At 46.2% G+C, this 576,716-nt stretch overlaps 1 protein-coding gene across 2 annotated transcripts; it reads left to right on the top strand.

Moving 5' to 3' along the window:
- Window positions 1-86,462: 86,462 nt before the first annotated feature.
- On the top strand, window positions 86,463-473,491 carry GFY (golgi associated olfactory signaling regulator). 2 transcript variants are annotated; one of them, XM_063942895.1, is made up of 6 exons: window positions 86,463-86,641; window positions 214,369-214,527; window positions 221,778-221,943; window positions 242,465-242,541; window positions 398,194-398,364; window positions 472,690-473,491. In XM_063942895.1, the coding sequence occupies exons 1-6, from the start codon at window positions 86,509-86,511 to the stop codon at window positions 472,896-472,898; spliced, it is 915 nt and encodes a 304-aa protein (XP_063798965.1). In that variant the 5' UTR covers window positions 86,463-86,508; the 3' UTR covers window positions 472,899-473,491. The 2 variants fall into 2 exon arrangements, with proteins under 2 accessions (XP_063798965.1, XP_063798966.1); XM_063942896.1 differs by lacking the exons at window positions 86,463-86,641; window positions 214,369-214,527; window positions 221,778-221,943; window positions 242,465-242,541 and adding an exon at window positions 312,446-312,973.
- The last annotated feature ends 103,225 nt before the right edge of the window (window positions 473,492-576,716 follow it).

Raw genomic sequence — 576,716 nt, forward strand, 5'->3', positions numbered from 1 at the left:
GTGCCCCTTATGTAGAGCCCATAAAAGAAATGCCCCCAGTAGTAGTGCCCTTTATGTCCCCAGGAATGCCCCTTATATCCCGCTTATAAAGTGACTCCAATGCAATGCCCTGCATCTCCCTGCTCGCCGTCTCCTGGGTTAGGTGAGCCGGAGGAGGTGGAACTGGTTCTGTCTCAAAATGGAACTGAAGGAACGCACTTCCACCCTGTTCTGGCTCACTTTAACCTCTGGACAATAGGGAGCAATGGAGTCTTTAGTGTGCAGTAGATAAGGCAGAGTAGAGGAGAGAGAGAAACATTACCTACTGTACATTACTTAAGTACTGTACTTACTTGGCAAGGGAGGGAGGGTGCCACTGGGGCCCTCCAGAGGAGGGCAGGTTCCCCATGGCGCCGGCGGCGGGGCCTCCGTACTGTGAAAAAAAAACATTATTTTAAAACCCTACACAATCGTTCACCCCCCCTCCCCCTCCCAACTAAATTAGAGTTAGTTGAAACCAAGGACAGGGGCGGCTCAATGCACGTTGCACGTTCCATAGGAGTGGCAGTGGTGAGTATCTGGCAGTGCTGGGGGCATACAGTACTTTTGCCCTTATTTATCAATGAGTGATACAGTAAACTGCTGAACAAAAACTTAACACGTGATAACTTGTGCAGGGGGGACTCAGTACACTGATTGGGGTTCCCGGTCACTGTTTGGAAAAAATTACACCAAAAAAACATCAGAAACTCCTGTCGACCATTTGACCTGTCGACCTAGACCATGTCAACCTAAAGACCCTGACGACCTAGCATCCCAGTCGACCTACTTACTGTCAACCAATAGTGGTCGACCCAAACATTGTCGACCTTCCTACCATCGACTTTGTATACCACACCCATGAGAAAAGTGCCCTCCCCGTGATAAGCACCCTGCCCTAAAAAAATCCTAGAGTGAATACTACTGTAGTACATACTGTAGGTATCCGTTAAGATGGTCGACCATGTTAAGGTCGACAGTCATTAGGTCGACCACTGTTGGGCAACAGTGACATGGTTGACATGGACTCATGGTCGACACATGAAAATGGTCGACACATGACAGGTCGACGTATGAAAAGGTCGACATGGCTTTTTAAAAAAAAAAAAAATAGATTTTTACATTTTACATCCTTTACCATCCACGTGGATTACGATTGGGTATAGTAACCTGTGCCGAGCTCAGCAGTAGCGGAGCGAGGCACCTTGCCCGCTGCATGGCAAGCGAATTGAGCCATGCAAGGGGACGCGGTACACTAATTCAATAAGTTACTTTAAAAAGAAAATGACACCAAAAACAGTCCAAAAATCCATGTTGACCTTTTCATGTGTCGACCATTTTCATGTGGGGTTGCATGTACTATCACAGTGTCCACTGTTGACCAATAGTGGTCGATCTAATGATTGTCGACCTTAAAATGGTCGACCATTCATACCGGAACCCATACTGTACTGTAAAAATTTAATGACAGCAATAAATAAAATACTGTACCGTACCTCTATTGACCTTGGCCCTTAGTCTTTGCAGCCTCTGCGGTTCCTGTCTAACCAGGTCACGCCATCGCCTCTCCATAGATGTTATACTCCTCTCCCTGTGCACTGTAGACCGGATCTCTTCTCTGGCCCTGGCATATGCCTGGGATCTCTCCCTATCATCGGCCAGGGGCCTGTCAAGATGGCGCACCAGGATGAAGAGCTCCTGCTTGGAAAACATTCTTGCCCTGTGCGCCATTTTGACAGTGAGCTCCAAAGGATGAGAAATACAGTCACCGCCCACAATGCGCGCACACTGAATTCGCTTCCCTGCTGCCCGCAATGTGTTGTACCCATATCGGATTTTATCCGGTGTCTGTGTACAAAACATAATGGAGCCCAGCGGGAAAGAATAAACAGACCAAATAAGTTTATTTCATAAAAATATATATATATATATATATATATATATATATATATATAAATAAATCCACCAAAAAAATGTTTCCAGTCTCACCAGGATTTGAACACAGAATGCACACATTGCAGCCAGACACTGTAACCACTATGCCACCATTGACCACACTATGAGTAGGCACTGCAGGTAAATATATGATGTGTTGTGATGTGTTGTACTATTAACGGATTTTGTCCGGTGTCTGTGTACAAAACATAATGGAGCCTTCCAAGATGTCACATTAATGACCTTGAGATCCAGTGGCATTGTGCATTACATATTTAGGGCCATTTGAAGCAAATGAACCAGAAATGATGTCCGAAATGTACATGCTGTTTGTGCTTCACCAATAAAAGATATTTTCCCCAATGTAATGACAATATTGATAGTGAACAAGTGCACCATGGTTGGGGTAGGTGCTTTGTTACAACGAGCTCAGCAGGAACGAATAAACAGACCAAATAATTGTATTTCATTTAAAAAAAAAATTATATATATATATATATATATATATATATATATATATATATATATATATACATACATAAATAAATCCAGGGAAAAAAAAATTCTGGCCACACCAGGATTCGAACACAGGATGCACGCATTGCAAGCAGACACTGTAACCATTATGCCACTACTGACTACAATATGAATAGGCACTCCAGGTAAATATAGGATGTGTTTTGATGTGTTTTACTCTCAGTTAACGTGCGGCACCGTGCTTAACATGGAGCATTCGCCACCTAACGGTGAAACTGTGTATTACATGGCGTGGGACACAACGCACGCCATAACGTTATTACAACTCGCGATTCAGGACCCTAAATAGCGCACTATGAGCAACGGTGTATGAGGATACATCTGTATATCAACCAGGTGATCAGAATGAGGTAAAACTTGTTTAACCACCTTCTGACGCTTGAATCTATCTGGTTTCTTAGGAGGAATGGATGGCTCGGGATCATCCGTAATCTGCAGAATCAACTTTATAGCCTCCAATAGATCAGGAACATCCACTTGTGAACTGTGATCCCCATCAGTATTATCAGTATCAGAATCTGTGGGGTCAGTGTAAACACCGTCCTCATCGGACGAGGTGTCAGTGAAAGCAGTGTACTGTGAGGAAGTAATGGCCCACTTAGAGGACCCTTTTGTCTTAGGCAAGCGAGTGTCAGACATATTAGTAGTCAACGACTGGTTCAATTTCTTTAACTGAGCTGACAAATTATCTGCCCACGGCGGATTAACCGCGGGGACCATATACGGATGGACCGGCATAGGAGGTCCCATAGGGGGCGTTAGTTTAGTAACTAGCGTATTCAGTAGTGTGTAGAACGTAGCCTATGGCGGGTCATTCTGGACCCCCGTTGCAACTGTCCCACTGGGGGGCAAGGAACCCCCAGAACCAGAGACCTCAACTGCTATATTTTCCTCAAAGGTATCTGCGGCTTCAGCACTACTCCTAGTGTGTTCAGCCCCAGAACCGTTACCCTCATAACCAAGCAGATATGTTATAACTTGCAGTATAAGGTAACACAGTACAATTTATCAGCAGCACAATACCTGACCAAAACCCCTGCGCAGTGTAGTCAGCACAAACAGGGATTCTGGAGAGATATGGTGACTAAAATCACAGAGAAAAATACAATGAAAGTATATCTTGTGAATATCCTATTTTATAATAAACCTGACGCACCTAGCCCCCTCAGGTTATAGAATATAGGGATAGCAAGCTGAGTGAGAGACACGAAATGGAAGTCACCCAGCAGGCCAATGCACACACATATAGTCACAGTTTGTACAATGCCGACGTTATGACAAGCAATAATACTGCACTGGAATTGCTTATATATAGCTTTGTAATCAATAGATATAACACTGCACAGTAAAGACTGGATGTATATCACAGGGTAAATGTACCAAAAAAAAACCCGGACCAAATGCACTCTTTCTTAACTATCACTGTCTAAACGACATGTAGAATACTTAAGTGTCTTGTAAAGTCACAGCGCTGACTGTCAGGCGGCTTTACAAAGGAGGATTAGCCCAAGCAGTCCCAGGAACAGTGTAGCTGAGAGAAATGGCGCCCAAACACTGACTGGGAGTGAAGGAGAGAGAGATATGCAGCTCCAGGGTGGGAACATTTACTGTTAATTAGAGATGTGCACTTGAAATTTTTCGGGTTTTGTGTTTTGGTTTTGGGTTCAGTTCCGCGGCCGTGTTTTGGGTTCGACCGCGTTTTGGCAAAACCTCACCGAATTTTTTTTGTCGGATTCGGGTGTGTTTTGGATTCGGGTGTTTTTTTTAAAAAACCCTAAAAAACAGCTTAAATCATAGAATTTGGGGGTCATTTTGATCCCAAAGTATTATTAACCTCAAAAACCATAATTTCCACTAATTTTCAGTCTATTCTGAATACCTCACACCTCACAATATTATTTTTAGTCCTAAAATTTGCACCGAGGTCGCTGGATGACTAAGCTAAGCGACCCTAGTCGCCGACACAAACACCTGGCCCATCTTGGAGTGGCACTGCAGTGTCACGCAGGATGGCCCTTCTAAAAAACACTCCCCAAACAGCACATGACGCAAAGAAAAAAAGAGGCGCAATGAGGTAGCTGTGTGAGTAAGATAAGCGACCCTAGTGGCCGACACAAACACCTGGCCCATCTAGGAGTGGCACTGCAGTGTCACGCAGGATGGCCCTTCCAAAAAACACTCCCCAAACAGCACATGACGCAAAGAAAAAAAGAGGCGCAATGAGGTAGCTGTGTGAGTAAGCTAAGCGACCCTAGTGGCCGACACAAACACCTGGCCCATCTAGGAGTGGCACTGCAGTGTCACGCAGGATGGCCCTTCCAAAAAACACTCCCCAAACAGCACATGACGCAAAGAAAAAAAGAGGCGCAATGAGGTAGCTGTGTGAGTAAGCTAAGCGACCCTAGTGGCCGACACAAACACCTGGCCCATCTAGGAGTGGCACTGCAGTGTCACGCAGGATGTCCCTTCCAAAAAACCCTCCCCAAACAGCACATGACGCAAAGAAAAAAAGAGGCGCAATGAGGTAGCTGTGTGAGTAAGCTAAGCGACCCTAGTGGCCGACACAAACACCTGGCCCATCTAGGAGTGGCACTGCAGTGTCACGCAGGATGGCCCTTCCAAAAAACACTCCCCAAACAGCACATGACGCAAAGAAAAAAAGAGGCGCAATGAGGTAGCTGTGTGAGTAAGCTAAGCGACCCTAGTGGCCGACACAAACACCTGGCCCATCTAGGAGTGGCACTGCAGTGTCACGCAGGATGGCCCTTCCAAAAAACACTCCCCAAACAGCACATGACGCAAAGAAAAAAAGAGGCGCAAAGAGGTAGCTGTGTGAGTAAGATTAGCGACCCTAGTGGCCGACACAAACACCTGGCCCATCTAGGAGTGGCACTGCAGTGTCACGCAGGATGGCCCTTCCAAAAAACACTCCCCAAACAGCACATGACGCAAAGAAAAAAAGAGGCGCAATGAGGTAGCTGTGTGAGTAAGATAAGCGACCCTAGTGGCCGACACAAACACCTGGCCCATCAAGGAGTGGCACTGCAGTGTCACGCAGGATGGCCCTTCCAAAAAATACTCCCCAAACAGCACATGACGCAAAGAAAAAAAGAGGCGCAATGAGGTAGCTGTGTGAGTAAGATAAGCGACCCAAGTGGCCGACACAAACACCTGGCCCATCTTGGAGTGGCACTGCAGTGTCACGCAGGATGGCCCTTCCAAAAAACACTCCCCAAACAGCACATGACGCAAAGAAAAAAAGAGGCGCAATGAGGTAGCTGTGTGAGTAAGATAAGCGACCCTAGTGGCCGACACAAACACCTGGCCCATCTAGGAGTGGCACTGCAGTGTCACGCAGGATGGCCCTTCCAAAAAACACTCCCCAAACAGCACATGACGCAAAGAAAAAAAGAGGCGCAATGAGGTAGCTGTGTGAGTAAGCTAAGCGACCCTAGTGGCCGACACAAACACCTGGCCCATCTAGGAGTGGCACTGCAGTGTCACGCAGGATGGCCCTTCCAAAAAACACTCCCCAAACAGCACATGACGCAAAGAAAAAAAGAGGCGCAATGAGGTAGCTGTGTGAGTAAGATAAGCGACCCAAGTGGCCGACACAAATACCTGGCCCATCTAGGAGTGGCACTGCAGTGTCACGCAGGATGGCCCTTCCAAAAAACACTCCCCAAACAGCACATGACGCAAAGAAAAAAAGAGGCGCAATGAGGTAGCTGTGTGAGTAAGATAAGCGACCCTAGTGGCCGACACAAACACCTGGCCCATCTAGGAGTGGCACTGCAGTGTCACGCAGGATGGCCCTTCCAAAAAACACTCCCCAAACAGCACATGACGCAAAGAAAAAAAGAGGCGCAATGAGGTAGCTGTGTGAGTAAGCTAAGCGACCCTAGTGGCCGACACAAACACCTGGCCCATCTAGGAGTGGCACTGCAGTGTCACGCAGGATGGCCCTTCCAAAAAACACTCCCCAAACAGCACATGACGCAAATAAAAATGAAAGAAAAAGAGGTGCAAGATGGAATTGTCCTTGGGCCCTCACACCCACCCTTATGTTGTATAAACAGGACATGCACACTTTAACCAACCCATCATTTCAGTGACAGGGTCTGCCACACGACTGTGACTGAAATGACGGGTTGGTTTGGACCCCCACCGAAAAAGAAGCAATTAATCTCTCCTTGCACAAACTGGCTCTACAGAGGCAAGATGTCCACCTCATCATGATCCTCCGATATATCACCGTGTACATCCCGCTCCTCACAGATTATCAATTCGTCCCCACTGGAATCCACCATCTCAGCTCCCTGTGTACTTTGTGGAGGCAATTGCTGCTGGTCAATGTCTCCACGGAGGAATTGATTATAATTCATTTTAATGAACATCATCTTCTCCACATTTTCTGGAAGTAACCTCGTACGCCGATTGCTGACAAGGTGAGCGGCGGCACTAAACACTCTTTCGGAGTACACACTTGTGGGAGGGCAACTTAGGTAGAATAAAGCCAGTTTGTGCAAGGGCCTCCAAATTGACTCTTTTTCCTGCCAGTATAAGTACGGACTGTCTGACGTGCCTACTTGGATGCGGTCACTCATATAATCCTCCACCATTCTTTCAATGGTGACAGAATCATATGCAGTGACAGTAGACGACATGTCCGTAATCGTTGTCAGGTCCTTCAGTCCGGACCAGATGTCAGCATCAACAGTCGCTCCAGACTGCCCTGCATCACCGCCAGCGGGTGGGCTCGGAATTCTGAGCCTTTTCCTTGCACCCCCTGTTGCGGGAGAATGTGAAGGAGGAGATGTTGACAGGTCACGTTCCGCTTGACTTGACAATTTTGTCACCAGCAGGTCTTTGAACCCCAGCAGACTTGTGTCTGCCGGAGAGAGAGATCCAAGGTAGGTTTTAAATCTAGGATCGAGCACGGTGGCCAAAATGTAGTGCTCTGATTTCAACAGATTGACCACCCGTGAATCCTTGTTAAGCGAATTAAGGGCTCCATCCACAAGTCCCACATGCCTAGCGGAATCGCTCCCTTTTAGCTCCTCCTTCAATGCCTCCAGCTTCTTCTGCAAAAGCCTGATGAGGGGAATGACCTGACTCAGGCTGGCAGTGTCTGAACTGACTTCACGTGTGGCAAGTTCAAAAGGTTGCAGAACCTTGCACAACGTTGAAATCATTCTCCACTGCGCTTGAGACAGGTACATTCCACCTCCTATATCGTGCTCAATTGTATAGGCTTGAATGGCCTTTTGCTGCTCCTCCAACCTCTGAAGCATATAGAGGGTTGAATTCCACCTCGTTACCACTTCTTGCTTCAGATGATGGCAGGGCAGGTTCAGGCGTTTTTGGTGGTGCTCCAGTCTTCTGTACGTGGTGCCTGTACGCTGAAAGTGTCCCGCAATTCTTCTGGCCACCGACAGCATCTCTTGCACGCCCCTGTCGTTTTTTAAAAAATTCTGCACCACCAAATTCAAGGTATGTGCAAAACATGGGACGTGCTGGAATTTGCCCATGTTTAATGCACACACAATATTGCTGGCGTTGTCCGATGCCACAAATCCACAGGAGAGTCCAATTGGGGTAAGCCATTCCGCGATGATCTTCCTCAGTTGCCGTAAGAGGTTTTCAGCTGTGTGCGTATTCTGGAAACCGGTGATACAAAGCGTAGCCTGCCTAGGAAAGAGTTGGCGTTTGCGAGATGCTGCTACTGGTGCCGCCGCTGCTGTTCTTGCGGCGGGAGTCCATACATCTACCCAGTGGGCTGTCACAGTCATATAGTCCTGACCCTGCCCTGCTCCACTTGTCCACATGTCCGTGGTTAAGTGGACATTGGGTACAACTGCATTTTTTAGGACACTGGTGAGTCTTTTTCTGACGTCCGTGTACATTCTCGGTATCGCCTGCCTAGAGAAGTGGAACCTAGATGGTATTTGGCAACGGGGTCACACTACCTCAAGAAATTGTCTAGCTCCCTGTGAACTAACGGCGGATACCGGACGCACGTCTAACACCAACATAGTTGTCAAGGCCTCAGTTATCCGCTTTGCAACAGGATGACTGCTGTGATATTTCATCTTCCTCGCAAAGGACTGTTGGACAGTCAATTGCTTGGTGGAAGTAGTAAAAGTGGGCTTACGACTTCCCCTCTGGGATGACCATCGACTCCCAGCAGCAACAACAGCAGCGCCAGCAGCAGTAGGCGTTACATGCAAGGATGCATCGGAGGAATCCCAGGCAGGAGAGGACTCGTCAGAATTGCCAGTGACATGGCCTGCAGGACTATTGGCATTCCTGGGGAAGGAGGAAATTGACACTGAGGGAGTTGGTGGGGTGGTTTGCGTGAGCTTGGTTACAAGAGGAAGGGATTTACTGGTCAGTGGACTGCTTCCGCTGTCGCCCAAAGTTTTTGAACTTGTCACTGACTTATTATGAATGCGCTGCAGGTGACGTATAAGGGAGGATGTTCCGAGGTGGTTAACGTCCTTACCCCTACTTATTACAGCTTGACAAAGGCAACACACGGCTTGACAAATGTTGTCCGCATTTCTGTTGAAATACTTCCACACCGAAGAGCTGATTTTTTTGGTATTTTCACAAGGCATGTCAACGGCCATATTCCTCCCACGGACAACAGGTGTCTCCCCGGGTGCCTGACTTAAACAAACCACCTCACCATCAGAATCCTCCTTGTCAATTTCCTCCCCAGCGCCAGCAACACCCATATCCTCCTCATCCTGGTGTACTTCAACACTGACATCTTCAATCTGACTATCAGGAACTGGACTGTGGGTGCTCCTTCCAGCACTTGCAGGGGGCGTGCAAATGGTGGAAGGTGCATGCTCTTCACGTCCAGTGTTGGGAAGGTCAGGCATCGCAACCGACACAATTGGACTCTCCTTGTGGATTTGGGATTTCGAAGAACGCACAGTTCTTTGCGGTGCTTTTGCCAGCTTGAGTCTTTTCATTTTTCTAACGAGAGGCTGAGTGCTTCCATCCTCATGTGAAGCTGAACCACTAGCCATGAACATAGGCCAGGGCCTCAGCCGTTCCTTGCCACTCCGTGTGGTAAATGGCATATTGGCAAGTTTACGCTTCTCCTCCGACAATTTTATTTTAGATTTTGGAGTCCTTCTTTTACTGATATTTGGTGTTTTGGATTTTACATGCTCTGTACTAAGACATTGGGCATCGGCCTTGGCAGACGACGTTGATGGCATTTCATCGTCTCGGCCATGACTAGTGGCAGCAGCTTCAGCACGAGGTGGAAGTGGATCTTGATCTTTCCCTATTTTTGGAACCTCAACATTTTTGTTCTCCATATTTTAATAGGCACAACTAAAAGGCACCTCAGGTAAACAATGGAGATGGATGGATACTAGTATACAATTATGGATGGACGAGCGACTGCCGAACACAGAGGTAGCTACAGCCGTGGACTACCGTACTGTATCTGCTGCTAATATAGACTGGATGATAATGAGATGAAATTAATATATATATATATATATATATAATATCACTAGTACTGCAGCCGGACAGGTATATATATTTATTATGTAATGACGGACCTGCTGGACACTGTCAGCTCAGCACCGCAGACTGCTACAGTAAGCTACTATAGTAGTATGTATCAAGAAGAAAGAAAAAAAAAAAAAAAACACTGGTAGGTGGTATACAATTATGGATGGACGAGCGACTGCCGACACAGAGGTAGCTACAGCCGTGGACTACCGTACTGTGTCTGCTGCTAATATAGACTGGATGATAATGAGATGAAATTAATATATATATATATATATATATATAATATCACTAGTACTGCAGCCGGACAGGTATATATATTTATTATGTAATGACTGATGACGGACCTGCTGGACACTGTCAGCTCAGCACCGCAGACTGCTACAGTAAGCTACTATAGTATGTATCAAGAAGAAAGGAAAAAAAAAAACACGGGTAGGTGGTATACAATTATATATATATACAATTATATATATATATATTAAACTGGTGGTGATTAATTAAACTGGTGGTCAGGTCACTGGTCACACTATCAGCAACTTGCAAGTAGTACTCCTAAGCAGACAATCACAATATACTGGTGGTCAGTGTGGTCACAATGGCAGTGTGGCTGGCACTCTGGCAGCAAAAGTGTGCACTGTACGTTAAAATATGTACTCCTGCTCTCAGACTCTAACTGCTCCCCACTGTCTTCCCCACAAGTCAGATATACATATACAGTCACACTACACTTCAGCAAGTAGTAGTACTCCTAAAAATGCTCCCCAAAATTACTAAATACTGTGTCTCTCTCTACTCTAGTCTCTTCTCTATAAACGGAGAGGACGCCAGCCACGTCCTCTCCCTATCAATCTCAATGCACGTGTGAAAATGGCGGCGACGCGCGGCTCCTTATATAGAATCCGAGTCTCGCGATAGAATACGAGCCTCGCGAGAATCAGACAGCGGGATGATGACGTTCGGGCGCGCTCGGGTTAACCGAGCAAGGCGGGTGCATCCGAGTCGCTCGGACCCGTGAGAAAAAAGCTGAAGTTCGGGCGGGTTCGGATTCCGAGGAACCGAACCCGCTCATCTCTACTGTTAATGGTGCCCTGGGGCTGGGGGAGGGGCTACAGGTCAAAGCTCATTCCCCCCTGCTGGACATAACCACCGGTACTATGGGCTTATAGAAAATGGTTTAATTGAGAAACCGACCTGTACCCATGCCCTGGTGGCCTAGTGGGGTTGCCTGTACTATCACAGTGTCCACGCCAGCGCGCGTGGCCTGCCTCCCACTTGCCGCACCGGATCGCGATAAAGAGCGGGTCCCGCGAACGGGACCCACTTACCACCTCCCGAGCGCGGCCACGCAATCCTGGAGAGCCCCCAGCCGTGTGTGTCTAACATGAAGAAAACCGGAGCCTCCTGCTGTAGTTACCTGGCAGCCAGGACACGGGAGTGTAGAGCACCACTGGGGAGTGATGGAGAAGCAGCAGGGAATGTCTCCTGACATCTAAACTCTGCTGCAGCCCTTGTAGTCTTCACTTTTCTTCAGAAAAAAGCTCTTCTTAGGGCTGCCAGGAGCAGAAAGGTGGGGTTATAGATGAGGTGGCGCTATGCATCTTGGGAACAGTCAAAGCTTTTGAGCCTGTTGGTGCCTCGGATCAAGGTCCTACTCTACACCCCAATGTCTATCCTTGTGGAGCCCAGTGTACCCCGCAGCAGAAAAATTAACTGTTTTCACAGACCCACAATAATAAACACACAATGGGGGTCATTCCGAGTTGATCGCTAGCTGCCATTGTTCGCAGCGCAGTGATCAGGCAAAAAAATCGGCACTTCTGCGCATGCGTATGGTGCGCACTGCGTACGCGCAAAGTACTTTCACAAAAGCCGATGCAGTTTCACACAAGGTCTAGCGACACTTTTCAGTCACACTGCTGATTGGTGAGTGATTGACAGGAATGGGGCGTTTCTGGGAGGAAACTGACTGTTTTCCTGGAGTGTGCTGAAAAACGCAGGCATGTCAGATACAAACGCAGGCGTGCCTATGGAAATGGGGGAGTGGCTGGACGAATGCAGGGCGTGTTTGTGACGTCAAAATAGGAACTAAATACACTGAAATGATCGCAAGGTAGGAGTAGGTCTGCAGCTACTCTGAAACTGCTTGAAAATATTTTGCTGCCGTTCTTTGATCCTTTCGTTCGCACTTCTGCTAAGCTAAGAAACACTCCCAGAGGGCGGCGGCTTAGCGTTTGCACTGCTGCTGAAAGCAGCTAGTGAGCGATCAACTCGGAATGAGGGCCAATATCCACTCAGAGTATAATTGTTTAAACAAACAACAAACAAACATGGCATAGCAACAAACACCTTCCAGTGCAGAAAATAGGAAGACAGAACCCAGTTGTCAAGGCCCCCCCATCTGGTCATCAAACACAAAAAGAGACTGGTGTCATGACCCTGGCTGAGGATCATGTGTGTTAAATTGAGGAAGATTCTGGACACAATACCCAAACCCAACTTTCCACACCACAATATGAAGAAAAGAGAACCCAGCAAACCCCATGCAGCATGAAGGAGTTTGAAATTCTGGTCCCACAAGCCATAGATAATCCATTTTGGAACTGAATAAACATGGGTGCTGGGAAATGTGGATGTTCACTGGTTAGTCTGTGAACTGACCTTCGAGGGCCCTGCCCAGTGGGATCTGGTTCCTGGGCAGGGGTAGGGGATTAGCCAGGTGTTGGATCCTCCCTGAGACTGTGGGTAAGGAGGCCAACGATGGTCTGCATGCCTTGGCCAATTGTGGTGTTTAATTGGCCAATTGTGTTGTTCAATTATTGCACCGAGGAGGCGAGGTCAGCCCTTGGCGAACACAGGTGGTCAGGTCAGTGAGCCGTAAGGACATCTCACATACCTCCCAGGTCATCACATCATTGAATTGGGTGTTGTTAACTCCATGACTGGCTATTTCGCCCAGAATCCCCGGGAGAGAGGGTTGGGTGGGGGGGCCAGTGTGTGGCTGGGCAGATGGTATTTCCTGTCCCACACTGGAGGTGTCACTACCTTCCCCTGCCTCAGCCTCAGTGAGTTGCCCCTCCTGTGACTCTGAGCTGCCCCTCCAGTGCTGTGTTTTGAAAAAAAAAAAAAAAAATATATATATTTTTTTTAAAGATACTCTCAATTAAGACTATTATACAGGAAACACTTTACACTATATGTTTGGAAACATACCTGGCAAGTCATGTGGCCATAGCATTAGTGATGAGCGGGTTCGGTTCCTCGGAATCCGAACCTCCCCGAACTTCAGCCTTTTTACACGGATCCGAGGCAGACTCGGATCTTCCCGCCTTGCTCGGCTAACCCGAGCGCGCGCCCGAACGTCATCATCCCGCTGTCGGATTCTCGCGAGGCTCGGATTCTATCGCGAGACTCGGATTCTATATAAGGAGCCGCGCGTCGCCGCCATTTTCACACGTGCATTGAGATTCATAGGGAGAGGACGTGGCTGGCGTCCTCTCCATTTAGATTAGAAGAGAGAGAGTGAGAGTGAGACACTTGATTTACTGGAGCTTAGGAGTACTCAGAGAGTGCAGAGTTTACTAGTGACTGACCAGTGACCACCAGTGCAGTTTTATTATATTATTATTTAATATAATCCGTTCTCTGCCTGAAAAAAAACGATACACAGTGACACAGTAACAGTATACCATATCTGTGCTCAGCCTCAGTGTGCTGCATCATCTATGTATATCTGACTGTGCTGAGTGCTCAGTGCTCACACAGCTTAATTGTGGGGGAGACTGGGGAGCAGTAGCAGGAGTACATATTATTTAACAGTGCACACTTTTGCTGCCAGAGTGCCACTGCCAGTGTGACTGACCAGTGACCACTGTCTGACCACCAGTATATTGTGATTGTCTGCCTGAAAAAGTTAAACACTCGTCGTGTGGTGTTTTTATTCTATAAACGCATTCTGCTGACAGTGTCCAGCAGGTCCGTCATTAATTATATAATATATACCTGTCCGGCTGCAGTAGTGATATATATATATATATATATATATATATATATATATATATATATATTTTATATCATTATCATCCAGTCTATATTAGCAGCAGACACAGTACGGTAGTCCACGGCTGTAGCTACCTCTGTGTCGGCAGTCGCTCGTCCATCCATAATTGTATACCACCTACCAGTGGTGTTTTTTTTTTTTTCTATCTTCTTGATACTAGTAGCTTACTTTAGGAGTCTGCAGTGCTGACAGTGTCCAGCAGGTACGTCATTATAATATATACCTGTCCGGCTGCAGTAGTGATATATATATATATATTTTTTATATCATTATCATCCAGTCTATATTAGCAGCAGACGCAGTACGGTAGTCCACGGCTGTAGCTACCTCTGTGTCGGCAGTCGCTCGTCCATCCATAATTGTATACCACCTACCTGTGGTGTTTTTTTTTTCTCTATCTTCTTGATACTACTAGTAGCTTACTTTAGGAGTCTGCAGTGCTGCAGACAGTGTCCAGCAGGTCCGTCATTATATAATATATACCTGTCCGGCTGCAGTAGTGATATATATATATTTTTTATATCATTATCATCCAGTCTATATTAGCAGCATGGTAGTCCACGGCTGTAGCTACCTCTGTGTCGGCAGTCGCTCGTCCATCCATAATTGTATACCACCTACCTGTGGTGTTTTTTTTTTTTTATCTTCTTGATACTACTAGTAGCTTACTTTAGGAGTCTGCAGTGCTGCTGACACTGTCCAGCAGGTCCGTCATTATATAATATATACCTGTCCGGCTGCAGTAGTGATATATATATATTTTTTATATCATTATCATCCAGTCTATATTAGCAGCAGACGCAGTACGGTAGTCCACGGCTGTAGCTACCTCTGTGTCGGCAGTCGCTCGTCCATCCATAATTGTATACCACCTACCTGTGGTGTTTTTTTTTTTCTATCTTCTTGATACTAGTAGCTTACTTTAGGAGTCTGCAGTGCTGACATTGTCCAGCAGGTCCGTCATTATATAATATATACCTGTCCGGCTGCAGTAGTGATATATATATATATTTTTTATATCATTATCATCCAGTCTATATTAGCAGCAGACGCAGTACGGTAGTCCACGGCTGTAGCTACCTCTGTGTTGGCAGTCGCTCGTCCATCCATAATTGTATACCACCTACCTGTGGTGTTTTTTTTTCTTTCTATCTTCTTGATACTAGTAGCTTACTTTAGGAGTCTGCAGTGCTGACAGTGTCCAGCAGGTCCGTCATTATATAATATATACCTGTCCAGCTGCAGTAGTGATATATATATATTTTTTATATCATTATCATCCAGCCTATATTAGCAGCAGACGCAGTACGGTAGTCCACGGCTGTAGCTACCTCTGTGTCGGCAGTCGCTCGTCCATCCATAATTGTATACCACCTACCTGTGGTGTTTTTTTTTTTCTATCTTCTTGATACTAGTAGCTTACTTTAGGAGTCTGCAGTGCTGACATTGTCCAGCAGGTCCGTCATTATATAATATATACCTGTCCGGCTGCAGTAGTGATATATATATATTTTTTATATCATTATCATCCAGTCTATATTAGCAGCAGACGCAGTACGGTAGTCCACGGCTGTAGCTACCTCTGTGTCGGCAGTCGCTCGTCCATCCATAAGTATACTAGTATCCATCCATCTCCATTGTTTACCTGAGGTGCCTTTTAGTTGTGCCTATTCAAATATGGAGAACAAAAATGTTGAGGTTCCAAAAATAGGGAAAGATCAAGATCGACTTCCACCTCGTGCTGAAGCTGCTGCCACTACTCATGGCCGAGACGATGAAATGCCAGCAACGTCGTCTGCCAAGGCCGATGCCCAATGTCATAGTAAAGAGCATGTAAAATCCAAAACACCAAATATCAGTAAAAAAAAGGACTCAAAAATCTAAAATAAAATTGTCGGAGGAGAAGCGTAAACTTGCCAATATGCCATTTACCACACGGAGTGGCACGGAACGGCTGAGGCCCTGGCCTATGTTCATGGCTAGTGGTTCAGCTTCACATGAGGATGGAAGCACTCAGCCTCTCGCTAGAAAAATGAAAAGACTCAAGCTGGCAAAAGCACAGCAAAGAACTGTGCGTTCTTCGAAATCACAAATCCACAAGGAGAGTCCAATTGTGTCGTTTGCGATGCCTGACCTTCCCAACACTGGACGTGAAGAGCATGCGCCTTCCACCATTTGCACGCCCCCTGCAAGTGCTGGAAGGAGCACCCGCAGTCCAGTTCCGGATAGTCAGATTGAAGATGTCAGTGTTGAAGTACACCAGGATGAGGAGGATATGGGTGTTGCTGGCGCTGGGGAGGAAATTGACAAGGAGGATTCTGATGGTGAGGTGGTTTGTTTAAGTCAGGCACCCGGGGAGACACCTGTTGTCCGTGGGAGGAATAGGGCCATTGACATGCCTGGCGAAAATACAAAAAAAAAAAAACACCAGCTCTTCGGTGTGGAAGTATTTCAACAGAAATGCGGACAACATTTGTCAAGCCGTGTGTTGCCTTTGTCAAGCTGTAATAAGTAGGGGTAAGGACGTTAACCACCTCGGAACATCCTCCCTTATACGTCACCTGCAGCGCATTCATCATAAGTCAGTGACAAGTTCAAAAACTTTGGGCGACAGCGGAAGCAGTCCACTGACCAGTAAATCCTTTCCTCTTGTAACCAAGCTCACGCAAACCACCCCACCAACTCCCTCAGTGTCAATTTCCTCCTTCCCCAGGAATGCCAATAGTCCTGCAGGCCATGTCACTGGCAATTCTGACGAGTCCTCTCCTGCCTGGGATTCCTCCGATGCATCCTTGCGTGCAACGCCTACTGCTGCTGGCGCTGCTGTTGTTGCTGCTGGGAGTCGATGGTCATCCCAGAGGGGAAGTCGTACTCGTAAGACCACTTTTACTACTTCCACCAAGCAATTGACTGTCCAACAGTCCTTTGCGAGGAAGATGAAATATCACAGCAGTCATCCTGCTGCAAAGCGGATAACTGAGGCCTTGGCATCCTGGGTGGTGAGAAACGTGGTTCCGGTATCCATCATTACTGCAGAGCCAACTAGAGACTTGTTGGAGGTACTGTGTCCCCGGTACCAAATACCATCTAGGTTCCATTTCTCTAGGCAGGCGATACCGAAAATGTACACAGACCTCAGAAAAAGACTCACCAGTGTCCTAAAAAATGCAGTTGTACCCAATGTCCACTTAACCACGGACATGTGGACAAGTGGAGCAGGGCAGGCTCAGGACTATATGACTGTGACAGCCCACTGGGTAGATGTATGGACTCCCGCCGCAAGAACAGCAGCGGCGGCACCAGTAGCAGCATCTCGCAAACGCCAACTCTTTCCTAGGCAGGCTACGCTTTGTATCACCGCTTTCCAGAATACGCACACAGCTAAAAACCTCTTACGGCAACTGAGGAAGATCATCACAGAATGGCTTACCCCAATTGGACTCTCCTGTGGATTTGTGGCATCGGACAACGCCAGCAATATTGTGTGTGCATTAAATCTGGGCAAATTCCAGCACGTCCCATGTTTTGCACATACCTTGAATTTGGTGGTGCAGAATTATTTAAAAAATGAGAGGGGCGTGCAAGAGATGCTGTCGGTGGCCAGAAGAATTGCGGGACACTTTCGGCATACAGGCACCACGTACAGAAGACTGGAGCACCACCAAAAACGCCTGAACCTGCCCTGCCATCATCTGAAGCAAGAAGTGGTAACGAGGTGGAATTCAACCCTCTATATGCTTCAGAGGTTGGAGGAGCACCAAAAGGCCATTCAAGCCTATACAACTGAGCACGATATAGGAGGTGGAATGCACCTGTCTCAAGCGCAGTGGAGAATGATTTCAACGTTGTGCAAGGTTCTGCAACCTTTTGAACTTGCCACACGTGAAGTCAGTTCAGACACTGCCAGCCTGAGTCAGGTCATTCCCCTCATCAGGCTTTTGCAGAAGAAGCTGGAGACATTGAAGGAGGAGCTAACACAGAGCGATTCCGCTAGGCATGTGGGACTTGTGGATGGAGCCCTTAATTCGCTTAACAAGGATTCACGGGTGGTCAATCTGTTGAAATCAGAGCACTACATTTTGGCCACCGTGCTCGATCCTAGATTTAAAACCTACCTTGGATCTCTCTTTCCGGCAGACACAAGTCTGCTGGGGTTCAAAGAACTGCTGGTGACAAAATTGTCAAGTCAAGCGGAACGCGACCTGTCAACATCTCCTCCTTCACATTCTCCCGCAACTGGGGGTGCAAGGAAAAGGCTCAGAATTCCGAGCCCACCCGCTGGCGGTAATGCAGGGCAGTCTGGAGCGACTGCTGATGCTGACATCTGGTCCGGACTGAAGGACCTGACAACGATTACGGACATGTCGTCTACTGTCACTGCATATGATTCTCTCCCCATTGAAAGAATGGTGGAGGATTATATGAGTGACCGCATCCAAGTAGGCACGTCAGACAGTCCGTACTTATACTGGCAGGAAAAAGAGGCAATTTGGAGGCCCTTGCTCAAACTGGCTTTATTCTACCTAAGTTGCCCTCCCACAAGTGTGTACTCCGAAAGAGTGTTTAGTGCCGCCGCTCACCTTGTCAGCAATCGGCGTACGAGGTTACTTCCAGAAAATGTGGAGAAGATGATGTTCATTAAAATGAATTATAATCAATTCCTCCGTGGAGACATTGACCAGCAGCAATTGCCTCCACAAAGTACACAGGGAGCTGAGATGGTGGATTCCAGTGGGGACGAATTGATAATCTGTGAGGAGCGGGATGTACACGGTGATATATCGGAGGATCATGATGAGGTGGACATCTTGCCTCTGTAGAGCCAGTTTGTGCAAGGAGAGATTAATTGCTTCTTTTTCGGTGGGGGTCCAAACCAACCCGTCATTTCAGTCACAGTCGTGTGGCAGACCCTGTCACTGAAATGATGGGTTGGTTAAAGTGTGCATGTCCTGTTTATACAACATAAGGGTGGGTGGGAGGGCCCAAGGACAATTCCATCTTGCACCTCTTTTTCTTTCATTTTTATTTGCGTCATGTGCTGTTTGGGGAGTGTTTTTTGGAAGGGCCATCCTGCGTGACACTGCAGTGCCACTCCTAGATGGGCCAGGTGTTTGTGTCGGCCACTAGGATCGCTTAGCTTACTCACACAGCTACCTCATTGCGCCTCTTTTTTTCTTTGCGTCATGTGCTGTTTGGGGAGTGTTTTTTGGAAGGGCCATCCTGCGTGACACTGCAGTGCCACTCCTAGATGGGCCAGGTGTTTGTGTCGGCCACTAGGGTCGCTTAGCTTACTCACACAGCTACCTCATTGCGCCTCTTTTTTTCTTTGCGTCATGTGCTGTTTGGGGAGTGTTTTTTGGAAGGGCCATCCTGCGTGACACTGCAGTGCCACTCCTAGATGGGCCAGGTGTTTGTGTCGGCCACTAGGGTCGCTTATCTTACTCACACAGCTACCTCATTGCGCCTCTTTTTTTCTTTGCGTCATGTGCTGTTTGGGGAGTGTTTTTTGGAAGGGCCATCCTGCGTGACACTGCAGTGCCACTCCTAGATGGGCCAGGTGTTTGTGTCGGCCACTTGGGTCGCTTATCTTACTCACACAGCTACCTCATTGCGCCTCTTTTTTTCTTTGCGTCATGTGCTGTTTGGGGAGTGTTTTTTGGAAGGGCCATCCTGCGTGACACTGCAGTGCCACTCCTAGATGGGCCAGGTGTTTGTGTCGGCCACTTGGGTCGCTTATCTTACTCACACAGCTACCTCATTGCGCCTCTTTTTTCTTTGCGTCATGTGCTGTTTGGGGAGTGTTTTTTGGAAGGGCCATCCTGCGTGACACTGCAGTGCCACTCCTAGATGGGCCAGGTGTTTGTGTCGGCCACTAGGGTCGCTTATCTTACTCACACAGCTACCTCATTGCGCCTCTTTTTTTCTTTGCGTCATGTGCTGTTTGGGGAGTGTTTTTTGGAAGGGCCATCCTGCGTGACACTGCAGTGCCACTCCTAGATGGGCCTTGTGTCGGCCACTTGGGTCGCTGAGCTTAGTCATCCAGCGACCTCGGTGCAAATTTTAGGACTAAAAATAATATTGTGAGGTGTGAGGTGTTCAGAATAGACTGAAAATGAGTGGAAATAATGGTTATTGAGGTTAATAATACTTTGGGATCAAAATGACCCCCAAATTCTATGATTTAAGCTGTTTTTTAGGGTTTTTTGAAAAAAAAAAACGAATCCAAAACACACCCGAATCCGACAAAAAAAATTCGGTGAGGTTTTGCCAAAACGCGTTCGAACCCAAAACACGGCCGCGGAACCGAACCCAAAACCAAAACACAAAACCCGAAAAATTTCCGGTGCTCATCACTACATAGCATGTCAGGTGTGTCGGTGTCCATTTGTGACACACCTGCCACCTCCTCAAAGGACACACAGACTATAGCTCGCTCCTCTAGATCTGTATACTCCACAGTCTCAGGGGCTGGCCCTCCCCCTGTGGCCCTCAAAGCATTCCAGTTCATAGCCTATTTCTGCTTCAGGCAGGACTTGAAATCGGACCATCTACATATGTTTATTGGTTTTGGGGAAAGGAGAGTAAATGAAATGTAAGTAAATATGAAGCATACTTATTTTTAACACATGTCGTCGTTTGGGTTGCTATAGGCAACTTCACTTGAAAAATGTTGCTCAGATCTTAGTTAATGCATACTATAGTGTTTGTCAACAATTGGCCCAACTTCATTAATCCGGTCAGTAATTTATCTCCAGATATGGTCTTTGGCCACAGCATCCATGTTTTTGTTTCCAAAATGGATTTTATCATTGGCTTGTGGTACCAAAATCCCCAACTCCCTCTTTGTAAATGGGGACTGCCGCTTTCTCTTTTTGATTGCAGCATGTGAAGCATCATCCTAAAAACTGTCGCCACCTCCCTCTTCGGTTTGTGGTTGGCTTTGCTGGGTTTGGTTATATACACCAGAATCTCCCTCAGTTTGGGCCACATCTTCTTCAGGCAGGGCCCTCACACCAGCCTCTTCTTCTGTTTGTGGCCCAGTAGATGGGGGTTGTTGACTACTGGGTCCTGCTCCTTCATCCTCTGCACTGGCAGGTGTTTGTTGGATACGCTGCTGTTGCAGCCTTCTTCTCCTGGCTGCAATCTGTCTCATCTGCTGTTGGAGTTCCTCTATTTCAGCATTGATTCTGCTAGTCTCAGGATGTGAATCCATGATGATAATAGCATGTGCGTCTGAATGTGTGTTGTGTTTTTATACCTGCGTATGCAATATTTTGCGGGAAATGGCACAGGTGATTCATAGACAATTGTTAGACATATTTTAATTGCATACACTATTTAAACTGGCTCCATGCGGCCTGTGTTTGTGGGTGTATGCAGGAGTTGGCGAGGAGAGGAGAGAGAGAGAGAGAGAGAGAGAGAGAGGTGAAGAAGAGGAAGAAGAAGAAGAAGTGGAGGTGTAGGAGTAGGAGAGGTGTGAAAGATAAGATATGTTTGTGTATGTTTGCAGCAAACTCATGCTCCCACCGTGTTTCGATACGGTTAATTAATGTATTGCGGACGCCCAGCGTTTTTTCATTATGTAAAAACTGTCAAATTTAAATTTAATATAGTTACAAAATTAATGTTTGTGGTGGTGTTGTCCTTCATTATAAGTGTTATCTGTTTTCCTTTATTCTAATTGAAACAACAGTATATATATATATAGAGAGAGAGAGAGAGAGAGAGAGAGAGAGAGAGAGAGAAGATTGGCGGCACTCTCAGGGCTTTGTAAGCATAGAAAATATGAAGGCAATTACAGCCTGTCATCAACGTTTCAGTTTTACTATAAAAACTTTCGTCAGGATACAACACAAAAATAAACACATACCTTTATAGAGTGAGAACCCTCACAGTGTGGACTCGTGGTCCCGAGACTGTGGCTAGGGTCGATGACGTCACACCAAGTGCGACGGGTGCCGGGACCGCACCGGATTCCCGTAACCCGTTGCCAAGAGACCTTACAAAACAAAAACAAAAACCCATGTGGAAAAACACAAAACACATATATACAGACATGAAATCAAAAAACAGGAGAATTATTAGCAGGGTGTGATGATGGTACTGAACAACTTATAGCATGAATCTTACTTCTTTGAGAACAAACAGAGAACGTATCTCAACAAGAGCGGTGTCTAAACTGTCTGACCACAGTACAAGATTCCGTATATAACCGTGGCTGTTACTCAATGCTCCACATGCATCCGTATAACAATTATAAGCAGGGCCGTCTTAACAGCAGTGTGGGCCCCTGGGCACAGCAATGCCCTTGGGGCCCTTACCCATCCTCTAGCGGTAGGGGTCGTGGGTGCTATCAGCGGCAGCTTTGATGTTCCGCGCGCCGTAGGGTGTGTTCTATCTTCCACTCTGCATGTAGGACCTGGAGCAGTAATTTCTGCTACTTACTCCTTTACTGCACAGATGGTGGGAAATGGGGCGGGAGGGAGAACACTAAACTGTAGAAGGGGGCATTGGGCTGAATGAAGGGGCCTCGGTACATGACTTCCAGGGTGGTATGGGGTGTTTAATATAGGTAGGGGAGGGGTCTTTAGTGGAGTGGGCTTAATATTCTTCATTTTCTGGTGAGAGGGCTAGTTGTTTGACTGCAGATACAGTATCTCAAGTTCCTGGAAAAAGATTTCTTAGCTTTGAATGGGATAAAAAAATTAGATAGTCTTACCTTTCAGGAGGTACTGGGGACTTGGGGATCAGAGTTCAGGAGCCAGAGCAATCTACCAATGAATATATAAAACTGCATATTAGGCGTGTGTAGCTGGAGCAGGGACCGGCTGCTGGAAGGCTGATATCTCTGGTTCTGGGCAGGGCCGGTGCTAGGGTGTTCGGCGCCCTCCTGCAAACTATCAATTTTGCGCCTTTCTACAAATACAAATGTGACCCATTTCATCCTCAGAGCTGTAACTAGACATTTTGGTGCCCCCCCCCTCAAGATCCATAAGTATAGGGTCATAAAAAAATGACATAAAATATGGGAGCGTAAAATAATTATGACACATAGTAGTCAACATTATTCAAAATTACGCCACACAGTATTACCACTTATATGCATTACGCCAGGTAGTGCCCCTTATATACATTACGCCAGATACAGCCCCCTTTTACATATTGCACCAGGTAGAGCCAGTCACACATTATTCCAGGTAGAGCACCCTTCTACACTTTGCGCCAGGTAGAGCACCCTTTTACACATGCAGCTTCCCCCAGCAGGGGGAAGCGCCAAAAATATAGGGGCCACAGAATAGTACCAATTCACATTACACTGCACAATAGTGTTCGCTAGTCACATTACACCTCATAGTAGTGTCCATTAGTCACATTACACTGCACAGTAGTGTCCGTTAGTCACATTACACCCCATAGTAGTGTTCACTAGTCACATTACACTGCTCAGTGTTGTTCACTTGTCACATTACACCGCATAGTATGCCCTTTAGTCACATTACACTGAACAGTAGTGTTCGCTAGTCACATTACACAGCATAGTAGTGTCCGTTAGTCACATTACACTGCACAGTACTGTCCGTTTGTCACATTACACTGCACAGTACTGTCCGTTTGTCACATTACACTGCACAGTAGTGTCCGTCAGTCACATTACACCGCACAGTAGTGTCCGTCAATTACATTACACCGCACAGTAGTGTCCGTCAATCATATAACACCGCACAGTAGTGTCCGTCAGTCACATTACACCGCACAGTAGAGTCCGTTAGTCACATTACACCACACAGTAGTGTCCGTCAGTCACATTACACCGCACAGTAGTGTCCGTCAGTCACATTACACCGCACAGTAGAGTCCGTTAGTCACATTACATCGCACAGTAGTGCCGTCAGTCACATTACACCGCACAATAGTGTCCGTCAGTCACATTACACCGCACTGTAGCATCCGTTAGTCACATTACACTGCACAGTAATGTCCGTTAGTCACATTACACCGCACAGTAATGTCCGTTAGTCACATTACACTGCACAGTAGTACCCACACAGGACAGCACCTTATACACATGAGGCCAGGTAGAGCCTATTATACATATTATGCCAGGTACATCCTTCAGTCCCTCCACAGCACTGCCCCAGTACCTGCAGGAGGTCCCCGACTCCGGCGCTGCTCCTCCTCTGCCTTCTCCTCATGTCTCTCGGAGGCGCCGTTACCCCCGCAGCAGCGGCTCTGTAGGATGTCGGCAGTTATGCCGAGAGGGAGGGAACGGGTACTAATTTCTCGGGCCACGGACTGATGGAGGGCCCGGTGGGGCCCTGGTCCACCGCACTCCCTACCCCCTCCCTTCTTACTGGACAGCAGCATAAGCACGCATCTTGGCAGCAAAGCACATGCTGCAGTGTGCTTTGCTGCTGTGAGGCTGCTGCTACTGCTGAGCCAAATGCCTATTTGGGTAGTGGGGGGAAGTGATCAAACTCCCCCCTCAAATTGGCTCAGGACTCCACCCTCCCCCCTTCGAACCCCTACACCCTGCTCAACACGCCAAAGTTATAAAAAAAAAAACTTTTTTCACAAGGGGGCGTGGCCACGCCTCCCACGATTAGGTCACGCCCCCAAAATGATACCCGTCGGCCTGAGGCCGCTCTCTGGGGAAGGATGCAGGGAGAGAGCCGCGCTACACACTGCCAGCATCAGCAGGGTTGCAGAGCAGGACTGCGCCTCCCTTCAGCACGGCGCCTCCCTGCACTGCATCCCCTTGCTGAGCGTGTAGCGCTGGCTCTGGTTCTGCGCATAGTAGAGACAAGCTGCCAATGTCCACCGAAAGTGGAGACTCCCACCTTTTGGCGTATACCCTCAGAAAAACTGTAAGTCAGACAGAGCCAGAGAGATCTGGCTGGGAAGAGCAATTAATAGGCTCGGATGGGGACCACTGCTTTGAAGTCAGATATCTCCGGTTCCCTAGGGCCGATTTTCAGAAATCTGGTACCCCTGGAAAGAGGGGACCCTCAGCTTGCAGCCTAGGGCCCTTATACTCCTGGGGCCCTAGGGCAAGTGCCCATTGAGCCCATACGAAAAGACGGTCCTGATTATAAGGCGCTCAAAGGGGTGGGTTGCGCCAATGTAAATTAATACTGGACATACATGTGGATTAACCGCAACATACTGAAACTGTGTCAATTCTAAAGTAAAAGAAGGTGTACTCGATAACAGTTTGCATGGCACAATTGAAACTATGCAATAAAAGTTGTTCCAACACAAAAAATGCAAATGGCAAAGACACTGACAGTAAGTCTGGAGCATACAAAATATTGACACTAAACCCTTCGTAAAAATGGCAACAAATGTTAGGTAACAATGACAACTAGTTAGTAAAGCAACACAGACTAAATTACAAATAGCAATTCCATGAAATGTACTCATTTAACCCGGCTGGTGATACAGTGTTTAATCTGTGTGTCCAGTGGGTTTCTAGACGTAAGAGCTGTTTTGCTCTGTCTCCCCCTCTGATATTAATTGGCACATGGTCAATAATCTTGTATTTGAGTGAAGATAAATTATGTTTAGACATTTTAAAATGTCTTGCCACTGGTTGATCTTGATTTGCCCCTTCCAGGGCTTGTCTAAATTGCCATTCGATGTGTGGCCATTCTTTCTTTGAACATACAGGTGGTTTTACCTATATAGAGCAATCCGCATGGGCATCGGATATAGTAAATGACAAATCTGGTGCTGCAGGTAAGTATGTGTTTTATGGGGATGTGAGGGCAAAACCGGACCCGCACGCGGCGCGGCGGGCAGGGGCAGAGGGACCGGGTCAAAGAAGCAAAAAGGTCGCAAATAACATCTGTATTTAATCTATCCAACCGCATATTTAGTACAGCCGAAATGTTGGTACTCAGTAAAGGTTTGTCCTACGTTCCATCTGGACGATTTAATGATCAACAATGGAAAATTGATTCATATAAGTTTGCACGTTCTTTACGTATTAAAGATTACTTTGAAAAAGCACCGCCAGATGTGCATCCCAAATGCAATGACATTCCTGTCTGTATAAAGATGAAATCAAGATTTGATCCCACCTCGACCAACCAGTCAATTAAATGTTTCTCAAAGACTTTGGATCGATCTGTAGAAACATATACCAAAAAGAACCCTGTTGTCTTCAATAACTTAACCAAGGATGAATGACAAAAAATCTGAAAAAGGACTCTAATTTGATTATCCGACCCGCGGACAAGGGAGGCGGTATCGTGGTACAAAACTTATCTGACTATAAAAGTGAAATTTATTCACAATTACAGGACTTGAATGTATACGAAGCATTGCAAGGAGACCCCACACAACTATATAAGACTGAACTGGACACTATCCTGAAACAAGCTGTTTCTTCAGGTATTATCTCTGACCAGCTCAGCCGTAATTTGATACAGGATTTTCCAATTGCCCCGGTTTTGTACACTATCCCCAAACTACATAAAAATTCACAACATCCTCCAGGCCGTCCCATCATATCGGCAAGGGATTCCATTTATTATAAGATCTCCCAGTATTTGGATTATTACCTTCAGCCCCTCATACAGTCACATAAAATGTTTTTGAAAGATACCACTACCAGTGCCAGATTAAGGTCCAAATGGGCCTGGAGCTGAAATTTATGAAAGGCCTATTGTGTGCCCTGGCAGGAGGCATGACAATCGCTGCGGTGGGGGTGGTCTAAATAAGGGGTGTGGCCTGTACCATGGGTGTGGCTATCTCCATGGAGGTCATAGCTAGTGCCTACCTTCAACCACTTAATAGAGGAGCAGAGCAACAGACCCATACACACACATACATACGGTTGGCGATTCTCCATGATGCACAGGACAGCTACACAAATTCAAATGACATATAGGGGGTCATTCCGAGTTGTTCGCTCGTTATTTTTTTCTCGCAACGGAGCGATTAGTCGCTAATGCGCATGCGCAATGTCCGCAGTGCGACTGCGCCAAGTAAATTTGCTATGCAGTTAGGTATTTTACTCACGGCATTACGAGGTTTTTTCTTCGTTCTGGTGATCGTAGTGTGATTGACAGGAAGTGGGTGTTTCTGGGCGGAAACTGGCCGTTTTATGGGTGTGTGTGAAAAAACGCTACCGTTTCTGGGAAAAACGCAGGAGTGGCTGGAGAAACGGAGGAGTGTCTGGGCGAATGCTGGGTGTGTTTGTGACGTCAAACCAGGAACGAAACTGACTGAACTGATCGCAGATGCCGAGTAAGTGTGGAGCTACTCAGAAACTGCTAAGAAGTGTCTATTCGCAATTCTGCTAATCTTTCGTTCGCAATTTTGATAAGCTTAGATTCACTCCCAGTAGGCGGCGGCTTAGCGTGTGCAATGCTGCTAAAAGCAGCTTGCGAGCGAACAACTCGGAATGACCCCCATACTTCTCCAAAATACCAAGATTTAAGCAATTAAGTTTTAATATAACAATTTCTTAACAGACCAGTTTAAAAGGAAAACATTTTTTAAAGCGTGTAATGCACGCGACTTTATGCTCACTTTCTGGAGAATCACCCCACTGGTTGTCGAAGTGGGAATTTGAAGTGGGGGTATGGAATAGTGAAGGTTGTAATTATGTGTGCGCCTCGCTGTGGAAAAGAGGGTGTGGCCACTCAAAAGGGGCATGTCCATAAGTTTAGTGTACCATACCATATACCCCTTATACACATTACGCACCACAATAGTAGGCCCCTTATATTATCTAGTACTGGTGCCCCTTAAACATTATATCACACAGAATGAACCTAAATTCACATTATGCCACACCGTACGAGCCAAAATTTCCACGGAATGAGCCAAAATTCACATTATGCCACACTGAATGAGCCAAAATTTCCACGGAATGAGCCAAAATTCACATTATGCCACACAGTATGAGCCAAAATTCCCACGGAATGAGCCAAAATTCACATTATGCCACACGGAATGAGCCAAAATTCACAAAATGCCACACAGTATGATCCAAAATTCAGGGACAGGGAGATTGATAGAGAGATGGACAGGGAGAGTGACAACAGGGACAGGGAGAGTGACAGCAGTGAAAGAGAGAGTGACAGAGGGACAGAGAGGGGGACAGGGACAGTGACAGAGGGACAGAGAGAGTGACAGGGAGAGGGACAGGGACAGTGACAGAGGGACAGAGAGAGTGACAGCAGTGACAGGGAGAGTGACAGGGAGAATGACAGAGGGAAAGGGAGAATGACAGGAGGGACAGGGACAGTTACAGGAGGGACAGAGAGAGTGACAGCCATGACAAAGATACTGACAGCAGTGACAGGGAGAGTGACAGAGGGACAGACAGAGTGACATCAGGGACAGAGTGACAGCAGTGACAGAGAAAGTGACAGAAGGACAGCGAGAGCGACAGCTGTGACAGAGAATGACCGCAGTGACAGAGAGAGTGACAGCAGTGACAGAGAGAGTGAAAGTGAGAGAGAGTGACAACGAAAGTGACAGCAGTGATAGAGTGACAGAGAGAGTGACAGTAGTGATAGAGAAAGTGACAGCAGTGACAGAGAAAGTGACAGAAGGACAAAAAGAGTGACAGGGAGAGTGACAGAGGGACAAAAAGCACGACAGAGGGACATAGGGAAGCAGGGTAACATTACCTAATGAGCAGCAGAGGTGCGGAGGGAATTGTGGTCGGCGGCGGTGCAGAGGCTGTAGTTGGCAGCGGTGAGGAGCCCATGGGTGGCGGCGGTGCGGAGAAGGCCATGGGCGGCAGCGTTGCAGAGGAGACTATGTGCGGCGGCAGTGTGGAGAGGAGGCCTTCGGTGTGGCTCTGGTGAGGTCCCTATGACCGCCATCATTTAATGGGAGGGCACAGTATTATTGGCTACTCCCTACCCCCATCACAGGGGCATGCTGCATCTCTCCCCCCTCCCCATGTCAGAAACAAAGGCATTTCTCTATTCTCTGCCCTCCCCCCACCTGTGCTACACAGAACACAGCACCCCTCCCCTCCGTGAACAAACAGTAGCACACTCCTGTACTCTGCAGGCAGCTTCTACCCACCTCCAGAGCAGCGCAGCGTTCAGGCATCCACCGTCACTCCCTCCCTCTCTTCATCCCACCCTGTAGTGGCCACTATTACATATGAACAGCAGACGAGCGGCCTGCTCCGGTGCCAATCACCCCGCTCGGCTGACAGACAGGGATTGCAGGAAGCCGGCCGGGAATGGAAAGCAGCAGCGCTGCCCAGGCGGCGCCTGCACACATACCCGCGGCTGGCCGTAAGGACTCCGCCCCCCGCAGCTGCCAGCCCGCCAGCCCAGTACTCTCTCCCTCTGCACCACGCATGTTCGTAAATATCCCTCTAAGTCTGGGGGGAGGAGCTGATAGTAGTGGGGAGAATGTCCTCCCCCCACGTCACTGAACACAGTAGCGGCAGCATCACTGCACTAATAGGCTGGGGGGAGGAGACGCTCGGAGAAGGGAGAGCGGGTCCTCCTCGCGCTCCGGCCATGAGTTCGGGACTTAAATGTACAGACTGGGGCACTGTGTGGCGACGGGGGCTGTGCTGGTGACGGCATACAATGAGTCAGTATGACTCATTGTAATGCCGGCGTTTATGTGGCTTCACTGTGGCGGTCTGTGGGCCTATTTTCAGTGGGGGGCCTGGAGCTGCAGCTCCATCCGCCCCATTGTTAATCCGGCCCTGACCACTACCTTGATCAATAAATTGATCTCGGTTTCACCAGTTCCAGAGCACAGCATACTATGTACGTTAGATGTTGTTTCACTATACACTAACATTCCGCATGATTTGGGCATTCAAGCTGTGAGATCTTTTTTAACTGATAATGAGCTATACACAGGACCAGATCTGTCTTTCTTTCTGACTTTACTAGAGCTCACTCTAAAACGTAATTACTTTCTTTTTGACAATAGATGGTACCGCCAGCGGCGGGGCTGCGCAATGGGTTCTTGCATGGCTCCGTCGTTTGCGAACATCTATATGTTCAAAGTTGAACAGGATTTAATTTTCTCTAACAGAGAAATTGCGGATAATCTACTTTGGATAATCCGTTACATAGATGACCTTCTGCTAATTTGGACAGGTACCAAATCGCAGTTAGAATTACAGTTGTTGCACATTAACACCTTGGACCCTACAATTAAGTTTACTTGGGACATAAGTGAAACACAGGTTCACTATTTGGATGTGAACACATCACTTGAGCAAGGCGTTATACATACTGGCCTGTATAAAAAGCCCACAGACAGAAATACTTACCTGCATGCACATAGCCAACATCCACCAGCATGCATCAAGGGCCTGCCATACTCACAATTTTTGCGAGTGTGCAGAATCTCAGATGCACAAGACAAAGCTGCTGCGGACATAGATGCCATGATTATACAATTCATGCAACGGGGTTACAAACATGCAGATTTACAGCAGGCAAAAAGGAAAGCATTGGCTCCTCCCAGGTCACAACTGTTAGCGCCAGCCATATCCAGAACCGCATTACAGAATAAACAGGGGTTTGTGCAGCAATACCATCCGCTCAGTACTTCGATTTCTAGGAAAGCAAAGCAATTGTGGCCAGTAATAGCTCTAGATCCTGATCTTCAGTTTGCAAAAAAAACCGAGCATTTTACCTAGTTTCACTAGGAACAAAAATTTGAAGGATATTCTGGTTAAAAATGACATCTCCACCACCAGCAGCACACATCAGTCACACTTTTTGAGTCGCAAGCCGAGTTGCTGTAGATGCACAGGCTGTATAACCTGCAGCTATATGGAGACCGGCAAAGATTTCAATCACCCACACACGGGGATTTGCATCCCTATAAAACACATCCTTACCTGCAGCACCAGATTTGTCATTTACTATATCCGATGCCCATGCGGATTGCTCTATATAGGTAAAACCACCTGTATGTTCAAAGAAAGAATGGCTACACATCGAATGGCCATTAGACAAGCCCTGGAAGGGGCAAATCAAGATCAACCAGTGGCAAGACATTTTAAAATGTCTAAACATAATTTACCTTCACTCAAATACAAGATTATTGACCATGTGCCAATTAATATCAGAGGGGGAGACAGAGCAAAACAGCTCTTATGTCTAGAAACTAGAGATGAGCGCCTGAAATTTTTCGGGTTTTGTGTTTTGGTTTTGGGTTCGGTTCCGCGGCCGTGTTTTGGGTTCGAACGCGTTTTGGCAAAACCTCACCGAATTTTTTTTGTCGGATTCGGGTGTGTTTTGGATTCGGGTGTTTTTTTAAAAAAACACTAAAAAACAGCTTAAATCATAGAATTTGGGGGTCATTTTGATCCCAAAGTATTATTAACCTCAAAAACCATAATTTACACTCATTTTCAGTCTATTCTGAATACCTCACACCTCACAATATTATTTTTAGTCCTAAAATTTGCACCGAGGTCGCTGTGTGAGTAAGATTAGCGACCCTAGTGGCCGACACAAACACCGGGCCCATCTAGGAGTGGCACTGCAGTGTCACGCAGGATGTCCCTTCCAAAAAACCCTCCCCAAACAGCGCATGACGCAAAGAAAAAAAGAGGCACAATGAGGTAGCTGTGTGAGTAAGATTAGCGACCCTAGTGGCCGACACAAACACCGGGCCCATCTAGGAGTGGCACTGCAGTGTCACGCAGGATGGCCCTTCCAAAAAACCCTCCCCAAACAGCACATGACGCAAAGAAAAAAAGAGGCGCAATGAGGTAGCTGTGTGAGTAAGATTAGCGACCCTAGTGGCCGACACAAACACCGGGCCCATCTAGGAGTGGCACTGCAGTGTCACGCAGGATGTCCCTTCCAAAAAACCCTCCCCAAACAGCACATGACGCAAAGAAAAAAAGAGGCGCAATGAGGTAGCTGTGTGAGTAAGATTAGCGACCCTAGTGGCCGACACAAACACCGGGCCCATCTAGGAGTGGCACTGCAGTGTCACGCAGGATGTCCCTTCCAAAAAACCCTCCCCAAACAGCACATGACGCAAAGAAAAAAAGAGGCGCAATGAGGTAGCTGACTGTGTGAGTAAGATTAGCGACCCTAGTGGCCGACACAAACACCGGGCCCATCTAGGAGTGGCACTGCAGTGTCACGCAGGATGTCCCTTCCAAAAAACCCTCCCCAATCAGCACATGATGCAAAGAAAAAGAAAAGAAAAAAGAGGTGCAAGATGGAATTGTCCTTGGGCCCTCCCACCCACCCTTATGTTGTATAAACAAAACAGGACATGCACACTTTAACCAACCCATCATTTCAGTGACAGGGTCTGCCACACGACTGTGACTGATATGACGGGTTGGTTTGGACCCCCCCCAAAAAAGAAGCAATTAATCTCTCCTTGCACAAACTGGCTCTACAGAGGCAAGATGTCCACCTCATCTTCACCCTCCGATATATCACCGTGTACATCCCCCTCCTCACAGATTATCAATTCGTCCCCACTGGAATCCACCATCTCAGCTCCCTGTGTACTTTGTGGAGGCAATTGCTGCTGGTCAATGTCTCCACGGAGGAATTGATTATAATTCATTTTAATGAACATCATCTTCTCCACATTTTCTGGATGTAACCTCGTACGCCGATTGCTGACAAGGTGAGCGGCGGCACTAAACACTCTTTCGGAGTACACACTTGTGGGAGGGCAACTTAGGTAGAATAAAGCCAGTTTGTGCAAGGGCCTCCAAATTGCCTCTTTTTCCTGCCAGTATAAGTACGGACTGTGTGACGTGCCTACTTGGATGCGGTCACTCATATAATCCTCCACCATTCTATCAATGTTGAGAGAATCATATGCAGTGACAGTAGACGACATGTCCGTAATCGTTGTCAGGTCCTTCAGTCCGGACCAGATGTCAGCATCAGCAGTCGCTCCAGACTGCCCTGCATCACCGCCAGCGGGTGGGCTCGGAATTCTGAGCCTTTTCCTCGCACCCCCAGTTGCGGGAGAATGTGAAGGAGGAGATGTTGACAGGTCGCGTTCCGCTTGACTTGACAATTTTGTCACCAGCAGGTCTTGACCTGTGTCTGCCGGAAAGAGAGATCCAAGGTAGGCTTTAAATCTAGGATCGAGCACGGTGGCCAAAATGTAGTGCTCTGATTTCAACAGATTGACCACCCGTGAATCCTTGTTAAGCGAATTAAGGGCTGCATCCACAAGTCCCACATGCCTAGCGGAATCGCTCCCTTTTAGCTCCTTCTTCAATGCCTCCAGCTTCTTCTGCAAAAGCCTGATGAGGGGAATGACCTGACTCAGGCTGGCAGTGTCTGAACTGACTTCACGTGTGGCAAGTTCAAAGGGCATCAGAACCTTGCACAACGTTGAAATCATTCTCCACTGCACTTGAGACAGGTGCATTCCACCTGCTATATCGTGCTCAATTGTATAGGCTTGAATGGCCTTTTGCTGCTCCTCCAACCTCTGAAGCATATAGAGGGTTGAATTCCACCTCGTTACCACTTCTTGCTTCAGATGATGGCAGGGCAGGTTCAGTAGTTTTTGGTGGTGCTCCAGTCTTCTGTACGTGGTGCCTGTACGCCGAAAGTGTCCCGCAATTTTTCTGGCCACCGACAGCATCTCTTGCACGCCCCTGTCGTTTTTTTAAAAATTCTGCACCACCAAATTCAAGGTATGTGCAAAACATGGGACGTGCTGGAATTTGCCCATATTTAATGCACACACAATATTGCTGGCGTTGTCCGATGCCACAAATCCACAGGAGAGTCCAATTGGGGTAAGCCATTCCGCGATGATCTTCCTCAGTTGCCGTAAGAGGTTTTCAGCTGTGTGCGTATTCTGGAAAGCGGTGATACAAAGCGTAGCCTGCCTAGGAAAGAGTTGGCGTTTGCGAGATGCTGCTACTGGTGCCGCCGCTGCTGTTCTTGCGGCGGGAGTCCATACATCTACCCAGTGGGCTGTCACAGTCATATAGTCCTGACCCTGCCCTGCTCCACTTGTCCACATGTCCGTGGTTAAGTGGACATTGGGTACAACTGCATTTTTTAGGACACTGGTGAGTCTTTTTCTGACGTCCGTGTACATTCTCGGTATCGCCTGCCTAGAGAAGTGGAACCTAGATGGTATTTGGTAACGGGGGCACACTGCCTCAATAAATTGTCTAGTTCCCTGTGAACTAACGGCGGATACCGGACGCACGTCTAACACCAACATAGTTGTCAAGGACTCAGTTATCCGCTTTGCAGTAGGATGACTGCTGTGATATTTCATCTTCCTCGCAAAGGACTGTTGAACAGTCAATTGCTTACTGGAAGTAGTACAAGTGGGCTTACGACTTCCCCTCTGGGATGACCATCGACTCCCAGCGGCAACAACAGCAGCGCCAGCAGCAGTAGGCGTTACACGCAAGGATGCATCGGAGGAATCCCAGGCAGGAGAGGACTCGTCAGAATTGCCAGTGACATGGCCTGCAGGACTATTGGCATTCCTGGGGAAGGAGGAAATTGACACTGAGGGAGTTGGTGGGGTGGTTTGCGTGAGCTTGGTTACAAGAGGAAGGGATTTACTGGTCAGTGGACTGCTTCCGCTGTCACCCAAAGTTTTTGAACTTGTCACTGACTTATTATGAATGCGCTGCAGGTGACGTATAAGGGAGGATGTTCCGAGGTGGTTAACGTCCTTACCCCTACTTATTACAGCTTGACAAAGGGAACACACGGCTTGACACCTGTTGTCCGCATTTCTGGTGAAATACCTCCACACCGAAGAGCTGATTTTTTTGGTATTTTCACCTGGCATGTCAACGGCCATATTCCTCCCACGGACAACAGGTGTCTCCCCGGGTGCCTGACTTAAACAAACCACCTCACCATCAGAATCCTCCTGGTCAATTTCCTCCCCAGCGCCAGCAACACCCATATCCTCCTCATCCTGGTGTACTTCAACACTGACATCTTCAATCTGACTATCAGGAACTGGACTGCGGGTGCTCCTTCCAGCACTTGCAGGGGGCGTGCAAATGGTGGAAGGCGCATGCTCTTCACGTCCAGTGTTGGGAAGGTCAGGCATTGCAACCGACACAATTGGACTCTCCTTGTGGATTTGGGATTTCGAAGAATGCACAGTTCTTTGCTGTGTTGCTTTTGCCAGCTTGAGTCTTTTCATTTTTCTAGCGAGAGGCTGAGTGCTTCCATCCTCATGTGAAGCTGAACCACTAGCCATGAACATAGGCCAGGGCCTCAGCCGTTCCTTGCCACTCCGTGTGGTAAATGGCATATTGGCAAGTTTACGCTTCTCCTCCGACAATTTTATTTTAGGTTTTGGAGTCCTTTTTTTACTGATATTTGGTGTTTTGGATTTGACATGCTCTGTACTATGACATTGGGCATCGGCCTTGGCAGACGACGTTGCTGGCATTTCATCGTCTCGGCCATGACTAGTGGCAGCAGCTTCAGCACGAGGTGGAAGTGGATCTTGATCTTTCCCTAATTTTGGAACCTCAACATTTTTGTTCTCCATATTTTAATAGGCACAACTAAAAGGCACCTCAGGTAAACAATGGAGATGGATGGATTGGATACTAGTATACAATTATGGACGGGCTGCCGAGTGCCGACACAGAGGTAGCCACAGCCGTGAACTACCGCACTGTACTGTGTCTGCTGCTAATATATAGACTGGTTGATAAAGAGATAGTATACTCGTAACTAGTATGTATGTATAAAGAAAGAAAAAAAAAACACGGTTAGGTGGTATATACAATTATGGACGGGCTGCCGAGTGCCGACACAGAGGTAGCCACAGCCGTGAACTACCGCACTGTACTGTGTCTGCTGCTAATATATAGACTGGTTGATAAAGAGATAGTATACTCGTAACTAGTATGTATGTATAAAGAAAGAAAAAAAAACCACGGTTAGGTGGTATATACAATTATGGACGGGCTGCCGAGTGCCGACACAGAGGTAGCCACAGCCGTGAACTACCGCACTGTACTGTGTCTGCTGCTAATATATAGACTGGTTGATAAAGAGATAGTATACTCGTAACTAGTATGTATGTATAAAGAAAGAAAAAAAAAACACGGTTAGGTGGTATATACAATTATGGACGGGCTGCCGAGTGCCGACACAGAGGTAGCCACAGCCGTGAACTACCGCACTGTACTGTGTCTGCTGCTAATATATAGACTGGTTGATAAAGAGATAGTATACTCGTAACTAGTATGTATGTATAAAGAAAGAAAAAAAAACCACGGTTAGGTGGTATATACAATTATGGACGGGCTGCCGAGTGCCGACACAGAGGTAGCCACAGCCGTGAACTACCGCACTGTACTGTGTCTGCTGCTAATATATAGACTGGTTGATAAAGAGATAGTATACTCGTAACTAGTATGTATGTATAAAGAAAGAAAAAAAAACCACGGTTAGGTGGTATATACAATTATGGACGGGCTGCCGAGTGCCGACACAGAGGTAGCCACAGCCGTGAACTACCGCACTGTACTGTGTCTGCTGCTAATATATAGACTGGTTGATAAAGAGATAGTATACTCGTAACTAGTATGTATGTATAAAGAAAGAAAAAAAAACCACGGTTAGGTGGTATATACAATTATGGACGGGCTGCCGAGTGCCGACACAGAGGTAGCCACAGCCGTGAACTACCGCACTGTACTGTGTCTGCTGCTAATATATAGACTGGTTGATAAAGAGATAGTATACTCGTAACTAGTATGTATGTATAAAGAAAGAAAAAAAAAACCACGGTTAGGTGGTATATACAATTATGGACGGGCTGCCGAGTGCCGACACAGAGGTAGCCACAGCCGTGAACTACCGCACTGTACTGTGTCTGCTGCTAATATATAGACTGGTTGATAAAGAGATAGTATACTACTAATATTATATATACTGGTGGTCAGGTCACTGGTCACTAGTCACACTGGCAGTGGCACTCCTGCAGCAAAAGTGTGCACTGTTTAATTTTAATATAATATTATGTACTCCTGGCTCCTGCTATAACCTATAACTGGCACTGCAGTAGTGCTCCCCAGTCTCCCCCACAATTATAAGCTGTGTGAGCTGAGCAGTCAGACAGATATATAATATATATAGATGATGCAGCACATTGGCCTGAGCCTGAGCAGTGCACACAGATATGGTATGTGACTGACTGAGTCACTGTGTGTATCGCTTTTTTCAGGCAGAGAACGGATATATTAAATAAACTGCACTGTGTGTCTGGTGGTCACTCACTATATAATATATTATGTACTCCTGGCTCCTGCTATAACCTATAACTGGCACTGCAGTAGTGCTCCCCAGTCTCCCCCACAATTATAAGCTGTGTGAGCTGAGCAGTCAGACAGATATATATAATATTATTTATATATAGATAATAGATGATGCAGCACACTGGCCTGAGCAGTGCACACAGATATGGTATGTGACTGAGTCACTGTGTGCTGTGTATCGCTTTTTTCAGGCAGAGAACGGATTATAAATAAAACTGGTGGTCACTGGTCACTATCAGCAAAACTCTGCACTGTACTGAGTACTCCTAATGCTCCCCAAAATTAGTAAATCAAGTGTCTCTCTAATCTATTCTAAACGGAGAGGACGCCAGCCACGTCCTCTCCCTATCAATCTCAATGCACGTGTGAAAATGGCGGCGACGCGCGGCTCCTTATATAGAATCCGAGTCTCGCTATAGAATCCGAGCCTCGCGAGAATCCGACAGCGTCATGATGACGTTCGGGCGCGCTCGGGTTAACCGAGCAAGGCGGGAAGATCCGAGTCGCTCGGACCCGTGAAAAAAAACATGAAGTTCTGGCGGGTTCGGATTCAGAGAAACCGAACCCGCTCATCTCTACTAGAAACCCCACTGGATACACAGATTAAACACTGTATCACCAGCCGGGTTAAATGAGTACATTTCATGGAATTGCTATTTGTAATTTAGTCTGTGTTGCTTTACTAACTAGTTGTCATTGTTACCTAACATTTGTTGCCATTTTTACGAAGGGTTTAGTGTAGTGATGAGCGGTTCGGTTAAACCGAACCCCCCCGAGCTTCACGCTTTTTACACGGGTCCGAGGCAGACTCGGATCTTCCCGCCTTGCTCGGCTAACCCGAGCGCGCCCGAACGTCATCATCCCGCTGTCGGATTCTCGCGAGGCTCGGATTCTATCGCGAGACTCGGATTCTATATAAGGAGCCGCGCGTCGCCGCCATTTTCACACGTGCATTGAGATTTATAGGGAGAGGACGTGGCTGGCGTCCTCTCCGTTTAGAATAGAAATAGATAGTGAGAGTGAGACACTTGATTTACTGGAGCTTAGGAGTACTCAGAGAGTGCAGAGTTTACTAGTGACTGACCAGTGACCACCAGTGCAGTTTTATTATTATTTAATATAATCCGTTCTCTGCCTGAAAAAAAACGATACACAGTGACACAGTATACCATATCTGTGCTCAGCCTCAGTGTGCTGCATCATCTATGTATATCTGACTGTGCTGTGTGCTCACTGCTCACACAGCTTAATTGTGGGGGAGACTGGGGAGCAGTTATAGCAGGAGTACATATATTTAACAGTGCACACTTTTGCTGCCAGAGTGCCACTGCCAGTGTGACTGACCAGTGACCAGTGACCACCAGTATATTGTGATTGTCTGCCTGAAAAAGTTAAACACTCATCGTGTGGTGTTTTTATTCTATAAACGCATTCTGCTGACAGTGTCCAGCAGGTCCGTCATTATATAATATATACCTGTCCTGCAGTAGTGATATATATATATTTTTTATATCATTATCATCCAGTCTATACTAGCAGCAGACGCAGTACGGTAGTCCACGGCTGTAGCTACCTCTGTGTCGGCAGTCGCTCACCCATAATTGTATACCTTCCTGTGGTGTTTTTTTTTTTTCTATCTTCTTCATACTAGTAGTTAACTTTAGGAGTCTGCAGTGCTGACAGTGTCCAGCAGGTCAGTCATTATATAATATATACCTGTCCGGCTGCAGTAGTGATATATATAATTTTTTTATATCATTATCATCCAGTCTATATTAGCAGCAGACGCAGTACGGTAGTCCACGGCTGTAGCTACCTCTGTGTCGGCAGTCGCTCGTCCATCCATAATTGTATACCACCTACCTGTTGTCTTTTTTTTTTTTCTATCTTCTTGATACTAGTACAGGTTGAATATCCCATATCCAAATATTCCGAAATACGGAATATTCCGAAATACGGACTTTTTTGAGTGAGACTGAGATAGTGAAATCTTTGTTTTTTGATGGCTCAATGTACACAAACTTTGTTTAATACACAAAGTTATTAAAAATATTGTATTAAATGACCTTTAGGCTGTGTGTATAAGGTGTATATGAAACATAAATGAATTGTGTGAATGTACACACACTTTGTTTAATGCACAAAGTTATAAAAAATATTGTCTAAAATTACTTTCAGGCTGTGTGTATACGGTGTATATGTAACATAAATGCATTCTGTGCTTATATTTAGGTCCCATCACCATGATATCTAATTATGATATGCAATTATTCCAAAATACGGAAAAATCCGATATCCAAAATACCTCTGGTCCAAAGCATTTTGGATAAGGGATACTCAACCTGTAGCTTACTTTAGGAGTCTGCAGTGCTGACAGTGTCTAGCAGGTCCGTCATTATATAATATATACCTGTCCGGCTGCAGTAGTGATATATATATATTTTTTATATCATTATCATCCAGTCTATATTAGCAGCAGACGCAGTACGGTTGTCCACGGCTGTAGCTACCTCTGTGTCGCTCGTCCATCCATAATTGTATACCACCTACCTGTGGTGTTTTTTTTTTTCTATCTTCTTGATACTAGTAGCTTACTTTAGGAGTCTGCAGTGCTGACAGTGTCTAGCAGGTCCGTCATTATATAATATATACCTGTCCGGCTGCAGTAGTGATATATATATATTTTTTATATCATTATCATCCAGTCTATATTAGCAGCAGACGCAGTACGGTAGTCCACGGCTGTAGCTACCTCTGTGTCGGCAGTCGCTCGTCCATCCATAAGTATACTAGTATCCATCCATCTCCATTGTTTACCTGAGGTGCCTTTTAGTTGTGCCTATTAAAATATGGAGAACAAAAATGTTGAGGTTCCAAAAATAGGGAAAGATCAAGATCGACTTCCACCTCGTGCTGAAGCTGCTGCCACTAGTCATGGCCGAGACGATGAAATGCCATCAAAGTCGTCTGCCAAGGCCGATGCCCAATGTCATAGTACAGAGCATGTAAAATCCAAAACACCAAATATCAGTAAAAAAAGGACTCAAAAATCTAAAATAAAATTGTCGGAGGAGAAGCGTAAACTTGCCAATATGCCATTTACCACATGGAGTGGCAAGGAACGGCTGAGGCCCTGGCCTATGTTCATGGCTAGTGGTTCAGCTTCACATGAGGATGGAAGCACTCAGCCTCTCTCTAGAAAAATGAAAAGACTCAAGCTGGCAAAAGCACAGCAAAGAACTGTGCATTTTTCGAAATCACAAATCCACAAGGAGAGTCCAATTGTGTCGTTTGCGATGCCTGACCTTCCCAACACTGGACGTGAAGAGCATGCGCCGTCCACCATTTGCACGCCCCCTGCAAGTGCTGGAAGGAGCACCCGCAGTCCAGTTCCTGATAGTCAGATTGAAGATGTCAGTGTTGAAGTACACCAGGATGAGGAGGATATGGGTGTTGCTGGCGCTGGGGAGGAAATTGACCAGGAGGATTCTGATGGCGAGGTGGTTCGTTTAAGTCAGGCACCCGGGGAGACACCTGTTGTCCGTGGGAGGAATAGGGCCATTGACATGCCTGGTGAAAATACCAAAAAAATCAGCTCTTCGGTGTGGAAGTATTTCAACAGAAATGCGGACAACATTTGTCAAGCCGTGTGTTGCCTTTGTCAAGCTGTAATAAGTAGGGGTAAGGATGTTAACCACCTCGGAACATCCTCCCTTATACGTCACCTGCAGCGCATTCATCATAAGTCAGTGACAAGTTCAAAAACTTTGGGCGACAGCGGAAGCAGTCCACTGACCAGTAAATCCCTTCCTCTTGTAACCAAGCTCACGCAAACCACCCCACCAACTCCCCCAGTGTCAATTTCCTCCTTCCCCAGGAATGCCAATAGTCCTGCAGGCCATGTCACTGGCAATACTGACGAGTCCTCTCCTGCCTGGGATTCCTCCGATGCATCCTTGCGTGTAACGCCTACTGCTGCTGGCGCTGCTGTTGTTGCTGCTGGGAGTCGATGGTCATCCCAGAGGGGAAGTCGTACTCGTAAGACCACTTTTACTACTTCCACCAAGCAATTGACTGTCCAACAGTCCTTTGCGAGGAAGATGAAATATCACAGCAGTCATCCTGCTGCAAAGCGGATAACTGAGGCCTTGGCATCCTGGGCGGTGAGAAACGTGGTTCCGGTATCCATCATTACTGCAGAGCCAACTAGAGACTTGTTGGAGGTACTGTGTCCCCGGTACCAAATACCATCTAGGTTCCATTTCTCTAGGCAGGCGATACCGAAAATGTACACAGACCTCAGAAAAAGACTCACCAGTGTCCTAAAAAATGCAGTTGTACCCAATGTCCACTTAACCACGGACATGTGGACAAGTGGAGCAGGGCAGGCTCAGGACTATATGACTGTGACAGCCCACTGGGTAGATGTATGGACTCCCGCTGCAAGAACAGCAGCGGCGGCACCAGTAGCAGCATCTCGCAAACGCCAACTCTTTCCTATGCAGGCTACGCTTTGTATCACCGCTTTCCAGAATACGCACACAGCTAAAAACCTCTTACGGCAACTGAGGAAGATCATCGCATAATGGCTTACCCCAATTGGACTCTCCTGTGGATTTGTGGCATCGGACAACGCCAGCAATATTGTGTGTGCATTAAATATGGGCAAATTCCAGCACGTCCCATGTTTTGCACATACCTTGAATTTGGTGGTGCAGAATTATTTAAAAAACGAGAGGGGCGTGCAAGAGATGCTGTCTGTGGCCAGAAGAATTGCGGGACACTTTCGGCGTACAGGCACCACGTACAGAAGACTGGAGCACCACCAAAAACGCCTGAACCTGCCCTGCCATCATCTGAAGCAAGAAGTGGTAACGAGGTGGAATTCAACCCTCTATATGCTTCAGAGGTTGGAGGAGCAGCAAAAGGCCACTCAAGCCTATACAACTGAGCACGATATAGGAGGTGGAATGCACCTGTCTCAAGCGCAGTGGAGAATGATTTCAACGTTGTGCAAGGTTCTGCAACCTTTTGAACTTGCCACACGTGAAGTCAGTTCAGACACTGCCAGCCTGAGTCAGGTCATTCCCCTCATCAGGCTTTTGCAGAAGAAGCTGGAGACATTGAAGGAGGAGCTAACACAGAGCGATTCCGCTAGGCATGTGGGACTTGTGGATGGAGCCCTTAATTCGCTTAACAAGGATTCACGGGTGGTCAATCTGTTGAAATCAGAGCACTACATTTTGTCCACCGTGCTCGATCCTAGATTTAAAACCTACCTTGGATCTCTCTTTCCGGCAGACACAAGTCTGCTGGGGTTCAAAGAACTGCTGGTGACAAAATTGTCAAGTCAAGCGGAACGCGACCTGTCAACATCTCCTCCTTCACATTCTCCCGCAACTGGGGGTGCGAGGAAAAGGCTCAGAATTCCAAGCCCACCCGCTGGCGGTGATGCAGGGCAGTCTGGAGCGACTGCTGATGCTGACATCTGGTCCGGACTGAAGGACCTGACAACGATTACGGACATGTCGTCTACTGTCACTGCATATCAAGGCCTGCAGTCAGGACTTGGCCTGCTTGCAATTGTGAAGAATGCAATTGTTAAGAATATGATTTAAGAATGGAGTTAGAACCGAAACTGAAAACCATTTCTCCTCTCTTCACAGGTAAAAACACCATCTTCATGCTTGTATATCTGAGTCTCTCATCTCTCTCTGGCTACACTTTTCACACCCCAAGGAAGTTTGTCTGCAAATGTCTGTGATCCTTCTTCAATGCAAAATAACCTCTGTTAATTAGCTGAACTTCTGATTGCATACCTCCCCCTTTGCCAGCTGATATAGTTGGAGCATTTAAGAGCAATATTATCAAGGCCTGCAGTCAGGACTTGGCCTGCTTGCAATTGTGAAGAATGCAATTGTTAAGAATATGATTTAAGAATGGAGTTAGAACCGGAACTGAAAACCATTTCTCCTCTCTCCTCTCTTCACAGGTAAAAACACCATCTTCATGCTTGTATATCTGAGTCTCTCATCTCTCTCTGGCTACACTTTTCACACCCCAAGGAAGTTTGTCTGCAAATGTCTGTGATCCTTCTTCAATACAAAATAACCTCTGTTAATTAGCTGAACTTCTGATTGCATACCTCCCCCTTTGCCAGCTGATATAGTTGGAGCATTTAAGAGCAATATTATCAAGGCATGCAGTCAGGACTTGGCCTGCTTGCAATTGTGAAGAATGCAATTGTTAAGAATATGATTTAAGAATGGAGTTAGAACCGGAGTTTGAACTGGATTTGGACTAGTGATGAGCGGGTTCGGTTCCTCGGAATCCGAACCCGCCCGAACTTCAGGTTTTTTTACACGGGGCCGAGCGACTCGGATCTTCCCGCCTTGCTCGGTTAACCCGAGCGCGCCCGAACGTCATCATCCCGCTGTCGGATTCTCGCGAGGCTCGGATTCTATCGCGAGACTCGGATTCTATATAAGGAGCCGCGCGTCGCCGCCATTTTCACACGTGCATTGAGATTGATAGGGAGAGGACGTGGCTGGCGTCCTCTCCGTTTAGACTAGAGTACTAGAGAGAGACACAAATTTTGGGGAGCATATTATTAGGAGGAGTACTACTTGCTGCTGATAGTGTGACCAGTGACCACCAGTTTAATTAATCCGTTCTCTGCCTGAAAAAAAACGATACACAGTGTGACACAGTCACATACCATATCTGTGCTCAGCCCAGTGTGCTGCATCATATGTAATACTGTATATCATTATCTGACTGTGCTGAGGGCTCACTGCTCACACAGCTTAATTGTGGGGGAGACTGGGGAGCAGTTATAGCAGGAGTACATATTTTAAGTACAGTGAGTGCACACTTTTGCTGCCAGAGTGCCACTGCCAGTGTGACTGACCAGTGACCACTGACCACCAGTATTGTGATTGTCTGCTGACCACCAGTATATTGTGATTGTCTGCCTGAAAAAGTTAAACACTCGTCGTGTGGTGTTTTTATAAACGCATTCTGCAGACAGTGTCCAGCAGGTCCGTCATTACATAATATATACCTGTCCGGCTGCAGTACTAGTGTGATATATATATATTTTAATTTTATCTCATTATCATCCAGTCTATATTAGCAGCAGACACAGTACGGTAGTCCACGGCTGTAGCTACCTCTGTGTCGGCAGTCGCTCGTCCATCCATAATTGTATACCACCTACCCGTGGTTTTTTTTTTTCTATCTTCTTGATACTAGTAGCTTACTTTAGGAGTCTGCAGTGCTGACAGACAGTGTCCAGCAGGTCCGTCATTACATAATATATACCTGTCCGGCTGCAGTACTAGTGTGATATATATATATATTTTAATTTTATCTCATTATCATCCAGTCTATATTAGCAGCATACACAGTACGGTAGTCCACGGCTGTAGCTACCTCTGTGTCGGCAGTCGTTCGTCATCCATAAGTATACTAGTATCCATCCATCTCCATTGTTTACCTGAGGTGCCTTTTAGTTGTGCCTATTAAAATATGCGTCATGTGCTGTTTGGGGAGTATTTTTTTGAAGGGCCATCCTGCGTGACACTGCAGTGCCACTCCTAGATGGGCCAGGTGTTTGTGTCGGCCACTAGGGTCGCTTATCTTACTCACACAGCTACCTCATTGCGCCTCTTTTTTTCTTTGCGTCATGTGCTGTTTGGGGAGTGTTTTTTGGAAGGGCCATCCTGCGTGACACTGCAGTGCCACTCCTAGATGGGCCAGGTGTTTGTGTCGGCCACTAGGGTCGCTTAGCTTACTCACACAGCTACCTCATTGCGCCTCTTTTTTTCTTTGCGTCATGTGCTGTTTGGGGAGTGTTTTTTGGAAGGGCCATCCTAGATGGGCCAGGTGTTTGTGTCGGCCACTAGGGTCGCTTAGCTTACTCACACAGCTACCTCATTGCGCCTCTTTTTTTCTTTGCGTCATGTGCTGTTTGGGGAGTGTTTTTTGGAAGGGCCATCCTGCGTGACACTGCAGTGCCACTCCTACATGGGCCAGGTGTTTGTGTCGGCCACTAGGGTCACTTAGCTTAGTCATCCAGCGACCTCGGTGCAAATTTTAGGACTAAAAATAATATTGTGAGGTGTGAGGTGTTCAGAATAGACTGAAAATGAGTGGAAATTATGGTTTTTGAGGTTAATAATACTTTGGGATCAAAATGACCCCCAAATTCTATGATTTAAGCTGTTTTTTAGGGTTTTTTGAAAAAAACACCCGAATCCAAAACACACCCGAATCCGACAAAAAAAATTCGGTGAGGTTTTGCCAAAACGCGGTCGAACCCAAAACACGGCCGCGGAACCGAACCCAAAACCAAAACACAAAACCCGAAAAATTTCAAGTGCACATCTCTAATTTGGACTACGCTAAAATCTCAAATAATACAATTTCCCCAAACACTGCAACTCGGGACCATCATGTGGCCTCTCCTCACCTCTGCCTTGAGAACACCAGGACCAATGCCTACTACTTCTCTGTCCAAGAACATCATGACTGCCCCAAGACTACCCCTCAAGCTGAGCAGGGAACTGAGGGGCGTGCGCATCAGGACCAGATTTTGCTGGGTCAGTTCCATTGGACATTAGTGTGCACTCCACATTCTTACACCCACCGGCACTGCTCCCCACACTCTCACACACACCCGCACTGCTCTCATGAGACCAGGACATTTATTATTTTCACAAATTAATGTTTTCCTGCAAATGTGTCTTTCCCTTCTTTCTTCTTACAGGGTACTTTCCCCCCACTGTGTGCTATTCCTGTAATGTGTACCTCCATTGGTTGCACACCCTGCCAGCAGTAACCTACACAGTGCGCCTCACATGGCTGCCTCGGATGGTCCCTCCATGGGCAGGGTGTGCTTCATTTGGATCTTTCCATGCAGGGTATAGCATACTCCTACACTCGTGTCAGTTTTCCCGTAAATGCATTTGGCCCTTGTATGGCTCATCTCCCACTGTGTAACCTTCGTAGTGCACCCAACATGGCTGCCTTATCTGGTAAACTTGTGGATGGGATGAAAAATACATGGACCTGATGGTTTTACTGGAACCCTACTCTGAACCTAAGGACTCTGCAATCTCCCCGTTTTGTGTTCTCTTCTGGGGGTGGACTATTCCACCCTGGGTAATCCTACGCAGAGCGCCTAAGATGGCTGCCGCACCTGGTACCTTGTGAGGGTGGAATACACAACCCCTGGAGGTTATTACCCAAAATGCTTACACCAACCCTGCATTATGCTTTCTGTCTTTATTGTCTGTGTGGTTTATCTTTTGATGTAATACTTAAATCTTCTGTATTATGTGCATTGTTTGAGTTCTAGTTGGCACCGCGGATGGCTGCCTCGGTGCTGCTCTGCCAAGCAGCCTTTGTGTTTAGTCCTACGTGTATAATATGTCTAATATGTTGAGTCTATTGTACAGTTGCAATGTGCAGTATCAACTCATACGTGTAATGTGTGTAATGTATGCTATGTTCTTACCCCTTCGTATGCTATGTATTCCCCCTTCATGTTGCTGCTTGGCGATGCATTGTACCACAAAGAATTCCTAGTGTACGTGAGTACACCTGGCCAATAAAGCTGATTCTGATTCTGATTCTGATATGATTCTCTCCCCATTGAAAGAATGGTGGAGGATTATATGAGTGACCGCATCCAAGTAGGCACGTCAGACAGTCCGTACTTATACTGGCAGGAAAAAGAGGCAATTTGGAGGCCCTTGCTCAAACTGGCTTTATTCTACCTAAGTTGCCCTCCCACAAGTGTGTACTCCGAAAGAGTGTTTAGTGCCGCCGCTCACCTTGTCAGCAATCGGCGTACGAGGTTACATCCAGAAAATGTGGAGAAGATAATGTTCATTAAAATGAATTATAATCAATTCCTCCGTGGAGACATTGACCAGCAGCAATTGCCTCCACAAAGTACACAGGGAGCTGAGATGGTGGATTCCAGTGGGGACGAATTGATAATCTGTGAGGAGGGGGATGTACACGGTGATATATCGGAGGATGATGATGAGTTGACATCTTGCCTCTGTAGAGCCAGTTTGTGCAAGGAGAGATTAATTGCTTCTTTTTTGGTGGGGGTCCAAACCAACCCGTCATTTCAGTCACAGTCGTGTGGCAGACCCTGTCACTGAAATGATGGGTTGGTTAAAGTGTGCATGTCCTGTTTATACAACATAAGGGTGGGTGGGAGGGCCCAAGGACAATTCCATCTTGCACCTCTTTTTTCTTTCATTTTTCTTTGCGTCATGTGCTGTTTGGGGAGTAGTTTTTGGAAGGGCCATCCTGCGTGACACTGCAGTGCCACTCCTAGATGGGCCAGGTGTTTGTGTCGGCCACTTTGGTCGCTTATCTTAGTCACACAGCTACCTCATTGCGCCTCTTTTTTTCTTTGCGTCATGTGCTGTTTGGGGGGTGTTTTTTGGAAGGGCCATCCTGCGTGACACTGCAGTGCCACTCCTAGATGGGCCAGGTGTTTGTGTCGGCCACTTGGGTCGCTTATCTTAGTCACACAGCTACCTCATTGCGCCTCTTTTTTTCTTTGCGTCATGTGCTGTTTGGGGGGTATTTTTTGGAAGGGCCATCCTGCGTGACACTGCAGTGCCACTCCTAGATGGGCCAGGTGTTTGTGTCGGCCACTTGGGTCGCTTATCTTAGTCACACAGCTACCTCATTGCACCTCTTTTTTTCTTTGCGGCATGTGCTGTTTGGGGAGTAGTTTTTTGAAGGGCCATCCTGCGTGACACTGCAGTGCCACTCCTAGATGGGCCAGGTGTTTGTGTCGGCCACTAGGGTCGCTTAGCTTAGTCATCCAGCGACCTCGGTGCAAATTTTAGGACTAAAAATAATATTGTGAGGTGTGAGGTGTTCAGAATAGACTGAAAATGAGTGGAAATTATGGTTATTGAGGTTAATAATACTTTGGGATCAAAATGACCCCCAAATTCTATGATTTAAGCTGTTTTTTAGGGTTTTTTGAAAAAAACACCTGAATCCAAAACACACCCGAATCCGACAAAAAAAATTTGGTGAGGTTTTGCCAAAACGCGTTCGAACCCAAAACACGGCCGCGGAACCGAACCCAAAACCAAAACACAAAACCCGAAAAATTTCCGGTGTTTATCACTAGTTTAGTGTCAATATTTTGTATGCTCCAGACTTACTGTCAGTGTCTTTGCCATTTGCATTTTTTGTGTTGGAACAACTTTTATTGCATAGTTTCAATTGTGCCATGCAAACCGTTATCGAGTACACCTTCTTTTACTTTAGAATTGACACAGTTTCAGTATGTTGCGGTTAATCCACATGTATGTCCTGTATTAATTTACATTGTCGCAACCCACCCCTTTGTGCACCTTTTGATTGCTATACGGATTGTAACACTGTAAGGGTACAAGGTGCCGTTTCCTGGGATAAATGGCAGCCTGCAGCAGCTGAGGAACCACACAAGTCCAGTTTTATTATACAGAAAATAAAACAAACAGCAAAAGAAAATACCTTGCCTGTCCGGCACTAACTAAACACAAGATGTTCCTAACTATCACTAAACAAAAAAACACAGAGTTCTCCAGTACACTGTATAGCTCACTTGTATCAGGAAGCGTGTTTCTCTCACAGAGATCATGCAGCCTTCCCAGGCAGTCTGCACACCCTAATCAGGCCAGCAGCTCTATAATACTCTTACACAGCTGAAAGCCTGATTAGCCTTCTGTGAGGCCAAAGACCCGAACTGGGCCCAATGTCTGAAACTTGCCCCATCTCTCTTTCAGGGCCCTTACCCAGCTTTTCCAACAAACTGAAAAGGTTCTAACAAAACAAAACATATTCCTAGAAGTTTTAATTTTCCTAATACATGTAAGACAAGAACCTGGGACAAACATACCAGCCCTCAAACACTATCCCAGTGTTCTTGTCACAGGATGCATGTGGAGCATTGAGTAACAGCCACGGTTATATCTAACCTATACGGAATCTTGTACTGTGGTCAGACAGTTTAGACACCGCTCTTGTTGAGATACGTTCTCTGTTTGTTCTCAAAGAAGTAAGATTCATGCTATAAGTTGTCCAGTACCATCATCACACCCTGCTAATGATTCTCCTGTTTTTTTATTTCATGTCTATATATATATGTGTTTTGTGTTTTTCCACATGGGTTTTTGTTTTTGTTTTGTAAGGTCTCTTGGCAACGGGTTACGGGAATCCGGTGCGGTCCCGGCACCCGTCGCACTTGGTGTGATGTCATCGACCCTAGCCGCAGCTTCGGGACCACGAGTCCACACTGTGAGGGTTCTCACTCTATAAAGGTATGTGTTTATTTTTGTGTTGTATCCTGACGAAAGTTTTTATAATAAAACTGAAACGTTGATGACAGATAGGCTGTAATTGCCTTCATATTTTATATGCTTACATAGCCCTGAGAGTGCCGCCAATCTTTCTCCATATCTAATTCCACTTTGAGTGGTAAGGAGGGCACCGAGGCCAGTACTACACTGCAGACTGAGTGCCAGCCACTGCAGCATCTATCTATATATATATATATATATATATATATTTGCTGGTAAGTATCTGCACGTTGTTTGGTGTGTTTTGGGTGGTGGAGTGGAGTGTTGTATGAGTATGCGTCTTATTTTGTATTATTATTATTGTTGTTCTTCTCTAGGGTGCATATTTTGAGTTTCCTTTTTTGCCTAAGTGAGGCCTTTTTTTCCCTCTCTTGTTTTTTTTCTATTCTATCTGCTGGTAAGTATCTGCATATTGTTTGGTGTGTTTTGGGTGGTGTGGGTTTTTATATGTGGTTGTTTTAGTTGTATTTTTGGTCATGTAAGTATATTAGTGTGGTAATAATTTTATGTTTAAGGTACGTATATGCATGCTTTGTGTGTCTTTTGTGTTTTATTGGTGGTTTGTAATGTAACAATTTACAACAATCTTAACCCAACAATTTTATAATACTTACCTCCTGGTGTTCCCCATTTACAGATGTATTACAGGTTGAGTATCCCATATCCAAATATTCCGAAATACGGAATATTCCGAAATACGGACTTTTTTGAGTGAGAGTGAGATAGTGAAACCTTTGTTTTTTGATGACTCAATGTACACAAACTTTGTTTAATACACAAAGTTATTAAAAATATTGTATTAAATGACCTTCAGGCTGTGTGTTTAAGGTATATATGAAACATAAATGAATTGTGTGAATGTACACACACTTTGTTTAATGTACAAAGTTATAAAAAATATTGGCAAAAATGACCTTCAGGCTGTGTGTATAAGGTGTATATGAAACATAAATGCATTCTGCGCTTAGATTTAGGTCCCATCACCATGATATCTCATTATGGAATGCAATTATTCCAAAATACGGAAAAATCCGATATCCAAAATACCTCTGGTCCCAAGCATTTTGGATAAGGGATACTCAACCTGTATGAGACTGAAGTAAGTGTGTATTTAATGATGCATATATTTTAATGTTTTAAAGTTTGTAACACATTGGTTGTTTTAGTAACATTATTTTTATTATTTTTTAAGATGCTGGTAGCAACATATCTAACAACTGAAGCTGTCCAACCCCAACCTGCCCCTCATCCTCGAAGGCAACGGAGGCGTGCAAGGCCTAGTATTTTTCGTACCCGTGTCACCCTTTTTGGTATGCCAGATGATGAGGTTTTGCGCCGCTACAGGTTGCAACCTCATGTCATCCTAGAAACTCTCTCGATAATAGAGAGTGATCTAGATACATCAATAAGGTATCCTACATCAATACCAGCATTGACACAATTCCTTGCTGTGTTACATTTCCGTGCCACGGGATTCTACCAGCACGTGGTTGGGGTGTTGGTAGGCATATCACAGTCAGCATTTTAGAAAGTTTTAATGTACGTAAATGTTGCATTTTTTAAGAGAGTGAAGCAGTTCATATCAATGCCATTGGATGTTGGGTCCCTAGCTGTGTTGAAGCGGCAAATCCAGGAAGGGGGTAGTCGCTTCCCGCATGTTATTGGGGTTGTGGATGGAACATATGTTCCACTTGTGACATCAAAACATAATGAAGAAATCTATAGGAACAGAAAAATGTTCCACTCTTTGAATTTGATGGTTGTTTGTGGTCCATCCCTCCAGATCCTTTCCCTGAATGCCAAGTACCCAGGAAGTGTTCATGATTCCCACATGATTAGACAGTCAGGGATATGTCAAAGATTAAGAATGATGGAAGGCCAAGACACGTGGCTATCGGGTGAGTTGTATTGGCATCATGTATTAAAGAGTTGGTTATTTATGTGATGTTTGTGTTTATTTTTCCTTATGATTGTATTGTGTTTTTACAAGAGATTGCAGATATCCTTGCAACCCCTGGCTCATGACTCCTTACAGCACACCCAGACCAGGACCACAAACAGCATTTCATTCCACGCTTTCAGCCACTAGGCAGCTGGTGGAGCGCACAATTGGCGTCCTGAAAGGACACTTCCATGTGCTCCACCGCACTGGTGGCGACCTGATGTATTCGCCGGAAATTGTGGTCCTGTGTGCAATCCTGCACAATATTGCTGTGAGGAGTGTGGAGCTTTCTCAAACTGAGGAATTGCCCAGAGAGGATGAGCAGCAAGGGGTTGGGTGGACAATGGTGCGGGGCATGAAGGCCCAGTGGGGGCATGCCCTTAGGGCTACAATAGTGCGCAACTATTTCAGTTATGTTGGAGTGTGCAGGACCTCACACAAGTTTGTCTTTTTATTTGTAAAATTATAAAAATAACTATATATATATATATATATATATATATACATTGTCTTACTGGTTTTGGATGTTTTTTAAAGTTACATTTTTGAAGGCAAAAATATGCTTGGTGATAAATAAATAAAAAATGGGTACTGTGTTCACATATCAAAAATTGGCTAGTAATTAAATGTCAAAATTACAATGTAATGTGTTAATAAACAACACCACTCTTATGTTGTCAACATATATATTATTTTGCACTTCAATTATGTAATATTTTTTGGAAAAACTTAAAGAAATGTTATGTTTAAAAAAAACCCATATGTGTTTGGTTGTGATTCCTTTATGCGTGCGTTTACATTTTTAATCATTTTTCTTTTCCAAATATACAATAACATCAATCCTGCAATGGTTAGTTGATTGAGAATCGAAAGAAAAAGGTGAGTTGTGTGTATTTTTTATTTAATGTTACAAAAACAGTTGCATACACTCGCAATTACATACGCAAACGACAAACATGGCCCATACTGTTTATGTGTATTAATAGCATAAAGCTTATTTGTATTTATGAACATCACACCTGCTGACCAATCAACAGTAGGCACACAGTATAAATTAGTGATGTGCACCGGAAATTTTTCAGGTTTTGTGTTTTGGTTTTGGGTTCGGTTCCGCGGCCGTGTTTTGGATTCGGACGCGTTTTGGCAAAACCTCACCGAAAATTTTTTTGTCGGATTCAGGTGTGTTTTGGATTCGGGTGTTTTTTTCAAAAAACCCTAAAAAACAGCTTAAATCATAGAATTTGGGGGTCATTTTGATCCCATAGTATTATTAACCTCCACTCATTTCCAGTCTATTCTGAACACCTCACACCTCACAATATTATTTTTAGTCCTAAAATTTGCACCGAGGTCGCTGGATGACTAAGCAAAGTGACCCTAGTGGCCGACACAAACACCTGGCCCATCTAGGAGTGGCTCTGCAGTGTCAGGCAGGATGGCCCTTCAAAAAAATTGTCCCCAAACAGCGCATGATGCAAAGAAAAAAAGAGGCGCACCAAGGTCGCTGTGTGACTAAGCTAAGCGACACAAGTGGCCGACACAAACACCTGGCCCATCTAGGAGTGGCACTGCAGTGTCAGGCAGGATGGCACTTCAAAAAAATAGTCCACAAACAGCACATGATGCAAAGAAAAATGAAAGAAAAAAGAGGTGCACGATGGAATTGTCCTTGGGCCCTCCCACCCACCCTTATGTTGTATAAACAGGACATGCACACTTTAACGAACCCATCATTTCAATGACAGGGTCTGCCACACGACTGTGACTGAAATGACTGGTTGGTTTGGGCCCCCACCAAAAAAGAAGCAATCAATCTCTCCTTGCACAAACTGGCTCTACAGAGGCAAGATGTCCACCTCATCATCATCCTCCGATTCCTCACCCCTTTCACTGTGTACATCCCCCTCCTCACAGATTATTAATTCGTCCCCACTGGAATCCACCATCTCAGGTCCCCGTGTACTTTCTGGAGGCAATTGCTGCTGGTGAATGTCTCCACGGAGGAATTGATTATAATTCATTTTAATGAACATCATCTTCTCCACATTTTCTGGAAGTAACCTCGTACGCCGATTGCTGACAAGGTGAGCGGCTGCACTAAACACTCTTTCGGAGTACACACTTGTGGGAGGGCAACTTAGGTAGAATAAAGCCAGTTTCTGCAAGGGCCTCCAAATTGCCTCTTTTTCCTGGCAGTATACGTACGGACTGTCTGACGTGCCTACTTGGATGCGGTCACTCATATAATCCTCCACCATTCTTTCAATGGTGAGAGAATCATATGCAGTGACAGTAGACGACATGTCAGTAATCATTGGCAGGTCCTTCAGTCCGGACCAGATGTCAGCACTCGCTCCAGACTGCCCTGCATCACCGCCAGAGGGTGGGCTTGGAATTCTTAGCCTTTTCCTCGCACCCCCAGTTGCGGGAGAATGTGAAGGAGGAGATGGTGACGGGTCACGTTCCGCTTGACTTGACAATTTTCTCACCAGCAGGTCTTTGAACCTCTGCAGACTTGTGTCTGCCGGAAAGAGAGATACAACGTAGGTTTTAAATCAAGGATCGAGCACGGTGGCCAAAATATAGTGCTCTGATTTCAACAGATTGACCACCCATGAATCCTGGTTAAGCGAATTAATGGCTCCATCCACAAGTCCCACATGCCTAGCGGAATCGCTCTGTTTTAGCTCCTCCTTCAATGTCTCCAGCTTCTTCTGCAAAAGCCTGATGAGGGGAATGACCTGACTCAGGCTGGCAGTGTCTGAACTGACTTCACGTGTGGCAAGTTCAAAGGGTTGCAGAACCTTGCACAACGTTGAAATCATTCTCCACTGCGCTTGAGTCAGGTGCATTCCCCCTCCTTTGCCTATATCATAGGCAGATGTATAGGCTTGAATGGCCTTTTGCTGCTCCTCCATCCTCTGAAGCATAGGGAGGGTTGAATTCCACCTCGTTACCACCTCTTGCTTCAGATGATGGCAGGGCAGGTTCAGGAATGTTTGGTGGTGCTCCAGTACTCTGTACGCGGTGCATGAATGCCGAAAGTGGGTCGCAATTCTTCGGGCCACCGACAACATCTCTTGCACGCCCCTGTCGTTTTTTAAATAATTCTGCACCACCAAATTCAAGGTATGAGCAAAACATGGGACGTGCTGGAATTTGCCCAGATGTAATGCACGCACAATATTGCTGGCGTTGTCCGATGTCACAAATCCCCAGGAGAGTCCAATTGGGGTAAACCATTCTGCGATGATCTTCCTCAGTTGCCGTAAGAGGTTTTCAGCTGTGTGCCTATTCTGGAAAGCGGTGATACAAAGCGTAGCCTGCCTAGGAACGAGTTGGCGTTTGCGAGATGCTGCTACTGGTGCCGCCGCTGCTGTTCTTGCAGCGGGAGGCAATACATCTACCCAGTGGGCTGTCACAGTCATATAATCCTGAGTCTGCCCTGCTCCACTTGTCCACATGTCCGTGGTTAAGTGGACATTGGGTACAACTGCATTTTTTAGGACACTGGTGAGTCTTTTTCTGAGGTCTGTGTACATTTTCGGTATCGCCTGCCTAGAGAAATGGAACCTAGATGGTATATGTTACCAGGGACACAGTACCTCAATCAAGTCTATAGTTGGCTCTGAATTAACGATGGATACCGGAACAACGTTTCTCACTGCCCAGGCTGCCAAGGCCTCAGTTATCCGCTTTGCAGCAGGATGACTGCTGTGATATTTCATCTTCCTCGCAAAGGACTGTTGTACAGTCAATTGCTTACTGGAAGTAGTACAAGTGATCTTCCGACTTCCCCTCTGGGATGCCGATCGACTCCCAGCAGCAACAACAGCAGCGCCAGCAGCAGTAGGCGTTACACTCAAGAATGCATCGGAGGAAGCCCAGGCAGGAGAGTACTCGTCAGACTTGCCAGTGACATGGCCTGCAGGATTATTGGCTTTCCTGGGTAAGGAGGAAATTGACACTGAGGGAGTTGGTGGTGTGGTTTGCAGGAGTTTGGTTACAAGAGGAAGGGATTTAGTGGTCAGTGGACTGCTTCCGCTGTCACCAATAGTTTTTGAACTTGTCACTGACTTATGATGAATGCGCTGCAGGTGACGTATAAGGGAGGATGTTCCGAGGTGGTTAACGTCCTTACCCCTACTTATTACAGCTTGACAAAGGCAACACACGGCTTGACACCTGTTGTCCGCATTTGTGTTGAAATAATTCCACACTGAAGAGCTGATTTTTTTTGTATTTTGACCAGGCATGTCAATGGCCATTGATAAAGCTAAATATTTATCTTACTTAAAACCCTTTAAGAGGTCTAAGAACACTGTACGCTATTAACGTATGGAATACCGTAAGGGTACGCACGTTGCGTAACAATCGCTTAGCCGTAGTCGAGACGCTCAAGCGCCACGTTCGCTCACGGCCAAGGGATCACAGGCAGGCACGCTATTGGCTGCCGACTAACGTAATGATTCGCTATAGCGTAGCGGACGCTCGGGACCACGAGGAGATCACCAGCGGCGCAGACGCTCACAATGTTAAACCTTTGTAACTATACCATAAAACAGTGTATTATGCAGTAACCCTTGGTGTAGTGATAAGATGAGAATGCAACACTTTGTAAGCGGGTTTACGCTAAAGCTGTTTGAGCGATAGAGACGCTCCTATTACCCACTGCAATATAATGAACACACAATACCGGTCTAAGGGTCTAACGCCTTTTAAGGAAATGAATGAACTTTCAAAAGAATAATACAATACAAGTCATACACTACCAATATAACATAGATTACCTAACCAGATAACTACACATGAAATACAATATCAGTACAATGACTATATAAGAGAAACGAGAGAGAAAGAGAAGAGAGAGAGAGAGAGAGAGAGAGAGAGAGAGATATGGCTCAGAATAACAAGAAAGACAATATGATTGCGGAGAAAAACTTACGCACAAAGGGGAACGATCGCATGCGCCTCTGGACATCCAGCTCCCGATTATCAGCAATGAGAACCGTTGAAGAGTGAGAGCTGGATATGATCGGCTTGTCTATTTATGCCCCACACACAATACAATTCAATGGTCCCTACAATCTCATTGTTCATTGGACACAGGAATTCGTCTTCGCACTAATACAAAAGGTCATAGGTTGATTCATACAGGTGGGCTGTGTCTACTTCCAACTGCTCAGGTGGGTGGGAAACTAGGTTTCCCGCCGCATGGATAAGTAAGTGCAAATAATAGTAAATGGACATAAACTTCTTATGTCCATAACTATTCGCACGAGCGATTAATCTGCTCCAAACCAACACTGGAATATTGCTAATTAAATACTCTTCTGATGGATACTAAACACCACTGTATAATCCTTGTCTGACCCCCTGTATCAGAAAAAGAGGGATCCCTCTGTCCACGAACATGCTACATTAACTAAACTTTCAGAATCTATCAAAGGGACCATGATCTACAAAATACATTATATGGTTAAAATATATATCGATTGAGTCGCCCGCTAGACGCATACAAACTCTACCGTAAATGCGCATATCGTGCGCCTGCGGGTGCCCGCGAAGGCGAGTATGCGCACTCACGGGAGAGCTCTTGCACGCGCAGCGGGAGCTCGCATGAGGTGCAAATATGGCAGTGTGCATAGTGATATTTTTCTGACTTTGACAGTCCACCCTTTGGCAGTCAACAATAACTGCCACTTCCTAAAACTTTTCAAAACGAGAAAAATATATGTCAAGTGTAAATACATTTCCATGATTGGGTAGGGGAGGAGAGGAGAAGGTAGGAAAAGGGTATGACCTAGTGAGATAGCAGAAGCATGTGTGTATGAATCCATGTTTGGGGGGGTCATGTATCATCGTGCCGTACGTGTTTTAAATCAAGCTTCGAGGTATTGCGAAGTATACATTCGAATTCCTTCTTATCCCGTGGTACGGGTCTGTGGATGGGCTGTCAAACTTTACCGAGCTCTCTTCGGCTTTTGGTTGCAACAAAATGGGTGAGCACATTTTAGTTGATGATACATGAATGGGGGAATATGTGAATGCTGATATCTGTGCTGGTATTCCCTATCGACTATGTGTGTCATTACCTGAAGGTTGTAGAGATGAAGATAAGACACAATTATGGTAAATGCAGTGGTATTCTATGTCAGGTTAATGAACATTTGTCGGTTGAAGTCTTGTTCGGTGTCTGTTGAATGCAGTCTTCTTTGGGCTTTTGCCAATAGGTGTGTGCAAAAGCTTTGTCAATGTCCATAGACTTACAAAAGTGTTGGGCTAGCGTAATTTTAAAATTTCTAGGGAAACTGGGGGTCTATGGCATAGTTCATCAAATATCTGTGTATAAGGTTGTCAAAACTTCTTCTTTAATCCATCAGTTGTCTGTATACAGGCTCGTCAAATTCCTCGTCCAAGTGGGTCCTATATACCTTGGAGAAAACGGAAAAACAGGTGAAAGAAACGGACCGTATAATCGCATTTTCATCACATCATTGTCTCTACCGTTGGGTCATAAATCAAATCCATTGGAATTACAATTTCCTCACTCCTTAAACTCATTACCCTGGTACCACGTTTGCACTTCATTAAAGCCTGACCGCATCTAAATATCAAGCCAATCGTTATGACAACACCTAAGATACATAGGAGAAACTTCCCTACATCCATTATGACTCCTTGAGCCCATTCTCCTAAACCAGAGAACCAATTTTGCGGGTTCAACCATGACACCCAACCAGTCAGCTCATTACCCACAGCAGCAAGGGTGAGATTGTGTCTCCTGCGAAATTCCCACTTTAATTGGAGAATGTCGTCCATCTTTTGGTCTATGACCTCGACCGGGTCCTCGGTACTATTCGTTATATATGTGCAGCATTTCACGCCGTACTGCGTTGCCAGTGTGACACAATATCCACCTGTCACTGCCGTGAGATAATTGAGAATCATTCTATGCTGAATCAGTTCTGTTTTATAAGCTTGAAGCTCTCTTCCAGTATACCTAAAAGTGTCATCATACATTTCTGTGATATTGTCTAACAAATTTGCGAGCGCAGATATGTATTTATATTATAATTCAACACTCCTCTGGCGGTGCGAGAGATGTCTAACGCAAGTAGAAACTGAATCCCGGTGGATTCATGGATCATGTCAGAGGCCGGATGCTCTGTTCTTTCTATCAGGTGCCGTTTAACTACGTGCTCGTAATGAGTATGAGTATAAGGAGCTTGGGCAACACGGTGTATATCCTTCATTTTGGCATGTGATACAGTCATTACCTCAGGCAGTACTTTTCCAATATAACACAATCCTTCAGAGTTTGGGGCAAGCCACTTATACGCCTTCCTCCCGCATATGAAATATGCATCATCGGGGAGAACATATGGGACGGAGTAGGACATAACCATATTACACATCTTCCATGTGAAATCTCCTAACCCTAATTCTCCCATCTGTCTAGTACACGTATCAGCTTGTACGATATGTGCACAGTATCCTGGTGATACATCTCCAACTCTCGTAATCCTACTTCCTAGGGTATACCTATATCGGAAAGATTTTCCTCTGCTGGCTATGTGGCGTATAAGCTCTGTATCTGTCGGCATTCTATCTGCTCTATATGAAAAGGTCATGGTTTGGTTACTCCATGACACTTCCCAATTTCCCGGCTTTCGGGGATTGGAAATGTTAAAACATATTAGGGATCTATCCACATGATATTGGTGGAGCTTCAAACTAGGAGGACTGGAGATATTAAACCTCCTGTCCACCGGCCTCCCACCACTTAGCTCAAGTACCTCCCCTATCGTTAAAGGAAATGGTACTAGTCCTGATTTGCTATGACCTTGAGGTACTTGAGAGCATACCCAACAATCTGTTTGATTTAATACACTACCCACTAAGGAGTGATAGTCACTCAAGGGATGCCGGTCCATGTGGATATTAAAACTGGATTGGCATTTCTTGATGCACCCATCCTCAACTACATTGTCACAGAGCCTACAGATACAGTTTTCTTCAGCTAACAATCCTTCACAATTCCTTCTATGGTCCATGTTATCGGATCGTTTTCTGATACTCGCCTTTGCTTGTTGATTATGTTGTTCTTGGAAAACTACGCCTCCATCTCTGTCATCAGAACCCATTCCAGAACCTCTCTCGACCTCCATGGTACTCTCGCCGGAACAGACTGCTCTGGTCAACATCATGGTCAACAGGAAAATCCGGATCACAGTCTCTTGAGGCAAGTCCATCTTAGGAGGAAACGAAGAAGAATGAGAAGGGGGAAAAAATAATTTGAGGGAGAGGGGATGGGAAGTGGAGCAAAACAATAAAAGGGAACAGGGAATCGACAACTGCTTTTGATCTTGTGATTTTCAATGCTCAGGTGCCGCCTCAGTCCTCCTGGAACAGACACTCCAGTGATACAACTTCCTCTACCGTCTGCTCCTTATCACGGGACCTCTCTGGATCAGCAACCTTCTTACAATGGGACGAATGAACCCAAGTCTCTCTCTCGGCAACCTTCAATGCTGTAGTGCTAGTCAATAAGACTTGGTATGGTCCTTCCCATCTGTCAATAAGGCAACCTGAGCGTAGAAAATTCCGTATCATTACATAATCCCCAGGTTCAATGTCATGACAATTACTATCTGGTAAATCAGGAATCACCAACTTCAAATTATCATTTTGATTCCTTAGCTGTTTACTCATGTTAATCAGGTACTTTACAGTCACTTCATTGTTACACTTCAAATCATCCTGAGGGTTAATCATAACATGCGGTTGTCGACCAAACAAGATTTCAAAGGGAGACAGATTAAGAGGGGACCTGGGAGTGGTTCTGATGCTGTATAGTACAATGGGTAAAGCTTCTGGCCATGTCAATCCTGTTTCTGCCATAACTTTGCTCAGTTTATTTTTAATAGTGCTGTTCACTCTTTCCACCTTCGCACTCGCCTGTGGACGGTATGGAGTGTGCAGCTTGCTATCAATTCCCATCAACTTACACATTCCTTGAAAGACATCACCTGTAAAATGGGTACCCCTATCACTTTCAATTATTCTAGGGATACCATATCTACATACAAATTCCTGCACAATTTTCTTAGCAGTAAACATAGCGGTATTTGTGGCCGCCGGAAATGCTTCGACCCAATTTGAGAACACATCTATACAAACAAGTACATATTTCAAATTTCGACAAGGGGGTAATTGTATAAAGTCAATCTGTATTACCTGAAAAGGTCCGCCTGTAGGTGGGATATGAGATGGTTCTGTTGGTATTGCCTTTCCGATATTCTTTCTCAAGCAGGTAAGGCATGACATTGCTCTCTTACCTGCCTGGGATGAAAATCCTGGGGCGCACCAATATGCTCTTACCAACTTACACATTCCTTCCTTGCCCAGATGAGTCAGCCCGTGTGCTGCCTCAGCTAAACATGGAAGATATGCTCTGGGGGCCACTGGTTTACCTTGTCCATCCGTCCAGAGTCCCGAGGACTCCTGGCCATATCCTTTTGCCTTCCAGACTGCCTTTTCCTGTGTGGAACACAAATTTTGCATTTCACACAGCTTCTGTGTGTTGATGGTATTAAATACCATCAGTTGTGTGGTGTCTGTCTGTCTGGGGGTACCAGCTGCTAACTTAGCAGCTTCATCTGCTCGGCTGTTACCAAGTGATACTGGGTCCTGGCTATATGTGTGCTTTACACTTGATAACAGCCACTCTGTCGGGTTCCTGTATCGCTGTTAGAAGCTTTTTGATGTGAGCTGCATGCGCTACCGGTGTACTAGCTGCCGTCATGAAATTTCTGAGGCGCCATAGGGCTCCGAAATCATGGACTACCCCGAATGCGTATCTAGAGTCGGTGTAGATATTGGCTGATTTGCCCTTAGCCAATTCACATGCTCTGGTTAGGGTGACCAGTTCAGCAACCTGGGCTGAGTGAGGTGGGCCTAGCGGTTCTGCTTCTATGGTGCCTTGGTCATCTACGACTGCGTATCCAGTACACAAGTCTCCCGAGTCTGACTGTCTGTGACAACTACCATCCGTGTAGAAGGTCAGATCTACATCTTCCAGTGGGTTGTCACTGATGTCAGGCCTTGCGGTGAAATTTTGGGTCAAATATTCCATACAATCATGTGTGTCCTCCTTTGTATTAAATTCTCCTTCCTCACCACTCTCATCCTCCACCCTTTGTGCCTGTCCAGGCACACCTGGGAGATATGTTGCAGGATTTAATGCACTGCATCTCCTTATGGTGATGTTTACGGGGGCCATTAGTGCCAATTCCCATCTTGTAAACCTCGCTGATGAGACGTGCCTGGTTTGGGCAGAATTTAGCAAGGCTGACACTGCATGTGGTGTATGAATTGTGAGGTTGTGACCTAGCACTACATCTTCGCTTTTCGTTACTAGCAATGCTATCGCAGCAACGCTTCGCAAGCACGTGGGGAGGGATCGCGCTACCGTATCTAGCTGAGCGCTGTAGTATGCTACTGGCCTGCTGGCATCACCGTGCTTTTGGGTTAGGACGCCTGCCGCGCAACCAGCACTTTCTGTTCCGTACAGCTCAAAGGGTTTCCCATAGTCTGGCATACCTAATGCTGGTGCCTGCGTTAGGCACTGTTTAAGTCTCTCAAATGCCATCTCGGACTCGTCTGTGTGCGAAATCCGATCAGGCTTGTTTGAGGAAACCATCTCCTGCAAAGGTAATGCTAGAATGGAAAATCCTGGGATCCAGTTACGGCAATACCCACACATTCCTAAAAATGTTCTGATCTGTTGCTGGGTTTGTGGCAGAGTCATGTCTCTAATTGCTTGAATTCTATCAGCGGTCAGGTGTCTCAGTCCTTGTGTTAGACAGTGTCCCAAATATTTTACTTTAGTTTGGCATAATTGTAACTTGTCTTTGGAAACCTTGTGTCCTGTGTCTGAAAGATGAAACAGGAGCTGTTTCGTATCCTTCAGGGATGCTTCCACTGAATCAGAACACAGTAGTAGATCATCCACGTACTGTATCAATACTGATCCACTCTCTGGTTGGAAAGACTGTAAACAATCATGCAAAGCCTGGGAAAATATACTTGGACTGTCTATGAAACCTTGTGGTAATCGAGTCCATGTGTATTGGACTCCTCTGTATGTAAATGCAAACAAATATTGGCTGTCAGGGTGCAGAGGTACCGAAAAGAAAGCGGAGCAGAGGTCAATAACAGTGAAAAATTTCGCAGTGGGAGGGATTTGCATAAGGATGACAGCTGGATTTGGCACTACGGGGAACTGACTCTCAACTATTTTGTTAATCCCCCTTAGATCCTGCACTAGCCGGTAACCCCTCCCCCCACTCTTTTTCACAGGGAAGATGGGACTATTGGCAGTGCTGGACGTCCTTACCAGAATGCCCTTTTGTAGCAAGCGCTCTATTACTGGGTATACTCCTAACTCCACCTCTGGCTTCAGAGGGTATTGTGGGATTTTTGGAGCTATCCTACCATCTTTTACTTGCACAACTACTGGAGCTACGTTTGCCATCAATCCAGTGTCTTGTCCGTCTTTAGTCCACAGTGACTCTGGTATCTGGGATGTCATTTCTTCTACTTGGGATGGAGTCCTATTTGTCATAATGGTATGTGACATTAATTTTGATGGGGAGTCTAACATGTCTCGCACTTCCTGAGCGTGATTCTCAGGTATGTCCAAGAATACACCTTCAGGAGTACAATAAATGACGCACCCCATTTTACACAATAAGTCTCTTCCCAGGAGATTCGTCGGTGCCGATGCAGCCAGCAAAAAGGAATGCTTGGTATGTAAAGGCCCTACTGTAATCTCGGCTGGTTTGCTAACAGGGTAATGCTGGACTACTCCCGTTACTCCTATGGCTGGAACTGTCTTACCAGTGGTTCTCATGCCCACTGTCGAATTTATCACTGATTTGGCCGCCCCCGTATCTACAAGAAAGTTTAATGATTTACCAGCTACATTAATTGCAATTTCGGGTTCACTACCAAGACTTGCAATCAATTTTACTGGCTGCAGATTACAGGTATGGCCACACCCCTATTGGGTATGGTGACCTCCCTGAATCCCGCTGGCAGCAACTACTTGTGAAGGGGTTAAATGGGAACTACCAGAGGCTTGCCCGTCTCTGTTCGGGGGGTATCTTTTTGTTTCCCCTGCATGTGGCTCATAACTCCGTTTCTGCGGACCCTGCTCCCAATGTCGTGTGTCGTGTCGGTGTCTAGGGGGTTGATAAGGCTTTTGTATGTTTCTCGATTTACAGTCTCGTGCAAAGTGTCCCTCTCTATGACAGAAATAACAGGTTACCACATTTGACTTACCCACAGGGTTTGGTGATCTATACAAAGGCTGCCTTGTGGTCAGGGCCTGTATACTTACGGCCATTAACTTATCACCTTGTAATTCCCTGTGTCTGGTGATATTCCGATTGTGATCCACAGCTGCCTCTCTCAAAGTAGCCACCGACAGACCTCGCCAACATGGTTGCGTGGTCTGTACCCTTGTCTTTAATGCCTCTTTTAAACCATCCATTAGTACAGATACTGCTACTTCTCGATGGTTTATGTTTGTTTTAATGTCCTCTATGCCTGTGTATTTTGCCATATCTAATAATGCCCTGTGGAAATATTCTGCAGCAGTTTCTGACTCTTTTTGCTTAATGGAGAAAATCTTGTTCCATTTAACTACAGCTGGAAAATACTCCTTTAACTGTAAACTTATCCTTTTTACATTGTCTTTGTTGTACACATCTGTAAGAGGTACATCCTGATCCAATCCACAGTCAGCTAAAAATTGAGCCGAGTCGACATTGGAGGGTAAACAAGCCCTCAGCAATACCTGCCAGTCTTTGTTATTGGGCTCTAAAGTGTTCCCTAGGTCTCTGATGTATTTCTGGCTAGCAACTAGATCTTTTCTAGGATCAGGGAATTCAGACACTATGGTTCTTAATTCCATTCGGGAAAACGGGCTGTACATGGCAATGTTCCTGATAGGAGTGACTCCTGTAGTGTCCGTTTTCCCATTTGGAACTGCTATTACCCTCACGGGAGCAAGTTTAATAACATCATTCTGTGTAGATTCTACAGCCTGTGGTGAAATGGTTTCAGCATAGTGTATGGTGCCGTACTTACCCGTTGATACGACCTCACCTGTCCCTCCGCTAGGGGGCTTTGTTACTAATCTTATGGGTTGGGCCGTGCCTACTGTTGTTTCTGATATGGTGGCTGCTAGAGAGAGCGCCGATATGGTTGCCGATTCGTCCTCTTGATCACACTCCTGGGGAAAGTTCAAAACAGGGTACAACTTGCACGGGTTAATACTTGCATTGGTTAACTTATTAACATTTACACAGTTGCTAAGTGTTTGTTTGTTACACCCTAATGCGTCATTCTCCGCAACCAATTTCTCTCCTGATATGTATGGTGGCGGCGGGGCCGTGGCTATCAGTTTCTTGATAGGATTAGATCCGCCGCCTGAGCCAATCCTCTCTGTATTTCACCCTCCTGTTGCCATAACTGCAAATAATCATAATGTTTGATTCGTCTCTTTGTTGATTTAATGAGACATATCCTCCTCCTTAGATTTTGTAACACTTCTGGGCTAAAGCTGCCTACTCTTGGGAACTTCTCCCCGTCATGCACAGTCATTCTCTCCCATTCATCACATAAAACCTCTGTGTGTGAACCGTATTTTTTACACATTACGTACCTTGCCGACCCGATTGGTCGGTTTACTGAATCAACCCGAACCGAGGTTGATCGCCCCCTACCTGAACAATTGGCCCCCATAACTTGCAGGTGTTGCTTTCACCACCTCTGACCTTCAATCAGGGTCTTCAGCGAACCCTTACAAAAACCAAAATGTTCACGATAGGCTGACGGTGGCGGTTTACCGAGTACCCCACTCACTCGCCCACGCCGACCAATACGACCTACACACTGCCCTAGTGCTGGCGTACTCGACCCAGGGCCCCTATGAACCTTCGTTTACTGGAACATGTGAGTGTGTTCCGCAGAGCATTGACCCTTTCCAGTAACTGTTGGCTGTTGGATAATTCCTGAGTGACCAGCGAACTTCCCTTCAGAAAATAAAAAATTACACAAATCACGTCAGAATGTACAAATAGTGTTTGCGACCCGTTTCGTACACAAATGGTACTGGTCAGATTAACTAATGCACACAATTACGTGCGGTACAATCGTTCAGCACATAAGCAACTAATCTTATGTGCGGAGCGACCAGTGGAATCGAAAATTGCGGCTGCGAATTCCTTCAGCATGAGATTTATTGGCCTATATGGGTTCTGCAGCAACCCCCTGGGTTGTGCTCTTTTCTCTATTTATAGCGGACTTCCTAGTCTGCTGTACCTGGACCTCCTGGTCAATTCCGGACCTCATGGTCTGTGCTACAATAGACCTCCTGGTCTGCTGTACTCTAATGCTCAGATTTTATGTTTAACAAAGGATGCCTCCCTTGCCACCATGCACGTCACTTACATGTATGTACCCTGCGAGAACTCGACTTCCTGTGGTTCAAACCTCAAAAATTGTATAAACTTAAATATGCAAACACTCACTCACCACATGTACACTTTTGTTTCTATTTCTATTTCTGCGCAGAAATTTTCTTTCATTTAGACCAGATGTGTTGTAAATTTGGAGAAGGATCTGTTAATCTAAGTTTCGGACACTAAAATAGATTTGCGCTATTTATCGCGTTGCCACCTTTTCGCCTGTTACAATAACACTAGCGTGTGATTTGAGTTACGTGGGCGTACCCGGACGCTCCGTTGCGTAATATACGCTGCGTGCGTCGGCCTTTGAGTTGCGTACGCGAGTCTCACCCTTTGTTAGAGACACGTGTACACAAAGCAAATATCCACCGTAACACAATGTACACGTTTATCAATGTAGATGATCCTCGATCATCCACCGAACACCACACCAATCTCTCCTTGTATCTTAGGCAGAGCTGCGTGTGTGCTTTGCAATTTATCTCTTAATGTATTACTTTTATACTTTAACTATGAAATAGCGGCAAATCTCTCTTAGCACGTTTATCAATTATAGAATGGCAAACAGAAGAGTGATATATGAAAATACACGAAATGAAAAGAAATGCAGATATGTGCGTGCGTGCGTACGCAAGACAGAAATAAACAGTTTTAAAAGATACTAGCGTGTTGTTCTTACCTCCGGTTCCGGATTCCCTCAGCACCCTTTACTAAGCGAAGCAGACGCTTATCCAGACAGCACTACGAGGAATATGACCTCTCGCCCTTTGCTGATGGATAATGTCTGCTGAAATTACCTAGTGCAGATATGTGAAGGACGGACGAGCCGCCAATTGGTAAAGCTAAATATTTATCTTACTTAAAACCCTTTAAGAGGTCTAAGAACACTGTACGCTATTAACGTATGGAATACCGTAAGGGTACGCACGTTGCGTAACAATCGCTTAGCCGTAGTCGAGACGCTCAAGCGCCACGTTCGCTCACGGCCAAGGGATCACAGGCAGGCACGCTATTGGCTGCCGACTAACGTAATGATTCGCTATAGCGTAGCGGACGCTCGGGACCACGAGGAGATCACCAGCGGCGCAGACGCTCACAATGTTAAACCTTTGTAACTATACCATAAAACAGTGTATTATGCAGTAACCCTTGGTGTAGTGATAAGATGAGAATGCAACACTTTGTAAGCGGGTTTACGCTAAAGCTGTTTGAGCGATAGAGACGCTCCTATTACCCACTGCAATATAATGAACACACAATACCGGTCTAAGGGTCTAACGCCTTTTAAGGAAATGAATGAACTTTCAAAAGAATAATACAATACAAGTCATACACTACCAATATAACATAGATTACCTAACCAGATAACTACACATGAAATACAATATCAGTACAATGACTATATAAGAGAAACGAGAGAGAAAGAGAAGAGAGAGAGAGAGAGAGAGAGAGAGAGATATGGCTCAGAATAACAAGAAAGACAATATGATTGCGGAGAAAAACTTACGCACAAAGGGGAACGATCGCATGCGCCTCTGGACATCCAGCTCCCGATTATCAGCAATGAGAACCGTTGAAGAGTGAGAGCTGGATATGATCGGCTTGTCTATTTATGCCCCACACACAATACAATTCATGGGTCCCTACAATCTCATTGTTCATTGGACACAGGAATTCGTCTTCGCACTAATACAAAAGGTCATAGGTTGATTCATACAGGTGGGCTGTGTCTACTTCCAACTGCTCAGGTGGGTGGGAAACTAGGTTTCCCGCCGCATGGATAAGTAAGTGCAAATAATAGTAAATGGACATAAACTTCTTATGTCCATAACTATTCGCACGAGCGATTAATCTGCTCCAAACCAACACCGGAATATTGCTAATTAAATACTCTTCTGATGGATACTAAACACCACTGTATAATCCTTGTCTGACCCCCTGTATCAGAAAAAGAGGGATCCCTCTGTCCACGAACATGCTACATTAACTAAACTTTCAGAATCTATCAAAGGGACCATGATCTACAAAATACATTATATGGTTAAAATATATATCGATTGAGTCGCCCGCTAGATGCATACAAACTCTACCGTAAATGCGCATATCGTGCGCCTGCGGGTGCCCGCGAAGGCGAGTATGCGCACTCACGGGAGAGCTCTTGCACGCGCAGCGGGAGCTCGCATGAGGTGCAAATATGGCAGTGTGCATAGTGATATTTTTCTGACTTTGACACCATATTCCTCCCACGGACAACAGGTGTCTCCCCGGGTGCCTGACTTAAACAAACCACCTCACCATCAGAATCCTCCTTGTCAGTTTCCTCCCCAGCGCCAGCAACACCCATATCCTCATCCTGGTGTACTTCAACACTGACATCTTCAATTTGACTATCAGGAACTGGACTGCGGGTGCTCCTTCCAGCACTTGCAGCGGGCGTGCAAATGGTGGAAGGCGCAAGCTCTTCCCGTCCAGTGTTGGGAAGGTTAGGCATCGCAACTGACACAATTGGACTCTCCTTGGGGATTTGTGATTTTGAAGAACGTACAGTTCTTTGCTGTGCTTTTGCTAGCTTAAGTCTTTTCTTTTTTCTAGCGAGAGGATGAGTGCTTCCATCCTCATTTGAAGCTGAACCACTAGCCATGAACATAGGCCAGGGCCTCAGCCGTTCCTTGCCACTCCGTGTCGTAAATGGCATATTGGCAAGTTTACGCTTCTCCTCAGACGCTTTTAATTTTCATTTTTGGGTCATTTTACTGAACTTTTGTGTTTTGGATTTTACATGCTCTCTACTATGACATTGGGCATCGGCCTTGGCAGACGACGTTGATGGCATTTCATCATCTCGGCCATGACTAGTGGCAGCAGCTTCAGCATGAGGTGGAAGTGGATCTTGATCTTTCCCTATTTTTTTAACCTCCACATTTTTGTTCTCCATATTTTAATGTGTGGAATTATATGCCAGTATCAATAGCAATGGCTTACTACTATATATACTGCGCACAACTAAAATGCACCACAGGTATACAATGTAGATGGATAGTATACTTAATGGATGACGAGTGACGACACAGAGGTAGGTACAGCAGTGGCCTACCGTACTGCTATATATAGTATACTGGTGGACACTGTCAGCAAACTGCTAAACTAGTCTAAAATGCACCACAGGTATACAATGTAGATGGATAGTATACTTAATGGATGACGAGTGACGACACAGAGGTAGGTACAGCAGTGGCCTACCGTACTGTACTCCTCCTATATAATATTAATTATACTGGTGGTCCCCTGTCCCCACAATAAAGCAGCACACTGTGAGCACAGATATGGAGTGTTTTTCAGGCAGACAACGTATACTGGTGGTCACTGTCAAAACTCTGCACTGTACTCCTGCTATAGCTGCTCCCCAGTCCCCACAATTAAGCATTGTGAGCACTCAGCACAGATATATCATGCAGCACACTGAGCACAGATATGGTATGGAGCGTTTTTTTCAGGCAGAGAACGGATAAAAAAACTGGTGGTCACTTATCAGCAAAACTCTGCACTGTACTCCTCCTAACCGCTGCTCCCCAATCCTCCCCACAATTAAGCAATAAAAAACAACCAATCAAGTCAACTGTGTTCTACAATAAACGGAGAGGACGCCAGCCACGTCCTCTCCCTATCATCTCCAATGCACGAGTAAAAATGGCGGCGACGCGCGGCTGCTTATATAGAATCCGAATCTCGCGAGAATCCGACAGCGGGATGATGACGTTCGGGCGCGCTCGGGTTAACCGAGCCATACGGGAGAATCCGAGTATGGCTCGGACCCGTGTAAAAAGGGTAAAGTTCGGGGGGGTTCGGTTTCTCGGAAACCGAACCCGCTCATCACTAGTTATTACCCAGTTTTCTCATTATTATTTTGTTCTAAATTGTAAAGTGCAATGGAATTAGAGATGTATGGCTCGGTTCGTCAGAAATCCAAATCATCCTGAATTTTGTGGATCCAAACCAAATCAAAATCCGGCATGGATCTTCCAAGGAGATCTGAACCAAGGGGGTCATTCCGAGTTGTTCGCTCGCAAGCGGATTTTAGCAGATTTGCTCATGCTAAGCCGCCGCCTACTGGGAGTGAATCTTAGCATCTTAAAATTGCGAACGATGTATTCGCAATATTGCGATTACACACCTCGTAGCAGTTTCTGAGTAGCTCCAGACTTACTCGGCATCTGCGATCATTTCAGTGCTTGTCGTTCCTGGTTTGACGTCACAAACACACCCAGCGTTCGCCCAGACACTCCCCCGTTTCTCCGGCCACTCCTGCGTTTTTTCGGGAAACGGTAGCGTTTTTTCCCACACGCCCATAAAACGGCCTGTTTCCGCCCAGTAACACCCATTTCCTGTCAATCACATTACGATCGCCAGAACGATGAAAATGCCGTGAGTAAAATTCCTAACTGCATAGCAAATTTACTTGGCGCAGTCGCAGTGCGGACATTGCGCATGCGCACTAAGCGGAAAATCGCTGCGATGCGAAGAAATTTACCGAGCGAACAACTCGGAATGACCCCCCAAGTCCTGATTCAGATCTACGCGTGGTTCGGAAATCAGATTTTAAATGTGAATTTCGTTTTTTGGATTGCAAAAATGACATAATTTTAGCTGTTTTCATTGATTTTAACTAGAGATGAGCGGGTTCGGTTTCTCTGAATCCGAACCCGCCAGAACTTCATGTTTTTTTTCACGGGTCCGAGCGACTCGGATCTTCCCGCCTTGCTCGGTTAACCCGAGCGCGCCCCGAACGTCATCATGACGCTGTCGGATTCTCGCGAGGCTCGGATTCTATCGCGAGACTCGGATTCTATATAAGGAGCCGCGCGTCGCCGCCATTTTCACACGTGCATTGAGATTGATAGGGAGAGGACGTGGCTGGCGTCCTCTCCGTTTAGAATTAGAATAGATTAGAGAGACACTTGATTTACTAATTTTGGGGAGCATTAGGAGTACTCAGTAGTGTACAGTGCAGAGTTTTGCTGATAGTGACCAGTGACCACCACTTTTATTTATAATCCGTTCTCTGCCTGAAAAAAGCGATACACAGCACACAGTGACTCAGTCACATACCATATCTGTGTGCACTGCTCAGGCTCAGGCCAGTGTGCTGCATCATCTATATATATTATATATCTGTCTGACTGCTCAGCTCACACAGCTTATAATTGTGGGGGAGACTGGGGAGCACTACTGCAGTGCCAGTTATAGGTTATAGCAGGAGCCAGGAGTACATAATATTATATTAAAATTAAACAGTGCACACTTTTGCTGCAGGAGTGCCACTGCCAGTGTGACTAGTGACCAGTGACCTGACCACCAGTATATAATATTAGTAGTATACTATCTCTTTATCAACCAGTCTATATTAGCAGCAGACACAGTACAGTGCGGTAGTTCACGGCTGTGGCTACCTCTGTGTCGGCACTCGGCAGCCCGTCCATAATTGTATATACCAATGACCTAACCGTGGTTTTTTTTTCTTTCTTTATACATACATACTAGTTACGAGTATACTATCTCTTTATCAACCAGTCTATATATTAGCAGCAGACACAGTACAGTGCGGTAGTTCACGGCTGTGGCTACCTCTGTGTCGGCACTCGGCAGCCCGTCCATAATTGTATATACCACCTAACCGTGGTTTTTTTTTCTTTCTTTATACATACATACTAGTTACGAGTATACTATCTCTTTATCAACCAGTCTATATATTAGCAGCAGACACAGTACAGTGCGGTAGTTCACGGCTGTGGCTACCTCTGTGTCGGCACTCGGCAGCCCGTCCATAATTGTATATACCACCTAACCGTGGTTTTTTTTTCTTTCTTTATACATACATACTAGTTACGAGTATACTATCTCTTTATCAACCAGTCTATATATTAGCAGCAGACACAGTACAGTGCGGTAGTTCACGGCTGTGGCTACCTCTGTGTCGGCACTCGGCAGCCCGTCCATAATTGTATATACCACCTAACCGTGGTTTTTTTTTCTTTCTTTATACATACATACTAGTTACGAGTATACTATCTCTTTATCAACCAGTCTATATATTAGCAGCAGACACAGTACAGTGCGGTAGTTCACGGCTGTGGCTACCTCTGTGTCGGCACTCGGCAGCCCGTCCATAATTGTATATACCACCTAACCGTGGTTTTTTTTTCTTTCTTTATACATACATACTAGTTACGAGTATACTATCTCTTTATCAACCAGTCTATATATTAGCAGCAGACACAGTACAGTGCGGTAGTTCACGGCTGTGGCTACCTCTGTGTCGGCACTCGGCAGCCCGTCCATAATTGTATATACCACCTAACCGTGGTTTTTTTTTCTTTCTTTATACATACATACTAGTTACGAGTATACTATCTCTTTATCAACCAGTCTATATATTAGCAGCAGACACAGTACAGTGCGGTAGTTCACGGCTGTGGCTACCTCTGTGTCGGCACTCGGCAGCCCGTCCATAATTGTATATACCACCTAACCGTGGTTTTTTTTTCTTTCTTTATACATACATACTAGTTACGAGTATACTATCTCTTTATCAACCAGTCTATATATTAGCAGCAGACACAGTACAGTGCGGTAGTTCACGGCTGTGGCTACCTCTGTGTCGGCACTCGGCAGCCCGTCCATAATTGTATATACCACCTAACCGTGGTTTTTTTTTCTTTCTTTATACATACATACTAGTTACGAGTATACTATCTCTTTATCAACCAGTCTATATATTAGCAGCAGACACAGTACAGTGCGGTAGTTCACGGCTGTGGCTACCTCTGTGTCGGCACTCGGCAGCCCGTCCATAATTGTATACTAGTATCCAATCCATCCATCTCCATTGTTTACCTGAGGTGCCTTTTAGTTGTGCCTATTAAAATATGGAGAACAAAAATGTTGAGGTTCCAAAATTAGGGAAAGATCAAGATCCACTTCCACCTCGTGCTGAAGCTGCTGCCACTAGTCATGGCCGAGACGATGAAATGCCAGCAACGTCGTCTGCCAAGGCCGATGCCCAATGGCATAGTACAGAGCATGTCAAAACCAAAACACCAAATATCAGTAAAAAAAGGACTCCAAAACCTAAAATAAAATTGTCGGAGGAGAAGCGTAAACTTGCCAATATGCCATTTACCACACGGAGTGGCAAGGAACGGCTGAGGCCCTGGCCTATGTTCATGGCTAGTGGTTCAGCTTCACATGAGGATGGAAGCACTCAGCCTCTCGCTAGAAAACTGAAAAGACTCAAGCTGGCAAAAGCACCGCAAAGAACTGTGCGTTCTTTGAAATCCCAAATCCACAAGGAGAGTCCAATTGTGTCGGTTGCGATGCCTGACCTTCCCAACACTGGACGTGAAGAGCATGCGCCTTCCACCATTTGCACGCCCCCTGCAAGTGCTGGAAGGAGCACCCGCAGTCCAGTTCCTGATAGTCAGATTGAAGATGTCAGTGTTGAAGTACACCAGGATGAGGAGGATATGGGTGTTGCTGGCGCTGGGGAGGAAATTGACCAGGAGGATTCTGATGGTGAGGTGGTTTGTTTAAGTCAGGCACCCGGGGAGACACCTGTTGTCCGTGGGAGGAATATGGCCGTTGACATGCCAGGTGAAAATACAAAAAAAATCAGCTCTTCGGTGTGGAGGTATTTCACCAGAAATGCGGACAACAGGTGTCAAGCCGTGTGTTCCCTTTGTCAAGCTGTAATAAGTAGGGGTAAGGACGTTAACCACCTCGGAACATCCTCCCTTATACGTCACCTGCAGCGCATTCATAATAAGTCAGTGACAAGTTCAAAAACTTTGGGTGACAGCGGAAGCAGTCCACTGACCAGTAAATCCCTTCCTCTTGTAACCAAGCTCACGCAAACCACCCCACCAACTCCCTCAGTGTCAATTTCCTCCTTCCCCAGGAATGCCAATAGTCCTGCAGGCCATGTCACTGGCAATTCTGACGAGTCCTCTCCTGCCTGGGATTCCTCCGATGCATCCTTGCGTGTAACGCCTACTGCTGCTGGCGCTGCTGTTGTTGCCGCTGGGAGTCGATGGTCATCCCAGAGGGGAAGTCGTAAGCCCACTTGTACTACTTCCAGTAAGCAATTGACTGTTCAACAGTCCTTTGCGAGGAAGATGAAATATCACAGCAGTCATCCTACTGCAAAGCGGATAACTGAGTCCTTGACAACTATGTTGGTGTTAGACGTGCGTCCGGTATCCGCCGTTAGTTCACAGGGAACTAGACAATTTATTGAGGCAGTGTGCCCCCGTTACCAAATACCATCTAGGTTCCACTTCTCTAGGCAGGCGATACCGAGAATGTACACGGACGTCAGAAAAAGACTCACCAGTGTCCTAAAAAATGCAGTTGTACCCAATGTCCACTTAACCACGGACATGTGGACAAGTGGAGCAGGGCAGGGTCAGGACTATATGACTGTGACAGCCCACTGGGTAGATGTATGGACTCCCGCCGCAAGAACAGCAGCGGCGGCACCAGTAGCAGCATCTCGCAAACGCCAACTCTTTCCTAGGCAGGCTACGCTTTGTATCACCGCTTTCCAGAATACGCACACAGCTGAAAACCTCTTACGGCAACTGAGGAAGATCATCGCGGAATGGCTTACCCCAATTGGACTCTCCTGTGGATTTGTGGCATCGGACAACGCCAGCAATATTGTGTGTGCATTAAATATGGGCAAATTCCAGCACGTCCCATGTTTTGCACATACCTTGAATTTGGTGGTGCAGAATTTTTTAAAAAACGACAGGGGCGTGCAAGAGATGCTGTCGGTGGCCAGAAAAATTGCGGGACACTTTCGGTGTACAGGCACCACGTACAGAAGACTGTAGCACCACCAAAAACTACTGAACCTGCCCTGCCATCATCTGAAGCAAGAAGTGGTAACGAGGTGGAATTCAACCCTCTATATGCTTCAGAGGTTGGAGGAGCAGCAAAAGGCCATTCAAGCCTATACAATTGAGCACGATATAGGAGATGGAATGCACCTGTCTCAAGTGCAGTGGAGAATGATTTCAACGTTGTGCAAGGTTCTGATGCCCTTTGAACTTGCCACACGTGAAGTCAGTTCAGACACTGCCAGCCTGAGTCAGGTCATTCCCCTCATCAGGCTTTTGCAGAAGAAGCTGGAGGCATTGAAGAAGGAGCTAAAAGGGAGCGATTCCGCTAGGCATGTGGGACTTGTGGATGCAGCCCTTAATTCGCTTAACAAGGATTCACGGGTGGTCAATCTGTTGAAATCAGAGCACTACATTTTGGCCACCGTGCTCGATCCTAGATTTAAAGCCTACCTTGGATCTCTCTTTCCGGCAGACACAGGTCTGCTGGGGTTGAAAGACCTGCTGGTGACAAAATTGTCAAGTCAAGCGGAACGCGACCTGTCAACATCTCCTCCTTCACATTCTCCCGCAACTGGGGGTGCGAGGAAAAGGCTCAGAATTCCGAGCCCACCCGCTGGCGGTGATGCAGGGCAGTCTGGAGCGACTGCTGATGCTGACATCTGGTCCGGACTGAAGGACCTGACAACGATTACGGACATGTCGTCTACTGTCACTGCATATGATTCTCTCAACATTGATAGAATGGTGGAGGATTATATGAGTGACCGCATCCAAGTAGGCACGTCACACAGTCCGTACTTATACTGGCAGGAAAAAGAGGCAATTTGGAGGCCCTTGCACAAACTGGCTTTATTCTACCTAAGTTGCCCTCCCACAAGTGTGTACTCCGAAAGAGTGTTTAGTGCCGCCGCTCACCTTGTCAGCAATCGGCGTACGAGGTTACATCCAGAAAATGTGGAGAAGATGATGTTCATTAAAATGAATTATAATCAATTCCTCCGCGGAGACATTGACCAGCAGCAATTGCCTCCACAAAGTACACAGGGAGCTGAGATGGTGGATTCCAGTGGGGACGAATTGATAATCTGTGAGGAGGGGGATGTACACGGTGATATATCGGAGGGTGAAGATGAGGTGGACATCTTGCCTCTGTAGAGCCAGTTTGTGCAAGGAGAGATTAATTGCTTCTTTTTTGGGGGGGGTCCAAACCAACCCGTCATATCAGTCACAGTCGTGTGGCAGACCCTGTCACTGAAATGATGGGTTGGTTAAAGTGTGCATGTCCTGTTTTGTTTATACAACATAAGGGTGGGTGGGAGGGCCCAAGGACAATTCCATCTTGCACCTCTTTTTTCTTTTCTTTTTCTTTGCATCATGTGCTGATTGGGGAGGGTTTTTTGGAAGGGACATCCTGCGTGACACTGCAGTGCCACTCCTAGATGGGCCCGGTGTTTGTGTCGGCCACTAGGGTCGCTAATCTTACTCACACAGTCAGCTACCTCATTGCGCCTCTTTTTTTCTTTGCGTCATGTGCTGTTTGGGGAGGGTTTTTTGGAAGGGACATCCTGCGTGACACTGCAGTGCCACTCCTAGATGTGCCCGGTGTTTGTGTCGGCCACTAGGGTCGCTAATCTTACTCACACAGCTACCTCATTGCGCCTCTTTTTTTCTTTGCGTCATGTGCTGTTTGGGGAGGGTTTTTTGGAAGGGCCATCCTGCGTGACACTGCAGTGCCACTCCTAGATGGGCCCGGTGTTTGTGTCGGCCACTAGGGTCGCTAATCTTACTCACACAGCTACCTCATTGCGCCTCTTTTTTTCTTTGCGTCATGTGCTGTTTGGGGAGGGTTTTTTGGAAGGGACATCCTGCGTGACACTGCAGTGCCACTCCTAGATGTGCCCGGTGTTTGTGTCGGCCACTAGGGTCGCTAATCTTACTCACACAGCTACCTCATTGCGCCTCTTTTTTTCTTTGCGTCATGTGCTGTTTGGGGAGGGTTTTTTGGAAGGGCCATCCTGCGTGACACTGCAGTGCCACTCCTAGATGGGCCCGGTGTTTGTGTCGGCCACTAGGGTCGCTAATCTTACTCACACAGCTACCTCATTGCGCCTCTTTTTTTCTTTGCGTCATGTGCTGTTTGGGGAGGGTTTTTTGGAAGGGACATCCTGCGTGACACTGCAGTGCCACTCCTAGATGGGCCCGGTGTTTGTGTCGGCCACTAGGGTCGCTAATCTTACTCACACAGCTACCTCATTGCGCCTCTTTTTTTCTTTGCGTCATGTGCTGTTTGGGGAGGGTTTTTTGGAAGGGACATCCTGCGTGACACTGCAGTGCCACTCCTAGATGGGCCCGGTGTTTGTGTCGGCCACTAGGGTCGCTTATCTTACTCACACAGCGACCTCGGTGCAAATTTTAGGACTAAAAATAATATTGTGAGGTGTGAGGTATTCAGAATAGACTGAAAATGAGTGTAAATTATGGTTTTTGAGGTTAATAATACTTTGGGATCAAAATGACCCCCAAATTCTATGATTTAAGCTGTTTTTTAGTGTTTTTGGAAAAAAACACCCGAATCCAAAACACACCCGAATCCGACAAAAAAAATTCGGTGAGGTTTTGCCAAAACGCGTTCGAACCCAAAACACGGCCGCGGAACCGAACCCAAAACCAAAACACAAAACCCGAAAAATTTCAGGCGCTCATCTCTAATTTTAACCAAACCAAAACCTATCTGAACCAAAACACTTGAATGGAATATGCTTGTGCTCAGGCCCGGCGACAGGGGGGGTCAAAGGGGACACCCGGCCCGGGCCCCATCGTCGTTAGGGGCCCCAAGGTGCGGGCAGCGGCGGCTGCATTTCATCACAACTGTAAACAATAATATATTTGTTCCTGGCATCGCGGCAGCCGCCCGCTGTGTGGTTGATTTTTTTTTCAGCGTGCGCGCCCCCTCCTTCCGGAGTCCTGTGTTCACCCCTCAGTGCCCCCAGCCCCCAGGTCACCTGTCATCCTGCCATCCGGACCGCCCCTCCAGAGTCCTCACCGCACGCGGCCTCCCTGATTTCTGTGTGAGTGAGGAGCTGGACGGAGCGCAAAGCAGGAGCGGCACGGCCGGGACAGACAGAGAGTGCTATAGGAATTGGGGAGGCGAGCCTGGTCAATTAGCGCCGCGGCGCCGGCGGGCGGCTGTGAGTGTGACTGTGTTGCTGCTGCAGGCAGCCTGCTGGTAAGGCTTTTCTCAATTCATACAATACATGTATAGGGAATAGGATTTGGGTTTGGTTTAGGGCTTTAGGATTGGTTTGGGGCGGGATGCAGGCAGGCACATTATGCACATCATGCATGCATTAGAGATGAGCGCCTGAAATTTTTCGGGTTTTGTGTTTTGGTTTTGGGTTCGGTTCCGCGGCCGTGTTTTGGGTTCGAACGCGTTTTGGCAAAACCTCACCGAATTTTTTTTGTCGGATTCGGGTGTGTTTTGGATTCGGGTGTTTTTTTCAAAAAACACTAAAAAACAGCTTAAATCATAGAATTTGGGGGTCATTTTGATCCCAAAGTATTATTAACCTCAAAAACCATAATTTACACTCATTTTCAGTCTATTCTGAATACCTCACACCTCACAATATTATTTTTAGTCCTAAAATTTGCACCGAGGTCGCTGTGTGAGTAAGATAAGCGACCCTAGTGGCCGACACAAACACCGGGCCCATCTAGGAGTGGCACTGCAGTGTCACGCAGGATGTCCCTTCCAAAAAACCCTCCCCAAACAGCACATGACGCAAAGAAAAAAAGAGGCGCAATGAGGTAGCTGTGTGAGTAAGATTAGCGACCCTAGTGGCCGACACAAACACCGGGCCCATCTAGGAGTGGCACTGCAGTGTCACGCAGGATGGCCCTTCCAAAAAACCCTCCCCAAACAGCACATGACGCAAAGAAAAAAAGAGGCGCAATGAGGTAGCTGTGTGAGTAAGATTAGCGACCCTAGTGGCCGACACAAACACCGGGCCCATCTAGGAGTGGCACTGCAGTGTCACGCAGGATGTCCCTTCCAAAAAACCCTCCCCAAACAGCACATGACGCAAAGAAAAAAAGAGGCGCAATGAGGTAGCTGACTGTGTGAGTAAGATTAGCGACCCTAGAGGCCGACACAAACACCGGGCCCATCTAGGAGTGGCACTGCAGTGTCACGCAGGATGTCCCTTCCAAAAAACCCTCCCCAATCAGCACATGATGCAAAGAAAAAGAAAAGAAAAAAGAGGTGCAAGATGGAACTGTCCTTGGGCCCTCCCACCCACCCTTATGTTGTATAAACAAAACAGGACATGCACACTTTAACCAACCCATCATTTCAGTGACAGGGTCTGCCACACGACTGTGACTGATATGACGGGTTGGTTTGGACCCCCCCCAAAAAAGAAGCAATTAATCTCTCCTTGCACAAACTGGCTCTACAGAGGCAAGATGTCCACCTCATCTTCACCCTCCGATATATCACCGTGTACATCCCCCTCCTCACAGATTATCAATTCGTCCCCACTGGAATCCACCATCTCAGCTCCCTGTGTACTTTGTGGAGGCAATTGCTGCTGGTCAATGTCTCCGCGGAGGAATTGATTATAATTCATTTTAATGAACATCATCTTCTCCACATTTTCTGGATGTAACCTCGTACGCCGATTGCTGACAAGGTGAGCGGCGGCACTAAACACTCTTTCGGAGTACACACTTGTGGGAGGGCAACTTAGGTAGAATAAAGCCAGTTTGTGCAAGGGCCTCCAAATTGCCTCTTTTTCCTGCCAGTATAAGTACGGACTGTGTGACGTGCCTACTTGGATGCGGTCACTCATATAATCCTCCACCATTCTATCAATGTTGAGAGAATCATATGCAGTGACAGTAGACGACATGTCCGTAATCGTTGTCAGGTCCTTCAGTCCGGACCAGATGTCAGCATCAGCAGTCGCTCCAGACTGCCCTGCATCACCGCCAGCGGGTGGGCTCGGAATTCTGAGCCTTTTCCTCGCACCCCCAGTTGCGGGAGAATGTGAAGGAGGAGATGTTGACAGGTCGCGTTCCACTTGACTTGACAATTTTGTCACCAGCAGGTCTTTCAACCCCAGCAGACTTGTGTCTGCCGGAAAGAGAGATCCAAGGTAGGCTTTAAATCTAGGATCGAGCACGGTGGCCAAAATGTAGTGCTCTGATTTCAACAGATTGACCACCCGTGAATCCTTGTTAAGCGAATTAAGGGCTGCATCCACAAGTCCCACATGCCTAGCGGAATCGCTCCCTTTTAGCTCCTTCTTCAATGCCTCCAGCTTCTTCTGCAAAAGCCTGATGAGGGGAATGACCTGACTCAGGCTGGCAGTGTCTGAACTGACTTCACGTGTGGCAAGTTCAAAGGGCATCAGAACCTTGCACAACGTTGAAATCATTCTCCACTGCACTTGAGACAGGTGCATTCCACCTCCTATATCGTGCTCAATTGTATAGGCTTGAATGGCCTTTTGCTGCTCCTCCAACCTCTGAAGCATATAGAGGGTTGAATTCCACCTCGTTACCACTTCTTGCTTCAGATGATGGCAGGGCAGGTTCAGTAGTTTTTGGTGGTGCTCCAGTCTTCTGTACGTGGTGCCTGTACGCCGAAAGTGTCCCGCAATTCTTCTTGCCACCGACAGCATCTCTTGCACGCCCCTGTCGTTTTTTAAAAAATTCTGCACCACCAAATTCAAGGTATGTGCAAAACATGGGACGTGCTGGAATTTGCCCATATTTAATGCACACACAATATTGCTGGCGTTGTCCGATGCCACAAATCCACAGGAGAGTCCAATTGGGGTAAGCCATTCCGCGATGATCTTCCTCAGTTGCCGTAAGAGGTTTTCAGCTGTGTGCGTATTCTGGAAAGCGGTGATACAAAGCGTAGCCTGCCTAGGAAAGAGTTGGCGTTTGCGAGATGCTGCTACTGGTGCCGCCGCTGCTGTTCTTGCGGCGGGAGTCCATACATCTACCCAGTGGGCTGTCACAGTCATATAGTCCTGACCCTGCCCTGCTCCACTTGTCCACATGTCCGTGGTTAAGTGGACATTGGGTACAACTGCATTTTTTAGGACACTGGTGAGTCTTTTTCTGACGTCCGTGTACATTCTCGGTATCGCCTGCCTAGAGAAGTGGAACCTAGATGGTATTTGGTAACGGGGGCACACTGCCTCAATAAATTGTCTAGTTCCCTGTGAACTAACGGCGGATACCGGACGCACGTCTAACACCAACATAGTTGTCAAGGCCTCAGTTATCCGCTTTGCAGTAGGATGACTGCTGTGATATTTCATCTTCCTCGCAAAGGACTGTTGAACAGTCAATTGCTTACTGGAAGTAGTACAAGTGGGCTTACGACTTCCCCTCTGGGATGACCATCGACTCCCAGCGGCAACAACAGCAGCGCCAGCAGCAGTAGGCGTTACACGCAAGGATGCATCGGAGGAATCCCAGGCAGGAGAGGACTCGTCAGAATTGCCAGTGACATGGCCTGCAGGACTATTGGCATTCCTGGGGAAGGAGGAAATTGACACTGAGGGAGTTGGTGGGGTGGTTTGCGTGAGCTTGGTTACAAGAGGAAGGGATTTACTGGTCAGTGGACTGCTTCCGCTGTCACCCAAAGTTTTTGAACTTGTCACTGACTTATTATGAATGCGCTGCAGGTGACGTATAAGGGAGGATGTTCCGAGGTGGTTAACGTCCTTACCCCTACTTATTACAGCTTGACAAAGGGAACACACGGCTTGACACCTGTTGTCCGCATTTCTGGTGAAATACCTCCACACCGAAGAGCTGATTTTTTTGGTATTTTCACCTGGCATGTCAACGGCCATATTCCTCCCACGAACAACAGGTGTCTCCCCGGGTGCCTGACTTAAACAAACCACCTCACCATCAGAATCCTCCTGGTCAATTTCCTCCCCAGCGCCAGCAACACCCATATCCTCCTCATCCTGGTGTACTTCAACACTGACATCTTCAATCTGACTATCAGGAACTGGACTGCGGGTGCTCCTTCCAGCACTTGCAGGGGGCGTGCAAATGGTGGAAGGCGCATGCTCTTCACGTCCAGTGTTGGGAAGGTCAGGCATCGCAACCGACACAATTGGACTCTCCTTGTGGATTTGGGATTTCGAAGAATGCACAGTTCTTTGCTGTGCTGCTTTTGCCAGCTTGAGTCTTTTCATTTTTCTAGCGAGAGGCTGAGTGCTTCCATCCTCATGTGAAGCTGAACCACTAGCCATGAACATAGGCCAGGGCCTCAGCCGTTCCTTGCCACTCCGTGTGGTAAATGGCATATTGGCAAGTTTACGCTTCTCCTCCGACAATTTTATTTTAGGTTTTGGAGTCCTTTTTTTTCTGATATTTGGTGTTTTGGATTTGACATGCTCTGTACTATGACATTGGGCATCGGCCTTGGCAGACGACGTTGCTGGCATTTCATCGTCTCGGCCATGACTAGTGGCAGCAGCTTCAGCACGAGGTGGAAGTGGATCTTGATCTTTCCCTAATTTTGGAACCTCAACATTTTTGTTCTCCATATTTTAATAGGCACAACTAAAAGGCACCTCAGGTAAACAATGGAGATGGATACTAGTATACAATTATGGACTGCCTGCCGACTGCAGACACAGAGGTAGCCACAGCCGTGAACTACCGTACTGTACTGTGTCTGCAGCTAATATAGACTGGTTGATAAAGAGAAGATGTCTATGTAACTATGTATGTATAAAGAAGACTGAAAAAAATCCACGGTTAGGTGGTATACAATTATGGACGGACTGCCTGCCGAGTGCAGACACAGAGGTAGCCACAGCCGTGAACTACCGTACTGTACTGTGTCTGCAGCTAATATAGACTGGTTGATAAAGAGAAGATGTCTATGTAACTATGTATGTATAAAGAAGACTGAAAAAAATCCACGGTTAGGTGGTATACAATTATGGACGGACTGCCTGCCGAGTGCAGACACAGAGGTAGCCACAGCCGTGAACTACCGTACTGTACTGTGTCTGCAGCTAATATAGACTGGTTGATAAAGAGAAGATGTCTATGTAACTATGTATGTATAAAGAAGAATGAAAAAAAACCACGGTTAGGTGGTATACAATTATGGACGGACTGCCTGCCGAGTGCAGACACAGAGGTAGCCACAGCCGTGAACTACCGTACTGTACTGTGTCTGCAGCTAATATAGACTGGTTGATAAAGAGAAGATGTCTATGTAACTATGTATGTATAAAGAAGAATGAAAAAAAACCACGGTTAGGTGGTATACAATTATGGACGGACTGCCTGCCGAGTGCAGACACAGAGGTAGCCACAGCCGTGAACTACCGTACTGTACTGTGTCTGCAGCTAATATAGACTGGTTGATAAAGAGAAGATGTCTATGTAACTATGTATGTATAAAGAAGAATGAAAAAAATCCACGGTTAGGTGGTATTACAATTATGGACGGACTGCCTGCCGAGTGCAGAGACACAGAGGTAGCCACAGCCGTGAACTACCGTACTGTGTCTGCTGCGACTGGATGATAAATGATATAAAAAATATATATATATCACTACTGCAGCCGGACAGGTATATATTATATATTATATAATGACGGACCTGCTGGACACTGTCTGTCAGCAGAATGAGTTTTATTTTTATAGAATAAAAAAAAAAAAAACACACAAGTGAAGTCACACGACGAGTGTTTAACTTTTTCAGGCAATCACAATATAAGTATACTACTAACTATACTGGTGGTCAGTGTGGTCAGGTCACTGGTCAGTCACACTGGCAGTGGCACTCCTGCAGCAAAAGTGTGCACTGTTTAATTTTAATATAATATGTACTACTGGCTCCTGCTATAACCTATAACTGGCACTGCAGTAGTGCTCCCCAGTCTCCCCCACAATTATAAGCTGTGTGAGCTGAGCAGTCAGACAGATATATAATATATATAGATGATGCAGCACACTGGCCTGAGCCTGAGCAGTGCACACAGATATGGTATGTGACTGACTGAGTCACTGTGTGTATCGCTTTTTTCAGGCAGAGAACGGATATATTAAATAAACTGCACTGTGTGTCTGGTGGTCACTCACTATATAATATATTATGTACTCCTGGCTCCTGCTATAACCTATAACTGGCACTGCAGTAGTGCTCCCCAGTCTCCCCCACAATTATAAGCTGTGTGAGCTGAGCAGTCAGACAGATATATATAATATTATATATAGATAATAGATGATGCAGCACACTGGCCTGAGCCTGAGCAGTGCACACAGATATGGTATGTGACTGACTGAGTCACTGTGTGTATCGCTTTTTTCAGGCAGAGAACGGATATATTAAATAAACTGCACTGTGTGTCTGGTGGTCACTCACTATATAATATATTATGTACTCCTGGCTCCTGCTATAACCTATAACTGGCACTGCAGTAGTGCTCCCCAGTCTCCCCCACAATTATAAGCTGTGTGAGCTGAGCAGTCAGACAGATATATATAATATTATATATAGATAATAGATGATGCAGCACACTGGCCTGAGCCTGAGCAGTGCACACAGATATGGTATGTGACTGACTGAGTCACTGTGTGTATCGCTTTTTTCAGGCAGAGAACGGATATATTAAATAAACTGCACTGTGTGTCTGGTGGTCACTCACTATATAATATATTATGTACTCCTGGCTCCTGCTATAACCTATAACTGGCACTGCAGTAGTGCTCCCCAGTCTCCCCCACAATTATAAGCTGTGTGAGCTGAGCAGTCAGACAGATATATATAATATTATATATAGATAATAGATGATGCAGCACACTGGCCTGAGCCTGAGCAGTGCACACAGATATGGTATGTGACTGAGTCACTGTGTGCTGTGTATCGCTTTTTTCAGGCAGAGAACGGATTATAAAGTAAACTGCACTGTCCTCACTAGTAAACTCTCTCCACTCAGTCTCTACACTTCTACAGTAACAGTACTCCTCCTAGTCAGCTCCAGTAAATCTCTCTCAGTCTCTTATAATCTAAATGGAGAGGACGCCAGCCACGTCCTCTCCCTATCAATCTCAATGCACGTGTGAAAATGGCGGCGACGCGCGGCTCCTTATATAGAATCCGAGTCTCGCGATAGAATCCGAGCCTCGCGAGAATCCGACAGCGTCATGATGACGTTCGGGCGCGCTCGGGTTAACCGAGCAAGGCGGGAAGATCCGAGTCGCTCGGACCCGTGAAAAAAAACATGAAGTTCTGGCGGGTTCGGATTCAGAGAAACCGAACCCGCTCATCTCTAGCATGCATCTGCATTCTGTACATATGGATGCATCTGCATGCATGCATGTGCATATCAGATGAGATCAGACTCATGAATACATTTATTGGCACATGCAGGGAGGGATGTGCTTGAGTCAGGGGGCAAGAGGGGGTTTGGGCTAGGGGGGGGGGGGGGGGCGCAGAGATGTCAGTGTACCGGGCCCCAAAATTTCTGTTGCCGGCCCTGCTTGTGCTATATAAATAACTTAATAAATAAATATCTTTCCTTCCTACTTCTCCCCTGGTGTTGACACACTAAAGTGTATTAGGAAGACTCTTCGCCTGTTACACAGGGATTATCAAACACTAAAGGCCAGTACTCACTGGCCGATGCGGGAGAGATGTGTGCTGAGCGATCAGAGCGACACACAAGAGTGATCAGGCTTAAAATCTAAGCAATCTAGTCAAATTGCTTAGATTTTAAGCAGCGATCGCTCCATGAGTAACCCCCTTTACAGTAAAATCTTACATGCAAGTATTCTAGCTCAATTGCCCCCCTGTTGTAGGAGAAAATATTCCCCATTCACTCCATTGTGCCTGGACAGATATGATAGTGCTACATCATGAACACTCCTTCTTTACAAAGCTCCCAGCTAATTCCACTCACAATGCACCTTCTCAACAGCAAAATGTAATCCAATTGCCTAAACATGACAACTACTATTATTACATTTAATTCCCCCCACCCACACACATTTTATAATTTCAAGTATGACTTGAGCCCTATGAACTTACATATGTATATTAGCTTGGCAATTATTTAAATACAATTGAAACTCCTCTGACTCAGGTGTGCTGGGAGTGTGACTTTAAAAAAAAATCTACTACAAGAGACCAAATTGTGTTTGATTGCATTGGTGCTATTACAGAAGCCATTTTGTTAGAGTTATCTGCATAGGCCATGATAAGTGTTCATGTTTAAGCAAATACTTTGTTATTCATGTAGAGCTGGAGACACGTTGTTTAGTATCATGTCTCCCTTGTGACCATAAGTTTCCAATTAGTAATTTAACAGCTGCAGTGTCTAAATACATGCGTGGTCTTAGTAAATCTGTTTGGCTGTGCTGTTATTCTGAGGAAATGAAACTGTTACTTTGGATAAGTTTAATGCATATTTTATATGCTACAAGATGTAATTGTCAGTTACAGCCTTTATATCTGACTGGTAAGTGGTTCTTTTATGTACAGGCGTTTTGTGTGATTAACTAATACAGTATGTCTGTGTTTCAATGTAAAGAGGCTCAGAGCAAAGAAATAAGAGATTAATGAAACTCTGGACTCACAAGAATTGCAGATAGTTTTACTACACTTATTTTTATAGTGTTTCATTTATTCATGTCATTTAATGAACAAGATATTGTATACTGTATGTTTGCAGGAGTTGGTTTTCCTTTTAGGTCAGTCAGTTTGTGGTTGGCAGTTTAAATTCTGTGTTTGGTTTAGTAAAAAGAATGAAGATGTACTACTGAACTATCCCTAATACAGACTCTGGTCATTTGTGTTTGGAAATGCTTGAAAGCTGAGGGATGTAAAATGGTACTATAGCAGTGGTACCCAAAGGGTGTGGTATGCATGACCGGTGGTCAGCATACCGGCACCAGTATGCTGGCCAACGCAACAAGTCCCTTGTGGGAATAGGCCCAGTCGGGATTGTGAGGGAGTGGGATGTAGGGGGAGGTATTGTGATCGGTGGTCTCCTGACTGCTGGTCACATAATTGCATCCCGTTCCCAAACTTTCTTCAATCACTGCTCCCTAGAGTATCACCATCTTTGTTACAGCACCCCTAGGATAATTGTTTTTATCTATTTTTTTATTTTTTATGGACAAATATGAAAAAAAATTAAAATCAAGTCTATTACGGGTTAGTTATTTGGTGGTGTACAGAGTTGTGATTCTGATAATGTCCACATGTTTTAACCTGGGCTGCCAACTTGAGGCACCCCTGTAGGGCCTCATGGTACCCCGGGGTGCCTAGGCACATGGTTTCGGAACCACTGTACTACAGTATATGTTTATATGAATATATGTTCTGTGTGTCTAAAAAAACAAAATTCCTGTAATACCCCTTTTACACAAAAATCCCTGATACGGAACACGGATTTACCCCATTTTCACTGCACAACGGTGTAGTGTGTTTTAAGGCTGGTGCTTAGACACTGGCGTATCTATAATGGGTGCAGTGTGTGCGGTGCACATGGGCCCTTGAGTCCAGAGGGGGCCCCCACCGCACACGCTACACCCATTTTCTAAATACTCACCCCCTCCGGAGTCCGTTGCCAACGTCTGCGTCAGTGTTAAAACTCAGTGAAAATGGCGCAGCGCCATTTTCACGGAGTTCTGCACATGCGCAGTACAAAAATCACTGGGTAAATGGCCGCTGCACCATTTTCACAGAGATCTGTGCATGTGCAGTAGAGTCTGAGCACTCTCAGCGCTGTTGGCAGAGAGGAGGGGGCCCGAACGGAGGAGGCTGCACCCAGGCCTCCTCCTCTCTTAGAGTGCCCCTGCGCTTAGAGATGACATCTCCAATCACTAGGTAATCTTTTGATCAGGACTACCGGGCCGCCTTGGTGACAAGCACAACCTCCATCTCTGTAGTGAATGGATGCTGCCGCACTCACGTGCGCAGCATCCATTCACCTTCATCCTGGCATCACTGCTATCTGCATAGTAGGGCAGACAGAAGTGTGCGCCCTGTCCCCCAACCTCCCACCCGCCCGCAGATTGCTGCGGTTGGGAGGTATGAGATCTCACATCACTGTAAACGGGATTGACCTGGGTTACCCACTTACACTGGGAAACTAGTCATGATAGAGTGAAAGATGAATGCAGCAATGTACAGAGACATCCTGGATGAAAACCTGCTCCAGAGTGCTCTTGACCTCAGACTGGGGTGACTGTTCATCTTTCAGCAGGACAACGACCCTAAGCACACAGCCAAGATATCAAAGGAGTGGCTTCAGGACAACTCTGTGAATGTCCTTGAGTGGCCCAGATTTGAATCCAATTGAACATCTTTGGAGAGATCTGAAGATGGCTGTGCACTGACGCTTCCCATCCAACCTGATGGAGCTTGAGAGGTGCTGCAAAGAGGAATGGGCGAAACTGGCCAAAGATAGGTGTGCCAAGCTTGTGGCATCATATTCAAAAAGACTTGAGGCTGTAATTGCTGCCAAAGGTGCATCAACAAAGTATTGATCAAAAGCTGTGAATACTTATGTATATGTGATTTCTTAGTTTTTTATTTTTAATAAAAGTTTTTCAGATTTTTGCAAATTTATCACATTGTCATTGTGGGGTATTGTGTGTACAATTTTGAGGGAAAAAAATGAATTTATTCCAGTTTGGAATAAGGCTGTAACATTACAAAATGTGAAGAAAGTTAAGCAATGTGAATACTTTCCGGATGCACTGTATGTATTGGGGATTTGAAGGAACTGTATGAAGGAACTTTTACTGCAGGCTCATGACTTCTTATGACACTCCTCAGTTAAGGGGCCTATGTACTAAAACTTGGAGAGAGATAAAGTACCAACCAGCTCCTTACTGTATCTTTCTCTGGCAGGGTCCACAGGTTATCCACAGGATAACAATGGGATATGATGGAGTGACAGCGGATTGGCACCAAACGATCAAAAGCTTTCTGGCCTCCCAGGATGCAATGGGCACGTCCATGTATCCCGCCCACTGCCTCAGGCAAATAGTTTTTTTGTTTGGTGCAGCAGGAGCCAGACCATGGTCAGAGAGCTGCAGTTTTGTTTTTTTAGCAGCCCTAAGCTTTCTTATGTTGTTTTTATAGTCTTACTAGTTTTTTTGAGTGATCTTTCCAAACGGCATCTTATATGCTTAGAAAGAGTTGCTCCAACAACTCTCCGCCGGGTCTCGACAACGCTTACCCATGAGTACATTGCTGTTTCGGGGGTGTCTGTGTCGGATCTACTAGCAGGTCCAGCAGACGTTACCAGGCTGTGGTCAGAGCGTGGAGAGAAGGTAAGGAATCGGTTCCGTTTAGTAGATGGAATATGGACACAGCCGCAATGTATTGGGAGGAGACTACCAAACAGCTGCTGATGCGCCGCAACCACGGATGCTCCAGCATCCTTAGGCACCAGGAATAGCATGAGGCCACGATCCCTAGGGTTGATGTCAGACTCTCTACTGGTCGCTCCCCCCCCCCCCCCCCCCGGTTCATGACCAGTTTCCGCCGAGTCTCCCGCCATGATCTGATTCCTCGCTTCCGTCTCAGACGCTACCTGAGGGGACTCAGTCGCAGCATAAGCCACTGCGTCTGTGTTCACTGGGCGCTACCACAAAAGATCTAGTCACAGCATAAGTGGCAGTGTGACAACTGCGTCTCTGTTCACTGAACATTACCGTGAGGAGACTCTGTCGCAGTATAGGCGGCTGGGTGACCGGTGCGTCTGTGTTCACTATAGGTTCCTAGAGCGACAGTGAACACTAGTAGCGTCTGGATCCACTTAGCGTTCGCTAACGTATTGAATGATTACTGGAAGCGAGGTGAGTCTCCCTGTATCCCACTCTACTGAGTACGGGCTATACAGCACTAAATTTCTATCTACTTTTTCAGTATTAATAGTTAAGTGCCTATTGTATGAGTCTGTGTACATTTACTGTGGTTTTCTTTGCATTGCGTCTGAATACGTTAGATCTATTTACACAGGATTCAGTAAATGTTTGCCCTACAAAAAGTGTAGTTGATGTGCTCATATGACTACTATATAGCATGTGGCTGATTGCTAGTGTGATTGCTGACTTTACTATATGTTCAGTCACAAATTGTGTAGTACACTGTGAAAGTGCTGATTATTTGTCATGTCTAAGAGCAGCAAAGGTGACAAAGGTACACTTACACCAACACTCATATCATGTTTGTCTTGCAAAACAGTATTTCTCTTACGTCCTAGAGTATGCTGAGGACTCCGTAAGGACCATGGGGAATAGACGGGCTCCGCAGGAGACATGGGCACTAAAAAGAACTTTAGATATGGGTGTGCACTGGCTCCTCCCTCTATGCCCCTCCTCCAGACCTCAGTTTGATACTGTGCCCAGAGGAGACTGGGTGCATTGCAGGGGAGCTCTCCTGAGTTTCCTGAAATAAATTATTTTTGTTAGGTTTTTTAATTTCAGGGAGCCTGCTGGCAACAGGCTCCCTGCATCAAGGGACTGAGGAGAGAGAAGCAGACCTTCTTAAATGCTAGGCTCTGCTTCTTAGGCTACTGGATACCATTAGCTCCAGAGGGAGTCGGAACGCAGGTCTCTCCTAGCTGTTCGTCCCGGAGCCGCGCCACCGTCCTCCTCACAGAGCCGGAAGATAGAATCCGGGTGAGTATGAGAAGATAAGAAGACTTCAGATCTTCACTGAGGTAATGCGCTGCGGTAATGCTGCGCGCCATTGCTCCCACACAAAAAAACACACGGCAGGCACTGTAAGGGTGCAGGGGGGGGCGCCCTGGGCAGCAATTTAAACCTCTGGGACTGGCAAAAAAAGTTTATATATAGGCTCTGCACTGTATATTGGAGATCCCCCGCCAGTTTTTAAAAGGAATCAAGCGGAACCGAAGCCCGCCGCTGAGGGGGCGAAGCTTGATTCCTCAGCACTCTCCAGCGCCATTTTCTCCACAGCACACCGCTGAGAAGCTGGCTCCCCGGACTCTCCCCTGCTGAACACTGACAGAGGGTTTTAAAGAAGGGGGGGGCACATAATTTGGCGCAGTGAATACATATATAATAAAAGCGCTATCTGGGTATTTTTCCATGGTCATTGGCACTGTGTGCTGGCATACTCACTCTCTGTCTCTCCAAAGGGCCTTGTGGGGGAGCTGTCTCCAGATAGAAAATTCCCTGAGTGTGTGGGGTTCGGTACGTGTGTCGGCATGTCTGAAGCGGAAGGCTCTTCTAGGAAGGAGGTGGAGCAAATGTGTGGTGTCCGTCGGCAACGCCGACACCTGACTGGTTGGATATGTGGAATGTTTTAAATGCAAATGTGAATTTATTACACAAAAGGTTGGACAAAGCAGAGTCCAGGGAATGTACAGGGAGTCTAGCCCTGCCTTTCACTATGTCGCAGGGACCTTCTGGGTCTCAAAAGCGCCCACTATCCCAAGTAGTAGACACTGATACCGACACGGATTCTGACTCCAGTGTCGACTACGATGATGCAAAGTTGCAGCCAAAATTGGCTAAAAGTATTCATTATATGATTATTGCAATAAAAGATGTGTTGCATATCACAGATGACCCCTCTGTCCCTGACACGAGGGTGCGCATGTATAAGGAAAAGAAACCTGAGGTAACCTTTCCCCATCTCATGAGCTGAATGAGTTATTTGAAAAGGCTTGGGAATCTCCAGACAAAAAACTGCAGATTCCCAAAAGGATTCTTATGGCGTATCCTTTCCCGGCTCAGGACAGGATACGGTGGGAATCCTCCCCAAGGGTGGACAAAGCGTTGTCACGCTTATCCAAAAAGGTAGCGCTGCCATCTCAAGATACGGCAACCCTCAAGGATCCTGCTGATCGCAGGCAGGAGACTACCCTGAAGTCAATTTACACACATAGTGGTACCTTACTCAGACCGGCGATAGCGTCGGCTTGGGTTTGTAGCGCTGTAGCAGCGTGGACAGATACCTTATCTGCTGATATAGATACGCTGGATAAGGAAACCATTTTATTGACCCTGGGTCATATTAAAGATGCTGTCCTATATATGAGAGATGCTCAGAGACATTGGCCTACTGGGTTCCAGAGCCAACGCTATGGCGATTTCGGCTAGATGAGCCCTATGGACTTGACAATGGACGGGTGATGCGACTCGAAGAGGCATATGGAGGTTTTACCTTACAAGGGTGATAAATTGTTTGGGGAAGGTCTCACGGACCTAGTTTCCACAGCTACGGCAGGTAAATCAACTTTTTTGCCTTATGCTTCCTCACAGCCTAAGAAAACGCCACATTATCAGATGCAGTCCTTTCGGTCACATAAACCCAAGAGAGTACGGGGATCTTCCTTTCTTGCCAGAGGTAAGGGCAGGGGGAAAAAGCTGCCAACCACAGCTAGTTCCCAGGAGCTGAAGTCCTCCCCGGCCTCTACAAAATCCACCGCATGACGCTGGGGCTCCGCTGAGGGAGTTTGCCCCCGTGGGGGCACGTCTTCGACTTTTCAGCCACGTCTGGGTTCACTCACAGGTGGATCCCTGGGCAATAAAAATTGTTTCCCAGGGTTACAAGCTGGAATTCGAAGAGGTGCCTCCTCGCCGGTTTTTCAAATCAGACCTACCGGCTTCTCCCACAGAGAGGGAGATAGTTTTAAATGCAATTCAAAAATTGTGTCTTCAACAAGTGGTGGTCAAAGTTCCCCTGCTTCAGCAGGGGATGGGGTATTACTCAACCCCATTTTAAATTTAAAGTCCTTAAACCGGTTCAAGTTCAAGATGGAATTGCTAAAAGCGGTCATCGCCAGCCTGGAAGGGGGGGATTATATGATGTCCCTGGACATAAAGGATGCATACCTTCATGTCCCCATATATCCGCCTCATCAGGCGTTCCTGAGATTTGCTGTACAGGATTGTCATTACCACTTTCAGACACTGTTTGGGCTTTCCACTGCCCCGAGGATTTTCTCCAAGGTAATGGCGGAAATGATGGTGCTCCTGCGCAAGCAGGGTGTCACAGTTATCCCGTACTTGGACGATCTCCTAATAAAAGTGAGATCAAGAGAGCAGTTGCTGAACAGAGTATCACTTTCCCTGAAGGTGTTGCAACAGCACGGCTGGATTCTCAATATCCCGAAGTCACAGTTGGTTCCAACGACTCGTTTGCCTTTCTTAGGCATGATTCTGGATACAGACCAGAAAAGGGTTTATCTTCCGATGGAAAAGGCCCAAGAACTCATGAATTTGGTCAGGGACCTATTGAAGCCAAAAATAGTGTGTCTGCATCACTGCACTCGAGTTCTGGGAAAGATGGCCATTCCATTCGGCAGGTTCCATGCGAGGACTTTTCAATGGGACCTTCTGGACAAGTGGTCCGGGTCACATCTACAGATTCATCAGATGATCACCCTGTCCCCCAGGGCCAGGGTATCTCTCCTGTGGTGGCTGCAGAGTGCTCACCTTCTAGAGGGTCGCAGGTTCGGCATTCAGGACTGGGTTCTGGTAACCACGGACGTGAGCCTCCGAGGTTGGGGAGCAGTCTCACAGGGAAGAAACTTCCAAGGTCTCTGGTCAAGCTAGGAGGCTTGTCTTCACATCAACATACTGGAGTTGAGGGCAATATACAACGGCCTTCGTCAAGTGGAGAATTTGCTTCGCGACCTACCGGCTCTGATTCAGTCAGACAACATCACCGCAGTGGCTCATGTAAACTGCCAAGGCGGCACAAAGAGCAGAGTGGCAATGGCAGAAGCCACCAGGATTCTTCGCTGGGCGGAAAATTATGTAAGCGCTCTGACAGCAGTGGACAACTGGGAAGCAGACTTCCTCAGCAGACACGATCTACATCCAGGAGAGTGGGGACTTCATCAAGAAGTCTTCGCAGAGATTGCAAGTCAGTGGGGACTGCCTCAGATAGACATGATGGCGTCACGCCTCAACAAGAAACTACCGAGGTATTGCGCCAGGTCAAGGGACCCTCAGGCAGTGGCAGTAAACGCCCTGGTGACACCGTGCGTGTTCCAGTCAGTCTGTGTTTCCTCCTCCTTACTCTCATCTCCAAGATATTGAGAATCATAAGACGAAGAGGAGTACAGACCATTCTCATTGTTCCAGATTGGCCGCGAAGGGCCTGGTATCCGGATCTGCAGTAAATGCTCACAGAAGATCCATGGCCTCTTCCTCTCAGACAGGACCTGTTACAACAGGGGCCCTGTCTGTTCCAAGACTTACCGCGGCTGCGTTTGACTGCATGGCGGTTGAACGCCGGATCCTAGTGAAAAAGGGCATTCTGGATGAGGTCATTTCTACTCTGATAAAGGCTAGGACATTATCACCGTATATGGCGGTAGTATTTATCTTGGTGCGAGTCCAGGAATGCTCCTCCGGAAGAATTCCATCTGGGCCGTTTCCTTCACTTCCTACAGACTGGAGTGAATTTGGGCCTAAAATTAGGCTCCATTAAGGTTCAGATTTCGGCCCTATCCATTTTCTTTCAGAAGGAATTGGCTTCTCTCCCAGAAGTCCAGACTTTTGTGAAGGGAGTGCTGCATATCCAGCCTCCTTTTGTACCTCCAGTGGCGCCCTGGGACCTTAACGTGGTGTTGCGGTTCGTTAAGTCTCACTGGTTTGAACCACTTAAAACGGTGGAATTAAAGTACCTCACTTGGAAAGTGGTCATGTTGTTGGCCTTGGCATCGGCAAGGCGAGTGTCGGAATTGGCGGCTTTATCTCACAAAAGCCCCTATCTGATTTTCCATGTGGGTAGAGCGTAGTTGCGGACTCGTCCTCAATTTTTGCCCAAGGTGGTTTCCTCTTTTCATATGAACCAACCTATTGTGGTGCCTGTGGCTATGCGGGACTTGGAGGATTCCGAGTCCCTTGATGTGGTCAGGGCATTGAAAATTTATGTGGCCAGAACGGCTCGGGTTAGGAAAACAGAGGCACTGTTTGTCCTGTATGCAGCCGACAAGGTTGGCGCTCCTGCTTCGAAACAGACTATTGCTCGCTGGATCTGTAACACGATTCAGCAAGCTCATTCTACGGCTGGATTGCCGTTACCAAATTCAGTAATGGCCCATTCCACTAGGAAGGTGGGCTCTTCTTGGGCGGCTGCCCGAGGTGTCTCGGCATTACAGCTGTGCCGAGCTGCTACTTGGTCGGGTTCAAACACCTTTGCAAAGTTCTACAAGTTTGATACCCTGGCTGATGAGGACCTCGTGTTTGCTCAATCGGTGCTGCAGAGTCATCCGCACTCTCCCGCCCGTTTTGGAGCTTTGGTATAATCCCCATGGTCCTTAAGGAGTCCCCAGCATCCTCTAGGACGTAAGAGAAAATAAGATTTTAAACCTACCGGTAAATCTTTTTCTCCTAGTCCGTAGAGGATGCTGGGCGCCCGTCCCAGTGCGGACTACATCTGCAAGACTTGTATATAGTTTTTGCTTACATAAGGGTTATGTTACAGTTTTGATCAGTCTTGGGCTGATGCTGTTTTGTTTCATACTGTTAACTGGTTCGTATATTCCAGGTTATACGGTGTGGATGGTGTGAGCTGGTATGAATCGTGCCCTTAGATTAACAAAAATCCTTTCCTCGTACTGTCCGTCTCCTCTGGGCACAGTTTCTGTAACTGAGGTCTGGAGGAGGGGCATAGAGGGAGGAGCCAGTGCACACCCATATCTAAAGTTCTTTTTAGTGCCCATGTCTCCTGCGGAGCCCGTCTATTCCCCATGGTCCTTACGGAGTCCCCAGCATCCTCTACGGACTAGGAGATAAAGATATACCGGTAGGTTTAAAATCTTATTTATCCTCTCAGGATCTGGTTTATGTGCAAATTGTTTTGCTTTTCAGCAGAACACAAGGCAGATCCCTGTACAAGATCAGGTGCAGATGGATCCACCTTGGGCTATGTCCGTATAGACTTTGGGGGTCATTCTGAGTTGAACACTAGCCACTGTTTTTCGCTGCGTAGCGTTCAGTGTAAAAAATGGCTAATCTGCGCATGCACTTCAATAAGCACGCGCAAAGTACGGGTAGAAAGAGCTTTGTGGTTTTGCACAGGTTCTAGCGACGTTTTCAGTTGCACTGTCGGCCACAAGAAGATTGACAGGAAGGGGGCGTTTCTGGGTGGTAACTGACCATTTTCCCTGGCATGCCTGTGTTTGGAAAAACGCAGGCATGCCAGGGAAAATGCAGGCACGTCAAAAGCCATCCCTCCAACGTTAGAATCAATGCACATGAAGTCCAGGGCTGGTCTTGTTTTGCACAAAATGTTTTTGCAGGCGCTCTGCTACACAGGCGTTCACACTTCTGCAAAGCGAAAATACACTCCCTGGTGGGCGGCGACAATGCATTTGCATGGCTGCTAAAAACTGCTAGCGAGCTAACAACTCTGAATGACCCCCTTTGTCCAGTATAGCTAAACGGATAATTCCTACAACTTCGGTACCAGGAATGGGTTACCCATACATACATACATATATACATACATGCAGCTCCCTACCTACAGTATATCATTTCCCCAGCAGCTTCTCAAATAAAACAAGCTGATAAACCAATGGTAAGTAGATCTTCATCTTCACAGGTTACACATGATGATTCATTGGAAGATGAAAGCTCAGTTTACTCTACTTCTACATACGAAGAGGAGGAATAAGGTCTCAGCTCTGTAGATATAGCTGAATTAATTGGAGCAATGAAGGCCATTCTATCCTTAGAAGAATCAGCAGAGCCTATGTTAAAAACCAAGGCACCTGTGTTTAAATGTCCCAAAATAGTTAAGACTGAGTTTCCAGGGTCAGACCAGCTGATGTAAATCATGGAAGAGGCTTGGGCAACACCCAATAAAAAATATAGAATTCCAAAAAAATGGGATTCCAATTATCCTTTTCCAACCGGGAACTGTTTAAAAAGGGAGGTGGCTCCTAAAGTAGATACACATGTGATTCGATTAGTGCAATAATCTATATTGCCTTTGCCGTCAACATCTTGAAATGATGTCACGGATAGGAGAGTTGATGGTTTTCTAAAAACCATATTTTCCCTGTCTGGAGCAGTTATAAGGCCGACCATGGCTTCAGATTGGATGGCAAAGGTAGTGGCTGCCTGGGCTGATGCATTGGAAGGAGATTTGTCATCCGCTTCTAGAGAGCAAAAATCCTATATAGCCCATGTTAAACAGGCTGCAGTATTTTTGGAAGAAGCTGCATAAGATATGGGTACTATTGCTTCTAGGGCATCATCTTCAACAGTAGCTGCTTGCAGGGCAGTTTGGTTACGTACATGGAGAGCTGATTCAGAATCTAAGAAGGTTTTGGAATCTTTGCCTTTTGTGGGAAATATTCTATTTGGTAAAGAATTGACAGATATTCTGGAGTCAGAAGCAGACTCCAAGAATGTCAAGTTTCCTTCCACATATAACCCCAAACCTAGGGGTCTGGTTTTCCGGCCCTTTCGGTCTCAAGGAAAAGCAAAGGGAAAAAGTGATCGTAAGCAGAACCAATACAATAAGTTTGGTAAGTCAAAAAAGCATTGGGCTACCAGAGGGCCAGCTTCCAAACCAGAAGATAAATCATCAGCCTGATGGTGTGGGCCGCCTCCTGGGAGACCCCAGAGTAGGGGGCCAACTTCTTCAGTTTGCACAGATCTGGCGGCAGTCTACAACAGATGCCTGGGTGCAAAAAGCGGTATCTCTAGGTTATGTTTTTCCCTTCAAGAAGCATCCTCCTCGAAGGTTCTTCTGCACCAGCCCGTCTCGGGTAAAGACGTAGGCCAGGGCTTTGCAAGAAGCAGTTCAGAAATTGTTTCAGTCAGGAGTAGTCATTCCAGTACCCCCTGCACAATGAGGACAGGGTTTTTACCTATTTTTGGTTCAGAATCCAAATGGGTCATTTCGGCCCATTCTCAATCTCAAAATGTTAAACAAATATATTTGAGTACCGAAGTTCCACATGGAGATGTTACGCTCCATAGTTTTGGCCATGGAGCCAGGGGATTATATGGTATCCCTGGATATTCAAGATGCTTAGCTACATGTTCCTATAGCACTGTCCCATCAGTGTTATCTCCGGTTCGCTATCCTCCAGTAGCATTTCCAGTTCCATGACCTACCCTTTGGGTTAGCCACAGCCCCCAGAGTATTTACCAAAATTATGATGGTTATGGCAGCTTATCTATGCAAACGGGATAAGAATTTTTCCATACCTCGATGACCTTTTAATCCTAGCAGAGTCACAGGAATTGCTCCTGTTCCATCTCCAACAGACAATAACATGTCTGCAGAGGCACAGGTGGCTCATAAATTGGGCAAAATCATCTCTGGTGCCGTCACAACGGATGACTCACTTGGGGGCTGTACTGGATTCAGGTCAGCAGAAAGTATTTTTACCTCGGAACAAGATATCCAAGGTACAGTCAAAGATTCAGGACTTGTTACACAGTCAGAGGATATCCATTCATGCAGCAATGCGAGTGATGGGGTTGATGGTGACAACATTCGACATGGTGGAGTATGCACAATTCCACTCGAGGCCTCTGCAGCGTCTGATTCTGGCCAGATGGAATGGAGTACATCAGACAAAGAAACAGACGATGGTACTTCCAGTAAAGGTAAGAACGTCATTAGCCTGGTGGCTGCAGACATCCCATCTAGACAAAGGGAGACCCTTTTGGATATCAGATTGGGAGATTCTTACAACAGATGCCAGTCTTCAGGGCTGAGGAGCAGTGCCTGGAAAAATATGGTTCCAGGGACAATGGACCACAGAAGAAAGTTGCCTGCCAATAAACCTGTTAGAACTTCGGGCCATATACATGGCACTGATTCAGGCAAAGGACATTCTTCAGAGAAAACCAGTCCAGATCAGCTCGGACAATGCAACGGCAGTAGCGTACCTCAACCATCAGGGAGGAATTCACAGCCAAAAAGCAGTGGAGGAGGTAAGTTGCATACTTAAGTGGGCAGAACTACATCTTCCAGCCTTATCCGCAGTGTTCATTCCGGGAGTCCTAAACTAGTAAGCGGATTTTCTCAGTCGACACACTCAAGCAATCGAATGGACTCTACACCCGGAGGTCTTTCAGACTTTAGTAGACAAATGGGGGGTTGCCATAGATCTCATGGCATCCCGTCTGAACAACAAAGTACCCGCATATGGGTCAAGAACAAAGGATCCCGGAGCGATCTTTGTGGACGCCTTGTCGGTGAAATGGGACTTTCATCTGGCTTATCTGTTTCCTCCTATCACCCTGTTACCCAGTGTGGTGAGGAAAATAAAGCAAGCAAAGGGTGCCGTGATTGTAATAGCTCTGGCTTGGCCCAGAAGACATTGGTACATAGATCTGCAGAGAATGGCAATGGATGCTCCACTTCTTCTCTCTCAACATCCAGATCTACTGATGCAGGGTCCCTGTTATCACAGACATCTGGATCCACTGTCTTTAATGGCGTGGCTCTTGAAACCTCTATCCTAAAGTCAAGAGAATTCTCTAAACAGGTAATTCAAACAATGCTCAGAGCAAGGAAACCCTCCTCCGCGCGTATTTATCACTGAATATGGCAAGCCTATATTCATTGGTGCAGTTTAGGAGGTATGGACCCAAAATCTTTTAATAGTTTCCAGGGTCCTAGCATTCTTTCAGGCAGGAATGGTTAAAGGTTTGAAGGTGGCTTCCTTGAGAGTGCAGGTATCGGCATTGACTGTATGGTTCCAAAAGAAAACTGCCAATATACAGGATGTGCGTACTTTTTTCCTGGGAATGCTGCGCATTCAACTTCGTTCCACCTACAGTACCATGGGACTTATGTTTAGTCCTCAAAGCCCTTCAAGTTGCCCCATTTGAACCACTTAACAAGGTGGATCTTAAATGGTTAACAGTAAAAGTACTCTTTCTACGGACTATGGTATCAGCTAGAAAAGTATCAGATTTAGGAGTGCTTTCATGTCGTTCCCCATTTCTGATTTTTTTTTTTTTTAACTAACTAGATAAAGCAGTTTTCAGAACTAGGTCTGGGTATCTTCCGAAGGTGGTGTCTAAATTCCACCTTAATGAAGAAATTGTAGTCCCAGCTTTTCAGGTATCGGGACTTTCTGCGGGAGATGCATCTCTGGACGTAGTCCGGGCATTAAGGATCTACGTGGATCATACCAGTGCCATCAGAAAGACAGATTCTCTCTTCATTCTCTACGGATTTCACAAGAGAGGATGGCCTGCTACTAAACTGACGCTGGCAAGATGGCTTCGAATGACAATTTCAGAAGCATATTCTCAAGCTGAGCTCCCTGTTCTGGCTAATGTCTCTGCTCACTCTACTCGTAAGGTAAGTCCTTCATGGGCAGCACAACAGCAGAACAGATATGTAAGGCAGCCACATGGTCTTCCATTAACTAATTCATTAGACATTATAATAATAATAATAATAATAATTTTATTTATATAGCGCTCTTTCTCCAATAGGACTCAAGGCGCTTAACAGATACATAGCATAATATAGTACAGAAAATAATGAAGTACAGAACAGACTTTCATAAAATACAGAAGCATGGAGATACTAAAGGGACAATTATGGGAATGCTTGAGTAAAAAGGAAAGTCTTGAGTTTACTTTTGAAGGATTCTATAGTTAGGGCCTCTCGCACTGTGCGGGGAAGTGAGTTCTATAGAGTCGGAGCCGCATGACTAAAAGCTCGACCCCCAGATGAATTACGGGAGATTCTAGGTACTGCTAAAAGTCCTTCATCTACAGATCGCTGTAATTGAGTTGGGAAGTATGGGGTCAGTAGCTGCTTCAGGTACCTTGGGCCCTGGTCATGTAGTGCTTTGAAACTCAGTAAGCCAATCGCCATCTTACAGGCCAGTGAAGGGAGTAGAGTATGGGTGTTATGTGGCTAGAACGGGGCTGGTTGGTTAACAGCCTGGCAGCTGTGTTTTGCACCAGCTGTAAGCGGTGCACTTCTTTTGCTGGGAGACCAAGGTAGAGGGCATTATAGTAGTCTAATCGAGATGATACAAATGCGTGGATGACTTTTGGCAGATCATCTGAAGTTATTAAGTGCTTGATTCTGGCTATGTTCCTCAGGTACAAGGAGGAAAGAGAAAAGTATGACTCTTGTTTGGGCGCACTCTTATAATATCTTAGTGTCTACTGATAAGTGATATGCCTAAAAATTAATGTAGTCTTTATTTCTACTCTTGAAATACGTGGGAACTCAACAAAAACAAAACAATAAGATTACACTTAAACAAACATTGACGTGCCAACATGGGAAGTCTATTCCAAAAAAATAGGAAATGTTCAGATCTTAATTATACTTTGGCTACTTCCGTCTGCCAAAGATCTGTACGAACTGTGTTTGTATTAATGCAGCCCTAGGTTGGGTTAATTTCGTGAGAGGGAGAGCCCACACACTGAATTACAATTCTGATAATTGACCACTGTCGTGGGTTAGGTACGAGGGATAAGATAGGAATGGGATCTAGTTCAAAGAATAGTAGGAGCGGGTATAAGTGGTGATCCTGCTGTTGGTGTTGTTTCCACAGGGAAAGGGGTCTTCCTACTTCACTGGGTATTCCCTAGCAGTCGCCCGTCTAGGTACTGACCCAGCCCGCCTCCGTTTAGCTTCCAAGATCGGACGAGATTGGGCGTAGGGGTATGGTCATAGGAAGATTTGACCCTGTACCACCAATGAGAGTGCACCGAAAAGGAGGGATTGGTTCCTCCTCTGGAGAAAGATGATGGAGATGCGTGGGGAAGGGGAATAGCGTCGGATGTGTAGACATGAATCTGATGTCCACGTTAGTCGGAAAAGCCGTGTCTCCAGAGGGGACGCGCTCCCCAGAATCATGGATGAGAGTTCACAGAAGGAAGAGAAGGAGGAAAAGAATAGAAGAATGAAGAGTGGTTGAAATTGATAACAAAGCCACGTTATTGTGGGTCCCTATTGATCCCCTCAATTATTGAATACTTATAGATCCTGAGTCAGAGAGGTCGCTGTTACAATGTCAAAAAGTGCAAAATCGCTGGATATAGCATGAGACTTGATATACATTTGTCCATAAAATACCATAGCATTATTGAGTAATTATACACTTATACAGTGCACCTAGACCCGGAGTGCCAACGATAATGGTAGCAGAGATTCTTTCTGCAAAAACAAGTATTTTGCTAGAGCATGAAGACCTAAATAAATAAGGCAGATAAAGTATTACCCATTCAGTTATCAATCAGGCGAGGTGCCCGCAGGGAAACTGAGATGGGGTAAGCACAGTTTATAGTACCTAAAGCAGACTAAATGCGGGACCACACACCACCTGTCCCTATTGCATTAAATGCAAGATTATACAATTATACAATGCACCTTAACTAGGAGCGCCAGCGGTAATGGTAGCAGAGATTCTTTCTGCAACAATGAATATTTAGCTGGAGCATGAAACCCTAATTAAAGAAGGCAGATAGGTATTGAATATCACCCATTCAAATGAGAGATTATACAGTTATACAATGCACCTTAGGAGCACCAGCGGTAATGGTAGCAGAGATTCTTTCTGCAACATAGAATATTTGGCTGGAGCATGAAAACCTAATTAGGTAAGGCAGGTAAGTATTGAATATCACCCATTCAGTCGTCAGACAGGTGGGGTACCCGCAGGGAAAACGCGTTTCACCCGGTCACGGGCTTGTAAACTTCCAATTCTTTTTTTTACTCTGGGCGCACCGCCATACGGACAGGTAGGAACATTTGATACCTAGTAATATTGTCCACTTCTGGCCTCAGCATTATTATTTTTGTACATTGAATCTAGGTCCGTGCAGGATCACCCTTTCCTCAAACTATGTTCCTCAGGTGAAAGAATGAGGATTTGATTGTGGCTGATATCTGATGTTTAAGTGTCAAGCCACCATCCAAGACAACACCATGATTCCTCACATGATCAGTGGTTTGTAATTCCGAATCCCCGAGTGTAAGTCCAGTTGGTTGGCTATGCTGCAGTCTTGTCCTTTGATGTTGCGGTCCTATCATAAGGACCTCTGTCTTATCCGGGTTCAGTCGCAGCCAACTAGCACTCATCCACTCCTGGAGTTCAGCTAGACAGCCATTTAGGGTTGCTATTGGGTTATCAGTACCCGGAGCAAAGGACAAGTACAGTTGTGTATCATCTGCATAGCAGTGGTAGACTAGCCCATGGCGCCTGATTATTTCACCCAGCGGGAGCATGTATACTGCAAAAAGCATGGGGGATAGTATAGAACCTTGTGGGACACCACATGGCAATGGCACTGGTGGTGATGAGTATAATCCAGACAATACTCTCTGTGACCTGCCTGTGAGGAATGATTTGAACCAATTTAGGACTGTGCCATCCAGTCCACAAAAATGTATCAGACGCTCAATCAGAAGCCCATGGTCCACGGTATCAAATGCTGCAGAGGGATCCAAAAGGATTAATATTGAATAGTCGCCTCTGTCTCTTGCCGTCAGAAGATCATTTAACACACACACCAGGGCTGTTTCAGTGCTATGTCTTCTCCTGAATCGTGATTGGAATGGATCATAGATATCATGGGTTGTCAGGCGGGTTTCCAGTTGATTTGCAACCACTTTCTCAATAACCTTTCCTAGAAAAGGAAGGTTTGATACCGGTCTATAGTTGGTCATGCAGTCGGGATCTAAATTAGATTTTTTAAGAAGAGGTCTAACAATTGCTTCCTTTAGGTGTCCAGGAAATATGCCTGTCTGCAAAGAGCATTGAACAATTTTTGCTAAGACAGGACCAGTTATATCCATACAACCTATTAGAAGCTTGGTTGAGGCAGGGTCCAGATCACAGGTGGTGGGATGCAAAATCCGAGCAATTTCAGCAATGTCCTTTACATCCACTGGGTGAAAGCTGGCCCATGAATGCAGGTGGCTTATATTGGCAGGTTTTGTAGTTTGACACTCCTTTGATGGCACTGTGGAGATTCCAGCCCGAATAGTGGATATTTTATCTGCAAAGAAGTTTGCAAACTCGTTGCATCTTGCCTGGGAGAGGGTTTCATCAGTCTGTAGGCATGCTGGCTTGCAAAGCATCTCCACTGTGCGGAACAGTTGAGCTTGCCTATTCTTTGCTGCCGTGATCTCATTTCACAGAAACTGTGATTTCTTACGGATGATTGTCGATTTGATATTCTTCATTATGCTTTATTAGTTTTATTTTGTCATTCACTAGGTTAGTCTTCCTCCATCGTCTTTCCAGTCTACGCCCCCTGTTCTTGAGCTCACTAACACGGTTGTCGAACCAGGGAGCTCGACGTTGTGGTTTACGAGGTCTTATATGCACAGGGGCGATAATATCAATTGCAGCCACAACATCCCTATTATAATAACGGACTAGGGAACAGGGATCTTCACAGGCACCCAGTATAGCAGAGAGATCCAGATTTGCTGTTAGAGCCTGGGGAGTCATGCCTTAGATAGTTTTGCCTCTCATGACGCTGAATTCGGGCGTAAGGTTCTCCTGTCCAATCAGGAGCGTCCCCACCACTAAATTGCTTTGGGAAATCCCATTGTTATCCTTTGGATAACCTGTGGACCCTGCCGGAGAAATATACGTTATGGTAAGAATTTACCATTGATAACTAGAGATGAGCGCCTGAAATTTTTCGGGTTTTGTGTTTTGGTTTTGGGTTCGGTTCCGCGGCCGTGTTTTGGGTTCGAACGCGTTTTGGCAAAACCTCACCGAATATTTTTTTTGTCGGATTCGGGTGTGTTTTGGATTCGGGTGTTTTTTTCAAAAAACACTAAAAAACAGCTTAAATCATAGAATGTGGGGGTCATTTTGATCCCAAAGTATTATTAACCTCAAAAACCATAATTTACACTCATTTTCAGTCTATTCTGAATACCTCACACCTCACAATATTATTTTTAGTCCTAAAATTTGCACCGAGGTCGCTGTGTGAGTAAGATAAGCGACCCTAGTGGCCGACACAAACACCGGGCCCATCTAGGAGTGGCACTGCAGTGTCACGCAGGATGTCCCTTCCAAAAAACCCTCCCCAAACAGCACATGACGCAAAGAAAAAAAGAGGCGCAATGAGGTAGCTGTGTGAGTAAGATTAGCGACCCTAGTGGCCGACACAAACACCGGGCCCATCTAGGAGTGGCACTGCAGTGTCACGCAGGATGTCCCTTCCAAAAAACCCTCCCCAAACAGCACATGACGCAAAGAAAAAAAGAGGCGCAATGAGGTAGCTGTGTGAGTAAGATTAGCGACCCTAGTGGCCGACACAAACACCGGGCCCATCTAGGAGTGGCACTGCAGTGTCACGCAGGATGTCCCTTCCAAAAAACCCTCCCCAAACAGCACATGACGCAAAGAAAAAAAGAGGCGCAATGAGGTAGCTGTGTGAGTAAGATTAGCGACCCTAGTGGCCGACACAAACACCGGGCCCATCTAGGAGTGGCACTGCAGTGTCACGCAGGATGTCCCTTCCAAAAAACCCTCCCCAATCAGCACATGATGCAAAGAAAAAGAAAAGAAAAAAGAGGTGCAAGATGGAATTGTCCTTGGGCCCTCCCAACCACCCTTATGTTGTATAAACAAAACAGGACATGCACACTTTAACCAACCCATCATTTCAGTGACAGGGTCTGCCACACGACTGTGACTGATATGACGGGTTGGTTTGGACCCCCCCCAAAAAAGAAGCAATTAATCTCTCCTTGCACAAACTGGCTCTACAGAGGCAAGATGTCCACCTCATCTTCACCCTCCGATATATCACCGTGTACATCCCCCTCCTCACAGATTATCAATTCGTCCCCACTGGAATCCACCATCTCAGCTCCCTGTGTACTTTGTGGAGGCAATTGCTGCTGGTCAATGTCTCCGCGGAGGAATTGATTATAATTCATTTTAATGAACATCATCTTCTCCACATTTTCTGGATGTAACCTCGTACGCCGATTGCTGACAAGGTGAGCGGCGGCACTAAACACTCTTTCGGAGTACACACTTGTGGGAGGGCAACTTAGGTAGAATAAAGCCAGTTTGTGCAAGGGCCTCCAAATTGCCTCTTTTTCCTGCCAGTATAAGTACGGACTGTGTGACGTGCCTACTTGGATGCGGTCACTCATATAATCCTCCACCATTCTATCAATGTTGAGAGAATCATATGCAGTGACAGTAGACGACATGTCCGTAATCGTTGTCAGGTCCTTCAGTCCGGACCAGATGTCAGCATCAGCAGTCGCTCCAGACTGCCCTGCATCACCGCCAGCGGGTGGGCTCGGAATTCTGAGCCTTTTCCTCGCACCCCCAGTTGCGGGAGAATGTGAAGGAGGAGATGTTGACAGGTCGCGTTCCGCTTGACTTGACAATTTTGTCACCAGCAGGTCTTTCAACCCCAGCAGACTTGTGTCTGCCGGAAAGAGAGATCCAAGGTAGGCTTTAAATCTAGGATCGAGCACGGTGGCCAAAATGTGGTGCTCTGATTTCAACAGATTGACCACCCGTGAATCCTTGTTAAGCGAATTAAGGGCTCCATCCACAAGTCCCACATGCCTAGCGGAATCGCTCCGTGTTAGCTCCTCCTTCAATGTCTCCAGCTTCTTCTGCAAAAGCCTGATGAGGGGAATGACCTGACTCAGGCTGGCAGTGTCTGAACTGACTTCACGTGTGGCAAGTTCAAAGGGCATCAGAACCTTGCACAACGTTGAAATCATTCTCCACTGCGCTTGAGACAGGTGCATTCCACCTACTATATCGTGCTCAATTGTATAGGCTTGAATGGCCTTTTGCTGCTCCTCCAACCTCTGAAGCATATAGAGGGTTGAATTCCACCTCGTTACCACTTCTTGCTTCAGATGATGGCAGGGCAGGTTCAGTAGTTTTTGGTGGTGCTCCAGTCTTCTGTACGTGGTGCCTGTACGCCGAAAGTGTCCCGCAATTCTTCTGGCCACCGACAGCATCTCTTGCACGCCCCTGTCGTTTTTTTAAAAATTCTGCACCACCAAATTCAAGGTATGTGCAAAACATGGGACGTGCTGGAATTTGCCCATATTTAATGCACACACAATATTGCTGGCGTTGTCCGATGCCACAAATCCACAGGAGAGTCCAATTGGGGTAAGCCATTCCGCGATGATCTTCCTCAGTTGCCGTAAGAGGTTTTCAGCTGTGTGCGTATTCTGGAAAGCGGTGATACAAAGCGTAGCCTGCCTAGGAAAGAGTTGGCGTTTGCGAGATGCTGCTACTGGTGCCGCCGCTGCTGTTCTTGCGGCGGGAGTCCATACATCTACCCAGTGGGCTGTCACAGTCATATAGTCCTGACCCTGCCCTGCTCCACTTGTCCACATGTCCGTGGTTAAGTGGACATTGGGTACAACTGCATTTTTTAGGACACTGGTGAGTCTTTTTCTGACGTCCGTGTACATTCTCGGTATCGCCTGCCTAGAGAAGTGGAACCTAGATGGTATTTGGTAACGGGGGCACACTGCCTCAATAAATTGTCTAGTTCCCTGTGAACTAACGGCGGATACCGGACGCACGTCTAACACCAACATAGTTGTCAAGGCCTCAGTTATCCGCTTTGCAGTAGGATGACTGCTGTGATATTTCATCTTCCTCGCAAAGGACTGTTGAACAGTCAATTGCTTACTGGAAGTAGTACAAGTGGGCTTACGACTTCCCCTCTGGGATGACCATCGACTCCCAGCGGCAACAACAGCAGCGCCAGCAGCAGTAGGCGTTACACGCAAGGATGCATCGGAGGAATCCCAGGCAGGAGAGGACTCGTCAGAATTGCCAGTGACATGGCCTGCAGGACTATTGGCATTCCTGGGGAAGGAGGAAATTGACACTGAGGGAGTTGGTGGGGTGGTTTGCGTGAGCTTGGTTACAAGAGGAAGGGATTTACTGGTCAGTGGACTGCTTCCGCTGTCACCCAAAGTTTTTGAACTTGTCACTGACTTATTATGAATGCGCTGCAGGTGACGTATAAGGGAGGATGTTCCGAGGTGGTTAACGTCCTTACCCCTACTTATTACAGCTTGACAAAGGGAACACACGGCTTGACACCTGTTGTCCGCATTTCTGGTGAAATACCTCCACACCGAAGAGCTGATTTTTTTGGTATTTTCACCTGGCATGTCAACGGCCATATTCCTCCCACGGACAACAGGTGTCTCCCCGGGTGCCTGACTTAAACAAACCACCTCACCATCAGAATCCTCCTGGTCAATTTCCTCCCCAGCGCCAGCAACACCCATATCCTCCTCATCCTGGTGTACTTCAACACTGACATCTTCAATCTGACTATCAGGAACTGGACTGCGGGTGCTCCTTCCAGCACTTGCAGGGGGCGTGCAAATGGTGGAAGGCGCATGCTCTTCACGTCCAGTGTTGGGAAGGTCAGGCATCGCAACCGACACAATTGGACTCTCCTTGTGGATTTGGGATTTCGAAGAATGCACAGTTCTTTGCTGTGCTGCTTTTGCCAGCTTGAGTCTTTTCATTTTTCTAGCGAGAGGCTGAGTGCTTCCATCCTCATGTGAAGCTGAACCACTAGCCATGAACATAGGCCAGGGCCTCAGCCGTTCCTTGCCACTCCGTGTGGTAAATGGCATATTGGCAAGTTTACGCTTCTCCTCCGACAATTTTATTTTAGATTTTGGAGTCCTTTTTTTTCTGATATTTGGTGTTTTGGATTTGACATGCTCTGTACTATGACATTGGGCATCGGCCTTGGCAGACGACGTTGCTGGCATTTCATCGTCTCGGCCATGACTAGTGGCAGCAGCTTCAGCACGAGGTGGAAGTGGATCTTGATCTTTCCCTAATTTTGGAACCTCAACATTTTTGTTCTCCATATTTTAATAGGCACAACTAAAAGGCACCTCAGGTAAACAATGGAGATGGATACTAGTATACAATTATGGACTGCCTGCCGACTGCAGACACAGAGGTAGCCACAGCCGTGAACTACCGTACTGTACTGTGTCTGCAGCTAATATAGACTGGTTGATAAAGAGAAGATGTCTATGTAACTATGTATGTATAAAGAAGACTGAAAAAAATCCACGGTTAGGTGGTATACAATTATGGACGGACTGCCTGCCGAGTGCAGACACAGAGGTAGCCACAGCCGTGAACTACCGTACTGTACTGTGTCTGCAGCTAATATAGACTGGTTGATAAAGAGAAGATGTCTATGTAACTATGTATGTATAAAGAAGAATGAAAAAAAACCACGGTTAGGTGGTATACAATTATGGACGGACTGCCTGCCGAGTGCAGACACAGAGGTAGCCACAGCCGTGAACTACCGTACTGTACTGTGTCTGCAGCTAATATAGACTGGTTGATAAAGAGAAGATGTCTATGTAACTATGTATGTATAAAGAAGAATGAAAAAAATCCACGGTTAGGTGGTATTACAATTATGGACGGACTGCCTGCCGAGTGCAGAGACACAGAGGTAGCCACAGCCGTGAACTACCGTACTGTGTCTGCTGCGACTGGATGATAAATGATATAAAAAATATATATATATCACTACTGCAGCCGGACAGGTATATATTATATATTATATAATGACGGACCTGCTGGACACTGTCTGTCAGCAGAATGAGTTTTATTTTTATAGAATAAAAAAAAAAAAACACACAAGTGAAGTCACACGACGAGTGTTTAACTTTTTCAGGCAATCACAATATAAGTATACTACTAACTATACTGGTGGTCAGTGTGGTTAGGTCACTGGTCAGTCACACTGGCAGTGGCACTCCTGCAGCAAAAGTGTGCACTGTTTAATTTTAATATAATATGTACTCCTGGCTCCTGCTATAACCTATAACTGGCACTGCAATAGTGCTCCCCAGTCTCCCCCACAATTATAAGCTGTGTGAGCTGAGCAGTCAGACAGATATATATAATATTATATATAGATAATAGATGATGCAGCACACTGGCCTGAGCCTGAGCAGTGCACACAGATATGGTATGTGACTGACTGAGTCACTGTGTATCGCTTTTTTCAGGCAGAGAACGGATATATTAAATAAACTGCACTGTGTGTCTGGTGGTCACTCACTATATAATATATTATGTACTCCTGGCTCCTGCTATAACCTATAACTGGCACTGCAGTAGTGCTCCCCAGTCTCCCCCACAATTATAAGCTGTGTGAGCTGAGCAGTCAGACAGATATATATAATATTATATATAGATAATAGATGATGCAGCACACTGGCCTGAGCCTGAGCAGTGCACACAGATATGGTATGTGACTGACTGAGTCACTGTGTGTATCGCTTTTTTCAGGCAGAGAACGGATATATTAAATAAACTGCACTGTGTGTCTGGTGGTCACTCACTATATAATATATTATGTACTCCTGGCTCCTGCTATAACCTATAACTGGCACTGCAGTAGTGCTCCCCAGTCTCCCCCACAATTATAAGCTGTGTGAGCTGAGCAGTCAGACAGATATATATAATATTATATATAGATAATAGATGATGCAGCACACTGGCCTGAGCCTGAGCAGTGCACACAGATATGGTATGTGACTGAGTCACTGTGTGCTGTGTATCGCTTTTTTCAGGCAGAGAACGGATTATAAAGTAAACTGCACTGTCCTCACTAGTAAACTCTCTCCACTCAGTCTCTACACTTCTACAGTAACAGTACTCCTCCTAGTCAGCTCCAGTAAATCTCTCTCAGTCTCTTATAATCTAAATGGAGAGGACGCCAGCCACGTCCTCTCCCTATCAATCTCAATGCACGTGTGAAAATGGCGGCGACGCGCGGCTCCTTATATAGAATCCGAGTCTCGCGATAGAATCCGAGCCTCGCGAGAATCCGACAGCGTCATGATGACGTTCGGGCGCGCTCGGGTTAACCGAGCAAGGCGGGAAGATCCGAGTCTGCTCGGACCCGTGAAAAAAACCATGAAGTTCTGGCGGGTTCGGATTCAGAGAAACCGAACCCGCTCATCTCTATTGATAACGGTATTTCCTTTACCCCCCCATGGCAGCACCACCTCTGGGTTATTCCCCCTATAGGTAGAGATAGGAAGGAAGAAAAAAAAGACACAAGCCCTATATAATTCACTCCCCTCTTGGCCTCCGTGTCTTTTTTTTTCTTCTTTCCAAAGGTATCAGACAGATGGCACCAGCAGGAGCTTACCCTGGATTCTGTGGGTCCTCCCCTCCACCGCTGCAGCTGTCCGGTGGGGAGAAAGGAGGCATGGAGCCAGCCTCAATGCGCTGGGGGAGCGGGCGTGAGTGCTGCTTGCCATTCCCCATATACTCGGGCGGCTGATAGCAGCGGTGTCCGGGCGCTGCGGTGAGTGAGGTCCCGCTGCGCTCAGCCCGGGTTCATCCATAGGGCAGGCCGCCTGGACCGCAAGTTCTGCTGCGGACCGAAAGTGACGAGAGTCTCAGTCAGAGGAGCTAGGAGTACTTTCAGTTACAAGCAGTATGGAGGAGAAAAAACGGCCACCCACTAAGAAATCTGGGTAAGAAAGTTTTCTTTGTGTGTGGTGTGTTTTTACTGTTTTCTTTGGTAGATCAGAGACCAGTAAAGAAAGGGTGAATGTTAAAGCTAAGCAAGAGATTGCATTTACACAAGTGTTCATTGTGTGACATGGCGTTGCCAGATAAAGACTCGGGAAATGTGTGTGGAGATTGCAAGATACCTCAGCAAATTATGCCTCCCTCTCAGCTGTCGGAACTGGTGGGATTACTGAAAGCAGCTCTGTCAGATACCTTTGTAACCAAAGAGGATTTTAATAGAGTGTCCGTAAAAAGATCCAGGGCAGTCTTGAGTGATAATTCTGAAGTTTCAGATGTGGAAGAGACTTTTATAGCGTCAGATAATTCAAAGTCTAAGGAGGAGTCTGTGGTTTCTAAGACAGAAGGCGTCTGTAATATTGATTTCGTTAACAATTTATTGGGCTTAATTCATCACTCCTTAGACATTGAGGTAGCACAGCAAGAAATGAAACCGCAAGATTTGTTATTTTAAGGAAACAAGAAAGAAAGGAAAAGTATTTCCATTGTCTCAAGCTCTCAAGGATCAGAGGAGTGGAAACACCTGGATAAAAGGGTGTCTGTTCCACAAAGGATAGGTAAAATGTATCCCATTCTCCAGGAAGATGTTGTGAAGTGGGATGATTCTCCTAAAGTAGATGCGGCTATTGAAAGAATTTCTAGGAAAACGGCGTTGCCATTGGAGGATGCTAATGTGTTCAAGGATCCGATGGATAGAAGAAGTGAAGTAGGTCTGAAAAAGCAGCATGCTTTATTAGGGGCTGCCATGAAACTGGCAGCAGCTATGGCAGTAACCATTAGAGTTTTGAGAAGATGGTGTCACCATCTGGAGTCAGATATTTTGGATGGCATAAAAAGAATGGAGCTGTTGAAGTCAGTGCAGAACATTCAGCTCGCTGTGGAGTTCCTATGTGATGCATCGATGGATTCAGTAAAATTATCAGCCAGGGCTGGTGTAACGGCGGCTGTAGTAAGAAGGGCCTTATGGTTGAGACCCTGGGCGATGGATGTGCCGTCAAAAAATAGGCTGTTATTGTCTTTTCAAGGAGATTATTTGTTTGGTCAACAATTAGATGAAATAATTAGTAAAACGTCAGGCGGCAAGTCAGTATAGTTGCCACAGGATAGAGGACCTAGAGGAGCCTTCTTTACGAAAACTCAGAAGACACAATCTCAGGAATATAGGAATTCATAGGCCTATAGGCCAGGCTGAAATTATAGGAGAGGTCAGTGGAGTACTACTTGTTCTCTTTTTCGTGGCCAAAGAGGCAAGGAAAACAGAACTTTTTCTTGTCAGTTCACCCAATGATGCCAGAAGGAAGAAACCAGAGGCTGTAGGTGGAAGAATTTCTAGGGAAAAGTTATCAGTTCAGAGCGCTGTCATTCGAGTTAGCCAGTTCTCCAAGGTCTTCTACAAAGGTTTTAGTAGTGGTCGTGGCGCATCTAAGGGAAAAAGGTGTCATGATTTGGTCATACCTGGACGATATCCTGATAGCAGCAGACAGAAAGCTGGAGGCCAAACAAAGTACGTTGGAAATACTCAAATGTCTAAGGCAGCACCGCTGGTTAATAAATGTGGAAAAAAGCCAGTTGACTCTGATAATGCCATTTTATATGCAGGAATGAAAAGCTATACCTATACACACTTCAAATACACTTTACCATGAAGCCGCTGCGGCCGCTAAACTTAATACACACCCTACGTACATTGTACACTGTTTGCGGAAAGAGTCCCGTACAGTGTACGGACTTTGCGTACACACGCCGCGCTGACGGTACAAAGTACACGCAGCGCGTACACACCCAGAGATACATTTTAAACCTTTTACAGCAATGCAATGCGATAGTAATACACTTTAAACCTTAGCAGGGAAAGGAAGACACGACACCAGTTTGTAGTTAAACCACTGGGTTCTGACACCACAGCGTATTATTGCTGAAAGGGGGTTACAATATAAACAATACAATACAACAGAATAATGGCTACAATCAATGGTACATACGTGAGTGGATTCGCCACGCTACCCAGTCTGGTCCTCCGTCATCTGATAGATAACGTTGTGAGTCTTGTGTATGACCAGGCCTGCAGCAGGCTCTCTTTATACAATTCATCCAAAACTTAACACAATGGATACTGTAATCACTTTGTCCATTGGACACAGGGATGGTCATTTATAGTACAGGAGAGGTCATAGGTCGGTTTGAATAGGTGGGCGATGTCTGTTCCAACTGCTCTTGTGGGTGGTCTCCTCTGGATTCCCGCCGCATACATAATGTACAGTAAATACAGTTTATATCTATATTCTGCTCCTGCACATAACTATCCGCAGGAACATGCCATCTTCCTCAAACCAACACCGGAATGTTACCCTTAAAATACCCTACAGCTGGATACCAAACACCACCTTATAACCTTGTTCTGTCCCCTCCTATCCTGTAAAGGTGAATCCCTTTGTTCTGTTACCATTTAAACTGCTGTTACTTTCTGATGTAGTGCAGGTAGACTATGTGTACATTGTGCACTATTTGGATTAAATATGTAATGTGTTTTGATAGCTTTCCATGCATTCACAAACAATACCGTAAATACCCATACCACGCGCTAATGCACAGGACCGCGGGAGCGACCATACCCAAATTGCGGATATGTGCACGCATGGCAGAACTAGTACACGCGCGGAGGCCATCTGTGTGTAGTTTGTACGTGATGTGTGTACTGCAATATTTTTCGACTTTGACAACTTCGACAAGGCAAATAAAGTATCTGGGAGTTCAAATAGATACAGAATCTATGGTAGTGAAGTTAACTACAGTAAGAAGAGAGAAAATATAAAAAGTCAGTTACTCAAGATGTTAGCAAAGTGCATAGTCACATCAGGAGGTCTCAAGGCGGCAGCATTGGATACAGTTCCTTGGTCGAGACTGCATATGATGAGCCTGCAGATATGTTTCTTGACCCAGTGGGACAGAAACAGCAAAGTCTTGACGCAGAAGATAGTGCTGTCAAAGGGTGAAAAAATGGATCTACAGTGGTGGCTGAACAACCAGAGAATGGAAAAAGGGAAGTCTTTCAGTATGGTTTAACATGTAATAGTCACTACGGATGCGAGCCGGTCAGGCTGGGGAGCTGTTTGCAGTCAAGAAGTGATTCAAGGAATTAGGGATGAGCGGGTTCGGTTCCTCGGAATCCGAACCCGCCCGAACTTCAGTTTTTTTTTACACGGGGCCGAGCGATTTGGATCTTCCCGCCTTGCTCGGTTAACCCGAGCGCGCCCGAACGTCATCATCCCGCTGTCGGATTCTCGCGAGGCTCGGATTCTATCGCGAGACTCGGATTCTATATAAGGAGCCGCGCGTCGCCGCCATTTTCACACGTGCATTGAGATTCATAGGGAGAGGACGTGGCTGGCGTCCTCTCCGTTTATAGAGAAGAGAGTGAGACAGTAGAGAGAGACACAGTAGTAATTTTGGGGAGCATTAGGAGGAGTACTAGTAGTTACTTGCTGAAGTGATAGATAGTGTGACTGTATTATCTGACTTGTGGGGGAGACACTGACAGTGGGGAGCAGTTAGAGTCTGAGATCAGGACTCAGGAGTACATATAACGTACAGTGCACACTTTTGCTGCCAGAGTGCCACACTGCCATTGTGACCACACTGACCACCAGTATAATATATATTGTGATTGTCTGCTTAGGAGTACTACTTGCACGTTGCTGATAGTGTGACCAGTGACCTGACCACCAGTTTAATAATCACCACCAGTGAGTTTAATATATATATATATATATATATATATATATATATATATATATATATATATATATATATATATATTATATAATATTGTATACCACCTACCCGTGTTTTTTTTTTTTTCTTTCTTCTTTATACATACTACTATAGTAGCTTACTGTAGCAGTCTGCGGTGCTGCTGAGCTGACAGTGTCCAGCAGGTCCGCCATCAGTCATTACATAATAAATATATATACCTGTCCGGCTGCAGTACTAGTGATAATATATATATATATATATATATATATATATATATATATATATATATATATATATATATATATATATATATATATATATATTTATTGATTTCATCTCATTATCATCCAGTCTATATTAGCAGCAGACACAGTACGGTAGTCCACGGCTGTAGCTACCTCTGTGTCGGCAGTCGCTCGTCCATCCATAATTGTATACCACCTACCCGTGGTTTTTTTTTTCTTTCTTCTTTATACATACTACTATAGTAGCTTACTGTAGCAGTCTGCGGTGCTGCTGAGCTGACAGTGTCCAGCAGGTCCGTCATCAGTCATTACATAATAAATATATCTACCTGTCCGGCTGCAGTACTAGTGTGATATAATATATATTGATTTCATCTCATTATCATCCAGTCTATATTAGCAGCAGACACAGTACGGTAGTCCACGGCTGTAGCTACCTCTGTGTCTTTTAGTTGTGCCTATTAAAATATGGAGAACAAAAATGTTGAGGTTCCAAAATTAGGGAAAGATCAAGATCCACTTCCACCTCGTGCTGAAGCTGCTGCCACTAGTCATGGCCGAGACGATGAAATGCCAGCAACGTCGTCTGCCAAGGCCGATGCCCAATGTCATAGTACAGAGCATGTAAAATCCAAAACACCAAAAATCAGTAAAAAAAGGACTCCAAAATCTAAAATAAAATTGTCGGAGGAGAAGCGTAAACTTGCCAATATGCCATTTACCACACGGAGTGGCAAGGAACGGCTGAGGCCCTGGCCTATGTTCATGGCTAGTGGTTCAGCTTCACATAAGGATGGAAGCACTCAGCCTCTCGCTAGAAAACTGAAAAGACTCAAGCTGGCAAAAGCACCGCAAAGAACTGTGCGTTCTTCGAAATCCCAAATCCACAAGGAGAGTTCAATTGTGTCGGTTGCGATGCCTGACCTTCCCAACACTGGACGTGAAGAGCATGCGCCTTCCACCATTTGCACGCCCCCTGCAAGTGCTGGAAGGAGCACCCGCAGTCCAGTTCTTGATAGTCAGATTGAAGATGTCAGTGTTGAAGTACACCAGGATGAGGAGGATATGGGTGTTGCTGGCGCTGAGAGGAAATTGACAAGGAGGATTCTGATGGTGAGGTGGTTTGTTTAAGTCAGGCACCCGGGGAGACACCTGTTGTCCGTGGGAGGAATAGGGCCGTTGACATGCCTGGTGAAAATACCAAAAAAATCAGCTCTTCGGTGTGGAAGTATTTCACCAGAAATGCGGACAACATTTGTCAAGCCGTGTGTTGCCTTTGTCAAGCTGTAATAAGTAGGGGTAAGGACGTTAACCACCTCGGAACATCCTCCCTTATACGTCACCTGCAGCGCATTCATAATAAGTCAGTGACAAGTTCAAAAACTTTGGGCGACAGCGGAAGCAGTCCACTGACCAGTAAATCCCTTCCTCTTGTAACCAAGCTCACGCAAACCACCCCACCAACTCCCTCAGTGTCAATTTCCTCCTTCCCCAGGAATGCCAATAGTCCTGCAGGCCATGTCACTGGCAATTCTGACGAGTCCTCTCCTGCCTGGGATTCCTCTGATGCATCCTTGCGTGTAACGCCTACTGCAGCTGGCGCTGCTGTTGTTGCTGCTGGGAGTCGATGGTCATCCCAGAGGGGAAGTCGTAAGCCCACTTTTACTACTTCCACCAAGCAATTGACTGTCCAACAGTCCTTTGCGAGGAAGATGAAATATCACAGCAGTCATCCTGTTGCAAAGCGGATAACTGAGGCCTTGACAACTATGTTGGTGTTAGACGTGCGTCCGGTATCCGCCGTTAGTTCACAGGGAACTAGACAATTTGTTGAGGTAGTGTGCCCCCGTTACCAAATACCATCTAGGTTCCACTTCTCTAGGCAGGCGATACCGAGAATGTACACGGACGTCAGAAAAAGACTCACCAGTGTCCTAAAAAATGCAGTTGTACCCAATGTCCACTTAACCACGGACATGTGGAGCAGGGCAGGGTCAGGACTATATGACTGTGACAGCCCACTAGGTAGATGTATGGACTCCCGCCGCAAGAACAGCAGCGGCGGCACCAGTAGCAGCATCTCGCAAACGCCAACTCTTTCCTAGGCAGGCTACGCTTTGTATCACCGGTTTCCAGAATACGCACACAGCTGAAAACCTCTTACGGCAACTGAGGAAGATCATCGCGGAATGGCTTACCCCAATTGGACTCTCCTGTGGATTTGTGGCATCTGACAACGCCAGCAATATTGTGTGTGCATTAAATATGGGCAAATTCCAGCACGTCCCATGTTTTGCACATACCTTGAATTTGGTGGTGCAGAATTTTTTTAAAAACGACAGGGGCATGCAAGAGATGCTGTCGGTGGCCAGAAGAATTGCGGGACACTTTCGGCGTACAGGCACCACGTACAGAAGACTGGAGCACCACCAAAAACGCCTGAACCTGCCCTGCCATCATCTGAAGCAAGAAGTGGTAACGAGGTGGAATTCAACCCTATATATGCTTCAGAGGTTGGAGGAGCAGCAAAAGGCCATTCAAGCCTATACAATTGAGCACGATATAGGAGGTGGAATGTACCTGTCTCAAGCGCAGTGGAGAATGATTTCAACGTTGTGCAAGGTTCTGCAACCTTTTAAACTTGCAACACGTGAAGTCAGTTCAGACACTGCCAGCCTGAGTCAGGTCATTCCCCTCATCAGGCTTTTGCAGAAGAAGCTGGAGGCATTGAAGGAGGAGCTAAAAGGGAGCGATTCCGCTAGGCATGTGGGACTTGTGGATAAAGCCCTTAATTCGCTTAACAAGGATTCACGGGTGGTCAATCTGTTGAAATCAGAGCACTACATTTTGGCCACCGTGCTCGATCCTAGATTTAAAACCTACCTTGGATCTCTCTTTCCGGCAGACACAAGTCTGCTGGGGTTCAAAGACCTGCTGGTGACAAAATTGTCAAGTCAAGCGGAACGCGACCTGTCAACATCTCCTCCTTCACATTCTCCCGCAACTGGGGGTGCGAGGAAAAGGCTCAGAATTCCGAGCCCACCCGCTGGCGGTGATGCAGGGCAGTCTGGAGCGACTGCTGATGCTGACATCTGGTCCGGACTGAAGGACCTGACAACGATTATGGACATGTCTACTGTCACTGCATATGATTCTCTCACCATTGAAAGAATGGTGGAGGATTATATGAGTGACCGCATCCAAGTAGGCACGTCACACAGTCCGTACTTATACTGGCAGGAAAAAGAGGCCATTTGGAGGCCCTTGCACAAACTGGCTTTATTCTACCTAAGTTGCCCTCCCACAAGTGTGTACTCCGAAAGAGTGTTTAGTGCCGCCGCTCACCTTGTCAGCAATCTGCGTACGAGGTACTTCCAGAAAATGTGGAGAAGATGATGTTCATTAAAATGAATTATAATCAATTCCTCCGTGGAGACATTGACCAGCAGCAATTGCCTCCACAAAGTACACAGGAGCTGAGATGGTGGATTCCAGTGGGGACGAATTGATAATCTGTGAGGAGCGGGATGTACACGGTGATATATCGGAGGATGATGATGAGGTGGACATCTTGCCTCTGTAGAGCCAGTTTGTGCAAGGAGAGATTAATTGCTTCTTTTTCGGTGGGGGTCCAAACCAACCCGTCATTTCAGTCACAGTCGTGTGGCAGACCCTGTCACTGAAATGATGGGTTGGTTAAAGTGTGCATGTCCTGTTTATACAACATAAGGGTGGGTGGGAGGGCCCAAGGACAATTCCATCTTGCACCTCTTTTTTTTCTTTCATTTTTATTTGCGTCATGTGCTGTTTGGGGAGTGTTTTTTGGAAGGGCCATCCTGCGTGACACTGCAGTGCCACTCCTAGATGGGCCAGGTGTTTGTGTCGGCCACTAGGGTCGCTTAGCTTACTCACACAGCTACCTCATTGCGCCTCTTTTTTTTCTTTGCGTCATGTGCTGTTTGGGGAGTGTTTTTTGGAAGGGCCATCCTGCGTGACACTGCAGTGCCACTCCTAGATGGGCCAGGTGTTTGTGTCGGCCACTAGGGTCGCTTAGCTTAGTCATCCAGCGACCTCGGTGCAAATTTTAGGACTAAAAATAATATTGTGAGGTGTGAGGTATTCAGAATAGACTGAAAATGAGTGGAAATTATGGTTTTTGAAGTTAATAATACTTTGGGGTCAAAATGACCCCCAAATTCTACGATTTAAGCTGTTTTTTAGTGTTTTTTGAAAAAAACACCCGAATCCAAAACACACCCGAATCCGACAAAAAAAATTCGGTGAGGTTTTGCCAAAACGCGGTCGAACCCAAAACACGGCCGCGGAACCGAACCCAAAACCAAAACACAAAACCCGAAAAATTTCAAGTGCACATCTCTACAAGGAATCTGGCCGTTAGATTTTCAGTCCGCCCACTCGAACATGAGAGATGAGGGCAGTCGGTATGGCATGTTTTAATTTTCAAAGTGTCCTCAGCAAAAAAGAAGTAGTAATAAGGCGGACAACAGAGTTGTGGTGGCTTACATAAACCATCAGGGAGGTACAAAAAGCATTCCTATGATGGAAGAAATCAAGTGTCTTTTGCAATGGGCAGAGCGAAATGTGTTAAGTATCACAGCAGTATTTGTAGCCGGCAAGGAAAACAGAGTGGCAGATTTCCTGAGCAGACATATCCATTCTTCCAGGAGAGTGGCAGCTGAGCGACAAACTATTCAATGTCATAGTGGCGAAATGGGGTCTGCCTCAGGTGGATCTCATGGCCATGGCCTGAAACAGGAAGGTGCTGGTATTCTTCTACAGGAATCGGGAACCTCAAGCAGCTCATGTGGATGCTTTCACGGCTACATGGGCTATGTCCCTGGCATAGGTGTTTCCTCCGTTTCCCCTTATTCCAAGGATTCTGAGGATAATACAGCAGGAAAAAGTTAGTGATGGCAATCCTGCCATATTGGCCAAGGCGGGCCTGGTTCCCGCTAATCCTGCGGTTGGCAGTAAGCAGGCCCTGGAAATTGCCAGCAGCTCCCGACCTTTTATCCCAAGGTCGTGTATCAGCCTCAGCCTAGGGCATGGAACCTGATGGCATGGTTGTTGAAACCAGAAATTTAAAGCAGTTAGGTTTCTCTAACAAAGTAGTAGCAACACTGCTTAAAGCCAGGAAACTATCGACCTGTAAGACGTAATACAGGATCTGGAAAAAGTTTGTGTTCTGGTGTAAGGAGAAAGTCAGGAATATGGATGAAATTCCTGTTATAATGGATTTTCTGCAGGCAGGTCTGTCGGTAAGCTCTATTAAAGTACAAATTTCAGCTATACGGGCAATGTTGGATAAAGATATTGCTGCCAATAAATATGTGATGAGGTTTGTACAGGCAGTAAAAAAGGTGAAGCCGGTGTTTAGGGCGCCTGTGGCACGCTGGGATCTAAATCTGGTCTTGAAGGTGTTAACAAATGCGCCTTTTGAGCCTTTGCGAGAAATTGCACTTAAATTCTTAACTTGGAAGGTGGTCTACCTGGTGCCCTTAACATCAGCAAGTAGGGTCTCGGAACTGCAGGCTCTCTGGGTAGAGCAACCGTTCATTAATTTTTTTTTAAATAAGGTGGTCTTGCGCACGAATCCGCAGTTTCTTCCCAAAGTAGTTTCTAGTTTTTATGTTAATCAAGAAATCGTTTTACCATCTTTTTTCCCAGAATCGAAAAATGACAAGGAAGAGAGCTTCTATAAATTGGACCTCGTTAGAGTGATAAAGGTCTATGTAGATAGATCAGCTGCAATTAGAAAGTCCAAACAACTTTGTGTTAATGGAAGGGAAGTACAAGGGAGAAGGTGCATCAAAGACCGCTATTTCAAGATGGATTAAGTGCTGTATAGCTGAGGGTTATAAAACCAAGAAGTTGGACGTGCCCAATGATTTTAAAAGCACATTCTACCAGGGCAATGGTGACCTTGTGGGCAGAGAAGATATCTGCATCAATACAGGAATTTTGTAAAGCTGCAGGCTGGACTTCAGTCCATACTTTTGCAAAATGTTATAGAATTGACGCGCAAGCGTTGGCAGATGCCGATTTTGGACGGAAAATACTCAGTGCGGTGATTTGACTAAAAAAAAAAAAAAAAAAGAAAGAGAAATTTAAAAATTTTCTTTCAGTATTATTTAGCCCACCCAGTGATGTAACTGCTTGGGTATGACCCAGAGGTGGTGCAGCCATGGGAGGTAAAGAAAATAACAGATTCTTACCTGTTAATGTTTTCCTTTACTCTTCCATGGCAGCACATATATTCCCACCTGAGGATCTAATTTTTTTTTTCTCAGTTTGTTTGATTATTGTTGTGATTAACTGTTTTGTTGGATTTAAAGCTTGGGGAATGAAAGACACTGAGGCCAAGAGGGGAGTGGCTTATATAGGGCTGGTGTCTTTTTTTTTTTTTTCTTTTTCTTTTTTTCTTTCCTGTCTCTACCTATAGTGGGAATAACCCAGAGGTGGTGCTGCCATGGAAGAGTAAAGGAAAACATATTAACATGTAATAATCTGTTATTTCTCCTAAGTCTACAGGTTCCACAGGGATCCCACCCCACAGGGATCCCACCCTGATGCACCTGATTCGAGGATCCTTCTACTCACTGACCTCTTCCTTCTTGTATGGAAGGGTGTGCATGTGTGTTCTTCTCACCTGATTAGGGCTCTGCATGATGCTCCTGCCTTGTGCTTTGGAATACAACTGATTTGCCTTAGCCAGTGGGTGGGATATATGGACGGGCCCGTTGCATCCTTGGAAGCCAGAAAGCTTTTGATCATTTAGTGCCAATCCGCTGTCACTCCATCATATCCCATTGTTATCCTGTGGAACTTGTGGACTTAGGATAAATACCGTTATCAACGGTAAGTTCTTACCATAATGTATATTTTCAAACCTAGCCTGTAGCACAGCATGAGCTGATTGTCTCTCTCCAAGGCCTAGTACATACAGTAGGTCCCTTAATCCAGAGTGGATGGCGTGGGTGTTTTGGGGAAGATGTGTTGGGGATAGCCTAGTGCTTTTGTTTGTGTGCTCTTTTTTTCTTATCGAAACCTGTAAGATTACCACTGAAAAGCATCTCCGTTATTATGCTACAGTACCACCATCTCATGTTAGGAATGGTGTAACTTGGTTGGCTTGCAGTACTTTTGACATGCTCCATACATTTTGATTAGCATTTAGGAGGAACTGTATCAAACCACATAAAGCGTAGAAAAGTTTCCATTAGCATCCAATCTGTTTCTACCTATTTGTATAGAAGGTACTTGAAAATGCAAACTAAAAGCTGATTGGTTGCCATGGACAACTTTTCTACTTGACCACTTCTACACACTTTAGAAGGTGTGATACATCTTCCCCGAGACCTAAAAATGCAAATTTTCCAGTATTGGCACTCAAGTTATTTTACCTTATCTCCATGTTATCTTCCATATTGTGAACATAGAAAGAAATTATTTTGCCCACCTGGATTCTTCCTTGTTGTAACCTTCCTATGAAAGCCATATTTGTGAAAGTTAGATTGTTGACCCATATAGATTCTTTTGTAGACACCGCTGTCAGTGAAAAGCTTGATACACACTAAAGGTGTATTCAAACGGTGATATTTTGCCTATCTTTGATTTTGACTGATATTGTCTGTGTGCTTGCAATATTGGCTATGTGCGATTTTGACTAAGTGACAAATTTGACTATACTTTGTACTTGATAGTCAAAATTGACTTGCCTGCACAGTCTATCTAGCCTTGCGATACCAACCCCGCTAGAGTGCGCATCGGGATCACAAGGTGGCTAACATCTATATAGTGATAATGTCGATTTATATACAGGAACGAAAAGCTATACCTTCTAAACACTCTAAACACACTTTAAACCTTAGCCGCTGCGGCCGCTATACTTGGTACACACGCTACGTACTTTTTACACTAATAGCGTACAGAGTCCCGTACGATGTACGGACTCTGTGTACAAATGCCGCGCTGATGGTACAATGCACCCGCAGCGCGTACACACCCGATGAATACGCTTTAAACCTTATACAGCAATGCGTTACTAATACACTTTTAAACCTTAGCAGGGAAAGGAAGACACAACACCGATTTGTAGTTAAATCACTGGGTTCCGACACCACAGCGTAATATTGCTGAAAGGGGGTTACAATATATACAATACAATAAAAGACAATATAACAGAATAATGGCTACAGTCAATGGTACATACTGTACGTGAGTATATTCGCGTGCGCTTCCCGGTCCGGTCCTCCGTAATCTAATAGATAACGTTGTGAGACTGGTGCCAGACCAGGCTGCAGCAGGCTTTATTTATACAATTCTTCCAAAAGCAATGCAATGGATACTGTAATCCCTTTGTCCATTGGACACAGGAATGCACTTTTACAGTACAGGAGAGGTCACAGGTCGGTTTGAATAGTAGGCGATGTCTTTCCCAACTGCTCTTGTGGGTGGTCTCCTCTGGATTACCGCCGCATACATAATAAACAGTAAATACAGTTTATATCTATATTCTGCTTCTGCACATAACTCTCCGCAGGAACATGCGATCTTCCTCAAACCAACACCGGAATGTTACCCTTAAAATACCCTACAGCTAAATACCAAACACCACCTTATGACCTTGTTCTGTATCCTCCTATTCTGTAAAGGTGAATCCCTTTGTTCTGAAACTATTTAAACTGTTATTTTCTGGTGTGGTGCAGGGGGACTATGTGTACATTGTGCACTATTTGGATTAAATACGTAATGTGTTTTGATAGATCTCCATGCGTTCACAAACTCTACTGTAAATACCCATACCACGCGCTGATGCGCACGACTGCTGGAGCGACCATACGCAAATTGCGAATATGTGCATGCACAGCAGAACAAGTACACGTGCGGAGACCATCTGTGTGTTGTTTGTATGTGATGTGTGTACTGCAATATTTTTCAACTTTGACAGTCCACCCTTTGGCAATCACCAATAACTGCCACTATCTAATCACTAAACAGAAAAATATCTACACAATATCTACAGAAGTTTGGATAGTCGGGAGAGAGGGGTAGGTAGGAAATGTATGACCTAGTGGGATAGTAAAAAGCATGTATGTATGAATCCGTTTCTGAGGGTCATGTATCATCGTGCTGTATATGTTCTAAATAAGCTTCGAGGTATTGTGAAGTATACATTAAATCCTTCTCATCCCGTATTAAGGGTCTGTAAATGGGCCAATAAACACTACTGAGCTCTTTTTGGCTTCTCGTTCCAACAAATGGGGTGCACATTTAGTTGATGATACATGGAGGGGGAACATATGTGAGTGCTAGTATATGTGGATATCACCTGTCGACTATGTGTGCTATTTAACAGGAGGTTGTAGAGATGAAGATAAGACACATATCTAAAATACATTCACATAAACATTTTCATAAACATTCTTGGGTAGGGCTGATGTCTTTTCCGAATGGGTGTATCTGGACAGAGTGGGAGACAAAAGAAAAACGGGTGAAAGAAACAGGCCATGGAATTCATTTGCAATCCTTATCATAACACTGTCTCTATGGATGGGTCGTAAATTAAATCTGCTGCTATAACAATGCCCTCGCTCCTTAGACTCATCAACTTTGTGCCGTGCTTTCGCCGCATCAGAATTCGAACACACCTAAATATCAAGCCAATAATTATGACGACTCCCAGGATACAAAGAAGAAACTTCCCTACACTCATAATAACATTTTGAGCCCACTCTCCTAATCCTGAGAACCAATTTCGTGGGTTCAACCATGAGACCCAGCTGGTCAGCTCATTACCCACAGCCGTCAGGCTAAGGTTGTGTCTCCTCCGGAACTCCCACTTCAACTGCAAGATATCGTCCATCTTTTGATTGATAATCTCGGTTTGGTCATCAGTGCTGTTTGTAATATACGTACAGCACTTCACACCATATTGAGTTGCCAAAGTGACACAGTACCCACCAGTCATGGCCGTGATATAATTAAGGACCATCCTATGCTGGATCAGTTCCTTCTTGTAAGCTTGTAACTCCCTTCCCGTATACCTGAAGGTGTCGTCATACATCTTAGTGATATTATCTATCAAGTTCGCTAGCGCATGGATATACCTATAATTTATAATTCCTCTGGCAGTACGGGTGATGTCTAATGCGAGAAGGACTTGAATCCCGGTGGATTCGTGGATCAAACCAGAGGCTGCATGCTCTGTCCTATCTATGAGGTGTCTCTTGACGATGTGTTCATAGTGAGTATGAGTATAAGGAGCCTGAGCACTGCGGGTGAACCTCTCTCATCTTATCATGGGTTATGGTCATGACCTCTGGCAGTACTCTCCCAACATAACACAATCCCTCTAAGCTCGGGGCACGCCATTTGTACGCCTTCCTCCCACATATGAAATAGGCATCATCTGGGAGAACATAGGGGACAGAATATGACATCACCATATTACAAACTTTCCACGTGAAAAACCCAATCCCTAGTTCTCCCATCTGCTCAGTACAAGTATTGGGCTGGATGATATGAGCACAATACCCTGGCGATACTTTTCCAACCCTCATGGTCTTGCTTCCACGAGTATACCTATACCGAAAATACCTTCCACTGTTGGCTATTTTGTGTACAAGTTCAGAGTCTATGGGTATCCTATCAGCTCTGTGTGAAAAGGTCATTGTCTGGTTATTCCACGTCACTTCCCAATTTCCCGGTTTTCGGTAATTGGAAATATTAAAACACAATAAGGATCTATCTACATGATACTGGTGGAGCTTCAAACTAGGGGGCCTAGAAATATTGAATTTCTTGTCCACCGGTCTCCCACCCCGCAATTCGAGTACCTCATCTATTGCTAAAAGGTACGGTACTAATCCTGACTTGCTCTGACCTTGAGGTATTTGTGAGCACGCCCAGTATTCTGTCTGGTTTAAGACCTTACCCACTAGTGAATGGTAATCACTCAATGGATGGCGGTCCATGTCGATGTTAAGGCTGGACTGACATCTCTGGATGCACCCATCCTCGACGGGTGGTAGTCATGTGACCGCCGGTCGGCTGACCGACAGTCACATGACCTCCGTGAGCCCGACTGCTCACTATCCCGATGGTCGGCATGCCGACCAACAGGGACTATTTCCACTCGTGGGTGTCCACGACACCCATAGAGTGGGAATAGAACCCGTGGCGACCGCAGGTCGCCACCAAGCCCGCAGCGTGGCGAGCGCAGCGAGCCCGCAAGGGGCTTGCTGCACTCGCCCCTCCCCGCCGGGATCCCGGCGTCGGTATGCTGCCGGGATCCCGGCGTCGGTAAGGTGACCGGCGGTCAGGAGACCGCCGGTCACCCGTACTACACCCTCCTCGACTATGTTCTCACAATTCCTACAAATGCAATTTTCCTTAGACAATAACCCTTCACTGTGCCTCCGAGCTCCCTGACTACCAGAGCGCTTTCTGAGACCCGCCTTTGATCGAGTGATGTGTTGTTCCTGAGATTCTACAAATCCATCCTCGCCATCAGTACCCATTCCAGATCCTTGCTCGACCTCTCTGGGACCCTCACCATAACAGACTGTCCTTGTCAACAACAGGATTAACAGGAAAACCCGAAACGCAGTCTCTTGGGGTAGATCCATCTTGTTAAGGTAAGAGAAGGGAGACAAGAAGGGGGGGAGAAAGAGAAGAAGAGAAGGAGGGTAGTGGGAGGTGGAAAAAGAAGAACTGGTGCGACAACCTTGTCTGGTCTTGTTGTTCTCCGCGCTCAGGTGCCGTCTCAACAGTCCTGCCTCTCAGCTTTCCCGGAACAAACACTCTAGTGATACGAAGTTCTCTCCACTCGGCTCTTTGTCACGAGTTTTCTCCGGGTCAGCGACCTTCTTGCAGTGGGACGAGTGAACCCAAGTCTCTCTTTCGGCAACCTTTAATGCTGTCGTGCTGGTTAGCAAGACTTGGTACGGTCCTTCCCACCTTTCAATGAGGTAACCTGAGCGTAGAAAATTTCGAATCATTACATAATCCCCAGGTTCAATGTCATGACAATTACTGTTCGGTAGGTCAGGAATCACCAGCGTTAGATTTCTATTTTGATTTCTCAGCTGCTGGCTCATCCCAACCAAATATTTCACAGTCACTTCATTATTGCATTTAAAATCATCCTGGGGGTCTATCATTACATGAGGTTGTCGGCCAAAAAGAATCTCAAAGGGTGATATATTAAGGGGAGACCTGGGAGTGGTTCTGATGCTGTACAATACTAGTGGCAAAGCTTCTGGCCACAACAATCCAGTCTCAGCCATCACTTTGCTCAGCTTGTTCTTAATAGTGCTGTTCATTCACTCCACCTTCACACTCGCCTGTGGTCGGTACGGAGTATGCAGCTTGCTATTAATTCCCATCAGTTTGCACATAACCTGAAAGACTTCACCTGTAAAATGGGTACCCCTATCGCTTTCAATTATTCTAGGGATACCATATCTGCACACAAATTCCAGAACAATTTTCTTTGCAGTGAACGTAGCAGTATTTGTGGCAGCAGGGAATGCTTCTACCCAATTGGAAAATACATCAATTCAGACTAACACATATTTTAAATTCCTACAGGGTGGTAACTGTATGAAATCAATTTGTATTACCTGAAAAGGTCCGTCTGTCAGAGGGATATGGGATGGCTCTGTTGGTATTGACTTTCCAATATTCTTCCTCAAGCAAGTAAAACATGTCATTGCTCTCTTACCTGCATGAGAAGAGAATCCTGGTGCACACCAGTAGGCTCTCACTAGCTTGCACATACCCTCTTTGCCTAGGTGAGTCAGACCGTGTGCCGCCTCAGCTAGACCTGGAAGATATGCTCTGGGGGCCACTGGCTTACCGTGTCCACCTGTCCAGAGTCCTGAGGACTCCTGGCCATACCCCTTTGACCTCCAGACCGCCTTTTCCTGTGAGGTACATAAATTTTGCATTTCAATTAATTTTTGTATGTTAATTATGTTGAATGTCATCAGTGATGTGATGTTCGTTTGTATGGGGGTGCTGGCTGCAGATTTAGCAGCTTCATCTGCCCGGCTGTTACCAAGTGAGATTGGATCTTGGTTGTAAGTGTGTGCTTTACACTTGATAACAGCCACTCTGTCTGGTTCCTGTATCGCTGTTAGGAGCCTTTTTATGTGGGACGCATGCGCTACAGGTGTGCCAGCTGCCGTCATGAAATTTCTGAGGCGCCATAGGGCCTCGAAATTATGCACCACTCCAAAGGCATACCTAGAATCTGTATAGATATTGGCTGACTTACCCTTGGCCAATTCACACGCTTTGGTTAGGGCGACCAGCTCAGCAACTTGTGCTGAGTGCGGTGGGCCCAGGGGTTCAGCTTCTGATACCTCTGTCGTCTACAACTGCGTATCCAGTACACAGGTCTCCCGATTCTGTCTGTCTGTGGCAACTACCGTCAGTGTAAAAGGTAAAGTCTACGCCTTCCAGTGGTTTGTCACTGATGTCAGGTCTCGCAGTGAAAGTCTGATTCGGGTATTCCATACAATCATGCATATCAGTCTCTGCACTAAATCCTCCTTCACCAACATTCTCATCCTCCACCCTTTGTGCCTGTCCAGGCACACTTGGCAAGTAAGTTGCAGGATTTAGTGTGCTGCATCTCTTAATGGTGATGTTTACAGGGGCCATCAGTGATAATTCCCATTTTGTAAACCGTGCCGATGAGACATGTCTGGTTTGGGCGGAGTTTAGTAAGGCTGATACTGCATGAGGTGTATGGATTGTCAGGTTGTGTTCTAACACTACGTCTTCGCTTTTACTTACTAGCAAAGCTATTGCTGCAACACTTCGCAAGCATGTGGGGAGAGACCGTGCTACGGTGTCCAACTGTGCACTGTAGTAAGCTACCGGCCTGCTGGCATCACCATGTCTCTGGGTTAAGACACCTGCCACGCACCCTGCACTTTCTGTACCGTATAATTCAAAGGGCTTCCCATAATCTGGCATACCTAATGCAGGTGCCTGTGATAGGCACTGTTTGAGTCTCTCAAATGCCAGTTCGGACTCATCTGTGTGCGAGATCCGATCTGGTTTGTTCAAAGAGACCATTTCTTGCAAAGGTAAAGCCAGTATGGAGAACCCTGGGATCCAGTTTCGGCAGTACCCACACATTCCAAGGAAAGGGCGGATCTGTTGCTGGGTTTGTGGCAGAGTCATGTCGCGAATCGCCTGTATTCTATCAGCGGTGAGATGTCTAAGTCCTTGAGTCAAGCAATGTCCCAAATATTTTACCCTGGTCTGACACAACTGCAACTTATCCTGTGAAACCTTGTGTCCCGTTTGGGAAAGATGAAACAGAAGCTGTTTCGTGTCTTTCAAGGACGATTCGAGTGAATCGGAACACAACAATAAGTCATCGACATACTGTATTAGCACTGATCTACTCTCAGGTTGAAAGGATTGTAAACAGTCATGTAAAGCCTGGGAGAAAATACTTGGGCTGTCAATGAAACCTTGGGGGAGAGGAGTACAGGTGTACTGTACTCCCCTGTATGTAAATGCAAATAGGTATTGGCTGTCAGGGTGCAGAGGGACAGAAAAGAAGGCAAAACAGAGGTCAATGACAGTGAAAAATTTTGCAGTAGGGGGAATTTGCATGAGGATGACAGCTGGATTGGGCACTATGGGGAATTTGCTCTCAACTATCTTGTTTATCCCCCTTAGATCCTGCACTAGCCTGTAACCCCTCCCCCCACTCTTTTTCACAGGGAAGATGGGACTATTGGCAGTGCTGGATGTCCTGACTAGTATGCCCTGTTGTAGCAACCGCTCTATGACGGGGTACACTCCTAATTCTACCTCTGGCTTCATAGGATACTGGGTTGTTGTTTTTTAGCTATCCTACCGTCTTTTACTTGTACTACTACCGGAGCTACATTTGCCATCAATCCAGTGTCTTGTCCATCTTTGGTCCAAAGGGAACCTGGTATTTGTGAGATCATTTCCTCTACCTTTGCTGGACACTTGTCTATAACAGCAGAATGCGACATTAGCCTTTGAGGGGTGTCTAATATATATTGCACTTCCTGAACGTGATTCTCGGGTATATCCAAGAAGACACCCTCAGTAGTACAGTATATGACACACCGCATTTTACACAATAAATCTCTTCCAAGCAGGTTAGTCGGAGCCGTTGCAGCCAGCAAAAAAGAATGCTTGGTTTGCAAGGGCCCTATCGTAATCTGTGCAGGTCTACTCAAATGGGAAGTGTTGCACTGTTCATGTTACTCCCATTGCCGCAATTGTTTTACCCATGGTTTTTATACCTACAGTCGAATTTAACACTGACCTGGCCGCCACTGTGTCTACAAGAAAAGTTAATGGTATACCAGCTACATCAACTGTGACCTCAGGTTCACTACCAAGGCTAGCATTCAACTTCACTGGCTGCAGACTACAGGTGTGGCCCAACCCCTATTGTGTGATGAGACCCTCCCACAGCGCACTGGCAGCTACTATATGTGAAAAGGGTAGCTGAGAATTTTCAGAGGTCTGCCAGTCCCTCCTAGGTGGGTACCTCCTTGTTTCCCCTGCGTGTGGCTCGTAACTTCTCCTATGCAGTCCCTGATCCCAATTATGTGTATTGTAGTGTGGTTCATATCCTGGTCTAGGGGGTCGGTATACAGTATGTGAACCTTTATTCCTACATTCCCTCGAGTAATGTCCTACCTTGTGACAATTATAGCATGTTGCTTCACGTGACTTACCATCAGGGGTCTGGGGTTTCGGCTGATGTCGTTTTGTGGTAAGTGCACCTATACTTTGTCATCAGTTTTTCCCCCTGTGACTCCCTGTGTTTAACGATGTTCGTATCATGCTCGATAGCGGACTCTCTCAATGCAGCCACTGAGATACCTCTCCAGTTTGGTAGAGAGGTCTGTACCCTTGTCCTCAGTGTGTCCTTCAAGCCGTCCATTAATACAGAAACGGCTACCTGCCTGTGATGTGCATTGTCCTTAATATCCTCGACCCCAGTGTATATAGCCATTTCCTGCAGTGCTCGATGGAAATATTCAGATGCCATTTCACCTTCTTTTTGTCTTATGGAAAAGATTTTATTCCATTTGACAACAGTAGGGAAATATACTCCTAATTGCAGATTGATTTGCCGCACATTTTCCTGAGTGTACTTGTCAGTGAGAGGTACCTCTGCGTCTAAGTTACAATCAGTTATGAACTTCGCGGGGTCAATATTGGAGGGTAAACATAACCGTAGCACTATTCGCCAATCTTTGTGTTTTGTGGGTTCGGTGGCGTTACCTGACTCTTTAATGAACTTCTGGCATGCGACTAGATCTTTTCTGGGATCAGGAAATTCTGACATAATTGACCTCAATTCTGTCCGGGACCAGGGACAATGCATGGCAATGTTCCTGACGGGAGTTACTCCCTGAGCGTCAGTCTTCCCATTGGGGACTGCAATCACCCTGACAGGATTTAATTCAATTACATCATTCTGCTTTGATTCTACAATGTGGGGTGCTATTGTCTCTGCATAATGTACGGCACCGTACTTACCTGTGGACACGACCTCACTTATCCCTCCGCTAGGGGGCTTTTGCTACTGCTCTTGTTGGTTGGGCCGTGCCCACCTGAGTGTCTTGTATGGTGGCTGCTAGAGAGAGTGCCGATATCGTGCTGGGCTCATCTTCCTGCTCGCAGTCCTGGGGAAAATTAAAAATGGGATACAACTGGCAAGGGTTAGCATTAGTACATTTATCAATTACACTCTTATCTTGTACCAATGTGCCATTGTCTGTAGCCACTTTCTCCCCCACAATATACGGTGGTGGTGGTGGTGCGGTTATTTTCCCGCTAGGTTTGGAACCTGCTGCGCGAGCTAATTCTCTTTGTATATCCCCCTCTTGTTGCCATAAATTTAAACAATCTGTATGTCTAATTCTTTGTTTTCTGGATTTTATTAGACATATCCTTATCCTTAAATTCTGCAACCTTAGGGAATGGTACCCTATCTCTGTCAGTCATACGTACCCAATCAGACAAAAAGTCTTCAGTGTGTGATCCATATTTACCACACATAACAAACCTCGCTGACCCCATGGGCCGCGGCACCTCAACCTGAACCCTGGTTAAACGTCCACCGCTTGTGCAATTGGATCCCATCGCGGACTTATTCCTATTACGCAATCCCCAATGCACAATACGAATAGACGGTGAAAGTTCTTAAAGCGCTTTCACCCACTCCTTCTCCGCCGGGTACCACAACTCACTCCAAGAATGACCACCACGTACCCAGTGAGGTCCCTATCTGATTTCTATTCACTGGAAGTGTTTAGGAGTGACTTACCTATTTCCAGTGAATATACACCATTGGAGATATTCCTGAGAGAGACCAGCGAAAACTCCCTATACACTTATACACAAATCACGCTTGCGTATGCTCTATACAGTGCTAATGGTACTGCGATTTTACGCAAAGCACGTAAAGGGGTATCCAGTTGCACTGTATATATCACATCCACAAATGCGCGGTCCAATCGCACAGCATATAGGTACTTGTATCTGCCGTACGATCACGGGTCATTATACAAACTGGGACCCTCAGTCTGGAGCGTAATACCAAAAACCTTTTAACTTCAATACTTCGCAATACAATGCACTATCACGCTCCTTTACAAATCACCTCACGATTTGCGTTTTAAACCTTATACGAACGTGAGTCAGCCGCCTCACGCCACCAAGTCTCCACTCACTTGATGTACCAAACGACGGGATCCCGAATTCCGGGGTTCAAATTTCCACTCGCTCCTACGTTCGCTCACTCAAATACACTTTGGTTTTTCTGTACAGAAAATTATCATTCATTCAGACAAGCAGCTTTACTCCCAGAGGCAATACAGTAAATAAGAGTTTTATACTAAACTTTGGAAACTGGGCAATCTTGTTCTATTGTAGCGTGGCTACTGTCCCACCTTTAAACTAAACAAACTATCGTGTGGTTTTATTCTGCGCACACAACGCTACGCAAGCTTGTGTAATTACGCAACCGTGCGTACCTTTGTGCCACGTGTGCGACCTTGCGCCACGTGCACGTTTTTGTGTACGCTGTCCTCACGTTTCATACCACGTGTACCAATGTGCGGACGCAATAAAACAACTCACACAATTTCTATAAATGTGAGCAATATTAACTATAATCGCTCACTTAACACGCCACAGTTTCTTTCTGTATAAACCTTTATAACTAGTAAATAGGCCAGACTGTGTTTGTGTTTTACACTTGCTTCCTTAATATTTATATTATGAATCTAGCAATCAGTCCTATGGCAACAATATGAGCGGGTGTACAAAGAGTATGGGTGTACGCTTTTGTTGTGTACGCATTTGGCGCCAAAAATAAATTCCCAGATTTTAAATAGCTTTTTTTTGTGTTTACCTTACGAGTTCTACCAGCATCCCTACAAACCATACAGAGCAACCGTCATCTAATCAGCAAATAAGTAGGGTTTCTCAGTGTATCCACCGACCAAGAAAAGGATACGTAGGATACCTGTCCACCCTTTTGCTGATAGGTTAAGTCTGCTGTGACCTGTTAGGCTGTGGATATGTGGAAAACCTGAAAATGCCCTCAATTGATAATGTCGATTTTATATACAGGAACGAAAAGCTATACCTTCTATACACTCTAAACACACTTTAAACCTTAGCCGCTGCGGCCGCTATACTTGGTACACACGCTACGTACTTTTTACACTAATAGCGTACAGAGTCCCGTACGATGTACGGACTCTGTGTACAAACGCCGCGCTGATGGTACAATGCACCCGCAGCGCATACACACCCGATGAATATGCTTTAAACCTTATACAGCAATGCAATGCAATGCGTTACTAATACACTTTTAAACCTTAGCGGGGAAAGGAAGACACAACACCGATTTGTAGTTAAATCACTGGGTTCCGACACCACGGCGTAATATTGCTGAAAGGGGGTTACAATATATACAATACAATATAAGACAATATAACAGAATAATGGCTACAGTCGATGGTACATACGTGAGTATATTCGCGTGTGCTTCCCGGTCCGGTCCTCCGTAATCTAATAGATAACGTTGTGAGACTTGTGTCAGACCAGGCTGCAGCAGGCTTTATTTATACAATTCTTCCAAAAGCAATACAATGGATACTGTAATCCCTTTCTCCATTGGACACAGGAATGCACTTTTACAGTACAGGAGAGGTCATAGGTCGGTTTGAATAGTAGGCGATGTCTTTCCCAACTGCTCTTGTGGGTGGTCTCCTCTGGATTCCCGCCGCATACATAATATACAGTAAATACAGTTTATATCTATATTCTGCTTCTGCACATAACTATCCGCAGGAACATGCGATCTTCCTCAAACCAACACCGGAATGTTACCCTTAAAATACCCTACAGCTGGATACCAAACACCACCTTATAACCTTAGTCTGTCCCCTCCTATTCTGTAAAGGTGAATCCCTTTGTTCTGAAACCATTTAAACTGTTATTTTCTGGTGTGGTGCAGGGGGACTATGTGTACATTGTGCACTATTTGGATTAAATATGTAATGTGTTTTGATAGCATTCACAAACTCTACCGTAAATACCCATACCACGCGCTGATGTGCATCACCGCGGGAGCGACCATACGCAAATTGCGAATATGTGCACGTACAGCAGAACAAGTACACGTGCGGAGGCCATCTGTGTGTTTGTACGTGATGTGTGTACTGCAATATTTTTTGACTTTGACAATAGTCAAAATCGAAAGGCAATACCTCACCGTGTGTACACACCTTTTAGATTTTCTGTCCAATCTTTCTGGTTGGAACAAAAATCTGGTAATGTACTGTATGGGAGCAAGTGACAATTGCCCATTTTCTCCCGAACACTAGAAAACAGACAAAAATGGATGTTCAAACAAATTTAATAAATACATTTGATTTAACCAATTTATCAGAAATACCATTTTTTTTTTACCATTTACTGGCTTTTAGGAGCAAATGGTTGATTATTTGCTCCCATACATTACAGGTTGAGTATCCGATATCCAAATATTCCAAAATACGGAATATTCCGAAATACGGAATTTTTGGAGCAGGATTTGTGAAACCTTTGTTTTATGATGGCTCATTGTACTCAAACTTTGTTTATTACACAAAGTTATAAAATATATTTTATTTAATGACCTTCAGATTGTGTGTGTGTGTGTGTGTGTGTGTGTGTGTATAAGGTGTATTTGAAACAAATTGCGTGTATGTACACAAACTTTGTTTAATGCACAAAGTTATTAAAAATATTGGCTAAAATTACCTTCAGGCTGTGTGTATAAGGCGTATATGAAACATAAATCCTCTCATGCTTAGATTTGGGTCCTATGCCATGATATCTCATTATGGTATGCAATTATTACAAAGTACAGAATAATCCGATATCCAAAATATTTCTGGTCCCAAGCATTTTGGATATGGGATACTCAACCTGTACCAAAATTTTATAGTGTGTATCCAGCTTTACAGTTCTCACTGTATCTCCTTGTCTGGTAACTAATTGTGCCCTCTGTTTCCCTATATGTAATAGGTCAGTTTCTTTGATATACCCTGGTAATTACCTGGTGATGTCCTTGGGTAGACACTTGAGCTATGGGTCAGTCTATTTCATCTCTGGGTTAGTGTGTAATTTTTGTTTTCATTTTTTATTTTTTTTTAACATCCTGGGGGGATGTACTAAAGGGAAAATGCGATAAAACCCCCATTTTCAGGGGTTATGTTGCATTTTTGTATATACTAACCCCCATCCACCGTGTTTTTGCTCCTACCATATAGAAGCCTATGGGCTCCTTACTGCCGACCGCAAGACGCAGTCCCCACTCCCCCTGGCATACCTTCTTCCAGGAAGCCCTGGTCCCGGAAGCTAAACTCCTCCTCCCACTAGCAACACAGCCGGAGGTTCTTCTGGCTGCAGGGAGGAGGCACCGGAGACAGCCTGTTTCCCAGCAGGTGGAGAGTCCAGGGAGGTAACGCACACCACCTCACAGGTATCATGGGGGCCTCTGTCGCCGCATTGTGATGTTAATTGCATATGTTAGTACACATGCGATCAACTTCGCTGCAATGAGCGGCGATGTATGTTAATACATCCCGCTCCCTGGTTTCATTAATATTGTCACATTTTTGTTGTTGCAACAAATATCAGACTACACAGTAAGCACATACTTAGCGACATTCTGGCTGCCCCATGTGAGAGGGGGCAGCCAGGTCAGTCAAACAGTGGGTGTGGCCTTGTCGTAGGTGGATGGCCGATCGCATAATCATAGCCCCCCTGCTATTCAGTATACAGATTGCCAGCACTTTATAGCGACAGGGGCGGGTCTATGATGAGGCTAGTCAATTCATCTGCCTCCCTGGACTGTCCACATTACAGGTTGGCTATGGAAGGTGTGGGTTTCTGCGGGGGGTGGAATAAGACGGCTCCGGGAGACTTGCCTGCCCTTCCGACCGATCCAGCGGGAGAGTAGGCAAGTTATGAGTAAGCAAGGTTTAAATTTCAGTTTGTACAATCTGCAGTATGAACACAATCTCAAGTGTCCCGCACTGCTTCTATACATCTGCTAATGGTTCTACTGCTTTATAAGGTGTACACATTCGTTCTCAAGTGCTTTTGCCCAAGATCAAGAATTTATAACTACGTTTTACAATCTGGGAATGCATGTTAAAGTAATAGTTGAATCTAAATTTCACCCTAACAGCAGGAGACCTCAGGGGACAAGGAGAGTTGCTAAGTCTTCCAGATTTCCAGCAACTGTCCCATGCTTGCTTTAAAGATTTATCTCTGAATATTCTGGCCCCTTACAGTATTGACTCAAACATGTCAGTATTTTGCACCTCCCATGTGGGAGAACCTGCACAGAGCCATAACAAGACATTTTGATGCCGTGTGCCAGAAAAGGCACTGGTGCCTCACACACACACACACACACACACACACACACACACACACACACACACACACACACACACACACACACACACTCTAAATATGGACAGTACACATAGGAGGCATGCATTCAAAAAAGGGGGCATCGTCTTGCAGGAAAGATTGATCATGCCATACATTTGTGCCCTTTATTCACTTTATATTGCAGTAGTAACCCTTAATACACAGTATGCCACACTTTATACTCCACATGCCACAGTAGTAACCTTTATACATTTTATGCCACAGTAGTAACCTTATACTATTGTGGACGCCAAACAGTAGTGCCCCTTATATACAGTATTCCACAGTAGTACCTCTTATACACAGTGTGCCACACAGAATTACTGCCAAAAAACACTAGTCCTGCTGCTAGATCAGTCTTAGGCAGAGAGGTAAAGCGAGGCATTAGAATTCAACTATTACATTAAAGAACAAATTACTGTATTGCTTATTCTAATATCTTTGCTTATTGTAACATCCCCTCATACCCCCACTGCTCAATCTGATCTAGCAGCACTATAGTGCTTTTTATTTGTGTGTAGTGTTTACTTTGTGATGGAGCAGTGAGTGTAGGGAACAGTGAAGGATGGTCGGTGTACAGCGCAGTAAGGGAGGCTAGAAGTAGAGTGTCACAACTGAGGGCTGGTTTTGACCTGGAACAGCCTCAGTTGTAGGGGCTGGTGTGAATGTAAATCTGGGCGGTAGAATAGGACTCCTAGACATACAGATAACTTGTACCACCAGTGCCCGAAGGTGTGACCACGACAACAAGGATAAAATGAATGTTTATTGAACACAGTTCTGATGGTACATCGGCAGTTGTAGAGAGATATAATATGAGAAATGATTAAAAACAGTACACAGTTCCACAAGAAATAGCAAAAGTTAGTATTCCCTTAGGTGTGGTATCCGCACAAGGCTAGCTTGGGAATTTAGGAGATGGAGAGTCCTTTTACCAACACCTAGGTGCTATATGGTAGATGAAAGCTGGAACTGGTCAGCAGATGTTGTACAGAGGCTGAACGTGCTGTAGAGTGAGTAGTACACGTAGGCTGCCAGTTTTGCCGGATGGAACTGGTAACAAAGAACTGTGGATGAAGTGCAGATGAACCAGTGTTTGCAGAGGGGTTGAATGACACTGACGCTAGAGATCAATGAATTTGAAGAACAGATGACTTGAGCACTGAAGATATTAGAGAAACCGATGGCGGAGCACCAATGACATCAGGAAGCTGAACACCGCTGGGAGCCAAATGCTGGAAGCCGGTGTTTTAGCGCACTGCCAATAGCAGAAGGCACTGAGGATACTATGGAGTCAGGCAGGCACCGCAGGGTGGTGATTGGTGCAGGTCTCTGAAGAATTGAAGACACAGGAGCTGGAATACCTGGAACACAGTAATCACAGAGAGCAGAGACAGGATACAATGGTAATGACAGCCAAAGCACTGACAACTTCCTGGTTCAGGATTAGTCCTTTTATACCCTCAGCAGTGCAGGGATTGGATCAGCAGTCGGGCAGAACTCAGCGATGCTGTAGATTGGAGGAAATAGCGTTGTGTGATTAAAACTAACATGGCTGTGCCCATACTGGTGTTTGGAGGGAAACCTGGTTTGTAATCCCATATGAAGATTCTGCAGTAATGATGGTGGCGGCCACAGGGGACAGTGGACGCCAAGCTGCACCGCAAACCCACAGAGCCGGCGGCAGAGGCCACAGCGGGCGAGAGGCACCGCACAGACCTGTTAGTGCTTTAAACTGTAATAATAGCGGTAAAGGCCACAGCTGACAGGGGGCGCCACACAGATCCATCCAAGCGCTGAGAGTGCAGCAATGGCGGCGGAGGCCGCGGTTGACAGAAGACGCTATGCAGAGCCATCCAAGTGCTGAGAGTGCAGTAATGGCGGCGGAGGCCGTGATGGGTTAGAAACGCTGTTCCACTTTTAAGAGTTCCTTGTGACAGCATCTGCGGACTGGCAGAGAGGATATATGAAGTAAGGATGTCTAGCAGCATGATTGAGACCCGGCCCTGGAACGCTGAGCCAGCCTCAGGAGACACCAAAAGGTAAATAATGGTGTCCTGCAACCCAGATCGTGACAGCACCCCCCCCCCCTTTAGGAGTGGCCCCAGCACACTTCTTTGGCTTCTGAGGAAACTTGGAATGGAAATTCCGAACCAATGTAGGAGCAGGGACATCTGAAGCATTGGTCCAGGAGCGTTCCTCGGGGCCATAGCCCTTCCAATCGATCCGGTATTGAAGTTGACCATGACGGATGCGTGAATCCAGAATCTTGGTGACTTCATACTCAACACCACATTAAGTCTGGACTTTAGGAGCCGAAGGAAGTGCTGAATGGAACCAATTCAGGAACAGCGGTTTCAGAAGGGAAACGTGAAACGTCCTGGGAATTTTTCAAGAATGGAGGTAGCTGAAGTTTGTAAGCCACTGGGTTGATGACTTGTTCAATTCGAAAAGGGCTGATATATCGAGGAGCAAATTTCATGCTTGGAACTCTTAACCTCAAATTCTTCGTAGATATCCAAACACGATCACCCACTTTAAGGGCAGGAATTGCCCTATGCTTCTTATCTGCAAACTTCTTATATCTAACAGATGCCTTGAGTAAAGCCGCTCGGACATTCTTCCAGTTATTTGAAAACTGACGACGAGTGATATCAGCTGCTGTACCTGAAGTTGCTGGAAGCGGTTGAAATTCTGGAACTTTAGGGTGAAATCCACAGTTGATGAAGAATGGCCTAGAAGAGGATGACGAGTGGTATTGGTTGTTATGGCAGAACTCTGCCCAGGGAAGTAATTGAACCCAGTCATTTTGGGAGGAGGATACATAAATTTAGAGGAAGGCCTCCAAGTCCTGATTCACCCTCTCAGTTTGACCATTTGTCTGGGGATGATACGCTGTGGAGAATTTTAATGTGACTTGGAGGGCCAAACATAAGCTTCACCAAAACTTGGCTACAAACTGTACTCCTCGTTCAGAAATTATCTCATCGGGGAGGCCATGCAGTTTGATGATCTCCTGAATGAACACTTGAGCCAACTTGGAAGCTGACGGAAGACCGGTCAGAGGAATGTAATGAGCCATCTTGGTGAACCGGTCAACTACCCCCCAGATGGTATTAAACTTATTACATCTAGGAAGGTCCGTATTAAAGTCCATTGACAAATGGATCCACGGATGATGAGGAACAGATATCGGAAACAGTTGCCCAGCGGGTGACTGGCGAGGCACTTTATGTTGAGCACATTTTGGGCAGGAAGCAGCAAAGTCAGTAACGTCCTTCTTCAGGGTCGGCCACTAGTAGGACCTGGAGATGAATTCAAGGGCTTTCTGGATGCCCGCATGTCCGGAAAAATGGGAAACATGTGCCCAATGCATGAGCTTCTTCCTTAGAGCCGGCTTTACAAAACTTTTCCCAAATGGCGGCATAGAGTCCATCCTTACCATGGAGAATGCCACTGGATTGATGATAGGATGCTTGTCCGTAGACTCACTCATTTTCTTGCTCCCAGGAGCAGGAAAGGGTATCAGCCTTGCGATTCTGTGACCCCGGACAGAACTGGAGTTTAAAGTCAAACCTAGTAAAAAAAAAAAAAAGTACCCATCTGCCTGACGGGGGTTGAGACATTGTGCACCTTTCAAATACAGGAGATTTTTGTGGTCTGTAAGAATCGTAATGGTATGGGAAGCTCCTTCTAGCAAATACCTCCACTCTTCCAGAGCTAGCTAGATAGCCAACAATTCCTGATCGCCAATGGCATAATTGCGCTCAGCAGGGGAAAACTTCTGGGAGAACAAGCCGCAAGGATGCAGATGACCATGTTTGGCTCTTTGAGACAGGACCACGCCCACTCCAACGGAGGAGGCATCCACCTCAAGGGTGAACGGCAAGTTGGTATCTGGCTGTTTCAACACCGGAGCTGAGATGAACCTTTGCTTTAATAGATGGAAGGCTTGAACAGCTTCTTTGAACCACTTGGAGGGATTAGCACCTTTTTTTGGTAAAGGCAGTGATAGGCGCCACAATGGTGGAAAATTCTCGAATTTTCTGCAATAATTGGCGAATCCTAGAAATCTCTGAACACCCTTGAGGGTCGTAGGTTTTGGCCACTCCTGGATAGCTTGTAGTTTTTTAGGGTCCATCTCTAGTCCGGAACCGGACACAATGTAGCCTAGAAATGGATTGGACTTGACTTCAAAGACGCATTTTTCCAACTAACAATAAAGATGATTGGCACGAAGACGAGACAAGACTTCCTTCACCCAAAAGCGATGATCCTTCTGATTGTTTGCAAAAATGAGGACTTCATCGAGGTACACCACAACATGACGATAGAGGATACCTCTAAAGATCTCGTTCATGAAGTGTTGGAAAACAGCTGGAGTGTTACGGAGTCCGACAGGCATGACAAGGTACTCATAATGTCCATCACGGGTGTTAAATGCGGTCTTCCACTCGTCACCCTTCCGGATCCGAATGCGGTTATAGGCACCCCTCAAATCTAATTTCGTGAAGATGGTTGCTCCGCTAACCCGATCAAAGAGTTCAGTAATCAGAGGCAGAGGATACCGTTTTTTTTTTACAGTGATGTCGTTCAGACCTCTATAATCGATGCATGGCCGCAGGCCTCCGTCTTTCTTCTTAACAAAGAAGAAACCTGCGCCAGCTGGAGAAGGTCGGATGAAACCTTCGCCAAGTTCTATTTAATATATTCCTCCATGGAATGAGTCTCTGATACAGACAATGGATACGTTCAGCCTCGAGGTGGAACCTTCCCTGGGATGAGGTAATTAGGACAATCCCACTCCTTATGTGGGGGAAGGATATCGGCAGAAGCTTTACTGAACACATCGGTATAGTCTTGATACTGAAGAGGTGGAACATCAGAAGACTCAGAGGATGAAGAACATACAGGAAGCACTTTGGAAAGGCAGGTCTCTGAGCAGGACAGACCCCACGTCAGGGTATGGGTCGTCTTCCAATCAATCAGAGGATTATGCAAACGAAGCCATGGGAGGCCTAGAACCACCGGAAGAGTGGCTTTTGGAATCACCAAAAAAAGAAATTAATTCTGAATGAAAAACTCCTACTTTCAGACAAACTGGCAGAGTCTTGAAAGAAATGACTGCATCAGAAATCTTGCTGCCATCCATGGCAGTCAAAGATATGGAAGACAAAAGTCTCTCGGTGGGTAGAGACCACCGCTTGACGTATTCCTCAGTCATAAAATTCCCAGTCGCTCCGGAGTCTAACAAAGCAATGTTCCTAGTGCGCTGTGCCACTAGGAGCGAAACTGGGAGATTACAATCAGTTGGAGATGGAAAGGAATGCATTGCTCCTAGCCGACCCTCTCCTTGGCGGGCTAGGACTTGGAGTTTCCCGGACGCTTGGGACAGGCATTAATAACATTAGATGGTGCAGCACAATAAAGACATGCTCAGAGAGACGTCTTCTACGCTCTGCCGGAGATAGACAAGAATGACCTATCTGCATGGGTTCGTCCTTGGGCGGAGATGGTTGATGAGAAGGAGGAGTAGCCTTGGGAAATGATGACCTCCCTCGCTCGAATGCCCTTTCTCAAAACCGTAGATCAACTTTGGTACACAGAGATATAAGTTCATTCAATTTTGGAGGCAATGGTAGCCAATTCGTCCTTGATATGCTCAGATAGGCCATGCCAGAAGGCTGCATACAAGGCATCATCGTTCCATGCCAGTTCTGATGCTAGAATCTGGAACTGTATAAGATACTGTCCGACAGTTTGTGTCCCCTGGCGTAAACGGAAAATCTCAGAAGAGGCTGAAGTTACATGACCTGGCTCATCGAAGATACACCTGAATGTTGCCACAAAGTCTGTATAAGAAGTCAACAAAGTATCAGATCTCTCCCATAACGGTGATGCCCAATCCAGGGCGGAGCTACTGAGGAGGGAAATAATGTAGGCAATCTTTGTGCGATCAGTTGGAAATCTGCCAAGCTGTAGTAAGAAATGAATTTCGCACTGATCGAGGAATCCCCTGCAGGCTTTTGGGGACGCATCAAATTTCGCTGGAGTCGGTAAATGAAGACGTGGAACAGAAGTGGGTATGGTGGGTGGGGTTACCACTGTAGGTACTGCCGTCGGTACCCCAGACGCCCCGGAACCACGGAGGGTCTTTGGGATTCCATCCAGCCGAGAGAAGAGATCCTGAAGACAGCGGATAACATGGCCTTGTGCGGCATCCTGATGTTCAAGTTGGGCTGCCAGTTCTTGCATCGACCTGGCCGCTTGGTCTTGGTCTCCGGCCAGATTTGTTAGGTCAGTGCTTACTGTCACAACTGAGGTCTGGTGTTGACCTGGAACAGCCTCAGTTGTACTGGCTGGTGTGAATGTAAATCTGGGCGGTAGAAGAGGACTCCCACTTATACCACCAGTACCCGAAGGTGTGACCACGACAACAAGGATAAAATGAATGTTTGTTTATTGAACACCGTTCTGATGGTACATCAGCAGTTGCAGAGATATAATATGAGAAATTTTTAAAAACAGTACACCATTCCACAAGAAATAGCAAAAGTTAATATTCCCTTAGGTGTGGTATCAACACAAGGCTAGCTTGGGAATTTAGGAGATGGAAAGTCCTTTTACTAACACCTAGGTGCTGTATGGTAGATGAAAGCTGGAACTGGTCAGCAGATGTTGTACAGAGGCTGAACGTGCTGTAGATTGAGTAGTACACGTAGGCTGCCAGTTTTGCCGGATGGAACTGGTAACAAAGAACTGTGGATGAAATTCAAATGAACCAGTGTTAGCAGAGGAGTTTAATGACACTGGTGACGCTAGAGATCGATGAATTTGAAGAACAGATGACTTGAGCACTGAAGATATTAGAGAAACCGATGGCGGAGCACCGATGACATCAGGAAGCTGAACACCGCTGGGAGCCAAATGCTGGAAGCCGGTGTTTTGGAGCACTGCCAATAGCAGAAGGCACTGAGGATACTATGGAGTCAGGCAGGCACCGCAGGGTGGTGATTGGTGTGGGTCTCTGAAGAACTGAAGACACAGGAGCTGGAATACCTGGAACACAGTAATCACAGAGAGCAGAGACAGGATACAATGGTAATGACAGCCAAAGCACTGACCACTTCCTGGTTCAGGATCAGTCCTTTTATACCCTCAGCAGTGCAGGGATTGGATCAGCAGTCGGGCAGAACTCAGCGATGCTGTAGATTGGAGGAAATAACGTTGTGTGATCAGAACCAACATGGCTGCGCCCATACTGGTCTTTGGAGGGAAACCTGGTTTGTAATCCCATATGAAGATTCTGCAGTAATGGCGGCGGCCGCCGCAGGGGACAGTGGACGCCAAGCTGCACAGCAAACCCACAGAGCCGGCGGCAGAGGCCACAGCGGGCGAGAGGCACCGCACAGATCTGTTAGTGCTTTAAACTGTAATAATAGCGGCAAAGACCACAGCTGACAGGGGACGCCACACAGATCCATCCAAGCTCTGAGAGCGCAGCAATGGCGGCAGAGGCCGCGGCTGACAGAAGACGCTATGCAGAGTCATCCAAGTGCTGAGAGTGCAGTAATGGCGGCGGAGGCTGCAATGGGCTAGAAACGTCATACCACTTATAAGAGTTCCTTGTGACGGCGTCTGCGAACTGGCAGAGAGGACATTTGAAGTAAGGGTGTCTACCAGCATGATTGAGACCCGGCCCTGGAATGCTGAGCCAGCCTCAGGAGAAACCTGAAAGGTAAATAATGGTGTCCTGTAACCTGGATCGTGACATAGACAGCATTGAGTGAGTGGGACTCAGAGTATGGGTGTAAGGAGCCGTGAGGGTCATTGTAGAGATCAGTGAGAGAGGGTGGGTTTCGGAGGCAGTGATGAGGACGAGTGTAGGGAACAGTGAGGAAGTCTGTAGGGAGAAGTGAGTGAGGGTGAGTGTAGGGAGCAGTAGTTGAGGGTCATTGTAGAGAGCAGTAAAGGGAGGGTGGGAGTAGTAAACAGTGAGGGTGAGTGTAGGGAACAGTGAGGGATGATTAGTGTACAGCACAGTAAGCATACCTCCCAACTTTGTAGACAGGAGAGGCGGGACACTCGTGTGGAAGAGCCGCGCATGGCCTTGGGTAGGAGGGCGTGGCCACGGTAGAGAGGGCATTGCCTCGCAGGCACAGATCCATTTCCCAGCATATTGGGGGCGTGCCCAGCACTCCCGAGCAGCTGGGCAGCCCCATCCTCGCCTCCCAACAGTAAATAGATGCTGTGCGCATGCGCACGGCATCTATTCAGCGATCACTCACTGCTTTGCAGAGCAGCGGGTGCTTCAAAGGATCTCCCAACTGCCCCCATCCCCCCCGCGGGTGGAACAGCAGGAGAGTGTCCGAATAGTGGGACTGTCCTGCTGGAATTGGGACTCTTGGGAGGTATGCAGTATGGGAGGATGGGTGGGGAGCATAGAGAATGGATGCAGGCTGCAGCTGAGCCTATTGTGTTATGTTAGTGATGTGCATCGGACATTTTTCGGGTTTTGTGTTTTGGTTTTGGATTCGGACGCATTTTGGCAAAACCTCCCTTAAACTTTTTTGTCGGATTTGGGTGTGTTTTGGATTTTGGTGTTGTTTTTTTTCAAAAACCGCTTAAATCATAGAATTTGGGGGTAATTTTGATCCCAAAGTATTAACCTCGATAACCATAATTTCCACTCATTTCCAGTCTATTCTGGACACCTCACACCTCACAATATTATTTTTAGTCCTAAAATTTGCACGGAGGTCGCTGGATGACTAAGCTAAGCGAGCCAAGTGGCCGGCACAAACACCTGGCCCATCTAGGAGTGGCACTGCAGTGTCAGACAGGATGGCACTTAAAAAAAAAAAAATTGGCTCCAAACATCACATGGTGCAAAGATAAATAAAAAAAAATAGAGGAGCAAGATGGAATTGTCCTTGGGCCCTCCAACCCACCCTTATGTTGTATAAACAGGACATGCACACTTTAACAAACCAATCATTTCAGCGACAGTGTCTGCCACACAACTGTGGCTGAAATGAGTGGTTGGTTTGGGCCCCCACCAAAAAAGAAGCAATCAATCTCTCCGTGCACAAACTGGCTCTACAGAGGCAAGATGTTGACCTCATCCTCATCCTCCGATTCCTCACCCCTTTCACTGTGTACATCCCCCTCCTCACTGGAATCCACCATCACAGGTCCCTGTGTACTTTCTGGAGGCAATTGCTGGTAAATGTCTCCATGGAGGAATTGATTATAATTAATTTTGATAAACATCATCTTGTCCACATTTTGTGGAAGTAACCTCGTACGCTGATCGCTGACAAGGTGACCGGTTTCACTAAACACTCTTTCAGAGTACACACTGGAGGGGGGGTAACTTAGGTAAAATAAAGCCAGTTTGTGCAAGGGCCTCCAAATTGCCTTTTTCCTGCAAGTATACATACGGACTGTCTGACATGCCTACAGTGATGCTGTCACTCATATAATCCTCCACCATTTATTCAATGGTGACAAAATCATATGCAGTGACAGTAGACGACATGTCGGTAATTGTTGGCAGGTCCTTCAGTACGGACCAGATGTCAGTTTTTGCTCCTGACTGCCCTGCACCACCGCCAGCGGGTGTTTTGGAAATTTGATCCTTTTCCTGGCAGCTCCAGTGGCGGTAGAAAATGAAGGAGGAGCTGTTGGCGGGTCACTTCCGCTTGACTTGACAATTGTCTCACCAGCAGGTCTTTGAACATGTGCAGACTTGTGTCTGCCGGAAAGAGATACAACGTAGGCTTTAAACCTAGGATCGAGCACGGTGGCCAAAATGTAGTGCTCTGATTTCAACAGATTGACCACCCGTGAAGCCTGGTCAAGTGAAAGAGGAGCTCTATCCACAAGTCCCACATGCCTAGCGGAATCGCTCCGTTTTAGCTGCTTCTGCAAAAGCCTGATGAGGGGAATGACCTGACTCAAGCTGGCAGTGTCTGAACTGACTTCACGTGTGGCAAGTTCAAAGGGTTGCAGAACCTTGCACAACGTTGAAATCATTCTCCACTGCGCTTGAGTCAGGTGCATTCCCCCTCCTTTGCCTATATCGTAGGCAGATGTATAGGCTTTAATGGCCTTTTGCTGCTCCTCCATCCTCTGAAGCATATAGAGGGTTGAATTCCACCTCGTTACCACCTCTTGCTTCAGTTGATGGCGGGGAATGTTCAGGAGTGTTTGCTGGTGCTCCAGTCTTCAGCACGCGGTGGCTGAATGCCGAAAGTGGCCCGCAATTCTTCGGGCCACCGACAGCATCTCTTGCACGCCCCTGTCGTTTTTAAAAAAAATTCTGCACCACCAAATTCATTCCATGTGCAAAACATGGAACGTGCTGGAATTTGCCCACATTTAATGCATGCACAATATTGGTGGCGTTGTCCGATGTCACAAATCCCCAGGAGAGTCAAATTGGGGTAAGCCAATCTGTGATAATGTCCCTCAGTTTAAGAGGTTGTCAGCTGTGTGCCTCTTATGGAAAGCGGTGATACATAGCGTAGCCTGCCTAGGAGCGAGTTGGCGTTTCTGAGATGCTGCTACTGGTGCCGCTGCTGCTGTTGTTGCTGCGGGAGGCAACACATCTACCCAGTGGGCTGTCACAGTTATAAAGTCCTTAGTCTGCCCTGCTCCACTTGTCCACATATCCGTGGTTAAGTGGACATTGGGTACAACTGCATTTTTTAGGACACTGGTGACTCTCTTTTTCTGACGTCTGTGTACATTCTCTGTATCGCCTGCCTAGAGAAGTGGAACCTAGATGGTATTTGGTACCGGGGACACACTACCTCAAGCAATTCTCTAAGTCCCTGTGAACTAAAGGCGGTTACCGGACGCACGTCTAACACCAACGCAGCTGTCAAGGCCTGAGATATCCGCTTTGCAACAGGATGACTGCTGTGATATTTCATCTTCCTCGCAAAAGACTGTTGGACAGTCAATTGCTTACTGGAAGTAGTACAAGTGGTCTTCCGACTTCCCCTCTGGGATAACGATCGACTCCCAGCAGCAACAACAGCAGTGCCAGCAGCAGTAGGTGTTACACTCAAGGATCCATCGGAGGAATCCCAGTCAGGAGATGACTCGTCAGACTTGCCAGTGACATTGCCTGCAGGACTATTGGCGTTCCTGTCTAAGGCGGAAATTGACACTGGGAGTTGATGGTGTGGTTTGCAGGAGCTTGGGTACAAGAGGAAGAAGGTATTTAGTTGTCAGTGGACTGCTTCTACATAGTAACATAGTAACATAGTATCTGAGGTTGAAAAAAGACAATTGTCCATCGAGTTCAACCTATTTGTGGTGTCCTATGCATGATGATTTGACTAAAATTTCTGACTGATGCTGCTGTCAGCCATTGCATTTTATCCCTATTAATAGTAACTATAATGCATGACTATGCACCATACCCCTGGATATCCTTATCCAAGAGGAATTTATCTAACCCATTTTTAAAGGTGTAGACTGATTCCGCCATTACAACTCCCTCGGGCAGGGAATTCCAAACACGTATTGTCCTTACCGTGAAAAAGCCTTTACGCCGTATTGTGCGGAATCTAGAGATGAGCGGGTTCGGTTCCTCGGAAACCGAACCCGCCCGAACTTCATGTTTTTTTACACGGGTCCGAGCAACTCGGATCTTCCCGCCTTGCTCGGTTAACCCGAGCGCGCCCGAACGTCATCATCCCGCTGTCGGATTCTCGCGAGGCTCGGATTCTATCGCGAGACTCGGATTCTATATAAGGAGCCGCGCGTCGCCGCCATTTTCACACGTGCATTGAGATTCATAGGGAGAGGACGTGGCTGGCGTCCTCTCCGTTTAGAGAAGAGAGTGAGACAGTAGAGAGAGACACAGTAGTAGTAATTTTGGGGAGCATTATTAGGAGTACTACTATACTACTACTACTTGCTGAAGTGATATAGATTAGATAGTGTGACTGTATTAATTATCTGACTTGTGGGGGAGACACTGACAGTGGGGAGCAGTTAGAGTCTGAGAGCAGGACTCAGGAGTACATATAACGTACAGTGCACACTTTTGCTGCCAGAGTCAGTGCCACACTGCCATTGTGACCACACTGACCACCAGACCAGTATAATATATTTTGTGATTGTCTGCTTAGGAGTACTACTTGCAAGTTGCTGATAGTGTGACCAGTGACCTGACCACCAGTTTAATAATCAATCACCACCAGTTTAATATATATATATATATATATATATATATATATATATATATATATATATATATATATATATATATATATATAATTGTATGTGTGTGTATATATATATATATATATATATATATATATATATATATATAATATTGTATACCACCTACCCGTGGTTTTTTTTTTTTTTCATTCTTCTTTATACATACTACTATAGTAGCTTACTGTAGCAGTCTGCGGTGCTGCTGAGCTGACAGTGTCCAGCAGGTCCGTCATCAGTCATTACATAATAAATATACATACCTGTCCGGCTGCAGTACTAGTGATATTATATTGATTTCATCTCATTATCATCCAGTCTATATTAGCAGCAGACACAGTACGTTAGTCCACGGCTGTAGCTACCTCTGTGTCGGCACTCGGCAGTCCATCCATAATTGTATACCACCTCCCCGTGGTTTTTTTTTTTTCTTTCTTCTTTGTACATACTACTATAGTATAGTAGCTTACTGTAGCAGTCTGCGGTGCTGCTGAGCTGACAGTGTCCAGCAGGTCCGTCATCAGTCATTACATAATAAATATACATACCTGTCCGGCTGCAGTACTAGTGATATTATATTGATTTCATCTCATTATCATCCAGTCTATATTAGCAGCAGACACTACGTTAGTCCATGGCTGTAGCTACCTCTGTGTCGGCAGTCGCTGGTCCATCCATAAGTATACTAGTATCCATCCATCTCCATTGTTTACCTGAGGTGCCTTTTAGTTGTGCCTATTAAAATATGGAGAACAAAAATGTTGAGGTTCCAAAATTAGGGAAAGATCAAGATCCACTTCCACCTCGTGCTGAAGCTGCTGCCACTAGTCATGGCCGAGACGATGAAATGCCAGCAACGTCGTCTGCCAAGGCCGATGCCCAATGTCATAGTACAGAGCATGTAAAATCCAAAACACCAAATATCAGTAAAAAAAGGACTCCAAAACCTAAAATAAAATTGTCGGAGGAGAAGCGTAAACTTGCCAATATGCCATTTACCACACGGAGTGGCAAGGAACGGCTGAGGCCCTGGCCTATGTTCATGGCTAGTGGTTCAGCTTCACATGAGGATGGAAGCACTCAGCCTCTCGCTAGAAAACTGAAAAGACTCAAGCTGGCAAAAGCACCGCAAAGAACTGTGCGTTCTTCCAAATCCACAAGGAGAGTCCAATTGTGTCGGTTGCGATGCCTGACCTTCCCAACACTGGACGTGAAGAGCATGCGCCTTCCACCATTTGCACGCCCCCTGCAAGTGCTGGAAGGAGCACCCGCAGTCCAGTTCCTGATAGTCAGATTGAAAATGTCAGTGTTGAAGTACACCAGGATGAGGAGGATATGGGTGTTGCTGGCGCTGGGGAGGAAATTGACAAGGAGGATTCTGATGGTGAGGTGGTTTGTTTAAGTCAGGCACCCGGAGAGACACCTGTTGTCCGTGGGAGGAATATGGCCGTTGACATGCCTGGTGAAAATACCAAAAAAATCAGCTCTTCGGTGTGGAAGTATTTCACCAGAAATGCGGACAACATTTGTCAAGCCATGTGTTGCCTTTGTCAAGCTGTAATAAGTAGGGGTAAGGACGTTAACCACCTCGGAACATCCTCCCTTATACGTCACCTGCAGCGCATTCATAATAAGTCAGTGACAAGTTCAAAAACTTTGGGCGACAGCGGAAGCAGTCCACTGACCAGTAAATCCCTTCCTCTTGTAACCAAGCTCACGCAAACCACCCCACCAACTCCCTCAGTGTCAATTTCCTCCTTCCCCAGGAATGCCAATAGTCCTGCAGGCCATGTCACTGGCAATTCTGACGAGTCCTCTCCTGCCTGGGATTCCTCCGATGCATCCTTGCGTGTAACGCCTACTGCTGCTGGCGCTGCTGCTGTTGCTGCTGGGAGTCGATGGTCATCCCAGAGGGGAAGTCGTACTCGTAAGCCCACTTTTACTACTTCCACCAAGCAATTGACTGTCCAACAGTCCTTTGCGAGGAAGATGAAATATCACAGCAGTCATCCTGCTGCAAAGCGGATAACTGAGGCCTTGGCATCCTGGGTGGTGAGAAACGTGGTTCCGGTATCCATCATTACTGCAGAGCCAACTAGAGACTTGTTGGAGGTACTGTGTCCCCGGTACCAAATACCATCTAGGTTCCATTTCTCTAGGCAGGCGATACCGAAAATGTACACAGACCTCAGAAAAAGAGTCACCAGTGTCCTAAAAAATGCAGCTGTACCCAATGTCCACTTAACCACGGACATGTGGACAAGTGGAGCAGGGCAGGGTCAGGACTATATGACTGTGACAGCCCACTGGGTAGATGTATGGACTCCCGCCGCAAGAACAGCAGCAGCGGCACCAGTAGCAGCATCTCGCAAACGCCAACTCTTTCCTAGGCAGGCTACGCTTTGTATCACCGGTTTCCAGAATACGCACACAGCTGAAAACCTCTTACGGCAACTGAGGAAGATCATCGCGGAATGGCTTACCCCAATTGGACTCTCCTGTGGATTTGTGGCATCGGACAACGCCAGCAATATTGTGTGTGCATTAAATATGGGCAAATTCCAGCACGTCCCATGTTTTGCACATACCTTGAATTTGGTGGTGCAGAATTTTTTAAAAAACGAGAGGGGCGTGCAAGAGATGCTGTTGGTGGCCAGAAGAATTGCAGGACACTTTCGGCGTACAGGCACCACGTACAGAAAACTGGAGCACCACCAAAAACGCCTGAACCTGCCCTGCCATCATCTGAAGCAAGAAGTGGTAACGAGGTGGAATTCAACCCTCTATATGCTTCAGAGGTTGGAGGAGCAGCAAAAGGCCATTCAAGCCTATACAATTGAGCACGATATAGGAGGTGGAATGTACCTGTCTCAAGCGCAGTGGAGAATGATTTCAACGTTGTGCAAGGTTCTGCAACCTTTTGAACTTGCCACACGTGAAGTCCGTTCAGACACTGCCAGCCTGAGTCAGGTCATTCCCCTCATCAGGCTTTTGCAGAAGAAGCTGGAGGCATTGAAGAAGGAGCTAAAAGGGAGCGATTCCGCTAGGCATGTGGGACTTGTGGATGCAGCCCTTAATTCGCTTAACAAGGATTCACGGGTGGTCAATCTGTTGAAATCAGAGCACTACATTTTGGCCACCGTGCTCGATCCTAGATTTAAAACCTACCTTGGATCTCTCTTTCCGGCAGACACAAGTCTGCTGGGGTTCAAAGACCTGCTGGTGACAAAATTGTCAAGTCAAGCGGAATGTGACCCGTCAACATCTCCTCCTTCACATTCTCCCGCAACTGGGGGTGCGAGGAAAAGGCTCAGAATTCCGAGCCCACCCGCTGGCGGTGATGCAGGGCAGTCTGGAGCGACTGCTGATGCTGACATCTGGTCCGGACTGAAGGACCTGACAACGATTACGGACATGTCGTCTACTGTCACTGCATATGATTCTGTCACCATTGAAAGAATGGTGGAGGATTATATGAGTGACCGCATCCAAGTAGGCACGTCAGACAGTCCGTACTTATACTGGAAGGAAAAAGAGGCAATTTGGAGGCCCTTGCACAAACTGGCTTTATTCTACCTAAGTTGCCCTCCCACAAGTGTGTACTCCGAAAGAGTGTTTAGTGCCGCCGCTCACCTTGTCAGCAATCGGCGTACGAGGTTACTTCCAGAAAATGTGGAGAAGATGATGTTCATTAAAATGAATTATAATCAATTCCTCCGTGGAGACATTGACCAGCAGCAATTGCCTCCACAAAGTACACAGGGAGCTGAGATGGTGGATTCCAGTGGGGACGAATTGATAATCTGTGAGGAGCGGGATGTACACGGTGATATATCGGAGGATGATGATGAGGTGGACATCTTGCCTCTGTAGAGCCAGTTTGTGCAAGGAGAGATTAATTGCTTCTTTTTCGGTGGGGGTCCAAACCAACCCGTCATTTCAGTCACAGTCGTGTGGCAGACCCTGTCACTGAAATGATGGGTTGGTTAAAGTGTGCATGTCCTGTTTATACAACATAAGGGTGGGTGGGAGGGCCCAAGGACAATTCCATCTTGCACCTCTTTTTTCTTTCATTTTTCTTTGCGTCATGTGCTGTTTGGGGAGGGTTTTTTGGAAGGGACATCCTGCGTGACACTGCAGTGCCACTCCTAGATGGGCCAGGTGTTTGTGTCGGCCACTAGGGTCGCTTAGCTTACTCACACAGCTACCTCATTGCGCCTCTTTTTTTCTTTGCGTCATGTGCTGTTTGGGGAGTGTTTTTTGGAAGGGCCATCCTGCGTGACACTGCAGTGCCACTCCTAGATGGGCCAGGTGTTTGTGTCGGCCACTGGGTTCGCTTAGCTTAGTCATCCAGCGACCTCGGTGCAAATTTTAGGACTAAAAATAATATTGTGAGGTATTCAGAATAGACTGAAAATGAGTGTAAATTATGGTTTTTGAGGTTAATAATACTTTGGGATCAAAATGACCCCCAAATTCTATGATTTAAGCAGTTTTTTAGTGTTTTTTGAAAAAAACACCCGAATCCAAAACACACCCGAATCCGACAAAAAAAAATCGGTGAGGTTTTGCCAAAACGCGGTCGGACCCAAAACACGGCCGCGGAACCGAACCCAAAACACAAAACCCGAAAAATTTCCAGTGCACATCTCTAGCGGAATCTCCTCTCCTCTAACCTGAGCGAGTGTCCACGAGTCCTCTGTGTTAATCTAACCAAAAACAGGTCCCGCGCAAGCTCTGTGTATTGTCCCCTTATATATTTGTAGATGTTGATCATATCCCCTCTTAGTCTCCGCTTTTCCAATGTAAACATGCCTAGTCTTTCAAGCCTTTCCTTGTATTCCATCGTCTCCATGCCCTTAATTAGTTTGGTCGCCCTCCTCTGTACCTTTTCAAGCTCCAGGATATCCTTTTTGTAGTACGGTGCCCAGAACTGTACACAGTATTCGAGGTGTGGCCTCACTAGTGATTTATATAACGGGAGTATAATACTCTCGTCCCTAGCATCAATACCCCGTTTTATGCATGCTAATATCTTATTAGCCTTCTTTGCTGCAGTCCTACTTTGGGTACTACTGCTTAGCTTGCTATCTATGAGGACACCTAAGTCCTTTTCCAGTACAGAATCCCCTAATTTTACCCCATTTAGTAAGTAGGTGTAATTTTTGTTCTTGTTACCACAGTGCATTACCTTACACTTGTCTGTGTTGAAGCGCATTCTCCATTTGGCTGCCCATGCTTCTAATTTAACTAAGTCGTTCTGAAGAGACTCGGCATCCTCCTCTGTATTTATAGCCTTACACAATTTGGTATCATCTGCAAAAATTGACACCATGCTCTCTAGACCTTCTGTTAGGTCGTTAATGAAAATATTGAACAATAGCGGTCCTAATACTGAGCCTTGCGGCACACCACTTAGCACTTCAGTCCAAGTTGAAAAAGATCCATTAACCACAACGCGCTGCTTCCTATTATCTAACCAGTTTTTGACCCAAGTGCATATTGTGCTTCCTAGCCCTGATTCTTGTAGCTTGTATATAAGTCTCATGTGTGGTACAGTATCGAACGCTTTGGCAAAGTCTAAAAAGATTACATCCACGTCTTTACCCTGATCTAGGTTTGCGCTTACTGTTTCATAAAAGCCAAGTAAGTTGGTTTGACAGGATCTGTCCTTCATAAACCCATGTTGATTCCTTTTAATGACCTTATTGGTTTCAAGGAACTTCTGAATACTATCTCTTAGAATACCTTCCAATACTTTCCCCACTATAGATGTAAGACTAACTGGTCTATAATTACCTGGTTCAGCTTTACTTCCCTTTTTGAATATAGGCACTACTTCCGCTCTACGCCAGTCTTTGGGAACCATACCTGATATAACTGAATCCTCAAAGATCAAAGATAGCGGTTTTGCCAATTCAGAGTGAAGCTCCATTAGAACCCTTGGACGAATACCATCGGGCCCTGGTGATTTATTAATCTTTAAATGTTTTAATCGGTCACAGACTACTTCCTTGCTTAAATAAGTACCTATCAGTGTGATATTGTCATTATTGAGGTTGTGTGTCAGTCCCTGAATTGGGTCCTCTCTAGTGAATACTGTTGAAAAAAACTCATTTAGTGTGTCCGCTATGTCATTATTATTTTTTCTTAAGACTCCCAACTTGTCTTTCAAAGGGCCTATACTCTCCTTTTTTAATCTCTTGCTATTAATGTATTTAAAGAATTTTTTGGGATTCGCTTTGCTTTCCTTTGCTACTAGTTTTTCAGTTTCTACTTTAGCTGCTCTTATTTCCTTTTTGCAATTTTTGTTACATTCCTTATAGTGCCTAAATGACTCTGCTTCCCCGTCAGATTTGTATTTTTTAAATGCTCGCCTTTTCTTGCCCAGAAATTCCTTAATCTTTTTGTTAAGCCACATCGGTTTATGATTTTTAATCCCTTTTTTGCTACTCATAGGAATATATTTGAGTGTATTTTTAGCTAGCAGGAATTTTAGTACCTCCCATTTCTCCGTAGTATTTTTTCCTAAAAACAAACCTTCCCATTCAATATCCCTGAAAAATACCCTCATCTTTTCAAAATTTGCTTTGCTAAAGTTTAAAGTCCTAGTTGAGCCAGTATAGGGCTGTTTGTAGAAACTGATATTGAATGTGACCATATTGTGGTCGCTGTTTCCTATGGGTTCCCCTACTATAATACCCGATACCAAATCCTGATTGTTTGTTAATACCAGGTCTAAGATTGCATTGTACCTAGTTGGTTCCTCAATTAGTTGGACTAGGTAGTTATCATTTAGTGTGTTTAAAAACATACTGCCCCTAGCAGTATCACATGAATCGTTTTTCCAGTTTATCTCTGGATAGTTAAAATCTCCCATCACTATGTCTCCTACTCCTGCTGCTTTTTCAATTTGCTTTAGTAACAATTCATCATCAGATGCGTTGATACCAGGCGGCCTATAGCATACACCCAATACTAACTTTTTTGTTCCTTTTTCCCCACATGCAATTTCTACCCATAATGTCTCAACAGTGTCTACAGTCCCCTCCTGAATATCTTCCCATATATTAGGTTTTAAAAACGGCTTTACGTACAGACACACCCCTCCACCCTTTTTATTTAGTCTGTCTCTCCTAAACAGTGTATAGCCCTCTAGATTGACTGTCCAATCATGAGATTCATCCCACCAAGTTTCAGTAATGCCTATAATATCATACTGTTTGCTTGCTGCAAGTATTTCTAGTTCACCCTTTTTACCAGTAATGCTTCTGGCGTTTACATACATACAACTAAGATAAGTATTTTCCCTTGCGTTAGGAACATCTTTCACCTTATGTGGCAAGGATGACCTGTAATCGTCATTGGTTAGTGCTTTGGTAAAATCCCTTTTAGTACCCATGTTAGTAACCTTTCTGCCTGCTCTTACCCTCCCCCCAACTTCTCCCCCATTTTGTTTACTACCGCCATCCCCACTATTCTCACTGCATGACCCGTAGTTTCTAGCTAAACCCTCCCCCCAGGCTCCTAGTTTAAAATCTCCTCCAACCTTCTAACCATCCTTCCCCCCAGCACCGCTGCCCCCTCCTCAGTCAGGTGCAATCCGTCACGACAAAAGAGATGGCGCCTGACTGAGAAGTCCGCCCAGTGTTCCAGGAACACAAACCCCTCTTTCCTGCACCAATCCCTAAGCCACACATTTACGTCCCTAATCTCCCTGCTTCTGCTTCCCTAATCTTCTGCTATCACCCAAAGTTTTTGAACTTGTCAATGACTTCTGATGAATGCGCTCCAGGTGACGTATAAGGGAGGATGTTCCTAGGTGGTTAACGTCCTTACTCTTACTTATTACAGCTTGACAAAGGCAACACACGGCTCGACAGCTGCTATCCGCATTTATGTTGAAATAATTCCACACCGAAGAGGTAATTTTTTGGTATTTTGACCAGACATGTCAGTGGCCTTATTCATCCTACGGACAGCAGGTGTCTCCCCAGGTGCCTGACTTAAACAAACCACCTCTCCATCAGAATCCTCCTGGTCAATTTCCCCCTCAGCGCCAGGAACACCCATATCCTCATCCTGGTGTACTTCAACAGTGACATCTTCAATTTGAATATCAGGAACTGTACTGTGGGTGCTCCTTCCAGCACTTGCAGGGGGCGTGCAAATGGTGAAAGGAGCCACCTCTTCCCGTCCAGTGTTGGGAAGGTCAGGCATCGCAACCGACACAATTGGACTCTCCCTGGGGATTTGTGATTTAGAAGAACGCACAGTTCTTTGCTGTGCTTTTGCCAGCTTAACTCTCTTCATTTTTCTAGCGGGAGGATGAGTGCTTCCATCCTCATGTGAAGCTGACCCACTAGTCGTGAGGAACATAGGAGAGGGCCTTAGCCGTTCCTTGCCACTCCGTGTCGTAAATGGCATATTGGCAAGTTTACGCTTCTCCTCATACGCTTTTAATTTAAATTTTTGGGTAATTTTACTGAACTTTTGTTTTTTTTATTTTACATGCTCTCTACTATGACATTGGGAATCAGCCTTGGCAGACGACGTTGATGGCATTTCATTGTCTCTGCCATGACTAGTGGCAGCAGATTCAGCACTAGGTGGAAGTGGATCTTGATCTTTCCCTATTTTACCCTCAACATTTTTGTTCTCCCTTTTTTAATGTGTGGAATTATATGCCAGTAATATATCTGGAATTAGACGGCAGTAATGTCTGGAATTAGATACCACTAGATAGATACCAGATTCCACTGTGACTGGAATGATGATGACCTATGCACAGTGACAGGACACTACCACAGCACCCTACAGCAGCAAGATGCAGCACAAGACACTGGACTTTTAGTCACCACAATGCAGCACTGACACTGAGCACAGATATTAAGCACTGTTCAGGAGAATAGAAGTGACATGGAGCTGCAAGATACAGCAGTGGACTACTGTACTGTACTACTATATACTGGTGGTCACCACAATGCAGCACTGTACTACTATATACTGGTCACCACAATGCAGCACAGATATTGAGCACTGATAAGGAGAATAGAACTGAGCCTGACACGGAGCTGCAAGATACAGCAATGGACTACTGTACTGTCTACTTTATACTGGTGGTCACCACAATGCAGCACACTGAGCACAGATATTGAGCTTTTCAGGCAGAGAACGTAGCCACGTCCTCTCCGCTCAATCGACAATACACTAGTGAAAATGGCGGCGACGCCCGGCGCTTTATATGGAATCCGAATCTCTCGAGAATCCAACAGCGGGATGATGACGTTTTCCCCCATTCGGGTTTTGCGTGTAAGGCGGGAAGAACCGAGGCTGCCTCGGACCCATATAAACTACGTGAAGTTTGGGGGGGTTCGGATCTCGATGAACGGAACCCGCTCATCTCTAGTTATGGTGAAAGGAGTATACAGTATCAGTCTCACAGCCTCCCTCTAGTTCCTCCTGTCCACCCCCCCTTCCCACGTGAATGATTCACCAGACCTTTGACTTTCTCTCATTGCCACTGCTCTGGACTCCCTCCGCCTCTCCTCATATTGTTGAAGAGACATCAGTGTCTCAGTGATGAGCTGCACGGCGGAGCTCCGGAGCACAATGCTGAGCCAGCTGCTGAACTGCTGCTGTAATGTATGTTGCATCTACATACATTACATTGGGCAGCGCTGTGGCGGCTGGCAACGGGGGTCATGGAGGATGCTGGGGTGCTGTTAAACTTCCCATCACCTGAGAAATGCTCCCTCTCGTCAGTGCAAGGGTAAAACAATACAACCCTAATCATTAATTAAGACACAGAGATGTGTATAAGGGGAAAGTAAGGTCAGCTTTATATATTTAGGACTAAACCAATTCAAATGTATCTAACTGTGTGTGTGTATAATCTATAATACTAAATGAGAGAAGGAGAAAGCAGAAACAAGGGAAAGTATGGTGACACAGAAAGAACAGCCCCAACAGTACAAGATCGCCAACTGCATGCACACCCTGATTTACCACATGGGAGGGCAAGCAGCCAGCTGCATACCCATGCCCAAGGTATCAACGTCCCACCCCAATGACACAACAAAATGAAGCCCACCTGGGCCGGTGATGCTGCTGACCCAGTGAAGTAGAATCAACCGAAGACATGTATTGGAGGGGAAAGCACCTCAAGCTCAAAAAAGATACAGCAACTGCAACCATTCTTTCCCGTCACAAAAGCTGACACCAACAACTAACAACTACATAAGGGAGGGAGGGTGGGTAACATCCATGAGGAAAGACTTCCCAAGATGGATGCCTGCAGCAATCCTGGAATGGACCTAAAACCCCACCCCCTAACTCCAACTCCATAGGCTAGCCAAACATCACCCCACCTCTCACCAAAGCCGCCTAGAGAAACCATTTAACCTTTCCCTGCCCAGAGGTAGGCACTCCCAGGCTCAGGTGTTTACTTACCTCCAAGCATGTTAAATGCCTTCTGTCTTACTTCTCCGCCCACACTGCCATTGCACTGCATAGGTGCTGTGTGCCGAGCACACTCTGCACTAACCTAGTTACGGCCCTACAAGAGGGCAACTGCAGGGGCATGGCAACATGATTTGCATAATCATTGCCTCTCCACCAATCTGCAGTGCCATCATTAGACACCTACTTCAATCATATGAGTAACCTCTGCCAGTGCTTGAGCAATCCGCTATATCTGTTTAACCATTAACCATGTCTATGCACGGTGTATGGACGGGGAAAAGGTGAGCACCCCAATCATTTTAAAAAATTGGTTTCCATTATGATCTCAGTAGTGATCATGCAAAGGCAAATTGGTTGTTTTTCAGCCTCCGTATAATGCTGATTATTGGATGTGCTGTCCTGCAGGTGATCAACATATAGTTAGAGCTAGAAAGTGATGCATGCTGAGCATCCTAGTCCAAGCAGTAACCAGACCAGTACTAGAAGAAATGGCCCATAGTGTTAAACTCTTCTCGACATTGAGAGGTGTAAAGGGTAATTATCTATATTTACTAATACCCATAATAGTATTCTTTTTAATTGTGTTCAGTCCACCAGTCCTACCTGTACCCCATATGCCATAAAGAGGGAAAGATCTGTGACCTAAAACTTCCCAGGCTTAAATTATTTTTGGTAAATAAATAATTTAGTTAAATTGTTTTCAGCTGAATTCCTGTCTGCTAGGGACCATTTCACACCTACTTACTACCCAACACAAAACAATTTCAGTCACAGGGTGAGACATGCACATGCCCAGTGGTAGCAGATTTTCCTACCAAGGGCAGAATCCTATTAGGTGCGGTGAGTTACATAGAAACATACATAGAATTTGACGGCAGATAAGAACCACTTGGCCCATCTAGTCTGCCCCTTTTTTATCCTTTAGGTAATCTCAACCCTTTTTGAACCTTTATTCTTTGTAAGGCTATTCATATGCCTATCCTAAGCATGTTTAAATTGTTCTACTGTCTTAGCCTCTTCCACCTCTGATGGGAGGCTATTCCACTTATCCACTACCCTTTCTATGAAGTAAGTTTTCCTTAAATTTTCCCTGAACCTGCCTCCCTCCAGTTTCAGTGTATGTCCTCGAGTTCTAATACTCCTCTTCCTTTGAAAAATGTTTCCCTCCTGAACTTTGTTAGAAACTTTCAAATATACCAAGGTTTTTATCATGTCCTCCCTTTCTCTTCTCTCCTCCAAACTATAAATGTTAAGATCTTTTAGCCTTTCCGGGTAAGTTTTGTGATGTAGGCCATGCACCAGGGACGTGCAGTCAGGGGAGGCAGTGCCTCCCCTGTCATTAATAATTAAAATAATCTTAAAAAGATACTTATGACACAGATTTTAGAGATGAGCGGGTTCGGTTTCTCTGAATCCGAACCCGCCAGAACTTCATGTTTTTTTTCACGGGTCCGAGCGACTCGGATCTTCCCGCCTTGCTCGGTTAACCCGAGCGCGCCCGAACGTCATCATGACGCTGTCGGATTCTCGCGAGGCTCGGATTCTATCGCGAGACTCGGATTCTATATAAGGAGCCGCGCGTCGCCGCCATTTTCACACGTGCATTGAGATTGATAGGGAGAGGACGTGGCTGGCGTCCTCTCCGTTTAGAATTAGAATAGATTAGAGAGACACTTGATTTACTAATTTTGGGGAGCATTAGGAGTACTCAGTAGTGTACAGTGCAGAGTTTTGCTGATAGTGACCAGTGACCACCAGTTTTATTTATAATCCGTTCTCTGCCTGAAAAAAGCGATACACAGCACACAGTGACTCAGTCACATACCATATCTGTGTGCACTGCTCAGGCTCAGGCCAGTGTGCTGCATCATCTATTATCTATATATAATATTATATATATCTGTCTGACTGCTCAGCTCACACAGCTTATAATTGTGGGGGAGACTGGGGAGCACTACTGCAGTGCCAGTTATAGGTTATAGCAGGAGCCAGGAGTACATAATATATTATATAGTGAGTGACCACCAGACACACAGTGCAGTTTATTTAATATATCCGTTCTCTGCCTGAAAAAAGCGATACACACAGTGACTCAGTCAGTCACATACCATATCTGTGTGCACTGCTCAGGCTCAGGCCAGTGTGCTGCATCATCTATATATATTATATATCTGTCTGACTGCTCAGCTCACACAGCTTATAATTGTGGGGGAGACTGGGGAGCACTACTGCAGTGCCAGTTATAGGTTATAGCAGGAGCCAGGAGTACATAATATTATATTAAAATTAAACAGTGCACACTTTTGCTGCAGGAGTGCCACTGCCAGTGTGACTAGTGACCAGTGACCTGACCACCAGTATATAATATTAGTAGTATACTATCTCTTTATCAACCAGTCTATATTAGCAGCAGACACAGTACAGTGCGGTAGTTCACGGCTGTGGCTACCTCTGTGTCGGCACTCGGCAGCCCGTCCATAATTGTATATACCACCTAACCGTGGTTTTTTTTTCTTTCTTTATACATACATACTAGTTACGAGTATACTATCTCTTTATCAACCAGTCTATATATTAGCAGCAGACACAGTACAGTGCGGTAGTTCACGGCTGTGGCTACCTCTGTGTCGGCACTCGGCAGCCCGTCCATAATTGTATATACCACCTAACCGTGGGTTTTTTTTCTTTCTTTATACATACATACTAGTTACGAGTATACTATCTCTTTATCAACCAGTCTATATATTAGCAGCAGACACAGTACAGTGCGGTAGTTCACGGCTGTGGCTACCTCTGTGTCGGCACTCGGCAGCCCGTCCATAATTGTATATACCACCTAACCGTGGTTTTTTTTTCTTTCTTTATACATACATACTAGTTACGAGTATACTATCTCTTTATCAACCAGTCTATATATTAGCAGCAGACACAGTACAGTGCGGTAGTTCACGGCTGTGGCTACCTCTGTGTCGGCACTCGGCAGCCCGTCCATAATTGTATATACCACCTAACCGTGGTTTTTTTTTCTTTCTTTATACATACATACTAGTTACGAGTATACTATCTCTTTATCAACCAGTCTATATATTAGCAGCAGACACAGTACAGTGCGGTAGTTCACGGCTGTGGCTACCTCTGTGTTGGCACTCGGCAGCCCGTCCATAATTGTATATACCACCTAACCGTGGTTTTTTTTTCTTTCTTTATACATACATACTAGTTACGAGTATACTATCTCTTTATCAACCAGTCTATATATTAGCAGCAGACACAGTACAGTGCGGTAGTTCACGGCTGTGGCTACCTCTGTGTCGGCACTCGGCAGCCCGTCCATAATTGTATATACCACCTAACCGTGGGTTTTTTTTTTTTCTTTCTTTATACATACATACTAGTTACGAGTATACTATCTCTTTATCAACCAGTCTATATATTAGCAGCAGACACAGTACAGTGCGGTAGTTCACGGCTGTGGCTACCTCTGTGTCGGCACTCGGCAGCCCGTCCATAATTGTATACTAGTATCCAATCCATCCATCTCCATTGTTTACCTGAGGTGCCTTTTAGTTGTGCCTATTAAAATATGGAGAACAAAAATGTTGAGGTTCCAAAATTAGGGAAAGATCAAGATCCACTTCCACCTCGTGCTGAAGCTGCTGCCACTAGTCATGGCCGAGACGATGAAATGCCAGCAACGTCGTCTGCCAAGGCCGATGCCCAATGGCATAGTACAGAGCATGTCAAAACCAAAACACCAAATATCAGTAAAAAAAGGACTCCAAAACCTAAAATAAAATTGTCGGAGGAGAAGCGTAAACTTGCCAATATGCCATTTACCACACGGAGTGGCAAGGAACGGCTGAGGCCCTGGCCTATGTTCATGGCTAGTGGTTCAGCTTCACATGAGGATGGAAGCACTCAGCCTCTCGCTAGAAAACTGAAAAGACTCAAGCTGGCAAAAGCACCGCAAAGAACTGTGCGTTCTTTGAAATCCCAAATCCACAAGGAGAGTCCAATTGTGTCGGTTGCGATGCCTGACCTTCCCAACACTGGACGTGAAGAGCATGCGCCTTCCACCATTTGCATGCCCCCTGCAAGTGCTGGAAGGAGCACCCGCAGTCCAGTTCCTGATAGTCAGATTGAAGATGTCAGTGTTGAAGTACACCAGGATGAGGAGGATATGGGTGTTGCTGGCGCTGGGGAGGAAATTGACCAGGAGGATTCTGATGGTGAGGTGGTTTGTTTAAGTCAGGCACCCGGAGAGACACCTGTTGTCCGTGGGAGGAATATGGCCGTTGACATGCCAGGTGAAAATACCAAAAAAATCAGCTCTTCGGTGTGGAGGTATTTCACCAGAAATGCGGACAACAGGTGTCAAGCCGTGTGTTCCCTTTGTCAAGCTGTAATAAGTAGGGGTAAGGACGTTAACCACCTCGGAACATCCTCCCTTATACGTCACCTGCAGCGCATTCATAATAAGTCAGTGACAAGTTCAAAAACTTTGGGTGACAGCGGAAGCAGTCCACTGACCAGTAAATCCCTTCCTCTTGTAACCAAGCTCACGCAAACCACCCCACCAACTCCCTCAGTGTCAATTTCCTCCTTCCCCAGGAATGCCAATAGTCCTGCAGGCCATGTCACTGGCAAGTCTGACGAGTCCTCTCCTGCCTGGGATTCCTCCGATGCATCCTTGCGTGTAACGCCTACTGCTGCTGGCGCTGCTGTTGTTGCCGCTGGGAGTCGATGGTCATCCCAGAGGGGAAGTCGTAAGCCCACTTGTACTACTTCCAGTAAGCAATTGACTGTTCAACAGTCCTTTGCGAGGAAGATGAAATATCACAGCAGTCATCCTACTGCAAAGCGGATAACTGAGTCCTTGACAACTATGTTGGTGTTAGACGTGCGTCCGGTATCCGCCGTTAGTTCACAGGGAACTAGACAATTTATTGAGGCAGTGTGCCCCCGTTACCAAATACCATCTAGGTTCCACTTCTCTAGGCAGGCGATACCGAGAATGTACACGGACGTCAGAAAAAGACTCACCAGTCTCCTAAAAAATGCAGTTGTACCCAATGTCCACTTAACCACGGACATGTGGACAAGTGGAGCAGGGCAGGGTCAGGACTATATGACTGTGACAGCCCACTGGGTAGATGTATGGACTCCCGCCGCAAGAACAGCAGCGGCGGCACCAGTAGCAGCATCTCGCAAACGCCAACTCTTTCCTAGGCAGGCTACGCTTTGTATCACCGCTTTCCAGAATACGCACACAGCTGAAAACCTCTTACGGTAACTGAGGAAGATCATCGCGGAATGGCTTACCCCAATTGGACTCTCCTGTGGATTTGTGGCATCGGACAACGCCAGCAATATTGTGTGTGCATTAAATATGGGCAAATTCCAGCACGTCCCATGTTTTGCACATACCTTGAATTTGGTGGTGCAGAATTTTTTAAAAAACGACAGGGGCGTGCAAGAGATGCTGTCGGTGGCCAGAAAAATTGCGGGACACTTTCGGCGTACAGGCACCACGTACAGAAGACTGGAGCACCACCAAAAACTACTGAACCTGCCCTGCCATCATCTGAAGCAAGAAGTGGTAACGAGGTGGAATTCAACCCTCTATATGCTTCAGAGGTTGGAGGAGCAGCAAAAGGCCATTCAAGCCTATACAATTGAGCACGATATAGGAGGTGGAATGCACCTGTCTCAAGTGCAGTGGAGAATGATTTCAACGTTGTGCAAGGTTCTGATGCCCTTTGAACTTGCCACACGTGAAGTCAGTTCAGACACTGCCAGCCTGAGTCAGGTCATTCCCCTCATCAGGCTTTTGCAGAAGAAGCTGGAGGCATTGAAGAAGGAGCTAAAAGGGAGCGATTCCGCTAGGCATGTGGGACTTGTGGATGCAGCCCTTAATTCGCTTAACAAGGATTCACGGGTGGTCAATCTGTTGAAATCAGAGCACTACATTTTGGCCACCGTGCTCGATCCTAGATTTAAAGCCTACCTTGGATCTCTCTTTCCGGCAGACACAGGTCTGCTGGGGTTGAAAGACCTGCTGGTGACAAAATTGTCAAGTCAAGCGGAACGCGACCTGTCAACATCTCCTCCTTCACATTCTCCCGCAACTGGGGGTGCGAGGAAAAGGCTCAGAATTCCGAGCCCACCCGCTGGCGGTGATGCAGGGCAGTCTGGAGCGACTGCTGATGCTGACATCTGGTCCGGACTGAAGGACCTGACAACGATTACGGACATGTCGTCTACTGTCACTGCATATGATTCTCTCAACATTGATAGAATGGTGGAGGATTATATGAGTGACCGCATCCAAGTAGGCACGTCACACAGTCCGTACTTATACTGGCAGGAAAAAGAGGCAATTTGGAGGCCCTTGCACAAACTGGCTTTATTCTACCTAAGTTGCCCTCCCACAAGTGTGTACTCCGAAAGAGTGTTTAGTGCCGCCGCTCACCTTGTCAGCAATCGGCGTACGAGGTTACATCCAGAAAATGTGGAGAAGATGATGTTCATTAAAATGAATTATAATCAATTCCTCCGCGGAGACATTGACCAGCAGCAATTGCCTCCACAAAGTACACAGGGAGCTGAGATGGTGGATTCCAGTGGGGACGAATTGATAATCTGTGAGGAGGGGGATGTACACGGTGATATATCGGAGGGTGAAGATGAGGTGGACATCTTGCCTCTGTAGAGCCAGTTTGTGCAAGGAGAGATTAATTGCTTCTTTTTTGGGGGGGGTCCAAACCAACCCGTCATATCAGTCACAGTCGTGTGGCAGACCCTGTCACTGAAATGATGGGTTGGTTAAAGTGTGCATGTCCTGTTTTGTTTATACAACATAAGGGTGGGTGGGAGGGCCCAAGGACAATTCCATCTTGCACCTCTTTTTTCTTTTCTTTTTCTTTGCATCATGTGCTGATTGGGGAGGGTTTTTTTGGAAGGGACATCCTGCGTGACACTGCAGTGCCACTCCTAGATGGGCCCGGTGTTTGTGTCGGCCACTAGGGTCGCTAATCTTACTCACACAGTCAGCTACCTCATTGCGCCTCTTTTTTTCTTTGCGTCATGTGCTGTTTGGGGAGGGTTTTTTGGAAGGGACATCCTGCGTGACACTGCAGTGCCACTCCTAGATGGGCCCGGTGTTTGTGTCGGCCACTAGGGTCGCTAATCTTACTCACACAGCTACCTCATTGCGCCTCTTTTTTCTTTGCGTCATGTGCTGTTTGGGGAGGGTTTTTTGGAAGGGACATCCTGCGTGACACTGCAGTGCCACTCCTAGATGGGCCCGGTGTTTGTGTCGGCCACTAGGGTCGCTAATCTTACTCACACAGCTACCTCATTGCGCCTCTTTTTTTCTTTGCGTCATGTGCTGTTTGGGGAGGGTTTTTTGGAAGGGACATCCTGCGTGACACTGCAGTGCCACTCCTAGATGGGCCCGGTGTTTGTATCGGCCACTAGGGTCGCTAATCTTACTCGCACAGCTACCTCATTGCGCCTCTTTTTTTCTTTGCGTCATGTGCTGTTTGGGGAGGGTTTTTTGGAAGGGACATCCTGCGTGACACTGCAGTGCCACTCCTAGATGGGCCCGGTGTTTGTATCGGCCACTAGGGTCGCTTATCTTACTCACACAGCGACCTCGGTGCAAATTTTAGGACTAAAAATAATATTGTGAGGTGTGAGGTATTCAGAATAGACTGAAAATGAGTGTAAATTATGGTTTTTGAGGTTAATAATACTTTGGGATCAAAATGACCCCCAAATTCTATGATTTAAGCTGTTTTTTAGTGTTTTTTGGAAAAAACACCCGAATCCAAAAGACACCCGAATCCGACAAAAAAAATTCGGTGAGGTTTTGCCAAAACGCGTTCGAACCCAAAACACGGCCGCGGAACCGAACCCAAAACCAAAACACAAAACCCGAAAAATTTCAGGCGCTCATCTCTAACAGATTTGTCATTAATAATTAAAATAATCTAAAAAAAGATACTTATGACACAGATTTTTTTTGTCATAAGTTTATGCTTTAACCTTTGAATTATTTGAATATTTTTTTTATTTGTAAAGATCGGCGTTGAAGGTGTTTTGGAGGCACCGGTCTCGGTGCCTCCCGCTGACAATGTAAAAAGGCCGGAAGCGGGGGGCGGGGCCAAGCAGCGGGAAGAAAAATCCCATTTAAAAAAAGCTCTAAGCGGCATTTATGAAAATGCCTCTTAGACAGGGGTGTGCACGCCCCTTTCACTGTGGAGGAGGTGATTGGGCAGTGCAGGTGTGTCAGCTATATGTGGCCGTCCCGCTCACTCGTCCCCGAGTCCGTCTCCCAGGTTGCCGCTGAAGGGGGGACACTTTCTCCATTGTCCCCCGGCAGTTGGTGCCCTTCTTGCTGCATAGATAGGAGCCGCCCAGTGGAGAGCCGCGCCGCACTAACATGACTCAGCCTAGCTTCCCTGCTACTGGTAAGTCATGTCATTTGGTCATTAAGGCCACCTACACACTGGCGTTACAATTCTATTACATACAATACATGTAATTCCCACAACGCTCAAATGCAAAAAAAAAAAAAAGTAATGAGGGATTTATGTGCATCTAAATTGTACTGGCCTGCAGCTTGTTAACATATAGCATGGCAGAGCAGTGCTCAGCATCGCTACCTCAAATAACGGGTTGGTTTGATTCCCACCTTCTGTGCGTGGAGTTTGTATGTTCTCCCTTGTTGCTCCCAGGTTTCCAATGGGCATTTTGTTTTCTCCTACACCCCAAAGCAATACTGGTAATTTAACTGCCTTCTGTCAGAATTAACCCTAGCGTGTATGTGCAGTAGGGTTAGGGATCATACCGTAGATTCCGCTGGGGCTGGGACTGACTAAATATTCTGCTGCACTGTACTGTATGTAAGCTCTATATCAATAAAACCTGTCAGTAAATCTGTTACCAAACGTGTTTAACTTGAACAAGACAACAACAACAAACAACGACTTGTGTGCGTATGGCCCAGGGGAAGGTAACATCTGGAACGCCAACTCCTGTGGACCTGTGTGTGCTAGCATGCCCTGCCATAGTTTTAGCATGCCCTAGCAGCAACAGTGTGCCAAGGCATGCTGGGAGATGTAGTTCCACAGCAACTGGAATTCCACAGGTTCCACACCCCTATACGAACTATAGTAATCCTATGTTTTTATTGTATTAGGAGTGGCCTAGAATACAGGTATCTGTTGGCGTCTGTAGAGATGCTTTCATTTGTCTAAACTGCCCGAAACCAGAGGTACAGTATAATGGGAGCATATTATCTCCAAACGGATGTTCTCCCACTACTGCGCGTCTACAAAGTTTCTTGCTTGGCTCCAGATCTTACAGTTCATTCCCGCTTACTACGGTTACTTTTTGTTTTTATTTTATATACTTTGTTTTACGCTAGGTTTTTTAGAACGTTAGTGTTATTTAGTAGCTGAGTGTTTTATCATCTTCGTCTAACCTCCATCTGCTCAGGTGTGCTCACCTATTATTGGTGGTCATTCCGAGTTGTTCGCTAGCTGTTTTTGTTTTGCTGTGCAGCGATCAGGCAAAAAAGCGGCACTTCTGCACATGCGTATGCGGCGCAATGCGCACGCGCGACGTACTTTCACAACGGCCAATGCAGTTTTCCAGAAGGTCTAGAAAAGCATTTCAGTCGCACTGCTGGCCGCAGAGTGATTGATAGGAAGAAGGCGTTTCTGGGTGTGTACTGACCGTTTTCAGGGAGTGTTCGAAAAAACGCAGGCATGCCAGGAAAAATGCAGGCGTGGCTGGGCGAACGCAGGGCGTGTTTGTGACGTCAAAACAGGAACGGTACAGTCTGAAGTGATCGCAAGCGTTGAGTAGGTCTGGAGCTGCTCTGAAACTGCACAATTTCTTTTTGTAGTCGCTCTGCGATCCTTTCGTTCGCACTTATGCTAAGCTAAAATACACTCCCAGAGGGCGGCGGCATAGCGTTTGTCCCATCCCTGTCACCTCTGTCCTGGCCCTGTTAACCCTCTCTCCTATCCTTTCAGTTCTATCCTGTCCTGGTTCTGATCCTGTCACCCCTATCCTGTCTCTGTCACCTCTAACTTGGCCCTGTCATTTTTGTTCTTCCCCACTGTACTTTCGCTGTCATCTCTGTATTGGCCCTGTCACCTCTGTCCTGTCCCTGACACCCTTCTCTCCTGTCCCCTCTGTTCTGTCATGGCCCGTCACCCCTGTCCTCTCCCGGTCCCCTCTGTCCTGGTCCTGTCACCCATCTCTCTAGCCCCCTTTATTCTGTCCTGGCCCTGTCACTCCTGGCCTGCCCCTGTCCACGCTGTTCTGTCCTGGCCCCACCAGATGGGTCCCTTTCATCTTAATACTGGCCCTGTCACCCTTGTCCTGGTACTGTCCCTCTATGCCCTGTCACCTTTATCCTAGCCCCAAATTATATATAATTTTCCCTTTTTTTTTCGAGGGGTGGGGGCACCAAAATCTAACTTGCCTCCGGGCGACGGGGATGAACTTACACCACTGCTCCTGTGCCTTGGTAGAGGGGAGCGGCGCCGGTCAAGGAAACATAGGCTGAGAAAGTTCCCTGCGCGTGGCGCAGCCATGGAGCTCCCAGGTCCGTTCCTTGCGCCCACCTCCCCCTCACTCCCCCTATGATTCCGCGCCACCAGTAACTACTGAGCTGCAATCAGTGAGTCCAGCCTGGCCAGAGGAGGAAAGGGGCCACGATCCCCCGCTCCTCCCCTGCCCTCTTCACTCACTCTTTCTGACCCCAGATTACTGTTCAGGCTGCTTTTGTCACCAGTGACCCTTGTCACCAATGACCAGTTGTCATTCACTGTCTGTTCCCATCACCCTTTCCTTCTCTCTTTTACACTCTCACCCGCTGCTACTGCTGTTACCCTCTCCCTGGCATCACCCTTCCCATCACCCTCTCCCTGGCATCACCCACTGCTGCAACCCTCCCTGACATCACCCACCGCTGTCACCCTCTCCATCACCTTCTCCTTGGCTTCACCCACTGCTGTCACCCTCTCCCTGGCGTCACTTTCTCCCTGGCATCACCCATTGCTATCACCTTCTCCCTGGCTTCACCCACTGCTGTCACCCTCTCCCTGGCGTCATCCTCCCCATCATCTCCCTGGCGTCACCCACTGCTGTCCCTCTCCCTGGCGTCACCCTCCCCGTCACTTTCTCCCTGGCATCACCCACTGCTATCACCCTCTCCCTGGCGTCACCCACTCCGTCACCTTCTCCCTGGCTTCACCCACTGCTGTCACCCTCTCCCTGGCGTCATCCTCCCCATCTTCTCCCTGGCGTCACCCACTGCTGTCCCTCTCCCTGGCGTCACCCTCACCGTCACCACCCACTGCTGTCACCCTCTCCCTGGCGTCATCCTCCCCATCTTCTCCCTGGCGTCACCCACTGCTGTCCATCTTCCTGGTGTCACCCTCACCATCACCACCCACTGCTGTCACCCTCTCCCTGGCATCACCCTCCCAGTCACCTTCTCCCTGGCATCACCCACTGCTGTCACCCTCTCCCTAGCATTACACTGTTCCTGTCACCCTCTCCCTGGCATCACGCTCTTCCTGTCACCCTTTCCCTGGCATCATCCACTCCCTGTCACCCACTGCTGTCGCCCTCTCTCTGGCGTCACCCTTTCTCTGTCACCACTGCTGGCTATTTTGTTGTCCAGGACTTCCATTAACTTAATAGCGCCACACCCACGGTGCTATTAAGTTAATGGAAGCCATGGACAACAAAATTGCATTAATGTCCTCCTCCCACTCCCTTCCCAGTCCCAAACACTAATTTTTTATTTATTTTCTATAAAAATGTAAAATAGAATAGCAGCCTGCTCATCACAAGTATGATAGGCAGGCAGCGGGCATTGGCAGCATCGGACTCAGATGCAAAATAGTGGCGGAAGGCTGGGTCAATTGATGGTGGGCGACTTTGTAAGTCATTGGCGGTGGGAGCGGGCATCGGCCCAGGGGCAGTAGAGGGCATTGGTTTGGCGGCGGTAGGGGTCATCAACAGGATTCGGTGGACATTATGGCTGCAGTGCCTCACCAGCGATTGACCTCACCGCACTCCACTGCCATGCACCATTTTAGTTGCCCTTCTTTGTACACTCTGTAATGTATTTATATCCTTCTGGAGATATGGTCTCAAGAACTGGACACAGTATTCAAGATGAGGCCATACCAATGACCTATACAGTGGCATTATTACTACTTTTTTCCGGCTACTGATTCCTCTGGCTATGCAACCAAGCATCTGACTTGCCTTTCTCATTGCTTTGTTGCATTGCTTTCCTGCCTTTAAGTCACTTGAAATAGTGACTACTAAATCCCTTTCCTCCTCAGTGGTTTCCATTATAGTACCCTTGATACTATATTTAGCCTTTGGGTTTTTCGAGACCCAAGTGCATGATTTGACATTTTTTAGCATTAGACTGTAGTTGCCACGTTCTTGACTATTTCTCAAGCCTAGCTAGGTCATCAATAATTTTTTACCCCTCCCGGTGTGTCAGGGACGTGCGGTGAGCTAAATGACTTAGGAGGCACTAGCTAGCACCAGAGACAGATTTAAATGCAATATATGAGCTAAAGGGTACATCTGGGCATTATACACAGGTGCAGCAGTTTAAACCCCTGGAAATTTTGTGAGTTTTGATCTGAGAGGTGCAGAAAAGATTGCAAGGTGAGGTACTGCCTCACCTGCCATATACTTTTTACTGCAGAGTTTTGGCTATAAAATTTATTAGAATAATACAAAAAAGATATTTCAAACATATTCTTTGTATTTTACAAAGACTTTATACAGTAAAAACTCTGGTGCAAACGTTAGTATGACAGGAAAGGCTCTGCCTCACCTGCCTCACCCCACCGCACGTCACTGCGGTGTGTCTACCCTGTTGCAAATCTTTGTATCATCTGCAAAAAGGCATACTTTCCCTTTAATACCATTTGCAATGTCACCAACAAAGATATTAAAGAGAATTGATCCAAGTACAGATCCCTGGTGTACGCCACTGGTAGCATTTCCTTCCAAAGATTGCACTCCATTTACTACAACTGTCTGTTTCCTATCCTGCAAGCAGGTTCTTAACCATTTAACTGTTTTATAATCCACCCCCACGCTTTCAAGTTTATTTAGCAGTCTGCGATGTGGGACAGTGTCAAATGCCTTACTAAAGTCTAGATATGCTACATCTACAGCTCCCCCTTGATCTATTATTTTCATCAGAGTCAAAAAAGTAAATAAGATTTGTTTGGCATGATCTCCCACCAGTAAAACCATGCTGTTTTGGATCCTGTAAGTTGTTTGATTTAAGATATTCCTCAACTCTTTATTTTAATAGTTTTTCAATTACTTTCCCTACTACTAATGTAAGGCTTACTGGTCTGTAGTTACTTGCTTCTTCCTTGCTTCCACTTTTGTACAGTGGAACTACATTCGCGCTTTTCCAGTCCTCTGGAATGGCACCGGTATTTCGTGACTGGTTAAATAATTCTGTTAATGATGCCACCAGCACATCTTTTAGCTGTTTTAGTATCCTTGGATGAATCCCATCAGGCCCCATTGATTTTTCCACTTTTAGTTTTGAAAGTTCTGTGAGGGCCTTCTTTCTGTAAATATAGATTCATGTTCTTGCAGCTTAACTGTGGCCCCTTCCCTTCTTCTGTAGTAAATGCTGAGCAAAAATAATGATTTAGGTGATCTGCTATTGCCTTGTCTCTCTCCACCACATTCTCACTCTGTCTTAAGTCTTATTATTCCTCCATTTGATTTTCTCCTTTCATTTATATACTTAAAAAACGTTTTGCCCCCTTTATCTACTGACTGGGCCATTTTCTCCTCCGCTTCTGCCTTTGCACGTCTGATCATTTTCTTAGCATTTTGCCGTCTGTCAATATACACCTCTTTGTCTTTATTATTTTGAGTCTGTTTGTATTTCCTAGAAGCCATAATTTTTGCTTTCACACTAGTTGATACTAATTTTGTGAACCACACTGGCTTCCTTTTCCTGGTTCTTTTCCTAACCCTTTTTGATACTTTTGCACATTTTAATAATGGGCTCTTTAGCCCCAAAAAACGCTATTGGGCTATCGAATTGCCACCTGTTTTTACCGCCAGTTATTGACCGATAACATCATGGACTCGTGTTTGGAACCAATAATGGGTCTCCGGGGGCTTATCATTGATTCTGCTTTGCATGCCCAATAAGTGGCTGCTTACAGGGGGGTCATTCCACATCAAATCACCCACACAAAATGAAATGTCCACCACCCATCTCAGATTATTACAATTTTTTTTTAGTTAAGAGAGGATGTCAAAACCACTTTCTGCCAAATATCTCGACTGTCCAACAATTGTAAATTAAATATTGATTTTTTCAGTTTAATAAATTATTTACTAATCGCGGCTTCTTTATCTGGTTTATTTGAAGTATCACGGGTGTTTATTAGGGATTCACGATTAAATTTGGACCCCTAAGGTAACTTATCCTCCCGAATCCAAAAATCCAAACCACATCACTTTATCTGCTTTATGTTTCGAGTTATGGTAAAAATGCATGTTTTTATAAAATACTTAAAATTGTTAGGTTCAATCAACATTACATATCCCAATTTTTTTAAGGTGCTTACAAAGGTATACATTACCACACAAAAAATCAGCATGGTAGCCGACATTCAATTACTGTTGTACCGCATATATAATTAACACAAGAAATCATGAAATTTAACAATGTAAACATAACTTGAGTCCCTGACTTATTTAATGTCACAGAATACATAGTAAAACAATCAAGAAAACTTAAAGAATCCCGTAGCAAACTGGCAGAACTTGAAAAATATAGAGGGAAAGCCCTTCTTGTACAAATCGTTCATCAGGTACAGCAGTTTTACGAAGATGATGAACATTCTTGGACATAGCTTGGAAGGAGAGTCTGTTTCTGTAAAAGTTCCAGGAGGAAAAAGAATTCACAAACAGAAAAGGCTACTCCCAGTTGTTAAATCTGTGACTTATATTTCAATAAGCGTTTATGTAACCAGGACACAGTGAGTGTTGCATGCTTCTTTACTGGAGAACTACAGGAAACCAAGGAACACAGAGATTCATATGCCAACTCACTGGCTTTTCTATAATGGGTGCAGTGTGTGCGGTGCACACGGGCCCCTGAGTCCAGAGGGGGCCACCACCGCACACACTGCACCCATTTGTAAAATACTTACCCCTCCGAAGTCCAGCGCCGGCATCCGCAGTGCCGCTAGAACACAGTGAAAATGGTGTTCTGCGCGTGTGCAGTAGAGAGCTCTCAGGGAAAATGGCTGCCGTGCCATTTTCCTGGAGATCTGCGCAGTAGAGTCTGAGCCCGCTAGTGCTCAGACTCTACGGCGCTCCGGGCAGAGAGGAGGGGGCCAGACGGAGGAGGCTGAACACAGGCCGCCTCCTCTCTTAAAAAGCCCCTGTGCCAACTAACACAAACACAAAATAAGATCCATTGTAGCCTCCCACCAGAACACATTAAATTCAAGTTTTTATTGATTTTTACAATGCTTTAACATTTAAACATTGCCCAGGGCAGCTATAACAAACATAGCTCAACTAGGCTTAAACACTTATAGAAATAAAAAGTAATAAAACAACAACATGCTTACGGTATTTCATCAATAACAGTGTGACGTGGTGTTATGTATCACATTCGAAGTCATAAATAGCGATAGAGCAGTGATGACCCGGACCCTCTAAATATTATACACACATCTTATTATCTTTTGTCATGTCAGTAACGTGCCTTAGAATCTTTGAATCTGGCCGGCCATGGGCCACCCACCCCAGGGACCTCGCACAGACAACACCCCCATCGGTTAGTTAAATAAATCTAGGGATCAGCATTATTCAACCGTGAAGCGAAATATCGTGAGCTCAACCACTTTCCCCATATAGCAATAAACTTTTTTTCCGCATTCCTGGCCAAATATACAAATTTTTCATGTATAACAGAGGCATTAACCAGAGCAATCCAGGATTGTGGTGTTGGGGCTTCATTAGCCATCCACAGTCTGGCTATGCAAACCTTGGCCAGAGCACAGAGGCTTACAACATAGCGTCGACTGGGTGGATCTAGAGCCTCCTCATCTATAGTTGCCAATATACAAGATATAGGTGTAAGTACGGTAGAGGGGATACCCGTAGCTGCAATGGCACGTATAACCGCCTCCCAAAAGAATGACACCAAGGGGCATAGCCATATCATGTGCCAAAAGTCTGCTCCCAGACTGCCACACTTGGGGCATTTAGAACTATGGGATTCCCCTATATGTGACAATCTCAGAGGTGACATGTATACTCTGTGGAGCACGAACAACTGAATTTGTTGATATCTAACAGACGATGTTGAAAGCCGGCTCGATCCCATAGCACCCTCCCACATATCATCCGATATTGGACCTAGATCTGTTTCCCACTTGGTCCTAAGGGCGCCAAGAGGGTCTATATGATGCATTTGGAGTAAACGGCCATATATTTTGGAGACTAAATGACTGGATCCCACCGTCTGCATCAGCAGTTTGACCGGGGAATCAGTGAGTGCCGGCGGGCCATCGGGGAATTGTGCAGTCATAGCATGTCGTAGTTGAAGGAATCGAAAAAAATACGCTGAAGGGACATTGAATTCCTGTTGAATCTGCTGAAAGGATTTAAAAAACCCGCCAGTGTATAATTGTCCCAGTGAAGTTATTCCCCACGGTTCCCACACCTCCCTGACTTGAAGCTGACACAACTCCGGCAATCCGAATTTATTGTCCAGCGGAGTGTCAGGGTCAATGCCCTGCCCCTGCAATATCCGGTGTGCCTGCCTCCAAATAATGATAGATTGTTTAATCAGTGGTAGTGCCAACCCCTGACGCCTCCACAGAGAAGTAGTCTCAGTGGGGAGCCACCGGGATACTCCCGCAACACCGCCTGCGAGTGCAGACTTGAGGTGTCAGATTCATTAACCCATTCCCATAGATGTGCTAATTGTGCTGCATAGTAATAAAAACGAAAGTTGGGAAGAGCCAGCCCCCCTGACGTTTTGGGCCTGGTCAGAGTAGTAAGTTTCAACCGTGCCCGTTTACTAGCCCAGACTAAAGAGGACATCAAACCATCTATCTGTTTGAAAGTTTTCTGGGGGATATATATTGGGGATTGTTGTAGTATGTACAGGAGTTTGGGCTGAAAAACCATTTTCACCAAGTTAATCCTCCCTGTGACTGTCAGGGGCAGTTTCCCCCAGACTTTCACTTTATTGCGGAGATAAGATATTTGCGGTGTGATATTAAGAGAAGTAAATTTATGAGGGTCATTGGATACCCAGATGCCCAGATATTTAAAGGAATTCACCCACCTTAGAGGGAGAGCTACCATTGGGGAGGCCGGGACCTCGCCCTGTAGTGGTATAATGAAGGATTTCTCCCAATTTATCAGGAGCCCGGAGTAACCTCCGAACTTATTAATAATATCTAAAATCTTCGGCATAGACTCAGCATAGCGATCCACAAATAGCAGGATGTCATCGGCATATAAGGCTATTTTCTCCTCTCTGGTGCCCACTGTATAGCCAGCAATCTCAGGGTTCGCTCGCAGAAGACAAGCAAGGGGTTCAATGGCCATCGCAAACAGGGTAGGGGACAATGGGCATCCCTGACGAGTACCTCTAGATAATGGAAAGGAGTGCGACACAAAGCCGTTAACCGCCACCCTAGCCATGGGAGAGGAGTACATCAAACGGACAAATTTGATAAAACTGGGGCCTATACCAAACTTACGCATGATACTCCACAAATATTCCCATTCCACGGAATCAAAGGCCTTAGCGGCATCCAATGAAACTACTATGGATGAGGCTGCCTCACGGGAGATCTGGAGATGGGTAAATAATCGTCTAAGATTAATGGATGTTGATTTATTGGGCATAAATCCCGTCTGATCTGGGTGTATGAGCTGCGCAATGACCTGATTTAATCTACATGCTAGGATTTTGGCCAGAATTTTAATGTCGGTCGGAAGAAGGGAGATAGGTCTGTAAGACTCAACTTTCCTATGGTCCTTATCGGGCTTCGGAAGGACAATAATCAAAGCCTCCGCCATAGATAATGGGAGGGATTCCTGTGTAAATATCTGATTATATAGCTCAAGTAATTGGGGGACAAAAAAATCTAAATGGCTTTTATATAACTCAGACGGTATGCCGTCGAGGCCCGACGCCTTCCCACCTGGGGCAGCGTTGATCGCAGTCGCAATCTCCTCAGGTGTAATAGGTGCCTCTAGGAAGTCACGTGCCTCGCAAGTCAGCAAGGGGAGCTGTATAGTCTGTAAATATTCTTCTAATTGCATCGGGGTACAGTCTAATTTAGAACTATATAACCTCCTATAGTACGACACGAATTCCGACGCAATCTGTGGGGTCTGCAATAAAGTGGTACCGTCTGAGGTCTCTATTTCAATCACGGTATTAGCGGACCTCTCACCCCGTGCCAGGGAGGCCAAATATGAACCTGGCCTATCCCCGGAGGCGTAAAAGGCGTGAGAGGAGAAGAGAAGTCTATGCTGAGTCTTTTCCATTAGATATTCCCTCCATTCCCCCTGGGCTGACAACCATGCAGATTTGGAACCATCCAAGCAATCCTGTAAATATTGTGCCTCTGCAGCAACACTTATGGACTCTAGTTCGGACTCCCGGTGTCTGAAAAATGTTTTTAAATTAGCCACTCGTTTAATTAGGGTTCCCCGCAAATAGGCCTTGAACGCATCCCATAAATTAGAGAGAGGCTGCCCAACCTTGTTCATCTCGAAAAATTCCCGCCACGCGGCCACCAGATCGGAGCCATCTCCCATATGTATTAGCCAGAACGGATTGAACTTCCACACTGTCTGGCCTCTAGAGCAATTAAAATCCAGGATCAATGTTAAAGGGGAGTGATCCGATATACCCCTAGTCTCATATTTGCTATCCCGGACCTTAGGAATCAGATCGCTCGAGAGAAGGGCTAGGTCAATCCTAGAGAACGAGGAGTGGGAGTGTGAGAAACATGAATATTGTTTAACAGATGGATGTCTCGGTCTCCAGGGATCAACCAGACCCAGCCCCGACACGACATCAGCAAAATCATTTCTACCGGAGTGTGGACCGGAGGGATTAGCTGAGAATCTATCCATCGCTTTATCCAACACATTGTTAAAATCTCCCACACAAACCACGGGCGTTCCCGGTGATAAGGCCATAAACCCTGCAACCTTTTTCAGGACATCTGAGGAGTACGGGGGAGGCACATACACGGACAGCAAAAGCAAAGGGGTACAGTGGATCTTACACTTTAAAAAAACATATCTCCCCCATGGGTCCGTTTGTACTGACTCCAGCACAAAGGGAACAGTCCTTTTTACAAGAATAGAGACCCCCCGAGAGGCAGAAGTGTGTGTAGAGTGGAATGCCCACCCCACCCAAGGCCTTTTAAGGGCTAGGGTCTTGCTGCCCGCCAGGTGGGTCTCCATAAGACATATCACATCAGCGGCATATTGCTTAATTTGTCGAAGCACCAGAGATCTCTTAATCTTATCATTGAGGCCCCGTACATTCCATGACAACAACCTAAGCCCAGCCATGAGTGGTCATTTTGGCAATAATAGAGGCTGCAGCCCACAGCCAGCCAGATCCATCCTCTTTGAATAAAAGTAAAGGGCACCACCGCTCAATTAATAGACTCGTAAGCCACACACACACAAATTCTAAGTATCCATACCAAATACAACCGCAGCTATTAACTTCCCCCCTCCCCCCTCCCTGTACACTACTCCCAACCTGCAGCATACTTGGATCCCTTAACCTAACACCGGCTCAGACCCAGAGTACACAACCGTTTCACTCTGGGTGGAGCCAATTATGTAATGGCCCTAAGATAAAGAGAACAAAACACAAACAAAATATCCCCAGCCATTAGACGAGATCGCCCCCTTACAACAAAAAGAAGGGGGCAAAGCATACAAAGTCACCCCCCGGGACTTAAGAACAAAATATGATCGTGCATATTCAGGCCACTAATATATTCCTCCTCTCCCCCCAGCTCACCCCTCCCCAGCATCACAGCAATATGCATACAGTGATAGGCCTGCGTGAGAAAAGTACCAGGATAGAAAATAGGGTAGGCACTTATCCCCCCCACCACCCCCCCACCCTCAAGGAGCAGCGCTGAGATATTTAAACATTTTTCACATCCTGCATCCCCCCAATATATATGCAGATAATCTTATCCTGTACATAAACTCTCTTGCACCCATAGTCACAGGAATTAATCACGGATCAGCCAGAGCCCGTCTCGCCGGGAAGCGTCTATCCAGCCATACCATCGCCTCTCGAGGAGTCGCAAAAAATTTAGTCTCGCCATCAGCTACCACTCGTAATCGTGATGGAAAGAGCATGGCGTACGGCAAATCAAGTTCCCGGAGTCTCCTCTTAACAGGCAGAAATTGAGCTCTATCTTTCAGCACCTCCACCGCAAAGTCTGGGAAGACCGATATTGGCGACCCGTTCCATTTTAGGGGGCCTTTCGTGCGAGCAAGTTTCAGAACAGTATCCCGGTCGCGGAAGTGAAGGAACTTAGCGATGAAGGTACGAGGTGGAGCCCCCGGAGGCAATGGGCGCATCGGAACCCTATGAGCTCGTTCTATGGTGAAATGAGGCGAGAATTCATCGGGACCAAATGCCTTCCGAAGCCATGTTTCTAGAAATTCCTCAGGATATGAGCCTTCCTCCTTCTCGGGCAAACCAATGAAACGGACATTATTGCGACGTAAGCGTCCCTCCATATCCGTCAGTTTTTTGTGCACATCAGTCATCTGAGACTCCAAAGTATCAGTACGCCGTCCCAGTGGAGTGATAGTATCCTCGACATTGGAGATACGGGTTTCAGCCTCACCCACCCTCTCTCTCACCCGTTGTAGGTCCTGATGGATAATGGAGAGATCAGACTGCACCTGCCCAATTTTGTCAGCCAATCGGGCCTCACTAGCTGTCACGGCATCCAACACTCTTTGTAACGCAGCATCAGGCGGTTCAGATGAGGCAGAGCTGTGTGCAGGAGAGGGGGGCGAAGACTCAGTTTGCGTAATTTCCCTCCTCTGTTGTTGGGGACCGGGGTTACGGACAAACTTCTCCATTGCGCCCGCCGCCGCGTTTTGTTGGCGGCCTTTCACCATCTTGGACAACACAATGCCGCCGTATTATTTTTTCTAATTATGTATCAAAGCAATGCAGACCAAGAGAAGGGACGCAGGCACCAGCGCGCCGTGTGAAGGCCAAGAGGCACGGGACAATTATATATATATATATATATATAAAAGGACCAGTGTTGTTGATTGTGTTGCTGCGTGTTGGCACTATGGGTGTGGGAGCTGTAATCAGGATCAGGGTGTCAGGCACTTTCCCACCTTAACAGCCAGCACTTTCCTGAGGCAAAGCAAAGCAGGTTTTCACTTTAACAGGCGTCCGTTACCAGGCACTTCCAGCAGAGGGGGTATGGATAGGAACAGAACTGAGCCTGCTGCCAACCCCAAGATGGCGCCCGGGATCCTCCACAGTCAGCACAGCTGGCAGTATATTCTTAGGGGTGCAAGGGCTCCTGTATTGGACAGGGGGAAGTGCCCTCCGGTCAGCCCCCAGGCCTCTTCAATATATGTTCAGAGCTGTCAGGAGCGGGCAGCGGAGCTCCGTGTGCGCGCCCGCCCGCCAATCGCAAGATGGCGCCCGGCGGCTTCTCAGTACAGCACGGCCGCGACAAGCGCCCTGGTCATCCAGCGGGGGAGAGGAGCAAACTGAGGCGCTGTTCGGGTGGCGGGGCCCCCGCTCTATCCACTCACCGGCCGCGGGGTATATCAGGCAAGCCGGGTGGGAGGCGGATGGTGGAGTTCCCCCGCAGCAGTATTCAAGATGGCGCCGGCTGCATGCAGATCTGGGGCAGCTCACCCCTTCCAACGGTCTCAGCAGGGACACCAGGCACTGTATCCTCCCAAAATGAGGTCCAGAACGGGCAGCAGATATTGAGGTACCGTATAGGGCCACTTGTGCAGTCACTCAGGGGGTGCAGGATATATTCAGGATGTAGTCGGCTGGGGAGCTAGGAGAACACGTCCTACTCCATATCCCGTCAGGCCACGCCCCCCCCTCCCACCAGAACACATATACAGCAATGGGAACTTTATACACACTCCTCCCAACTTAGATAAATGCAGACATGAAAAATTATAGCACTATGCAATGTATACGTCACCCCAGAAGGCTACAAATGAAGCCTTTGAGGTGCCTTACGAACTCTGTCTGGATAACGATGTTTAACTCCCGGAGTGACTGGCTGCTTCACTGAAATCACATTAGAAGGTTCAGGATCAGTTGTTACTAAGGGATCTGTGATGTTAGTATATTAGAATGCTTAATATTTGTAGACACTTCCTTACTAATATGTGTAAGTCTGAATCTTCAGTGATGGTTCCTAGAACCAGGGGAATGCTGGTAAGTGGGTGGTCCAGTGTGCCTGGAGTTGGTGATGAATAAAACAGCACAGCAGTGAACTCACATGTCTCTGTGTCCTGCTGACTGGATTTACAAACATATGAACAAAACATGGTGTCAGAAGAAGTTTAACTTGGACTGCTAGTGCTCTGAGTGTGAAAGAATCTTGCAGAAGTCTTTAAGGCTGTGATCAGTGTCTGCAAAGCCTGCCGTTTGCTCCTCTCTTAAAACAGTGAGTAACCATGGATAAACTGTCTCCTCCAACCGGCATGCTGATGTCTGGTAACTTGTCTGAAAACTGGAAAAGATTTAAGCAAAGGTTTAATAAATGTCTTGCTGCATGTGGAGCTGATACAGAGGCTGACAAAACTAAGGCATCCATTTTCCTCCATGTGATAGGAGAGGATGTGCTGGACAGTTATAATAGTTTTCAGTTTGATGAGGGGCAGAATATGGTGCTATCTTCTATAATGCAAAAGTTTGAAGATTACTTTGTGCCAAGGAAAAATGTGACATATCAAAGATATAAGTTTTTCACATGTGATCAGAAGTCTGTAGATGGATTTGATCAGTATGTTACAGAGCTGCAATCACTCAGTAAAACCTGTGAGTTTGGTGATTTAAAGGATTCAGTGATTAGAGATCATATTGTCTGTGGAATACCTGATAATGGACTCGGAGAGAGACTGCTGAGAAAGCAAGACCTAACACTAGACAAGGCAGTGACTATGTGTAGATCTGCAGAAATAACTAGATTTCAAGCCAAATTGTTACACAAGGAAGTTGATGCTGCTGTCCATGTAGTGCACAAAACAGAGCCAAGCAAACCACCATTCTCAAGAATGAAACAGTCTAACCCACAGTCTAATAAGGAAATGTGTAGTAGATGTGGAAATGCTCACAATCCTAAAATGTGCCCTGCTTATGGCAAAACCTGCATGAAATGTGGTAGACTTAATCACTTTGCCAAATGCTGTAAAATTAAAAGTGAAACCAAAGTGCATGCTATTAAACAAACAGAGGAATTCTTTGTGGATTGCATTCAACTTTGCAGTGCAGATTAGAAAGAATAGATTGTCCCTTTAACTGTGAACGAGATTGTCATTCCCTTTAAGCTTGATACTGGCGCACAGGTGAATTTAATATTGTTTTAAGACTATAAGACTGTTAGAGTAAAACCTAAAATTCATCCAGCCAAAGTGAAAGTTACAGGGTACACTGGGGAGGAAATTCATGTGAAAGGTACATGCTTAGTGACACTGAAATATAATGGACAACAGTTTTAAACATCTCTACTGATTGTGGATAAAAATGTGCAACCGATTCTAGGATTAAGTTCCTGTGAGAAACTAAGCTTGCTAAAGAAAGTTTTTATGGTGACATCACAAGTAGACAATGACTGCAAATCGATGTTTACAGAATACAGAGACTTGTTTGAAGGTCTAGGTTGTTTGCTTGGAGAGCATAAAATAAATGTAGACACGCAAGTTTCTTCAGTGATACACCCCTGTAGAAAAGTGCTGTTTGCGCTGAGAGAAAAACTGAAAGGAGTTAAATCGCATGGAAGCCTTGGGTGTGATACAGAAAGTTGATGAGCCTACTGAATGGGTAAGCTCCTTAGTAATTGTTGAAAAGAAAAATGGACAACTTAGAATATGTCTAGACCCCAGAGATTTAAACAAAGCTATTAAACGAGAACGTTTCAAACTACCAACCAGAGATGAAATCATGTCGCAATTTGTGGGAGCAAAATGGTTCAGTAAATTGGACGCATCTACAGGATTCTGGCAAATGAAGCCAGATGAGGCCAGCTCAAAGCTTTGTACATTTAATACACTAGAAGGTCGATACAGATTTCTTTGACTACCACATGGAATATAGTCTGCACCAGAAGTATATCACAAAAAGATACACATGATTTTTGAACATATTCCAGGTGTTGATACAATGATGGATGACATTATTGTCTGGGGATCTACAAAGGAAGAACATGATTCTAGATTGAGACAAGTAATGGAACTTGTCAAGAAAGTGAATCTAAAGCTAAACAAGGACAAATGTGAATTTGGCGTGAATACACTTACCTTTATGGGCGATGTGGTCTCGGATCAAGGTGTAAAACCAGACCCAAGGAAAATATCAGCCATAGTGAACATGGAATGTCCTAACAACAAAGACGACGTCAGAAGATTCCTAGGAATGATTACTTAGAAAAGTTTATTTCTCAACTCTCAATGAATAGCCTCTCTTAGATGGTTGTTGGACAAAGATAACGAGTGGATGTGGTCGCATGAACAAGAAGAAAGTTGGCAAAACTTGAAACAGATCATTACAGAGCAACCAGTGCTAAAATTCTTTGATCCCGCGAAAAGAATAAGAATTTCAGCAGATACTTCGCAATTTGGCCTTGGCTCAGTGCTGTTACAAGAACATGAGGATATATGGCAACCAGTAATCTATGCATCAAGAGCACTGACAAGTTCTGAAACAAGGTATGCTCAGAAAGAAAAAGAACTTCTAGCGATCACATATGCATGTGAGCGATTTCATCAGTTTGTGTATGGTCAAACATTTACAGTGGAAACTGACCACAAGCCATTGGTAGCTATCATGACTAAATCATTACATGACTGTCCCATGAGAATTCAATGAATGTTTATCAGACTACATAAATATGATGTACACTTGCTGTACTGTCCCGGCAAATACATGTACATTGCTGATACACTTTCTCGTGCTGTGGGCAAAAGTGAAGGTTCCAAAAGTCTGATGGATGAAGAGATAGAAGCCTATGTTAATTTGATCATAGCTTCTCTACCAGTGTCTCTTGCAAGACAAGAACAGATTAGGAAAGAAACTGACAGATGACACAATGAAAGTGTTGAAAGATATCATTCTGAAAGGTTGGCCAGCAGAAAAGCATGCATGCCCGCTGTCTATCCATGATTATTGGATGTACTGCAGTGACCTTACAGTTGTCAATGGTATTATTTACAAAGGCAATAGGTTTGTAATACCTGCACGACTAAGAAAAACTATGCTGTGCAAGGTACATGAAGGCCACTTAGGAGAAGAAAAATGTAAGCGGAGAGCGCGTGAAGTTATGTATTGGCCAAGAATGAACCAAGACATAGCACAGACTACAGCTAAATGTGAATTATGTCTTGCGTATAGACCGAAACAACAAGTCGAGCCACTGAGTCCTCACGCAATGCCAGAGAGACCGTACCAGAAAGTTGGCGCAAATTTGTTTGATTGTAATGGGAAAATGTACATTGTTGTGACTGATTATTACTCTAACTACCCTGAGGTGAAGACACTACATACAACTACTAGTATAGCTGTAATCAATTGCATGAAGTCAATCTTTGCAAGGCATGGTGTTCCTATGGAAGTGTTCACTGACAATGGTCCTCAATTTTCTAGTGCTGAATTTAGACAATTTGCTGATGAGTGGGAATTTGTCCATACTACGTCAAGTCCCCACTATCCACGCTCAAATGGGTTGGTGGAAAGTTCAGTAAAAACTGTAAAGAGTCTCATGAAAAAAGCTCAAGAAGGTAAAGAAGATTTAAAGAAGATTTCTACGAAAGTCTTTAATCTACCGCAGTACACCTTTACAGAATGGACTTTCTCCTGCACAAATGCTGATGGGAAGGAGGATTAGAGCAAATCTCCCAATACATGATAAACTGCTTAATACACATAACTCAGCGTTGGTCAGACTGAGTAAGGAACGTCAACAGGCAAAACAAAAACTGTTCCATGACAGGCGAGCAAAAAGCTTATCTGATCTAAAATCAGGTGACCAAGTCCGTCTCAGAGATCACGAGAAAGGTATTTGGGTGCAGAAAGGTATTGTGCAAACACAAGTAGCACCAAGATCTTATACTATACGTACAGAGCATGGAACGGAAGTAAGAAGAAATTGGGTGGATTTAAGATCTCAACCTAACCATAATGAAGACAACATGACTGAAGAATACCCTTCATCTGACATGTATGATGATCCTGATAATGGTGAGCAAACCACGATTCTAGAAAGGTCCAACATGGTCGATGAAATGCAGACTGTGTATGAAAGACCCAAAAGGGAAATACGCAGACCTGAGAGACTCATTGAAATGTGTTAGATGATGTTCTTAATATGATGTTGTTAATTGTTGCATTGAAGCATACAAGGCTTATCTTTAAAGAAAAGAGGATGTGATGTTAGTGTATTAGAATGCTTAATATTTGTAGACACTCCCTTACTAATATGTGTAAGTCTGAATATTCAGTGATGGTCCCTAGGACCAGGGGAATGCTGGGAAGTGGGTGGTCCCAGTGTGCAGTGTGCCTGGAGTTGGTGATGAATAAAACAGCACAGCGGTGAACTCGCATGTCTGTGTCCTGATGACTGGATTTACAAACATATGAACAAAACAGGATCATACTCAGGTGACTCTATGGCAGGTTTGGGAACAGTCTCTGTATTTGACCCAGAGGGGTACATTTCCTCCACAGTGTCAGGAACAGTCTCTTTAGCAGTTCCAGAGGGGTATACATAAACCCCCACATCACTGGCTTGGCTATGTCCAGCTGTCAACGTACAGTCAGTTTGCCTCCCAGCCTCAATTATTTGATCAATGTGGCAATGCCACAATTCTCCAACTTCAATCACGTACATTAGAGGGCAAGATTTGGAAGAAACTATTCCCGGTAGCCATTTGTCTGCTCTGTAATCACGGACAAGCACTGCTTGGCCAGTGTGGAAGGACAGAGTAGGTTTCTGATAAACAGATTGAAACTGTTTATGTACCTTCCGCCTCACATCCGGTTTTATCAAGTCCCACTGAGACCGCAAGTTCCGTTGCATAAAGGGCACCGCAGGAGGCTGACCGGTAGTGGAGTGCTCCATCTTACGATATATAAACAGGAAGTTGTCAATCTTGTGTTGCAAAGGTAGATGTTCATGGCGCATGGACTTGATAGCTTTTTTGAATGTTTGGACAAATCTCCCAGCCAAACCGTTAGTGGCTGGATGGTGTGGAGCTGATGTGAAATGTTTAATTCCATTGTCATGCATGACATTTTTGAATTCCATGGACACAAACTGTGGCCCATTGTCACTGCTCCAGTAGACCATTTCTGGCAAAGATGATTCGCAGCACAGAAATTGTTTTCTCAGAAGTAGTGGATTTCATCTTACCTCTGGCCATTTTGAATGAGCATCCACTGCAATAAGAACCATACAATTCTTGAATGGACCAGCAAAGTCAATATGTACCCGCTGCCATGGAGATGATGGCCATTCCCAGGGGTGTAACGGGGCTAAAGGTGGTGAATTTTGAACTCTTTGACTTCCTTCACACCCTTTTGTCAAAGTTTCGATTTGACCATTGATTCCTGGCCACCACACATAGCTTCTAGCGAGATTCTTCATTTTTACTGTGCCTAGGTGACCCTCATGCAAATTTTCCAAAACTGTTTCTCAGTTTAGGTGGTATCACTCGGGACCCACACTTGACTGACCGAAAGCTGATCTCTCCTGCCCGAAAACCCGTAATATTGAGCATTGCCATGTTTAGGCCAACCTTTGAGAGTTAAGTCCACTACTTTTGAAAGTACCGGGTCTTTCCTTGTTTCCCGATTAATCATTTAATCGGTAATAGGTAGCTGTTCCATCAACATATTGTGATACACTTCAAGGGGGTCACCACCACTGCCCTCCTCACTTTGGGGCAAGGGAGAACGTGATAGACCATCAGCGTTGCCATGTAGTTTTGTTCCTTTAAACTCAATGTTGTATGTATGAGCACCCAGGAATAATGACCAACGTTGAAGCTGAGCAGCAGTCATGGCTGGGACTCCCTTGTGGGGGTTAAAAATTTATACCAATGGTTTATGATCCGTAAATAATGTAAACTTTTGCCCATACAAAAATGTATGAAATTTCTTTACTCCCCGTACTAAACTTAAGGCCTCTCTGTCAATTTGAGCATAATTCTTCTCTGTCACTGTCAAAGACTGTGAAGCAAACACTATTGGTTTCTCGCTACCATCTTTCAGTGATGACACTGCTCCAATACCATACGGTGAGGTATCACATGCCAGTCTGATGGGTAGTTTCGGATCAAAATGAGAAAGGACTTTATCAGATGTAATCAATCTGAGACTGCTTTCTCAGTCTTTTGTCCACCTCCATTGTGCATTTTTCTGTAGTAGCGCATTTAACGGGTGTATTACTATGGAGAGGTCTGGTAAGAACTTGTGATAATAATTAACTAGGCCCAGGTAAGATCTCAGTTGTGATAGGCTGGGGTGCTTGTAGTATTGCCTCAATTTTATCATTTGATTTGTGCAGGCCTTCTCGAACAATAACATGTCCACAATATGAAATGCTTTCTTGGAAAAATGCACATTTATCTTTATTTACTCAGAGTCCATATTCCTGTAGTCGGGTTAATACTCTTTCTCCAGCAGGGTCCACAGGTTATCCACAGGATAACAATGGGATATGATGCAGCGACAGCGGATTGGCACCAAACGATCAAAAGTTTTCAGGCTTCCCAGGATGCAACGGGCCCGTATATATATCCCCGCCACTGGCTCTGGCAAATCAGTTTTTTGTTTGGTGCGGCAGGAGCCGGACCATGGTCAGAGGGCTGCTGTTCTTTTTAGCAGTCCTAAGCTTTCTTATGTTATTTTTTAGTCTTACTAGTTTTTTGAGTGTTCTTTCTAAACAGCGTCTTATACGCTTAGTCACTCCAACAACACTCCGCTGGGCCGCGACAGTGCTTACCCACAAGTACAGTGCTGTTTTGGTGGGCGTCTGTGTCGAATATACTAGCAGGTCCAGCAGACGTTACCAGGCTGTGGCCGGAGCATGGAGAGAAGGTAAGGCATCGGTTCCGCATAGTAGATGGAATATGGACACAGCCGCACTGTATTGGGAGAGGACTACCAAACAGTAGCTGATGTGGCTGCCACAGTGGGTGCACCAGTGCTATGCCTTAGTGATCTTAGGCACCAGGAATAGCATGAGGCCGCGATCCCTAGGGTTGATGTCAGCAGGGGGAGTTAGACGCTCTCCTGGTCACCCTTCCTCCCCGGTTCATGAACAGTTTCCGCCGAGTCTCCCGCCATGAAATGTTTCCTCGCTTCCATCCCAGACGCTACCACGGAGGGATTCAGTCACAGCGTATGCCGCTGCATCTGTGTTCACTGAGCGCTACCACGAGGAGACCCGGTCATAGCATAGACTGCTGTGTGACCGGTGCGTCTGTGTTCACTATAGGTTCCCGGAGCGATAGTGTACACTAGTAGCGTCTGGATCCACTCAGCATTCGTTAACATACTGATTGATCACTGGAAGCGAGGTGAGTCTCCCTGTATCCCACTCTACTGAGTACGGGCTATACAGCACTGAATTTCTATCTAATTTTTTCAGTATGAATAGTTAAGTGCCTATTGCATATGAGTCTGTGTACATTTACTGTGGTTTCCTTCACATTGCGTCTGAATACGTTAGAACTGTGTAAAACAGGATTCAGTAATATGTATTTCTACATACTTTAAAATGTGTTTGTAGTTGATAATGTGCTCCTATAATTAATATATAACATGTGACTGACTGCTAGTTTGATTGCTGACTTTAATATGTTTGTCTGTTGCTTCTTCTGATCCTCCGTGCTGGTGCATGGGTAGGGTCAGATTGATATCACTTTAGAAAGTTAAAGTGATTACTGTCACAAATTGTGTAGTACACTGTGAAAGTTTTGATTATTTATCATGTCTAAAAGCGGAAAAAGTGACAAAGGTACACTAACAGTAACACCAACACTCATATCATGTTTGTCTTGCAAAACTGTATTATCCTCTCAAGATCTGGTTCAGGATGGTTTATGTGCAAATTGTTTTGCTTTTCAACAGAATACAAGATAGATACCTGTACAATGTCAGGTACAGAAGGATCCACCTTGGGCTATGTTTGCACAGACCTTGTCTAGTATAGCTGAACGGGTAATTCCTACAGCTTCTTTACTAGGAATGGGGTACACTATTAACCCATACATGCAGCTCCCTACCTACGGTATATCTTTTCCCCCAGCAGCTTCTCAAATGAAACAAGCTGATAAACAGATGGTAAGTAAACCTTCACAGGCTACACAAGATGATTCATCGGAAGATGAAAACTCAATTTACTCTACCTCTGCATACGAAGAGGAGGAAGAAGGTCTCGGATCAGTGGATATAGCTGAATTAATTAGAGCTATGAAGGCCGTTCTATCCTTAGAGGATTCAGCGGAGCCTGTTAAAAACCAATGCACCTCTATGTAAACGTCCCAAAACAGTTAAGACTGAGTTTCCAGGGTCAGACCAACTGACTGAAATCATGGAAGAGGCTTGGGCTACACCCAATAAAAAATAGATCATTCCCAAAAAATGGGATTCCAATTATCCTTTTCCAGCAGGGGACTGTTTAAAAAGGGAGGTAGCTCCTAAAGTAGATACGCATGTGATTCGATTAGTGCGAAAATCTATATTGCCTTTGCCGTCTACATCATTAAATTATGTAATGGATAGGAGAGTTGATAGTTTTCTGAAAACCATATTTTCTCTGTCTGGGGCAGTCATAAGGCCAGCCATGGCTTCAGCTGGGATGGCAAAGGCAGTGGCTGCCTGGGCTGATGCACTGGAAGAGGATGTTTTCTCAGCTTCTAGAGAGCAAAAAACCTATATAGCTCATATTAAACAGGCTGCAGTATTCTTGGAAGAAGCGGCATTAAACATGGGTGCTATTGCTTTTAGGGCATCAGCCTCAACAGTAGCTGCTCGCAGGGCAGTTTGGTTACGTACATGGAAAGCTGATTCAGAATCTAAGGTGGTTTTGGAATCTGTCTTTTGCGGGAAATATTCTGTTTGGTAAAGAATTGACAGATATTCTGGAGTTAGAAGCAGACTCCAAGAAGGTCAAGTTCCCTTCCACATATAACCCCAAACCTAAGGGTCCTGTGTTTCGGCCTTTTCAGTTGCAAGGAAAAGCGAAGGGAAAAGTGATCATAAGCAGCCCCAATACAATAAGTTGGGTAAGTCAAAGAAGCATTGGGCTACCAGACGGACAGCTTCCAAACCAGACGATAAACCATCAACCTGCTGGCGCGGGCCTCCTCCTGGGGGACCCCAGGGTAGCGGCTGACTTCTTCAGTTTGCACAGATCTGGCAGCGGTCTACAACAGATACCTGGGTGCAAGAAGCGGTATCTCTAGGTCAGTGGTCTCCAACCTTAATTGGGGTGTGAGCTACTTTCGGAAAATAAAACCTCTGAAGGAACTACCCCCCAATGCGCGTGCATTCATGCGAAAGTGGGTGTGGCCTCACAAAAGTGGGTGTGGCCTCAACTACAAGTAATGCCCCCCGTGCAGTGCATGATACACAAATAATGCCCCTCAGCAGTGCCAGATATTCAAATAATGCCCCCCAGCAGTGCCAGATACAATGCCCAGACCAGTGCCAGATACAATTCCCCCCGCAGTTCCATTTAAATTGCCCCCCCGCAGCACCAGATAAAATGCCCCCCCCCCCCCCCCCCCCCACAGTGTCCGATACAGTGTCCCACACAGTACTAACCCTTGCTGGCTTCTTCTACTGCCGCTGATGCTGCTCCTCCTCTGTGAGGGACTGGAGGGGAGGAGAGCGCAGCGTGCACCTCTCCTGTGAAGTCCGGAGAACAGCTACGGTGAGGGTGACAGTCTCCGGTGGCGGTGGGCATTTAAAATATGGTATCTGTAAGTGAGCCAATCAAAACTAGCGGTCCGGCAGCCAATCAGGTGCCGCCACTGCTGGTTCACGAGCTCTGATTGGCTGATGGCCAGCACCATATTAAAAATGAAGGGAGGAAGAGTGCTAGTGACTGCCCAAGCCTGTGCGCTCTGTGAGCTACCAAAAATACTACAGCGAGCTACCGGTAGCTTGCGAGCTACAGGTTGGAGATCACTGCTCTAGGTTATGTTTTTCCCTTCAAGAAGCATCCTCCTCGAAGGTTCTTCTGCACCAGCCCATTTCGGGTGGAGGCGAAGGCAATGGCTTTGCAAGAAGCAGTTCTGAAATTGCTTCAGTAAGGAGTAGTCATTCCAGTACCCCCTGCACAACGGGGACAGGGTTTTTACTCCAACTTGTTTTAGGTTCAGAAACCAAGTAGATCTTTTCGACCCATTCTTAATCTCAAAATGCTAAACAAATACATTTGGGTACCACGGTTTCACATGGAGACATTACGCTCCATAGTTTTGGCAATGGAGCCAGGGGATTATATGGTATCCCTGGATATTCAGGATGCATACCTACATGTTCCTATAGCATTGTCTCATCAGTGCTATCTCAGGTTCGCCATCCTCCAGCAGCATTTTCAGTTCCAGGCCTTATCCTTTGGGTTAGCCACAGCCCCCAGAGTATTTACCAAGATCATGGTGGTTATGGCAGCTTATCTCCGCAAGCAGGGGATAAGAATTTTTCCATACATCAATGACTTTTTAATCCTGGCACAATCGCAGGAATTGCTCCTGTGCCATCTCCAACAGACAATAATATGTCTGCAAAGGCACGAGTGGCTCATAAATTGGGCAAAGTCGTCTTTGGTTCCATCACAACGTATGACTCACTTGGGAGCTGTACTGGATTCAAGCCTGCAGAAAGTATTTTTACCTCGGAACAAGATATCCAAGGTACAGTCAAGGACTCAGGAGTTGTTACACAGTCCAACATTATCAATTCACGCAGCAATGCGAGTGATGGGTTTGATGGTGTCAACTAGTGATGAGCGGATTCGGTTTTACTCGGTTTTACTCGGTTCTCAAAACCGAATCTTATTGGCTATCCAAAACACGTGACATCAGTGAGCCAATAAGATTCGGTTTTGAGAACCGAGTAAAACCGAATCCGCTCATCACTAGTGTCAACATTACACATGGTGGAGTATGCACAATTCCATTCAAGACCTCTGCAGCATCTGATTCTGGCCAGATGGAATGGAGTACATCGGACAATAAACAGACTATGGTACTTTCAGAAAAGGTAAGAAAGTCATTAGCCTGGTGGCTACAGACATCCCATCTAGACAAGGGGAGACCCTTTTGGATATCAGATTGGGACATCCTGACAACAGATGCCAGTCTTCAGGGCTGGGGAGCAAGGTCCGGAAAATTATGTTTCTAGGGACTATGGACCACAGAAGAAAGTTGCCTGCCAATAAACCTGTTAGAACTTCGGGCTGTATACATGGCACTGACTCAGGCAAAGGACACTCTTCAAGGAAATCTGGTCCAGATCCGCTCTGACAATGCAACAGCAGTAGCGTACCTCAACCATCAGGGAGGAACCTGCATCCAAACAGCAATGAAGGAGGTAAGTCACATACTAAAGTATGCAGAACTCCATCTCTCAGCCTTGTCCGCAGTATTCATTCAAGGAGTTCTAAACTGGGAAGCGGACTTTCTCAGTCGACACGCCATTCAGGCAAACAAATGGGCTCTACACCCAGAGGTCTTTCAGACTCTAGTAGACAAGTGGGTATTGCCAGAGAGATCTCATGGCATCCTGTCTGAACAACAAAGTGCCCGCATACGGGTCAAGAACAAAGGATCCCGAAGCGATCTTTGTGAACGCCTTGTCAGTGAAATGGGACTTTCATCTGGCTTATCTGTTTCCTCCGATCATCCTGTTACCCAGGGTGGTGAGGAAAATAAAGCAAGCAAAGGGTGCCGTGATTCTAATAGCTCCAGCTTGGCCCAGAAGACATTGGTACACAGATCTGCAGAGAATGTCGATGGATGCTCCACTTTTGCTCCCTCAATGTCCAGATCTACTAATGCAGGGTCCTTGTTATCACATATCTGGATTGACTGTCTTTGACGGTGTGGCTCTTGAAACCTCTTTCCTGAAGTCAAGAGGATTCTCACAACAGGTAATTCAAACAATGCTCAGAGCAAGGAAACCCTCCTCAGCTCGTATTTATCACCGAATATGGCAGGCCTATATTCATTGGTGCAGTGAAAGAAGTATGGACCCAAAATCTTTCAGAGTTTCCAGGGTCTTAGCTTTCCTTCAGTCAGGAATGGATAAAGGTTTGAAGGTGGCTTCCGTGAGAGTGCAAGTACCAACATTGACTGTATGGTTCCAAAAGAAAATTGCTAATTTACAGGATGTGCGTACTTTTTCCCAGGGAATTCTGCGCAATCAACCTCCTTTTGTTCCTCAGACAGTACCTTGGGACTTAAATCTGGTCATGAAAGCTCTTCAGGTTGCCCCGTTTGAACCACTTAATAAAGTGGATCTTAAATGGTTGACCGCTAAAGTTCTCTTCCTATTGACTATGGCATCAGCTAGAAGAGTGTCAGATTTAGGAATGCTGTCATGTCGTTCCCCTTTTATGATTTTTTTTTTCTTTTTTATCCAGATAAAGCAGTTCTCAGAACTAGGTCTGGGTATCTTCCTAAGGTGGTGGTTAAGTTCCACCTTAATGAAGAAATTGTTGTCCCGGCTTTTCAGGTATCGGGACTTTCTGCGGGAGATGTGTCGCTGGACGTGGTCCGGGCATTAAGGCTCTACGTGTACGTACCAGTGCCATCAGAAAGACAGATTCTCTCTCTATTCTCTACGGATTTCACAAGAGAGGATGGCCTGCTACTAAACAGAAGCTGGCAAGATGGCTTCGAATGACTATTTCAGAAGCATACTATTCCGGATAATATCTCTGCTCACTCTACTCGTAAGGTAGGATCCTTCATGGGCAGCACAACATGGTGCTTCAGCAGAACATATATGTAAGGCAGCCACATGGTCTTCCATTAACACATTCATTAGACATTATGCCTTGGATACTTTTGCCTCTCATGATGCTGAATTCGGGCGTAAGGTTCTCCTGTCCAATCAGGAGCGTCCCCACCACTAAATTGCTTTGGGAAATACCATTGTTATCCTGTGGATAACCTGTGGACCCTGCCAGAGAAATATGTTATGGTAGGAGAAATACAGTTATCAATGGTAAGTTCTTAAGTCCACAGGGAACCCACCCTGATGAACCTGATTTGAGGATCCTTCTACTCACTAATCTCTTCCTCCTTGTGTGGAAGGGTGTGCATGTGTGTTCTTCTCGCCTGATTAGGGCTCTACATGATGCTCCTACCTAGTGCTTTGGAATACAACTGATTTGCCTGAGCCAGTGGATGGACCCATTGCATCCTGTGAGGCCTGAAAGCTTTTGATAGTTTGGTGCCAATCTGCTGTCGCTCCATCATATCCCATTGTTATCCTGTGGAACCTGTGGACTTAGGAGAAATACCGTTATCAATGGTAAGTTCTTACCATAACGTATATTTCCAAGGTATTGAAATGGTCCACATCTTTGCCTGTTACAATTATGTCATCCAGATAACATTGCGTACCTGGTATTCCTTGTAGGACTTGATCCGTTGCTCTCTGCCATAATGCTGGGGCAGAAGATAGTCCAAACACAAGACTGTTATATTGTAATAAACCTTTGAGTATTGATGGTTAAATATTTCTTAGATGCCTCCTCAATTTCCATTTGCAAGTACGCTTGAGCTAGGTCAATTTTGGAGAAGCAGTCACCCCCTGAGATAGCTGCAAAGATGTCCTCTATTTTAGGCAAAGGATACTGTACAGTCCGTAGTACTGGATTTATTGTCACTTTGAAACTCCGCAAATGCAGATACTTCCCTTTTTGTCTTTCTTTACTATGGGAACTATGGGCGTAGCCCATTCACTCCATTCACTGGGGATAGTATACCAGAGTCTTCCAGTTTCCGTAGTTCCTCCTTAACCGCTGGTCGGATAGCATAAGGTACTGTGCGCGCTTTACAAAACTTTGTAACGGCATGTGGATCCAACTCTATACTGGCCTTAATGTCCTTTAACATGCTTATTCCTGGTTGGAAAATGGGCTGTGCGGCAGCTAACAATTTAGAAAGTTCCTTAGTAGCTGCATCATTGTTGTATAGAGATGGGTCCACATTTATCTTGACCTTTTAATTAGAGATGAACGGGTTCGGTTCCTCGGAAACCGAACCCGCCCGAACTTCATGTTTTTTTACACGGGTCCGAGCGACTCGGATCTTCCCGCCTTAATCGGTTAACCCGAGCGCGCCCGAATGTCGTCATCCCGCTGTCGGATTCTCGCGAGACTCGGATTCTATATAAGGAGCCGCGCGTCGCCGCCATTTTCACACGTGCATTGAGATTCATAGGGAGAGGACGTGGCTGGCGTCCTCTCCGTTTAGAGAAGAGAGTGAGACAGTAGAGAGAGACACAGTAGTAGTAATTTTGGGGAGCATTATTAGGAGGAGTACTACTATACTACTACTACTTGCTGAAGTGATATAGATTAGATAGTGTGACTGTATTAATTATCTGACTTGTGGGGGAGACACTGACAGTGGGGAGCAGTTAGAGTCTGAGAGCAGGACTCAGGAGTACATATAACGTACAGTGCACACTTTTGCTGCCAGAGTCAGTGCCACACTGCCATTGTGACCACACTGACCACCAGACCAGTATAATATATTTTGTGATTGTCTGCTTAGGAGTACTACTTGCAAGTTGCTGATAGTGTGACCAGTGACCTGACCACCAGTTTAATAATCAATCACCACCACCAGTTTAATATATATATATATATATATATATAATTGTATATAATATATATATATATATATATATATATATATATATATATATATTGTATACCACCTACCCGTGGTTTTTTTTTTTTTCATTCTTCTTTATACATACTACTATAGTAGCTTACTGTAGCAGTCTGCGGTGCTGCTGAGCTGACAGTGTCCAGCAGGTCCGTCATCAGTCATTACATAATAAATATATATACCTGTCCGGCTGCAGTACTAGTGATATATACATATATATTGATTTCATCTCATTATCATCCAGTCTATATTAGCAGCAGACACAGTACGTTATTCCACGGCTGTAGCTACCTCTGTGTCGGCACTCGGCAGTCCATCCATAATTGTATACCACCTCCCCGTGGTTTTTTTTTTTCTTTCTTCTTTGTACATACTACTATAGTATAGTAGCTTACTGTAGCAGTCTGCGGTGCTGCTGAGCTGACAGTGTCCAGCAGGTCCGTCATCAGTCATTACATAATAAATATATATACCTGTCCGGCTGCAGTACTAGTGATACTATATATACATATATATTGATTTCATCTCATTATCATCCAGTCTATATTAGCAGCAGACACAGTACGTTAGTCCACGGCTGTAGCTACCTCTGTGTCGGCACTCGGCAGTCCATCCATAATTGTATACCACCTCCCCGTGGTTTTTTTTTTCTTTCTTCTTTGTACATACTACTATAGTATAGTAGCTTACTGTAGCAGTCTGCGGTGCTGCTGAGCTGACAGTGTCCAGCAGGTCCGTCATCAGTCATTACATAATAAATATACATACCTGTCCGGCTGCAGTACTAGTGATATTATATTGATTTCATCTCATTATCATCCAGTCTATATTAGCAGCAGACACAGTACGGTAGTCCACGGCTGTAGCTACCTCTGTGTTGGCACTCGGCAGTCCATCCATAAGTATACTAGTATCCATCCATCTCCATTGTTTACCTGAGGTGCCTTTTAGTTGTGCCTATTAAAATATGGAGAACAAAAATGTTGAGGTTCCAAAATTAGGGAAAGATCAAGATCCACTTCCACCTCGTGCTGAAGCTGCTGCCACTAGTCATGGCCGAGACGATGAAATGCCAGCAACGTCGTCTGCCAAGGCCGATGCCCAATGTCATAGTACAGAGCATGTAAAATCCAAAACACCAAATATCAGTAAAAAAAGGACTCCAAAATCTAAAATCAAATTGTCGGAGGAGAAGCGTAAACTTGCCAATATGCCATTTACCACACGGAGTGGCAAGGAACGGCTGAGGCCCTGGCCTATGTTCATGGCTAGTGGTTCAGCTTCACATGAGGATGGAAGCACTCAGCCTCTCGCTAGAAAAATGAAAAGACTCAAGCTGGCAAAAGCACCGCAAAGAACTGTGCGTTCTTCGAAATCCCAAATCCACAAGGAGAGTCCGACTCCAATTGTGTCGGTTGCGATGCCTGACCTTCCCAACACTGGACGTGAAGAGCATGCGCCTTCCACCATTTGCACGCCCCCTGCAAGTGCTGGAAGGAGCACCCGCAGTCCAGTTCCTGATAGTCAGATTGAAGATGTCAGTGTTGAAGTACACCAGGATGAGGAGGATATGGGTGCTGCTGGCGCTGGGGAGGAAATTGACCAGGAGGATTCTGATGGTGAGGTGGTTTGTTTAAGTCAGGCACCCGGGGAGACACCTGTTGTCCGTGGGAGGAATAGGGCCATTGACATGCCTGGTCAAAATACCAAAAAAATCAGCTCTTCGGTGTGGAAGTATTTCACCAGAAATGCGGACAACATTTGTCAAGCCGTGTGTTGCCTTTGTCAAGCTGTAATAAGTAGGGGTAAGGACGTTAACCACCTCGGAACATCCTCCCTTATACGTCACCTGCAGCGCATTCATAATAAGTCAGTGACAAGTTCAAAAACTTTGGGTGACAGCGGAAGCAGTCCACTGACCAGTAAATCCCTTCCTCTTGTAACCAAGCTCACGCAAACCACCCCACCAACTCCCTCAGTGTCAATTTCCTCCTTCCCCAGGAATGCCAATAGTCCTGCAGGCCATGTCACTGGCAATTCTGACGATTCCTCTCCTGCCTGGGATTCCTCCGATGCATCCTTGCGTGTAACGCCTACTGCTGCTGGCGCTGCTGTTGTTGCTGCTGGGAGTAGATGGTCATCCCAGAGGGGAAGTCGTAAGCCCACTTGTACTACTTCCAGTAAGCAATTGACTGTCCAACAGTCCTTTGCGAGGAAGATGAAATATCACAGCAGTCATCCTGCTGCAAAGCGGATAACTGAGGCCTTGACAACTATGTTGGTGTTAGACGTGCGTCCGGTATCCTCCGTTAGTTCACAGGGAACTAGACAATTTCTTGAGGTAGTGTGCCCCCGTTACCAAATACCATCTAGGTTCCACTTCTCTAGGCAGGCGATACCGATAATGTACACGGACCTCAGAAAAAGACTCACCAGTGTCCTAAAAAATGCAGTTGTACCCAATGTCCACTTAACCACGGACATGTGGACAAGTGGAGCAGGGCAGGGTCAGGACTATATGACTGTGACAGCCCACTGGGTAGATGTATGGACTCCCGCCGCAAGAACAGCAGCGGCGGCACCAGTAGCAGCATCTCGCAAACGCCAACTCTTTCCTAGGCAGGCTACGCTTTGTATCACCGCTTTCCAGAATACGCACACAGCTGAAAACCTCTTACGGCAACTGAGGAAGATCATCGCGGAATGGCTAACCCCAATTGGACTCTCCTGTGGATTTGTGGCATCGGACAACGCCAGCAATATTGTGTGTGCATTAAATATGGGCAAATTCCAGCACGTCCCATGTTTTGCACATACCTTGAATTTGGTGGTGCAGAATTTTTTTAAAAACGACAGGGGCGTGCAAGAGATGCTGTCGGTGGCCAGAAGAATTGCGGGACACTTTCGGCGTACAGGCACCACGTACAGAAGACTGGAGCACCACCAAAAACAACTTAACCTGCCCTGCCATCATCTGAAGCAAGAAGTGGTAACGAGGTGGAATTCAACCCTCTATATGCTTCAGAGGTTGGAGGAGCAGCAAAAGGCCATTCAAGCCTATGCAATTGAGCACGATATAGGAGGTGGAATGCACATGTCTCAAACGCAGTGGAGAATGATTTCAACATTGTGCAAGGTTCTGATGCCCTTTGAACTTGCCACACGTGAAGTCAGTTCAGACACTGCCAGCCTGAGTCAGGTCATTCCCCTCATCAGGCTTTTGCAGAAGAAGCTGGAGACATTGAAGGAGGAGCTAACACGGAGCGATTCCGCTAGGTATGTGGGACTTGTGGATGGAGCCCTTAATTCGCTTAACAAGGATTCACGGGTGGTCAATCTGTTGAAATCAGAGCACTACATTTTGGCCACCGTGCTCGATCCTAGATTTAAAGCCTACCTTGGATCTCTCTTTCCGGCAGACACAAGTCTGCTGGTGACAAAATTGTCAAGTCAAGCGGAACGCGACCTGTCAACATCTCCTCCTTCACATTCTCCCGCAACTGGGGGTGCGAGGAAAAGGCTCAGATTTCCGAGCCCACCCGCTGGCGGTGATGCAGGGCAGTCTGGAGCGACTGCTGATGCTGACATCTGGTCCGGACTGAAGGACCTGACAACGATTACGGACAAGTCGTCTACTGTCACTGCATATGATTCTCTCACCATTGAAAGAATGGTGGAGGATTATATGAGTGACCGCATCCAAGTAGGCACGTCACACAGTCCGTACTTATACTGGCAGGAAAAAGAGGCAATTTGGAGGCCCTTGCACAAACTGGCTTTATTCTACCTAAGTTGCCCTCCCACAAGTGTGTACTCCGAAAGAGTGTTTAGTGCCGCCGCTCACCTTGTCAGCAATCGGCGTACGAGGTTACATCCAGAAAATGTGGAAAAGATGATGTTCATTAAAATGAATTATAATCAATTCCTCCGTGGAGACATTCACCAGCAGCAATTGCCTCCACAAAGTACACAGGGAGCTGAGATGGTGGATTCCAGTGGGGACGAATTGATAATCTGTGAGGAGGGGGATGTACACGGTGATATATCGGAGGATGATGATGAGGTGGAGATCGTGCCTCTGTAGAGCCAGTTTGTGCAAGGAGCGATTAATTGCTTCTTTTTTGGTGGGGGTCCAAACCAACCCGTCATTTCAGTCACAGTCGTGTGGCAGACCCTGTCACTGAAATGATGGGTTGGTTAAAGTGTGCATGTCCTGTTTATACAACATAAGGGTGGGTGGGAGGGCCCAAGGACAATTCCATCTTGCACCTCTTTTTTCTTTAATTTTTCTTAATTTAATTAATTAATTTTTCTTAATTTAATTTTTTGCGTCATGTGCTGTTTGGGGAGGGTTTTTTGGAAGGGACATCCTGCGTGACACTGCAGTGCCACTCCTAGATGGGCCAGGTGTTTGTGTCGGCCACTAGGGTCGCTTAGCTTACTCACACAGCTACCTCATTGCGCCTCTTTTTTTCTTTGCGTCATGTGCTGTTTGGGGAGGGTTTTTTGGAAGGGACATCCTGCGTGACACTGCAGTGCCACTCCTAGATGGGCCAGGTGTTTGTGTCGGCCACTAGGGTCGCTTAGCTTAGTCATCCAGCGACCTCGGTGCAAATTTTAGGACTAAAAATAATATTGTGAGGTGTGAGGTATTCAGAATAGACTGGAAATGAGTGGAAATTATGGTTATTGAGGTTAATAATACTTTGGGATCAAAATGACCCCCAAATTCTATGATTTAAACTGTTTTTTAGGGTTTTTTGAAAAAAACACCCGAATCCAAAACACACCCGAATCCGACAAAAAAAATTCGGTGAGGTTTTGCCAAAACGCGTTCGAACCCAAAACACGGCCGCGGAACCGAACCCAAAACCAAAACACAAAACCCGAAAAATTTCCGGTGCTCATCACTGCTTTTAATATGATTAACTGAGACTGGCCAATCTGACTTAATCCCCTGCTGTAATGACTTAATCCCCTGCTGTATTGTTCTCTGTATTGTATTGCAGCTGAGAACAATAGATGAATGGTTTATGCCAATAAATCATGCTGTGCATAGGTGCAGAAAACTAGTCAAGATAACCGTGGACCCATCTGTACATCAGATGCAGTAGATTGTAGCCTGTGAATGGAATGCCAATCAAGTTGGATTTTCCTTATCCATTTGCGGCTTAATAATGCCGGTCCACCCTGTGGAAGTATGTACAAATACATCTTATGGGTATTACCTTTGTATTTCACATAAACTTTTATTTTTCCCAATGGGGACACCGGTTCACCCGTATATGTGCAGAGTGTTATGAATGTTTTCTTTAAAGGAATGGCAGCAAACAGACATTTGTAATCGCCTGCATTTAGCACTGACAGAGCAGACCCTGTATCTAATTCCATTTTTAAGTCAATACCTGCTACTTTCAAAGTGACCCAAATCACTTGACGCTCTTTTGCCGTCATAGAGTGCATCTCTAGGCTGCATAACCCTTTTTCTGTACCTGTACTATCAGTAGAGTCTGACTCATTGTCTGCTGCCTTATGCACCTGGGATGTAAATTTTTTCCGGGAGCTTTGGATACTTGCAAGTGGTTTGGTGTTTTCCTCGACTGGCACACCCTTTCAATATGGCCTCTTTTCTTACAATTTCTACACACGTTGTCTTTAAACTAGCACTGACTGGCACAGCAAACACAGGACTCTCTCTAATACCAATGAACTGGATTAGGAGTACATTTTGGTCTCATTTGTTGCAATTCTGATGCATCCCTCCATTGAAATAGCTATGGACAGTGCTCGCTCTAAGGTCAGGCTCAGCCAGCAATTTATTTTGTATACTTGCTCTTTTCAGCCCACATACTAAATGGTCTCTTAAAGCATCTGATAACCCTGCTCCAAATGCAGTGTTCAGATAACTTCCTCAGCTCTGCCATGTCTATAGAAATGCTTTCACTTTCAGATTGATTCCTTCTGTGAAACCTGAATCTTTCAGCAATCACTAATGGTTTGTGGTTTAAGTGCTTTTGTAAAATGTCCACAATGTCAGTAAATGACTTGTTGGCTGGCTTCTCAGGTGCTATTACACTCCTCAGCAAACTGTATGTTTGGGCACCTATTACACTGAGTGAGACCGGTACCTTCTTGTCTCCTAGCTCTGAATTAGCTGAACAATACAATTCCACTCTCAATATATGTAGCCCAGTCCTCTATAGAACCATCAAATGCAGCTATTGTGCCAATATATCCTGACATTTTTCCTTTATACTTTGTCCCCCTTCCTTTAGAAAATGAAAGATATAACTCACGTGCTCCTTTTATTCAAGTTAGGTGGTGCTGGCAGTCTGAATGAGTTGCTCCTTTGCGCACCCCACAGTTGTGCTGTGTCAGCCCACTGGTGCTCCACTGATCCCTGGAGCAATGCAGAAGAGTTTAATCCTCGTCGCCAGTGTTAAATCTGTGACATATTTCAATAAGAGTTTTTTATGTAAACAGGACATAGTGATTGTTGCATGCTTCTTTACTGGAGAACTACAGGAAACCAAGAAATGCAGAAAGAGATTCATATGCCAACTAACACAAACAAAAAAATAAGATCTGTTGTAACCTTCCAGCAAGACACACATACACCACACTAATAAACTTGAAAGAGCATTGGGGTAAATTTACTAAGATGGGAGTTCTACTTAGTATGAGATGTTGCCCATAGCAACCAATCAGATTCTACTTCTCATTTACCTAGCCCCTTCTAGAAGATAGTACATGGAATCTGATTGGATGCTATGGGCAACATCTCATACTAAATAGAACTCCCATCTTAGTAAATTTACCCCATTGTCTTGCTTTCAAATACTGTTTTCCAGACATTCAAGTTGGATTGTCTAAGGTTAGTTCCGTACAACCTACATGGTGTGTTAGTTAGCTGCAAGAGGTAGGCATTCTGTGTGTGTTTGCAAACTCGCCAAAATGTAAAAAAAATATTGGTTGCTGCTCTACCCCTAAAGATGGACTAGAAAGACCTAAATTAAATCCTTGTTTGTTCTTCAGTCTCAAAATCTTGTATGCGTCATCGATGTGATAAATGTCCAGGTCTGGAAGCACTTCAGAAAATAGTTGAACATTTTTTTTGTGATAGTGACATGGATGATGACACAATTGTTTATAAGCAGTGGGTCCACACTGATCAAAGTAAATTGGTTACAATCACTAGTAATGTGGAACAATTCCGTGCATAAAATTATTAATTTGTGTCAGGATGAAATTCAAGGATTCCACTGGGACACTTTACAAGCTTCACTTCACCCATTTACTGTATACAGACAGAGCTAGGCTCATCTATGCTGCGATGCATGCACACAGCCAGGGCTGCCAAGAGAAATCATGGGCCCTGGTACAACAACTTCCTGGGTGGGCCACCCCCCACCCCCACTGGGCCCCTCCATTGGACTTGGGCCCAGGCAATTTGTATCCTCTCCCCCGCTCTCTCTGCGCCACTGCACATAGCATACGCATCACAGAATAGTGCGAATGCGATGTGCTGTGACTGATCACAGCTGGCGTTCGCTCCATAGGCTTCCATTGGCGTGCATTTGTGGGCACACTTGCCACGAGGCAAGCTACATCTTTTTTTTTTTTTTTCTCTTTAGGCAAAATGATTGTGACACACTTTAAACTTTGTGAGTCTGTGTGTTTATAAGTGATACCTGTAGCCATAACTATGCCTTCTTTACGGTAGTTATAAAACACTTAGCAGAACTATTACTAAAATTGGAGTATGTTCACTACTTTAGTCATGGTGCTAGTAAACGTCTAGCCACCCACACCAGTCTACAAGCAGTGGAAACTCATAATATCTTGACACCTTTGGACCTGTATAGCTTGGCTGAAAAGATACATGGCATAAAGTTTTTCTATGTGTCACAAAATGAAATACAAGACTGCAAAACCAAGCTGCATTGCCTTCTAGAAACAGCAAAGACTGTGATAGGAACACTTGCTCATCACCAATTTCGGCCTATTGGTTATGATATTCCGATTGTCTTAAGATGACATGAAGACAGCAGGAACCACAGTCTGGGGGATATCCAATTACAGGTAAAATTACATTGGGCGATTTTTCCTGATGATTCATCCATATTTTTTTTTATAGTTTATCCAATTTGGTCATCTGTAAAAGAAAAAAAAAAAGTTCTCCCCAAAACACACAGGCTCAGTGAAAGAAACCTGTGTGTTTTTGGTAGAGACAGCCCCGTTTCCATGGATTTGGTTTCGCCTGCCTGAGGCAGGTGAAACAAAATCCCTGATAAGCCTGCATGAGCAACAGCTTTACAGGCTAATTGGATAGCCCCTGGTGGGACAAATAGCCGCGTTAATTTACTGTGGCTAATTGCATAACCCCTTTAGTGTCACTATGACCACTTTTGTCTACATTTTTTGTGACTGTGATCTGCAACCTGGAACATACATAGCAGCAGTGTATGATAACATCTGATACATTGGGTATATCATTCAATGTAATGAGGAGGAACAAGATGTGCTGGTATACTTCATGAAACGAAACCAATCAACAAATGTGTTGTCCTGGCCTTTAGTGTTTTGTTCCTTTTATCCACATTCCCTGTGTAACGGAAGTGCCCACTAACCAAGGAAGTACTGGAAGGCACTATCTGCTGACATTTTAAGGAAAATTACAGACCATTATAACAGGTTCAAAACAAGGGAAAGATAATCTGTTTGACTCAACTTAAGTTATGGACTCAAGTTATGTTTAACTTTTTAAATTTCATGGTTTCTTGTGTGAATTATGTATGCACTATGCAGTGCAACAGTAATTGAACGTCAACTTCATGATTTTTTTTTCTCCACTATGAAACAGAGTACCTTACTGATTTTGTGAGTAGTAATAATGTATACCTTTTGTTAAGCACCTTAAAAAATGTGGGCTATAATATTGATTGAAACTAGTGTTTTTAAGTTTTTGCCGTAACTTGAAACATAAGGCAGATTAAAGTGATTTGGTTTGTATTTTTGGATTCAGGAGAAAGCGCTACCTTAGGGGTGTAAACTTTGTGGCGATTCCTTAATAAACAACCGTGATACTTCAGACAAACTGGATAAAGATGCCATGATTAGTAAATAAGTTAATAAATTGTCTGATGGACACATGCTGATCAAAGTGTAAAAAAAAAAAAAAAAAAAAAACACATACTTACCAGTCCAGGGAGCCTGTGTCTGCTGCTCTGGTGAGTGCTGCCGTGTGCCGGATCCCCCATATACTGCGCTGTGACCCCGGTGCAGTAAAGTGATGCTGCAAAGTGGCAGCGCGCTTTAAAGCACCGGGGTCACCACAGCACACAGGATGCGGTGCACGGCAGCCCAGCAGGAGCAGCATGGACAGGCTCCCTGGATGTGAGTATATTATCCTACGGGGGGTCGACAAGGCAGTATCTGCGATAGAGATGAGCGCCTGAAATTTTTCGGGTTTTGGGTTCGGTTCCGCGGCCGTGTTTTGGGTTCGAACGCGTTTTGGCAAAACCTCACCGAATTTTTTTTGTCGGATTCGGGTGTGTTTTGGATTCGGGTGTTTTTTTCAAAAAACACTAAAAAACAGCTTAAATCATAGAATTTGGGGGTCATTTTGATCCCAAAGTATTATTAACCTCAAAAACCATAATTTACACTCATTTTCAGTCTATTCTGAATACCTCACACCTCACAATATTATTTTTAGTCCTAAAATTTGCACCGAGGTCGCTGTGTGAGTAAGATAAGCGACCCTAGTGGCCGACACAAACACCGGGCCCATCTAGGAGTGGCACTGCAGTGTCACGCAGGATGTCCCTTCCAAAAAACCCTCCCCAAACAGCACATGACGCAAAGAAAAAAAGAGGCGCAATGAGGTAGCTGTGTGAGTAAGATTAGCGACCCTAGTGGCCGACACAAACACCGGGCCCATCTAGGAGTGGCACTGCAGTGTCACGCAGGATGTCCCTTCCAAAAAACCCTCCCCAAACAGCACATGACGCAAAGAAAAAAAGAGGCGCAATGAGGTAGCTGTGTGAGTAAGATTAGCGACCCTAGTGGCCGACACAAACACCGGGCCCATCTAGGAGTGGCACTGCAGTGTCACGCAGGATGTCCCTTCCAAAAAACCCTCCCCAAACAGCACATGACGCAAAGAAAAAAAGAGGCGCAATGAGGTAGCTGACTGTGTGAGTAAGATTAGCGACCCTAGTGGCCGACACAAACACCGGGCCCATCTAGGAGTGGCACTGCAGTGTCACGCAGGATGTCCCTTCCAAAAAAACCCTCCCCAATCAGCACATGATGCAAAGAAAAAGAAAAGAAAAAAGAGGTGCAAGATGGAATTGTCCTTGGGCCCTCCCACCCACCCTTATGTTGTATAAACAAAACAGGACATGCACACTTTAACCAACCCATCATTTCAGTGACAGGGTCTGCCACACGACTGTGACTGATATGACGGGTTGGTTTGGACCCCCCCCAAAAAAGAAGCAATTAATCTCTCCTTGCACAAACTGGCTCTACAGAGGCAAGATGTCCACCTCATCTTCACCCTCCGATATATCACCGTGTACATCCCCCTCCTCACAGATTATCAATTCGTCCCCACTGGAATCCACCATCTCAGCTCCCTGTGTACTTTGTGGAGGCAATTGCTGCTGGTCAATGTCTCCGCGGAGGAATTGATTATAATTCATTTTAATGAACATCATCTTCTCCACATTTTCTGGATGTAACCTCGTACGCCGATTGCTGACAAGGTGAGCGGCGGCACTAAACACTCTTTCGGAGTACACACTTGTGGGAGGGCAACTTAGGTAGAATAAAGCCAGTTTGTGCAAGGGCCTCCAAATTGCCTCTTTTTCCTGCCAGTATAAGTACGGACTGTGTGACGTGCCTACTTGGATGCGGTCACTCATATAATCCTCCACCATTCTATCAATGTTGAGAGAATCATATGCAGTGACAGTAGACGACATGTCCGTAATCGTTGTCAGGTCCTTCAGTCCGGACCAGATGTCAGCATCAGCAGTCGCTCCAGACTGCCCTGCATCACCGCCAGCGGGTGGGCTCGGAATTCTGAGCCTTTTCCTCGCACCCCCAGTTGCGGGAGAATGTGAAGGAGGAGATGTTGACAGGTCGCGTTCCGCTTGACTTGACAATTTTGTCACCAGCAGGTCTTTCAACCCCAGCAGACCTGTGTCTGCCGGAAAGAGAGATCCAAGGTAGGCTTTAAATCTAGGATCGAGCACGGTGGCCAAAATGTAGTGCTCTGATTTCAACAGATTGACCACCCGTGAATCCTTGTTAAGCGAATTAAGGGCTGCATCCACAAGTCCCACATGCCTAGCGGAATCGCTCCCTTTTAGCTCCTTCTTCAATGCCTCCAGCTTCTTCTGCAAAAGCCTGATGAGGGGAATGACCTGACTCAGGCTGGCAGTGTCTGAACTGACTTCACGTGTGGCAAGTTCAAAGGGCATCAGAACATTGCACAACGTTGAAATCATTCTCCACTGCACTTGAGACAGGTGCATTCCACCTACTATATCGTGCTCAATTGTATAGGCTTGAATGGCCTTTTGCTGCTCCTCCAACCTCTGAAGCATATAGAGGGTTGAATTCCACCTCGTTACCACTTCTTGCTTCAGATGATGGCAGGGCAGGTTCAGTAGTTTTTGGTGGTGCTCCAGTCTTCTGTACGTGGTGCCTGTACGCCGAAAGTGTCCCGCAATTTTTCTGGCCACCGACAGCATCTCTTGCACGCCCCTGTCGTTTTTTAAAAAATTCTGCACCACCAAATTCAAGGTATGTGCAAAACATGGGACGTGCTGGAATTTGCCCATATTTAATGCACACACAATATTGCTGGCGTTGTCCGATGCCACAAATCCACAGGAGAGTCCAATTGGGGTAAGCCATTCCGCGATGATCTTCCTCAGTTGCCATAAGAGGTTTTCAGCTGTGTGCGTATTCTGGAAAGCGGTGATACAAAGCGTAGCCTGCCTAGGAAAGAGTTGGCGTTTGCGAGATGCTGCTACTGGTGCCGCCGCTGCTGTTCTTGCGGCGGGAGTCCATACATCTACCCAGTGGGCTGTCACAGTCATATAGTCCTGACCCTGCCCTGCTCCACTTGTCCACATGTCCGTGGTTAAGTGGACATTGGGTACAACTGCATTTTTTAGGAGACTGGTGAGTCTTTTTCTGACGTCCGTGTACATTCTCGGTATCGCCTGCCTAGAGAAGTGGAACCTAGATGGTATTTGGTAACGGGGGCACACTGCCTCAATAAATTGTCTAGTTCCCTGTGAACTAACGGCGGATACCGGACGCACGTCTAACACCAACATAGTTGTCAAGGACTCAGTTATCCGCTTTGCAGTAGGATGACTGCTGTGATATTTCATCTTCCTCGCAAAGGACTGTTGAACAGTCAATTGCTTACTGGAAGTAGTACAAGTGGGCTTACGACTTCCCCTCTGGGATGACCATCGACTCCCAGCGGCAACAACAGCAGCGCCAGCAGCAGTAGGCGTTACACGCAAGGATGCATCGGAGGAATCCCAGGCAGGAGAGGACTCGTCAGACTTGCCAGTGACATGGCCTGCAGGACTATTGGCATTCCTGGGGAAGGAGGAAATTGACACTGAGGGAGTTGGTGGGGTGGTTTGCGTGAGCTTGGTTACAAGAGGAAGGGATTTACTGGTCAGTGGACTGCTTCCGCTGTCACCCAAAGTTTTTGAACTTGTCACTGACTTATTATGAATGCGCTGCAGGTGACGTATAAGGGAGGATGTTCCGAGGTGGTTAACGTCCTTACCCCTACTTATTACAGCTTGACAAAGGGAACACACGGCTTGACACCTGTTGTCCGCATTTCTGGTGAAATACCTCCACACCGAAGAGCTGATTTTTTTGGTATTTTCACCTGGCATGTCAACGGCCATATTCCTCCCACGGACAACAGGTGTCTCCCCGGGTGCCTGACTTAAACAAACCACCTCACCATCAGAATCCTCCTGGTCAATTTCCTCCCCAGCGCCAGCAACACCCATATCCTCCTCATCCTGGTGTACTTCAACACTGACATCTTCAATCTGACTATCAGGAACTGGACTGCGGGTGCTCCTTCCAGCACTTGCAGGGGGCGTGCAAATGGTGGAAGGCGCATGCTCTTCACGTCCAGTGTTGGGAAGGTCAGGCATCGCAACCGACACAATTGGACTCTCCTTGTGGATTTGGGATTTCAAAGAACGCACAGTTCTTTGCGGTGCTTTTGCCAGCTTGAGTCTTTTCAGTTTTCTAGCGAGAGGCTGAGTGCTTCCATCCTCATGTGAAGCTGAACCACTAGCCATGAACATAGGCCAGGGCCTCAGCCGTTCCTTGCCACTCCGTGTGGTAAATGGCATATTGGCAAGTTTACGCTTCTCCTCCGACAATTTTATTTTAGGTTTTGGAGTCCTTTTTTTACTGATATTTGGTGTTTTGGTTTTGACATGCTCTGTACTATGCCATTGGGCATCGGCCTTGGCAGACGACGTTGCTGGCATTTCATCGTCTCGGCCATGACTAGTGGCAGCAGCTTCAGCACGAGGTGGAAGTGGATCTTGATCTTTCCCTAATTTTGGAACCTCAACATTTTTGTTCTCCATATTTTAATAGGCACAACTAAAAGGCACCTCAGGTAAACAATGGAGATGGATGGATTGGATACTAGTATACAATTATGGACGGGCTGCCGAGTGCCGACACAGAGGTAGCCACAGCCGTGAACTACCGCACTGTACTGTGTCTGCTGCTAATATATAGACTGGTTGATAAAGAGATAGTATACTCGTAACTAGTATGTATGTATAAAGAAAGAAAAAAAAAAAACACGGTTAGGTGGTATATACAATTATGGACGGGCTGCCGAGTGCCGACACAGAGGTAGCCACAGCCGTGAACTACCGCACTGTACTGTGTCTGCTGCTAATATATAGACTGGTTGATAAAGAGATAGTATACTCGTAACTAGTATGTATGTATAAAGAAAGAAAAAAAAACCACGGTTAGGTGGTATATACAATTATGGACGGGCTGCCGAGTGCCGACACAGAGGTAGCCACAGCCGTGAACTACCGCACTGTACTGTGTCTGCTGCTAATATATAGACTGGTTGATAAAGAGATAGTATACTCGTAACTAGTATGTATGTATGTATAAAGAAAGAAAAAAAAACCACGGTTAGGTGGTATATACAATTATGGACGGGCTGCCGAGTGCCGACACAGAGGTAGCCACAGCCGTGAACTACCGCACTGTACTGTGTCTGCTGCTAATATATAGACTGGTTGATAAAGAGATAGTATACTCGTAACTAGTATGTATGTATAAAGAAAGAAAAAAAAACCACGGTTAGGTGGTATATACAATTATGGACGGGCTGCCGAGTGCCGACACAGAGGTAGCCACAGCCGTGAACTACCGCACTGTACTGTGTCTGCTGCTAATATATAGACTGGTTGATAAAGAGATAGTATACTCGTAACTAGTATGTATGTATAAAGAAAGAAAAAAAAACCACGGTTAGGTGGTTTATACAATTATAGACGGGCTGCCGAGTGCCGACACAGAGGTAGCCACAGCCGTGAACTACCGCACTGTACTGTGTCTGCTGCTAATATATAGACTGGTTGATAAAGAGATAGTATACTCGTAACTAGTATGTATGTATAAAGAAAGAAAAAAAAACCACGGTTAGGTGGTATATACAATTATGGACGGGCTGCCGAGTGCCGACACAGAGGTAGCCACAGCCGTGAACTACCGCACTGTACTGTGTCTGCTGCTAATATATAGACTGGTTGATAAAGAGATAGTATACTCGTAACTAATATGTATGTATAAAGAAAGAAAAAAAAACCACGGTTAGGTGGTATATACAATTATGGACGGGCTGCCGAGTGCCGACACAGAGGTAGCCACAGCCGTGAACTACCGCACTGTACTGTGTCTGCTGCTAATATAGACTGGTTGATAAAGAGATAGTATACTACTAATATTATATACTGGTGGTCAGGTCACTGGTCACTAGTCACACTGGCAGTGGCACTCCTGCAGCAAAAGTGTGCACTGTTTAATTTTAATATAATATTATGTACTCCTGGCTCCTGCTATAACCTATAACTGGCACTGCAGTAGTGCTCCCCAGTCTCCCCCACAATTATAAGCTGTGTGAGCTGAGCAGTCAGACAGATATATAATATATATAGATGATGCAGCACACTGGCCTGAGCAGTGCACACAGATATGGTATGTGACTGACTGAGTCACTGTGTGTATCGCTTTTTTCAGGCAGAGAACGGATATATTAAATAAACTGCACTGTGTGTCTGGTGGTCACTCACTATATAATATATTATGTACTCCTGGCTCCTGCTATAACCTATAACTGGCACTGCAGTAGTGCTCCCCAGTCTCCCCCACAATTATAAGCTGTGTGAGCTGAGCAGTCAGACAGATATATATAATATTATATATAGATAGATAATAGATGATGCAGCACACTGGCCTGAGCCTGAGCAGTGCACACAGATATGGTATGTGACTGAGTCACTGTGTGCTGTGTATCGCTTTTTTCAGGCAGAGAACGGATTATAAATAAAAGTGGTGGTCACTGGTCACTATCAGCAAAACTCTGCACTGTACACTACTGAGTACTCCTAATGCTCCCCAAAATTAGTAAATCAAGTGTCTCTCTAATCTATTCTAATTCTAAACGGAGAGGACGCCAGCCACGTCCTCTCCCTATCAATCTCAATGCACGTGTGAAAATGGCGGCGACGCGCGGCTCCTTATATAGAATCCGAGTCTCGCGATAGAATCCGAGCCTCGCGAGAATCCGACAGCGTCATGATGACGTTCGGGCGCGCTCGGGTTAACCGAGCAAGGCGGGAAGATCCGAGTCGCTCGGACCCGTGAAAAAAACATGAAGTTCTGGCGGGTTCGGATTCAGAGAAACCGAACCCGCTCATCTCTAATCAGCGATGCATGCGATAATTGATACATCCCTGCAATGTAATTAATTATCGCAGTGCGAGTTTGGGCGATTTTATCACATGCCATCCGCATCCTTGGATGATAAATAGGCCCCAAAGTCTCCAATTATTCTGTACTATAACCACTGGGTCACCCATGTAATGTGTAGTTTGCACAAGTTTAAAATCCACCCTATTTTTACCAAAAAAGGTGGTCAAACATTGATTAAAAATGTGTCCTGTTATTTTTGGCAAATGCAGTATTGCAAAGCTTTGGCTTCATTGACAGTTACACTGTACAGGAAAAGCTGGACCCCAGTGGACCGTTTAATGTGTAATTCTCGTACCGTATTGGAAAAGGACAGCTATGTATGGAGGGATTCCCCCCCCCCCCTCATCTTTTAGACTTCATTAGTCTGTTTTACTGATTGCACCTAAAATGTTGAACTAGATTCAGAATGCTTATGGCACTTTGTACATAATGAGGTCTGCATCCCCTTTACAATACAGAGCATTGCACCTATGTTGTGGAGTTCTTCTTTTTCAACCATATTTAACTTGTCTGTATATTTTCCTAAAAAAATGCGTTTTAATTTTACATTTGTAATTTTCTCCTCAGACTACAAAATTGACATATTTTCTGAAAATACAGTTCTATCTACAGTCATCTGGCTGAAGCCGGCTTACTGCCTGTATGAGAATTGGATGTTACAGGCTTTAAATCCATCAGTGGCTGTGAGGAAGACTTCACTAATAGAGATTCAGATCAAAGTTGCAGGTGAACACAACAGTAGATTTTGTTTTTTGTCTACATTCATTATTATTAAACCACTTAACTGACGATTTTTTCCCTTCAAAAGCGTTAAAAACATTTTGTTTTTTAACCTTTATGTTATTAAAGTTGAAAAAGTATTTTTTTTTAAATATTTAAACATTTATATTATGTACATCTGTATAATGGATCTCCTCGTCAAAAACGGGGGGACATGGTGGGATGACGCAGTTGCATGAAATCTCACCATGCCAGTTAAGTGGTGTTAAAGTATAAGAAAACATCAGTTGAATGCTGGATTTAAACTTAACATAGAATATTAACAGAATGTGATAGTGGCGGAACTAGCGAGCGGTGGGCCCAGGTGCGACAAAATGCTTTGGGGACCCCCCCCCCCATCCCATCCAAGTCCACCCCCTCACCCCTGGGGAGGATCTGGTGAGGGGGACCTGCTCAGGGCCAGAGAAATGGATACCTAGCAACAGTGCCGTAACTAGACATTTTAGCACTGTGTGCAAGAAACTGCATCGGAGCCCCACCCCTGCATGCAAAACAGGGGGCGCGCCGTAGCCGCGCGCAAAAATACATAGTGGCGTGGCTTCGTGGGGAAGGGGTGTGGCCACAAAATAATACCGATTCATAAAATGGTGCACAGTAGTCTCCATTATTCAAATTACGCCGCACAGTAGCACCACTACACCAGGTAGAGACCCTTTTACACCTTACGGCGGACAGATTCCTGTTTTTACACATTACGGCAGACAGCGTCCCCCTTTTTACACATAACGGCAGACAGTGTGCCCTTGTTACACATAGCAGCAGACAACATACGCTTTTTACACATTACGGCAGACAGCGTCCCCCTTTTTACACATTACGGCAGACAGCGTCCCCTTTTTACACATTACGGCAGACAGCGTCCCCTTTTTACACATAACGGCAGACAGCGTCCCCTTTTTATACATTAGACAGCGTGCCCTTGTTACACATTACGGTAGACAGCGTCCCCCTTTTTACACATTACGGCAGGCAGATTCCCCCTTTTTATACATTGCGGAAGGCAGATTCCCCCTTTTTACACATTGCGGAAGGCAGATTCCCCCTTTTTACACATTGCGGCAGGCAGATTCCCCCTTTTTACACATTGCGGCAGGCAGATTCCCCCTTTTTACACATTGCGGCAGGCAGATTCCCCCTTTTTACACATTGCGGCAGGCAGATTCCCCCTTTTTACACATTGCGGCAGGCAGATTCCCCATTTTCACACATAGCGGCAGGCAGATTCCCCCTTTTTACACATTGCGGCAGGCAGATTCCCCCTTTTTACACATTGCGGAAGGCAGATTCCCCCTTTTTACACATTGCGGCAGGCAGATTCCCCCTTTTTACACATTGCGGCAGGCAGATTCCCCATTTTTACACATAGCGGCAGGCAGATTCCCCCTTTTTACACATAGCGGCAGGCAGATTCCCCCTTTTTACACATTGCGGCAGGAGAAAGAGAGAGAGAAAGAAACTTACCCTCTCCGCTGGCTCAGGCTCCTCGGTGCAGCTTCTGACGATTCCCGGGCAGTAGAGAAGGAGGAGGGGGGAGCCGCAGCAGCGCTGTGTTGTTGGTGGAGGCGCTGCTGCCCCTCTGCTTCACTATAGGCTGTTCTCGGAAGACAGCCTATAGTGAAGCAGAGGGGCAGCAGCGCATCCACCAGTAACAAAGCACTGCTGCGGCTCCCTCCTCCACCTTCCTCCTCCTCCTTACCCCCGTGCCGCTGCGCTCCTCTCCTCTCCGTGTGGCTGTGTGCTGCGGGCAGCGGTTGCCCGCAGCACACAGCGGCATGTAATGAGTCAGTTTGACTCATTACATGCTTTGGGCCCCTGGACAGAGCTAAACTGGGGCTGAACTCGGGCGTCAGAACATTTATGGGCAAGGTAGATCCTCATTTGGATCCCCCTGGGGGCAGACCCACCGGGCAGGAGTAGGCGTTACTACAGGGACAAAATAGAGATGGCACCCTGGTGGGGAGGAGGTGGGAAGAAAGAGGGAGGCGGTTAGGGAAAGGAAGGAGGAGAGAGACTAAGTGTCAGGTAGAGTGAGGGAGAGAAAGGGACAGTGTCAGAGAAACAATGTCAAGAGGAGCAAGAGGAGAGGGTGTTAAGGAGAGAAAGATAGAAGCGAGAGTGTTAGAGGCGAGCAAGAGTGTTGGAGGGGAGCGAAGAGAGAGTGTGTTAGGGAGAGTGTGTAGAGAGACTTTTAGGGAGAGAGAGGAGCGAGAGTGTTAGGGTGAGAGAAAAGAGAGAGTGGAACAGGGAGAGACAGTGAGAGACACTATTGTACTTGTCCTGAATACACAACAGCACAGCCACAGGTCTCTCATGGAGGCTGGCACTCTTCAGCATTAGGCCATGCCCCCAAAACACGTGGCAGTTTGGCACTGCTCTGCTGTGAGTTAGGGGTGGGGGAGTGCCGTTGCCTAGTCCCTGCGCTGCATGGAGGTTGTGATGTGCGGTCTTTAAACTGACCGCACATCGTTCCTCCTGTGTACATTGGCCGGCGCCTCTCATGTTTGAGGGGGCAAGCTGCTCCCTTGCCCCACCCATTCCAATGCCTCTGGCTGAACTACAATTGCACCATGAGAAGACCTTGAGTCTGTGCTGCTGGTCCCATAGAAAACTGTCAGCTTTAGGAGGAGGCAATAAGCTCCAGACACAGTCCACCTTAGCTTCATGTGGTGTTTAGGCATTAAAGTTACAGAGGTGTCCTCATACATCTTTTCTCAATATGCCACGCAGCGGAAGATGCCTGGCCTGAGTGAGCCGACAGGTCCCCTGCAACTCCGTTAGCATCTGGTGTCTTTGATTGACATAAATATGATAATCTGATGCACAAGCAAACTCTGCTTATTAAAATGATTTGTGGCATACCTATGTTCTGTGTGCATCTGCTACTGTATCTGCATATGAAATGGTATGTTGGTGTTCATAGGCAAACACAGGGGGGGGGGGGGGTCCAGTTGCCCAGAAATCTCCCTCCTCTTGACAAGTGGCTCAAATTATGACAACAGTAGCAATGGTATATATTATTACTAGAGCTGGCGCCACATCATGCAGTTTATGGGACAGAGCAGAGCTGCTGCACATGCCCAGTGGTAGCAGCTTCTTTCACCAAGTTTGCTGTGTGTTTGGATCAGAGTCCTTAATTAGTGCACTGGACCAGAGAGTAGCCACCAGGAGGAAGAGAGACAGGAGCCTTACCATGAGGTGGGAGAATGTGTGCTTGGTGCAGTACTGGTTCTATTATGTTTGTGTATTTATTATGCTTTGTTTAAAGCCTATACTGTAGACCACCTATAGTGTTAAATATTAATACTGTATTCCATACAGTATCCAGTGTATGAAAACAATAATGCTTACATTTAATGTCCAGGGTTGTTACTAGGTTATTCTGCCGCTAGCCTCCCCCCCCAACTCCCGCACTGGCTCCAATGTCCCACAGGGTGGGAAATTGTGGATTGCATTTGGGAACCCCTCTCTAGAATTTCTGCGTTTGCCACTGGTGTTTTCTAAGGAAACACTTTAGAGTAGCATTTCATATGCAGATATAGATGCGGTCGCATACAGAATATAGGCATGCCGCATATCCTTTTAATCGGCATAAGCTGCTCGTGCATCCTATTAGCATCATTTTTGAATAAGAGGCATTTAATGGAAAAAGTCACCCGAAAAGACGCTTGTGCTACGAAAACATGTCACAGCATGGCGTGACTAGTAGGGCTATTTAATGTGCCAGAATGCTAGATGTATGTGGACTAGATGAATTTGTACCTTGTCTTGCCTTGTTTAGCATTGCCTGTAGTAACCATAAAAATGTAACCTCCTGTAAGATTCCCTCCAATACCAGGAGCTAGTAAGCAGGTCACATTTTTCAGAAGATTATCTGGGGATATTTATGAAAGAATTCGGTTTTCTCTGTTATGGCAAAATTAAGTAATGACCCTATGTTATGACCGTATTGCCAATTTGCCATAGATATTGCAGATATGTCCAGCATTAACTAAAGTTTCATTCACTAAGATGCGATTAACCCAATTTTGGAAAGCTTAGATTTTCAGAGCTTGTTTCCGATAGATATTGCCATCTGAAATTGGCATAAGCCATTCTTCCCTATGGTTTACAGCAGTAGCAGAATTCCAGATATACTGCCACAGCGGACTCTTAGGGCCTGGTTGGTCCCAGGGGCCCTGCTGACGGGGCTTAATTATGGTCTCAGGGCAGCCACAAGTGTGATTGTGCTGTGCTGCCTGGGTGAATACTACTGGGCCCTGGCGGCTGTGAGAGCAGTGACTAGACAGCTGCTGGGTGTGGTGCATGCTTGTCTCCTGTTATGTGCTGCAGGGGACATCGCTGTGCCCAGGGTGGTCAGGAGCATTGCAGGGATTACAGTCTCATCCAGCAGCAGCTCATGTACAGCAGCCACCAGCACATCAGAAGGGATTAGCTTTCCCTGTCAATCTCTGAATTAGGCCTCTGGGGCGTGTGAACCAGCAGCATGGATCCAACAGCTGGGGGAGGCAGCTATGAGGGGGTGCTCTCCGGATCCCACCAAGAGCAGCAAGGACAACAATAAGCCAAAGAATCAGGAGAAAGGGGAGAGAAGTCCATGGAATTTGTATGTTTACAGCAGTCCTGGTAAGTGTCAGGACCTCCTCCCTTCTCTGCCACTGCCGACCCCCCCCCCCCCCCCCCCAATTGTTTGCTGGTGCCTTGCTGCCAGTCACTCCACATGCCTCTGCCAGTACCCCTTGCCTGCCAGCGCTCACCCCTTTCTACCAGTGCATCTGCCCTTTGACAATGCCTCCCCCTTTGCCAGTGCTTTCTACTTCTACTAGGAACCTGTCTACATGCAGGAACAGAAATGCACTTTACCTGGAAGCGGGGACTCTGCTATATACCAGACATACACATTACTACCTGTATGTACACCTCCAGTAGCGGATTAACTGCTATGCTACCAAACCAGCCACTTAAGGCCCAGGGCTCATTGACAGTGCTGACTTACAACTTGACCATCAGCTGTTATCTGTGCGGCTGCTTGCAACGAACTGTGCCTGGCTGAACAGCACACCAGCCTGACAGAGACCCAGAAGCACGGGTTGATTGGCAGCACAAGCAAACCTCTAGCCATTTCCCCAGCATCCACAAGTGACTGAACAGACAGCACACCCTGGAGAGTTTGGGCTGGTTGCTTATATCAGCTGGTAATCTCTGAACATACACCCGCTCCCTATTTCAAGCAGCAGTTGGGTACAGAAGGGTATGAAAGGTTTTAATACATTACATACCTTTTCATACATTAGAAAATGTAGTTAAAGCATCCTCTACTATCACATTACCCTATGCCTCTTCACCCTCTATCACGTGACCCCATGCCTTTTCACTCTACTGTCACCTGACCCTGACAAATAATGTAAGAGGCAAACATTTTGGGAACTAAAGTATCACCCTAAGGGGGGAACTTAATTGTTTTGCGTGCCTGATTGCGTCCAGAGAGGTCAGGTTTAGCTGCATAAAGCTGTTAAACTCTATCAAACTAACGGGCACAACGCAAAAAGTCCCATATGAGCGCTCAAATGGGTCACTTTTCACACATCTCAACTCACCAGCCTCGAATGGAGCTACAATTGAAAAGGTCCATTGGTCGCCATCTGCTGACTGCCTGTGAAAAAAACTATTTAATTCCCCCTAAACGTGCCAAACATTAGATTAACTTATTGAGATCTAAATTTTACAGGTTTACCAGAATGCCAGTTAGCCATTGGAACATGTCGTGTAGCAGGAGCAGCGTACTGAGCATCAGCAGCATCACTTTGTCTGGTGACACCCGGAGCACAAGATAGAGCCCCTGCATGACCAAAAAGGGGAGTGGCCTCACAGGAAGGTCTCAAGGCTCGGCCCCATGTTCTCATCCCTCCAGAGGTGAGCACAGCATTCTCGTAGATGCTGGGCAGCCCCCTTAGACTCTGCCGACTCCTCCTCAGTGACAGGAGCTGGGTGTTGCATGATGTCACAATGCAGCACCTGGCTCCCAGTCACTAAGGGGGAGCTGGCATTTTAGTGACTCCTCCTCCAAGGGTGACACCCACTAGCGTAGCGTTACGCACCCCCATAGTGACTCCTTCCAAGCATCATATGAACAAAGGTTTCTACCTGTTTTCAGATAACACTTCTCAACAATACTGTCATTGCATGGCTTGCATTGTACAGTATCTGGTGTCAGATATTTCCTTGTTATGCCTTCACAGGTCTTAATGTTGTTGGAAAGGGGACTTTGTTCCCTTATTGGGTGTTTTAGGATGTCCCCTGTAGAAGCAATGGAAACTATGCCCAGGTTACCTAACAGGTCCCCCGTTGGGATTCCATTTACATAGGAATTCTCTGTGCCCCCAATGCATTAAAATGTACACTGTGGGCCTGTCTCAGTTGGGCACATTGTGTTCAGTTAGATGCTTCTATATGGCTACACTGCTCCTATACAGAAGCAGCTATCATCACAATTTACTCTTGTACTCTTCACAAAGCTCTCTTGCTCTTGCCGTGCACCATCTCCCATCGCCCTTCTCTTCACCCCTTATCTCCTCCTCCTGTTCTGCTGAGTTTAATGGAGTCCTGACTGCTGCTCTCTTTCCGGTGAAAACGTCAGATTTCCCCGACGAAGGTTTCATAAATATGCCCCATAATGGCCATTCAATAAACTAGCATTGCATTGAGTGAAATTTAAATCTTCACTCAAAAAATACATTAATATTCGAAACAGAAGTTGAATTAAAATGGTTCATACCTTTAGTTAATTTGAATAGCCCAGTTCTTTTTTTACACATTAAATATTTTTGTCGGCCTGTCTAGATTTGTGTGTATGTATTTAGATATTGTGGTGTTGGTAATATAATTGGGAACACAAACACATGTAACTGACTTCATTTTTTTTTTTATTATTATTTGATATTGGACTTGGATATGCAGTACAATGATTTAGATCAGGGGTGGGGAACCTTCGGCCCTCCAGCTGTTGCTGAACTACTGTACACATCCCAGCATGCCCTGCAACAGTTTTTAGCATGGCTAAATAGCAAAACTGTAGCAAGGCATGCTGGTATGTGTAGTTGAACAACAGCTGGAGGGCCAAAGGTTCCCCACTGCTGATTTAGATAGTGTTCAATATACGATATGCTGTCTAATAAAACTCCAAAATTTGTTGCATTTAGGGTACAATGACTCCTACATTGTCCCAGACCAGTTCAGCGTGCCACAGTGTATGTCAGTGTTTGGGGAACCTTCGCTAACAGCGGACTATGTGTATCAGGTGGGACCAAACATACAAAATCTGAATGGTAGCCAAATTCGAAAAATTCTCCCAGGGACTACTTATACGTAAGTAATGTGATTTTTCTAAACAGTATGTGAGAGTACATAAAACAATACTCTTTTCTTTCACTATGTCAGTGTGTCTTAAATCTGTAACAGTGATTGTGGGCAGCTGTATTACACTGAGTTCCCTGTTAGAAAGAACTGAGGAAGTCTCCATGTCTATATTAGTGCATTTTTATGGAGGCTCCCAAAAATTGGGTGGCGCTCCCGGCCCCCCGGAAGAGAGGGCATGTCTCCCGGTCAGCCGCTGCACCCCCGTTATCCACAGCCAAACACAAGCTCCCATAGACAGGGGGGGAGGAGAGGGGGGGGCGGTTCCTTACAATAGCTGTAATCTCAGGCATGCAACTTCAGTGACACTACCCCGTTCCGGCCCTACATAGCATAACCCTCTCCCTTCGCCACACCCCCAGAATGCCGCACCATGCCCCCCATCATGCCGAGCTGGCTGCTTCCTCCTTGATGAGGCGGCCAGAATATGGGCAAGTATGAGTTGGGTGCACTCCAGTGATGTGAATGGCTGTGGAGACACACATGGGGATGGGTCTAAATGCTGGGAGCCTGTCTCACCCCTACTCACTGTAAAGCTGGGTACACACTAGACGACATGCGTAACAAGCAATGTCAGCGGCAGGGCAGGCATCGGCAAGTGCATACACAATTGCTGATGCCATGAGTGACTGGCGGAAAGGAGCGAGGGCCATGCTGGCGATGTCTGGCAATGTCACCTGTTGGGCATGCATGCATGGCCGACGGGCTATGTCGCTGACAAGGTGCGGAAGCACGCATTGTCAGGGACATAGTGCATATACACTAGGCAATATCATGAATGATGTGTCTGTATCAGCCACATCGTTCACTTTATAGCCTCTAATGTGTATCCAGCATAACTCTCCCCCCACTACAGTGTCCATTGAGTCTCCTACCTGCATCCCTGTGTCTTCTCTTGCTGCTGCTGACTGAGCTCAGACTACAGTGCACTTCCTGGTCATATGACACATCCAAGTGTCAGTGTACAAGGCACACCCCCACACTCAGAACCATGCCTCTTTTAGCTCCCTTTCTGTGCAGCTTTACTGCTCGTGGTGTGACCCCGCCCCCAGCTTTGCAGAGCGGTGTCTGACTGTAGTAGAAAGGCAGAGCTGTTACTGCCTCATCTCTTGTCTCAAAGCAGCTCCGGTGATCTCCACAAAGTTTGTGAGTGTCAACTATAAAAAGGATTACAATAAATAAAGAAGATGTTTGTTATTTATATCTGCTTTGTATTATTCTGATAGTTTTTATATAAAATCTCAGGAGTTTGACAGGGAGTATGACAGGTGAGGCTCTGCCCTGACTGCACATCCCTGGTGCACTGAAGGGACCAAATAATTAACAAAATGGATGGATAACCACCACAGGAATATGAAATTCTCAAACACTACTTTCCACCTCTACCAAGTGGTGTATATAAATTGCCATTAAATGGTAAATGCCAGGTATCTGCAAGCTGGCACTTAAAGCAAAGTCTGAATTGTGGTCATGGAGATATCCAGCTGTCTGTTATACACCAGAGTTTAACAAATTCAGTCCATCTTTGCTGGAGTTAATTTGTAATCATTACTAACTGACACATCTTAAAAGATCCACATGCACTACTAGTTATTTCACTTTTGATTCTGGGACATATTCATCAATGTGCCCCTAAAGCCTCAGATTAATTATGTATTTGAAACACAGTGAGTTTCAACACAAGATACTATATTCTGAAAAGCCGATGTCTCCGCAATCCCTACCACTACTGGTTTTGGAGCTAATTGCTAGCCAGGTAATTTTCAACTCTCAAGTTTGACTCTGCAGTCAAAACAGTCCGGAACGAAAATTCTTCTAGGTTCACAGTTAAATAACAGATTATTATGATGCCAATCCCTTGGGTTTCATGAAACGGCCTACCAGCATGTATTTAATTAAAATCATAGTATTTACATTTTGGGCAAAATGATCACTTATTGGCTGATCAGCAAGCTCCATTGCCATGACCTTTCTGATGGCCAAATTAAATTAAATTTCAAAGGTCGAAAAGTTTCTATTGGGACTTTTCTCTACGTGTATTAGGATTCACAAATGTCACTGGTCAATAAAACTGTTCTAGTAAAGGAAGGTTCAGCTATTACTCTTTCCTGATTTAAATATTTACACTATACTAAGCTAAAACCATCTCCATGGCATTAGCTGTTGGGACCAAAATCTGACAGCATAGCAGCCTTTATAGAAATAGGCTATTGTGTGGTTGGAAATTAAGGGACTGCGGCAGATATTGGAGATATCTGTTGTGGTCCTGTCCTTATTAATTCTGGGGATCCTTACATTTTGTCAGGATCCCACGAAAATGTTTATTTGGATTTCCTGAAATTTCAACTTAATAAATATACCCCACTGTATCTGAGCAATACATATTTTTTATTCCTATATTTCTCCTTTAAATTATACATTACACAGCTTACAAATGCACCAGGTATCGAACCTGAACCTGAACCTGGACAAGCACCCTCCTTGGCACAAATACAGGATGCCAAACCTTTCGGGATCCCAGCGATCGGGAGACTGACGCTGGAATCCTGACAGCTGCTGAAATGGTGACAGCCGGAATCCCGACCAGCGAAGGTTATTGCCACTCGGTTGGTGGGTTCACGCCACCAACAGAGAGGGAATATAACCGGGTCCCGAAGCATGGTGAGCGCTGTAAGCCCGCAAAATGACTCGCTGATGGGATTCCGACAGACGGGATACCACGGTTGGTATACGGACAGCCGGCATCCTGTCTGCAGGTAAAAGATATGTATTCCACAAATACAATCCCACAGCTGCTGTTCGGGATTTTTCGGCATCCAATCCCAGGATTGGTAACTCCAATCCTATTAAACATGCAGTTTCCCCCAGGAAGTTGTTTATTATACAGTATACCTGTGCAGGGGCGGAAGAGCCAGAGACAATGGAGTCGGTTGCTGCCAAGCTCCCAGCCCTGAAGGGGGCACCTACTCCATTGTCCCTCAGCCATTCAGTGACATTTCTGCTGAGATAGAGAAACCGCTGACTATGTGCTCTGCTGTTATGCTCTCTTTTCTGGTTGTGGACGTCACCTGACGTACAGGGACGGCTCTTCCAGAAGGCGCTGTAGTCGACTGCCTACTGGAAATGTCTGTTTGCCAGTAGGCAGTCGACTACACCGCCCACCTATAATCTGCTACTGGCAATGTCTGTTTTTTTTTTTTTCTCCTCATACGTCCTAGAGGATGCTGGGGTCCACTTCAGTACCATGGGGTATAGATGGTTCTGCAGGAGCCATGGGCACTTCAAGACTTTTTCAGAGTGTGAACTGGCTCCTCCCTCTATGCCCCTCCTCTAGACCTCCGTTTAGAAAATGTGCCCAGGTAGACTGGTCGCACTCTAGTGTAGCTCTACTGAGTTTCACTAAAAAGACTTTGTTAGGTTTTTTATTTTCAGGCAGACTGCTGGCAACAGTCTCCCTGCTTCGTGGGACTTAGGGGAAGAAGTAGGAACCAACTTCCTGAATAGTTTCATGGCTCTGCTTCTTGCTGACAGGACACCATTAGCTCCTGAAGGGTACTGAACACTTGCTGCGGCTATGCGCTCACTCCCACAGCACGCCGTCACCCCCCTAACAGAGCCAGAAGTCAGAAGACAGGTGAGTGTATTACCGAAGAGGATCTCTGGTCATCGTGACGGCAAAAAGGTACCGCGCAGCGGGCGGGAACGCTGCGCGAGCATGCTACCCATAACACAGGCACAGCAGGGTGCAGGGCGCGGGGGGGGGGTTGGGTGGCGCCCTGGGCAGCATGAAACCTACTCTAAACTGGCTAAATGCAGCATATGATGCCGTGGCACAGTCCTACGCCCCCACCAGTATAAAAATTATTGCGAAAATTTCTGAGGAGAAACGTGCCATTACAGGGGGCGGGGCTTCCTCAGTCAGCCAGCACACTGCTCAGCGCCATTTTCTCCAGGCAGACTGCAGGGGAAGAAACGCTGGTCCTCCTCCACTTCTGAAACAAGTATCAGGGGGAAAAAGGGGGGGGGGGGGGGGGCAGAGTGTATATTGTGCTCAATTTATACAATTTGGCAGTGTAAAAGTGCTAAAAGTCTCTGTAGGCATTTACATACACAGGGATTTTAGTAATTGGCACTGAGTTTGTGAGCTGGCAAGTCTTTCTGTGTCCTTCTGACAGATTTTAGCCCCTGAGTGTCTGTGGTGTGTTTGTGCACGTGTGTGGCATGTCTGAGGCAGGGAGCTCATCCCCTGAGGGAGCCATTTTAGGGACACAGAGTTGTAATGTGGTGGCGCTGCCGGCACACCATGAGCCTGAATGGGTTAAAGAATTACGTGATAGTGTGATTCATATCAGTAAGAGATTGGATAAGTCTGAGTCTCAATCAGAAACCTGGAGAAAATCCGTGGAAGATGTGATTTTTAGTAGTTCTGCTCTTTCATCCACAGGGGATCCCTCTGGGTCACATAAAAGACCATTTGCACAGATAGTACAAACTGATACCGACACGGACTCTGATTCCTATGTCAACACTAGTGATTCCAGGGGAATAGATCCAAAATTAGCTAAAAACATTCAATACATGATTGTGGCTATAAAGGAGGTCTTAGAAGTTAGGGAGCCCCCTCCTTTACCACAGGAGAAGGCCTACTTTTAGATAAGCTGAAGGCTGCATAAGCCTGAGGCCATATAAGCGATCAACTTTTTGTGATTGGTTGTTAAATGACTAAGCAGTTGCTAGGCAGATCAGTTTTCCCGGTTGGTTTTTTCCTATTGGTTTAAGGGGTTGTGCATCAGGATGAAGAGGAGGGTCTTAGGTTAGTATATAGGGGGTGGCCATCTTGCTAGACTCCCTCTAGCCTTTCAGTTTATGCCCCAGGAAGGATAAGTACTATTGCTTATTTTCACTGCCTGTAAATTGTTTTTTTTTTTTTTTTTTTTTTTGAATTTCATTTGCCTTCTCTAGGGCATTATACAGTGCTGTGCCCCCTCTCTGCGTGTCATTGTCTACTTTTGCAGATTCTCCCCCCTCTGCCATGCCTCGTCCAAAACGTGCAGCTCCCCCCCCCCGGCGCCTCGTGGATGCGGGGAGCGCCTTCCGCTCCCCGAGCGTTGCGCCACAGAGAGGACTTCCCCCTGTTTCAGACAGGCGGCGGGGACGGGCAGTTACAGCCCGCTCCCCTGCCGCACGGAGACGGGCGGCCAGCGGCCGCTCGTCACGTGGTGCCGATGCGCGCGGCTCGGCCGGGCCGCGCGTCCCGGCGCTCGCAGCGGGACGGGCCTCTCCTCTCCCTCCTGCCTCGGGCGTCTGCAGCACTTCCCCTCCGGCGGCCGGCGGCCGCTCTGCACGTGGCGCGGGTGCGCGCGGTCCGGCTGGGCCGTGCTCCCCGGCGCCTCCCGCGGGCGAAACGACTTCCCTCCCTCCTTCCATAAGTGCCTCCGGCCCTCCTCCTCCATCCCCGCGGTCGGCTCTCGGCGGCGTCCTGGGGGCACAAGCTGTGCCGGACGGCCGCGGCAGAGCTGCGGGGGGCGAGGGGGGGGGTCAATATGCAGCTGGGGGATATGAGCCCAGGGCAGCGGGTAGCGGCTCCCGCTGTCCCCGGGACAATACAGGGCCCCATACTACCCCCCTCCAGCAGGGGGTTTAGCACACCGCACCTCAATTTAAATAATATTGGGCCGTTTGGGCCTAGTGTCGCCGGGGCGGGGGACGTGGCAGCGGCGGCCGCCACACCCGCCCCGGCGGCAGTCACATGGCAGGGTTTTCCCCCGGCCTCGGTGGCCTGCTCGGGCTCCTCCTGGGTGTCAGACGCCCCGACGCCATTAATGGCGCCCCCGCTCGTCGGTTTTCAAACCCCTCTCCACGCCCTTCCCGGTCTTTTTCAGTTTGGGTCCACACAGACATCCGTCTCGGCGGCTTATATGACGCCCGGCGGGGCGCTTTCGGTAGCAGCGCAGCAAGGCTTCGCGGGGAGCCAGTCCTTCCCCGGGGGTTTTGCGTGGCCTCCGGCTCCAGCATTCCCCTTAGCCGCCAGCATGCCTTCCATGGGCTTCATGACGGTGTCCGGCACACAGTTTTCCCCGCACGGGGCCAGCGCGGGCGCCGGCGTGCAGTCCACGTGGTCGGTCGGTGGCCCCCGAGTCGCGGTGCCCTTGCCGGCCTTTGCGGGCCTGCAGTCAGGGCAGGCACCGGGCGGTGGGTATCAGGTGGCACAGAGTTGGCCCCCTCTCGCGGCGCCCCCTCAGTTCCTTCCGGCGTCATACGGATGGGCGGGGGCGGGCGGCTGCCCGCCGCATACGGCGTGGCGGCCGTCTTACCCCGCGAGTTTCGGTGCAGTGAGCGGGTCAGCCTTTACGCAGTCGATCGGGTACACCTCGGCGGGGGCCCCCTCCCTGCAGCTGCCGGGCGGCCATCCGCCACGGAACGGGGGGACGGGCTCTCCGCCTCCGCATTTGCGGACAAGTGTTAATGATGTTCTGGTTCCCCCGGTGCCGGTTGTCCCCTCTTTTTCTCCCTTGCAGGTTCCGTCTAATTCAGGGGCTACGCCCATCACGAGGCGAAGGTCACGGACAAGCGCGACTGCGAACGTGGAGGTACGGCCATCAGCGGAGGCGGGTGCAGCGGACGACGCGGTTCCGGGTCCTTCAAACTCCGGTGAGCTAAATATTCCTTTACACGTTTCAACTTGTAGTTCCTCGTCTTCTAGCAGCGTATCATCCGGCTCTCCGCGGCGCCCGCGTAAATTAGCTAGGCTCATCGCGCGGCGAATGGCCAAGGAGGCGCACAAGGTGGCCGCTCCTGCGCAGGTGGTCCCCTCCGACCCTCCCCGTTACGGCGAGATGGTACATTGCGCCAACAAGGCAGTGACAAGAGGGGTTCGTAAGCGCATGCGGGAAAAAATACGTAAGGGGAAGTATGTAGACATATTCACCCTTACAGAGGAAATGCGGCAGGGTTTTGACGCGGCCAAGAAACCGGGTGGTATTGGGGAAAATGCGTTTCGCAATTTTCACCAGTGGCTGCGTGGGTTTTTGGTGTTCATGGCTTGCTACACGGAATCGCGTCCCGCGGAGTATGCCAACTTGGTGAAATATTTGTTTTTAGTACACGATATGTACTTAAAATCCAAGGGTTCCGCGTGGCGGGATTACGACGAGAAGTTTCGTCGCAATCAGGATGGCAACCCCATCCTGCCCGCGGGTTTTAAGGATGTTGAGGTGTGGTTGGAGGTCACGCAGCAGGTCAAACCCACCCCGGACGTCACGGCCAAGAAGCCCGGGGCGGCCGGGGCGGTGGCTTCTCGATTGACGGGAAAAGGCAAGTGCTTTGCCTACAACGACGGCAAATGCGGCAAAGGAACGGGCTGTCGTTTTCGCCACTCATGCAGGTTGTGCGGAGCCAGTCACCCGGCCAAGGAATGCACCGCGGCGACAGGCGGTAAGCCTGCCGCTTCCACCGAGGCCGGTGGAATTGGCAAGTAAGGCCTTCTCCCCGATTATAGTTCCCGAGTTGCAGCGCTGGCTTACCTTGTACCCCGATGAGTCGGCGGCATCGTTTCTCTTGCAGGGCTTTCAGCACGGTTTTCGTTTGCCAATCCCGGATCCGGTGTATGTGGTTGCACGCCAGAATTTGAGATCGGCTCGGGAATTCCCGCAGGAAGTCCGGCGGAAGGTTGACGGGGAGATTGGGCTGGGGCGCATGGCTGGGCCCTACGCCCTTTCCCCGTTGCCCTCCTTGTGCATTTCCCCAGTAGGGGTAGTGCCCAAGAAGGCCATAGGTAAGTTTCGTTTGATACAGCACTTGTCGCACCCGCCGGGGCTGTCGGTCAACGACGCTATCCCGGAAGCCCAATGCAGAGTTCGATATCAGTCGTTTGACGACGCGCTGCGATTAGTGCGGGATTGTGGTCCGGGGAGTCTGTTGGCAAAATTGGACGTGGAGTCGGCCTTTCGGCTACTCCCGCTACACCCAGATTCCCTGCGGTTTCTGGGTTTCAAAATAGGGGGCGAATTCTACGTCGATCAGTGTCTCCCCATGGGTTGCTCTGTCTCCTGCGCCTACTTTGAGTGCTTTAGCACGTTTTTGCACTGGTGCGTCCAGACCGCCTCCGGGCAGATGGGGGTGGCTCACTACCTGGATGACTTTCTTTTTGTAGGCCCCGGAGACAGTTCGGTCTGTGGGGACATTCTCTCGGTGGCCAGGTCGTTATTCTGCGCTTTAGGGGTACCGGTTGCGCAGGATAAGTGCGAGGGTCCTTGCACTTGTCTTAGCTATTTAGGTATCGAGATTGACACGGTAGGGGGGTGCTGTCGCTTGCCCGAGGATAAGGTGCGGAAACTATTGGGTTTGATTACAGACTGTTTAGGAAAACGCAGGGTTCGGCTTAAACAGGTGCAGTCCTTGCTTGGTTCTCTCAATTTTGCGTGTCGGATTATCCCCATGGGTAGGATTTTCTGTCGCAAACTTGAGCGGGCCACCGCGGGGACGGTTCGACAGAATCACTCCGTGTACCTTTCCCGCGAGATCAAGGATGATTTGCGGATTTGGGTCTCGTTCCTGGTGTCCTTCAACAGGGAAGTGTTGTGGCCCGCTCCTTGTTCCAGTAAGCAGCTGCAGTTGTTCACGGATGCTTCAGGCAGTCGAGGTTTCGGCGCGTTCTTCGCTGGCTCATGGTGCGCTGCGGCCTGGCCGGCATCTTGGGTAACGCGTGGGTTTACCAAGAACCTGCTTCTGCTGGAATTGTTCCCGATCTTAGTGGCGCTTGAGTTATGGGCCGGACGGTTCGCAAATAGGGACATTTTGTTTCTTTGCGACAACTTGGGGGTAGTGCATGCGATTAATAATCAGCGTTCCTCCTCTCCGCAGGCGTTGCGATTGCTAAGGCATTTAGTGTTGGTTTGTTTGCAGCGCAATATTAATTTTAGGGCTCGCCACGTACCTGGAGTTGACAATGGAATTGCGGATGCATTGTCCCGGTTCCAGTTTGACAAATTCAGGACGTTGGTTCCGGGAGCGGAGGCAGAGGGGTTACAGTGCCCACCTTCTGTCTGGCAGATGGTCGAAGCGGTTTAACGGCGTTGGCCAGGTGTGCACTGGCTCCCTCTACGCTACGAGCGTATGATGCTGCATGGCGGGATTGATCAGCCTTTCAGAGTAGGTACGGGGTAGCAGGTGAGTCCTCGGCCGACGCCCTGTTGACCTTTGTTTGGGAGCATTACCAAAACGGTAGGTCAAAAGCGGCCATGGCTACTGCCCTTGCGGGCATCGCCTTTCACTCGCGACTCCACGGGACAACGGACCCCACGGGGTCGTTTGTCCTTTCCAGAGCGCTGAAAGGTTGGGCTAGGTTGCACCCGGCGCCTGCGGATTCACGTAGGCCTATAACGTTGCAGCTGCTAGCGGAATTGCTGCGTGTGCTACCTCGGATTGCGTCCTCGGAATTTGAGATGGCATTGTTTAGTAGCGCGTATGCCCTGGCCTTTTTCGGGGCTTTTCGGGTGAGCGAGCTAGTGGCGAGCAGCAAGGCGTCCCGGGAATCGGGTCTGCTCTACGAGAATGTGCGCTTGCAGGAGGGCCTGTTGCTCTGTAGGATTGTGCGGTCCAAGACAGATCAAACAGGTCGGGGTCGCTGGTTGTCCTTGGAGGCTCAGGGAGGTATGGGCGTTTGCCCGCTGCGGTTGACGCAAGAGTATGTGCGGTTAAGACCTCCGGGGGGCAACCAGTTGCTGGTGCACGCGCAGTTGGACCCTCTGACAAAGTTTCAGTTCTCATCGGTGTTCAAGAAATGTTTGACGGCGTTGGGCTTGCAGGAGGCGGACTTCGGTACTCATTCCTTTCGGATTGGGGCGGCTACCCATGCGGCGGCCGCTGGTTCATCACCAGCGGCTATTCGGGAGTTGGGTCTCTGGAAGTCGGCCTCCTATAAGTCCTATGTCCGTATAGATAAGTTATAAGTGCGCCTGTTGCGCTAACCCAAAAACGTGTTTACTCGTCGGTTTTTGAACGCTTACCGTTCAGGAATCGAGGGTGTGAAGCGAATTTTTAAAATTTTTCCTCCGAGGGGGCCTAATTTCAATTGGCTGTTCTACCAAGGACCACGGGAGGTTTTTTGAGTTTTCTCCTTCACTTGGGTTTTATTGGTTACGTTGTGTTTAAGTTACAGATTATGTGCATAATCTGACATTAGGATATTTTCTTTTACAGCTGTCAGCAATTTTGGAGACCACATATGGATGGTTGGTCATTCATATGTTTTTTGGGCGGAGAAACATCCCATGGCATCTAGGGCGACTGAGATTTTTGGGTCCCGGCAATTTAGATGGTTAGGTGTTAGGGGCATGTTATGGGGTGATTTGTTGCGCGTCCTTTTTTCTAGGGAGCGCCGCTGGGGTCGCCCCAGTTGTATTATCATTCATCTGGGTGGTAATGATCTGGGCCGAGTTAAAGGCATAGACTTGATTTTGTCTATAAAGGCGGATGTGGTGGCGATACGTTGTCACTGGCCTGGGGTATGCATTGTCTGGTCGGAAATGGTGCCCCGTTTCCATTGGCGTGGTGCGGTGCGTTTCTCGGCGCTGGAGAAAGCACGCAAAAAGGTGAACTCGACGGTGTCTGTTTGTCAAGGCCATAGGCGGAGTGGCAATTAAGCATCCTCTGCTGGTGCTGCGGAACAGGCAGTTCTATAGAGACGATGGGGTTCACCTTTCTCCGGAAGGAGTGCAGTTTTTTCTGGAAGATATTTTCGGTCTTTTTCGTTAGAGCTAGTTAGTTTCTGGTTGGTTAAGGTTCTGTTTGCGGATGGCGGTGGCGGTTTGGAAAACCTTGGTGGCGGGAAATCGCTGCCAACCAGCTGTCACACAGGCATAAGTGGTCATTGTGGGGCTCCCTCTTTAAATGGACGGCAGGTGTGTCCTTTTCTTGCGGTTGGACATTTAGACGTTCCCCTGCGGGAACCGAACGTTTGCCAGAGAAAGAGGGGTAAGGCCAGCACAATGCGGGTTATGCGGGAAGGAGGCGGGGTATGTGTACTCCCCTCCTTGGTTTGGTGCTTTGTCATCTAGGTGACGGGTGCTGGTGTTTGGCAGCGGTTTTCTGTTTGCCATCCTCCAAACTAAAGTTAATATATATTCAATTCTAATTCGGCCTCAATTATTAGTTTAAAGAGTTGGTCAGCGATTAATAAACATCGTCTGACCTTTAACTCCAGCTACTGTGTCCGTGTCTTTATTTCAGTGTGTGGTGTGGTTTTATTTAGTGATAAGCTAGCTTAAGTAAAAGGTTTATGTAATCACAATAAAGTTATGAGCGGCTTATAAAGGAAAGAAACTAAATGTTCTTTTCCTCCATCTCATGAACTGAACAGTTTATTTCAGGGAGTCTGGGCAGTCCCTGAAAATAAATTCCAGATTCCTAAAAGAATTCAAATAGCGTACCCTTTCCCTGCAGGGGACAGGAGAGGTGGGAGTCATACCCTTTTTTAGACAGTGCTCTGTCACTGTTAACAAAAAAGGTGATTCTCCCTGTGCCTGGGACGGCATCACTAAAAGCCTGCAGACCGAAAGTTAGAGAATACGTTAAAATCTATTTATGTGGCCAATGGGACATTACTCAGGCCTACCATTGCCTGTGCGTGGGTGAGTAATGCTATTGTAAAGTGGTCGGAGAACTTGTCATCAGAAATTGACACAATAGATAGAGACGAAATACTCCTAACTTTAGGTCATATCAAAGATGCTGCTGCGTATATGCTAGAAGCCATGAAAGATATTGGTCTCTTGGGATCAAAAGCCGCTACTATGGCAATATCAGCACGGTGGACATTGTGGATTCGCCAATGGAATGCTGATGCAGATTACAAAAGGAATATGGAGGCTCTCCCGTACAAGGGTGAGGCCTTGTTTGGAGATGGGCTGGATGCTTTAGTTTCTGCGGCTACCACAGGTAAATTAACATTCTTGCCTTATGCTCCTGCTCCGGCGAAAAAGACACATCACTCTCAGATGCAGTCCTTTCGACCCAATAGATACAAAAAGGGCAAAGGCTCCCCTTTCTTTGCGGGTAGAGGAAAGGGAAAAAAGCCCACCGTGTCTCCAGGATCACAGGAGCAGAAATCAACCCCTGCTTCTGCCAAACCTGCAGCATGATGCTGGGGCTCCTTTGCGGGAGTCCGCTCAGGTGGGGGCACGTCTGAAACTTTTCAGTCACTTCTGGGTTCAATCTGGCCTAGACCCGTGGGTTGTACAAATAGTGTCCCAAGGGTACAAACTGGAGTTTCAAGACGTTCTCCCATGCCGTTTTTTCAAATCGACATTACCAGTTTCTGTCCTGGACAGGGAAGTGGTAGCAGCAGCAACACAAAAATTGTGTGAGGATCAAGTCATTGTCCTGGTTCCCTTGTTAAAACAAGGAGAAGGTTTTTATTCAAGTCTATTTGTAGTTCCGAAGCCGGACGGCTCGGTCAGACCAATTCTAAACCTGAAAAATCTGAATCTCTACCTGCAAAGGTTCAAGTTCAAGATGGAATCTCTGAGAGCAGTGATTTCCAGTCTGGAGGAGGGGGAATTCATGGTGTCAGTGGACATAAAAGATGCCTACTTACATGTTCCCATTTATCCTCAGCATCAAGCTTATCTGAGATTCGCAGTGCAGGATTGTCATTACCAATTTCAGACGTTGCCGTTCGGACTCTCCACGGCTTTGAGGGTGTTCACTAAAGTATTGGCAGAGATGATGGTCCTCCTTCGACAGCAAGGAGTCAATATAATTCCTTACCTGGACGATCTCCTGATAAAAGCAAGGTCCAGAGAAAAGCTGGTGCAGAATATTGCACTCTCCCTGACAATACTTCAACATCACAGGTGGATCATAAATTTTCCAAAGTCACAATTGGAACCGACGATAAGATTGTCCTTTCTGGGGATGATACTGGACACAGAAGTACAGAGGGTATTTCTTCCAGTAGAAAAGGCTCTGAAGATCCAGAGAATGGTCAAACAGCTCCTGAAACCAACAAGAGTGTCGATTCATCAATGCATTCGGTTGTTGGGAAAGATGGTAGCGGCCTACAAGGCCATACAGTTTGGCCGATTCCATGCCAGAGTATTCCAGTGGGACCTATTGGACAAGTGGTTCGGATCCCATCTACACATGCATCAGAGGATAATTCTGTCTTCCAAAGCCAGAATTTTGCTCCTGTGGTGGCTACACAGTTCTCACCTTCTAGAGGGACGCAGATTCGGGATTCAGGACTGGATCCTGGTGACCACGGATGCAAGTCTCTAGGCTGGGGAGCTGTCACACAGGGGGAAGGCTTCCAAGGAAGATGGTCAAGTCAAGAAACTACAAGCGGTGGATCTTCTTCAAGATCAACCCGTACAGATCCAGTCGGACAATGTAACAGCAGTAGCGTACATAAACCGTCAGGGCGGAACAAAAAGCAGAGCGGCAATGGCAGAAGTGTCAAAGATCCTCTGCTGGGCAGGAAGACATGCAAAAGCTCTGTTGGCAATTTTCATTCCGGGAGTGGACAACTGGGAAGCAGACTTCCTCAGCAGACACTCTCTCCATCCGGGAGAATGGGGCCTCCACCAAGAAGTCTTCGCAGAGGTGACAGGTCTTTGGGGAGTTCCTCAAGTAGAAATGATGGCATATCGTCTCAACAAGAAGCTTCAGAGATAATGTTCCAGGTCGAGAGACCCTCAAGCAATAGCAGTGGATGCACTGGTGACCCAGTGGGTGTTTCGGTCGGTATGTCTTCCCTCCACTTTTATTGATACCAAAAGTTCTAAAAATAAGAACAGGAGTTCGAGCAATCCTCATTGTCCCAGACTGGCCAAGGAGGGCTTGGTATCCAGATCTTCAGGAGTTGCTCATAGAAGATCCTCGGCCTCTTCCTCTCTGCGAGGACCTGCTGCAGCAGGAGCCGTGCGTGTATCAAAACTTACCGCGGCTACGTTTGACGGCATGGCTGTTGAGCGCTGGATCCTAGCCCAGAAGGGTATTCCAAAAGGGGTCATTCCCACTCTTATTCAGGCCAGGAAAGGAGTAACGTCTAAACATTACCATTGTATTTGGAGAAAATGTATGTCTTGGTGTGAAACCAAGAAGACTCCAACGGAAGAATTTCAGTTAGGACGTTTTCTCCAGGCGGGTGTGGATGCGGGCCTACGATTGGGTTCAATCAAGGTCCAGATTTCGGCCTTGTCCGTTTTCTTTCAGCAACAATTGGCCTCCCTTCCAGTAGTTCAGACATTCGTGAAGGGGGTGCTACACATCCAACCTTCATTTGTGCCTCCGGTGGCACCATGGGATCTTAACGTGGTGTTTCGATTCCTTCAATCGGATTGGTTTGAACCTCTCCAGGAGATTGAGTTGAAATTTCTCACTTGGAAAGTGGTCATGCTGTTGGCCTTGGCATCCGCAAGAAGGGTGTCTGAGTTAGGGGCCTTGTCTCACAAAAGCCCTTATTTGGTTTTCCATGAAATAAAGTTGAGAACTCGTCAACAATTTCTTCCAAAGGTGGTTTCTTCGTTCCATATAAACCAGCCTATTGTGGTGCCAGTGGCTACTGACACCTTCGCTTCTTCAAAGTCTCTGGATGTGGTCAGGGCTTTGAGAATCTGTCGCAAGAACGACTCTGATAAGGAAAACAGAGGCTCTGTTTGTCCTGTATGCTTCCAACAAGATTGGGTGTCCTGCTTCTAAGCAGACTATTGCGCGCTGGATCAGAGGTACGATTCAGCAAGCTCATTCTTCGGCAGGATTGGTGGTACCGAATTCAGTCACTGCACATTCTACTAGAAAGGTAGGCTCATCCTGGGCGGCTGCCCGGGGGGGTCTCTGCATTACAACTTTGCTGAGCAGCTACTTGGTCAGGGGCAAATACGTTTGCGAAGTTTTACAAGTTTGACACCTTGGCCAATGAGGACCTACAGTTTGGTCAATCGGTGCTGCAGGGTCATCCGCACTCTCCCGCCCGTACTGGAGCTTTGGTATAACCCCATGGTACTGAAGTGGACCCCAGCATCCTCTAGGACGTATGCGAAAATAGGATTTTAATACCTACCGGTAAATCCTTTTTCTCCTAGTCCGTAGAGGATGCTGGGCACCCAACCCAGTGCGTACTTTACCCTGCAGTTGTTAATTTGTTTGATATGTTTTCAGCACATTTGCTGTATTGTTTATGCCCATTGGCATGTATTTTGATGAGTGCTATGTGTGCGGCATGGTTGAGGTGTGAGCTGGTATGAATCTCACCAGTAACTTAAAAGTAAATCCTTTTTTCGAAATGTCTGTCTCCCTGGGCACAGTTCCTATACTGAGGTCTGGAGGAGGGGCATAGAGGGAGGAGCCAGTTCACACTCTGAAACAGTCTTGAAGTGCCCATGGCTCATGCGGAACCGTCCATACCCCATGGTACTGAAGTGGACCCCAGCATCCTCTACGGACTAGGAGAAAAGAATTTACCTGTAGGTATTAAAATCCAATTTTTTTTTTTTTAATTCTTATTTTTGTTGTCAAACTAGCACTGGCTAGAGAGGTGGGTCGTATAGATGGAATACATACATATTCCCAACAGATGGGATGCTGGCTGTCGATATTCCCACAGCAGCATCCTGCCGCCATAATGCCGGCAGCATGGCTAGCGCAAAGAGTCCCCTTGCGGGCACGCTGCTGGCTCGGTGGCTCACTGTACTTGCCACAGGTCCTATTCCCACTCTATAGGTGTAGTGGACACCCACAAGTGGGACTAGCTCCTGTGCGACGGGAATCTCGCTGTTGGGATTCCGGCGTAGGTATCCTGACCACCAGGATCCTAACAGCTGGAAAATTACTTGCATCCCGTATAGACAGCGGTGCTGGGGTATTGCTATGTGTAGCACTAGCATAAGCTAGGAATGGACATCGGAGGCCCACCATCAAATGATGGCTGGGCTTCTGCCATCTACTCTTTCTATGCAATGTTATCTATTTTATCAAAAGATTTTAATGGGGGAAAAAAATCATGATTTGGGCATGAGCAAAAAAACTGTTTGCACATCCACAAAACTACAGCCCCGTGGCCGGCTGGGGATGGGATTGGCGGCGGGACCCAGAATAAACAATTGGTGCACCATCAAATGTTTTGCTGCAAATATCGGAGTGCCGACATCAAATGGAAAAAACACAAATGTCAATTAAAAAACATTGATGGTTTCAAACCATATGTCCATCCCTAGCATAAGCTGTTACATACATCTTGACGAGCCTGCAGGGGGTGTCCCTGTGTCTCTGAATGCAGGCAGGTGGAAAGGTTGTATCTGCATACGAAATGCTACGTTACAGTGATTATCAGGAATACACTGTAACATAGCATTTTGTATGTAGATACAGCCGCAGTCACACACAGAATATAGGCATGCTGCATATCATTTTAATCGGTATAAGCTGCTTGTGCCCCTACGCATTTGCCTAGTTTGCCTATGCCTAGGGCTGAGAGGTAAGTGGGGAAGGAAATGGGGAGTAAGTGTATATTACCGTCACTTGTGAATGGGGAGGGGGGAACAGACCTACCAACATGACCCTCTCCAGGAGGGACATAATGCTCTGCTAGTGGACTTCCCTCTTAATTTATGATTGACATCACCTGTGCTGAAACACCTTTCTTAATCATTAACCTGTTCAAAACAGGTGCCATCATAAAGTAAGAGAGAATTCCAGAAACAGAGCATTTTGTCCCTCCTAGAGAGGATCATGTTGAGCGTTATTTATGTGTGGGTTGGGGAGTGAGGGGGGGACAAAAGTATATTACTGCCACTTGTGGGTGGGAGGGTAAGTGTATATTATTGTCATTTGTTGGTGGGGAGGGGGGGAATGTAAGTGTATAATCAGGGCCGTCTTAACAGCAGTGTAGGCCCCTGGGCACAGCAATGCACTGGGCCCCCTACCTATCCTCCAGTGGTAGGGGTGGGGGGTGCCCTCAGCGGCAGCTTTGATGTCCTGCGGGCGGTAGGGGGTGTTTTATCTTCTGCTGAGCATGTAGGATCTTGAGCAGTCATTTCTGCTAATTGCTCCTTTACTGCACAGATGAGGCTAAACTGTAGAAGGGGGCATTGGGCTGAATGAAGGGTGGTAGGGGGTGTTTAATACGTAGAGGAGGGTGGATAGTGGAGTGGGCTTAATATTCATCATTTTCCGGTGGGAGGGCAGCTTACTTGACTGCAGATATCTCCAGTTCCTGAAAATATATTTCTTAGCTTTGAATGGGCTAAAAACACTAGAGTCCCACCTTTAAGGAGGAACTGGGGACACCTTTCAGGAGGTACTGGGGACACCTGTCAGGAGGTACTAGGGACTTGGGTATCAGAGGTCAGGTGCCAGAGCAATTCACAGATGAAAATATAAAACTGCATATTAGGCGTGTGGAGCTGGAGCAGGGACCAGCTGCTGGAAGGCTGATATCTCTGGTTCTGGGCATAGTAGAGACAAGCTGTCAGTGTCCACTGAAAGGAGAGAGTCCCAGCTTTTGGATTATACCCTCACAAAAACTCTAAGTCAGACAGAACCTGAGATATCTGGCTGGGAAGAGCAATTAACAGGCTCAGATGGGGACCACTGCTTTCACGTTGGATATCTCCGGTTCCCCAGGTTCGATTTTCAAAAATCTGGTACCCCTGGAAAGAGGGGACCCTCAGCTATCAGCCTGGGGCCCTTATACTCTTGGGGCCCTTGGGCGAGAGCCCATTGAGCCCATACGAAAAGACGGCCCTGTGTATAATGTCATTTGTGGGTGAGGAGGATGTATGAAGGTGCATGTAATTATCATTTGTGAATGGGGGGATCTAAGTGTATATTATTGTTTATGGTGAAATGTAAGTGAGTGTAATATGGTATGCCGGCGGCCGGGCTCCCGGCGACCAGCACACCGGCGCCGGAAGCCCGACCGCCGGCATACCAACAGCGTGGCGAGCGCAAATGAGCCCCTTTCGGGTTCGCTGCGCTCGCCACACTGCGGGCACAGTGGCACGCTAAGCGTGCCACGCGATTTTATTCTCCCTCCGGGGGGTCGTGAACTCCCACGAAGGAGAAAGTGTTGGTATGTCGGCTGTCGGGATTCCAGCGCCGGTATACTGTGCGCCGGGATCCCGACAGTCGGCATACTGAAGACCACCCAATGTAAGTGTATACTATTGTTTGTGAGAGGGGTGAGTATATTGGAGTTATCAAGCGGGGTGTGGCGTTTATAGTAATAATCCCAAGTACATTGAACTAATGAGAGGGATGTACTAAAGGAAAAATGCGTCCAGAAACTGACGTTTTGTGACTTTGGCTGCATTTCCTATATGTAGTAAGCCAGTGATGGCTAACCTTGACACTCCAGCTGTTGTTGAACAACATATCCCAGCATGCCCTGCTACAGTTGTTATTTGGCCATGCTAAAACTGATGCAGGGCATGCTGGGATGTGTTGTTCAACAACAGCTGGAGTGTCAAGGTTAGCCATCACTGTACTAAGCTCTGGTATGCAAAGCAGTCTGGGGCTTGGATGAGGTGGGTAACTCCTGCTTTTGCTGGAATTACCTATAGAAGCTTAGGGGCTTCTCTCTGCAATTTTCCCTGAAATGCATCCACAGTGGTGGTGACATGCTGTTGGGCAAATGGAATTGACAACAGGGGGAAATTATAGGCAATTAGCAAGACACCCCCAATAAAGGAGGAGATCTGCAGGTGGTGACCACAGACCACTTCTCAGCTCCTATGCTTTCAGGCTGATGTTTTGGTCACTTTTGAAAGCTGGCGGTGCTTTCACTCTAGTGGTAGCATGAGACGGAGTCTACAACCCACAGAAGTGGCTCAGGTAGTGCAGCTCATCCAGGATGGCACATCAATGTGAGCTGTGGCAAGAAGGTTTGCTGTGTCTGTCAGCGTAGTGTCCAGAGCATGGAGGCGCTACCAGGGGACAGGCCTGTACATCAGGAGACGTTAAGGAGGCCGCAGGAGGGCAACAACCCAGCAGCAGGACCGCTACCTCCGCCTTTGTGCATGGAGGAACAGGAGGAGAACTGCCAGAGGCCTGCAAAATGACCTCCAGCAAGCCACAAATGTGCATGTGTCTACTGAAACGATCAGAAACAGACTCCATGAGGGTGGTATGAGGGCCTGACGTCCACAGGTGGAGGTTGTGCTTACAGCCCAACACCGTGCAGGACTTTTGGCATTTGCCAGAGAACACCAAGATTTGCAAATTCGCCACTGGCACCCTGTGCTCTTCACAGATGAAAGCAGGTTCTCACTGAGCACATCTGACAGAAGTGACAGAGTCTGGAGATGCCAAGGAGAACGTTCTGCTGCCTGCAACATCCTCCAGCATGACCGGTTTGTCAGTGGGTCAGTAATGGTGTGGGGTGGCATTTCTTTGGGGGGCCGCACAGCCCTCCATGTGTTCGCCAGAGGTAGCCTGACTGCCATTAGGTACCGAGATGAGATCCTCAGACCCCTTGTGAGACCATATGCTGGTGCGGTTGGCCCTGGGTTCCTCCTAATGCAAGACAATGCTAGCCCTCATGTGGCTAGAGTGTGTCAGCAGTTCCTGCAAGACGAAGGCATTGCTGCTATGGACTGGCCCGCCCGTTCCCCAGACCTGAATCCAATTGAGCACATCTGTCACATCATGTCTCGCTCCATCCACCAACGCCACGTTGCACCACAGACTGTCCAGGAGTTGGCGGATGCTTTAGTCCAGGTCTGTGAGGAGATCCCTCAGGAGACCATCCGCCACCTCATCAGGAGCATGCCCGGGCATTGTAGGGAGGTCATACAGGCACGTGGAGGCCACACACACTACTGAGCCTCATTTTGACTTGTTTTAAGGACATTACATCAAAGTTGGATCAGCCTGTAGTGTGTTTTTCCACTTTAATTTTGAGTGTGACTCAAAATCCAGACCTCCATGGGTTAATAAATTTGATTTCCATTGATAATTTTTGTGTGATTTTGTGGTTGGCACATTCAACTATGTAAAGAACAAAGTATTTAATAAGAACATTTCATTCATTCAGATCTAGGATGTGTTATTTTAGTGTTCCCTTTATTTTTTTGAGCAGTGTATTTACTGCTCAGTCCTTTTTATCTATGGCGATGGCACAGGAAGGTTTAGAAGTTTGTATTGGTGACTAATTTGTGAGGTTTCTTATTCCTTATTACTAAGATGAGCCGTCACATCCCTAGAGCAATTTACCTTTTAACATTGCTAAAATAAGTGACAGCAATGATTTTTATGGATTTAATGTGGAACTTGATGGTTGTACTGCAAGTGCATTGATTGATTTTCGTACTGATACTTTAACCCCTACATCCTGCTCTGTTATACAGTATATCGCAAGTTTAATTAAAACGCTTGAACAGTTATGTATTAGATTTCTAAACTTTCTTCAACTGAATTTTCTGCTCTTTTCCCAATCTACATATAAGTCATAACCATTTTGTTCTGTTCTTTGAAGGATACGTTATGTATTGTATAATGCTGATGGAATACAAGTTGCTTACACCAACTGGTCACAACCCATAAAGACACGTGGTAAGAGTATGTTGTGTTTTTTTTGTTTGTGTATAGTGATAAATAAGGAGATTTATGGTAAGAACTTACCTTTGTTAAATCTTTCTGCGAGGCACACTGGGTTCCACATGGATAACATCGGGGTGTAGAGTTGGATCTTGATCCGAGGCACCAACAGGCTAAAAGCTTTGACTGTTCCCAGGATGCATAGCACCGCCTCCTCTATAACCCCGCCTCTGTGCACAGGAGCTCAGTTTTGTTAACCAGTCCAATGCAGTAGCAGGTAAAAGACGACAACCGTTAGTAGCCTCATACACCACATTCTCAAGACAGGAGAAGGTATCAGTGGCTAATGCCATACAAATCCAAAGAAGCTAAGTGTGTCAGGGTGGGAGCCCTGTGGAACCCAGTGTACCTCGCAGAAAGATTTAACAAAGGTAAGTTCTTACCATAAATCTCCTTTTCTGTAGCGGGGTACACTGGGGTTCCACAGGGATAACATTGGGGATGTCCTAAAGCAGTTCCTCATGGGAGGGGATGCACTGTAGCGGGCAGAAGAACCTGGTGTCCAAAGGAGGCATCCTGGGAGGCAGAAGTATCGAAGGCATAGAACTTTATGAACGTGTTCACTGAAGACCACGTAGCCGCCTTGTACAATTGTTCAAGGGTCGCACCACGGCAGGCCGCCCAAGAAGGTCCAACAGACCGAGTAGAATGGGCTTTGATGGTAGCAGGAGCTGGAAGGCCAGCCTGTACATAAGCATGTGCAATCACCATTCTAATCCATCTGGCCAGGGTCTGCTTATTAGCAGGCCAGCCACGTTTATGAAAACCAAAAAGGACAAAAAGAGAATCAGATCTCCTAAGGGAAGCAGTTCTCTTCACATAAATAGAGAGAGCCCGTACCACATCCATAGACCGATCTTTAGAGGAAAAACCTGGAGAGGTAAAGGCCATAACCACAATCTTTTGGTTAAGGTGGAACAATGACACCACCTTAGGTAGATAACCAGGGCGAGTTCTAAGAACTGACCGGTCACGGTGAAGAATCAGAAAAGGTGGCCGACAGGACAAGGCACCAAAGTCTAAACCCGTCTAGCAGAGGCAATAGCCAGCAGAAACAAGACCTTCAGAGTAAGCCACTTAAAGTCCACAGACTCAAGAGGTTCAAACGAAGACTCTTGTAAGGCATCCAGAACATCCGACAGATCCCAAGGAGCCACAGGCGGGACATAGGGAGGTTGGATCCGTAAAACATCCTGAGTGAATGTATGAACATTAGGCAGAGTCACAATTTTTCTCTGAAACCATATCGACAAGCCAGAAATATGCACCTTGAGGGAGGATAGATGAAGACCTAAGTCCAGGCCCTGTTGCAGGAAGGACAAAAGTTTGGCAGTACTGAACTTGTATATGTTATAATCATTAATCGCACACCAGGCGAAGTAAGAATTCCAGACCCTATGGTAAATCCGAGCAGACGCCGGCTTAAGGGCCTTCAACATGGTTTGAATGACCACCTCAGAAAACCCTTAGGCCCTCAGGCGTGAAGCTTCAAGAGCCATGCTGTCAAAGCCTGCTGGGCCAAATCCTGGTAGACACAAGGGCCCTGAACGAGGAGGTCTGGGTGCTGCGGAAGTAGAAGAGGACGCTCTGTCGAGAAACCCTGCAAGTCTGAGAACCAATTCTGTATGGGCCACGCTGGAGCGATTAGAAGTAGTATTCCTCCTTCTTGTTTGAACTTCCTTATCACCCAGGGCAGAAGTAATACAGGAGGGAACACGTACGGAAGCCGAAAGTTCCATGGAATTGCCAGTGCATCCACGAATGCTGCTTAAGGGGATCCCTTGTCCTTGCCCCAAAGACCGGAACCTTGTGATTGTGTCGAGACGCCATTAGGTCTACATCTGGTAGGCCCAACTTGTCCACTAGGAGTTGGAAAACTTCCGGATGAAGACTCCACTCTCCGGCGTGATCATCCTGACGACTAAGGAAGTCCGCTTTCCAGTTGAGGACTTCCGGAATGAACACTGCCGATATGGCTGGCAGATGGCGTTCCGCCCACTGAAGAATCTTTGACACTTCCATCATTACCATGCGACTTCGCGTCCCCTCGCATGGTGCCTTCGCTCCGCTCGGCACAGATTACCGTTCCAATCGTAGTCCACATGGATCGTTATCGGAGCGAAGGCACCATGCCCAAAGCATGGCGAGCGAAGCGAGCCATGCGAGGGGATGCGGTGCACTAATTGGGGTTCCCGGTCACTCTACGAAGAAAACGACACAAAAAAAACATAAAAACCTCATGTCGACCTTTTTCCATGTCGACCTTGTTCCTGTCGACCTTTTGTCCATGTCGACCTAAGGTGTGTCAACCAATTGGCGTCGACCTAAGGTGTGTCGACCTTTTTGTTGTCGACCTGGAGTCCCAGACCCGAATTTCTTTCCAGGATATTCCCAGGATTCCTTACGTATGTCAACTAAGTGGTCAGAATGAGGTAAAACTAATTTAATAAACTTCTGAGGCTTAAACTTATCTGGATTCTTAGAGGTAGCTGGGGGTTCTTTGTCATTATCAATTTGAAGAATCAGCCTGATGGCCTCCAAAATATCAGGAACATCCACCTGTAGTAGACTCCCCATTAGAAGAATCTACATCAGTGTCTGAGGGGTCAGTATATGCGCCATCTTCATCAGATGAAGTATCTGAAACATGAGTGGATTGTGAGGAAGTTATGGCCTGTTTTGACGACCCCTTGGTCGGGTGAGGGTTAGGATTTTGCTTGGCCAAAGACTGATTTAATTGCTGTAACTGAGAGGACAAGGGTATCTGCCCATGGCGGATTAACAGCATTTACAATATGTGTCTGTAATGGCACAGGAGGTCCCATAGGGGGCTCAAGTCTAGTTACAAGCGTAGTCAGTAAATTAGAAAATGTAGCCCATGGTGGGTCATGATTTGCCCCCATTGCTGTGGACTGAGTAAGGGGTATAAAACCCCCTGTACCTGAACCCTCAGCTGCAATATTTTCATCAGAGACATCTATGGCATTAGCACAGCAGGGTGCAGGATTAGCCATAGAATTATCATCCTGTGTAGCTGACATGATATGAAAGCGTAACCGTAGGGCGAAATAGTACAATATAAGCAGACAAAATACCTTACAAAAATCCCCCTGTATAGTGTGACTGCAAGTAGAGCACACACGGAGAATTTAAGAGGTATATGGTGACTGTAAAACACAGAGAAAAATACTAAGAGTATATCCTGTGAAACACTATATTATATGAAAACCCTGAAGCACTCAGGGTACAGAATATAGGGATAGCAGTATATGTGAGATACACAGCAGCTATTGGGGCCACACAGTCACATGTACAATGCAGAAATTATCACAAATAATAATAAAACTGCACCATACTTGCCTACATGATAATTCTCCTCTCCGGCAGAAGCCTGGAGAGGAGACGCTGCAGGAGTCTTCGGGGGCCGGACTGTGACATCCCCTCATCGGAAAATGCCGCGATTTGCGGGTCCGCGGGAAGGGGGCGCTGCTAAAATGATGCAATTTGCGTCATTTTAACCCCTTCGCCACCCAACGGACCTGCGAATACAGGAGATTATCTCTCTATCCTGCCCGCATCACTAGGGTGCGAGCAGGATGCGGGAGACCTGCCCACTCTTCCGGGGGTGCGGGGGGCTACCCCAAAAACCTGGAGTATCCCGTAGCTTCCGGGAGAGTAGGTAAGTATGAACTGCACTGGACTAGCAATACTAAGTAACTGCACTACTAACTAAGTGACGCTATGTATAGCTGTAACAATGCACAGTAAAGACTGGATGTATATCACATGGTACTTGTACTGAATAACTCTGAACGTATCCACTTGTACTTAACTAACACTGTCTAAAGACATGTAGAATACTTAAGTGTCCTGTAAATGCACAGCGCTGATGATGCAGGCGGCTTTACAGAGGAGACAATGCCCAGCAGTCCCAAAGTCAGCTCAGCATGTGTGTAATGGCACCCAAATGCTGACAGGGAGTGAGGGAGACAGGGAGATGCAGCTCCAGGGCGAGAACATTAGCAGTAAATGGCACCTGGGGCTGGGGAAGGGGCTACAAGTCAGAGCCTTATCTCCTTGCTGAACTTCACCACCGGGTGCTGCGGGCCTTAGTAAAATGGATTATGAGCTGATCCGACCTGTGCCCTTGCCCTGGTGGTCTAGTGGGGTCCCTGTGCCAGCGCGCGTGGTCCATCTCCTAAAGACCGCACCAGATCGTGATTTCCAGCAGGTCCCGCCTGGGGGACCCTCTTTCCTCCTCACTTGATGCAGCAACACAAACCCGGAGAGCTGCGGCAGGTGTGTGTGCCCTAGGTGAAGATCCGGAGCCCTCCGCTATAATTACCTGGCAACCAGGGCGTGGGAGTATACAGCACCACTGGGGGAGGTGAGACTAATATAGCATTTCTAAGTGCCTATGCTGCGGATCTTGAAGTCTTCTATCTTCATAAAAGCTCTTTTCAGGGCTGCTCAGCGCAGTCCTCCCTGTTAGCTGCCTGCACTGCAGGCACCAACTTACAAACTGAGCTCCAGTGCATGGGTTATAGAGGAGGCGGTGCTATGCATCCTGGGAACAGTCAAAGCTTTTAGCCTGTTGGTGTCTCGGATCAAGATCCAACTCTACACCCCGATGTTAAAACTATGGAACCCCAGTGTACCCCGCTGCAGAAATATAGATAGATATATAATGCACATATAATAAAACTGTAAGGGTTGCCTGTATGTTGCAAATTTTGGGGAGAAATCTACTTCTATTTCTTCTGTTAATTGTTTATAAAGACAAAAAAAATTAAATTTTTGTCTGTTTGATACGGCATCATGCAAAAACTAATGGATGAAATTGGACCACTATTGTATAGCTTAGTGACCTAGAAAAAACTGAGGTATGTATGATCTCAATGTGACATCAGGGAGTGGAGCAGTTAAGAAAAAACCAGATGCTTGTCACTTGGCACACTGAAAATTGTTTTGCTTCTGTGGAACTTGTACTGCCCAATTTATGCAATGGAACCCGACTTAAAGTGGCTGCTCTACAGAGGAACCTAATTAAGGCAGAGATTTTAACTGGATGTGGCGCAGAAGAGACTGCTTGTACCACATACACCCTTTATCCCCAATGATTTTCCTTTTCAGTTCAATTCCCGTAAGCGTGACAAAAATGAGAGAAAAAAAACTTGCGCTGCAGCTGGGATTTTTTAATGTTTGAGCTGCTCTGAAATAAAGAATTAATGTTAAAAAGTTTGAAAGCAGAGCGCTTGAAATTATGTAACTACTATTGTATGTGTGTTGTAACTTGTAACTAATGTTGCTAAATGAAAGTATTTCTATTAGTGCAATACCTGTAATAAAAAAGCTCTCTATTGTAATTGTGGCTTTATTGTAATTGTTGTTGTAATATTTAAGGGTTCCGTTCTTCATGCCATATGGAAGGGGCCGATCTTAATAGGAAAGTTCTGAACGCTAACTCTCCATTACTGATCTTTGTCCGTGATGTTATAGGACCGAAGGTGCCTCCCTCCGGCTGGTTCCCCCCGCTCCTGTGCGTCGTGCAGCGCAATGTGTTTCTGGGAGTCCCGGACTGTGTGACAGCATGGGTCTGCTCGGTAGCTTTCACCTGCTCTGACTGCGGCTCCTGTGTGCAACGGACACAGGTACTGGAATTAATTTCCCAGTTTACGCTGCTGAGCACATTCATGCTGTGATCTAACTGGGACTCCAACCGCACAGTACACAGGAGCCGGAGCAGGGGAAAGCCGCCGAGCAGACCCATGCTGTCACACAGACCGGGACTCCCAGAAACACATTGCGCTGCATGGCGCACAGGAGCGGCGGCCGGAGCAGGGGGAACCAGCAGGAGGGAAGCCGCCCCCCCCCCCCCTGGTCTTTGCAGATAAAGAAATGCCTAAAATATATATATATATATATATATATATATATATATATATATATCAATTTGCTCTATATGGACAAAAGTCTTTGGTCATGCCTGTTAATTATTGGGTCATTCTGAAGAGTTCAGCAGCTTCAAACATCAAACTGATAAAATGCCACATTTGCAGTTTAGACTTTTTATGAAATTTCGTCCGTACTGGGTTTTTCAAGGTTATCTTTAAGTGATATTTTTAGAAAGTGGAAGCATTTAGGAGCAACAGCAACTCAGCCTAGAAACGTAAGATCACGTAATATCAGAGATGTCATCGACTGTTAAGGCGCATGGTACATAGAAGTCACCAAAACTCTGCTAATTCCATAGTTTTAAGAGTTCCGAACTTCCACTGGCATTAATGTAAGCACACAAACTGTGCGGTGAGAGCTTAATGGAATGGGTTTCTATGGCTGAGCAGCTGTGTGCAAGCCTCACATTACCAAGTCTAACTTCAGCGTTGGAAGGAGTGGTGTAAAGCACACCAACATTGGACTGTGGGGCAGTGGAAATATGTTCTGTGGAGTGATTAATCACGCTTCTCTGTTTGGCAGTCAGCTGGGCTGGGTTTGTCAGATGTAGGGAGAATGTTACTTGCCTCACTGCATTGTGCCAACTCTGAGGTTTGGTAGAGGAGGGATAATGGTATGGGGCTGTTTTTTTTAGGGGTTGCGCTAGGCCTCTTATCTCCAGTGAAGGACATTCTACATGCTTCAGCATACCAAGACATTTTTGGGCAATGCTATGCTTCCAACTTTGTGGTAACAGTTTTAGGGAAGGCCCTTTTCTATTCCAACATGACTCTGCCCCAGTGCACAAAGCAAGGTTTATAAAGACATGGTTTGATGAGTTCAGTGTGGAAGAACTTGTCTGGCCCGCACCGAGCCCTGACCTCAACCCCATGAAACACATTTGGGATGTACTGGAATGGAGACTGCGAGCCAGGCTTCTCCTCCAACATTATTGCCTGACCTCATAAATGCTCTACAGAATGAATAGGCACAAATTCCCATAGAAACACTCCAAAATCTTGTGGAAAGCCTTCCAAGAAGAGTGGAAGCAGTTACAGCTGCAAAAGGGGTGCCAACTCCATATTATACAATGTCATTACAGTTCCTGTTGGTGTAATGGTCAGATGTCCGAATACATTTGTCACTCATAGAGAACGTACGTACGTACGTACGTACGTACGTACGTACGTGTCTGTGTGTGTGTATGTATATGTGTATGTATATATATATATATATGTATGTATATATATATATATATATATATATATAATAGTTCAGCTCAGCATCTGCAGCTTCTGTTCCTTACACTGGTTTCCTCTCATTATAATAAGCACTTTTTTTAATGTACTCATACAGTGCTGTAAACTCCCTTTTGTTTTATCATTCAGAAGGAGTTTCAGTATACTAGAACTAACACCGCAATGTATTTGTTCCAAGACCTGCTGCTGAACACTTTTTTTTTTTTTTGGAATGCTCTACTGCAGTGGTTCTCAAACTCGGTCCTCAGGACCCCACACAGTGCATGTTTTGCAGGTAACCCAGCAGGTGCACAGGTGTATTAATTACTCACTGACACATTTTAAAAGGTCTACAGGTAGAGCTAATTATTTCACCTGTGATTCTGTGAGGAGACCTGCAAAACATGCACTGTGTGGGGTCCTGAGGACCGAGTTTGAGAACCTGTGCTCTACTGGCTGCCTGGTATCCTTTTCAAACAGCCTTGTTGAGTCATTCATTCATTCATTCATTTTTTTATTTATTTGAAATGATTTGCAAATAGTTGTGTTGTGATCTATCATGGAATTAGCATTATGATTTTCGTATGGACGTTTTTAATGTAAAAATGTAGTACTACTTCTGGCTTGTCTAACTAATAATTCCGGTGCATAAAACAAAATTTCCGCAGAGGACCATAATGTCGAGTGACCAGCTACATTTGAGCTCCTTGGACTGATGTATACGTGTACGTGTGTGTGTATGTTGTGTGTGTATATGTATGTATGTATGTATGTATGTATGTATGTATATATATATATATATATATATATATATATATATATATATATATATATATATATATATATTTTTTTTTTTTTTTTTTTATATATTTTTATTATATTTTTATTATATTTGGTGATTTAGTACTGCGCTTGTAAAACTTTAATGATACTTTTATTAAATTTGGTAAAGATTTCTACAACTAGATGTTCCTTGAGTATAATCGGCAGCAACCCCACTGCCTGAAAGTGCCTCTTGGATAGATATTTGGAAATTGTTTCTTTAGGAGGCACCTATTTATATAGATTAGTACCTTTTAGATTTATATCTGTAGTACACACATCCAATTTGCTACAGCAAACTTTTCATGTAGTACAACCGCATCAATCCTTTCCAAGGTATGCATATATTTATTAAAATACTTTCTTAAAAATTCTTAAATTGTTGAAACCTTGTGACAACAAGACAATATTTATACTAATACATAGGTACAATTGAGTTTTCAACAGGTACTTAAAAGGGGTGGTCTTCTGTATGCCGAATGTCGGGATCCCGGCGCACAGTATACCGGCGCCGGAATCCCGACACCTGGCATACCGCCAACTATTCCCCCTCGTGGGGGTCCACGACCCCCCTGGAGGGAGAATAAAATAGTGTGGAGCGCGTAGCGCGCCACCGTGCCCGCAGTGTGGCGAGCACAGCGAGCCCGCAAGGGGCTCCTTTGCGCTCGCCACGCTGTCAGTATGCCGGCGGTCGGGCTCCCGGCGCCGGTATGCTGGTCGCCGGGAGCCCGAGCGCCGGCATACCGTACGACACTCACTTAAAAGAGTGTTTTTTTGTTTGTTTGTTTCCTCTTTGTGAATCCAGACACACTGTCACCAACGCATTTAGTCATCTATGACTTCATCAGGGGTGTCTTACAGAAAGAGTCAGTATCGGTGTGATTTCAACTATTGTATAGACCTTTTAGTTGACTTTTTGTTCACATTAATATCTCTGGCTGATACTATCCAATCCTATCCAGATAGCAGATTATGTTGCAGCCTGAAAAAAGACCCTCAGAAACCTGAATTCCTTTCTATGGACCTATTGGTTTCTAGGATTAATAGTCCCAGCCAATTCGGTATAAGAGTGAAATAGGGTCTCATTGTAACTAAATCCTCTTTAACCTTTTAAGGCGTACTGCCCTCTCCTGGTCCCTCCTGTTCTGTTGTCTGTTAGGCAGTCCTAAATCTAAAGGTACTAACCTACAGAAATCTATATAAATAGGTGCCCCCTAAAGAAACAATCACACAAAAAATATATATTTATATATATGTTAGTTTCCTCTTCTCTGCTCCAACACTATTTTAACTCCCACAGATCATACCTTATTTCTCAATTCTTTTTATATAATCAATTTCATGCAGAGCCATCTATAACCTTTGCTTTGTTTCAAAGTGCACTTGTATGTAATTTCTTATCCATCGCTAATTGTACTGCACTGTGTACAATTAAGAAGTGCTAGTTAATTATGTAAACATTACTTCTATTCCAGATCTGCCTCCAAACCCAAGAGACATGTATGCTTCCCTGCAAGGTCGCTCTGGGGGAATGGTTGTCATCACTGTACTCCTCAGTATCTCCATGTTTATGCTGCTGGTTGGCCTTGCAGTTACATTTGGAACGCATAAATAAATCTTCCCTTGGCACCAGATTACTTTTGCAGAAAATGTATTCTCACCATTCTTGGTTATGACTGGATGCTACAGTATTTTGGCAAGTGAAAGCTGTATATCTGACTGATGACAGAACACATTCTATATCTGTGTTTACTATTTATGGAAACTAAATAAAAAATAAAAACGTTTTCATAACATAATTTTGTCCAGTTATCTATGAATTCATATAAAATGTCTGGGCTGACTACCCTTAAGAAAGGAGACCCTTTAGGATATTAGTGAGTAGCCTGTTGGCCCAGAGGCCCCATGAAATCCACAGGAGTAGCTCTTCAGTCTACAATGACCATCTTATGTAGTATGGCGGTGATGGGGGACCTTTGGCACTCCAGCTGTTGTTAAACTAAACATCCCAACATGCCCTGCTACAGTTTTGCAATGTTAAATATCTGAATGCATAAGGAATATAATTTATTCTCTTATCAGATACTTGTACCTTTAACAGAGTTTAGCAGACTTTGTGTGTAATAGAATTGGAATTGGCACCAAATAAGGCTAACTAGCTTCTAGCTGGTACCTTGTCCTAATATGAGCATAACATTGTACTCCAAGATTCATAAGATCAGGGGGAGTGTGATAAGAATTGGGTGTAACTGAATATTATAAAAACTAGTGCATCGCCATGTGTTTCTCGGTTGATGTATTTGACCCGGGCTGAGAACATGCTGTCCCTCAGCCTGAATACGGGCGTGTATTTTTTTTTTTTTTTAATAATCAATTGCTTTTCTAAATCGGACTTCAATTCAATCTTTTACTTAGTTGCAACAAGGAAAGCACAATGGTTAAATTAAATATAATTATTCAACAGCTATTTGGCCATGCTAAAACTGTAGCAGGGCATGCTGGGATGTGTAGTTCAACAACTGGAGTGCCAAAGATTCCCATGACTGGTTTACAGTCACTGGCCCAACCTCTTGAAGGCTTAATGGGTTCCGTTCCCCGCTAACAGGACACTGAGCACCTGAGGGAACTATTCGCAAGCCCCACCACGGCGAGCATACATTCCCGCATCACGCCGCCACCCCTAACAGAGCCAGAAGAATGAAGGGTGATGAGTACTAAGCCGGCGCCCCGGGTAGCGGGTCCCCGGACATTATGGCGGCATGATGGTACGGAGACGCACAGGTTCTAACCCGGGCAGAATGCGTCTCCAGACACAATACACAGCTGCGTATCCGTTCACTGTACACAGTACCTACACTGGCAAAAACAGCCTTTAAAAAAGGGTTTTCTCTCCATTTTAAGCACTAGCTTACCTCAGCCAGTATAAAAACAGCGGGAAAACCGCGTGCCATTGAAGGGGCGGGGCTTCACTATGAGAGGATCCAGCAGCTCACCAGCGCCATTTTCCCTCTGCAGTGGACACAGACGCTGCCTGACAGGGACGCGCAGCTCCTCCGGAGTGACTCCAGATTACCTCAGCGGTACCAGGGGGTCATAGCAAGGAGAGAGCGTTTATTAGTGTACGAAGTCCCCTATCAGGGTACTTAGTCTGTGACCCGGCTAAGCTTGGCAGTAACGATAAGGGCGTGGTGGGGGCTGGCTCCAAATAACTCCCTAAAGGGCTCTTGTGGGGTAATTGTGCTTAACCTTTTTTTCTGTGTGTGTGTGTGTGTGTGTGTGTGTGTGTGTGTGTGTGTGTGTGCTGTCACATTTACATTATGTCAGGCAAAGAGTGTGTTTCTTGTACAGCGGAGTGTTCCTCTTCACCAGGGGGCTCACTACTGGGTACTCAGGGCAGTGCACCTTCCCAGAATAACGGGAATGAAATGGAGTGGGTTAATTACATTAAGGGAATGATCTCAAATATTTCTACGAAACTATCCCGCAATGAGAAAGAGACGCTATACTTAAGACAGACTGTGGATGAGTTTATAAATAGAGACATAGTCCCCAAACCAGCGTCTCAATCCCCTCCCATTTGTCCGCAAAAACGATCTCTGGCCCATATCCTGCAGTCTGACGCTGACGGGTCAGACATGGAGGAGGGTGAGTTGGAGGGGGCGGGGGGATGCTACTGTCACAGGGAATAGAGGCTCTTAGAGATGTTCTGCAAATTCCTGATAAGGTGTCAGAGGAGTGTGAGGAATCTTATTTTAATGTAAAAAAGAAGTCCTCGGTCACTTTTCCTGCGTCAAAGGAATTGAACACCCTGTTTGAAGAACCGTGAGTAAATCCTGATAAGAAATTTCAAATCCCTAAAAGGTTGCTCTCATCTTTGCCGTTTCCTCTGGAGGATAGGAAAAAAATGGGAAAATCCACTGATCGTGGAGGCATCACTCTCTACGCTGTCAAGAAAAATTGTATTGCCTGTCCCTGGTGCAGCCTCCCTAAAAGATACTGCTGATCATAAAATTGAGACTACACTCAAATCTTTGTACACAGCTGCTGGGGTGGCCCAGAGACCCACTATTGCACGTGCATGGATTACAAAAGCCATTGCTAAATGGTCAGGTAACCTAATTAAGGGGTTAGAGTCCTTGTCTAGGGGGAATCTTTTACTCCTGCAGCATATACAGGACTTTGTGAAATTTATGGTGGAAGCCATAAAAGAGATTGGTTTACTTAATGCACGCACCACTGCTATGGTAGTGTCGGCACGCAGGGGCTTGTGGCTACACCAGTGGACTGCTGAATCGGACTCCAGGAAAGACGTTGAATGCCTTCCATTCACAGGAGAGTCCTTATTTTGGAGACAAACTACATAAATGGGTCTCCAAAGCTACTGCGGGTAAGTCTACGTATCTTCCTTCCGCAGCTCCCAGAGCCAGGAAAGCTTATTCACCTTCGAATTTACAGTCCTTTCGGACAGCCAAGTTTAAGGGAAAATCCAGAGGTGCTTCTACGGCCTCCAGAGGCGCAAGAGGTAAACCACGCAAACCAGCAGCTGCAGGTTCTCAGGAACAGAGCTCAGGCTCTGCTTCCTCAAAGCCTTCAGCATGACTGGGGACCACGAGGCCTGGAGGACTGTCAGGTGGGAGCCCGACTACAATTCTTCAGTCACATCTGTTCAAGTTCGTAATAGATCTTATTTCCCAAGGCTATAGACTGGAATTCCAAGAGCTCTCACCTCACAGATTCTTCAAATCAGTCTTACCAGCTTCACAAGAGGCAAGTATAACTTTACAGCAGGCCATCCAAAAACTGGTACAGACTCAACTCATTGTTCCAGTTCCACCTCATCTACACAACAAGGGGTACTATTCCAACTTGTTTGTAGTACCAACACTGGACGGTTCGGTACGACCAATTCTGAACCTCAAGTCCTTGAACCCGTTCTTAAGAGTGTTTAGGTTCAAGATGGAGTCTGAGAGCGGTGATCTCAGGTCTGGAGGAAGGGGAATTCCTAGTGTCCCTGGATATCAAGTATGCGTACCTTCACATTCCAATCTGGCCGCCTTATCAGGCTTATCTATGGTTTGCACTGCAGGACTGTCACTACCAGTTCCAGGCCCTGCCATTTGGTCTCTCCACAGCACCGAGGGTGTTCACCAAAGTGATGGCAGAGATGATGTTTCTACTCTGCAAGCAGGGAGTGAACATAATTCCGTACCTGGATGATCTTCTGATAAAAGCGCCGTCTAGGGAGAAGTTGCTGGACAGCATTGGCCTCTCAACCAAACTTCTCCAGGATCACGGGTGCATTCTGAACCTTCCAAAATCTCACCTAGAGCCAACATGGAGGTTTCCATACCTGGGAGTGATACTGGACAAGGAGTCGCATAAAGTGTTCCTTCCGTTGGAAAAGGCATTGGTAATCCAGTCGATGGTTCGGGATGTCCTGAAGCCAACCCGGATATCAAGTGCATCTATGCATTCGCCTTCTGGGGAAAATGGTGGTCTCCTACAAGGTGCTTCAATATGGAAGGTTTCACGCAAGACCCTTCCAGCTCAATCTGTTGGAAAAATGGTCCGGATCACATCTTCACATGCACCAGAGGATCTGTCTGTCGCCAAAATCCAGGATCTCCCTTCTGTGGTGGCTACAGACCTCATCTCATCCAGGGTCGGAGATTCGGAATTCAGGACTGGATCCTGTTAACCACAGATGCAAGCCTCCGGGGTTGGGGAGCAGTCTCCCAGGGGGTGCAGTTTCAAGGAGGATGGTCAAGTCAGGAAGTCATCCTTCCAATCAACATTCTGGAACTCAGGGCCATATGCATCGCCCTTCTCAGGCCTCTTATCTTCAGGATCGGGCCATTCAGGTCCAGTCGGACAATGTGACGGCAGTGACGTATATAAACTGACAGGGTGGAACTAAAAGAAGAGCAGCAATGTCAGAGGTGTCAAGAATTCTCCTCTGGGCAGAAAACGCTGTGGCATTATCAGCGGTCTTCATTCTGGGAGTAGACAACTGGGAAGCAGATTTCCTCAGCAGACACGACCTGCACCCGGGTGAGTGGGGCCTTCACCCGGAAGTGTTTAGTGCTTGACGCGTCAATGGGGATATCCACAGATCGACATGATTGCCTCCCATCTCAACAAGAAGCTCAAGCACTATTGTTCCAGGTCGAGAGGCCCACAGGCAGTGGCGGTAGATTCTCTGACGACTCCATGGGTCTATCAGATGGTGTACGTGTTTCCTCCACTTCCTCTGATTCCAAGAATTCTCAAAAGAATAAAAAGGGAAAAGATTCAAGCAATACTCATTGCTCCAGACTGGCCAAGAATGGCCTGGTCCGTGGACCTTCTGGGGATGCTTCTCTAGGATCCGTGGCCTCTACCTCCTTGCGAGGATCTTTTGCAACAGGACCCATTCATCTATCAATACTTACCACGGCTACGTTTGACAGCATGGAAGTTGAACGGCTGATTCTAGCCAGAAGAGGGATCCCTAATAAAGTTATCCCGACTATGATCCAAGCCGGGAAGGGGGTAACATCTAAAAAGTATTTGGAAGAAATACGTCTCTTGGTGTGAGAGCAGAACTTATTCTGCGGTGGAATTTCACCTGGGATGTTTCCTGCTTTTTCTGCAGGCAGGTGTGGATGTGGGCCTACGTCTGGGCTCCATAAAAGTCCAGATTTCGGCCTTGTCCATTTTCTTTCAAAAACAATTGGCTTTTCTACCTGAGGTCCAGCCGTTTTTAAAAGGTGTTCTGTGCATCCAGCCTCCCTTTGAGCCTCCCACGGCACCTTGGGATCTCAATTTGGTGCTGCAGTTCCTCCAATCGGACTGGTTTGAACCATTACAGGAGGTGGACGGAAAATATCTTACGTGGAAGACAGTCACACTGTTGGCCTTGGCTTCAGCAAGACGTGTGTCGGAGCTGGGGACTTTGTCTCACAAGAGCCCCTATTAAATTTTCCATGGGGACACAGCTGAACTCAGAACTCATCAGCAATTTCTTCCGAAAACGGTGTCTGCATTTCCCATCAACCTAACTATTGTGGTTCCAGTTATCACTGACACTTCCACTACTTCAGTCTTTGGATGTTGTGAGGGCATTGAAGGTATATGTAAAGATGTCCGCTCGTCACAGGAAATCCAACTCGCTGTTCATCCTATATGATCCCAATAAAATTGGGTGTCCTGCTTCAAAGCAGACAATTGCACACTGGATCAGGCTCACTATCCAGCATGCTTATTCCACAGCAGGCTTGCCGGTTCCAAAATCTGTACAGGCCCACTCTACAAGTTCGGTGGGTTCTTCCTGGGCGGCTACCCGGGTGTCTCGGCTTTACAGCTCTGCCAAGCAGCTACTTTGTCAGGTTTGAACACGTTTGCTAGGTTCTTCAAGTTCGATACTTTGACCAAACTGAAGGTCCTCAGAGGCCAATCAGTTCTGAAGGAACCTCAGCACTCTCCCACCCATTTTGGGAGGTTTGGTACATCCCCATGGTACTAAATAGAACCCCGGTATCCTCTAGGACAGGCTTTTTCAACCAGTGTGCCGTGGCACACTAGTGTGCCGCTACCAGTTACAAGGTGTGCCGCGGAGTCAGAGTCGCTGCCTGCACCTTCAGAGCACACTGTGGCCCCAGCTCTTCTTAGAGGAACAGTCATGACCCGGGTGTGACCGATGCCTTGAAAACGTGGCGGTGTGAAATCATAAGTCACGGCCATGTCATCTCACCACCCAGCCAGCTCACCCGCCTGCATACACATCGTCCAGTTCCTGCCTGCATACACAGCTTTCCTTGCCCACCCACATCCACACCTACCCGACCGCCCGCTGCTCAGTATTCGCAGTACTCCACTATGAACAACCCCCGCCACTAAGAGAGAGGGAAGACGACAGCTGACAGGAAGGGGCTAATATTTGTTATTTTATTTCTCCTGTGGGGATGAAAAGGATTTATGGGGGGAACAATGTGACTAATTCATGTCGGAAGCAATAGGATTTATGTAGGGAGCAATATGATTTATGTGGGAAAAGCAATGTGATTTGTTTTTTCTGTGTAGACCAATGTATGTGTGGATTTTTTTTTTTTTTACGGTCAGGGCCAATGTGTGTGTTTTCTTTCCGTGGGAAACTGATGGTGTGCCTTGCCAATTTTTAAATATTGTTTGGTGTGCCGCGAGTTAAAAAAGGTTGAAGATCACTGCTCTAGGACGTAAGAGAAAATAGGATTTTAATTACCTACCGGTAAATCCTTTTCTCGTAGTAAGTAGAGGATACTGAGGGCCCGCCCGGTGCTTCGTTCTTCCTGCACTGTTACTTGGTTAATTATTGTTGGTTCAGCTGTTGCTGTTCTTGTTTAAAGTTGGGTTAGCATAGCTTTCCCTGTTTTGTGTGTGCTGGTTCGGAATCTCACCACTATATTTATCTATCCTTCTCTCAAAGTATGTCCGTCTCCTCGGGCACAGTTTCCTAGACTGAGTCTGGTAGGAGGGACATAGAGGGAGGAGCCAGCCCACACTATCAAATTCTTAAAGTGCCCATGGCCTCCTAGTGGACTCGTCTATATCCATGGTACTAAATGGAACCCCAGTATCCTCTATGGACTACGAGAAATTGATTTACCGGCAGGTAATTAAAAAACTATTATATATATATACAGAGCCGGCCTTAGCTATAGGCAGTCTAGGCATTTGCCTAGGGCATCCAAGCATGTCTGGGGGCATCCAAGCATGTCCCTGCAGTATCTCATGCTGGGAAGGACAGTCTGCAAACTAACTGTTACTTTCCAAATGTATATTCAATCAGTACTTGTATACACTGCTGTTCACATTTGTCAAATAAAATGCACACTTTCCCTTAAAGTTCTTTAAACTCCCTCCGACATGCTTGAATGCCCCTGACTTGTGAGACCTCAGACAGACAGCAGAAGCCTGGTAACTGCAATTCCTGGACCTGTGACATTTTCACTGACTATATAAGGTTATTACTGGATAGATCCTTATGATACCACATGTGTATTTGTTAGACTGCTTCACATAAATCTGACATCACCTAAACTGCTTGTGCACATGGGGGAGGGGGACCCTGCTATCCTGTGTGTGTCCCTTATCCCTGTGCAAACCCCAGGTGTCTGCAGGGACATACCATGGGCAGTGTTCTCCTCACACTTTATTTCCTAGTCAGTCCATGCCGTAAAATTCCCCTGCCAGGATGGCATACCCTGTGAGGTCACATCAGTATGGGTGCCCCTTTAACGGGTGCGAGTGCAAGCACGCACTCACCCTGCCACCCAATCTCACAAAATGCAGTTGTGGATCCAGGGAGCTGCATGGGCGCACACACTGACTGCAAGCACACCAGCAAGCAAAAGTACTAGCATTACTAATGTGGGGTTAGGTGTCAGGTGCATCACTGTGTGGAATTATGTGCATTATGGGCATTACTAATGTGGGGTTATGTGTCATGTGCATCACTGTGTGGAATTATGTGTATTATGGGCATCACTGTGTGCCATTATGCAGGGTTGAACTGGCCAACAGGGTACCCCCCCACCCCCACCCTCAGTGGTCCCCACTGCCTAAGTGTTTCTGGGTCAGATGCAGAACTAGCGGCAGTGCTAGGGGGCACCAGACAAAATTTTGCCTAGGGCATCAAATTGGCGAGGGCCGGCTCTGTATATATACACACACACACTTACACTACAACCTTCCAATCAGATAAAACACACACAAAAAAGGGGTCATTTCGAAGTGCACAAACAAAGAATATGTCAAACACTATTAGGTATGTTTTAAATTTGAAAGTATCCGATATATAATACGATTATACAAATATTTATAATAGAATGAATACTATACTTCTATGCATATTTGTACATATATATCAGATACCTTCAAATTTTAAAACATATCTAATAGTGGTTTTTACATATTTTTGCACTAATCTTATAATAACGACTTTCTTTGTCTGAATATATTAATTTGAGTTAATAGGTGACAGCACTAAACTACTTGATATCGCCTTTTATGGTAATTATTAATAATAATTAAGTAGTATTAAATGGTGGATCTCACATTGACTATTTTCTGTCTCGCTATTTATTCACGATGCAGGATAGTTTCTGTATCTTTTGAACCTTCCAACAACCCTCATTTCTTTTCTTTTTTTTTTTAGGGACAGTACAGTGATTAGTACTTTGTCTTGGGATGGGGTTTTGGGAGCTTTTGCTCTGATGTACACTGTCAAGTGAGCTGCATCCACACACCAGCTTCGCCCCCTTGTTAGACAATATGCTATACCCGCGGCCGGTACAAGCAATCGTGGGAGCCTAGGCAAAATTTTAACCTACTACACCTCAAGTACCCTCACAACAAGTGACTGTATATACTGTACATACAGAGAGGGAAGGGGGTGGGTGCAGACTGCTCTGCATCAGACATGTCAGACCTGTCTGCACAGCAGTCTCAGCCGGACAGCAGCTGATACTGTAAGTGCAAGGGCGGCAGCCACAGTTTGTAGGACAGTGATTATATATATATATATATATATATATATATATATTATAAAATATAAACAATCAGCTAGAACCCACAGCACTCATACATCCGCTGTGCCAGTGGTATTGTGCCCACACTATTTAAATAGAAAAAAATCATACAAATTCAGCACTCACCTAATATTAACACTTCAAACTGGAATTCACCTGAATTCAGGGAATGTTAGTTCCAAAATATTGCAATAGTTTGTTAAGCTGACCAGCCACTTCACGGCCATTCCCATTTGGTCAGTCCCTACACTGACTTTCAAAAATCTGAGCATTGCTCTCAGGCATCTTTTTGGATCTCAAATACACAGTATGCTTCTATCATGGGTTTAGGCCCTGTCTCACTCTTTTAAAGAGACAAGAACCACACCCAAGCATATCAGTTAATAAACACCTGGGGAATTTAACATTTAATTTACATGTGGACAATAGGGGTGCAAGGAAGTGCAACCACAAAAATGTTATATAAACAATAGGCTAGAACTTTAAAAGAGTGAGACAGGGCCTAAACCCATGATAGAAGCATACTGTGTATTTGAGATCCAAAAAGATGCCTGAGAGCAATGCTCAGATTTTTGAAAGTCAGTGTAGGGACTGACCAAATGGGAATGGCCGTGAAGGGGCTGGTCAGCTTAACAAACTATTGCAATATTTTGGAACTAACATTCCCTGAATTCAGATGAATTCCAGTTTGAAGTGTTAATATTAGGTGAGAGCTCAATTTGTATGATAATACAGGTTGAGTATCCCTTATCCAAAATGCTTGGGACCAGAAGTATTTTGGATATTGGATTTTTCCGTATTTTGGAATAATTGCATACCATAATGAGATATCATGGTGATGGGACCTAAATATAAGCACAGTATGCATTTATGTTACATATACACCTTATACACACAGCCTGAAGGTCATTTTAGACAATATTTTTTATAACTTTGTACATTAAACAAAGTGTGTGTACATTCACACAATTCATTTATGTTTCATATACACCTTATACACACAGTCTGAAGGTCATTTAATATAATATTTTTAATAACTTTGTGTATTAAACAAAGTTTGTGTACATTGAGCCATCAAAAAGCAATGGTTACACTATCTCACTCTCACTCAAAAAAGTCCGTATTTCGGAATATTCCGTATTTCGGAATATTTGGATATGGGATACTCAACCTGTATCTATATCTATCCTATCTATCCTATCTATCCTATCTATCTTGTAGAAGTGGTAGCACTCAGAAGTAAACAGACTACACCAGCCACCATTTCTACAATCCATATGCTCTGCAGTGAGCGGTTGTGCACTGGACCAAGTTGCATTAAAAAAATATATATATATATTTTTTTGTTTAATTTGAAAAACTCTCCCACATGCACTGCAGAGTATTTGGCCACTACTGATGACCCATGTATTTCTAGAATTATCATGATGGTACAGTACAAGTACATGCACTCCGATGTCTCTCTTGTACAAATTGTGTGGAAGGACCCCTTCATGAAATAATGCTATGATGTCAAGGCTTAAGCATAGCTCTCCCATCCTTACCCCTCATTTGGAAATATTTAATGATCTGTTATTTGACATTTTAAATTACCTTGTTTCTGACGTCATTAATGACCTAAACCAATGAAGAAATTGCAGTAAGATATGTTGTGGGACAAAAACTAAAATGCAGATGTATTTAAATTGTTACTCATCAAGTGACCACCATAAAAATAACTAGCAATTTGGTCTTAAAGTATATGTATTTTGTAAACAAAAATGTTTCCAGTAGGCAGCCACTGGATATACTGGTTAAAACGAAGACCATAAAGTAGCAGGATTCGATTTCTCTTGTGCTGCTGTATTATATATACTGGTAATAGTCTGCCTTCTGTTCTGGGCTCATGGGACATTGAATCCAGGATGTTCCGTATCCATGGCAGGTGAATGCAGGATGGGAGTGTCTGTTTCACATTCTTTTCTGTAAGCAGAAATAAGCAGGGAGGGGTTAGCAATAACACCTTGTAGGTTCCTGCATGCAATAGAGAACTGACAACCAGTAGCAGAATCCCGTGGCACAGCTTTGGTAAGTCTAAGGTGGTGATCTTTCTAGCCATTTTCTTTTAGTAGGATTGCTTGGGATGACCTGTTATCAAAGCACAATGTGACTGCAGCTTTGTGAACCAATTCATAATGCCAGCTTTTTACATTTCAATCTCATTAAAGCTAAGGTCAGATAACGTCTGAATCAACCATCTTTGTAAGTATGCTGGGTACTGGATTATGTTAGTTTTAATAGGCTTCTATCTTATACAAAGCTAGCTTGAGACCCTGTAGAGCTGAATTAAGATGCTTGTTTGCCTGACCCCTGCTTACCAATGTCATGATATTAAATTTGCAAAATACAGTACATCTCAATGTGACCTGTGTAGTCACAGAACTATTGTATATTTCCGGATATTTTCACAGTCAAGACATTCATAGTGTCACAGTATAATTAGTAGTGATGAGCGGGTTCGGTTTCTTCTCTATCTGCAATAATTAATTTCATCAGATTCACTGTACAGGTATCGAGGGTGTCACCCCATCTTCTTGAAATGTCCTTGTTTTTCGATATAAAAGATGGGGCTTTTATTTAGTGATGAGCGGGTTCAGTACCTCGGAAACCGAACCCCCCTGAACTTCACCCATTTTACACGGGGCCGAGGCATACTCTGATTCTCCCGTATGGCTCGGTTAACCCGAGCGCGCCCGAACGTCATCATCCCGCTGTCGGATTCTCGCGAGATTCGGATTCTATATAAGCAGCCGCGCGTCGCCGCCATTTTCACTCGTGCATTAGAAATGTTAGGGAGAGGACGTGGCTGGCGTCCTCTCCGTTTATTATTCATTGTTGAGTTGATGCAAATATTTGTGCTTGCTTATATCATTGTGGGGACTGGGGAGCAGCTTTATATTAATATAGGAGGAGTACAGTGCAGAGTTTTGCTGATCAGTGACCACCAGTTTTATCCGTTCTCTGCCTGAAAAAAACGCTCCATATCTGTGCTCAGTGTGCTGCATATATCTGTGCTCACACTGCTTAATTGTGGGGACTGGGGAGCAACTGTATTATATAGCAGGAGTACAGTGCAGAGTTTTGCTGACAGTGACCACCAGTATACGTTGTCTGCCTGAAAAACACTCCATATCTGTGCTCAGTGTGCTGCTTTATTGTGGGGACTGGGGACCACCAGTATAATATTATATAGGAGGAGTACAGTGCAGAGTTTTGCTGACCAGTGACCACCAGTATATAATATATAGCATTACGGTACAGTAGGCCACTGCTGTACCTACCTCTGTGTCATCAAGTATACTATCCATCTAGATTCTATACCTGTGGTGCATTTCAGTTGTGCAGTTTGCTGACACAGTGACCACCAGTATATATAGCAGTACGGTACGGAAGGCCACTGCTGTACCTACCTCTGTGTCGTCAAGTATACTATCCATCTTGTTTCTATACCTGTGGTGCATTTCAGTTGTGCGCAGTATATATAATAGTAGGCCATTGCTATTGATACAAGCATACAATTCCACACATTAAAAAATGGAGAACAAAAATGTGGAGGTTAAAATAGGGAAAGATCAAGATCCACTTCCACCTCGTGCTGAAGCTGCTGCCACTAGTCATGGCCGAGATGATGAAATGCCATCAACGTCGTCTGCCAAGGCCGATGCCCAATGTCATAGTAGAGAGCATGTAAAATCCAAAAAACAAAAGTTCAGTAAAATGACCCAAAAATCAAAATTGAAAGCGTCTGATGATGCATAAACTTGCCAATATGCCATTTACGACACGGAGTGGCAAGGAACGGCTGAGGCCCTGGCCTATGTTCATGGCTAGTGGTTCAGATTCACATGAGGATGGAAGCACTCATCCTCTCGCTAGAAAAATGAAAAGACTTAAGCTGGCAAAAGCACAGCAAAGAACTGTGCGTTCTTCTAAATCACAAATCCCCAAGGAGAGTCCAATTGTGTCGGTTGCGATGCCTGACCTTCCCAACACTGGACGGGAAGAGCTTGCACCTTCCACCATTTGCACGCCCCCTGCAAGTGCTGGAAGGAGCACCCGCAGTCCAGTTCCTGATAGTCAAATTGAAGATGTCAGTGTTGAAGTACACCAGGATAAGGATATGGGTGTTGCTGGCGCTGGGGAGGAAATTGACAAGGAGGATTCTGATGGTGAGGTGGTTTGTTTAAGTCAGGCACCCGGGGAGACACCTGTTGTCTGTGGAACGAATATGGCCATTGACATGCCTGGTAAAAATAAAAATAAAAATCAGCTCTTCGGTGTGGAATTATTTCAACACAAATGCGGACAACAGGTGTCAAGTCGTGTGTTGCCTTTGTCAAGCTTATACACCTTGGAAAAATCCACCAATTTTGTCAAGCTGTAATAAGTAGGGGTAAGGACGTTAACCACCTCGGAACATCCTCCCTTATACGTCACATACAGCGCATTCATCATAAGTCAGTGACAAGTTCAAAAACTTTGGATGACAGCGGAAGCAGTCCACTGACCACAAAATCCCTTCCTCTTGTAACCAAGCTCCTGCAAACCACACCACCAACTCCCTCAGTGTCAATTTCCTCCTTACACAGGAAAGCCAATAGTCCTGCAGGCCATGTCACTGGCAAGTCTGACGAGTCCTCTCCTGCCTGGGATTCCTCCGATGCATCCTTGAGTGTAACGCCTACTGCTGCTGGCGCTGCTGTTGTTGCTGCGGAGAGTCGATCGGCATCCCAGAGGGGAAGTCGGAAGACCACTTGTACTACTTCCAGTAAGCAATTGACTGTCCAACGTCCTTTGCGAGGAAGATGAAATATCACAGCAGTCATCCTGCTGCAAAGCGGGTAACTCAGGTCTTGTCAGCCTGGGTGGTGAGAAACGTGGTTCCGGTATCCATCGTTAATTCAGAGGCAGCTAGAGACTTGATTGAGGTACTGTGTCCCCGGTACCAAATACCATCTAGGTTCCATTTCTCTAGGCAGGCGATACCGAAAATGTACACAGATGTCAGAAAAAGAGTCACCAGTGTCCTTAAAAATGCAGTTGTACCCAATGTCCACTTAACCACGGACATGTGGACAAGTGGAGCAGGGCAGACTCAGGACTATATGACTGTGACAGCCCACTGGGTAGATGTATTGCCTCCCGCAGCAAGAACAGCAGCGGCGGCACCAGTAGCAGCATCTCGCAAACGCCAACTCGTTCCTAGGCAGGCTACGCTTTGTATCACCGCTTTCCATAACAGGCACACAGCTGACAACCTCTTACGGAAACTGAGGAACATCATCGCAGAATGGCTTACCCCAGTTGGACTCTCCTGGGGATTTGTGACATCGGACAACGCCACCAATATTGTGCGTGCATTACATCTGGGCAAATTCCAGCACGTCCCATGTTTTGCACATACATTGAATTTGGTGGTGCAGAATTATTTAAAAAACGACAGGGGCGTGCAAGAGATGCTGTCGGTGGCCTGAAGAATTGCGGGCCACTTTCGGCATTCAGCCACCGCGTGCCGAAGACTGGGGCACCACCAAACATTCCTGAACCTGCCCTGCCATCATCTGAAGCAAGAGGTGGTAACGAGGTGGAATTCAACCCTCTATATGCTTCAGAGGATGGAGGAGCAGCAAAAGGCCATTCAAGCCTATACATCTGCCCATGATATAGGCAAAGGAGGGGGAATGCACCTGACTCAAGCGCAGTAGAGTATGATTTCAACGTTGTGCAAGGTTCTGCAACCCTTTGAACTTGCCACACGTGAAGTCAGTACAGACACTGCCAGCCTGAGTCAGGTCATTCCCCTCATCAGGCTTTTGCAGAAGAAGCTGGAGAAATTGAAGGAGGAGCTAAAACAGAGCGATTCCGCTAGGCATGTGGGACTTGTGGATGGAGCCCTTAATTCGCTTAACCAGGATTCACAGGTGGTCAATCCGTTGAAATCGGAGCACTACATTTTGGCCACCGTGCTCGATCCTAGATGTAAAACCTACGTTGTATCTCTCTTTCCGGCAGACACAAGTCTGCAGAGGTTCAAAGACCTGCTGGTGAGAAAATTGTCAAGTCAAGCGGAACGTGACCCGTCAACAGCTCCTCCTTCACATTCTCCCGCAACTGGGGGTGCGAGGAAAAGGCTAAGAATTCCTAGCCCACCCGCTGGCGGTGATGCAGGGCAGTCTGGAGCGAGTGCTGACATCTGGTCCGGACTGAAGGACCTGGCAACGATTACTGACATGTCTACTGTCACTGCATATGATTCTGTCACCATTGAAAGAATGGTGGAGGATTATATGAGTGACCGCATCCAAGTAGGCACGTCAGACAGTCTGTACGTATACTGGCAGGAAAAAGAGGCAATTTGGAGGCCCTTGCACAAACTGGTTTTATTCTACCTAAGTTGCACTCCCTCCAGTGTGTACTCCGAAAGAGTGTTTAGTGCAGCCGCTCACCTTGTCAGCAATCGGCGTACGAGGTTACTTCCAGAAAATGTGGAGAAGATGATGTTCATCAAAATGAATTATAATCCATTCCTCCGTGGTGACATTCACCAGCAATTGCCTCCAGAAAGTACACAGGGATCTGAGATGGTGGATTCCAGTGGGGATGAATTAATAATCTGTGAGGAGGGGGATGTACACAGTGAAAGGGGTAATGAATCGGAGGATGATGATGAGGTGGACATCTTGCCTCTGTAGAGCCAGTTTGTGCAAGGAGAGATTGATTGCTTCTTTTTTGGTGGGGGCCCAAACCAACCAGTCATTTCAGTAACAGTCGTGTGGCAGACCCTGTCGCTGAAATGATGGGTTCGTTAAAGTGTGCATGTCCTGTTTATACAACATAAGGGTGGATGGGAGGGCCCAAGGACAATTCCATCTTGCACCTCTTTTTTTCTTTCATTTTTCTTTGCATCATGTGCTGTTTGGGGACAATTTTCTTGAAGTGCCATCCTGTCTGACACTGCAGTGCCACTCCTAGATGGGCCAGGTGTTTGTGTCGGCCACTTAGGTCGTTTAGCTTAGTAACACAGCTACCTCATTGCGCTTCTTTTTTTCTTTGCATCATGTGCTGTTTAGGGACAATTTTTTTGAAGTGCCATCCTGCCTGACACTGCAGTGCCACTCCTAGATGGGCCAGGTGTTTGTGTCGGCCACTTGTGTCGCTTAGCATAGTCACACAGCGACCTTGGTGCGCCTCTTTTTTTCTTTGCATCATGTGCTGTTTGTGGACAATTTTTTTGAAGTGCCATCCTGCCTGACACTGCAGTGGCATTACTAGATGGGCCAGGTGTTTGTGTCGGCCACTTGGGTCGCTTAGCTTAGTCATCCAGCGACCTCGGTGCAAATTTTAGGACAATATTGTGAGGTGTTCAGAATAGACTGGAAATGAGTGGAAATTATGGTTATTGAGGTTAATAATACTATGGGATCAAAATGACCCCCAAATTCTATTATTTAAGCTGTTTTTTAGGGTTTTTTGAAAAAAACACCCGAATCCAAAACACACCCGAATCCGACAAAAAATTTTCAGGGAGGTTTTGCCAAAACGCGTCCGAATCCAAAACACGGCCGCGGAACCGAATCCAAAACCAAAACACAAACCCCGAAAAATGTCCGGTGCACATCACTATTAATTAGTGCATTTTGTCATCGTCACAGTAATGTTGCACTGTTTAAGATGTCCTGCCCACTTCATTTCATAATGTAACAACACATGAGACATGACAAACAGGGTGATGGCCGGTGCCAGGGTGTTCGTCGCCCTCTTGCAAACTATACATTTTGCACCCTCCTACAAATACATGTGGCCACTCATCCTACACGCAAGCAGCCGCATCGCATCAGTGACTAGCTGCGGCAAGCTTTGTCTGGTTCGCCGGAGCGTACACACCATGCGATCGTACAAGAAAGACGAGAGATGTGACAGCACACCTTAATATATAGAATAAAATTAGAAATAGAAAGCTGTTCAATAATCTGTTATACACGTTTTCACTTTCTAAAATGCATAGAAAAAACATGTAATCACCCTTGTAAATATGTTGTCATTTCCTCATACTGGGGGTCATTCCGACCCGCTCGCTGCAGTTTATCGCAGCGATCGGGTCGGAATTGCGCATGCGTTGGCACTGCAGTGCGCCGGCGCATGCCGGACGGCCGACGGGCGTCGTTTTCCTGCGATCGCCTCTGCCCGATTGACAGGCAGAAGCAGTCGTTGGGCGGGAGGGGGCGGCACGGCGGCATTTGGCCGCCGTGTTGCGGAGGTGCCGCAGCTGCTGCGTGACGTCATACGCAGCTGCTGCGGGCCGGGGAGCGACGAGTAGCTCCCGGCCAGCACGCTAAAGCTGCGCTGGCTGGAAGCTACTCCTAAAGTGCAAAAGTATCACCTGTGTGTGATGCTTTTGCACTTCTGCGGGGGGGAAGGGGGGGGGATAGCCCTGTGCTGGGCGTCCCTCCACATGTCTATTGTCATGATCGTAGCCCTGCAAAATTTTGCAGGGCTACGTTCAACTCTGAATGACCCCCATTGTCTGTAAGTTCATAGGATATTGCCAATATAAAGAGATCCTTCAATGTCCGTATAATGGGGGTAATTCCAAGTTGATCGCAGCAGGATTTTTGTTAGCAATTGGGCAAAACCATGTGCACTGCAGGGGAGGCAGATGTAACATGTGCAGAGAGAGTTAGATTTGGGTGGGGTGTGTTCAATCTGCAATCTAATTTGCAGTGTAAAAATAAAGCAGCCAGTATTTACCCTGCACAGAAACAAAATAACCCACCCAAATCTTACTCTCTCTACTCATGTTATATCTGCCTCCCCTGCAGTGCACATGGTTTTGCCCAATTGCTATCAAAAATCCTGCTGCGATCAACTTGGAATTGCCCCCAATGAGTTCTGCAATTCATTAGGTGAATTCTCGTTTCCACAACAGGAAAAGAAAGACCAGCAGTGCAGATAACTCAAGGTAATTGTACAAATTTAATGTACATAGCACTCACATTGGATATATTATACACAAGCATGTAAAAAACACCCAACTGGTGATGGTTCATCTCATACCCCAACTGGACCTTTTGGTAATCGATTGGAAAAGTAGGAGCCCGGACACGCCAGCAACCCACACTTGGTATCCAAGCTCAGGGTAGTATAGCTCAGTTGGTCAGTGTTAGAAGCCACTCACGCTGAATGTGTTTCAAACCTTGCGGTTCTTCTTCAGAAGCGTCTGGTGGCTAGTGACATTGATGGAGGTTTTATACCTTTTCTAATGCGGAGTAGGTGCACACACTTAAAACATTATAAAGTGTTAAGCAATGCAGAATGTCCGATCGGCTCCGTTATCTGACCACGCTTTGGTTCCAGCATGCGTTCTACCTATTTGCGTATAACCGGAAGTCAAGTCTTTCCATTGGCATGATAAGGAACCTGGAAAGACTTAACTTCCGGTTAGATAAGGAGAGTGCCTGGCTAGGCACAAAATCTATATAAGAGTCTTACATTTTTGTGATTGGTTGAAGATGTCCTTTGTTGCTAGGCAGATCAGAATTTTGAGTGAGTTGTAATTGGTTAGGGCCAGCCTATCAGTGAGTGTAGGGGAGGTGTTTTAGTGCATGCAGGGTAGAAACTTCCAGATTTGCTTCCTTTTGTCGGTTGGAAGTGATAAGTGAAGGCTGTATATTTGCTGTCTCTCTCACTCTTTCTCCCCTTGAGTTTTCTTGTTTTTATTCTCTCTTCTGTTTATTCCCTTCTGTTTCAGTTTATTCTTTATTCCCTATTTCTTTATTCTATCCCTTTCCTTATATACTTTTATACAGTTTTAAAATCATTTGTTGCCCCCCCTGCTGTCTTCTTTTTGCCTCCCTCCCTGCCATTTGAACTTGCCCAGCTCGGGTGTCCTCCCCACCCCTGCAGCATGCCCAGGCCAAGGCACTCTTGTACCCGTCCCCTGCGGCTGGTGGACGCAGCTCCCCCGCCGGAGGCTGTGCGCCTCCGCTGCCCTGCTTCTCTCCCTGCCAGGCCCGCTCCCAGCTCTGGAATGGGAGGCGCGATGGTGCATGATCCGTCAGCGCCTCCCATCACTGTGCACACTGCAGCGCCCGGCGGCTCCGTGCGTCCAGCTGTCAGCGGGTCTGGGGCGGCGGCTGCCGGCGTTGGGGGGCTGGCGTCTCGCGGCGGGGATTCAGCACCCCCGGCCGTGAGTGTCCTTGTGCCTGTAGCGCCGGCCGGCGGTTTCTCTCCCGCAATCAACGGGTATGAGACGGCGGTCGCCGGCGCTGCTGTGGGCTACATGCGCGGCGGGGATTCGGCACCCCCGGCCGTGCTGGGGTCAGATATAGGGTGGGTGCGGGCGCGGCTACCCTGGGACATAGTGGGTCCCGCGCTCGGTGCTATTGTGGCCCCTGATGCACCCCTGGCTGCTGATGGCTATCACAGGGCCCCAGTGGCCCGGGGGGTTAGCGGGCATTTGGATCCTTTAGCTGGGGCGAGTCCTGTACACCAAAGGCATGCTCCCCCCTAGTGGCCATTTTAGTGCCTGGCCCTCAGCAAGCTGCTAGTACCATGCTGGGTGGGGAGGGACAGCTATCTGCTGTACACTTAGAGGTACTGCGGGCCTTTTCTGTATAAGGCTCCGCAGCAGCCTCTGTGTCTTTACCAGGCCAACCTGCTTCCTTTACGGCTTTTAGGTCCGTGGCGGGGGATAGTTTTACTACAAGCACCCTTGGCTTGCTGGCATTCTCCTCCCCCAGCGGTATGGGCCTACCTTATTTGCAATTTCCATTTGCCCCAGTAGTTTCCCAAAGTTTTCCCCCACCAGTTTCCACCCCGCAGGTGGTCCAGTCAGTCTGGTCCTCTGGAATGGGGCAAGCTTTCGGCCTCCCGCCTAAAGCTTTCGTGGGAGGGTTCCAGTCCCCTTCCGGCGCCAACCTTCCATTAGTTTCCATACTGTCAACCACCTTATCCCCCGGCGCAGCCGGGGCCTTACGGGTATCCTAGGCAGGGTGGTTTTGGGTCCCCAGGTTTTCGTTTACCCAGCGTTAGCCAGGCAGGTATGGTGCCTCCGTACCTTCCCCCATCCCATGCGCCGCCAGCTCAGGCGGTACCGTCCGTGTCAGGTACACCGTTGCCTTTGGGGGCCCCGGGCGGGGAAGTGCCGCGCCCCCTCCCCGGTTCATCGGTTGGGTTGGCTGAGGTGCCTGGTAACTTAATACCACTTGTTTTTGTTCCAGAAGTTAGTGCAGACAGCTCTCCGGCCCCTGAGGCTGCTCCGGTGCAGGACGGATCTGGGAGGCGCGGACCCATCTCCTGCAGGAGCCAGTGCTTTGTTTTCTGGTCTCTCGCAGGCGGCTGAGACGGCCGATGCCCCTGGCCCTTCAGGTTCCAATGAGCATGATGTTGCGGCTGATTCATCTGTTGTATCATCATCTGAATCCTCTGTTAGCAGCGGGGGTCTGATTCGCCCAAACGACCGCGCAAACTTGCGAAATTAGTTGCGCGCGAGGTCGCCAAGGTGGTGGACAAGGTGCCGAAAAAGGTGGCGGCACCTGATGAGCCGCCGTTGTTTTCAGAGATGGTGCGCTGCGCCAACACTGCTGTTACTCGGGGCTTACGGAAGAGGATGTAGGAGAAAATAGTTAAAGGGAAATTTGTCGACCTGTTCACCCTCACGGACGACATGAGGAAGGACTTCGATAAAGCTAAGAAGGCGCGCGGGGGGGTGCGGCCTGTCATTTTCGTCACTCCTACGGCATCTGTGGAGCTAATCACCCTGCCAGTCCGGAGGTGGGGTTAAGCAGGCCGACCAGGGTGCTGCTGCCGGCAGTGCGAAATAAGGCACCCTCACCTATAGTTGTGCCTGAGTTGGCTAAATGGATGCACCGTTACCCCAAGAGGGCAGATTCCGAGTTCTTGTTAGCCGGGTTTAGTTGCGGTTTTCGTTTGCCCATTTCGGAATCAGGTCAGGTTGTGTCTCGCAGGAATTTGAAGTCGGCGAGGGAGTTTCCCCATGTGGTCAGGCAGAAGGTGGAGGCGGAGGTGAAGTTAGGTCGCATGTGCGGCCCTTTCACATGTGATCCTCTGCCCGGGTTATGCGTATCTCCCTTGGGGGTAGTTCCCAAGAAGGCGTCGGGTAAATTCCGCTTGATCCAGCATTTGTCCTACCAACATAGGGGCTCCGTTAACGACGCCATTCCTGAGGAGTTTTGCACAGTCAGGTATCAGTTGTTTGATGAGGCACTGGAGTTGATTTGGGGTTTTGGGCCCACAGCACTGTTGGCCAAGTTAGTTCTTGAGTCTGCTTTTTGCCTTCTTTCCCTTCACCCGACTCTTTCAGGTTCATGGGTTTTCGGAAAGGCGTTTTTTTTTCTATGTGGACAAATGTTTGCCGATGGGTTGCTCTGTCTCTTGCGCCTATTTCGAGAAATTCAGCTCGTTCCTGCATTGGTGCATTTCTGCTGGAACTGGGCACGTTGGGATCGCCCACTATCACGATGACTTTCTTTTTGTAAGCCCAAGAGACAGCAGCATTTGCCAGGAGCTCCTTTTTTTGGGCGGTCGCGTTGTTCAAGGTTCTGGGAGTGCCTGTTGTCCATGATAAGACGAAGGGACCCACGTGTTGCCTTTCTTATCTGGGTATTGAGGTTGACACTAGCGCGGGTTGTTGTCGCATTCCTGCGGACAAGGTGAGGAAGCTTTTGGGACAGATTGAGGACTGCTTGAGTAAGCGTAGAGTTATACTTCGTCAGGTGCAGTCTCTTTTAGGCTCCTTTAATTTTGCTTGCCGGGTCATTCCTATGGGGAGGGGTTTTTTGCCATAAGCTTGAGAGGGCCACGACTGGAGTGACTGGGACGCATCACACCATTCGGCTGTCTTGTGAAATTAAGGACGACCTTAGAACTTGGTCGACCTTTTTGGTTACTTTTAATTCAGAATTGTTGTGGCCTTTTCGGCCCGTTGCTAATTCTTCCCTGGAGCTGTTCACAGATGCTGCAGGTTCTATGTGTTTTGGTGCTTTTTTCCAAGGCGAGTTGTGTGTTTCGGCCTGGCCCCAGTCTTGGTATCTCGTGGTTTTACTGCTAACCTTCTTTTATTGGAACTGTTTCTGATAATTGTGGTGGTGGAGTTGTGGGCCTCCAAGTTGGCGAACCGGATGATTGTTTAATGCATGCACCACCCCCAAATTGTCACACCAAAAGACAATCAATGTGCATCATCGCCACAGGCTTTGCGGCTGTTGAGATTTTTGGTGTTACAATGTCTACGTTTTAACATCAATTTCACGGCGAAGCACGTGCCTGGGGTCGAGAACTGCATCGCTGATGCGCTGTCGCATTTCGACTTTGCCAGGTTTTGTTTTTTGGCCCCCGAGGCAGAGGCCCTAGGCTTGACATGTCCAACTTCTGTCTGGCAGATTATAGAACTGGTGTAGCCGGCTTGGCGCTGAACTCCTTTGCTCCTTCGACCCATCAGGCATATGCAGCGGCTTGGCGTGAGTGGCAGGCGCACCAGCTTAGGTGTGGGGCCGGGGGTAAGTCAGAGGAGGATGTTTTGTTGGCCCTTGTTTGGGAGTGTTACCAGAGTGGTAGGTCCAAGGCATCCATGTGCGCGGCTTTGGCTGGGATTTCGTTCCATGCTCGGTTGCAGCAGGGGGCGGACCCCACCAGGTCGTTTACTTTATCCAAGGCACTCAGGGGTTGGGCAAGGTTAAGTCCATCCCAGCCAGATACGTGCAGACCTATTAACATGCAATTGTTGCGCGAGCTCATGGTGATTCTGCTGGCGGTGACTGATGCGTTTGAGGCATCCCTTTTCCGTGCAGCCTTTTTCTTTTGCATTATTTGGGGCCTTTCAGGTTGGCAAGCTGGTGGCTGCTAATAAACGGTCCACTGATACAGGCATGCTTTTCAGGGACCTGGTGCTCAAGGAAGGTGTCGTTATGTGTAGTTTACCCCCGTTCCAAGACTGACCAGCTGGGTGATTTTGAAGGCTCAGGAGGATGATGAACTATGCCCTGTACTGCTCGTGCAAATTTATTTGCCCTTACGGCCTAAATGTGGTGCTCAAGTACTGCTGTACGGGGATGCATTGCCTCTTACTCTGTTTCAGTTTGCCGCTGTGTTGAAGCGCTGTTTGGCCGCCCTGGGGCTAAATAGCGCTGAATATGGGACGCATTCCTTCCTCATCGGTGTGGCAACTTGTGCTGCGGCGCGCGGCCTTCCACCGTCAGCCATTCAAGAAATGGGTCGATGGAAGTCTGCCGCGTTTAAGTCTTATATTAGATTGGATAAGGTTTAATGTTGCGCTACTTGCGCTAACCCAAACATGTTGTTTGCCTGCCAATTTTGGAATGGTTAGCGCAGGCATTCCCAACCACGGTCCTCAAGGCACACCAACAGTGCAGATTTTAGTGATATCCAGGCTGCAGCACAGATGGTTAAATCAAAATAACTGAGCTACTAATTAAGTCACCTGTGCTGAAGCCTGGATATCACTAAAACCTGCACTGTTAGTGTGCCTTGAGGACCGTGGTTGGGAATGCCTGGGTTAGCGTTCCACAATTGGAGGTGTGAAGGGATTTTTAAAAATTTTCCTCCGAGGGGGCCTAATTAAAATTGGCTGACACTTCAGGTCCACGGGAGGTTTCTTAAGTTTTCTCCTTTATTTGGGTTTTTTGTTACTAATTGTTCAGTTTGGTCTATCTTTCTACTTCCCCGTTTTATGGGCACTGCCTGACAGCTAGGTTACTTTTTTCTTTTACAGTGTCCACTGATTCCACCGAACAGATTTGGGTAGTTGCCCATTCTTACATGTTTTGGGAAGAGCGTCATCTCCTTGCTGATAGGTCGTCTGAGTTGTTAGGTGGTCGCAGAGTGTGATGGTTAGGTGTGAGAGGTCTCAGGTGGTCTGGACTTTTGGATCTGTTTCAGCAGGAGCAGCATTGGGGGCATCCCCAATGGTTGCTGCTGCACCTGGGTGGTAACGATGTGGGTCACCTTACGGGTATAGATCTTATCCTTCGGATTCAGGCTTATTTGGGGGAACTTAGCTTGCTTTGGCCTGGTGTACGCTTGGTTTGGTCTGACATTATTCCTATGTTTGTCTGGAGGGGATCCCGGAATGTCACAGCGCTTGACAGGGCTAGGAAGAAGATTTTATGACATGATTAACTTTGCTGTGTCGAAGTTTGTGTTGGCCGCTGGTGGTTTGGCAGTTAGACATCCGCTATTGGTGCTCCAGAGTCCCTTTTATTTTAGGAAGGATGGTGTGCATCGCTCCCATCTTGAGATTGGAGTTTTTCTGAGGGCTCTGTTTTCTTGTCTGGATTAGTTTATCTTTGTAGTTAGGGATAGGAGTTGTTTTGACAGGTCTTTTGTTCTTGTTTGGTTAGTGGGTTTGGTTGGATTTCATTTTGTATTGGGTTGGCGGGCTGCGTTTCTCTGAAACTGGCAGTGGCGGGAAGGCGCTACTGGCCAGCGGTCACTTGTAGCATAAGTGGTGTTGTGGGGCACTTACTCCTTTTGAAGGATGGCGAGTGTGTCCTGCCCTTGTGGGAGGGCAATGGGTGCTTCCTTGGGGAGCGTCCTCACTCTGCTATAGGAAGGGGTGGTGAGACCTTCACAACACAGGTTATGCTGATATATATAGATGGGGCGTTTCAGTCGCACCCATGACAGTTGGGGTGTTTAGTCGCCGCCATTTTGTAAGATCGTGACTAAAGCTGGTTAGTGGTAGCTGTAAAGGAGAAATTACCAAGGTAATAAGTTTGGCGCTTTTTAAGGTGAGATGCTTCCCGTTAAAGCTGCTGTAAAAAAGGGGTAGTTAGCCCCTGAAGGTAACAAGAAAGAACAATATATACAGCGCTTGTAAACGGGATATGGAAAAACAATTGTTTTATTATATAGAATTTGTTGCAACAACTAATTTAAAAATCAATCATAGATGTACATCAAGTATATATAAAGATAAAAATATATTAAAAGATAGGGCAAGCACAGCAATTAGTTTGGTATATTACCATACAAGAAGTCGGGCAAAGATAGTTTGTATATACTCCAAGGAATTTATGCCACAGTCCTGGGGGCAATTTTCAATGCTGGCAGATAAAAGTCCACAGTAATCTTAAGGACAGACCTTTGCTTTTGTTCCGAGCAGCAACCCAGTCCTATTTGAAGCTTGGTCTCCTATGCTTTTTGTGGATGTTTGCCGAATCCCCGTTTTAGCTTGTATAGTGGACTTCTAGGCTTGTTCCAAGTATAAGGTAGTGGAGTCTGTAGTGCCCAACTTCTCTTAACCAACGCGTTTCACTGTATCAACAGCTTTATCAAGGTATGTGTGCCTGTTGTAAAGGTGCCCTTTTTAAAGGCTCTGCTAATTGCCCATTGTTAGCAGCTGAGGTTGATTTCAACATAATCAAACGACTCAAAAACAAAACCATATCCAGTTTAAAATATTAGTAAGTGTGGGAGACAGATGCATATATATGTAAAAAGTGTTTTTAGTGCATATTTATTACGATACATAATAAAAAAGAGATAAACATTTCCTGTTTGTGGATCCGATCACATGACCACCCAGAATCATTTCCTGTATTTGGAATGTATATTCCTTGGAGTATATACAAACTATCTTTGCCCGACTTCTTGTATGGTAATATACCAAACTAATTGCTGTGCTTGCACTATCTTTTAATATATTTTTATCTTTATATATACTTGATGTACATCTATGAAATGATTTTTAAATTAGTTGTTGCAACAAATTCTATATAATAAAACATAATTGTTTTTCCATATCCAGTTTACAAGCGCTGTATATATTGTTCTTTCTGGTTAGTGGTAGCGTCTTCCTGGCCACCCACTACGAGGGAGGTCATTCCAATTAATAAATTCAATGACCATTTAATCCAACGCAGTTGTGTCCATGTCTTTATTTTAGTTGATAAGCTAGCTTAAAGTTTATAGTTAATGTCAAGCATAATAAATGAATAGACGGCTTAGATAAGGAGAGTGCCTGGCTAGGCACGAAACCTATATAAGAGTCTTACAGTTTTGTGGTTGGTTGAAGATGTCCTTTGTTGCTAGGCAGATCAAAGTTTTGAGTGAGTTGTAATTGGTTAGGGTCAGCCTATCGGTGAGTGTATGGGAGGTGTTTTAGTGCATGAAGGGTAGAAACTTCCAGATTTGCTTCCTCTTGTCAGTTGGAAGCCCACCCACCTGCCCCATTGGCCCTTTGATTTATCTCTCTTCAATTTGGCTTTCTATTATCTTTCTTTCAGACTTAGTGGGCGGGAAGGCGCTACTGGCCAGCGGTCACTTGTAGCATAAGTGGTGTTGTGGGGCATTTACCCCTTTTGAAGGATGGCGAGTGTGTCCTGTCCTTGTGGGAGGGCGATGGGCGCTTCCTTGGGGAGCGTCCTCACTCTGCTATAGGAAGGGGTAGTGAGACCTTCACAACACAGGTTATGCTGATATATATAGATGGGGCGTTTCAGTCGCTCCTATGACAGTTGGGGCGTTTAGTCGCTGCCATTTTGTAAGATTGTGACTAGAGCTGGTTAGTGGTAGCGTCTTCCTGGCCACCCACTATGAGGGAGGTCATTCCAATTAATAAATTCAATGACCATTTAATCCAGAGGTTCTCAAACTCGGTCCTCGGGAGCCCACACAGTGCATGTTTTGCAGGTAACCCAGCAGGTGCACAGGTGTATTAATTACTCACTGACACATTTTAAAAGGTCCAAAGGTGGAGCTAATTATTTCACTTGCGATTCTGTGAGGAGACCTGCAAAACATGCACTGTGTGGGCCCCCGAGGACCGAGTTTGAGAACCTCTGATTTAATCCAACGCAGTTGTGTCCGTGTCTTTATTTTAGTTGATAAACTAGCTTAAAGTTTATAGTTAATGTCAAGCACAATAAATGAATAGACGGCTAATGCGCACATAGGTGGAACGCACGCTGGAACACAAAGCACATTCAGACACTGGAGCCAATTACCTTGAGACATCTGCACTGCTGGTCTTTATTTTTCTTTTATGAGAATCACTATACAGTATGTTGTGGAAACTTGTGGAAATGTGAATTCTAGAACATAAAGGATTGAAGGCTCTCTCTATATTGGCATATCCTATGAACTTACAGACAATATGAGGAAATGACAACATATTTACAAAGGTGATTACATGTTTTTTCTATGCATTTTAATAAGTGAAACCGCGAAAAGGGATAAACCACCTAAGTGATGTATTCCTGGCGCTAAATGGAGAGGTTCACCACAGTAGCTAAACACAAGGGGTTGATCAGACCCCAGTAGGACAAAATATACAAACAGAAATGTAGCGCCTATAGGTCGCTGCTGAGTGAGAACAGTCATAATATCCACATGATAATAAAGCATAATAGTGAACAATTTGTTAAAAATATAAAAAATATATATATGACTGTTTTAAAAAGTACAGCAACGTAACGCGTTGGTGAGATCTGTTGCTGTAAGTCTACTCCCACATCTTACAACTTGGAGGATCAAGCACCTGGACCAAGTCCCTAATCGTTCTTTTCATCAACTGGATTCCTTATATGAGGGACTATTCACACCGTGGACAATTGAATTACTACCACCGAATAAGGGACTGCCTCTTGCGGACACTGATCTGCTTAAACGCCTTTCAAACTATGGTGATAATTATACATTCACGGTTGTGATTGATATTGGCCCCTGCGGGATCCATAAGGGACTGTCATAAATGGAACAGGTTTTATGAACTTTCTAATTGATCTCCTATACATTAATGGGAGTAGCACTCTACTTAATTTTTTAAAACAGTCGTATATATATTTTTTTATATTTTTAACAAATTGTGCACTATTATGCTTTATTATTAAATCATGTGGATATTATGACTGTTCTCACTCATTAGCGACCTATAGGCGCTACATTTCTGTTTTAATAAGTGAAAACATGTGGTACTGTAAGAGATGATTGCGCAATTTTCTATTTCTCCTTTTTTTCTGTTGGTTAATTGTTGTTGGAAACAAGGTGAAGGTTCTGTGGAATAGAAAGATGCTGCATTAGGTTTCTATTACATATGCACAGTGACCCAGTTTCTTTTGTTCTTTAGCACACCTTAATATGACCCCCCTTCCCTAGCACACATTAATATGACACTACCCCCTCCTTAGCACACATTAATATCACTCTACCCCCCCCTCCTTAGCACACATTGATATGACACTACCAGGGACGTGCAGGCAGGGGAGGCAGTGCCTCCCCTGTCATTAATGATTACAGTAATACAAAGAAGATACTTATGACAAACATTCTGTGTCACTAGTATCTTCTTTACATTATTTTAATCATTTTAAGGTGTTAAAGCAGTTTGGGAGGCACTGATTGCAGTGCCTCCCACTGACAACGTTAACTAAGATAGAGAGGGGGGCGGGGCTAAGCACTGGGCAGTAAATGCCCATTGAAAATAGCAGGGAAAGCGGCACTTCTACAAGTGCCTCGTTAACGGGGACAGGCTTCCCCTGCCAGCGAGGCACATGTGATTGGACAGCGGATCCAGTGCTGGATCCGCTGTCCAATCACCAATAGGAGGTGGCGAAACACGGCTCACCTCTCTTCATTCCCCCTGACTCCTCTCTCTTGCTGGGGACTCCTCTCTCCTGATGTGAGCCTTTTTGACAGGAGCAGGGTGCGATTCGTTCTCTCAGGCACCCGCTAATGTTCATCCCCCTCCTCATCAAGTGTGCGATTGAGTCCATGCTGAGCCGCCTGTACAGTGAAGCAGAGGGACCCGGCAGTCAGGGAGCTCTGCTTAACAGTGTCTGGCCAGTCCTTCCCACCAGGCTTAGAGTGGGCTGCGTGTGTCAGCCCTCCCCTGTCTTCCTGCTCCTCGGCTGCATACACTTCCTGGCTCTCTGTCCCGGGCTGGCTTCCTGCTATTCACAGGACTACACTAAAAATCCAGGTAGGGGCTGTGGTTACTGGGGGGTAATATGGAGGAGGGAGGGAGATGCTGTGTATAATGTAGCATGGGTGTCCTATGGGGGAGGGGCTTCTGTACAATGTAATATATTATGGATGTGGGGAGGGCTGTATATATTATAATTAGAGATGTGCACTTGAAATTTTTCGGGTTTTGGGTTTGGTTCCGCGGCCGTGTTTTGGGTTCGACCGCGTTTTGGCAAAACCTCACCTAATTTTTTTTTGTCGGATTCGGGTGTGTTTTGGATTCGGGTGTTTTTTTCAAAAAACACTAAAAAACAGCTTAAATCATAGAATTTGGGGGTCATTTTGATCCCAAAGTATTATTAACCTCAAAAACCATAATTTCCACTCATTTTCAGTCTATTCTGAATACCTCACACCTCACAATATTATTTTTAGTCCTAAAATTTGCACCGAGGTCGCTGGATGACTAAGCTAAGCGACCCTAGTGGCCGACACAAACACCGGGCCCATCTAGGAGTGGCACTGCAGTGTCACGCAGGATGGCCCTTCCAAAAAACACTCCCCAAACAGCACATGACGCAAAGAAAAAAAGAGGCGCAATGAGGTAGCTGTGTGAGTAAGATAAGCGACCCTAGTGGCCGACACAAACACCGGGCCCATCTAAGAGTGGCACTGCAGTGTCACGCAGGATGGCCCTTCCAAAAAACACTCCCCAAACAGCACATGACGCAAAGAAAAAAAGAGGCGCAATGAGGTAGCTGTGTGAGTAAGCTAAGCGACCCTAGTGGCCGACACAAACACCTGGCCCATCTAGGAGTGGCACTGCAGTGTCACACAGGATGGCCCTTCCAAAAAACACTCCCCAAACAGCACATGACGCAAAGAAAAAAAGAGGCGCAATGAGGTAGCTGTGTGAGTAAGATAAGCGACCCTAGTGGCCGACACAAACACCTGGCCCATCTAGGAGTGGCACTGCAGTGTCACGCAGGATGGCCCTTCCAAAAAACACTCCCCAAACAGCACATGACGCAAAGAAAAAAAGAGGCGCAATGAGGTAGCTGTGTGAGTAAGATAAGTGACCCTAGTGGCCGACACAAACACCTGGCCCATCTAGGAGTGGCACTGCAGTGTCACGCAGGATGGCCCTTCCAAAAAACACTCCCCAAACAGCACATGACGCAAAGAAAAATTAAAGAAAAAAGAGGTGCAAGATGGAATTGTCCTTGGGCCCTCCCACCCACCCTTATGTTGTATAAACAGGACATGCACACTTTAACCAACCCATCATTTCAGTGACAGGGTCTGCCACACGACTGTGACTAAAATGACGGGTTGGTTTGGACCCCCACCAAAAAAGAAGCAATTAATCTCTCCTTGCACAAACTGGCTATACAGAGGCAAGATGTCCACCTCATCATCATCCTCCGATATATCACCGTGTACATCCCCCTCCTCACAGATTATCAATTCGTCCCCACTGGAATCCACCATCTCAGCTCCCTGTGTACTTTGTGGAGGCAATTGCTGCTGGTCAATGTCTCCACGGAGGAATTGATTATAATTCATTTTAATGAACATCATCTTCTCCACATTTTCTGGAAGTAACCTCGTACGCCGATTGCTGACAAGGTGAGCGGCGGCACTAAACACTCTTTCGGAGTACACACTTGTGGGAGGGCAACTTAGGTAGAATAAAGCCAGTTTGTGCAAGGGCCTCCAAATTGCCTCTTTTTCCTGCCAGTATAAGTACGGACTGTGTGACGTGCCTACTTGGATGTGGTCACTCATATAATCCTCCACCATTCTTTCAATGGGGAGAGAATCATATGCAGTGCCAGTAGACGACATGTCGGTAATCGTTGACAGGTCCTTCAGTCCGGACCAGATGTCAGCATCAGCAGTCGCTCCAGACTGCCCTGCATCACCGCCAGCGGGTGGGCTCGGAATTCTGAGCCTTTTCCTCGCACCCCCAGTTGCGGGAGAATGTGAAGGAGGAGATGTTGACAGGTCGCGTTCCGCTTGACTTGACAATTTTCTCACCAGCAGGTCTTTGAACCCCAGCAGACTTGTGTCTGCCGGAAAGAGAGATCCAAGGTAGGTTTTAAATCTAGGATCGAGCACGGTGGCCAAAATGTAGTGCTCTGATTTCAACAGATTGACCACCCGTGAATCCTTGTTAAGCGAATTAAGGGCTCCATCCACAAGTCCCACATGCCTAGCGGAATCGCTCCGTGTTAGCTCCTCCTTCAATGTCTCCAGCTTCTTCTGCAAAAGCCTGATGAGGGGAATGACCTGACTCAGGCTGGCAGTGTCTGAACTGACTTCACGTGTGGCAAGTTCAAAGGGCAGCAGAACCTTGCACAACGTTGAAATCATTCTCCACTGCGCTTGAGACAGGTGCATTCCACCTCCTATATCATGCTGAATTGTATAGGCTTGAATGGCCTTTTGCTGCTCCTCCAACCTCTGAAGCATATATAGGGTTGAATTCCACCTCGTTACCACTTCTTGCTTCAGATGATGGCAGGGCAGGTTCAGGCGTTTTTGGTGTTGCTCCAGTCTTCTGTACGTGGTGCCTGTACGCCGAAAGTGTCCCGCAATTCTTCTGGCCACCGACAGCATCTCTTGCACGCCCCTGTCGTTTTTAAAAAAATTCTGCACCACCAAATTCAAGGTATGTGCAAAACATGGGACGTGCTGGAATTTGCCCAGATTTAATGCACACACAATATTGCTGGCGTTGTCCGATGCCAAAAATCCACAGGAGAGTCCAATTGGGGTAAGCCATTCCGCGATGATCTTCCTCAGTTGCCGTAAGAGGTTTTCAGCTGTGTGCGTATTCTGGAAACCGGTGATACAAAGCGTAGCCTGCCTAGGAAAGAGTTGGCGTTTGCGAGATGCTGCTACTGGTGCCGCCGCTGCTGTTCTTGCGGCGGGAGTCCATACATCTACCCAGTGGGCTGTCACAGTCATATAGTCCTGACCCTGCCCTGCTCCACTTGTCCACATGTCTGTGGAAAAGTGGACATTGGGTACAGCTGCATTTTTTAGGACACTGGTGGCTCTTTTTCTGAGGTCTGTGTACATTTTCGGTATCGCCTGCCTAGAGAAATGGAACCTAGATGGTATTTGGTACCGGGGACACAGTACCTCCAACAAGTCTCTAGTTGGCTCTGCAGTAATGATGGATACCGGAACCACGTTTCTCACCACCCAGGATGCCAAGGCCTCAGTTATCCGCTTTGCAGCAGGATGACTGCTGTGATATTTCATCTTCCTCGCAAAGGACTGTTGGACAGTCAATTGCTTGGTGGAAGTAGTAAAAGTGGTCTTACGATTTCCCCTCTGGGATGACCATCGACTCCCAGCAGCAACAACAGCAGCGCCAGCAGCAGTAGGCGTTACACGCAAGGATGCATCGGAGGAATCCCAGGCAGGAGAGGAATCGTCAGAATTGCCAGTGACATGGCCTGCAGGACTATTGGCATTCCTGGGGAAGGAGGAAATTGACACTGAGGGAGTTGGTGGGGTGGTTTGCGTGAGCTTGGTTACAAGAGGAAGGGATTTACTGGTCAGTGGACTGCTTCCGCTGTCGCCCAAAGTTTTTGAACTTGTCACTGACTTATTATGAATGCGCTGCAGGTGACGTATAAGGGAGGATGTTCCGAGGTGGTTAACGTCCTTACCCCTACTTATTACAGCTTGACAAAGGCAACACACGGCTTGACAAATGTTGTCCGCATTTCTGTTGAAATACTTCCACACCGAAGAGCTGATTTTTTTGGTATTTTCACCAGGCATGTCAACGGCCATATTCCTCCCACGGACAACAGGTGTCTCCCCGGGTGCCTGACTTAAACAAACCACCTCACCATCAGAATCCTCCTTGTCAATTTCCTCCCCAGCGCCAGCAACACCCATATCCTCCTCATCCTGGTGTACTTCAACACTGACATCTTCAATCTGACTATCAGGAACTGGACTGCGGGTGCTCCTTCCAGCACTTGCAGGGGGCGTGCAAATGGTGGAAGGCGCATGCTCTTCACGTCCAGTGTTGGGAAGGTCAGGCATTGCAACCGACACAATTGGACTCTCCTTGTGGATTTGGGATTTCGAAGAACGCACAGTTCTTTGCGGTGCTTTTGCCAGCTTGAGTCTTTTCATTTTTCTAGCGAGAGGCTGAGTGCTTCCATCCTCATGTGAAGCTGAACCACTAGCCATGAACATAGGCCAGGGCCTCAGCCGTTCCTTGCCACTCCGTGTGGTAAATGGCATATTGGCAAGTTTACGCTTCTCCTCCGACAATTTTATTTTAGATTTTGGAGTCCTTTTTTTACTGATATTTGGTGTTTTGGATTTTACATGCTCTGTACTATGACATTGGGCATCGGCCTTGGCAGACGACGTTGCTGGCATTTCATCGTCTCGGCCATGACTAGTGGCAGCAGCTTCAGCACGAGGTGGAAGTGGATCTTGATCTTTCCCTAATTTTGGAACCTCAACATTTTTGTTCTCCATATTTTAATAGGCACAACTAAAAGGCACCTCAGGTAAACAATGGAGATGGATGGATACTAGTATACTTATGGATGGACGAGCGACTGCCGACACAGAGGTAGCTACAGCCGTGGACTACCGTACTGTGTCTGCTGCTAATATAGACTGGATGATAATGAGATGAAATCAATATATATATATATAATATCACACTAGTACTGCAGCCGGACAGGTAGATATATTTATTATGTAATGACTGATGACGGACCTGCTGGACACTGTCAGCTCAGCAGCACCGCAGACTGCTACAGTAAGCTACTATAGTAGTATGTATAAAGAAGAAAGAAAAAAAAACCACGGGTAGGTGGTATACAATTATGGATGGACGAGCGACTGCCGACACAGAGGTAGCTACAGCCGTGGACTACCGTACTGTGTCTGCTGCTAATATAGACTGGATGATAATGAGATGAAATCAATATATATATATATATATAATATCACACTAGTACTGCAGCCGGACAGGTAGATATATTTATTATGTAATGACTGATGACGGACCTGCTGGACACTGTCAGCTCAGCAGCACCGCAGACTGCTACAGTAAGCTACTATAGTAGTATGTATAAAGAAGAAAGAAAAAAAAAAAAACACGGGTAGGTGGTATACAATTATGGATGGACGAGCGACTGCCGACACAGAGGTAGCTACAGCCGTGGACTACCGTAATGTGTCTGCTGCTAATATAGACTGGATGATAATGAGATGAAATCAATATATATATATATATAATATCACACTAGTACTGCAGCCGGACAGGTAGATATATTTATTATGTAATGACTGATGACGGACCTGCTGGACACTGTCAGCTCAGCAGCACCGCAGACTGCTACAGTAAGCTACTATAGTAGTATGTATAAAGAAGAAAGAAAAAAAAAAAAACACGGGTAGGTGGTATACAATTATGGATGGACGAGCGACTGCCGACACAGAGGTAGCTACAGCCGTGGACTACCGTACTGTGTCTGCTGCTAATATAGACTGGATGATAATGAGATGAAATCAATATATATATATATATATATATATCACACTAGTAGTCTGCAGCCGGACAGGTAGATATATTTATTATGTAATGACTGATGACGGACCTGCTGGACACTGTCAGCTCAGCAGCACCGCAGACTGCTACAGTAAGCTACTATAGTAGTATGTATAAAGAAGAAAGAAAAAAAAAAAACCACGGGTTGGTGGTATACAATTATGGGTGGACGAGCGACTGCCGACACAGAGGTAGCTACAGCCGTGGACTACCGTACTGTGTCTGCTGCTAATATAGACTGGATGATAATGAGATGAAATCAATATATATATATATATATATATAATATCACTAGTACTGCAGCCGGACAGGTATATATATTTATTATGTAATGACTGATGACGGACCTGCTGGACACTGTCAGCTCAGCAGCACCGCAGACTGCTACAGTAAGCTACTATAGTAGTATGTATAAAGAAGAAGAAAGAAAAAAAAAAAACGGGTAGGTGGTATACAATATTATATATATATATATTATATACAATTATATATATATATATATATATATATATATATATATATATATATATATATATATATTAAACTGGTGGTGATTATTAAACTGGTGGTCAGGTCACTGGTCACACTATCAGCAACTTGCAAGTAGTACTCCTAAGCAGACAATCACAATATATATTATACTGGTGGTCAGTGTGGTCACAATGGCAGTGTGGCACTCTGGCAGCAAAAGTGTGCACTGTACGTTATATGTACTCCTGAGTCCTGCTCTCAGACTCTAACTGCTCCCCACTGTCAGTGTCTCCCCCACAAGTCAGATATACATTATACAGTCACACTATCTATCTATCACTTCAGCAAGTAGTAGTACTCCTCCTAATGCTCCCCAAAATTACTACTGTGTCTCTCTCTACTCTAGTCTCACTCTCTTCTCTATAAACGGAGAGGACGCCAGCCACGTCCTCTCCCTATGAATCTCAATGCACGTGTGAAAATGGCGGCGACGCGCGGCTCCTTATATAGAATCCGAGTCTCGCGATAGAATCCGAGCCTCGCGAGAATCCGACAGCGGGATGATGACGTTCGGGCGCGCTCGGGTTAACCGAGCAAGGCGGGAAGATCCGAGTCGCTCGGCCCCGTGTAAAAAAAAAAATGAAGTTCGGGCTGGTTCGGATTCCGAGGAACCGAACCCGCTCATCTCTAATTATAATATGCTTTTTTTTGGGGGGGGGGAGGTGTGTATAATGTGTGCTATGGGGAGGGGGCTGTGTATAATGTTGCATGGGTGTGCTATGGGGGAGGGGGGCTTGTATACAATGTAATATACTATGGGTGTGGGTGTGCTATGGGGGAGGGCGGCAGGATATATTATAATATAGTATGGATGTGCTATGGGGAGGGGAAGCTGTCTATAATGTAATGTAGTCTATGTGTGCTATGGGGAGAGGGGCTGTGTATAATGAAATATAGTATGGGTGTGCAATGCGGAGTGGGAAGCTGTGAATAATGTAAACAAACGTGTGCTATGGTAAGGGGGGTCTGTGTATAATGTAATATAGTATGGGTGTGCAATGCGGAGTGGGAAGCTGTGAATAATGTAAACAAACATGTGTGCTATGGTAAGGGGGGGCTGTGTATAATGTAATATAGTATGGGTGCATTATGGGGGACTGTGCATAATATAATCTATGCTGTGTGTGTACTTGAGTATGTGCTCCCCAGGTCGTTCAGTTGATTGTTATTTATTTTTTTATTTTATTGCAGCTGCATGGATAAGGCTGCTGCTGTCAGCCCTCCCCCATGCAGCTATGATTGATCTCAGTAATGGACTGTAGCCGGCAGTGACAGTCAGGACCCGGCGTGGCTCTGTGGTCTTCATTTTCAGCATCCTCAGCTGGCCTGCAGCCGTGAAGTGGATTGAGCAGCAGTGGCCAGGTGTTGGTGAACCTGTGTGCGTGCTCATACCATGTGGCATAATGTGAATTTTGGCTCATACCATGTGGCGTAATATGAATTTTGGTTCATACCGTGTGGCGTAATGTGAATTTCAGCTCATACCGTGTGGCGTAATGTGAATTTTGGCTCATACCATGTGGCGTAATGTGAATTTCAGCTCATACCGTGTGGCGTAATGTGAATTTTGGCTCCTACCGTGTGGCGTAATGTGATTTTTGGCTCATATGGCGTAATGTGAATTTTGGCCCATACCGTGTGGCATAATGTGAATTTCGGCTCATACCGTGTGACGTAATGTGAATTTCGGCTCATACCGTGTGACGTAATGTGAATTTCGGCTCATACTGTGTGGCTTAATGTAAATTTTGGCTCCTACCATGTGGCATAATGTGAACAAGGGGCACTACTGTCAGTAGCGTGTGAGCATGGGGACGTGTGTGACAAATGCTGGTGTCCTGCGGAGGAGGAGTCTGATGGTATAAGAAGAGGCAAATGTGGCTCTGATAGCACATGTGTAAATTTTAAACTTTACTTGTGTTATATTAAAACTCAAATGTTTGGCTTCCTAAATATCCCGTAGTTTTCAGAGTAGCCAGCTCAAAATCAGGGTGTAGGTGCTGGGGGAGCAAGGGGTGGGGTGTGTGTGGGGGGTGGGGAGGGGAATGCATATGCACCTAGACCCACCACTCTCTAGTTCCGCCACTGGGTCAGGGATAGGTTGGGGAAGTGTAAGCAGCGATAGGGTGCAGCGGCAGCTAGAACTCAGGGTTATCCGTAGCGGGCAGTCAGTACCTGCCAGTGGTTGCAGCATTACGTTTCATTTTATTTCTCTGGGGTGTATTATATCTACTTTATTATTAGGAACTAGGGAGAAATTAGATTAAGCCATGTGATTTTACTGAGAGAATGTAAAATAGTGATAGACACGCCCCTGAATGGTGCTAGATACACCCTTCCTGCGGTGCACCCCCTAATAAATTTAGCTGTGCACGCCTATGCCTGGGAGTGCATTGTGCAGCGGAGGCCGGCACTCTCCTCCTCCTCCTTTCAGGTAGCAGCTTCAGCAGCGTCAATGCCTGCTGCAGTCTCCCGCCGGAGGCGCTACACACAGGGTGATGGGGATGTACTGGAGAAGCCAGTGCCTCCCCAGCCATTGAACTCACCGCACGTCACTGGACACTACCCCCTCCCAAACATGCATTCATATTACACTACCCCCCTTCCCAGCACACATTAATATCACACTACCCCCCCTTCCCAGCACGCATTAATATCACACTACCCTCCCTTCCCAGCACGCATTAATATCACACTACCCTGCCTTCCCAGCACGCATTAATATCACACTACCCTCCCTTCCCAGCACGCATTAATATCACACTACCCTCCCTTCCCAGCACGCATTAATATCACACTACCCTCCCTTCCCAGCACGCAATATCGCACTACCCCCCCCTTCCCAGCACGCATTTATCGCACTACCCCTCCTTCCCAGCACGCATTTATCGCACTACCCCTCCTTCCCAGCACGCATTAATATCGCACTACCCCCCCAGCACGCATTAATATCACACTACTCTCCCTTCCCAGCACGCATTAATATCACACTACCCCCCCTCCCCAGCACGCATTACAACACCCCCTTCCCTACCCAGCACACATCAATGATACCACCTCCCCCCCAGCACACATTATGACACCCTCCCTCCCCAGCACACATAATTATGATACCCCCTCCCCCCAGCACACATAATTATGACACCCCCTCCCCCCCAGCACACACAATTATGACACCCCCCTCACCCCAACACACATCAATAACACCCCCTTCCCCCCAGCACACATTATGACACCCCCCTCACCCCAGCATACATCAATGACACCCCCCAGTACACATTATTATGACACCCCCCTTCCTCCCCAGCACACATCAGTGACACCCCCTTCCCCCCAGCACACATTATGAAACCCCCCTCCCTCCCCAGCACACATCAGTGACACCCCCTCCCCCCAGCACACATCAATGTGAAAGTTTCTTTCCTTCCCCCTCTCCCTTCAATCTGAGGCAGCACCACCTGAGCCTCTGCAGTCAGAGTTCCTCTATGTGGCTGGCTTCTACTGTAGTACTGCGCGCTGCTCTACACTAGCAGGGCTGCTCCTCTTCCCGTGGCTGCTGGCTCCTCCAGTCAGTGCACAGTCAGGTGTACATCACGTGACTTCCTGTCTGTGCATTGCTGTCCCCTACTTGAATCCACCGCTGATAGCAGAGGAGGGGTGAGCGATGTTGAAGACTGCTGTGTCTTCAGTGGGAGGGGAGGGTGGACTGGATGGGCGACACTGCTGCCTGTTTTGACTAGTGCAGTGGGGAGGAGCGTGAGTGGGTGGGAGATCAGAGTGTGAAGAGCTTCTGCTCATGCTGCCAGCACTGCTGCCAGTCAGAGTGACAGGCGCAGCTCCGGCAGCAACACTGCATATCAGCAAGGTAGCAGAGCAGGGAGAACGCCTCTCTAGCCCTGTGCCTCCCTGTTTTGAAGACCTTGCTGAGCGGGTGGCACTGGGCCTGGTGATGGCACTCCCCCACACTTGCTATCCTGAGAACCTAGTTATCATGTAGTCCCTAGCACTAAACTAACATCATGATACACAATAAGTATAGTGTGCCTCCTCAAATATTCTACACATGGCAGCACTGGTTGTTTTTAAGATATCCTTAACACGGTCTGGCTGTCCCCACCTTTTTAATAGGATTGTGGGTGAACTCCGTAATCCTAATGATCAGGGTCTTGAAATAAATCACCCTCTCCCAGACAAATAGTTGAAACCCAGACTGTGTAAGTGATGTCTGTCATCTGTATTGGTTTTAGTTTTGACCAAGATGTCCAGTTTATTGGTGCTTTTAGGGCTAAGCTGTTGCTTTTACTTGGCAGTCACTGGAAAAGATGAGGTCCCAGACTAAAGGATCATCCATTCTTGGCTGTTGGTGGAAGATACTTTTAGTTTATGAAACCCTCCTGCCTGACCAGTGCTACTACTGTCCCATTGGCCTTTTTCTGCTACTTCATCAGCGAGCAGGAGCTACTGCAGCAGGTACTGGATGCTCAGGCGGTATAAGAGAAAGAGAGTGAAGACCAGCATTTCCATGTACAGCATAACATTTGCTGGTGGCAGGGATAGACCAATTTAATTTGCCATCAATGGTAGGAAGTCAGAATTTTCCCACTTTGAATTGTTTAATACCAAGGTTGATTCCTCAAACAGCAACTTCTAGTTAAAATAAATAAATAACATATTGTAATCTGTACTGGTGGTCAAACTTTTAAGGGAAGTATGGGCGATCCTACACATATGCAGCAACCACTTCTAAGCTTTGACAGGCTGTGCTGAAGACATCATAGCATGGGTATGCACAACGTGGGGTCCCTCTGCCATGATGTCCATCAGCCCAGCAGGTTGAGCGTGATGCTGAGCATCCCATGTCAAGGCTGCAACTGGTAGGGGGGGGGGGGGGGGTTTGTTGTCCTAAGGGGGGCATGTGCCCCTGGTGCAGGATTTGAGGGTTGCACCGAGTAGTTACAGAGGAGCAAGTTTTTTTTTTTTTCCACCAGGAAGTACGGTGTTGCTCCAGTGAGACTGCAGACGGTTCCTGGGGCAGTGTCTCTGACCCACCTGTCTGCCGGCAGCTGGCTCTGACGCTGTGCGGGTCAGCTCCAATACCTGGGATCTCTCCAATGCAGGCTACTGTCTTAAACTCTGTTCTTTGCCATGCAGTGCTGCAACTAGCGTGCAGTGCACCGTGAAAGCTATAGAAGCAAGCTGTTGGTGCTGTGTGTTTCAGCAGGTTATGATCCCGGCTGCCTGACCAGCACCAACCGATAACAAGCTGCCGGCTGCACACCATTGAGAGGACATGCTGACCCAGGCTTTTGCTTGTTAACAGGTGCAGTCACCGATGTTACAGAAAGCAAAGGCTCACTTTTGCTAGCTATCCACTTGACAGTGAAAACTAAGGGCCTAATTCAAATTATTGCCTTGCCCTGGGTGATGAAAGTCCTAGTTTCAGCCCTGGTCATGTGATCTACAAAAAAAAGAAATTGCTGGCCCTCGCAGGTAAAAACAGGGCAGTGTGAACTGCGCTAGGGTTACTATACTCCTTCGTGCTGGGTGTGGGATAATAATCACAGAAATAGATTTACTGTAAGTGGATGTTTCCTAAGCAGCTCAATTTTTAACGCTGTACTTTCCAAATGAGTGCAGTCATGGGGAAAAAAATCCATTGTTATAATTTAGAATTAAATGTTAATGCAGAAAGTGTGTCCTTAGTTGATGATGTGAATACATAGGCTACAAGTAGGATAGTATGACTATATAAAATCTTTATCTAAAAATGTATGCAGTCATTTAATGGGACAGAGAAACATGAAATGTATTTTTCTTGAAAATCTTATTTATATTCCTTTAATAAAACAGTACATGCTGGTGGATGTCAAAGCAAAATTGTACAAATTGGGAGAAAACAAGATCTTAATATCGGGGACTGTCGGGGTACATGGAGTAGCTACAGGGCCTTATTCAGAGATGGATGCAGCTGCTGTGTTCACATGCAGTGGCTGCATCCATTGGGTCTGCACACGCCATTGGCCTTAGTGCGTTAGTGACCCTTAACTATGCGGCCGCATCCTGGAAGGATGCAGCCGCAATTTGATTGACCCAGGGATTTGCGGGCGTGGTCCGGACAACGCAGGTGTGTTTGGACCATTTTCAGGGCAGCTACATGGAGGTCAACCTTTAAATAGATGCCATGAATGTCTCGCGGGGCTGTGCTGGATGACCCCTAGCATGTGAGTAGATGGATGCAGATCTTGCTCTGAATAATCCCCAAAATGAATTGTATATGGTGTAGAAGTCTGCGTGCCCCAGGCTCACTGAAAATATACTCTGCTAGAGAGTGCATTGTATTTGGCAAAGGGTTTTACATGTAATTTGGATTTTAATCCAAAAACAGAACCTTAAATATACTTTTCCTTTTAATAACCATACCAGTTGTCACTGTTTTGATAATGCATTCGTTTCACAAATAAGCTGGAACATGTATGGTAACTGCTTGAGGCTCCAATCCTTGTGATAGTTTTTAAATGTATCAGAATGATTAGGTGGCTCTGTATACATTGAGCATTGGGCTGATGGACATGAATATAAGCTGGTTGTGTATAGTGGACTGATGGACAGTACGGATGTGTAATATCGCTATAAGGTGGGTGGGATATGTTCGTACCTGAGGTTCAGTCGTTGCGTGATTTGACGTATCCCGTCTTCCGTGATGTCGAAGCCAGCAGCTATTCTTTAAACGCACCTGTAAAGCTGGGGCAGAAGGACCCCGGGAGGACAACCCAAACACAGTGTACTCAATGACCACTACACAGGGAGACGGTGACAAACATTTATTTAACTGAAAGTATCAGTCACCGCTGTAACTCAATTCTTATTAGTAGCAATTGTATAGGTCGAACATCAATACAATTCCCTGATTCTTTCCCTGTCTATAACAGTATTCACAGCTTAGGTATCTCAAAGGTATGACAATACATTGGTCAAACAATCATACATATATATAATAGCCATCATTTGAATTGCAATAATATTTTGAGGTAAGAAATGCCCTGACAGTAGTTGTGATGCAATTCCTAAACTGTCCATAGGGTGGCACTACACGCCGGGCACTACTGTTTAGTTCCTGCGCCTCAGGTGGCGTTTGTGGTCAGTGTCTAATAAACTCCTGAGGAGACGTCAGTGGACGTAAGGTAAGTATTCAGAGGAAGGTGTGCAGAACGGAATATCTGTAATATAACACAGCAATAATAGCTAACGGTGCTACCCATATTTGTATCCACAAAAAGGTAAGGTCATTCTTAGCATAAAGTCTCGTATCGGCCTCTAGTGGAGGAGTCACGACTGAACACAGTTCATCTATGTATGTTTAACATCACCACTTGGAACTGTGGTACAGTGCTTTAAGTTGGAAGTGTTTTACTGAGGCACTTTGGGTCAGGGGCATCCCCCTTGTTTCCTGGGAGTCACTTATAGAATCAGCCTTCCCCGCCTGATGGGGCCCAATACTATTAGCCTGTAAGGTGAGGATTGTGAGTGTAGCTGCTGGAGTGGGTATAGCAGGAGTTGGGGTGTACCGGGTACCTGTCTGATGGGACTGCAGAATTCCCTTCCGTGGTTCTGGCGACGCTGATCAGATCCTCTGCTCCTCTCACTGCAGCGGCTCTGCAGCGTGACACTGCTCTCTCTCTGCTGAGAGGCCACCGGGAGGCTCCCCCTGTGCTGGGCCGCGGCGGTGATGTGCGGCTCTTATTCGGTGCGTCTCTCCCTCTCTCCTTTACAGGCGCTCCCCCGCTCGGCAGACCTCCGGGTGCACGCAGTGACTCTGCTCTCACTTGCTCTTCCGCTCCCTGGCTGGCGGCAGCCGGCGGCTCCCTTCCTGCTCTCTCACACTGCGGCTCTGTCCTCAGCTGCTACCCACGGCACGGTTCACCCGGCGTGCTCAGCCACTTCACTGCACGCCCCTCCTTCATCCTCTCCTTCTTTTATTGGTACACCTCGCGCCACTGCTTCCTCCAATCCCCACGCTTCAGGGGTTCCCGCTCTCCAGACCCGCGGGATTCTCCTGGGTCTCTCCACTTCCTCACTCAGCCCCCTCCCGTTGGGCATTGCTAGGCAATGCAAGTGAACACAATTAACCCGTTCAGTGTTCCTTTACCTGAAGCAGCATTTTGCTGCAGTTAGGGGGTGGATTATGGCATACTGGGGTACTCCAGGCATGGGTACCACATGTGCCCCAGGTGGAAAGAGGCGTGTCCTCACGCATTTGGTAGTGGGCCCAAGTCTCTGACATTGGTCAAATAAATGAAAGAAATAACAGTAAACGAGTACAAACAAGTTCAGTATAAGCATACATTGGAAACAGTCAACAATTTACTCTCTATACCTTAAAGGCGGGACGCCTTGTGTGCTACGTCCCGACCTTCTGGTCTCAACTACAGGAATATCGCTCTCGCTAAGAGCGGTAACTAGGTTAGGCCGATTCAGGCTTTCAACAGGCATGTGGAACACTGGTTCTGGAGCCACAGGTGGGGCTGAATACGGTGGTGGTAAGCCACCCATAAACACTATGAGCTCCATGGGATCATGTAAGGGTATGTCCCCCAGGGTCTCCTGCCCCTCTGCCACAGGTGAGTCTGCACTCTTCATCGGTAGTTCTACGGTACAGAGCTTGAGTTGGTCCCTTGGCACAATGCTGACTGGACCTTCTGGGCCCTTACGGATCTCGTAGGTGTATCTTTCACCCTCCAGAACACTGACCACGGTGTATGGGTAACTCTCCCACATAGCGTCAAGCTTGCTGGTGCGGTGATTCAGTTTTTTCAAGACAAGGTCCCCAGTCTTCAATGCCTCATGTCGGAAGTGGGCGTTGTAGTTCATCTCCTGCCGATATTGAGCATGCTCCACTCTTTTTGTTACAATTTCTCGGGCAGCTTCTATCCTTTGCTGGTGCTCACGGACCCAGACGGTCTTTTGGTCGACGAGAGGGACCACTGCAGGGGCCAATTCCAGGTCCTGGGGTAATCTGCCTAGTCGGCCAAACATGAGAGAGTAAGGCGTGAAGCCGGTAGAGCAATGTTCAGTGCAAATAGAGTAAGATTCGGGTGGGTTATTTTATTTCTGTGTAGGGTAAATACTGGCTGCTTTATTTTTACACTGCAAATTAGATTGCAGATTGAACACACCACACCCAAATCTAACTCTCTCTGCACATGTTATGTCTACCTCCCCTGCAGTGCACATGGTTTTGCCCAACTGCTAAAAAAAATCCTGCTGCGATCAACTTGGTGCGATCTTCTGCCGCCAGGCTCCGCAGCATCCCAATGAGGGTCTGGTTAGCTCGTTCACACAATCCATTCCCCTGCGGGTGATAGGCTGTTGTCCGAGCTTTTTGGCAGCCGTAGTAAGAACAAAGTTCGTGAAAGAACTGCGACTCAAAGGCAGGGCCTTGGTCGGTCAAGATGCAGTCTGGATACCCATAGAGTCTGGCAAAGTGCTTCAAAAACAGTTCGGCAGTGTTTTTAGCAGTGAGATCTTTGGCCAGGACGGCTACTAAGAACTTGCTATAATGGTCCATTATTGTAAGGGCATACAGATACCCACTGGCACTTAGCTCCAATTTCACATGGTCCAGGGTGACGATCTGTAGTGGATGCTTGCTCTTAATGGGATGCAGCGGGTCCTTTTGGGCAGCATCAGGCTGTCTTTTCCTTGTGCATGGAACACAGTCACGGCACCATCTTTCCACATCTTCTTGCATGCCCACCCAGAAATACCATGTGCGTAGGATGGCTTCAGTCTTTTGAGTGCCGACGTGTCTGGATTTATCATGATAGGCCATGAGCAGAAGAGTGGCTTGATCTTTAGGGACAACCACCTTAGTGACTGGTTGGTGAGTACTCTGATCTACTGGCGTCGCTGGTGCATTAAGGCCACAAATTCCCTCAGCACTGGACTCCTCCACTGTCTCTCATGCCAATCGACTGTGGGAGCATCCAGTAGGGTGTTTTTCACCAGTGGAGTACCGGTGATGGACAGGGGGCCTGACGTGGCCGTTCGTCCCTTTCGAGAGACTTTAAACACCGGGGTCTCGACCTCCTCATCCACATCTGTCTGCCTCCGCGACATCTATGGTGGGTAATCGGGAGAGGGTGTCGGCATTCCCGTTTGACTTCCGACTTCGGTAGGATACGGTGTACCAGAAATTGGCTAGTCGGGATACCCATCTCTGTTCAAGAGCTCCGAGCTTAGTGGTAGACAGATGTGCCAGCAGGTTATTATCCGTCATGACGACGAACGGCGTGGCAGCTAGATAATGTTTAAACTTTTCAGTGATAGCCCAGATGAGGGCGAGCAACTCCAGCTTAAACGTACTGTAGTTCTCATAGTTCCGCTCAGTTCTGCGAAGGTCCCGGCTGGCGTATGCGATCACTCTTTTATGCCAGTCCTGCACCTGGGAGAGTACAGCTCCTAGCCCCCGGTGACTGGCGTCTGTGTATACTTGGAATGGTTGTTCATAGTCAGGATAGGCCAGTAATGGGGCTTCGATCAAAGACAACTTCAACTGGTGGAAGGCTTGCTGTTGTTCCTCTCACCAACACACCAAGGAGGACCCTCTTCGCTCATGACCCGATTGGCCTCAGAGCAATTCATGTAATGGGGCCGCTACTGTGGCAAATTGTTTAATGAAACGTCTATAGTTGCCCACGAATCCCGAATAGCTTCGGACATCTCTGACGGTCTTGAGGACTGGCCAGTCCTGAATGACTCTGATCTTCTCCGGATCAGGCATCACGCCCTCGGCGCTGACAACATATCAAAGATACTGGACTTTGGGCTTGAGCAGGTGACATTTGCTCGGATTAAGCTTCAGGCCGCAGTTGGTCAATTGTTGGAACACTTCTCCCAAATGTCGCAGATGGTCCTCATAGTTTCTTGAAAAGATTATCACATCGTCGAGGTACAACAGGACCATCTTAAAATTGCGGTGTCCGAGACAGTGCTCCATGTTGTGCTGGAAGGTGGCCGGAGCATTGCAGAGCCCAAATGGCATCCTCATAAATTCGAATAAGCCCATTGGCATAGTGAAAGCTATCTTCTCGATGTCTTCAGGGGCCATTTGGACCAGCCAGTAGCCACTGGTGAGGTCCAGTGTGGGGAAATACGCTGCTGTCTTTAAGGCTGTCAGAGATTCTTCGATTCGGGGGAGCGGAGAGGCATCCTTGTGAGTTGCAGCATTGAGCCTGCGGTAATCTACGCTGAAGTGCAGATTACCATCTTTCTTCTTAACTATCACCAGTGGAGTGGCCCATGGGCTGTGACTTTCGCGGATGACCCCAGCCTCTTTCATCTCCGCGATCATGTTCCTCACTGGCTGGAGGAAGGGGTCGGTGTCATTCCTTGATAGGAGGGGTCATCCCCGTGGGGATGTGATGATACACTTCGTCCACTTGCCCAAAATCAGAAGGGTGTTGGCTGAATGCAGCAGCATTGCGTCGCACAATCTGTAGTACTCAGTCTCCTTTATCAGTGGGGGTGTCAACATGAGGTTCTTCCTCAGTTGCCGATGTTTCTTTGTTTGCCACCCCGATTGAGCTGCGGTTACACCCTGTCCCACGATGTCTTGGAAGTCAATCCAACTGACCTTTGCCACAGGACAGTACTTGTAGAGTCTGATAGCGTACAAGTGTGGGTTCAGAAGATGGACTGGTACCCTCCCTTGTACAACTTTGGCTAGTGTCCTCGCCACAGCGAATGGCTGTTGCCCATCCCAGTCGTAGGGTTCCACCAGAGGCTCGTAGTCTCCCCTCCTGGACCAATTCTTGTTTTGCACCACACCACGTGCTCGGAGTTTGGTCTCAGTAGAACAGGTTGGCGGTTGGTTGATTCGGGCCTTTCCAATCTCACCCTGACCATTAACAAATCTCTTTTGACCCTCTAGCAATTTGACAGTCTTTTGCAGGGCCTTTCGTTCCATAGGCTGTCTTCATCTCGTGTCGTAGGTGCTTCTACTAGCTTCTCTGGACAGTTTCTCAGAATGTTCATGCCCAGAATCATGGGTGGCAAGTGCGCACTGGGCGCGGTGGTGATGAGGTATCCTTGGCGGTTCAAGGCGGCGTTTCCTACTTCCACATCGGCTTCCCAGTAGCCCTGGAAGGTGATGGGTTGTCCATTGCTGGCTAGCAGGTGGAGCCATGTAGCGGGTGGGGACACAATGGTGGCTTCGTCCCAGTGTTGATGGAACTCCGTAAGTCGGATTGTAGAGACTTGTGAGCCCGTATCCAAAAGAGCCGGTATCTCGGTCCCATTGATGCGGATGTTCAGGTGGGGGCACTCTCCAACATACTGGGGCCACCACTCCCGTGACGGCGGACCAGTCAGTGGTTCTCCTCCCTAGGGTCCGTCCCTCACCTCGGGGTCCCCCCGTTTAAAGGGTCAAGTGGACAGTTCCGTTCGATGTGTCCGCTCTAGTGACATCCCCTACAAATTGGTCGACCCTGTGGATCAAACTGATCGGTAGGCCGTCGGCCCGACTCTCTCGTGACCTCCCATCGAGGACGGTTCCTTCCACCGCGTTCTTGACGCCATTCTCTGCATCGGCTCTCACTAGATTCTTTGCCAAGTCCTTCCAGCTTCTGACTCATCCAGGATAGGCTAAGCGTCACTTCTGACATCTGTCGATTCAGCACTTCGATAGGGTCTGTTCCTGGTGGGGCTTGCGCCTGCTGAAGGACTGCCCCTGTTTGGGTGGAGGCATCTACATTTTTGTATCGAGGGATGCTCTGGAGATCATCTTCGTCAATTTTCCTTGGTGCCTCGTCGTCTTCAGTCTCGTCGCCCTGATTCAACCCTAATATCTGTAAGACATCTTCTTTAAATGCAGAGAAAAAACTGTCTGGCTTTTGGTGTCTCCACATTCGTAATTGTGACTGAATTGCTTCACCTTGCGCCCCTTCAATAAATAAGTTTATTAGGGTGTCATCGGTCAGTCCGACATCCAGTGGGTCCAGTGATCGTACAGCCCTCAAGGCTTCCTGTAGGCCTAGTGCAAATTCCCGTAAGATTCACCTGGTCGTTGCTTTCTCGCGTACAGATGGCTCTTTAGTTCTGCTACCGTTTTGCAGTCGAATATGTTCCTTAATTTCTGGAGTATACAAACTGCATTCTTCTTCTTGTTATCCTCCCATGCTCCTACTTCCCTCAGTGCTGAGCCTATTAATTGTCCCTTCAGGATCTCTACTTTTTGTTCTTCAGTGAGTGTAAATAAGCGAAACATGGAGAGCATTTTGTCTCTAAATTCTTTGAAAGTACTTGAACCAGGCACTTGTTTTCCTGCGTATTTCCTACTTTCGCCAAAGTAGTATGGCATGGTGATAGGTGATGCAGTTGTCCCAACCGGGTTTCCGGGTGCCGCTGGTGGTTGTCCCTGTCTCGAGGACGACTCAGGAGTGTCTGGGTTCAACATCTTAAAACGATCCTGTTTGTGACGCCAAATGTAATATATCTATAAGGTGGGTGGAATATGTTCGTACCTGAGGTTCAGTCATTTCGGGATTTGACGTATCCCGTCTAACGTGATGTCGAAGCCAGCAACTATTCTTTCAACGCACCTGTAAAGCTGGGGCAGAAGGACCAGAAGTGAAAAAAACAGATTTAAGGACTGCGCTTGTTTGTCTCACTTGATGGATGAAAGCAGCTAGGGAGAAGAGAGAGGATTTCCACTAACTTCTCCGTAACTATAAACAAGAAAAGAAAATATCTCCCAGCGCTTACGTTTCTCAAGTGATTTGATATATTTCCCACTACAATTATCAGGGTATTCAAATTATGTAAATAAATCCAATGAAAATGTTCAAATGAATATATTTTCTTTATTCAAAGTATAGTGTTAAAAACACATCATAAAAGAAAATTTCTCTGGCTCTATTTCTATATAAAATCAAATAATAGTGAACCCTAATACTGGTATACTTAGACAAAACATAAAACATATATAGTCAGTGATCAGCTTATTTCAGCGATTTACTCACTCAAAGTCCACAGCTGTAGTCTCCAGGCAAGCTCTAATTCCTTTTGGGAGATTTGAATTTTTACTGGGGAAAAGGTCCTGTCTCTCCAGAAGTAAAAAGTGTCCAGCCAGACCAGATAACTCTGCTCATATAATATTCAGTCTTTGTGTAGCATCTCCTGATAATACAACAGCATTCTTTGTCAGGGGTGTACCAAGCATAAAAAAACTTACTTCAACGCCAGAGGTCCAGAAAGACACGGGTGTCTGCCGGCAGACAGTTGTTAGTGCCTCTGCTATCAACTAGTTTCACCTGTCTAAGCAGGCTTCCTCAGGATGGCCGAGTGCACTTACTACCCCATTCTTTAAACCCTCCTTGGCGTCTGTTGCTATGGCGACCGTGATCCCCCTCGTGTGCTGCTGTTCCTTGCGCCACGTCCCTTCCGGTTAGACTCTTCCGCCTACAGGAAACTCCGCTGCTTCCAGCCCCGCATTGTGTTACTATGGTAACTGGAAACTCCTCGTGCGCTGATGGTCCTTGCGTCACGTCACTTCCGCTTCCCATCTCAGTTGTCATGGTTACTCAGACTCTTTCTGTTCACAGCGTTTTTTGCCATAGTAACTAGAGGTGTCTTTTGCTCTCACTTCCGTCCTCTTTTTCTCAAGTGAATTAGCAGTGTCCTTTATCTGAGTTGTTATAATAACCCCTGCTACTCCATTTAGAAGATCTCATAATATTCAGAATTGCTCTGTCATATACACATTTCCTCCTTTATATTTAGTCTGTGGAACCCTATATTTCTTGTTTCGACAGTCATTAAAATATAACTTTATTCTATCATCTTCCTCTTCGGAATTGTCGCGTTCTGGTTGTCCAGGATTAATACATTAACATTCAATAACATAAAACAACACAAAACAGTGCCAATACATAGCATTATAAGTAATTACTCCCCCCCCCATATAAAACTTCATTTCCTAATCTTAGGTTTCTATATCTTATTCTTTTAAGAACGGATGGAGTTCCCAATCTATATTTAATCCTTTCGGCAAAAGGGTCTCCAATTCAAAAATAGTTCTCGCTTCTTCCTTCAAGAGTTTACAATCCCAATCCCCCCCTCTCCATGATTTCTGTATCGGTTTAATTCCAATGAACTCCAAGGATGCAGGATTACTATCATGGACTTTGGAGAAATGTTCTGGAATACTGTGATTGTCTTTCTTTGTTCTAATATTATTTAAATGCTCATTTATTCGAGTTTGGAGGCAACGGTAGGTTTTCCCTACATATTGAAGCCCACAAGGGAAGGTCATCAGATAGATCACTCCCTTCGAATTACAGGTGATCTTATCCTTTATTTTATATTCTTTTCCTGTGCTATTGGATTTGTATTTCATTGTCGGTTTCGTTGATGTATTTTTCATTTTTCTACAGACCACACAATTATTACACCTGTAGAATCCCAGCTCCATATCCTTTAACCATGTTGTTCTTTCCTTCTTATCATTCTTACAATAACTTCTCACTAGACTGGTCTTTAAAGTGGGTGCTCTTCTATATATTATTATAGGTTTTGCCGGTAAAATTTCCTTTAACTCCTCATCTGTAGTGAGGATGTGCCAATGCTTGTATATACTCTCTTCTAAGAGTCTACGCTGACTTGAAAACCCCGTCAGGAACATCACATCATCTTTTTTCCTCTCGTCCTTAGCTTTATATTGGAGGAGAATGGTCCTGTTCATTTCATCCACCTCATCTTTATTCATCTCCAGATCGCTCTTTCTATAATTCTTTTCTCCAAATTTCTTCATAAGGTCCATTGCTTGTGTATCGTAATCTACTTTCTTAGAGCAATTTCTCCGTATTCATTTCATCTGACCTTTAGGGACATTCGCCAACCACTTTGGGTGATGATTGCTCGAAGTTGCACGAAGGGGATATTCAACATAAGTGATTATAAATTGACCCCCTCTGAAGTAAAAGTCCTCGAGAAAGGACTTAAATTTGCTCCAACAAACACCCTCAATAAATTTGATACAATAGTAGATCTCCAAAAATTCATTAGGACAATTACACTGAAAAAGTTCTTTAAAAGAAGTGAACAAGAGAATAATATGGAGAAAGAAATGAAGTCAAAACCATATGAGCACTCAGATCTCAAAAGAAAATCTACCTTTTACCCTGCACAGTTGAAAGGTCATTTACAGAGTACTTTCCAGAAACTAGTGGAAGAAGACATCAAAAGGATCCCGGAGAAGGTGGAAAAAATGGGGAAAGGGAATTTAAGCGTTAGAGAAAAAAGCCCTGAAGAGCCTTAAACAGAATGAAGAGATTGTGATCAAACAAGCGGATAAAGGGGGGGGGGGGGTATTATAATTATGGATAAAGGAAATTACAATAAGGAATGTATGAGATTATTGGAAGATACAAGTACATATCAACAATTACAGAAGAATCCCATGGAAGAGTATAAGAAGGACCTAGAAAGGATCCTAAAGAATGCCTTGGAAAAGGGAATACTCACCAAGGACGAATTTAAATACATATACCCGGAATATCCGAAAGTGGCATTATTCTACCATTTACCAAAAATCCATAAGGATATAACCACCCACCCCCCGGAAGGCCAATAGTGGCAGGGATCCAGTCATTAACGTCGCTTCTATCATGCTACATTGATGTTTTTCTGAAAAAGCAAATCAGCACACAACGAAGCTATGTCAAAGACACTATGCAAATTTTGGATATACTGAGCAGGATGAAATGGGAAGAAGGCTATTTATTAGCAACGTGTGATGTTAAATCACTCTATACCTCAATTTTACATGACCAGGGAATAGAAAATGTTCAGAAAATTCTTACAAATGAGTCAAATATGAAAGAAGACCAAATTGATTTCATATTGAAAGGTATCAAATACACACTGGAGCATAATTTCTTCTGGTATGGGGGCAAGTATTATAGACAAACCCAGGGAACAGCGATGGGTACGAATTTCGCACCCTCGTATATTAACCTCTTCCTTGCCCAGTGGGAAAATGAAGTTATATGGGCCGATAATGAGTACCTTCCTAACCTTGTATTATGGGCAAGGTATATAGATGATGTGATCATCATCTGGAATGGGACAAAAGATGATCTGGAACAATTTATCACAAAGATTAATATAATTGGATATAATCTGGAATTCACACGCAAGATCAGTGACACCAGTATCAATTTTCTAGATCTAACCATCTTTATTGAGAATGATCGAATTGAAACAAGAACATACAGTAAGGAAGTGGACTGCAATAGTTATTTAGATTTTAAGAGCAATCATCACCCAAAGTGGTTGGCGAATGTCCCTAAAGGTCAGATGAAACGAATACGGAGAAATTGCTCTAAGAAAGTAGATTACGATACACAAGCAATGGACCTTATAAAGAAATTTGGAGAAAAGAATTATAGAAAGAGCGATCTGGAGATGAATAAAGATGAGGTGGATGAAATGAACAGGACCATTCTCCTCCAATATAAAGCTAAGGACGAGAGGAAATAAGATGATGTGATGTTCCTGAAGGGATTTTCAAGTCAGCGGAGACTCTTAGAAGAGAGTATATACAAGCATTGGCACATCCTCACTACAGATGAGGAGTTAAAGGAAATTTTACCGGCAAAACCTATAATAATATATACAAGAGCACCCACTTTAAAGACCAGTCTAGTGAGAAGTTATTGTAAGAATAAGAAGGAAAGAACAACAGGGTTAAAGGATATGGAACCGGGATTCTACAGGTGTAATAATTGTGTGGTCTGTAGAAAAATGAAAAATACATCAACGAAACCGACAGTGAAATACAAATCCAATAGCACAGGAAAAGAATATAAAATAAAGGATAAGATCACCTGTAATTCGAAGGGAGTGATCTATCTGATGACCTGCCCCTGTGGGCTTCAATATGTAGGGAAGACCTACCGTTGCCTCCAAACTCGAATAAATGAGCATTTAAATAATATTAGAACGAAGAAAGACAATCACAGTATTCCAGAACATTTCTCCAAAGTCCATGATAGTAATCCTGCAGCCTTGGAGTTCATTGGAATTAAACTGATACAGAAATCATGGAGAGGGGGGATTGGGATTGTGAACTCTTGAAGGAAGGAGCGAGAACTATTTATGAATTGGAGACCCTTTTGCCGAAAGGATTAAATATAGATTGGGAACTCCATCCGTTCTTAAAAGAATAAGATATAGAAACCTAAGATTAGGAAATGAAGTTTTATATGGGGGGGGGGGGGGGGTAATTACTTATAACGCTCTATATTGGCACTGATTTGTGTTTTATGTTATTGTATGTTAATGTGTTAATCCTGGACAACCAGAACGCGACAATTCTGAAGAGGAAGATGATAGAATAAAGTTATATTTTAATGACTGTCGAAACAAGAAATACTAGGGTGCCACAGACTAAATATAAAGGAGGAAATGTGTATATGACAGAGCGATTCCGAATATTATGAGATCTTCTACATGGAGTAGCAGGGGTTATTATAACAACTCAGATAAAGGACACTGCTAATTCACTTAAGAAAAAGAGGACGGAAGTGAGAGCAAAAGACGCCACTAGTTACTATGGCAAAAAACGCTGTGAACAGAAAGAGTCTGAGTAACCATGACAACTGAGACGGGAAGCGGAAGTGACGTGACGCAAGGACCATCAGCGCACGAGGAGTTTCCAGTTACCATAGTAACACAATGCGGGGCTGGAAGCGGCGGAGTTTCCTGTAGGCGGAAGAGTCTAACCGGAAGTGACGTGACGCAAGGAACAGCAGCACACGAGGGGGATCACGGTCGCCATAGCAACAGACGCCAAGGAGGGTTTAAAGAACGGGGTAGTAAGTGCACTCGGCCATCCTGAGGAAGCCTGCTTAGACAGGCGAAACTAGTTGATAGCAGAGGCACTAACAACTGTCTGCCGGCAGACACCCGTGTCTTTCTGGACCTGTGGCGTTGATGTAAGTTTTTTTATGCTTGGTACACCCCTGACAAAGAATGTTGTTGTATTATCAGGAGATGCTACACAAAGACTGAATATTGTTTGAGCAGAGTTATCTGGTCTGGCTGGACACTTTTTACTTCTGGAGAGATAGGACCTTTTCCCCAGTAAAAATTCAAATCTCCCAAAAGGAATTAGAGCTTGCCTGGAGACTACAGCTGTGGAGTTTGAGTGAGTAAATCGCTGAAAAAGGCGTATCACTGACTATATATGTTTTATGTTGGTCTGTTTTGTCTAAGTATACCGGTATTAGGGTTCACTATTATTTGATTTTATATAGAAATAGAGCCAGAGAAATTTTCTTTGATGATGTGATTTTAACACTATACTTTGAATAAAGAAAATATATTCATTTGAACATTTTTATTGGATTTATTTACATATTTTGATACCCTGATAATTGTAGTGGGAAATATATAAATTCACTTGAGAAACTTAAGTGCTGGGATATATTTTCTTTTCTTTATAGAAGGACCAGAAGGACACCGGGAGGACAACCCAAACACAGTGTACTCAAGGACCACTACACAGGGAGACGGTGACAACCATTTATTTAACTGAAAGTATCAGTCATCGCTTTAACTCAATTCTTATTATTAGCAATTGTATAGGTCGAACATCATTACAATTCCCTGATTCTTTCCCTGTCTATAACAGTATTCACAGCTTAGGTATCTCAAAGGTATGACAATACTTTGGTCAAACAATCATACATATCATATATAATAGCCATCATTTGAATTGCAATAATATTTTGAGGTAAGAAATGCCCTGACAGTAGTTGTGATGCACTTCCTAAACTGTCCATAGGGTGGCGCTACACGCCGGGCACTACTGTTCGGTTCCTGCACCTCAGGTGGCGTTTGTGGTCAGTGTCTCCTTTACAGGACACTTGTACCTTAACAATAAACTCCTGAGGAGACGTCAGTGGACGTAAGGTAAGTATTCAGAGGAAGGTGTGCAGAACGGAATATCTGTAATATAACACAGCAATAATAGCTAACGGTGCTACCCATATTTGTATCCACAAAAAGGTAAGGTCATTCTTAGCGTACAGTCTCGTATCGGCCTCTAGTGGAGGAGTCACGACTAAACACAGTTCATCTCTGTATGTATAACATCATTACTTGGAACTGTGGTACAGTGCTTTAAGTTGGAAGTGTTTTACTGAGGCACTTTGGGTCAGAAGTGTCCCCTTTGTTCCCTGGGAGTCACTTATAGTGTCAGCCTTCCCCGCCTGATGGGGCCCAATACTATTAGCCAGTAAGGTGAGGATTGTGAGTGTAGCTGCTGGAGTGGGTATAGCAGGAGTTGGGGTGTACCGGGTACCTGTCTGATGGGACTGCAGAATTCCCTTCCGTGGTTCTGGCGATGCTGATCTGATCCTCTTCTCCTCTCACTGCAGTGTCTCTGCAGCAGGACACTGCTCTCCCTGTCCTGTCCCCTGCTGAGAGGCCACCAGGAGGCTCCCCCTGTGCTGGGCCGAGGCGGTGATGTGCGGCTCTTATTTGGTGCATCTCTCCCTTTCTCCTTTACAGGCGCCCCCCTGCTCGGCAGACCTCCGGGTGCACGCAGCGACTCTGCTCTCACCCGGTCTTCCGCTCCCTGGCTGGCGGCGGCCGGCGACTCCCTTCCCGCCCTCTCACACTGCAGCTCCGTCCTCAGCTGCTACCCACGGCTCGGTTCACCCGCTGCGCTCAGCCACTTCACTGCACACCCCTCCTTCATCCTCTCCTTCTTTTATTGGCACACCTCGCGCCACCGCTTCCTCCAATCCCTGCGCTTCAGGGGTTCCCGCTTTCCAGACCCGCGGGATTCTCCTGGGTCTCTAAACCTCCACACTTAGCCCCCTCCCATGGGGCATTGCTAGGCAATGCAAGTGAACACAATTAACCCTTTCAGTGTTCCTTTACCTGACAGTTTCTTGAGCAGCATTTTGCTGCGGTTAAGGGGTGGATTATGGCATACTGGGGTACTCCAGGCGTGGGTACCACAGATGATGTAATAATGGTTAGCATTTCTGCCTCACAGCACTGAGGTCATGGGTTCTATTCCCACCATGGCCCTAACTGTGTGGAGTTTGTATATTCTCCCTGTGCTTGAATGGATTTCCGCCGAGTACCCCGGTTTTCTTCTACAATCCAAAATTATACTGGTAGGTTAAGTAGCTCCCAACAAATTTATCCTAGTAGGCCACACCATGTACACGTGATAGGGAATAAACTGTAGATTCAGGGGCGTATCGGGATGCCGGGACGATTGCCGGTGGGCTGGAGCGTCCGTCCCCTCCATGGTGGTCATGGTCGCCGTGCTTCCCCTCCCTCCCTTCCCCCACAACACCAGGTTGTTTCATCTTTTCTAAGTACAGCTGTTGCCACAACACAGGCTTGACTCGCTGGAGCCACGGCTATGAAGCTGCTAGATGCCACCACTATGCAAATTACCCAGTACAGTGAGAGGTCGCCAGCTTGGATATGTGTAGTGTCTGGCTTCTCACTGTGCTTGCTGCGGGCAGCATCCAGTAGCTTCATAGCCACGGCTCCGGCGAGTCCAGCCTGCGCTGCAGCAGCAGCTGTACTAAGAAAAGATTAAACGACCTGGTGTTGTCTTGGAAGGGAAGGGGGGCGGGGCACAACCACCACAGAGAGGACTACCCTGGTTGCAGCCCACATGTGAGAGCTTGCTCCAACACTCACACACTGACACACAGTCCCATATACACACACAGCACCTTACAAACTGCCCATGTACCAGCACCACACACACAGCCCCCTACACCCAGCCCCTCACCAGACTTCAAACACTGCCCCCTGCACCGAGTACCACACACACAGCCCCCTGCACCCAGGCACTCAAACACTGCCCCCTGCACCCAGCAACACACACACAGCCCCCTGCACCCAGCCCCTCACCAGAACCTTAAACACTGCCCCCCGCACCACACACACTGCCCCCTGTACCCAGCACCACACACACTGCCCCCTGTACCCAGCACCACACACACTGCCCCCTGTACCCAGCACCACACACACTGCCCCCTGTACCCAGCACCACACACACTGCCCCCTGTACCCAGCACCACACACACAGCCCCCTGAACCCAGACCCTCAAACACTGCCCCCTGCACCCAGCACCACACACACAGCCCCTTGCACCCAGCCCCTCACCAGAACCTTAAACACTGCCCCCCGCACCACACACACTGCCCCCTGTACCCAGCACCACACACACTGCCCCCTGTACCCAGCACCACACACACTGCCCCCTGTACCCAGCACCACACACACTGCCTCCTGTACCCAGCAACACACACGCCCCTCACCAGCAACACACACACACACACACACACACACACACACACACACAGCCCCCTGCACTCACCACCACACACACAGCTGCTTGCATCCAGCCCCTCACCAGCACCTCAAACGCAGCCCCCTTTTCCCAGCACCTCACACACTGACACACACAGCCCCCTGCACCCAGCACCACACACACTGATGCACAGCTTCCTGTACATACGGCACCTCACACACTGATACACAGCTCAACATACACTGCCAGTATTGCTGTTGGTCCTTCTTAGGTATTTACAGGTGGTTGTCTAATCAGGTGCAGCTGTAACATAGTATGGGCATGTTATAGGAGTGACACGGGCATGTTGCTGATAGTGGTTTACGTATAGAGACGCTGAATTGCTCACATTGGAGGCCCTACTCAGACATATGATCTGCACCTAGCATAGGGCTGGTAAAAGTGTCAGTGGTGTGACCGATGGTGGCGTCTAATGACGCACGAAGCATAATTGGAGCGTCTGTAGACACTGACAGTGGGTGTCTCAGTCCTTGTCATTCATATGCACGGATGTACACCAGGGAGCTGCATTAGCAGAAAGTAGCAAACCCAATTTTTGTAAAAGACCCAGGGAAGGTTGCAAATACATCCAACAGAATCAGGCCCTATGAGGAGCAAGTTTCCTGCCAAGCGTGACATACTCCACCCCCTCAACAGACTGCGCCTCCAGTAGGGCATCATCCAGATACTGTATGTCCCCGGCTGGTTTTCTATCCCAATACGCCCCTGTGTAGATTGTAAGCTCCACTGGGGCAGGGACTGATGCGAAAGGCCAAGTATTCTCTATAAAGCACTGCGGAATATGTGTGCACTATATAAATAACTAGTAATAAGTAAATAATAAATGAGGATAATATGGCTGTGTATACACTGTAGTGGGCAAGATAAGATGGCTGTGTATATGGTGGGCATTGGACCGAGGTGGGCATTGGACTGAGATGACCATGAGGATGATACAATGGCTGTGTATATATTGATCATTGGGTTGTGGTGGGCATGAAGATAGTAACTCTGTAGGTACTGTTCACTGGACTGTGATGAACTAAATAATGATAAGATGACTGTACTGTATATGGCAAACATTGGACTGTGGTGAGCATAAAAATTAGAAGATGACTACAGTATCTATTAAGCATTGGACTGTAGAGAGCAGGTGATTTGGTGTGTACATTTGTAAATGGTGAACATTTGATTGTGGTGTAAATGAGAATAATAAGCTTTGTACTGCACTGCCTATGGTTAGCAAGAGAGGTAAGATGGGAAGATTGGAGTGCATGCATTTTTTGTACATCTCCACTTACATCCTTGCTGCAATCACACTAAAAACCTTCAGGTTCGCCATGCCGTGGCAGGATTCGGTAGTGCTGAGAGTCTTTTCCCATGAAACTGCGTCTTCGTTGCATAATGATGCAATAGGACGCACAAGAAGATCCTGGTCATTAAAATGATATGCAGCATGCCTATATTCTGTGAATAATTGTAGTAATAATAATAATAATATTATTTATATAGCGCTCTTTCTCCAATAGGACTCAAGGTGCTTAAAAAATACATAGCATAATATAGTACAGAAAATAATGAAGTACATTTTCATAAAATACAGAAGCATGAAGATACTAAAAGGGACACTATGGAAATGCTTGAGTAAACAGGAAAGTCTTGAGTCTACTTTTGAAGGATTCTATAGTTGGGGCCTCTCGCACTGTGCGGGGAAGTGAGTTCCATAGAGTCGGAGCCGCATGACTAAAGGCTCGACCCCCAGATGAATTACGGGAGATTCTAGGTACTGCTAAAAGTCCTTCATCTACAGATCGCAGTAATCGAGTGGGGGAGTATGGGGTCAGAAGCTGCTTCAGGTACCTTGGGCCCTGGTCATGTAGTGCTTTGAAACCCAGTAAGCCAGTCTTGAAGATGATTTGCCATCTTACAGGCAGCCAGTGAAGGGAGTAGAGGATGGGTGTTATGTGGCTAGAACGGGGCTGGTTGTTTAACAGCCTGGCAGCTGTGTTTTGCACCAGCTGTAAGCGGTGCAATTCTTTAGCTGGGAGACCAAGGTAGAGGGCATTACAGTAGTCTAATCGAGATGATACAGATGCATGTATGACTTTTGGCAGATCATCTGAGGGATTTAAGTGCTTGATTCTGGCTATGTTCCTCAGGTGAAAGAATGAGGATTTGATTGTGGCTGGTATCTGATGTTTAAGTGTCAAGCCACCATCCAGGACAACGCCAAGATTTCGCACACGATCAGTGGTCTGTAATTCTGAATCCCCGAGTGTAAGTCCAGTTGGTTGGCTATGCTGCAGTCTTGTCCTTTGATGTTGCGGTCGTATCATAAGGACCTCTGTTTTATCTGGGTTCAGTGGCAGCCAACTGGCGCTCATCCACTCCTGGAGCTCAGCTAGACAGCCATTTAGGGTTGCTATTGTGACTGTATCTGTATCCAAAATGCCACTTTTTTGGATTTTGTATGCAAATACAGTCATAGTCACACACAGTATAGGCATGCTGCATATCATTTTAATCAGCAGAAGCTGATCATGCGTCCTATTGCATTACTGTACGGCTAAGATGCTCAGTGCTACCGAGTCACAGTGCACTCACGCGTTGTGTAACGCGAGTTGTAGTCACGGAGCAAAGATGTAAGAGGACACACCTGTATGTCTTATTTATGTCCTTTGCATTCATCTGAATGCTTTCTTCTGTATAAGAGATGTCACTGCAAGTGGTATTTTCCTATAACTTGCATAAATCTTAATATTGAATTTTACCTTGCATATCTAATGCACTTCTATTTGTTTTATTGTAGAAACATGAAAGGGAAAAACAAGATGGTATTCAAATGGTCTTATTACATGTCATTAATCTGCTTTTTATCATTCTACACAAAGCTGACCATGGCTTCTGGCATTTTGCAGCCTTTGATGGCGCTCATCAATTCTAATGCTAACAAAGTCAGTACTCTTGGTGGATCTAACTCGTCTCTTGCAGCATATGATCATTACAGTGCTAACGAAATACAAGTAGCTGATGAGAATTCTTCTACACAGAATGATACAGAAGGGCTTCTGCCACAAAGGCCTGACATGTTTCAGAGTGGCATATTTAATCATGAACCAAACACCACCCATTATGGCTTCACTACAACCAGTGCATCTAGGAAAGAGCTATTAGATAGTGTTAACGTGTCAAACTTTACATTTCTTCCCAATTTAACCTCTTCAGAAAACCTGACTAATGCTGACATGGACAATTCAACTCAGTTCACCATGTGGAATCATTTAACAGACTTCACACATTATCTCGTTCATCACAAATATATAGGAGACAAAGAACAAAAAGGTAACAATGCAACCCTGAAAATACATAATATTGATCACAAAGAAACATATTACATAGGTACATATATTGATTGATAGCTCTCCTTTATTGGATCCTACTATAATTATTTACCTGTAAACTTTGCATTTTTACTGTCTGTGTTAGTCTTTTGTACTATGGAGAGATTTATCGCTCTCAAACCTTTGATAAAGTGCCAACCAATCAGCTTACTGATGTTTAACAGGCTGTGTTTGAAAAATTACAAGAGAGGATTGGCAAGTTCTTCACCTCTTTCAACTTTGGGGGAGATGTACTAAGCCTTGAAGAGAAAGAAAGTGGACCGAGATAAAGTACCAAACAATCTGCTCCTAAATGCCATATTACAGGCTTTGTTTGAAAAACGATAGGAGCTCATTGGTAGTTTTTCTCTCCAGTTTACCTCTCCAAGGCTTAGTTCATCTGCCCATTATCTCTATCAAAGCTATGATAAATTTCCCCCAATATGCCTCAAACAATCACTACTACCCTCATATGTCACCTGACAGCATACAGTACTAGCCTGTTTTTTTATATTTGTGAGTATGCTATGATTTGTCCTGTATTGACCACATTATCCTTATGCTATCTGCTGTCATACATTTGTCACTAATGTCTCTTGATGCTTTGTATCCGGGTTTACTACACTTAATGAAGAACTCCAGCCACATATAAAAATATAACACCCGCTCTTTCCCTGTATAGCAGAGTTATTTGCAAACTACTCAAGTCATGATGACTCGGCAATAACCATATTCCCCAACCTCAGTAAACAATCATTTTAAATAGAGATGTGTGATTTGGTTTTCCTGAAAAATGAACACACAGAAATTAAGACTTTGGAGTCAAATCAAGTCCCAGTTCGGAATCACCAGCCTTAAGTCTGTTGTCAGTTTGGAACTCTGATTTACAAATCAAACTTGGGTTTTGGATTGCATGTACACAGATACAAATTATATAATTTTATATATTGTTTTCATATTGATTTTTATCAGTGATTATCAATTTTAAACCGAAAACGGAATCCGAACCAAAACACTTGCCAGAACCAAAACGATGATGAGTTAAACTTAAAACCAAAACTAAACCATAGCTGCAGAGCCAGCGCAAACCGCTCAGCAGATCCTGCAAAGCAGGGAGGCACCGGACCAAAGAGGCGATCTCCCTGCTCTGCAGCCTCTGCTACATACTCTACTGTTGCTGGCAGTAGCGTGAAGAGCGGCTCTTGTTCACTTCCCTCCGGCTCCCTCCCTCCTCTTTCCTAGCCCTCCTCCCCCTCCTTCCCTGCACCTTCACCAGCGGCGCCGGTAGCTTGAAGTGTGCTGCCTTCACGGAGGAAATCTCATCTGCCGCTGCGCTGATAGGACCTGCCTCTCTTCCCCTGGACGTCCTATAGTTGCTGCGCCCACGCCATGTACTGTAAGTACAAGTAGCATCCACTTGGCAGCGCAGTGCTGCTATTATCAGCTCCCTGAGTCTGCCCCCACTCCTGCTGCACCACCCCGGGCTGGCCTATCTGCAGGGACCCTCAAGAAGGCTAAGTACAGCTGGACATGGAGCGCATTACTGGCTACCAGTACCACCCTGTATTCACTGCTGTGTACTCCAAAGCCATGTCTCTGAGGAAGAGAGCTCTGTAGCTGAAAGTCAGTGTCAAGTATGATGTAAGTTGGGGTCTGGGGGGGCTGCATACCCCACTAGGTGCCTCTATTGCTATGCTTCTGTCTGCACTGTTTGCTCATACCTCATTTATGTACTGGCAGCACAAGGGTTAAAAATGTCTTGTTCCCATGTCTGAGGTGACTAACAAGTGAATTGGACACCTGCACACAGGTTCTTGTGTCATACTGATCACCTACTGCAGGACATGTGTGTAATACAGTAATGCACTGCAAAATGCAGTGACCAGCACTGTGCATCCTGTCCCAGGTGACCGCTGGGTGAGGCTGGGGCAGATGGATGCAGTGAAAGCTGCACAATGGGAAGGGGCAAGGGATAGTGTAGCTGAGGGTTTATCTGTATAGCTTAGTATTGGGCACGGTATACCCCATCCTCCTGCTGTGGCGCCCTGCATGTGCGGTGTTATACTCTGTTACTGTAGCTCAACAACATGCTCATGGACAGCGATACCGGCATCCCGATGCTTAAATCCTGACAGGGGAAGGTAAGTATGCTATATCCTCTACCCCTCCCTTCCCGCAGCCTAACCCTATCTTCCCCCCTTAGTGCCTAACCCTAATCCCTCCCAGTGGAGCCTAGCCCCCCTACCCACAGTGTAACCTGAATAAGGTACACAACTATGTGGTACAATATGAATCATGGGCACTACGTATGGTGTAATATGAATAAGATTGTGTTACTGTGTGGTGTAATTTGAATTGGAGTACTATTGTGTGTCCACGCCCCTTTCAGGTGAGATCACACCCCTTTTTGCAGCGTACACCTATCCCTTTATTACGTATGGGAGGGCGCAAATTTATCTTTTGCAGGTGGGCGCCGAAACCCCTAGCACCGGCCCTGCATAACTGCTAGAAATACTGTATTGGTGCAACTATGTTATCAACTGAAATTATCATGTCCTTTCTGTTTGCTAGTAGAATTATTACAGTACCAGTCACAACACTATTGTAAAACAAAACAGTTCTGACATTTTTAAAATAGTAGCGCCAGCCCAGTACATATACAGTGCATCCGGAAAGTGTTCACAGCGCTTCACTTTTTCCACATTTTGTTATGTTACACCCTTATTCCAAAATGGAATAAATTCATTTATTCCCTCCAAATTCTACACACAATACCCCATAATGACAACGTGAAAAAAGTTTTTTTGAGATTTTTGCAAATTTATTAAAAATAACAAAATTGGATTTTAATTACCTACTTGTAAATCCTTTTCTCGTAGTCCATAGAGCAGTGATTTTCAACCTTTTTTTTTACTCGTGGCACACCGAACAATATTTTAAAATTGCCAAGGCACACCATCAGTTGCCAACAGAAAAAAACAAAAAAACACATTGGCCCTCATAGTAAAAAAAAATCCACACATACATTGGCCTACACAGGAAAAACAATCACATTGCTCCCCACATAAATCATATTGCTCCCTACATAAATCCTATTGCTCCCCACATGAATTATTCAAATTGTCCCCCCCCCCCCCCCCATAAATCCATAAATCCTTATTCTCCCCAATAAATCCTATTGTTCCCCACAAGAGAAAAAACAAAACAAATATTAGCCACTACCGATCAGTTGTCGTCCTCCCCGTCCCTCAGTGGCGGGGATTGTTTATAGTGGAGTGCTGCGAATACTGAGCAGCGGGCGGGCGGGCAGGTGTGGATGTGGGTGGGCAAGGAAAGCTGTGTATGCAGGCAAGTGGGCTGGCTGGGTGGTGAGACACGGCGGCCGTGACCTATGATATCACACCGCCGCATCTTCAAGGCATACGTCACGGCCGGAGCACGACTGATCCTCTAAGAAGAGCCCGGGCCAACAGTTCACTCTGAAGGTGCAGGAAGCTGCTCTGGCTCCGCGGCAACTGGTTGAAAAAAGCCAGCCGTAGAGGATACTGGGGTCCATTTAGTACCATGGGCTATAGACTGGTCCACTACCGTGTTTCCCCGATAATAAGACCTACCCCGATAATAAAACCTACCCTTACTTCTGCAGAACTGTCCAAAATAAGCCCTACCCCGAAAATAAGTCCTAGCAAAATCCCCATTTTGTCCGGTCCCTGCGCTACACTACAATGCCCCCAGCTCCGCCCCTCCCCCCCGCATAAAATGGAAGCCGTTGTTAAAGATTTAACAGTGGCATCCAATCACAGCTGCAGCGTCTCACTCTCTCACAGTGAGCGAGCACCCTCCCTTCGTTTTCTGTGAATGACGCTGGCGTGCGTGCCAGCGCCATTTACAGCAGCACCGCGGAGGAGACTACAGAAAGAGAGGAAAGTGAAGACAAAAAAAACCCTGTAAGTAAAGTATTGTAAAGCAGGACTGAGGAGCATGATGGGGATAAAAGCAGGACTGAGGGGCATTATGGGGATAAAAGCAGGACTAGGGGAGCATAACGGTCATCATTTTATTTACTATCCTGTCTGTTTTGACCTCCTTACTTACCTGTTTATTGAAATTGCTGTAATGTTAATTAAAAAAAGATCTACCCCGAAAATAAGCCCTATGGTGTTTTTTGGACTGAAAATAAAAAGACAGTGTTATTATTGGGGAAACACTGTAGGAGCCATGGACACTTAAAGAATTTGATAGTATGGGATGGCTCCTCCCTCTATGCCCCTCCTACCAGACTCAGTCTAGGAGACTGTGCCCGAGGAGACGGACATACATTGAGAGAAGGATCGATAAGGACAGTGGTGAGATTCCGAACTGGCACACACAACAAAAGGAAAGCCAAGCTAACCAAACTTGAAACAGGAACAGCCATAGCTGAACCAACATTACTTAACCAAGTAAAATTGCAGGAAGAATGAAGCACTGGATGGGCGCCCAGTATCCTCTACGGACTACGAGAAAGGGATTTACCGGTAGGTAATTAAAATCCTATTTTCTCTTACATCCTATAGGATACTGGGGTCCATTTAGTACCATGTGTATGTACTAAAGCTCCCAAACCGGGTGGGGGAGTGCTGAGGTTCCTGCAAAACTGAATGACCAAACTGAAGGCCCTCAGAGGCCAAAGTATCGAACTTGTAGAACTTGGCAACGTGTTCGAACTTGACCAAGTAGCTGCTCGGCAGAGGTGTAAAGCTGAAACACCCCGTGCAGCCGCCCAGGAAGAACCCAATGACCTAATAGAGTGGGCCTGTACAGATTTTGGACATGGCAAACCTGCCGAGGAATAAGCATGCTGGATAGTAAGCTGATCCAGCATGTAATAGACTGCTTTGAAGCAGAACACCCAATCATAAAGAAAAAACAGCGAGTCCATTTTTCTGTGACTAGCTGTTCTCTTCACATACAACTTCAAACCCCTAACAACATCCAAAGACTTTGAAGTAGCAGAAGTGTCGGTAACAACCGGAACCACAATAGTTGATGTGAAACGCAGACACCACTTTAGAAAGAAATTGCTGATGACTTCCGAGTTCTGCCCTGCCCTCATAGAAAATTAAATAGGGACTTTTATCAGACAAAGTCCCCAATTCCGACACACATCTTGCTGCAGCCAAGACCAACAGTGTGACGGTGTTCCACGTAAGATATTTTACGTCTACCTCCCGTAACGGTTCCAACCAGTCCAATTGGAGAAACTGCAGCACCATGTTGAGATCCCAAGGTGCCGTGGGAGGCACAAAGGGAGGTTGGATGTGCAGAAAACCTTTCAAGAACGTCTGGACCTCAGGGAGAGAAGCCAATTGTTTCTGAAAGAAATTGGACATGGCCAAAATATGGACTTTTAAGGAGCCCAGACGCAGGCCCACATCCACACCTGCCTGCAGAAAAAGCAGGAAATGTCCCAGATGAAATTCCACCGCAGAATAATTTCTGCTCTCACACCAAGAAACGTATTTCTTCCAAATACGATGGTAATGCTGAGACGTTACCCCCTTCCCGGCTTGGATCATAGTCTGGATTGAGCTTCTTGTTGAGCCGAGAGGCCATCATATCGATCTGTGAATATCCCCATCGACTTGTCAAGCACTTGAACACCTCCGGGTGAAGGCCGCCCTCCACCGGGTGCAGGTCCTGCATGCTGAGGAAGTCTGCTTCCCAGTTGTCTACTTCAGGAATGAAGACCGCTGACAATGCCACAGGTTTCTTTCTGCCCAGAGGAAAATTCTTGACACCTCTGACATTGCTGCTCTGCTCTTCGTTCCGCCCTGTCTGTTTATGTACGTCACTGGCGTTACATTGTCCGACTGGACCTGAATGGCCCGATCTTAAAGAAGATGGGAGGCCTGCTGAAGGGCCCTGAGTTCCAGAATGTTGATTGGAAGGACGACTTCCTGACTTGACCATCTTCCTTGAAACTGCACCCTCTGAGTGACTGCTCCCCAACCTCTGAGGCTTGCATCTGTGGTTAATAGAATCCAGTTCTGAATTTGGAACTTCCGACCTTTGTTGAGGTGAGAAGTCTGTAGCCACCACAGAAGGAAGATCCTGGCTTTTGGCGACAGACGGATCCTCTGGTGCATGTGAAGATGCGATCTTGACCATTTGTCCAACAGATCTAGCTGGAAGGGTCTTCCGTGAAAACTTCTGTATTGAAGAGCCTCGTAAGAGGCCACCATGTTCCCCAGAAGGCGAATGCACAGATGCACCGACACCTGGGTTGGCTTCAGGACATCCCGAACCATCGACTGGATCACCAATGCCTTTTCCAATGGAAGGAACACTTACTGCGACCCTTTGTCCAGTATCATTCCCAGGAATGGGAGCCTCCGTGTGGGCTCTAGGTGAAATTTTGGAAGGTTCAGAATTCACCCATGATCCTGGAGGAGTTTGGTTGAGAGACCAATGCTGTCCAGCAACCTTTCCCTGGATGGTGCTTTTGTCTGGAGATCATCCAGGTACAGAATTATGTTCACTCCCTGTTTGCGGAGTAGAAACATCATCTCTGCATCACCTTGGTGAACACCCTCAGTGCCGTGGAGACACCAAAAGGCAGGGCCCGGAACTGGTAGTGACAGACCTGCAGTGCAAACTGTAGATAGGCCTGATGAGGCGGCCAGATCGGAATGTGAAGGTACACATCCTTGATATCCAGAGACACTAGGAATTCCCCCTCCTCCAGACCTGAGATTACCGCTATCAGAGACTCCATCTGGAATTTGAAAGTAAGTACGGGTTCAAAGACTTGAGGTTCAGAATCAGTCTCACCGAACCGTCCGGTTTCGGTACTACGAACAAGTTGGAATAGTACCCCCTGTTGATCAGATGAGGTGGAACTGGAACCATGACCAAAGTCTGTACCAGTTTTTGGATGGCACACTGTAAAGTTATACTTTCCTTTTGTGAAACTGGCAGGCCTGATTTGAAGAATCTGTGAGGTGGGAGCTTTTGGAACTCTAGTCTGTAGCCCTTGGAAATAAGATCTATGACCCAGGGATCCTGTCATGAACTTGACCAGATCTGACTGAAGAATTGTAGTCGGGCTCCCACCTGGCAGCCTTTCAGGCATTGCGGTCCACCGTCATGCTGAAGTCTTTGAGTAATCAGAGCCTGGGCTTTGTTCCCGAGCACCTGCAGTTGCTGGCTTGCGTGGTTTACCTCTTGCACCGCTGGAAGACATAGAAGCACCTCTGGATTTGCTCTTGAACTTGGCCGTCCGAAAGGACTGTAACTTAGAATCTGAATAAGTCTTCTTGGTTGGGGGGGCTGCAAAAGGAAGATATGTAGACTTAACCACAATAGCTGTAGAGATCCATTTGTATAGTTCATCTCCAAACAAGGCCTCTCTTGTGAATGGTAGACCTTGCACGCCTTTCCTGAAGTCCGCATCAGCAGTCCACTGATGTAGCCACAAGCCCCTGCGTGCCGACACTGCCATAGCAGTGGTGCGTGCGTCAAGCAAGCCTATCTCTTTTATGGCTTCCACCATAAAGTTCGCAGAGTCCTGTATATGCTGCAGGAGTAAAACATCCCTCCTAGACAAGGAATCTAACCCCTCAATTAGGTTACCTGACCATCTTGCAATGGCTTTTGTGATCCACGCACATGAAATAATGGGTCTTTGGGCCACCCCAGCAGCTGTGTACAATGATTTGAGTGTAGTCTCAATTTTACGATCAGCCGTGTCTTTAAGGGAGGCTGCACCAGGAACAGGAAATACAATTTTTCGTTACAGCCTATCAGTGGATTTTCCCATTTTTTTTTCTATCCTCCAGAGGAAAGGGAAAAGATGAGAGCAACCTTTTAGGGATTTGAAATTTCTTATCGGGATTAACCCATGGTTCTTCAAACAGGGTATTCAATTCCTTAGACACAGGAAAAGTGACTCCTCACACTCCACTGACACCTTATCAGGAATATGCAGAACATCTGATAGCTTCTGTAAGAGCCTCTATTCCCTGTGACAGAGCTGCATTCCCCCCTCCCCCCCTCCAAGTCTACCTCACCGTCCTCCAAGTCTGACCCTTCAGCGTCAGGGTCAGACTGCAGGATATGGGCCAGAGATCGCTTTTGCGGACAGATGGGAGGGGACTGAGATGCTGTTTTAGGGACTGAGTCTCTGCTTACAAACTCATCCACAGTCTGCTTTAAGTATTGCGTCTCTTTCTAATTGCGGGACTATTTTGTAGAAAAAGTGGAGATAATTATCTTCAAAGATTTAACCCACTCTGGTTTAGCCCCGCTATTCTGTGAACCCTGAGTACCCAGTAGAGAGCCCCCTGGTGCAGAGGAACACTCCGCTGTACAAGAAACACACTCTTTGCCTGACATAATGTAAATGTGACAGCGCACACACACACACACACACACAGGAAAAGGTTGAGCACAATTAACCCACAAAGAGCCCTTCAGGGAGACAGAGTTGTTTGGAGCCTGCCCCCACCGCTCCCTTACCACTAATGCCAAGCTTAGCCAGGTTGCAGACTAAGTACCCTGATAGGGGACAAAGTACACTAGTAATCGCTCCCCCCCGCTATGACCCCCGGTACCACTCAGGTAATTTAGAGTCACACCGGAGGAGCTGCGCGTCCCTGTCAGTCAGCGTCTGTGTCCACTGCAGAAGGAAAATGGTGCTGGTGAGGTGCTGGATCCTCTCATAGTGAAGCTCCACCCCTTCAATGGCGCGTGGTCTTCACGCTTTTTTTTTATACTGGCTGAGGAATTTAGCGCTTAAAATGGACAGAAACCATTTTAAGGCTGTGTTGCCAGTATGGGTACCGTGTACAGTGTACTGAGACGCAGTTGTGCACTGTATCTGGAGACGCATTCCACCCCATTTGGAATCGTGCATCTCTGTACCCTCTTGATGCCATAATGGCCGGCTCCCCGCTAACCGGGACGCTGGCTTAGTACTCACCACTCTTCTTTCTACTGGCTCTGGGTGGCAGCATGCTGTGGGAATGTACGTTCGCCATGGTGGGTCTTGCAAATAGTAACCTCAGTAGCTCAGTGTCCTGTCAGCAGGGAACGGGACCATTAACCCTTCAAGAGGTTGGGATTCCCCCCCCCCTCACCCCCCATAACTCCAACGAAGCAGGCAGGCTGGTGCCAACCAGCCCTGCCTGAAAATAACAAACAGATAAAATAAATGCAGAAAACTCTTCTGGAGCTTCCTTCAGCATGACTGGCTCCTCCGGACACATTTTCTAAACTGAGTCTGGTAGGAGGGGCATAGAGGGAGGAGCCAGCCCACACTATAAAATTCTTAAAGTGCCCATGGCTCCTAGTGGACCCGTCTGTACCCCATGGTACTAATTGGACCCCAGTATCCTCTAGGACGTAAGAGAAACTTAGAAATCACATGTACATAAGTATTCATAGCCTTAGCCATGAAGCTCAAAATTGAGCTCAGGTGCATCCAGTTTCCACTGATCATCCTTGAGATGTTCCTACAGCTTAATTGGAGTCCACCTGTGGTAAATTCAGTTGATTGGACATGATTTGGAAAAGCACACACCTGTCTATATATGGTCCCACACTTGACAGTGCATGTCTGAGCACAAACCAAGCATAAAGTCAAAGGAGTATAGAAGAGTATATAGGAGTGCGCTGTCAAAAGCTGCTGGTGTAGGGGTTGGTAAGTCCCCAAGATACTATATATGATAAAAAACAATGGTCACCAGCGCTTAGTTGCTTATAAAGTGTATATCACTCAATCAATAAAACTTAGGACGGTAGGTTATGTTGAAAAATGTGTGTTACATTTAATAGAAACATCCACGTAAAAGCACAAATGTCATTAAAACATTCATATGTTGTGACACATTTATATATCCCCTCAATAAGGAATTATATTATACCCCGGTTAGGACTCCCTCCGGAAATAAGTCCACACTGATTGGTTGGAGAAATGATACAAGCGGTGGAGTTCGATTGGATCCCTTATTAAGCACAATGGTGCAAGCGTTTTTAAGCAGATAGTGGTGACTCCAGTTCCTCCACAGGTGGTGACGTCCAAGGGAAGAGCTGTCCAATTAGTGCGGTGTAGGTAGAGCTGAATGGAATGTCCAAGGATATTGGGGGCATTTAGATGGAGTGTCAAACAGTCTCAACGCGTTTCGCTGGTGTTGGCAGCCCAGATTACTCAGTGTGGACTTATTTCCAGAGGGAGTCCTAGCCGGGGTATGATATAAATCCTTATTGAGGCGATAAATAAATGTGTCACGACATATGAATGTTTTTTTTATTTTAATGATTGTGTCTTAATGACATTTGTGCTTTTACGTGAATGTTTCTATTAAATGTAACACACATTTTTTCAACATAACCTACCATCCTAAGTTTTATTAATTAATTGAGTGAGTGATATACACTTTATAAGCAACTAAGCGCTGGTGACCATTGTTTTTTATCATATAAAGTCAAAGGAATTGTCTGTAGACATTCGAGACAGGATTGTCTCGAGGCACAACTCTGGGGAAGGGTACAGAAAAATGAGCACAGTGGCCTCCATCATCCGTAAATGGAAGAAGTTTGTTTGGAACCACCAGGACTCTTCCTAAAGCTTTCCGGCCGTCTAAACTGAGCAATCGGGGGAGAAGAGCCCTAGTCAGGGAGGTGACCAAGAACCCAATAGTCACTCTGTCAGAGTTATAGCATTCCTCTGTGGAGAGGGGAGAACCTTCCAGAAGGACAACCATCTCTGCAGCAATCCAACAATCAGGCCTGTATGGTAGAGTGGCCAGATGGAAGCCAATCCTTAGTAAAAGCACATGGCAGCCCACCTTGAGTTTGCCAAAATGCATCTGAAGGACTCTCAGACAATGAGAAACAAAATTCTCTGGTCTGATGAGACAAATATTGAACTCTTTGGTGTGAATGCCAGGCGTCATGTGTGGAGGAAAACAGGCACAGCTCATCACCAGGCCAAGACCATCCCTACATTGAAGCATGGTGGTGGCAGCATCATGCTGTGGGGATGTTTTTCAGCGGTAGGAACTGGGAGACTAGTCATGATAGACTAAAAGATGAATGCAACAATGTGCAGAGACATCCTGGATAAAAACCTGCTCCAGAGCGCTCTTGACCTCAGACTGGGGTGACGGTTCATCTTTCAGCAGGTCCACGATCATAAGCACACAGCCAAGATATCAAAGGAGTGGCATCAGGACAACTCTGTGAATGTCCTTGAGTGGCCCAGCCAGAGCCCAGACTTGAATCTTATTGAACATCTCTGGAGAGATCTGAAAATGGCTGTGCACCGACACTTCCCATCAAACCAGAGACAGTCTCCGTGTGCTGTCAGCTCCTCTTCTACGACAGTAGCCGGGTGCTGTAGGAGACTTTCTCACTGAAGCACCTGGCTCCTGTCACTGCGGAGGAGCTGACATTTGGTGTCACCCCCTCCAGGTGTCACAACCGGGTGCGGGCCGCACTCCCCACACCCGCCTTGTGACGCCACTGACACTTATCACTTACTTATTTCTTTAACACTATATCTTATTTTAATTACATCTCATTTTTGTATCACTTTCTTTATAGCATCGGCTTCCAAACACTAATTTATTAACACTATAGTTTTTTCACTGGTGTGCTGCCATGGGCTTTCTGGCTTATGCTGATTTTTGGGGTGCCACACCCTGCACCTAGATATAGCGCTAGGGACCCCCAATATTCAGAGAGGCCTTGACACGGCTTGGGGGCTTAATCATACATTTGTGCAAATATATGTAACCGAGATCTCTGAATTCTAATATTGTGTTGCATTTATATTCGGTTACTGCCATCATTCAGGGTGCTGGGGGAAACGAAATGCTTTTTTGCTTGCTTTTATTTTGACCACCAGGTAAGTATTTTGTTGGGACACTTTCTGCCCTTAATACGGATTGAATTGTTCTAGGCATGGATTCTATTATATGTCTGTATTCAGGGGAAAATGCAGGATTTCTGGAGGGAATTTCCAAATGTTTGATTTTAGAGTGAATGTCGACAGCACATAAAGGATGCATAATTAGCATGCAACAAGCTATAGTCTGCCTGAAACAAAGTGCAGTTGATTTAATACTTTACTTCATATACAAGCCCAATGATCATGAGAAGCCACTTACCAGATTCTGGGGGTAATTCAGAGTTGATCGCAGCATCAAATTTGTTAGCAGTTGGGCAAAACCATGGGGGTCATTCCGAGTTGTTCGCTCTTTGACGATTTTCGCAATGTAGCGATTAAGGCAAAAATGCGCATGGTACGCAGTGCGCATGCGGTAAGTATTTTAGCACAAAACTTAGTAGATTTACTCACGTCCGTACAAAGAATTTTCATCGTTGAAGTGATCGTAGTGTGATTGACAGGAAGTGGGTGTTTCTGGGCGGAAACTGGTCATTTTCTGGGAGTGTGCGGAAAAACGCAGGCGTGCCAGGATAAAACGCGGGAGTGTCTGGAGAAACAGGGGAGTGGCTGGCCGAACCCAGGGCGTGTTTGTGACGTCAAAGTAGGAACGAAACGGCCTGAGCTGATCGCAATCTGTGAGTAGGTCTGGAGCTACTCAGAAACTGCTAAGAATTTTCTATTCGCAATTCTGCTAATCTTTCGATCGCTATTCTGCTAAGACTACCAGAGGGCGGCAGCCTAGCGTGTGCAATGGTGCTAAAATCTGCTAGCGAGCGAACAACTCGGAATCACCCCCCATGTGCACTGCAGAGGGGGCAGATATAACGTGCAGAAAGAATTAGATTTTGGTGGGGTGTGTTCAAACTGAAATCTAAATTGCAGTGTAAAAATAAAGCAGCTAGTATTTACCCTGCACAGAAATAAAATAACCCACCCAAATCTAACTCTCTCTGCAAATGTTATATCTGCCCCACCTGCAGTGAACATGGGGGGTAATTCCAAGTTGATCGCAGCAGGACATTTTTTTAGCAGTTGGGCAAAACCATGTGTACTGCTGGGGAGGCAGATATAACATGTGCAGAGAGAGTTAGATTTGGGTGGGTTATTTTTTTTCTGTGCAGGGTAAATACTGGCTGCTTTATTTTTACACTGCAATTTAGATTGCAGATTGAACACACCACACCCAAATCTAACTCTCTCTGCACATGTTATATCTGCCTCCCCTGCAGTGCACATGGTTTTGCCCTACTGCTAACCAAATTCCTGCTGTGATCAACTTGGAATTGCCCCCCATGGTTTTGTCCAACTGCTAACAAATTTGCTGCTGCGATCAACCCTGAATTACCCCCTCTATCTGGTGTGATGATTGAGCACTCAGATCCACAGACACACACACAGCAGACTTGGCAGGAAAATGTGCTGCCACTGGGTATGTGCAGCAGCTCCATTCCACCCTCTAGACTGCATATACTGTAGTGGCCACTTGCCAGGCTGTGGGGAAGGGGGCTTTCCAGGCAACTTGAGCCTCCCCCCCATTTGCCTATGGTGTTTTATGTGAGGAATATTGGCACAAATACGATTAACTGTATCTCCATAATGACGTGTATCTCTCAGAAGGAACACTAAAAGAACCCTATAGGGCAGGGCTGGCCAAACCGGTCCTCGAGATCTACCAACAGTTCATGTTTTCCAGGCCTCCTGGAGATCTATAGAATTGTCAGCTAGGAATGAATGCAGCACATCTTAATTAGTAATGACTACACCTGTGCACCAGCTAGGTGGTCTGGAAAATGTGAACTGTTGGTAGATCTCAAGAAACGGTTTGGCCATCCCTGCTATAGGGTATTCTTTTGGGTAACTCTATCTAAAGATGGCATTACCCGCCAAGGTCCTAGTCCCGGAATGTATCGCATTCCAGAGCTTCTTGCATATGGGAATGCGGCCATAACTCTGAAATATTGTTTTTTTGCGGTTTGGCTGCATTTTCACCGTTTAGTACATCCTGCCCTCCAAATCCATCAGAACACGTTGTTCACCCATTATTTCAGGAATGATACACTTCATTAGTCTCTATATTCATTTGCATTTTCATTCTTGTATTGATTGCCACATCCTACATCAGCATCATCTGCAGAATAGCTACTATATATAAAATAGCCAGGTGGTCATAATAATTTGGCCACTCAGTGTATGTACTGTATGGATGTCTTCCAATCTGTACTTGAAAATTTTGTCTGTTCAAACTAGTATACAGTATATCTCTCGCAAAACGTTATGCTAACGGTTTGTAGGATAATGTAACCCTTTTGCTGGAGATGTTTCAGATGTGGTAGCTTGGGAGTTGAATGCTGAGTTGAACAATTATCTGTTTCAAGGTTTGCTGCATTTTTCTGCTGATTTAAGGGTTGATTTATCACCACCAGCATCTGAGGATGCGGATGGGATGGGATAAAATCGACCCAACACGCATTACGATAATTGACTACATCGCACAGATGTATCAATGATCCCATGTAGGTACAGAGCTTGCGAGCAAGCTCTGTCCCTGCGATGCCACTCTGCACAATTTTTTCTTAAAAAATTCCCCAATGTCCTGCTGCGCATGTGCTGCCACCACCAACATACGCGCTACTGCTGCCAGGTCGACCCCCCCCCCCCCCCATCGTGACTACCCCCCTCCACCCCCCCATGCACCGGTGATCATACTCACCAGGGAGCGGTGGCCAGAGGGTTGCTCCTGCAGGGCTGCTGGTCTTCCGGGCTCCCTGCTGCTGTCACCTCTGTTACTGTAAGGTGTGCTGCTGCTTTGCAGCATATCTGGGTATGCGGTCAGCATACTGCTCGTCGGGATCGCTGCTGTCACAATACAGGCGCCGGGATTCCGACGGGGTTACCATACTGCCACCGGTAAACCGGCGAGGTAGCTGATTCCCTATCTATGGGTGTCCACGACACCCATAAAGGGAGAATAGAACCTGTAGCGAGCATAGCTCACCACTGAGCTATGTCGGTATTCCTGTCGGTATTCCACTGCTTGGGATGCCGATGACGGTAGTCTGACATACGACATCCCGAGCGGAGGTGTAATTTACTGATCCATAATTTTACTGCACCGGAGGTCACAGGATCAACAGGGAGCCTCGATGACCGGCAGCCCACACAGGAGCACTGATCACCAGTCCCTGGGGAGGTGAGTATGATTTTTATTTTTTTCTCTTTATTTTGTTTGTCTCTGTTACACAGTGATCAGCTTTGGAGTTCCTTGGACACACACAGCTGATCACACTGCCGGCACCATGCACAGCTTTCTCCAGGGCAAGACTGGAGCCGAAAAGCGGCCCTGGCCTGTGCATGCACGCGCACCGCGAAAGGGGGCGTGCGAACACTATTCATTGGGGCGTGCAGCAAGTCAGGGGCCATAGACTTGCGGCATGTCCCCTTGGGGCAGATGTATTAACCTGGAGAAGGCATAAGGAAGTGATAAACCAGTGATATGTGCAAGGTGATAAACCCACCATCCAAGCAGATCCTAACTGTTAATTTATATATTGGAGCTGATTGGCTGGTGCCTTTATCATCTTGCACATATCACTGGTATATCACTTCCTTATGCCTTCTCCAGGTTAATACATCTGCCCCCATATTTCTTAGCAACCAGCACTTCGGACGGCGGGGGGGGGGGACGACAAACAGAGAGCCAGAAGCTGTGCTACACCTACCCGACTCCTCTCTGTGTGATCAGACCGGCGCACTAGCCTATCGGCCCTTCTGGCATGTGCCAGAAGTGCCAGATGGGCAGTCCGACCCTGGCTTTCTCTGTGTAGGGGCAGAGTAAAGCTGTGCAGAAGTACACAATCCGCAGTGAGTCCTGAAGCTAGCGTAATTATCACAGGGCTCACTGCAGTGAGGATGCTGGTGTCCACATTAGTACCATGGGGTATAGACTAGTGATGAGCGGGTTCGGTTCCTCGGGATCCGAACCCCCCCCCCCGAACTTCACCCATTTTACACGGTTCCGAGGCAGCCTCGGATCTTCCCACCTTGCTCGGTTAACCCGAGCGCGCCCGAACATCATCATCCCGCTGTCGGATTCTCACGAGATTCGTATTCTATATAAGGAGCCGCGCATCGCCGCCATTTTCACTCATGCTTTGGAGATGATAGGGAGAGGACGTGGCTGCGTTCTCTGTTTCTGTGTTCAGTGTGCTTGCAAATATCTGTGCTCAGTGTGCTGAAAATATCTACGTTCTCTGCCTGAAAAACGCTCCATATCTGTGCTGCATTGTAGTATATAGTAGGAGGACAGTGCAGAATTTTGCTGTGACCACCAGTATATATATATATATAGCAGTACGGTACAGTAGTCCACTGCTCTACCTCTGTGTCGTCAAGTATACTATGCATCCATACCTGTGCTGCATTTTAGTTGTGCGCAGTAAATAGTAGGAGGACAGTGCAGAATTTTGCTGACCACCAGTATATATATAGCAGTACGGTACAGTAGTCCACTGCTCTACCTCTGTGTCGTCAAGTATACTATGCATCCATACCTGTGCTGCATTTTAGTTGTGCTCAGTATATAGTAGGAGGACAGTGCAGAATTTTGCTGGCCACCAGCATATATATAGCAGTACGGTACAGTAGTCCACTGCTCTACCTCTGTGTCGTCAAGTATACTACAAAAGTTCAGTAAAATGACCCAAAAATCAAAATTAAAAGCGTCTAATGAGAAGCGTAAACTTGCCAATATGCCATTTACGACACAGAGTGGCAAGGAACGGCTGAGGCCCTGGCCTATGTTTATGGCTAGTGGTTCAGATTCACATGAGGATGGAAGCACTCATCCTCTCGCTAGAAAACAGCAGTGCCACTCCTAGATGGGCCAGGTGTTTGTGTCGGCCACTTGGGTCGCTTAGCTTAGCCATCCAGCGACCTTGGTGCACCTCTTTTTTTCTTTGCATCATGTGCTGTTTGGGGACTTTTTTTTAAATCTGCCATCCTATCTGACACTGCAGTGCCACTCCTAGATGGGCCAGGTGTTTGTGTCAGCCACTTGGGTCGCTTACCTTAGTCACACAGCTACCTCATTGCACCTCTTTTTTTTCTTTGCATCATGTGCTGTTTGGGGACTATTTTTTAAATCTGCTATCCTGTCTGACACTGCAGTGCCACTCCTAGATGGGCCAGGTGTTTGTGTCGGCCACTTGGGTCGCTTAGCTTAGTCACACAGCTACCTCATTGCACCTCTTTTTTTCTTTGCATCATGTGCTGTTTGGGGACTATTTTTTAAATCTGCCATCCTGTCTGACACTACAGTGCCACTCCTAGATGGGCCAGGTGTTTGTGTCAGCCACTTGGGTCGCTTAGCTTAGCCATCCAGCGATCTCGGTGCAAATTTTAGGACTAAAAATAATATTGTGAGGTGTGAGGTGTTCAGAATAGACTGGAAATGAGTGGAAATTATGGTTATTGAGGTTAATAATACTATGGGATCAAAATGACCCCCAAATTATATGATTTAAGCTGTTTTTGAGGGTTTTTTGTAAAAAAAAACACCGAATCCAAAACACACCCGAATCCGACAAAAAATTTTCAGGGAGGTTTTGCCAAAACGCGTCCGAATCCAAAACACGACCGCGGAACCAAATCCAAAACCAAAACACAAAACCCGAAAAATTTCCGGTGCACATCATTAGTATAGACGGGTCCACTAGGAGCCATTGGCACTTTAAGTGTTTGAGAGTGTGGGCTGGCTCCTCCCTCTATGCTCCCCCTACCAGACTCAGTTTAGAAAATGTGCCCAGAGGAGCCGGTCACAGCTAGGGGAGCTCTACAGGACTTCTTTAGTAAAAGTTTATTTTAGAGTTTATTATTTTACCGGGAGGCTGCTGGCAACAGCCTCCCTGCTTCGTGGGACTAAAAGGGGGAGTAGTGTCTGCCCTGAGGGGTCTGAGCCACTATCTCTGCTGACAGGACACTGAGCTCCTGAGGGGATCGAACTTTCCCTGCCACAGGGGATCGCTCACCCGGGCAGCATGCCGCCACCCCCTTACAGAGCCAGAATATTGGTGGCGAGTTAGTCACCGGCCCCCCTAGCAAGCGGGGAGCTGGTGTGAAGATGGCAGCAACAGGGTATGGAGCGCAGCACTAACTACGCTCCGGGGCTCAGCGGTACATAGTGCGGCGGAATGCGGTCAACATCTCGCTGGACGGGATCCCGGCGGTCGAAATACCGACGCCGGAGTCCCGACCGCCACAATCCCGACATATTCTCCCTCCGTGGGTGTCCACGACACCCATAGAGGGAGAATATAATAGCGTGCCGAGCGTAGCGAGGCACCGTGCCCGCAGCGTAGCGAGCCCGCAAGGGGCTGCGTTCCGCTCGCCATCCCTGTCGGGATTGTGTGGTCGGGATTCCGGCATCCGTATTTCGACCGCCGGGATCCCGTCCAGCGGGATTACGTACTGATCCCAGTGCGGCACTGTGAGGGGTGCCCTGAGCCAGTGCCTACAGCCTAAACTGGTCACACAGCCTGTTGGGGTCCTAGGATCTCTGCCAGCATAATTCCTCAGGCCAGTATAATAATCCTATGAAGAGCGGGAAGTCAGCGCCATTAAGGGGGCAGAGCTTATCCTCAGAGCGGACCCAGCAGCATTCAGCGCCATTTTCCTGCCTGCAGAAACGCTGTCATTGATGTGCAGTCCCTCCAGAGCAACTCCAGCTATCTCTCACGGTACAAGAGGGTTGTAGAGGGGGGGGGGGGGGGAGGCTGTGTAAAGACTGTGTAACCAATACCCCTTTCACATCGCACTAAAAACCCGGTATCGACACGGCATATTGCCGTGTCGAAACGGGTCCGTGTGTGATGTGAAAGGTCCTTTGGTGAATTAGCGGGTCGCCTGACCCGGTAATTCAACCCGGTAAAAAAGAAGGGTTATTACCGGGTTGATTACCGGGTCAGGCGCAGTGTGAATGGGAGCTGTTCCGATGCGACACGGCTCCCATTCACAGCATAGGCAGAGGCGGCGCAGGAGATGAGCTCATCTCCCGGTGCCGCCCCCGCCCCTGCTGCGCCCACCGCTGCTATGGCAACCGACCCGGTATATTGCCGGGTCGGAAAGCCAGCAACGGAGCGCAAATGCCGGATCCCACCCGGTAAGTACACGTTTCTCTTACCGGGTAGGATCCGGCATTTGCGTTCTGAATGCAGCACTATTAAGGTACACAGTCAGTGCTGGTTTAGGGTCTCCCTATACCTGGAAAGCGCTGTGTGTGGCTCCAATCTCTGTGTCTCGCTTGCCATTCTTGGGGGTGAAACTCTGTCTGTACTCCCCTGTGTGTAACCCTGATTTAGGGTTTAAACAACACTTATACTGAGGTAGTTATAATATGGTGACTAAAATGGAGTATAAGCATATATATTATTCATATAAAAGTTAATGGATGTTGTAATACTGTATGCATGTTTTGAGGTAAATAATACAGTTCACATATATGTAATTGTATGTACATTGATGTAAATGTAGTGGTGAATACAATTAAGGCTTATTTTATGGTTTCACAGTGTATCTAAAGGGTTAATGTCCTTGTGCTCCTAACTGTCAATCACCTAGTGGGGTGATTGCCAGTGGGCGGGGCATCACCTCAGAGTGGGTCATGTGACTACTAGAGAGGGGTGGGGAGGTGCTGTGAGTGTAGCTGGGGGAGAGACTGCATATCCCTTGGTGAGAGGACATAGTTTTTTGCTGCTCCGGCCGTCGCCCGCATTAGAGCTGAGCGGTATACATTGCGGCGGCCGGAGGGGGCTTAGTGTGTGTAGCCAGAACAGGGCTTCCTTACTGTAAAGGTGGTGACAGCAGCATTGAGACTCAGCACTGTTCATAGAACCCGGCATCAGCGCTAGTCAACTCACCCAGCAGTATTGGAAAGGCGCATCTATGACAGGGAGCCAGAGAGGGTTCCTTCCTACCTATTACCGTCACAGACTCTGACAGCCACAACAAAGAAGCCAGGACCAGCAGCAGGGGCTCCATTCTGTGTGGCTGTCAGTGTAAGGGAGGAGTCGGGGGAGAATCCTGCTGCAGCATCACTAGATGGTAGAAGTGTGAGTGTATAATCCAGCCATTTATATTACCCCTACACTAAGCACAGCAAGCCATAGGTGACTATTGTACATAGTCAATTTCATATTGGGACTAAGGACTCCAGGGCTAGGCCGCAATAATGGCTATTAAGCAGGAGGACAGTAATGGGTCACAGTAGGCAGAGTGACCTATAATTACAGTTCCATGTATGGCTTAATCATAGTGCTAAGGAGAAGGTAGAAAGCACTGGGTATATATATGTAACAGGAGGAGTGGAGTGAAACTTGAACTGTTTAACGCTTCATAAATAGTTTTAAAGCTCCCCCATATATCAGCATCACATCAGTCAAAGGAGAGCCAGAGACATTGTTCCGCAGCGCTAGAAAGTAACACCCAAAAGCTGCCACCTAATGTGTGTATTTATGCCCCTGAATTAGCAGAATTAGAGTCAAGGACATTAAAGGTAGCCATACTACAGTGACATTGGATGAATGTTAAAGCCTCTTAGCCACAAAGGATTAGAATATCATCCCGATTCAAGGACTAGCTTGTGGCACTTTAATACAACTGTGTTATATGTATATTCGTGAATCCGTAAGAAGGACTGACACGTAAGATACTATTAGTTTTAAAGTTAAAGGATTTGAGCTCGCTGTGACTATGATAAGAGAAACCATTTCTTGCAGATATATTTAATATAGACTCATCCTAAGAGACAACAATAATTTGAGGCATACAGGAATCGAAAAGCTATATATGCTCTGAAATATAGAAAGCATCAGCTACTTCAAATGGACACAAGGACGCAGCATAGCAAAGGTTTATCATACCAGCTTCTTAGGAGTTTAGTTTAATACTGGACAACTACGGTAACATTTTTACTGAGGAAAGGATACAGATTCCTTGGTAATCAACTGTTGATGTTACTATCTATGAGCTAAATAGATACTTTCTGTTATCTGCCAAGGAGGAACTATAAGTAACCTTATAGGAGAAAGTAATCGCTACCATAAGTAGACTGAGCCAAACATCTTTCTCTTTAACTGAAGGGAGAACTGATAGTTGATACTAAAACATAGTGTCAGACATTCTGTATTAACTGCTGTTATTTTTAGGAAGTTTATGGGCCCCTATAGTGCACTATCATATTAAGAGTACCCGGGTCACTCTAACACCTAAGGGTGTCTTGAAAAGAAAAAGGATTTGTTGTATTGCATGCAGGTACTGTGTATAGGCCTAATTGACAGGGGGTTAGCATGGATTAATGACTTAAAGGGGAATGTGTAATTGATGAAATGTTAATGTATACTTAATCCATTTGGTACTGGTCATTAAAGTGTTATACTTGCCATGTGTGTCTGGTCCGTCTGGAAGTTGATCTGAAGATCCAGGAAGAAAGAGACAGGTATATTAGATAATATATCTATGATATAAGGGAATCATCCCCTAAGGATAGAGATCAGGCTTACTCAAGCAAGCCTTAACGGTAGTTAAATAGTACTACACATAGCTTGAGTGGAGGCACAACTATTAGGTAACCATCCCTTAATAGAATACATAGACAGCTCTCGTTCAAGGTATTGAGGGTAGGGTTACATGTGTGTGTGTGGAGTGTGTCTGGTCTCCATTAGCAATGTCCAGGGACTCTGTGTCATATGCTGCAGAGGATATGTCCTCTCAGGATTATCTCATTCCATGAAATCAGGATTTCACTGTTTTAGCACAGAGCCTGAATGGTTATCCTCTATCAAATCCATGATTTCTCAGATTTCTACTAGGGTTGCACAGAATGAATCTGCAACTCAGGTTTTACAGAACTCTATGGCAGTTTGGTCCGGTTCTGTTACCTCAGGGCCCCCCTCGAGTTTCCCATAAACGTGCTCTTGCACAGATTATGCAGGATGACACGGATACCGACTCTGACACGGCAGACGGTGATGAGGACATGCTTAGGGGGGCCGCATCTCTTGCTAAAGGGGTGCAGTTGATGATAGAGGCTATAAGGGATGTGTTGATTATTGCAGATGCAACACCGGAGCAAGTTGAGGAGCCTTACTTCACTGACAATACGAAAGCCTCGCTAACCTTTCCTGTGTCCAAAGAGTTAAATGCTATATTTGAGAAAGCATGGGAAAACCCGGAGAAAAAATTCCAGATCCCTAGAAAGGTTCTGGTTGCTTTTCCCTTCCCTGAGGAGGATAGGAAAAAATAGGAAAGCCCACCCATAGTGGATGCGTCTGTATCCAGACTCTCAAAAAAGGTGGTTTAACCTATTCCAGGATCTACCGCCTTAAAGGAGCCGGCTGATCGCAAAATTGATACTACGCTCAAATCCATATAAACTAGAGATGAGTGGGTTCGGTTCTCAGAACCGAACTCTACCGGACTTTGCCTACTGAGCCCGGAACTGAGTCAGGCTCGGGTTTTCCCGCCTGACTCAGAAACCCGAACGCAGCAAAACGTCATCATCCCGCTGTCGGATTCTCGCGGGATTTGGATTCCATATAAGGAGCCGGGTGTCCCCACCATTTTCACTCCAGTCTCGGAGAGTGTAGTGAGAGGACGTGTCTCTGTCCTCCAGTGTCTGTGTGGGGGCGGGAAAGTGGGGTGGCAAGTTTTGTGCTGTGTTGTGCTGCTCAGTCCAGGACAGTGTAGTCACAGTGTATTGTGCTGCATCAGTCCAGGCAGTCACAGTGTTGGTGTCCTCTCCTGCCAGTGTAGCTGTATAAAGTGTTGTTGACTGTGTTGTGCTGCATCACACCAGTGGTAGTGTCCTGTCTCATTAGTCATTTTAGTGACGATATACGCTGCTGCTATATGTCCACTGCTACCGTATAATAATAATAACAACCACAAGTCTCTTACAGTACTGTTGTGTTGTGTTGCATCAGACCAGAGGTAGTGTCCTGTCTCATCAGTCATTCCAGTGATGATATACGCTGCTGCTATATGTCCACTGCTGCCGTATAATAACAACAACAACAACCACAAGTCTCTTACAATATTGTTGTGTTGTGCTGCATCAGACCAGTGGTAGTGTCCTGTCTCATCAGTAATTCCAGTGACGATATACGCTGCTGCTCTATGTCCACTGCTGCCGTATAATATAACAACAACAACCACAAGCAGGGGCGGATTGGGAACAAAATGCGGCCCTGGAAAAATATGTACTAGTGGCCCCACATGGGCAGCACCAGAGGTGTAAGGTCTAGCCATGGGCCATGGCAGCAGCACCCTCCCCCCAAGACTTTCCAGATAGTGGGCATGTCCAGAATCAAGGGGGGAGTTAAAAGGAAATAAAATTAAATATTATGAGCACATTATATGAGACACCTTTAGAATTTAGGAAACTATATAATTCTTTAGAAAGATATATTTTCTTGCTTATTACACCAACCGCGTATCCCAATCACTATTCACTCAATCTTATATGTCAGCCAAGCAGGCAGACAGAGCATACACTAGATCATCTGCAATCACAGGCTAAGTGGCAAAGACATTTTCATATAAGCAAATTATTATGCATGTTATTCATTACGTCTATAAATAGGACCACATGTCCTCAAACAAAACAGGCCCCACGGGAGCGTCGGACCACCGGGGATCTTCCCTGTAAGCCCTATGGCCAATCCGCCTCTGACCACAAGTCTCTTACAGTATTGTTGTGTTATGCTGCATAAGACCAGTGGTAGTGTCCTGTCTCATCAGTCATTCCAGTGACGATATACGCTGCTGCTATATGTCCACTGCTGCCGTATAATAATAATAACAACCACAAGTCTCTTACAGCATTGTTGTGTTGTGCTGCATCAGAACAGTGGTAGTATCCTGTCTCATTAGCATTCCAGTCATTCCTGTGCCGCATATTGTCTCATATAACTCCCAAAAAATAATGGAGAACAAAAATTTTGAGGAGAAAATAGGGAAAGATCAAGAAGAACCACTTCGTTCTAGTGCTGAAGCTGCTGCCACTAGCCATGACATAGATGATGAAATGCCATCAACGTCATCTGCCAAGGCAGATGCCCAATGTGATAGTAGAGGGCATTTAAATTCCAAAAAGCCGAAGTTCAGTAAAATGAACCAAAAAAAGAAATTTAAATCGTTTGAGGAGAAACATAAACTTGCCAATATGCCATTTACGACAGAGTGGCAAGAAACGGCTGAGGCCCTGGCCTATGTTCATAGCTAGTGGTTCAGCTTCACATGACGATGGAAGCCCTCATCCTCCAGCTAGAAAAATTAAGAGTTAAGCTGGAAAGAGCACAGAAAAGAACTGTGTGTTCTGAGATGGTATCACAAATCAAAAAGGAGAGTCCAAGTGTGTCGGCGGTTGTGATGCCTGACCTTCCCAACACTGGATGGGAAGAGGTGGCTCCTTCCACCATTTGCATGCCCCCTGCAAGTGCTGGAAGGAGCACCCACAGTCCAGTTCCTGATATTCAAATTGAAGATGTCACTGTTGAAGTACACCAGGATGAGGATATGGGTGTTGCTGGCGGGATCCGGTCTGAACGTCGACACTGTCTAGGTCTACAATGTGTAAGTCGACCACTATAGGTCGACAGTCACTAGGTCAACAGGGATGGAAGGTCGACAGGGTTTCTAGGTCAACAGGTCAAAAGGTCGACATGAGTTTTTCACATTTTTTTCTTTTTTGAACTTCTTCATACTTAACGATCCACGTGGACTACGATTCGAACTGTAATCTGTACCGAGCGAAGCATGGCGAGTGGACACGGTGCACTAATTGGGGTTCCCGGTCACTCTACGAAGAAAACGACACAAAACAAAAAAAAACTCATGTCGACCTTTTCACTTGTCGACCTACCACATGTCGACCTAGAAACCCCATCAACCTCCCATCCCTGTCGACCTAGTGACTGTCACCCACTATGGGTCAACTAAACATTGTCGACCTAGGTGCTGTCGATTTGATGATCCACACCCGTTGCTGGCACTGAGGAGGAAGTTGACGATGAGGATTCTGATGGTGATGTGGTTTGTTTAAGTCAGGCACCGGGGGAGACACCTGTTGTCCTTGGGACGAAGAAGCCCATTGTGATGCCTGGGCAAACTACTAAAGAAGCCACCTCTTCGAGGTGGAACTATTTCTCCACAAATCCGGACAACAGGTGTCAAACCATCTGTTGCCTTTGTCAATCTGTAATAAGTAGGAGTTGGGATGTTAACCACCTAGGAACATCCTCCATTATACGTCACCTGCTGTGCATTCATCAGAAGTCAGTCTCAAGTTGTGAAATTTTGGGTAAGAGCGTAAGCAGTCCAATGACACCTAAATCCCTTATTTCTCTTGTACCCAAGCTCCTGCAAGCCACACCACCAACTCCCTCAACGTCAACTTCCTCCTCAGTCAGTAACGTCCATATCACTGTCAAGACTGAGGAGTACTCTCCTAACCGGGATTCCTCCAGAGGATCCTGGAGTGGTACACCTGCTGTTGCTGCCGCTGCTGCTGTTGCTGCTGGGAGTCGATTGTCATCCCAGAGAGGAAGTCTGAAGACCACTTGTACTACTTCCAGTAAGCAATTGACTGTCCAACAGTCCTTTGTGAGGAAGATGAAATATGACAGCAGTCATCCTTTTGCAAAGCGGATAACTGAGGCCTTGACAGCTCTGTTGGTGTTAGACGTGTGTCCGGTATCCACCATTAGTTCAGTGGGACTTAGAGAATTGATGGAGATAGTGTGTCCCCGGTATCAAATCTCATCTAGGTTCCACTTCTCTAGGCAGGCGATACCGAGAATGTACACAGACGTCAGAAAAATAGTCACCAGTGTCCTACAATATGCGGTTGTATCCAGTGTCCACTTAACCACGGACATGTGGACAAGTGGAACAGGGCAGACTAAAGACTATAGCAATGTAACAGCCCACTGGGTAGATGTATGGCCTCCCACAGCAACAACAGCAGCGGCACCAGTAGCAGCAGCTCTCAAACGCCAACTCGTTCCTAGGCAGGCTACGCTATGTATCACCGCTTTCCATAAGAGGCACACAGCTGACAACCTCTTACGGAAACTGAGGAACATCATCTCAGAATGGCTTACCCCATCTGGACTCTCCTGGGGATTTGTGATATCGGACAACGCCACCAATATTGTGCGTGCATTACATGTGGGCAAATTCCAGCACGTCCCTTGTTTTGCACATACAATTAATTTGGTGGTGCAGAATTTTTTTTTAAATGACAGGGGTGTGCAGGAGATGCTGTCGGTGGCCCGAAAAATTGCGGGCCACTTTCGGCATTCTGCCACTGCATGCCGAAAACTGGAGCACCAGCAAACACTCCTAAACCTGCCCCACCATCAACTGAAGCAAGAGGTGGTAACGAGGTGGAATTCAACACTCTATATACTTCAGAGGATGGAGGAGCAGCAAAAGGCTATTCAAGCCTATACATCCACCTACGATATAGGCAAAGGAGGGGTAATGCACCTGACTCAAGCACAGTGGAGAATGATTTACGTCTTGTGCAACCCTTCGAACTTGCCACACGTGAAGTCAGTTCAGACACTGCCAGCTTGAGTCAGGTCATTCCCCTCATCAGGCTTTTGCAGAAGCAGCTGGATAAATTGGAGGAGCTAAGACGGAGCGATTCCGCAAAGTATGTGGGACTTGTGGATGGAGCTTTGCCAGGATTCAAGGGTGGTCAATCTGTTGAAATCAGAGCACAACATTTTGGCCACCGTGCTCGATCCTAGGTTTAAAGCCTACGTTGTATCTCTCTTTCCAGCAGACACAAGTGTGCAGAGGTGCAAAGACCTGCTGGTTAGTAAATTGTCAACTCAAGCGGAACGTGACCTGTCAACAGCTCCTCCTTCAATTTCTCCCGCCACTGGGGTTGCAAGGAAAAGGATAACATTTCCTAGCCCACCCGATGGCGGTGATGCAGGGAAGTCAGGAGCGAATGCTGACATCTTGGCCGGTCTGAAGGACCTGCCGATTACTGACATGTCTACTGTCACTGCATATGATTCTGTCACCATTGAAAGAATGATTATATGAGTGACAGTATCCAAGTAGGCATGTCAGACAGTCCGTACGTATACTGTCAGGAAAAAGAGGCAGTTTGGAGGCCCTTGCACAAACTGGCTTTATTTTATTTAAGTTGCCTCCCATCCAGTGTGTACTCCGAAAGAGTGTTTAGTGCTGCCGGTAAACTTGTCAGCGATCGGCGTAGGAGGTTACTTCCACTAAATGTGGAGAAGATGATGTTCTTCAAAATGAAGTATGAATTCCTCCGGGAAGACCTTTACCAGCAATTCCCTCGAGAAAGTACACAGGGACCTGTGATGGTGGATTCCAGTGGGGACGAATTAATACTCAGTGAGGAGGATGTACACAATGAAAGGGGTGAGGAATCGGAGGATGATGATGAGATCGACATCTTGCCTCTGTAGAGCCAGTTTGTGCAATGAGAGATTGCTTCTTTTTTGATATGGGCCCAAACAAACCAGTCATTTCAGCCACAGTCGTGTGGCAGTTCCTGTCGCTGAAATTATGGGTTTGTTAAAGTGTGCATGCCCTGATTATACAACATAAGGGTGGGAGGGCCCAAGGACAATTCCATCTTGCACCTCTTTTCTTCTTTGCATCATGTAGTGCCATCCTGTCTGACACTGCAGTGCCACTCCTAGATGGGCCAGGTGTTTGTGGCGCACACTTGTGTCACTTAGCTTAGTCATAAAGCCACCTTGGTGCAACTTTTAGGCCTAAAAACAATATTGTGAGGTGTGAGGTGTTCAGAATAGACTGGAAATTAGTGGAAATGAATGTTATTGAGGTTAATAATATCGTAGGAGCAAAATGACCCCAAAATTCTGTGATTTTAGCAGTTTTTTTTTCTTTTCAAAAATCATCCAGATCCAAAACCAAAACACGAAAGGGTGGTTTTGGCAAAACCAAACCAAAACCAAAACATGAAAGTGGAATTAGAACTAAAACACAAAACACGAAAAGTGCCAGCCGCACATCTCTAATATAAACTGCTTCAGGGGCGATACTACGGCCCACTGTTGCCTGTGCATGCATTTCCAAAGCTATAGTAAAGTGGTCAGGCACGTTACGTGAGGATTTGGATACTATGGATAAAAGTAATGAAGAATTGTTTTTACGTAACATTCAGGATTCTGCAGGATTTATGGTGGAATCCATGAAGGACCTGGGTTCAACGGCTGCAGGAATTCTTCCATGTCTGTCTCAGCTCGTCGAGGACTGTGGCTGCGCCAGTGGTCTGCCGATGCGGAATCCAGGAGAGGAGACCCTACCCTACACAGGTCAGGCTCTCTTTGGGGATGCGTGTATCGCCAAGGCTACAGCGGGTAAGTCACCCTTTCTTGCCTCAGCTGCACCTGCTGTGAGGAAACCTTTTCCTTCAGTGGCATCACAGTTCTTTCATGTTACTAAAACAAGAAAGGCCAAACCGTCCAACACCTTCTTTAGAGGGGGTCGGCCAAAATCCAAGAAACCTGCTGCTGCAGGTTCCCAGAAACAGAAACCTGCTTCTGGTACACCAAAGTCCTCAGCATGACGGTGGACAGTGCAGCCTGGAGATAGGGCTGGTGGAGGCGAGACTCAGACATTTCAATCATGTCTGGGTGTCGTCCGGCCTGGTTCCCTGGGTAATAGATATTGTGTCCCAGGTTTACCTGCTGAAATTTCAAGATCTCCCTCCTCACCGGTTCTTCAAATTAGGCTTGCCGGCACAGGTTATCGTACCAGTTCCTCCCAAGATGCAAAACAAAGGTTATTATTCGAACCTTTTTGTGGTACCGAAATCGGATGGTTCGGTCACGCCCATTCTGAACTTAAAATCACTAAACCCCTTTCTGAGGGAGTTCCAGTTCAAAACTGGAGTCTCTAAGGGCGGTGATATCATGTCTGGAGGAGGGGGAATTCCAGGTATCCATGGATATCATGGATGCGTATCTCCACATTCTGATTTGTCTGCCGCATCAGGCTTATCTTCGATTCGCACTGTTGGACTGTCATTTTCAGTTCCAGGCCTTGCCATTCGGCCTCTCCACAGCACCGATAGTATTTACCAAGGTGATGGTGGAAATGATGATTCTCCTCCCCAGACAGGGGGTGAACATAATTCCATATCTGGACGATCTGCTGATAAAAGCATCATCCAAGGAGAAGCTGTTAGTCCATAGCTCTCACGACCCAGCATCTCAGGGAAAATGGTTGGATCCTGAATCTTCCAAAATCACATTTGGAACCAACCAGGATGTTGTCCTTTCTGGGAATGATACTCGACACGGAAGTACAGAGGGTGTTTCTTCCAGAGGAAAAAGCGTTGGTGATACAATGGTCCGGGATGTCCTGAAGTCAAAACGGGTGTCGGTTCATCAGTGCATTCGCCTTCTGAGGAAGATGGTGGCTTCTTACGAGGCTCTGCAGTATTGGAGGTTTCACGCTCGGTCCTTCTAGCTGGATCTCCTGGACAAGTGGTCGGGATTCCATCTACACATGCACCAGAGAATACATCTGTTGCCAAAAGCCAGGATTTCACTCCTCTGGTGGCTGCACTTACCTCACCTTCTGGAGGGCCGCAGGTTCAGGATTCAGGACTGGATCCTTCTAACCACGGATGCAAGTCTCCGGGGCTGGGGCACAGTCGCTCAAGGGGAAACCTTCCAAGGAAGGTGGTCAAGTCTGGAAGCTGGCCTGCCGATAAACATTCTGGAACTATGAGCCGTCTACAACGATCTTCTTCAAGAAGCCCATCTTCTGAGAAATTGGGCCATTCAAGTGCAGTTGGACAATATAACGACGGTTGCTTACATAAACCGACAGGGAGGAACGAAGAGCAGAGTTGCAATGTCAGAGGTAACAAGAATCAGCCTCTGGGCAGAAAAACACGCGTTGGAGCTGTCAGCAATCTTCATTCCGGGAGTAGACAACTGGGAAGCGGACTTCCTGAGCAGACACGATCTCCATCCAGGGGAGTGGGGTCTCCATCCGGAGGTGTTCAAGGAGGTAACAGATCTTTGGGGCGTACCCCAAATCGAAATGATGGGCTCTCATCTCAACAAGAAGCTTTGGCGGTATTGTTCCAGGTCAAGGGACCCGCAAGCAGTGGCGGTGGACGCCCTAGTGACTCCGTGGGTGTTCCAGTCGATATACGTGTTTCCTCCACTTCCACTCATTCCAAGAGTTCTGAAATTCTAAGGAGAACAAGAGTTCAGGCAATCCTCATTGCTCCGGACTGGCCAAGAAGGGCTTGGTACGCGTATCTTCTGGATCTACTGCTAGAAGAGCTGAGGCCTCTTCCTCTTCGGGAGGACCTGCTGCAGCAAGGACCGTTCGCCTATCAAGACTTACCATGGCTACGTTTGACGGCATGGAGGTTGAATGCCAGATACTAGCTCGGAAGGGCATTCCAAACAAGGTTATTTCTACCCTGACACGGGCTAGGAAAGGAGTAACGTCAAAACATTACCATCGTATTTGGAAAAAATGTGTATCTTGGTGTGAGTCCAAGAAGTTTCCTGCGGTGGAGTTCAACTGGGACGGTTTCTCCTCTTCCTGCAAACAGGTGTGGATATGGGCCTGAGGTTAGGATCCATAAAGGCCCAAATTTTGTCCCTATCCATTTTCTTTCAGAAATAGTTGGCTGCCCTCACTGAGGTTCAGACTAGTTTGAAGGGAGTTCTGCACATACAACCTTCCTTTGTACCACCTTGGGACCTTAACGTGGTGTTGCAGTTCCTCCAGTCGGACTGGTTTGATCCTCTACAGGAGGTTGAGGTCAAGTTTCTCACGTGGTAGGCTGTCATTTTGTTGGCTTTAGCTTCTGCTAGATGTGTGTCGGAGTTGGGGGCTTTGTTATGTAAAAGCCCATACTTGATCTTTCATGAAGATAGAGCTAAGCTTCGGACACGTCAGCAGTTTCTTCCGAAGACTGTGTCAGCATTTCATATCAACCCACATATTGTGGTGCCAGTTGCGACTGACTCCTCAATTTCATCAAAGTCCTTCAATGTTGTAAGGGCTCTAAAGATCTATGTGAGGAGGACTGCTCGTCACAGAAAGTCGGACTCTCTGTTTGTCCTGTATGATCTCAAGAAAATTCGGTGTCCTGCTTCTAAGCAGATGATCTCTCGCTGGATCAGGTTCACTATCCAGCATGTGTATTCTACGGCAGGCTTGCCGTGTCCTACGTCTGTTAAGGGCCACTCTACTCGTAAGGTGGGTTCTTCCTGGACGGCAGCCCGAGGTGTCTCGGCATTGCAACTCTGCCGAGCAGCTACTTGGTCGGGGTCGAAAACGTTCGCAAAGTTCTACAAGTTCGATACTTTGGCCTCTGAAGACCTAAAGTTTGGTCAATTGGTTCTGCAGGAGCCTCTGCGCTCTCCCTCCCGTTCTTGGAGCTTTGGTACATCCCCATGGTACTAATGTGGACCTGAGCATTCTCTAGGACGTAATAGGATTTTAATTACCTACCGGTAAATCCTTTTCTTGTAGTTCGTAGAGGATGCTGGGTGCCCGCCCACCATTTCGTGATCCTGCAGTGGTTATTTAGTTCAGTACTGCTTAGTTCTTGGTAAGTACTGTTTTGTTACTTGGTACAGATGGGTCCTCCGTTATCTTGACTGTTTCTTCACCTAGACGGAGGTTTAGTCACACTTAGGTGATAGCTTAGCTTGCTGAGTTTAATCACGGACATGCGTATTGAGGCACGACTAGATACTCAGCATGCAATACACATCTCCACCACTGGGTGGCTAATGCTTCACTAATCCAGTACTTTAGTTTGAATAGCGGCGGATTGATCTATAGTACAAGCTCTGGCAAATGGTCAGTGATGACTGTAATGTTAATATACAGTCCTGTACTGCATAGTGTACACACAGATGGTGACCAATGGTCAGACGGACAGAGTATAAAAAAACCAGTTTATTCAGATGCAAACGAACATGTTAAAACACTAGTGTATGCAGATGCAACTAATGTGTGAACACTTGTGTATGCAGACGTAACTAATGTGTAAAAGAAATAATGTAGCTTTTTGACTTAACAGTGTGTACAGTGCACTAAATGAGCGTCCGAGTCCCCTAACTGCATAAACAAACACCAATGGGAAGGAATAGCTCTTTGCAGTACTTTTACACATGAACTTGAGAATCTTCCATGCAGTGTTGTGGGCTAGCGATGAAGGCTCCCATCTGCCACGCTGAGAGTCCCGGGTTCGATTCCCAAAGTGCCAATCTTTTTTTGTGTGTTCCCATGACATTCACTTTATTATTATTATTATTATTATTACTTCTTTGTAATCCATTGTAAAACATTCAAAGGAAGGGTGCACACAGGTTTCACACAAATCGGGGTAAATCTGCAGGAGTGACTCATTCGCTATCTAAAATACACAGCTGTAATGAGCACCTATAGACATACCAGTAAATATAAATTACTGTATTCTGACGCAACTAACTGTTTGAGTAACACAGTACTGTAGCTAATTAGTACACTAATAGAACATTCTGTACAGAGATACGAAGGATGTTGATTTGGCATCAGGAACTTAGGGAGGAGCTTTATCTCTCTCCATTGTAATCTTTCTAAGTATAGCAGAGAGAGATAAAAGCTCCCCCTAAGTTGCTGGATGACAAATCACCGTCCTTAGTATCTCTGTACAGTATACTTTATTAGTGTACTAATTAGCACGAACAGCTTTTAACATACAGTGGCAAGTTTAATCTTTCTATGTATAATTGAGAGATATAAAAGCTCCTCCCTAAATTCCTGAATGCCAAATCACCGTCCTTAGTATCTCTGTACAGTATTTTCTATTAGAGAACTAATTAGCACGAACAGCTAATTAGTACCTTAATAGAACATACTGCACAGAGATACTAAGGACAGTGATTTGGCATCCAGGAACTTATGAGGAGCTTTTATCTCTCTCAATTATACATAGAAAGATTAAACTTGCCACTCTACGTTACAAGCTGTTCATGCTAATTAGTACACTACTAGGGTACTAATTAGCACGAACAGCTTGCAATGTAAAGTGGCAAGGTTAATCTTTATATGTATAATGGAGAGAGATAAAGACTCCACCTAAGTTCCTGGATGCCAAATCACTGTCCATACTGTATCTGTAACTTGTTCGTTTACATCTGTATATGCTGTACTATTTGCATCTGTACTGTATATACTGTTATAGACTGGCATACTGTAGGATAATGTAGCGTAATGAGATGCACCAGTAAAGTAGTTCTTACGCTGTAGTTCAGTATTGTATTTTAATGGAGACCACACGCTTGCGCATTGGTAATTTTAAAAAGTGACATCTGGTGATGATCTTAGGTATTACACTCAAAGGTAACGCCAAACGCTCTGTGCGCCTCCCTTCGACTAGGCGCGCCTCCTTGCACCCAGGTACGCTGCGTTTGCCTGATCGCGACTAACGCCTCAGTCAGCCAAGATAATGGAGGACCCATCTGTAAGTTATCCTGTTCAGCTGTTTCTGATGTTTCAAGCTGGTTAGCTTGGTTTGCCTTGTGGGTGAGCTGGTGTGAATCTCGCCACTATCTGTGTAAAATCCTTCTCTCGAAGATGTCCGTCTCCTAAGCCACTGTTTCTAGACTGAGTCTGGTAGGAGGAGCATAGAGGGAGGAGCCAGCCCACACTCTCAAACTCTTAAAGTGCCAATGGCTCCTAGTGGACCCGTCTTTACCCCATGGCACTAATGTGGTCCACAGCATCCTCTACGGACTACGAGAAAAGGATTTACCGGTAGGTAATTAAAATCCTATTTTTTTTAACATTTAAAAAAAAGTGAATTAGGCAAGTTCGCATTTCCCATTGTAAGTATAGGAAATGCGATCTGGGTTATTAAAAAAAAGAAAAAGGGAATTAAAGTGTTTGCAGCAGTGTTTCACAAAAACGTATATATTAAAAGGCTCCAAAAGCCCTTTAATACTTTCAGGTGATACTAAAATAATGTGAAAAGTGTATGAAAGCACCCTTTCTCACATTATTTAAGTAAAACATTTTTGTTAATAAATATGCCCGTTACAGTGGTTTTGCATTTAGAATGCTGAGTCATTTATATTGTGGGTGGTGGGATAACTCATTTTTTTACTTTATCAATGTAACATTTTTATTCAAGAAATGAAATAGTCTTTACCAAGGCAACATATTCATCATATGGACATAAAATATATTATTATTCAGTCTTTAATGATGACACATCATAGATCTATATAATAAACTCTAGAAATACCACTGTGACATTATTATATGTCAACCCAAGGTTGCCACATAATGAAGTTCCTATGTCCTTCCCGTACTTCATAATTGAATTAGAGAAAATAAATATAACTCAAATAATTCTATATAAAATCAGTCAATAGTACATACAACCAGGTACATAGAGAAACAGATGTCACTCATCATGGCCTTTGTTGAAATAGAGAAACATGATGAATGGAAGTGTGGATTGCACAATATTACATTATTCTTTTTCCATCCTAATTCTTCAGGTAAGAGGGATGAAAGAAAGAATAGGCTGAGGTCAACATCCAATGTACTTGATCATGTAGGTCAAATAAAGCTACAAATACAGCCAATCACCTCCCTTAACTGTAAGCTTTTGAGATCTGGGTCCTCTTCAAACTAATATTTAAGTTTGTAATGGTATGAGTAGAGATGAGCGGGTTCAGTTCTCAGAGAACCGAACCCCCCCGAACTTTGGCTTCCGAGTCCGGATCCGAGCCAGGCTCAGATCTTCCCTCTTGACTCGGAAACCCGAACTCGGCAAAACGTCATCATCCCGCTGTCGGATTCTCGCGGGATTTGGATTCCATATAAGGAAATGCGCGTCGCGGCCATTTTCACTCCAGTCTCAGAGAGTGAGAGGACGTGTACTATTCAGTGTGCTCAGTCTCTGTTTATTTGGGTGGGAAAGTGGGGTGACAAGTGTTGTGCTGCTCAGTCCAGTTCATATAGACAGTGTAGCTGTAAAGTGGTGCTGTGTTGTGCAGACCAGTACAGTGTAGTCAGTGTATTGTGCTGTATCAGTCCAGGCAGATATATCCAGTGTTAGCTGTAAAGTGGTGCTGTGTTGTGCAGACCAGTCCAGTGTAGTCAGTGTATTGTGCTGTATCTGTCCAGGCAGATATATCCAGTGTAGCTGTAAAGTGGTGCTGTGTTGTGCAGACCAGTCCAATGTAGTCAGTGTATTGTGCTGTATCGGTCCAGGCAGATATATCCAGTGTAGCTGCAAAGTGGTGCTGTGTTGTGAAGACCAGTCCAGTGAAGTCAGTGTATTGTGCTGTATCAGTCCAGCCATTCACAGTGTTGGTGTTCTCTGCTGCCATATATCAGTAATTCCAGTATATATATCAGTAATTCCAGTGACAATATACACTGCTGCTATATATATCCACTGCTGCAGTATAACAACCTGTTGGGCTGCATCAGAGCAGTGGTAGTGTCCTTTGTCATCAGTAAGTCCAGTGACGATATATGCTGCTGCTATATATATATCCACTGCTGCAGTATAACAAATTACTTACAATTATATTATTATTAAAAAGCTGTTGGGCTGCATCAGACCAGTGGTAGTGTGTGTCCTGTGTCATCAGTGATTCCAGTGGCGATATATGCTGCTGCTATATATCCACTGCTGCAGTATAACAATTATAACAACCTGTTAGGCTGCATCAGACCATTGGTAGTGTCCTGTGTCATCAGTAATTCCAGTCATTCCGTGATGCATATTGTCTCTTATAACTCCCAAAAAATAATTGAGAACAAAAATTTTGAGGAGAAAATAGGGAAAGATCAATAAGAACCACTTCCTACTAGTGCTGAAGCTGCTACCACTTGCCATGACATAGACGATGAAATACCATCAACGTCGTCTGCCAAGGCCGATGCCCAATGTGATAGTAGAGGGCGTGTAAAATCCAAAAAGCTAAAGATTAGTAAAAAGAACCAAAAAAAGAAATTTCAATTGTCTGAGGAGAAACGTAAACTTGCCAATATGCCATTTATGACACGGAGTGGCAAGGAACGGCTGAGGCCCTGGCCTATGTTCATGGCTAGTGGTTCAGCTTCACATGACAATGGAAGCCCTCATCCTCCCGCTAGAAAAATTAAGAGTTAAGCTGGAAAGAGCACAGAAAAGAACTGTGTGCTCTGAGATGGTATCACAAATCCCCAAGGAGAGTCCAATTGTGTCGGCGGTTGCGATGCCTGACCTTCCCGACACTGGACGGGAAGAGGTGGCTCCTTCCACCATTTGCACGCCCCCTGCAAGTGCTGGAAGGAGCAACCACAGTCCAGTTCCTGATATTCAAATTGAAGATGTCACTGTTGAAGTACATCAGGATGAGGATATGGGTGTTGCTGGCACTGAGGAGGAAGTTGACGATGAGGATTATGATGGTGATGTGGTTTGTTTAAGTCAAGCACCGGGGGGAGACACCTGTTGTCCTTGGGACGAAGAAGCCCACTTAACCACAGACATGTTGGAACAGGGCAGACTAAGGACTATATGACTGTAACAGCCCACTGGGTAGATGTATGGCCTCCCGCAGTGGCACTAGTAGCAGCATCTTGCAAATGTCAACTCATTCCTAGGCAGGCTTCCCTATGTAACACCGCTTTCCATACGAGGCACACAGCTGACAACCTCTTACGGAAACTGAGGAACATCATCGCAGAATGGCTTACCCCATATGGACCCTCCTGGAGATTTGTGATATCGGACAACGCCACCAATATTGTGCGTGCATTATAACTGGAAAAATTCCAGCACGTCCCATGTTTTGCACATACAATTAATTTGGAGTTTCAGAAATTTTAAAAAAATGAGAGGGGTGTGCAGGAGATGCTGTCAGTGGCCCGAAAAATTGCGGGCCACTTTTGGCATTCTTCCACTGCTTGCTGAAGACTGGAGCGCCATCAAACACTCCTGAACCTTCCCTGCCATCAACTGATGCAAGAGGTGGTAACGAGGTTGAATTCAACACTCTATATGCTTCAGAGGATGGAGGAGCAGCAAAAGGCCATTCAAGCCTATACATCCACCTACGATATAGGCAAAGGAGGGGTAATGCACCTGACTCGAGCGCAGTGGAGAATGAATTCATTCTTGTGCAAGGTACTCCAACCCTTCGAACTTGCCACACGTGAAGTCAATTCAGACACTGCAAGTTTGAGTCAGGTCATTCCTCTCATCAGGCTTTTGCAGAAGCAGCTGGAGAGATTGAAGGAGGACCTAAGACAGAGCGATTGTGGGACTTGTGGATGGAGCCCTTCATTCGCTTTGCCAGTATTCAAGGGTGGTCAATCTGTTGAAATCAGAGCACTACATTTTGGCCACCGTGCTCCATCCTAGGTTTAAAGCCTACGTTGTATCTCTCTATCCAGCAGACACAAGTGTGTAGAGGTGCAAAGACCTGCTGGTTAGTAAATTGTCAACTCAAGCTGAACGTGATCCGTCAACAGCTCCTCCATCAATTTCTCCCACCACTCGGGCTGCAAGTAAAAGGATAACATTTCCTATCCCACCCACTGGTGGTGATGCAGGGCAGTCTGGAGTGAAAGCTGACATCTGGTCCAGCCTGAAGGACCTGCCAATGATTAGTGTCATGTCTACTGTCACTGCATATGATTCTGTCACCATTGAAAGAATGGTGGAGTATTATATGAGTGACAGCATCCAAGTCGGCATGTCAGACAGTCCGTACGTATACTGGCAGGAAAAAAAAGGCAATTTGGAGGCCCTAAGTTGCCCCCCCCCCTCCAGTGTGTACTCTGAAAGAGTGTTTAGTGCAGCCGGTAACCTTGTCAGCGATCGGCGTAGGAGGTTACTTCCAGAAAATGAATTATAAAGTCTTCCGGGAAGACCTTTACCAGCAATTGCCTCCAGAACGTACACAGGAACCTGTGATGGTGGATTCCAGTGGGGACGAATTAATACTCAGTGAGGAAGATGTACACGGTGAAAGGGGAGAGGAATCGGAGGATGATGATGAGGTGGACATCTTGTCTCTGTAGAGCCAGTTTGTGCAAGGAGAGATTGATTGCTTCTTTTTTGTTGGGGGCCCAAACCAACCAGTCATTTCAAACACAGTCGTGTGGCAGACCCTGTCGCTGAAATGATTGGTTTGTTAAAGTGTGCATGTCCTGTTTATACAACAAAAGGGTGGGTGGGAGAGCCCAAGGACAATTCCACCTCTTTTTCTTCTTTGCATCATGTGCTGTTTGGGGACTAGTTTTTTTTGTGCCATCCTGTCTGTAACTGCAGTGCCACTCCTAGATGGGCCAGGTGTTTGTGCCGCACACTTGTGTAATTTAGCTTGGCCATTCAGCTACCGAATTGCACCTCTTTTTCTTTTTTGCATCATGTGCGGTTTGGGGCCTTTTTTTTTTTTTGTATGCCACGCCTAGATGGGCCTAATTGTTTGTGTCGCTTGGCTTAGTCAAACAACTACCTAGTTGCAATTCTTTTTCTTCTTTGCATTATGTGCTGTTTGGGGACTAGTTTTTGAATACTGCAATCCTGTCTGTAACTGCAGTGCCACTCCTAGATGGGCCAGGTGTTTGTGCTGCACACTTGTGTAACTTAGCTTAGTCATACAGCCACTTCTGTGCAACTTTTAGGCCTAAAAACAATATTGTGAGGTGTTCAGAATTAGTGATGTGCACCGGACATTTTTCGGGTTTTGTGTTTGGATTCGGTTCCGCGGCAGTGTTTTGGATTCGGACTCGTTTTGGCAAAACCTCCCTTAAAATTTTTTGTCGGATTCGGGTGTGTTTTGGATTCGTTTTTTTTTTACAAAAAAACCTCAAAAACAACTTAAATAATAGAATTTGGGGGTCATTTTGATCCCATAGTATTATTAACCTCAATAACCATAATTTACACATTTTCAGTCTATTCTGAACACCTCACACCTCACAATATTATTTTTAGTCCTAAAATTTGCACCGAGGTCGCTGGATGGCTAAGCTAAGCGACACAAGTGGCCGACACAAACACCTGGCCCATCTAGGAGTGGCACTGCAGTGTCAGGCAGCATGGCACTTCAAAAAAATAGTTGTCACAACTGAGGGCCTCAGCTGACGGGAGGCAGCCTCAGTTGTAGGGGCTGAGATGTACCGGAACCTGGGAGGTTGTATCAGACCCCTGGACATGTAAGTAACATGAATAATAACTGCCCGAAGGCGTGACCACGACAACTTGGATAAAAGTCAATGATGTTTATTATGACAACTCCGCAACACAGCAGCAGTAAAAGAAAACGTAAAAGTCAGCAAATAATAAATACAGTTCCTGGGTACTACAGGATGGCAGGAGCCACAGGGCACTGGTAGTGTGAGATAGTTCTTATGATCTTCTAGATGGAAAGTCCTTACCAGGCCCGACTGTAGCAATGGAGATAACCCAGGATTGTGCCAGCTGGTGTTCCAGGAAAAGCTGGGTTGCTGAAGGTAAAACAGCTGCTGTGGATACTGGCTGGAACCAGACTGTTGTTAGCACGGAGTGGATACTGGCTGGAACCAGTTAAATAATAAATGAACTTGGGAGCGATGAAATATGAACTGAAATGTAGAACTTGAGAGCGGAGAAATAATAATACCGGTGGAGAGTGGTAAAGTGTAGAAAGGACACCGGCCCTTTAAGGGAAGCTGTACTCTGCTGGAAGCTGAGCTGGAAGCAGGTAATGTTGTAGCTGGAAACAGATGAATCCACAATGGATTGGAGAGTCAGGCTACACCGCAGGTGGAATGCTGGTGCGGGTCTCTATGGTGGAAGTCTTGAGACAGGAGCTGGAACCTGGAAGACAATCACAGGAGAGAGACAAACAGGAACTAGGTTTGACAACCAAAGCACTGACGCCTTCCTTGCTCAGGCACAGTGTATTTATACCTGCAGCAAGGAAGGGATTGGCTAGGCAATTATGCAGATTAACAATACTGACAACAGATTGGAGGAAATGATCAGCTGACAGAATCCAAGATGGCTGCGCCCATGCAGACACTTGGAGGGAAGTTTGGTTTGTAATCCATGTGGTAATGAAAACAGTAATGGCGGCGCCGGCCACTGAAGACAGGAGACGCCAGGCTGACAAGTGCACATCCAACCACGCGGACACAGCGGAGGCCGCGGCTGACGTAATCGCCACTCTGACACTCTGCATGCAGAAGCTCAGGGACGGCGGCGGAGGCCGCGGGAGGCGCCATGCCAGATGTAATAAGGCGTTACTGTGACAGCGTCTCAGAGAGACAGGAGAGGATGCAGGAATGTGAACATTAGGATAACAGATGGGATCCGGTCCTGGAGCGCTGAGCCAGCCTTAGGAGGCATCTGATGGGTAAGAAATGGCGTCCAGATACCCGGATCGTGACAGCACCCCCCCCTTTAGGAGTGGCCCCAGGACACTTCTTTGGCTTTTGAGGAAACTTGGAATGGAATTTCCGGACCAAGGCAGGAGCATGGACATCAGAAGCATTGGTCCATGAACGTTCCTCAGGGCCGTAACCCTTCCAGTCAATAAGATACTGTAGTTGACCGTAACGGTGACGTGAGTCCAGGATCTTGGCCACTTCATACTCAACGCCTCGTTGAGTTTGGACTTTCGGAGTTGGAGGAAGTGAGGAATGAAACCGATTCAAGATCAGCGGTTTCAACAGGGAAACATGGAATGTCCTGGGTATTTTTAAGAAGGGAGGCAACTGAAGTCTGTAAGCAACAGGATTGATGACTTGTTCAATCTTGAAAGGACCGATATAGCGAGGTGCAAACTTCATACTGGGAACTCTTAACCTCAGATTCTTCGTGGATAACCATACCCGATCACCCACCTTGAGAGCAGGAACTGCTCGACGCTTCTTATCCGCAAACTTCTTGTACCTGAACGATGCCTTGAGCAGAGCTGATCGTACGCTCTTCCAGATATTGGCAAACTGATGCAAGGTGATATCCACTGCGGGAACAGAAGTTGCTGGAAGCGGTTGGAACTCAGGGACTTTAGGGTGGAATCCAAAGTTAGTGAAGAATGGTGTTGAAGCAGATGAAGAATGATACTGGTTGTTATGACAGAACTCGGCCCAGGGAAGTAATTGAACCCAGTCATCTTGAGAGGAGGACACATAGATGCGGAGGAAGGCCTCCAAGTCCTGATTCACCCTCTCGGTTTGACCATTGGTCTGAGGATGGTAAGCCGTGGAAAACTTTAGCTTGACTTGGAGGACTTGACATAAACTTCGCCAGAATTTGGCTGTGAATTGAACTCCTCGATCTGAGATAATTTCTTCAGGAAGACCGTGGAGTCGGAAGATCTCTTGTATGAATACTTGAGCCAACTTGGAAGCTGACGGAAGACCGGTGAGAGGAATGAAGTGTGCCATCTTGGTGAACCGGTCAACTACCACCCAGATGGTATTGAACTTGTTGCACATGGGTAAGTCTGTAATGAAATCCATCGACAAGTGGGTCCATGGTCGACGGGGAACGGATAGTGGAACCAGTTGCCCCGCAGGCGACTGGCGGGATACTTTATGTTGGGCACACTTTGGGCAAGATGCAATAAACTCCAAGACGTCCTTTTTCAGAGTTGGCCACCAATAGGACCTAGAGATAAACTCCAGGGTTTTTTGGATACCTGTATGTCCGGCAAAACGGGAAGCATGGGCCCAATGCATGAGCTTCTTCCTTAGCATCGGCTTCACAAAACTTTTCCCTGATGGGGGCGTAGAGTCCATCCCTACCGTGGAGAATGCCAACGGATTTATAATAGGATGCTTGTCTGAAGACTCTGACTCATTTTCTTGCTCCCATGAGCGGGAAAGGGCATCGGCCTTGCGATTCTGAGAGCCCGGACAGAACTGGAGTTTAAAGTCGAACCTGGAAAAGAAAAGTGCCCATCTGGCCTGACGAGGGTTGAGACATTGTGCGCCCTTCAGGTATAAAAGGTTCTTGTGGTCTGTAAGTATGGTGATTGAATGAGAAGCTCCCTCCAACAGATACCTCCACTCTTCTAGAGCGAGCTTGATGGCTAGCAACTCCTGGTCGCCAATGGCATAGTTGCGCTCAGCTGGGGAGAACTTCCGGGAGAAGAAACTGCAAGGGTGTAAATGGCCATCTTTAGCCCTCTGAGATAACACCGCTCCTACTCCAACGGAGGAGGCATCCACCTCTAGGATGAAAGGAGAGTCGATGTCAGGCTGTTTCAGGACAGGCGCAGAGATGAACCTCTGTTTTAAAAGATGAAAAGCTTGCATGGCTTCTTCAGACCACTTGGACGGGTTAGCACCCTTCTTGGTGAAAGCAGTAATAGGCGCCACAATGGTGGAAAAGTCTCGTATAAACTTTCGATAATAATTGGCGAACCCTAAGAACCTCTGGACCCCTTTGAGGGTTAAGGGTACCGGCCAATTCTGAATTGCTTGTAGTTTCTCAGGATCCATCTCTAGTCCGGAACCGGACACAATGTACCCTAGAAACGGAATGGACTTGACTTCAAAGACGCATTTTTCTAATTTGCAATAGAGATGATTGACACGGAGACGGGACAGAACCTCTTTAACCCAAAAACGATGTTCCTCTAAATCGTTGGCAAAAATGAGGATATCGTCTAGATAGACCACGACATGACGGTATAGAATGTCTCTGAAAATCTCATTGACAAAATGCTGGAAGACAGCTGGAGCATTGCTCAATCCGAAGGGCATGACGAGGTACTCATAATGTCCGTCACGGGTGTTAAAGGCGGTCTTCCACTCGTCACCCTCACGGATCCGGATGAGATTGTATGCACCTCGCAAGTCCAGCTTTGTAAAGATGGTAGCTCCGCTAACTCTGTCAAAGAGCTCAGTAATCAGGGGTAAAGGATAACGGTTCTTGATGGTAATGTCGTTCAAACCTCTGTAGTCGATGCACGGCCGCAGACCACCATCTTTCTTTTTTACAAAAAAGAAGCCTGCGCCGGCTGGGGAAGAAGAAGGTCGAATGAACCCCTTTGCTAGGTTCTCTTTAATGTATTCCTCCATAGAATGCGTCTCAGGCAGAGACAACGGATAAGTTCGGCCTCGAGGTGGAACCTTCCCTGGAACGAGATCAATCGGGCAGTCCCATTCTCTATGAGGAGGAAGGATATCAGCAGAAGCTTTACTGAACACATCCGTGAAATCTTGATATGGAGGAGGTGGAACATCAGACGACCTGGGGGAGGAAGAACAGACAGGCAATACTTTAAACGAACATGTCTCTGCACAGGAGGAACCCCATGCCAGGATTTGCGTAGTCGTCCAATCAATTGTAGGATTGTGAAGACGGAGCCATGGAAGGCCCAGGACCACAGGATGTGTGGCTCTTGGAATCACTAAAAGTGAAATAAGTTCGGAATGAAGAACTCCCACTCTCAGACGAACTGGTAGAGTCCTTAGAGCAATAACAGTATCAAAAATTTTACTGCCATCCACGGCAGTTAAGGAAAAGGAGGAAGGAAGTCTCTCGGTGGGTAGGGACCACCGTTTAACATAGGCTTCAGTAATAAAGTTCCCAGCTGCTCCGGAATCAAGGAGAGCAATGACGTTCCGATAACGTTGAGCAACTTGAAGCGAGACTGGGAGATTACAATCATGAGGAGATGGAGAGGAGATCATTACTCCTAGCCGGCCCTCTCCTGGGCGAGCTAGGGTTTGGAGTTTTCCCGGACGTTCGGGACAGGCATTGATGGTGTGAGACGGAACTGCACAGTAAAGACAAAGAGACTCAGAGAGACGTCTTCGGCGCTCAGCAGGAGTTAAACGGGAACGGCCAATTTGCATGGGCTCATCTTTAGATGGTGACAGTTGACGAGGAGGAGGAGCAGAAGATTTTGGAGCAGATGATCTTCCACGCTCAGTTGCTCTCTCTCTGAAACGTAAATCAACTTTCGTGCAGAGTGAGATTAGCTCATCTAACTTAGAAGGTAAGTCTCTGGTAGCTAACTCATCTTTAATAAGCTCAGATAAGCCATGCCAGAATGCAGCATACAGGGCCTCGTCGTTCCATGCCAGTTCGGATGCCAGGATCTGGAACTGTATCAGATATTGTCCTACAGTACGTGACCCCTGGCGTAAACGGAGAATCTCGGATGAAGCTGAGGTTACCCGGCCTGGCTCGTCGAAGATGCGCCTGAATGTTGACACGAATGCAGTGTAAGAAGATAGCAGGGTGTCGGACCTCTCCCATAACGGTGATGCCCAGTCAAGGGCGGAGCCACTGAGAAGAGAGATGATGTAGGCAATTTTTGTACGGTCACTGGGAAAATTGCCAGGTTGTAGCTCAAACTGAATCTCACACTGGTTGAGAAATCCCCTGCAGAATGTTGGAGATCCGTCAAATTTTGCTGGCGTTGGAAGATGAAGACGTGGAGCAGAAATGGGTAAGGTGGGTGGGGTTATAGCTGGAGTCACTGTGGTTGACGCACCAGATGCGCCTGATCCACGAAGAGTTGTCTGAATCCCATCCAGCCGAGTAGAGAGATCCTGGAGACAGCGGATCATGTGGCCCTGTGCAGCCTCCTGATGTTCTAGTCGGGCTGCCAGTTCTTTCATCGGCCTGGCCGCTTGATCCTGGTCTCCGGCTGGATTCATTAGGTCAGTGCTTACTGTCACAACTGAGGGCCTGAGCTGACGGGAGGCAGCCTCAGTTGTAGGGGCTGAGATGTACCGGAACCTGGGAGGTTGTATCAGACCCCTGGACATGTAAGTAACATGAATAATAACTGCCCGAAGGCGTGACCACGACAACTTGGATAAAAGTCAATGATGTTTATTATGACAACTCCGCAACACAGCAGCAGTAAAAGAAAACGTAAAAGTCAGCAAATAATAAATACAGTTCCTGGGTACTACAGGATGGCAGGAGCCACAGGGCACTGGTAGTGTGAGATAGTTCTTATGATCTTCTAGATGGAAAGTCCTTACCAGGCCCGACTGTAGCAATGGAGATAACCCAGGATTGTGCCAGCTGGTGTTCCAGGAAAAGCTGGGTTGCTGAAGGTAAAACAGCTGCTGTGGATACTGGCTGGAACCAGACTGTTGTTAGCACGGAGTGGATACTGGCTGGAACCAGTTAAATAATAAATGAACTTGGGAGCGATGAAATATGAACTGAAATGTAGAACTTGAGAGCGGAGAAATAATAATACCGGTGGAGAGTGGTAAAGTGTAGAAAGGACACCGGCCCTTTAAGGGAAGCTGTACTCTGCTGGAAGCTGAGCTGGAAGCAGGTAATGTTGTAGCTGGAAACAGATGAATCCACAATGGATTGGAGAGTCAGGCTACACCGCAGGTGGAATGCTGGTGCGGGTCTCTATGGTGGAAGTCTTGAGACAGGAGCTGGAACCTGGAAGACAATCACAGGAGAGAGACAAACAGGAACTAGGTTTGACAACCAAAGCACTGACGCCTTCCTTGCTCAGGCACAGTGTATTTATACCTGCAGCAAGGAAGGGATTGGCTAGGCAATTATGCAGATTAACAATACTGACAACAGATTGGAGGAAATGATCAGCTGACAGAATCCAAGATGGCTGCGCCCATGCAGACACTTGGAGGGAAGTTTGGTTTGTAATCCATGTGGTAATGAAAACAGTAATGGCGGCGCCGGCCACTGAAGACAGGAGACGCCAGGCTGACAAGTGCACATCCAACCACGCGGACACAGCGGAGGCCGCGGCTGACGTAATCGCCACTCTGACACTCTGCATGCAGAAGCTCAGGGACGGCGGCGGAGGCCGCGGGAGGCGCCATGCCAGATGTAATAAGGCGTTACTGTGACAGCGTCTCAGAGAGACAGGAGAGGATGCAGGAATGTGAACATTAGGATAACAGATGGGATCCGGTCCTGGAGCGCTGAGCCAGCCTTAGGAGGCATCTGATGGGTAAGAAATGGCGTCCAGATACCCGGATCGTGACAATAGTCCCCAAACAGCACATGATGCAAAGAAAAAAAGAGGCGCACCAAGGTCGCTGTGTGACTAAGCTAAGCGACACAAGTGGCCTACACAAACACCTGGCCCATCTAGGAGTGGCACTGCAGTGTCAGACAGGATGGCACTTCAAAAAAATTGTCCCCAAACAGCACATGAGGCAAAGAAAAAAAGAGGCGCACCAAGGTCGCTGTGTGACTAAGCTAAGCGACACAAGTGGCCGACACAAACACCTGGCCCATCTAGGAGTGGCACTGCAGTGTCAGGCAGGATGGCACTTCAAAAAAATTGTCCCCAAACAGCACATGATGCAAAGAAAAAAAGAGGCGCACCAAGGTCGCTGTGTGACTAAGCAAAGCGACACAAGTGGCCGACACAAACACCTGGCCCATCTAGGAGTGGCACTGCAGTGTCAGACAGGATGGCACTTCAAAAAAATAGTCCCCAAACAGCACATGATGCAAAGAAAAAAAGAGGCGCACCAAGGTCGCTGTGTGACTAAGCTAAGCGACACAAGTGGCCGACACAAACACCTGGCCCATCTAGGAGTGGCACTGCAGTTTTCTAGCGAGAGGATGAAAGCTTCCATCCTCATGTGAAGCTGAACCACTAGCCATGAACATAGGCCAGGGCCTCAGCCATTCCTTGCCACTCCGTGTCGTAAATGGCATATTGGTAAGTTTACGCTTCTCCTCAGACGCTTTTAATTTTGATTTTTGGGTCATTTTACTGAATTTTTGTGTTTTGGATTTTACATGCTCTCTACTATGACATTGGGCATCGGCCTTGGCAGACGACGTTGATGGCATTTCATCGTCTCGGCCATGACTAGTGGCAGCAGCTTCAGCACGAGGTGGAAGTGGATCTTGATCTTTCCCTATTTTACCCTCCACATTTTTGATCTCCATTTTTTAATGTGTGGAATTATATGCCAGTATCAATAGCAATGGCCTACTACTATATATACTGCGCACAACTGAAATGCACCACAGGTATGGATGGATAGTATACTTGACGACACAGAGGTAGGTAGAGCAGTGGCCTACCGTACCGTACTGCTATATATACTGGTGGTCACTGTCAGCAAACTGCAAAACTAAAATGCACCACAGGTATAGAATCTAGATGGATAGTATACTTGACGACACAGAGGTAGGTACAGCAGTGGCCTTCATACCGTACGGCTATATATACTGGTGGTCACTGTGTCAGCAAACTGCAAAACTAAAATGCACCACAGGTATAGAATATAGATGGATAGTATACTTGACGACACAGAGGTAGGTACAGCAGTGGCCTACTGTACCATAATGCTATATATTATATACTGGTGGTCAGCAAACTGTGCAAAACTGAAATGCACCACAGGTATGGATGGATAGTATACTTGACGACACAGAGGTAGGTACAGCAGTGGCCTTCTGTACTGTACTCCTATATATTATATACTGGTGGTCAGCAAAATTATGCACTGTACTCCTACTATATACTGTCTACAATGCAGCACAGATATGGAGTGTTTTTCAGGCAGACAACGTATACTGGTGGTCACTGTCAGCACAACTCTGCACTGTACTCCTGCTATATAATACAGCTGCTCCCCAGTCCCCATAATTAAGCAGTGTGAGCACAGATATATGCAGCACACTGAGCACAGATAAGGAGCGTTTTTTCAGGCAGAGAATGGATAAAACTGGTGGTCACTGATCAGCAAAACTCTGCACTGTACTCCTCCTATATTATACAGCTGCTCCCCAGTCCTCCCCACAATTAAGCAATAAAGCACAATCAAGTTAAACAATAACGGAGAGGACGCCAGCCACGTCCTCTCCCTAACATTTCCAATGCATGAGTGAAAATGGCGGCGACGCGCAGCTGCTTATATAGAATCCGAATCTCGCGAGAATCCGACAGCGGGATGATGACATTCAGGCGCGCTCGGGTTAACCGAGCCATACGGGAGAATCCGAGTATGCCTCGGACCCGTGTAAAAAGTAGTGATGAGTGGGTTCGGTTTCTCGGAAACCGAACCCCCCCGAACTTCACCCTTTTTACACGGGTCCGAGGCAGGTTCGAACCTTCCCGCCTTGCTCGGCTAACCCGAGCGCGCCCGAACGTCATCATCCCGCTGTCGGATTCTCGCGAGATTCGGATTCTATATAAGCAGCCGCGCGTCGCCGCCATTTTCACTCGTGCATTGGAGATGATAGGGAGAGGACGTGGCTGGCGTCCTCTCCGTTTATTGTAGAAGTTGATTGGTTTATTGCTTAATTGTGGGGAGGACTGGGGAGCAGCTGTTAGGAAGAGTACAGTGCAGAGTTTTGCTGATAAGTGACCACCAGTTTTTATCCGTTCACTGCCTGAAAAAAACGTTCCATACCATATCTGTGCTCAGTGTGCTGCATAATATATCTGTGCTGAGTGCTCACACTGCTTAATTGTGGGGACTGGGGAGCAGTTATAGCATGAGTACAGTGCAGAGTTTTGCTGACAGTGACCACCAGTTTACGTTGTCTGCCTGAAAAACACTCCATATCTGTGCTCAGTGTGCTGCTTTATTGTGGGGACTGGGGACCACCAGTAAAATTTATATTATATAGGAGGAGTACAGTGCAGAGTGCACTGCTGTACCTACCTCTGTGTCGTCATCCATTAAGTATACTATCCATCTACATTCTATACCTGTGGTGCATTTTAGTTTTGCAGTTTGCTGACACAGTATCCACCAGTATACTATATATAGCAGTACGGTAGGCCACTGCTGTACCTACCTCTGTGTCGTCATCCATTACGTATACTATCCATCTACATTCTATACCTGTGGTGCATTTTAGTTTTGCAGTTTGCTGACAGTGTCCACCAGTATACAATATAAAGCAGTACGGTAGGCCACTGCTGTACCTACCTCTGTGTCGTCACTCGTCATCCATTACGTATACTATCCATCTACATTCTATACCTGTGGTGCATTTTAGTTTTTCAGTTTGCTGACAGTGTCCACCAGTATACTATATATAGCAGTACGGTAGGCCACTGCTGTACCTACCTCTGTGTCGTCATCCATTAAGTATACTATCTATCTACAATCTATACCTGTGGTGCATTTTAGTTTTGCAGTTTGCTGACAGTGTCCACCAGTATACTATATATAGCAGTATGGTAGGCTACTGCTGTACCTACCTCTGTGTCGTCACTCGTCATCCATTACGTATACTATCCATCTACATTCTATACCTGTGGTGCATTTTAGTTTTGCAGTTTGCTGACAGTGTCCACCAGTATACAATATATAGCAGTACGGTAGGCCACTGCTGTACCTACCTCTGTGTCGTCATCCATTAAGTATACTATCTATCTACATTCTATACCTGTGGTGCATTTTAGTTTTGCAGTTTGCTGACAGTGTCCACCAGTATACTATATATAGCAGTACGGAAGGCCACTGCTGTACCTACCTCTGTGTCGTCACTCGTCATCCATTAAGTATACTATCCATCTACATTCTATACCTGTGGTGCATTTTAGTTTTGCAGTTTGCTGACAGTGTCCACCAGTATACTATATATAGCAGTACGGTAGGCCACTGCTGTACCTACCTCTGTGTCGTCACTCGTCATCCATTAAGTATACTATCCATCTACATTCTATACCTGTGGTGCATTTTAGTTTTGCAGTTTGCTGACAGTGTCCACCAGTATACTATATATAGCAGTATGGTAGGCCACTGCTGTACCTACCTCTGTGTCGTCATCCATTAAGTATACTATCCATCTACATTCTATACCTGTGGTGCATTTTAGTTTTGCAGTTTGCTGACAGTGTCCACCAGTATACTATATATAGAAGTACGGTAGGCCACTGCTGTACCTACCTCTGTGTCGTCACTCGTCATCCATTAAGTATACTATCCATCTACATTCTATACATGTGGTGCATTTTAGTTTTGCAGTTTGCTGACAGTGTCCACCAGTATACTATATATAGCAGTACGGTAGGCCACTGCTGTATCTACCTCTGTGTCGTCATCCATTAAGTATACTATCCATCTACATTCTATACCTGTGGTGCATTTTAGTTAGTTTGCTGACAGTGTCCACCAGTATACTATATATAGCAGTACGGTAGGCCACTGCTGTATCTACCTCTGTGTCGTCATCCATTAAGTATACTATCCATCTACATTCTATACCTGTGGTGCATTTTAGTTTTGCAGTTTGCTGACAGTGTCCACCAGTATACTATATATAGCAGTACGGTAGGCCACTGCTGTATCTACCTCTGTGTCGTCATCCATTAAGTATACTATCCATCTACATTCTATACCTGTGGTGCATTTCAGTTGTGCGCAGTAAATATAGTAGTAGGCCATTGCTATTGATACTGGCATATAATTCCACACATTAAAAAATGGAGAACAAAAATGTGGAGGTTAAAATAGGGAAAGATCAAGATCCACTTCCACCTCGTGCTGAAGCTGCTGCCACTAGTCATGGCCGAGACGATGAAATGCCATCAACGTCGTCTGCCAAGGCCGATGCCCAATGTCATAGTAGAGAGCATGTAAAATCCAAAACACAAAACTTCAGTAAAATGACCCAAAAAACAAAATTAAAAGCGTCTGAGGAGAAGCATAAACTTGCCAATATGCCATTTACGACACGGAGTGGCAAGGAACGGCTGAGGCCCTGGCCTATGTTCATGGCTAGTGGTTCAGCTTCACATGAGGATGGAAGCACTCATCCTCTCGCTAGAAAAAAGAAAAGACTTAAGCTGGCAAAGGCACAGCAAAGAACTGTGCGTTCTTCTAAATCACAAATCCCCAAGGAGAGTCCAATTGTGTCGGTTGCGATGCCTGACCTTCCCAACACTGGACGGGAAGAGCTTGCGCCTTCCACCATTTGCACGCCCCCTGCAAGTGCTGGAAGGAGCACCCGCAGTCCAGTTCCTGATAGTCAAATTGAAGATGTCACTGTTGAAGTACACCAGGATGAGGATATGGGTGTTGCTGGCGCTGGGGAGGAAATTGACAAGGAGGATTCTGATGGTGAGGTGGTTTGTTTAAGTCAGGCACCCGGGGAGACACCTGTTGTCCGTGGGAGGAATATGGCCATTGACATCCCTGTTCAAAATACAAAAAAAATCAACTCTTCGGTGTGGAATTATTTCAACACAAATGCGGACAACAGGTGTCAAGCCGTGTGTTGCCTTTGTCAAGCTGTAATAAGTAGGGGTAAGGACGTTAACCACCTCGGAACATCCTCCCTTATACGTCACCTGCAGCGCATTCATCATAAGTCAGTGACAAGTTCAAAAACTTTGGGTGACAGCGGAAGCAGTCCACTGACCACTAAATCCCTTCCTCTTGTAACCAAGCTCCTGCAAACCGTCCTGCAGGCCATGTCACTGTCAAGTCTGACGAGTCCTCTCCTGCTTGGGATTCCTCCGATGCATCCTTGAGTGTAACGCCTACTGCTGCTGGTGCTGCTGCTGCTGTTGCTGCTGGGAGTCGATCCTCATCCAAGAGGGGAAGTCGGAAGACCACTTGTACTACTTCCAGTAAGCAATTGACTGTAGAGATGTGCACTTGAAATTTTTCGGGTTTTGTGTTTTGGTTTTGGGTTCGGTTCCGCGGCCGTGTTTTGGGTTCGACCGCGTTTTTAGCAAAACCTCACCGAATTTTTTTTGTCGGATTCGGGTGTGTTTTGGATTCGGGTGTTTTTTTCAAAAAACACTAAAAAACAGCTTGAATCATAGAATTTGGGGGTCATTTTGATCCCAAAGTATTATTAACCTCAAAAACCATAATTTCCACTCACTTTCAGTCTATTCTGAATACCTCACACCTCACAATATTATTTTTAGTCCTAAAATTTGCACCGAGGTCGCTGGATGACTAAGCTAAGCGACCCTAGTGGCCGACACAAACACCTGGCCCATCTAGGAGTGGCACTGCAGTGTCACGCAGGATGGCCCTTCCAAAAAACACTCCCCAAACAGCACATGACGCAAAGAAAAAAAGAGGCGCAATGAGGTAGCTGTGTGAGTAAGATAAGCGACCATAGTGGCCGACACAAACACCGGCCGACACAAACACCGGGCCCATCTAGGAGTGGCACTGCAGTGTCACGCAGGATGGCCCTTCCAAAAAACACTCCCCAAACAGCACATGACGCAAAGAAAAAAAGAGGCGCAATGAGGTAGCTGTGTGAGTAAGATAAGCGACCCTAGTGGCCGACACAAACACCGGGCCCATCTAGGAGTGGCACTGCAGTGTCACGCAGGATGGCCCTTCCAAAAAACACTCCCCAAACAGCACATGACGCAAAGAAAAATTAAAGAAAAAAGAGGTGCAAGATGGAATTGTCCTTGGGCCCTCCCACCCACCCTTATGTTGTATAAACAGGACATGCACACTTTAACCAACCCATCTTTTCAGTGACAGGGTCTGCCAAACGACTGTGACTGAAATGACGGGTTGGTTTGGACCCCCACCAAAAAAGAAGCAATTAATCTCTCCTTGCACAAACTGGCTCTACAGAGGCAAGATGTCCACCTCATCATCATCCTCCGATATATCACTGTGTACATCCCCCTCCTCACAGATTATCAATTCGTCCCCACTGGAATCCACCATCTCAGCTCCCTGTGTACTTTGTGGAGGCAATTGCTGCTGGTCAATGTCTCCACGGAGGAATTGATTATAATTCATTTTAATGAACATCATCTTCTCCACATTTTCTGGAAGTAACCTCGTACGCCGATTGCTGACAAGGTGAGCGGCGGCACTAAACACTCTTTCGGAGTACACACTTGTGGGAGGGCAACTTAGGTAGAATAAAGCCAGTTTGTGCAAGGGCCTCCAAATTGCCTCTTTTTCCTGCCAGTATAAGTACGGACTGTGTGACGTGCCTACTTGGATGCGGTCACTCATATAATCCTCCACCATTCTTTCAATGGGGAGAGAATCATATGCAGTGACAGTAGACGACATGTCCGTAATCGTTGACAGGTCCTTCAGTCCAGACCAGATGTCAGCATCAGGAGTGGCTCCAGACTGCCCTGCATCACCGCCAGCGGGTGGGCTCGGAATTCTGAGCCTTTTCCTCGCACCCCCAGTTGCGGGAGAATGTGAAGGAGGAGATGTTGACAGGTCGCGTTCCGCTTGACTTGACAATTTTCTCACCAGCAGGTCTTTGAACCCCAGCAGACTTGTGTCTGCCGGAAAGAGAGATCCAAGGTAGGTTTTAAATCTAGGATCGAGCACGGTGGCCAAAATGTAGTGCTCTGATTTCAACAGATTGACCACCCGTGAATCCTTGTTAAGCGAATTAAGGGCTCCATCCACAAGTCCCACATGCCTAGCGGAATCGCTCCGTGTTAGCTCCTCCTTCAATGTCTCCAGCTTCTTCTGCAAAAGCCTGATGAGGGGAATGACCTGACTCAGGCTGGCAGTGTCTGAACTGACTTCACGTGTGGCAAGTTCAAAGGGCAGCAGAACCTTGCACAACATTGAAATCATTCTCCACTGCGCTTGAGACAGGTGCATTCCACCTGCTATATCGTGCTGAATTGTATAGGCTTGAATGGCCTTTTGCTGCTCCTCCAACCTCTGAAGCATATATAGGGTTGAATTCCACCTCGTTACCACTTCTTGCTTCAGATGATGGCAGGGCAGGTTCAGGCGTTTTTGGTGTTGCTCCAGTCTTCTGTACGTGGTGCCTGTACGCCGAAAGTGTCCCGCAATTCCAATTCTTCTGGCCACCGACAGCATCTCTTGCACGCCCCTGTCGTTTTTTAAAAAATTCTGCACCACCAAATTCAAGGTATGTGCAAAACATGGGACGTGCTGGAATTTGCCCAGATTTAATGCGCACACAATATTGCTGGCGTTGTCCGATGCCACAAATCCACAGGAGAGTCCAATTGGGGTAAGCCATTCCGCGATGATCTTCCTCAGTTGCCGTAAGAGGTTTTCAGCTGTGTGCGTATTCTGGAAACCGGTGATACAAAGCGTAGCCTGCCTAGGAAAGAGTTGGCGTTTGCGAGATGCTGCTACTGGTGCCGCCGCTGCTGTTCTTGCGGCGGGAGTCCATACATCTACCCAGTGGGCTGTCACAGTCATATAGTCCTGACCCTGCCCTGCTCCACTTGTCCACATGTCCGTGGTTAAGTGGACATTGGGTACAGCTGCATTTTTTAGGACACTGGTGACTCTTTTTCTGAGGTCTGTGTACATTTTCGGTATCGCCTGCCTAGAGAAATGGAACCTAGATGGTATTTGGTACCGGGGACACAGTACCTCCAACAAGTCTCTAGTTGGCTCTGCAGTAATGATGGATACCGGAACCACGTTTCTCACCACCCAGGATGCCAAGGCCTCAGTTATCCGCTTTGCAGCAGGATGACTGCTGTGATATTTCATCTTCCTCGCAAAGGACTGTTGGACAGTCAATTGCTTGGTGGAAGTAGTAAAAGTGGGCTTACGAGTACGACTTCCCCTCTGGGATGACCATCGACTCCCAGCAGCAACAACAGCAGCGCCAGCAGCAGTAGGCGTTACACGCATGGATGCATCGGAGGAATCCCAGGCAGGAGAGGACTCGTCAGAATTGCCAGTGACATGGCCTGCAGGACTATTGGCATTCCTGGGGAAGGAGGAAATTGACACTGAGGGAGTTGGTGGGGTGGTTTGCGTGAGCTTGGTTACAAGAGGAAGGGATTTACTGGTCAGTGGACTGCTTCCGCTGTCGCCCAAAGTTTTTGAACTTGTCACTGACTTATTATGAATGCGCTGCAGGTGACGTATAAGGGAGGATGTTCCGAGGTGGTTAACGTCCTTACCCCTACTTATTACAGCTTGACAAAGGCAACACACGGCTTGACAAATGTTGTCCGCATTTCTGTTGAAATACTTCCACACCGAAGAGCTGATTTTTTTGGTATTTTCACCAGGCATGTCAACGGCCATATTCCTCCCACGGACAACAGGTGTCTCCCCGGGTGCCTGACTTAAACAAACCACCTCACCATCAGAATCCTCCTTGTCAATTTCCTCCCCAGCGCCAGCAACACCTCATCCTGGTGTACTTCAACACTGACATCTTCAATCTGACTATCAGGAACTGGACTGCGGGTGCTCCTTCCAGCACTTGCAGGGGGCGTGCAAATGGTGGAAGGCGCATGCTCTTCACGTCCAGTGTTGGGAAGGTCAGGCATCGCAACCGACACAATTGGACTCTCCTTGTGGATTTGGGATTTCGAAGAACGCACAGTTCTTTGCGGTGCTTTTGCCAGCTTGAGTCTTTTCATTTTTCTAGCAAGAGGCTGAGTGCTTCCATCCTCATGTGAAGCTGAACCACTAGCCATGAACATAGGCCAGGGCCTCAGCCGTTCCTTGCCACTCCGTGTGGTAAATGGCATATTGGCAAGTTTACGCTTCTCCTCCGACAATTTTATTTTAGATTTTGGAGTCCTTTTTTTACTGATATTTGGTGTTTTGGTTTTACATGCTCTGTACTATGACATTGGGCATCGGCCTTGGCAGACGACGTTGCTGGCATTTCATCGTCTCGGCCATGACTAGTGGCAGCAGCTTCAGCACGAGGTGGAAGTGGATCTTGATCTTTCCCTAATTTTGGAACCTCAACATTTTTGTTCTCCATATTTTAATAGGCACAACTAAAAGGCACCTCAGGTAAACAATGAAGATGGATGGATACTAGTATACTTATGGATGGACTGCCGAGTGCCGACACAGAGGTAGCTACAGCCGTGGACTACCGTACTGTGTCTGCTGATAATATAGACTGGATGATAATGAGATGAAATCAATATATATGTATATATAATATCACTAGTACTGCAGCCGGACAGGTATATATATTTATTATGTAATGACTGATGACGGACCTGCTGGACACTGTCAGCTCAGCAGCACCGCAGACTGCTACAGTAAGCTACTATAGTAGTATGTATAAAGAAGAAAGAAAAAAAAAACCACGGGTAGGTGGTATACAATTATGGATGGACTGCCGAGTGCCGACACAGAGGTAGCTACAGCCGTGGACTACCGTACTGTGTCTGCTGATAATATAGACTGGATGATAATGAGATGAAATCAATATATATGTATATATAATATCACTAGTACTGCAGCCGGACAGGTATATATATTTATTATGTAATGACTGATGACGGACCTGCTGGACACTGTCAGCTCAGCAGCACCGCAGACTGCTACAGTAAGCTACTATAGTAGTATGTATAAAGAAGAAAGAAAAAAAAAACCACGGGTAGGTGGTATACAATTATGGATGGACTGCCGAGTGCCGACACAGAGGTAGCTACAGCCGTGGACTACCGTACTGTGTCTGCTGATAATATAGACTGGATGATAATGAGATGAAATCAATATATATGTATATATAATATCACTAGTACTGCAGCCGGACAGGTATATATATTTATTATGTAATGACTGATGACGGACCTGCTGGACACTGTCAGCTCAGCAGCACCGCAGACTGCTACAGTAAGCTACTATAGTAGTATGTATAAAGAAGAAAGAAGAAAAAAAAACCCACGGGTAGGTGGTATACAATTATGGATGGACTGCCGAGTGCCGACACAGAGGTAGCTACAGCCGTGGACTAACGTACTGTGTCTGCTGATAATATAGACTGGATGATAATGAGATGAAATCAATATATATGTATATATAATATCACTAGTACTGCAGCCGGACAGGTATATATATTTATTATGTAATGACTGATGACGGACCTGCTGGACACTGTCAGCTCAGCAGCACCGCAGACTGCTACAGTAAGCTACTATAGTAGTATGTATAAAGAAGAAAGAAAAAAAAAAACCACGGGTAGGTGGTATACAATTATGGATGGACTGCCGAGTGCCGACACAGAGGTAGCTACAGCCGTGGACTACCGTACTGTGTCTGCTGATAATATAGACTGGATGATAATGAGATGAAATCAGTAAACTACTATAGTAGTATGTATAAAGAAGAAAGAAAAAAAAAACACGGGTAGGTGCTAGGTGGTATACAATATTATATATATATTATATACAATTATATATATATATATATATATATATATATTAAACTCATAAACTGGTGGTGATTATTAAACTGGTGGTCAGGTCACTGGTCACAGTATCAGCAACTTGCAAGTAGTACTCCTGAGTCCTAAGCAGACAATCACAATATATATTATACTGGTGGTCAGTGTGGTCACAAACAATGGCAGTGTGGCACTCTGGCAGCAAAAGTGTGCACTGTACGTTATATGTACTCCTGAGTCCTGAGTCCTGCTCTCAGACTCTAACTGCTCCCCACTGTCAGTGTCTCCCCCACAAGTCAGATAATACAGTCACACTATCTCTATCACTTCAGCAAGTACTAGTAGTAGTAGTACTCCTCCTAATGCTCCCCAAAATTACTACTGTGTCTCTCTCTGTCTCACTCTCTTCTCGAATCTCTATAAACGGAGAGGACGCCAGCCACGTCCTCTCCCTACGAATCTCAATGCACGTGTGAAAATGGCGGCGACGCGCGGCTCCTTATATAGAATCCGAGTCTCGCGAGAATCCGACAGCGTGATGATGACGTTCGGGCGCGCTCGGGTTAACCGAGCAAGGCGGGAAGATCCGAGTCGCTCGGACCCGTGTAAAAAAACCTGAAGTTCGGGCGGGTTTGGATTCCGAGGAACCGAACCCGCTCATCTCTAATTGACTGTCCAACAGTCCTTTGCGAGGAAGATGAAATATCACAGCAGTCATCCTGCTGCAAAGCAGATAACTCAGGCCTTGGCAGCCTGGGCGGTGAGAAACGTGGATCCGGTATCCATCGTTAATTCAGAGGCAACTATAGACTTGATTGAGGTACTGTGTCCCCGGTACCAAATACCATCTAGGTTCCATTTCTCTAGGCAGGCGATACCGAAAATGTACACTGACCTCAGAAAAAGACTCACCAGTGTCCTAAAAAAATGCAGTTGTACCCAATGTCCACTTAACCACGGACATGTGGACAAGTGGAGCAGGGCAGACTCAGGACTATATGACTGTGACAGCCCACTGGGTAGATGTATTGCCTCCCGCAGCAAGAACAGCAGCGGCGGCACCAGTAGCAGCATCTCGCAAACGCCAACTCGTTCCTAGGCAGGCTACGCTTTGTATCACCGCTTTCCATAAAAGGCACACAGCTAAAAACCTCTTACGGAAACTGAGGAACATCATCGCAGAATGGCTTACCCCAATTGGACTCTCCTGGGGATTTGTGACATCGGACAACGCCAGCAATATTGTGCGTGCATTACATCTGGGCAAATTCCAGCACGTCCCATGTTTTGCACATACATTGAATTTGGTGGTGCAGAATTATTTAAAAAACGACAGGGGCGTGCAAGAGATGCTGTCGGTGGCCCTAAGAATTGCGGGCCACTTTCGGCATTCAGGCACCGCGTACAGAAGACTGGAGCACCACCAAACATTCCTGAACCTGCCCTGCCATCATCTGAAGCAAGAGGTGGTAACGAGGTGGAATTCAACCCTCTATATGCTTCAGAGGATGGAGGAGCAGCAAAAGGCCATTCAAGCCTATACATCTGCCCACGATATAGGCAAAGGAGGGGGGAATGCTCCTGACTCAAGCGCAGTGGAGAATGATTTCAACGTTGTGCAAGGTGGTCAATCTGTTGAAATCAGAACACTACATTTTGGCCACCGTGCTCGAGCCTAGATTTAAAACCTACGTTGTATCTCTCTTTCCGGCAGACACAAGTCTGCAGAGGTTCAAAGACCTTCTGGTGAGAAAATTGTCAAGTCAAGCGGAACGTGACCCAACATCTCCTCCTTCACATTCTCCCGCAACTGAGGGTGCGAGGAAAAGGCTAAGAATTCCTAGCCCACCCGCTGGCGGTGATGCAGGGCAGTCTGGAGCGAGTGCTGACAATGATTACTGACATGTCGTCTACTGTCACTGCATATGATTCTCTCACCATGGAAAGAATGGTGGAGTATTATATGAGTGACCGCATCCAAGTAGGCACGTCAGACAGTCCGTACGTATACTGGTAGGAAAAAGAGGCAATTTGGAGGCCCTTGCACAAACTGGCTTTATTCTACCTAAGTTGCCCTCCCTCCAGTGTGTACTCCAAAAGAGTGTTTAGTGTAGAGATGAGCGCCGGAAATTTTTCGGGTTTTGTGTTTTGGTTTTGGGTTCGGTTCCGCGGCCGTGTTTTGGGTTCGACCGCGTTTTGGCAAAACCTCACCGAATTTTTTTTGTCGGATTCGGGTGTGTTTTGGATTCGGGTGTTTTTTTCAAAAAACCCTAAAAAACAGCTTAAATCATAGAATTTGGGGGTCATTTTGATCCCAAAGTATTATTAACCTCAAAAACCACAATTTACACTCATTTTCAGTCTATTCTGAATACCTCACACCTCACAATATTATTTTTAGTCCTAAAATTTGCACCGAGGTCGCTGTGTGAGTAAGATAAGCGACCCTAGTGGCCGACACAAACACCGGGCCCATCTAGGAGTGGCACTGCAGTGTCACGCAGGATGTCCCTTCCAAAAAACCCTCCCCAAACAGCACATGACGCAAAGAAAAAAAGAGGCGCAATGAGGTAGCTGTGTGAGTAAGATAAGCGACCCTAGTGGCCGACACAAACACCGGGCCCATCTAGGAGTGGCACTGCAGTGTCACGCAGGATGTCCCTTCCAAAAAACCCTCCCCAAACAGCACATGACGCAAAGAAAAAAAGAGGCGCAATGAGGTAGCTGACTGTGTGAGTAAGATAAGCGACCCTAGTGGCCGACACAAACACCGGGCCCATCTAGGAGTGGCACTGCAGTGTCACGCAGGATGGCCCTTCCAAAAAACCCTCCCCAAACAGCACATGACGCAAAGAAAAAAAGAGGCGCAATGAGGTAGCTGACTGTGTGAGTAAGATAAGCGACCCTAGTGGCCGACACAAACACCGGGCCCATCTAGGAGTGGCACTGCAGTGTCACGCAGGATGGCCCTTCCAAAAAACCCTCCCCAAACAGCACATGACGCAAAGAAAAAAAGAGGCGCAATGAGGTAGCTGACTGTGTGAGTAAGATAAGCGACCCTAGTGGCCGACACAAACACCGGGCCCATCTAGGAGTGGCACTGCAGTGTCACGCAGGATGGCCCTTCCAAAAAACCCTCCCCAAACAGCACATGACGCAAAGAAAAATAAAAGAAAAAAGAGGTGCAAGATGGAATTGTCCTTGGGCCCTCCCACCCACCCTTATGTTGTATAAACAGGACATGCACACTTTAACCAACCCATCATTTCAGTGACAGGGTCTGCCACACGACTGTGACTGATATGACGGGTTGGTTTGGACCCCCCCCAAAAAAGAAGCAATTAATCTCTCCTTGCACAAACTGGCTCTACAGAGGCAAGATGTCCACCTCATCATCATCCTCCGATATATCACCGTGTACATCCCCCTCCTCACAGATTATCAATTCGTCCCCACTGGAATCCACCATCTCAGCTCCCTGTGTACTTTGTGGAGGCAATTGCTGCTGGTCAATGTCTCCGCGGAGGAATTGATTATAATTCATTTTAATGAACATCATCTTCTCCACATTTTCTGGATGTAACCTCGTACGCCGATTGCTGACAAGGTGAGCGGCGGCACTAAACACTCTTTCGGAGTACACACTTGTGGGAGGGCAACTTAGGTAGAATAAAGCCAGTTTGTGCAAGGGCCTCCAAATTGCCTCTTTTTCCTGCCAGTATAAGTACGGACTGTGTGACGTGCCTACTTGGATGCGGTCACTCATATAATCCTCCACCATTCTTTCAATGTTGAGAGAATCATATGCAGTGACAGTAGACGACATGTCCGTAATCGTTGTCAGGTCCTTCAGTCCGGACCAGATGTCAGCATCAGCAGTCGCTCCAGACTGCCCTGCATCACCGCCAGCGGGTGGGCTCGGAATTCTGAGCCTTTTCCTCGCACCCCCAGTTGCGGGAGAATGTGAAGGAGGAGATGTTGACAGGTCGCGTTCCGCTTGACTTGACAATTTTCTCACCAGCAGGTCTTTCAAGCCCAGCAGACTTGTGTCTGCCGGAAAGAGAGATCCAAGGTAGGTTTTAAATCTAGGATCGAGCACGGTGGCCAAAATGTAGTGCTCTGATTTCAACAGATTGACCACCCGTGAATCCTTGTTAAGCGAATTAAGGGCTCCATCCACAAGTCCCACATGCCTAGCGGAATCGCTCCGTGTTAGCTCCTCCTTCAATGTCTCCAGCTTCTTCTGCAAAAGCCTGATGAGGGGAATGACCTGACTCAGGCTGGCAGTGTCTGAACTGACTTCACGTGTGGCAAGTTCAAAGGGCATCAGAACCTTGCACAACGTTGAAATCATTCTCCACTGCTCTTGAGACAGGTGCATTCCACCTCCTATATCGTGCTCAATTGTATAGGCTTGAATGGCCTTTTGCTGCTCCTCCAACCTCTGAAGCATATAGAGGGTTGAATTCCACCTCGTTACCACTTCTTGCTTCAGATGATGGCAGGGCAGGTTCAGTAGTTTTTGGTGGTGCTCCAGTCTTCTGTACGTGGTGCCTGTACGCTGAAAGTGTCCCGCAATTCTTCTGGCCACCGACAGCATCTCTTGCACGCCCCTGTCGTTTTTTAAAAAATTCTGCACCACCAAATTCAAGGTATGTGCAAAACATGGGACGTGCTGGAATTTGCCCATATTTAATGCACACACAATATTGCTGGCGTTGTCCGATGCCACAAATCCACAGGAGAGTCCAATTGGGGTAAGCCATTCTGCGATGATCTTCCTCAGTTGCCGTAAGAGGTTTTTAGCTGTGTGCGTATTCTGGAAAGCGGTGATACAAAGCGTAGCCTGCCTAGGAAAGAGTTGGCGTTTGCGAGATGCTGCTACTGGTGCCGCCGCTGCTGTTCTTGCGGCGGGAGTCCATACATCTACCCAGTGGGCTGTCACAGTCATATAGTCCTGACCCTGCCCTGCTCCACTTGTCCACATGTCCGTGGTTAAGTGGACATTGGGTACAACTGCATTTTTTAGGACACTGGTGAGTCTTTTTCTGACGTCCGTGTACATTCTCGGTATCGCCTGCCTACAGAAGTGGAACCTAGATGGTATTTGGTAACGGGGGCACACTGCCTCAATAAATTGTCTAGTTCCCTGTGAACTAACGGCGGATACCGGACGCACGTCTAACACCAACATAGTTGTCAAGGCCTCAGTTATCCGCTTTGCAGCAGGATGACTGCTGTGATATTTCATCTTCCTCGCAAAGGACTGTTGGACAGTCAATTGCTTACTGGAAGTAGTACAAGTGGGCTTACGACTTCCCCTCTGGGATGACCATCGACTCCCAGCAGCAACAACAGCAGCGCCAGCAGCAGTAGGCGTTACACGCAAGGATGCATCGGAGGAATCCCAGGCAGGAGAGGACTCGTCAGAATTGCCAGTGACATGGCCTGCAGGACTATTGGCATTCCTGGGGAAGGAGGAAATTGACACTGAGGGAGTTGGTGGGGTGGTTTGCGTGAGCTTGGTTACAAGAGGAAGGGATTTACTGGTCAGTGGACTGCTTCCGCTGTCGCCCAAAGTTTTTGAACTTGTCACTGACTTATTATGAATGCGCTGCAGGTGACGTATAAGGGAGGATGTTCCGAGGTGGTTAACGTCCTTACCCCTACTTATTACAGCTTGACAAAGGGAACACACGGCTTGACAAATGTTGTCCGCATTTCTGGTGAAATACTTCCACACCGAAGAGCTGATTTTTTTGGTATTTTCACCAGGCATGTCAACGGCCATATTCCTCCCACGGACAACAGGTGTCTCCCCGGGTGCCTGACTTAAACAAACCACCTCACCATCAGAATCCTCCTGGTCAATTTCCTCCCCAGCGCCAGCAACACCCATATCCTCCTCATCCTGGTGTACTTCAACACTGACATCTTCAATCTGACTATCAGGAACTGGACTGCGGGTGCTCCTTCCAGCACTTGCAGGGGGCGTGCAAATGGTGGAAGGCGCATGCTCTTCACGTCCAGTGTTGGGAAGGTCAGGCATCGCAACCGACACAATTGGACTCTCCTTGTGGATTTGGGATTTCGAAGAACGCACAGTTCTTTGCGGTGCTTTTGCCAGCTTGAGTCTTTTCAGTTTTCTAGCGAGAGGCTGAGTGCTTCCATCCTCATGTGAAGCTGAACCACTAGCCATGAACATAGGCCAGGGCCTCAGCCGTTCCTTGCCACTCCGTGTGGTAAATGGCATATTGGCAAGTTTACGCTTCTCCTCCGACAATTTTATTTTAGGTTTTGGAGTCCTTTTTTTACTGATATTTGGTGTTTTGGATTTGACATGCTCTGTACTATGACATTGGGCATCGGCCTTGGCAGACGACGTTGCTGGCATTTCAACGTCTCGGCCATGACTAGTGGCAGCAGCTTCAGCACGAGGTGGAAGTGGATCTTGATCTTTCCCTAATTTTGGAACCTCAACATTTTTGTTCTCCATATTTTAATAGGCACAACTAAAAGGCACCTCAGGTAAACAATGGAGATGGATGGATACTAGTATACAATTATGGATGGACTGCCGAGTGCCGACACAGAGGTAGCTACAGCCGTGGACTATTGTACTGTACTGTGTCTGCTGCTAATATAGACTGGATGATAAAGAGATGTAGTATGTATGTATAAAGAAGAAAAAAAAAAAACCACGGGTAGGTGGTATACAATTATGGATGGACTGCCGAGTGCCGACACAGAGGTAGCTACAGCCGTGGACTACTGTACTGTGTCTGCTGCTAATATAGACTGGTTGATAATGAGATGTAGTATGTATAAAGAAGAAAGAAAAAAAAAACCACGGGTAGGTGGTATACAATTATGGATGGACTGCCGAGTGCCGACACAGAGGTAGCTACAGCCGTGGACTACTGTACTGTGTCTGCTGCTAATATAGACTGGTTGATAAAGAGATGTAGTATGTATGTATAAAGAAGAAAGAAAAAAAACCATGGGTAGGTGGTATACAATTATGGACGGACTGCCGAGTGCCGACACAGAGGTAGCTACAGCCGTGGACTACCGTACTGTACTGTGTCTGCTGCTAATATAGACTGGTTGATAAAGAGATGTAGTATGTATGTATAAAGAAGAAAAAAAAAAAAACGACGGGTAGGTGGTATACAATTATGGATGGACTGCCGAGTGCCGACACAGAGGTAGCTACAGCCGTGGACTACTGTACTGTGTCTGCTGCTAATATAGACTGGTTGATAAAGAGATGTAGTATGTATGTATAAAGAAGAAAGAAAAAAAAACCACGGGTAGGTGTATGGACGGACTGCCGAGTGCCGACACAGAGGTAGCTACAGCCGTGGACTACCGTACTGTACTGTGTCTGCTGCTAATATAGACTGGTTGATAAAGAGATGTAGTATGTATGTATAAAGAAGAAAGAAAAAAAACCACGGGTAGGTGGTATACAATTATGGATGGACTGCCGAGTGCCGACACAGAGGTAGCTACAGCCGTGGACTACTGTACTGTGTCTGCTGCTAATATAGACTGGTTGATAAAGAGATGTAGTATGTATGTATAAAGAAGAAAGAAAAAAAAAACTCACGGGTAGGTGGTATACAATTATGGACGGACTGCCGAGTTGCCGACACAGAGGTAGCTACAGCCGTGGACTACCGTACTGTACTGTGTCTGCTGCTAATATAGACTGGTTGATAAAGAGATGTAGTATGTATGTATAAAGAAGAAAGAAAAAAAAACCACGGGTAGGTGGTACTACAATTATGGATGGACTGCCGAGTGCCGACACAGAGGTAGCTACAGCCGTGGACTACTGTACTGTGTCTGCTGCTAATATAGACTGGTTGATAAAGAGATGTAGTATGTATGTATAAAGAAGAAAGAAAAAAAAACCACGGGTAGGTGGTATACAATTATGGATGGACTGCCGAGTCCCGACACAGAGGTAGCTACAGCCGTGAACTACCGTACTGTGTCTGCTGCGACTGGATGATAAATAATGATATAAAAAATATATATATATCACTACTGCAGCCTGACAGGTGTATATTATATAATGACGGACCTGCTGGACACTGTCTGTCAGCAGAATGAGTTTTTTATAGAATAAAAAAAAAAAACACCACACAAGTCACACGACGAGTGTTTAACTTTTTCAGGCAATCACAATATAGTATACTACTAACTATACTGGTGGTCAGTGTGGTCAGGTCACTGGTCAGTCACACTGGCAGTGGCACTCCTGCAGCAAAAGTGTGCACTGTTTAATTTTAATAATATGTACTCCTGGCTCCTGCTATAACCTATAACTGGCACTGCTCCCAGTCTCCCCCACAATTATAAGCTGTGTGAGCACAGTCAGATATATACATAGATGATGCAGCACACTGGGCTGAGCAGGTGCACACAGATATGGTATGTGACTGAGTCACTGTGTATCGTTTTTTTTCAGGCAGAGAACGGATTATATTAAATAAAACTGCACTGTCTGGTGGTCACTGGTGGTCAGTCACTACTAAACTCTGCACTCTCTACAGTACTCCTAAGCTCCAGTAAATCAAGTGTCTCTGTCTCAAATCAATCTCACTCTCTCTCTTCTAATCTAAATGGAGAGGACGCCAGCCACGTCCTCTCCCTATCAATCTCAATGCACGTGTGAAAATGGCGGCGACGCGCGGCTCCTTATATAGAATCCGAGTCTCGCGAGAATCCGACAGCGTCATGATGACGTTCGGGGGCGTCGCACTCGGGTTAACCGAGCAGCGGGAAGATCCGAGTCGCTCGGACCCGTGAAAAAAAACATGAAGTTCGGGCCGGGTTCGGATTCCGAGGAACCGAACCCGCTCATCTCTAGTTTAGTGCAGCCGCTCACCTTGTCAGCAATCGGCGTACGAGGTTACTTCCAGAAAATGTGGAGATGTTCATCAAAATGAATTATAATCAATTCCTCCGTGGAGACATTCACCAGCAACAATTGCCTCCAGAAAGTACACGGGGACCTGAGATGGTGGATTCCAGTGGGACGAATTAATAATCTGTGAGGAGGGGGATGTACACAGTGAAAGGGGTGAGGAATCGAGGATGATGATGAGGTGGACATCTTGCCTCTGTAGAGCCAGTTTGTGCAAGGAGAGATTGATTGCTTCTTTTTTGGTGGGGGCAACAAACCAACCAGTCATTTAGTCACAGTCGTATGGCAGACCCTGTCGCTGAAATGATGGGTTCGTTAAAGTGTGCATGTCCTGTTTATACAACATAAGGGTGGGTGGGAGGGCCCAAGGACAATTCCATCTTGCACCTCTTTTTTCTTTCATTTTTCTTTGCATCATGTGCTGTTTGGGGGACAATTTTTTGGAAGTGCCATCCTGTCTTGATTGACACTGCAGGTGCCACTCCTAGATGGGCCAGGTGCTTGTGTCGGCCACTTGTGTCGCTTAGCTTAGTCACACAGCCACCTTGGTGCGCCTCTTTTTTTCTTTGCATCATGTGCTGTTTGGGGACCATTTTTTGGAAGTGCCATCCTGTCTTGATTGACACTGCAGTGCCACTCCTAGATGAGCCAGGTGTTTGTGTCGGCCACTTGTGTCGCTTAGCTTAGTCACACAGCCACCTTGGGTGCACCTCTTTTTTTCTTTGCATCATGTGCTGTTTGGGGACAATTTTTTGGAAGTGCCATCTTGTCTTGATTGACGCTGCAGTGCCACTCCTAGATGGGCCAGGTGTTTGTGTCGGCCACTTGTGTCGCTTAGCTTAGTCACACAGCCACCTTGGTGCGCCTCTTTTTTTCTTTGCATCATGCGCTGTTTGGGGACAATTTTTTGGAAGTGCCATCCTGCCTGACACTGCAGTGCCACTCCTAGATGGGCCAGGTGTTTGTGTCGGCCACTTGTGTCGCTTAGCTTAGTCACACAGCGACCTTGGTGCGCCTCTTTTTTTCTTTGCATCATGTGCTGTTTGGGGACAATTTTTTTGAAGTGCCATCCTGCCTGACACTGCAGTGCCACTCCTAGATGGGCCAGGTGTTTGTGTCGGCCACTTGTGTCGCTTAGCTTAGTCACACAGCGACCTTGGTGCGCCTCTTTTTCTCTGACGTCCTAAGTGGATGCTGGGGACTCCGTCAGGACCATGGGGAATAGCGGCTCCGCAGGAGACAGGGCACAAAAGTAAAAGCTTTAGGATCAGGTGGTGTGCACTGGCTCCTCCCCCTATGACCCTCCTCCAAGCCTCAGTTAGATCTTTGTGCCCGGCCGAGAAGGGTGCAATCTAGGTGGCTCTCCTAAAGAGCTGCTTAGAGTAAAAGTTTTGTTAGGTTTTTTATTTTCAGTGAGTCCTGCTGGCAACAGGCTCACTGCATCGAGGGACTTAGGGGAGAAGGAGTGAACTCACCTGCGTGCAGGATGGATTGGCTTCTTAGGCTACTGGACACTAGCTCCAGAGGGACGATCACAGGTACAGCCTGGATGGGTCACCGGAGCCGCGCCGCCGACCCCCTTGCAGATGCTGAAGAGAGAAGAGGTCCAGAAATCGGCGGCTGAAGACTTCCCAGTCTTCTTAAGGTAGCGCACAGCACTGCAGCTGTGCGCCATTGCTCTCAGCACACTTCACACCAAAGGTCACTGAGGGTGCAGGGCGCTTGGGGGGGCGCCCTGGGCAGCAATGAAAGTACCTATGCTGGCTAAAAATACATCACATATAGCCCCTGGGGCTATATGGATGTATTTAACCCCTGCCAGGTTGTCAGAAAAACGGGAGAAGAAGCCCGCCGAAAAGGGGGCGGGGCCTATTCTCCTCAGCACACAGCGCCATTTTCCCTCACAGAACTGCTGGTGGGAAGGCTCCCAGGCTCTCCCCTGCACTGCACTACAGAAACAGGGTTAAAACAGAGAGGGGGGGGCATTTTTGCGGCGATATTATTACATATTAAGATGCTAATAAGGGAAAACACTTATATAAGGTTGTCCCTGTAAAATTATAGCGTTTTGGTGTGTGCTGGCAAACTCTCCCTCTGTCTCCCCAAAGGGCTAGAGTGCGGTCCTGTCCTCTATCAGAGCATTCCCTGTGTGTGTGCTGTGTGTCGGTACGTGTGTGTCGACATGTATGAGGACGATGTTGGTGAGGAGACGGAGCAATTGCCTGTAATGGTGATGTCACTCTCTAGGGAGTCGACACCGGAAAGGATGGCTTATTTAGGGAATTACGTGATAATGTCAACAAGCTGCAAGGTCGGTTGACGACATGAGACGGCCGGCAAACCAATTAGTACCTGTCCAGGCATCTCAAACACCGTCAGGGGCTTTAAAACGCCCATTACCTCAGTCGGTCGACACAGACACAGACACGGACACTGACTCCAGTGTCGACGGTGAAGAAACAAACGTATTTTCCATTAGGGCCACACGTTACATGTTAAGGGCAATGAAGGAGGTGTTACATATTTCTGATACTACAAGTACCACAAAAAAGGGTATTATGTGGGGTGTGAAAAAACTGCCTGTAGTTTTTCCTGAATCAGATAAATTAATTGAAGTGTGTGATAGAGATGAGCGGGTTCGGTTTCTCTGAATCCGAACCCGCCAGAACTTCATGTTTTTTTTCACGGGTCCGAGCGACTCGGATCTTCCCGCCTTGCTCGGTTAACCCGAGCGCGCCCGAACGTCATCATGACGCTGTCGGATTCTCGCGAGGCTCGGATTCTATCGCGAGACTCGGATTCTATATAAGGAGCCGCGCGTCGCCGCCATTTTCACACGTGCATTGAGATTGATAGGGAGAGGACGTGGCTGGCGTCCTCTCCGTTTAGAATTAGAATAGATTAGAGAGACACTTGATTTACTAATTTTGGGGAGCATTAGGAGTACTCAGTAGTGTACAGTGCAGAGTTTTGCTGATAGTGACCAGTGACCACCACTTTTATTTATAATCCGTTCTCTGCCTGAAAAAAGCGATACACAGCACACAGTGACTCAGTCACATACCATATCTGTGTGCACTGCTCAGGCTCAGGCCAGTGTGCTGCATCATCTATTATCTATATATAATATTATATATATCTGTCTGACTGCTCAGCTCACACAGCTTATAATTGTGGGGGAGACTGGGGAGCACTACTGCAGTGCCAGTTATAGGTTATAGCAGGAGCCAGGAGTACATAATATAATCCGTTCTCTGCCTGAAAAAAGCGATACACAGCACACAGTGACTCAGTCACATACCATATCTGTGTGCACTGCTCAGGCTCAGGCCAGTGTGCTGCATCATCTATTATCTATATATAATATTATATATATCTGTCTGACTGCTCAGCTCACACAGCTTATAATTGTGGGGGAGACTGGGGAGCACTACTGCAGTGCCAGTTATAGGTTATAGCAGGAGCCAGGAGTACATAATATATTATATAGTGAGTGACCACCAGACACACAGTGCAGTTTATTTAATATATCCGTTCTCTGCCTGAAAAAAGCGATACACACAGTGACTCAGTCAGTCACATACCATATCTGTGTGCACTGCTCAGGCTCAGGCCAGTGTGCTGCATCATCTATATATATTATATATCTGTCTGACTGCTCAGCTCACACAGCTTATAATTGTGGGGGAGACTGGGGAGCACTACTGCAGTGCCAGTTATAGGTTATAGCAGGAGCCAGGAGTACATAATATTATATTAAAATTAAACAGTGCACACTTTTGCTGCAGGAGTGCCACTGCCAGTGTGACTAGTGACCAGTGACCTGACCACCAGTATATAATATTAGTAGTATACTATCTCTTTATCAACCAGTCTATATTAGCAGCAGACACAGTACAGTGCGGTAGTTCACGGCTGTGGCTACCTCTGTGTCGGCACTCGGCAGCCCGTCCATAATTGTATATACCACCTAACCGTGGTTTTTTTTTCTTTCTTTATACATACATACTAGTTACGAGTATACTATCTCTTTATCAACCAGTCTATATATTAGCAGCAGACACAGTACAGTGCGGTAGTTCACGGCTGTGGCTACCTCTGTGTCGGCACTCGGCAGCCCGTCCATAATTGTATATACCACCTAACCGTGGTTTTTTTTTCTTTCTTTATACATACATACTAGTTACGAGTATACTATCTCTTTATCAACCAGTCTATATATTAGCAGCAGACACAGTACAGTGCGGTAGTTCACGGCTGTGGCTACCTCTGTGTCGGCACTCGGCAGCCCGTCCATAATTGTATATACCACCTAACCGTGGTTTTTTTTTCATTCTTTATACATACATACTAGTTACGAGTATACTATCTCTTTATCAACCAGTCTATATTAGCAGCAGACACAGTACAGTGCGGTAGTTCACGGCTGTGGCTACCTCTGTGTCGGCACTCGGCAGCCCGTCCATAATTGTATATACCACCTAACCGTGGTTTTTTTTTCTTTCTTTATACATACATACTAGTTACGAGTATACTATCTCTTTATCAACCAGTCTATATATTAGCAGCAGACACAGTACAGTGCGGTAGTTCACGGCTGTGGCTACCTCTGTGTCGGCACTCGGCAGCCCGTCCATAATTGTATATACCACCCAACCGTGGTTTTTTTTTCTTTCTTTATACATACATACTAGTTACGAGTATACTATCTCTTTATCAACCAGTCTATATATTAGCAGCAGACACAGTACAGTGCGGTAGTTCACGGCTGTGGCTACCTCTGTGTCGGCACTCGGCAGCCCGTCCATAATTGTATATACCACCTAACCGTGGTTTTTTTTTCTTTCTTTATACATACATACTAGTTTCGAGTATACTATCTCTTTATCAACCAGTCTATATATTAGCAGCAGACACAGTACAGTGCGGTAGTTCACGGCTGTGGCTACCTCTGTGTCGGCACTCGGCAGCCCGTCCATAATTGTATATACCACCTAACCGTGGTTTTTTTTTCTTTCTTTATACATACATACTAGTTACGAGTATACTATCTCTTTATCAACCAGTCTATATATTAGCAGCAGACACAGTACAGTGCGGTAGTTCACGGCTGTGGCTACCTCTGTGTCGGCACTCGGCAGCCCGTCCATAATTGTATATACCACCTAACCGTGGTTTTTTTTTCTTTCTTTATACATACATACTAGTTACGAGTATACTATCTCTTTATCAACCAGTCTATATATTAGCAGCAGACACAGTACAGTGCGGTAGTTCACGGCTGTGGCTACCTCTGTGTCGGCACTCGGCAGCCCGTCCATAATTGTATACTAGTATCCAATCCATCCATCTCCATTGTTTACCTGAGGTGCCTTTTAGTTGTGCCTATTAAAATATGGAGAACAAAAATGTTGAGGTTCCAAAATTAGGGAAAGATCAAGATCCACTTCCACCTCGTGCTGAAGCTGCTGCCACTAGTCATGGCCGAGACGATGAAATGCCAGCAACGTCGTCTGCCAAGGCCGATGCCCAATGGCATAGTACAGAGCATGTCAAAACCAAAACACCAAATATCAGTAAAAAAAGGACTCCAAAACCTAAAATAAAATTGTCGGAGGAGAAGCGTAAACTTGCCAATATGCCATTTACCACACGGAGTGGCAAGGAACGGCTGAGGCCCTGGCCTATGTTCATGGCTAGTGGTTCAGCTTCACATGAGGATGGAAGCACTCAGCCTCTCGCTAGAAAACTGAAAAGACTCAAGCTGGCAAAAGCACCGCAAAGAACTGTGCGTTCTTTGAAATCCCAAATCCACAAGGAGAGTCCAATTGTGTCGGTTGCGATGCCTGACCTTCCCAACACTGGACGTGAAGAGCATGCGCCTTCCACCATTTGCACGCCCCCTGCAAGTGCTGGAAGGAGCACCCGCAGTCCAGTTCCTGATAGTCAGATTGAAGATGTCAGTGTTGAAGTACACCAGGATGAGGAGGATATGGGTGTTGCTGGCGCTGGGGAGGAAATTGACCAGGAGGATTCTGATGGTGAGGTGGTTTGTTTAAGTCAGGCACCCGGGGAGACACCTGTTGTCCGTGGGAGGAATATGGCCGTTGACATGCCAGGTGAAAATACCAAAAAAATCAGCTCTTCGGTGTGGAGGTATTTCACCAGAAATGCGGACAACAGGTGTCAAGCCGTGTGTTCCCTTTGTCAAGCTGTAATAAGTAGGGGTAAGGACGTTAACCACCTCGGAACATCCTCCCTTATACGTCACCTGCAGCGCATTCATAATAAGTCAGTGACAAGTTCAAAAACTTTGGGTGACAGCGGAAGCAGTCCACTGACCAGTAAATCCCTTCCTCTTGTAACCAAGCTCACGCAAACCACCCCACCAACTCCCTCAGTGTCAATTTCCTCCTTCCCCAGGAATGCCAATAGTCCTGCAGGCCATGTCACTGGCAATTCTGACGAGTCCTCTCCTGCCTGGGATTCCTCCGATGCATCCTTGCGTGTAACGCCTACTGCTGCTGGCGCTGCTGTTGTTGCCGCTGGGAGTCGATGGTCATCCCAGAGGGGAAGTCGTAAGCCCACTTGTACTACTTCCAGTAAGCAATTGACTGTTCAACAGTCCTTTGCGAGGAAGATGAAATATCACAGCAGTCATCCTACTGCAAAGCGGATAACTGAGTCCTTGACAACTATGTTGGTGTTAGACGTGCGTCCGGTATCCGCCGTTAGTTCACAGGGAACTAGACAATTTATTGAGGCAGTGTGCCCCCGTTACCAAATACCATCTAGGTTCCACTTCTCTAGGCAGGCGATACCGAGAATGTACACGGACGTCAGAAAAAGACTCACCAGTGTCCTAAAAAATGCAGTTGTACCCAATGTCCACTTAACCACGGACATGTGGACAAGTGGAGCAGGGCAGGGTCAGGACTATATGACTGTGACAGCCCACTGGGTAGATGTATGGACTCCCGCCGCAAGAACAGCAGCGGCGGCACCAGTAGCAGCATCTCGCAAACGCCAACTCTTTCCTAGGCAGGCTACGCTTTGTATCACCGCTTTCCAGAATACGCACACAGCTGAAAACCTCTTACGGCAACTGAGGAAGATCATCGCGGAATGGCTTACCCCAATTGGACTCTCCTGTGGATTTGTGGCATCGGACAACGCCAGCAATATTGTGTGTGCATTAAATATGGGCAAATTCCAGCACGTCCCATGTTTTGCACATACCTTGAATTTGGTGGTGCAGAATTTTTTAAAAAACGACAGGGGCGTGCAAGAGATGCTGTCGGTGGCCAGAAAAATTGCGGGACACTTTCGGCGTACAGGCACCACGTACAGAAGACTGGAGCACCACCAAAAACTACTGAACCTGCCCTGCCATCATCTGAAGCAAGAAGTGGTAACGAGGTGGAATTCAACCCTCTATATGCTTCAGAGGTTGGAGGAGCAGCAAAAGGCCATTCAAGCCTATACAATTGAGCACGATATAGTAGGTGGAATGCACCTGTCTCAAGTGCAGTGGAGAATGATTTCAACGTTGTGCAAGGTTCTGATGCCCTTTGAACTTGCCACACGTGAAGTCAGTTCAGACACTGCCAGCCTGAGTCAGGTCATTCCCCTCATCAGGCTTTTGCAGAAGAAGCTGGAGGCATTGAAGAAGGAGCTAAAAGGGAGCGATTCCGCTAGGCATGTGGGACTTGTGGATGCAGCCCTTAATTCGCTTAACAAGGATTCACGGGTGGTCAATCTGTTGAAATCAGAGCACTACATTTTGGCCACCGTGCTCGATCCTAGATTTAAAGCCTACCTTGGATCTCTCTTTCCGGCAGACACAGGTCTGCTGGGGTTGAAAGACCTGCTGGTGACAAAATTGTCAAGTCAAGCGGAACGCGACCTGTCAACATCTCCTCCTTCACATTCTCCCGCAACTGGGGGTGCGAGGAAAAGGCACAGAATTCCGAGCCCACCCGCTGGCGGTGATGCAGGGCAGTCTGGAGCGACTGCTGATGCTGACATCTGGTCCGGACTGAAGGACCTGACAACGATTACGGACATGTCGTCTACTGTCACTGCATATGATTCTCTCAACATTGATAGAATGGTGGAGGATTATATGAGTGACCGCATCCAAGTAGGCACGTCACACAGTCCGTACTTATACTGGCAGGAAAAAGAGGCAATTTGGAGGCCCTTGCACAAACTGGCTTTATTCTACCTAAGTTGCCCTCCCACAAGTGTGTACTCCGAAAGAGTGTTTAGTGCCGCCGCTCACCTTGTCAGCAATCGGCGTACGAGGTTACATCCAGAAAATGTGGAGAAGATGATGTTCATTAAAATGAATTATAATCAATTCCTCCGCGGAGACATTGACCAGCAGCAATTGCCTCCACAAAGTACACAGGGAGCTGAGATGGTGGATTCCAGTGGGGACGAATTGATAATCTGTGAGGAGGGGGATGTACACGGTGATATATCGGAGGGTGAAGATGAGGTGGACATCTTGCCTCTGTAGAGCCAGTTTGTGCAAGGAGAGATTAATTGCTTCTTTTTTGGGGGGGGTCCAAACCAACCCGTCATATCAGTCACAGTCGTGTGGCAGACCCTGTCACTGAAATGATGGGTTGGTTAAAGTGTGCATGTCCTGTTTTGTTTATACAACATAAGGGTGGGTGGGAGGGCCCAAGGACAATTCCATCTTGCACCTCTTTTTTCTTTTCTTTTTCTTTGCATCATGTGCTGATTGGGGAGGGTTTTTTGGAAGGGACATCCTGCGTGACACTGCAGTGCCACTCCTAGATGGGCCCGGTGTTTGTGTCGGCCACTAGGGTCGCTAATCTTACTCACACAGTCAGCTACCTCATTGCGCCTCTTTTTTCTTTGCGTCATGTGCTGTTTGGGGAGGGATTTTTGGAAGGGACATCCTGCGTGACACTGCAGTGCCACTCCTAGATGGGCCCGGTGTTTGTGTCGGCCACTAGGGTCGCTAATCTTACTCACACAGTCAGCTACCTCATTGCGCCTCTTTTTTTCTTTGCGTCATGTGCTGTTTGGGGAGGGTTTTTTGGAAGGGACATCCTGCGTGACACTGCAGTGCCACTCCTAGATGGGCCCGGTGTTTGTGTCGGCCACTAGGGTCGCTAATCTTACTCACACAGCTACCTCATTGCGCCTCTTTTTTTCTTTGCGTCATGTGCTGTTTGGGGAGGGTTTTTTGGAAGGGACATCCTGCGTGACACTGCAGTGCCACTCCTAGATGGGCCCGGTGTTTGTGTCGGCCACTAGGGTCGCTAATCTTACTCACACAGTCAGCTACCTCATTGCGCCTCTTTTTTTCTTTGCGTCATGTGCTGTTTGGGGAGGGTTTTTTGGAAGGGCCATCCTGCGTGACACTGCAGTGCCACTCCTAGATGGGCCCGGTGTTTGTGTCGGCCACTAGGGTCGCTAATCTTACTCACACAGCTACCTCATTGCGCCTCTTTTTTTCTTTGCGTCATGTGCTGTTTGGGGAGGGTTTTTTGGAAGGGCCATCCTGCGTGACACTGCAGTGCCACTCCTAGATGGGCCCGGTGTTTGTGTCGGCCACTAGGGTCGCTAATCTTACTCACACAGCTACCTCATTGCGCCTCTTTTTTTCTTTGCGTCATGTGCTGTTTGGGGAGGGTTTTTTGGAAGGGACATCCTGCGTGACACTGCAGTGCCACTCCTAGATGGGCCCGGTGTTTGTGTCGGCCACTAGGGTCGCTTATCTTACTCACACAGCGACCTCGGTGCAAATTTTAGGACTAAAAATAATATTGTGAGGTGTGAGGTATTCAGAATAGACTGAAAATGAGTGTAAATTATGGTTTTTGAGGTTAATAATACTTTGGGATCAAAATGACCCCCAAATTCTATGATTTAAGCTGTTTTTTAGTGTTTTTGGAAAAAAACACCCGAATCCAAAACACACCCGAATCCGACAAAAAAAATTCGGTGAGGTTTTGCCAAAACGCGTTCGAACCCAAAACACGGCCGCGGAACCGAACCCAAAACCAAAACACAAAACCCGAAAAATTTCAGGCGCTCATCTCTAGTGTGTGATGATGCGTGGGTTTCCCCCGATAGAAAAGGCGCTCACACGCTTATCAAAACAAGTGGCGTTACCGTCTCCAGATACGGCCGCCCTCAAGGAGCCAGCTAATAGGAAGCTGGAAAATATCCTAAAAAGTATATACACACATACTGGTGTTATACTGCGACCAGCGATCGCCTCAGCCTGGATGTGCAGCGCTGGGGTGGCTTGGTCGGATTCCCTGACTGAAAATATTGATACCCTTGACAGGGACAGTATTTTATTGACTATAGAGCATTTCTATATATACGAGATGCACAGAGGGATATTTGCACTCTGGCACCATGAGTAAGTGCGATGTCCATGTCTGCCAGAAGATGTTTATGGACACGACAGTGGTCAGGTGATGCAGATTCCAAATGGCACATGGAAGTATTGCCGTATAAAGGGGAGGAGTTATTTGGGGTCGGTCCATCGGACCTGGTGGCCACGGCAACAGCTGGAAAATCCACCTTTTTACCCCAAGTCACATCTCAGCAGAAAAAGACACCGTCTTTTCAGCCTCAGTCCTTTCGTCCCCATAAGGGCAAGCGGGCAAAAGGCCAGTCATATCTGCCCAGGGGTAGAGGAACGGAAGAAGACTGCAGCAGGCAGCCCCTTCCCAGGAACAGAAGCCCTCCACCGCTTCTGCCAAGTCCTCAGCATGACGCTGGGGCCGTACAAGCGGACTCGGGTGCGGTGGGGGGGGGTCGTCTCAAGAGTTTCAGCGCGCAGTGGGCTCACTCGCAAGTGGACCCCTGGATCCTACAAGTAGTATCCCAGGGGTACAGATTGGAAATTCGAGACGTCTCCCCCTCGCAGGTTCCTGAAATCTGCTTTACCAACGTCTCCCTCCGACAGGGAGGCATTATTGGAAACAATTCACAAGCTGTATTCCCAGCAGGTGATAATCAAAGTACCCCTCCTACAACAAGGAAAAGGGTATTATTCCACACTATTTGTGGTACTGAAGCCAGACGGCTCGGTGAGATCTATTCTAAATCTGAAATCTTTGAACACTTACATACAAAGGTTCAAATCAAGATGGAGTCACTCAGAGCAGTGATAGCGAACCAGGAAGAAGGGGACTATATGGTGTCCCTGGACATCAAGGATGCTTACCTCCATGTCCCAAATTGCCCTTCTCACCAAGGGTACCTCAGGTTCGTGGTACAGAACTGTCACTATCAGTTTCAGACGCTGCCGTTTGGATTGTCCACGGCACCCCGGGTCTTTACCAAGGTAATGGCCGAAATGATGATTCTTCTTCAAAGAAAAGGCGTCTAAATTATCCCTTACTTGGACGATCTCCTGATAAGGGCAAGGTCCAGAGAACAGTTGGAGGTCGGAGTAGCACTATCTCAAGTAGTTCTACGACAGCACGGGTGGATTCTAAATACTCCAAAATCGCAGCTGATTCCGACGACACGTCTGCTGTTACTAGGGATGATTCTGGACACAGTCCAGAAAAAGGTGTTTCTCCCGGAGGAGAAAGCCTGGGAGTTATCTGAGCTAGTTAGGAACCTCCTAGAACCAGGCCAAGTGTCAGTGCATCAATGCACAAGAGTCCTGGGAAAAATGGTGGCTTCTTACGAAGCGATTCCATTCGGCAGATTTCACGAAATAATTTTTCAGTGGGATCTGCTGGACAAATGGTCCGGATCGCATCTTCAGATGCATCAGCGGATAATCCTGTCTTCAAGGACAAGGGTGTCTCTTCTGTGGTGGCTGCAGAGTGCTCATCTACTAGAGGGCAGCAGATTCGGCATTCAGGACTGGGTCCTGGTGACCACGGATGCCAGCCTGAGAGGCTGGGGAGCAGTCACACAGGGATGAAATTTCCAAGGAGTGTGGTCAAGTCTGGAGACTTCTCTCCACATAAATATACTGGAGCTAAGGGCAATTTACAATGCTCTGAGCCTAGGAAGACCTCTGCTTCAAAGTCAACCGGTGCTGATCCAGTCGGACAACATTACGTCAGTCGCCCACGTAAACAGACAGGGCGACACAAGAAGCAGGAGGGCAATGGCAGAAGCTGCAAGGATTCTTCGCTGGGCTGAAAATCATGTGATAGCACTGTCAGCAGTGTTCATTCCGGGAGTGGACAACTGGGAAGCAGACTTCCTCAGCAGGCACGACCTCCACCCGGGAGAGTGGGGACTTCACACGGAAGTTTTCCACATGATTGTGAACCATTGGGAAAAATTATGGCGTCCCGCCTGAACAAAAAACTGGACAGGTATTGCGCCAGGTCAAGAGACCCTCAGGCAATAGCTGTGGACGTTCTGGTAACACCGTGGGTGTACCAGTCGGTGTATGGGTTCCCTCCTCTGCTTCTCATACCTAAGGTACTGAGAATTATAAGACGTAGAGGAGTAAGAACTATACTCGTGGCTCCGGATTGGCCAAGAAGGACTTGGTACCCGGAACTTCAAGAGATGCTCACAGAGGACTCATGGCCTCTGCCGCTAAGAAGGGACTTGCTTCAGCAAGTACCATGTCTGTTCCAAGACTTACCGCGGCTGCGTTTGACGGCATGGCGGTTGAACGCCGGATCCTAAGGGAAAAAGGCATTCCGGAAGAGGTCATTCCTACCCTGGTCAAAGCCAGGAAGGAGGTGACCGCACAACATTATCACCACATGTGGCGAAAATATGTTGCGTGGTGTGAGGCCAGGAAGGCCCCACGAAGAAATTTCAACTCGGTCGATTCCTGCATTTCCTGCAAACAGGAGTGTCTATGGGCCTCAAATTGGGATCCATTAAGGTTCAAATTTCGGCCCTGTCGATTTTCTTCCAGAAAGAATTGGCTTCAGTTCCTGAAGTCCAGAAGTTTGTCAAGGGAGTACTGCATATACAACCCCCTTTTGTGCCTCCAGTGGCACTGTGGGATCTCAACGTAGTTCTGGGATTCCTCAAATCACATTGGTTTAAACCGCTCAAATCTGTGGATTTGAAATATCTCACATGGAAAGTGACCATGATGTTGGCCCTGGCCTCGGCCAGGCGAGTGTCAGAATTGGCGGCTTTGTCTCATAAAAGCCCATATCTGATTGTCCATTCGGACAGGGCAGAGCTGCGGACTCGTCCCCAGTTTCTCCCTAAGGTGGTGTCAGCGTTTCACCTGAACCAGCTTATTGTGGTACCTGCGGCTACTAGGGACTTGGAGGACTCCAAGTTGCTAGATGTTGTCAGGGTCCTGAAAATATAGGTTTCCAGGACGGCTGGAGTCAGGAAAACTGACTTGCTGTTATCCTATATGCACCCAACAAACTGGGTGCTCTTGCTTCTAAGCAGACGATTGCTAGTTGGATGTGTAGTACAATTCAGCTTTCACATTCTGTGGCAGGCCTGCCACAGCCAAAATATGTAAATGCCCATTCCACAAGGAAGGTGGGCTCATCTTGGGCGGCTGCCCGAGGGGTCTCGGCTTTACAACTTTGCCGAGCTGCTACTTGGTCAGGGGCACACCCTGGCTGAGGAGGACCTGGAGTTCTCTCACTCGGTGCTGCAGAGTCATCCGCACTCTCCCGCCCGTTTGGGAGCTTTGGTATAATCCCCATGGTCCTGACGGAGTCCCCAGCATCCACTTAGGACGTCAGAGAAAATAAGAATTTACTTACCGATAATTCTATTTCTCGTAGTCCGTAGTGGATGCTGGGCGCCCATCCCAAGTGCGGATTGTCTGCAATACTTGTACATAGTTATTGTTACAAAAATCGGGTTATTATTGTTGTGAGCCATCTTTTCAGAGGCTCCGCTGTTATCATGCTGTTAACTGGGTTCAGATCACAGGTTGTACAGTGTGATTGGTGTGGCTGGTATGAGTCTTACCCGGGATTCAAAATCCTTCCTTATTGTGTACGCTCGTCCAGGCACAGTATCCTAACTGAGGCTTGGAGGAGGGTCATAGGGGGAGGAGCCAGTGCACACCATCTGATCCTAAAGCTTTTACTTTTGTGCCCTGTCTCCTGCGGAGCCGCTATTCCCCATGGTCCTGACGGAGTCCCCAGCATCTACTACGGACTACGAGAAATAGAATTATCGGTAAGTAAATTCTTATTTTTTCTTTGCATCATGTGCTGTTTGGGGATTTTTTTTTGGAAGTGCCATCCTGTCTTGATTGACACTGCAGTGCCACTCCTAAATGGGCCAGGTGTTTGTGTCGGCCACTTGTGTCGCTTAGCTTAGTCACACAGCCACCTTGGTGCACCTCTTTTTTTCTTTGCATCATGTGCTGTTTGGGGACTATATTTTAAATCGGCCATCCTGTCTGACACTGCAGTGCCACTCCTAGATGGGCCAGTTGTTTGTGTCGGCCACTTGTGTCGCTTAGCTTAGTCACACAGCGACCTTGGTGCGCCTCTTTTTTTCTTTGCATCATGTGCTGTTTGGGGACAATTTTTTTGAAGTGCCATCCTGCCTGACACTGCAGTGCCACTCCTAGATGGGCCAGGTGTTTGTGTCGGCCACTTGTGTCGCTTAGCTTAGTCACACAGCGACCTTGGTGCGCCTCTTTTTTTCTTTGCATCATGTGCTGTTTGGGGACAATTTTTTGGAAGTGCCATTCTGTGTTGATTGACACTGCAGTGCCACTCCTAGATGGGCCAGGTGTTTGTGTCGGACACTTGTGTCGCTTAGCTTAGTCACACAGCCACCTTGGTGCGCCTCTTTTTTTCTTTGCATCATGTGCTGTTTGAGGACTATTTTTTAAATCGGCCATCCTGTCTGACACTGCAGTGCCACTCCTAGATGGGCCAGGTGTTTGTGTCGGCCACTTGTGTCGCTTAGCTTAGTCACACAGCGACCTTGGTGCGCCTCTTTTTTTCTTTGCATCATGTGCTGTTTGGGGACAATTTTTTTGAAGTGCCATCCTGCCTGACACTGCAGTGCCACTCCTAGATGGGCCAGGTGTTTGTGTCGGCCACTTGTGTCGCTTAGCTTAGTCACACAGCGACCTTGGTGCGCCTCTTTTTTTCTTTGCATCATGTGCTGTTTGGGGACAATTTTTTGGAAGTGCCATTCTGTGTTGATTGACACTGCAGTGCCACTCCTAGATGGGCCAGGTGTTTGTGTCGGACACTTGTGTCGCTTAGCTTAGTCACACAGCCACCTTGGTGCGCCTCTTTTTTTCTTTGCATCATGTGCTGTTTGGGGACTATTTTTTAAATCGGCCATCCTGTCTGACACTGCAGTGCCACTCCTAGATGGGCCAGGTGTTTATGTCGGCCACTTGGGTCGCTTAGCTTAGTCATCCAGCGACCTTGGTGCAAATTGTAGGACTAAAAATAATATTGTGAGGTGTGAGGTGTTCAGAATAGACTGGAAATTAGTGGAAATTATGGTAATTGAGGTTAATAATACTATGGGATCAAAATGACCCCCAAATTCTATGATTTAAGCTGTTTTTTAGGGGTTTTTGAAAAAAACACCCGAATCCAAAACACACCCGAATCCGACAAAAAAATTTCAGTGAGGTTTTGCCAAAACGCGTCCGAATCCAAAACACGGCCACGGAACCGAATCCAAAACCAAAACACAAAACCCGAAAAATGTCCGGTGCACAACACTAGTAAAAAGGGTGAAGTTCGGGGGGGGGGGGGGGGTTCGGTTTCCGAGAAACCGAACCCGCTCATCACTATTCAGAATAAACTGGAAATGAGTGGAAATTATTATTATTAAGGTTAATAAGACTGTAGGAGCAAAATTACCCCCAAATTCTGTGATTTTAGCTGTTTTTATGTTTATTTTCAAAAATCATCCAGATCCAAAACACTAAAATGGAATTAGAACCAAAACCAAAACACGAAAAGTGCCAGCCGCATATCTCTAGTATGTAGCAGAGATGAGCAGGCTTGAGTCTTGGAGAACCGAGCCCTCCCGAACTTCGAGGATCTGAGGGAATCTGAGCCGTGGCTCTGGTTTTCCCATCAGGCTCTGATTCCAAAATGAGGCAAAACATCATCTTCTGGGTGTCAGATCTTGTTCGTTTTGGATTCGATATAAGTTCCTCCAGTGATTTGGGCGCCATTTAACACAGGACTCTGGACAGAGAGCACATCCACTGACAGCAATATCTATTATTAGAACCTTTACTGGTGCACTGCAGATAGCCCAGAGTTCCTCCTAATGGCAGCATTATTATTTTTTTAATGACATTATTTGATTAACCCTTTATTGGTGCACAGTCACACTGGTGCTGTAAATGCGTGCAGTGCAGCCCAGAGCTCCTAATACATGGGCAGCATTAACCCTCGGTGCACACGTGTGTGTGTTTTTTTTGGCACTACCAGCAGAGCTGCCCAGCACTCCTAATACAAGGGCAGCATTAACGCTAGGTGCACCGTGGTGTTCTTTTTTTGTCACTGCCCGCGGAGCAGAATTAACACTTTATTGGTGCACACTGGCCCGTGCCACCATTACTATAATAAGTCACTTGTAGCAATGTGTAAAAAAAAAAAAAAAAAAAAAATTGTGTTCAGAGCCAGGTTGTGCCACTGTGTTAACAATATAAAAACGCTGTGAATCACAGTGTGAAGTTATCAATTGTTAGACAGAATAAAAAATGTTTTATTTTGTAAAACTTGTGTGTTTAGGGCCAGGCCGTGCCCCACTGCATTAATAAATATAAGCACTGTGAGTCCACAATGTGAATTTTGTTTTTTGTGAAAGAAACAAAAACAGCTGTTATTTTTTTTTAGTGTAAAACTTGTGTGTTCAATAAAGCCCAGTAAGGGCCGTGCCCCACTGCATTAATAAATATAAGCACTGATTCGATATGGATCCACGATCAGCTGAAAGTAGTGCAGAAACAGCAACCTAGTGCTGTGGCTGCTCCTAGTCATGATAGTTATACAAAATATACTAAAGGTGGGCCAGGGGGCAGAAAGTTTAGGAAATGGCACCTGAAATCAAAATTATTTACAGTGTTAGAAAAAAGAGGTGGAGGTGCCCAAAAAACCCAAAACACTAAGGCTGGGTGCACACTAAACTATACACTCCATGAGGGATATTGCCTAGTGTTTTCCATTGACTCCCGGGCAGATGATATAGGGGGTCATCCCGAGTTGATCGTAGCTGTACTAAATTTAGCACGCTATGATCATGTACCCAGACATGCGGGGGGACACCCAGCACAGGGCTAGTCCGCCCCGCATGTCTGTCCAACCTTCCTCCCGCACAAGTACAAAAGCATCGCACAGCAGCTATGCTTTTGTACTTGTGGAGTAACTCCTGGCCAGCGCAGCTCCTGCGGCTGTCCGGGAGTTGATCGTTGCTACCCCTGGTCGCAGCGGCTGCGTGTGACATCACGCAGCCGCTATGGCCCGCACGGTCCGGCCACGCCTGCTTTGGCCTGACCGTGCCCCCATAACAGTGGCCAACGCCGCTGTGCCGCCCCCTCCCACCCAACGACCATCTCTGCCTGTCAATCAGGCAGAGACGATTGCTAGGGAACGACGGCCTTTGGCCATCCGGTATGCGCCCGCGCACTGCGGCGCCAGCACATGCGCAGTTCTGACCCGATCACTGCACTGCGATAAACTGCAGCGAGCGATTGGGTCAGAATGACCCCCATAGTGCATACACACTATCACTAACTGACGTCATCCCACCGCTGGGTCAAATATGCAGCTTTGGATGATATAGTTCAAATTGTGCTGCCATCATAGATGATGGCTATATCGTGGACATTGTTAACAATATAGTGCATAAACACTGGATGATAATACAAATGATACCGCTTAGAAAGGTGAAAATTAGCAATATCATTTAACATATCACCTTAAGGCTGAAGAACAAATTGTGTGTTCACAAATCCCTGTGGAGAGTCTAAGGGTGTCCACATTTGCTATGTGTAAGTCTGACATTTCTCAGACTACTTGCATATAAGCCTCATTTGCGTCATTCCACCATTTTTGCACCATCTGCAATTGTGGGAATGATTAGTACAAGTAAAGATGGTGATGACATAATAGAATTTGAGGATGCTAGTGTGGAAGTGGAACAGGATGAGGGGGATTTTTGTGTACTATCAGACGCTAATGAGGAGGATGAGGATGTTGATGATGTTGTTTGTGTCAGGCAGCAGTTCTTTCACATGATAAAAAGAAAGCCATTGTGATGGGTGTTGGATTAGTTTCACCCAAATCCGTAAAACATTTGTGAAGGCATCTGCTCCATTTGTGATGCCAAAGTTAGCAGAGATACGGACATTAACCAAGTATGCACCTCTTCCATGTTACATCATTTATGGGGATTTCATTAAATTTATTTTTACAAAATTATAATAATTTGTAAAATAATAACAAGCAGTCCAGTATCATCTACCAGCAGTTGGATCAGCCCATGCAATCTCCACTGCCAACATCCCCATCATCAACCTCCTCAGTAGTGATCAGAGGGTAGTCCTTCTAAGGAATTGGTTTGTGGGGACCCAAACAAACCAAGCACTTTGAATACAAAACTGTCAGTCCCTGTCACTGAAGTGCTTGGTTTGTTAAACTGTGCATGTTTTTTTTACTATCCAACATATAAGGGTGGATGAGAGGACCCAAGGACAATTCCATCTTGCACCACTTTTATTTTATGCCACTACTGTGTGGCAATGTTTCTTATATGTGATATAAGCTGTCCTGTGTTTGTGGCGCTGCACTGTTGCTTAGGTATCAGTTAGCTCACTGCAGCCTTTGGCCGATATTGATGAAAACAATATTATGAGCTGTGAAGTCATCATAATTGACTGGAAATAACAGGAAATGAATGTTATTGAGGTTAATAATACTGTAGGAACAATAAATACAGATCCAAAATCAAAACACGTGAGGGCAATTTTAGCAAAACCAAAGCCCGATGACAACCAAAACCAAAGACAAAACACGGGGGTCGGCGCACATCTCTAGTATGTAGTATTGTACAGTACTGCATACATTTTTGGTAAGGGCAACATTTCCAGTAGTTTGAGTTACGTCTACTCTTACTTGGCAGGCTAGGTTGTAGACTGTACCAATTCATGCAGCTAAAGATGTCCTCCTCTTTATAATATTCATATTTTAATCCATTCTTTTTTGTTAGGGTCAGGGATGAAGAAGTTTTTCGGAGCCCACAAGTTGCTTGCGTTGTTTCTTGGTATGGCTGGGGTACTTGCTTGTCTGTTCATTCTTGTCTACTGTATCTACATCCGGCAACATAAGGAGGACATGTTTTCCCACCACAGACTCTATGGTGAAGGCTTTGAGGACCCAGGTAAGTTGTTAAAGACAGATTTTGATTCGACAAAAAGCATTTCTGGCTAAGCCTACTCTCTCTATGATTTCTATAACATTTTTTAGAACTATTATATGACTTATGAATACCAGGAACTGTATTTTTTCCTATGTCAAGGATATTGAGAGGCCTCCTTATCTTGAAGTTAAGATCAGGTACAAGGCCTCTAAATAGTTTTGAAAACAAAGAAACTCTAACATGACTACCAATTAACTAATTGTATAGAAAACTACACTAATACCTATACCAAAATCACAACTAATTCAGTAGATGACAGACCATTAGCAAGTTTTCACAATAAGAAGTAATTCCTGTTGTTCTGATTAGTGTGCATACATTGAGTAAATGAATACACAGGATAACTCTTATAATAGTGTGAAATAGAAAAGACATGGGCGCTTGGTGAATGAAAAAGCTTGCCTAGGTATTCCTATGTGGAACCCAACCACAGAAACAATGGTAATGAAAAATTCCTTCCTAAAAAGGCATTTCTAAGTAGATACAGGGGTTTATTTACTAAGATGTCGTTTTTTTTCGAATCCATTTGAGTTCCGTTTTTCTGTCTAAGTGGCGTTTCGGGAATTTACTAACCTTGCAAGTTGGCCGTGTTCATTGCATTCGTATATTTTAACTAGAGATGAGCGGGTTCGGTTCGTCGAGATCCGAACCCCCCCGAACTTCACCTGTTTTACACGGTTCCGAGGCAGCCTCGGATCTTCCCGCCTTGCTCGGTTAACCCGAACGCGCCCGAAAGTCATCATCCCGCTGTTGGATTCTCGCGAGATTCGTATTCTATATAAAGAGCCGCGCGTCGCTGCCATTTTCACTCCTGCATTGGAGATGGAACGGAGAGGACGTGGCTGCATTCTCTCCCTGAAAAGCTCCGTATCTGTGCTCAGTGTGCTGCAAATATCTGTGCTCAGTGAGCTGCAAATATCTGTGCTCAGTGTGCTGCAAACATCTACGTTCTCTGACTGAAAACGCTCCATATCTGTGCTCAGTGTGCTGCATTGTGGAAACCACCAATATATAATATAATTATAGTAGTACAGTACAGTAGGCCATTGCTGTATCTTGCAGCTCTGTGTCAAGTATACTATCCATATCTGTGCTGCATTATTGTGAGCAGTATATAGTAGGACAGTGCAGCATTTTGGTGACCAGCAGTATACATATAGTACAGTACAGTAGGCCATTGCTGTATCTTGCAGCTCTGTGTCAAGTATACTATCCATATCTGTGCTGCATTATTGTGAGCGGTATATAGTAGGACAGTGCAGCATTTTGGTGACCAGCAGTATACATATAGTACAGTACAGTAGGCCATTGCTGTATTTTGCAGCTCTGTGTCAAGTATACTATCCATATCTGTGCTGCATTATTGTGAGCAGTATATAGTAGGACAGTGCAGCATTTTGGTGACCAGCAGTATACATATAGTACAGTACAGTAGGCCATTGCTGTATCTTGCAGCTCTGTGTCAAGTATACTATCCATATCTGTGCTGCATTATTGTAAGAAGTATATAGTAGGACAGTGCAGCATTTTGGTGACCAGCAGTATACATATAGTACAGTACAATAGGCCATTGCTGTATCTTGCAGCTCTGTGTCAAATATACTATCCATATATGTGCTGCATTGTTGTTGTGAGCAGTATATAGTAAGACAGTGCAGCATTGTGGTGACTACCAGTATATATACAGTAGTACAGTAGGCCATTGCTGTATCTTGCAGCTCCATATCACTTCAAGTATCCATATCTGTGTTGCATTGTTGTGAGCAGTATATAGTAGGACAGTGCAGCATTTTGGTGACCAGCAGTAGTAGTACAGACAGTACAGTAGGCCATTGCTATTAATATATTACTGGCATATAATTCCACACATTAAAAAATGGAGAACAAAAATGTGGAGGGTAAAATAGGGAATGATCAAGATCCACTTCCACCTCATGCTGAAGCTGCTGCCACTAATCATGGCCGAGATGATGAAATGCCATCAACGTCATCTGCCAAGGCTGATGCCCAATGTCATAGTAGAGAGCATGTAAAATCCAAAAAACTAATTACTAATTACCCAAAAATCAAAATTAAAAGCGTCTGAGGAGATGCATAAACTTGCCAATATGCCATTTACGACACAGAGTGGCAAGGAACGGCTGAGGCCCCGGCCTATGTTCATGGCTAGTGGTTCAGCTTCACATGAGGATGGAAGCACTCATCCTCCCGCTAGAAAAATGATAAGACTTAAGCTGACAAAAGCACAGCAAAGAACTGTGCATTTTTCTAAATCACAAATCCCCAAGGAGAGTCCAATTGTGTCGGTTGCGATGCCTGACCTTCCCAACACTGGACGGGAAGAGGTGGCACCTTCCACCATTTGTACGCCCCCTGCAAGTGCTGGAAGGAGCACCCGCAGTCCAGTACCTGATAGTCAAATTGAAGATGTCACTGTTGAAGTAAACCAGGATGAGGATATGGGTGTTGCTGGCGCTGAGGAGGAAATTGACAAAGAGGAGATTCTGATGGTAAGGTGGTTTGTTTAAGTCAGGCACCCGGGGAGACACCTGTTGTCCGTGGGATGAATATGGCCATTGACATGCCTGGTAAAATTACAAAAAAAATCACCTCTTCGGTGTGGAATTATTTTAACAGAAATGCTGACAACAGGTGTCAAGCCATGTGTTGCCTTTGTCAAGCTGTAATAAGTAGGGGTAGGGACGTTAACCACCTAGGAACAACCTCCCTTATACGTCACCTGGAGCGCATTCATCAGAAGTCATTGACAAGTACAAAAACTTTGGGTGACAGCAGAACAGTCCACTGACAACTAAATCCCTTCCTCTTGTATCCAAGCTCCTGCAAACCACACCACCAACTCCCTCAGTGTTAATTTCCTCCTCAGACAGGAACGCCAATAGTCCTGCGGGCCATGTGACTGGCGAATCTGACGAGTCCTCTCCTGACTGGGATTCCTCCGATGCATCCTTGAGTGTAACGCCTACTGCTGCTGGCGCTGCTGTTGTTGCTGCTGGGAATGAATCGTCATCCCAGAGGGGAAGTCGGAAGACCACTTGTACTACTTCCAGTAAGCAATTGACTGTCCAACAGTCCTTTTTTGAGGAAGATGAAATATCACAGCAGTCATCCTGTTGCAATGCGGATAACTCATGCCTTGGCAGCTGTGTTGGTGTTAGACATGCGCCCGGTATCCGGCGTTAGTTCACAGGGAATTAGAGAATTTCTTGAGGTAGTGTGTCCCCGGTACCAAATACCATCTAGGTTCCCCTTCTGTAGGCAGGCGATACCGAGAATGTACACAGACGTCAGAAAAAGACTCACCAGTGTCCTAAAAAATGCAGTTGTACCCAATGTCCACTTAACCACGGACATGTGGACAAGTGGAGCAGGGCAGACTCAGGACTATATGACTGTGACAGCCCACTAGGTAGATGTATGGCCTCCCGCAGCAAGAACAGCAGCGGCGGCACCAGTAGCAGAATCTCGCAAACGCCAACTCGTTCCTAGGCATTACGTGGCAGTACGGATGGTGTAATGGTTAGCATTACTGCTTCACAGCACTGAGGTCATGGGTTCGATTCTCACCATGTCCCTAACTGTGCGGAGTTTGTATATTCTCCCCGTACTTGCGTGGGTTTCCTCCGGGTACTCCGGTTTCCTCCCACAATCCCAAAAATATACTGGCAGGTTAATTGGCTCCCAACAAAATTAACCCTAGCGTGAATGTGTCTGTGTGTACATGTGATAGGGAATATAGATTGTAAGCTCCACTGGGGCAGGGACTGATGTGAATGGCCAAATATTCTCTGTAAAGCGCTGCGGAATATGTGTGCGCTATATAAATAACTGGTAATAAATAAATAAATAAATAGGCATGCTACGCTTTGTATCACCGCTTTCCATAAGAGGCTGACAGCCTCTTACGGAATCTGAGGAACATCATCACAGAATGGCTTACCCCAGTTGGACTCTCCTGGGGATTTGTGACATCGGACTACGCCACCATTATTGTGCGTGCATTACAACTGGGAAAATTCCAGCACGTCCCATGTTTTGCACACACATTGAATTTGGTGGGCAGATTTTTTTTTTAAACGACAGGGGTGTGCAAGAGATGCTGTCAGTGTCCCGAAGAATTGCGGGCCACTTTCGGCATTCAGCCACCGCGTGCCGAAGACTGGAGCACCAGCAAACACTCCTGAACCTGCCCCGCCATCATCTGAAGCAAGAGGTGGCAACGAGGTGGAATTCAACCCTCTATATGCTTCAGAGGATGGAGGAGAAGCAAAAGGCCATTAAAGCCTATACATCTGCCTACGATATAGGCAAAGAAGGGGGAATGCACCTGACTCAAGCTCAGTGGAGAATGATTTCAACGTTGTGCAAGGTTCTGCAACCCTTTGAAATTGCCACACGTGAAGTTAATTCAGACACTGCCAGCCTGAGTCAGGTCATTCCCCTCATCAGGCTTTTGCAGAAGCAGCTGGAGAGATTGAAGGAGGAGCTAAAACGGAACGATTCCGCTAGGCATGTGGGACTTGTGGATGTAGCCCTTAATTTGCTTAACCAGGATTCACGGGTGGTCAAGCTGTTGAAATCAGAGCACTACATTTTGGCCACCGTGCTCGATCATAGGTTTAAAGCCTACGTTGTATCTCTCTTTCTGGCAGACACAAGTCTGCACATGTTCAAAGACCTGCTGGTGAGACACTTGTCAACTCAAGCGGAACGTGACCCGTCAACAGCTCCTCCTTCACATTCTCCCGCGACTGGGGCTGCGAGGAAAAGGCTAAGAATTCCGCTGGTGGTGATGCAGGGCAGTCTGGTGTGAGTGCTGACATCTGGTCCGGACTGAAAGACCTGCCAATGATTACTGACATGTCGTCTACTGTCACTGCATATGATTCTGTCACCATTGAAAGAATGGTGGAGGATTATATGAGTGACCGCATCCAAGTAGGCACGTCAGACAGTCCGTACGTATACTGGCAGGAAAAATAGGCAATTTGGAAGCCCTTGCACAAACTGGCTTTATTTTACCTAAGTTGCCACCCCCCCCCCCTCCAGTGTGTACTCCGAAAGAGTGTTTAGTGCAGCCGGTCACCTTGTCAGCGATTAGCGTACGAAGTTACTTCCAGAAAATATGGAGAAGATGATGTTCTTCAAAATTAATTATAATCAATTTCTCCGTGGAGCCATTCACCATCAATTGCCTCCAGAAAGTACACAGGGACCTGAGATGGTGGATTCCAGTGGGGACGAATTAATACTCTGTGAGGAGGTGGATGTACACAGTGAAAGGGGTGAGGAATCAGAGGATGATGATGAGGTGGACATCTTGCCTCTGTTGATCCAGTTTGAGCAAGGAGAGATTGATTGCTTCTTTTTTTGGTGGGGGCCCAAACCAACCAGTCATTTCAGCCACAGTCGTGTGGCAGACCCTGTGGCTGAAATTATGGGTTTGTTAAAGTGTGCATGTCCTGTTTATACAACATAAGGGTTGGTGGGAGGGCCCAAGGACAATTCCATCTTGCACCTTTTTTTTATTTATCTTTGCATCATGTGTTGTTTGGGGTCAATTTTTTTAAGTGCATCCTGTCTGACACTGCAGTGCCACTCCTATATCAGCCAGGTGTTTGTGCCGCCCACTTGGGTCGCTTAGCTTAGACATCCAGCGACATAGGTGCAAATTTTAGGACTAAAAATAATATTGTGAGGTGTGGGGTGTTCAGAATAGACTGGAAATGAGTGTAAATTATGGTTATGGAGGTTAATAATAATATAGGATCAAAATCCCCCCCCCCCCCCCCCCCCCCACACACACACACACACACACACACACAAAATCTATGATTTCAGCTGTTTTTGAGGGTTTTTTGATAAAAAAAACACCCGAATCCAAAACACACCCGAATCCGCCCAAAAAATTTCAGGGAGGTTTTGCAAGAACGCGTCCGAATCCAAAACCAAAACCCAAAACCCAAAAAATTTCCGGTGCACATCTCTAATTTTAACACAGCCGCGAACACAAATATGGTTGTTATTTAATACAACACGGTAATTTATTAATGATTCATGTTTGTGTTTTCGGACGTAAATACCTTAAACTCTGCCGCAAATGTCATCGATTTGTACAAAAGTTGTAATTCCAAATAGAACTGCTTTTGGCTGGCGTGTTTGACATCTATCACTCTTGTCAATTACTAACGTAAGTGTATTACTGTTCCTTTATTGTTTTTTATGTATTGTGTATGTTTTGTGGGTTACCTTTTATGTTTGGAACCACACTACACTTTGGGGGTAATACCGAGTTGATCGCAGCATCAAATTTGTTAGCAGTTGGGCAAAACCATTTGCACTGCAGGTATGGCAGATATAACATTTGCAGAGAGAGTTAGATTTGGGTGGGTTATTTTGTTGCTGTGCAGGGTAAAAAACTGGCTGCTTTATTTTTACACTGCAATTTAGATTTCAGTTTGAACACACCCCACCCAAATCTAACTCTCTCTGCAAATGTTATATCTGCCATACCTGCAGTGCAAATGGTTTTGGCCAACTGCTAACAAATTTGATGCTGCGATCAACTCGGTATTACCCCCTTTGTTCTTGTGTTTGTATAGTTAAAATTGGCCAACAAATAGTCATGTTCTAATAATCATTCGATTAGGCCTGCATTTATGTAGTGCTGATTTGTGTTTCAGAAAGACTGCGTAGGTCATGTAATATGGCCGAAACATCATAAACTCACCGGCTGGGCCTGCTGCACGCCTCTTAATGCATCACTCTGGCACGGAAGGGGTTACAGTTTCTGTGGGAGGAATGTAAGGAAAACTGCCTGGATTGTGATTGGCTGAATTATGTATAGGGGCTGGTCTGACATACATATAGTCTTCAGACCTAGGACATCCTGCCTCTTTCAAGTTTTTTCCGTGGAACTGCAAGTACTACTGATTTATTACTGTTTTCTTCACACACTTCATTTCTATCTATTATCTTTCTCTCTACCATCCTACTCTATAATACTCTCTGTACCTTCTATTTTCTATCCCTATTCCCCTCCTTCTATCCTCTTTTTCCCCCTCTCCTATTTCTTCTTCGATTCGAGTCTGCCTGACCCGGGCGCAGCGCTGGCCTGCCTGCTCGGCTACTGGACTCCTTTGTGGTCCGGCCGAGTCGGGGCAGGCCCGTTGCGCCTGTAACACGTGTTGCCGTTCGGCCATTTGCGGCTGGGCTTGCCCGTCCGCTCGCGCTCCCCCTCCGGCCTCTATCTTCGTCTCCGGCCCCGCCACTGGCGGGGGACGAGTTGCCGGGTGTTCCTGGACGGCTGTGGCGGCCTGCTCCTCTCCATAGCAGCTACTCATTATATACCACCAGGTGAAAGCGCAGTCCTCACAAACCCTCATTTGTATTTTTGGCCATTCGGTCTTCCCCGCATCCGCTTGTGGGAGCGAGTGTCTGCCGCGCAGGGCCTGGGCGCCCTTGACAGCGCTCCCGCCCCGCAGTGCGGCCGGGTGCTTCTGCCGGTGGGGGTGGGGAGGGGGGCAGCGTCAGACACACTGTCTGAATAAAGATAAATAAATAAATAAATGAAAATAAATAAATAAATAAATAAAAGACAATGCTGTATCACGTGCAGGCCACCCGCGCCCACCTGCGTCTGGGCTGGTCTTGTCACCGGTCCACGCAAGAACTGCCCACATGAGGCCTAGCCGGGCATGGAGTGCGGGGGTTTCTCCTGGCCAGGTGCGGGGCTGTGCGGTGGCCTCCCGCAGTGGGACGGGGAGATGCGCCCCTCCTGCTGCTGTTGGGCCAGTTACCGCCGTCGCCCCTCGCGGGGAGGTCCCTCAGGGGTCTCCGGCTGGTCGGCCGCTATGGAGCCGTTCCTACTGTCGCAGGGCCACACGGTGGGTCGGGTCCCAAGGCACCAGCCCTTTCTGGGGGTGCGTGCGCGTCACTTAGTCCGGCCGGCCGACGCGCCCGCATTATCCCGGCTGGCCACAATCTGGTAGTGCAGCTGCATGTTTATGCCCCCCCCTAGGGGGGCCGGCATACGCAGTCAGTTAGCGCGTTATCTAGGCCCAGCCGGAGCAGCCTGCTCCAGACGCTGGTGCGAACAGCCCACAGTCTGTGGGTGCGCTGCGTCTCTATGGCAGCGACAGCGCTCAGGACACTTGTCTGCGCACGAGGATAGGGATAGTCGGGCGGTCACGGCACCGACGTGCCAGGCTGAGCTTTTCAGAAGAGGGCCGTGACGCCGCGATATCCGACTGCGAGGGCTCGTCCGGGTCTTTGCTTCCACGGGTGGTTTCCAAGCCTCTCGTCAGGAGCGGGACTCCCGTTTGGTGTCTGAGCTCAGAGCGCCGACGATGGCGGCTGCACCCTTGGTGGATGCCTCCGTGTTATCCGCCATTTGTGCCGCTGTTGTTTCGGCCGTGGCTCCCTTGTTATCCACCGTACCCGGGGACAGGGGGGGCGGCCACCGCATCCTTGGCGGATAGCATCGCGTGCACTCTTACGCCGCTCCTGTCCTCTAGTGGGACGGTCCGTCTGCCAGCAACCGTAGCTCGCTGTGGCAGCAGTCGGGTGCATGGGAACGATGTATCTTTTGTCTCCCCAGCCGCGGACGCAGAGACAAGGATGGAGCCTGACGGTACCTCAGCAAGTCATTTTGAGGATGCAGGAACGGACAATGTGGCCTCTCTGGCAGGTGAGTCTTCCCCTGACCCCGACTGGGCCCGGGGGATTGCAGTTAGCCCCAATAGTGGATCGGGATCCAGTACGCGGTCCCGCTCATCTGGCAGGGGTGTGTGCGCGTAGGGTTTCCAGCAAGGGCAGTAGGAACTTGCATAGGCGTAATGGCATGAACTCTTCCCTTGCCTCCTCGTCCTCAGATGGGGTATCCTCCTCCGACGGCGGATTGCACAGGGTAAACCGTTGCAAAATGGGCGTACGCAGATTTACCAGCTCTTCCGCCTCGCACGCGTCGGTTGAGTCGGACAACGTTCACTGCACTAACACGGCGGTGCAACGTGGTCTGCGGCCCGGATCGGAGACCGACTATGTAAGGGGCAATACGTCAATATTTTTGCACTTACTAGCACTGATCATAGGGCCTTGCTTTCGGCTAAGAAACAACCCCAGAGCAGCAAGGGACGCTTGGCGCTCCTATCCAATTGGGTTGGGTCGCAGGTTAATCTTCGTGGCATGTTATTTAGAGACACGCCCGCATGCACACATGAACATTGTGCGCTATCAGTTCCTCATACACCGTGCTGTACCTAAGTACGAAGGGGCGGCTTGGCGACGTTACAATGGCGACTTCCGGCGCGAACAGCACGGTCAGGAATTCTACTATTTCGGGAAACCGAATGTTGAATTGCGCGTGGAGCTCACTCAGGGCCCCCGGGGGTGATTAGGACGGCGGTACTGCGAGTCGATGGGCGCAGCAGCCTAGCTGCTACGGTTTTCAGACGGGTCCGTCGTGCGCGGGGTATGGCTTAGGCTTCGCATTCAATAATGCCCATTGGGAATTGGTAGGACGGTGTCGTTTTCATCACTCCTACATCCAATGTGACAGAGGCCATGGGTTCAGGGACTGCCTCAAACCAGGGAATTGGGGTACTTCCGGCTCGCAGATACAAACAAAAAACGCGTTCCCGCGGCCCCAGTCACTGGGCACAGCCCCCTCCCCAATTAGACTTCCAGCGATCCTACCCCTGACTGCTCCGTTACCCGCTACGGGTGGATGCCAATTTTTTGCACTCTGTTTTCGCGCCTGGCTTCCCCTTGCCGATATCTGGTCCTGTGGGTCCCGGTGCTGGTGCGAACCTTTGTTCGGCTAGGGAGTTTCCGACCATCCTACAGCAGAAGTTGAGGCTGAGATGTCGTTGGGTCATCTTTCCTGTCCTCTCGGGTCCTCAGTCGATAATGCTATACCGGCTTCTCGGTGTAGGGTCATTTACCTATCTGTCGATTCGGCCATAGCCACCATTCGGTCCTTTGGTCCGGGGGCCTCTATGTGTCACTTGGTCATCCTGTCGACTTTCCGTCTCCTCCCGCTACCCCCCTTTTGCCTTTAGGTTCATGGGTTTTCCACTGGACGATGGCTTCTACATCAATCGGTGCCTCCATATGGGTTGTTCTGTCTCTTGCGCATACTTTGTGCGATTCAGTTCATTCCTCCGTTGGTGTCTGGAGCATGCGAGGGGCGAAAGGGGTACTTCGCACTATCTGGATGATTTACTCTTGATTGGCCCTCCGGACTCAGATCGCTACACTAGCTTGCTTCAGCGGGTGTTTACCCTCTTCGCGCACTTTGGGGTTCCTGTGGCGCCTGTGAAGACAAAGGGTCCGTCTGCCACCTTAGTTTACCTCGGAATTCAACTTGATGCGGTCTCCGGTTTATGTAGGCTCCCAGTGGACACTGTGTTCCGTCTTCACGACGGTATCCTCTATGCACTGGCTGCGGGTAATCTTACTCTTAAGCGCTCAATCTTTCTTGGGCCTGTTTCATTTTGCTTGCAAAGTGATCCCCAGGGGTAGAGTTTTTTGTAGGACATTAGAGCGGGCGACAGTTGGGATTAGACGCACGCCTCATTTTCTTATATTGTTCCTTGATGTTCGGAGAGATTTACGTACATGGGACATGTTTCTAGTTCATTTCAATGGCGCCCGTGTTTGGCAAGAGGCGGAGGTGTCACACACGTCCTTTGAGCTCTTCCCGGACGCCTCCGGTGCTTGCGGTTTCGGAGCTTACTTCCCGGGTCGGTGGTGTGTGTCTCCATGGCCCAGTACCTGGTACAGCGAGCAACTGATGAGAAACATGCTGTTGCTAGAATTTTTTCCCATACTGGTCGCGTTAGTGTTGTGGTGCGATGCCCTACGTAACAAAACGGTAATCTTCAGGTGTGACACTTTGGGCATGGTTTTCGCCAGTAATAGGCAAAAAATCACCATCCTTGCCGGTCCTTCGGGTCATTGCGCAGATAGTCTTGCTATGCCTGGTGATCGGCATTAAGTTGCGAGCCAAGCTTGTCCCGGGTGTGCGTAATGAAATTGCTGATGCCTTTTCTCACGTCGAATGGCAGAGGCTTAGGCGCTTGTCTCCAGCAGCACTAATCCAAGGGGAATTGTGTCCTGATTATGTGTGGCAGGTTCCCCGCCCGGATTGGAGGATTTAGCCCACCGGTCATTGGCTCCTGCAACTGCCGCGTCTTATATGCCCACCTGGTAGCGGTGGAGTCGCTACCTTCTGGACAGAGGACATAGCGGTAAGACCTCTCACGACTTACTTTTGGATTATGTCTGGGCTTTTTATTCCGGCGTTAGATCGCGGGCGTATGTCGGTCGGGTGCTTGCGGGTATGTCATGCTTTCTGCGACTTTGCGGGGAATGGGATTTTGCTAAGTCCTTTTTCCTCGGGAGGGTGTTTAAAGGATGGGCACGGGCGGTCCCGCCCCTGTCAAAAAAAAAATAAAAAAAATAACATAAAACCAAAAACATCGGCCGAGTGACGAGCTTTGTTGCAGCGAATTTTGGGATCCCTCCGGAGTGTTTTTCTCTTCGGGATATGAAGTTCGCCTCTTCAGGACGGTCTTTACGATGGCCTTTCACGGTGCGTTCAGGGTGGGCGAGCTGGTGTCCCTTTTGCAGACAACTGCCTCGCCCATTCTTGCGAGCCAAGTCGTCGTCCACCCCGACGGTTTGTGGTGTAGGATTCAGCGCTCTATGACTGATGTAGTCGGCTGGGGGCAGTGGGTTCGGGTGGGCCGGGCTCGTGTGCAGGGCATGTATCCAGTTACCGCGGCCCAGTCTTATTTGTCTGTACGGCCTCCCATGCCTGACGGGTGGCTCGTCCATAGTGACGGTTCCCCGTTGACCAGATATCCATTCCGGCTGGTTTTGGGAGCGTTGTATTTTATACCTGGGTCTATCTCCGGCCGACTATGGGACTCACTCTTTCCGCACCGGCTCTGATTCTGCAGCCGCTGCGGCGGGTTGGTCTGAAGTCGCAGTCCGGGCACTGGGTGGGTGGAGGTCTGGTGCAGTCAGGCGATATATCAGGCCTTTTCCTCCCGGTGCGCCCCTTTGAGGATTAGCCGCTCGTCACAGTTGCACTTTGCGATTGTGGGGGCCTTGAGGAATTTTTGCTTTATCGTTGGTTTTAATTACGGTTTTTGCCGGCTGACGAAGTTTTGTGTTTTTGCCTCAAGTCAAATTGGGCGATCCACCCCCCTTCCTCCTCCCCCCCGTTAGGAACGCAGGTTAGGTTACCCATTTTCTCCATACTATATTTTGTTAATTAACCTCAGTCACACCCTTCTTTTGCAAGCAGGCGGCTACATCCGCGTTTTATATTGTTTGGCGGCCATTCCTATGTATCCTGGCTGTCGGTGTCGGCTCTGGCTTATGACACGATTTACTTTACGGAGCTGCAGGCTGGGACGGCCTGCAAGACTGGCTGAGGTCGGCAGTCGGCCGATTCGGGTATCTGCTTTTTCTGGTCCTGCATGTGGGTGGCAATGATCTGGTACGCCGGGTCTTGAGGTCCGTTTAGCTTAGTTATTTGTTTTCTTTAGTTTGAGTTGAGTTGAGTTTTCTTTGTGTTATGCTTTGTTTAGTTCAGTTGAGTTTTCGGTTCGGTGGCGGTGGCAGGTTGGTAACCTGGCAGTTGGCCGGTTTCTGAACGGTTATTTTAATTTAACTTAAGGAGTTTATCGTTAGTAAGTTCGGATGAACTTTTAGGTATTTTTATAGTCTTATAATTAATTGATGGGCACCTGGTGGGCCCATATGATAGATCATAAACATATGTGGATATCGGGGCCGGAGGCCCAATTTTTTACAACTGTTGGTGGGCAGGGGTAGTGGCAGAAGGTCGACCCCTGGCCTTGGATTTTGGATTTCCGATGTCTGGGATGGAGGCAGGAGGCCGATCCCAGAACATCTGGGGCAGAAGGCCCCCTCACACACATGTGTTTATTGCTCGGGATGGAGGCAGGAGGCCGATCCCGGAACATCTGGGGCAGAAGGCCCCCTCACACACATATGTTTATCGCTCTATTTTGTCATATAATTTTGGATCACCCTTATTAAGTTGTTTATCATGCTTAACCGTTCTTCTCCCCGCCACCTTAGTTAGAGAGGGAAGTCTGCATTTATAGTTTAGTATTAATAGGCCTTCCTCTCAGTCAAAATAAAAAGCTGACCCCTTTCACGCCAATTACCGTTGTTGTGTCTTTATTTACTAAGATAAGTGTGCTTGAGTGGTGTGCGAATGCATCTGACGTGTGAAGTTTAAGACTGCGTAGGTCATGTAATATGGCCGAAACAGCATAAACTCACCGGCTGGGCCTGCTGCATGCCTCTTAATGCATCACTCTGGCACGGAAGGGGTTACAGTTTTTGTGGGAGGAACGTAAGGAAAACTGCCTGGATTGTGATTGGCTGGATTCTGTATAGGGGCTGGTCTGACATACATATAGTCTTCAGACCTAGGACATCCTGCCTCTTTCAAGATTTTTCCGTGACCCACCCTCCCGCCCTGGGGAGTTGTTTTTTTGTTGCTGCAGTGGGGTTACTTGTGTCGGCTTTTGGTGGCCGGTTTCTAAACGGTTATTTTAGTTTAACTTAAGGAGTTTATCGTTAGTAAGTTCGGATGAACTTTTAGGTATTTTTATAGTCTTATAATTAATTGATGGGCACCACCATACCTGGTGGGCCCATATGATAGATCATAAACATATGTGGATATCGGGGCCGGAGGCCCAATTTTTTACAACTGTTGGTGGGCAGGGGTAGTGACAGAAGGTCGACCCCTGGCCTTGAATTTTGGATTTCCGATGTCTGGGATGGAGGCAGGAGGCCGATCCCAGAACATCTGGGGCAGAAGGCCCCCTCACACACATATGTTTATCGCTCTATTTTGTCATATAATTTTGGATCACCCTTATTAAGTTGTTTATCATGCTTAACCGTTCTTCTCCCCGCCACCTTAGTTAGAGAGGGAAGTCTGCATTTATAGTTAAGTATTAATAGGCCTTCCTCTCAGTCAAAATAAAAAGCTGACCCCTTTCACGCCAATTACGGTTGTTGTGTCTTTATTTACTAAGATAAGTGTGCTTGAGTGGCGTGCGAATGAATCTGACGTGTGAAGTTTATGTAATCTCATGCATACACATAATCCTAGGTTAAAGTTTTGTAATACAATGGTGTATTTTAATTTTGTTATGTTAAAACAAAAAAAAACCTAACCTCTGCTGCATGCATGAGATATGTTTCTTGATTGTGAGCATGCATATGTATTTTAAAAACCACTGTACCTAAATATTGTTTGAAAGAAGACCAAAACAACTGTATCATGTTGTACCTTGTTTTTACTAGTACATATGTTTCTTAATAAACGTACTATACAAAGAAAAAGCACTTCTCACACTTGTGAGTGCAAAACCAAAAATGCTGATATCTGCAAAAAAAAATTGTGTTTTGAACAAATTTGCTTATGTGGTCTTATTTTGCATGTCTGCCTCTTGAAGTGGATGGCCCTTTACCGCTGGTGTCTTGGCGACTTCTGGCTGGGGACGTGACAGGTGTCACCAAGGGGGTTGTGGTAGTGGAGCTGGAACTTGTATTGTTCCCTTTGCTGAGTGAGATGTTGGCTTAGTGTTGTCAGAGTCACATTTAAGTCTCTGGTTGCAGACGTGTGGCTCTCCATAATTCTGACCATTGCGTCTTGTTTTGTTTGATTCGCAGTCAATATCTGCAAGTACGTTTGATGTAGCCTTTGGTTGACATTCATGACTCTGAAACATATTGAGCATGCGATTATTGCCTGCCCTCATGAGTTCTAATGTGGTTGCCATTTGTGTTAGCTCATTAGTTTGTCTGCTGTTGCTTCTGGTGATATGTGGTACTTGATGGGCTAAACTTGCAATGTAGTGTGTTTGCTATTGCAAACACTTTAAATTAAGATTTCGCTGCGTCGTCCAGCTGGACCAAAATGCCTGGTCTTGTGACTGTACTAACGGTGTGGGTGGGCTTCTGTCCTGCTCAGGTGTCTGGTGAGAGGGCGGAGTGGCAAACTGAGTGTTTGTTGGTTGTAGTGTTGGTATTTCAACTAGATTGAGGGTATATGTTGCCTCATGTGTTGGCTGCAGTTGCCCTGGCTGCCTTTCCGGAAGAATGTTGTCCGCTGTAAATAGTAAGCAGTTGTAAGGTGTTTTGCTATTAATTTTGGACAGTGTAAGTGTGTGTTGGTAAGCCTATATTGGCCACATATTTTGTCTTTATCTCTTTCCACATACTGTATGCACTTTACATTTGTTGGGCTATGTGTTGAGAGCCAATAGTGTCCATTTAATTTGTGTGCTTGTGGTTTACACTTACTTGGTGCACTAATGTGCTTCACAAATCAGTTTGCAAACATTGCAGTATTTGACGTTAGCTTGCATTTGTCCTAACTGTGGAATATAGGACATCTCATTCATGCACATATAATGTGTAGAATTATACAAGGTGCAACATATTTTCAAAGTTTACTGTTTTTGGATGTTAAGGGCAACATGCCAGCTTATGTTGCCCATCACTAGTCCTGCATATTTAGCATTGTTTCGAGTAGTGTAAAGGGTCTGTGGAAATGTGTGTGTTGTGTGAATGTGCAACAAAACTCACCAGGCAGATGTGGGTAATGTGGTTACATGGGTGGCGGACTGTCCAGCAGTTGCTGTGGTGGCACAGGTGAAACCAGGGAGATGTATCGGTGTGAAGATGGCTGTAGTAACGGTCTGGATGACGGCCCCAGGCTGTGCCTCTGCTGGGAAAGTGCGTGTGTTGATGGTCCTTTGGGGAAGATGGCTTCAGTTATTTTACATTCAACATTGAGGGTCAAACACAGCCAAGGTTCATGTACTTAGTTACCAACATCTGCAGCATCCGCTGGTTCAGTTACAGTGGAGGCATGGCCAGAAGACCTTTGTGAATGTGTAGACACTGCAAAAGGAAAGGAGGCCCTTTAAATATTAAAAAACAACAACAACCACCTACAATCAAATTTAGCAACACATGACTTCTAAACTGATTTATGACAGATCGTACCTTTAACCCACCACTAATCCAACATTTTCTACCCTATCAGATGGCATACACATCCACACAATTTAACAATGTCCTGCTTAATGACGCTTCTATGTTTGTAATCCGTGTACTTTAACACTATTGTATTGAACTGTAAGTCACTGAATTCATGTTTGTTCTCATTGTACACTATTTTTTCCTGCACCCAAAACAACATATGCCACCATATAAAGGCTTGCACCAACAAAATATCACAAAAACAACACCTACTAATTACATACAACATATTTGTTTTATATTTGAAACACAAAACACTCTCTTAGCCAGAAAATTTATAGGAGTAAAACTAAGTCAGAACATTACACACATCACATATTAATGAGTGGTGGGCAGCCAATTAGCAAATAAAAAACAGATTTAGACTCCCACTTCCACAAATAAGTTTGTGCAAAATGGCCCATTAAAGCAAAAACAGTACATACATTTATGTGTGAACACCATACACCATACACCAGGCATGTTCAAAACGCAGCCCTCCAGCTGCTGTGAAACTACATAGCCCAGCATGTCCGGACACAGTTTTGCTGTGAGAGATTGCTAAAGCTGTGTCATGGCATGCTGGGATGTGTAGTTTCTCCGCAGCTGGTGGGCCGCAGTTTGGACATGCCTGCCATACACAATGGAAGATGACATGCACAAATAAGCATGACATTTTTAAGAGCATAATATACTAGAAAAATAACTCCTAAATAACTCAGACAACCAGAAACACAACTTACCAGACACCCTGAGCCGATCAGAGTCCCGTACATACGTCGCCCTCACTACCTCCGGAGGGATGAGGTTCTGCAGTGGCTCTTTGTATTCCAGATACGTGACGATAAATGGACGCCCCCCTCCTGTTTGGCGGGACGACTTGGCTACCTTCGCCATTTTTGCTTTCACACGACGTTTGATGTCGTAAAAGCGCTTTCTGCAGGTCAACAACCTTCTGCCACATCACTGCTTTTTTCTGTGAAGACACCTTAGCAGACTCCAGACCAAAGAGCTGGCGATGATATTTCATTATCACCCTCACCAGGGCAACATTCTCGGCAAACGTGAACTTCAAATTTCGCCCTGACTTGGTCCTGGTACGTGGCTACGGAGCCTCATCAGTATCACTAGAGGACTCAGGAGCTTCCTCTGCCATCTCCTCCACCTCACCCCCCTCACTACCCTCCGCCACCTCACTAACCTCCTCAACATCACCAACCTCCGCCACCTCCCCAACCTCGCTCACCTCAGACTCAGACATGTTTAAGACAGACAACAAAAAACACTTAAAAATAGAGACAAAACACACTCCTCCTCTACCTCTACACAGCATACACACACTGACAAAAGTCTTAAATAAAAAACTAGGACAGAAAATATGACACACTAATAAGTAGACAAGACAACAATAATGACAAGACAACTTTCACAGCTCAGCACTCAGAAATCACAAACCAAAAATCCAAAACACTCACCTCTCTCCTCTCCACTAACTAAACCCACGAGGTTCGTCCGGTTTTGGGGTGTTTTTATATGGGTGCGCTTCGACACTCCCACGTAATCCACATAACCAATCACGATTCACCTTCAAAAACAAATGTAAAAGTAAAAATCCGGCTGCAAAATCCAGAAAACACTGCAGCACAGGAAAAACACGAATGATGCGTCACAATAGCGAGATATATGGTAAGAACTTACCTTTGTTAAAACTCTTTCTGCGAGGTACACTGGGCTCCACAAGGATAGACATAGGGGTGTAGAGTAGGATCTTGATCCGAGGCAGTGGCGTAACTAGAAGTTTTTCTCCCCCAAGCCAAAAAAAACCGTCGCCCCCCCCCCCCCCCATCCCCCATAATTGGCACTATGAAAGGGACAAACATGCGCGCCCGCAAAAAGGGGGCGTGGCTTCGTTGGGATGGGCGTGGCTTTGCATAACGGGGTGTGGCATTGCAGGAAAAGACTTCCTTATACCCCAGTTTTGCAACCTGCACGCCCAAACGTTAGCCACCACAGGAAAGAAAAATAAACCTGATTCATGCCCCTTACATTATTTGTCATTTTTCCTCCTTATAGTAATGCCCAGTATACATTATGCCACATACTGCAATGGCCCTTAGACATTATTCCACACACAATAATGCACATGACACAATATGCACACACCATAATGCCCCCGACACATTATGCCACACACCGTAATGCCTGTGACACATTATGCCACACAACGTAATGCCTGTGACACATGACGACAGGAATCGCAATGCCCGTTATACATTATGCTACACACTGCAATGCCCCTGATACATTAGAGCACATACAATGTCTGTGACACATTGTGCCACACACCGTAATGCCTGTGACACATTATGCCACACACCGTAATGCCTGTGACACATGACGACAGGAATCGCAATGCCCGTTATACATTATGCTACACACTGCAATGCCCCAGATAGATTATAGCACATACAATGCCTGTGACACATTATGACTAGAGATGAGCGGGTTCGGTTTCTCTGAATCCGAACCCGCCCGAACTTCATGGTTTTTTTCACGGGTCCGAGCAGACTCGGATCCTCCCGCCTTGCTCGGTTAACCCGAGCGCGCCCGAACGTCATCATGACGCTGTCGGATTCTCGCGAGACTCGGATTCTATATAAGGAGCCGCGCGTCGCCGCCATTTTCACACGTGCATTGAGATTGATAGGGAGAGGACGTGGCTGGCGTCCTCTCCATTTAGATTATAAGAGAGAGAGATTTACTGGAGCTTAGGACTAGGAGGAGTACTGTAGAAGTGTAGAGAGTGCAGAGAGTTTACTAGTGAGTGACCACCAGACAGTGCAGTTTATTTAATATATCCGTTCTCTGCCTGAAAAAAGCGATACACACAGTGACTCAGTCACATACCATATCTGTGTGCACTGCTCAGGCTCAGCCCAGTGTGCTGCATCATCTATATATATTATATATCTGTCTGACTGCTCAGCTCACACAGCTTATAATTGTGGGGGAGACTGGGGAGCACTGCAGTGCCAGTTATAGGTTATAGCAGGAGCCAGGAGTACATAATATTATATTAAAATTAAACAGTGCACACTTTTGCTGCAGGAGTGCCACTGCCAGTGTGACTGACCAGTGACCTGACCACACTGACCACCAGTATAGTTAGTAGTATACTTATATTGTGATTGCCTGAAAAAGTTAAACACTCGTCGTGTGACTTCACTTGTGTGTTGTTGTTTTTTTTATTCTATAAAAATAAAACTCATTCTGCTGACAGACAGTGTCCAGCAGGTCCGTCATTATATAATATATAATATATACCTGTCCGGCTGCAGTAGTGATATATATATATTTTTTATATCATTTATCATCCAGTCGCAGCAGACACAGTACGGTAGTTCACGGCTGTGGCTACCTCTGTGTCTGCACTCGGCAGGCAGTCCGTCCATAATTGTATACCACCTAACCGTGGTTTTTTTTTCTTCTTTATACATACATACTACTACGACATCTCTTTATCAACCAGTCTATATTAGCAGCAGACACAGTACAGTACGGTAGTTCACGGCTGTGGCTACCTCTGTGTCTGCACTCGGCAGGCAGTCCGTCCATAATTGTATACCACCTAACCGTGGTTTTTTTTCTTTCTTCTTTATACATACATAGTTACATAGACATCTCTTTATCAACCAGTCTATATTAGCAGCAGACACAGTACAGTACGGTAGTTCACGGCTGTGGCTACCTCTGTGTCTGCACTCGGCAGGCAGTCCGTCCATAATTGTATACCACCTAACCGTGGTTTTTTTTTCTTTCTTCTTTATACATACATAGTTACATAGACATCTCTTTATCAACCAGTCTATATTAGCAGCAGACACAGTACAGTACGGTAGTTCACGGCTGTGGCTACCTCTGTGTCTGCACTCGGCAGGCAGTCCGTCCATAATTGTATACCACCTAACCGTGGTTTTTTTTTCTTTCTTCTTTATACATACATAGTTACATAGACATCTCTTTATCAACCAGTCTATATTAGCAGCAGACACAGTACAGTACGGTAGTTCACGGCTGTGGCTACCTCTGTGTCTGCACTCGGCAGGCAGTCCGTCCATAATTGTATACCACCTAACCGTGGTTTTTTTTTCTTTCTTCTTTATACATACATAGTTACATAGACATCTCTTTATCAACCAGTCTATATTAGCAGCAGACACAGTACAGTACGGTAGTTCACGGCTGTGGCTACCTCTGTGTCTGCACTCGGCAGGCAGTCCGTCCATAATTGTATACCACCTAACCGTGGTTTTTTTTTCTTTCTTCTTTATACATACATAGTTACATAGACATCTCTTTATCAACCAGTCTATATTAGCAGCAGACACAGTACAGTACGGTAGTTCACGGCTGTGGCTACCTCTGTGTCTGCACTCGGCAGGCAGTCCATAATTGTATACTAGTATCCATCTCCATTGTTTACCTGAGGTGCCTTTTAGTTGTGCCTATTAAAATATGGAGAACAAAAATGTTGAGGTTCCAAAATTAGGGAAAGATCAAGATCCACTTCCACCTCGTGCTGAAGCTGCTGCCACTAGTCATGGCCGAGACGATGAAATGCCAGCAACGTCGTCTGCCAAGGCCGATGCCCAATGTCATAGTACAGAGCATGTCAAATCCAAAACACCAAATATCAGTAAAAAAAGGACTCCAAAACCTAAAATAAAATTGTCGGAGGAGAAGCGTAAACTTGCCAATATGCCATTTACCACACGGAGTGGCAAGGAACGGCTGAGGCCCTGGCCTATGTTCATGGCTAGTGGTTCAGTTTCACATGAGGATGGAAGCACTCAACCTCTCGCTAGAAAACTGAAAAGACTCAAGCTGGCAAAAGCACCGCAAAGAACTGTGCGTTCTTCGAAATCCCAAATCCACAAGGAGAGTCCAATTGTGTCGGTTGCGATGCCTGACCTTCCCAACACTGGACGTGAAGAGCATGCGCCTTCCACCATTTGCACGCCCCCTGCAAGTGCTGGAAGGAGCACCCGCAGTCCAGTTCCTGATAGTCAGATTGAAGATGAAGATGTTGAAGTACACCAGGATGAGGAGGATATGGGTGTTGCTGGCGCTGGGGAGGAAATTGACCAGGAGGATTCTGATGGTGAGGTGGTTTGTTTAAGTCAGGCACCCGGGGAGACACCTGTTGTCCGTGGGAGGAATATGGCCGTTGACATGCCTGGTGAAAATACCAAAAAAATCAGCTCTTCAGTGTGGAGGTATTTCAACAGAAAAGCGGACAACAGGTGTCAAGCCGTGTGTTGCCTTTGTCAAGCTGTAATAAGTAGGGGTAAGGACGTTAACCACCTCGGAACATCCTCCCTTATACGTCACCTGCAGCGCATTCATAATAAGTCAGTGACAAGTTCAAAAACTTTGGGCGACAGCGGAAGCAGTCCACTGACCAGTAAATCCCTTCCTCTTGTAACCAAGCTCACGCAAACCACCCCACCAACTCCCTCAGTGTCAATTTCCTCCTTCCCCAGGAATGCCAATAGTCCTGCAGGCCATGTCACTGGCAATTCTGACGATTCCTCTCCTGCCTGGGATTCCTCCGATGCATCCTTGCGTGTAACGCCTACTGCTGCTGGCGCTGCTGTTGTTGCTGCTGGGAGTCGATGGTCATCCCAGAGGGGAAGTCGTAAGCCCACTTGTACTACTTCCAGTAAGCAATTGACTGTCCAACAGTCCTTTGCGAGGAAGATGAAATATCACAGCAGTCATTCTGCTGCAAAGCGGATAACTGAGGCCTTGACAACTATGTTGGTGTTAGACGTGCGTCCGGTATCCGCCGTTAGTTCACAGGGAACTAGACAATTTATTGAGGCAGTGTGCCCCCGTTACCAAATACCATCTAGGTTCCACTTCTCTAGGCAGGCGATACCGAGAATGTACACGGACGTCAGAAAAAGACTCACCAGTGTCCTAAAAAATGCAGTTGTACCCAATGTCCACTTAACCACGGACATGTGGACAAGTGGAGCAGGGCAGGGTCAGGACTATATGACTGTGACAGCCCACTGGGTAGATGTATGGACTCCCGCCGCAAGAACAGCAGCGGCGGCACCAGTAGCAGCATCTCGCAAACGCCAACTCTTTCCTAGGCAGGCTACGCTTTGTATCACCGCTTTCCAGAATACGCACACAGCTGAAAACCTCTTACGGCAACTGAGGAAGATCATCGCGGAATGGCTTACCCCAATTGGACTCTCCTGTGGATTTGTGGCATCGGACAACGCCAGCAATATTGTGTGTGCATTAAATATGGGCAAATTCCAGCACGTCCCATGTTTTGCACATACCTTGAATTTGGTGGTGCAGAATTTTTTAAAAAACGACAGGGGCGTGCAAGAGATGCTGTCGGTGGCCAGAAGAATTGCGGGACACTTTCGGCGTACAGGCACCACGTACAGAAGACTGGAGCACCACCAAAAACTACTGAACCTGCCCTGCCATTATCTGAAGCAAGAAGTGGTAACGAGGTGGAATTCAACCCTCTATATGCTTCAGAGGTTGGAGGAGCAGCAAAAGGCCATTCAAGCCTATACAATTGAGCACGATATAGTAGGTGGAATGCACCTGTCTCAAGCGCAGTGGAGAATGATTTCAACGTTGTGCAAGGTTCTGATGCCCTTTGAACTTGCCACACGTGAAGTCAGTTCAGACACTGCCAGCCTGAGTCAGGTCATTCCCCTCATCAGGCTTTTGCAGAAGAAGCTGGAGACATTGAAGGAGGAGCTAACACGGAGCGATTCCGCTAGGCATGTGGGACTTGTGGATGGAGCCCTTAATTCGCTTAACAAGGATTCACGGGTGGTCAATCTGTTGAAATCAGAGCACTACATTTTGGCCACCGTGCTCGATCCTAGATTTAAAGCCTACCTTGGATCTCTCTTTCCGGCAGACACAAGTCTGCTGGGGTTGAAAGACCTGCTGGTGACAAAATTGTCAAGTCAAGCGGAACGCGACCTGTCAACATCTCCTCCTTCACATTCTCCCGCAACTGGGGGTGCGAGGAAAAGGCTCAGAATTCCGAGCCCACCCGCTGGCGGTGATGCAGGGCAGTCTGGAGCGACTGCTGATGCTGACATCTGGTCCGGACTGAAGGACCTGACAACGATTACGGACATGTCGTCTACTGTCACTGCATATGATTCTCTCAACATTGATAGAATGGTGGAGGATTATATGAGTGACCGCATCCAAGTAGGCACGTCACACAGTCCGTACTTATACTGGCAGGAAAAAGAGGCAATTTGGAGGCCCTTGCACAAACTGGCTTTATTCTACCTAAGTTGCCCTCCCACAAGTGTGTACTCCGAAAGAGTGTTTAGTGCCGCCGCTCACCTTGTCAGCAATCGGCGTACGAGGTTACATCCAGAAAATGTGGAGAAGATGATGTTCATTAAAATGAATTATAATCAATTCCTCCGCGGAGACATTGACCAGCAGCAATTGCCTCCACAAAGTACACAGGGAGCTGAGATGGTGGATTCCAGTGGGGACGAATTGATAATCTGTGAGGAGGGGGATGTACACGGTGATATATCGGAGGGTGATGATGAGGTGGACATCTTGCCTCTGTAGAGCCAGTTTGTGCAAGGAGAGATTAATTGCTTCTTTTTTGGGGGGGGTCCAAACCAACCCGTCATATCAGTCACAGTCGTGTGGCAGACCCTGTCACTGAAATGATGGGTTGGTTAAAGTGTGCATGTCCTGTTTTGTTTATACAACATAAGGGTGGGTGGGAGGGCCCAAGGACAATTCCATCTTGCACCTCTTTTTTCTTTTCTTTTTCTTTGCATCATGTGCTGATTGGGGAGGGTTTCTTGGAAGGGACATCCTGCGTGACACTGCAGTGCCACTCCTAGATGGGCCCGGTGTTTGTGTCGGCCACTAGGGTCGCTAATCTTACTCACACAGCTACCTCATTGCGCCTCTTTTTTTCTTTGCGTCATGTGCTGTTTGGGGAGGGTTTTTTGGAAGGGCCATCCTGCGTGACACTGCAGTGCCACTCCTAGATGGGCCCGGTGTTTGTGTCGGCCACTAGGGTCGCTAATCTTACTCACACAGCTACCTCATTGCGCCTCTTTTTTTCTTTGCGTCATGTGCTGTTTGGGGAGGGTTTTTTGGAAGGGACATCCTGCGTGACACTGCAGTGCCACTCCTAGATGGGCCCGGTGTTTGTGTCGGCCACTAGGGTCGCTTATCTTACTCACACAGCGACCTCGGTGCAAATTTTAGGACTAAAAATAATATTGTGAGGTGTGAGGTATTCAGAATAGACTGAAAATGAGTGTAAATTATGGTTTTTGAGGTTAATAATACTTTGGGATCAAAATGACCCCCAAATTCTATGATTTAAGCTGTTTTTTAGTGTTTTTTGAAAAAAACACCCGAATCCAAAACACACCCGAATCCGACAAAAAAAATTCGGTGAGGTTTTGCCAAAACGCGTTCGAACCCAAAACACGGCCGCGGAACCGAACCCAAAACCAAAACACAAAACCCGAAAAATTTCAGGCGCTCATCTCTAATTATGACACACACTGCAATGACCCTGAGACATTATACTACATACCACAATGCCTGTGATATAGTATACAACACACAGTAATGCCTGACACATACTGCAATGCCCGTTATACATTATGCCACACTGCAATGACCCTGAGACATTATACCACATACAAAATAAAATAAAACTAATAAAGCATAACGAAGAATATCAATCGACAATCACTCGTAAGAAGGCACAGTTCCTGTCAAATGAGATCACAGCAGCAAACAATAGGCCAGCTCAGCTTTTCCGCACAGTGGAGATGCTTTGCAAGCCAGCATGCCTGCAGACTGATGAGACCCTCTCCCAGGCAAGATGCAACGAGTTTGCAAACTTCTTTGCAGATAAAATATCCACCATCCGGGCTGGAATCTCCACAGTGCCATCAAAGGAGTGCCAAACTACAAAGCCTGCCAATATAAGCTACCTGCCTTCATGGACCAGCTTTGACCCAGTGGATGTAAAGGACACTGCTGAAATTGCTCGAATTTTGCGTCCCACCACCTGTGATCTGGACCCAGCCTCAACCAAGCTTCTAATAGGTTGTATGGATATAATTGGTCCTGTCTTTACAAAAATTGTTCAATGCTCTTTGCAGACAGGCATTTTTCCTGGACCCCTAAAGGAAGCAATTGTTAGACCGCTTCTTAAAAAACCTAATTTAGATCCCGACTGCATGACCAACTACAGACCGGTATCGAACCTTCCTTTCCTAGGAAAGGTTATTGAGAAAGTCGTTGCAAATCAACTGGAAACCCGCCTGACAACCCATGATATTTATGATCCATTTCAATCAGGATTCAGGAGAAGACATAGCACTGAAACAGCCCTGGTGTGTGTGTTAAATGATCTTCTGATGGCAAAAGACAGAGGTGACTGTTCAATATTAATCCTTCTGGATCTCTCGGCAGCATTTGATACCGTGGACCATGGGCTTCTGATTGAGCGACTGATACATTTCTGTGGTCTGGATGGCACAGTCCTAAGCTGGTTCAAATCATTTCTCACAGGCAGGTCACAGAGAGTATCATCTGGATTATACTCATCACCACCAGTGCGATTGCCATGTGGTGTCCCACAAGGTTCTATACTATCCCCCATGCTTTTTGCAGTATACATGCTCCCATTGGGCGAAATAATCAGGCGCCATGGCCTGGTCTACCACTGCTATGCAGATGATACACAACTGTACTTGTCCTTTGCTCCGGGCACTGATAACCCAATAGCAACCCTAAATGGCTGTCTAGCAGAACTACAGGAGTGGATGAGCGCCAGTTGGCTGCGACTGAACCCGGATAAAACAGAGGTCCTTTTGATACGACCGCAACATCAAAGGACAAGACTGCAGCATAGCCAACCAACTGGACTTACACTGGGGGATTCAGAATTACAGACCAGTGATCGTGTGCGGAATCTTGGTGTTGTCCTGGATGGTGGCTTGACACTTAAACATCAGATATCAGCCACAATCAAATCCTCATTCTTTCACCTGAGGAACATAGCCAGAATCAAGCACTTAATTCCCTCAGATGACATGCCAAAAGTCATACATGCATTTGTATCATCTCGTTTAGACTACTGTAATGCCCTCTACCTTGGTCTACCAGTAAAAGAATTGCAACGCTTACAGCTGGTGCAAAACACAGCTGCCAGGCTATTAACCAACCAGCCCCGTTCTAGCCACATAACACCCATCCTCTACTCACTTCACTGGCTGCCTGTAAGATGGCGAATCATCTTCAAGATTGGCTTACTGAGTTTCAAAGCATTACATGACCAAGGCCCAAGGTACCTGAAACAGCTTCTGACCCCATACTGCCCCACTCGATTACTGCGATCTGTAGATGAAGGACTTTTAGCAGTACCTAGAATCTACCGTAATTCATCTGGGGGTAGAGCTTTTAGTCATGCGGCTCCGACTCTATGGAACTCACTTCCCCGCACAGTGCGAGAGGCCCCAACTATAGAATCCTTCAAAAGTAGACTCAAGACTTTTCTGTTTACTAAAGCATTTCCATAGTGTCCCTTTTAGTATCTTCATGCCTCTGTATTTTATGAAAATGTACTTCATTATTTTCTGTACTATATTATGCTATGTATCTGTTAAGCGCCTTGAGTCCTATTGGAGAAAGAGCGCTATATAAATAAAATTATTATTATTATTAATTATTATTATTATACCACAATTCCCGTGATATAGTATACAACACACCGTAATGCCTGACACTTTATGACACACACCGCAATGTCCGTGATACATTATGCCACACACTGCAATGACCCTGAGACATTATACCACATATCACAATGCCCGTGATATAGTATACCATACACCGTAATGCCTGTGACACATACCGCAATGCCCTTTTACATTATGGCACACTGCAATGCCCCTGAGACATTATACCACATACCACAATGCCCGTGATATAGTATGACACACACCGTAATGCCTGTGACACATTATGCCACACACCGTAATGCCCATTACACATTAAGTCCTACAGTAAGGCTTATAATTACTTTTAAATTACCTGCTCGTTGCCAGGGGTTTTATGCTCTTGGTTCCATGCACGGTGCCAGGGGTTTTCATGCTCAGGGTGTCATGCTCGTTGCCAGGTGTTTCATGCACTGGGTGTCATGCTCGTTGCCAGGGGTTTCATGCACTGGATGTCATGCTCGTTGCTAGGGGGTAGTGCTTGTTGCTAGGGCTGTGCTCCCAGTGCCACATATGTCCCAAGTGCCAGATATTCCCCCACGGTGCCAGGTACTCACATGCCCCCAGTGCCAAATATAGCCCCCCCCCAGTGCCACATATGCCCCCAGTGCCAGATATTCCCCCACAGTGCCAGGTGCTCATGTGCCCCCAGTGCCAAATATAGCCCCCCCTCCATGTGCCAGGTACACATACAGTGCCATATATGCCCCCTCAGTGCCCCCCCAGTGCCATATATGCCCCCTCAGTGCCCCCCCCAGTGCCATATATGCCCCCCTCAGTGCCATATATGCCCCCCTCAGTGCCATATGTGCCCCCCTCAGGGCCATATATGTCCCCTCAGTGCCCCCCCAGTGCCATATATGCCCCCTCATTGCCCCCCCAGTGCCATATATGCCCCCTCAGTGCCCCCCAGTGCCATATATGCCCCCTCAGTGCCCCCCCCAGTGCCATATATGTCCCCTCAGTGCCCCCCCCCCCGCGTGCTGTGAAGGAGGGACAAGGAGGGCACAGCGCGCGCCTCTCCCGTGTCCCTCCTGCATCTCCGTCGGGTCTAATAAAGGAAGTGCCGGTTCGTGAGCCAATCAGAGCTCACGAACGGCACTTCCTTTATTAGACCCGACGGAGATGCAGGAGGGACACGGGAGAGGCGCGCGCTGTGCCCTCCGTGTCCCTCCTTACAGCAGGGAGGGTTAGTGACAACAGATTGACATGCGGACGCTCGTCCGCATGTCAATCTGCTCTAAATCAGTGGCGGCGCCCTCGCAGCCCCTCGCCCCCAAGCCACCGCGAGGGCTGTGGGGGCAGTAGTTACGCCACTGATCCGAGGCACCAACAGGCTCAAAAGCTTTGACTGTTCCCAGAATGCATAGCGCCGCCTCATCTATAACCCCGCCTACCTGCACAGGAGTTCAGTTTTTAGTTAACCAGCCCAATGCAGTAGCAGGAAAAGAGACGACAACGGTTAGTAGCCACATACACCACACTCTCACGACAAGAGAAGTGTCAGCGGCTAATACCATACCAACCCAAAGAAGCTAAGTGCGTCAGGGTGGGCGCCTTGTGGAGCCCAGTGTACCTCGCATAAAGAGTTTTAACAAAGGTAAGTTCTTACCATAAAACTCATTTTCTGCTGCGGGGTACACTGGGCTCCACCAGGATAGACATAGGGGATGTCCTAAAGCAGTTCCTTATGGGAGGGGACGCACTGTAGCGGGCAAAAGAACCCAGCATCCAAAGGAAGCATCCTGGGAAGCGGCAGTATCGAAGGCATAGAACCTTATGAACATGTTCACTGAGGACCACGTAGCCGCCTTGCACAATTGTTCAAGGTTCGCACCACGGCGGGCTGTCCAAGAAGGTCCCACAGACCGAGTAGAATGGGCCGTAATGTGAGCAGGAGCTGACAGACCAGCCCTCACATAAGCATGTGCAATCACCATTCTAATCCATCTGGCCAAAGTCTGCTTGTGAGCAGGCCAGCCCCGTTTGTGAAACCCAAACAGAATAAAGAGAGAACCAGATTTCCTAACAGAAGCAGTTCTCTTCACATAGATACGGAGAGCCCGTACCACATCCAAAAACCGCTCTTTGGGAGACAGATCAGGAGAGACAAAGGCCGGTACCACATCTCCTGATTAAGGTGGAACGAAGAAACCACCTTAGGCAAATAACCGGGATGAGTTCTAAGAACCGCCTGGTCACGGTGAAATATCAGATATGTGAACTACAGGACAAGGCACCCAAATCCGACACTCTTCTAGCTGAAGCAATAGCCAGTAGAAACACCACCTTAAGGGAAAGCCACTTTTGATCCTGACCAAGACCCAGACCCTATTATCTTTAATGGGAGGTTGGAGCAATTTTGAGATCTGTTACTTCAAGTTCGGGAATTGGGTCCATGCCTTTCCTCTGATGCTGAGGTAATTCTATTCTTGGGCATGGCCTTCAAGGGGGAGGCTCTGGAATGGCTTAAACCACTCATCTCTTCCAACGATCCTGTTCTTCAAGACTTGAAAGCCTTCTGTAATGCTGTTACTAAAAGATTTAGTGGTCCTGAAATAGATTTTTCTGAATGTTCTGGGAGTCCTGCCTTGTCCACGAAAGAACCTTCTATTTCTGAAGTCGGATCACCTTTGAGGAACCAGCACACGAATGACTCTTCATCTCACAAAGACTGCAGGCTTCCAAAATCTTCTCCAAAACAACAAACCAAGTACATAATTTCTGGCTGTATGTCATTCTCCTCCCCATACAATTGGTCTTCTGAAAATTCCTGTCATTTGAACTCATCATCTGCTCAGTCTGTCAAGTTTTTATCTCCTGCTAAGAAAGCTGTGGTTTTGCCTTGTGACGTTGACTCCAATTCGGATTATGACTCAGTAGCTGAAGAAACTCTGTTACTGGAGTCACCTGTAAGCTATGACAATGTCTTTATGCTTCCAGTGGTAAAACCAAAACGGTCCCGTAAGAAGAAGCATCGTCTGAGATCTTGAATTTATGATTTATCTCTAAGACTTCTTGTTTCCCTTAGTCCTGTTCGGGTGTCCGGAGTCCACCCTGAAGGGGGGGGGGGGGTAATGTTAGGATTCTGTTCAGTATGTATCTGGTGTCAGCTGATCCATATGTGTTCTGTTCCTTTGGCTCTGTGTACATGCAGCTCAGCAGGTGCACAGGGTTTGTAATTAGAGTTAACACTCCCAGCCTGGCCTTGTTCATTGGTTAGTACTGTTAAAGGCCAGCTAGCTGAGTTCTCCGACGCATACTACTTTCCTGCCTGAACTACCTGCATTGCCTGGTGTCTTCGTCCTAGCTCCTGTTCATGCCGAGAAGCCTGGTTTGCCAGTTCATGTTATCCTGCCACAACCATCTTGCCAGTTCATGTTCATGCCAGGACTATTTAGTTAAGTATTATGGACTTTCACTGTGCTCTGTGGATTCTCTAGTATTCATTACTTGTGTTACATGTTACTATGGACTTCCTCTATGCCTGCATGCTGTTATGCTTTATTATACAAATCCTGCAATCTTAGTTCCGTGGATTATATTACTCTGGTTCCTTATTCAACTGTCTCATTACTCTGCTGCAATTCTCAGTCTGAAAAACCATTTACTCTTTGCTCATATTGTACCCTGGATTGTTACTGTGATTCCTCTGCCATACCTCATTATACCACTGCTATAATAAAATACTTAGTATTCCTGCACTTCTGTGGACATTTATTACCTGCAACAGTGATTGTGATACATTCTAGTCCTGTATTCAAGTCCTGGCTCTTAGCTGTTATATTACTCACCTGCTGTCCATAATCAGTGTAAAGTGTGGTGCTGCACATTCCAGTATTAAAGGGAGAGTCCATAGTCTGCTAATCTTTAATTCTGCAACAACATGCTCAAGTTATTACAGTATTCCCCAGTCAAGTCTGGTTAACCATTTCTATGTCACACTGCATATGCCTGCACCTCCAGTAGTAATTCTCTCCTTGTAATTCACCTGCCAAACATTAGAGGCAGGTGAATCGTAACAGAAAGGCCAACAACTTGGCTGTACTAAACTTGGAAGCGTCATAATTGTTAGATGCGCACCAAACAAAGTAAGAATGCCAGACCCTATAGTAAATCCGAGCAGTAGCCGGTTTCCGGGTCCGCAACATAGTTTGAATGACTGCCTCAGAAAACCCTTTAGCCCTCAAGACGGAAGCTTCAAGAGCCACGCCGTCAAAGACAGCCGGGCTAGGTCCTGGTAGACACAGGGGCCCTGAACGAGGAGGTCTGGGCATTGTGGAAGTAGAATTTGACGCTCTGACGATAGGCCCGCAGTTCTGAGAACCAGTGCTGTCTGGGCCATGCCGGAGCTATAAGAAGCAGAATTCCTCTTTCTTGCTTGAACGTCCGAATTACCCTGGGTAGGAGTGACACTGGAGGGAACACGTACGGCAGCCGAAACCTCCATGGCACCACCAGCGCATCCACGAATGCTGCTTGAGGATCCCTTGTCCTTGCTCCGAAGACCGGAACCTTGTGATTGTGTCAAGACACCATCAGATCTACGTCTGGAAGGCCCCACTTTTCCACTAGGAGTTGAAACACTTCTGGATGGAGGCCCCACTCTCCGACGGGTACGTCCCGATGACTGAGAAAGTCCGCTTCCCAATTCAGGACTCCCGGAATGAATATTGTCGATATGGCCGGTAGATGGCGTTCCGCCCAATGTAGAATCCGTGAGACTTCCTTCATTGCCAAATGGCTTCGAGTCCCGCCTTGACGGTTTATGTAAGCCACTGTGGTGGCGTTGTCCGACTGTACTTGAACAGGACGTTTCTGAATTAAATGCTGGGCCAGGTTCAACGCATTGAAGACCGCCCGCAATTCCAGAATGTTGATTGAGAGGAGAGATTTCTCCTTGGTCCACCGACCCTGAAGGGAGTGTTGCTCTAACACCGCTCCCCAACCTCTTAGACTGGCATCTGTCGTCAATAGGACCCAGTCAGATATCCAGAAGGGACGGCCCCTGCACAATCGTTGGTCCTGGAGCCACCAGTGCAGCAACAGACGGACCTCCGGAGTCAATGATATCATGTGAGACCAGATCCGGTGAGGCAGGCTGTCCCACTTGGCTAGAATCAGCCTCCAGAGGGGGCGAGAATGGAATTGAGCATACTCCACCATGTCGAATGCTGATACCATGAGGCCCAGCACCTGCATCGCCGAATGTATCGACACTTGCGGACAAGAAAGGAAGCAACGAATCCTATCCTGAAGCTTCAGGACTTTCTCCTGAGACAAGAACAACCGCTGGTTGTGAGTGTCCAATAGCGCTCCCAGGTGCACCATGCTCTGAGCAGGGACCAGGGAGGATTTCTTCCAGTTCATGAGCCACCCGTGGGCTTGTAGAAACTGGACAGTCATATCCAGATGACGTAGGAGAAGTTCTGGGGAATTTGCCAGGATTAACAAGTTGTCTAGATACGGCAGTATCCTGACCCCTTGACAGCGGAGTACCACCGTCATCACCGCCATAACTTTGATGAAGACTCGCGGAGCCGTAGTTAAACCAAAAGGTAACGCCCGAAACTGGTAATGGAGGTTGCCAATCGCAAACCTCAGGTATTACTGATGTGACACTGCTATAGGAATATGCAGGTAAGCATCCTGTATGTCCAGGGAGACCATGTAGTCCCCAGGTTCCAAGGCCAGGACTATAGAGTGAAGGGTTTCCATACGGAACTTGGAAACTTTCACAAACCTGTTCAATGCCTTGAGGTTGAGAATGGGCCGGGAGAACCCCTTCGGTTTCAGGACCAGAAACAGCGGAGAATAGTACCCCCGGCCCCTCTGAGCAAGAGGAACCTGTACTACGACTCCTGTATCCAGGAGGGTCTGTACCACCGAATGTAGAGTGTTTGCCTTTGTCTGGTCCAACGGGATGTCTGTCTGGCAAAATCGATGAGGGAGTCGGTTTTTGAAGGCTATGGCGTAACCTCGAGTGACGACTTCCCGTACCCAGTCATCTGAAGTGGTCTTCAACCATTCCTGGGTATATCCTAGATGCCAGCCCACCACCCTGGGATCCCCCAGGCGGTGGCCCGCCCCGTCATGCGGCAGGCTTTTGGTCTTGGAAGCTGGCTGACGGGCAGCCCAGGCTCTCTTGGGCTTCGGCTTACCAGGTTTGGAAGTGCGGGCCTGCTTGTTGTACGCCTGACATTTTGCTTTACCTGAAGTACGAAAGGGGCGAAAGGACGTACCTGTAGCCTTCGACACAGAAGGAGCGGTACTTGGCAGACAGGCAGTTTTGGCAGTAGCCAAGTCAGCCACTATCTTATTTAAGTCCTCCCCAAACAGAATATCTCCCTTGAAAGGGAGTATCTCCAGGGTTTTTCTAGAATCCAGATCCACAGACCAGAATCTCAGCCACAATATCCGGCGAGCCAGGACTGATGTAGTAGAGGCCTCAGAAGCCGCCTCTTTAATATAGTGAGAAGCTGTGACAATATATGACAAGCATTGTCATATATTGTCAGAAGAGATTTCAGCTTCTAACTCTAGGGCCCATGCTTCAATAGCCTCGGCAGCCCATGTTGCTGCAATAGTGGGCCTTTGTGCAGCACCCGTGAGGGTGTAAATCACTTTCAGACAACCCTCCACACGTTTATCCGTAGGCTCTTTTAGAGACGTGACGGTAGTGACAGTTAGAGTGAGGAAACCACCTTCCTAGCCACATGTGAGTCTACTGGAGGAGGCGTTTCCCAATATTTAGACAGCTCTGGCATGAGGGGATAGCGAGCCAGCATCTTCTTTTGAGGCACAAACTTCTTTCCCGGGTTTCCCCAGGGTTCCTGACGTATATCCACTAGGTGGTCAGAGTGAGGTAAAACTTGTTTAATCACCTTCTGACGTTTGAACCTATCTGGTTTCTTAGGAGGGGCGGATGGCTCGGGATCTTCCGTAATCTGTAAAATCAACTTAATAGCCTCCAAAAGATCAGGAACATCCACATGTGAACTATCCTCCCCCTCATCAGTATCTATGTCAGAATCTGTGGGGTCAGTGTAAGCGCCATCTTCATCAGACGAGGTGTCAGTGACAGCAGTGGATTGTGAGGAGATAAGAGCTCGCTTAGAGGACCCTTGGTCTTAGGCGAGCGAGGGTCAGACTTTTTAGTAGTCAAGGACTGGTTCAACTTCTTCAATTGAGTAGACAAATTATCCTCCCACGGCAGGTTAGCTGCAGAGACCACATACGGTTGCACCGGCATAGGAGGTCCCATAGGGGGTGTTAGTTTAGTAACTAGCGTATGTAGAAGTGTGGAGAAAGTAGCCCACGGTGGGTCATTATACACCCCCGTTGCCACAGTCGCCAGAACCAGAGCCCACAGCTGCTATGGTCTCCTCATAGGGATCTGTGGCTTCAGCAACACTGGCAGTGTGTTCAGCCCCAGAACCGTTACCTTCAGAAGCAGACATGATATAACTTGCAGTATCAGGTAACATAGTACAATTGTCAGCAGCACAATACCTCTTGCCCTAACCCCTGCGCAGTGTAGTCAGCACAAGCAGGGATACAGCAGAGATATGGTGACTAAAATCACAGAGAAAAATATGTATTAAAGTATATCTTGTGAAAATCCTATATAATTATAAAACCTGATGCACCAAGCCCCCTCAGGTTATAGAATATAGGGATAGCAAGTTGAGTGAGAGACACGAAATGGAAACCACTCAGCAAGCTGATGCACACACATATAGTCACAGTTATACAATGCAGAGGTTATTACTAACAATAATACTGCACTGGACCAGCTTAAATATATATAGCTATGTAGTCAATAGATATAACACTGCACAGTAAGAACTTGATGTATATCACAGGGTACTTGTACCAGAGAACCCTGACTAAATGCACTCTTTCTTAACTAACACTGTCTAATTGACATGTAGAATACTTAAGTGTCATGTAAAGTCACAGCGCTGTCAACCAGGCGGCTTTACAAAGGAGGATTTGCCCAAGCAGTCCCAGGAACAGTGTTGCTGAGAGAAATGGCACCCAAACACTGACAGGGAGTGAGGGAGAGACAGATATGTAGCTCCAGGGCGGGAACATTTGCTGGAAATGGCGCCCTGGGGCTGGGGGAGGGGCTCCAGGTCTAAGCCTTATCCCCTCTGCTGGCAAAACCACCAGGTACTGCGTCTACACATAAAAAGGTTTTAAGAGAAAACCTGACCTGCACCCATGCCCTGGTGATCTGGTGGGATCGCCTGTACTGCCACAGTGTCCACCGCCAGTGCACGCGGCCCGCCTCCCACCGACCGTGCCGGATCGCGATAAAGCACGGGTCCTGCGAGCGGGACCCATTCACCACCTCCCGAAGCGTGGCCACGCGTTCCCGGAGAGCCCCCGTCGTGTGTGCCTGACTCAGAAGAAAACCTGAGCCTCCTGCTGTAGTTACCCGGCAACCAGGGCTCAGGAGTGTACAGCGCCGCTGGGAAGAGATGGATCTGCAGCAGTGAATGTCACTAGACATGTACACACTGCTGCAGCCCTTGAAGTCTTCACTTTTCTTCTCAAAAAAAATTCTTCTTCGGACTGCCCAGAGCAGCCCCTCTGTTATGTGCCTGCTATCTGCGGCACCAACTACAAAACTGAGCTCCTGTGCAGGGAGGCGGGGTTATAGAGGAGGTGGCGCTATGCATTCTGGGAACAGTCAAAGCTTTTGAGCCTGTTGGTGCCTCGGATCAAGATCCTACTCTACACCCCTATGTCTATCCTTGTGGAGCCCAGTGGAGCCCGCAGCAGAAACACATCTTCGGCCGGAAACAAACACATTCGGCCGTAAAAAAAAACCACAAGTACGAATGAATCCTATAATGAAGAAATCTTAAAATCTTATTTTATGGAGAAATTATTTTAATTGTGATTATCACGAAAATAAATTTATATTACTGTGAATAGTATTGCACTATTTTTTGATATTTTTATTCCTATATGTACCCTGCATCGAATTTTGACAAGCAACTGGAGACAGAAGAGAAATATCCACAAGTAAAATAAGGACATTTGGACATTTTATTAGGACAACTTCGAGTCTGTAAGAAGGTGACACTGTATCTACTTAGAAACGCCTGTTTCGGAAGGTGGTAGCGCCAGAGGTATTTCTTAAAATTTTTCATTACAGGATAACTCCTGTCCAGCTAACTGTCACAACATGTTACTGAGCCTTCTATATCAGCAATTTTAAGCAGTTACTTATCCTGAAGTTAAGGTAAGGTACGTACCAATAAAAGACCATGGGCAGGATGCATCAAACCTCATATTGTGGTTTTCCCATTTTTCACATATGCACCAAGCTCTGGAATGCGATACATTCCGGAGCTTGGACACGATGGTAATGCCATCTTTAGACTGGGTTACATAGTAGAGCCAATTGAATCCTTCCCAGGTTCCCCCGTGATGCGCGCTTAAGACGATGCATGCGCAGATGGACTCATGGGTCTAAAACCCAGAAGTCCTCACACCGCAAAGGGCAGCTACCATTGGGAGAGCTGTCCTTTACTAAAATCTTCATGCATCTGGTGTTACTAAATGCTGATATGCATGCAATGAGTGGCGGGATGTGAATGCAATGTTTGATGCATTCCACGCTATATCATATTACCATACTGAGACAGTTGATACAGTATGTTGATGTAATTTTTGTCTCAAACATAAAATTGCAGTAACAGATATATAATATAGGCCCCCATTTATCAATCCTTGGAGAGTGATAAATAGCACAGTGATAAAGTACCAGCCAATCAGCTCCTATCTTCCATGTTACAGGCTGTGTTTGAAAAATGACAGATAGGAGCTGATTAGCGGGCACTTTATCACCACGCTATTTATCACTCTTCAAGGCTTGATAAATCTGGGCCATAGTTTCCTGGTTCAAGTTCAGAACATGGGACCCCTTGGGTTACCATAACTAAACTGCTTCTGAACATCATTAAACTTCTTTAGAACATTAAAATATGTACCCTCACGGGCTCGCTTTGCTCGCCACAACTTACTGTTCTCATAAGCTGTCCATGTGTATAGTGTTCTGAGGCAGTTTAGTTATGTTAACCAAGGAGGGGGGTTTCCATGTTCTGAACTTGAGCCAATATCTGTTAACTCTAAAAACGTCCTTCACCTCCAACTTCATTTAAACCCAAGTTTCACTATATTTTTGGATAGGGACAGAGCAACATTTTGTATCCAGTTGTCCTCTTCTGCTTATACAGTAGGTAACTAGTTATGAAATGGGTGGAGATGAAACAACTACTAGCCAATCATATCATTACAAAAATTTATGTAGTAGGGAGTACATAAGGAAATGCGTGCACTGATCTTGTGGGAGGCAGTTAACTATCCACTTGTGGGATTGTGAGGGAAATGTATTAAACCGTGGAAAAGTTGCCCATAGCTTCTAGCTAGCATTTATCAAATAGCTATAAGCTGATTGTGCCCATGGTTGCTATAGGCAACAGCTACACTTCTCAACTCCACCACTCTTTAGAACATTTGATACATTTCCCCTCACATTAGTTAAAACAAGGCTGAATGTGAAGAGGGATGCATGATGTTAGATGAATGGAGGTAACCAAGAGCATAGCTACCATAGGTGCAGAAAGTGCAGTTGCTATGGGGCCCAGAGCTGAGATGGGCCCACCTTCTCTGTCAGTTACATGTGTTGTATACATTTACTACCTTTGGGTGGTACATAGGGGTCCTTACAAACTTTTGCCATTCGATCTACAGTATATCTAGTTACACTTACATAGTTACATAGTATCTGAGGTTGAAAAAAGACAATTTGTCCATAGAGTTCAACCTATTTGTGGTCTCCTGAGCAGGTTTATTTGGTCTAAAGTTTTGACTGATGCTGATGTCAGCCGTTACGTTGTACCCTCTTTTTGTAGTATCTATAGTGCGTGACTATGCACCATAACCCTGGATATCCTTTTCCATTAGGAATTTATCTCACACAGGGCGGGATGTACTAAAGCAAAAATGCGGTAAAACCCCCGAAAACGGGGGTTTTACCGCATTTTCATATTTACTAACACCCTACCGCCGCGTTTTCGGCGTCCAGGGTATCGCCATCTCTGGATGGCGATACCCTATAGAAGCCTATGGGCTTCTTTTCGCCGACCGCCGCAACCCGTCGACACCGCCGCAGACGCCGACCCCCTTCCCCCCCAGTTTACCTGATCCGGAAGGTAATCTCCTCCTCCCCCTAGCAACGCAGCCGGACGTCCTTCCGGCTGCAGGGGGGAGGAGGAGGCGCCGGGGGCAGCCTGCTGCTGCTACCCGGCATCAAGGCAGTGTGGGGACCCCATGGAGGTGACGGAGACCCCCCGCAGACCACCTAACAGGTATCGCGGGGGGCCTCCGTCACCGCATCGCGATGTTGATCGCATATGTTAGTACATACGCGATCAACATCGCTGCGGTAACCGGCGAGGTGCGGCGATGTATGTTAATACATCCCGCCCCCATTCTTAAAGGTGTTGACGGAGTCCGCCATTACAACTACCTCAGGCAGGGAGTTCCAAACTTGAGGACATTATAGTTACACTTGAGGGCATTATAATTTCTCTAGCATCCATAAGGCATATTGGGGAATCTAGTATGATGGGGTATAGACGGGGTCCATAGAAGTGTACTTTATATTTCTTCAACTGAGTGTGCTGTCTCCTCCCCTCCATGCCCCCTACCACAGGCAGTTTAGAAAAAAGTGCCCTCAGGAGAGGATGCACATCTCTGCAGATCCAGAGAGTTTTCATCAGTTTCTTTTAACCTTTTATTATTTTCAGTATGCTGTCTGGGTAACAGCATACCTGCACCATGGTAGTTAGGGGGAACGGGACGGTCGGGTGGTCTTCAGTATGCCGACTGACGGGATCCCGGCGCACAGTATACCAGCGCCGGGATCCCGACAGCCGGCATACCGACACATATTCTCCCTCGTGGGGGTCCACGACCCCCCTGGAGGGAGAATAAAATAGTGTGGCGCGCGTAGCGCGCCCGCAAGGGGCTCATTTGCGCTCGCCACACTGTCGGTAAGCCGGCGGTCGGGCTTCCGGCGCCAGTATACTGGTCACCGGGAGCCCGACCGCCGGCATATCGTAGTGAACCAGGGACGGTCATCAGCCTTATGAGGTGCAGAGCCGCTTTCCCGCTGCAGGACCACAGTCCTGAGGGGTTGTTGTTCAGCGGGGCTGCTGCGCCTTGGTTGTCGCAGCCGCAGCACGCCGCACACCCCTAACGCTGCGTGAAGGTGATATCGGTGGTGAGTACAAACCTGGGGCCCCGCTAGGGGGGGTCCCCCAGTGCAATGTGTGGCTGACTCTCCTGGGGGAGGTCCTGCTAAGATCTCTGTGTAGAGCTGGCACAAAAGGGCTTGACTAGCACTTGTGTGATGTTTTAAGCTTTAAAGGAGACTTTTGCAAGTATAATATAAGTATGTAACTCCGGTGCCATTGGAGGGGGCGGAGCTACTGCAGAGCGGGACCTGATACATTTTGGCGCCTTCCTCTGCTTACTGCAGCACAGACAGCACTTCCTGATCCTCAGACACGCTGGATATCTGGTACAGGGTGTAGCAAAGGGGGAGAGCCCCTTGTGTACACTATCCTGATCCTATTTAGGACAATAATTGTTAGTGTTTACTGTATTATAGGGAGCTGACAGCCTCACTGGGGCTGTGCAGCTCAGGGTGTGCTGGTGTCCTCTCTCTCTGTGTCTCCTCTCACATACAGTAGGGCAGGCTTGCAATATAACTGTCTGTGTGTATGTTATTGTGTTTACTGTGAAATATGGGTAAACACAAGCTTTGCATTGTATGTCACACTAGATTCTCTCCCTTATCTAATGACTCCTGTGAACAATGCAGTCAATCTTCTCAAATCAGTGAAGGGGCTGGGGGAGAGGGTCCAGAGCCCCACTGGTTAGGGTCTCTTAAGACTATGATGTCTGATATGTCATCCCAGCTCAATGCTAATGTGTAGAAAACTCAGCTACTGCAGCAAACTGTTGCAGATTTAGCTGCTAGGGCAGATGCACAGCCCCCCCCCCCCTCTCTTATGCTGGTCCTCAGTGTGGTTTACCTACTATACTATCTGATACAGATGAATATATACAGGATGATGGGGATGACCTGGATCCCGTTAGTGGGGATCCCGATGCTGCTCAGGGTATTGAACGCCTCATTTTGGCTATAAGGGATGTATTAAAGCTCCCTCTAGAGGACGCTGTGTCACAGCAGTCGTTTTTCTTTGTACAAAACAAGCCTAATGTCACTTCCCCTGATTCTACAGAGTTAGATGACTTATTCAAACAGGCCTGGAAAAATCCAGACAAAAAATTCCAAGTGCCCCAAAAGTTTTTGCACACTTTCCCTTTTGCTCCTGAAGGTAGAAAATTTTGGGAGGAACCCCCTGGGGTGGATGTCTCAGTCTATCGCCTGTCTAAAAAGGTGTGGTGCTGCCCGCCCCAGGCTCCTTTACCTTTAAGAATCCTGGGGATAGGAAGATAGAGACTACCCTAAAATCTATATACACAGCAGCCAGTATATCACAAAGACCGGTCATTGTGGGTTGCTGGATGACCCATGCTATTCATTCTTGGGCCACTCAAATTCAGGGGGGCCTCTCGGTTAATATGCCCTTAGTTACTATGGTAACCCTCCTGAAGCATATTCAGGACACTACCCATGTCCTCTGTGATTCGCTCAAGGAGATGGGGAACATTAATGCTCGGACTTCTGCCATGACAGTGTCGGCGCGCAGGGCCTTGCGTTGCATCATTGGATTGCGGATGCCGAATCCAAACATAGTGTGGAATCCCTCCCCTCTTCTGGGGAATGGCTTTTTGGGGTCAAATTGGATCTCCAAAGTTACGGCTGGGAAATCCACGTTTCTCCCATCTGGATCCCCGCCAGGTGAGACGCTCCTATCCAGGCCATCTTTCCAGTCGTTTCGGTCTCACAGATTTTGATCTAAGGCCAGTGGTGCCTCCAATGCAGCTAGAGGTGCCAGAGGTAAGTCTAGAAAACCTGCAAGCACCAGTTCTCAGGAAAAGTCCACCGATTCTGCTTCCACTAAGGCCTCAGCATGATGGTACCCGCCCACCCCAAGGGGATCTCGAGGTGGGAGATTGACTGCGTCACTTCAGCTGCATCTGGGAGACTTCCTGCCAGGATGCCTAGGTCAGAGATCTCATTTCTCAGGGCTATAGGCTGGAGTTTGACAGTACTCCCCCTCAACGATTTTTCAAATCAAGCTTACCAGCTTTGGAGGATATGCAAGTTACGTTGCAACAGGCAATCCGAAATTTGGTTCAGTCCCACGTCATTGTCCCAGTACCACTACTGCAACGAATCAAGGGGGTTTTACTCAAACCTGTTTGTGGTGCCGAAACCGGGCGGTTCAGTCAGACCCATTTTGAATCTCAAATCCTTGAATCCTTACTTGAAGGTGTTCAAGTTCAAGATGGAATCCCTGCGAGTGGAGATTGTGGGCCTGGAAGAACAGGAATTTATGGTCTCCTTGGATATCCAGGATGCCTATCTCCATATACCGATTTGGCAGCCTCATCAGGCATACCTGCGATCTGCCCTACTGGACAACCACTTCCAATTCCAGGCACTACCCTTCGGCCTGTCTGCAGCCCTGAGGGTATTCACAAAGGTGATGGCAGAGATGATGTTCCAACTCCGGTTCCAGGGGGTCAATGTTGGCCCTTATGTGGACGATCTTCTGATAAAGGCACGATCCAGGGAGCTTTTGTTGCTCCATATCGACTGCACCATCCATCTTCTGTCGGAAACCATGGGTGGATCCTCAACTTGCAGAAGTTTCACCTGGAGTCAAATCAGAGGCTCCTGTTCCTGGGGATGTTGCTAGATATTGTGGCACAAAAGGTTTTTCTACCAGAAGACAAGGCGAACACCCTTCAGGAGATGCTCCACCTGGTTCTCCGACCTACTCGAGTGTCCGTCCATCTTTGCATAAGATTGTTGGGAAAGAGAGTTAACTCATACGAGGCGATCAAGCATGGGAGGTTCCATGCCAGAACTTTTCAGTTGGACCTCCTGACCAAGTGGTCCAAATCTGCAGATGCACCAGATGATTTGGCTGTCACCTTAGGCCAGGATTTCCCTCCTGTGGTGGCTACAGTCCTCCAATCTCCTGGAAGGCCGAAGTTTTGGGACTCAGGATTGGACCCTCCTCACGACGGATGCGAGTCTATGGGGATGGGGAGCTGTCACCCAAGGGGTGCAGTTCCAGGGCAGGTGGTCAGCCCACAAAGCCCTCCTTCCAATCAACATTCTAGAACTTTGGGCAATCTACTCTCCTCTGCTCAAAGATCATGTGATCCAGGTACAGTCGGACAATGCTGTGGCGTATATCAATCAACAAGGAGGGACTAGAAGCAGAGCCTGCATGCGAGAGGTGTGAAAAATACTCCTATGGGCATAAAGAAATGCGAAAGAGATGTCAGCAATCTTCATTCCGGGTGTGGACAACAGGGAGGTGGACTTCCTGAGTCGTCACAATCTCCACCCAACCCAGGGGAGTGGGGGCTCCACCATCTGGTGTTCCAGCAGATCATCGACCGGTGGGGTTGCTCACAAATAGACTTGATGGTTTCTCGGCTCAACAAGAAACTTCCCTGGTATTGCTCACGGACCAGGGACCCTCAGGCGAGGGTAGTGGATGCACTGACGTCGCCTTGGCCGTACAGGCTAGTCTACCTGTTTTTCCTACGATTCTATTGCTCCCAAGGGTGCTAAAGCGAATCAGGAATCAGGGTGTCCAGGCAATTCTGATTGCCCTGGATTGGCCTCGGAGGGCGTGGTACAAGGATCTTCTGGACATGTCCGTCGAAGACCCTTGGTCTCTACCACTAAGAAGAGATCTTCTTCAACAAGGACCGTTCGTCTACCAGGACTTACGGTGACTCCGTTTGACGGCATGGAGGTTGAGCAGAGCATCCTAGCTCACAAGGTCTTTTCCAAGAAGGTTATTACTACCATGGATCAGGCCAGGAAACCTGTGACGTCAAAACACTATCATCATATCTGGAGGAGATATGTCTCTTGGTGCAAGGAACACATGTATCTGCCTGCAGAGTTTCACTTGGGACGTTACTTACATTTCCTGCAGGCTGGTGTTGATAAGGGCTTACGTCTGGGTTCCATTAAAGTCCAAATTTCAGCCCTCTCCATTTTCTTCCAGAATAAATTGGCAGTGTTGCCAGAAGTTCAGACCTCCGTGAAAGGGGTACTCCACATACAACCACCTTTTGTGGCACCCTGGGATTTGGATGTAGTATTGGCATTTCTACAGTCCTCCTGGTTTGAACCTCTGATGACGGTAGAAGATAAGTATCTCACATGTAAGATGGTGATGTTACTGGTCCTAGCTTCTGCTCGACGTGTATCAGAATTGGGGGCCTTATCGTGTAAAAGTCCGTACTTGGTCTTTTACGAGGACAGAGTGGAGCTCCGAACTATACAGCAGTTCCTGCCGAAGTTTGTCTCCGCGTTTCACCTGTGGTTCCGTCCAGTTCTAACGCTTCTGCTTTTCCGGAGGCATTGGATGCTGTGCGTGCCTTGAAGATTTATGTTAAGCACACCGCATGGGTCAGAAAAACGGATTCCTTGTTCGTGCTCTATGATGCGCAGAAGAAGGGATGCCCTGCTTCAAAGCAGTCCATTGCTCATTGGATTAGGCTTACAAGCTGCTACCTGGTCGGGGAACAACACCTTTGTGAAGTTCTACAAATTTGATACCCTGGCCAAAGAGGATACCCAGTTTGGGCAGGTGGTGCTGCAGTAGTCTCCGCACGTTCCCGACCGTTCTGGAAGCTTTGGGACATCCCCATCGTACTAGATTCTCCAATATCCCTTATGGATGCTAGAGAAAACAGAATTTTAATACCTACCGGTAAATCCTTTTCTCGTAGTCCATAAGGGATATTGGGTGCCCACCTCAGTGCGTTGACTTTTCTGCAGGTTCTTGTTATGTACTGTAGTTACCTGTTCAGCGGTTGCTGTTACCAGCCGTTGCTGGTTGTTGTATGTTAGTGGTGTGCTGGTTTGTAAATCTCACCACTCTTTGTTATCATATTCCCTTCTCTCATATATGTCCTTTCTCCTTCGGGCACGTTTTTACCTATAACTGCCTGTGGGAGGGGGCATAGAGGGGAGGAGCCAGCACACCCAGTTGAAGAAATTTAAAGTGCACTGGCTCTTTTGGACCCCGTCTATACCCCATCGTACCAGATTCCCCAATATCCCTTATGGACTACGAGAAAAGGATTTATTGGTAGGTATTAAAATCCTGTTGCTACATACAGTAATATGAACTGGAGCACTCTAATATTGCATAATATGAAGTGGAGGCACTATAGTGTGGCATAATATAAAGGAATAAACTGGGGGCACGTTAATGTGGCATAGTATGAACTGGGGACACTGTATATAGTAATGTGAATTATGGCTACTGTATTGCCTAATGTGTACTGGCAGCCCTACAATCAGGGCCGGCCCAAGCTTATTTTTTTTAAAGGAAGCAAAAATCTATTTTGGCGCCCCTTGATGGGATAAAAGGGGTGTGGTCTTACAAGAAAGGAGGGTGGCTACACAATTGTATTCCCCGTGGTACAGGGTGATAGTGGGTGACAGAGAGATAATAGGTTACTGGTGAGGCAGGGGTGACAGGGAGATGGTGGGTGACTGAGGCAGGGTGACATTGAGATAGTGGATGACTGATGTCCCCAGTGCCAGATACACATGTCCCCACAGCGCCAGATATACCCCCAGTGCAGATACACATATCCCCACAGTGCCAGATATGCCGTCAGTGCAGATACATATATCCCCACAATGCCAGATATGCCCCCAGTGCAGATACATATATCCCCACAGTGCCAGATATGCCCCAAGTGCAAATACATATATCCCCACAGTGCCAGATATGCCTCCAGTGCAGATACACATATCCCCACAGTGCCAGATATGCCCCCAGTGCAGATACATATATCCCCACAGTGCCAGATATGCCACCAGTGCAGATACACATGCCCCCACAGTGCCAGATATGCTCCCAGTGCAGATACATATATCCCCACAGTGCTAGATATGCCGCCAGTGCAGACACATATATCCCCACAGTGCCAGATATGCCCCCAAAGTGCAGATACATATGTCCCCACAGTGCCAGATATGCCCCCAGTGCAGATACAAATGCCTCCACAGTGCCAGATATGCCCCCAGTGCAGAGACACATGCCTCCACAGTGCCAGATATGCCCCCAGTGCAGATACACATGCCTCCACAGTACCAGATATGCCCCCAGTGCAGATACACATGCCTCCACAGTGCCAGATATGCCCCCAGTGCAGATACACATGCCTCCACAGTGCCAGATATGCCCCCAGTGCAGATACACATGCCCCCCACAGTGCCAGATATGCCCCCAGTGCAGATACACATGCCTCCACAGTGCCAGATATGCCCCCAGTGCAGATACACATGCCTCCACAGTACCAGATATGCCCCCAGTGCAGATACACATGCCCCCCACAGTGCCAGATATGCCGCCAGTGCAGATACACACCCCCACAGTGCCAGATATGCCCCAAGTGCAGATACATATGTCCCCACAGTGCCAGATATGCCCCCAGTGCAGATACACATACTGTACTCCCACAGTGCCAGATATACCCCCATTGCAGATACACATGCCCCCACAGTGCCAGATATGCCACCAGTGTTGATACACATGCCCCCACAGTGCCTCCCACAGTACCAGATATGCCCCCACTGCTCATACACATGCCCCCACAGTGCCTCCCAGTGCCAGATATGCCCACAGTGTTGATACACATGCCCCCACAGTGCCTCCCACAGTGCCAGATATGCCCCCAGTGCCGATACACGTGCCTCCCACAGTGCCAGATATGCCCCCACTGCTGATATACATGCCCCTACAGTGCCTCCCAGTGCCAGATATGCCCACAGTGCCTCCCCCCCCCCCCCCCCCCCGAAAAAAAAAAAGATCTGCTCACCTCTTTTCAGCTGCTGGTGAGAGGGGAGGAGAGCGCAGCGCGCGCCTCTCCTACCCCTCCATCTCCAGCGGCGGTGTCTATCTTAAATTCTGCGCCAGCCCGTGAGACCATTAGAGCTCGCGGTCCGGCAGCCAATCAGGAGCCTTAGCTGCCGGTCCGCGAGCTCTGATCGACTCACAGGCCGGCGCTGAATTTAAGATAGACACCGCCGCTATAGAAGGACGGGTAGGAGAGGAGCGCGCTGCGCTCTCCTCCCCTCTCCTCCCCTCACAGCAGCAGCCGCTGGAGACCTCAGAGTGCGCGGGGCAGCGGTGGCCGGGAGCGGATCGAGCCGCTTGCTGGCCACCACTGCTGTAGAGAGTGAGTCACTGTGACTCACTGTCTGCAGCAGCGCCCTCTACTGCCTGGCGCTCAACACGGCTGCGAAGCCCGCGTATGTGTCGGGCCGGCCCTGCCTACAATGTGACATACTATGGTAAATAAAATAAACAAGGGCAGTACTATGGAGGATAACATTAACTAAGGCACTACTATAGTTCAGTAAATAAACCAGGGCACTATTATGGGGCATACAATGAACAACTGCTGCAGAGACGTGTCTCTCTCTCTAGAAGCATTGGGACAGCGGCCCATTCAAAATGTTGCTATGGGCCCCACAAAGTTTTGGCTACGCCCCTGGAGGTAACCGTGAAGTCGTAGACTAACCCCCAACCACATACTGTACATTAGTTATGTGAGGCTCTTATAAAGCTGAAATTGGATAACAGTCCTCAGCATGTTTATTACATGACAATTATTTGTACAACTTCTTTATATCCCATCAACCCGAAACTAATATGGTCATGGAAATTGTTTAATTATAATTATATTGATTCTCACGGCAACCAAGAGAATTGTAATTTAAAATCCTTTGTTGATACCTAGCATACAGTACAGTAGATCCTACTTTGTATGTTCAAATAATAGAAGAATATACAGTAGGTAGCATTGTATTAATCGATTGTAGTGATGATAACATCACCGTTTATGCCAATGCAATTATTACAATGTTTTGGGACTTAATAAAATAAAGTGTTAGCACACATTTGTTTTAAACCCATTACAGCTAATTAGTTATTAGATTGCATTAATCTGACTACAGTAGACTTTTAAAGGGGTATATTTGTCTGCTCCTATGGGTTCTGCATACTTTACTGTATAATTGTTACTGCACTATATTCTTGAATAAGTCACTTTGTGTTCTGCCACATTAGACCTTCAAATTGCTCTGAACTCAGAAAAGAACTCTTAAGAACACAAATGCCAATTAACTAATTGTGAAGAAAGTTACGCAAATACCTATACTGAGTTCACAACTAATTCAATAACTGAGAGAACAAAATAACGAGTTTTCTCAATAGCAACTTATTCATGTTGTTCCCATTAGTAAATGTCACCCCAAAGCATGCAATAAATAAATGAACACACAGAATAGCTCACGCCCTCTAACCCCCTCATATAAGCCAATGCGAACTCTAACCATCTAAGGATTTAATGAGCTCCATTTATTAACGGTAGTGCTTTAAAGAAACATAACAAAACAGAGGTTACCATTATTCATACAGCATAGTGTAAAAATAATGGGTAATAGTCAGCAGACATATGCATAACATGTGCTGTGCTTATTATCAGCTAACAGTCTGCTATTAGTATTTTTTCTTATTTTAATTTTTTTTACGTAGTGTGACTGTCATCCAGATTTGGCAAGGATTTATTATATTGATGATAAATATGAATCTTAGGGGCTCATTTATCAACGAGTGATAAAACTTGTTGTGAATGATAAACCTCATTGCGTTTGATATGTGGTGCTCCAGCCAATCAGCTCCTGTTATGTGTTCAGCTCCTGTCATGTGTTTGAAAAATGACAGTTGAGAGCTGATTGGCTGGAGCACAATTTTTCATATGCCACAAGTTTTATCATTAACAAAGAGTTTTATCACTCGTTAATAAATGAGCCCCTCAGTCTTAGATAATCGTGCAAATAAAAATAATTATTAAGAGATATAGGCCCAGATTTATCAAGCCTTGAATAGTGATAAATTGCATGATGATAAAGTGCCAACCGATCAGCTCCTACATTAACTGCCATGTTACAGGCTGTGTTTGAAAAATGACAGTTAGGAGCTGATTGGTTGGTACTTTATCACTGTGCAATTTACCACTCTCCAAGGCTTGATAAATCTGGGCCATAGTACATAAATTTCAAATTATGGGCCTAATTCAGATTGAGGAGTAATCTCGATTTGTCTGGAGTTTTTTCGATAAAAAATGCTTTTCTCTTTAGTGCATATCCGTACCTTTTTTCAGTCATATGACAGACTGCAAGTCTCTATGACTAGCAGTCTGGGGCAGGAATAAGCATGCAAACGTGAGGAGCAGGGGTGATGAGAGGATTGAGGAAGTGGGTACTAATTACTAAGGGGAAGAAATGCCCTCCTGTGTAACCACCGGCATTCCCTTGTGCAACACGCATCCCCAGTGTTGGCCACGTCCCCTCCCCAGTAACAGTGGCCACTGCAGAGCAGGACGCAGAAACCTTCACAATAGTTGCCACATGGATATGTTGTCCGGAGTTGCGGATGCAGAGCGGTTTACCTTCCCAACCAGAATTCAGCAGAGAGAAGACCCAAGCCCCAGTGGGCAGGAGAGCCTGGAGCACAGTGGCAATATATCGATAGGCAACCATTGAAAGAGACGGTCCTGACAGGAGGAGAGATCTGAGCAGGGACGTGCAGTCAGAGAAGGCAGGGTAGGCAGGCGCCTCCACTGGGGGGGGCGGGAGCGAGCAGGGCCAAGCCATGGGCAGTAAAAGCCCATTGAAAATGCATTGGAAAGCGGCACCATTAGAAGTGCCGCTTTCATACAGGGATTTGCTTTCAACTAGTGATGAGCGCCGGAAATTTTTCGGGTTTTGGTTTTGGGTTCGGTTCCGCGGCCGTGTTTTGGGTTCGAACGCGTTTTGGCAAAACCTCACCGAATTTTTTTTGTCGGATTCGGGTGTGTTTTGGATTCGGGTGTTTTTTTCAAAAAACCCTCAAAAACAGCTTAAATCATAGAATTTGGGGGTCATTTTGATCCCAAAGTATTATTAACCTCAATAACCATAATTTCCACTCATTTTCAGTCTATTCTGAACACCTCACAATATTATTTTTAGTCCTAAAATTTGCACCGAGGTCGCTGGATGGCTAAGCTAAGCGACCCAAGTGGACGACACAAACACCTGGCCCATCTAGGAGTGGCACTGCAGTGTCACGCAGGCTGGCCCTTCAAAAAACTACTCCCCAAACAGCACATGACGCAAAGAAAAAAAGAGGCGCAATGAGGTAGCTGTGTGAGTAAGCTAAGCGACCCTAGTGGCCGACACAAACACCTGGCCCATCTAGGAGTGGCACTGCAGTGTCACGCAGGCTGGCCCTTCAAAAAACTACTCCCCAAACAGCACATGACGCAAAGAAAAAAAGAGGCGCAATGAGGTAGCTGTGTGAGTAAGCTAAGCGACCCTAGTGGCCGACACAAACACCTGGCCCATCTAGGAGTGGCACTGCAGTGTCACGCAGGCTGGCCCTTCAAAAAACTACTCCCCAAACAGCACATGATGCAAAGAAAAAAAGAGGCGCAATGAGGTAGCTGTGTGAGTAAGCTAAGCGACCCTAGTGGCCGACACAAACACCTGGCCCATCTAGGAGTGGCACTGCAGTGTCACGCAGGCTGGCCCTTCAAAAAACTACTCCCCAAACAGCACATGACGCAAAGAAAAAAAGAGGCGCAATGAGGTAGCTGTGTGAATAAGCTAAGCGACCCTAGTGGCCGACACAAACACCTGGCCCATCTAGGAGTGGCACTGCAGTGTCACGCAGGCTGGCCCTTCAAAAAACTACTCCCCAAACAGCACATGACGCAAAGAAAAAAAGAGGCGCAATGAGGTAGCTGTGTGAGTAAGCTAAGCGACCCTAGTGGCCGACACAAACACCTGGCCCATCTAGGAGTGGCACTGCAGTGTCACGCAGGCTGGCCCTTCAAAAAACTACTCCCCAAACAGCACATGATGCAAAGAAAAAAAGAGGCGCAATGAGGTAGCTGTGTGAGTAAGCTAAGCGACCCTAGTGGCCGACACAAACACCTGGCCCATCTAGGAGTGGCACTGCAGTGTCACGCAGGCTGGCCCTTCAAAAAACTACTCCCCAAACAGCACATGACGCAAAGAAAAAAAGAGGCGCAATGAGGTAGCTGTGTGAGTAAGCTAAGCGACCCTAGTGGCCGACACAAACACCTGGCCTATCTAGGAGTGGCACTGCAGTGTCACGCAGGCTGGCCCTTCAAAAAACTACTCCCCAAACAGCACATGACGCAAAGAAAAAAAGAGGCGCAATGAGGTAGCTGTGTGAGTAAGCTAAGCGACCCTAGTGGCCGACACAAACACCTGGCCCATCTAGGAGTGGCACTGCAGTGTCACGCAGGCTGGCCCTTCAAAAAACTACTCCCTAAATAGCACATGACGCAAAGAAAAAAAGAGGCGCAATGAGGTAGCTGTGTGAGTAAGCTAAGCGACCCTAGTGGCCGACACAAACACCTGGCCCATCTAGGAGTGGCACTGCAGTGTCACGCAGGCTGGCCCTTCAAAAAACTACTCCCCAAACAGCACATGACGCAAAGAAAAAAAGAGGCGCAATGAGGTAGCTGTGTGAGTAAGCTAAGCGACCCAAGTGGCCGACACAAACACCTGGTCCATCTAGGAGTGGCACTGCAGTGTCACGCAGGCTGGCCCTTCAAAAAACTACTCCCCAAACAGCACATGATGCAAAGAAAAATTAAAGAAAAAAGAGGTGCAAGATGGAATTGTCCTTGGGCCCTCCCACCCACCCTTATGTTGTATAAACAGGACATGCACACTTTAACCAACCCATCATTTCAGTGACAGGGTCTGCCACACGACTGTGACTGAAATGACGGGTTGGTTTGGACCCCCACCAAAAAAGAAGCAATTAATCTCTCCTTGCACAAACTGGCTCTACAGAGGCAAGATGTCCACCTCATCATCATCCTCCGATATATCACTGTGTACATCCCCCTCCTCACAGATTATCAATTCGTCCCCACTGGAATCCACCATCTCAGCTCCCTGTGTACTTTGTGGAGGCAATTGCTGCTGGTCAATGTCTCCACGGAGGAACTGATTATAATTAATTTTAATGAACATCATCTTCTCCACATTTTCTGGATGTAACCTCGTACGCCGATTGCTGACAAGGTGAGCGGCGGCACTAAACACTCTTTCGGAGTACACACTTGTGGGAGGGCAACTTAGGTAGAATAAAGCCAGTTTGTGCAAGGGCCTCCAAATTGCCTCTTTTTCCTGCCAGTATAAGTACGGACTGTCTGACGTGCCTACTTGGATGCGGTCACTCATATAATCCTCCACCATTCTTTCAATGGGGAGAGAATCATATGCAGTGACAGTAGACGACATGTCCGTAATCGTTGTCAGGTCCTTCAGTCCGGACCAGATGTCAGCATCAGCAGTCGCTCCAGACTGCCCTGCATCAGCAGTCGCTCCAGACTGCCCTGCATCACCGCCAGCGGGTGGGCTCGGAATTCTGAGCCTTTTCCTCGCACCCCCAGTTGCGGGAGAATGTGAAGGAGGAGATGTTGACAGGTCGCGTTCCGCTTGACTTGACAATTTTGTCACCAGCAGTTCTTTGAACCCCAGCAGACTTGTGTCTGCCGGAAAGAGAGATCCAAGGTAGGTTTTAAATCTAGGATCGAGCACGGTGGCCAAAATGTAGTGCTCTGATTTCAACAGATTGACCACCCGTGAATCCTTGTTAAGCGAATTAAGGGCTCCATTCACAAGTCCCACATGCCTAGCGGAATCGCTCTGTGTTAGCTCCTCCTTCAATGTCTCCAGCTTCTTCTGCAAAAGCCTGATGAGGGGAATGACCTGACTCAGGCTGGCAGTGTCTGAACTGACTTCACGTGTGGCAAGTTCAAAAGGTTGCAGAACCTTGCACAACGTTGAAATCATTCTCCACTGCGCTTGAGACAGGTGCATTCCACCTCCTATATCGTGGTCAGTTGTATAGGCTTGAATGGCCTTTTGCTGCTCCTCCAACCTCTGAAGCATATAGAGGGTTGAATTCCACCTCGTTACCACTTCTTGCTTCAGATGATGGCAGGGCAGGTTCAGGCGTTTTTGGTGGTGCTCCAGTCTTCTGTACGTGGTGCCTGTATGCCGAAAGTGTCCCGCAATTCTTCTGGCCACCGACAGCATCTCTTGCACGCCCCTCTCGTTTTTTAAATAATTCTGCACCACCAAATTCAAGGCATGTGCAAAACATGGGACGTGCTGGAATTTGCCCATATTTAATGCACACACAATATTGCTGGCGTTGTCCGATGCCACAAATCCACAGGAGAGTCCAATTGGGGTAAGCCATTCTGCGATGATCTTCCTCAGTTGCCGTAAGAGGTTTTTAGCTGTGTGCGTATTCTGGAAAGCGGTGATACAAAGCGTAGCCTGCCTAGGAAAGAGTTGGCGTTTGCGAGATGCTGCTACTGGTGCCGCCGCTGCTGTTTTTGCGGCGGGAGTCCATACATCTACCCAGTGGGCTGTCACAGTCATATAGTCCTGAGCCTGCCCTGCTCCACTTGTCCACATGTCCGTGGTTAAGTGGACATTGGGTACAACTGCATTTTTTAGGACACTGGTGAGTCTTTTTCTGAGGTCTGTGTACATTTTCGGCATCGCCTGCCTAGAGAAATGGAACCTAGATGGTATTTGGTACCGGGGACACAGTACCTCCAACAAGTCTCTAGTTGCCTCTGCAGTAATGATGGATACCGGAACCACGTTTCAGGATGCCAAGGCCTCAGTTATCCGCTTTGCAGCAGGATGACTGCTGTGATATTTCATCTTCCTCGCAAAGGACTGTTGGACAGTCAATTGCTTGGTGGAAGTAGTAAAAGTGGTCTTACGAGTACAACTTCCCCTCTGGGATGACCATCGACTCCCAGCAGCAACAACAGCAGCGCCAGCAGCAGTAGGCGTTACACGCAAGGATGCATCGGAGGAATCCCAGGCAGGAGAGGACTCGTCAGAATTGCCAGTGACATGGCCTGCAGGACTATTGGCATTCCTGGGGAAGGAGGAAATTGACACTGAGGGAGTTGGTGGGGTGGTTTGCGTGAGCTTGGTTACAAGAGAAAGGGATTTACTGGTCAGTGGACTGCTTCCGCAGTCGCCCAAAGTTTTTGAACTTGTCACTGACTTATGATGAATGCGCTGCAGGTGACGTATAAGGGAGGATGTTCCGAGGTGGTTACCGTCCTTACCCCTACTTATTACAGCTTGACAAAGGCAACACATGGCTTGACAAATGTTGTCCGCATTTCTGTTTAAATACTTCCACACCGAAGAGCTGATTTTTTTGGTATTTTCACCAGGCATGTCAATGGCCATATTCCTCCCACGGACAACAGGTGTCTCCCCGGGTGCCTGACTTAAACAAACCACCTCACCATCAGAATCCTCCTTGTCAATTTCCTCCCCAGCGCCAGCAACACCCATATCCTCCTCATCCTGGTGTACTTCAACACTGACATCTTCAATCTGACTATCAGGAACTGGACTGCGGGTGCTCCTTCCAGCACTTGCAGGGGGCGTGCAAATGGTGGAAGGCGCATGCTCTTCACGTCCAGTGTTGGGAAGGTCAGGCATCGCAACCGACACAATTGGACTCTCCTTGTGGATTTGGGATTTCGAAGAACGCACAGTTCTTTGCTGTGCTTTTGCCAGCTTGAGTCTTTTCATTTTTCTAGCGAGAGGCTGAGTGCTTCCATCCTCATGTGAAGCTGAACCACTAGCCATGAACATAGGCCAGGGCCTCAGCCGTTCCTTGCCACTCCGTGTGGTAAATGGCATATTGGCAAGTTTACGCTTCTCCTCCGACAATTTTATTTTAGATTTTTGAGTCCTTTTTTTACTGATATTTGGTGTTTTGGATTTTACATGCTCTGTACTATGACATTGGGCATCGGCCTTGGCAGACGACGTTGATGGCATTTCATCGTCTCGGCCATGACTAGTGGCAGCAGCTTCAGCACGAGGTGGAAGTGTATCTTGATCTTTCCCTATTTTTGGAACCTCAACATTTTTGTTCTCCATATTTTAATAGGCACAACTAAAAGGCACCTCAGGTAAACAATGGAGATGGATGGATACTAGTATACGTATGGATGACGAGCGACTGCCGACACAGAGGTAGCTACAGCCGTGGACTACCGTACTGCGTCTGCTGCTAATATAGACTGGATGATAATGAGATAAAAAATATATATATATATCACTACTGCAGCCGGACAGGTATATATTATATAATGACGGACCTGCTGGACACTGTCAGCTCAGCACTGCAGACTCCTAAAGTAAGCTACTAGTATCAAGAAGATAGAAAAAAAAAAACACCACGGGTAGGTGGTATACAATTATGGATGGACGAGCGACTGCCGACACAGAGGTAGCTACAGCCGTGGACTACCATACTGCGTCTGCTGCTAATATAGACTGGATGATAATGAGATATAAAATATATATATATATCACTACTGCAGCCGGACAGGTATATATTATATAATGACGGACCTGCTGGACACTGTCAGCTCAGCACTGCAGACTCCTAAAGTAAGCTATTAGTATCAAGAAGATAGAAAGAAAAAAAACACCACGGGTAGGTGGTATACAATTATGGATGGACGAGCGACTGCCAACACAGAGGTAGCTACAGCCGTGGACTACCGTACTGCGTCTGCTGCTAATATAGACTGGATGATAATGAGATAAAATATATATATATATCACTACTGCAGCCGGACAGGTATATATTATATAATGACGGACCTGCTGGACACTGTCAGCTCAGCACTGCAGACTCCTAAAGTAAGCTACTGGTATCAAGAAGATAGAAAAAAAAAAACACCACGGGTAGGTGGTATACAATTATGGATGGACGAGCGACTGCCGACACAGAGGTAGCTACAGCCGTGGACTACCGTACTGCGTCTGCTGCTAATATAGACTGGATGATAATGAGATATAAAATATATATATATCACTACTGCAGCCGGACAGGTATATATTATATAATGATGGACCTGCTGGACACTGTCAGCTCAGCACTGCAGACTCCTAAAGTAAGCTACTAGTATCAAGAAGATAGAAAAAAAAAAAAAACACCACGGGTAGGTGGTATACAATTATGGATGGACGAGCGACTGCCGACACAGAGGTAGCTACAGCCGTGGACTACCATACTGCGTCTGCTGCTAATATAGACTGGATGATAATGAGATATAAAATATATATATATCACTACTGCAGCCGGACAGGTATATATTATATAATGACGGACCTGCTGGACACTGTCAGCTCAGCACTGCAGACTCCTAAAGTAAGCTACTAGTATCAAGAAGATAGAAAAAAAAAATCACCACGGGTAGGTGGTATACAATTATGGATGGACGAGCGACTGCCGACACAGAGATAGCTACAGCCGTGGACTACCGTACTGCGTCTGCTGCTAATATAGACTGGATGATAATGAGATATAAAATATATATATATATCACTACTGCAGCCAGACAGGTATATATTATATAATGACGGACCTGCTGGACACTGTCAGCAGAATGCGTTTATAAAAACACCACACGACGAGTGTTTAACTTTTTCAGGCAGACAATCACAATATACTGGTGGTCAGCAGACAATCACAATATACTGGTGGTCAGTGGTCACTGGTCAGTCACACTGGCAGTGGCACTCTGGCAGCAAAAGTGTGCACTGTACTTAAAATATGTACTCCTGCTATAACTGCTCCCCAGTCTCCCCCACAATTAAGCTGTGTGAGCAGTGAGCACTCAGCACAGTCCGATATACAGTATTACATATGATGCAGCACACTGAGGCTGAGCACAGATATGGTATGTGACTGTGTCACACTGTTTATCGTTTTTTTTCAGGCAGAGAACGGATTAATTAAACTGGTGGTCACTGGTCACACTATCAGCAAGTAGTACTCCTAATATGCTCCCCAAAATTAGTAAATCAAGTGTCTCTAGTACTCTAGTCTAAACGGAGAGGACGCCAGCCACGTCCTCTCCCTATCAATCTCAATGCACGTGTGAAAATGGCGGCGACGCGCGGCTCCTTATATAGAATCCGAGTCTCGCGATAGAATCCGAGCCTCTCGAGAATCCGACAGCGGGATGATGACGTTCGGGCGCGCTCGGGTTAACCGAGCAAGGCGGGAAGATCCGAGTCTGCCTCGGACCCGTGTAAAAAGGCTGAAGTTCGGGGGGGTTCGGTTTCCGAGAAACCGAACCCGCTCATCACTACTTTCAACCCATGAAAGCATGCCTCTGTCAGTGAGGCCACAGTGATTTGCCAGCGGATTCGTCACTGCGGCGGTGGTGTGGTCGGCGGAATACGGCGGAGGTATTAGCGGCATTCTGCAGTGTTTGGAAGCGGAGCGGTACCAATTCAAAAATGGCGCCTCAGCATCATTTTTAAAATTAAAGATAGCCGCCACGAGCTAATCACGCCTCGCTGCATCATCACCCTGTCCCCTCAGGCTGACATATATAGCCAAGGGGAGGCGGCGGCCATGCAAAAGAGCTTAAAGGCCGGCACCTCGCAGGTGAAGACGCTGGAAGCTCTGGGGAGGAGGCAGCCCCCAAGTGGAGACGCCGGAAGCACTGTGAAGGCGGCGGCCATGCAAAAGAGCTTAAAGGCTGCTGCCCCCAGGTGAAGACTCTGACTAATAAAACTTTTTTTTAAAGTGTGGTGTTTTATTTTAATATTTTCTTTACATGTGGACTACAGGTGCCAGCGGGCCCTTTATGTCTGGGCATGCTGGCACTTGTTGTTCTCCAAGGGCCAGCATGCTGGGGCAGGCCTGCTGCGACCTGTAGGCCCCCTGTAAAGAACAATATTAACATATAATGAACCCCGCACCCACTGCCACCAGGGGTGCGGGGCATAGCACTGAGCTATCAGCCCAGTGCTGGTTGTTGCTCGGGAGGGGGGACCCCATTTTTATTTTTTGGGGTCCCCACTTTCCGAGGAATTCCAGCCCTGGGCTGAATGGCTTGGGGGGGCTGATTAATATTATGGCAGGGGGACCCCACACTGAGTGTCTCCCCTGCTATGGCATTATCCCCCCTGCCTGGTGCTGGTTTTAGTGCTGTGTGGGGGACCACACTTCTCCCCCTCTATTGGGGAAGGGGGGTTTACCTGCCAGTGCCTCCCCAGCCACTGAACTCACCGCACGTCACTGGATCTGAGCACTAGAGGTACCAGGCCAGAAATCCACAGAGAGGCACCAGCAGCAGTAGAAGACCTACAAACAGGTTCACAAGGGTAAGTATCAGTGCAGGCTCTAAGTGAGACACCAGGGAAGTATATTTATATTGGATAATTGATTCAGAGAGCAAGAAGATTTGGGTCCTACTCAGAGGAGGATTTATCACAAGGCAATCAAAATGGCTGCTTAGGGCCCTTTTGGTCTCAGGGGGGCTCTGCTGGTCCCAGGGAGCCCTCTGACAAGGCTGCATAAAGGGCATTTCTGGTGGACCATGAGCTTCACCTAAATTATCCGTGAGCTGGGCTAGCTGAATACTCCCGGCAGGCTGTCAGCGATTACACAGCTGTTGAGTGCCGGCTACAGCACATGCCTGTGTCTACCATCCTGCAGTACTGTGTGTGTGACCAGTCATGACACACGTGTGTATGACGTCAGATGCGTAGAGAAAGGAGCCGGGAGGTGCACAGAAAAAAACATGAGGTCTTCCAGTGTACTTTATTACAGTATTTTTTTATTTTATGCTGTATAACATCCACCTACTTCAAATTTCAATCAGGCGGGATGAGGTTGGGGGGTGGGGGTGGACAGTGTTATTTTAAGTGCCGTGTCTATCTAACCCTATCCGTTTGAAAGATAGACAGTGTCTAGTTAGACAGTCAATAGATAGACACCATATATTAGACAGACATTAGGTCGACAGGGTCAAAAGGTCGACATGGAAAAGGTCGTCAGGTCAAAAGGTCGTCATGGTCAAACAGTCGACATGAAAATGGTCGACATAAAAAATATAGACAAATGTTTGTTTGTTTTGTAACATGTTTTTGGATTATTTCATACTTTCTCTATCCATGTCGGCATAGAGTTGGTTATAAACCTTGTGGCGAACGCAGCGAGCCACCGTGCCCAAAGCGTGGCAAGCGAAGCGAGCCCCGCGAGGGTATGCCTTTCTACAATTGGGGGTCCCAGATGACAAAACTATCCACACAAACCACAAAAATGCAAAAAACATGGTGTCTACCTTTTTCATGTCGACCATTTTCATGTCGACCATTTTCACGTCGACCTTTTGACCTGTCAACCTTTTGACCCTGTCGACCTAATGTCTGTCTAACATATGGTGTCTATCTATTGACTGTCTAACTAGACACTATCTATCTTTCATACCGGAACCCTATCTAACATCCACCTACTAAAAACATGGCTGGGGGGAAGGCACACACTGACTGGTGATATATCAAATTGCTATTATACTCTTTTTTCAGTACTACCGTGTATAGGAGATGCCTGCTACAACCAGTGGGGCATGGATATATAGTAAATACAGTCACACTGGCTGTGAGGGGTGCAGTATGGTATGGATACCTGAATTATATATCAGTGCCCCCCCCCTCCATACACACACACACACACACACACACACACACACATACACACGCACTGATTGTAGCAAGTTGCCCATCGCCTATTAGCATGTCCCCCATCCCTTATAATACCCATTATTGCACCCCTCAGTCAGTGACTGTATTGACTATGGGGGTCATTCCGAGTTGATCGCTAGCTGCCGTTGTTCGCAGCCATCAGTGATAAAAAAGCTAATCTGCACATGCGTATGCACCGCAATGCGCATGCGCGATGTACGGGTACAAAGAGCATCGTGGTTTTGCACAGATTCTTGCGAAGCGATCAACTCCGAATGACCCCTATATACTAGTGCTTCTAGGGGGACATTCCGAGTTGATCGCTTGCTAGCAGTTTTTAGCAGCCGTGCAAACGCATTGTCGCCTCCCACCGGGGAGTGTATTTTCGCTTTGCAGAAGTGAGAACGCCTGTGCAGCAGAGTGCCTGCAAAATCATTTTGTGCAAACCAAGACCAGCCCTGTAGTTACTCTTTGTGTGTGTAGAATCTAACGACGGAGGGACGGCTTTTGACGTCACACACCCACCCAGCGTTTTCCCGGCCACGCCTGAATTTTTCCCGACACGCCTGCGTTGTTCTAAGCACTCCCTGAAAACGGTCGGGTGACATCCAGAAACGCCCACTTCATGTCAATCTTCCTGCGTTCGATCGTGCGACTGAAAGCTTCACTAGAACCTGTGCAAAACCACAATGCTCTTTGTACCCGTACATCATGCGTGCGCATTGCGGTGCATACGCATGCGCAGATTAGCCATTTTTTTCACTGATCGCTGCGCTGCAAACAACGGCAGCTAGCGATCAACTCGGAACGACCACCTTAGTGTGACTCCATTATTCGAGGTCTGACAATTAAGTTAGCGAACTTGCCACTGTGCAGTAGCGGATTTACCACTAGGCAACCAAAGCAACCGCAAATGTCCCAGCGGGTCCCTGGGAGCTTGCCAACAGATCATGGAGTCGGAAGGGCATTTCAGACAAAAATGTCTGAGTGCTGGGCTGGCTGAATGCTTCCAGCAGGCTGTCAGTGACTTGATAGTTTCCAGGTGTGATTTTAAGGGCAGCACGGATGGTGTAATGGTTAGCATTACTGCCTCACAGCACTGAGGTCATGGGTGCGATTCCCACCATGGCCCTAACTGTGTGAAGTTTGTATATTCTTCCCGTACTTGCGTGGTTTCCTCCGGGTACTCCGGTTTCCTCCCACAATCAAAAAAACATACTGATAGGTTAATTGGCTCCTAACAAAATTAACCCTAGCGTGAATATGTACATGTGGTAGGGAATATAGATTGTAAGCTCCACTGGGGATGGGACTGATGTGATGGCCAAATATTCTCTGTAAAGCGCTGCGGAGTATGTGTGTGCTACATAAATAACTGGTAATAAATAATAATCAATACACTAGTACAACTACCAACTGCCTACTATAATTGGCTGGGGGCAGATTGAGGAGCATACACTGCCTGTGGGGACGGCATAATGAGTGGGGACCTGTCTGCTACAATTGATGGGGGGGGGGGCACACTGAGGATTGTTTAAGGAAGGGGGGCCCCAAATCTGTGTCTTGCTTAGGGCATACTTGCCTACCTGACCCTCTCCATGAGGGAGAAAATGCTCTGTTCCTGGACTTTCCTGGTAATGTATGATTGCCATCACCTGTGGTGAGCTAGTTAATTGATAAAAAAAGGTGTTTCACCACAGGTGATGGCAATCATACATTACCAGGAAAGTCCAGGAACAGAGTATTTTCTCCCTCATGGAGAGGGTCAGGTAGGCAAGTATGGCTTAGGGCCCCATGAGGTATAAATCCACCTCTGGTCTTACTCCCTACCCGTCCTGGCCGTGCCCCCACATTTCACATATTTTGGATGTACTGTAGGTGGGGATTGTTAAACTTGTTTAAGAGTAATTGAGGGCTGTATAGGCATGAAATTATATAAGGGGTCTTTGATTTGTGATGAGTTAATGGACAGAGCTTTTGCTAGTTAGATTAGCTCCCCCTTGAGGGGTGTTGGTTATGTTTTGTTTTAGCCTATCAGGGTAGGTAGGGGAGGTAACATGGGAAGGATATATATAGATAGAGACAGCAGCAGCACTTCCTTTTGAGTGCCTGGAAAGAGGAGATTAGTGGTCTCCCCTTGTCTTTTCATTTTCTGTCCCTGACACTTCCTTTGCTTTCTCTCTGGTTTATTCTCTCATCTGTTTCTTTCCAGTGCTCTCAATTGTTTTGTATTACAGTCTCTATAGTGTGTTACTGCCTATTATGCCGAAACCCAGGCGCTCCGCTCCCTCCCCGCTGGCTGAATCTGCCTGCCTACTGACCTCCGCCGGGTACCGTGGGTGTGGTGCACGGTCCCCTCCATCTGCTTCCCCATCACCGGTTGGTCCGCCGCCTGCTGCGCTAACCACGGCCTCTGCCCCTGGTGTCGCTGTTCCCGCCGGGTCCCCGCGCGGCTCACCGCCGCATGCTACTTCCGACGGGGCGGCACTGGATGGCAACACTGCATCCCGGTGCCCTGCGGCAGGGCGCGTGGTGCCTGTGGACTCGGCCGGCAGCTCCCATGCCTCTCCACTGGCTGTGCCCGCAGTGCTGGCGGGTACCTCTGCCCCGGCATCTCCCTTGTCCCTGTTAGCCCCCACCTGGGGGCTGTTTTTTCTAGTGCTGACCCTCCTGTGGCTCCATGTGAATGTGGGTGGCCATGCTGCTAATTCCATCCCTAGGCACATGTTGGGAGGTGCAGAAGCGCTACCCGCTGGTCACACTAGCCTACTGCGTTTTATGTCCACCCAGTCGGTGGTGTCGTCTAGCATCGGCATGCCAGGGCAACCCCCCAGTATCCAACCCTGGGTTGGTTTAACAGAATTTTTTGCCCACCGGGATGCTTCTTCCCAGGCTTTCCCAGGCATTATCACGTCCCAACAGCAGGGTTTCCATGGGCCCATGCCGCCGGCCGTTTCCCCATATTTTCCGGCCGTGTTCCCCCATGGTCGTTTAATATGTCGTAGCCTCTAGGGCCACCCGGGTATTATGCGGGTTCACTGCAAGTGGGCGGTTCCCCGTATGCCATTCCCCCATTTTACCAGCAACCCGGTGCCCCCCTTCCGATGCCCGGGGGTCCCTATCAGGCAGGGAGGCCGCCTACTGTTTTTGGGCCCAGTCCATGGGTGCAGACTTATGACATAACTACTGGCGCTTTTCATCCTGCCCTGTCTAGCAGCTCTGGTCCCCCTCTCCCTGCGATAGCATTGCCGCCCAGCCAGTTCCTCTTGCGGGATTTCCGGCATTGGCGGGTGCCTTGGTTAGCACCGCTGCGGAACACCAGGTACTTAACCCTACATTCTCCCCTGAGGCGACTGGCTGTGGAGATCATAGGTCTCGTGAGTTGCTGCAGGTTCATGGAGGAAATCATCAGACCACCCCGAACGGGGCTCCCCTGGCCGCAGAGGTCCCGGTTTCGGATGCGGTGTGTGCTTCGGGTACCAGTGCTGGACAAGACTCCGGATCCGCCAGCTGGGCCTTTTCGCTGATGGTGAGCATGATGTTTCTGATTCCTCCTCTGTTGTCTATTCTTCTGGGTCCTCTGCTGGCAGCGACCGGTCTGACTCTGCCACGCGCCTGCGCAAGATAGCTAGGCTGGTAGCTCGGGCGGTTAAGAAGGAGCTAAGTGGAACCAAGCATCCGCGTACAGCCAAGACCCCGTCCGAGGTGCCTGGTTTCTCTGACATGATCCACTGCGCTAACATGGCAGTCACTAGGGGTTTGAGAAAAAGTTTGAAGGATAGGATTAAAAAGGGAAAATTTGTTGACCTCTTTCCAATCACAGCAGAAAAGGGCTCATGCTGAGGCTAAGAAGGCAGGGGCCTCCAGCGAAAATTCCTTTCGTAACTATCAACAATGGTTACGCGGTTTCTTGATTTATTTTGGCCTGCTACTTGGACAGCAGGCCGGGAGAATACAAGTACGCTGTCAAGTATTTGTTTTTGGTCAACGAAACCCTCATACAGTATTAAAGGTTACGTGTGGAGGCAGTACGATACCAAGTTCAGGGAGAAGCACGTTGAGACCAAGGTCCTGCCTTTGGGTTGTAAGGATGTGGAGGTTTGGTTGGAATTCACCAACCAGGACAGGCAGCAGGTCGAGGCCCCTTTCAAAAAGTATTTTTCTGGCGGCAGGAGGGGTACAGGCTCCTCAGCTAAGGGTAAATGTTTCGCGTTTAATGACTCCAAGTACGACAGGAGGGGGCGAAATGCCATTCAGGGGGACCCCACCAATAGTGCTTAGTACAGCACCTTCGCCTATAATCGTGTCGGAACCGTCGAAGTGGCTAGTGCATTACCCACATTCTGCCGATGCCGGGTTTTTATTTGACGGCTTCCGTTACGGTTTCAAGTTGCCCATACCCGATTCAGTTTTGGTAGTGTCCCGCAGGAATTTGTAGTCTGCTCTGGATTCGCCGCAAATGGTTTGGCAGAAGGTGGACACGGAGGTGGAATTGGGCTGGATGTGCAGCCCTTTTTCCTGTGTACCTTTGCCCGACTTGTGCATCTCCCCTTTGGGGGTCGTGCCCAAGAAGGTTCCAGGCAAATTCCGTCTGATCCAGCAATTGTCTTACCCATGCGGTGGTTCCGTTAATGACGCCATTCCTGATGAGTACTGTAGGGTGCGTTATCAACTTTTCGATAAAGCTCTAGAGCTGGTTTGGGGATTTGGTGAACACGCCTTGCTGGCTAAGCTGGACATCGAGTCGGCTTTCCGACTCCTCCCTTTACACCCCAGTTAATTTCGGTTCATGGGTTTTATGGGTCATATTACATTGACAGGTGCCTGCCCATGGGGTGTTCTATTTCTTGCGCCTATTTTGAGAAATTCAGTAGTTTTTTACACTGGTCCGTCCAGGAGAGCACAGGCCATGTTGGTACTGCTCATTATTTAGACGACTTTCTCTTTATAGGCCCCAGAGATAGCGAAGTTTGCCTGCACGTTTTTTGGTCTGCATCCATTTTGTTTCTGAGTTTGGGAGCTCCCATCGCGGCGGACAAGACTGAGGGCCCCACGTGTCGCCTTTCCTATCTTGGTACCGAAGTCGACATGGCTGTGGGTTGTTGTCATAATCCAGAAAACATGATCCATAAGCTGTTGATTTTGATTGGAGATTGTTTGGTCAGGACCAGGGTCAGGCTCTGTCAGGTTCAGTCCCTGTTGGGTTCCTTCAATTTCACCTGTAGGTTCATACCGATGGGCAGGGTTTTTTGCCGGAAATTGGAGAGGGCCACAGCTGGGGTGAACAAGCTGCATCACACCATCCGCCTGTCTCGGGAGATTAAGGACGACCTTAGAACATGGGCATCATTTTTGGAACACTTTAATAGGGAGTTGTTATGGCCCCTTCCTCCAGTATCCAGCCCCCATCTCCAGCTCTTTACTGCGGGTTCCTCGGGCTTTGGTGCCTTTTTCACGGGTGAGTGGTGTGTTGCTCCTTGGCCCCAGTCTTGGGTAGTGCAAGGTTTCACCGCAAATTTGCTGTTGCTCGAAATGTTCCCAATCATTGTGGCCACCTCGATTGGCTAATCAGACGATAATTTTTTAGTGTGACAATTTGGTGGTGGTTCGTGCAGTAAACAATCAAAGATCCTCCTCCCCTCAGGCTTTACATTTGCTGTGCCTCCTGGTCCTGACCTGCTTGCGCTTTAACATCCGCTTCACGGCCAGGCATGTTTCCGTTGACAACGGTATTGCGGATGCTTTATCGCGTTTCAATTTCCGGATATTTCGGGAGTTTCGGGAGTTAGCCCCGGGAGCCTCGGCTCTCGGTCTGACTTGTCCACATTCTGTCTGGCAGATTGTAGAATAGGCCTGAGGTGGTTGGCGGTGAGATCGTTGGCATCTTCTACTGCACTCAAACTCTTTGCCTCTTACTCATTTTTGCCTTCACTTGGGTCCGTTTTTCTGTGGTTAATATTTTGTTGTGTTTCCTTTTTTTAGTCATGCATGCTAACCATTAGGTTATTCTCTTTTACAGACCCTCATTTTTCATCTTCCCAGGTTTGGGTGGTGGGCCATTCCTCCATTTTTTGGGTGGAGCGTCACCCCTTAGCTGCATGGACCGCTGAGTTGTTAGGCACTCAGAGTGTTAGGTGGCTCTGTGTTAGGGATTTTCGGTGGTCTGATTTATTGTCGTTGCTTTTTGACAAAGAGCGGTGTTGGAATCGTCCAGACGTTGTTATACTTCACCTAGGGGGTAACGACATAGGCCAGAGGAAAGGTATTGATTTGAGGCTTCAGGTCAAGGAGGATTTGTGTCTCTTACGCGCCCGATGGCCTGATGTTTGTGTCATGTGGTCTGACATAGTTCCTAGGATGCAGTGGAGGGGTTCCATCAGCCTGTTTGCAATTGATAAGGCCCAGAAGAAGGTTCATTTTGCAGTTTATAAATTTGTTAAGGTTAGAGGTGGTTTTGCCGTGCGGCACCCATTGCTGTTGACTGAGAATCCTTTGTATTTTAGGAGGGACGGGGTCCATTTGTCTGAGGCTGGTTTGGAGGTTTTTCTTCGGACTATTTTTTCTGTTTGGTCTAGTTCCAGTTTGTAGTTTTCTTGGTGCTGGATGGCGGACTGCGGTTCTGTTAGGCCATTTAACAATGGGGTTAGAACCTAGCATTGGCGGGAAGGCGCTTTTGACCAGCAGCCACATGGAGCATAAGTGGTCTTTGAGGGGCACATACCCTTTCCAAGGACGGCTAGTGAGTTCTACCCGTACGGGGGGACGATGGGCATTTTCTATAGGAAATGGTCATGCTATGCCATAGAGAAGGGTGGTGTTGCCTTCTCAATGCAGGTTATGCTTTTGGCCGGATGAGGCATTTTAGTTGCCTCAAATTATAGAAGTGGGGGCGTTTAAGTCGCGCCATTATTGTATAACATCAATTGGCTAGAGCTGGCCATCAAGCGTTTTCCTTGCCATCCCTTACCAGAAGGGTCATTCCATTTAATAAATACTTAATGACCTTTTAAACTTACGCAGTTGTTGTCCATGTCTTATTTTGTCTGTGTCATTATTTTAGAGATAAGCTAACTTATTGGTTGTACAAAGGTAATCACAGTAAATCAATAGACGCCTTATAATTTCCTATGTCCAATGAAAATATGCAGCAACCGCCTGTCTTTTTGATTAACAATACATTGCTAGACTCATCCAGATATAACATTACAATGACAGGAAAGACAGGTAAGGAATTGCTGTAGAACATTATTTTGAGGCCACACAGAGCATGTTTCAGAAAATATCTAATATAATCTATGCTATTTAATCTACCGAATTTAACACCCCCACTGACTATAGCAGGCAGTCCCTCACTGTAAAAAAATATACAAACACATCTGTATGTTTTCCATAGATATTTCCAGAGGTTAAAGTGAACCGGAACGGGGTGCAACTACAGTATGTCAGTTCCATTTGGAGACGGAACCAGTTCCGCCTCCTCCAGCTCACCCAACTCAGAATGTGACCCCGGAGCCGCAGGGAGATGCCAAGTGTCCACTGAGATTGTGTTACCAGTGGGCACCGACTCCTTCCCTTCAGTGGCAACCGGAGGGTAGCATCTAGCTACCTTTTGTGAAAAGGACCTTTCCCATGAGCCCATAGCCGGATTAAGACCATGGGGGGCCCGGGGCACTTAAGAGAGTGGGGCCCCTAATAGAGAAGGCAGAATATATATATATATATATATATATATATATATATATATATATGTGTGAAGCAATAGAGGATAGCGCCTAGATACACCCGATAGGACACTTTATAAAATAAAGTTATCTGAATTATTAGTTATCCTATTTTAACATAATATGACACACCTCATATGTGAATGAGTGGCGGCTCTCACACAGTATAAGGATAGAGATCAGAAAATGAAGTAAATAAGAGCGCCTAATAGTGTTAGTGTGGAAATTTATATATAAAAGATAACTTAGCTCAATAAAACTTTCAGCCTGATGATTCTCAGAGGTAAAACATGTAAAAGAGAGATAAAAGCAACATAGTGTGTACTGTTTTCAAACGTTTTTCAAAGATACAAGCATTAGGAACTTTGCTGGTTCCAATAATTTGATGTAATAAAAACAGTAACAATTTATTAAACAATAATCCTGTCACAGCCACAGGTGGTAGGTAAAAACAGTTAAAAGAATATATCTCGTCTGATCATAAGTGTAGGTAGCACACGTACAAAATCAAATATTATAAACAGCTTATCTGTCCGCATATGGAAAAACCATAGATAGAGAATCTGCCTGAATACTTCTTTTATCTATGGTTTTTCCATATGCGGACAGATAAGCTGTTTATAATATTTGATTTTGTACGTGTGCTACCTACACTTATGATCAGACGAGATATATTCTTTTAACTGTTTTTACCTACCACCTGTGGTTGTGACAGGATTATCGTTTAATAAATTGTTACTGTTTTTATTACATCAAATTATTGGAACCAGCAAAGTTCCTAATGCTTGTATCTTTGAAAAACGTTTGAAAACAGTACACACTATGTTGCTTTTATCTCTCTTTTACATGTTTTACCTCTGAGAATCATCAGGCTGAAAGTTTTATTGAGCTAAGTTATCTTTTATATATAAATTTCCACACTAACACTATTAGGCGCTCTTATTTACTTCATTTTCTGATATATATATATATATATATACACACACACACACACACACACACACACCCAGGGCCTCGCAGGGACTAGTAGGGTACAACACAAGCCTAGAGCCGGCTGTATACCATGCCCCTTGTCAGCCTCACATACCCACTCCCCTGTGCCTCCTGTACCTGACACCCCTTTGGTCCCCGTCCCTCCACTGTATATCCCAGAGGAGGTCCCTTCCCAGGTGCGGGGGTTAGGAGGGAGTTTATGGGGTGTGAATGTGGGAGACAGTGGGAGTAGGATGTGTGGTGGGGTTAGAGAATTTGGGTGTATGTGGGGTGATCACGGGGACTAGGCTGTGGGGTGTAGAGGATTATGGGGTGTATGTGGGGGAATAGGGTGTGTGGCAGGGGTAGAGGGTTATGGGGTGTATTGTATGGGGGGACTGGAGTAGGGTATGTTGGGAGGTAGAGCGCTATGGGATGTATGCGCCCTGCACTCCCGTCCCCCCTGCCACACCGCAGATCGGATCTCTCTTCCGATCCGATCTGCGGTGCTGTGCTCCCCGGATCCCGTCCTCACTGCAGCAGCAGCTGCGCACAGACAGGACAGCTGAGCTGAGCGACGGCTCAGCTGTCCAATAAAGTATGAATGAAGCAGCCTGCCGCTTAGTCATTGGCTGGGCACGCAGGCTGTTTCATTGATACATTATTGGACAGCTGAGCCGTCGCTCAGCTGTCCTGTCTGTGCGCAGCTGCTGCTGCAGTGAGGACGGGAGCCGGGGAGCACAGCACCGCAGATCGGATCGGAAGAGAGATCCGATCTGCGGTGTGGCAGGGGGCCCTTTTGGAAAGGGGGGCCCGGGGTACGTATCCCCCGGGCCCTCCCCTTAATCCGGCTCTGCATGAGCCCCTGGGTCTATCTAACAAACTATTTGGAATAGTAACCTGTGGCGAGCAAAGCGGCGCGAGACACAGAGCCAGAAGCATGGCGAGCAAAGTGAGCTCGCGAGGGAACAATGGTGCAGAGATAAAACACAAAAACCTCAAACAAACAGAAAATGGATAAAACATTAAGGTTCTGTAAGGGCAGAAGTTATCTACTGCCCTCTCGTGCTGTCACTTCCTAGTCCTGATAACGAAGGGCACATCGATACAACCGCAGCCTGAGGCAGGAGCTCACTCCTAATCTCACTCCATCACTCCTGGGGACATAAGGAGCACTGTATAAGGGACACCAATACTGTGGGCTCTACATAAAGGGCACTACAACTGTGGGCACTACCACTGCAGTGGGCATTGCATAAGGGGTACTATTACTGAGGGCACTGTGTAAAGGGCTCTACTGCTGTTGGCATTATGTGTATTTGGGGTGCTACTACTGTGGGCTTTGTGTATAAGGGGCACTAATGTGTGCCATTACATGAATAAGGGACACTACTATGTGGTGTAATGTGAATAAGATTGTGCTACTGTGTGGCATAAATTGAATTGCGGATACTATTGGGTGAACATAGCCCTTTTTTTTTTGAGGCCACCCCCCTTTTTTGCGGCACGCACAATCCCTTTATTGCACAGGCGTGTGTGTGTGGGTGGGTTGGGGGGGGTGAGTTCCACCACCTCTCTAGGACCACTTTAAGCACTGGATGTTTTTAAAGTAAAAAGCACATTACAGAGTGGTTGGAATCATACAATCAGCACCGAATCCAAAAAAGGTCTTGAAAATAAAGTTACAAATCCATACCTCCCAAATGTCCTGATTTTGGTGGGTCAGTCACGTTTTTATGGGACTGACCGCTGTCCCACCCCAGTGGCAAACGCAGGATTTAGCAAGGGGGGTTTCCACCGTGGTGTGAGTATATGCATGTATACAGAGTGTGTGTGTGTGTATGTATGTATGTATATCTTGTTTGCTCACCTTGAAAAAGGGGCGGCTTATGCCCCGAAACGTTGGAATGCAAATTGATATTATGATCTATTAAAAAGCACTTTTTTCACATCAACTCAAGACTCTGAGTGCCGCTGTATGGATTAGAGGTGTTGGTAACTATGGAGTTCCAGATGGCACCGGAGCATAATATCACCAGATAGGTGAGTGCCGATCCGCTTGTAGCAACTATGTATGTATATATATATATATATATATATATATATACATATACTGTGTGTGTATGTATATATATATATATATATATATATATACTGTGTGTGTGTGTGTGTGTGTGTGTATATATATATATAAATATATATATTGTGTGAAAAAAAGGTGCAAACAGCGCTACAACCTGAATACAATATAACCAGATATCCCTAAATTGGGAGATAAATATATTACACAAGTAACAGTGCAAAACCGTATTATTAATAACACTCCCAAATGAATGGTGTCGCAACCAGATTTCAAAATGTCCAATTCCCAAGGGAACTTAGTGTTCAAATTTGTTCTAGTGGTAAAACAGTTGCGCCTTCAGTGTTTGTGAATAAAGCTTTGTGAATCCTTTAGTGGTAGTAAAAGTATGCGTACCAGACATATGTAGAAAATTCGCTTTGTTTAAAAAGTCTTTGCATCTGGATGTTCTTTATTCGCACTGTCTCTCCATTCCCATCCGTCCGGTCATTGGTGTGGAGTTTGTACGTATATGCAAAAAGACAGTGTGTCAATGTGCTGCTCTTTTATAAGAGTGACTGAGTGCTATTTTTGTGCAAAATTAGCAGTAAAGTGAATATGTGCAAAGAGAGGTGCTGTGAGTGCTTTGTAAAAAGCATATAAGCAAATAAAGATGAGTTTTTAAAACTTGTAGTGTGCTGATTCCCTTTTTCCTTAGGTAATGTGCTTATATACCATTTTTTTAAAAGGTGCAGCACCAAGTATCTCAGTGTTTCAATGAGAGATATGTAAATATGAGGCACTTACATCTATAATTGCCATGGATTAAAAAGATGCTGCCATCATTCCGTCATCAGGTCTATAAACCTTTAAAAAAAGTCCCATGTGGGAAGGAAAGGCCTCTGATAGTGCAGTATTATTTAAAAAACATTTAATAATACACAAAACGACAGAAACACATAAATGGACTCGTACAATTTAAAAGTTCATATAAGCTTATCTGTATATTTCCTCAGATAGGAGCGGAGTGCCGGTGTGTGCCCAACGCGTTTCGTCCCTTAAAACATCTCTGGGACTTGACCCCTGAGAAGTATACAGATAAGCTTATATGAACTTTTAAATTGTACGAGTCCATTTATGTGTTTCTGTCGTTTTGTGTATTATTAAATGTTTTTTAAATAATACTGCACTATCAGAGGCCTTTCCTTCCCACATGGGACTTTTTTTAAAGGTTTATTGACCTGATGACGGAATGATGGCAGCATCTTTTTAATCCATGGCAATTATAGATGTAAGTGCCTCATATTTACATATCTCTCATTGAAACACTGAGATACTTGGTGCTGCACCTTTTAAAAAAAATGGTATATAAGCACATTACCTAAGGAAAAAGGGAATCAGCACACTACAAGTTTTAAAAACTCATCTTTATTTGCTTATATGCTTTTTACAAAGCACTCACAGCACCTCTCTTTGCACATATTCACTTTACTGCTAATTTTGCACAAAAATAGCACTCAGTCACTCTTATAAAAGAGCAGCACATTGACACACTGTCTTTTTGCATATACGTACAAACTCCACACCAATGACCGGACGGATGGGAATGGAGAGACAGTGCGAATAAAGAACATCCAGATGCAAAGACTTTTTAAACAAAGCGAATTTTCTACATATGTCTGGTACGCATACTTTTACTACCACTAAAGGATTCACAAAGCTTTATTCACAAACACTGAAGGCGCAACTGTTTTACCACTAGAATAAATATATATATATATATATAGATACATACATGAATACATATATATATATATATACAGTATATATATATATATATATACACACACACATACATACATAGCACACGCATTCATACATACACAAACATACATATATACATAACACAAGCACACACACATACATACAAATTTCATATACAGTATACATACTGTATATGTTATACTTACATACAGTACCACCAGGGCATAGGAGGCAGGGGCAAACCAGCGGCACTGTGTAAGGACACAGCCAGCAACTCCCCCCAGACATTCTCTACTGCAGCAGGTCCGCGATTGCGATCGCGGCTTTTACTGAGACGGAGACACTGCAGTCTCCGTCTCAAAAATAAAAAAGTTGTCTCATCAGGGGGGGTTTCCAGGTACTCGGAAACCCTCCCTGTGTGCGCGAGTGCACCCACGGGTCGCAGTGTCCCGAATTGGGGGGGGGGGGGGGGGAGTTGGGAGACCCTCTGTCACCAGCTGCTCTGATTAGCAGAGCAGCGGTGAATAGACGGTGTGTACATGTGCACGATGTCTGTTCACTGGGAGAGAGGGACAAGTGGCATGCCAGCTGCTCACAGAACATTGGGCATGCCCCCATATTGGCGAAAATGGGGGCATGGCCCGCGATCGTGACATCCTCTGTGAGTCCACGCCCCTACCAAGAGGCAATGCCCCCTAATTCCGGTGTCCCTCCAAACACCTTTCTAAAGTTGGGAGGAATGCAAATCAGGCAACTGACAACCATTAGGCGTCAAAGGTTCTTAACTGCAGAAATTTCCAAAACAAAATGTGTTTACAGTGTCTTCTCCTACCACTATAAAATGACATCACCCCCTATACATACTGGGGCTAACTCAGATGTGGTTGGAGTTGGTATCACTGCTGCTTACATAGAAACAGCAGCAAAACCACTAATATGTTCACGCTTCGCCTTCCTGCTGACTTACTGATCAGACTGCATCCGAGGACGCAGTATCGTATCATCCCCGGAAACCATCGGCCGGCTATGTGACTCGTGGGGTCGCCCAAGCCAGCCGCTGCAAGTCTTATACAGAGGCCAGGAGATCTTCGTCTTCTGATTGAGATCATGGCCTCTTTCCTACCCCACAATGGCAGCAACATGCATCCATTTGGAGAAATGGAGGCCATCGCCACCACATCCCCACCCACAAATGGCATCAGATTGTCAGTCACTGACAGTCCGGAATCGATTAGCATACATCATCGCAGGACCTGTTCGCGCATGTAGAGCAATGCCAGCTACAACTGAATTACCTCCACTATACAGCTCCCCAGACTGTAGGGTACCACCCTAGTATACATACTGTAATAACAGAGAAAGCTCTGTGCTAGGTGGGTATCAGTGACAGATGAGGATGACCACAGGCAGCCCTCAAATTCTGTCTATGGGAAATAGGACAGAAATACAGAATAAAGCACATTATGTACCAGATACAGTACAGAGGAGACAACATAACCAGCTGTAACTACACATCACATAATAAGGGAGATGGCAGTCCTTGGGAAGCTGTGAGGAAGGGAACCTGTGCTGCATGCTGGGACTTGTCGTTCTCCACCAGCCATTCTCAGCCTACAGTAGTAATAAGTGACCAAGCTAGCAGTGAGTTGAAAAGTCAAATCCATTTTATGTCGAGCTCCCTGCCAGCCAGCAGCCCAGCACCATATTACCAGAGACGACCACACAACTTACCCAGCACAGCAGCTCTCTCTCCTCGGACAGTCCACCACTAGCAAATCACCCAGATAAATCCGCTTCAGTTAATGTACTCCCCCCTCCCGGGATACTTGCCCGTTCCTACCCCAACAGCCAATCTACCACCCTGCCGACTATCCAAGTCTGCTTGCACCCCCCACAGCTGCTCATCACCTACTCTTCTTCAATCCACTTCTCTACCTGATAAGTCACGTACAGCACACTGTGAGAGTGTACTGTGAAGAGGAGAGAGAGATGGGATGTGTGAAGTAAAAATGCACTCCATTAAATACAGTAGCTCTGTCTGCAGGCCCCCTGGAAGTGTCTGCTTGGGTTGCTTTGCGGTAAATTCGCTATTGGTGACAGCAACACTGACTTTGTAAATATAATGGTAGTGGGAGAGAGTGAATGGGGTATAGTCTGATAAGACTGCGATGGTGCGGTAACTGTGGCCATGCCTCAGGACAATAGCCCTGCTTACCCTCCCCTATAATTGCCACTGCGAATGTCCTGAGCTGCTGCTGTTATGTGCTGCTGATATACTGTCTTGCTACTGCTGTACTGAGCTACTTATGTGCTGTCCTGCTGCTTACTGTATGTAATGAACTGCTGCTGTGCTGTCCTGCTGCTTCTGTACTGAGCTGCTGAAGTACTATACTCTAGGACAAACTCTTGGAAGGATTGCAGAGCATAGTGGCATCACAAGGGGGGTGAGGCACGCACCCGGGTGTCACACAAAAGTGCCGGTTCCTGCTCAGTGACAGAAGCCGGGTTCTGCACTGTAACATTACATGCAGCAGCCAGCTCCTGTCAGCATGTAAAGCTGGTACTCCAGACAAAGCAGTCTCCGGGGGCATTCCGGACTACTGAGTGATAGAAATGGTGGTCAGGACTCATAACAATGCCCCATCCCGCAAAGCCACACACCTTTTTAGTGTCCGCATCCCTGTGCTGTGAAGCCATACCCCCTTTTAGTAGCCACGCCTCTGAGCCACCTTTTGGAGGCCTCCGCACCTGGTGTCAAAAAAGTAGTAAGTGATACCACTTGCAGAGCATAACATGTATACTTGCTATAACACTACTGTTCACACTGGCATGCAAACTTTATCTAAACTTCCCATGTAATGTATATTTTTACGATTACATTTGCACTATAACACTTCTTCTGTGTTTATACTGCAGTGCTACATCTGGACACTCCAGTGGATCACCTTGACTTCTTCTCCTTTAGAGATACAGAGTTTACTCCAGCTTCGACCCCGCAGCACCAGTGTCAGAAATTGGAAAGTTATGAATCCAATGGAGACTATAGGGTGGATGCTCCAAAGGGCACTTCATCCAATGAACACCTGCAGCAGATCATCCAGATGGGGCCAATTAAGTTCTCCTAGTCTGAGCTCTTCACTGTCTCTGGACTTGGTGGTTGTGTATGAAATTGACTTAATTGACAAAAGCTCATAAATTTATGCCGTTCTACAATGCAGTTCTAAAGAATAAGCAACATTTTGATTGTTACAGTTTGTATGTAGTAGTTTACAGAACTCAACGTTAATATAGCATACTGTACTTCCTAACATGACCCATTCTAGGAGGGACAAAATGCTCTTTTCCTGGACTTCCTTGTTAATGTATTATTGCTGTCGCCAACATTTTACCCTCCAACATTTTACACATAAAAATCGGTACAAATTAGAAAAGGGGGCATAGCCACACCTTTTCCTATACTTTCAATGGAAGTTTGGAGAGCCAAAAATCGCTACAGACCATAAAAAAAAAGGTACTGTACCTGCTAAAAAGGTACAGCTGGAGGCTATGCATCACCTGTGTTAAGCTAGTTAGTTTATAAGAAAGGTGTTTCAACACAAGTGATGGCAATCATAAATCATAAATTAAGAGGCTTGTGCCATCCTGGAGAACAAGTAATGTAACCAAAGTTCAGGATGTATATGTTCAACATTTAACAATTAAACATTAACAGAATGTCTACATGTCATAATGATATTGGGGGTAATTCATTTAGCACATCAACAATCAGTTTCTCTTACATGCGGGGGGACGCCCAGCACAAGGCTAGTCCGCCCTGCATGTCAGACCCTAGCTCCCCCAAACACAGGTACAAAAGCATCGCACAGCGGCGATGCTTTTGTACCTGACAAGTAGCTCCCTGCCAGTGCGCAGGAGCTAACCACTGCGGCCCAGTCCACAGCAGCTGCGTGTGATGTCATGCAGCTGCTGCGGTCCCCCCCCCAATGGTACAGACCATGCCCCACTAACGGCATTCTAACACCATGGGCCCGTCCCCTCCCACGCTGCAACCGCCTCTGCCTGTCAATCAGGCAGAGGCGATTGGACCCGTGAGATGCTTTCACATCTCACTGGCTGCACATGCACAATGCGCCCGCCGCAGGGTAATTCGGACTGCAATCGCTGCCGCTGCAGCAATGCAGTCTGAATTACCCCCATTGAGCGATCGATTTAGGGATACTTACCACGTCAATGGAAAACTTCAGGGTCCACATTTGACATGTTGAACTCCCGCCCATGTTGACATTCTGAATGTCAACGTTTTCTACCACACCACCCCAACTATATTAAGAACTAAAAAATGAAGCACCAGCTATTACAGTTTGGCTGCAGTGATGTTTCAAAGCATAAACAACACAAAAAAGCACAATGTAATTGATGTAGTGTAATACCATACCTCCCAACATGATCCTCTCCAGGAGGGACACAATGCTCTGCTCCTGGACTTTTCTCTTACTGTACGATTGCCGGCACCTGCATTGAACAGGTTAATGGATAAGAAAGGTGTTTCAGCACAGGTGATGGCAATCATACATTAAGAGGAAAGTCCAGGAGCAGAGCATTCTGTCCCTCCTGGAGAGGATCATGTTGGGAGGTATGTAATAGTACGATACCAGACCCTCCTGTGGTGAAGATTAGAGGTACTGCATGATGTTTTTGTTCTGCCCTGATATTTTACAAATTTCTCTGACGTCCTAAGTGGATGCTGGGGACTCCGTCAGGACCATGGGGAATAGCGGCTCCGCAGGAGACAGGGCACAAAAGTAAAAGCTTTAGGATCAGGTGGTGTGCACTGGCTCCTCCCCCTATGACCCTCCTCCAAGCCTCAGTTAGGTTTTTGTGCCCGGCCGAGAAGGGTGCAATCTAGGTGGCTCTCCTAAAGAGCTGCTTAGAGTAAAAGTTTTATTAGGTTTTTTATTTTCAGTGAGTCCTGCTGGCAACAGGCTCACTGCAACGAGGGACTTAGGGGAGAAGAAGTGAACTCACCTGCGTGCAGGATGGATTGGCTTCTTAGGCTACTGGACACTAGCTCCAGAGGGACGATCACAGGTACAGCCTGGATGGGTCACCGGAGCCGCGCCGCCGACCCCCTTGCAGATGCTGAAGAGAGAAGAGGTCCAGAAATCGGCGGCTGAAGACTTCTCAGTCTTCATGAGGTAGCGCACAGCACTGCAGCTGTGCGCCATTGCTCTCAGCACACTTCACACCAACGGTCACTGAGGGTGCAGGGCGCTGGGGGGGGCGCCCTGGGCAGCAATGAAAGTACCTATACTGGCAAAAAATACATCACATATAGCCTCTGGGGCTATATGGATGTATTTAACCCCTGCCAGGTTGTCAGAAAAACGGGAGAAGAAGCCCGCCAAAAAGGGGGCGGGGCCTATTCTCCTCAGCACACAGCGCCATTTTCCCTCACAGAACTGCTGGTGGGAAGGCTCCCAGGCTCTCCCCTGCACTGCACTACAGAAACAGGGTTAAAACAGAGAGGGGGGGCACTTATTTGGCGATATGATTATATATTAAGATGCTATAAGGGGAAAACACTTATATAAAGGTTGTCCCTGTATAATTATAGCGTTTTGGTGTGTGCTGGCAAACTCTCCCTCTGTCTCCCCAAAGGGCTAGTGGGGTCCTGTCCTTTATCAGAACATTCCCTGTGTGTGTGCTGGGTGTCGGTACGTGTGTGTCGACATGTATGAGGACGATGTTGGTGAGGAGGCGGAGCAATTGCCTGTAATGGTGATGTCACTCTCTAGGGAGTCGACACCGGAATGGATGGCGTATTTAGGGAATTACGTGATAATGTCAACACGCTGCAAGGTCGGTTGACGACATGAGACGGCCGGCAAACAAATTAGTACCTGCCAGGCGTCTCAAACACCGTCAGGGGCTTTAAAACGCCCATTTACCTCAGTCGGTCGACACAGACACAGACACACTCCAGTGTCGACGGTGAAGAAACAAACGTATTTTCCTTTAGGGCCACACGTTACATGTTAAGGGCAATGAAGGAGGTGTTACATATTTCTGATACTACAAGTACCACAAAAAAGGGTATTATGTGGGGTGTGAAAAAACTACCTGTGGTTTTTTCCTGAATCAGATAAATTAAATGAGTGTGTGATGATGCGTGGGTTTCCCCCGATAGAAAATTATTGGCGGTATACCTTTTCCCGCCAGAAGTTATGGCGCGTTGGGAAACACCCCTTAGGGTGGATAAGGCGCTCACACGCTTATCAAAACAAGTGGCGTTACCGTCTCCAGATACGGCCGCCCTCAAGGAGCCAACTGATAGGAGGCTGGAAAATATCCTAAAAAGTATATACACACATACTGGTGTTATACTGCGACCAGCGATCGCCTCAGCCTGGATGGGCAGCGCTGGGGTGGCTTGGTCGGATTCCCTGACTGAAAATATTGATACCCTTGACAGGGACAGTATTTTATTGACTATAGAGCATTTAAAGGATGCATTTCTATATATGCGAGATGCACAGAGGGATATTTGCACTCTGGCATCAAGAGTAAGTGCGATGTCCATATCTGCCAGAAGATGTTTATGGACACGACAGTGGTCAGGTGATGCAGATTCCAAACGGCACATGGAAGTATTGCCGTATAAAGGGGAGGAGTTATTTGGGGTCGGTCCATCGGACCTGGTGGCCACGGCAACAGCTGGAAAATCCACCTTTTTTACCCCAAGTCACATCTCAGCAGAAAAAGACATCGTCTTTTCAGCCTCAGTCCTTTCGTCCCCATAAGGGCAAGCGGGCAAAAGGCCAGTCATATCTGCCCAGGGGATAGAGGAAAGGGAAGAAGACTGCAGCAGGCAGCCCATTCCCAGGAACAGAAGCCCTCCACCGCTTCTGCCAAGTCCTCAGCATGACGCTGGGGCCGTACAAACAGGTGCGGTGGGGGGTCGTCTCAAGAGTTTCAGCACGCAGTGGGCTCACTCGCAAGTGGACCCCTGGATCCTACAAGTAGTATCCCAGGGGTACAGATTGGAAATTCGAGACGTCTCCCCCTCGCAGGTTCCTGAAGTTTGCTTTACCAACGTCTCCCTCCGACAGGGAGGCAGTATTGGAAACATTTCACAAGCTGTATTCCCAGCAGGTGATAATCAAAGTACCCCTCCTACAACAAGGAAAGGGGTATTATTCCACACTATATTGTGGTACTGAAGCCAGACGGCTCGGTGAGATCTATTCTAAATCTGAAATATTTGAACACTTACATACAAAGGTTCAAATCAAGATGGAGTCACTCAGAGCAGTGATAGCGAACCAGGAAGAAGGGGACTATATGGTGTCCCTGGACATCAGGGATGCTTACCTCCATGTCCCAATTTGCCCTTCTCACCAAGGGTACCTCAGGTTCGTGGTACAGAACTGTCACTATCAGTTTCAGACGCTGCCGTTTGGATTGTCCACGGCACCCCGGATCTTTACCAAGGTAATGGCCGAAATGATGATTCTTCTTCAAAGAAAATGGACGATCGCCTGATAAGGGCAAGGTCCAGAGAACAGTTGGAGGTCGGAGTAGCCCTATCTCAAGTAGTTCTACGACAGCAAGGGTGGATTCTAAATATTCCAAGATCGCAGCTGTTTCCGACGACACGTCTGCTGTTCCTTGGGATGATTCTGGACACAGTCCAGAAAAGGGTGTTTCTCCCGGAGAAGAAAGCCAGGGAGTTATCCGAGCTAGTCAGGAACCTCCTAAAACCAGGAAAAGTGTCAGTGCATCATTGCACAAGGGTCCTGGGAAAAATGGTGGCTTCTTACGAAGCGATTCCATTCGGCAGATTTCACGCACTTTTCAGTGGGATCTGCTGGAAAAATGGTCCGGATCGCATCTTCAGATGCATCAGCGGATAACCCTGTCTCCAAGGACAAGGGTGTTTCTTCTGCGGTGGCTGCAGAGTGCTCATCTACTAAAGGGCCGCAGATTCGGCATTCAGGACTGGGTCCTGGTAACCACGGATGCCAGCCTGAGAGGCTGGGGAGCAGTCACACAGGGAAAAAATTTCCAGGGAGTGTGATCAAGTCTGGAGACTTCTCTCCACATAAATATACTGGAGCTAATGACAATTTACAATGCTCTAAGCTTAGCAAGACCTCTGCTTCAAGGTCAGCCGGTATTGATCCAGTGGGACAACATCACGGCAGTCGCCCACGTAAACAGACAGGGCGGCACAAGAAGCAGGAGGGCAATGGCAGAAACTGCAAGGATTCTTCGCTGGGCGGAAAATCATGTGATAGCACTGTCAGCAGTGTTCATTCCGGGAGTGGACAACTGGGAAGCAAACTTCCTCAGCAGGCACGACCTCCACCCGGGAGAGTGGGGACTTCATCGGGAAGTCTTCCACATGATTGTGAACCGTTGGGAAAGACCAAAGGTGGACATGATGGCGTCCCGCCTGAACAAAAAACTGGACAGGTATTGCGCCAGGTCAAGAGACCCTCAGGCAATAGCTGTGGACGTTTCTGGTAACACCGTGGGTGTACCAGTCGGTGTATGTGTTCCCTCCTCTGTTTCTCATACCCAAGGTACTGAGAATTATAAGACGTAGAGGAGTAAGAACTATACTCGTGGCTCCAGATTGGCCAAGAAGGACTTGGTACCCGGAACTTCAAGAAATGCTCACAGAGGACTCATGGCCTCTGCCGCTAAGAAGGGACTTGCTTCAGCAAGTACCATGTCTGTTTCCAAGACTTACCGCGGCTGCGTTTGACGGCATGGCGGTGGAACGCCGGATCCTAAGGGAAAAAGGCATTCCGGAAGAGGTCATTCCTACCCTGGTCAAAGCCAGGAAGGAGGTGACCGCACAACATTATCACCACATGTGGCGAAAATATGTTGCGTGGTGTGAGGCCAGGAAGGCCCCACGAAGAAATTTCAACTCGGTCGATTCCTGCATTTCCTGAAAACAGGAGTGTCTATGGGCCTCAAATTGGGGTCCATTAAGGTTCAAATTTCGGCCCTGTCAATTTTCTTCCAGAAAGAATTGGCTTCAGTTCCTGAAGTCCAGAAGTTTGTCAAGGGAGTACTGCATATACAACCCCCTTTTGTGCCTCCAGTGGCACTGTGGGATCTCAACGTAGTTCTGGGATTCCTCAAATCACATTTAAACCGCTCAAATCTGTGGGTTTGAAATATCTCACATGAAAAGTGACCATGCTGTTGGCCCTGGCCTCGGCCAGGCGAGTGTCAGAATTGGCGGCTTTGTCTCACAAAGCCCATATCTGATTGTCCATTCGGACGGGGCAGAGTTGCGGACTCGTCCCCAGTTTCTCCCTAAGGTGGTGTCAGCGTTTCACCTGCACCAGTTTATTGTGGTACCTGCGGCTACTAGGGACTTGGAGGACTCCAGGTTGCTAGATGTTGTCAGGGCCCTGAAAATATAGGTTTCCAGGACGGCTGGAGTCAGGAAAACTGACTTGCTGTTATCCTGTAGGCACCCAAAAATCTGGGTGCTCTTGCTTCTAAGCAGACGATTGCTAGTTGGATGTGTAGTACAATTCAGCTTGCACATTCTGTGGCAGCACTGCCACAGCCAAAATATGTAAATGCCCATTCCACAAGGAAGGTGGGCTCATCTTGGGCGGCTGCCCGAGGGGTCTCGGCTTTACAACTTTGCCGAGCTGCTACTTGGTCAGGGGCATACCCTGGATGAGGAGGACCTGGAGTTCTCTCATTCGGTGCTGCAGAGTCATCCGCACTCTCCCGCCCGTTTGGGAGCTTTGGTATAATCCCCATGGTCCTGACGGAGTCCCCAGCATCCACTTAGGACGTCAGAGAAAATAAGAATTTACTTACCGATAATTCTATTTCTCGTAGTCCGTAGTGGATGCTGGGCGCCCATCCCAAGTGCGGATTGTCTGCAATACTTGTACATAGTTATTGTTACAAAAATCGGGTTATTATTGTTGTGAGCCATCTTTTCAGAGGCTCCGCTGTTATCATGCTGTTAACTGGGTTCAGATCACAAGTTGTACAGTGTGATTGGTGTGGCTGGTATGAGTCTTACCCGGGATTCAAAATCCTTCCTTATTGTGTACGCTCGTCCGGGCACAGTATCCTAACTGAGGCTTGGAGGAGGGTCATAGGGGGAGGAGCCAGTGCACACCACCTGATCCTAAAGCTTTTACTTTTGTGCCCTGTCTCCTGCGGAGCCGCTATTCCCCATGGTCCTGACGGAGTCCCCAGCATCCACTACGGACTACGAGAAATAGAATTATCGGTAAGTAAATTCTTATTTTTTAAACATTACTTAAGTTGGGTATACATGCTACAATTATCTAGATGAACCCCCCGAGATTGCCCAGATATTTGTTTTGTGTATCCGGGCGATCAATAAAAAAATATTGACCAATAGAGTATATTATCTTAGTTAAAAGTTGGCCACATCGGAAGGAGAACAGCCGGGACTTTTGTCCTGGGAGCCAACAGACGGGGGCCTGGTCCACCTCTGCAGCTGCTGAGTAATGCAACAGACCAACTAACTAATGTATCACTTTGGGAAACTCTGGCTGCTTGACAGCACAGATGTGAGAGGGAGTTGGAGGAGGAAGGAATGTTTATGTATGAGAGGTAGGTGACTAGGGGATATGTGAGAGGTAGATGGCTGGAGTATAGGTGTGTGAGAGGGAGGTAGCTGGGGTAGAACTGGGTATATGTTTGTGTGAGGTGGAGCTGCCATGAGGGCATTTATGAAAATGTGTAGCAGCTGTCATCTAGGCTGTGACTAGTCACACCCACGATCTGTTTGCTGCGGGGCATATGCGTGTATACTTGCATGTGTGTATATTCGCACCAGTGTCGCATAGACTTTCTATGGTGCCATCGCATGTGACTAGTAACAGCCAAGCACACTTAGTCATTGCTGCAATTCGTAAGAAGGTGCGTATAAATTGTAAATCGTAGCAATGATGGAGGCTGCTACATCTGTATACTGAAGTGACCGGGGCAGGGCTAGGATCATATCATTTCTAATTGCCCAAACTTTGACAATATTCTATTTAAACTGGTTTACGGTTTATGCACCAGTTTATGCCCCATTCCTGCTGTAGCTCCACCCACAGTATCCACAGCTCAGTCACTCTGGCGGGGCACTGCCTATTTTGTCAGTCCTGGGCCCCACAATTTGTTTATGCAGCCCTGCGCATAAAGCAGTGTATGTCTTTATGTGGCCGACTAATGACAATTTCCCCTTATTATTCACATGAGAAGGAATGAGGAGTGCAGATATAATTGTGGCCAATACACTGTGAGATATCTCCTTGATATCTACGGGGTCTGAGGTTGTCAGATGAAATCAGGCCCTGTGACAGGAAAGGGGAAGGGTCAAAGGGAACACCTGTACCGGGTCCCGAGGTACAGAGGGGCCCCGAAGATCAGGGGCAGTAGCGGCTTTATCGCTAGGAAGCCAGAGCCCAGCGGGGATGTGATCCACCATAAAGAGAGTCAGAAGGTGGTGCATGGAAGAGTGACATGAGCTGTGACCTATGGGGAACCGCTCTTCCAGTTCTCGCTTTGTACACTGCAAGCAGTTAGGGGGCATGGCAGGAGCTACAGTGTGATGGCTTCTTCATGTGCATAGGCCTGCTGGCGGTGTGAGGGCCGCATGGCGACTGCTCTGTGGTGTCCGGGTATTTGGGAGTGGAGGTGAGTCTCTCCCTTGGGTCAGAGTAACATGGTGAGGGGATAAAACTGGGGCTTTGGGGATGGGGTGCGGGAGCTGGGAATGCAGCAAGGAGTCCTTAGCAAGAGAGGAAAAGGCAGACTGTGGGGTGTGTGGGAGGAAAGAGAGATGGAGAGGCAGACAATGGGGTGTGTGGGAAGAAAGAGAGGGAGAGGCAGACTGTGGGGTGTGTGGGAGGAAAGAGAGAGGGAGATGCAAACTGGTGTGGGAGGAAGGAGAAAGGGAGAGGCAGATTGTGGGGGATCAGTATGAGATCCCGGCGTAAAGTATCCTGGCGTTCGAAATACCAATGCTGTAATACCGAAGTTGAAAATACCGACAGGGGTGAGTAAAGAGTGTTCTACCCTCTCCCCACCCCCCTAACCCTAACCTCTTTGTGCCTAACATTAACCACCCCCGGAGGTGCCTAAAATTAAACCCCCATCCCTACTGCCTAAACCAAACCCTCCCATCCCGTATCCAAACCCTAACCCTCCGAGGGGGTTGCCTAACCCTAACCTTCTCCCCCCCCATGACGGCTTACCTCTGCAGCGCCGCAATATTTCCTTGTTCGAGATCTCGGTTGTCAGGATTCCGGTGCCGGGATGTTGCTCCCTTTTGGATGCTGGTGTCAGCATTCAAACTAGTGTCGGGATCCCGGTGTCGGTATTCTGACTGCCGGGTTCCTGACAGCCGGGATCCTGACTGCTTTCCGACTGTGGGGTGTGTGGGAGGAAGGAGAGAGGGAGATGCAGATTGTGGTGTTTGTGTAGGAGGAAGAAGAGCTTATAGGCTAGGATATAACGGGAGCCGAATTTTGCATCCGGGAAAAAGTCAGCCAATCTTGGACATTATAATTTACAACTTTTTCCTAGAACTCGGCCAGTGTAATGGTGTAAGTGTAAGTATCTTATGCTGATTAAACAGCTGATTATGCTGATTAAACTATATGCAGCTTGGCTATATTCTGTGTGTAACTGCATCTGAATTGGCATACCAAATTATGAAACAGTGTTTGCCAGGAAAACACTTTAGCATAACATTTCGTATGCAGATACAACTGCAAGTACACACAGAATATACTGTAGGCATGCCACATATCATTTTAATCAGCATAAACTGTGCAAAAATTATATGTACAGTACACAGATTTTTTAAGAGATCAAAGTATTTTTGTTTTTAAGTTTAGATATCATTTTAAAAATGATTATTTGTTGTAAATGTGCTGTAATTGTGTATTTGTACTTGATTTTCAACATTCACAAATACAACTCACCCCAAAAAACATGTCTGACTTTGAAGAGCTGTTTTGTGTGAGATTTTCAAACTCAAGACTCCATTACATTGGCCAAATTGTAAGTTTAACATGGGGAAAACATCTGGATCCGACTTTTAACTGGGCGCTCATGTTCAGAGTAGAAAACATCCGACTTTTCATTAACTTGGACGCTATTACATTGGTCTTGGATGCATTACTTTTGTAGCAAAAACGGAGTAGTTTACAAACTAGGTTCTCATTACATCTCGGCCATAAGTACATATTTATATATGTATTTGTGTGTGAATAAATATATATATATCTATCTTGGCATTAAGGATCCTGACAGCGGAATCCCAACAAACGTGTAAATGTAGACGGCCGGAATCCACGCCACTCGAGGGGGAATAGAGTAGTGTGGCTGCGCTCACTGCCAGGAATCCAGCTGTCGGGATTCCAACGTCAGTCTCCTGACCATCGGGATCTATATCTCATACTAAATATAGTATTCCAAACCAGAGCCGTAACTAGACTTTTTGGAGCCCTCTGTCAGAGAGAGATCCCCCCCCCCCCCATTTTTCCGATAGGGACATAAGGCGCATGCCTCGTGGGGAAGGGGCATTACAAGAGTGATCCCAGAGAAAGCACATACTAAGATGCCCATATATATATATATATATATATATATATATATATATATATATATATCCAAACTCCGGCACTCTGTGGGTAATTAAACAGTACTGTGCCAGATGCCCTCCACTTGTAAGTCTGCGCGGCTCCACGTGACATACAATTTACAATCTCTCTACTACAAATCACAGGACACGGCTTTCTTTTGCAACGTCTCAGCGCCAGGGCCGGTGCAAGGTTTCTCGTCACCCTAGGCAAAACTTCAGCCTGCTCGTAACCCCCCAGCGACCAAAAGCACACACCAGTACCCATTCTCCAGCCCATCATACACATTGAAACCAGGTAGAGCACACCGTTATACACATTGCACTACGTAGAGCACACCGTTATACACATTGCACCAGGTAGAGCACGCCGTTATACACATTGCACCAGGTAGAGCACGCCGTTATACACATTGCACCAGGTAGAGCACGCCGTTATACACATTGCACCAGGTAGAGCACGCCGTTATACACATTGCACCAGGTAGAGCACGCCGTTATACACATTGCACCAGGTAGAGCACGCCGTTATACACATTGCACCAGGTAGAGCACACCGTTATACACATTGCACCAGGTAGAGCACACCGTTAAACACATTGCACCAGGTAGAGCACACCGTTATACACATTGCACCAGGTACAGCACACCGTTATACACATTGCACCAGGTAGAGCACACCGTTATACACATTGCACCAGGTAGAGCACACCGTTATACACATTGCACCAGGTAGAGCACGCCGTTGTACACATTGCACCAGGTAGAGCACACCGTTGTACACATTGCACCAGGTAGAGCACACCGTTATACACATTGCACCAGGTAGAGCACGCCGTTATAGCTTCATGTTGTATTCTCATAGATCCTTAGCTTGGTCTAGTTGTGAGTGTGGCGCTGCCCTGATATTCCCAGTGCCACTCACAACTAGACCAAGCTAAGGATCTATGAGAATACAACATGAAGCTATTGTGCAGGCACTGCTGCTACCTGTGGTGCACCCGCTACTTCTGCTTGAGGCCAGACCTCAGTGGTTGTTTTAGCCATCCACTACTAGACATATGCCCCACATTAATAAAATGCCCTTATACACGTAACAGACATAATGGCCCTGTTACACAGCCAGTCTCTGTAACACTAACAATTGCAACCCCTATCCCCTCCACACCACTCACTCGGCTGGAGGTATTCAACAGTCACGGCCCCTGTAGGCTGAGAAGGAGTCTGGGAGGTTTGTTCTGAACTGTTTACCCGTGTGGCGCAATGCAGCCCGTCCACTAACAAATGCCAAAGTAAAAATCACCAATTTTATAAGAGCAATATACAATGTGAGATAAGGGGTGGTATCTGTCTATGTACAGGGCGCATATAATATATTTATAACGTGAAATACATCCCTTTTATTAATGAGAAGATGGTATGTCCTTCATATGACAACTTGATGGTTTCTCTGGTTTCTTCTTCCTCCTCTCGTAGAGTCATATAGTGATCCCAATGATCATATGAAACAGAAGTAAAGACAGAAATGTGTAGAACAGTTTGTCACCAACTAGTTATTTCCACAAATTTAGGAAAAAAGGGCGTACCCCACTCACACAGAGACAAGTGAGTGGAAACCCATAAAGGTATCTTTCAACCAAGTAAATTTCTTTAGAGTGTTGAAGACAAAATTTCAGGAGCGTACCCAAAACTCACAATCATGGAATGATGAGAAATCACATAAAGGTATCTTTTAAATCTTTTGTTCTGTCAGAACTTGATAATTTCTCTGATTTCTTCTTCCTCCTCTCGTGGAGTCATATAGTGATCCCAATGATCATATAAAACAGAATTAAAAGACAAAAATGTGTAGAACAGTTTTTCATCAATTAATTATTTCCACAACATTAGGAAATAAAAGGACGTACCCCACTCACACAGAGCCAAGTGAGTGGAGACACATAAAGGTATCTTTCAACCAGGCAAATTTCTTTAGAGTATTGAAGACTAAATTTCAGGAGCGTACCCCAGACTCACAGTGGTGAAACGATGAAAAATCACATAAAGGTATCTTTAAAATATTTTGATCTGTCAGATGCGTACCCCAACTTACACAATTTTCAGTTGGAACATATACATAAAGGTATCTTTTACATTTTCTACCACCAAGAAAAATGCGTACCACAACTCACTGGATATGAAGGTATTCAACTCCTATCAGGGTATTTTTATCCTCGGTCTCAAAAAATTATATCACATAGGATATACGAAGAAAACAGGGAAGGATTCCTCTTTGTTTAGTTGAAATGGAGGGTTTATTTCCCAAATACATTAAAAAGGCAAAAACATTTCTTCTTATGAACAGATGTCGCAATACACATAGCAAAAATAAAATAAAAATAAAAATTCAGAATTGAATCCAAATCTGGTTGTCCCAGGCTACTCACAGTACTGTTTGTTCAACGCGTTTCGGTCTTTAACAGGACCTTTATCAAGAACTGTTTGTACTGTGGGGAGTCTGGATATTTATACTACAAACATCCAATCAGTGAGCAGCAGGAAATCGCATCATTAATTGATTACATAATTCCATTATTTTAAAACATCAACAAAATATATATATATTCAAACAGAGTAAACCTTCAATATATTGAACACCAATCCAAATAAGTTGTGTAAAATATGAGACCCCAAAAGGCTTTATTCGGGCCATAGTCACATAAACCGGTAGGGATTATGGGAAATGTAGGAAATAGGGCTAAACTCTATGACCATATAAGGAGTTCCGCCGGACATTGTGAATCCCGTGGCTAAGGAAGAATTTTCCAATATTATGAAACCATGACTAGTGGACATAATAGAACAGAGAACTTTTCAGTATCTAAACTAAATGTTTAGTATTGTGGATATTAAAGTCTATTTTCCGTCCGCGATCGGATGGTACCGCTGAGACTTGTGGGGGATGTAGTTTCTTTGCGGGACTCTTATACCCTTATAAGGAGATCCGCCGGAAGTCGAGTGGCGGTGATTTAGTTGTGTCCTCCGTTGTGTCCTCACATTAGTTCCGTGTCTATGCAGTGACTGGAAGTGACGTCACGCATGTTCGGATCGTTCTCAGGGGAATCATGGGATATGTAGTTCAATGGCATAGTTACACGGACTTCATAGTAGTTGACTAGTAGAGTATATGAATAGGTGTTAGTGTTCATAATATACAGATAGATGATGATATTCTTGAACAAACACAGGCATTATTATTAAAACCAAATGCAAATAAAAAGATGTCATTTTTTTACAGAAACCATTTCAATTCAAAATCACAGTTTAAACCGTGGGGATTCAAGGTTCCATAAGTGAAAATATAGTGCATCTCTGATTTTGCAAGTTGTGAAGCTAGATCTTTACTGCGTATATTTCCTTGGACATGTTTAATCCCATAGAACCCTATTGCATCCATAATAGAGCAATTATGTTTGGATTGAAAATGAGCAGAAAGTGAGTGGGTAGGTAATCCCTTTTTTATGTTTCTAACGTGCTCACCGAGACGGACTTTTAATGCCCTGCTGGTGCGTCCTATATAGAATAGATTGCAGCTGCACTTGATGGCATAAATAACATTTTTACTGTCGCACGTTATAAAATCTTTAATGACATGATTTTTACCATTTATTTCAATGTTCTCAATTTTATTTTTTCCTTCACTTTTGATGGATCTGCACCCAATGCAACTACCACATCTATAAAAGCCTTTCGAGGCTATCCTGGATGTGGTTTTGATGGGCGGCAACAAGCTGGAAACTAACTTATTTTGAATTCAACCAACAACATAGAGAAATAGAAAATATTCTAAGGAAACACTGGGATCTAGTAAAGAAGGATCCGGTTATTGGACCCTTGGTTCCCTTTAAACCCATCCACATCTACAGAAAGGCCCCAAACTTAAAAAATGTTATTTATGCCATCAAGTGCAGCTGCAATCTATTCTATATAGGACGCACCAGCAGGGCATTAAAAGTCCGTCTCGGTGAGCACGTTAGAAACATAAAAAAGGGATTACCTACCCACTCACTTTCTGCTCATTTTCAATCCAAACATAATTGCTCTATTATGGATGCAATAGGGTTCTATGGGATTAAACATGTCCAAGGAAATATACGCAGTAAAGATCTAGCTTCACAACTTGCAAAATCAGAGATGCACTATATTTTCACTTATGGAACCTTGAATCCCCACGGTTTAAACTGTGATTTTGAATTGAAATGGTTTCTGTAAATAAATGACATCTTTTTATTTGCATTTGGTTTTAATAATAATGCCTGTGTTTGTTCAAGAATATCATCATCTATCTGTATATTATGAACACTAACACCTATTCATATACTCTACTAGTCAACTACTATGAAGTCCGTGTAACTATGCCATTGAACTACATATCCCATGATTCCCCTGAGAACGATCCGATCATGCGTGACGTCACTTCCGGTCACTGCATAGACACGGAACTAATGTGAGGACACAACGGAGGACACAACTAAATCACAGCCACTCGACTTCCGGCGGATCTCCTTATAAGGGTATAAGAGTCCCGCAAAGAAACTACATCCCCCACAAGTCTCAGCGATACCATCCGATCGCGGACGGAAAATAGACTTTAATATCCACAATACTAAACATTTAGTTTAGATACTGAAAAGTTCTCTGTTCTATTATGTCCACTAGTCATGGTTTCATAATATTGGAAAATTCTTCCTTAGCCACGGGATTCACAATGTCCGGCGGAACTCCTTATAAGGTCATAGAGTTTAGCCCTATTTCCTACATTTCCCATAATCCCTACCGGTTTATGTGACTATGGCCCGAATAAAGCCTTTTGGGGTCTCATATTTTACACAACTTATTTGGATTGGTGTTCAATATATTGAAGGTTTACTCTGTTTGAATATATATATATTTTGTTGATGTTTTAAAATAATGGAATTATGTAATCAATTAATGATGCGAATTCCTGCTGCTCACTGATTGGATGTTTGTAGTATAAATATCCAGACTCCCCACAGTACAAACAGTTCTTGATAAAGGTCCTGTTAAAGACGGAAACGCGTTGAACAAACAGTACTGTGAGTAGCCTGGGACAACCAGATTTGGATTCAATTCTGAATTTTTTTATTTTTTTTTATTTTTGCTATGTGTATTGCGACATCTGTTCATAAGAAGAAATGTTTTTGCCTTTTTAATGTATTTGGGAAATAAACCCACCATTTCAACTAAACAAAGAGGAATCCTTCCCTGTTTTCTTCGTATACCCTATGTGATATAATTTTTTGAGGCCGAGGATAAAGATACCCTGATAGGAGTTGAATACCTTCATATCCAGTGAGTTGTGGTACGCATTTTTCTTGGTGGTAGGAAAATGTAAAAGATACCTTTATGTATATGTTCCAACTGAAAATTGTGTAAGTTGGGGTACGCATCTGACAGATCAAAATATTTTAAAGATACCTTTATGTGATTTTTCATCGTTTCACCACTGTGAGTCTGGGGTACGCTCCTGAAATTTAGTCTTCAATACTCTAAAGAAATTTGCCTGGTTGAAAGATACCTTTATGTGTCTCCACTCACTTGGCTCTGTGTGAGTGGGGTACGTCCTTTTATTTCCTAATGTTGTGGAAATAATTAATTGATGAAAAACTGTTCTACACATTTTTGTCTTTTAATTCTGTTTTATATGATCATTGGGATCACTATATGACTCCACGAGAGGAGGAGGAAGAAATCAGAGAAATTATCAAGTTCTGACAGAACAAAATATTTTAAAGATACCTTTATGTGATTTCTCATCATTCCATGATTGTGAGTTTTGGGTACGCTCCTGAAATTTTGTCTTCAACACTCTAAAGAAATTTACTTGGTTGAAAGATACCTTTATGGGTTTCCACTCACTTGTCTCTGTGTGAGTGGGGTACGCCCTTTTTTCCTAAATTTGTGGAAATAACTAGTTGGTGACAAACTGTTCTACACATTTCTGTCTTTACTTCTGTTTCATATGATCATTGGGATCACTATATGACTCTACGAGAGGAGGAAGAAGAAACCAGAGAAACCATCAAGTTGTCATATGAAGGACATACCATCTTCTCATTAATAAAAGGGATGTATTTCACGTTATAAATATTTTATATGCGCCCTGTACATAGACAGATACCACCCCTTATCTCACATTGAGAAGGAGTCTGGGACTTGGAAGCGCCGGGGAGGAAGCAGCAGTGGAGGCAGACATGTGCAGATCACGACCTCACACACCGTCGGCTCTGCAAAACCTCCGGCTCCTTGATGTGCTCCACCGCGAACAGTTTCCGCCCTCCGTTGCCTGCTCACTCGCCACTCCTGCCGCTACCAGCATGAGGAGGAGGGAGGTGGGTAACATGCGGGAGAGGGGGTCGGGATGTAATCACGGCTGAGGCGGGTAATCGTGGGCGGGCGGCATGTGATCGCGGGCGGGCGGCATGTAATCACGAGAAGAGTGCGGGTGGGATGTAATCGTGGGAGAGAGGGTTGGTAACATGCGGGAGGGTGCTGTCATGGTGTTCGCCGGGAATATGCAGGGTATCATCGTGGAGGAGGGGAGGAAGGTGCAGCATCTCTGCTCAGCTGTGAAGCTCAGCTGAGCTAGGGCAATAAATAAACTAAGCACTCTTTCATCGGCAGCGTGCAGCGCCGCCCTCCAGTGGCCAGCGCTCATAGGCAGCTGCCTAAAGCTGCCTAGTGGTGGCGCCGGCCCTGTTCAGCGCCTAGCAGCGATTTTATCAAGCCTCATACAACATTACACATGGACTTACCAAATTTAAGGAATCCCCACTACCTTGCTCGCGCCGCATGCCAGCCCTCATCTCAGGCCACCACACAGGCCTTCCCCGGATGTTATGCCGGTCTCCATAGCAACACTATAACAATAACACCACAGTGACATTTAATAAAAGCAGTAAGCAGCACTCGTTATTAGTGATGTGCACCGGAAATTTTTTGGGTTTTGGGTTCGGTTCCGCGGCCGTGTTTTGGGTTCGGACGCGTTTTGGCAAAACCTCACCGGAAATTTTTTGTCAGATTCGGGTGTGTTTCTGATTCGGGTGTTTTTTTCATAAAACACTAAAAAACAGCTTAAATCATAGAATTTGGGGGTCATTTTGATCCCATAGTATTATTAACCTCAATAACCATAATTTCCACTCATTTTCAGTCTATTCTGAACACCTCACACCTCACAATATTATTTTTAGTCCTAAAATTTGCACCGAGGTCGCTGGATGGCAAAGCTAAGCGACACAAGTGGCCGACACAAACACCTGGTCCATCTAGGAGTGGCACTGCAGTGTCAGGCAGGATGGCACTTGAAAAAAATAGTCCCCAAACAGCACATGATGCAAAGAAAAAAAGAGGCGCAATGAGGTAGCTGTGTGACTAAGCTAAGCGACCCTAGTGGCCGGCACAAACACCTGGCCCTTCTAGGAGTGGCACTGCAGTGTCAGACAGGATGGCACTTGAAAAAAATAGTCCCCAAACAGCTCACGATGCAAAGAAAAAAAGAGGCGCAATGAGGTAGCTGTGTGACTAAGCTCAGCGACCCAAGTGGCCGACACAAACACCTGGCCCATCTAGGGGTGGCACTGCAGTGTCAGACGGGATGACACTTGAAAAAAATAGTCCCCAAACAGCACATGATGCAAAGAAAAAAAGAGGCGCAATGAGGTAGCTGTGTGACTAAGCTCAGCGACCCAAGTGACCGACACAAACACCTGGCCCATGTAAGAGTGACACTGCAGTGTCAGGCAGGATGGCCCTTCAAAAAAATACTCCCCAAACAGCACATGATGCAAAGAAAAATGAAAGAAAAAAGAGGTGCAAGATGGAATTGTCCTTGGGCCCTCCCACCCACCCTTATGTTGTATAAACAGGACATGCACACTTTAACGAACCCATCATTTCAGCGACAGGGTCTGCCACACGACTGTGACTAAAATGACTGGTTGGTTTGGGCCCCCACCAAAAAAGAAGCAATCAATCTCTCCTTGCACAAACTGGCTCTACAGAGGCAAGATGTCCACCTCATCATCATCGTCCGATTCATCACCCCTTTCACTGTGTACATCCCCCTCCTCACAGATTATTAATTCGTCCCCACTGGAATCCACCATCTCAGGTCCCCGTGTACTTTCTGGAGGCAATAGCTGCTGGTGAATGTCTCCACGGAGGAATTGATTATAATTTATTTTAATGAACATCATCATCTCCACATTTTCTGGAAGTAACCTCGTACACCGATTGCTGACAAGGTGAGCGGCTGCACTAAACACTCTTTCGGAGTACACACTGGAGGGAGGGCAACTTAGGTAGAACAAAGCCAGTTTCTGCAAGGGCTTCCAAATTGCCTCTTTTTCCTGCCAGTATACGTACAGACTGTCTGACGTGCCTACTTGGATGCGGTCACTCATATAATCCTCCACCATTCTTTCAATGGTGAGAGAATCATATGCAGTGACAGTAGACGACATGTCAGTAATCGTTGGCAGGTCCTTCAGTCCGGACCAGATGTCAGCACTCGCTCCAGACTGCCCTGCATCACCGCCAGCGGGTGGGCTCAGAATTCTTAGCCTTTTCCTCGCACTCCCAGTTGCGGGAGAATGTGAAGGAGGAGCTGTTGACGGGTCACGTTCCGCTTGACTTGACAATTTTCTCACCAGCAGGTCTTTGAACCCCTGCAGACTTGTGTCTGCCGGAAAGAGAGATACAGCGTAGGTTTTAAATCTAGGATCGAGCACGGTGGCCAAAATGTAGTGCTCTGATTTCAACAGATTGACCACCCGTGAATCCTGGTTAAGCGAATGAAGGGCTCCATCCACAAGTCCCACATGCCTAGCGGAATCGCTCTGTTTTAGCTCCTCCTTCAATGTCTCCAGCTTCTTCTGCAAAAGCCTGATGAGGGGAATGACCTGACTCAGGCTGGCAGTGTCTGAACTGACTTCACCTGTGGCAAGTTCAAAGGGTTGCAGAACCTTGCACAACATTGAAATCATTCTCCACTGCGCTTGAGACAGGTGCATTCCACCTACTTTGCCTATATTGTGGCCAGATGTATAGGCTTGAATGGCCTTTTGCTGCTCCTCCATCCTCTGAAGCACATAGAGGGTTAAATGCCACCTCTTTACCACCTCTTGCTTCAGATGATGGCAGGGCAGGTTCAGGTATTTTTGGTGTTGCTCCAGTCTTCTGTACGCGGTGCCTGAACGCCGAAAGTGGCCCGCAATTCTTCGGGCCACCGACAGCATCTCTTGCACGCCCCTGTCGTTTTTTTAAATAATTCTGCACCACCAAATTCAAGGAATGTGCAAAACATGGGCCGTGCTGGAATTTGCCCAGATGTAATGCACGCACAATATTGCTGGCGTTGTCCGATGTCACAAATCCCCAGGAGAGTCCAATTGGGGTAAGCCATTCTGCGATGATCTTCCTCAGTTGCCGTAAGAGGTTTTCAGCTGTGTGCGTATTCTGGAAAGCGGTGATACAAAGCGTAGCCTGCCTAGGAACGAGTTGGCGTTTGCGAGATGCTGCTACTGGTGCCGCCGCTGCTGTTATTGCTGCCGGAGGCAATACATCTACCCAGTGGGCTGTCACAGTCATATAGTCCTGAGTCTGCCCTGCTCCACTTGTCCACATGTCCGTGGTTAAGTGGACATTGGGTACAACTGCATTTTTTAGGACACTGGTGAGTCTTTTTCTGAGGTCTGTGTACATTTTCGGTATTGCCTGCCTAGAGAAATGGAACCTAGATGGTATTTGGTACCGGGGAAACAGTACCTCAATCAAGTCTCTAGTTGGCTCTGAATTAACGATGGATACCGGAACCACGTTTCTCACCGCCCAGGGTGCCAAGGCCTCAGTTATCTGCTTTGCAGCAGGATGACTGCTGTGATATTTCATCTTTCTCGCAAAGGACTGTTGGACAGTCAATTGCTTACTGGAAGTAGTACAAGTGGTCTTCCGACTTCCCCTCTGGGATGACGATCGACTCCCAGCAGCAACAACAGCAGCGCCAGCAGCAGTAGGCGTTACACTGAAGGATGCATCGGAGGAATCCCAGGCAGGAGAGGACTCGTCAGACTTGCCAGTGACATGGCCTGAAGGACTATTGGCTTTCCTGGGTAAGGAGGAAATTGACACTGAGGGAGTTGGTGGTGTGGTTTGCAGGAGCTTGGTTACAAGAGGAAGGGATTTAGTGGTCAGTGGACTGCTTCCGCTGTCACCCAAAGTTTTTGAACTTGTCACTGACTTATGATGAATGCGCTGCAGGTGACGTATAAGGGAGGATGTTCCGAGGTGGTTAACGTCCTTAACCCTACTTATTACAGCTTGACAAAGGCAACACATGGCTTGACACCTGTTGTCCGCATTTGTGTTGAAATAATTCCACACCGAAGAGCTGATTTTTTTTTGTATTTTGACCAGGCATGTCAAGGGCCATATTCCTCCCACAGACAACAGGTGTCTCCCCAGGTGCCTGACTTAAACAAACCACCTCACCATCAGAATCCTCCTTGTCAATTTCCTCCCCAGCGCCAGCAACACCCATATCCTCATCCTGGTGTACTTCAACAGTGACATCGTCAATTTGACTATCAGGAACTGGACTGCAGGTGCTCCTTCCAGCACCTGCAGGGAGCGTGCAAATGGTGGAAGGCGCAAGCTCTTCCCGTCCAGTGTTGGGAAGGTCAGGCATCGCAACCGACACAATTGGACTCTCCTTGGGGATTTGTGATTTAGAAGAACGCACAGTTCTTTGCTGTGCTTTTGCCAGTTTAAGTCTTTTCTTTTTTCTAGCGAGAGGATGAGTGCTTCCATCCTCATGTGAAGCTGAACCACTAGCCATGAACATAGGCCAGGGCCTCAGCCGTTCCTTGCCACTCCGTGTCGTAAATGGCATATTGGCAAGTTTACGCTTCTCCTCAGACGCTTTTAATTTTGATTTTTGAGGCATTTTACTGATCTTTTGTGTTTTGGATTTTACATGCTCTGTACTATGACATTGGGCATCGGCCTTGGCAGACGACGTTGATGGCATTTCATCGTCTCGGCCAAGACAAGTGGCAGCAGCTTCAGCACGAGGTGGAAGTGGATCTTGATCTTTCCCTATTTTTTTAACCTCCACATTTTTGTTCTCCAAATTTTAATGCGCACAACAAAAAACCACCGTAGGTATACAATGTAGATAGATGGATAGTATACTTTATGGATGACGAGTGACAACACAGAGGTAGGTACAGCAGTGGCCTACCGTACTGCTATATACAGTATAATGGACCTGGTGGACACTGTCAGCAGACTGCTAAACTACTAGTATAAAAAAAAGCCACCACAGGTATACAATGTAGATGGATGGATAGTATACTTTATGGATGACGAGTGACGACACAGAGGTAGGTACAGCAGTGGCCTACCGTACTGCTATATACAGTATAATGGACCTGGTGGACACTGTCAGCAGACTGCTAAACTACTAGTATAAAAAAAAAAAAGCCACCACAGGTATACAATGTAGATGGATGGATAGTATACTTTATGGATGACGAGTGACGACACAGAGGTAGGTACAGCAGTGGCCTACCGTACTGCTATATACAGTATAATGGACATGGTGGACACTGTCAGCAGACTGCTAAACTACTAGTATAAAAAAAGCCACCACAGGTATACAATGTAGATGGATGGATAGTATACTTTATGGATGACGAGTGACGACACAGAGGTAGGTACAGCAGTGGCCTACCGTACTGCTATATACAGTATAATGGACCTGGTGGACACTGTCAGCAGACTGCTAAACTACTAGTATAAAAAAAAACCACCACAGGTATACAATGTAGATGGATGGATAGTATACTTTATGGATGACGAGTGACGACACAGAGGTAGGTACAGCAGTGGCCTACCGTACTGCTATATACAGTATAATGGACCTGGTGGACACTGTCAGCAGACTGCTAAACTACTAGTATAAAAAAAAAAGCTACCACAGGTATACAATGTAGATGGATGGATAGTATACTTTATGGATGACGAGTGACGACACAGAGGTAGGTACAGCAGTGGCCTACCGTACTGCTATATACAGTATAATGGACATGGTGGACACTGTCAGCAGACTGCTAAACTACTAGTATAAAAAAAAAAGCCACCACAGGTATACAATGTAGATGGATGGATAGTATACTTTATGGATGACGAGTGATGACACAGAGGTAGGTACAGCAGTGGCCTACCGTACTGCTATATACAGTATAATGGACCTGGTGGACACTGTCAGCAGACTGCTAAACTACTAGTATAAAAAAAAGCCACCACAGGTATACAATGTAGATGGATGGATAGTATGCTTTATGGATGACGAGTGACGACACAGAGGTAGGTACAGCAGTGGCCTACCGTACGGCTTTATACAGTATAATGGACCTGGTGGACACTGTCAGCAGACTGCTAAACTACTAGTATAAAAAAAAAGCCACCACAGGTATACAATGTAGATGGATGGATAGTATACTTTATGGATGACGAGTGACGACACAGAGGTAGGTACAGCAGTGGCCTACCGTACTGCTATATACAGTATAATGGACCTGGTGGACACTGTCAGCAGACTGCTAAACTACGAGTATAAAAAAAAAGCCACCACAGGTATACAATGTAGATGGATGGATAGTATACTTTATGGATGACGAGTGATGACACAGAGGTAGGTACAGCAGTGGCCTACCGTACTGCTATATACAGTATAATGGACCTGGTGGACACTGTCAGCAGACTGCTAAACTACTAGTATAAAAAAAAGCCACCACAGGTATACAATGTAGATGGATGGATAGTATACTTAATGGATGACGAGTGACGACACAGAGGTAGGTACAGCAGTGGCCTACCGTACTGCTATATACAGTATAATGGACCTGGTGGACACTGTCAGCAGACTGCTAAACTACTAGCATAAAAAAAAGCCACCACAGGTATACAATGTAGATGGATGGATAGTATACTTTATGGATGACGAGTGACGACACAGAGGTAGGTACAGCAGTGGCCTACCGTACTGCTATATACAGTATAATGGACCTGGTGGACACTGTCAGCAGACTGCTAAACTACTAGTATAAAAAAAAAGCCACCACAGGTATACAATGTAGATGGATGGATAGTATACTTAATGGATGACGAGTGACGACACAGAGGTAGGTACAGCAGTGGCCTACCGTACTGCTATATACAGTCTAATGGACCTGGTGGACACTGTCAGCAGACTGCTAAACTACTAGCATAAAAAAAAGCCACCACAGGTATACAATGTAGATGGATGGATAGTATACTTTATGGATGACGAGTGACGACACAGAGGTAGGTACAGCAGTGGCCTACTGTACTGCTATATACAGTATAATGGACCTGGTGGACACTGTCAGCAGACTGCTAAACTACTAGTATAAAAAAAAAAGCCACCACAGGTATACAATGTAGATGGATGGATAGTATACTTTATGGATGACGAGTGTCGACACAGAGGTAGGTACAGCAGTGGCCTACCGTACTGCTATATACAGTATAATGGACCTGGTGGACACTGTCAGCAGACTGCTAAACTACTAGTATAAAAAAAAAAGCCACCACAGGTATACAATGTAGATGGATGGATAGTATACTTTATGGATGACGAGTGACGACACAGAGGTAGGTACAGCAGTGGCCTACCGTACTGCTATATACAGTATAATGGACCTGGTGGACACTGTCAGCAGACTGCTAAACTACTAGTATAAAAAAAAAAAGCCACCACAGGTATACAATGTAGATGGATGGATAGTAAACTTTATGGATGACGAGTGACGACACAGAGTTAGGTACAGCAGTGGCCTACCGTACTGCTATATACAGTATAATGGACCTGGTGGACACTGTCAGCAGACTGCTAAACTACTAGTATAAAAAAAAGCCACCACAGGTATACAATGTAGATGGATGGATAGTATACTTTATGGATGACGAGTGACGACACAGAGGTAGGTACAGCAGTGGCCTACCGTACTGCTATATACAGTATAATGGACCTGGTGGACACTGTCAGCAGACTGCTAAACTACTAGTATAAAAAAAAAAGCCACCACAGGTATACAATGTAGATGGATGGATAGTATACTTTATGGATGACGAGTGACGACACAGAGGTAGGTACAGCAGTGGCCTACCGTACTGCTATATACAGTATAATGGACCTGGTGGACACTGTTAGCAGACTGCTAAACTACTAGTATAAAAAAAAAGCCACCACAGGTATACAATGTAGATGGATGGATAGTATACTTTATGGATGACGAGTGACAACACAGAGGTAGGTACAGCAGTGGCCTACCGTACTGCTATATACAGTATAATGGAGCTGGTGGACACTGTCAGCAAACTGCTAAACTACTAGTATAAAAAAAAAAGCCACAGGAGTGTTTTTCAGGCAGACAAACGTATTCTGGTGGTCACTGTCAGCAAAACTCTGCACTGTACTCCTGCTATAGCTGCTCCCCAGTCCCCACAATTAAGCAGTGTGAGCACTCAGCACAGATATATCATGCAGCACACAGCACAGATATGGTATGGAGCGTTTTTTTCAGGCAGAGAAGAGAACGGATAAAAAACTGGTGGTCACTATCAGCAAAACTCTGCACTGTACTCCTCCTAACAGCTGCTCCCTAATCCTCCCCACAATAGTAAAATAAACAAGCAAAGCAAAGCAATCAGATCAACTGTAGTGTCTCGTATAAACGGAGAGGACGCCAGCCACGTCCTCTCCCTATCAATCTCAATGCACGTGTGAAAATGGCGGCGACGCGCGGCTGCTCATAGAATCCGAATCTCGCGAGAATCCGACAGCGGGATGATGACGTTCGGGCGCGCTCGGGTTAACCGAGCAAGGCGGGAGGATCAGAGTCTGCTCGGACCCATGTAAAAAAAAGGTAAAGCTCGGGTGGGTTCGGTTTCTCGGAAACCGAACCCGCTCATCACTACTCGTTATACACAAAAAGACTGGTACATTGTGTGACAAGACCGAAACATAGAAAATGCAGATGCAGCAGTCTTTTACCAGCGTACATTGCAGAATATAAACACATATCACCACTTTAACAATTACACTGCATTAGATGTTCTAACACTACAATTATGTTCTATACTTAAAATATATAGGGGGTCATTCCGAGTTGATCGCTCACTAGCTATTTTTTGCAGCGCTGCGAACAGATAGTCGCCGCCTATAGGAGAGTGTATGTTTGCTTTGCAAGTGTGCGAACACATGTGCATCCGAGCGGTTCAAAAAAGTTTTGTGCAGTTTCTGAGTAGCTCAGAACTTACTCAGCCGCTGCGATCACTTCAGCATGTTTGTGTCCAGAATTGATGTCAGACACCTATCCTGCAAACGCTTGGACATGCCTGCGTTTTTCCAACTACTCCCAGAAAACGGTCAGTTGCCACCCACAAACGCCTTCTTCCTGTCAATCTCCTTGCGATCGGCTGTGCAAATGGATTCATTGTTATATCCATCGCTCAGCAACGATCCACTTTGTATCTGTATGATGCGCCTGCGCATTGCGGTGCATACGCATGCGCTATTTTGACCTGATCGCACCGCAGTGAAAAACCTAGCCTGCTATCAGGTCGGAATGACCCCCATAGTGTGGATGGTACAGTCAAGCACATCAGGACCCCCTAGCCTATGAACAAAACTGTTATATCTATTTGGCATTGCCAGAATAACGTCAGATGAATGCTGTAAACCTAAAAACTCATTAAGTCCCCGGGCCGTGGGACCGAGGTGTCCAACCTTATGATCCACTCTGACTCGCGCTGAAGCAACCTCATAGACCTGTCACCACCCTCACGCAGCGGCAGTATATGATCGATAATACCGAAAGGAAGATAAATTATGTTTTGCCTCTGAGAAGTGACGTGCCAATGGCTGAACACAATTGTTCGCATTCAGGGCCACACGAATAGCCGTGCGATGCTGGGCCATTCTCTCCCTAAATGTGACCTCTGTCTTACCTATATACATTCTTGAATAGGGACAGGTAATGGCATAGACCACAAACTAGTGCCACAAAATGATGCCAAATATATTTAATCCCCATATATGGGTAATGAAATGAGGGCCCAGTTTGTAATAAAAACACAGGTTGTGCAATTTGGACACCTAAAGCAGCAATTTTTGGCCTTACCAAAAAAGTTCCAGCATCTTACTTGCCCAACATAGATATGTCATTTCTAACTAGATAATCCTTCAAATGTTTGCCTCTATGATAACATGTCATCAGTATTATATATAAATAATGCACACACATTTATAGACCACTGCAAGAAAATGGATTTGGATACAAATCCTCTTTATACCACATTCATGCACTTAACTCCAGAGTTCTTTGTCATTCAGTTACAACACCCTTTATTAAATAACACATTTCAATATACTGCCATTCCCTGGATTAAAATTTATAACCTGCTGCATTCCAGTCAAACACCCTACTCATCGAGCTATATGATCCTGCATTAAAAACTGTGAACACTATATGAAGCTACTGGTACTTTGTAAAAAAATAATCAGCATTGCAGTTGAGCAGATTTATGTAGTGTGCAGCCACAAATCCAATCTCTTGCAGCCACAGACTACATAGATCTACTCAGCTGCAATGCTGATCATTTTTACACTAAGTACAAGGTAAGCTTCAAATAGTTTGAATTCGCTAGCTTATAATTATCTACCTTTCTATGCAAGGGCAGATAGCTCAATGAATAGCTTATCTGACTGCAATGCCACCGGCAATGGGTTCGAATCCTGGGTATATCAGTATCTTGAAATGTAATAAAGGACAGTGTGACTGAATTAGAAAGTACTGAATAACAAAATCATGAACTCAAGTTGAGTTCATGAATGTTGTATTGGTATTAGCGACAAATGGGGTCAGGGAAGGAGATGGGAGAAATTTATATATATAAATTATATACAGTATGTGTGTGTGTGTGTGTGTGTGTGTGTGTGTGTGTGTGTGTGTGTGTGTGTGTGTGTGTGTGTGTATATATATATATATATATATATATAGTGTGGCAGGGGCAGAGCAGGATTTCCCTCTTTAAGCATGTGACAGCAGTTGAACATGGATACAGACCAGGTTTTATGTTAGGTCAGTGATTAAACTACAGCCAAGTTGATTAGTTGCACCTGTTAGCTGCCTTTAAGTATGTTGTCTGTACAGAGGTATAAGGCTCCTGAAGCCGGACAAGCTGGCCAGGTGATAGGCTGGGCGTTTAGGACTATGTTAGGAGCCATTGAAGTCTTTACCAGAGGTTCTCAAACTTGGTCCTCGTGGGCCCACACAGTGCATGTTTTGCAGGTAACCCAGCAGGTGCACAGGTGTATTAATTACTCACTGACACATTTTAAAAGGTCCACAGGTGGAGCTAATTATTTCACTTATGATTCTGTGAGGAGACCTGCAAAACATGCACTGTGTGGGCCCCCGAGGACCGAGTTTGAGAACCTCTGGTCTATACCATTGTTGATTGTCCAGTATGTTATGCTGGCGCTTGGGATCCTGGCGCCCAGCATACCGGTGTCGGGATCCCAACAGCGGCATGCAGGCAGCGGGGTGATTGCAAAGGAGCCCCTTGCGGGCACGGAATCGCGCTACCTACGCCACACGTGCCACGCTATTTATTCTCTCTCCAGGGGTGTCGTGGACACCTCAAGAGGGAGAATAGTTGTCAGTATGCCAGCTGTCGGGATTCCGGCGTCGGTATGGTGAACACCGGGATCCCGACAGGCAGCATACCAAATGATATTGAGGTATTTTTGTGCACCTTTGAATGCACTGCTGTTCATTGAAAATGGCCAAAGGAGGAGTGGGCTACCAGATTAGCTCCCTTTCTCACAGGGGAGCCGGAGAGTGCATATATTGATCTGACAGTGTCTGAGGCCAGCTCCTATCCTTGTAAGAGGCTATACATAGCAGGGTTGGGCTGGAGTGTCCCAATAAAGCCAAGGTGCTCCATGATTAGTGGCTGAACCCGTCTGAGCCTCCTAGAGTTCAACTGGCAAAGCTTGCCAGACTGACCAAAGCCTGGTTGCAGCTGATGAAAACTGCACAGCGTGTAGAAGAAAGGGTTGCACTAGACCATGGGTCTTCAACCTATGGCCCTCCAGCTGTTGTGGAACTACACATCCCAGCATGCCCTGATCAGTTTTAGCATGCCTTAATAGCAAAACTGTGGCAGCGCATGATGGGATGTGCAGTTCCACAGCAGCTGGAGGGCTGCAGGTTGTAGACCCATGGTCTAGACCATGCTATATGGGTATTAGACCGGGTTGCACAACAATGGACCTTACAGGCTGATCCCCAAACATTTGAGGAGTTGGCAATGGTAATTGAGATGTTCCTCTTGGGAAACTGAATAAATGCAAGCAAGGGTTGCAGCTAGTACCTAACCACAGAACCCAGGTCCCCATCGTCAAACCCAACAACCCACCTTCAGCTGTGTGTTCTGAGTTTGGTGAGTCCGGTCATATACACAGACATTGTTCAAAGCAGGGAGAGCCGATGAAATCCAGTGCAGGGAAAACCACTCAACCTCTGGTCAGCATAGCTGCTTAAGGCATTTCCTCAGTGGACACTACCCTGTTTAGTGAAATTGGAGGCCAAGCGGTCTGGGCCTGAGTTGATACTGGCAGTGCATTGACCATCATGTCTGCTAATTTGGTAAATCCCAGGGCTAACAAGGTGTTATCACCTGTAAAGGTGCTATCCATGTATACATGGGGATATAGAAGAATGTCCATGAGTGCACCTGCCAGTGGCGATAAAAGTGCAACCAGTGAAGGTGGTATCCATTGTACCCTCCAGGCCTCCTTATCTGCTGATTTAAGGCCGTGATTTTCTGCTACTGCAGGAGGTGATTAGCTGGCATGGCATCGGCAGATAGACAGAATCGGAAGGATCCCAGGACCCAAGATTTACAGGATATCAAAGTTATGTGACTGTAAAATCCTCTTTGGCCAGTGAGTAGCAGGGGGACAATGAGACTAAGGCACATTGGTCTCCCATTGGTGAAAGGGTGTCTTTACAGGACTTTGGGCGGGACCAACAGAATGATGGAAATTTGCTACATGTCTTTGAAAGTGTTGTAGAGGTAAATGGTAAGGTAATTACTGCTTTACCACCAGAAGGAGTACCATACTTTGTATTGAAAAATGATTTATTGTACCATGTTGCTTATTTGCAGGGTAAAAGGGTAGACCAGTTGGTGGTTCCCTGGAAACATGAGCAGTTGGTAATGAGGGTGGCTCACACTCATCTGTGGGGTGGACATTTAGTGGAGGAGAAAACCCTCCAGCATATACAGTTAAGGTTCTATTGGCCAGGCATTTATGCAGCAGTAAAGAAATATTGTCAAGATATTGTCAAGTGTGTCAGAAGACAGCATAATGGACAGAATTTAGGGTGCCCTTGGTTCCCCTGCCTATCATCTCCATTTCTTTTGAGCAAATTGGTATAGATTTGATAGGAGAAATCTGCTTGTGGGCATCAGTATATATTAGTAGTGGTTGACTATGCCACCAGATACCCAAAGGCCATAACACTACGTAATATGAACTCTAGTAGTATTGCCAGGTAATTACTAATTCTGTGGACCCAGTTGGGAATACCAAAAGAGGTCGTAATGGACCAGAGTACCCCTTTTGTCTCAAAATAATGAAAGATCTTTGTCATCTGTTAGGGGTGGCTCAAATTACTACTTCAGTTTACCACCCACAAACAGATGGCATGGTTGAATGCTTTAACCGAACCCTTAAGAAAATGATAAAATGGTCGGTGTCTCAGGAGAAGCATAACTGGGACCTACTTCTACCCTATCTGGTTTTTGCAGTTCAAGAGGTACCCCAAGCCTCTACGGTGTTTAGCCACTTTGGACTTCTCTATGGTAGACAACCCAGGGGAATTTTAGATCTGGTTAAAGAAGGGTGGGTATACTAGGGTTTATTCTGCACCAGACTATAATTGTATAGGTAATGTATAATAACCAACCTACTGTTATGTACAAATCCAAATTGGAATAAAAATGTATAGGGTTAGAGGTACTCCAGGAATTATGTAACATATACAAATACCAAGTTTGTTTGGCCTTGGCCAGAACGATCAAGAAGACAATTTCTTGCTTGGAGCACTCTTTTCTTGTTAATTGATATGATGAGATTATATTAAAATATAATTTTTTATCTTAGATTTTCTTTAAAATTACAGGTATGCAATTGAAACAAATATTCTATAGTGTTTCACCCCTTTGCGAATGTTAATATTAGACAAAATTTGTCCTGTGGTGAAAATATCGGTTAAAGATTTGTCCCTCATCACATGGGTACTTTCCTCTCTATTAATTGGTAGGGCAATCAATTTGTCCTGACTGCAGCAGACAGGAATGAATATTCAGTATTCTTGGAGTATAAACTGATCAATTGATGAAGAATACCTCTAAAATTTAGTTGGTACAGTATATCTAATTAACCATATTTAAACGTGTCTCGGGTTTAATTGTCGTTAAAACTAGAGATGTGCGCCTTGACATTTTTCGGGGTTTGTTTTTGTTTTTTTCTTCGTATTTTGGTGTTGTATTGGTTTTGCCAATAACGCCCTTGTGTGTTTTGGTTCTATTTTTTTATCATAAAAACAGCTAAAATCACAGAATTTGGGAGTGTTTTTGTTCCTACAGTATTATTAACCTCAATAACATTCATTTCCACTCATTTCCAGTCTATTTTGAGCACCTCACAGCTCACAATACTGTTTTTATCCAGTTTAGGCCAAAAGGTTTCGCCAAGGTAGCTGGATGACTAAGCTAAGTGACAGAAGTGGGTGGCACAAACACCTGGCACATCTAGGAGTGGCACTGCAGTTGCAGACAGGATGGAAGTTTTAGAAACTATGCCCAAAAAATGCTCCAAAGAGCACATAATGCAAAGAAATAAGGTGCAAGATGGAATTGTCCTTGGGCCCTCCCATCCACCCTTATGTGGTATATATCAAACAGGACATACACAGTTTAACAAACCAATCATTTCAGCGATAGGGACCGTCACTTGTGGCTGAAATTATTGGTTTGTTTGGGCCCCCACAAAACAATTTTTAGAAGGACTTCCTCATTAAGTAATTACTCTAAGGATGTTGATGATGAGGTGTTAATTACAGTACATTGTAATCTTGTACAATAAATTTCATGTCTTCACCGCAAATGACATAACATGGAGGAGGTGCCTAGATGGCTAACGTCCCTACCTCTACTAAATTTGTCCTCCCAAATGGAGCAGATGCTTTCATAAAATTGTCAGGATTGGGGTAAAAATAATCCCACACCCAAGAGGTGGATTTTTTGGTGTTATGCCCAAGCATTGCAATGGCTTTATTTTTTTCATGGTCAACAACTGCAGCCACTGGTGGCTGACTTACACAAACAACATCATCATCAACATCCTCACCATCAGATAGTACACCCATATCCCCCTCATCCTTTCGCACTTAAACACAAATCTTCAATTTGTATTATGTCCTCCTCATCAGAATCAACATCACCATCTTTATTTGTACTACTCTCCACATGTTCAGATGGTTCAGAAATGGTGGAAGGAGGTGAAAGAGGCTTTTCTATGAGTACAGAGTGAGAAATGTCAGCTGACATGGACACCCCTAAACGTTCCTCAAAAATGTCTGATGGTTCTGATTCTGAATGCGTAGTTCATCTTACTACCTCTGCAGCAAACTTTCCTTTTGTTTTTCTTTACCACTCTATAATTAATTGATTTTACATGCCCTGGCCTAACACTATATGCCCCTGGGCATCTGCTTTAGCAGATGACATTGACGGACTTGCATTGTCAATGTCATGACTTGTGGCAGCTGCTTCAGCACTAGTAGTAGCCTCCATTATCTGCACAAAGTGGTAGCACAAATGAGTCAGAAATGTATATAATAATAAATACACACTGCTGTTGACTTCACCAACACCATCTCACAATAAGTGTATGAGCAGGAAATACTATACTGCAGTCTGACACAGCAGTGTCATGGTACTTAAGAAAATAAAATACAAATTGTACACTGGGGTACAGCATAAACAAAAAAAAATATATTTTTTTATATTTATAATTTTAGGCTTTTTGTTTTTAGCTGTTATTATTTTAATTTTACACTGGGACAGAGCCCCTGGATGGACGGACAGATCATCCCTTTCAGATACAGCAGACAGAGAGGTCACCCTTTTACAAATACAGCTGACAGACAGAGAGCACCCCTTTTTCAGATACAGCTGACAGAGAGCACCTCTTTTTCAGATACAGCTGACAGAGAGAGTACCCCTTTCAGATACAGCTGACAAAGAGAGCACTTCTTTCAGATACAGTTGACAGAGAGAGAGCACCCCCTTTCAAATACAGCAGAGAGCACCCCTTTTTCAGATACAGCTGACAGAGAGAGAGTACCCATTTTTCAGATACAACTGACAGAGAGAGAGAGCCCCCTTTTTCAGATACAGCTGACAGAGAGATAGAGCACCCCTTTTTCAGATACAGCTGGCAGAGAAAACACCCCTTTACAGATACACCTGACAGACAGAAAGCACACCTTTCAGATACAGCTGACAGAGAGAGCACCCCTTTACAAATACAGCTGACAGAGAGAGAGAGCACCCCTTTCAAATACAGCAGACAGAGAGCACCCCTTTTTCAGATACAGCTGACAGAGAGAAAGCACCCATTTACAGATGCAGCTGACAGAGACAAAGCACCCCTTTCAGATACAGCTGACACAGAGCACCCCTTTCAAAAAATGAAATGCAGTTTTAAGGGCCAATAATAAGGCACCTCCTGTAGGGATTATTAACCAATCAAATAATTATATTAAGATAGATTGGTTGTTACCTATTATATTCTGATTATATTTTCACCAAGGCGCTTAGTAGTTCAAACTCTCCATGCACTATAATAAACTAAGTTGGTGCATCGGTAAAAGCAATCTGAATTACTCTCTTGTTGTTGTTTTTTAAGTCACATTTATTTTATAAGAATATATTAAAAGTTAAGTCTTAACGTCTATCAATTTTCAAATAAAAGTGCCCCAACACAGAGTCTTTCTTTTATTTTTTTCTTCCTCTTTAATGTTCAATTTACTGACTCTGGGTGCACCACCGGCAGATTAATCACACTTATTGGAATTATTACTATTGCCGGCATACAGACTAGACCGCGATAGCGGCGCAGCCTGATTTATTTTCCTGATGCAGAACAACCCATTTGTAGTACTAATCTTGTGTATTTTGATGTGTTCGTACTCTAAAATGTGAAATAAGCTAATGCAGGGATATTTTTTTGGGAGACATAGGAGGTCATTCAGATTGGGCTGCTGGGCTGCGTGTTTTGCTGTCCTGCGTTCAGATAGTTGCCACCTAGAGTGGGAGTGTATTTTTTTGCCATGCAAGTGTGCAATGCTATGTGTATACCGAGCTGCTAAAATTCTGTGTGTGCAGTCTCTGCGCAGCCCAAGACTACTCTTCCAGTGTGATAGAATCAGGCTGATCGTGGCCAGAGCTGACACCCTCCCTGGAAACGCTTGGGCACGCCTGCGTTTTCCCAAACACTCCCAGTTAATGGTCAGTTACCACCCACAAATGGCTTCCTCTTGTCAATCACCTAGCAAACACCTGTGCGAATGGATTTTTTGCACCATCCTGTCGCTGACTGGCGAAGCCCGTTGTTGTTGTCTGACGTGCATGTGCATTGCGGTGCCATACGTATGCGCTGTTATGTCCTGATTACCTGCTGTGCGAAAACGCACAGCAGCGATCAGCTCTGAATGACTCCCAAAGACAACAATCAAATACATTTTGTATTGCATTTATTATTGAACAATGCATCAAAAACTATAAATCTTCTGTGTGTACATAACAAGGATACATTTGTGACATGTTTGCAATTTATCATTGTATCACAATAAGTCTATGAGTAGTGTCAAACAACGATTTAACAACAATTACACCCTGGGACACGTTTAAATATGGTTTATTAGACAAATATTTCACTGGTATTGACATTCGACATGTGAAACGAGGGAGATATACCAATTAAAACCAATACAACACCAAAATACAAAGAAAAAACAAAAACAAACCCCGAAAAATGGCAAGGCGTACATCTCTAATTTTAATGACAATTAAACCCTGGGACACGTTTAAATATGGTCAATAAGATATACTGTACCAACTAAACTTTAGAGATATTCTTCACCAATTGATCAGTTTTATACTCCAAGACTTCTGCATATTCCTTGCTGTCTGCTGCAATCAGGACAAATTGATTGTCCGACCAATTAATAGAGAGGAAAGAACCCATGTGACGAGGGACAAATATCTAACGGATATTTTCACCACAGGACACATTTTACATCTAATATTAACATTCACAAAGGGGTGAAACACGATTGAATATTTGTTTAAATTGCATACCCATAATTTTAAAGAAATTCTAAGATTAAAAGTTATATTTTAATATAATCTGATCATAGCAATTAACAAGAAAAGAGTGCTCCAAACAAGGAATTTTCTGCTTGTTTGTTCTGGCATAGGCCAAACAAACTTGGTATTTGTAAAAGAAGGGTGGGAGCAACAGTCACCCCAAAAGCCTAACATCATTCACTTTGAGGCCCAACTGTATGACCATTTCAGCCATATTGTGCCAGTTCTAAACAAGCTCATGAACAGGGCTCAACAGCATCAAAAATGTAGTTATGATGTTACTGCAGTTAAGCCATCCTTTAAACCGGGAGATAAGATACTGGTCCTCATACCCACCACTACAAGTAAATTGGGCGAGGCCCTTATGAGATCATAGAGGCAGCGGGACCGTACGACAGGAGGGTAGAAGAAAAGTGGTACAAGTCTACAATGTGAATTTGCCGAAGCCTTGGAAAGAAAGTCTTAGTCAGCCCTTTTTAGTGGTTGTGAAAACCACAGAATGTCAGGTGCCAATTGAAGTCACCTTGAGTCCTAGCCAGAAACAAGAAGTAGTAAACTTAGTAGCATTGTACCAGGATGTGTTCTCTGTCCTCCCGAGGAAAACCCACATCATACAGCATGATATTGTTACTCCATCCAGGGTGGTGATAAAACAAAGACCATATCGCATTCCTGAGACCAAACGGGCAGCAGTAAAATGGGAAGTGGAGGAGATGCTTCGTAGAGGGGTCATAGAGGAGGCAAACAGTGCATGGACTAATCCTATTCTTTTAGTGCTTAAGCCTTCGGGAGCCTTAAGAAATTAAATTTCTCAGTTTGACTCCTACTCTATGCCCCAAGTTGACAAATTAGTAGAAAATTTAGCAAAAAGTCACACAACTTTGACTTAACAAAAGGGTACTGGCAAATTCCTCTGACTGAAGCTGCCAAGGCCAAGACAGCCTTTTCCACCCCAGAGGGTCTCTTTCAGTATAAAATACGGCCCTTTGGTTTACATGGAGCCCCTGCAACTTTCCAAAGAGCTATGAACAAGTTGCTCCAGCCTCATAGAGAATATGCCATGGCATATTTAGATGATATTGTCATTTTTAGCTTTGACTGGGAATCACACCTTCCAAAGGTGAAGGCAGTGTTACAGTCTATACAGGCACAGGGTTTCACAGCTAACCTGGAGAAGTGTGCCATCAGAATGGTGGAGGCAAAGTATTTGGGTTATATTTAGTGATGAGCAGGTTCGGTTTCTCGGAAACCGAACCCCCCCGAACTTCACCCTATTTACACGGGTCCGAGCCATACTCGGATTCTCCCATATGGCTCGGGTAACCCGAGCGCGCCCGAACGTCATCATCCCGCTGTCGGATTCTCGCGAGATTCGGATTCTATATAAGCAGCCGCGCGTCTCCGCCATTTTCACTCGTGCATTGGAAATGTTAGGGAGAGGACGTGGCTGGCGTCCTCTCCGTTATTGTTGAACTTGATTGTGCTGTGCAGTGCACTATTGCTTAATTGTGGGGAGGGCTGGGGAGCAGCTGTATATAGGAGGAGTACAGTGCAGAGTTTTGCTGATCAGTAACCACCAGTTATCCGTTCTATGCCTGAAAAACACTCCATATCTGTGCTCACAGTGTGCTGCATATATCTGTGCTCACACTGCTTAATTGTGGGGACTGGGGAGCAGCTGTATTATATAGCATGAGTACAGTGCAGAGTTTTGCTGACAGTGACCACCAGTATACGTTGTCTGCCTGAAAAACACTCCATATCTGTGCTCAGTGTGCTGCTTTATTGTGGGGACTGGGGACCACCAGTATAATATTATAAAGGAGGAGTACAGTGCAGAGTTTTGCTGACCAGTGACCACCAGTATATAATATATAGCATTACGGTACAGTAGGCCACTGCTGTACCTACCTCTGTGTCGTCATTAAGTATACTATCCATCTACATTCTAAACCTGTGGTGCATTTTAGTTTTGCAGTTTGCTGACACAGTGACCACCAGTATACTATATATAGCAGTACGGAAGGCCACTGCAGTACCTACCTCTGTGTCGTCATTCATTAAGTATACTATCCATCTACATTCTATACCTGTGGTGCATTTTAGTTTTGCCGTTTGCTGATACAGTGACCACCAGTATACTATATATAGCAGTATGGAATGCCACTGCTGTACCTACCTCTGTGTCGTCATTCATTAAGTATACTATCCATCTACATTCTATACCTGTGGTGCATTTTAGTTTTGCAGTTTGCTGACACAGTGACCACCAGTATACTATATATAGCAATACGGAAGGCCACTGCTGTACCTACCTCTGTGTCGTCATTCATTAAGTATACTATCCATCTACATTCTATACCTGTGGTGCATTTTAGTTTTGCAGTTTGCTGATACAGTGACCACCAGTATACTATATATAGCAGTACGGAAGGCCACTGCTGTACCTACCTCTGTGTCGTCATTCATTAAGTATACTATCCATCTACATTCTATACCTGTGGTGCATTTTAGTTTTGCAGTTTGCTGATACAGTGACCACCAGTATACTATATATAGCAGTACGGAAGGCCACTGCTGTACCTACCTCTGTGTCGTCATTCATTAAGTATACTATCCATCTACATTCTATACCTGTGGTGCATTTTAGTTTTGCAGTTTGCTGATACAGTGACCACCAGTATACTATATATAGCAGTACGGTATGGAAGGCCACTGCTGTACCTACCTCTGTGTCGTCATTCATTAAGTATACTATCCATCTACATTCTATACCTGTGGTGCATTTTAGTTTTGCAGTTTGCTGACACAGTGACCACCAGTATACTATATATAGCAGTACGCAAGGCCACTGCTGTACCTACCTCTGTGTTGTCATTCATTAAGTATACTATCCATCTACATTCTATACCTGTGGTGCATTTTAGTTTTGCAGTTTGCTGATACAGTGACAACCAGTATACTATAGATAGCAGTACGGAAGGCCACTGCTGTACCTACCTCTGTGTCATCATTCATTAAGTATACTATCCATCTACATTCTATACCTGTGGTGCATTTTAGTTTTGCAGTTTGCTGACACAGTGACCACCAGTATACTATATATAGCAGTACGGTACGGAAGGCCACTGCTGTACCTACCTTTGTGTCGTCAAGTGTACTATCCATCCATACCTGTGGTGCATTTCAGTTGTGCGCAGTAAATATAGTTTTAGGCCATTGCTATTGATACTGGCATATAATTCCACACATTAAAAAATGGAGAACAAAAATGTGGAGGTTAAAATAGGGAAAGATCAAGATCCACTTCCACCTCGTGCTGAAGCTGCTGCCACTAATCATGGCCGAGACGATGAAATGCCATCAACGTCGTCTGCCAAGGCCGATGCCCAATGTCATAGTAGAGAGCATGTAAAATCCAAAAAACAAAAGTTCAGTAAAATGACCCAAAAATCAAAATTGAAAGCGTCTGATGAGAAGCGTAAACTTGCCAATATGCCATTTACGACACGGAGTGGCAAGGAACGGCTGAGGCTCTGGCCTATGTTCATGGCTAGTGGTTCAGATTCACATGAGGATGGAAGCGCTCATCCTCTCGCTAGAAAAATGAAAAGACTTAAGCTGGCAAAAGCACAGCAAAGAACTGTGCGTTCTTCTAAATCACAAATACCCAAGGAGAGTCCAATTGTGTTGGTTGCGATGCCTGACCTTCCCAACACTGGACGGGAAGAGCTTGCGCCTTCCACCATTTGCACGCCCCCTGCAAGTGCTGGAAGGAGCACCCGCAGTCCAGTTCCTGATAGTCAAATTGAAGATGTCACTGTTGAAGTACACCAGGATGAGAATATGGGTGTTGCTGGCGCTGGGGAGGAAATTGACAAGGAGGATTCTGAAGGTGAGGTGGTTTGTTTAAGTCAGGCACCCGGGGAGACACCTGTTGTCCGTGGGACGAATATGGCAATTGACATGCCTGGTCAAAATACAAAAAAAATCACCTCTTCGGTGTGGAATTATTTCAACACAAAATGCGGACAACAGGTGTCAAGCCGTGTGTTGCCTTTGTCAAGCTGTAATAAGTAGGGGTAAGGACGTTAACCACCTCGGAACATCCTCCCTTATACGTCACCTGCAGCGCATTCATCATAAGTCAGTGACAAGTTCAAAAACTTTGGGTGACAGCGGAAGCAGTCCACTGACCACTAAATCCCTTCCTCTTGTAACCAAGCTCCTGCAAACCACACCACCAACTCCCTCAGTGTCAATTTCCTCCTTACCCAGGAAAGCCAATAGTCCTGCAGGCCATGTCACTGGCAAGTCTGACGAGTCCTCTCCTGCCTGGGATTCCTCCGATGCATCCTTGAGTGTAACGCCTACTGCTGCTGGCGCTGCTGTTGTAGCTGCTGGGAGTCGATCGTCATCCCAGAGGGGAAGTCGGAAGACCACTTGTACTACTTCCAGTAAGCAATTGACTGTCCAACAGTCCTTTGCGAGGAAGATGAAATATCACAGCAGTCATCCTGCTGCAAAGCAGATAACTCAGGCCTTGGCAGCCTGGGTGGTGAGAAACGTGGTTCCGGTATCCACCGTTAATTCAGAGGCAACTAGAGACTTGATTGTGGTACTGTGTCCCCGGTACCAAATACCATCTAGGTTCCATTTCTCTAGGCAGGCGATACCGAAAATGTACACAGACCTCAGAAAAAGACTCACCAGTGTCCTAAAAAATGCAGTTGTACCCAATGTCCACTTAACCATGGACATGTGGACAAGTGGAGCAGGGCAGACTCAGGACTATATGACTGTGACAGCCCACTGGGTAGATGTATTGCCTCCCGCAGCAAGAACAGCAGCGGCGGCACCAGTGGCAGCATCTCGCAAACGCCAACTCGTTCCTAGGCAGGCTACATTTTGTATCACCGCTTTCCAGAATAGGCACACAGCTGACAACCTCTTACGGCAACTGAGGAAGATCATCGCAGAATGGCTTACCCCAATTGGACTCTCCTGGGGATTTGTGACATCGGACAACGCCAGCAATATTGTGCGTGCATTACATCTGGGCAAATTCCAGCACGTCCCATGTTTTGCACATACATTGAATTTGGTGGTGCAGAATTATTTAAAAAACGACAGGGGCGTGCAAGAGATGCTGTCGGTGGCCCGAAGAATTGCGTGCCACTTTCGGCATTCAGCCACCGCGTAAAGAAGACAGGAGCACCAGCAAACATTCCTGAACCTGCCCTGCCATCATCTGAAGCAAGAGGTGGTAACGAGGTGGAATTCAACCCTCTATATGCTTCAGAGGATGGAGGAGCAGCAAAAGGCCATTCGAGCCTATACATCTGCCCACGATATAAGCAAAGGAGGGGGAATGCACCTGACTCAAGCGCAGTGGAGAATGATTTCAACGTTGTGCAAGGTTCTGCAACCCTTTGAACTTGCCACACGTGAAGTCAGTTCAGACACTGCCAGCCTGAATCAGGTCATTCCCCTTATCAGGCTTTTGCAGAAGAAGCTGGAGACATTGAAGGAGGAGCTAAAACAGAGCGATTCCGCTAGGCATGTGGGACTTGTGGATGGAGCCCTTAATTTGCTTAACCAGGATTCACAGGTGGTCAATCTGTTGAAATCAGAGCACTACATTTTGGCCACCGTGCTCGATCCTAGATTTAAAACCTACGTTGTATCTCTCTTTCCGGCAGACACAAGTCTGCAGAGGTTCAAAGACCTGCTGGTGAGAAAATTGTCAAGTCAAGCGGAACGTGACCCGTCAACATCTCCTCCTTCACATTCTCCCGCAACTGGGGGTGCGAGGAAAAGGCTAAGAATTCCGAGCCCACCCGCTGGCGGTGATGCAGGGCAGTCTGGAGCGAGTGCTGACATCTGGTCTGGACTGAAGGACCTGCCAACGATTACTGACATGTCGTCTACTGTCACTGCATATGATTCTCTCACCATTGAAAGAATGGTGGAGGATTATATGAGTGACCGCATCCAAGTAGGCACGTCAGACAGTCCGTACGTATACTGGCAGGAAAAAGAGGCAATTTGGAGGCCCTTGCACAAACTGGCTTTATTCTACCTAAGTTGCCCTCCCTCCAGTGTGTTAATAATCTGTGAGGAGGGGGATGTACACAGTGAAAGGGGTGAGGAATCGGAGGATGATGATGAAGTGGACATCTTGCCTCTGTAGAGCCAGTTTGTGCAAGGAGAGAGTGATTGCTTCTTTTTTTGGTGGGGGCCCAAACCAACCAGTCATTTCAGTCACAGTCGTGTGGCAGACCCTGTCGCTGAAATGATGGGTTCGTTAAAGTGTGCATGTCCTGTTTATACAACATAAGGGTGGGTGGGTGGGCCCAAGGACAATTCCATCTTGCACCTCTTTTTTCTTTCATTTTTCTTTGCATCATGTGCTGTTTGGGGACAATTTTTTTGAATTGCCATCCTGCCTGACGCTGCAGTGCCACTCCTAGATGGGCCAGGTGTTTGTGTCGGCCACTTGTGTCGCTTAGCTTAGTCACACAGCGACCTTGGTGCGCCTCTTTTTTTCTTTGCCTCATGTGCTGTTTGGGGACAATTTTTTTGAAGTGCCATCCTGCCTGACACTGCAGTGCCACTCCTAGATGGGCCAGGTGTTTGTGTCGGCCACTTGTGTCGCTTAGATTAGTCACACAGCAACCTTGGTGCGCCTCTTTTTTTCTTTGCATCATGTGCTGTTTGGGGACAATTTTTTTGAAGTGCCATCCTGCCTGACACTGCAGTGCCACTCCTAGATGGGCCAGGTGTTTGTGTCGGCCACTTGTGTCGCTTAGCTTAGTCACACAGCGACCTTGGTGCGCCTCTTTTTTTCTTTGCATCATGTGCTGTTTGGGGACAATTTTTTTGAAGTGCCATCCTGCCTGACACTGCCGTGCCACTCCTAGATGGGCCAGGTTTTTGTGTCGGCCACTTGTGTTGCTTAGCTTAGCCATCCAGCGACCTCGGTGCAAATTTTAGGACTAAAAATAATATTGTGAGGTGTGAGGTGTTCAGAATAGACTGGAAATGAGTGGAAATTATGGTTATTGAGGTTAATAAAACTATGGGATCAAAATGACCCCCAAATTCTATGATTTAAGCTGTTTTTTAGGGTTTTTTGTAAAAAACACCCGAATCCAAAACACACCCGAATCTGACAAAAAAATGTCGGTGAGGTTTTGCCAAAACGTGTCCGAATCCAAAGCACGGCCGCTGAACCGAATCCAGAACCAAAACACAAAACCCGAAAAATTTCCGGTGCACATCACTAGTTATATTGACGGCAGAGGGAAAGTTGAGCCTCAACCTAATCCTAATAAAATAGAAGCAGTGCTCACATGGCCTAAACCAAAATGTACGTCACAACTTAGGACATTTCTGGGTCTAGTAGGCTAATATTGCAGATTTATTCATGATTTTGCCACTAGGGTGGCACCATTAACTGAGTGTCTGAAGAAACAGTCCCCAGACAAAATAATATGGTCTAGACCAGCAAAGGCTGCATGAGAGGATTTAAGGCATGCCGTGGGTGCAGAGCTTGTTTTACAGGCCCCTGATTTCAAGAAGCAGTTTATATTGCAGACAGATGCCTCTGAGAATGGGTTAGGGGCAGTCCTTTCCCAAGAGGTAGATGGGGAAGAGAAATCCATCCTCTACTGTACCTTAGGTGGAAATTGCTGCCCAGAGCACGCAAATACTCAACTGTGTACCAGGAATGCTTGGTGATTAAATGGGCAGTAGAATCACTAAAATATTATATGTTGTGATTTTCATGTAATCGCAGACCTTGAACCCTTACAATGGATGCACACAAACAAGGAAGTAAATGCTTGTGTGACCCTTACAGATATTTAAATTTGATGTGCAGCATTGTCCTGGAAAACAGCACCTAAATGCAGATGCCCTTTCTAGGTGCTTTGTGGGTCCCGATATTCCTCACAACCCTGTGGTGAAGCTAGGGGAGGAGGAGGAAGAGGGTGAAGAAGGGGAACTCTGGAGGATGGTGTTCCCGGGTCTATGGCACAAATAGAGGTAGGTGAGGCAGATTGCTCGCCTGAAAACCAAGGTTGTTGAAGCTAAGGTGGGAGTAGTGTGGCAGAGACACTAGGATTTCCTTGTTTTTTTTTATATCATCTGTTTATTAATTTTGCAAAAACAAAAGTACAACGAGTACAGAAATACATGTCGATCTTAGTATAGGATTCCAAACACAAATGTGCAGCCCGTGGTAATGAACAATAGTACAAAAAGAATAGTATGTAGCAAACGCAAAATCCCTTCATATAATAAGATGATATTTTGTATATAGAAATGACGGCAATCTATGCACTAGAAAGTGGTTACATAAGATAAAGACAGCAATCAACATGTGTTTTACATTAATATATACATGCAAACGTGATTACAGTTCAACAATAGAGAATAAAGGAAGAGAAAGAGAGAAGAAGAGAGTAAAAGAGAATGAAGGAGAAAGGGGGAAAAAAAAGAAAAGGAAATCCAGTCAGAGTGGGTGCATCAGAGTCTTATGGAGCATCTCTTATATACAGAACGATCACTATTCACTGATCAAAGACTGTAAATGGGTGTGTGAGTCTCTACCAAGCAACCCTTGTGTAGAGACAATATGCAGTAATAATAAATGGTAAGCTACAAGCAAGGACTGCATATCAAGATGTCAAGTCCACTTGCTGATAAAGGAACCATTTTGTATTTTCAAATAATTTGTATATCTTACTTTGTTCAGGTTCACTCAAATGTGTAATAAAAACTCCCAATTTTTATGGAACCTCTCCACTCCTTTCTCGATATCTATAATGGTAGAATTGCGGCCAAAATAAAGTATTTGCATAAGGTGAGATTTGAACATTGTCAGTTTGGGAGAATGTCGCGAGGTTCATTGAATAAGTATAGCCTTCTTGGCTATTGTAACAATAGTTGTTAACAGTGGCAAAATGGCGCCTTTCGATGGACCTAAATCACACTTCTCAAAATTAGCACAGAGTAGTGCTAAAGGATTGGGGGGAATCTGCAGAGAGAACAAAGCATTAATATATTGCAGCACCTTACCCCAAAATACACGAATCTTCCCACATTCCCAAAAATTATGCTAGAGCGTGGAATGAGAGGCATGACACTTATTACAATGACCTGTTTCATCAGAAGTCATATGACGTCTCTGGCCTTTTGCAATGTACGCTCTGTGTATCACTTTGACATGTACCTCCGGGAACATTGCCGATGAAAGGTGTTTAAGCGTTGATTCATAACACTTAAAAATCGGTTTAGAATCAATAAGGGAGGGAATAATCGATTTCCAGGCTTGGAATGTTTTGGCCAACACAGAAGTAGGGTCAGTGTGTTGTAATTCAACTGTGAGCATCCTAGTCTTAAACGGGCAAGTCACAGTGAGATGGGAGCAAGAAGTGTAGGAGAGGACAATGAGAGTGCATAATGACATGCCTGAAGGTACATGTAAAAGTGAGCATGAGGTAAATCAAATTTATCTCGTAGAGCCTGGTAAGTGAGGAGGCGGCCTCCCGGGTCAAATACATCTTTAATAGCTGAAATCCCTTTAGACCTCCAGATCAGGTATCTTCTATTGTCTAGCCCAGCTGGAAAGGCTGGGTTACTCCAAAATGTAACATACATAGATTTTGAGGGGTCACATTTGAAGAACTTATGAAGAGAGTGCCAAGTGTAGTATGTGTCTCAAAAAATCAAATTATCTAAAGTGCCATACTGTAGATCAGATTTTTTATTGTGCAGTAGAGCTCCAACTGAGTATGGAGCAAATAATTTGCATTCCAACGTCTGGTTAGTATATAAGTATATAGTATATAAGTTGGTACCTTTTGAAAAGACAGCTAGATCAGGGAAACCCATACCATCCAAGCGGTGATGCAAACGTAATTTTTTAAATGCTATTCGAGATTTCTTCCCTTTCCATAGAAATGTAGAAAAAAGTTGAGTACATATCCTGATAACACATCGAGAAAGAGCTATTGGAATCATCTGAATCAAATAGGACATTTTCAGAAAAATCATACTGTTGAGTACAGCCGCGTGACCTATCAGGTTGAGAGGTAGTAGCATCCAGTTATCAAGCATAGTGCGAATTTTGGCTACCAATGGTGAATAATTGTAATTATATAAATCTCCCAGAGAGGAGGGTATATTGACACCTAAATATTTAAGAGTGGTCGTTGTTAATTTAAAAGATGTTGAAGCGAACGTAAGGGTACCCAGTGATAATACTTCAGATTTGTCAAAATTAATTCTGTAACCTGAAAAGGATCAATTTCAATAGGGCTTCCACCACAGTTGGGATCGAGCTGGCAGGGTTTGTAAGAAATAGGAGCATATCATCTGCAAATAATGCTAGTTTCACCTCCTGTTTGCCAACTCGAATCCCCGTGGAGGAGGAACTATGGCGTAGAGTAATACATAGTAACATAGTATTTGTGGTTGAATAGAGGCAAATTGCCCATCGTGTTCAACCTGTTTTAAGTTGTGATGATTCTACATACTTGCTAAATAATGTTTTATGACTAGTTAGCTACTATAACTCATGTTACTCCCAGATTAACCACGTTGATATTTTAAGTATTATAACCTTGGATCACTTTTTTATTCAGAAATATATCCATTCCTTTTTTAAATCCAATTACAGAGTACGCCATTACCACCTTCCCTGGCAGGGAATTCCACATCCTGATTGCCCTAACAGTGAAGAACCCTTTCCTCCGTTGCGTTCGGAACTTTCTCTCCCCCTGTCGCAGCGAGTGCCCACATGTTCTAAACTGGGTTCTTTTAATAAATAATTCCTCTGATAACTCTTTGTGATGTCACTTTACATATTTGAAGATATTAATAATATCTCCTCTTAGGCGCCTCTTTTCTAGTGTATACATATTCAGCCTAGTGAGTCTTTCCTTATAGTCCAGTCCTTCTAGGCCTTTAATCAATTTAGTACAGGCATGTCCAAACTGCGGCCCTCCAGCTGTTGTGAAACTACATATCCCAGCATGCCCTGACACAGTTTTGCTGTCAGAGAATGCTAAAGCTCTGTCAGGGCATGCTGGGATGTGTAGTTTCTCAACAGCTGGAGGGCCGCAGTTTGGACATGCCTGATTTAGTAGCTCGCCTTTCAACACTTTCGAGTTCACTGATGTCTTTTTTATACAGTGGTGCCCAAAACTAAACACAATATTCCAGGTGCGGACGTACCAATGACTTATACAGCGGCATGATTACATCCGAGTCCCTTGTCTCAATTCCCCTTTTTATGCACGCTAGCACCTTACTTGCCTTCTTTACTGCGTTTTGACATTGTGTACGGTTATTAAGCCTATTATCAAGGAATACCCCCAAATCTTTTTCCAACTCTGTTTCCCCTAGGCGTTCCCCATTTAATATGTAGGATGCAAGTTTGTTTTTAGTCCCAAAATGCATAACCTTGCATTTGTCTGTATTGAACCTCATTTTCCATTTAGATGCCCAGAGTTCAAGTTTAGATAGATCATTCTGCAAGGACTCCACATCCAATTCTGAATTAATTACCTTACACAGTTTAGTATCATCTGCAAAGATTGACACTGTGCTTTCCAGGCCTATTTCTAGGTCATTGATAAATATTTTGAACAGTAGTGGTCCGAGTACGTACCCTTGTGGTATTCCGCTGACTACTGGGGACCAGGTTGAGGACTTCCCGTTGACCACTACTCGCTGTACCCTGCTATCCAACCAGCTGCTTATCCAAGTGCAAATAGTTTTTCCTAGGCCAATCTCCTTTAATTTGATCATCAGTCTCCGGTGAAGAACTGTATCGAAGGCTTTTGCAAAATCTAGGAAGACCACATCCACTGCTTTTCCTTGATCAAGATTATTGCTCACTTCCTCGTAGAAGCTAATTAAGTTAGTCTGACATGACCTGTCCCTCACAAACCCATTCTGGTTCTTGCTAATAATCCTAGAGGACTTTAGATACTCCTGTATGACGTCCCTTAGAATTCCTACCAATATTTTCCCCTCTATAGATGTTAAACTAACTGGTCTGTAGTTTCCCGGAAGATTTTTAGATCCCTTTTTAAATAATGGCACTACCTCAGCTATACGCCAATCCTTCGGTACCATGCCTGATCTAATTGAACTATTGAAAATCAAGTATAGGGGTCGTGCTAGTTGTGAACTAAGCTCCATAAGAACCCTCGGGTGAAGTCCATCAGGACCAGGTGATTTATTAATCTTAATTTTGCTTAGTCTCTCCCGGATTACTTCTTTGCTTAAACAAGTATCTAACCATGAATCATTACTGTCCCAATTGTTATGCTCTACTCCCCCCATCAGTTCTTCACTGGTGAATACTGATGAAAAGAATTTGTTCAGTATTTCCGCTTTTATTTCGTCATCATTTATCAATTCTCCTAATTCATCTTTTAATGGACCTATATTCTCCTTTTTTAACCTTTTACCGTTTATGTATTTAAAACATTTTTAGGATTGGTTTTACTCTCTATAGCGATTTGCTCTTCATTTTCCATTTTAGCTGCTCTTATTGCTTTTTTGAATTTCTTATTACACTCCTTGTAATACTTGAAAGACTCCTCCTTTCCATTAGATTTAAATGCTTTGAATGCCCACTTTTTTTATCCATTTCTGCCTTAACCTTCTTGTTAAGCCACATCGGTTTGAGTTTAATACTCCTGCGTTTACTGCCCATGGGAATAAAGTTATGAATATTGCTATTGTTAGGGTCTCCTGCCCTGTGCTGCCACGTCGTCATGGCAACCGGGAGACAAGTGCTAGCGGAGTAACCTGAGCGCAGCTGATACTCCGGTTCGGGTCTTTTGCTATGCAGTGGTTACAGGCAGGGGATCCGGTGCTGGTTTTTGTGCTCACAGTCTGTGAGGTCTGAGGGGGGCGTGGACAGCACCTGCTTTATAAGGCCTCTTCTCAGGTTAAGCAGATGCTGCTGAATCTTTGTTGGTTAGTCAGTTCCTGAAAGTTAGCCAGTACTGCGTAGCTTTGTATTTGCTGTTGCTTACTGCAAATAGGCCTGGGGATTTGGTACTACACTCTGCCAATCCAGACCTAGCAGTAAGACTGGAGTCAGTCATTTAGCCTGCTGAGGTTCTTTTGCTATTCTGTGAACCCAGCAGGTTTGTGGCTGTACTTTCAGACCTGCCTGCATAATCCTCTCTCACTGTGCAGGGCGTCCATGTGTCAGTTTAGTGGCAGTAAGCTGAACCTGGGCCCTGCAAGTGAGAATTAGGATTGTGGAGACTCTCCTTGTGTCTATTATTCCATCTCTGACCAAGGAGTTTACTGCCACACCCGTTGGTAACCCTTTAGGGTTTTGCTGTTGCCCTTAGCAACAGCATTTCGGGTTCTCTACGTATTAAAACACAACATCTTGCTTTTTCCATCTGAGCATTTCTAATACTAGGGAGACACCCAGTTTCTTAGCCTCTGGGCTTCTCTGTTCACTCTGTGTTGGTTTTGTTACCCTATCACCTTCTGTGTACGTTATGTCATATTTCCCAGTCTGTCTGTGAGTTCATTTGTTTTGCATCCCTCTCTGTTCAGACACCAGTACATTCCTGCAGGCACTGGTGTGCATAACAGTTCAAACACCAGTACATTCCTGCAGGCACTGGTGTGCATAACATATTCAGCAGCCCAATACTCCTGTTGAAATTTTGTGGGAATATGGAGCATACCCCTCAAAATACGTTGCAACAGGTGGTCGATCAGGTGCAGGTCCTGACTCGTCAATTTAATGATTTGTCCATTAAAATGCACACCTCCCAGGCCGCTGGCGGAGCTCCCGCAGCAGCAGCACCTTCAGGGGTTAAGGAGCCGAAAGTAAATCTTCCGGATCGTTTTTCTGGAGATCGCTCGCAGTTCTTTTGTTTCAAGGAGAGCTGCAAGTTATATTTCCAGCTTAGGCCTCAGTCTTCTGGGTCAGAGATTCAGCGGGTGGGTATAGTGATTTCCTTGCTACAAGGAGACCCACAGGTCTGGGCATATGGGTTGCAGCCTGACTGTCCGTCGCTTAAAAGTGTTGATGCTTTTTTTACGGCACTGGGCATGTTGTATGATGACCCTGACAAGACGGCCTCAGCCGAGGCTCAGATTTCGATCCTTAAGCAAGGGCGAAGGCCAGTTGAGGTTTACTGTACGGAGTTTCGGAGGTTGGCCCATGATACCCAGTGGAATGACCCAGCCCTGAGACACCAGTACCGAAGAGGTCTTTCTAACCAGATAAAAGACCAACTGGTACAATATCCCTTGCCTGATAGCTTGGATCAGCTCATGCAGTTATCCATCCGGGTGGATAGACGGCTGAGAGAGCGTAGGCTTGAAAGGGAGACCGAGGTTTCCTTCTTTCCCAAGGGAACCTCAGACTCTGAGGAATTTTCCGAGGAGCCTATGCAGATTGGGGCTACCCGCCTCTCCTCGCGTGAGAAGACGCGGAGGAGACAGCAGGGGTTGTGTTTGTACTGTGGGAATAAGGGTCATGTGGTAGTATCATGCCCAGAAAAACCGGAAAACTTCAGGGCCTGAGGGTGATGGGAAATATCCTGTCAGGCCAGAAGTCAGAATTTCCCAAGAAGACTTTTATCATTCCGGTGACCTTGAAGATCCTCAGTCAAACTGTCAAGACTGAGGCCTTTGTGGACAGTGGGGCCGACGGGGTTTTTATGGACCGCCAATTCGCCCTGAAACACTCTGTTTCCTTAGTACCCTTGGCGTCGGAAATTGAGATTTGTGGGTTAAACGGGGAACCATTATCCCAGGGTAAAATTACCTCTTGCACTAGCCAGATTTCTTTGTTTATTGGAGCCACACACTCTGAAAAATTGTCCTTTTATGTGACTGTCTGTACTTTTGCCCCATTGGTGTTGGGGTTACCCTGGTTAAGGGCCCACAATCCTCAATTTGACTGGGTCTCTGGGGAGATTCTTAGTTGGGGTACTGATTGTTTCAGGAGTTGCTTGAGCCTTCCAGTCAGGCTCTCGCAGCTAAGTTTGCCAGGATTGCCAGGGTGTTATGCAGATTTTGCGGACGTGTTCTCCAAAAAAGTTGCAGAGGTACTACCTCCCCATCGCCCCTATGACTGTGCCATTGATTTGTTGCCGAATGCTAAGCTTCCCAAGAGCAGGTTGTACTCCCTGTCACGTCCTGAGACTCAGGCTATGGCAGAGTACATTCAGGAGAACTTGGCTAAAGGATTTATCAGAACTTCACAGTCTCCAGTTGGGTCGGGGTTCTTCTTCGTGGGTAAAAAGGACGGTTCATTGCGACCCTGCATCGACTTCAGGGAATTGAACCGTATCACGATTAAAAACTCATACCCACTGCCTCTCATTTCGGTCTTGTTTGACCAGCTTCGTACTGCCACCATTTTTTCTAAGATTGACCTACGCGGTGCGTACAATCTAATCCGAATAAGAGAGGGGGATGAATGGAAGACTGCCTTTAATACCCACTCAGGGCATTATGAATATTTGGTGATGCCTTTTGGGCTCTGTAATGCCCCGGCAGTCTTCCAGGATTTCATGAACGATGTGCTCAGGGAATATTTGGATAGATTCTTAGTTGTATACTTAGATGACATCCTAATCTTCTCCCATTCCCTGGAGGAACATCGGAAGCATGTACGCTTAGTCCTCCAGAAACTCAGAGACCACCGGCTTGGGGCGAAGCTGGAGAAGTGCGAATTTGAAGTTCAGCAAATCGCATTTCTAGGATATATTATCTCCCCAGAAGGTTTCCAAATGGAGGGTTCCAAGGTACAGGCAGTCCTGGATTGGGTGCAGCCCACTAGTTTGAAGGCGCTTCAGCGTTTCCTGGGCTTTGCAAATTTTTATAGACGATTTATCGCTGGATTTTTGTCTATAGTGGCGCCCTTGGTGGCACTCACTAAGAAAGGGGCGGATGTTGCTCACTGGTCTCGTGAGGCCAAAGCGGCTTTTGCCCGTCTCAAAAGGGCATTTGTCTCGGCCAAAGTGCTGCGACACCCAGATCCAGAGCGTCCTTTTGTGGTGGAGGTGGATGCCTCTGAGATGGGTATTGGGGCAGTGCTCTCTCAGATGGGAGTGTCTGATAATCGCCTTCATCCCTGTGCTTACTTTTCCCGTAAATTTTCGCCTGCCGAGATGAATTATGACGTGGGTAACCGGGAATTGTTGGCTATTAAGGATGCACTCGAGGAGTGGAGACACTGGCTTGAGGGGGCTAAGTTTGTGGTCTCAATTCTCACCGACCATAAGAATTTGGCATATTTAGAGTCAGCGAAGCGTCTCAATGCCAGGCAGGCACGATGGGCTTTGTTTTTTGCTCGCTTTAATTTTTTGATAACATATCGCCCTGGGTCAAAAAACATCAAGGCTGATGCGCTCTCGCTGAGTTTTGCTCCAATCCAGGAGACCACCGAGGAGCCGTTGCCCATTGTGTCCCCATCATGTATTAAAGTGGGCATTACCCAGGACCTCATGTCATTAGTCCTTAGAGCACAGGAGCAGGCTCCTCCAGACCTTCCGGTAGGTCTTTTGTTTGTGCCTCCTAGGTTAAGACAGCGAGTGTTCCTGGAATTCCATGCCAAGAAGTCGGCAGGTCACCCGGGTATTGCCAGAACTCGGGAGTTGCTATCTAGGGCGGTGTGGTGGCCCTCGGTGGCTAAGGATGTGGATCAGTGGGTTCGGGCATGTGACATCTGTGCCCGAAATAAGACTCCTAGAGGGGTTCCTGTTGGCCCATTACATCCACTCTCTATTCCATCTAAGCCATGGACCCACATTTCAATAGATTTTGTTGTGGACTTGCCCAAATCCTCGGGGATGACAGCCATCTGGGTTGTCGTTGACAGGTTTTCGAAGATGGCGCGCTTCGTTCCACTGGTTGGGCTGCCATCGGCCAGACGCCTGTCTGAATTATTTATGCTGCATGTTGTGCGTCTCCACGGGTTGCCACTTGATGTGGTCTCTGACCGCGGATCCCAGTTTGTGGCCAAATTCTGGAGGGCATTTTGTTCCGATCTCCAGATTTCTGTCAGCTTGTCGTCAGGCTACCATCCGCAGTCTAATGGGCAGACTGAAAGGGTGAACCAGTCCTTGGAGCAGTTCCTCAGGTGTTATGTCTCCAAGTGTCAGACTGACTGGGTTGCTCATCTGTCAATGGCGGAGTTTGCCTATAACAACGCGGCTCACTCTGCTACAGGGATCTCTCCCTTCCTTTGTGTGTATGGGCATCATCCTAAGGCCAATTCTTTTGACCCCCTGGACTCAACGCCTGGTGGTTCCTCTGTCGTTTCGGTCCTTAGAGGTATTTGGAGGAAAGTGAAGAAAGCCCTTGTGTCTGTGTCATTAGTGACCAAAAGGGTTTTTGATAAGCGGAAAAGACCCTGCAGCTTCAAATTAGGAGACTTCGTCTGGTTGTCTACCAAGAATTTGAAGTTGAGACAGCCATCTCATAAGTTATGCCCCCGGTTCATCGGCCCTTATAAGATCACCAGGGTTATCAATCCGGTGGCATTTCAGTTAGATCTGCCCCGTTCTTTGGGTATCAATAAAACATTTCATTGTTCCCTTTTAAAACGGGCGATTTGTAATCCTTCTTCCAGAGGAAGACCTTCCCCTCTTCTGATACGTGGCCAGAGGGAGTTTGTTGTTGAAAGGATTCTTGACTCCAAGATGGTTCGGGGTCGGCTGTCATTTTTGGTGCACTGGAAGGGGTATGGCCCGGAGGAGCGGTCGTGGGTGCGCAGTTGTGATCTTCATGCCCCCAGACTGATACGCTCTTTCTTCTCGCAGTTCCCCGATAAACCCGGTGGTAGGGGTTCTTTGACCCCTCGTCAGAGGGGGGGTACTGTTAGGGTCTCCTGCCCTGTGCTGCCACGTCGTCATGGCAACCGGGAGACAAGTGCTAGCGGAGTAACCTGAGCGCAGCTGATACTCCGGTTCGGGTCTTTTGCTATGCAGTGGTTACAGGCAGGGGATCCGGTGCTGGTTTTTGTGCTCACAGTCTGTGAGGTCTGAGGGGGGCGTGGACAGCACCTGCTTTATAAGGCCTCTTCTCAGGTTAAGCAGATGCTGCTGAATCTTTGTTGGTTAGTCAGTTCCTGAAAGTTAGCCAGTACTGTGTAGCTTTGTATTTGTTGTTGCTTACTGCAAATAGGCCTGGGGATTTGGTACTACACTCTGCCAATCCAGACCTAGCAGTAAGACTGGAGTCAGTCATTTAGCCTGCTGAGGTTCTTTTGCTATTCTGTGAACCCAGCAGGTTTGTGGCTGTACTTTCAGACCTGCCTGCATAATCCTCTCTCACTGTGCAGGGCGTCCATGTGTCAGTTTAGTGGCAGTAAGCTGAACCTGGGCCCTGCAAGTGAGAATTAGGATTGTGGAGACTCTCCTTGTGTCTATTATTCCATCTCTGACCAAGGAGTTTACTGCCACACCCGTTGGTAACCCTTTAGGGTTTTGCTGTTGCCCTTAGCAACAGCATTTCGGGTTCTCTACGTATTAAAACACAACATCTTGCTTTTTCCATCTGAGCATTTCTAATACTAGGGAGACACCCAGTTTCTTAGCCTCTGGGCTTCTCTGTTCACTCTGTGTTGGTTTTGTTACCCTATCACCTTCTGTGTACGTTATGTCATATTTCCCAGTCTGTCTGTGAGTTCATTTGTTTTGCATCCCTCTCTGTTCAGACACCAGTATATTCTTGCAGGCACTGGTGTGCATAACAGTTAAAACACCAGTACATTCCTGCAGGCACTGGTGTGCATAACAGCTATCCAGCAACCCTTTTAAAACATCCCACATTTCCGAAGTGTTCTTCGAAGTAATGGCCAAGGGCTTTAATGCTAAGGCATAAAGAAGTGGAGATAAGGGGCAACCTTGGTGCGTACCTCTTTGGATAGGGAAGGTAGTGGACAAGAAACCATTGCAAACTATCTGGGACATTGGATTGGTATAAAAAGTTAATAATATATCAATGAAGTCTTTCAGGAATCCAAAACGAAGAAGTGTTTCCATTAGGTGGTCCCACGTCACTAAATCAAATGCCTTCTCTGCATCCAGGAATAACAGGAAGCCGTCGTCTGGATTAACTACAGAATGTCAGCCCCATATAAATCTAGTTTGATCCCCATGTACAATAGATGGGAGAATAAATTTAAGCCTGTCAGCAATGATTTTTATGAGAATTTTATAATCAACATTCAATAGGGATATAGGACGACAGGATCCTGGAAGTTCTGGGTCTCTGCCGGGTTTAGGCAATATCTTTACTGTCGCTATGTTAAAATGAAGCGGAAGTGAACAGGTCGCTAAGATAGAATTTTAAACTGCTAGGAGGGTGTCCTTAATTTTGGGGAATTAAAGATGATAATAATCCCCTGGGAAACCATCAGGTCCAGGTGCCTTGCATGGCTTAAGGGTTTTAATAAGAGCCGTCAATTCTTCCAAAGTGGAAAGGAGCTGTAAGAGCAGAAGCCTGCGGGGCGGAAATTTGTAGGAGAACCAAATTATCCCAGAACTGGGATTTTTTTCCCCACATCAATAGGGTCCTCTGAATATAAAGAAGCATAGAAATCTCGAAATGCATTAATTATTTGTCTACTGGAATGGAGCTTAGTACCAACTGCCTGTTTTAGTGCCGTGACCACCAAAGTGGCCTGAGTGCCCCTGAGTAAATTAGAGAGCAGTTTCCCCTTCTTATTACCATGTTTATGGAATCTATAACATCGCTGGTAGGAGTAGCGATCATCTATCTGTGTGAAAATAGTGTCAAAATCTTGTTTTTTAAGGAGATAATTCTGTTAGCGGAAGTGGGAGAACGCTTATAAAGCTGAAAGGCCTTGGTGAGGTCTTCCTGACTCTTGACATATGAGGCCAAAATAGATTTAGAGTGCTTAGCCATATAGGAGTTAATGACACCCCTGATCACTGCTTTAGATGCCTGCCAGAACAATACCATATCCTGCTGCGCATGGGGTTCATTATCATGTAAATATGTTAGCAAAGCAGCTTCCACCATATTTCTTAAAGTTAGAGATGTGAGCAAGTAGCTAGGGAAGTGCCATTGGCGATGGTCACCTCATTCAAAGGTAGGAGCAAGTGTCATCCATATTAGTGCGTGATCAGATGCACAAATGGATTCAATACCTGAATCCGTAACCCTAGTCAATAGAAAAGTAGATAACAATATGTAATCAATACGTGACAATGTTCTATACGCAGCAGAAAGGCATGTAAATTCTTGGTCAGTGGGGTGTTGTACCCTCCAAACACCCGACAATTGATTATTGAAAAAGGGGATATCTAAGCGCGGGGGTTGATAATGTTTTGTAGGGGGGGGATTAATCTATCCATAGCAGCAGAAGATACCATATAAAATCCTGATAATGTCGATTATCTTTACAGGAATAAAAGCTATACCTTAAACAGACCATCAATACACTTTAAACCTTTAGCCGCTGCGGCCGCTATACTTAATTCACACTACGCACCTTTTACGCTATTAGCGTAAAAGGGTTCCGTAGTGTACGGACTTTGCGTACACACGCCGCGCTGATGGTACAAAGTACTCGCAGCGCATACACACCCAGAGATACACATAAAACCTTCTACAGCAATGCAATGCAATAATAATAATACACTTTAAACCTTCACAGTAATGCAGTGCAATGATATTACACTCTAAACCTTATGCAGCAATGCAGTGTGATGCTATTACACTTTAAACCTTAGCAGGGCAATGAGCACACGACACCAATTGTGATTTTACCGCTGGGTTCCGACACCACAGTGGATTATTTCTGAAAGGGGGTTTACAATACAAATTATACACTACAATACAAGACTATATATATAACAGAATAATGGCTACAGTCAATGTACATACGTGAGAATATTCGCGTTCGCTTCCTGGTCCAGTCCTCCGTAATCAAATAGATAACGTTGTGAGTCTTGTGGCTGGCTGGCCTGCTGCAGGCTTTATTTATACAAGTCTTCTAAAAGCAATACAATGGATACTGTAATCCCTTTGTCCATTGAACACAGGGATGCACTTTTATAGTACAGGAGAGGTCATAGGTTGATTTGAAAAGGTAGGCGATGTCTTTCTCAACTGCTCTTGTGGGTGGTCTCCTCTGGATTCCCGCCGCATACATAATATACAGTAAATACAATTTATATCTATATTCTGCTTCTGCACATAACTATCCGCAGGAACATGCGATCTCCCGCAGACCAACACCGGAATGTTTCCCTAAAATTACCCTACAGCTGGATACCAAATATCACCTTATAACCTTAGTCTGTCCCCTCTTATCCTGTAAAGGTGAATTCCTTTGTTCTGCAACCATTTAAACAGCTATAACTTTCTGATGTGGTGCAAGGAGACTATGTGTACATTGTGCACTATTTGGATTAAATATGTAATGTGTTCTGATGGCTCTCCACGCGTACACAAACTCTGCCGTAAATACCCATACCACGCGCCGATGCGCAGGTCACGCGGGAGCGACCATACGCAAATTGCGGATATGTGCACTCACGGCAGAACAAGTGCACGCGCAGTGGGCATGTGTGTGCAGTTTATTTGTGCTGTGTGTTCTTCAATATTTTTCAACTTTGACAGTCCACCCTTTGGCAGTCACCAATAACTGCCACTATCTAATCAATACAATATCTACAGACGATTGGATGGTCGGAGGAGAGTTGTAGGTGGGAAATGTATGACCTAGTGGGATAGTAAAAAGCATGTATGTATGAATCCATGTCTGAGGGGCATGTATCATCGTGCCGTATATGTTTTAGATAAGCTTCGAGGTATTGCGAAGTATACATTAAATCCTTCTTATCCCGTATTAAGGGTCTGTAAGTGAGTCGACAAACACTACCGAGCTCTTTTCGGCTTCTTGTTCCAACAAATGGGGTGCACATTTAGTTGATGATACATGGAGGGGGAACATATGTGAGTGCTAGTATATGTGGATATCACCTGTCGACTATGTGTGTCATTAACTGGAGGTTGTAGATATGAAGATAAGACACATATCTAAAATACATTCACATAACATTTTCATAAACATTCTTTGGTAGGGCTGATGTCTTTTCTGGATGGGTGTATCTGGGCAGTTGGGGAGACAAAGGAAAAACGGGTGAAAGAAACCGGCCATAGAATTCATTTGCAATCCTTATCATAACACTGTCTCTATGGATGGGTCGTAAATTAAATATGCTGCTATAACAATGCCCTCGCTCCTTAAACTCATCAAATTTGTGCCGTGCTTGCGCCGCGTCAGAATTCGAACACACCTAAATATCAAGCCGATAATTATGACAACTCCCAGGATACAAAGGAGAAACTTTCCTACACTCATAATAACATTTTGAGCCCACTCTCCTAATCCTGAGAACCAATTTCATGGGTTCAACCATGAGACCCAGCCGGTCAGCTCATTACCCACAGTGGTCAGGGTAAGGTTGTGTCTCCTCCGGAACTCCCACTTCAACTGCAATATATCATCCATCTTTTAATCGATAATCTCTGTGGGGTCGTCAGTGCTGTTTGTAATATACGTACAGCACTTCACACCATACTGAGTTGCCAAAGTGACACAGTACCCACCTGACATGGCTGTGATATAATTAAGGACCATCCTGTGCTGGATCCGGGAAGGGAGTTACAAGCTTACAAGACGGAACTGTCTTGTAAGCTTGTAACTCCCTTCCCGTATACCTGAAGGTGTCGTCATACATCTCAGTGATATTATCTATCAAGTTCGCTAGCGCATGGATATACCTATAATTTATAATTCCGCTGGCAGTACGGGTGATGTCTAATGCAAGAAGGAATTGAATCCTGGTGGATTCGTGGATCAAATCAGAGGCTATGTGCTCTGTTCTCTCTATGAGGTGTCTCTTGACGATGTGTTCATAGTGAGTATGAGTATAAGGAGCCTGAGCACTGCGGTGAACATCTTTCATCTTATCATGGGTTATGGTCATGACCTCTGGCAACACTCTTTCAACATAACACAATCCGTCTGAGTTCGGGGCAAGCCACTTATACGCCTTCCTCCAACATATGAAATAGGCATCATCGGGGAGAACATAGGGGACAGAATATGACATTACCATATTACAAACTTTCCAAGTGAAAAACCCCATCCCAAGTTCTCCCATCTGCTCAGTACAAGTATCAGGCTGGATGTTATGAGCACAGTACCCTGGTGATACTTCTCCAACCCACATGGTCTTGCTTCCTCGAGTATACCTATACCTAAAATACCTTCCACTGTTAACTATTTGGCGTACAAGTTCAGAGTCTATGGGTATCCTCTCAGCTCTGTGCGAAAAGGCCATTGTCTGGTTATTCCATGTCACCTCCCAATTTCCCGGATTTCGGTAATTTGAAATATTGAAACATAATAAGGATCTATCTACATGATACTGGTGGAGCTTCAAACTAGGGGGCCTAGAAATATTGAATTTCTTGTCCATCGGTCTCCCACCCCGTAATTCGAGTACCTCATCTATTGCTAAAGGGTACGGTACTAATCCTGACTTGCTCTGACCTTGAGGTACTTGTGAGCACACCCAGCATTCTGTCTGGTTTAAGACCTTACCCACTAGTGAGTAGTAATCACTCAATGGATGACGGTCCATGTTGATATTAAGGCTGGACTGACATCTCTGGATGCACCCATCCTCGACTATGTTCTCACAATTCCTACAAATGCAATTTTCCTCAGCCAATAACCCTTCACAGTGCCTCCGAGCTCCCTGACTACCAGATCGCTTTCTGATACTCGCCTTTGCTCGAGTGATGTGTTGCTCTTGAGATTCTACAAATCCATCCTCGCCATCAGAACCCATTCCAGATACTTTCTCGACCTCTCTGGGACCCTCACCGAAATAGACTGTCCTGGTCAACAACAGGATTAACAGGAAAACCCGGAACGCAGTCTCTTGGGGTAAGTCAATCTTGTTAAGGGAAGAGAAGGGAAACAAGAAGGTGGAGAAAGAGAAGGAGAGAAGGAGGGTAGTAGGAGATGGAGAAAATAAAAAAAATAAAAACTGGTGCGACAATCGCCTCTGGTCTTGTTCTCTGCACTCAGGTGCTGTCTCAACAGTCCTGCCTCTCAACCTTCCCGGAACAGACACTCCAGTGATACGATGTTCTCTATACTCTGCTCTTTGTCACGGGTTCTCTCCGGGTCAGCGACCTTTCTGTAGGGAACATAAATCTTGCATTTCAATGTATTTAACTGTGGTGTATTATCAGTTGTGTGAAGTGAACCATCTGTGGAAAGTGAAAAGAAAGGGGAAATAATAAAAATAAAATTTGTCAGATTTGCGTTCACCATCAGGCTGTCATACCATCATGTATATCGGTATCTATGCACAGTCTCCCTTCACCAGTATTCCCATTCTCCACCCTTTGTGCATGGCCAGGCACACTGATACTGGTGTCCTTATGCTGGTGAGATATACTGGGTTTGGGCAGAACTCTGAAAAGACCGAGTAGGCATGTGACGTTTGAACTGTAATCCTGTAGGTGAACGTAAGAGATGAAGAGGAAACTTTGAAGACAAATCACAGAGTTTAGTAACAGATAAGTTTGTAGAGGCAAAGAAGATTTTACAAAGTTTGACATCTGGATTGGGCACTACGGGGAATGATTCCCTAATCAGTCTGTTCCCCTAAAAAAAATTCTGTGTGTGTATTATCTCTACTGGTACTATCCCAGCCATCAATCCAGTGTCTTGTCCATTCTAAGTTCATAGGGAACCCGGTATCTTTGAGATAATTTCCTCTACCTGTGATGGACATGCATCTAAAACCGTGAAATGCAACATTAGTCTTCGTGGGTATCTAACATATTTTGTGCTTCCTGGGTGGGAGCACTCTATATGTATACCATCTCTAACAAAACTACTGTTAAGTTGCTTAGAGGTCACTTCTGCTAGAGAGAGAAGCAGAAGTTTAGAGGCCTCATCCTTACCCCAGTAAGTTCTGTCAAAAGGGTAAAGTTGCATTTATTCTGTTCTTCCCATTAACCGAATCAGTGTTATCTATATGTATCGTGATTCCTTACTGTATGCCCCTTGATCTCGTCTATGTGTTTAATAACGTGGCTTGTTTTCTCTGTCTAGGGGTCTATATTGGCTATGTGTTCTACTATACCTACAATCTCTGGCAAAATGCCCTTCCTTCCTACAAATGTAGCATGTTCTCGGTCTTTTCCAGACAGCAGGGGTCTGGGGTTTAGGCTGATGAGACTTTGGTGTAAGAGCCTGTATACTTTCAATCCTCAGCCTCTCCTCCTGTAGTTCTCTACGCCTAGCAATGTTCTTATGGTGTTCAATCGCACACTCTCTAAGACAAGCTACTGTGACCTTTTTCCAACTAGGCAAAGATGTTTGTACTCTGTCCCTCACTGTCTTATTGAGTCTGTCCATTAGCACAGAGACAGCTACCTTCCTGTAATTCGTATCGTTCCCTGTATCTGATACCCCCATGTATCTATCCATTATTTGCAGGGCCCGATGGAAATATTCAGATGTCATTTCATTTTCCCTCTGCTTTATGGAGAAAATTCTTCTCCACTTAACAGTTGTGGGGAAATACAACTCTAGTTGCCTGTTAATTTGCTCTATGTTCTCCTGATTGTGTTTGTCAGTCATAAGACTATCCGACTCTAATCTACAATCAGTGATACATTTTTGGGTGTCAATATTAGGGGATAGGCGCGGTTTCAAAAGTATCCGCCAGTGTTTGTTTGTCGGTTCATATGCATTACCCAGATCTCTGGTAAATTTCTGACATCTAGCTAAATCCTTCCGAGGGTCGGGGAAATCTGAAATTATTGATCGCAGCTCATCTCTGGGCCACGGGCAATACATTGCATTATTCCTGGTGAGGACTACTTCCTGACTATCGGTTCCCCCATTGGGAGTTACTATTTCCAAGACAGGGTGTAATCCTACCGTTCCGTTCCTAATCTGTTTACTGTGTGGTGTTGTTGTTTCTGTGCAATGAACTGTCTCATACTTACCGGTAGCTGTGACCTCACCAGTTCTTTCATTGGGGAATACTGTTAGTGCTCTACCTGGTTGGACAGGTCCCACCTGAGTTTCCTGCAAAATGACTGCTTGGAGGAGTGCTGGAATTTGGCTGGATCCTTCATCTTCTTGTGACCTATAACCTTGAAAAGACTTCAAAACAGGATACATCTTGCAAAAATTAGGGTTAATACATTGTTTTTGCATACTACTATCATTTACGGATATACCATTGACTGTAGCCATCTCTTCCCCTTCAACCTGTGTCGACACTGGTGTGTTTGTATTCTCATTCCCGCTAGGTCTTGAACCTGTTTTGCAAATTTGTTCTCTTTGCATATCCTCCTCCTGTTGCCATAATTTTAAACAATCATTATGTCTAATCCTTTGTTTTCTGGATTTAAGAAGACATATTCTACTTCTTACATTCTGCAGTACCTCTGGTTCAAAGCTGCCCACCCTAGGGAATGGTTCCCTATCATTGTTAGTCATACATATCCACTCATTGCATAAACCTTCTGTGTGTGAACCATATTTTTCACACATGATTAACCTTGCGGAGCCTTTTGGCCACGATTCTGCCTGAACCCTGTCTAAACGTCTCTTACTTGAGCAACTGGCTCCCATATTTGTGGGTCTCTTTTAATACCTTTTAAAAATTCCCACAAACACCAAAATACTCAATATAAGTAGATGGTGGAGGTATACCTGAGCGCCTTCCACTCGCTCGCGCCCACGCTGGCCAGTACTACCATACACTGTTGATAGCGAAGGCAATGTATCCAGTTTAGGGCTCCTATCAGACCTTACACCGTAATTTCTTTCGGGGGAAGTTCTGTTTGGAATATTTTCCTGAGAGAGGCAGTGAAAATTTCCTTTTCAGTTTCTTTCACTGGAATTGTTTGTAGGGTAAAAAAACAGAGAAATTAGATAACTATTTTTCACTCTTTCCAGTGAAGCCCACCAGGGAGATTTCCCGAAGTTATCAAAGAAATACCCCTTTGACTATACAATCACGTCTGCGTATGCTCTTCCACAGATGATACAATAATATCACGTTGCTCTGTGCAGAACGTGTGATGCAATAGCACAGCCTATAGATACTAGTTATCTATATGCCCTACGATTGTTGTAGACCACTTAGTACCACTTAGTAGACCACCTCAGAGTTGTATGGGATACCACTCAGTCCACTAAGACCACTTTTAATAACGCAGGGTTGCGAACCCTACGCCACCGGATCTCTACTAACCCAGTGTGCACACTTAGACCACTTTAGTCCACCTTGTTCACTTAGTTCTCGGGTTCAGTATCCACTCACTCCTGCACTCGCTCACTCAAATGCACTTTATTTTTCTGTACAGAAAATTATCATTCAGACTAGCAGCTTTACTCCCAGAGGCAATACAGTAAATAAGGGTTTTATACTAAACTTTGGAAGCTGGGCAATCTTGTGTTATTGTAGCGTGGCTACTGTCTCACCTTTAAACTAAACGAACTATTGTGTAATTTGTACTTAGCGACCGTATTCTTACGCAATTTGCGTGACACGCGACCGTGCTTACGCCGCGTGTGCAGTTCCGTACCTTGTCCGAGACACGTGTACAAAACCGTCCGTCCGCAATAGCACAAATCATACAATTTCTATAAATGTGAGCAATATTAACTATAATTGCTCACTTAACATGCCACACAGTTTCTTTTCTGTATAAACCTTTATAACTAGGCCAGACTGCGTTTGTGTTTTACACTTACTTCCTTTGTTTATATTACAAATCTAGTAATCTGAATGTTATGGCAACAATGTGGGAGAGTATGCACAGAGTATGGGTGAACACTTTTGTTGTGTACGCATTTGGCGTCAAAAATAAATTCACAGATTTTAAATAGCTTTTTTCCTGCTTACCTTACGAGTTTTTACCAGCATCCCTACAAACCATACAAAGCAGACACCATCTAATCAGCGATTAAGTAGGGTTTTCAGTGTATCCACGACCAAGAAAAGGATACGTAGGATACCTTCTGTCCACCCTTATGCTGATAGATTATGTCTGCTTGTGACCTGTTAAGCAGTAAAAATGTGGAAAATCGGACGATGCCCCCAATTGATAATGTCGATTATCTTTACAGGAATAAAAGCTATACCTTAAACACACCGTCAATACACTTTAAACCTTTAGCCGCTGCGGCCACTATACTTAATTCACACTACGCACCTTTTACGCTATTAGCGTAAAAGGGTTCCGTAGTGTATGGACTTTGCGTACACACGCCGCGCTGATGGTACAAAATACTCGCAGCGCATACACACCCAGAGATACACATAAAACCTTCTACAGCAATGCAATGCAATAATAATAATACACTTTAAACCTTCACAGTAATGCAATGCAATGATATTACACTCTAAACCTTATGCAGCAATGCAGTGTGATGCTATTACACTTCAAACCTTAGCAGGGCAATGAGCACACGACACCAATTGTGATTTTACCGCTGGGTTCCGACACCACAGTGGATTATTTCTGAAAGGGGGTTTACAATACAAATTATACACTACAATACAAGACAATATATATAACAGAGTAATGGCTACAGTCAATGTACATACGTGAGAATATTCGCGTTCGCTTCCTGGTCCAGTCCTCCGTAATCAAATAGATAACGTTGTGAGTCTTGTGGCTGGCCGGCCTGCAGCAGGCTTTATTTATACAAGTCTTCCAAAAGCAATACAATGGATACTGTAATCCCTTTGTCCATTGGACACAGGGATGCACTTTTACAGTACAGGAGAGGTCATACAGCTGGATACCAAATATCACCTTATAACCTTAGTCTGTCCCCTCTTATCCTGTAAAGGTAAATCCCTTTGTTCTGCAACCATTTAAACAGCTATAACTTTCTGATGTGGTGCAAGGAGACTATGTGTACATTGTGCACTATTTGGATTAAATATGTAATGTGTCCTGATGGCTCTGCACGCGTACACAAACTCCGCCGTAAATACCCATACCACGCGCCGATGTGCAGGTCATGCGGGAGCGACCATACGCAAATTGCGGATATGTGCACCCACGGCAGAACAAGTGCACGCGCAGTGGCAATGTGTGTGCAGTTTATATGTGCTGTGTGTTCTTCAATATTTTTCGACTTTGACAATCCTCACCCACAATCAATAACGAATCAGTAAAAGATGCCAGTTTAGCCAATAAATGGTAAAAGAACAATTTTTAGTATGAGTTGAGAGCATAATCATTGCAGATGACATTTCGGACAGAATGTAGAGATACCTCCACCAAAACATATCTACCTTCCGAGTCGCTATAAGAAGAATGCAATACATGGGGAATAGCTTTGTTCAACAAGATGGCAACACCTCTGGCTTTAGTGTTGTATGAGGCAGATGCTAACACCAATTTATTATACATAGCAAGTTTGTTGGTTTGAGATAAAGTTAAATGTGTCTCCTGGAGCAATACTACATCAATTTTCTGTTCTTAATATAGGTAAGGACACGTTTGCGTTTAACCAGGGAGTTGATCCCTCCTATATTCCAGGAGCAAATTTTAAGAGAGGCCATAATATAAATTCATAACAGTAGACACATGAAATGTACAGATCGGTAGAAGTCTACACATGAAAAATACCATTGAGCAGATGAACATCACAGAGTCCCACTCTGGCTGAAAAGAGTGAAAGAGGCAAAAAGGTAGAAAAAGAAAAGAGGCAGTAGAGGAAAGAAAAAAAATAAGTAGGGACAAAGAACATATAAAGAGAAACCAGATATCAGAAAAAAGAGTAGGAAATATGCAGGGGTGTCCGCAGATCCCAGCACAGTCACATATAACGTGAAGGTCAATAAATGCATCTTCCAGTGACTCAACCTAAAACCCTAGTGTGAGAAATCAGTTAATAAATTGTAAACTAAATAATAAGGCGCGGACGGAGTTCCCATCCAGCCGCCTCATAAACATCTGACATTAAGCAGTAATCCCAAAGGACTAAAAAGATTATGGGGTATATTCAATTGTAGTCGAAAACTGCCGTCTGTCGAAAAGACGTCAGTTTTCAACTTTTTTTGGTGGAATCCTGATTCGACTTGTCGAAAAGCACATGGATAAGCAGAATAGCTGTCGATCCACGTGTTAATGTCGAAAACGGGGCCAAATCCGACAGGTTTTGGCCCCCTTTTCGACCATCTCAGTCCGACATCAAAATGATGTCGGACTGAGATGCGGACCCGGAGGAGGCGAGGGGGGGGAGAGCCGTGGGGGACAGCCGGCGGGCATACAGGGAGATCAGCACTACAGTAGCGCTGCAGCTGGATGTCACTCACCCGCCCGATCTCACGGCAGCTTCCACCCGGGTCCAGCACGCTGCGTGAATATACCCCTAAGAGGTTCCCATTGCAGCAATAATAATAAAACCCCAAACTAAAGGCCAGCTGAGATACTATCAGTGTGGCCATATAACTATCCTCCAGCAATCGCCATAGGCTAATTAAAAGTATTATAATCCCAACAGTGGAAAAATATAAAAGAAATGGATACTAGCTTTAAAAATGAACGATAAAGGCATAATAAAATATGTGATAATTGATGTAACAATGAGGTATGTCAGGGAGCCTGGGATATAACCTCAGCAAGGGGTTCAAAGGCAAAATGGTAAATTCAAATCTTCAGAAGGCCGAAATAAGTCAAGTGTCGTCTTCATCATCAAAACAAGCAAAAGAAGTTGCGTCTCTGCAATCTTGAACATGTGCTTCAGCATCAGCCACTGTGGTAAAGTCAAGTGAAGTCGATACATCAAAAAGGCGTAATTTTGCAGAGTAAAGCAAGGCAAATTTGCGGCCGTCTTGTATGAGCTGTGCACACACTGGTGAAAAATCTTTCCTAGCTTTGGTGACCTCCGCAGAGTAGTCCAGGAATATCAGCAGTTTTGTGTTAGAGTCTTCACAGTGTAAATTCCTAATGCGCCGCGCCGCCGCCCATATGGCATCTTTATGAGCATAGTTCAGGCAGCGGAAGATCACAACTCTAGGTCAGTGAGCGTCGCGATCATGGAGTGGACAAATTCTGTGTGCCCTTTCAACCACTAAATCAGCGCATGATGTTTCTATGTGTAAGAGGGCAGGAAGCGTAACATTCAAGAAGTGATAAAATGCTGGACCTGTGGCAGTTTAAGGAATACCTACAATCATCGGATCGTTATGACGGGACCTATTCTCAAGGTCGTCTAATTTATTACAAAGCTGATAAGTCTTTTTGCAATCTAGATGTCAAAGCACGTTGGGACTGAATATCCTGAAAATTAACTCCAACCTTATTCTCAAGGATCTCCATTGCAGTTGCAAGGTGCTTAACCTGTACAGTAACCTGTTGGATTGCCTGAGCAAATTCTGCAGCTTGTTATTTCAATAAAGGCTGCATGGTGTCTTTTATAGCCTGCACCATGACTGAGTAAGTAATAGGAGCCTCCAGCTCTGGTAGTGTGGGAGCAGGAGCTATAAGAGAATGGGTGTGTGGAGGGGATGCTGCAGTTAACTGTGTGCCTGATGCCTGAGGTGCAGGATTGATAGCATTCTCATGGACTCTGGTGCTGACTGAAGGCTGCAGAGGCTGCTTAGGTGGCCATCTTGACATCGCTGGACTTCTCTGCCTTAGCATTTGATTTATTGTTTGGCATGCTGGGGCCAAAGTACACTCCATATATGGCTGGGGGGCACCGTGCACCTTTGGTGGGATACTAGGCAGTGTCTGGATGCAGCACAGTGGCGATATCAGGTGGAATCAGCGGCAATGGTAACGGAGCTCCAGGACCCTCCTGCCCTTCACATCAGTGCCGGAACTGGAATTCCAGGATTTCCCTGTTTAAGTATGTAACAGCAGTTGAACGGGGATCCAGACGAGGTTTTATGTAAGGTCAGAGATTAAACTGCAGCCAAGTTGATTATTAGCACTTGATAGCTGACAAACTGGCCAGGTGATAGGCCGGAGGTTTGGGACTACGTTAGGAGCCATTGGAGTCTATACCATTGTTGATTGCCAGAACATGGAATGTTATGCTTTCACCTGTAACCTGCAGTGAACTGCTGTTACAAACATATATATAATATGGAGGGGGCAGAGATGTCAGTGTACTGGGCACCAATTCTGTTGCCATCCCTGGATAAAATGCTTGTTGGTCTGACAGGCATTTTACCTGCATGTGTATCCCCAGCATTAGGATTCATCACATCCTCTACACAGTGAGACAACAAAGAGTCTGTATCTGTCTACAGTAGTTTATTTGTATCTTTTTGGGAATCTTTAAGTAGGTACAGTTATATAGACAATGCTTTGCTGGGGATTTAATCCACAGAGGTTATATTTTTGTTCTCTTTGTGTGGTCAGCATATGGCATATGGCAATGCAGCAGGAACGTTACTGTTCATTTTTGTCAGATGCGATATTTAATATTAGGACAAGGGCCCTCATTCCGAGTTGTTCGCTCGCAAGGCGATTTTAGCAGAGTTGCTCACGCTAAGCCGCCGCCTACTGGGAGTGAATCTTAGCTTCTTAAAATTGCGACCGATGTATTCGCAATATTGCGATTACTAACTACTTAGCAGTTTCAGAGTAGCTTCAGACTTACTCTGCCTGTGCGATCAGTTCAGTGCTTGTCGTTCCTGTTTTGACGTCACAAACACACCCAGCGTTCGCCCAGACACTCCCCCGTTTCCCCGGCCATTCCTGCGTTTTTTCCGGAAACGGTAGCGTTTTTTCCCACACGCCCATAAAACGGCCTGTTTCCGCCCAGTAACACCCATTTCCTGTCAATCACATTACGATCGCCGGAGCGAAGAAAAAGCCGTGAGTAAAAATACTATCTCCATTGTAAAATTACTTGGCGCAGTCGCAGTGCGAATATTGCGCATGCGTACTAAGCGGAATTTCACTGCGATGCGATGAAATATACCGAGCGATCATCTCGGAATGAGGGCCAATATTCTTAAACTTGGTTATTTAATTCCCACATATACGAATACTTCAACTTTGTAGATGTGCTCAATTATTGTGATTTTTTTTTTTAAAGGAAGAATGTGATGGATATGTGAAAGCACTTAAGTGAATCGATACATTCAAATTTGAAATGCATACAAATTTATAGAGATTTTGTAAATAAACTCTCATATAGGATTATATTTATACAGGGGTGGCTTCAGGGTGGGTTGGAGCATATAATTTTAAGCAGCTCAAATATTCAGTGTAAATCATGTCTAGATTTAAAATGAATGTTAGTGCTGTTTTAAATTTTCAGTTCCAACCGCCACCCCCCACCCCACAAGAAGTGGGAATATTGGTGGATAAAAAAAATAATACAGCAATAGTTAATAAAAATCAATTATAATATTACAATCAATCAATCAATCAATCAATCAATCAATCGTGGAGCTATGACATTCGGAACAAGCTCATGTCTAAACCAGTGCAACCATGACCAGATTACAGGGGGTGGTCACCACACATTGGAGTCTCCCCCACTTCCCCTAAATATTGCCCCCTGCCCCTTTCTGCCAGACAACTACAAGCATCAGCGGCAACCAGTGATGTATGATCAGGGTAGGTAGGGGAGGCAGAGCAGTACCTGTCATACTACAGTACACTCCAGAGTTTTCTTATAATAAAAATGATTATAATAATACAAATAAGATATTTATAATTGACAAATATTATCTTTGTATTATTCATATAATCTTTGTGTTATTATAATAATTTTTATTGTCAAAACTCACAACCAAGTCATATACATGTGTGTAAATCTGGCTCTGATACTAGCCAGTGCCTCCACAGTCATTGATCTCACTGCACCTCACTGGCAGCAACAGTGTGGATAAGAGACAAAGATCTTGTTAAAAGCGAAGAGGTCAGGTTGGGAGATATTCTTAGATAAGCAAAGAGATTTATGTTGGTGTAGTTTGGTTATTGGCCTTGTTTCTGTGTAAAATTATTTTATATTGAATATGGTAGAATACAGTAACTAGAGGCACTGAGTGGATCCGCAGAAAATAAACATCTAGCGAGGAAGATTAGCCTCGCAGCTGCATTCAGATTGGATTTTAATGGTGAGAATTTCTTTTTGATAAGACCATTAAGAAAAATCTTGCATAAATCAACATGGGTGATAATGAGATCATGGATTAGAGTTTTTACAGTGTCTTATATACGGTATAGTCATATTTTGGATATGTTTTTGATGCATGTAACATGATTTTGAGACAGATTAAATGTGGGGAACAAAGGACAGTTCAGAGTCAAGGATGACACCTAGGCAGTGAGCTTGTGGTACAGGATTGAATGTCAAGTCTTCAGCAGTGAAAGAAATATCAGGTTAGGAACTACTGTCTGTCGGTAGAAATATAATTAATTCTGTTTTGGAAATATTACGTTTGAGGTTGTCAAAGTCGAAAATATTTCAATACACACACCACGTACAAACACCACACAGATGGCCTCTGTGCGCGTACTTGTTCTGCCATGCGTGCACATATTCGCAAATTGCGTACGACTGCTCGCGTGGTCGTGCATGTTAGAGCGTGGTATGAGTAATTACGGTAGCATTTGAACTCGCATGGAAAAGCCACAAAAACATATCATATATTAAATCCACATAGTGCACAATGTACACATAGCCCACATGCACCGCACCAGCAATTTATACTTGTTTAAATGGAACAGCAACAAAGGGATTCACCTTTACAGGATATGAGGGGACAGGATTAGGTTATAAGGAGGTGTTTGGTATCCAAGTGTAGGGTATTTTAAGGGCAACATTCCAGTAGCAGTTTGCAGAAGATAGCGTGCTCCTGCGCATAATATTCTGCGCAGTAACAGAATATTACTATTATACTGTATTTACTGTATTCTGATATTCGGCGGGAACCCAGTGGAGACCAACTGCAATCACACCTGGAACGGACATCGCCCACCTTTTCAAATCAACCTATGACCCCTCCTGTACTGTAAACGACCAACCCTTTGACCTATGGATGAAGAGGTTACAGTTTCTATTGTATTGTGTTTTGACCAAATGTATAAAAGCAAAAGCAGCCTATGCGGTCACTCTCTCTCTGAAGGGTCATCATGCCTGATTGATCTGAGCACCGGGACCACGTGGCGCTGGCGAAACCAAACGTATGTACCATTGCATTGTAGCTTCTTTTCTGTTAGTATGATTGTATTGTTGTTGTAACCCCCTTTTATCAATTATATGTTGGTGGGTCGGATCACAACATCTTAAATACAATTGGTGTCGTGTCTTCTCCCTGCTAAGGTTATAAGTGTACTTCAGGCACACGTGTAGCTACATTGTGCCCACAGCGTGTCGGTGTGTGTGTACACTAAGTTAGTAAAAAGTACGTATGTTAAAGATTACATCCAGCAGCCACAGCTGCTCGAATTTCGGTGTAAAAGGTATAGCTTTTTGTCCTGTATGCAAATCAGCATTCACAATTGGGGGCGCGTCCGGTTCACTACATACTCACAGACTTGCAGCTAACAAAACAGACTTTGATCTATCAACAAAGGGTGGGGACTTTCTGGTTGCTTGGGTGTTCCTAAACCTTATTATTCTGTATTGTTAGATCACGTCTGTACTGCAGTCTTAAGGGATGCTAGTGTGAAACCTGGACACAGGAAAAAAGCCGTTTATTATCTTAATGTAATATAGCGTACACAGGGCATACCGATACTTTGCATACCCTCTCATATTGTTGCCACAGGTATAGTTTATTAGTTCATTTTAGACCTGTGTGAAATCGGATACATTTGTTTGCTATATAGATACATTTTAAGTAAATGTATTTAAGGGAGTAATTATAAAAACACAAAATGCAGTTCTGGCCCAGTCGTAAAATGTTATACAGAACAAGTGTGGGTTGTGTTTGTGAGCGGTTATAGTTTGTATTGCTCACATTTATAGAGACTGTGTGGTTTGTTTTATTGCGGACGCACGTTTGTACACGTGGTCCGGACAAATTACAGGAGAGCGCTCGTGGCGTAAAAGGCACGCTGGTCGCGTGTTTACGCGAGGTTGTGTAGGTATACGGATGCTAAGTACAAAGCACACGATATTTGTTCAATTAAAGGTGGGATAGTATACATTTTATACAATAGCACATAACTATCCGATTTCAAAAACAGGTTACCCTAAAAATTTAGTTTCAAAACTGTAAGTACCTCTGGGTTAAAGCGGCTGACCTAAGGGAGTAAAAAAAAATATTTCTGTACAGAAAAGAAAAACAAGGTGTATTTGAGTGAGTGAAAGCGGAGTGAGTGGAGCTGAACCCCGGAATTCAGGATCCCATCGGTGAACACTGGGTTAGTAGAGGCTCAGTGGCGTAGAGTTCGCAACCTTACGTGATAAGAACTAGGTGTTCAAAGTGAACTAGAGTTCAAAGTGAACTGTGTGTCACAAGTGAAATAGGTGTTCAAAGTGAACTAGGTGTTCCAGGTGAACTAGGTGTTCCAGGTGACAGCGATCGTGGGGCGGATAGATAACAAGTATCTATACGCTGTGTGATTGAACTGCACGTCCGTGTGTTCTACACAGCACAACGTGATACCATTGTGTCATATGCGCTGTGGAAAAGCATACGCAGACTTGATTGTGTAAACAAAGGGGTTTTTCTTTGATAACGCTGGGAAATCTCCCTGGTGGACTTCCATTGGAAAGGGTGAAGCAATAGTTATTAGGCAACTGTTTTTTTCACCCTACAAAATTTCCAGTGGAAAGATGGCGAAAAGGAATTTTTCGCTGCCTCTCTCAGGAAAATATTCCAACAGAACCTTCACTAAAAGAAATGACGGTGCTGTAAGGTCTTATAGGAGCCCTAAGTTGGGTACATTGCGGTCCACTATCAACAGTGTATCTGTCAGCATCCGGAGTCTTACCGGTACGCTGGGGCCGCGGGGCTGGCTTCTTTGGCGATGTGCGGGCAGCGGCGGAGGTGGGCTGCTGCGCTGGATCCGTGGGCAGCAGTAGCGGTGGTGAGGGGGTCCGCTCGTGGCGGCGGGACGCCGCTACAGCAGGTCGCTCTTGCTGAGCCGTTGCTAGGAGACCAGGGGCAGTGAGCAATGTGGCTTTGCAAATAGGTCTGCATTACTGGGCGCCGCAATGTTGGAGACCAAGTTTTGAGCATAGTTCCTGTTTCCTTTTTCTTCCAGCCAATCCAGGGGAAGCTCTCCCTATAAAAGGGGGCTGGTTTAGGACAGGGATGCCAGTGCTTCAAGTTACAACCCTGTTGTAGGTGCTTTAGCCTGTGCTCCCAGGATTCCTGCCGGATTATGGTTCCTCCTGATCCTGCTTGGTCGGTTCTCTGTTGCTGCTGCAGCCCTGCCGTTTCTAGCCTGCTACTGCCTGTGGAAGCACTCCTGGAAAACCCGGTCCAGTAAGACTCTTTGGGCACAGTCGGCCCCGGGTCTTCTGCCTCGTCTTTCAAGCTACATTCCACAGATATCCTTCACCAGCCACGCCTTTGTACCACCGACCACAGCCTTCAGATTATTATCTTCAGCCTCGTTTTCCAAACCACAGTCCACAGTCCTTGTCTCCAGCCACATCTTCAACCATCATCCACAGTTCCACAGTTCATCATCTACAGTCTCGTCTTTCAAATCACAGTCCACAGTTCTTCGCCTCCAGCCACGTCTTTTACCATCGTGCACCAGCCTCGGTTCTCTACCTCAGCCCTGTACATAATAAATACTTTCCATTGACTCTCAGACCCCACCTACGTTCTTCATTGCTCCGTGTCCCATGCGAAGGAACTATGGCCCTCATTCCGAGTTGTTCGCTCGGTATTTTTCATCGCATCGCAGTGAAAATCCGCTTAGTACGCATGCGCAATGTTCGCACTGCGACTGCGCCAAGTAACTTTACTATGAAGAAAGTAATTTTACTCACGGCTTTTTCTTCGCTCCGGCGATCGTAATGTGATTGACAGGAAATGGGTGTTACTGGGCGGAAACACGGCGTTTCAGGGGCGTGTGGCTGAAAACGCTACCGTTTCCGGAAAAAACGCAGGAGTGGCCGGGGAAACGGTGGGAGTGCCTGGGCGAATGCTGGGTGTGTTTGTGACGTCAACCAGGAACGATAAGCACTGAAATGATCGCACAGGCAGAGTAAGTCTGGAGCTACTCAGAAACTGCTAAGTAGTTAGTAATCGCAATATTGCGAATACATCGGTCGCAATTTTAAGAAGCTAAGATTCACTCCCAGTAGGCGGCGGCTTAGCGTGTGTAACTCTGCTAAATTCGCCTTGCGACCGATCAACTCGGAATGAGGGCCTATATCCAGCCCCCTCATCTGGTTCATTCACAGCCTGCTACCTCCTCGGGCAAATCTCAGCTGCTGGATCCTCAAACTCTGCTAGATGTGACAGTAAGCACTGGCCAAATGGATTCGACGGGTGATCAGGCCTCAGGAGGGGATTCAACTGCAGATATCTGGTCTTGCTTAAGTAAGCAGGAGGCCACACAATCTCAAATCGTGCAGTTCATGCAGAGTATGTCCGAACGTCTCGATTCTCTCTGTGTTGCCATGACAGCCCCTCAAGTATCTACAGCTGCTCCCACATTAGCACCTCCGGTCCCGCTTCCTCCTGTACCAGTACCACTTCCACGGTTGCATTTTCCACCTCCCAGTAAATTCGATGGGAATCCAAAACAATGCTGCGGGTTTCTTAACCAGTGCGAGATACAGTTCGAACTACAGTCGGCCAACTTCCCATCAGCACGAACCAAAGAAGCCTATATAATTTCTTTACTTACCGGGCAAGCGTTTGAATGGGCTTCACCTTTGTGGGAGAGGATGGATCCCATCTTATCTAACTATCCAGAATTCGTGGCCACCTTTCAAAGAATCTTCGACGAACCGGGCAGGACCTCTGCCGCCTCATTGGAGATCCTGTGCCTGCGTCAGGGCACGCGTACGGTCAGTCAGTACGTGATCCAGTTTCGTACCCTTTCCTCAGAACTGTACTGGAACGAGGAGGCTCTCATTGCAGGTTTCTGTAGCGGTCTCTCCGAAAAGATCAAAGATGACCTCGCAACTCAGGACGTACCTGATAAGTTGGATAAACTAATTTCTTTATGCAATAAGTTAGACCTGAGGTACAGAGAACGCTGTATGGAGAGGTTGCGGTCAGATCGCCCTAAGCCTAGAGTCGTTCTTCCACCAACACCATCATCACCAACTGCGGAAGAACCCATACAGATTAATCGCTCCTGCCTCTACAATGAAGAACGTCAGAGACGGCGACAGGGGAAACTCTGCCTGTGTTGTGGTGCATCTGACCACTTTGTTAAAACTTGCAATCTACGTCCATGAAACGCCCGCTCCTAGTTTGTACTGGAGAGGTCAAGCTAGGAGAATTCTCAGAATTACATACCAAGAAAGAGTCTGTCCTGTTAACCCAATTTGAGCTCCCTTCTTCTTCTCTTCTCATCCCTGCACTACTCTACTCCGGAGCCGATGAAAGCTTCTTTACGTCAGCTCTGGTCAAACGATCTGGAATACAAACGGTTCCTTTGGATCGTACCATTTCTGTCACCGCAGTGGATGGAAGTTATATCCCTGAGGGTATTATATCCTTTCGTACTATTCCTCTCTAGATGAAGGTCAGAGTTCTCCATTCAGAAAAAATCTCTTTCCTTGTAATTCCTAAAGCCTCTCATGAACTAATCCTAGGGTTTCCATGGTTAATCAGACCCAATCCCCACATAGATTGGCAAACTATGGATGTTCTCTCTTGTGGACAAGACTGGTTTCAGAACTGTTTACCTTCAGTTAGACCTCTCTGTTCTTCCAGCCCTTCCAGCCTTCCTGTGGAGTACCAAGCTTTTCAAGATGTTTTCAGTAAGCATGGGGCGGACACCTTGCCTCCGCATCGTACTTGGGATTGTCCCATTGAGCTAGTACCCGGTAAGACTCTTCCCTGAGGTTGAATTTACCCTCTCTCACTTCACGAGACACAGGCCATGTCGGAGTATATCCGGGAGAACTTGGAGAAAGGGTTCATCAGGTCTTCTACATCTCCGGCCGGAGCGGGGTTTTTCTTCGTCAAAAAGAAGGATGGGGGGTTGCGGCCCTGTATTGACTATAGAGGTCTCAATGACATAACAGTTAAGAACAGATATCCATTACCTCTGATTCCAGAACTGTTCGACCGTGTTAAAGGAGCTACTGTATTTTCTAAGTTGGACTTACGGGGGGCCTACAATCTTATACGTATTCGCCCAGGGGACGAATGGAAGACAGCATTTAATACCCGTGACGGCCATTACGAATACCTGGTAATGCCTTTTGGCCTATGTAATGCCCCAGCCGTCTTTCAAGAGTTTGTTAACGAAATTTTCAGAGATCTCCTCTACGACTGCTTGGTAGTGTATCTGGATGACATCCTAATTTTTTCTAGGGATCTGAAGACCCATCGGGAACAAGTCAAAGAAGTGTTAACTTGTTTACGAAGGAATCAGTTATTCTGTGAGTTAGAGAAGTGCACCTTTGAAGTACCCACAATTCCATTCCTTAGTTACATTCTTTCAGTGCAGAGGTTACAGATGGACCCTGCTAAAATCCAGGCGATTCAGGATTGGGCGCTTCCAGCTACCCTTAAAGGAATTCAATGTTTCCTGGGGTTTGCTAACTTCTACCGAAGATTCATTCAAAATTATTCTTCTGTCATAGCTCCTATAACCGCATTAACTAGGAAGGGAGCCAATCCTGCCAAGTGGTCTCCTGAGGCTTTGGAAGCTTTTTCATCTTTAAAGGAGGCCTTCACGACTTCTCCAGTTCTTCGACAACCCGATCTCAGCCGTCCGTTCTTGGTGGAGGTTGATGCCTCTACTGTGGGAGTGGGAGCAGTATTATCCCAGCTTTTCGAGGACAAGAAGGTCCATCATTGTGCGTTCTTCTCGCGAAGATTCTCCCCCACTGAACAGAATTACGCTATTGGGGAACAGGAATTACTGGCAATTAAGTTGGCCTTTGGGGAGTGGAGGTATTTGTTGGAGGGAGCTCAGCATCCAATTTCGGTAACCACGGATCACAAGAACCTCCTGTATCTACAGTCAGCCCGATGTCTGAACCCACGCCAAGCAAGATGGGCACTTTTCTTTACCCGTTTTAATTTTAAACTCAGTTACCGACCAGGTTCCCTCAACAAAAAGACAGATGCCTTATCTCGCTCCCTAAGTTCAGAAGAACCCTCTGACCGTTCAAAAGAGCAATTTATCCTGGAATCCACCTCTTTTTCTGCAACTAATACCTCTCCACTTCCTCCTCCAGGGAAGATCTTCGTTGCACCAAATCTTTGCAAAAACTTCTTACATGGGCTCACTCCTCCTCCTTCATGGGCCATGCGGGCGGTCATAAGACTCTTAAATTCATTCAGCGCTCCTACTGGTGGCCTCATCTCAGGACTGACATTCAGGAATTCGTGGCTGCCTGTCCAAAATGTGCTCAGCATAAAAGTCCCAAAGGTCCACCAGCCGGGTTACTCCATCCTTTGCCGGTACCACTAAGACCATGGACGCATATTTCTATGGACTTTATTACAGATTTACCTACGTCTGGTGGGCAGAACACCGTATGGGTCATAGTTGACCGATTCTCTAAAATGGCACACTTTGTTCCTCTGGCTAATCTTCCATCTGCATCCCATTTGGCAAAATTGTTTATAGCGGAGATCTTTCAACTCCATGGTCTACCACAGGAAATCGTGTCTGATAGAGGTCCTCAATTTGTGGCCAAGTTTTGGAGATCCCTATGTTCTGCTCTTGGCGTGAAATTAAACTTCTCCTCAGGATATCATCCCCAAACAGATGGTCAAACAGAGAGAGTGAACCAGGATCTGGAGACTTTTCTTCGTTTATTTATGTCCTCCTCACAGGACAACTGGGTGGACTTCCTCCCATTTGCAGAATTTGCCCATAACAATCTTTATCACTCTGCAACAAAATCTTCTCCATTCTTCATTAATTATGGTTACCATCCAAGAGTTCCTGACTTCCAACTTCTGCCTACGCTCGAGGTTCCTGCCGCAGAGTCAACACTTCGACAATTTACTGAAGCCTGGAAACAAGTTTGCAAGACTTTGCTCAAGACATCCAAGAGATATAAGACCTATGCAGATCTGAAACAAATAGCTGTACCAAGTAGGAGATCGGGTTTGGGTTTCCACACGTAACCTAAGATTAAAGGTTCCTACAAAAAAGTTTGCTCCCAGATTTATTGGGCCTTACCCAATTGAATAAGTGCTGAATCCTGTGGTTTACGAAGTGAAATTACCTCCGCAGTTTAGAATTCCTAATGCATTTCCTATTTATCTCTTAAAACCATTGGTACTTAATCGGTTCAGAGCCGCTCTGCCTAAATCACCCAAGATCCAATCAGCACATGGAGATGAATTTGAGATTCACAAGATCCTCAATTCTCGCAGACGTTATGGTCACATCCAGTACCTTGTTGATTGGAAGGGGTATGGGCCAGAGGAGCGATCTTGGGTAGATGCAGAGGATGTCCATGCTCCAAGACTTCTTCGGACATTTCATGCCAAGTTTCCAACTAAACCACATAGGTGTCCGGAGTCCACCCAAAAAGGGGGGGGGGGGGGTACTGTCAGCGTCCGGAGTCTTACCGGTACGCTGGGGCTGGCTTCCTTGGCGATGTGCGGGCTGCGGCAGAGGTGGGCTGCTGCGCCGGATCCGTGGGCAGCAGTAGCGGCGGTGAAGGGGTCCGCTCGTGGCGGCGGGACGCCGCTACAGCAGGTCGCTCTTGCTGAGTCATTGCTAGGAGACCAGGGGCAGTGAGCAATGTGGCTTTGCAAAAAGGTCTGCATTACTAGGCGCCGCCATGTTGGAGACCAAGTTTTGAGCATAGTTCCTGTTTCCTTTTTCTTCCAGCCAATCCAGGGGAAGCTCTCCCTATAAAAGGGGGCTAGTTTAGGACAGGGATGCCAGTGCTTCAAGTTACAACCCTGTTGTAAGTGCTTTAGCCTGTGCTCCCAGGATTCCTGCCGGATTATGGTTCCTCCTGAACCTGCTTGGTCGGTTGTCTGTTGCTGCTGCAGCCCTGCCGTTTCTAGCCTGCTACGGCCTGTGGAAGCGCTTATGGAAAACCCGGTCCAGTAAGACTCTTTGGGCACAGTCGGCCCCTGGTCTTCTGCCTCGTCTTTCAAGCCACACTCCACAGATCTCCTTCACCAGCCACGCCTTTGTACCACCGACCACAGCCTGCAGATTATTATCTTCAGCCTCGTTTTCCAAACCACAGTCCACAGACCTTGTCTCCAGCCACGTCTTCAACCATCATCCACAGTTCCACAGTTCATCATCTACAGTCTCAACTTTCAAATCACAGTCCACAGTTCTTCGCCTCCAGCCACGTCTTTAACCATCGTGCTCCAGCCTCGGTTCTCTACCTCAGCCCTGTACATAATAAATACTTTCCATTGACTCTCAAACCCCGCCTACGTTCTTCATTGCTTCGTGTCCCATGCGAAGGAACTATATCCAGCCCCCTCATCTGGTTCATTCACAGCCTGCTACCTCCTCGGCCAAATCTCAGCTGCCGGATCCTCAAACTCTGCTAGATGTGACAGTATCGTTGTACTGGCCAGCGTGGGCAGAGCGAGTGTAAAGACGCTCGAGTAACTTTCACCGTCTGCTTGCATTGAGTATTTTGGTGTTTGTGGGAACAGCCGATAGGGCAAGACCCACAAATATGGGAGCCAGTTGCTCAAGCGAGAGACGTTTAGCCAGGGTTCAGGCAGAAGAATTGTGGCCGAGAGGGTCAGCAAGGTTTTTTATGTGTGAGAAACATGGTTCACACATGGAGGTTTTTTGCAATGAATGGGTACATATGACTGCTAAAGATAGGGCAGCATTTCCTGGGGTGGGTAGCTTTGAACCAGAGGTACTGCAGAATGTAGGTATTGGAATATGTCTGATCAAATCTAGAAAACAAAGGATCAGACATAACGATTGTTTAAACCGGTGGCAACAAGAAGGGGAGGTGCAAAGGGAACAAACTCGCGAAGCAAGTTCCAACCTAGCAGGAATGAGGGCACGAACACACCATTACTGACACAGGTCGGAGGGGAGAGAATGGCTACAATCAATGGTATATCCGTAAATTATAGAAAAATGCAGAAATCAATGTGTTAACCTTAACCCTTGCAAGTTGTATCCTGTTTTGAACTCTCTCCAAGGTCATAGGTCAGAGGAAAATGATGAATCCATCCAACTCTCAGCCCTCATCCAGGCAATCGCCTTACAGGAACTTCAAGTGGGCCCTGACCAGTAAGAGCAGTAACAGTATCCCCCACTGAAAGGATTGGTGAGATCACAGACATCGGTAAGTGTGAGACTGTTCATTACACAGAAACATTAACACCTCACAGTGATCAGATTAGGAATGGAATGGTAGGATTACATCCTGTCTTGCAAATAGTAACTCCCAATGGGAGAACCAATAGTCAGGGAGTAACCCTCACCAGGAATAATGCTATGTATTGCCCATGGTCCAGATCAGAACTGCGGTCAATCATTTCAGAATTCCCCAATCCCCAGAAGCATTTAGCCAGGTGTCAGAAGTTTATCAGGGACCTAGGTAATGCCCATGAACCGGCAAACAAAGATTGGCGGACATTCTTGAAAGCGTGCCTACCCCCTAATATTGACGGCCAAAAATGTATCATGGATTGTAAATTAGAGTCGGATAATCCTACGACTGACAAACACAATCAGGAGAATGTGGAACGAATCAACATGCAACTAGGATTGTATTTCCCCATTGCTGTTAAGTGGAGTAAAATTTTCTCCATAAAACAGAGAGAAAGTGAAATGACATCTGAATATTTCCATAGAGCGTTACAAATAATGGCTAGATACACTGGGGTATCGGATATAGGGAACAATACAAATTCCAGGGAGGTGGCTGTCTCTGTGCTAATGGACGGTCTCAATAAGGCATTGAGGGTCGGGTGCAGACTTCATTACCAAATTGGAGAGGGGTCACAGTAGCTAAACTTAAAGAGTGCGCTATTGAGCATCACAAGAACATTGTTAGGTGCAGAGAACAACAGGAGGAGAGGTTGAGGACGGTAGGTATACAGGCACATACAGGAAAGACCCATCAGTCCAAACCCCAGATCCCTAATGGTAAGTCAAGGTCAATAATATCTTACACTTGTAGGAAGGAAGGGCATTTTGCCATAGATTGTAGGAGTAGTAGGACACATAGTCAATATAGACCCCCTAGACAGAAAACACAAGCCACATTATTAAACACATAGACGGGACCAAGGGACATATAGTAAGAGATCACGAGCCACATAGAAAACACAGATTCGGTTAATGGGAAGAACGGAATATATGCAACATTACCTTTTGACAAAACTTGCTGGGGTTAAGATGGGGCCTCTAAACTTTTGCTTCTTTCTCTAGCAGAAATGGCCCCTGATTAACTTAACAGGAGCTTTGTTAGATATGAAATACATATAATGTGCTCATGCTCAGGAAGTACAAAGTATGTCAGACACCCACGAAGACTAATGTTACATTTCACTGTTCTAGATTCATGTCCATGACAGGTAGAGGAAATTATCTCACAGACACCGTGCTCCCTATGAACTTAGGATGGACAGGACATTGGATTGATGGCTGGGATAGTCCCAGTAGAGATACAACACACATAGGATTTTTTTTAAGGGGAATAGACCAAGTAGGGAAGTCATTCCCCATAGTGCCCAATCCAGTTGTCAAATTTTATAAAATCCTCTTTGCCTCTACAAACTTATCTGTTACTAACCTCTATGTGATTTTTCTTCAAAGTTTCTTCCTCATCTGTTACGTTCACCTACAGGAGGGTACAATACATGGACCCTGTTACAGTTCAAACACCACATGCCTACTCGGTCCTTCAGAGTGCTGCCCAAACCCAGTATATCTCACCAGCAAGATGACACCAGTATTACTTCAGTGTGCCTGGTCATGCACAAAGGGTGGAGAATGAGAATACTGGTGAAAGGAGACTGTGTGCCGACACCGATATGCATGATGGTGTGACAGCCTGATGGTGAATGCAAACCTGACAATTTCTTTATATTATTTCCCCTCTTTTCGCTTTCCACAGATGTTCTACTTCACACTAGTAATGTGCACTGGAAATTTTTCGTGTTTTGGATTTGGATTCGGTTCCGCGGCCGTGTTTTGGATTCGGACGCATTTTGGCAAAACCTCCCTGAAAATTTTTTGTCGGATTCGGGTGTGTTTTGGATTCGGGTGGTTTTTTACAAAAAAACCTCAGAAACAGCTTAAATCATAGAATTTGGGGGTCATTTTGTTCCCATAGCATTTTTTACCTCAATAACCATAATTTACACTCATTTCCAGTCTATTCTGAACACTTCATACCTCACAATATTATTTTTAGTTCTAAAATTTGCACCGAGGTCGCTGGATGACTAAGCTAAGCGACCCAAGTGGCCAACACAAACACCTGGCCCATCTAGGAGTGGCACTGCAGTGTCAGACAGGATGGCAGATTAAAAAAATTGTCCCCAAACAGCACATGATGCAAAGAAAAAAAGAGGCGCAATGAGGTAGCTGTGTGACTAAGCTAAGCGACCCAAGTGGCCGACACAAACACCTGGCCCATCTAGGAGTGGCACTGCAGTGTCAGACAGGATGGCACTTCAAAAAAATAGTCCCAATCAGCACATGATGCAAAGAAAAAAAGAGGCGCAATGAGGTAGCTGTGTGACTAAGCTAAGCGACCCAAATGGCCGACACAAACACCTGGCCCATCTAGGAGTGGCACTGCAGTGTCAGACAGGATGGCACTTCAAAAAATAGTCCCCAAACAGCACATGATGCAGAGAAAAATGAAAGAAAAAAGAGGTGCAAGATGGAATTGTCCTTGGGCCCTCCCACCCACCCTTATGTTGTGTAAACAGGACATGCACACTTTAACAAACCCATCATTTCAGCGACAGGGTCTGCCACACAACTGTGACTGAAATGACTGGTTGGTTTGGGCCCCCACCAAAAAAGAAGCAATCAATCTCTCCTTGCACAAACTGGCTCTACAGAGGCAAGATGTCCACCTCCTCCTCATCGTCCGATTCCTCACCCCTTTCACTGTGTACATCCCCCTCCTCACAGATTATTAATTCGTCCCCACTGGAATCCACCATCTCAGGTCCCTGTGTACTTTCTGGAGGCAATTGCTGGTGAATGTCTCAACGGAGGAATTGATTATAATTCATTTTGATGAACATCATCTTCTCCACATTTTCTGGAAGTAACCTCGTACGCAGATTGCTGACAAGTGAGCGGCTGCACTAAACACTCTTTCGGAGTACACACTGGAGGGGGGGCAACTTAGGTAAAATAAAGCCAGTTTGTGCAAGGGCCTCCAAATTGCCTCTTTTTCCTGCCACTATACGTACGGACTGTCTGACATGCCTACTTGGATGCGGTCACTCATATAATCCTCCACCATTCTTTCAATGGTGACAGAATCATATGCAGTGACAGTAGACGACATGTCAGTAATCGTTGGCAGGTCCTTCAGTCCGGACCAGATGTCAGCACTCGCTCCAGACTGCCCTGCATCACCGCCAGCGGGTGGGCTCGGAATTCTTTGCCTTTTCCTTGCACCCCCAGTTGCGGGAGAATGTGAAGGAGGAGCTGTTGACGGGTCACGTTCCACTTAACTTGACAATTTTCTCACCAGCAGGTCTTTGAACCTCTGCAGACTTGTGTCTGCCAGAAAGAGAGATACAACGTAGGTTTTAAATCTAGGATCGATCACGGTGGCCAAAATGTAGTGCTCTGATTTCAACAGATTGACCACCCGTGAATCCTGGTTAAGCGAATTAAGGGCTCCATCCACAAGTCCCACATGCCTAGCGGAATCGCTCTGTTTTAACTACTCCTTCAATCTCTCCAGCTTCTTCTGCAAAAGCCTGATGAGGGGAATGACCTGACTCAGGCTGGCAGTGTCTGAACTGACTTCACGTGTGGCAAGTTCAAAGGGTTGCAGAACCTTGCACAACGTTGAAATCATTCTCCACTGCGCTTGAGTCAGGTGCATTCCCCCTCCTTTGCCTATATCGTAGGTAGCTGTATAGGCTTGAATGGCCTTTTGCTGTTCCTCCATCCTCTGAAGCATATAGAGGGTTGAATTCCACCTCGTTACCACCTCTTGCTTCAGATGATGGCAGGGCAGGTTCAGGAGTGTTTGCTGGTGCTCCAGTCTTCGGCACGCGGTGGCTGAATGCCGAAAATGGCCCGCAATTCTTCGGGTCACCGACAGCATCTCTTGCACGCCCCTGTCGTTTTTTAAATAATTCTGCACCACCAAATTCAATGTATGTGCAAAACATGGGACGTGCTGGAATTTGCCCAGATGTAATGCACGCACAATATTGGTGGCGTTGTCCGATGTCACAAATCCCCAGGAGAGTCCAATTGGGGTAAGCCATTCTGCGATGATGTTCCTCAATTTCAGTAAGAGGTTGTCAGCTGTGTGCCTTTTGTGGAAAGCGGTGATACAAAGCGTAGCCTGCCTAGGAACGAGTTGCTGTTTGCGTGATGCTGCTACTGGTGCCGCCGCTGCTATTCTTGCTGCGGGAGGCAATACATCTACCCAGTGGGCTGTCACAGTCATATAGTCCTGAGTCTGCCCTGCTCCACTTGTCCACATGTCCGTGGTTAAGTGGACATTGGGTACAACTGCATTTTTTAGGACACTGGTGACTCTTTTTCTGATGTCTGTGTACATTTTCGGTATCGCCTGCCTAGAGAAATGGAACCTAGATGGTATTTGGTATCAGGGAGACAGTACCTCAATCAATTCTCTAGTTCCCTGTCAATTAACGGTGGATACCGGAAACACGTTTCTCACCACCCAGGCTGCCAAGGCCTGAGTTATCCGCTTTGCAGCAGGATGACTGCTGTGATATTTCATCTTCCTCGCAAAAGACTGTTGGACAGTCAATTGCTTACTGGAAGTAGTACAAGTGGTCTTCCTACTTCCCCTCTGGGATGACGATCAACTCCCAGCAGCAACAACAGCAGCGCCAGCAGCACTAGGCGTTACACTCAAGGATGCATCGGAGGAATCCCAGGCAGGAGAGGACTCGTCAGACTTGACAGTGACATGGCCTGCAGGACTATTGGCTTTCCTGTCTAAGGAGGAAATTAACACTGAGGGAGTTGGTGGTGTGGTTTGCAGGAGCTTGGTTACAAGAGGAAGGGATTTAGTTGGCAGTGGACTGCTTCCGCTGTCACCCAAAGATTTTGAACTTGTCAATGACTTCTGATGAATGCGCTCTAGGTGACGTATAAGGGAGGATGTTCCTAGGTGGTTAACGTCCTTACCCCTACTTATTACAGCTTGACAAAAGCAACACACGGCTTGACACCAGTTGTCCGCATTTCTGTTGAAATAATTCCACACCAAAGAGGTGATTTTTTGTGTGTTTTGACCAGGCATGTCAATGGCCATATTCGTCCCACGGACAACAGCTGTCTCCCCGGGTGCCTGAGTTAAACAAACCACCTCACCATCAGAATCCTCCTTTTCAATTTCCTCCCCAGCGCCAGCAACACCCATATCCTCATCCTGGTGTACTTCAACAGTGACATCTTCAATTTGACTATCAGGAACTGGACTGTGGGTGCTCCTTCCAGCACTTGCAGGGGGCGTGCAAATGGTGGAAGGCGCCACCTCTTCCCGTCCAGTGTTGGGAAGGTCAGGCATCGCAGCCGACACAATTGGACTCTCCTTAGGGATTTGTGATTTAGAAGAACGCACAGTTCTTTGCTGTGCTTTTGCCATCTTAACTCTTTTAAGTTTTCTAGCAGGAGGATGAGTGCTTCCATCCTCATGTGAAGCTGAACCACTAGCCATGAACATAGGCCAGGCCCTCAGCCGTTCCTTGCCACTCCGTGTCGTATATGGCACATTGGCAAGTTTACGCTTCTCCTCAGACGATTTTGATTTAGATTTTTGGATTATTTTACTGAGCTTTATTTTTTTGGATTTTACATGCTCTCTACTATGACATTGGGCATCGGCCTCTGCAGACGACGTTGATGGCATTTCATCGTCTCGGCCATGACTAGTGTCAGCAGCTTCAGCACAAGGTGGAAGTGGATCTTGATCTTTCACTATTTTACCCTCCACATTTTTGTTCTCCATTTTTTAATGTGTGGAATTATATGCCAGTAATATATCAATAGCAATGGCCTACTACTATATATAATGCGCACAACTGAAATGCACCACAAGTATGGATGGATAGTATACTTGACGACACAGAGGTAGGTAGAGCAGTGGCCTACTGTACCGTACTGCTATATATTGAATACTGATGGTCAGCAAACTGTGCAAAACTGAAATGCACCACAGGTATGGATGGATAGATTACTTGACGACACAGAGGTAGGTAGAGCAGTGGCCTACTGTCCCGTACTGCTATATATTATATACTGGTGGTCAGCAAACTGTGCAAAACTGAAATGCACCACAGGTATGGATGGATAGTATACTTGATGACACAGAGGTAGGTAGAGCAGTGGCCTACTGTACCGTACTGCTATATATTATATATACTGGTGGTCAGCAAACTGTGCAAAACTGAAATGCACCACAGGTATGGATGGGGTGGTATACTTGACGACACAGAGGTAGGTAGAGCAGTGGCCTACTGTACCGTACTGCTATATATTATATATACTGGTGGTCAGCAAACTGTGCAAAACTGAAATTCACCACAGGTATGGATGGATAGTATACTTGACGACACAGAGGTAGGTAGAGCAGTGGCCTACTGTACCGTACTGCTATATATTATATACTGGTGTCAGCAAACTGTGCAAAACTGAAATGCACCACAGGTATGGATGGGGTAGTATACTTGACGACACAGAGGTAGGTAGAGCAGTGGCCTACTGTACCGTACTGCTATATATTATATACTGGTGGTCAGCAAACTGTGCAAAACTGAAATGCACCACAGGTATGGATGGATAGTATACTTGACGACACAGAGGTAGGTAGAGCAGTGGCCAACTGTACCGTACTGCTATATATTATATATATTGGTGGTCAGCAAACTATGCAAAACTGAAATGCACCACAGGTATGGATGGATAGTATACTTGACGACACAGAGGTAGGTAGAGCAGTGGCCTACTGTACCGTACTGCTATATATTATATACTGGTGGTCAGCAAACTGTGCAAAACTGAAATGCACCACAGGTATGGATGGATAGTATACTTGACGACACAGAGGTAGGTAGAGCAGTGGCCTACTGTACCGTACTGCTATATATTATATACTGGTGGTCAGCAAACTGTGCAAAACTGAAATGCACCACAGGTATGGATGGATAGTATACTTGACGACACAGAGGTAGGTAGAGCAGTGGCCTTCTGTACCGTACTGCTATATATTATATACTGGTGGTCAGCAAACTGTGCAAAACTGAAATGCACCACAGGTATGGATGGATAGTATACTTGATGACACAGAGGTAGGTAGAGCAGTGGCCTACTGTACCGTACTGCTATATATTATATACTGGTGGTCAGCAAACTGTGCAAAACTGAAATGCACCACAGGTATGGATGGATTGTATACTTGACGACACAGAGGTAGGTAGAGCAGTGGCCTACTGTACCGTACTGCTATATATTATATACTGGTGGTCAGCAAACTGTGCAAAACTGAAATGCACCACAGGTATGGATGGATAGTATACTTGACGACACAGAGGTAGGTAGAGCAGTGGCCTACTGTACCGTACTGCTATATATTATATACTGGTGGTCAGCAAACTGTGCAAAACTGAAATGCACCACAGGTATGGATGGATAGTATACTTGACGACACAGAGGTAGGTAGAGCAGTGGCCTACTGTACCGTACTGCTATATATTATATACTGGTGGTCAACAAACTGTGCCAAACTGAAATGCACCACAGGTATGGATGGATAGTATACTTGACGACACAGAGGTAGGTAGAGCAGTGGCCTACTGTACCGTACTGCTATATATTATATATACTGGTGGTCAGCAAACTGTGCAAAACTGAAATGCACCACAGGTATGGATGGATAGTATACTTGACGACACAGAGGTAGGTAGAGCAGTGGCCTACTGTACCGTACTGCTATATATTATATACTGGTGGTCAGCAAACTGTGCAAAACTGAAATGCACCACAGGTATGGATGGATAGTATACTTGACGACACAGAGGTAGGTAGAGCAGTGGCCTACTGTACCGTACTGCTATATATTATATACTGGTGGTCAGCAAACTGTGCAAAACTGAAATGCACCACAGGTATGGATGGATAGTATACTTGACGACACAGAGGTAGGTAGAGCAGTGGCCTACTGTACGGTACTGCTATATATTATATACTGGTGGTCAGCAAACTGTGCAAAACTGAAATGCACCACAGGTATGGATGGATTGTATACTTGACGACACAGAGGTAGGTAGAGCAGTGGCCTACTGTACCGTACTGCTATATATTATATACTGGTGGTCAGCAAACTGTGCAAAACTGAAATGCACCACAGGTATGGATGGATAGTATACTTGACGACACAGAGGTAGGTAGAGCAGTGGCCTACTGTACCGTACTGCTATATATTATATACTGGTGGTCAGCAAACTGTGCAAAACTGAAATGCACCACAGGTATGGATGGATAGTAAACTTGACGACACAGAGGTAGGTAGAGCAGTGGCCTACTGTACCGTACTGCTATATATTATATACTGGTGGTCAACAAACTGTGCAAAACTGAAATGCACCACAGGTATGGATGGATAGTATACTTGATGACACAGAGGTAGGTAGAGCAGTGGCCTACCGTACCGTACTGCTATATATTATATACTGGTGGTCAGCAAACTGTGCAAAACTGAAATGCACCACAGGTATGGATGGATTGTATACTTGACGACACAGAGGTAGGTAGAGCAGTGGCCTACTGTACCGTACTGCTATATATTATATACTGGTGGTCAGCAAACTGTGCAAAACTGAAATGCACCACAGGTATGGATGGATTGTATACTTGACGACACAGAGGTAGGTAGAGCAGTGGCCTACTGTACCGTACTGCTATATATTATATACTGGTGGTCAGCAAACTGTGCAAAACTGAAATGCACCACAGGTATGGATGGATAGTATACTTGACGACACAGAGGTAGGTAGAGCAGTGGCCTACTGTACCGTACTGCTATATATTATATACTGGTGGTCAGCAAACTGTGCAAAACTGAAATGTACCACAGGTATGGATGGATAGTATACTTGACGACACAGAGGTAGGTAGAGCAGTGGCCTACTGTACCGTACTGCTATATATTATATACTGGTGGTCAACAAACTGTGCAAAACTGAAATGCACCACAGGTATGGATGGATAGTATACTTGACGACACAGAGGTAGGTAGAGCAGTGGCCTACTGTACCGTACTGCTATATATTATATATACTGGTGGTCAGCAAACTGTGCAAAACTGAAATGCACCACAGGTATGGATGGATAGTATACTTGACGACACAGAGGTAGGTAGAGCAGTGGCCAACTGTACCGTACTGCTATATATTATATACTGGTGGTCAGCAAACTGTGCAAAACTGAAATGCACCACAGGTATGGATGGATAGTATACTTGACGACACAGAGGTAGGTAGAGCAGTGGCCTACTGTACCGTACTGCTATATATTATATACTGGTGGTCAGCAAACTGTGCAAAACTGAAATGCACCACAGGTATGGATGGATAGTATACTTGACGACACAGAGGTAGGTAGAGCAGTGGCCTACTGTACGGTACTGCTATATATTATATACTGGTGGTCAGCAAACTGTGCAAAACTGAAATGCACCACAGGTATGGATGGATAGTATACTTGACGACACAGAGGTAGGTAGAGCAGTGGCCTACTGTACCGTACTGCCATATATTATATACTGGTGGTCAGCAAACTGTGCAAAACTGAAATGCACCACAGGTATGGATGGGATAGTTTACTTGACGACACAGGGGTAGAGTAGTGGACTATTGTACCGTACTGCTATATATATAGTTATACTGATGGTCAGCAAAATTCTGCACTGTCCTCCTACTATATACTACAATGCAGCACAGATATGGAGCGTTTTTCAGGCAGAGAACGTATAATACTGGTGGTCACTGGTCAGCAAAACTCTGCACTGTCCTCCTACTATATAATACTGCTGGTATTAAAGCAATTAGCGCACTGAGCACAGATATGGAGCATTTTTCAGGCAGAGAACGTAGATACTTGCACTTGCAGCACACTGAGCACAGATATTTGCAGCACACTGAGCTCAGATATTTGCAGCCCACTGAACATAGAAACTGAGAGGACGCCAGCCACGTCCTCTCACGATCATCTCAAATGCACGAGTGAAAAAAGGCGGTGACGCGCGGCTCCTTATATAGAATACGAATCTCGCGAGAATCCAACCGCGGGATGATGACGTTCGGGCGCGCTCGGGTTAACCGAGCAAGGCGGGAAGATCCGAGTTGCTCGGACCCGTGCAACTGATAACACACAGCAGCAAATTGAAATGCAAAATTTGTGTTCCCTACAGGAAAAGGCGGTCTGGAAGTCGAAGGGGTATGGTCAGGAGTCCTCAGGACTTTGGACAGATGGACACGGTAAGCCAGTGGCCCCCAGAGCATATCTTCCAAGCCTAGCTGAGGCGGCACACGGTCTGACTCATCTGGGCAAAGAGGGTATGTGCAAGCTGGTAAGAGCCTACTGGAGTGCGCCAGGATTCTCTTCCCATGCAGGTAAGAGAGCAATGACATGTTTTACTTGCTTGAGGAAGAATATTGGTGAGAAAATTCCAACAGAGCCATCCCATATCCCTCCTACAGACGGACCTTTTCAGGTAATCAAATCAACTTCATACAGTTTCCACCCTGTAGGAATTTGAAATATGTGTTAGTATGTATCGATGTGTTTTCCAACTGGGTAGAAGCGTTCCCTGCTGCCACAAATACTGCTAAGTTCACTGCAAAGAAAATTGTGCAGGAATTTGTGTGCAGATATGGTATCCCTAGAATGATTGAAAGTGATAGGGGTACCCATTTTACAGGTGAAGTCTTTCAGTTCATGTGCAAACTGAAGGGAATAAATAGCAAGCTACATACTCCGTACCGACCACAGGCGAGTGCGAAGATAGAGAGAGTGAATAGCACTATTAAGAACAAGCTGAGCAAACTGATGGCTGAAACTGGATTGCTGTGGCCAGAAGCTTTGCCACTAGTGTTGTACAGCATCAGAACCACTCCCAGGTCACTGCTTAACTTATCACCCTTTGAAATTCTTTTTGGTCGACAACCTCATGTAATGATAGACCCCCAGGATGATTTGAAATGCAATAATGAAATAACTGTGAAATATTTGGTTAGGATGAGCCGGCAGCTGAGAAATCAACAAAGAAATCTAAAGCTGGTGATTCCTGACCTACCGAACAGTAATTGTCATGACATTGAGCCTGGGGATTATGTGATGATACAAAATTTTCTACGCTCAGGTTGCCTCATTGACAGGTGGGAAGGACCGTACCAAGTCTTGTTAACCAGCACTACAGCATTAAAGGTCGCCTAAAGAGAGACTTGGGTCCACTCATCCCACTGCAAGAAGGTCGCTGACCCGGAGAAAACTTGTGACAAAGTAGTTTTATTGCTCACATTTATCGAGATTGTGTAGTTTGGTAACTGTGTGTTCCAAGTGAACTGTGTGTTCAAAGAGCAAGGTGAAGAGAACCTCGTATCACTAGAGTGTTTGTTCCGGGAAAGCTGAGAGGCAGGACTGTTGAAACGGCACCTGAGCACAGAGAGCAACAAGATCAAAGATGGTTGTTGTACCAGTTCTCTTTTTTTCCCTTCCACTGCCATTTTCTCTTTCTCCTCCTCATTATTTTGCTTCTTTCCCCTTTCGAAATGGATCTATCACAAGAGACTGCGTTTCAGGTTCTGCTAGTAATATTGTTTTTGATCAGGACAATTTGTTTTGGTGAGGGTCCCAGAGAGGTCGAGCAAGGATCTGGAATGGGTTCTGATAGCGAGTACGAATTTGTAGGATCTCAGGAGCAACACATCACTCGAGTAAAGGCTGGTATCAATAAGCGCTCTGGTAGTCATGGAGCTCGGAGTCAATGTGAAGGATTATTGTCTGACGAATATTGTATTTGTAGAAATTGTGAGACCATAGTTGAAGATGGGTGCATCCGGAGATGCCAGTCCAACATTAATATCGACATGGACCGCCATCCGTTGAGTGATTACCACTCACTAGTGGGTAAAGTCTTAAACCAGACAGAATGCTGGGTGTGCTCACAGGTACCTCAAATACAGAGTAAATCAGGATTAGTGCCATACCCTTTAGCAATAGATGAGGTACTCGAATTATGGGGTGGGAGACCGGTGGACAAGAAATTCAATATATCTAGGCCCCCTAGCTTGAAGCTCCACCAGTATCATGTAGATGGGTCCCTGTTGTGTTTTAATATTTCCAATTTCCGAAAACCAGGAAATTGGGAAGTGACATGGAATAACCAGACAATGACCTTTTCGCACAGAGCTGATGGGATACCTATCGACTTTGAACTTGTACGCAAGATAGCCAACAGTGGGAGGTATTTTCGGTATCGGTATACACGTGGAAGCAAGACCATGTGGGTTGGAAAAGTATCGCAGGGGTATTGTGCCCATATCATACAGCCCGATACTTGTACCTAGCAAATGAGAGAACTAGGGATTGTTTCTTTACCTGGAAGGTTTGCAATATGGTGAGGTTACATTTTGTCCCCTATGTTCTCCCAGATGATGCCTATTTCATATGTGGGAGGAAAGCGTACAAGTGGCTTACTCCGAGCTCTGAGGGATTGTGTTATATTGGGAGAGTACTACCAGAAGTCATGACCGTAACCCATGACAAAATGAAATACGTTCACCGCAGTGCTCAGACTCCTTATACTCATACCCACTATGAACACATCATCAAGAGACACCTCATAGATAGGGCAGAGCACGCAGCCTCTGATTTGATCCATGAATCCACTTGGATTCAGTTCCTTCTCACATTAGATATTACCCGTACTGCCAGAGGAACTATAAATTATAGGTACATCCATGCGCTAGCAAACTTGATAGACAATATCACCGAGATGTATGATGACACCTTCAGGTATACGGGAAGGGAGTTACAAGCCTACAAGAAGGAACTGATCCAGCACATGATGGTCCTTAATTACGTCACAGCCGTGACAGGTGGGTACTGTGTTACCCTGGCAACTCAATATGGTGTGAAGTGCTGTATGTATATTGCAAACAGCACTGACGACCCCACGGAGATCATCAATCAGAAGATGGACGAGATCTTGCAGTTTAAGTGGGAGTTCAGGAGGAAGCACAATCTTACCTTAGCGACTGTAGGTAATGAACTGACTGGCTGGGTCTCATGGTTGAACCCACGCAAATGGTTCTCAGGGTTAGGAGAGTGGGCACAGAATGTTATTATGAGTGTGGGGAAGTTTCTCCTTTGTATCCTGGGAGTCATCATAATTATTGGCCTGATATTCAGGTGTGTTCGAATTCTAACGCGGCGCAAGCACAGCACAAATTTGATGAGTCTAAGGAGCAAGAGCGCTGTTACAGCAGCAGATTTGATTTATGATCCATCCATAGAGACAGTGTTATGATAAGGATTGCAAATGAATTTCATGGCCTGTTTCTTTCACCATTTTTCTCTGTTTCCCCCTTACCCAGAAAACATCCAACTGGAAAAGACGTCAGCCCTACCCAAATGCTTATGTGAATGTATTTTTTTATATATATGTGTCTTATCTTCATCTCTGCAAACCTCAGTTAATGACACACATAGTCGACAGGTGTTATACACATATAGTAGCATTCACATATGCTCCCCCTCCATGTATCATCAACTAAATGTGCACCCCATTTGTTGGAATAGGAAGCCGAAAAGAGCTCGGTAGTGTTTGTTTGCCCATTTACAGACCCTTAATACGGGATGAGAAGGATTTAATGTATACTTTGCAATACCTCGAAGCTTATTTAGAACATATACGGCACGATGATACATGCCCCTCAGACATTGATTCATACATACATGCTTTTTACTATCCCACTAGGTTACACATTTCCCACCTACCACGATCATCCAAACTTGTATATATTGTGTAGATAATATTTTCTGTTTAGTAGTAAAGTGTGGCATTTATTGATGACTGCCAAAGGGTGGACTGTCAAAGTCGAAAATATTTCAGTACACACACCACGTACAAACACCACACAGATGGCCTCTGTGCGCGTACTTGTTCTGCCGTGCGTGCACATATTCGCAAATTGCGTACGACCGCTGGCGCGGTCGTGCGTGTTAGAGCGTGGTATGAGTACTCGCGTGTTAGAGCGGTAGCATTTGTACTCGCATGGAAAAGCCATAAAAACATATCATATATTAAATCCACATAGTGCACAATGTACACATAGCCCACATGCACCGCACCAGCAATTTATACTTGTTTAAATGGAACAGCAACAAAGGGATTCACCTTTACAGGATATCATGGGACAAGATTAGGTTATAAGGTGGTGTTTGGTATCCAACTGTAGGGTATTTTAATGGCAACATTCCGGTAGCAGTTTGCAGAAGATAGCGTGCTCCTGCGCATAATTATGCACAGGAACAGAATATTACTATTATACTGTATTTACTGTATTCTGATATTCGGCGGGAACCCAGTGGAGACCAACTGCAATCACACCTGGAACGGACATCGCCCACCTTTTCAAATAAACCTATGACCCCTCCTGTACTGTAAATGACCAACCCTTTGACCTATGGATGAAGAGGTTACAGTTTCTATTGTATTGTGTTTTGGCCAAATGTATAAAAGCCAAAGCAGCCTATCCAGTCACTCTCTCTCTCTGAAGGGTCATCATGCCTGATTGATCTGAGCACCGGGACCACGTGGCGCTGGTGAAACCAAACATATGTACCATTGCATTGTAGCCTCTTTTCTGTTAGTATGATTGTATTGTTCTGGAGCCCCCTTTGATCAATTATATGTTGGTGGGTCGGATCCCAACATCTTAAATACAATTGGTGTCGTGTCTTCTCCCTGCTAAGGTTATAAGTGTACTTCAGGCACACGTGTAGCTACATTGTGCTCACGACGTGTCGGTGTGTGTATGCTAAGTTAGTAAAAAGTACATATGTTAAAGATTACATCCAGCAGCCGCAGCTGCTCGAATTTCAGTGTAAAAGGTATAGCTTTTTGTCCTGTATGCAAATCAGCATTCACAAGGTGGCTAGATGACATCCAAGATGAAATGGCAGAAAGGCATTCAGTGACATGGACCAGTATAGATAGTGACAAATCTGGAAAGGATATGTAGATTTGGGTCCCTTCTAGATAATACTGAAATCGAAAAGAGCTGATTATTTTACAGAGAGATGTGATAGAGATTGAGAAAAGCAGAGGACCTAAGACTGAGCTGAGCAGTACTCCAGCTGATAAAGGTAACAAAGAGGAGATGGATTCAGAGAAGCGGACACTGAAAATAGGATTTTAATACCTACCGGTAAATCCTTTTCTCCTAGTCCGTAGAGGATGCTGGGGTCCACTTCAGTACCATGGTGTATAGATGGTTCCGCAGGAGCCATGGGCACTTTAAGAATTTTCAAGGGTGTGAACTAGCTCCTACTTCTATGCCCCTCCTACCATGGAGTTATACCAAAGCTCCAGTACGGGAGGGAGAGTGCGGATGACCCTGCAGCACCGATTGACCAAACTTGAGGTCCTCATCGGCCAAAGTGTCAAACTCATAAAATTCAGCAAATGAGTTTGATCCTGACCAAGTAGCTGCTCGGCAAAGTTGTAAAGCCGAGATGCCCTGGGCAGCCGCCCAGGATGAGCCCACTTTCCTAGTACAATGGGCCTTCACCGATTTCGGTAACGGCAAGCCTGCCGTAGAATGAGCGTGCTGAATTGTCCCTCTGATCCAGCGCGCAATAGTCTGCTTAGAAGCAGGACACCCAATCTTGCTGGGAGCATACAAGACAAACAGAGCCTCTGTTTTCCGTAACTGAGCTGTTCTTGCGACATAAATCTTCAAAGCTCTAACCACATCTAGAGACTGTGACTCAGTGAAAGTGTCAGTAGCTACTGGCACCACAATAGGTTGGTTTATGTGGAAGGACAAAACCACCTTTGGAAGAAACTGTTAACGAGTTCTTAACTCTGCCCTATCTTCATGGAAGATCAGATAAGGGCTCTTGTGAGACAAGGCCCCCCAACTCAGACACCCGCCTTGCGGATGCCAAGGCCAAAAGCATCACCACTTTCCAAAGGAGAACTTCTATTCTATCTCCTGCAGAGGTTCAAACCAATCTGATTGAAGGATCTGCAACACCACATTAAGGTCCCATGGTGCCACTGGAGGCACAAATGGAGGCTGGATGTGTAGAACCCCTTTCACGAACGTCTGAACTTCTGGAAAGGAGGCCAGTTGTTTTTGAAAGAAAACTGATAAGGCCTAAATCTGGACCTTGATTGAACCCAATCTAAGGCCCGCATCCACACCAGCCTGCAGAAAATTGAGAAAATGTCCCAACTCAAACACTTCCATAGGAGCCTTCTTGGATTCACACCAAGACACATATTTTCTCCAAATACGGTGGTAATGTTTAGACGTTACTCCTTTCCTGGCATGAATAAGAGTGGGGATGACTTCCTTGGGAATACCCTTTCGGGCTAGGATCCGGTGCTCAACAGCCATGCCATCAAACGTAGCCGCGGTAAGTCTTGATACACACACGGCCCCTGCTGTAGTAGGTCCTCTCAAGGAGGAAGAGGCCGAGGATCTTCTATGAGGAACTCCTGAAGATCTGGATACCAAGCCCTCCTTGGCCAGTCTGGGGCAATGAAGATTGCTCAAACTCTTGTTTTACTTATTATTTTGAGAACTTTTGGAATCAGTGGAAGTGGAGGGAAAACATATACCGACCGAAACACCCACTGGGTCACCAGTGAATCCACTGTTATTTCTTGAGGGTCTCTCGACCTGGAACAATATTTCTGAAGCTTCTTGTTTAGATGAGATGCTATCATGTCTACTTGAGGAACTCCCCAAAGACTTGTCACCTCTGCAAAGACTTCTTAGTGGAGGCCCCACTCTCCTGGATGGAGATAGTGTCTGCTGAGGAAGTCTGCTTCCCAGTTGTCCACTCCCAGAATGAAAATTGCTGACAGAGCTCTTACATGTCTTTCTGCCCAGAGGAGGATCTTTGTCACCTCTGCCATTGCCGCTCTGCTTTTCGTTCCCTCATGACGGTTTATGTACACGACTGCTGTTACATTGTCCGACTGGATCTGCATGGGATGATCTTGAAGAAGATGTACTGCTTGTAGAAGGTCGTTGTAAATGGCTCTCAATTCCATAACATTTATGTGAAGGCCGGCTTCCTGACTTGACAATTTTCCTTGGAAGCTTTCCCCCTGTGTGACAGCTCCCCAGCCTCGGAGACTTGCATCCGTGGTTATTAGGACCCACTTGTGAATCCCAAACCTGCATCCCTCTAGTAAGTGAGAACTGTGTAGCCACCACAGGAGTGAAATCCTGGCTTTGGGGGACAGGATTATTCTGGTGCATGTGTAGGTGGGTTCCGGACCACTTGTCCAACAGGTCCCACTGGAATACTCTGGCATGAAATCGGCCAAACTGTATGGCCTCGTAGGCCGCTACCATTTTCCACAACAACTGAATGCATTGATGGATCAACACGCTTGTTGGTTTCAATATTTGTTTGACCATTTTCTGGATTTCCAGAGCCTTTCCACTGAAAGAAATACTCTCCGTACTTCTGTGTCCAGAATCATCCCTAAAAAGGACAATCTTGTTGTCGGTTCCAACTGCATCTTTGGAAAATTCATGATCCAACCGTGTTGTTCGAGTATTGACAGGGAGAGTGCGATGTTCTGCACCAACTGTTCCCTGGATCTCGCTTTTATCAGGAGATCATCCAGATAAGGAATTATATTGACTCCTTTTTGACAAAGGAGGACTATCATCTCCGCCATCACCTTGGTGAATACCCTCGGTGCCATGGAGAGTCCGAACGGCAACGTCTGGAACTGGTAATGGCAATCCTGTACTGCAAATCTCAGATAAGCTTGGTGAGGAGGATAAATGGGAACATTCAAGTAAGCATCCTTTATGTCTACTGACACCATGAAGTCCCCCTCCTCCAGACTGGAAATCACTACCCTCAGGGATTCCATTTTGAACTTGAACCTTTGCAGGTAGAGATTCAGATTTTTCAGGTTTACAATCGGTCTGACTGAGCCATCCGGCTTCGGAACTACGAAGAGGCTTGAATAAAAACCTTCTCCTTGCTGAGACAAGGGTACCAGGACAATGACCTGATCCTGACATAATTTTTGAATTGCCGTTGTTACTGCCTCTCTTTCTGGAAGAGAAGCTGGGAAGGTCGATTTGAAAAATCGGCATGGGGGACGTCTTCAAACTCTAGTTTGTACCCATGGGACACTATTTGTAAGACCCATGGGTCCAGGCCAGATTGAATCCAGATTTAACTGAAAAGTTTCAGACATGCTCCCACCCGAGTGGACTCCCGCAAGGGAGCCCCAGCGTCATGCTGCAGATTTGGCAGAAGCAGGGGTGGACTTCTACTCCTGCGATCTGGGAGACGCTGCAGATTTTTTTCCTTTTCCCCTTCCTCTACCTGCAAAAAGGGGGAAACTTTTGCCTTTTTGTATTTGTTGGGCCGAAAGGACTGCATGTGAGAGTAATGTGTCTTTTTCGTTGGTGTAGGAGCATAAGGCAAGAATGTCGGCTTACCTGCGGTAGCCGCCGAGACTAACGCATCCAGCCCATCACCAAACAAGGCCTCACCTTTATATGGGAGAGCCTCCATATTTCTTTTGGAATCTGCATCAGCATTCCACTGGTGAATCCACAATGCCCTCCGAGCCGATTCTCCCATGGTAGCGGTTCTTGATCCCAATAGACCAATATATTTCATGGTTTCTAGTACATACGCAGCAGCATCTTTTATATGACCTAACGTCAGGAGTATCTCGTCTCCATCTATTGTGTCAATGTCTAATGACAAGTTTTCTGACCACTTCTCAATAGCACTACTCACCCACGCACAGACAATGGTAGGCCTGAGTAGTGTCCCATTGGCCACATCAATAGATCACCTCACTCACTTGCGCCTGTCAGCTCCTTAAGTGAAGCCATTCCAGGCGCAGGGAGAAACACCTTTTCTATTTTATGACAGGTCCCTGTCTAAAATGCAGGGTGACTCCCACCTTTTGGAAAAAGGTAAGCTGCCTGAATTCCTTTTGGGAATCTGAAATTTCTTTTCAGGTTAAATCAGACTCCCTCAAAGAGACTGTTCAACTCCTGAGGTGGAGGGAAATTTACATCACTTCTTTACTAAAGTATACCCTCTCCTTGTGGTAAAAGAGGGGGCTTCGTAACTTCTAACACCACCTTTATAGCTAAAACATGTTTTGAATGCTTTTTTGCTAACTTAGGACCTATTCCCCTGGAATCACTAGTGTCGACACAGGAGTCCGTGTCGGTATCAGTTTGTACTACTTGTGCAAATTTGTATGTGACCCAGAGGGGTCCCTGTGAATGAAAGGCAGAACTATTAAAAATCACATCTTCAACAGATTATTTTCAGTTTTCTGTATGAGATTCAGTCCAACCTCTTACTGATATGATTTACAATATCATGTAACCTTTCACCCAGTCAGGCTCTTGGTGTCATATTACACCTCTGTGTCCCTAACATGTCTCCCACAGAGGAAGAGTTCTCTGCCACAGACATGTCACACACGTGCACAACCACACCACAAATACTCCGGGATTTATAGGGGACAGACCCACAGTAAAATCTGTCAGAGGGACACAGATAGGATTTGCCAGTTCACAACCCAGCGCCAGTAACACAATGTCTGTGAACACAAAATGCCCACTGACATGCAGCGCTTTTATAATGTTAATCACACAATTATATAGCACCAAATTCACTGTGGCCCCTGTTTTGCACCCTGATACTTGTTCAGCAGTGGAGGAGGACCAGCGTTCTTCTCTGCAGTCTGGAAGAGAGAAAATGGCGCTGAGCAGTGTGCTGGCTGACTGAGGAGGAAGCTCCACTCTTCAATGTTGTGTTTCTCCTCAACTTTTATGAGGTAATTCTTTATACTGGCGGGGGTAGGACTGTGCCCAGCAACTTATGCCTCTTATTTATGCCAGTTTCCATAGGTTTCATGCTGCCCAGGGCACCCCCCCCCCCGCGCTCTGCACCCTGCAGTGCCTGTGTATGTGTGGCCAGCCGCATGGTACCTTTAGCCGTCACTTTCTTGATTGAAGATCTGTCTTCTAACACTCACCTGTCTTCTGACTTCTGGCTCTGTGAGGGGGGTGACAGAGTGAGCATCTAGGCACGGCTAGCGTTCAGGTCCCTTCAGGAGTTAATGGTGTCCTGTCAGCCAGAAGCAGAGCCATGAAACTCTTTAGGAAGTTGGTTCCTACTTCTGCCCCCTCAGTCCCACGAAGCAGGGAGACTGTTGCCAGCAGTTCTCCCTGAAAATAAAAAACCTAACATAAGTATTTTCAGAGAAACTCAGTAGAGCTTCCCTGCAGTGCATCCAGTCTGCCTGGGCCCATTTCTAAAACTGAGGTCTGGAGGAGGAGCATAGAGGGAGGAGCCAGTTCACACCCTTGAAAAGTCTTTAAGTGCCCATGGCTCCTGCGGAACCATCTATACCCCATGGTACTGAATTTGACCCCAGCATCCTCTAGGACGCATGAGAAAGAGCGATTAGGTGGGTAGGTTGTGAACCAAGAAATTGCTGTGTCCTGAAGACCTAGGCATTGTAGTGTTTGTATGAGAAGAGAGTGGTCAACAGCGTCAAAAGCAGCAAAGAGATCTAGACGAATAAGAAGTAAGTTATGGCCTTTAGACTTAGCAGTGGCCATTTTATTATTTGGAAAGGGATACTCATTCTGTCACATATTTTGTTCAACACTTGAACACTAACACATACGGTCTCAGCTTCACTAGCATGATTCACTGTACCGAGATCACTTTCCTGGATATTACGCTAGATGCCAATTTGTCGAGTGGAAAACTGCATACAAAAACCTTCAAGAAAAAGGTCGACTGTAATACCTTCCTTAATTATTCTAGTTGCCACTATAGACCCTGGTTAAATAATATTCCGAAGAGTCAGTACTTTAGACTCAAAAGAAACTGTTCTGAGGAGACAGATTTTTTAACTCAAAGTGAAGAACTTACGCAGTCTTTTAGAGACTAAGGCTATCCTCAATATATATTGGATAAAGCCCTCAACGATATGAAATTAAAAGATAGGGTAGATTTACTGTCAATAACTACCTCTGAGGTCCCTCCACAAAAGGACAAATAAATCAGGAACAAATTATTATTTCCAAATATAATAATGCTTCACATTCGATTAGGAAAATTATCAATAAGAACTTTCCCATTTTAAAAATGGACAGAATCTTGGTTGGCTCCCTAGAAAAGGAAGCTAAAGTTATTTACAAGAAAGCTAATAACTTACAAAACTAATCTGTCACCTAGCCACTTTCAGACATCTCTGGATCCCTTAACATCTAGTTCTAACATCTATAAGATGAACATAGCTATTACCCCTACCTTAGGATCAAGCCTTCCCAAATTAGGCTGTTCCAAATGTAGAAAACCAAGATGTATTACTTGTTAATCTCTAAATGAGACTCAACGATTTTTATCATCCAGAGACAAGAAACCTTTCAATATAATAGGTAACATCAATTGCCAAACCACTTATGTGGTTTACCTAATATCCTGTATTTGTGGCACCCAATATGTCGGCAGAACGATTCGTTCACTAAACACCAGGTGTCTGGAACACAGAAGACTTACCCTTAAGAAATCTGTTAAATATAGTGTACCTAGACATGTTAATTCAGTGCACGGAGGAGATTTTAGCGTTCTATCTATCCAGGGGATTGAACATGTAAATAAGAAATTTAGAGGTGGCGATAGATACAATCGTTTATGTAAAAGGGAAGCATACTGGATCTGTACTTTAGATACTTTGTTCCCCATGGGTTTAAATGAGAATATTGAGCTGAACAATATCTAAATTAGTTCTCATGCTTTCTGGTTATGATCTTTCTCTCTATATTAGACTCAATTTACTTGAATCACAATGATAGATTTTTGTATATATCTTTCCTTTGTCCCCCTCCCTCGTTAGGAACAACCACCCTATATAAGAATAGTCATCCTAATAATGATCGGGTACTATGATTATGACAACTCTTTAATGCTACATCTATCATATATTTAGTTCCATTCCCACTCATGTCCTATCAGTTCAAATAACATACTGTACTAATGTGTGTCTCTACTACCTCTTCAATCATATACCTTTATTGCTGTATGCCACTAGGCTGTTATGTTGGCTTGATATTTTAGCCACTCTACCTTATATGACTCTATATGTCTCTATACTGTGTATATATGTTTTATCCTGTGTTTAGTGGGGCTAAATGAACAGCATATTGACTGATAACACTCCGCTCTCTAATCTCTTGAATTAAGTAATTAATCAATTTAACCGAAAATTTTAGCTTATTATTATTTTTTTGTATTTTTGGTTAACTTTATCCTTATAATTGATGAATTAGAACACAATTTCCCCTAATAACTATATAAAAAAAGTATATATAAAAACTGTCATAAAACCATAACATATAATTGCTAATATACTACCTCTATTTAAAAGAACTTCTTGTATGCTGGTTTCAAACCTGTGACCATTTTTGCCATAGTCCTGTTACTTACTTGTTGAGCCACTGGAGCTAAATGGAAACTAAGAACACTAAAGGATACTATTGTTTTGTATGTCTATAATGACTAATTAAATGTGTGTCTCTATCATTTTTTTAATCACATATTGTTTTACTACTGTATGCCACTAGGCTGCTATGTTGGCTTTATATTCTAGCCACTCTACTCTATTTAATTTCATATGTCTATACATACTCTCTATTTTATGTTTAGTGGGGCTAAATGAGTAGCATGTTGACTGATAATAATCTGCTCTCTCATCTCTCTAATTAAGTAATCAATCAACTAAATTGAAAATTTGAGTTTGAATTTTGTATTACTTTAGGTTAATTTTATCTTTATAATTGCTGAATCAGAATAAAATTTCCTCAAATAACTAAAACAATAATAATGTAATATATGTATATATATATATATATATATATATATATAAATAAATAAACAATTTCATAAACCTACAAAACATGATTGCTAAATTCTAATTAAAAGAACTCTATGCATGCTGGTCTCGAACCTGTGACCATCGCTGTCATAGTCCTATTGCTTACTAGTTCAGCCACTGGAGCCCTGTGGAAACTAAGAGCACTTAAAGACACCATTGTTTTGTATGGTTATAATGACTAAGTAAACCTAGGAGCTCTTATAGGATGTCACAACCACTTATTTTGGCTTTAATATCAGGGATGTGACTTATGTGTCTACACATTCCTGTATATATATATATATATATATATATATATATATATATATAGTACTGTCCATACACTAAGGAACCCCACAGGAACCAAGCTCAGGATAGACCAGCACACTGTTCAAACAAATGAATATCTTTCTATGTTTTAATAAAGTGCAAAAGTTTCAATGCAAACATGCAGCACAGGTAGTTTAGCAGCAAAGTATCATATGCAGTGATATACTCAACATACCAACAGCCATTTCGTATGCCTTCATCAGGGGAATAGTAAGTTCAGCATATTTGTCAAAGCACTGCTCGTCCTGCAGTGCAACAGAGTAAAGTGCCAAGTGCCCAAACGCTGCAATACAAACGCAGCCTATTTAAACCCGGTGTATAATTACCTGATGATCATCTGCTGCCGCCGGCCACACGTGTGGAACAGTCCGATGTCACCCGGAAGCGCCGCAATGAGCCGCGCTCCGGTCACGACGTCAGAGGACTGGCGTGCCCACACTTCCCTGCACACCAGATGCCGGGCCGCGTCACACCACCACTCTCCCCGGAAGGACTAAGCCCACCAGGTCCTTCCCTGGTTGAAACCGTCCCATCGGCGCGTCAAATGACGCCCGAGAGGCGGTGCCAATACCAAGACAGGCTAGTTGTCACTGACAACCCGTGACAAGTAGCCCGTCACACTGTGGTCGAGCGGAAAAATGATGCACAGGTACAACAAATATACATCTAATCAATAAGACAAAACATATAAAATTACAACAGCTACAGCATCCCAATCGGTGACTTCTACGCCCAAATGAAGGCACATATATAATATTCTATTAACCTTTGATTATGCCCATATTAGGGCCA

Source organism: Pseudophryne corroboree, chromosome 10, assembly GCF_028390025.1.
Source record: "Pseudophryne corroboree isolate aPseCor3 chromosome 10, aPseCor3.hap2, whole genome shotgun sequence".
Taxonomy (NCBI): Eukaryota; Metazoa; Chordata; class Amphibia; order Anura; family Myobatrachidae; genus Pseudophryne; species Pseudophryne corroboree.

What these genes read in the sequence shown, in the direction of transcription:
- GFY (XM_063942895.1), top strand. Translation starts at nt 86,509, where the DNA reads ATGCGTGGTCTTAGTAAATCTGTTTGGCTGTGCTGTTATTCTGAGGAA. An exon ending in ACAGCCTTTATATCTGACTG is followed by an intron (nt 86,642 to 214,368) that starts GTAAGTGGTTCT and finishes TTTTCTCCTCAG; the next exon opens with ACTACAAAATTGACATATTT. An exon ending in TGAAGGCTTTGAGGACCCAG is followed by an intron (nt 398,365 to 472,689) that starts GTAAGTTGTTAA and finishes TTTATACTGCAG; the next exon opens with TGCTACATCTGGACACTCCA.